The sequence below is a fragment of the Mirounga angustirostris genome, unplaced genomic scaffold, assembly GCF_029215605.1.
Source record: "Mirounga angustirostris isolate CCGP_5_RB_7025 unplaced genomic scaffold, mMirAng1.0.hap1 SCAF_1, whole genome shotgun sequence".
Classification (NCBI taxonomy): Eukaryota; Metazoa; Chordata; class Mammalia; order Carnivora; family Phocidae; genus Mirounga; species Mirounga angustirostris.
The window spans coordinates 123725586-124302301 of NW_026991709.1; the positions used below are offsets into that span (position 1 = coordinate 123725586).

A 576716-nucleotide genomic window follows, 5' to 3' on the forward strand; every position below is an offset into this window, starting at 1 on the left:
TCTTTAAGTTTATAAGACATTTTGTGTTTCTCCCCAAAGAAAAGCAAACACTTGTCCATGCCTATTTTGAACCATACACTGTACTGGGGAGTTTACTTATATAATTGCATTTCTAATAATCCATCATTGTTTTAACAATTACTGAGTACCCATTATAAGCCAAGCCTTGTGCTAGACAATGATGATAAAAGTCAAAGAGGGAGAAACTCTGACCTTCTAGCAGTTGCTAAACCAACAGTTGCCATGTAGTTTGAGAAGTGCAATGAAAGAGGCAAGCAGTTGCCAATCTTGGAAGACAGAAAAGGGGAGCTTTAACTCAAAATGGGTAGGAAATACAGACAATAAAAAGAAAACAAGTATTTGTTGTTTGTCTGAAATGAAAATTTAACTGGGTGCCAAGAGGAGCCTGAGGAGACATAACTAAATGTAATGTGATACTGGATCAGAAAAAGGACATTAGGAAAAAAAACCTGAAGAAATATGAATAAAATATGGATTTTACTTAATAATAATGTATTACTATTGTTAATTGCAACAAATGTACATACTAATGTAAGATGTTAATAATAGGGGAAATGGAATATATGAGAACTGTCAGTATTATCTGTGTAATAATTCTGAAAATTCAAAACTGTTCTCAAATAAAAAGCTTATTGGGGCGCCTGGGTAGCTCAGTCATTAAGCGTCTGCCTTTGGCTCAGGTCATGATCCCAGGGTCCTGGGATCCAGCCCCGCATCAGGCTCCCTGCTCAGCAGAAGCCTGCTTCTCCCTCTCCCACTCCCCCTGCTTGTGTTCCCTCTCTCACTGTGTCTCTCTCTCTCAAATAAATGAATAAAATCTTTAAGAAAAAAAGCTTATTAAAAATTTTTAACTGGCATCTTGTATTTTTGTTAGATCTGGCAACCCTAACACTTTTACTTCCAAATAATAATTAAATATAAAATATGAAAAAAATTACATTGATAGTTTGAGATTTGAGTTACATATGATTTCTCCTAAATATTTGATCCAAATACTTCATTTTCTATAAACAGTTCATTGTTTTCTTTTTAGGGAAGGCTCCAGCAACCAAATAGTTATTACAGACAATATACTTCAATGTGGAGATGCTTTGCTTCTAAATGCCATAAACTTATCACCAGTTGCAAGCAATCTCAGAGGCTAAAAAAAAAAAAACCAAAATGGTTTAAGTTTCTTTCTCTCTGTCTCACACACAGACTATCAATAAAATTAATCTTAATTTAGGTTGCAAACATCTCAAGTGGTTAAAAAAAATCCAGTTATGAGAAAATCAGCAAGGTTAAGGCCCTAAAGTAATCACTTGCCTAGGGTGACTGCTAATTTATGTTGCCTGAATGGAAAACAGTACTGATTATTTTACTCTCCGTGTTGCTCCTCTGGAGGAAAACAACCTGTGGTTTGTGGAACAAGAATTGAGTCTGGAACAAAAATAGAACTGTATAATACAACAGTTTTATTTGAAGGTGAGCTTAGAAAAGATCACTTATCAAACAAACGACCCAAGGAAGATGGGGCTTTTAAACAAGAGAATGAATTTGAGAATATTTGTTATTTTCCAGATACAAGACGACCAAATATACTTTGCACAACTTTAATTTCTGCTTTGCTGCCTAACAAAATTAGGAAGTTAGATTTCCATTGCTTAATACGTAAGTGCTAATAATATGCTAGCTTCTGAAATTATTTATCAGAAGTTATTGGGTTCCCCTATCTTATTTTCTACTCTAAATATAAAGTCCCTAAAACTAACTGTATTTGTGCCCCCAAAAGATATACATGTCATAAATTTCACTTTGCAAACACACGTAGATCATTTATTTTGTGCAAAAAACTATGCTGAAGAGCTTTGGTGTGTCCAGAGGTAAAAACGGTTCCTATGCTGTTTCTATTTGTGCTACTCAAAAAAAGTTTTGTACTTTTAGAGACGAGGGGAATCATATGTTGTTAGGCTTTTATTTATATCTCTGTCCCTGGTCTCCTGCAAAAACTAAGGTGAAAGCTTGTTTAAAAAAAAACCAGAGGAATACTTTCAAGGACTTGGGTCCGTTCTAAAGCAGGACCGTGGACTCCTCAAGAGCTCTGTTCACAAAAAAGGGTTTCGTTTTGCTTTTAAATTGGACAGTTTTCCCGTACGAGCTCGGCGAGGTCCCGGTCGGCGCCCCAGAAGGCGGGGCGGCTCGCGTAGGTCTGACTCCAAGGACAAGGGGCCGCAGAAAGCGCCCAGTTCTGATGGGCGGGAAAGGGGAGGTGGGTCCGAGCCCCAACGGTTACAGACCGCCTGCCAGGGTCTTAGTGACCTCAAGCTGCCGTCGACGCTGGCCGCGATCCTAATCTAGGAAACGTCGCCCGCACGCCGGCTGGGCGCGTGGCCACGCTGACTGCTGTCGACCTTCCCGGCTCGGGCTGTGCAAGCAGGCCCCGGTAGCGCCCTTTCGGGGCTTGGAAAGCGCCGTTCTAGGAGAAAGGCCGCGAGGGCGGGGCTTAGGGCCGCGCGGGACTATTTCCTCATACAGTGGTCAGTCAGGGCGAGGAGAGGCCGCCAGGGCGGAGCGCCAGCCACATGGCGCGACCCCGCCGGGCCTCAGCGTTGGCGCGCACGGAGGAAGCAGTGTAGTGCGAGAAGCTTAAAGCCCAAACTGTGGAAGGATGGGTCAGCTAACAAATGTCTCGCCACAGCCCACACGCCTGAGAGGGAATTTGAGACCGCATGGGGGAGGGGCGGAGAGAACGGCTTGCACAGAGCATGCTCTAAGAGCCGTAAGTGGAGAGCCAGGCATGCGCTGTGAAGCCGGGGTGGGTTGGCAGCAGGGAGGGGCTGGCGTGAGCGGGGTGCTGTGTTTATCCGGTTTTCTGGGTGGGCGGTCAAGGCGCACGCGTAAGGGCGAAAGGCGGTGGAGCTTGATATTGGAGTGCGCATGCGCAGAGCGTGCCGGTAGCTCTGGCAGGGTGTGGAGGGGGCTCTTAGAGGAGAAGCGGGGGAAAAGGGAAGCGAAGGGAAAGGAAAGGGGGGGAGGGGTGAGAGTGTGCTCTGCGCATGCGTGCGGGCGCTAGCGACGACGGCGGCGGGGGAGTCTCGGGGATGACAGTGGCTTTGCCCGTTGGGGTAACGGTCGTCGTCGCCGGCAGGGCCTGAGGCGCCGCACACTCCGCGGGATTTATTAAGGCCGCAGCAGCCCGGGCCCTACCGAGTTAGAGTGGCGCGTGGAGTCAGGGTGAGGGCGGCGAGGCACGGGGGGAGGGGCCTGCGGCGGGGCCTTGCTGTGTGCTCTGGGCGGCGGCGGCGGCGGGGCCTGGCGGTGTGAGTGCTCGCCTCAGCTGCGGCCGGGCGGGAGCCGTGGGCGGCAGCGGCCGTCGTTTTGGCTGAGGAGTCTCCGTGTGTGCGGCGCGGAGAAGATGGCCGGGTAGTGAGGGGGCGGCGCTTGCGCCTGGTGACCTCGCAGTGAGCGACTGAGCGAGGGGCGCCGCCGCGGCCCGATCGGGCCTGCTCCCCGCCCCCTCCCGCCGCCGCCGCCGCCGCCGCCGCCGCCGCCGCCGCCGCCGCCGCCTCCGGCCCGCGCACTTCCTCCCCGGCCCTCCCCTACCGGGTGGGGGACTCTCCTGCCCGCTTTGCCACCTCAGGGAACAGCGGGGTTGTAACTCCCGGGGCGGAGAGCCAGGCGCAGTCCGGGCCCCGCGTCCGATATGGAGAGAGCGGCGGCGGCCTCCGCCAGCCGCAACTGCAACATTCGCCGCCGCCGCGTCTTGGTGCACTAGATTGAGGAAGTCGACGCCCGAGCCGTCCTCCTCGCCGTCGCCGCTACCTCTGCGCCGGGCGCTGTGATGGAGTAAGGGCCCTGCAGCCCGTGAGAAGCGTGCCCGCCCCTCGGACCGGGCCGGGGCCTGCTCCCGCGCCCGCTCAGCTCGCCCTGAGGAGGTGCCTCCGCGTCCGGAGATGCAGCGAAGGCCGCCCGCCGAGCCGCGGGGCTAGACTGAGCGCCGAGTCCCGGCCCGCGTGCCGCAGCCCCCGCGTTCTTCGCTCCGAGGCTGCCTGGGACAAACCCGAACGCTGGTTTCTATCTCTTTCTCTCTCTCTTTTTTTGTGTGTGTGTCTGCAAGTCTCAGGGACGGAGGAGGGGCGCCAAGGCCCCATGTGTGGGAGGATTGCTTCAGCTCCACAAACTTGCACGGATTTTGGTTACTACTTTGGCCAGTGGTTCTTCTCTGGATTTCTCCGATTTGTTGCAAATTCGCCATTGTTCCCTGGCTGCTTACAAAGTTGGATCCGGAATTTCTTTTCAACCGGGAGCCAACGGTGTCGAAGTGTCTGCAATGAACCCCGTGAATGCTACTGCTCTCTACATTTCCGCGAGCCGCCTAGTGCTCAACTACGACCCCGGAGACCCCAAGGCGTTTACAGAGATTAACAGGCTCTTGCCTTACTTCCGACAGTCCCTCTCTTGCTGTGTTTGCGGTGAGACGCTTTTTATTGTTCCCTTTCAGTGCTTGTTTAAAAAAAAATCTGGGCATTGGTAACAGGAACGGTTTGGCGGCGTGGTAGTTTGTATTAAGCTTTTGTTATTTGTTCATTAGTATACGGTCATTAGTTTCGACACTCGTCAAAGGACTTTTGCCCGGCATTTCAGAAAGACAGCTCTTCTAAACCGTTTTGTACGGCGGCCTTAACGTTCAGAACTGTTAATTCGCCTCTCGTCAGTTCCTTGCCATTTCTGTTGATGGTTTTATAAATGAGTGAATTATGCTTGCATATTGCTGCTTCCCCCCCCCCCCCCCCCAATCTTTGCTACAAGAGCTGACAACACTTACTTTGGTTAAACGTGGTTAGGCCTGGTTTAAAAATGTACATGTGGCGTGTTTGCATTTCCCCAGACTGGTGTTATGTGTGGGTAGTGGTATAATCTGATGCACCCACAGCCTGTGAACTCGGTGCAGAACTTTCCTCCGTGTTCTTCAACAAATGCTTTGACAGTTTGACGGTGAACAGTGAGCCCGGGAAGACTGATGGTACTGTTTTTTAGCTGGTGGGATTTTTACAGGATTGTTCCTTATTTTGTGGTTTTAGTATGTTGTGGCCTGGTAGACGGTTATTTTAGATGGTTGGTTTTTTTCCCCCCAAAATATTTAGTGCAGGGTAGGCTACTTTCAAGTTATTTTTGAGAGGGGAAGATATGCTAAATTGTCTAATGGAAGTGTCTCAAAAGTGCTAATAATTTGGATTAATTTTGTACCCATTATTATTTTTTAACTTTGCACCTTTTTTCAGAAAACCTGGACTGAAAACATTAATATGAGGGAAATGGCAACTGTCAAAAAAAACCACAACAGTGCTATACTCCATTTCGTATTCTTATTTTGCCCCAAGTTTTGAGGTTTTGCTGATGCACTTGTTTAGTCAGAACTTGAGAAATTCAGGCATTTCAGGTTTTCACTTTAATCTTAAATAAAAGAAATTTTGTGGCTATAGTGGCTGAAGGAGGATACGATATTCATATGAGAGTCTTGCATCATTTTCTGAATAGCATTGGGGCAAGGCACTGAAGGGCATGCAAAGGAGGTGGAGATTGTTTTTTGCATACCAGGTACTTAATCTCATAAACATTTAAGTAACTGTTAGAATGTGATTAAGTGCTGTTGTGACTAGTAACAGACACTTAACACCTTTATAGGGAAGCATTTGCCCTGGGCAAATCACCACTGCCCCTGGGCCTCAGTTTCTTACTGTGTAAAATGAGAACTTTGGGCTAGATTCCAAATTTCCTTTCAGCTTAAATTTTACAAATATGAATTTGCTTGGCTTCAGTGTACTCCCTTACCCCACTTCCACTTTTTATGGAGTGCTTCTTTTTATGTCTTAACAGCTTTTGATATTTTTTGAACTGAGGAGATGAGCTGCTATAACTTTTCTTTTCTACAAACCTTTCTTTTGGGGGGGATTGCTACTCCTGTGATGTATGGGAAAGAGGGCAAAGGGCAGCCCATCCTAGCCTGCTAGAACAGCAATAGGGAGTGATGTCATTATCCAGGTAACACTCAAAGATCTGTTAAGTCTCCTTTTTACTAGGGGGATGGGACTTAACTGCCTAATTTAAGTGTGAAATGATAGTTTTGAATCGTGTAGATGCTTGGAATTTTAAGTTCTTATCAATAGCTTCAGGATAGTTGTGGTGTAATTGAACATTTTTCCAAATTCTAACCTGGGTTTTAAAAAATGAAATTAAAGATAAAGCTACATTTTAAAAAATCCAATTGTAGCTTTTTTTTTTTTTTTTAAAGCCAATCTTGGCAACACAAGGGGAATTTTTCTGACAGTGGGGCTTTGCCATTATTCCTTCTTGTTCAAGCTACTCCACCATCCTATGGAAAAGATGTGTGGGTTCTACTTTTACCCTAATTACAGTTGAGTAGCTGGCTTAAATTTTAGCAGTCTGGATGTAGGTTCAGGCCTACCGTCTCTGACCGACCTCAAACCCGACCCCCCCCCCCCGACTCTTTGTACATAAATCTGTGGTTATCAGGAGATAGGAAAAATCAGTTACTTGAATTCAGATCCAGCATTTAATCATCTTTGTATCAGGTGTTGTCCTAGACTTTTTTTTTCCTAGCCGAAAAGCATAAATACATTCAGGTTAATAGGGCATGTGCAATCTTTTTTTCATGAAGATAATAAATATGTAAAAGTTTAATTCTATCTTGGTGCTGTAAATAGGGAGTTTGTTTCATCAGGTCCTCTGAAGTCTAACCCAATCCTACCTTTTCAGCCTTACATTTAACTGCCCTCATATAATTTCTGTGCTTCAGCCAAGTTGATGTTTTTACCTTTTCAAACATACAGGCCCTGTGTCTACCTTCTTTTCCCCACCTTTATTCTCTGAAGTCTCTTCTGCCTAAAAATACTTCTTTTCTCTGTGGTGTAACTCATTGATTTCCTCCCTCCTCAGTGAATTCTTCCTTCCTCACTGCAGGAAAAAGTTCCATTTGTCCTTTGAACCTCTAACCCTTTGTCCCAGTCATAGGCACTTAGAGCTCTTTGGGTGTCGCTTTCATATCTAATTCTTCTGATATCTTAGGGAAAAATTTCTATTTTTTTTGTACATTTTTGTGTTCCTCCTGCCTCATCTACCCTCTCCTATCCAGTCACTTGCATGTTGGTGTTTGTGACAGACTCAGAAAGAAAATGAGACTCCTACAAACTTTGCAGTTAAGTGCAAATCTTGTTTTTTCTACTTTAACTTTTTGGCTCAGTTTCCTTTACCTACGAAAGGGGATAATTATACCTTCAAGTTTGTTTCTCCACATTTGTATTATATGTGGGTTTATTTTTTAAGTGGGGAAAAACCTGTTTAACCCACGAGATCAAGTCTATGGACTTGTCTGGCACATATTAGGATATGGTATCTGGCACATACTTTGTGCTTAATATCCCACCCTTGTACAGAAGTAGAGAAAGGTAGGAGGTGAGGGAAGAGACTGAACTACTGTCAGGTCAATTATTGTCAAACCTAGATTATTCACTGGAACTTCGGGTTTTGTATCATGATTCTTTGAAATGTTAATTTGCTGATTATCACTGTTTATCAGTTCTTTTGTATATTTAAACTGTCTGAAACTTCTAGTGCATGGGATAGCAGTGCTCCAGAGAATTACTGTACTTTCTAGGTCACAGAAACAGTGACCAAGACGATACTACTGTGGGTACTATTTTTGTGTCCGTCCTTTCCCCTTGTTCTAAATGTTGGACTTGCTTTATCATTTATCAGAAAGTAGAATTTCTTTTGCTGGCATGAGATTTGATAAATTCTGCCCTAGGGATTTTAAGTTTTTCATTAAATTTTTAAGTTCTCAAATGATAGAACAAGTTTGGTATATAGAATCAAATCCTGTTAGAACTGGAAGGACACATTAAGTGGAAAAATATTAGTCTTTTGACATATTTGGATTCTGTAAATTTATCATGTTTGAATCTCTAAGGCACATGGATATTTTCTTGGCGTTTTAATTAGAAACAAGGTGGTTCTGACTTGGGATTTATTGAATTGTTGTGAAACCTTTTGGACATACAGTTTCTCATAACATGGGAAGTTGGGGTACCTGGGTGACTCAGTCGGTTAAGCATCTGCCTTAGGCTCAGGTCATGATCCCGTAGTCCTGGGATTGAGCCCTGGGTCGTGGGGGAGCCTGCTTCTCCCTCTGCCTACTGTTTCCCCTGCTTGTGCACTCTCTCTCTTTCTCTTAAATAAATAAAATCTTTAAAAAAAATAAAACGGGAAGGAGCTGTAGATTAATGTTTCCTCCTGACCTGGGGTTAACGTAGACTGATCAGGTTTTTGTTTTAAATGTTAAGGACTTAACAAAACCCTATCATCTTTTCTTACTATTTGTATTCTTATTTTCCACTAGAGAGGAGGTAGTTTTTTGAGGGTAAGAGCCTTGCTGCTTCTCTTGTTCACTATTGTAGTCTTGTACCTGAGAGTTACTGGCTCAACAAGTATTTGTTGAATGGATGAAATTAGTATTAAAAAGAGAAAGTCTCAAGGTGCAGATGCATTCTCAGAATAAAGCATATACCTTAACTTTAAATAGATTAGCTCTATGAAAAATTACTTTTCATTTTCCTTTTTTTTCATTTGCCATTGTTTATGGATCCACATTGGAATTAGTGGGGTGTATGATCTCAAGAATCTTTTCTAGTTCTAGAATTCTGATTCTTCTCTTTTAGCAGAAATACTTTTTTTTTTTATTTTTAAAGATTTTATTTATTTATTTGACAGAGAGAGACACAGCAAGAGAGGGAATACAAGCAGTGGGAGTGGGAGAGGGAGAAGCAGGCTTCCTGCCGAGCAGGGAGCCCGATGCGGGGCTCGATCCCAGGACCTGGAATGATGACCTGAGCCGAAGGCAGACGCTTAACGACTGAGCCACCCAGGCGCCCCAGCAGAAATACGTTTTGACTGAGCAAACAATTTATAATTAACATGAATCTTCTACAATGAAATGTGAACATACAGTTTGGAGTGACTTATTTTAAACTATTTTTTAATTTTATTTTTTAAACTAATCTTTTAGATGGAAGCTAAATTAAAAGGCCATTTGAACTTTTTAAAGATTTTATTTATTTATTAGAACGCAAGAGAGTGAGCAGGAGCGGTGGAGGAGGTGGTCAGAGGGAGAAGCAGACTCCTGCTGGGCAGGGAGCCTGGAGCCTGAAGTGGGGCTGGATCCCAGGACCCCAAGATCATGACCTGAGCTGAAGGTAGACGCTTAACCGACTGAGCCACCCAGGCGCCCTTAAAAGGCCATTTGAATAATTGTACATAAATGTTATATTAATGTTTTATACCTACATTTTTCAAGTGTTTTTGATACTTAAGAATTTATTTTTTGTATTTAAAATCACTGTAATTAAAATTTTTCATTGCAGTGAACACATAAAATTTATCTTAACCGCTCTAAAGTGTATAGTTCTGTAATGTTAAATATATTTACATTGTTGTAAAACCGATTTTCACAACTTTTTCATCTTGCAAATCTGAAACTCTATATCCATCAGCCAACTACCCTCTGCAGCCCCTGGTAACCACCATTCTGCTTTCTGTCTGTCTGAATTTGACTATTCTAGATACTTCATATAAGTGGAATCATACAGTATATGTCTTTCTGTGATTGGTTTATTTAATTTAGCCTAACGTCCTGAAGGCTCATTCATGTTGTAGCATGTGTGAGGGTTTCCTTCCTTTTTAAGGCTGAATAATATTCCATTGTGTGTGTCTGCCATGGTTGTCCATTCATCAGTTAATGGACTTTTGTGTTGTTTCCACCTTTTGGCTCTTGTGAATATGCTGTTGTGAAGTGGGTGTACAGATAACTAAAGACCCTGCTTTCAGTTCTTTTCGGTATATACTCAGAAATGGGATTGCTGGAATTGTGTACAGTATTTCCATTTTTAATTTTTTGAGGAACTTCCCTACTGTTTTCCATAGTGGTTACACCATTTTACAATCCCACCAGTAGTACAAGGGTTCCAGTTTCTCCACATCCTTGCCAGCACTTTTTTTTTTTAATGATAGGCCATTCTAATGGGCATGAGGTGATGTTATTGTGGTTTTGATTTGCATTTCTCTATAATGATGTTGATTATTTTCATATGCTTGCTGGCCATGGTGTTATTTTTGGAGAATCACTATCATTTTTTATCTTGAGAACTTACTCATTACGTTCTTAATCTGTTTTAAATGCTGGACTAGAAAGATGAACAAGACACATGGTCACTACCCATATGTTCAGTGTTACAGAGAAGACCGATAAGTAGATCAGCAATTATTGGGGGAAGTGCTGTGTTAGAGGCATTTATATTATACCAAAATCTCAAGCATCATAATAGAACACTTGTAAGTTTATTGCATGTGTAAAAGTTTCGGAAATTAACCATAAATGAGTTTTTTTCTCCATATAACTTGCTTTTGAATAGCTCTTTGGATCAAAGTTTAAGCAAACCTGATTGGTGTTAAGCAGTTTGGTTTACCATGTTTTTTTCTTGGGACTTAAGTTCACCTGTTCTCTCTAGGAAGAATTCTTTGGGGAACATTTATTTGGTAGGCTGGTAAGGAAGAACAATATTTAGTAATTTGTTTTGGCAGATACACTTTCATTCCAGATATATTTATTTAACTGGTTTCTTTTCCTAATAAAAATCTCCTTTCTACAGTTTTCCCTTTTCATATTCTAAAAATTAGTTCATTATTCATTCCTACTTAGGTATGCTTATGCAAAGTGAAATTGCCTTAGGGAAAGGACTTCCAAAGTGTATTCTGGATGCTGAAAGAGTGAAAAGAGGTTTGATCCACAGTCAGTTGTCATATGATACAACCACCTGAAAAGTTAATAATACTAGTTTAAATAACGGTTCAAGGGGTGCCTGGTGGCTCAGTTCATTAAGCGTCCGACTCTTGATTTTTGGCCCAGGTCATAATCTCATGGTCCTGGAATTGAGCTCCATATGGGGCTCCGTGCTCAGTGGGGAGTCTGCTTGAAGACCCCCCCCCCCGCACTTGCGCTCTCTCGTGCTCTCTCTCTCAAAAAAAATAATGGTTCAAGACAAGCAGTACAGTGCTGTAGAATTTAGGCAGGAGAAATTGTTTCAGTCTGGTGAGATCTAGGAAGTATGGGGCTTGAAATGGGCCAAGAAGAATGTTGAAGTTAGTGGACATTTTAAGCAAGATTGGAGGGAGAGAACAGTTGGCTGCAGAAAATCAAGTTTATCTGTAGTGAAGAGTCCTTGTAGATCCCTTGCCCTGTAAGTTGAGTCTCAGGGGTCTTTTGTGTGGTGAGCCCTGATGCAGGGCTAAGGAATTTGGCATTTACCCTGTAGAACTCTTTTTTTCCCTCTGAAGTATGCTCTGTGGGCCACTTAAAATCACCTAAAGGGCTCATTCAAATTCAGATTCCCAGTTACCACAGCCAGTTGATTGGAGTATCTGTGAGCAGGTTCTTGTAATCTGCATTTTACCCGCCCCCCCTCCCCCATCTTGATAGGGCATGGGAGTTTGCAGATCGCTATTGCAAGCATTTGAGAAACAGCATTGTAAATAAGAGTGATGTGTTAAAATTCTGTTTTAGGAAAGATTAATTTGGGGGTAAAATATGGGATTATTATTAAAATATGGTGAAATTCAATTAGGAAGGATAACAGATGTATAAATGTTAGGAAGAAGCCTGAATAGTGGTGGGAGTGGAAAGGGAACAACATAAGATAATATGAAGGGAGAGTTTTGTCTTCCTTATGGTTATCATAACATTTTAATTCTTTGATATGTACTGTGTTATAGTTTGTTATGGTTAAGCATTTTTCACTATGAATAGATTAAATGAGGCATTTCCCACCCTTACATGTCTAGCACAGTGCTTTCACATATACCTGATAAAATGTACTGAATTTTATTGAAGAACTGACAAAACCTGGCAGTTTAATATAGATGCTTGGAAAAGATTGAAGGAGTCAAAGAACTTAGTTACATATCAGAAGTGAAGTCTGGAAGGACATTGATTTTGGAAGGACATGAAGTATTTAGGCGGGTTTAAAGTAATTTAAGGACAGTCCTATTAAAATACTCTTCAGGGATTTAGCAATTTAGTATTGGATTTTGGGAGAGGTCAGGTGCTTTGGGAGAGGTTGCAGGTAAGATTGGCATTAGAGGTGGATCAGGTGTGAGCCTGGGAAGAAAGACAATGTTGAATAATGTGATGGTCCCTGGGGATTGGGGTTATAAAGAAATATTGGGAATTAGAAAATTATGAAAATATAATCTATAATCTTTTTATTTTATGCCCTTCCCTGGAAACTTTGATTTTATGCGATCTGAAGAGAAACCAGAGTATGAAACTTTGATTTTATAATAATTTTATATACTATTTGATGTAGTAAAACAACATATCTTCTGCGCCTTGGGGTTGTGGTTTTCATTCTCAAATTCATTAGCCATCAGTAATTGGCTAACGTCTATTATATTGACTTCTCTCAGAGTCCACTTGGCTACTTTTGTATATGATTAATTTGAGTTTTTGTGAGTTTTGATGTACTTACTGTATCTTATCTTTTATTTTAAAAAGTGGTATTTCAAAATCTTATTCTGATTTCTCATATTTTTCCTCGTGTCCAACAGTGAACTTTGACTTCTTACCATTTAATTTCTGTTACTCTGACTTTTTTATTTATTTATTTATATATTTTTAAAGATTTATTTATTTATTTATTTGAGAGAGAGAGAATGAGAGAGAGCACATGAGAGGGGTTAGGGTCAGAGGGAGAAGCAGACTCCCCGCCGAGCAGGGAGCCCGATGTGGGACTCGATCCAGGGACTCCAGGATCATGACCTGAGCCGAAGGCAGTCGCTTAACCAACTGAGCCACCCAGGCGCCCCTACTCTGACTTTTTTAAAGATTAATATTTTTGTTCCCTTATCAGGAAATTAACTTAGATAAATTTTCACCTTAATTACTGTATATACATCTGGCCATTTTTCTTAATTTTTTTCTTGCTCTGACTCAGTCCATAATATTTTAGCAGAATTATTTTCATTCACTGCCTTTGTATTCCAGAAACTTCAAATCTTTGCAGAGTTAGAGTATCTCTTTTCTCAAGTTGTTTTAATCTAGTTTTCTAGCTAGTGTATTTTGTTTGCTGACTTCAGTTGTCATCATTTGTCCATTTTCTTTATTGTTATAACCCGTAGAAAATGTGCACTTAAAATGCTGTCTGGTCTCGAATTTGGAAATAACATTTTCTGGCAAAGTTGAGTAGTTTTGAAATTCTTTTTTTTTTTTTTTTAAAGATTTTATTTATTTGACAGAGAAAGACACAGCGAAAGAGGGAACACAAACGGGGAGTGGGAGAGGGAGAAGCAGACTCCCCGACGAGCAGGGAGCCCGATGCGGGACTCGATCCTGGGACTCCAGGATCATGACCTGAGCCGAAGGCAGTCGCTTAACCAACTGAGCCACCTAGGCGCCCAGTTTTGAAATTCTTTATGTAACAAAGGCATACCTAAAGTGGGGGTGGGTGGTCCAGTGTATAACCTAAGGGCATTTGAACTTCTGTCAATCCTGCTAAATGTCATTTCTTTGAAGCTTAAATATCTGATGTTCTGAAATTTGGGACTCTGGTCAGATTTTAATATAGAAATCCAGGATCAGAAGGGAGCATTCTAATTCAGGCATCTTTGTGATTTCTGAATACCCTCTACAGTTAATCAGTTGGCTATCCGGCCTGTCACTGAGCATATTCAGGATATGACATAGGATATCATATCCATCAGAAGCTGGGGCTGTCTCAGGTATCCCTTTATGGTGTCATTGAGCTTGCCAGCTCAATTTTTACATAGGTCTTACAACGAAGATGTTACTAAGTTACTCTTTATGATGAGAATTTATAAAGCTTTAGGCAGAAAGGACCATAAATCAAACAGCCATTTCTTCACATCAAATAATCTTTTCTGTAATATTCTTGAAAGTTAATCCGGCTTTTCTGGAATATCTCTAGGGTAGGGTGCTAAATTAAATTCTACTCTACAAAATAACCATATCATTGACAACTTTTTAAAAACTTTATTTTTAGAAAGTTCTTGCTTCCATTTTGCCCAAGTCTCCTTTGTAATTGTCTCCCACTGATTTTTTTTTTTGTTCTCTGGAACAATTCAGGAAGCCTTTGATAAAATTTTAACCTTCTACTATTGGAAGACAGTTTTCATGTTTTTCCTGAGAAGATAAGCATCACTAAGTTACCTGTCCTGGACGCATCCTGGTTTCAGTTTCTTCTAAAAGTGTGGACTTTTGTGTACATGCTCAATATGGTTGGATGGGATTATCTGCTTTCAAAATTGGGATAAATTACTTGATTTCTTTTTGTTTCGTTTGTAAGATGAAGGTGTTGGACTAGAGCAGATATTTGTGAATTTGGCTCCCAGACATTTTTTTTGCTTGGTTAAAAATTCACTGTGTTGGTGGTCAACGTTTTAAAATCTAGAGTTCATGTAAAAATCCAAATTTTAGGTCCCTCCTGGAAAATTGTAAGGTCTGGCAACAGTGGATCTATGTTCCCTTGTGGCATGGCATCTCTGGCTGTAGGTGAGAGGTTTGTCTTAGGGGTGGAGATATGCCCTCTCCAGATTACCCGTGGTCCTACCTAACTTTTGTCACATCTACTTATTTTTTAAACTTTGCATGCTTGCCCCTGTAGGCATTTGGATCTATAATCCTCAGGAATGGAAGATTTTGTGAGGTCTCTTGTTGTGTCCTAGACACTGTCTGAGCCATAGAATTCTATAATGTTGCTGGGATCTTGAATTATTTTGTAAAACCTTACCTGGATCAGAATCAAGATTGCTTTATTTTGTTATGCAGTCAGAGAACATTTCTTGGTTCACAGTATTTCTGGTCAGTTAAAACATTTTCACAAGTTGGTTGATAGTGTTGTCCAAGTCTATTCTTATGATTATCCATTTTGTCAATATTTGAGAGGTGTTGAAATATCTTAATTATAATTATGGATTTGTCAGTTTATCTCTGGAGATTTATCTGTTTTTGCTTCATGTGTTTTGAAGCTCTTTTGTTAGGTGCATACAACAATTTTGAATATGGAATATGGTCAAAATAAGTTTAATTTTTAATGTTCTGCTCTACTGATTCTGTCATCTGTTACTTCGGTGTTTGCCATTCCCTGATTTTTCTGCTCATTTTGGGTCATATTTGGGTCAAATGCTTTTTTGCATGCCTAGTTAATTTTGACTCAAAGCCAGATACTGTAAATTTTACCTTGTTAATATTTTACCTTGTTGATGGATATTTTTGTAATGTAAGTATTCCTTGTTCTTGGGATGAGGTTAAATTAGTTGGAAAGAGTTTGATCCTCTTGAGGCTTGTTTTTGAGCTTTTGTTAGGTGGAACCAGAGCTGCCTATAGGGACTATTTTTTTCATACTACTAAGGCAAGAACCTTCTGATTGATTACTCTATTTGATTAATCCCTTGTGAATTAGTTTTTTTCTTACTCTTAATGATGGGAATAGGTGCTGCCTCTGAGTTATAGGGATTGTTCTCTTTGCTCCTTTCTGGGGGTTCTTTCTCCAGCCTCAGGTAATTTCCTCATATACATGTGCTAATTACTACTCAAAGGACTTGAAAGAGACCTGGTATAACTCTTAACTATAGAGAATAAACTGTTGGTTACCAGCATGGAGGTGGGTGGGGGGATGGATGGGTTAAATAGGTGATGGGGATTAAGGAGTGCACTTGTGATGAGCACAGGGTAATGTATGGAAGTGTTGAATCACTGTATTATATACCTGAAACTAGTATTACACTGTATGTTAACTAACTGGAGTTAAAAAAAAAAAAAAAAGAGAGAGAGACCTATATATTTCTAGCTCTTTTCCTGTGCATCTATCTTATCTCTAGTACTCTGGAGAAGTCAAGCTGTCTTGGCCTCCCAGCTTTGTCTTCTCAACTCAAAAATACAAGAATTCCAAACTCTAAGTTACATTCTCAATTTTCTATTTTTTTATTTTATTTTTATTTTTATTTTTTTAAAGATTTTATTTATTTGACAGAGAGAGACACAGCGAGAGAGGGAACACAAGCAAGGGGAGTGGGAGAAGGAGAAGCAGGCTTCCTGCCTAGCGGGGAGCAGGATGCAGGGCTCGATCCCATGACCCTGGGATCATGACCTGAGCTGAGCCGAAGGCAGACCCTTAACCACTGAGCCACCCGGGCGCCCCTGCATTCTCAATTTTTTAATCTATGTTAGCATTAATGAGTTTGCTAACAAGATGCATCATTTTAGAATAGTCACCAAAATGCATTTTTAACATAATTTAAATAAAATAAGATACAGCCCTTGTTAGTTAGAAGTCCGAATTTGTAGGTTTTATTAAAATGAACTTTATAGTATAATCTTTAATAAAATGCTGATTACATTTTTTTTTCTTAAAATTATTTCATCACATTTCCCACTTAAATGATTAGAAAAAATACCCAGGAGTTCTCGTTACTGTAAAAGACGGCATCAAGGCAAAAAAGGTGAAAAGTATCTTTAGTGGTTCCTAATTCTAATTCTGTTTGTGCATAAGAATTACATGAGAAGGTTTTTAAAAATGTACATTCCTGGGCAGTTTCTCCAGAAATTCTGGAGGAGGCCACATAGGTGATTCAGTATTAACCCTGGGATGACAGTAGTGATGTCTTGGAGTACTCCTCGTGCCAGGTTAACAGGTGCACTTTAAAAAAAGAACACGTGCCAATAAATATAAGCAATGCTGTGTTAAGCAAGTTTCTTGACAGTGTTCAGTTTTAAGACACTGATGTATTTTGGGATGACTATCCAAGAGAATATGAAGACAAACCTATTTATGCCTTCTCGTTCAATGGAACACTAGTTTGGGAAATTTGGAACTGAATTTATATTGATTAATTTGATTAATGTTTGGTTGTTCAACTTAATTGTGACTAACTGACCAGCGTGTATTATCTTATTGGTAATAATTTAATATAAGACCAGTATTGCTTTGCTAAAATATGAAAATAATGGAATATTACAAAAGTGCTCTGTAACCACAAAACACTATAAAAGTCTCCCCTAAGTAATTATTAAGATAAGTGACATCTGACTTTTTCTTTTAATTCTTATTAGAATATGAAATGAGGTATGACTTGAGCTTGTGACTGTGTTGTGGTTTTGAGTGGTTGTACATCATCCATTTCATAATCTATGGTGTGTTTGGTTTTTTTAGTTTATAATAGTAGTTGACTGGTGAAGCTTACCTTTATAAACTATGACATCACCAAGAGCACCAGGAAGTATTTTTCATAGTTTTAGGTTAACCAAAGACAAAGTTAAACTGAAGTTTAACCACTCAGATGTTTGGTAAACAGCTTGGCTTGAGTAACATTCATACTTCTAAAAATGCAGTGTTTAACTGTTAATTTTCATTTCACAGCAAACTAGTTGTATTCCTTTTTCCAAACTGGAAACACAGAATTTGTGTTTTTTTTATCCCACCATATCCCTGGCATACATGTTTAGCTGTCACTGGTATCATTGTAGTAGTACTTTGTTACTTAAAATGATGTAATTGATATAATGAATTTTAAATCTTTTTTATTTTATTTTTATTTTATTTTTTTTTAAAGATTTTATTTATTTATTTGAGAGAGAGAATGAGAGAGAGAGAGAGAGCACATGAGAGGGGGGAGGGCCAGAGGGAGAAGCAGACTCCCTGCCGAGCAGGGAGCCCGATGCGGGACTCGATCCAGGGACTCCAGGATCATGACCTGAGCCGAAGGCAGTCGCTTAACCAACTGAGCCACCCAGGCGCCCCGATAATGAATTTTATAATAATTACTTGGTCAAGTGGCCAAGATACTTCGTTCTGTATCACCGTCTTTAGTGACTTCTGCATATCTATCATATTATTTCCTTATTTTTAATAAAAATGCATGTTTTTCTGTCATACTAGGGGGCTAATGGTGGGCTGGTGGTCTAGGGCGTAGCAGCTTAAATACTGAGAGAACTAAAAATTTCTTTGAAACCTTCGTTTGTCAGTTGAACCTGTTACTATTTTGAGGCATGTATTTGCTTTTTGGTTTACTACTAAAATAAATGTGTGGAAGTTTAAGGGAACATACTTAAGTGATGTTCAATCAAAAATTTAAAGACCTGGATTAGGAATCTGTACTAAGAGGAAAATGGTGCTGTCTTCTTAGGAGAGTTGTTCTCTGATCTCAGATTCATTTCTCTTTGACTTGAGCCCATTATTCTTTATAGTAGCACTCATGCTCATGAATTTTGCCTAATGAAAAGATTTTTAAGAGGTTTAGACTTCAACATATGGCACAGGGTTTTTGCAAGACTAAAAACAGGCTTTTTAAGAAGAACAGTTGTAGGGATGCCTGCGTGGCTTAGTCGGTTTGAGCATCTGCCTTCCTCTCAGGTCATGATCCCAGGATCCTGGGATCGAGTCCCACATTGGGCTCCTTGCTCAGCAGGGAGCCTGCTTCTCTCTGCCTGCCACTCCCACTGCTTGTGCTCTGTCTCTATTGAAAAATAAAATCTTTAAAAAAAAAACTCTAAAAAAAAAAAAAAAGAGTTGTAATTGTCCAAAACAGTTAATTCCCTGTGCTCATTGCAAAGTGATACATACGATCTTTTTGTGTTATTGTCAGTTTTGTTCTTAACGGAATTCAGAGATTATTTTCTTGTATATATCTAGGAGATATCTTCTTAGTTATTATTTGAAAACATATTTTACATCTTTAATTTTGGGTGTAATTTTGGTGCTGTAACTCAGAGATGTAAAAAAGGTCTGAGAATCCTTTTTTAAATGGGAGTGGTAGGCTCAAGCACAGTGCTTGGCATATAGCTGAGCCTCAGAAATTATTTGCTTAAATGAGGAAAGGGAAATGCTTTCTTAAGTGAAGATAGCCTAAAAAATTAACTCTTCATTTGGAAAAGGTGGAGAATGGAGATACTTAAGATATTTAAATCAGTGGGTTGAATTATGGAAGGATTATTGTTGAGGCCCTATGTCAGACTTTGACACTGGTAGAAGTATATTCTCCCGCTCTATGTGTGCCTTGATTCTGCTTTTGGAGACTGAATCTAGGCTAAACCATCTCATCCTTATTATAGGAATTTATTACATATTTACTTATGTTATACATATATGTTACATGTATTTACACGTTTAAAATATACACAGAATTGCCAATTAAGATTTCTAATGCTGCAAATTCTTAGACTGGTATGTAATAACCTGATTTTTTTTGTTGGAATCTCTTTACAGAGAAGATAGTACAATTTTATATAGCTTATGTGTTTGCTTGGAACATTTAAGGTTAACTTTAGAAATTGAAGTTGGTATATAGAGAATCCAGGTAGGACTCTTGCAGCTCCAGTTTCTGTGCAGTAAGGATTTCCTGACCCTCACAAAACTATTGTTGAACATCCATCCTCCCCTTTTGACTTTCCCTGGCTCCCCTCCCCTCACTATCCATTATTGCCAGTACCCATTCCTGTTTCTTCTTTTCTCCAAAAGGTTTTACATCCTATGGTTAATTATTGATTCTGCTATGGCCCAATTTCAGTGATCATTCTTTTTGATAAATGGAAGGAAACTAAAATTGTCTCTGTGGATGCTGTGGACTTAATAGCAGAAGTAGGGACGGTGCTGGTACAAAGAACTCTAGGTTGGGAATCAATAGATTCTGCTTCTATTCCTTACTGCCAGTAATGAGCTATTAATCTTATGAAAGTCTTTCTTGGTTAAAATGGAACAAGTTAATTTCCAAGGTCACTCCCAATTCTAATGTGCTTTTTATGATTCATTCATTGTACATTTATTAGGTGCTTGCTTATGTGCCAACACTGGTTTAAAGATAAAGAGATAAACAAGTTTCTGGCCTTGAATAAGCGAGACCCAGTGAAAGGTGACAATATAATGTTATAAGTGCTATAAGAGGAGAATGTGCTAAGTGCTTTTTTGAACAAACTGTGGGGTTAAGAAGGAAGGCTTCCTCTTGGAGGTCATATTTGAGTTGATTCTTAAAAAATAGTTTATTCTTCAAGGAAGGAAGAAGGACATTCTAGGAAGAGCAGTTCACAGAGGAATGAGTAAGCATTGCCTGTTTTGGAATGGTCTGGTAGGTGAGAGTGAGTATGAAGTTTGTATGGAATGGAATGGAGTATGGAGAAAGCTTAATAGTATGAAGTTTTGGGTGGGGGGGGGGTTGGGTGGAGGCCAGATTCTGAAAGGCCTTATATGTCATTCCAAAGACTTTAGATTTTAAAGGCTGCTTGAAGGTGGTGTGTGTGTGTCTGTGTGTGTTTGGCAGTTTTTATGCCTTTATGAGGGATTTTGAAAAGAAAGACGTAAGCAGACTTGTGTTTTAGAAACATTATTTGGTGATAGTGTGTGGAGGGTGGACTGATTGGAGCAGATGATGTTGAGGCAGGAAGATGTTAGAAAACTTGCAATATTTGGGGTGAGAAATGATGACGGTTCAACTAAGGTAGTAGTCATGAGAATAAAACTTGAAGGGTGACTTAGAGGCTATATATGCTGGGTGTGGAATTCTGGTGAAGAGTCTAGATAGTTGGTATCAAGCTTATCTAGTTTGATTTCTGGGTGAATAATGTCAGCATCCAAGAGAATAAGGGATGCAGGAGGAGGAGCAGGTTTTTAGGTGGGGGTTTAGGGGAGGTATGTTTATTTTTGCTCATTGAGTTGTCTGTGGGTGATCGAAGGAGACCTAAAATTCCTAGTGTAGGCAGTTAGGTGAGTGGGTCTGGGGTCAGCAGAGATTTGAGCTGGAGGTAAAGATTCAGAAGTCACCAGTTTATAAATGGTAATTGAACCAATTTATGTGCAAATAACTCTGGAAGTAATGTGTGGAGCAATTTTTAACTTGGGGTGTCTTATCTTTCCAAAAAGGTTCATGATCCCCATGAGATTCTATGCAACAGTTTGTGTCTTTGCATATGTGTATAATCAGATTCTCGAAGGGGTCTGTGACCCAAGATTACTGTGGAATACTGGAATGAGTAAGAAGGATAGATCTTAATACAGAAACATGGGGAATACTGAAATTAAGGAGAAAGCAGAAGAAGAGGATGTAAAAGAGGTGGAGGAGGCAAGTGTTAGGGGAGAAGGGAGGAGAGCATTTTAAGGAAGAATGATCAACCAGAAAAGCACATTGGTTTGGGATTAGCAATTTTAACCTTCTGTTAGAAGACTGAATCTAGGGAAATACTTTATGAATAACTGGAGGGTACATTGCTATCGGGAAGGAAGGTTGAAGGTGGAAGTAGAGGGTATGAATACAGTTAGGTGGGTAACTGAAGGGAGGATTGGAGCCAGAGGCAGTAGAGGAGGGAAGGTTTATCTTGGAGGAAAGAGGAAAAGGGTATAAATGTGTGTGTAAGTGTGTGTTTGTGTGTGTGTGTTGGAGGGGAGTGGGTGTGGGGAGAATGGGAGGTGGGGAAAGAGGGAGAATATTTAAATATGTAAAGCCTTTGGTAATTTGGAAACGTGAGAATATGAGGGGAAGTGGAAACATGCAAGTATTGGATTTTATTTTGTAACTTACATAGAAAATTTCAACATACAAAATAGAGCTCTATTATACCTATCACCTCAACAATTAATGATATCCAACCTTAAGACTTTTGATGCACTCTTTATAGATCTTGCTATAAAATCTTAGAATCGTCAAATTTTAGAGCTGGAAAGAACCTAGATACTTAGTCACTTTATAGCTTTAAGAAATAGAGGGCCAAGTCACTTTGAAAGGCACATAATTATTCATTACTTTTTTTTTTTACTCAAAATTGATGAGATTTGGACAGTTTCAGAATTAACTAGTTATAGTGGATGCCATGTATGCATTACGCAAATCCCCCCTTCAGGATTGAAGGACTTCATTCTGTTAATTACTGGGAATGTTGCTGGGGCTGTCAGACCTCCCTGGGAATTGCCCTTGGCTTGAAGAGAGCCAAGCCAAGCTCACATCCCCTTGGGAGTAGCCTGCGTCTAAAGACTAGTGCATTAAAGACCTGGCTCCCTTACCCCATCATGGGACATCTCTGAAGCGCCATTATAGTTCCTAGCTTCACTCACAGCTTCCAGTGGGGTCATCAGAGGCCTTTGTTGTGATTATATCCCAGTCTAACTTGTTCTTTCTCTGCTCCTTCCTTTCTCTGCTTGTGATAGTCCTGAGTGTGCCCCAGGTAAACTTCCAGGACACTAAGCTCTCTCCCGAGAGTTTGAGTGCTGTGGCACCTGACTTGCAATACTGAACTTTAACATTTCTTTTGAGGGTGCTGCATGGGTGACTCAGTTAAGCATCTGCCTTCAGCTCAGGTTATGATCCCAGGATCCTGGGATGGAGTCGTCCCGCATTAGGCTTCCTGCTCAGCAGGGAGTCTGCTTCTCCCTCTGCCCCTCCCCCCTGCTCTTGGGCTCATGCTCACTCCTCCTTTCTCTCTCTCAAAAATAAAATCTTCAAAAAAATAAAATTTCTTTTGATTTGTAATGGATCTGCTAAACTTTAAAGGATTAACATCTACCAGTTTTTCATGTTTCTGAGACATACCCAATTTCATGTAATAATATGATAAATTTTATAGTGCCAAACATACAGAAAAAAAATTGATCATTAGGACATGTTTTGGGAGGTAACAAAAAGGAATGAATACTTTCTTAAACATGTTGAACAGTCTTGGCATTTAATTAGCTTCTTTCCCCCTGCCCCCTATCATTCATTGTTAGTGTTTCTGCTATCTTTTTATTGCCTTTTGTAAATTAAAAGTTGACCTCCTCCATTCAAGGTCAGACTCATGTTTTCATTGATTTTTTCTTGAGAATATTTAAAATATGGCCACATTTTTTTTTTCTTTTTTGGTCATGCTGTAGAGAATGGAAATCTGTAAAGTATATTTAAAACAAATATAGTTAGATTGAGTCTTCATACAAAAGTCTTGCCCTCATGATTCAGGAAAAATGTGCCTAGCAGAATCCAAGACTGCATTCCTAAACAGAATATTTGATTTTCTGTCTGCAACATTTGAGAGTGCCTTTTCAAGATCAAATGTGCCACCTGTCATCAGTCAGATGTTTTGTCATTGCTGTAAGTTACCATCCTGTCTTGGATCCAAGAGCTTCAGAGCAATGTGATTTGGCTGGCAACAGAATTCTTACTGCTTTTATTTATTTAATTTTTTTTAAAAGATTTTATTTATTGGGATGCCTGGGTGGCTGAGTGGGTTAAGCATCTGCCTTCAGCTCAGGTCATGACCCCACGGTTCTGGGATCAAGCCCCACATCAGGCTCTCTGCTCCTCGGGGAGCCTGCTTCTCCCTCTCCCTCTGTTGCTCTCCCTGCTTATGTTCTCTTTCTCCCTCCCTCTCTATCTGACAAATAAATAAATATATTTTTTTTGTCGGAGAGCGAAAGAGCACAACTGGGGGGAGGGGCAGGCAGAGGGAGAAGCAGGCTCCCCACTGAGCAGGTAGCCTGATGTGGGACTCTATCCCAAGACCCTGGGATCATGACCCAAGCCGAAGGCAGATGCTTAACCGACTGAGCCACCCAGGCATCCCTCTTACTGCTTTTAATAAAGCTTCCGTAGTCAAAAGTGATTGAGGAAAGGCTTTAGAGTCAGTAACATAAGTGAACCTAGAAAATTCCTACTTAAGAACTTTTTTTTTTGAGTACTTTAACCAATACTTTAAGTACTATTTTCTTAAGTTTCTTTAGTAATGATTTTAAGAAACTCTCATGGAATATAATGATTCCATTTTATCAAGCAAAGTTTTGTCATTTATTCTTTTCCTCTCTTAGAACTTTAATACGATTTTCTGGTAGCTTTTTATTTTCTAATTAGTTTCGATATGGGTCCACTTGTTGGGAAGCACATTTAGGTTGTTGTGGAAACATATTTAATTAGTATATAGGAATGTATCTTTATGATATCCTTTCTATTTTATGTTGCTTGCATTATCAGCAAAAGCAGAAAACTGCTTCCTGTCTTTTGTAGGATGCCATATATTTTACATCTGATGGGTTCTGTACTATTTTTATTTTTCTCTTTCATTATTTTGGTAAAACTGGTTGAGAGATTATTATAAAGGTTAATCTCCTCCCCCCCCCCCAGATATTTTCCCATATATCTGTATATATTGTAACTATTTAAAAATGTATTGTAAGATTTATGTGTCCTTGTGGATTCCTTGAGTGTTTAATATTCTCATTTCCAAGAATGCTTCTTGGAGAACTGTTATGATGGTTTTATTTTATTTTATTTTTTAAAGATTTTATTTATTTATTAGAGAGAAAGAGGGAGAGTATGAGAGGGAGGAGGGTCAGAGGGAGAAGCAGACTCCCTGCTGAGCAGGGAGCCCGATGTGGGGCTCGATCCCAGGACTCCAGGATCATGACCTGAGCTGAAGGCAGTTGCTTAACCCACTGAGCCATCCAGGCGCCCCTGTTATGATGGTTTTAATCATTACCCATGGCCTGCCTTTGTGCATTTTTTATTTTCTGATAGTGGTATTTCAGGATGTTGTTCATGTGAGTCTTGGCTAATTTTTCCTGATCCTCAAGTGTCATCTCAGATACAAGTAAGATTTATGTGAAATTACTTGCATTATTTGAGGTTATTGATTAGGCAGTGTTTGCTGCTGTAATAGAAGCATTTCAGGGGCGCCTGGGTGGCTCAGTGGGTTAAGCGTCTGCCTTCGGCTCAGGTCATGATCCCAGGGTCCTGGGATGGAGCCCCTTCATCGGGCTCCCTGCTTAGGGGGAAGCCTGCTTCTTCCTCTCCCACTCCCCCTGCTTGTGTTCCCTCTCTCACTATGTCTCTCTCTGTCAAATAAATAAAATCTTTTTTTTTTTTTTTAAAGATTTTATTTATTCATGAGAGAGAGAGGCAGAGGGAGAAGCACGCTCTCAAGGAGCAGGGAGCCCGATGCGGAACTCGATCCCGGAACCCTGGGACCATGACCTGAGCCACCCAGGCGCCCAAATAAATAAAATCTTAAAAAAAAGCCTTTCCAGCAGTGGGAATTCTGGAGAGGGGATGGTGGTAAATACAGAATGTATTGGTTCTGATAAATGCTCTTTATCATTTTACTTAGAATTATAAGATACATTTTTTTTTTAAATTTATTTTTTTAAAGATTTTATTTATTTGAGAGAATGAGACAGAGAGCATGAGAGAGGGGAGGGTCAGAGGGAGAAGCAGATACATTTTTGTCAAAAGCCAAAATTAAGCCATTGAGATAGTTTAATTTCTTAAACCATTTTCCATTTTTTAATTGTTTTCATTTTACTGAAATTACTTTCATTGGGATCATTTCTTTTCCATATAAACTCTAAAATGAGGATTAATGATTCTTCAGTTCCTTTGTTGTTATTCGACTAATTTGTCTATGTTATATTTTAACCTTTTGTAGCTTTTGCCATTGTAGATTTTATTTTATGGTCATTATTACTGCCAGTTCCAGTATTCACAGGATGATTTTTTAGTCATTAACAAATTTTGCTAAACATTTGAGTCATTATCAGTTTTACTTTTTCTTGTGTCCCCTCTCCACACCCCCTATACTTAATTTCCTCCAATAATAAATGCTGTCACAGTTAAAATGGAGAAGCAAAAAGATCTTTCTTTGGACATGAGTAAGATCTGATTTACTTGGTAGTCTATCATGTCAACATAAGATTTATAGTATGGCTACTTTTACCATTGGTATTTTGAAGTGAATGGATGGCCAGTTGCTTTTTAAAAAATTGGGATCAGTTATGTATTTTAGAGTTTGCTAAGAGAGTAATGATATTCTTGTTTGCTTATGCTAGGGAGAAGTGCATTTTCCTTGAATGTAGAAGAGGCGACCTGATTTGAGACCTGGTTACAGTTGGTTTGCTTATTTATTTTGGCACTGTGGGTCTTTCTCTCAAGATTAAGCTGCTCTGTAAATCTTGATGCAGTCAGTGGTTCTTGTCAGTGGTAGGGGTAAAATGCATGGCAGCCAATCCAGGTGCTAGCTTTGGTATACTAATACTGTAATGATTTGAATGATCTGTATTAAATCCATTTAATAATGGGGAAGTTCTATGGCTAAAAAGCATGTTTATTCAGAAAAGTATAATTTATAAAATGTGGTTTTGATAGCTGAATTAAAGCCCTTTTCTAGTGCTTTAAAAGTTAAAGCTAAATATGGTTTAAAAATTATTTAAAAATTGTTGATTTAGGTGTGATAATGGCATTGTGGGTTGCAGAAGAAAATGTACTTTGTAATGATTTATACTGATGTATATATAGAGTTGAATTAATGATGTCTGGGGCTTGTTTGAAATATTTAATGAAAGGGTAGATGAAGCAAATGTAGCATAATCTTGATAGTTATTGAATCTGGGTGATATAATATGGAGGGTAATTATACTATTTTCTCATTTTGTCTGTTTGAAATTTTATTATAGTAAAAAGTTTTACAAAATTAACATTAAAAAATCTGATATTAAGTATCTTAGTAAATTAATTACCAGCAGCTACGTATTCCCAGAATTGCCATTGTGGTAAACTAAAACTAAGACTTGGTCTCAAATTATAATGGACTGATTGGGGATGGAAAAAGTTAGAGGGAAAACAGATAAGGAATTAGTAACTTTTTTTAGGTGAGGAGTAGAAATATTTATTTAGTCTTTAGTCTTTTTGGGTCAATATAGCATCATTTAATATTGTTTAAGGCACATAGTTTCAAATTCATTTAGTTACAAGACAACTTGTGTTATGTAAAGGAAGAAATTCCTGTGATACAGTGCAGGCTAAGGATTCAAGGCAATGCAGTGAGAAATTATTTTGTTATAAATATTACATTTTATTATTTATTTATTTATTTAAGATTAAAGCAGAGAGCCTGACACAGGGCTCGATCCCAGGACCCTGAGATGATGACTGAGCCACTCAGGCACCCCTCAAACTATATATTTGTAAAGTCTGAGATGTTTGGTTTTTTTTTTTTTTTTTATTAAGCGAGTCCGTGCGCTGGGGTGGGGGTAGAGGGGTGTTGTTGGGCAGAGGGAGAGAGAATCCCTAATAGGTTCCACACCCACTGGGGAGCCCATCGCAGGGCTTGATCCCAGAACCCTGAGGTCATGACCCCAGCAGAAATCAAGAGCTGTTTGCCCACTGACTCAGCCATACAGGTGCCCCAAGATGTGTTTTTTTGAACAGGTTTTTTTTTGTACTTGGATGTGAAAGTATATGGAAGATGATATAAGGTAAAATTAAACTTCTCCCCAAATACTCCCCAGTTTTTACAGTACAGTCTGCCAATGAATGACACATTTCCCCTTGACTCAGATTGCCCATCCATTTTATTTTCTAGGAGAAGATGTATTTTTACAATTCTAAAAGTGTTATGTAACATTTCTTAATTTTGCAGGGAGGAGTTTACTTAGGGACTGACATATAATAGATATGTGGCTGACACCCAGCTGTTAAGAAATCCCTGAATCTTTTACTTTCTCCCCCCTATCACTGGAGCTGCCTTTGTTATGAAGTGTAAAGAGAACCCTTTGGGAAGCCTTTGAGGGTTAAGATGGTTAGCTGAGTGCATAAAACAAGTTTGGTATAGGCATCTCTAATGGTGGGTTAAAGTTTCAAATATTTGTGTTGGGGAATGGTTTGGCAGTCCAATAGGTAATGAGGCCAGGTGTTTGAAATTCTTAAGAACTCAGTAGTGGTGGAATTATAAATCAATAAATGAGAGTTTTTGATGTGTTTTCTAGCCTCTTCAGTTCTCAGTATTAGGCATACTCTCCTAATACCTCACAGAGAGATACAAAGATGTGTACAGTGTAAATCCTTTAAGATGCTTGGTAGTTTAGGGTAAGTTTTGGTTGAAGTGACTGGTGAAAAATCAGTGACAGAATGAAGGCAATCCTTACTTACCACTTAGTTTGTACAATTTGCAAATCATTAGGGGTTATAAAATGATGACATTCAAATTATATTGTTTCATTTATTAGCTGCATTTTTTTTTCCCCAAGATTTTATTTATTTATTTGACAGAGAGACATAGCGAGAGAGGGAACACAAGCAGAGGGACTGGTAGAGGGAGAAGCAGGCTTCCTGCTGAGCAGGGAGCCCGATGCGGGGCTCGATCCCAGGACCCTGGGATCATGACTTGAGCCGAAGGCAGACGCTTAACGACTGAGCCACCCAGGTGCCCCTGCATTTTTTCTGTAAAGAGAAACTTTTCATCCATGATTGGGTTACTTGGTGGTATAGTTCATACATACTTAAATCAGAATAAACACTTGATGCTAGCTCTTTATTTACCACTTTTCAACTAATGAGCTGATTCACTGGCATCTTGAAACGGATTTTCCTTTTTTTCTTTCCTTCCTCCCTTACATCCATCCATGAACTCAGGGATTTGAACTTCTTAGATATGCTTCATTCCATTGCATTTATGCATGCTCAGATTTTCTTATGTTTGGCCAGCAGGAACCTCTTCTGGTTTGCTCCTAAGTCTCTTTAACACAGTCCTGATATTTGATAGTTTCCTTGCTTTCCGGTATAACAAGGTAATCAAAACTCATCTTGTCTAATTTATGTCACAGATCTGGAATCAGTTATTTGTCCAAGAATCTGTGATTCCTTTGAACAGGAAATTGTTTTTCCAGTACCATTATCTGAGTTCATTACTACTGGGGTGCTTCCAGGCTTTTTCTAGGAAATATGTTGTGCTAGGAAATACGCATATTTAAGATGAAAACATGAATTCATACTGACAAATCCAGTTGAAATTCAGAACTATAGGATTTTTTGCTTAATATTTTCTATCTTATGACTTCTTTCTTCCTACCAAAAAAAAAAAAATCCAGATTCTCGAGGACATCGTCATTTACTTTATCCGACAGTAGACATCAGCACCTTCATAGAAACTGACAGCATTACCATCACCAGTGTGATTACTGAAAAACAAAACTAGGATGCTAGGATCAGTCAATTTTCTGTGTTACAAAGTCATTTAAAATAGTTAATCTCGGGAAGCCTGGGTGGCTCAGTCGGTTAATCGTCTGCCTTTGGCTCAGGTCATGATCCCCGGGTTCTGGGATCAAGTCCTGCATCGGGCTCCCCACTTGGTGGGGAGCCTGCTTCTCCCTGTGCCTCCTGCTCCCCTTTCTTGTGTTCTATCTCTCTGACAAATAAATAAATAAAATCTTTAAAAAAAAAAAAGTTAATCTCTGAGTGGTTAAACCATCAATTTTATATAAAATTAAAGTTACTTTGCTTTTCATTTTTACGGGTTTCTTTTATTTATTTATTTTTTAAAAGATTTTATTTGAGAGAGAGCACTAGCAGGGGAAAGGGGCAGAGGGAGAAGGAGAAGGGGCTCAGGGAGTCCGACATGGGGCTTGATCCTAGGACCCTGAGACCAGGACCCGAGCCGAAGGCAGACCAACTGAGCCACCCAGGTGCCCCTAGGGGTTTCTTTTAAAATTTTAGTCAGTTAATAAAATTAGGTAAAATATTTATATGGTTTGAGAGTTAAAAGCTACAAAACAAGTTAAACCCAGAATAGTCAGCCTAGTCCTTTCCTTTTTTATTTTGTTCAGTCTCTCCTTCCCAATATGTATTTTTTTAACCTTAACGTTTTATTCCTTTAAGTTCATACATATGGGGGCTCCTGGGTGGCTTAGTTGTTAAGCGTCTGCCTTAGGCTCAGGTCAGGATCCCAGGGTCCTGGGATTGAGCCTTGCATCGGGCTCCCTGCTCAGTGGGGGGAGCCTGCTTCTCCCTCTGCCACTCCCCCTGCTTGTGTTCCCTCTCTCGCTGTGCGTCTCTCTGTCAAATAAATAAAATCTTAAAAACAAAACAAAACAAAAAAGTGCATACATATATATCTATATTTTCATATCCCCTACATCCTGCCTTAAATAAAGTCAAGGGTACTCTAAGAATTCCTGTATTAGGTAGAAGGTTGGATTTCATAACTATTGGTGCTTAAGTTTTTTTTTTTAAAGATTTTAGAGTTGTGCAACCATCACCTTGATACGATATTAGAACATTTTCATCGCTGCTGAAAGTTCCATTGTGCGCCCTTACAGTTAATCCCTGCTCCTGGTCCCAGCCCTGGACAACTACTAGTTCTGCTTTTCTGTCCTTTCTAGACATTTTATATAAATGAAATAATCCAATAATGTACTCTTTTGCATCTGTCGTCTTTTACTTGGCATGCTTTTGAAGTTAATCATATTGTAGCATTTACCAATAGTTATTTTAATTGATGAACAGTATTCCATTGTATGAATATACTACATTTTATCTTCTCATGGGTTGATGGACATTTGGATTGTTTCCAGTTTTTGTCTGTTGTGAATAATGCAGCTGTGCATATTTCACATACATTTATATGGACATATATTTTCATTTTTCTTTGAGAGATGAAAGCTCCTTTTCCTAGGAGCAGAATTGCTGGTTTGTATAGTAAATGTATGTTTAACTTTCAAACTGTTTTCCAATGTGATCTACACTTTTACATTCTCACCAGTAATACAGAAGGGTTCCAGTTTCTCCACATCTTTGCCAACTGTTGGTATACTGCCCATTTTGAATTTATCCATTCTAAGAGGTGTGTAAGCAGTGTGGTAAGGTTTTACTTTACTTAATGATATTGACCATATTTTCATATGCTTATTAGACACTCATATTTTTTTGATGCAGTGTTTATTCAGGTCTTTTGCCCACTTTTATTTATTTCTTTTCCTGAATCCTTTTATTATTTTTATTTTTATTTAGGTTTTTTTTTTTCCAATTAACATATAGTGTATTATTTGTTTCAGGGGTACCGGTCTATATCATCAGTCTTACACAATTCATAGCACTCACCATAGCACATACCCTCCCCAGTATCTATCACCCGGCCACCCCATCCCTCCCACCCCCCTGCACGCCAGCATTCCTCATTTGTTTCCTGAGATTGAGTCTCTTATGTTTGTCTCCCTCTCTGGTTTCATCTTGTTTCATTTTTCCCTCCGTTCCCCTATGATCCTCTGTCTTGTTTCTCAAATTCCTCATATCAGTGAGATCATATGATACTTGCTTTCTCTGATTGACTTATTTTGCTTAGCATAATACCCTCTAGTTCCATCCACGTTGTTGCAAATGGCAAGATTTCAATTTTTTGATGGCTGCATAATATTCCATTGTATATATATATACCACATCTTCTTTATCCATTCATCTGTTGATGAACATCTAGGCTCTGTCCATAGTTTGGCTGTTGTGGACATTGCTGCTATAAACATTGGGGTGCATGTGCCCCTTCGGATCACTACATTCGTATCTTTGGGGTAAATACCCAGTAGTTCTTTTGCCCACTTTTTAAAATGGAGTTGTCTTTTTATTGATTTGTAGGAAGTGTTTTTAATGTCATGTTATAAGCCCTTTATCAGATAAATGATTTGCAAATATTTTTTCCCATACTGTGGATTATCTTTTCATTTTCTTTTCTTTTTTTTTTTTTTTTAAAGATTTTATCTGATAGCGTGCACAAGCAGGCAGAGGGGCAGGCAGAGGGAGAAGTAGACTCCCCACTGAGCAGGGAGCCCTACACAGGGCTTGATCCCAGGACCCTGGGATCATGACTTGAGCCGAAGGCAGATGCTTAACTGACTGAGCCACCCAGGCACCCTTATCTTTTTGTTTTCTTAATGGTGTCTTTTGAAGCACACATTTTTAATTTTGTGGAATCCCGTTTTATAATTTTTTCCCTTTCACAGATTGTGCATTGATGTCACATATAACACTTTGCCCGGCCCAGAGTCATGACTTTTCTCCTGTGTTTTTCTTCTAGAATTTTAGGTCTTACATTTAGATGTCTGTGATCCATTTTGAGGTAATGTTTGTGCATGTTGTTAGGTAAGGATCTAAGTAGTTGTTGGTTTTTTGTTTTTTGGCATTTGGATATCAAATTGTTTGACATGATGTGTGGAAAATTCTCTCCTGTTGAATTATCTGGGCACTCGTGACACAGATCAGTAGACCATAAATGTAAGAATTTCTTTCTGGACTCTCTGTTCTGTTCCATTGATTTATATGTTTATCCTTTTGCCATTGTCACATTGTTTGGATTACTATAACTTTAAAGAAGATTTTGAAATTTGGTAGTGAAATTCCTCCAAATTTGCTCTTTTAAAAAATTGTTCTGGCTATACTAGGTCCTCTGATTTCGTAAGAATTTTAGAATCAGTCAGTTTCTTTAAAAAGACACCTGGGATTCTCAAAGATTACATTGAATTTATAGATCAACTTGGGGTAAATTGTCATCTTGTTTGTGGCCTGTTTAACCTGGGCTTTTGCAATCTCAGGCTAGTAAGAACTGAGCTGTTTGCCTTCTCCAGCCGGTTAGCCTCTGAGAAGTCACTTTTCAGTGATCATGTTTCTGGGGCTCTGCATCATCCTCTGCACTACTAAATGGAGTGAGCCCCCTTCCATCACAGCAGCTTCTGGTCTTCAGGGTAATACTGATGGAACAGATGGCAGGGGAGAACGGGGCAGCCCCAGACTAGAACACCACAGATTCTTACTGTTGTTACCTGAAATTGAGCAGTTTTTCAAACATATAAATGCTTCTCAAATGGTTTTATGTGTTTGGTTGTGAAAATGACTTGCTTTGTCAAAAATTTTCAGGTTTATAGTTGCTTTTAAGGGAGAGGGTTTGCTGATCTCACTTGGCTGTAGCCTGAAGTGTCTTCTTTCCCATGTCTGAGTCTTTTTTTTTTTTCCTTTTAGAGAGAGAGAGCAAGGGCAGGAACACAAGCAGGGGGAGTGGGAGAGGGAGAAGCAGGCTTCCCGCCAAGTGGGGAGCCCGATGGGGGGCTCGATCCCAGGACCCTGGGACCGTGACCTGAGCCGAAGGCAGACGCTTAACGATTGAGCCACCCAGGCGCCCCCCATGCCTGAGTCTTAATTACATAATTTTGTTTGAGAAACAGGTGCTACTTTGAGTTTATTACTGTTTGTCCTGAATTGGGAACCAAGAACAGTTGCTTCTTTGTGGAGTAGGGTGGAAATAGCGATTGGATCTAGTTGCTCTCTCTTTCCTGGTACATAATCTACATAGGTCATTTATAATTTGGGAGACCACTTTCACTTTTATATGATATTGCTGTACTTAGGATACTTGTGGTTTATGACTAGGGTCATTTTGTATTTTGTCAGAAGAATTTGAGTCTGGTAGTATGCCCTTTTTTCCTTTTGATACATTTATATATAATTTTTTTTTTTTAAGATTTTATTTATTTATTTATTTGAAAGAGAGAGAGAGACACAGCAAGAGAGGGAACACAAGCAGGGGGAGTGGGAGAAGCAGGCTTCCTGCTGAGCAGGGAGCCCGATGCGGGGCTTGATCCTAGGACCCTGGGATCACGACCTGAGCCGAAGGCAGACGCTTAACGCCTGAGCCACCCAGGCGCCCACATTTATATATAATTCTTTTTTGTCATTGCATTTTGATTTTTTTGTAGGCGAGTTTAAGTTTATTTTTTCTTTCAATAAATGAACATTGTTCTTTTTCATCATAACATTTCAATCTTTTCAGTTTTAGATTAGTATATATAATAAAATGGTTTTTGAAATTATACTTTTTTTGGTGAAGATGCCTTTGTACTGATTAATACCCTTAAACTATGTTTAATGAGGGTAGGGACTGAGTGTCTCTTGCTCCTATCTTTTTCCCAGTGTTTAATACAAAATAAACAGCATGATTTTGTTCAGTATATTGTAGCATTACCGTGTTGTGTTGTGTTAGGTTGAGGTTCCAAGGGTTTTAAGCCAAGTTTGTGCTTTTGGTGACTGATCTTCACCTCTTTATAGCTTTTGGAGAAGAGGATAAGAAAGTGGGGGCGCCTGGGTGGCTCAGTTGGTTAAGCGACTGCCTCCGGCTCAGGTCATGATCCTGGAGTCCCTGGATCGAGTCCCGCATCGGGCTTCCTGCTCGGCAGGGAGTCTGCTTCTCCCTCTCCCACTCCCCCTGCTTGTGTTCCCTCTCTCGCTGTGTCTTTCTCTGTCAAATAAATAAATAAAATCTTTAAAAAAAAAAAAAAAAAAAAAAAAGAAGAGGATAAGAAAGTGGACCAGAACATATGGTTTGGGAGAGAAATACAGAATCAAGGAAGATTCTGGTTTGAGATAAAGGAATGGGGAATATGGCATGGAAGTGAAGTGCACTATTGAGTACTTTTCCATTTCCTGTAAGATATATTTTTTGTTATCTGGTCTGGTGAGTTTAACCCACCTCAATTTTAATAGATTACTTATAATCTCATCTTAACTTCAATATATGAAATTGTATATTTATTTTACTAAAATCTTTGCTTTCCTCCTTTTTCCCTCTTAGGACATTTGCTACAAGATCCTATTGCACCCACCAACTCCACCTGCCAACATTATGTCTGCAAACCTTGTAAAGGCAAGAAAATGATGATGAAACCTTCATGTAGCTGGTGCAAAGACTATGAACAATTTGAGGAAAACAAGCAGTTAAGCATCCTAGTGAACTGCTACAAAAAACTATGTGAATATATCACACAGACTACATTGGCACGGGATATAATAGAAGCAGTCGACTGTTCTTCTGATATTTTGGCTTTGCTTAATGATGGATCATTGTTTTGTGAGGAGACGGAAAAACCCTCAGATTCATCCTTTACTTTGTGTTTAACACATTCCCCTTTACCTTCAACCTCAGAACCCACAACTGATCCTCAAGCTAGTTTATCTCCAATATCTGAAAGCACCCTCAGCATTGCTATTGGCAGTTCTGTTATCAATGGTTTGCCTACTTATAATGGGCTTTCAATAGATAGATTTGGTATAAATATTCCTTCACCTGAACATTCAAACACAATTGATGTATGTAACACTGTTGACATAAAGACTGAGGATCTGTCTGACAGCTTGCCACCTGTCTGTGACACAGTAGCCACTGACTTATGCTCCACAGGCATTGATATCTGCAGTTTCAGTGAAGATATAAAACCTGGTGACTCTCTGTTACTGAGTGTTGAGGAAGTGCTCCGCAGCTTAGAAACTGTTTCAAATACAGAGGTTTGTTGCCCTAATTTGCAGCCCAACTTGGAAGCCACTGTATCCAATGGACCTTTTCTGCAGCTTTCTTCCCAGTCTCTTAGCCATAATGTTTTTATGTCCACCAGTCCTGCACTTCATGGGTTATCATGTACAGCAGCAACTCCGAAAGTAGCAAAATTGAATAGAAAACGATCCAGATCAGAAAGTGACAGTGAGAAAGTTCAGCCACTTCCAATTTCTACCATTATCCGAGGCCCAACGTTGGGGGCATCTGCCCCTGTGACAGTGAAACGGGAGAGCAAAATTTCTCTTCAACCTATAGCAACTGTTCCTAATGGAGGCACAACACCCAAAATCAGCAAAACTGTACTTTTATCTACTAAAAGCATGAAAAAGAGTCATGAACATGGATCCAAGAAATCTCACTCTAAAACCAAGCCAGGTATTCTTAAAAAAGACAAAACCGTAAAGGAAAAGATTCCTAGTCACCATTTTATGCCAGGAAGTCCTACCAAGACTGTGTATAAAAAACCCCAGGAAAAGAAAGGTTGTAAATGTGGGCGTGCTACTCAAAATCCAAGTGTTCTTACATGCCGCGGCCAACGCTGCCCTTGCTACTCTAACCGCAAAGCCTGCTTAGATTGTATATGTCGTGGCTGCCAAAACTCCTATATGGCCAATGGGGAGAAGAAGCTGGAGGCATTTGCTGTGCCGGAAAAGGCCTTGGAGCAGACCAGGCTCACTTTGGGCATTAATGTGACTAGCATTGCTGTGCGCAATGCTAGTACCAGCACCAGTGTAATTAATGTCACAGGGTCCCCAGTAACAACGTTTTTAGCTGCCAGTACACATGATGATAAAAGTTTGGATGAAGCTATAGACATGAGATTCGACTGTTAAATCAGTGGGTCTTTAAACCTACCTCTGGTAGGGAAATAGCTACAGTTTTACGGCAGCTATGGTTTTGTTGGTTTAACTTGCCGGAGCTCCTGCATATAGATCACTTGTATCAAGTGTTTTCATTGCTAAGTTATATGTGTTAGTGTCGGGGAAATAGTTTGCAGATAATGGAGGAGTAACCCTACAACTATATGTCCTTAGTTCTTACAGAACCTCATAGTTTGAGAACAAATGCTGATGCAACTGATTTATACAAAATGAACTTTGGCAAGGAAAATAACATTAACCTCATTGTTTATGGTCATGCTTTGTGCATAATCAAAGTTTATGATTAAATGTAAGGAAGTGGTATCTAGTCAGTCCATAAAGATTGTGCTAATTTTTTGTGAAAAAGTAGCCATTAGTTCAGGGGACTCAGTGCTGCCTTCAGATGCCATTGATGCTTCTCCTGTTGAAAAGCTGATGTGTCTGGCTCAACCTTTGTGCTGACCTAATACCATTTCTGATCATGAAAATTGGCTACTGGTGTATGTAGCAGTTCTTAAATCAGCAGTATTATGAAAGAAAATTTGCCCCTCATTAGAATGTTGAAATCTGTCTTTTAAAAAGTGAACAAACTGAAATTCTGTCAAGATGCAGATGTTTAGCTGTTTATGACCATTCTGAGTTTGAATAACTTTTATAGTTAGTCTGACTCATTTCTAGGGAAAAAATTTTGAAATCCTTCACTTTTAGCAGTGTTCTAATTAGATAAATGAAGTGGAGAAGAGCAGTTTTATTCTGAAGGTAATTGAATTTAGACTATAGGATGTGACAGAATTTAAAAAAAATAATTTTTATTTAGAAATTGGGATTTATTTAAAATAATTTTGAAATAATGCCCCAAAACTTACCCAGGTTTATGCATTATATTTATTGCTATTGGCCACTTATTTGATTTTTTGTTGTTGTTGTTTGTTTCCTCTAATAGTTTCAGACTTTATTTTGAATATGCTCCTTTTCTCTTTTTTGGGGTGCTATTCATTATGAAGGCTTCTTTATAGAGGCCAAATAAAAAATGCATTTTTATGAAGCCTGTGCATTTAGGTAGGTTTGAAGCTAGGAGGATTTTCTTTAGAATGCTCTTTTGCATGTAAAGCACAAAGTATGTTTCAGTTTAAATGCATGTCTTCCCTTTAATTTTTATGGGGAAGACAAATGAGTCACAAACATTCTGTTGAAGGGAAATCTAGTCAGTTGCTTGAAAGAGCACAGCCCAAATAAAACAAGGACTGACTAGGTTGTAAAGAAATGACCTTATGATTTAAAAGAAGAATTGCTGCTTTGACAGTGCTTAAAGAAAAATACTGCTGGAAAATTTCTAATTTCTACTACGTTCACCATCTCTCATGAGATCTGACATATGTTGAAGTTTATGTTTTGATTTGGCACACAGCATGTTCAATGATGGTTATTCACTTAGTACAAGACATGGAGAAGAAACCTTTGGACACAGAGCAGATGACACCTCCTTCTGTTTTGTAGTGTATCCTGGTGTCATTTTCTGTGAATGTGGTCAGGTAGAATTGTTTTTGTTGTTGGGCTTTCTTTTTTTTTTTTTTTCCTTTTTCCTTTTTCCTTTTTTTTTTTTTTGGTCTCTTTCGGTGGGGTGGGGGTGGGCTAAAGCCATAGGAAGAAAAATGTGATGTATGTGTCCAGTATGTACTATTTTGTTTTTGTTTTGCAAGAAGAGTTGAACTATTTTTGATAACAAGAGTAAATGGTGGAAAATGCTTCTTAGTTGTCTTGTCTTTATTTGCTTTCCAAGTTTTGGACTTTTATTTAATTCCTCTAAGTGTTAGCAGTGTCTTATGAAACATGTATTTGCCTAAAGTTTGTAACAGTTTTGTGTTGAACCCAGATGCCCTGCTATATAAACTTGTAAATCTGTTCTTTATTCACTAATGATCACTGCAAAAATGACTAGAAATGAGATTGTACACATGGATGATTAGGATATATTTTGCAAATCTCCCAAACTTTCCTAATATTATGATCTTAAAATTCAGAGTACTTTATTTCTTCCCAAGTTTGATATTTTTAGTTTTGTGTTTTTTGATGCATGGGAGGTTGGCAATATAGACAAATCGGAAATCATTAGTATGTGAGGGCCTTGATTGTTATGTAATATTGCCAATGATTAATTCAGGTTGTTTTTAGCACAAGTTTCTCTTTTTTATGCTGGTATTCTCACTGCCACATTTTTGGAAACCTGTATTACACTTAAATCTATCAATAAATATTAGTTTTCTAATTCTATGTTGTAGAATACTGAGGAGTTTGGGATAGTATGCTCTGAATGGCCTATATTATATACATTTGGGGAAGAATAATACAGTGCCTTGATTTTTGCATTGTTTTTCTTTATACCATGAGTTATTTAGGAATGCTGACCAATGGCTAACTAGGGGTGATTGAGAAATTATTACTGCCGTAACTGGATTGACTTTATCAGGATTTGAAACCATCAAAACAATAACAACTTTTAATATGACACATTTTCATTTGTTCTTTCGAGTCTTTGTTATTAACATACATCAAATGATAGAAGTGTTAGAACTTGGTGATTTATCTTTTTGGTTAGCTTCAGTAAGTCTACATTTCTGTGCAGAGCTATAATATGCTCCTAGGATAAAGAATTCCTTTTATTTTACTGTGATCTTAGTATTCTTGAAACAACTATATGGTGACCTTGCTGAAGAAAAGTAAAAGTTTTACAACAGATGAAAAATAAAATTTCCTTTCCCATATCATAAGTAACAAATATAAAATGTTTTAGAAAATACTAAGTTGAATGTATAGAGTCAGAATCTAATACTTGGATGATAGTTTAACTTTTCTCCCTCCTTTCTAAAAAATTAGGTTTTAGGTACCTAAATAACAATCAATTATACATTCTTTTAAAAGAATACATTATATATAAGGCTAAAAGTACATAAGGCTAAAGTCCCTTTTGATCCCTGTGAACTTCTCATTCCCTGTATCTAGTCCTCTTCCTTATCCCCCCCTTATCCCCCCAAAGAAAATAACTTCTCAGTTATGAGGTTGTGTTATCATTTTAGAAATTCCTTTATGATTTTCCCAGGGGTTCAAAGAGTTATTCTTTGAAACTCAAGTTTGTTTACAATGTTACTCTTTCAAATATAAAAATGAGGTGCAAGTGTGAATAAAACCAAAAGTGTGTAGTGATTACCTTAGTGAATGTGGTTCATATTTGACAACTTGTCTCTTTATTTAGTTTTGCAAAAAGGGAAAAACAAAAACAAGTTAAATCATGCAGGTTTCTCCACCCAAACACACTTTCATGACATTTCCAAAAGTTGAGCAATGACTTACCTCATTTAATCAATCTAGAATTTTATAAACACTTTGAATCATACACAATGACAGATAAAATGCAGGGAAAATACACAGAATTTCATTAGTTTGAGTACATTGGCAATTAATGTTTTGCTGTGAAACTCATTTTTCATTGAACAACATTAACACCATGATAACCCTCAATTTAACTTTTATTAAGCAGCCTGGGATATTGTAAAAACTTGAAATTTCCAGTTGGGCAGTAATGATTTTATTCAGTGAGATCTTTACCGGGAAGTCAAATATATACTGTCCTAATTCCTTGGAATTCACATTTCTTGCATTCAACTCTTAAGAAAGGACTACAGTGAAACACTTGTGTCTGAAAATATGATAGTTTGGGTAACCTAAATTAAAATAGCTTTATCTTGAATGATATTGGTAGCTGTTACTTTTTATAGTAATTACAGACTTTTGAAACCAAATACAGACCAAAGTAAAAGCAAGAGGATTTCAGTAAGGAAATACAAGGTAAAAGCCAAGTAGTATTAAAAAAAAAATGTATATTAGAAAATTAAATTTTTTTACTTTTTGCTGATGAGTCTTAGAAATAGTTTAGATCATTATGAATAATAAAACCTTTAAACCATATCTGGCTTCTAAGAAAAATACTACCTTTTTAATATTTTAATCTGAAATTTAAGTAATTGCTTTCTCTCCCTGGTAAAGGGTGGATGGAATAGATGGTAAACTTCACGTATCATAAATACTTTTAATCCTAATTTACTGGTGTGTTTGGGTTATTACATGTAGTGTTTCCTAAAAATTTAGTCATTTTTAAGGTTTTAGTTTGTGAACTATTAGATGCCAAATTTTAATATTTATCACTTTCTGTAACCATTAAATGGAAGATTAATTCTGATATGAAAAGTAAAATAACAGGCAACAGAGGATACTAAAAAAAAAAAAAAACAAAAAACCTTACTGTACCAGTTGGTGGTACATTTCCTAAATTGCACTTATCTCTACTTTTTGCCTACCATAGCCCAAAGTTTATTTCATTTTTTGACTTTCACATCTGTAAGGGGGAACCAAAGCAGGTTGGCAGGGACACTATTCTGACATTTAGGACTTGGGGTTAAAGCAAAAAACCCAGGGGAAAGGGTGATGACTGACACAGATGGATGTTAAAGTTTCTTGCGAGTTTCTTTCACTTACACTATTAGAAATGTCCATCCATTTTCATAGTTTATTTTCAGTTATCTTTAAGGATATTGTAGGTTTTGGCTGCACTGTGGCTTGCTGAAAAAATGTAAAATTCTGTAATGAACACATCTACCACTATAGTACAGATGAAACAGGTTTCCTTTATGGGTGGCATCACTATTTTCTTCCATTTTTGTGATAATTATTGAAGTGATGGGATATTTGAAATAGTAGTTCCTTTTCAATATGAAGGGATAATATTTAGATTGAGGCCTTTACTGTTGGCTTAGTCTAATATTCAGTGATGAATACATCTGGTAAGAATTTTTGTATATCGCTAAGTCTTCAAGTAGGCCTTTTAATAGGAAGTACAGATGGGGTATCAACTAATTTGGAGATTAATAAGTCATTCAGTAATTCACAAATGTTAGATAAGTTAAAAGGAAACTTTTTTTTCAAGTATGAGTCAAATTCTGTACTTAGAAGTTTTTTCATCATATTTTATATAAGATCCACAGGATGGGGAGAGATTATTCAGAACTTGCCAGCAAGGTTGGAAGGCCCAGTGGTTACAATACCTGAGGATGTAAAGTGACTAGTAGTTTGGCAGGTCATTGTGAAATTACATTAAACAAGTAAGTTCAATATCTTTGAACTCCAGTACACATATTTAAAAAGTCTCTGAGATGTTTTGGCAGTGCTTTTATTACCAGGGGTAAGTCACTTCTGGAGGCCCTTAACTGCTTTTTTAAGTTCCAGAATGTTTTTGACTCAAGTTTTCTGCAAGTGAAGGTTTCTTCTGGGCTCCATAGGAGCCCTGAGGGGCCTCAGGGATGCTGGACAACAGAGGCAACTCCTGCTTTTGTGCAGAGAACTGTGCTTGGCACTGTCCCCGAGATATCCTTGGTACATTCAGGGGTGAAGAGTGCTGATTCACAGACTTTGGAAGGTGTATATCGCTGTATTTATTTGGAGGAAAAGCTCTGCAAGAGGTTTGAGGCAAATTGGAGGAGTCCCCCAAATTGAGTATGTGTATCCAAACCTTATTGCTTAAAAATGTTTCAAAGATCCTAGTGCAGATACACACTTGTAAAAATCAAAGCCTTTAAAAAGCAGTACGCAAACTGGAGCATCTCCACAAGAAAAAGACATTTAAAATACGTATCTCTTTCAAGACCTTGGCAGCTACTCTTCATCCACTGACTGAAGCTTTCCACATTTCTCTGAAAGGCTTGAGGTTACTATTTTACTTTTATTGCCTTTGTTTCCAATTTCAGAGGGAGAGACAGGTTCCTCTGTTTCATAATCTTCAAAGGAGCTGAAAGAACAAATAAAAGTGAGTTACTGATTTTTTTTTTTTTTTCAATGTCAATGTTTGGGTAGGAGTCAATATGGCAAACTAGGGACTGAAGACCGCCAGCTTGCAAAAAAGTACCCTCAGTTGCTAAATGACAGCTATTAACAACTAAGCCGCACTGGAGAAAATGCTTCATCTAGAACAGAAAACATATTCTCCCTGTTCCTTAAAGCTGAAGTTCATGTTAGAATTTGTTGAAAATGTGCTGTATCTAGCTTTCCCTAGGAGCATTGGTGGGAATGAGAACATAACTATGGATGGGGCTACATTGGAGAGGGTGTGAGGTCCATAAAGTACAAGCTTTATATGAATGCCTTCACTGAAGTGGCTTCCATGCAGAGTGGGGAACATTCTCACCCCACAAGTTGCTTTATAGCTTCCATGGTTTCCAAGAAGTACATTTTTTTTTTTTTTTTAAAGATTTTATTTGACACACGAGAGCGGGATCACAGGGGGAGTGGGAGAAGCAGGCTTCCCGCGGAGCAGGGAGCCTGATGTGGGGCTCCATCCCAGGACCCTGGGATCATGACCTGAGCCGAAGGCAGATGCTCAACGACTGAACCACCCAGGCACCCCAAGAAGTACATTTAGATGTGCAAGTATATACATAGAGCAGATTAAAGCCCATTCACGGATTTCCTTACATTCTTTACAGAACTTCACAGCATATTTCCTTTGCTTATTCCCCTTAGAAGTTATTGATATCCCCTGAGTTCCATTATCTTCTAGGCTATCCCTGAGAGTGGCCTTAGGCAGGGACAAAAAAGTATTTTATCTAGTGGGAATGATGGTTGCTTGAAATACTAAATTGATAAATATGCCGAGGCTACATCTGGGCCCAGAAAAATATACATGATAATTACCAAAGTCTGTTACAGTATTTGGTATCCTCAGCTTAATCTTCTCATCCTTTGCGAGGACTTTACACAGTATCTGCAGAAATTTCTGGACATATAGTCCCTTCATCAAAAAGATACCAAGGCTCTCTAATGAGGAAAAATATGTTGAGGCAGGTATGTCCAGTAGTAGAGGTAATACCTATTCAACTTTCTAAAACATTTTTGAATAGAGGGTAGAGAATGTTAAAAAAAGCCTGTCTGATGTTTGGAAAACTTATCCTTGAGTACCAGTTTTTGATCCTATCAAAAATTATTTACAACTTCATTTTGCAGAAATAGTCGATTCTATACTTAATTTCTGTTTCCACTCTTCCCCCACCTCCTTGAGGCCTCAATGTAACTGGCATCTGCTGCATAAGGAGGCACTAGGGAGGGTACTGCTTTAATGGAAGTGAGGCAGGGTTGATGGTTGAGCCTCCCATTTCTGGAACAAAATTCTCAAAAGTTAGTTCTAGCAATGCAGTATCAGTTACTGTGACTGCTTATTTCCTGTCAAGAGTGGAAGACATTTTCTTCCTCTTGGTGCCCAAACTTACTGAGCTCTCAGGATCTTCTCAGTGCAGATCTGTGAGTAAGTTAGGCCTGAACTGAGACTCACTCAATAAATATGTGAGCTTCTATTCCAAGCATGAGCCAAATGCTAGGAATACAATGGTGAAAAAGAAAGAACTAGCCCCTTCCTCACAGAACTTGTACCCTAATGGAGGCCATCTGGAATAATGGTAAAAGTGTTTAGCCTTAGAGCATGGGCTTTGGAAAAGTCAGGTTCCAATCTCAGTTTGATCACTTAATGTGATTTTGGGCATGTTACTTAACCCCCTCTGCATCAGTTTCTTCAACTAATGAGTTAATAGCAGTTCCTACCCCTCATGGAGATTAAATCATAAACTCTTGGAAAATGTTAGGTATTATTCTCATGATAGAGAAATGCTGGGGCTTACTGGAACAGGATGGTGACATCTAATCCTGTATTGGGGGGCAGTTTCACATATTTTGTGTGTCATTTGTGAATAAGATTTTTATAAAATATTTTTTCCCACTGTAGCCTCATACCAGAAATGGGGTTTCTAGTAATGGATTTGATCCAATCTAGTACATAAAGCTATTCCAACACCCTGTGGGTTGGTTATAGTGGAATGCGACCGTTATATCTTCTATACTTTAAGGGCACCAAGAGCAGTACTATGCACAGAGACTTTGGAGGAATCTTCTGGATTGAGGGAGTTCATTCAGAACCTTTTATCAGTGTCCTGGAGACTTCTACTCTATCTCAGTGTTTCTCAAATAGGGGTGATTTTTCCCTCCTGGGGCCATTAGGCAATGCCTGGATGCGTATTTGATTGTCACAACTGTGTAGGTCCTCTTGGCATCTAGTGGGTAGAGTTCAGGGATCCTACCTACATCCTACAATGTGCTAGACAACACCTCACAACAGAATTATCTAACTTAAAGCATCAGTGCTGTTGAGAAACCCTGCTCTAACTCTTGTCCCTTCAATGTCAGTGCATCCCAGCATTCTGGATTAAGGTGTTCTTGTTTTGTACTTTCCTGGACAGTCTTTCTTAAGGCTTTATTCATCACTTGTTTACCTGTGGTTTCTAAATGTTCATGTCCAGCCTCAGCCTGTTTCTAACCCGGAGACTGCCATGTATCCAACTGCCTACTCTATGGCTCTTCCATTATGGCAGTATATACAAAGCTGAACTCATCCTTCCCACACACCTGCCTCTACCATAATCTACCCACTTAAAGCCAGAAATCCAGTGATCCCAAGTTTCTCTTCCCTCCTCCTTTGCCCTCCCTTCTTCAAATCTAGCCAGTCTCTTCTACCATTTACAATAATACATGGACACAATCTTGCCTCTCCCTCCCTATTGCCACTGATTTAGTTCAGGGCACTATATTTTCATTGCTTGGATTATTGCAATAGTTTTCTAACAGCTGGTCTTCTTGCCTTCACTCTTGTCACATATTCTTTGCTGTTGCCATACCAGGCTATTTATCTTGTCAAAATGGATTATGGTCTTGGGACTGGATGCCACTGTACATGTTCCTTGGCCTGCAGTTCCCTTACCCTTTGGTTAACTTGTGTTCATCTTTTAATCTGAGATGGCATTTATTTTTTTTTTTTTAAGATTTTATTTATTTGACAGAGAGAGACGGAACACAAGCAGGGGGAGTGGGAGAGGGAGAAGCAGGCTCCCCGCTGAGCAGGGAGCCTAATGTGGGGCTTGGGACCCTGGGATCATGACCTGAGCCGAAGGCAAGACGCTTAATGACTGAGCCACTCGGGCACCCCCTGAGATGGCATTTAAAAGGTTCCTGATTCCCAGTGCCTGAGTAACCATCTTTTTTTTTTTTTTAATTCATTTACGTAATCTCTACATCTGATGTGGGGCTAAAACTCATGACCCTGAGATCCAAAGTCACATGCTCTTCTGACTGAGCCAGGCAGGTCCCACATCTATCCGTCTGTCTATGTATGTATATATGTATGTATGTATGTATGTATCTATCTACCTGTCATCTATCTAATTTTTAAGTAGGCTCCATGCCCAGCACGGAGCCCAAAGCAGTGCTTGAACTCATGACCCCGAGATCAAGACCTGAGCTGAGATCAAGAGTCAGACGCTTAATTGAGCCACCCAGGTGCCCCATTAAAAATGTTTTAAATTTAAATTCCAGTTAACATACAATGTAATATTAGTTTCAGGTGTATAATATAGTGAGATTCATCACTTTTATACAACACCCAGTGCTCATCACAACACATGGCACTCCTTAATCCCCACCACCATCTCTTACTTAGATGTCTGCAAGGATTTCCTTATTTTGTCTCCCTGCTTCTATTCTTGTACCACTACTGATCTGAAGATTACTATCTTCAAAAGATGTAAGTGGGATTGTATTACCTGCTTGTTTAGCTCTTTTTCAATAGCTTCCTGAGGCCCTGCATGATCTGGCCCCTATGAATCTTTCCAGCCACATTTTCCTCTGTTTCTCATATTCCAGCCATAGTAGTCTTTTAAAATGTCCTCAACACATTGTTTCCAGCCTCAGAGCCACTGCATATATTTCTCCCTCTACCTAGAACATTTTTGCTCCCTGGTTTTTTCATAACTATTTCCTTCTCTTAACCAACTGAGCCACCCAGGCGCCCATAACTATTTCCTTCTCAACCTTTAGGTTCTCAACACCTCAGGAAATTTCCTCAGCACCCTAAATTGCAAGTCCTCTCTCCATTATTCGTTCACTCTGTTTCCTTCACAATTATATAATTGTCTTCCCCACTTGACTCTAAAGTGTCCATTTTCCAACTCACTAATTTCCTTGGGCTATATATAGTATAGTGCCAGGCACTAGGTGCTCAAAATGATGAATAAAAACTGATGTCCTAATGCTCTTTGTGAAGTGATGTGTCTAGCTGTCAGGGAAGGCTGGAGTATGGTGAGGGTGCAGTAGTCCTCTTGAAGTCGCTGAAGTCAGAACTGTAAGAGTCTAAACTTTATCCTGTTCTCTAGGAATTCCTGAGGGCACAAATGAAGATTATTTTATGAAGTATTCTATTAATTAAACTGGCTATTTTTGAATGAATAGCAGGGTCAGAGGATTGAAGCAGAACTCCTAGGATTCACAGACAGTTCACTAGAAAGCCTAGGTATCAAATTGAGAACAAATTATTTAACCTAGTATTAACATAGTGTTGTTAGCATAAGGGAAAATAATGGGTATTTTTGCTAGCAATACTTTGCCTTTAGAAACCTGTTTCTCTAAGTAGTTTTTCCCTCTCAGATGAGCAATTTCTGGGCAAAAGTATTAAGGCTGGTTCTGCAGATTCCTTGAATGAACAGAAATAATGACTGGCACATATATGGTCTAAAAAAGGAATTGTGTGGTTTCAGGGTGTTTCTGGGAATTGTGGTTTGATTCCATTTTTGGGATTCTATTTGCAGGGGTAAAGGGATAGAGTATTGGATTCGGGGTTTGTGTCTGAGGAAATCTATGACATCTGGTGGCCATAAGCATAGAATAAAATGTTAAATAGTTCTTTAATTTGGAGTCTATAATGCTTTAGAAATAGGAGAGGATGAGTCTTACCTTTATACTTTTAAATCCTAACTTGCTTATATAAAATGGATTAACTGAAATACTTTAGAAGTTGGATATTTGGTTCAGTGCATTTCCTTGTTGACCCCATTCAGTAACTAGAAAATCTTTTGTTTCAACTCTTGTTAAAGTTTCTTAATATGTACCATCCACTTTCTTGCCTCAGAAAGTTTATCTCACTTCATTTTTGATCTCTTGCAGTTCCCTAGGGTCATGAGCCATCAGTTGTTTATTCTTACTTAGTTTGAATGTAGATAGTATAAAAATGTGGGTTAAATATATTCTAATTATGAACTTGAAGAGAGGGATAGGGTTTCATTCATTTTTATTACTAACCACAGTGCCTGGCACTGAGTAAGTACCAGTGAATCTCTACTGAAATAAATTAAAATTGGGCTTTTTGACTTGTTACATTGAATGCAGGAAAAATTAAAAACATATATTAAATTCAGGTCCACAGAAAGGTGCTGTTTACTGAGCACTATAAAACATGATTCAGAACTATTTTACTTGTAAGATTATAACATGCTTTGGAATATTAATTCCTGTCATTCCTTCTGTTTCTCTTCTCATGCCCCAATATACATACACATTACCTCCTTTTCCCCATTATCCCTGCTCCTCTGTTAAATTCTCCCACCTTGTTGAGAATAGTCAGACTCCACACAACCCCTTACTCCACACTTGACTCTACTAGCTGCATTCCTGGAAGATGATCTGGTGGGTTTTGGGCTGGCCTTCTTTGCCTGCAGCACCTTATTTTCCAGTGCTGATGGAAGTGTACAACTCTTACAAATAAGAGTAATTCATATAAGTTTATATTTAATATAAAGGAAAAAACTACTTTTAAAAACATTGAGTAAACAGTTTTAGATTTTCTAAATGTCCAATAATAGAGAAATGGATGTGAATTATTGCTTGAGAGAACACTTCTGAAGCATTAAAAGTCATGTGTTTTTTTTTTTTTTTAAGATTTTATTTATTTATTTGAGAGAGAGAGAATGAGAGACAGAGAGCACGAGAGGGAGGAGGGTCAGAGGGAGAAGCAGACTCCCTGACGAGCAGGGAGCCCGATGCGGGACTCGATCCTGGGACTCCAGGATCATGACCTGAGCCGAAGGCAGTCGCTTAACCAACTGAGCCACCCAGGTGCCCCAAAAATCATGTTTTTGAACATGCTAGTAACATTAAGCATCAAAAAGAAATATATTAAAGTGTAAATAATGGTTACTTCTGGATGACTGAACCAAGGGTGATTTTAGTCTCTTTATAATAAATTTCCCAATTTTTCTGCAGCAAGCCTCTATTTCTCTACTAATCAGATAAAGACTCTCAGAATAAAAAAAAATTGTTTTTAATCTAGATTAACAAATGTAAAGCTGTTGGTAAAATACCAGAAAATCCTTAAAAAAAAAAAAAAATTTAAAAAAGGGCGCCTGGGTGGCTCAGTTGGTTAAGCGACTGCCTTCGGCTCAGGTCATGATCCTGGAGTCCCAGGATCGAGTCCCGCGTCGGGCTCCCTGCTCAGCAGGGAGTCTGCTTCTCCCTCTGACCCTCCTCCCTCTCATGCTGTCTCTCATTGTCTCTCTCGCAAATAAATAAAATCTGAAAAAAAAAAAAATTAAAATACCAGAAAATCCTGTAAAAAATATTTTTAAGATACTGTATTCTTTTTTTTAAAAAAGATTTTATTCATTTATTTGAGAGAAAGAGCACGAGAGGAGGTAGGGTCAGAGGGCAAAGCAGACTCCCACTGAGCAGGGAGCCCCATTTGGGGCTCAGTCCTGGGACTCCGGGATCATGACCTGAGCCAAAGGCAGCCGCTTAACCAACTGAGCCACCCAGGCACCCCGATAATGTAAAATGTTCTTGACTAAAAATGTGAAGTACAGATATTTGTCAAATTGGCAGAAAGGTTTGTTTTTGCTTATTGTAGGTCTCAGTTTCCTAAGGTAGCAACATGGAGGACTCTTTAGCCTGCTTTACATAATTTTCTTATTGCAGAAATTTTAAGAATGTTAATTATAAATAAATTTAGCATCCTAACCTGTTATCTTCATATAGGTGGCAGCTGAACTGATTTATGTAACTGGCACCCTGTCTGTTTCCCCCAAGACCATTCATTACCTTGAATTTATACAAATGCTGTTGTATGCTGTGATCATGTTGTATGCTAGATGTGATAATTCACAGTGTTTGCAGCCTCAATGTTTGCAGTCTTTCTATCTGGAGTCATTGCTAGGTTACTATTGAAGGCTTTACTTAAGTACCAGCCTTGAATTCGGTGGTACAGGTGCCTGACACAAAGGCTGCCTATGATGTTTGTTAGATGGTAAAGTAGATAGAGAATTTTGAGTTGTTTTTGGAGGGTTAAGTTGTCTGGATTCCTGCAGTTATCCTTGTAGTGAGGGTGGCTGCTGGGACTGTTGCCTTTTGTGCCACTCAGTAAACATTTCCTAAGGATCTCCTACATCTCCTAACATTTTGCCAGGTGCTAGCATTAAAAGATGAATAAAACAGCATTCTTTGGGGGAGCCTGGGTGGCTCAGTCGGTTAAGCGTGCGACTCGATCTCAGTTCAGGTCTTGATCCAGGGTCATGAGTTCAAGCCCCATGTTGGGCTCCGTAATGGGCACTGGAGCCTACTTAAAACAAAAAAACAAACAAAAACAAAAACCAACCAAAAAACCAACCAAACAAAAAGCTAGTGTTTTTGCCCTGGAGAAGCCCAGGTTCTTGTGGAAACACAAACAGCTCCATTTTTCCCAGCATTTATATGCCAGACACCGTTGGATACATTATATATAATTCTCGGTATAGTTCTGTTGTTTGTGCATCACATTCACTGTGTGCCAGATGCATGCCATGTACTGTGCCCTGGGAATGAAGGGAACAAGGTAGGCAGTGGGATGATAATGTTGCAGCTGATTAAATTCCAGCTCAGAGAGGTTATCTAATGTGGCCAAGATCACAGAAGTGGTAGTAACAATAGCCAGTGTTTATTGATTACATAGGTACTATCCCTAAGGGCAAAGGATAAAGATACTATACACATCGTCTTAATTCTTTAAACAGCTCAGTGTGGCAGGTGGTACCCTCACTGTATAGGTAATGCTGAGGCTTGGATGCCTGGAACTACACAGCTAGTTATGTGATAGAGCAAGGATCTGAAATTATTAGGTTTGTCTAACTCCAAATTCCATGCTCTTAACATGATGTTATGTTGTATCTCTTCCCATATAGGGAGTAGTAATAATAGTAATAGCTACTATTTATCAGGTATCCACTATGTGCCAGGTGTTTAGATATATTATCTTAGATTGTCACAACCACCTTGGAATGTAGTTGCTGGAGTCTTCTGAAACTGAGCCTCAGGAGTCAGATAACCTGCCCAGCTGGTGAGTAGGAGGTAGAACCGGATCTGTCTGGCTCCTTCCTAAGCCTCTGCTCTTTCCATTGTACCACCGTTCTTCCTCCATTTCTGTTGTTGGTTTTTTTTTTTTTTTTAGATTTATTTATTTATTTATTTATTTATTTATTTATTTATTTATTTATTTATTTATATGACAGAGAGGGACAGCGAGAACAGGAACACAAGCAGTGGGAGAGGGAGAAGCAGGCTTCCCGCTGAGCAGGGAGCCCGATGTGGGACTCGATCCCAGAACCCTGGGATCATGACCTGAGCCGAAGGCAGACGGTTAACGACTGAGCCACCCAGGTGCCCCTCTTCCTCCATTTCTAATATCTGAGTCTTGTAATTTTTGTTTGACAGACTCACCCTGATGTATCTGTAATTACTCTTGAGATGAAGCCCTAGGTGGTATAACCTTGGGATTCTGGGTCTGGCCTTGCTTTTGAATGTATCAGTCAGCTATTAACAACTGTAAACAGGTCTTCCTTTTCCTTTGACATTCTAGTACTCTATAGGCTCTGGCTGTTGTAAGCCTCCTCTCCCCTCAGGACCTCATCACTCACACGTGCGTTATGGAGGCCTTATCTTATCTCCTACAACGTGAGCAGAGGAGTGTCCAGCAGAAGCTTCTCATATACACTGGTCGAATTTCATTACAGCTGGTCTCTGTGTTTCCTCTCATGACCCCTCCCCTTTTCTGCTGTCTGCACCCCTTTGCCTCTCCTCTCTCCCTCCGGGCACACCGCTGCCTTCTCCAAGGGCCACAACGGGAAGGAACTTCTGCTTGAGCCAGTTATTTATTCTCTTTAGCTGCCATCAGTTTTTCTTCTTTTTAGACTAACTTATAAGTGTTTACACCTGCTATCTCTATTTTCTCCTTCCTTTTATAGCAGGTTACAAAACAGTATGTAGTATAAATTCCATTTTTGTAAAACATGAAATGTCTAGAAGGGAAGACAGGCTGTCTCTGGATGGTGGATTTTAGATGAAGCTTTTTGTTTATCTGTGTTTTCTACCTCTTCTGCTCTAAATACATACCACCCATGTATTACCTATTTAAACATATTACCTATGTAAACAGATAAGGGAGAAAACCTTTTTCCTATTTATCAAAGTAATACATGCTTGTTTTATGAACCTTATAAATTATAGACCAGTATAAAAAAGCAAATTACTTGCAATCCCACAGCCCAGAGTTAATGGTCTGTAGCCTTATCTTTTAGCTTGTATATCATAGATGTACACATATGTCATAATGAAATATTACAATTTTCTAACCCTGTCATGTTTTTGTGTAAACACAAAATTTAAATGTTTGCAAAATATGACACACAGATACCATGACTTATTGAACCATTCTATTACTGTACATTTTTGTTACTTTGAATTTTTAAATTTTAGAATGACCAGTGACCAATGCCAATTGTTTGGATAGAACAATTCTATCCAAATTTCTGATGATTATTTACAAACTGGAATTGTGAGTCAAAGGGTATAAATTCAGGCTGTTGCTACATACTGTCAAGTTACGTTCCAGGCGGGCTGGGCCAATTTGTTTCTACCATCAGTATCTGAAAGTGTTTGTCTTACTGCGTAGTGAGCCTAGAGTGAGTTGTTACTGCAGTGTGCTTCCTCTATGAGAGCAGTTAAGATGGAATACTACTCAGCCATCAAAAAAATGAAATATTTTTGCCATTTGCAACGACGTGGATGTAACTAGAGGGTGTTACGCTAAGTGAAATAATCAGAGAAAGACAATATCATATGATCTCGCTGATATGTGGAATTTAAGAACCAAAACAGGATCATAGAGGAAGAGAGGGAAAAATAAAACAAGATGAAACCAGAGAGGGAGACAAACCATAAGAGACTCTTAAGCATAGGAAACAAACAGGGTTGCTGGAGGGGAGAGGGGTGAGGGATGGGGTAACTGGGGGATGGACATTGAGGGCATGCGATGTAATGAGCATTGGGTATTATATAAGACTGATGAATTACTGACCTCTACCTCTGAAATCAATAATACTTTATATGTTAATTGAATTTAAATAAAAATAAATAAATTAAAAAAATAAAGCCAAAAAAATATTTGTGTGTGTGTGTGGGGGGGGCTTGTTTCTCTTAAAACAGAAAGAAGCAAATCAAGTATTTCCAAGGATTTTTCTAGTGGATTCCAGGAGGCCAGATCTGCATACCTATTAAAGAGGCCGCATGAATGGTTCGAATTTGCCATATCAGTGTCATAGGGCAGTGATAATTCATGTCCTTAAATTTAAACATTGATTTTATCAATAACCCTTTGAACTCTTAAAAAAAAAAAAGGTAAGATACTTTAATTGCATCCATCTGTTTTCCCCGCTTAGTCAAGGGATCCTGTCTGCGTTCACCAATATCCAATAATGCTTAGTATATAGTAATAATACAAACATTTACTGAATTAATACTATCTTTTAACAAATTATCTTTTAAAAAATTGTTGCCAATTTCATAAGCTAAAAACTTTTTGACTTTTTTTTTTACAAGTTTTACTGAAATATAATTTACATGTAAATTCACTGATCTTAAGCGTTCAATGTGTTTTAGTAAATTTTTACAATTGTACAACCAACACCACAATCTAATTTTATAACATTTTCATCCCTCCATCTGCTCCTCCTCTCCTTTGTGCCTGTTTGTATTCACTCTCATTCCTGGAACTAGGCAACCACTGATCTGCTTTAAGGCTCTACAGTTTTGCCTTTTCTAGAAATTTCTTACAAATGAAATCATATAATATGTTAGTCTTTAGTGTTTGGCTTCTTTCACATAGAGTGATATTTTTGAGAGACTCATCCATGTTGTTGCATGTATTATTAGTTTTTTTTATTTACTGAGGTACAACTGACATACAATGAATTGCTCATACTTGTAAAATTTGACTTTTTGTATGTACCTGTAAAAGCATTACAACATTCAAGATCATGAAAATAACCATTCCCCTGCCTCCCAACCAAAGTCTACTCATGCCCCTTATAGAATCACTGCTCCCCTCCCTAGGTAACCACTATTTGCTGTCATGATAGATTAATTTGCATTTTCTAGAATTTTAAATAAATGGAATCAAAATGGGTTATACTTTTTTGTCTAGCTTCTTTCACTTAGTTTAAGATCCATCCATACTGTGTTTATCAATAGTTCATTCCTTTTATTGCTGAGTATCATTCCATCTTATGGATATACTATATTTTATCAATTCACCAGTTTGATGGATATTTGGATTATTTTCAGTTTTGGGCAACTATGAATAATGCTGCTGTAAACATTCATGTACAAGTCTTCAGGTGAACATTTTTCTTAGGCAGATTCCTAGGAATGGAACTGCTGATTCACATGATGAGTGCATGTTTACTTGTTAACAAATTGCCAAACTCTTCTAAAGAGGCTATATAATTTTACATCCCCATCAGTCCAATGTATGAGGTTCCAGCTTCTCCACATCATGGTCAACTAATGATTTTAGTTGGTCTAGTGGCTGTGTGGTTTATCTCACTGTGGTTTTAATTTGCATTTTCCTAATGTCTAACAATATAGAACATCTTTTCATATAACTATTTGCTGTTCGAATCTCTAATTTAGTTGTGTTTATTTAGATCTTTTGTCTCTGTAAAAGTTAGGTTATTAGTCTTTTTATTATTGAGCTGTAAGGATTCTTTACATATTTTGGACATAAGTCCTTTATCAGGATGTTTAGGGAATATCTTCTCTCAGTCTTTTCATTTTCTTAATGGTGCTTTTGAGGAACAATAGTTTTTAATTCTGAAGGAAGCCCAATTTATTTTTATTCCTTTTGCTTAACTCAAGGTCACAATGATTTTCTCCTGTTTTATTCTAGAAGTTTTAGAGTTTCTGCTCTCACATTTAGGTCTTTTTTCCATTTTGAGTTATTTTTGTATATGGTATGAGGTATGGATTGGGGGTCTTTTTTTTTTGGCATGTGGATATCCAATGATTTCAACATCATTTTTGAAGACTTCTCCAATGGTTGAAAATTAATTGGCCATCCATATTAGGGTCTATTTCTAGAGTGTTTAATCTATTTTTATTTTTTATTTTATTTTTTTCTTTTTTTTAAGATTTTATTTATTTGCGAGAGAGAGAATGAGAGACAGAGAGCATGAGAGGGAGGAGGGTCAGAGGGAGAAGCAGACTCCCTGCTGAGCAGGGAGCCCGATGTGGGACTCGATCCTGGGACTCCAGGATCATGACCTGAGCCGAAGGCAGTCGCTTAACCAACTGAGCCACCCAGGCGCCCTTTAATCTATTTTTATACATGCCAATGCTACAATGTCTCAATTGTTTGCTTTATAGTAAATTTTGAAATCAGGCAGCCTAAGTCCTTCAATTTTGTTCCTTTAAAAAAAAGTGTGGCTATTCTAGGTATTTTGCATTTCTACATAAATTTTAGGATCAGTTTGCTAATTACTACAACAAAAGCCTGCAGGGATTTTAATATGGAATTCGTTAAATCTGTAGATTTGTGGGAACTGACATTTCAACAGTTCTTAACTTTCTAATCCAATTTAGGTCAGCATTATTTTTGCAGTTTTCAGTGTGCAAGTATTATAGTTCTTTGGTTATATTTATTCCTAAATATTTTGTTCCTTTTGATGCTAATGTGAACAGAATTATTCTTTTTATTTGAATTTCCCTACTGGTGTTCACTGCTAGTATATGGAAATACAACTAATTTTTGTATATTGAACTTGTATTCTGAGATCTTGCTAACTACTAACTCATTAGTTCTGGTAGCTTTCAGGTAGATTCTGCTTCAGGTCCTTTATCTGAAGTATTTTCTGCTTCAAAGTTATGTAATTTATGAATAGACAGTTTCACTGCTTCCTTTACAATCTGAATACTTTCAAAGTCTTTTTCTTGGCTTACTGCAAAACATAGGACCCTCAGTTACAATGTTGAGTAGAAACATCCCTATTTTGTTCTTGATCTCAGGGGGAAGGCATTCAATTTTTCACTGTAAGTATGATGTTAACTCTAGATGCCTTTTATCTGGTTAAGGAAGTTCCCTTCTATCCTTACATGAGTAAAAGTTATTGTGAATGGATGTTGGAATTTGTCAAATGCTTTTTTGTGTGTCCATGGAGATGACTGTTTTTTGTCATTTATTAATATGGTGTATTAATAGATTTTTGGATATCAGCCAGCTAGCATTCTGTTCCTAGGATAAGCCCCATTTACAGTATATAATCTTTTTTATATGTTGCTGGATTTGATGTGCTAATATTTTGTAATAATTTTTATACTGATGTTCTTGAGGGATATTGGTTTGTAGTTTTCATTTCTTGTGTATCTTTGTCTGGCTTTGGTATCAGGGTAGTATTGGCTTTATAAAACAAGTTTGGAAGTACTCCCTCCTGTTATTGTCTGAAAGTATTTGTGAAAGGTTGGTATTATTTTTTTCCCCTTAACAACTATTTGACAGAATTTATCAGTGAAACCATCTGGACCTAGACTTTTCTTTTGGTGGAGACCTTTAATAACCAATGCATTATCTTTACTTGATATATAGTCTATTCTGATTTTCCGTTTCTTCTTGAATCAGTTTTGGTACTTTGAGTCTTTCTAGGATTTTGTCCCATTTCATCTAAGGTGTGAAATTTATTGGGGTAAAGTTGTTCATAATATTTCTTTATAATTATTTTAAGTTCTGTAGTGTGTATAGTGTTGCCTCTTCCATTCCTGATTTTGTTAATATATGCCTTTTTTTCTTGATCCAGATAAAGATTTATCTTTAAAAAAATCTTTACAAAGAGCCAACTTTAGGTTTCATGAATTCTTTCATATTGTTTTCCTATTTTCTATTTCATGGATTTCTACTCTGGTCTTTATTATTTCCTTATTTCTATTTATTTTGGGTCTGGTTTGCTCTTTTTCTAGCTTCTTAAAGTAGAAGCTTATATTATGATGTTAGACCTTTCTGAGGCTTCCTCTAAACACTGCTTTAACTGCACCTCATACATTTTCATATATTCTTTTATTTTCATTTATTTCAAGATAATTATTAAGTTCCCTGTGGTTTCTTTTTGACCCGTGTCTTTAGAAGTATTATTTAATTTCCAAATATTGTGGGATTCCCAGATTCCTGTTACTGATTCCTACTTTAATTCTATTATGGTCAAACGCTTTATTTACTGTAATCCATTTGAATTTATGGGATCTTATTCATTTATCGTATGGTCATGTGCACTTGAAAAAAATGCATATTTTACTGTTGTTTTGTGGAGGGTTCTCGATTAAAATATATTGTGTTGTTCAAGTCTTCTGTATCCTTATTGTCTCTAGTTCTATCAGTTACTGAAAGAGGAGTGTTGAAATCTCCAACTGTCATTGTTGAACTGTCTGGCAATTTTTGTTTCATATATTTTGGGGCTCTGTTAAATGTTTAAATACATTTAAAATTGTTAAAATTGGCTATTAACTATTTGCAAATATATATGCAAACTATAACTATTTGCATTTTCGCTATTGGTGAATTGGGAATTTTCATGTTTATTTCCTGGGTGAAATTTCTGTCTTTTGACTGTTTTAGAAGTGGTCATTATTTATGTTCTTATAATTGATTTTAAAGAATCTGATTTATAAAAGAACAGTACTGGTCATATGATGCAATCCAATTTGTTTGCCTTTTGGTTGTGATACATAATTTGTCACTTTTTAAATGTACTCAAATCTGTAAGTGATTTCCTCATAAATTTCTCCCATTTCCTTTAAGCTTTTAAAGTCTATTTATTTACATGCAGACATTAGTTTAATATGTACTTTTTTCAGTCACCACAGAGACACATTTTACTGACTGGTCTTTTCTTGACACATTTAAGATACTATCTTTATCATATACATATCCTGTATCTCACCATACCTTTCTTTCCCAAACTCACTGCTATTCTTGTATATATGTGAATTTTAGAATTAGCTTATCAAGTTCAATGATATATTCTGGAGGATTATATCAATTTAATACATTAATCTTAACATGGCAAATGGTCATTGTATCTTTTGGTTAAATTTTGTATTTTCTTCATATATATTTTCCAAGTCACCTTTTTTCTTGATATTAATGAATGGGATTTTTCCCTATTGTATTTTTAGCTGGTTATTTCTGGGGTGTGGGATTAATAACCTTTATCATTAACAAGTTACTCTTAAGTTTGCTTAGTTTTAAGATTTTTTTCCATACCAAAAAATGTACTAAATTTTATCATATGCCTTCAAAGAATCAGTTTATATTTTGTTGTTTTTTTTTCTTCTTCAGTCTGTTAATGACAGATTTTACAAAGTTAAACCACTGAAGCAATCTTGGGATAAAACCCACTTACTTATGATGTATTCTTTAATATATTGGTAGTTTTGACAAGTTAACCTTCTGTGGTTCAGTTTTCCTATCTGTAAAATGGTGATAACAGCATCTATGAAAAAGGGTTTTTGTGAGCACCCAGTGAATTAAAATATTTAGAACAGTGCTTGGCACATAGAATGGTTTTTTTTTGTGTGTGTGTATGTGTGTTTATAAATTAATAGATCTATTTTTGTTTAAATAAAATGGTTTAATTCTTCTTTCTATGTACTTGGGTCTATTTTGTCATCCTTTTTCATGCATTTTGAGAGGATAGCCTAATCAATTTATTTTAGTCTTAAGAATTTTAGTCTTTAGAATTTCCCCTTGTCCAGATCCCATAGGTTTTAATAAATATAATGCATAGTTCTAGAAAGATTATAATTTGTATTTTGTATTTTGACTTCTGCTTTAACACTTACTTTGAAATATATTAAGAATATTTTTTTAGCTTTATTTTTAACTTTCTAGATATGTGCATTTTAGTTTTTAGTTGTTAATTTCAGTTTACATTTTTAAGTTGTTGCAATTTCCTTCATGCCTTAATTAATAGGCACTTCTGTGATGATTCCATGTGTATTTGTTGGGTACCAGGTATACTTTTGAGTACCTCTATGAAAGCCTACTAATTCTATATATTTTTTTGGCCTATTTGATTTGTTGGTTTTTACATGGCTGCGGATGCCAATTTTTCCTTGTATTTCTATCAGATTTATATACTGCATAAAGTTCATAACTTATTTTCATGGCCAACTGTTGAAATACTGAAAAGTCTCTTTTAAAGCTTTGAATTCTACTTGTCTCATTAATGTTACCATATCTGATATACCCCTGTTACTATTCATTTGACTCTTACCTCTGTGTTAGGGATGAATTGAAATAATAGTATACAGTTCAATTTTTAATCCAATGTGAATTTTGTGATTGATACTATATTTGGACTTATTCTGGCCATTTATTTTGTACTGTCTTTGTGTCTCTTCTTTCTTACTGTAGTGGACATCTGTTCCTTTATTGGCACAGCAGTCCCCTTTTTTAAGGCCATATTCTCTAATTTCCCTTGGGAAAACACATGGTTTGGATGGACCTGAATCATGTACAAGCTTAGTTCTAGGCCTCACTCCTTCAGGAATTGGTTCAGGGATTGGACCCAAACTAAGCCAATTAGAGTCAAAGAGACACAAATCCTAGGCTTTCGTTGGGACATAGGGGAAAGGGATTTTCTCTTTTATTTGAACTTGAAGCTATCAGGTGATCATCTTGCTGCCGCATATGAAAAACTTGCTAAGAGTGAAAAGATGAAAGCATTATGAAAGAGATGAAAGAGATAAAGCCCGAGTCTCTAAAGTCAGTACTACCCCTGGACTTTACAGTTCTGTAAGCCAATATTTCCTTTTTTTGTTTGTTTATGGCAATTTTGAGTCGAGGTTAGGTCACTTGCCACCAAAAGAATGCTGATTAACACATATATCTTTTAGTAGATTGAGTTTTCTTTACTAATTTTTTTCCCACTTGTCTTTTTCTAAAAATTGATTAGAAAATTTTCCATTTCACTTTTATTCTCTTAGTGATTGACCTTATATTTTTAACACACATACTTTAACTCTAGTCATTGTTAGAGAAATATAAATTTACCAGTATCATATTCTCCACTCTAATAAAGATTCATAGTATATTACCCTGACCTCCTTTTACTCTTAACAGTATAAATGTGATCAATATTTATTTATTTCTAAGAATAAACTTTACTATTGTTGCTCACGATTACTTCTTGCATCCCTGTTTCCTCTAGAATCCATTTACCTTCTTGCTGAAGAATATCGCTTAATATTTCTTTTAGACATAGTCTGTGGATGGTAAACTTTTTGCATCTTTGGATGTCTGAAAATGAATTTATTGGGCCTTCACATATAAATAGGGATAGAATTCTAGATTCAAAGTTATTTTTTTGCAGTATTTGAACGATATTGGTCCATTTCTTTTTCCATTCACTTTGTGGATAATCTGTTTTTTGTCTCTGGTAGATTTTCAGTTCTTCCTTATATCTTTTATAAAAGTTCTGAAATTTCACTCTAGTACAGGATTGGCAAACTACAGTCTGTGGGACAAATCTCTCTCTCCACCTTTTTTTGGGACAGCCCAGTGAACTAAGAATGGTTTTGCTTTTTTAAATTTGAAAAAAAAAATCAAAAGAATATTTCATGACATGTGCAAATGATAGGAAGTTTATTATCAGGGTGCATTAGTAAAATTTTATTGGAAAACAGCCACATTCATTTGCTTACATATTCTCTATGGCTACTGTCATACCACAATGCCAGAGCTAAACAGTTGTGACAGAAGTGTAAAACCTAAAATATTCACTATCTGGCCAGAAAAATTTGCTGATTCCTGTGTATATTTATATTTTTAAACAGAATTCTGGGAATTATCTGGCTATTATTTCTACTGGTTTCTGCAAGGATTTCTTACCCCAGTATCATAATCAATATCCCAAATCAAAACCTTTTTAGCTGTGCCTTTTATTATTCAGCCCAGTGATTGTGTTTTCATTTAAAATTTTTTCTTTTAATTTCCAAGAAACTGGTCGGTCTCGTTTCAGGAGTGCAGTATTCTCTTACCTCTCTAAAAATGGTAAATATACTCAACTTGAGGTCTTGTGATTGCTGTAGTCTCCTTCCAAGGGTTGGAAGTTCTTCCATTTGTTGAATATTTTACTGATATTTGCAACTGCTTGATATTTATCCACTTTTCTGTGTAGTTGGAAACAGACTTCTGCCTCTGTTTGCATTGGCTGCTTAGGAAAGGGCAATGTGAGGTTACTACTATTTTCAATGAGAATGAAGAGATGGATGGGCCATGCTGCTGGTGTGGTTATTTCGGTGGTCTTGCTTTCTTTCTCTCTGCTCCAAGATCCCACACTCTTGCTTTTTGTCTTTCCTTTAGGGGTAGGATGAGATATATAAAGGTTTGACCTACCTGGCTGCTGCTTCTGGTCTCCCTCTTGCTCTTGGTTTCAGTCAAACTCAGGTACGGATCCCCCTTCAGTGCTGCTTCCTTTATTTGTAGCAATTATCTTCTCCATCCTCCTGCATAGAACCTAAGCTCTGGTTCCCTCTTCAAACTGATCCCATCTGTTTTCCTTCTTTCGGTCCACTGAAAATTTCTCTTCCTAAGTGGTACTCTGTATTTCTTATTTTTAAATGGCGTGAGAGACTGAAACTACAGTATGCTTTCAGACTACCTCCTTAAATGAGAAGCTGGTCTGAATTGTAGTTACTATTTAGAAGTCCACTGTAGTTTTGTTTGTAGTCTAATAGGTATTTTGTACATGGTCTATGACAAAACCCACAAAGGTATTTTATCTATTTTCAGGAAATATTTTACTATGGCTGCAAATAATAGGCTCTAATTTCTTTTCTTTTTGGAGTTTTTGTTTCAAAAATCTGCTATCAGATGCATAGCTTTTTTTGAGTGTTCATTCTTTTTTAATTCAACCTTTGTTGTCATTCCAAAATGGAATCCTTTTCTTTTATTTTTTTTTAAAGATTTTATTTATTTATTTATTTGACAGAGAGAGACACAGCGAGAGAGGGAACACAAGCAGGGGGAGTGGGAGAGGGAGAAGCAGGCTCCCCGCAGAGCAGGGAGCCCAACGTGGGACTCGATCCCAGGACCCTGGGATCATGACCCGAGCCGAAGGCAGTCGCTCAACCGACTGAGCCACCCAGGCACCCGGAATCCTTTTCTTTTAATAAGTGAGTTTATTCCTTTTACATTCACTGATCTAAAAATACTTGCTTTAGTTCTGTCTTTATGCTTTGTGGTCTGTGTTTTTCTTTTGTGTGTATATGTTTTCTGATTGAATTAGAACACTTAGAGTCTGGCTTTGGTTTTTCAAGTGTTTATTTTAATTAGTATTCCTAAACCCTCAACTTGACTTACAGCTTTAAAGGATATCTACGGAGGCTTTGCCAGTGAAATTTACACACAAATTTTCTTTCTCCTCTTTACCTCCCATTTTTAGTTATTACTTCTAGGATGTTTTACATATATTTCTTCCTCTTCTCTACATTCCTCTAATACATATAAGTTAGATCCCTGTTGTTTTCCTTACATATACCTAATTTGCTTTCTTATTTATTTTGTTCTTTGTTATTCCATCTTTCTTGATCTTTTAAGGCTTTTCTCCACATCTCCACTTTTTCTTTATGATAGTCAAGAAATAATATATCCACAAAATGATTTTTAATGTTTACATGGAATTGCACTATATATATGTAGGATAATTTTATTAATCTTCCTATTAGTGAAAAATTGGAGCCAATCTATTTATTCTAAGCATCCACACATGCTCTTAACAGTAAGAGCTGCTTCGTAAGTAAATTTAGTCTAAATCCTACTATGGAAGCTCAATGCCAAAAAAATTTTAGATCATGCTTGTGAATCCACTTGCCTGTCTTCTCTTCTGATTCAGTGAGACTTAATCAATGAATGATGAATGATTTTTATGGGTTTCAGGGTCAATGACATAAAAATTCGACCCCAGTTTTGTGGCTAAGCATATTAAGGAAATCTTTAAAGAAAGTGGTTTGGCGATGGCTCTTCAGTACTCTCCAAAAAGATATTGAAGACTTAATGTTATGGGTGTGAAATGTATAATCTCTGTAGAGGGCTATTTGACATTATGTACTGAGCTGGATATTTTATTTGATGTTTATCCTTCTAGATCTACTCTCTGCCTAGCTCTGTGCCCCAGGAGGCTGATCCAAATGGACCACATCAATTAGTTGTCTTACCTTCTGGTTTCTTATTGGAAGTCAATGGAAGTGCCAGCAAGATACTAAGGGATATGAGGAAAGTGAAACTGGGTATTTATTCTAAGAGCCTAAAACAGCTCTTAGCTGATATGCCATAGTTCGACTAAATTACATTACTGAAGGTTACAAGTCCTGTTAGCTGACTCTCTCCATGTACTTACTCTCTTTGGGTTCTCATGATGGTTATCTCCTTGTCTTTTTAGGCCTAGGGGTGGAAATGGCTCCCAACTGTTTCTAGTTCTGGGTGTCTGCATTATTTCTTGTGGGTTTCTCTAAAATCCTATGTTTTTGCAAGTATGCTGTTTGCTATACTTCTGGAAATTTGTCCTATATATGTATAAAATGACATGTATATAAGATTATTCACTAGAACGTTATATTTCTAATAGTGGCATAACTATTCTAATAATGGTGTTACTATACAATAGAATATTGTGCAGCTGTAAACATGTAGAACATTCATTAGATACATGTATGGAATAATCTCCAGTTTATTGGTTTTTAAACTTTTCTTCATGCGCTCAAGGCCCCAAAATATTTGTGAAGCCTCATTTATACCTTAGTAATCATAAAATACAAGTGTTTTTGGTTTGATACTGTTTTTCCAATCTTTGTTATTGTTTTTATTTAGGTTTAATTGTTACACAAAAAATTGTATGCATTTAATGAATACATCTTGATCAGTTTGGACATATGCATACATCTTTGATACCACAACCAAGGTACTAAACATACCCATCACCTCCAAAAATTTCCTTGTATTCTTGTGTGTGTGTATTTTGTAGGAAGACTTAACATGAGCTTTATCCTCTTAAAATTTTAAAATGCATAATACCACATTTTTAACTATAGGTACAATGTTGTACAGCAGATCGCTAGAACTTATTCATCTTGTGTAACAGAAACTTTATACAAGTGTGGAAAAAGCTAGGTACCTAACAACGAATGTAATATGTTACGTATGTGTAAGGAAAAAAGAAATATAAGAATGTATATGTGTATTATTTTTTTTTTAAGGTAGGCTCCATGCCCAGCATGGAGCCCAATGCGGGGCTTGAACTCATGACCCTGAGATTGACACCTGAACTGAGATCAAGAGTTGAATGCTTAACTGACTGAGCCATCCAGGCGCCTCTGTATTTGCATGTATGTATGTATGTATGTATGTGTGTGTGTGTGTATGCATATATATGTACGTGTGTGTATATATACATATATATGAGATAGAGTGGGATAGAGAGGAGAGTCTTTGGAAGGGTACATAAGAAAATGACCACAGTGATTTGCTTCTGGGAAGGAAAACTGGGCAGCAAGAAACTTTACTATTTATCCTTTTGTTTCTTTGAATATTAAAACATACAAATGTATTACCTACTCAAAAAATGTATTACATTGATAATGATTAATTAAGAGCCTTAGAGGAACTGCTAAAGGAATTCTGAGAAGATGATGGAAAAAGCCAACAAATTATAAAGTTGCTGAAATGTTCTAAGCAGTGAAAGTCTTAGATAATTTCTTACCATGGTCCCTTTATGGAATTATACCCTATTATAAATTCCATGTAGAAGTAACTTCTTGTTCAGGGTTGAATGCACAAAACCATATATGGTAAAGATTTGTTTTAAACATGATCATCTTTATTATTTGAAAAAGCTTCAGTTCTTTTAGCCTCATCCTGTATTTACAGGGCTTATAGTATGACTCCACAATGATCTTAGCTTCCACTGAAAAGTACAACTCCATGAAAGGAAATGGGACATGGAAGAGTTTTCAGGAAATTAGTGAAGGGAAGAGAAGACTGCTGGGAAAAATTCTTTCAACTAAAGTTGGTTATAATCACTCATTTTTATGATATTCAAAAATAAGGATTACTAGTTTGATTTTTTAGGGTGGTTTTAATATTCCTGATACAGTTACCCCTGTTAAAAAAAGTTTTACAAGACCCAGGGAGACTCACTCACCCTTCCTGGAACTGTGCTTGGGCAGATTCCTCTGCAACAAGAGTCTCATATTCCTCAGCTGCAAACCTGTCCCAGTCAGAAGGCTCAGGCCCCTCATTCTCAACATCCTGATTGCAAAGAGGACAGGAAACAAAAATAATCAAAGACAAAGAATTGGAGATAGGTTTTCTTTAGTTATATACAACATTTGTGATGACCTACCCAAAAATGTTTCATCTTCACATGTAAAAAGAGGTGCTAAAGTAACACTCCTAAAGTGATTTCTGTGCCTCCAATCACAAAATTATAGTGAACCCCTGGGCAGCTAATTCTTGAGGTCTAGATTCTTTTGCCTTATAATCAGAGAACTTTCCCCAGGCCCTTCTCCCTGGCACTCTGCGTAGCAGCTATCTGGAGTGACTTGTGGTTTTTGCATATGCGTACCTGAAATATACCATCCCTTTCTCTGGCACATTTTTATTGCTCCTGTAAAAGCCAGCTCAGATACCATGTCATCTGTGCTATCTTCCTGGAAACAGCCCTTCTTCCCCAAATTGCTTGATTGCTACTTTTTGTTCTTTTTTTCTTTATTTGACCATATGTCTCTTTAACATAGTGTCTGGAATTTATTGGGCACTTTCTGACTAAAAATGTTCTTTGCAGATCAGAATAAATCTTGATATGTCACCTCTTATAAAGTAAAATTTATAACACAAATAGAAGAAATGAAAGGGGAAAAGGCTATACATTTTCTTTTTCTTCTACAATATGGACAGGATCTTGGATTATATATTCCAGGTAAAATAGTTTTTCCATGATTAAAATGAGTTAGCACTGCCCTCAGATGTAAGGTTAATTATGCCTAGAAGAATGCAAATACCTAAATATTGACCATACAATGTGTTATGATATTTAATCCATTTTAAGAACTCCTACCACATCCTTATAACATCTTTGAAACTGACACACATCTTAGATTTATAATGGCAATTTTTTTGTTTGCTTGTTTAAAAGTATATAAAATAATGGGCACCTTTGAGTCAATAAAACATAATTCTGACTTTAAGCTAGTGATAATGTGCGTGATATGCTCCAAGATCAGGTGCAGAGTATTTGTTTTTAGAAGGTGATATTTGTATTGTTACTACTATTTAGGTCAACATGTGGAAGAAAAAGGAAAGACTGTGCAAATTTCCTGCAATTATACTCCTGTAGGACCAATGGAAATAGTCCTTTTCTATCAACATAATTTTTACTTTATAAGGAATAGAAGGGAAGTGTTGATATTCTGCCCCCCCCCCCTTTTTGGACATAGACCATATGATGTTCAGGGTTTTTTGAGAGTCCACAGATTTTTGTGTATGGGGAAGGGTGCTCATCTCTATTCAGGTATAGAATGACTTCACAGTGATAGTCATGCACAACAATCATTAACACTTGAAAAAATGTGTATTATCTGAGGGTTGTCTATCATGGAGAATGTGTAGTTTTCATTATGATGGGGAAAGCTGTTTACCATGTCATCCTGGAAATGAATGGTATAGTTAACCCCAATATGCTTTCTAATACAGATATGCCTATTGATACATTGTTTTAAAATATGGCAGGACATTTTTTTTTAAACTTTTGTAACTAGTTTCTAATATATATGTAAGTACACAGGCCATACAGTTCACTCAATGATAGGCAGATGGAGGTTACCTAAACTTGAAGATTAGTTGTGGGGAGAGATGTGCTCTAGGTCCATTTTTCTCTTTTCAGTATCTGATGAAATGTTTTAAATGTTACCTCTTTAAACCAAGCTTCCTATAGGCAGAGATCATTTTTATCTGTAGCACACAACCCCTGATACAGCCCTCAAGTAGAAGTTAAAACCAGTACCTTCTGGACTGCAAAGGGATCTCTCTGTTCATGGTCTAAGTATTTCTCCAGATTAAAGAAAGTGTCATAAAAGATATGTGCCATTCTGCATCTCTTCAGATCTCGTAGCGTTATTTTGCCTATGTAAAAAAAAATCTAGTAAATTTCAAGAAGTGCTTTGGCAAATGAAAAAAATTTTTTACTGAAGTTTAAAAGTATATGTATATGTTAATTTTATTATACAATATCCCATTTTTTTGAGGTAAAGCTGACATAAAATTCACCATTTTAACCATTTTAGTGTATAATTTGTGGCTTTTAGTACTTTCACAATGTTGTGCAAGCATCACTACTACTGCATTCCATAACATTTCTTCACCTCAAAAGGAAACTCTGTACCCATCAAGCAGACCTTCCCCAACTCCCCTTACTCCAAGCCCTGGGCAATCACTAATCTACTTTCTGTTTCTAGGGACAGTTTTTTTTTTTTTTTTTTTAAAGATTTACTTATTTACTTGAGAGTGCAGTGGGCCAGGGCACAGGGAGGGGAGAGAGAATCTCAAGCAGACTCCCTGCTGAGCACGGAACCCCATGTAGGGCTCGCTCTCACGACCTTGAGATCATAACCTGAGCTGAAATCAAGAGCTGGATGCTTAACCAACTGAGCCACCCAGGCGCCCCTCTATGGAAAAATTTCTTTTTTTTTTTTTCTTTTTTTGTTGATTTCTATGGAAAAATTTATTTTTTATTTTTTTTAAGATTTTTTTTTTAAATTTATTTATTAGAGAGAGAGAGAGTGAGAGAGAGTGAGCACATGAGAGGGGGGAGGGTCCGAGGGAGAAGCAGACTCCCTGCCGAGCAGGGAGCCCGATGCGGGACTCGATCCCGGGACTCCAGGATCATGACCTGAGCCGAAGGCAGTCGCTTAACCAACTGAGCCACCCAGGCGCCCTATGGAAAAATTTCTTAAAGAGGATTTGCCATCGATTGTTGGTTCCACACTAATAGTAAAGGAGAAATCTAAATATTTCTGTATTTGGGAAGCCAGTATGGAAGACTCTGGAAGTTAAATAATTTAGGACAATCCAGGATTAAATGCCCCACTCTGTTACATAGGTGAAAAGTGCAAATGGCCTTTTACTCAATCTTACCATCGGTAGCTGGCTTCACCAGGTCAAGCATCTGGCACAGCAAATCATGGAATGGCAAGGGCTCAATGCCCATGGCTTCCATCCGTTCACACTGTTCTTCATAGAAGTATTCTAGCTCATACATGGAGAGTACACCATCCCCATCCACATCCATGCAGCGGAACCAATATTCAATGCTAGGAGATAAGGATACTCATTAGCAATGGCCTGGTAAAGGTCCTTTATCCACCCAGATTTATTACCGCCCATGTTTCTTTTAAAATAAGTTAGGTATGTATATATATACTTGAGACTTAGAGAAACATAGTTTTACAAAATTTGTTAGAAAAACTGGCAGATCCCTTCTTCCCTTCCCCAAAATCAGCTACTTTAACACCTGATTATTTTTTTAACTTTATATTTTCAGATAAGATGCCTATATTACTTCTTCCTTACATTTCAGTTTTAAGAACTGTATATTAATTTCATACTGTGAAAGATGAGGTTTTAGCATTTTTACCTCTCATTCCACTTTACCTACATGCCCTTCTGGACCTCTTAATATAAATTACTCAACATTCAGAGTATATAACTTTTTATTTTTCTTTTATCTCTTATTTGCTTAGATTTCTGTGTACGTTACTATTTAACGCCCATATCTGCCAATTTTCTACATCCACAATTAGTCTCATCAGGGTTCTATCAACTGGATTTTCTTGATGAAGTCTTTTTTGCTTCCTTCCAACCTACTCTAGCCTGGACTTCTTGCCCTCTAGGTTGGGTTCTCAGTTTCATCCCAGGGATTCCTTTCACCTTTCTCCCATTTCTTGTATTTCACACTTTCCTCATTCTTGGTTGACTTTCTTGTTTGGTGTAACACACCTTTCAGGAGCTTCCTGAAAAAGGGAGCATGGCAGGTAACTTTTTTGAGATCTTCGCTAGTTGAAAATATCTTTTATCTACCTCCTATCTTGGTTCCTAACTTGGTTCATATCTACCTTCTAACTTGGTTCATAGTTATAGAATGATACCTTAGTGGTGCTTTTCCTTCAGAACTTTAAAGGCAATGATTCACTGTCTCCTATCTAACCATTGTTTTTGAAGAGTCTAAAGCCATGCTGATATCTGATCCTTTGACTGTAATAACCTGTTTTTTTTTGTTTTTTGTTTTTTTCCTTTAAAGCCTATAGATGTTTCTCTGGGTCCTTGGTGTTTCAAAATATCATGAAGTATCCTGGTCTGGGTCTAATTTATCTAATTTATTGGGCTTTCTGAGACCCTACTCAATTTGGAAACTACTATCCCTTAGTTCTTGGAAATCTTAAATTTATCATTTCTTCCCTGCCTCTTTTTACCCTTATCCATTCTTTTTCTGGAACTCCTGTTATTTACATCTGCATGGTCAAATATGGTAGCCACTATCCACATATGGCTAGTCCAATTTTGTTTTTAAAGATTTTATTTATTTAAGACAGAGTGAGAAAGAGAGCATGAGCAGGGAGGATGGGCAAAGGAAGAGGGAGAAGCAGATTCTCCACTGAGCAGGGAGCCCTATGTGGGACTCAAACCCAGGATCCTGGGATCATGACCTGAGCTTCCGAAAGCAGAGGCTTAACCGACTGAGCCACCCAGGCACCCTGACTAGTCCAATTTGAGGTATCTTTGAGTGTAAATACATAATAGATTTTGAAGACTTAATATGAAAAAAGTAAAACATCAATATTTTTATATTGATTACATGTTCAAATAACATTTCACATATATTGGGTTAAATAAGATACATAATTGCAGTTAATGTTTCTCTACACTTTTACTGTGGCTAAATTTTTTTTATAATTTTTTAACGTTTTAAGTAAAAATTGTATTTAAGATGTACAATGAGATAATTTAATATATAGTGAAACAATTATGACAGTAAAACCACTTAACATACCATCTTCTCACTTAGTTAGCATTTTTTGGGGGAAGAGGAATGAGAAGATCTGAAATCTACTCTCTTAGCAAATTTCCAGTATTCAGTACAGTATTATTAACTATAGTCACCATGTTGTATGTTTCATCCTAATTGCAACTTTGTACCCTTTGACTAGCACTTCCCCATTTCCTTCTCCCCTCAGCCCCTGCTAATCAAAATTCTACTCTATGCCTGTTTGTGTTTGACTATTTTTAGATTCTACATATAAGTGAGATCATGCAATATTTGTCTCTCTGTGCTTGCCTTATTTCACTTAGCATGGTGTACTCCAGGTTCATGCACATCATTGCAAATGACAGGATTTCTTTCTTTTTAAAGGGTGAATAATATTCCATTGTGTGTGTGTGTATATATATGTATGTATACATATATATACATACCACTATATATTCCAGTGTGTGTGTGTGTACACACAGAACATACTTTCTCTATCCATTTATTCACTGAGGGACATTTAGGGTGATTCCATATCTTTGCTACTGTGAATAATGCTGCAATGAACATGGGAGTGCAGGTACCTCTTCATGATATTAATTTCAGAGCTCTGATTCAAGATGATGATGTAAGAAGATCCTGAGCTGACATCTTCCCACAGATACACCAAATCGACAACTATATATGGAGCAATTTCCTCTGAAAAGAACCCTTAAAACTAGCTGACTCTTATACACTGGGCAAACAAGAAAAACCCCACATCTATGTGGGTAGGACAGGCTGAGACACAATCTCACTATAACTCCCACCTCTGTCATGGTGACACGCAATCAGGAGGGAACTTAAAACCTGAACTTCTTCCAAGGAGTGAAGGGTTTGAATCTCACACTGAGCCCCATAACTTTTAAGTCCTGCAACTAAAAGATGACTCCCTAAAACATCTAGCTTTGGAAACCAACAGAACTTGTGTCCATGAGACCCACAAGGCTATAGTGAAGTGAGAAATGGCTCTTAAAGGGCTTGTGTGCTTGGATTCACCCACCCCAGGAACCAGTGCAGAAGCAGCCAAAGGGCACCCAGACTTTCTGTGAGACTCATTTCCTTATCTCAAAGCCTTGGCCTAGGGGCAGGCATCTAATTTAACACACATCTAGGGGCCTGCTGGGGTACTCTATGGGGACAAAGGCTAGTGGATACCATCTTCACTTTCCCCTCTTTGCTGCACTACAGAGTGCCAGTATCTCCTGGAGGGAGATTTTACACACATCTGATGCCCCTGTTTTTATGTCTGGAGCCCTTCTTGGTACGTGCAGTTGCCACCCAGAGGACACTCACTGATGAGCTGGCTCTCGTGGCCAGGAGGGCTTGTGTTCCTGGGCCCCATGGGACGGTAACAGTAGGAGACATAGTTTTTGGCAGGCTACTATACCCAGGGTACCGCACAGACAAGAAAGCCCCCAGGCTTTCTGTGAAAGAGACCTATATGCTTGTGTTGGAATTTTAGCCCAAAAGGCAGGTTTCAGGTTTGGCACACATCTAGAAGCTTATGGAGTTATTTTCATGGAATGGAGGCCAGTGGATGCCATCTTTGTGCTCTCCCTTTGTCTTGCTCCAGCTTGCTGGTATCTTTTAGAAGGACTGTATGCACTTGCATGGTGCCCCAATTTTTGGGACTGCTGCCCAGGAGACACTTCCAGATTGCTTAGCTCTGATGGTCAGTGGGGCTTATGTTTGTGGTTCCATAGGACTGTATGTATGTATGTGCATACTTTAAAAAGATGACAACAAGCCTACATTTAGGTGCTGAGATCCTCCCCTTTGGGACACTGATAGCTCTTGGCACAACCTCAACTACTGGGAGCTGTTTAAAATAAAACAGGATGCTTGGACAATTGAAAGGTTTAAGAGACAACAGCTAGGGCAGGGTTGAACAATAAGATTCACTACTATATGAGGCTGCTATTCAAGACTTGGAAAGGTGACCATTTTATCTAATGCACAGAAACCAACACTGAGTCAAGCAAAATGAAGAAACAGAAAAATATGTTCTGAACTAAAAACAAGATAAAACCTCAGAAAAAAATCCTTAATAAGAGTGATTTACCTAATAAAGAGTTCAAAATAATGGTCACAAAGATGCTCACTGAACTTGGGAGATGAATGGATGAACCCAGTGAGAACTCAAAGAGATGGAAAATATAAGAATGTACCAAACAGAAGTCAAAGAGCAGAAGAATACAATAACTGAAGTGAAAACACATGAGAGGATTTGATAGCAAGACTAGATAAAGCAGAAGAAAGGATCAGTAAACTTGAATACAGGGCAGTGGAACTCAAATAATCAGAATAGCAAAAGGAAAAAAGAATGTAAAAATGTGAAGATAGCTTACGGGACTTATGGGACAAAATTAAGTGAATCAGTATTCATATTTTGGGGTTTCCAAAAGGAGAAGAAAGAAAGAAAGGGGAAGAAAACTTATTTGAAGAAACAGTGGCTAAACATTTCCATAACATGGGGAAGGAAACAGACACCCAGATCCAGGAAACCCAAAGAGTTCTGAATACTAGGAATCCAACAAAGCCCACACCAAGAACATTATAATTAAAGTGTCAAAAGTTAAAGACAAGGAGAGAATTTTAAAAGCAGCAAGAGGAAAACAACTTGTTATGTACAGAGGAACCCCCATTAGACTACCACAGACTTCTCAGCAGAAGTGTGTGCTTGTGTGCTTGGATTCACCTTCTTTGCAGGCCAGAAGAGAGTGGCATAATATATTTAGGTGCTGACAGAAATTTCCATGAGTATTACTCTACTTGACAAAGTTGTCATTCAGAATTGAAGGAGAGATGGAGTTTTCCAAACAAGCAAAACTAAAGGAGTTCATCACAACTAAACCAGCCTTACAAGAAATGTTAAAGAGACTACTCTTAAGCTGAAAAGAAAGGATGCTAATTAGTAACAACAAAATAGAAGTCTCTCTGGTAAAGGTAAATATATAGTAAAAGTGATGGATTAAAAGACAAACGTAGTAAAAAGAACTATAAATTATTAGTCATGAGAAACACAAAATAAAAAGAAATAAAATGTGGTATCAAAAACATAAAATGTAGGGGGCCCAGTAAAAATGTAGAGCTTTAGAATTTGTTCAAACTTATTATAATTTAAAATAGACTGTTTTTAGTGTAAGTTGTTATATGTTAGCCACATGGTGACTACAGAGCAAAAACCCTTGGTAGATACATAAAAGAGAGGAATCTAAGCATATTGCTAAAGAAATTCATCAAACCACGCAGGAAGAGAGCATGAAAAGAAAAAAAGAGAAACTACAAAACAGCAAGAAAACACTTAAGATGGCAGTAACTATATATTGTCAGTAATTTAAATATAAATGGGATACATTCTCTAATGAAAAGATGAGTGGCAGAATGGATAAGAAAACAAGACCTATCCATATGCTGCCTAAAGAGAGACACTTTATTATTTTTGTTATTTTTTAAAGACTTTATTTGACAGAGAGAGAGAACAAGCAGGGGAAGCAACAGGCAGAGGCAGAGGGAGAAGCAGGCTCCTGCTGAGCAAGGAGCCCAATGCGGGGCTCAATCCCAGGACCCCGGGATTATGACCTGGGCTGAAGGTAGACGTTCAACCGACTGAGCCACCCAGGCACCCCTGAGAGACACTTCAGATGTAAGGACATGCACAGAATAAAAGTAAAGGGATGGAAAAAGATATTCCATGCAAATGGATACCAAAAGAAAGCTGGAGTAGCTATACTTACTTTAGACAAACTTTGTTTCCTTAAAACAAAGACTGTAGTAAGAGACAAAGGGCATTGCATAATGATATAAAAGGGTCAATACAACAAGAGGACATATTCCTAAGTATTTATGCACTCAAAATACAGCAACACCTAAATGCATGAAGCAAATATTACCAGACCTAAAATGGAGAAATAGCAATAAAATAAGAATAGGCGACTTTAGTATCCCACTTTCATCAGTGGATAGATCATCCAGAAAGAAAATCAATATGGAAACACTGACTTTAAATGACAAGTTAAATAAGATAGACTTAACAGATATATACAGAATATTTCATCCAAAAGCAACAGAATAAACATTCTTCTCAGGTGTACAGGGAACATCTTCCATCATGTTAGGTCACAAAACAAGTCCCAATAAACTTAAGAAGATTGAAATAATATCATCAAGCATTTAAAAAAAAAATTATTTTAGAGAGTGTGAGTGAGCAAGTGAGCAAGTAGGGGGAGGGGCAGAGGGACAGAATCTTCAAGCAGACTCCCTGCTGAGATCATGACCTGAGCCAAAACTAAGAATCAGATGCTCAGCTGACTGAGCTACCCAGGCACTCTTCAAGCATCTTTCCTGACCATAATTGTATGAAACTAGACCAACTATTAGAAAAACCAAGAAATTCACAAATGTGTGGAGATCAAATAATATGCTATTGAACAATCAATGGGTCAAAGAAGAAATCAAAAGAGCAAAAAATGTTTGAGACAAATATAAAAATGAAAAACAACACACCAAAAACTTATGGGATACAGCAAAAGCAGTTTTAAGAGGGAAATTCATAGTGATAAAATGCCTACATAAAGAAAAAAGAAAAATTTCAAATAAACTAACTTAACACCTCAAGGAATTAGAAAAAGAACAAATGAAGCCCAAAGTTAGTAGAACGAAGGAAATACCAAAGATTAGAGTGGAAAAAAATGAAACTGAGACTAAAAAGTTAGAAAACATAAATGAAACTAAGAGCTGGTTCTTTGCAAAAACAAAATTGACAAACCTTTAGCTAGAGTCACAAAGTAAGGACAAAGAGAGGACTCAAAATCAGAAATGAGAGAAAATCAGTAATAACATATAGTAGATAAGTAAAAGATAAAGAGAGAGGAATCTAAGCATACCCAAAAGTAAGTCACTGAACCACAGAGGGGAGCATGAGAAAAAGGAACAGAGAAACTACAAAAGAGCAAGAAAAAATTAACAACATGTCAATAGCTATACACTTATCAATAATTACTTTAAATGTAAATGAAATGCATTCTGTAATTAAAGACAGAATGGCAGAAAGTAAAAGCAAACAAGACCCATCTATATGCTGCCTAAAGTGAGACACATTAGATGTAATGATATGCACAGACTGAAAGTGATAATAGTTACAACCAATACCACAGAAATACAAACGATCATAAAAGGCTACTATGAACAATTATACATCAACAAATTTGACAACCAGAGGGGATAAATTCCTAGAAACATATAATATCCCAAGATTGAACCATGAAGAAATAGAAAATCTGAAGAGACTGAATACTTGTAAGGAGACTGAATCAGTATTCAAAACCTCCGACCAAACGAAAGTCCAGGACCAAATGGGTTCACTGGTGAATAATACCAAACATTCAAAAGAATTAATGCTGGGGCATCTGGGTGGCTCAGCTGGTTAAGCACCTACCATTGGCTCAGGTCATAGTCTTGTGGTCCTGGGATCAAGCCTCACATTGGGCTCCCTGCTCAGTGGGAAGCCTGCATCTCCCTTGCCTGCTCCCCCTGCTTGTACTCGCTTGCTCTCTCTCTCTCAAATAAATAAATAAATAAATAAAATCTTAAAAAAAAAAAGAATACTAATCCTTTTCAAACTCATTCATCCTTTGATGAATCCATTCAAACTCAAAAAATAGATTAGAGAATACTTCCAAACCCATTTTACAAGGCCAGTATTACCCTGATAATAAAACAAGGACATCACAAGAAAATTACAGGCCAATATTTCTGATGAACGTGGATTCAAAAATCCTCAACAAAATATTAGCAACTCAAACAACAATACATTAAAAGGATCATACACCATGATAAAGTGGGAATTATCCCAGGGATGCAAAGAAGGCTCAACATACTGCAAATCAGTCAATGCAATGCACCACATTAATGAAATGAAGGATAAAAATCACACAGTCCTATCAATAGATGTAGAAAAAGCATGGATAAAATTCAACATTCATGTATGATAAAAACTCTCAATAAAGTGGGTACAGAGGGGGGTGCCTGGGTGGCTCAGTCGTTAAGCATCTGCCTTTGACTCAGGTCATGATCCTAGGGTCCTGGGATCGAGTCCCACATTAGGCTCCCTGTTCGGTGGGAAGCCTGCTTCTCCCTCTCCCACTCCCCCTGCTTGTGTTCCTGCTCTCGCTATCTCTCTCTCTGTCAAATAAATAAATAAAATCTTAAAAAAAAAAAATAAAGTGGGTACAGAAGGATTATACACATAATAAAGGCCATATATGACAAGCCCAAAAACTTGTAAGATCTGAAACAAGACAAAAATACCCACTCTCACCATTTTTATTCAAGATAGTACTGGAAGTCCTAGCCAGAGCAATTAAGCAAGAAAAAAATAAATAAATAAAAGGCATCCAAATTGGAAGGGGAAGAAGTAAAACTGTTAACTCTGAGATGACGTATACAGAAAACCCTAAAGACTCCACCAAAAAAATGTTAGGATTAATAAACTCTGTATAGTTGCAGGATACAAAAATCAATAGGAAGTAGCAGAAAGGTAAATTAACAACCCCATTTACAGCTACATCCAGAAGAATATAATGCCTGGGAAGAAGACACACATAAATGCAAAGACAGTTCATGTTCATGGATTGGAAGAATTAACATTGTTAATATTACTCAAAGCAATCTACAGATTCAGTGCAATCCCTATAAAAATTCCAATAGCATTTTTTACAGAAAGAGAACAAACAGTTCCAAAATTTGTATGGAATGACAAAAGACCATGAATAGCCAAAACAATATTGAGCAACAAGAAAAAAGCTGGAGACATCACAATACTTGATTTCAAAATGTACTACAAAACTACAGTAATCAAACAGTGTGGTATTGGCATAATAACAGACACACAGATCAATGAAACAGAATAGAGAGCCCAGAAATAAATCCATGCATATATGGTTAACTGACGTAGGACAAAGGAGCCAAGGACATAAAATGGAGAAAGGATAGTCTCTTCAATACATGGTGTTGGAAAACTGACAGCCACATGCAAAAGAATGAAACTGGACCACTGTCTTACACAATACACAAAAATCAACTCAAAATGTATTAAAAACTTGAATATGGGGCACCTGGGTGGCTCACTTGGTTAAGTGCCTGCCTTTGGCTCAAGTCACGATCCCAGGGTCCTGAGATTGAGCCCTGTGTCGGGCTCCCTGCTCAGCGGGGAGTCTGCTTCTCCCTCTCCCTTTGCTCCTCCCCCTGTTCATGTTCTCTCTCTCTCTCAAATAAAAAATGAATAAAAAAATCTTTAAAAAACTTGAATGTAATAAAACTATAAAACTGCTAGAATAAAATATTGTCAGTAAGCTTCTTGATATCATCTTGGGAATGATTTTTTTGGATCTGACACCAAAAACAAAGTTAACAAAAGCAAAAATAAAGTGAGACTACATTAAACTAAAAAAGCTTCTGCACAGCAAAGGAAATCAACAAAATAAAAAGGCAACCTCCTGTATATCTGAAATATATAAAGAAATCCTACAACACAATAGCCCCCCCCAATCTGATTAAAAAATGGGCAGAGGATCTAAATAAACATTTTTCCAAAGACACACAGATGGCCAGTAGGTACATCAGAAGATGCATGCTCAACATGACTCAGGGATGCTCAACATTTCATCAGGGAAATGCAATTCAAAAATATAATGAGGTATTACCTCACACCTGTTAGAATGACAGTCATCAAAAAAGACTAGAAATGAAAAGTGTTAGTGAGGATGTGGGAAAAAAGGGAACCTATGTGTACTGTGGCGAGAAAGTAAATTGGTGCAGCTACAATGGAACACAATATTGAAGTTACTCAGAAAATTATAAACAGAATTACTGTATGATCCAGCAATTCTACCTTTGGTTATTTATCTGAAGAAAATGAAAATAGTAATTTGAAAAGATATATCCACTCCCATGTTCAATGCCATGTAGCATTATTTACAATAGCTAAAATATGGAAAAAACCTAAGTGTCCATTGATGGATTAATAAAGGAAATGTGGTATATACACAATGAAATATTACTCAGCCTAAAAAAGGATCTGATTTTAAAAATTACATTTGTTCATAAATCAGTCATAATTTGAGAAGATATTCTTTATGAGCCTCAGAAATTGTCCATTTGCTACCAGCATATTTTCCACTTTGGCACAGTAATAAAACCATATTCAGAAAGTGAAAAAAAAAAAAAAAAAAAAGACTGATTTCACTCTCTCTGAATACATATCCAGAAGTGGGATTATGGGATGATATGGTAGTTCTATTTTTAATTTTTTGAGGAACTGCCATATTGTTTACCATAATGGTTGTACCAACTTATATTCCCATCAACAATCTACCAGTTTCCCTTTTCTCCACATCCTTGCCAGTACTTATTTTATGACAGACATTGTAATAGGTGGGAGGTGATAATGTAGTTTTGATTGCATTTCCCTGATAGTGATGTTGAGCATCTTTTTAAAAAAAAAATATTTACTCACTTATTTGAGAGAGAGTGTGCATGAGGATGAGGGACAAAGGGAGAGGGAGAGAGAATCTCAAGCAGACTCCATGCTGAGTGTGGAGGCTGACATGGGGCTTGATCTCCCAACCCTGAGATCATGACCTGAGCTGAAACCAAGAGTCAGATGCTTAACCCAATGTGCCACCCAGGTGCCCTGATGTTGAGCATCTTCAATTTATCAGTTGGCTATTTTTTTTAATAGAATTTTAAATTTTTAAAAAACTTATTATTTTATTGAAATTTTTTTAAAATTTAAATTTAGTTAACGTATATGAATTATTAGTTCCAGGGGTAGAATTTAGTGATTCATCACTTGCATATAACACCAAGTGCTCATTATATAAAGTGCCCTGCTTAATGCCCATCACTCAATTACCCCATTGCCCCCACCCAACTCCCCTCCAGCAACCCTCAGTATATTTCCTATGGTTTGTATCCCTCTGTTTTTATCTTATTTTCTTTTTCCTTCCCTTTCCCTATGTTCATCTCTTTTGTTTCTTAAATTCTACATGAGTGAAATCATATGGGATTTGTCTTTCTCTGACTTTTGCTTAGCATAGTACCTTCTAGTTCCATCTACGTAATTACAAATAGCAAGATTTCATTCTTTTTGATGGCTACTCCATTGTGTGTGTATGCATGTGTGCATGTATGTATATAGTATATATACTACTTCTTTATCCATTCATCTGTCTATGGACATCTGGACTCTTTCCATACATATTTTGGCTACTGCGGACATTGCTGCTATAAACACTGGGGTGCATGTGCTCCTTCAAATCGCAACTTTTGTATCCTTTGGATAAATACCTAGTAGTGCAATTGCTGGACTATAGGGTAGTTCTATTTTTAATTTTTTGAGGAACCTCTATACTGTTTTCCAGAGTGGTTGCAACAGCTTGCATTCGCACCAACAGTGTAAGAGGGTTCCCCTTTCTACACATCCTCACCAACATCTATTGTTTCCTGAGTTGTTAGTTTTAGCCATTCTGACTAGTGGGAGATGGCAGGTATCTCATTATGGTTTTAATTTTTATTTCCCTGAGGCTGAGTGATGTTGAGCATTTTTTCATCTGTCTGTTAGCCATGTCTTTGGGGGAAATGTCTGTTCATGACTTCTACCCATTTCTTGACTGGATTTTTTGTTTTTTGGGTGTTGAGTTTGATATGTTCTTTATAGGTTTTGGATACTAGCCCTTTATCAGATAGGTCATTTGCAAATATCTTCTCCCATTCTATAGGTTGCCCTTTAGTTTTGTTGATTGTTTCCTTTGCTGTGCAAAAGCTTTTTATCCTGATGAAGTCCCAATAGTTCATTTTTGCTTTTGTTTCCCTTGTCCTTGGAGACATGTCTAGCAAGAAGTTGCTGTGGCCAAGGTCAAAGAGGTTACTGCCTGTGTTCTCCTCTAGGATTTTGATGGATTCCTGTCCCACATTTTGGTCTTTCATCCATTTTGAATTTATTTTTGTGTATGGTGTAAGAAAGTGGTCCAGTTTCATTCTTCTGCATGTTTGCTGTCCAGTTTTCCCAACATCATTTGTTGAAGAGACTGTCTTTTTTCCATTGGATATTCTTTCCTGCTGTGTCAAAGATTAGTTGACCATAGATTTGAGGGTCCATTCTTGGGTTCTCTAGTCTGTTCCATTGATCTATGTGTCTGTTTTTGTGCCAGTACCATATTGTCTTGATGACTGCAGCTTTGTAATACAGCTTAAGGTCTAGAACTGTGATGCCTCCAGCTTTGGCTTTCTTTTTAACATTACTTTGGCTATTCAAGGTCTTTTCTGATTCCATACAAATTTTAGGATTGTTTGTTCCAGCTCTGTGAAAGATGCTGATGTTATTTTGATAGGGATTGCAGTGAATGTGTAGATTGCTTTGGGTAGCACAGACATTTTAACAATATTTGTTCCTCCAATCCATGAGCATGGAGTGTTTTTCCATTTCTTTGTGTCTTCCTCAATTTTTTTCATAAGTGTTCTAGTTTTCGGAATACAGATCTTTTACCTCTTTGATTAGGTTTATTCCTAGGTATCTTACAGTTTTTGGCGCAATTGTAAATGGGATTACTTCCTTGATTTCTCTTTCTGCTGCTTCATTGTTAGTGTATAGAAATGCAACAGACTTCTGTGTATTGATTTTATATCCTGTAACTTTGCTGAATTCCTCTATCAGTTCTAGCAATTTTTTGGTGGAGTCTTTGGGTTTTCTACATAGAGTATCATGTCTGTGAAGAGTGAAATTTTGACTTCTTTGTCGATCTGGATGTCTTTGATTTTTGTTTGTTGTCTGATTGCTAAGCCTAGGACTTCCAGTACTATGTTGAACAACAGTGGTGAGACATCCCTGTTGTGTTCCTGATCTTAGGGGAAAAGCTCTCAGTTTTTCCCCACTGAGGATGATATTCCCTGTGGGTCTTTTGTATATGGCCTTTATGATGTTGAGGTATGTTCCCTCTATCCCTATATTGTGGAGGTTTTTATTAAGGAAGGATGCTGTATTTTGTCAAATGCTTTTTCTGCATCTATCGAGAAGATCATATAGTTATTGTCCTTTCTTTTACTAATGTGGTGTATCACGTTGATTGATTTGCAGATACTGAACCAACCCTGTAGCCCAGGAATAAATCCCACTTGGTCATAGTGAATAATCCTTTTAATGTACTGTTGGATCCTATTAGCCAGTATCTTGGTAAGAATTTTTGCATCCTTGTTCATCAGGGATATTGGTCTGTAATTCTTCTTTATAGTGGGGTCTTTGGTTTTTTGGATCGAGGTAATGTTGGCCTCACAGGATGAGTTTGAAGTTTTTCTTCCATTTCTATTTTTTGGAAAAGTTTCAGAAAAATAGGTATTAATTCTTCTTTAAATGTTTGGTAGAATTCCCCTGGGAAGCCATCTGGCCCTGGACTCTTGTTTGTTGGGAGATTTTTGATTACTGATTCAATTTCTTTGCTGGTTATGGGTCTGTTCAGGTTTTCCTATTTCTTCCTGTTTCAGTTTTGGTAGTTCATAATGTTTCTAGGAATTTATCCATTTATTTCAGATTGCCTAATTTGTTCGCATATAATTGCTCATAATACTCTTTAACTGTTTGTATTTCTTTGGTGTTGGTTGTGATTTCTCCTCTTTCATTCATGGTTTTATTTATTTGGGTCCTTTCTCTTTTCTTTAAGTCTAGCTAGGGATTTATCAATCTTGTTAACTCTTTCAAAGGACCAGCTCCCAGCTTCATTGATCTTCTCTGTTTTTTAAAATTTCTATATCATTGATTTCTGCTCTAATCTTTATTATTTCTCTTCTCCTGCTGGATTTAGGCTTTATTTGCTGTTCTTTTTCCAGTTCCTTTAGGTGTAAGGTTAGGTTGTGTATTTGAGACCTTTCTTGTTTCTTGAGGAAGGCTTGTATTGCTATATACTTCCCTCTTAGGACTGCCTTTGCTGCCTCCCAAAGGTTTTGAACTGTCGTGTTTTCATTTTCATTTGATTCCATGTAGTTTTAAAATTCTTTAATTTTCTTGTTGGCCCATTCATCTTTTAGTAAGATGTTTAACCTCTATGTATTTGTGGTCCTTCCAATTTTTTCTTGTAGTTGACTTCAAGTTTCATCACACTGTGGTCTGAAAATATGCATGGTATGATCTCAATCTTTTGTACTGGTTGAGACCTGATTTGTTACCCAATATTTGATCTATTCTGGAGAATGCTCCATGTGTACTCGAAAAGAATGTGTATTCTGCTGCTTCAGGATGAAATGCTCTGAATGTACCTGTTAAGTCCATCTGGTCCAGTGTGACATTCAAAGCTCTTGTTTCCTTGTTAATCTTCTGCTTAGATGATCTGTCCATTGCTGTACTGGGGTGTTAAAGTCCCCTACTATTATTGTATTATTTTCAATGAGTTTCCTTAATTTTATAATTAACTGATTCATATATTTGGGTACTCCCAAGTTAGGGGCATAAATATTTACAATTGCTAGAACTTCTTGTTGGATAGACCCCTTTATTATGGTATAGTGTCCTTCATCTCTTATTTCAGACTTCAGTTTAAAATCTAGTTTGTCTGATAAAGGGATGGCTACTCCAATTTTCTTTTGATGTCCATTAGCATGATAAATTATTCTCCAACCCCTCGCTTTCAATCTGGAGGTGTCTTTGGGTCTAAAATGAATCTTGTAAGCAGCATGTTGATGGGTCTTATTTTTTTTTAATCCATTCTTATTCCCTCTGTCTTTTGATTGGAGCATTTAGTCTATTTACATTCAGAGTAATTATTGAAAGATATGAATTTAGTGCCACTGTATTACCTGTAAAGCTGTTGTTTCTGTAGATTGTCTCTATTCCTTTATGGTCTTTGTTACTTTTGGGCTCTCTTTCCTCTCAAAGGGTCCCCTTTAATATTTATTTTAGGGCTGGTTTAGTGTTCACAAATTCTGTTAGTTTTTATTTGTCTTGGAAACTTTTTTTTTTTTTTAAAGATTTTATTTATTTATTTGACAGAGAAAGAGAGAGCACAAGTAGGCAGAGTGGCAGGCAGAGGGAGAAGCAGGCTCTCTGCTGAGCAGGGAGCTGGACGTGGGGCTCGATCCCAGGACCTCAGGATCATGACCTGAACCGAAGGCAGCTGCTTAACCAACTGAGCCACCAAGGCGCCCCTTGTCTTGGAAACTCTTAATCTCTCCTTCTATTCTGAATGACAGCCTTGCTGGATAAAGTATTCTTGGCGGCATATTTTTCCCATGTAGCACGTTGAATATATCATGAAGGTCCTTTCTGGCCTGCCAGGTCTCTATGGACAGGTCTGCTGCCAACCTTATGTGTCTACCCTTGTAGATTAAGGACCTCTTGTTCTGATCTGCTTTCAGGATTTTCTCTTTATCTTTTTAATTTGCAAGTTTCAGTATAATATGTCGAGGTGTTGACCTATTTTTACTGATTTTGAGGGGAGTTCTCTGTGCCTATTGTGCTTGAATGTATTTTCTTCCACAGATTAGGGAAGTTCTCAGCTATAATTTGTTCAAATAAACCTTCTGTCCCTTTTTACTGCTCTTTATCTTCTGGGACTCCTGTAATATAGATATTATTTCCTTTTATGAAATTGCTGAGTTCCCTAAGTCTACCCTCATGATCTAATAGTTTTCTCTCTTCTTTTCAGCTCTTTTTACATAATTTTATTTTCTATATCACTGATTCATTCTTCTGCTTGTTCATTTTCATTTTTATGGCCTCCACTTGAGACTGTATCTTGGTAACAGCATTTTAAGTTTCAGCCTGACTAGATTTTAGTTATCTATAGTAAGGGATTCTCTAGTGTCTTCTACGCTTTTTTCAAGTCCAGCTAGTATCCTTATAATCGTTTTAAATTCTAGTTCAGACATCTTACTTATATCCATATTGATTAAATCCCTGGCTGTGAATACTATCTCCTGTTTTTTCTTTTGGGGTGAATTTGTCTGTCTTGTCATTTTGTCCAGAAAAGAGAAGAAGAAAGAAAGAAAAAAAAATACAGAAAAACAAAAAACAAACAAAAAAACTAGATCCTGGGTGTGTTCTGGTCTGCTTGTTAAAAGAAACTAGTTCCCCAAATAAGAAAGAATAACATATATTGTGTGTGTGTGTGTGTATATAAAATAACATACAATGAAAGGAAACAAAAAATAAAAAATATATATGAAGTATATGTAAAAATAATTTAAAAATAAAAAAATTGAAAGAAAATTATAATTGGAAAAAGAATACTAAAAGGACTAAAGAATAAAAACACAAAGAATGTTATATACTGTTTTCCCCAAGAGCTGAAGTTTCGCAGCCCTCTACAATCAGTTAAGTTGGCTCAAGTGAATTGGTTTTGTTGGTGTTCTGGGGGAAGGGGCCTGTTGTTCTTATTCTCAGGTGGACTTGCCCTAGTGGAAATGTGCCTCCAAGTGTGCAGGGAGGCAGGGCTCAGTGTAAGTGGCTCTGGGCTCCAGTAGGTGGTGCTGCTTTGCTCCCCTCAGCACTGAGGGGGTGGGATGAGGATGGCAGCCCTGGGCTTTCTAGCCCCAGAGCTGAAAATCTGTACCCCCTAGTCTTCAGTGAGCCCTCACAGAAGAGCAACCAGTCTTGTGTCCCTGGTTTCCATCAGAATTTGTGTTCATCCAGCCTATGACCAAGCATTTTTATCTCAGGCATGCGACTAAGTTTCAAAACTCCAAATTTTAGGGACTGCTGTGGCTAGGACTGCACTGTCCTTCAGGGAGGGTCTCGTCTCACTTCTGCCTTTTGTTGGACCCATCCCAGGAAAAGTGATCATACAACTCTGCAGCGGTTCCCAGTTTATGGCAACACAGAGCAGAATGCCAGCACATAGACTCACTGTTCTCAGCCGGCTTCCCCACTCTTATACCTGAGAGTTCTGCTGCACTTAGGCACGACCTGTTTGTCTTCGACCTCAGGGATCCTCAGACCAGGCTGTCACACCTGGGATTCTGCCCCACTTCACCACCTGAGCACCTTTAAGCTAGGCATGTCCCCCACTGTAGCAGACTTCTAAAAGTTTCGATTTTGCGCTTTGCTGCTTATAATACTTTGAGGTAGGCTTCTTAAGTAGGCTCCCTCCCCTCTGTGGTATCCTTAGCTATATCACACTGATTCAAGTCTCCGTACCTCCTATATTCCAAATAGTAGTTGTTTTTCTACTTGTAGACTTGCAGCATTTGTTTTCTCAGATCTCTGGTTGATTTCTTGGGTGTTCAGAATGATTCAATATCTAGTTGTATTTGAGGGATGAAACAAAGTTAGGGTCCCCCTAGTCCTCCACCATCTTAACTTCTCTGTGGGCTATTTATATGTCTTTTGAGAAATGTCTATCCAGGTCATTTGCCCATTTTACTTTTATTTTTTATTATGTTTTTTTCCTTTTCACCCAAGTTTTTATGTCAATTCTAGCTAGTTAACATATACTGCAATATTAGTTTCAGGTGTAGAATTTAGTGATTCATCACTTACACATAGCACCTGGTGCTCATCACAAGTGCCCTCTTTGATACCCATCACCTATTTAACCCATCCCTTGCCCACCTCCCCTCCAGTAACCCTCAATTTGTTCTCTATAATTAAGAGTCTGTTTCTTGGTTTGCCTCTCCCCACCCCCCCATGTTTGTTTTGTTTTTTAAATTCCACTTAGGAGTAAAATCATGTGGTATTCATCTTTCTCTGACTTATTTTGCTTAGCATAATACTCTCTAGCTCCATCCAAGTCGTTGCAGATGGCAAGATTTCATTCTTTTTATGGCTGAATAACATTACATTGTATACCACATTTTCTTTATCTGTTCATCAGTCGATGCGCATTTGGGCTCTTTTCATAATTTGGCTATTGTTGATAATGCTGCTAAAAACAATGGGGTGCATGTGTCCCTTTGAATCAGTATTTTTGTATCCTGCCCATTTTTTTACTTGGGTTATTCGTTTTTCAGGTGTTGAATTTGATATGTGTAAGAGGGTTCCCCTTTCTCCACAGCCTCACCAGCACCTATTGTTTCTGCTGTTATTAATTTTAGTCATTCTGATTGGTGTGAAGTGATATCTCATTGTAGTTTTAATTTGTATTTCTCTGATGATGAGTGATGTTGAGCATCTTTTCATGTGTCTGTTAGCCATCTGTTTGGTCTTCTTTGGAAAAATGTCTATTCATTTCATTTAAAAAAAAAATTTTTTTTATTCTTATATTATCCCCATACATTGCATCATTAGTTTTAGATGTAGTGTTCCATGATTCATTGTTTGTGCATAACACCCAGTGCTCCATGCAGAATGTGCCCTCCTCAATACCGATCACCAGGCTAACCCATCCTCCCACCTCCCCCCCCTCTAGAACCCTCAGTTTGTTTTTCAGAGTCCATCGTCTCTCATGGTTCGTCTACCCCTCCGATTTAAATGTCTATTCATTTCTTCTGCCCATTTTTAAACTGGACTATTTGTTTTTTGGGTGTTTGATATGTTCTTTTTATATTTTGGATACTAACCCTTTGTCAGATATGTCATTTGCAAATATCTTCTCCCATTCTGTAGGTTGCCTTTTAGTTCTGTTGATTATTTCCTTCACTGTGCAGGTTTTTATTTTGATGAAGTCCCAATAGTTCATTTTTGCTTTCATTTCCCTTGCCTCAGCAGATGTATCTAGTAAGAAGTTGCTACAGCTGAGGTCAGAGAGGTTACTGCCTGTGTTCTCCTCTAGGATTTTGATGGTTTCCTGTCTCACATTTAGGTCTTTCATCCATTTTGAATTTATGTGTATGGTGTAAAAAACTGGTCTAGTTTCATTGTTCTGCATGTTGCTGTCCAGTTTTCCCAACACCATTTGTTGAAGAGACTGTCTCTTTTCCATTGGATATCCTTTCCTGCTTTGTTGAAGACTAATTGACTATATAGTTGTGGGTTCATTTCTGGATTTTCTATTATGTTCCACTGATCTATGAGCATGTTTTTGTGCCAGTACCATACTGCCTTGGTCACTACAGCTTTGTAATATAGCTTGAAGCCCGGAATTGTGATGCCTCCAGCTTTGCTTTTCTTTTTCAAGACTGCTTTGGCTATTTGGGGTTCTTTTGTGGTTCCATACAAATTTTAGGATTGTTTGTTTCTAGCTCTATGAAAAATGCTGGTGATATTTTGATAGGGATAGCATTAAGTGTGTAGATTGCTTTGGGTAGTATAGATATTTTAACAATATTTGTTATTGCAATCCATGAACATGGAATGTTTTTCCATTTCTTTGTGTCATCTTTAATTTCTTTCATCAGTGTTTCACAGTTTTAAGAGTACAGATCTTTTACCCTTTGGTTAGGTTTATTCCTAGATATCTTATGGTTTTTGGTACAATTACAAATGGGATTGATTTCTTGATTTCTCATTCTGTTGTTTCATTATTGCATACATAGAAATGCAACAGATTTCTGTACATTGATTTTGCCTTTCCTTATTTATTTATTTTTTTTAAGATTTTCTTTATTTGACAGAGAGAGACAGTGAGAGAGGGAACACAAGCAGGGGGAGTGGGAGAGGGAGAAGCAGGCTCCTCACTGAGCAGGGAGCCCGATGTGGGGCTCGATCCCAGGATCCTGGGATCATGACCTGAGCCAAAGGCAGACGCTTAACGACTGAGCCACCCGGTGCCCCACCTTTCCCTATTTTTAAAAAAAGATTTACTTATTTTAGAGAGAGAGAGAAAGAGAGTGTGAGGGGTGGGGGGAGAGCCAGAGGGAGATGGAGAGGTAGAGAGAGAATCTCCAGCCAACTCCCCCCTGAGCAGGAAGCCTGATGTGGGACTCGATCTCACAACCCTGAGCTGAGATCATGATCTGAGCCAAAATCAAGAGTTAGGTGCTTAACTGACTGAGACTCCCAAGTGTCCCTGCGTTTGGCCATTTTTAAATTGAGTTGCTTTCTTGTTACTGAATTGTTTGCATTCCTTATATATTTTGGATGCTGACTTCTTATCAGATGTATGGTTTGCAAATATTTCTCCCATTCTGTAGGTTGTTTTTACTCTTGATTCTTTCCTACTAGATGCTTTTCAGTTTGATACAATCCCATTGTCTATTTTTGCATTTTTTTTCACCTGTGCTTTTGGGTCATATAAATGAAATCAAATTGCACAGACCAATGTCAAGAAGATTGTTCTCTGTGTTCTAGTAGTTTTAGTTTCAGGCCTTACATATAACTTGTTAATCCATTTTGAGGGTTTTTTGTTGTTGTTGTTGTTGTTGTTTTAATGAAGTGAGATTAAGTGTCCAGCTTAATTCTTCTGCATGGAGATAACCAGTTTTCTCAGCACCCTTTATTGAAGAGACTTTCCATTCCCCATGTTTGTTCATGGCACTGTTGTCAAAGGTCAATTGACTATAAATGCACGGATTTTTTATAGGCTCTCTACCTGGCCTAATAGTCTATATTTTTGTTTTTATGTCAGTACCATGCTTTTTTGATTAGTGTAGCTTTATAGTATATTTTGAAATCACATAATGTGATGCCTCTAGCTTTGTTCTTGTTGCTCAAAATTGCTTTTGCACTTGGCAGTCTTTTGTGGTCCCAGATGAGCTTTAGGACTGTTTTGTCTACTTTTGTGAAAAATGTCATTGGAATTGTGAAAAGGACTGCACTGATCTACAGACAGCTTTGGGGAGTATTTTAATAATATTCTTCTAATCCATGAAGATGGGATATCTTTCCCTTTTTTTTTGGTGTCCTCTTCAAATTCTTTCATCAAGATTTTATAGATTTCAGGGCACAGATCTTTGACCTCTTTGGTTAAATGTATTCCTATTTTTTTAAAAAAAATTTTGATGCTATTGTACATGAGATTCTTTTACTTTTTTCCAGATACCTTATTAGCATGTACAAATGCAACTGATTTTTGTAGGCTGATTCTGTATCGTGCAACTTCACTAAATTAATTCATTAGTTCTCATAGTGTTTTGGTGGTCTTTAGGGTTTTATATATAAAACTGACCCTCGAACAACATGGGTTTGAACTGCATGGGTCCACTTATACATGGATTTTTCTCGGTAAGTACAGTATTGTAAATGTATATTCTCTTCCTTATAATTTTTTTTTAACTCTTTTCCCTCTAGCTTACTTCCTTCTAAGAATACAGTATATAATACATGTAACATACAAATGTGTGTTAATCAACTGTTTATGTTATCAGGAAGGCTTCTAGTCAACAGTAGGCTATTAGTAGTTAAGTTTTTGGGGAGTCAAAAGTTAAATGGGTATTCTGACTGTGTAGGAGAGGTCAGAGGTCAGAAACCTAACCCCTGTTTTGTCACAGGGTCAACTGTATAAGATTATCTCCGCAAACAGAAAAAAATTTACTTCTTCCTTTCTGATTTGGATGCCTTTTATCTTGCCTAAAAATTCTGGTTAGAACTTCCAGTTAAATAAGTGGCAAGAGTGGGCATCCTTGTCTTATTCCTGATCTTAATGTGCTGTTGAATTTGGTTTGCTAGCATTTTGTTGAGGATTTCTGCATTTATGTTAATCAGGAATATTGGTCTATAATTTTCTTGTAGTGTCTTTGGCTCTGGTATAGGGTATTGTTGGCCTTGTAAAATGAGTTTGCAAGTGTTCCCTCCTCTTCAATTTTTGGGAAGAGTTTGGGAAGCATTGGCGTTTATTCTTCTTTACCTATGAAACCATCAGGTCTTGGGCTTTTCTTTTTTGGAAGGTTTTTGATTGCCGATTCTATCTCCTTACTCATTGGTTTGTTCAGATATTCTATTTCTTCACAATTCAGTCTTGGTAGGTTGTATGTTTCTAGGAATTTTCCCATTCTTGTGTGTTATCCATTTTATTGGCATATAAATCTTCATTGTATCTGTGATCTGATTTCTGTGGAATCAGTTGTATTATCTTCTCTTTCACTTATAATTTCCAAGTCTTCTCTTTTTCTTAGTCTAAGACTTGTCAATTTTATCTTTTCAAAAAACAACTCAAGTTTCATTGATCTTTTCTACTGTATTTCTAGTCTGTATTTCATTTATTTCTGCTATGATTTTTACTATTTTCTTCCTTCTGCTAATTTTAGGTTTAGTGTGTTCTTTTTCTAGTTTCTTGAGGTATAAAGCTAGGTTATTTCAGATCTTTTTTTCTTACTATAGGCATTTATTAAACTTCCCTCTTAGAACTGCTTTTGTTGCATCCCATAAGTTTTGATATGTTTTGTTTCCATTTTCATTTGTCTCAAGATACTTTTTGATTTCACTTCTGATTTCTTCTTTGACTAATTGATCATGAGTGTTTTCACTTTCCACATATTTGCAATTTTCCTCCTGCTATTGATTTCTAGTTTTTTACCACTGTGGTTGGAAAAGATACTTGACATAATGCAATCTCCTTAAATTTATTGACTTGTTTTGTGGCCTAACATATGATCTATCTTGGAAAATTCTCTGTGCATGCTTGAAATGAATGTGTATCTTGTTGCTGTTGGATGGACATATGCTCTGCACATGTCTATTAGGTTGATTTGGTCTGTAGCGCTGTTCAAGTCTGCTGTTTCCTAATTTGTTGTTTAGATGATCTATCCATTGTTGCAAGTAGCCTACTGAGATCCCCTATTATTATATTGCTATTTCCCCCCGCAGTTCTGTTAATATTTACTTTATACACTTAGGTGCTCCAATGTTGGGTGCATATACATTCACAGTTGTATCCTCTTGATGAATCGACCCCTTTATTATTATATAATGACCTTCTTTGTCTCTTAAAGAGACAGAGTTTTTGACTTAAAGTCTATTTTGTCTGATATTAAGTAATGTCACCCTGCTCTCTTTTGGTTACCATTTGAATGGAAGATCTTTTCCCATCCCTTCACTTTTAGCTTATGTGTGTCCTTAGAAGTAAAATGAGTCCCTAGTAGGCAGCATATTATGGGATCTTGTTTTTTAATCCATTTAGCCACTGTGTCTTTTGATTGGCTATTTTGATCCATTTACATTTAAAGTAATTATATATATATAAGGACTTACTACTGCCATTTTGTTAATTGGTTTTGACTATTGTGTAGTTTTGTTATTCTTTTCTTGCTTTCATCCTTTGTCATTTGCTAATTTTTTTTGTAGTGGTGTACCTTGATTACTTTATCTTTTGTGTATCTACTCTAGGTTTCTTTTTGGTTAACATGATGCTTCCAATAAAACATAGTTATAACAATCTATTTTAAGTTGGTAATAACAACTTAAGTTCAATTGCATACAAAATCTGTATGGTTTAACGTCTCCTTCCCTAATATTTTGTTATTGGTGTCACAATTTATTTCTCTTCTATATTCTGTATCTAGCATCAAATTATCATAGATATAGTTATTTCTGATACTTTTGTCTTTTAGCTTATATACCAGAGTTAAAAGTGATTTATGCACTACCATTAGAGTATTAGAGTATTCAGAATTTGACTATAATCTTAGTTTTACAATGAGTTTTATACTTTCATATGTTTTCCTTTTAGTTGGCATTCTTTCAACTTGAAGAACTCTCTTTAGCATTTCTTGTAAAGCAGGTTTACTGTCAGGAACTCCCACAGATCTTGTTTGACTGAGAAAGTTTTTATCTCTTTTTTTCTGGAGGACAACCTTGCCAAGTATAGTGTTGGCAGTTTTGGCACTTTGAATATATCATCCCATTCTTTCCTGGTCTGCAAGGTAGTCTGCTAAGAAATCCACTGCTAGGGATTCCCATGTACATGATGAGTTGGTTTTCTCTTGCTGTTTTCAAAATTCTGTCTTTGACTTTTGAGACTTAGTTTATAATGTGTGTCTTGGTGAAGATCTCTTTATATTTTGTTTGGGGTTCCTTGGACATCATGATCTGGATGCTCATTTCCCTCTCCAGATTACAGATTAGTAAAGTTTTCTGTCATTATTTCTTTAAATAAGTTTCTCCCTTTTCTTTACCTGTTTCTTCTGGGACTCCCCTTAATGTGAACATTGTTTCTTTTACGTGTCCCATAACTCTTCTAGGCTTTTTGCCGTCTTTTTCATTTTTTTTTCTTTTCCTTTTCTTTCCTCTGACTGGGTAATTTCAGTTGACCTGTCTTCATGCTCACTGATTCTTTCTTTTGCTTGATAGAGTCTGCTGGTGAAGCTGTCTGTGGAATTTTTCAGTGCAGTCATTGTGTTCTTCAGCCCTAGAATTTCCTCTGGGCTTGTTTTTATGGTTTCTTTTTGTTGCACTTCTCATTTTCTTCATGTATTGTTTCCCTGAGTTTGCTTAGTTCTTTGTTTTCTCTTGTAGTTCACTGAGATTCTTTAAGACAATTATTTTGAATTCTTTGTCACACAGTTTGCAGATCTCAATTTCTTTAGGGTCAGTTACTGGTATTTTATTTTGTTTCTTTGGTGATGTCACATTCCCTTGCTTATTCATGATCCTTGTGACACTGCATTGGTGTCTCTGAATCTGAAAAAATAGGCATCTCTTTCAGTCTTTAAAGACTGACTTTGGCAGGGAAGGCCCTTTAGCAGTCTGTGTGTTCAGAAATTCTGGGCAAGCTGTCTCATGGGGTCTATGGGTGAGTTTGTGGCTAGAATCCTCAGGAGGCCCAGGTCAGCAAGTGGGCAGGCTTGTGCCTGGGTCCACTGGGGGTCGACCTGGCACTAACTGGGTCTTGAGCCAGAGTCTGTAAGGCGTGGCCTGCTGCTGCGATGGGTCTGTGATGCTAGAAGTATAGGTCTGTAGTGGTAGACCTGGATCCTAGGTCTCTTGGGGCTGGTCATGGTTGAGGTCTACTGGGTTTTGCTGGAGTCTGGGGATCTAGGGACTGATCTGGGACTAGGGCAAGCTTGGGGTTGCAGGGGCCAATCTGGTGCTGGACAATTATGGAGGATGGTCTATAGTAGCCTGCTTGGAGTCTGGTGTTGTGAGGTCTGGCTTGGTGCTGGAGTGAGTTTGGAGCCTGGGTCCATGGGGGCTGGCCTGGCATTGGGCTGGGCCTAGTGGCTGGGCCCACTGGTGCTAGCCTGGTATTGGTGTTCACCGGGGGCCTGTTGCTGGGGTCCACAGTCAAGTTGGGTGCTCACTTCACTCTCCTTCCCTTATGGAGGGTGTCTCTCCATAATGGGTTGCCTGGGCTTTAGAGATGGGGTGACACAGGTAATATGAGATTTTCCTTTCTACCTTCTTCATCTTTTCTTATTTCTGTGCTCCATCCAGGTGCTGCCATCTCTTAACTGGAATCCTTAGCTCTTGTGAAGGTATTTTTATGCACAGATAGTTGTTCAAATTGATGTTTCTGTGAAGGGACAAGCAATGGAAACTTCTATTCTGCCATCTTGCTGACATCAATCTCTTACAGCTAAATTTTAAAATTGCATACATGGCTTGCATATTTCAATTTCCAGTTACGTTTGGATTTTTTGGACTGGTTCTCTAATTTTCATAACTTTTCTCTATTTTCTATTGTTTCATCTTTTTTTGTGGTTTTTTCTGTGAGGTTTATTTAGCTTTATCTTCTAAACATTTTGTTTTTTATTTCTGTTATCATAGTTTTGATTTTCCAGGTTTCTTTTTTGGTTCCTTGAATGTTTCTTTTATAAAAAGTATCATTCTGTTCATGTTCTGTGAATGTAATTTCTTCTATTACAGTGTCTTGTTATTGCTGCTGTAGGTTTCTTTTCCCAGAAGTTGTCTGTTTCATCCATGTTACTTTCCCCCTCTTCTACTTGTTTGGTCTCTACCTTTTACATAAGAGGTTTTCCTGAGGTATTTAAAGACCTTTGTTCTCCACTCATATTTAAGAGTAGATGCTAAAAAACTGATTGGAAGTTCTGATCTATGGGTTTCTTTACTGTAAAATAATCCGGTTGGGTTCGTTCCTTGGAAGTGATCCAGTGTCAAACCTTCAAGGTCTTTATTTTTGGGCTGATCAGATTCTCCACAAAAGCATCTTTTATCACCTGCATAGAGGTTCAGAACAGGTTGCTTGGATTCTGTAGGTTAAGTGAGGAATGAAGACTGGGCATCTCAGCATTCAGTATGCATTCTATTTTCAGTATGGTACCCAGACCTTCAGTTGTGCTCCCCAGAGGCCCTCTATTTTATACTCTCCTGGGAATGAAGTACCAGTCTTCTGCCTGGGCAGAGATGATTTGGAGGTCAACTGTTTGTTCAAACAAACTTTCTATAAACTCTCCTGATTTTTGGTTTTACCTTTATTCCACCCACCCACTTCCATGGTTCCCCAAGTCTTGAATGTTTGCAGCTTTTTGCTGGGTATATCCAGTTGCTTCTTGGTCTTTATCTCTGTCAACTTGGGATTTAGGTAGTCTGCTAGGTTTACCTACTTTAAGTTTCCAAATATTTATCTCTTCTCTTTTTTCTTTTGTTAATAATGAATTTATTTTCTTTTCTTCTTAAAAATTTTAAAAGTAATTTCTACACCCAATGTGGAGCTCAAACTCATGGCTTTGAGATCAAGAGTTACATGCTCTACCAACTGAGCCAGCCAGGCACCCCATGAATTTATTCTTTACAAAAAATCTCTTCACTGTCACTTTAATGTAATTTCAAGAGGGAACAAAAGTACTAGAAGTAAATTGCTATCTTCACTCAGTAGGTTATTCACACTATATTATCCCCACTTTATCACTTAGCATTGTCACTTAGAGTAGCAAGCTTAGCCATGGCATCAATTAATCACAAAATATGAAGCCAATAGCATTAACTGGTGACAGGGACAAATATTTTCTAAAAAACCACTGATTCCTGGGGGCAAAATAAAACTTCTCACAATAAGGTTCTGGGAGACCCTTGGTTAAATTCTCATTTGTAGTCCTTGAGGCATATTAAGAACCTCCACATATTTAATGGTTTTAAAAAATATCTTTTGAGAAGAGAAAGGTGAAATTAAGTTGTGACTATTATTTTCAAGTAAGTCACATGAAAATCTATGTGTATCTTTATTCAGAGAGAGAAATTTTCTACTATTGCAACAAATTAAATATTAAATATACTTGCAAAGTTCTTTTGAGAAAACTATTTTTTTAATAAATTGTATCAGCTTGATGTTTAATGTTACCATTAAAGTACAGAAGAGGCATTGGATCCAATGAACATGCAGTAATAGTTTGGCTGTGGTGAGATCCAGTCATATCACACCTACTTTGAGTTTTATAAGTTTCAAAAGAATACTACCCCATTTTGAAATATTTCCTGATTGTGAGAAAAACCTTGTAGAGATCTCATGAGCAGAGGGTTATAATATATGTGGCAATAGTCTCTAAGGTCTCTTTAGCCTTCAAATTCCTTATTACTTATCTTAAGATAATAAAAATTAGGACAGTAGAAAGAAAGTAACTCTTGGTTTTGACAAGTACCTAACAGGACTGAAGTGAAAGGCAACTTATTTTACTGAGAAATATAAACTACTTTAGTCAGTTGCATTTTAAGTTAAGAACTAAGATAAAAGAGTCTATACAATAAACAAAGCTAAAGCATACACTTCAGTAAGTCTTTATAACCCGTAAGAGAGAAAGAAAGCTAGAAGGCAAAGAGACAGACATATTGCCTTGATATTTGCCAAAGCCCCATGATAGCTGTCTTTATTTTTTTAAAAGATTTTATTTACTTGTCAGAGAGATAGAGACAGAGGGAGAGAGCAAGCACAAGTAGGGGGAGTGGCAGGCAGAGGGAAAAGGAGGCTTCCTGTAGAGCAAGGAGCCTGATGTGGGACTTGATCCCAGAACCCTGGGATCATGTCCTGAGCCAAAGGCAGATGCTTAACTGACTGAGCCACCCAGGTGTCCTGATAGCTGTCTTTAAATATTTGAGAGTATCATGGGTAGATGAATCAGATATAATTCTGTATTAGAGAGCATAAAAAGGATCAATGTACAAAAGAAAGATGTTTTTAGGCCTAGAGCTAGAAAAATGAAACAATATACCTTTAGTAGACAGTTATTTGTCCCTGAAAGTTTAGAAGCAGGGGCTGGCTGGCTGGTTAAACACATACAGGAGGACATGTTCAGAGGGGACTTTCTTATTAGAAATACTAGATACTTTCTAAAATTTTTTCTTTTCCAGTAAAGATTTTTTCCCCTTACCAAAGGTGGTATTTTCTGAAAGTAATGACTATTTGTTGTCAGAAAACAGAAAAGCACACAAAAGGAATAATCATCTGCAGAGAACCAGTGTTAAATTTTTACTATATTTGCCACAAATTTTTGGTTTTAAAGCATAATTATATTCATGACAAACTGTACTTGTACAATTGTACACATAAACAATATTACTTCCTGCCCCTGTCCTTGGGCTGAATGAAATAAAGTTCTGGACCAAACATCTCTTATCCCTGATAATTCCTATAAGCTACCGAAGAAGAAAGTTATAGGAGACTCCATTATTGCTTAGGGATTAGTTAAATATATATTCCTTCGAATAATTAGTATAAATATTTTAGCACCTATAACTTCAAAGGCACTGACTGGCCTACTTCCCTCACAAATACAGGTGAATGAGATAGTTGCCACTGAGGACATCTAGTCAGAAGACCAAGGTAGAAGCAGAATGTGATTTAAAAACAAAACAAAACAAAACAAAACAACAACACAACTCCCTCCTCCCCTCAAAAAGAACAAAAAAACCAACCCAGGACAGAAGGTTGGTTAAAGTGTATACCAAAAGAGGGCTGCAAGAGCCTGGATACTTTCCATATCTAACCCTGACAGAACGAGGCATAGGAAGGACTCAAGATTCTAATTTTATAAACAGTATTTTACAAAGCACTCATCCTAGTTTAGTGAGTATAGTATTATTTCTTTCAAGAAACTAATTTTTTCTACCCATGTCTTTCATCAGGCACAAACCTGAACCCTGCAAAGTGTTGCCTGTTACATTTTGTTACCTAAGAGTTTGATTTTGATGTACAGACATTTCCCTTATTACTTTAAAACAGTAAGGTGTAACTGCCATCTGCTCACATTCTGCTGTAGTGAGGCAATGTGAGCACTGACAGTACACATGCCTGTGCCTCGTAAGCGCCAACAGGAGCCAAGGCACCTATCACCAAGTCAAAATTAGGAGTTACTTTCTTTCATGACTGGCCTAATTTTTAGTCTCTTATGCAATAAATAATTTTAGGAGACCAAGAGAATTAACTCTTTTTTAGGGATTCCATAGCCTAGTTGTTAAGAAGATAAACATGCAAACATGCTGTCTCATATAACAGACCACATGTTATAGTGATAAAGAGCCCAGGACTTGGAGTCATACGGACCTGGATTTGAATCCAAGCTAGGTCACTTACTGTGTGTGTAATCTCTCAGAGCTTCCGTTTCCTCATCTGCAAAATGGGACCACTAAATTGATAGCGGTATGAGGATTAAATAAGCCATTGCATATAAAACATTTGTCAGCTGGCAAAAAATAAAGCCTCAACAATATGCTAGCTTATTAAATAGGAGAAAGGCAGTATGCAAGGCAGAAAAGGAACACAAAAGAAAGCTTCTGACCCAAAAAATCTCTTTAGGTGATGTTCCTTTAAGTAGAGATCCATAACTGGGTCTCAAGATATGAAAAGTTGACCTGAGGAATTCTGCTTCTAGTAATGATGAACTAAATATTTTGGATTAACACTCCCACTGACAAAATCTGGAGGAAAAAATACTGTTTGAAGGCAGTGGACTAAATTAACAGGGCAGTGAAGAACTACGATGTCGAGATCTAATAGGAAATCCAGAGAGGAGGAGCCTAGCACTTGCTGATTCTGGAAGAGGGGGCCTGAGAAGTTGAGAAGCTGAGCATTGATTTGCTATTATTTTATTAATGATTTTTGGGTCTGTCTTCATGAGGGAAGTTGGGCTGTAGTTTTATTTATTTTTTGTGTTTGGTTTTGGTATAAAGGTAATAACTGGCGTCATAAAATGAGTTGGGAATTGTTCCCTCTTTTTCTGTTTTCTGGAAGAAGCAGTGTAGAACTTGGTATTTCATCTTCAAATGTTTGGAAAACTACAATAGTGAAATTATCTGAGCTGACAGATGTGTTTTTCAGAAGGTTGTTAACTTTCAACTCAATATTCTTTAATAGATATAAGATGATTATTCAGGTTATATATTTCTTCCTGGGTAAGTTCTATTAGGTTGAGACTTTATTTATTTTTTAAAGATTTATTTATTTGAGAGAGAGAGAGAGAGAGAGAGCGAGTGAGCATGTGCAGGGGGAGGGTCAGAGGGAGAGAAACTAAAGCAGACTCCCTACTGAGCATGGAGCCCAAAAGGGAGCTTGATCCCATGACCCTGAGACCACCACCTGAGCCGAAATCAAGAGTAGGATGCCTAACTGACTGAGCCACCCAGGCACCCCTAATTTGTGACTTTAAAGGAATCGGTCCAGTTCATTTAAGTCACCACCTTTATGTATAGTGTATATAATATTCATAGCACTCCTCTATCTTTTGATTATCTAATTCTCCTTGAGACATATTTTTGGACCCATGGGTTGTTTAGAAGTATGTTGTTTAACTTCCAAGTGTGTGGAGACTTTCCAGTCATCTTTCTCTTATTTTTACATCAATTCCATTATGGTCAGAGACTATATTTTGTATTATCTCAACTTTCTCTTTTAAACAGCTGTGTTGAGATATATTTCACATATCACATAAATAATCCATTTAAAATGTGTAATTCAATGGTTGTTAGTTTATCCACAGAGTTGCATAACCATCACCACAATTAGTTTTCATTGCCTCCAAAGAGAAACTCCATACCCATTAGTACTCATTCCTCATTTTCTCCTAGGTCCCTCATAGTCTAGGCAACCATTAACCTACTTTCTATATCTATAGATTTGCCTGTATTGGACAACTCATGTAAATGTATTTATACAATATGTTGTCTTTTGTGACTGGTGTCTTATAATTTGAATAATGTTTTCAAGATTCAACCGTATTTTAGTATGCATCAGTACTTCATTTTTTTAACTGACAAATAATATTTGATTATATGGATATATCACATTTGTTTATTATCCATCCATTAGTTGATGGATACTTGGGTTGTTCCTATCTTTTGGCTATTATAATATTGCTATAAACATGGGTTGTCCAAGTTTTTATGTGAATGTTTTCATTTCTCTTGGATATACTAGGAATAGTACTGCTGGTCATATGGTAGCTCTATGTTTAACTCTTTGAGGAGCTGTCAGAGTGTTTTCTGTAGTGGCTGCAGCATTTTATATTACCACTAGCAGCATATGAAAGTTCTGATTTTTCTATATCCTTGTCAACACTTGTTATCATCTGACTTTTTGATTATTAAAGCTACCCTAGTGGGTGTGAAGTGGTATCTCATTGTGGTTTAGATTTGTATTTCCCTGATGACTAACCATATCAAGAAATTTGTTATGGGCTTATTGGCCATGTATATATCTTCTTTGGACATATCTATTAGATATTTTAGATATCTATTTAGATATTTTGCTCATTTTTAATCTTTTTATTATTGAGTTGTATTACTTATATATTCTAGAGACAAGTCATTTGTCAGATAGATCACCTACAAATATTTTCTCCCATGCTATGGCTGTCTTGCTTTCTTGATGTTGTCTTTTGAAGCATGAAAGATTTTAATTTTTTTCCAGTCCAATTCACCCATTTCTTCTTTTGTTTCATATCATATCTAAAAAACCACAGCCATGAAAATTTACTCCTATATTTTCTTCTAAAAGTTTTGTAGTTTTAGTTCTTACATTTAGGTCTGTGATCTACTTTAGCTAATTTTTGTTTGTGATGTGAGGTAGGGGTCCAAATTCATTCTTTTGCAAGTGGATATCCAACTCTCAGAACCATTTCTTAAAAGACTATTTTTTCCCCATTAGAATTATCTTGGCATCCTTGTTGAAAATCAATTAGCCATAAATGTGAGGATTTATTTTTACTTCTAGACTCCTAATTCAACTCTGTTTATCTAAATGTCAATCTTTATGCCAGTATCACATTGTCTTGTTTACATTAGCTTTGTATATTTTGAAATGAGTAAGTGTGAATCCTATGGTTTTATTTTTTCTCAAGACTATTTTTGCTACTCTGATCCCTTTGTAGTTCCATATGAATTTGGATTCAGCTTTTTCATTTCCACAAAAACAACAACAAAAAATAGCTGGGATTTTCTTAGGAGTTGCTTTGAATCTACAAATCTATTTGTGGAGTACTGGCATTCTAACTATTTTTAAGCCTTCTGATCCATGAACATGGGATGCCTTCATTTCATTTAGATCTTCCTTAATTTCTTTCAACAATGTTTTGTAGTTCTCACAGTATAAGTTTTATACTTCTTTTGTTGAATTTATTCCTAGGTATTTTATTCTTTTTGCTTCTATTGTAACTGGAATTATTTCCTTATTTTTGGCTTTTCATTGTGCATAGAAATATAATTGATTTCTTATAAATTTGTATTATATCCTGCAACTTACTTAATCTTTACTGAGTTCTAATAGTTTTTCAGTTGATTTCTTGGGATTTCCTATATTCAAATAGATAGTTTTCCTTCTTCCTTTCCAATTTGGATCCTTTTTTTTTTTTCTTTAACTTGCTTAATAGTCCTGGCTAGAACCTTCAGTACAATGTTGAAAGAACAGACATCTTTGTTTTTTTCCTGATCATAGGAAATAGCTTTCAATCTTTCACTATTCACTAGTTGTTAGCTGTGGGTTTTTCATAGATATCCTTTATCAGGTCAAAGAAATTCCCTTCCATTTTTAGTTTAAGTGTTTTTTTAATCAAGAAGAGGCATTGGACTTTTTCAACTGCTTTTTCTGAGACTACTAGGATGATCATGTGGTTTCTATCCTTTGCTCTATTAATATAGTATATTATATTGATTTTTACATGGTAAACCAACTTTGCATTTTTGTCTGGTTTGGGTATCTGGGTAATACTGGCCTCGTAGAATGAATCTGGAAGTCTTCTTTACTCCTTTATTCTTTGGAAGTTTGTAAAGAATTACTATTTTTTCAGATATACAATTTAGTGATTCATCACTTACATACAACACCCGGTGCTCATCACAGTAAGTGCACTCCTTAACCCCCATCACATATTTGACCCATCCCCCCCCCCCTCCAGTAACCATTGTTTTGTTCTCTATAGTTAAGAATCTGTTTCTCAGCCTGCCTCTCCCCAGTGCCCCACCCCCCTGGTTCATTTGTTTTGTTTCTAAAAATGTTTGGTAGCATTTTCCAGTGAAGCCATATCAGCCTGGGATTATTTTTCCTATCCAGAGTTTTTATTTCATCTTGAACAAGTGTCCCTCTAGGAATTTGCTCATTTTGTCTAAGTTATCTAATTTGTTAGTATAAAGTATAAAGTTAGTGTGTGTGTATATATATATATATATATATATATAAACAATCCTTTTTATTCCTGTAAGGTCAGCATTCATGTTACCGCTGTTATTCTGACCTTAACAACTTGAATGTTATCTCTTCTTTTCTTGATCAGTGTAGCTAAGGCCTTATTAATCTTTTTAAAACAATCTGACTTTTGGTTCCATTGATTTTCTCTATTGTTTTTCTATTCTCTAATTTATTCACTTCAATCTTTCTTCTTTCCTTCTTTGTGTTTGCTATGCTTAATTTGCTCTTTTTTTCCCCAGTGTCTTAAAGTAGAAGGTTAGGTTATTGATTTGAGACATTTCTTGTTTTTTAGTATATGCATTTATAGCTATACATTTCTCTTAGCACTGCATGTAGCACTGCTACATCCCACGAGGTTTGGCATACTGTGTTTCCATTTTCATTCATCTTACAGTTTTGGTACTTTTCCCTTCATTTTCATTCATTTCAAATTATTTCCTTTGATGTATTCTTCTTTTATCCTTTGGTTATTTAAGCAGTGTGTTGTTTATACATGTTTGTAAATTCCCAAATTCCTATCTGTTATTGTTAATTTTATTCCATTATGGTCAGAGAATATGCTTTGTATGATTTTACTTCTTTTTATATTGAGGCCGTTTTATGGCCTGCCACATGTTCTATCCTGGAGAATATTTCATGTGTACTTGTGAGGAATATATATTCGACTGTTCTTAGGTTGAGTGTTCTGTAGATATCTGTTAGGCTATTTGGTTTATAGTTTTGTTTGTAGTGTTGTTTATGACTACTATTCCCTTGTTGATCTTCCTGGTTGTTCATCCATCACTGAAAGAGGGGTATGGAAGTCTTTAACTATTATTGTTGAATTGTTTATTTTAATTCTGTCAGTTTTGTTTCATGTATTTTAGGGTTTGATGTTGTGGGGTGCATATATATAATTGTAGTGTCTTCCTGTTGGACCTATTATCAGATAAAATGTCCTTCTTCATCTCTAGTAACTATTTTTGTATTAAAGTCTACATTCTCTGATATTTATAAAGCCACTCCAAGTTTCTTGTGGTTGTTGTTTGCATGACATATCCCTATACTTCCCTTTCATTTTTTTCTCCCTATTGTATCTTTAAATCTAATTTCCTCATGTAGATAGCATATAATTATAATTGGTTTTTTAAATCCAGTTTGAAAATCTCTGCCTTTTAAAGGAATGCTTAATCCATTCACATTTATAAATCGTTATTGACATAGTTAGACTTATGTCTGCCATTTACTTTTTGTTTTCTATCTGTCTTGGCATTTTTCTGTTTCTCCATTACTGCTTTCTTTTATATTAAGTGAATTACTTTCTAAGTGTAACATTCTAATTCTTTTAATGTTTTTTTTCACTATATATTTTCGAGTTAATTTTCTAGTGGTTGCTCTAGGGGCTTGCCATATACATTTTTATTTTTTAATTTTATTATTTATTTATTTACTTATTTGGTGCAAAAAGGCAGTTTTATTAAAGCACGGGGACAAGACAGTGTATATGGTGACCCCTCTTTCTGCTCACACACTTCTTAACTTCTTAGAATCTACTTCAGATTCTAGTGAGACACTGAAATGTTACTCCTATATAACTTTCTTCCTTCTTCCCTTTTTTTGTGCTATTATTGCTATACATATTACATCTATATATATTGCAAACCCAGAACTACATTGTTCTAATTATTACTTTACTATACATATTGTATCTACATATATTACAAACCCCAAACTACACTGTTCTATTACTTTATGTAATTTATTTTTTTTAAGACATTGAGAGAAGAGAATAAGTATATGTTCATAGAGTTTGTTATTAATCTTCTTCATTATCATTTCTAGTTCTCTTCATTTGTCCTATGGGATAATAGGGGTTCCAGAAAGAGGAAAACATGGATGAGAATTATTTGAGGAAAGCTTTTTCATAATTGAGGAAATAAGAGAGATAAAAGATTGAGATTGAGGGTTAACAGAACACTGAAAAGACAAGAATTGGAAAAACGCATAGTCTTCAAATCTTTGGAAATTCATGTGATCTAACTGAAACAACCTAAGCTTTCAAAATAGTGGACTAATGGTAAATTATAAAGATGCATACTTACTGGCATGGAAATATACTGTTATGTGAAAAAGTGTTTTACAAATCTATATAGTATGATACCATTTAGCATAGTATATCTTTTGGTGCAGGGAGAAAGAGTGAAGGAGGAGGGAAAGGAGAAGGAGAAGAAAGAGTGGGTAGAGAGGGAAAGAGAGGAGTGGAAGGATATATACCAATGTTAAATATGGGTCATGGAATTATGAATGAATTTTATATTAAGGCTTTGAATGTATATTTTTAAAATACTTAATGTGTATTTGTGATAAAACAATAAACTTAAAAAAACTAATCCAGCAGAAATGAGCAAAAGACTTAAAAAAGCAAGTTGACTAAAATGAAACAAAACTGACTGAATACATATGAAAAAAATTCAACCTCATTAGTAATCAAATGCAAAATAAAATATGACTGAATTTTTTTTTTTTAAGATTTTATTTATTTGAGAGAGAGAATGAGAGACAGAGAGCACGAGAGGGAAGAGGGTCAGAGGGAGAAGCAGACCCCCCGCTGAGCAGGGAGCCCGATGTGGGACTCAATCCTGGGACTCCAGGATCATGACCTGAGCCGAAGGCAGTCGCTTAACCAACTGAGCCACCCAGGTGCCCCATGACTGAATTTTTTATTTATCAAATTGGAAAATATTTTTAAGAGGAAAATACCCAGTGTTAGTAGGGGTTATAGGAAATATGCTCAGTACCTTGTTGATAAAGTATAAAATTATACAATTTTTCTAAAGAGCAAATTAATAATTTTTATAAATGCCCTTTAAAATGTCTATACTCTTTTAACCTAACAATTCCATTTTGGGGAATTTATGTTAATGAAAAAAGTAGTGGATGTTACAACCATTTAGCTGTAACTATTGTTTTGGAAAGCATTCCATAAAAATTTTGGAGTGTATGGTAATTAAGACTTAATCCAATGGAACTAATCTAAATATCCAAAAAGTACGTAAAAATATATGAAAGAGACTGTACAATATATACCAACTTTTAATAGTCTCTTATTCTGTATGTTAGAATTATTAGTATTAAAATTTGTTTTCTTCTGGTTATCCATGTTTTCTAAATTATCTATAATGGACAATAAATTATTCTTTGAAATGGAAAACAAAGTTATTTAAAAATAATCTAATGAGCTGCTCAAGAAATAGCTTAGTTTTATTTCTACTTCCTTGATTTCCAAACCATGTATCCAACATTTAGGTAACTTCTAGAACCAATATGCAGACAGCTGAATCAGTTCTACTAGCAAGCAGCACCAAGGACCGTAGCCTCTCTGTCCCTTGGTACTAAGCACAAACTATGTGCTAGGTACTGTGTTAACACAAGCTGGGAATAAAAAGAAGAGAGGGCCCTAGATTTTTGGCTTAAACAAGAGACAGACTAGTGGCAAGAAACAGATGTGTATGTTCACAACTAAAAATCAAGGTATGTTTGAGAGTGCCAAGGGAAAGGAGAGATGATTCTAATTTGTCTGTACCAATCATCCACAATTTGCTTCTTTCCCTCTCTAATTTCTACTGAACCATCAAGATCATAAAATAATGAAAACTCATAATATATATTCCCATATAAAGCTTACTAGTCCTACTTAACTCTCAGGGCCAGCTCACATGTCATTTCACCTTTATCTCTGGGGGTAAAAGCACTTGTCTTGATATGCTGTAACTATGGATTTAGTCTGAGAGGGCAGACACTAAGTCTAATTCTTCTTGGTGCCCCTAGGTCAAGATGGCATCCACTGTGTATACATCATGACTTTATCAAGCTTTGTTCAAGGGTTTAACATTCCTGGCAAAGGAAACTTAGAAGTCATACCTGGCTGAATCACTAAACTCTACCTCTGAAACTAATAATACACTATAAGTTAATTAATTGATTTAAAAAAAAAGAAGTCATACCTGGTTGGGTTCCTTTTGTCCTCCTCAGAGATCAAAAACCAAACAAAGTCTGCATAGCTCATTCTTCCCTCTTTCTGTACTGTTTTTCCCCTGAAGAAAACACACGGTTATGAAGTTTCCTGAGCAATTACTCAGATAAATTTAGTAGGATGACAGACTAAAAAATAAAGCAACATCTTTCTTTGGAAATTAAGTCAAAGAAAAATCAGAAGGCTGGAAACCTAACAAAGAGCATCCCTTCCATTTCCTATATTGTTTGCAAAGGCCTGGAGGGTGGAACCAGAAGACATTTGTAGGTATGAAGAAAGAAGTCTGGTTTCCAATTTGAATGCAAATAACCACCAGGATCAAATACTGTTACCTGTATTTAGGTAAAGGATTGATGCCCGTAAATTAAAGAATTACTACTGTCTTGTATGAAGCCATGGTGTGCAGGAAGCTGTGCTAAAATGAGACTGTTAAAGTGTTACCTGTAATTCATTCATTTTTCTTTAAAGATTTTATTTATTTGAGAAAGAGAGAGAGCAGGAGTGGGGGGAGGGGCAAAGGGAGAGGGAGAAGCAGACTCCCCACTGAGCAGGAAGCCCAACATGGGGCTGGATTCCAGGACCTGAGATCATGACCTGAGCCGAAGGTAGATGCTTAACCCACTGAGCCACCCAGGTTCCCCATCTGTAATTAATTTTTAAACTCAGATGCTTTTTCTTACCTTGTTACTGCCCCAGAGAATATCCTTTCAATAATTCTGTTTGATGAAGCTAAATGTAAACAAGAGGGCACAAAGCTAGTTAGAAACATGTTGCATAAAGGCAATACTTTTGGCAAATTTATTTAGCTACAAGCTAAAACATAATAGTCTTCCATAATGAGAAGTTATGAGTATTTAAATTTTTACCTATGTATAATTTATATTTCTGAAAGAATCTGAGATGGCATAATCAATTAATTAATCACAAAAAAAAAGAACAGGCAAATGATTACACCCGATAGCTGGGATGTATTAATGTAGCTGAGTGGCAAGTTAGTTCTGAACATCAGGACAACTAAGACAAAAATGTATAGAATTTGTATTGATCTTGTTATCCAGTAGGACAACTTTTCCTCTAAAACAAGACAAATTTTATCCTATCATGAAATTCAAGGGGAACTGATTGGCAGCTCCTAATATAAGGGACTTTGAGTAAAACAACAGAGAATGCTTTCAAGTAGAATTTTATAGAAGATACCTAAACATACCACATACTTTTCTAATACTCTTATTCTATAAGAGTCCAGAACATAACATATAATTTGAGAAATTCCATCCGTAAGTTTTATTCAGGGAGAGACACAATTATATCTCAAGACAGTATACTGCTTTTGATGATAGGTCCTAGAAAATCTATAGCAGTGTACCTCATTGTTGGTTCGAAATAACTAAAGGCTTTAGTTTTAACGATATGCCAGTACAGCTCAGACCTAGGGATCTGGTGAGGACAGGAATCTGTTCTTTTAAGAAGTGCCCCACGTAATGGCATGTACATTACAATTTCAAAACAAGTGATTAGTCACTAGGGAGTTAGTAGCTACCAGCATCTAATTCTTCTGCACAGAGTTAATAGGTAAAATTACTTTGGCTGAAGATGCTGGGAATATGGGGGTCAGTATAGCCATGCCTAGCCACAAAGCTTATATAAGGACCCTCTAATACTTTGTTGAACATTGGTTTACGGGGTTAATAATTTGTACTAGATAGACAAATAGAGGGCTATATAGGAAAGGCATGGAATTTAATTTCAAAGCTAAAGTCTTTAAATTTGGAAGGTTTAGCCTAAAATTGAAGATCATGCTATCCCATTTAGGACAGGTTGATGGACTGGCAATTACATGGTCTCAGTGACCCCTTCATCATGCAGGCCTAGCTGCCTACTTTTCTGGACTTCATTATTTTAACATGCCTCTACTGAGTTGCTATGTATATATATACAATATTTGGGGACTTAGTGAGAATTATGGTATATCAGTCAGCATGCTTTAGAGCCTGTAAGGTTTTGCATGACCTCATGTTACACAGATGATTTGGCCACTGGTGATTAGAAGGTGCAGCGCTAATAAAGCTGACCTGATACACTTGTGAATATTTCCATTTTTATGCTATTCTGGTGACAGGAAGATTGTGACTACTTGAAGAAGGGAGGTAAAGTACTAAACCAAGTGCTGCTTGTTTATCAATAAGTACATCTGAGTATTTTCCCTCGATACCTAGTTGGCACCTGAGAATTGAGAGGTAGAACTCTTTCTTATATATGGAAAGTTCTATGAAACTTGACATCATATAGAATGAACCTTTTCTTAAGATGTAAGTGGTTAATCACAGATATACCAAATAACAGAAGTGAAATTCAATGCATTTGTTTAAGATTTGTACTCTGCTACATCTAAAAGGCTAAAGGCTGATTAAAAAAAAAAAATCTGTAGTGCCTGAGAAGATATTTAATAATAGAACAGGGACGATCTTATTACTATTATTATTTTTTAAAGATTTTATTTATTTATTTGACAGAGAGAGACACGGTGAGAGAGGGAGCATAAGCAGGGGGAGTGGGAGAGGGAGAAGCAGGCTTCCTGCAGAGGAGGGAGCCCGATGCGGGGCTCGATCCCAGGACCCTGGGACCATGACCTGAGCTGAAGGCAGACGCTTAACGACTGAGCCACCCAGGCACTCCCAGGGACGATCTTATGAGAAAAAAATGAGTCAATGTACTTTGGTGTTTGGTGAAGAATATTAAATCATCAGGTAGTGGTTTCTAAGTTTACTACTGGTAAAAATGAAGCAAAAGGGGTAATATCATGTGATATGTGATATTTTTGCTTTCTGATAAAAGAAAGCACACAAAATTCATCTGCAGGGAAAATACTTACTCTGGAACTAAATTCCAAAAAGTAAGTTTTTATGATTCCTGGAAAACACTGGCAAGTTAGAAACATTTTCATCCTTGGCTGTTCATAAACACTGGTAAAATGGGAAATTTATAAGGGTGTATATACATTCTCTTTCAAATAAACTTTACTTAGGTATGGATCTTATTCAATTCATCATTAGAAAATAAACATCACTATAAAGACTCAGCAATTAATCAAAACAAAGACTCTAACTGCTTACTTAAAGTCCCTTCTATACTTGCCTTCTAAATAAAAAATTGATACCTTCACCCATTCCCACTTAAAAATTCTTGACTCTTTAAAGAGGACTTGATTAGATAAAGAATTTAAGAAATGGGAATTTCCCATTCATATAACAATTCATATAACTCTTGCCTTTTTCAAAATAGTTAAGTTTTAACATCTATAAAACACTTACCCTGTTCATTGTATCGAGATAAATCAGCCTGGCTGATGTAGAGGTCATGATCACTATCTAGTTCCCAAAATTTACAATAAATAACATAGAAATGTTCATAGGAGAAGTAATCTGTGATTTGGTTTATATCTTCCTCTTCTTCCAAAAGGGCTAAAGTCTGAAATAGTATGAAGAGAAAGATTAATTTATTTTAAAATTATGAAAACCAGCTTTGGCTGTTATACAGTCTAGTAAAGTTTAATTTTAAATGGAATTAAAATTTTTGGTTTGGGTACCAAACCAGGAACTTTTAATAGGCAACCTCTTCCAACCTTTAATCAAATGATCAATCTATAAGCATTTATGAGTTCTGTATTATGCTTAGCAAAGGGTTAGATGCAGTGGAGGATTTAAAAGCAAGGAAAGGGAAGGACTGTTACCAAGGAGATTGTAGCCCATCAGAGGTCCCCAGACCACCAAGCGAGAACAATTAGACAACAGGCTGAATTACATGGTCATAAACTGACACTGCTTGTAACTTTCCAAAATTATGAAGAGTGAGCATCTATTCTATTACGTAAAGTGGAAATCCACATATAGGGTTTGGTTTTGTAACGAGATCAAGTTTACCATGAAGGTGACTTATGTATAGCATTGTGCTGATGTGTGGTGGCCTGGCGTAGAAGCCATGGGGATGGAGCTGCAGGGCCCTGAGCTGGAATTTAACCTGGGGATCCCCTGACCCACTGTGTGTCCTTATGGAAAACACCAGAAACAATAATTTTGAACCCAGAATTCTTAAAATTCTTATAATTATCATATAAGTGGGCAGATAAATGAAGATGTTTTCAGAAATGAAAGATTCAGGAAGAAAGATTTAAGAAGCCATAAAAAAACCTTCAGAAATAGAAAAAACAAAATGAGATGGCAGAAATCAGATCAGATATATCAATAATCACAGCAGAGATAAATGAATTAAGTCTCCATATTAAAGTATTTTCAGATTGAGCATAAAAACAACCCCCCCAAAAACATATCTAGTATATGTTATCCATAAGAGATAAATCTAAAATAAAATTTAAAAGGAGGTTTAAAAAAAAAGGACAAATATGTGCTAGCTAAATCTTAACGAAAAGAAAACATGTCAATATTATTGGAAAATAAAATGGAATTCAAGGTGAAAAATATTATAAGGGACAGAGGTGACTATTTCATAAAGCAAATAAATTACTCTGATAAAAAATTATGTTCCAAAATGTAAATACTGGGAAACCAATATGCCTTGGCAAGCTGAGAACATAAATTATTATAGTAAAACTTCTTAACGGAAGATTCTGTTGCCAGTAAAAATTATAAAGACTACACAGAAACAAAAGAAAACCATGATGTGGTAAGTGCAAAATATGGGCTATAAGATTACATATACTAAGAACTCTGTAAAATCCTAAAATCTGCACATTTATATGAGACTAGAAGAACACATACAAAAATGCTATTAGTTGTATTAGGGTGATGAAATACGATTTTTCTCCTGTTTTCCAAACATGGCTGGTAACGTTTTGTTTTATAAAATGCTCTTTAACACGTATAACAGAGAATATGTGCAATAAAACAAATCTTGAGAAGGAGCTCTCATTCTCCCCTACTGGATTATCATAGCAAGAAAAAGACAGATAACTTGTGCTTTTGGTGAATGTAAGTATGAACTAGCACAGGTTTTTAGGAGGCTAGGTTGGCAGGATCTATCAAACTGAAAACCACACTCGGGACACCCGGCTGGCTCAGCTGGTGGAGTGTGCAACTCTTGACCTTGGGGTTGTGGGTTTGAGTTTCACGTTGGGTGTAGAGATTACTAAAAAATAAAACATCTTAAAAAGAAAACAACCCTGAAAATGCATATACCATTTGATCCAGGATTTCCCCTCCAGTAGTCTATTCTAGAAAAATTCTTACCTATATATACACAGGAGTAAAGTACAAGGATATTCACTGCATCATTGCAAATAGGAAAAACCTGAAAATGACTTAAACACCCTCTATAGGAGAATATGTAATTTAGTTATGGTGGAGCCATGCCATAGATTATGCAGCAGTTAAAAGAATGAGATAGATTTATATGCATGGAAATGAAAAGAATGTTAAGATATGCTATTAGTGAAAAAAAAAATTAACAGAATGATCTCATATATTTTAAAAAACCACCTCAAAAAAGCAGCCATACAAAATAAAACTGTTTACTCCATGTATACATATATAAGGGAATATAAGGGAATAAAACCATAGATAATATGGATGGGTTCCCTCTGGGAAAGGGAATGAAATGGTAGGGTGAAGGGATAAATAGTGACTTCTGCTGATTATTCCAGATATGTTCATATTATCTGAATGCTTTATGAGCATATAAATCATGAGCATACATTTATGAATAATGTACTAAATAGGAAGAGTAGGAGAGGGCTAAGGAAGAAGGGAAAGAATTAAATCATGCTCTAGGAAGAACACTTGAGTTCTGTTTCCAGTTCGGCCATTTACTCGCTGTGTGATCTTATCTAAGTCATTCAACCATACCTGCACCTCAAATTTTATCATCAATTAAAAAAATATGTATTATAATAATGCCACAAACTGTTACAAACTAAGTGCTTCAGGAATGTGAGGGATTACCATTCTTTTTTTTTAAAGATTTTATTTATTTATTTGAGAGAGAGAGAATGAGACAGAGCACATGAGAGGGGGAGGGTCAGAGGGAGAAGCAGACTCCCTGCCGAGCAGGGAGCCCGACTCGATCCAGGGACTCCAGCATCATGACCTGAGCCGAAGGCAGTCGCTTAACCAACTGAGCCACCCAGGCGCCCCAGGGATTACCATTCTTAAGGTATAAGGCCTCCTTATGGAATCACTGCCGTCTCAACCCATCCCATGTTACCTACTGAGAGAGGCAGGCACCAGGTGTTCCATAAATACGAACAATGATTGTGATGATTACTATTCATTTTAGAATAAAAAAGGTTTTATATGGATTATGGGCTGCTAATTTTGCCAAGTCTTCATTACTTTGTCCCAGATGAAGACAGGGAAAAATAAAGAGTACATAAGGTTGGTTATTAGCCTAAGCTTCATTTAGTATGATTCACTGAAAATAAAATATTTTCTTTCAAGTATGAACAATTCTTTCTTTAGGTTAATGGAAGCTTGAATAATCAGGCATGAAGATTACCTCGGTAAAAGGCTCCCACTAGTGGTCAATACTTTCTCTCTTATTTGGTAAAATAAATAAAATAATTGAATGGAATGTATGCTTTCTTAAAAGGACTTTTTAGTATTTTTCTCCACTCCAGGAGGAGCTGGATAAAGAGTCGTTGCTGAAAGGATCAAGTTGAAACCCCTCCATTCCTTTCGCGAGGCCTTTCCACACCCAGCTCATCTCACCCCTCAGGCTGTATCACTGGTCACTCTGCAGAGCCACTGGCCACTTTATTTTTATTTTTTTAAAAGATTTTATTTATTTATTTGACAGAGAGAGATAGCGAGAGCAGGAACACAAGCAGGGGGAGTGGGAGAGGGAGAAGCAGGCTTCCCACTGAGCAGGGAGCCCGATGTGGGGCTCGATCCCAGGACGCTGGGATCATGACCCGAGCCAAAGGCAGACGCTTAACGACTGAGCCACCCACGCTCCCCTACCACTGGCCACTTTAGACGGCGGTCTTAGACTGTAGACACTTTCATGCTTCTGGGCCTTTACGTATGCTGCTCCTGTTATCTGGAATCCCCTTCTAATTTTTTACTTTGATAAACTTCCGATACCCTCCAAGGTCAAGATCACATGTCAGTCTTTCTGTGAGGCCTTCTCTGCATATTTGTTATCCGTTTTTGTGGAAATTTTCGTCAGGTGTGACTGTGCACTTTTCTTTTAGTCCATGTGCCTTGATATAAAAATCCCTTGTTATTCTTCTTTGTTCTCCCCAACACATCCCAGGTATCTGGTAAATGCTTAATGACTGGAAGTAGTGAAAGTGCTTTGCATACAATAAGCACTCAAATATTTGTTAAATGAAATAAATTATTTTTTATTTATTTTTTTTTAATTTTTAAAAAAGATTTTATTTATTTATTTGTCATAGAGAGAGAGAGCACAAGCAGGGAGAGCTGCAGGCAGAGGGAGAAGCAGGCTCCCCGCTGAGCAAGGAGCCCGATGCAGGACTCGATCCCAGGACCCTGGGATCATGACCTGAACTGAAGGCAGAAGCTTAACCCACTGAGCCACCCAGGCGTCCCTAACTTGTTCTTATATATGAATTCCAATGAGAGACGTACTTGCAAAAAGTTGCTTTTTCTTATCTCTGTCGAAGTTATTTTTCCACTCCAAGATCTGTTGACTGTGTAGAATATTCTCTGAATAACCTGGTTACAAAAGGAAAACAAATCAAATAAAAATATTGAAGGTATTTATTACTTCACCAAAGGACGTCTTATGAATGTATCTTGAATCAAGCTACGTTTTGGTTTTCCGATTATGGCAAGTGTAATTTCTAATAAAAACTAACATCATATTTTAAAAATCTACACCCATGTCCCCTATAATTCCAAGAACAATAGAAAGATACTCTTTGCTCATAAGCCTGCATTTCCCAACTACCTACATGTCACTTTATTTACCTCTCATACAGTGATGCCTGATTCAAGCAGTGTTTATTGGGCTGGATGTTTTGGGAAGGCAAATGAGGTGGGAAATACACACTGGATTGGCTTAACAATTAGGTGGGTCATAAGAATGGCTGCCTGGTATGATTCAAGAGGGCATTATTCTGGTTATTACAGCCTTATTCATTGGAGTCTTAAAGACTTCTAGTCTTCCAGACTCTTTCTGGAAACTCAAATACATCTGGGATAACTCATATACTGAGTCCTTACTTGGGCATGAGCAATTTTATTATAAGCTAGTCTTTAAAGAGTTTAATTACAGATGTGAAACTCTGGAGAAGACCCTGGACAGGATGAGAGAGGAGGGAACAGGTAGCAAATGTGTCTGAGATTGATGACATGTGTGGTGGTGTAGTGGAGGGTTGGAGAAGGAAGACAAGGCTGCTATCCTGGAGGGAGGAGGCTGCAGTGTATTCTTAACAATTTTACCTGGGGTTATGCCTACGCATTTAATTTCTCTTTGACCCACTGGTTTTATTTTTTTCCTCCAAGAGGAAGCAGTAGTGAGAAGAGCAATTTAAGCAGCTTTCTTAAAAACTATTTTTTTTTTTTTGGTTTCAAGGTTTTATTTAAATTCTAGTTAGTTAACATATAGGGTAGTACTGGTTTCAGGAGCAGAATTTAGTGATTCATCACTTATATATAACACCCAGTGCTCATCACAAGCAACTTTTTTTGACACTTTGCCTTTGATTTTGACTATCTAAAAATCCTGTATCCTTGATGGTTTTATCATGGAAGAGGTTAGATCCTTTTTATTTATTTTTTTAAAGATTTTATTTATTTATTTGAGGGGGGTAGAGAGAGAGAGAGAGTGAGAAACAGCATGAGAGGGGGGAGGGTCAGAGGGAGAAGCAGGCTCCCCGCTGAGCTGGGAGCCTGATGTGGGACTCGATCCCAGGACCCCAGGATCAGGACCTGAGCTGAAGGCAGATGCTTAACCAACTGAGCCACCCAGGTGCTCAAGGTTAGATCCTTTTAAAAAGTTATTTTAGTACAAGAACAAAAAAGGGAAGACATTTGGACATCTATCCATAGAGTAGGCCTAATGAGGGACTAAACCACCATTCCCCTTCTGGATTCCTTAGCAAAGAGAGTGATTCTCAAACACAGCAGGGAAAAACCAGCCTCAGAGTGAAGGCCCAGATTTCTGCTGCCCAGCTTTCCTTATCCTATAGCAGTGCTAATTCCTGACCCTTCAGAATCTAGCTCAACTGCTAACTCCACAGGAAGCGTCAGAACAGGGACTGGGGTAGAGCTCTGTCTCATGTGCTCCAACTGTCAAGTGAGTCTCCTTCAGTTCACTGTACATTCTAGACACTGGTGCACCTGACCATCACCACCTCCAAACTCCAAGATACCAGGTCTTTCTTGACTTGCATCCCAGTGCTTGATATGGTGCTCTGCATATCAGGTGGTTAATAATTGCTTGGTAAATTTTTTATTTGAGGAATAACTGACATACATTATATCAGCTTCTGGTGTAAGACATGATTTGATATTTGTATATATTGCAAAACAATCACTGCAATAAGTCTCCTTAACATCTGCCACCATACATAGTTATGGACTGTTTTTCTTGTGATGAGAACTTTTAAGGTTTACTCTCTTAGCAACTTTCAAATATGCAATATATTTGTATTACTATATTATATATAGTATTATACATAGTATATACAGTAGTAACTACAATCACCATGTTCTACTTTACATCCCCATGACTTAACTTACTCTATAACTGTAAGTTTGTACCTTTTGACTCCCTCTTCATCCATTTTGCCTATACCCACCCCCTGCCTCTGGCAATCACCAATCTGTCTTCTTTATGTACGAGTTTTTTTTTTTTTAGATTCCACCTATGAGAGAGCTCATATAGTATTTGTCTCTGTCTGACTTACTTCATTTAGCATAATGTCTTCAAAGTCGATCAGTGTTGTTGCAAATGGCAAGATTTCATGGGCTAGAGGTACCAAACCCCAGCCATGTGTAGTTGAAAATCCACATATAACTTGACTACCCCCAAATTTAACTACTAATAGCTTACTGTTGACTGGAAACCTTACTAATTACATAAACAGTTGATTAACATATATTTTGTATGTTATATATGTACTATATACTGTATTCTCACAATAAAGCTAGAGAAAAAAAGTTAAGAAAATCATAAGAGAAAATTTATTTACAGTGCTATAAAAAAAATCTGCATAAGTGGCCCATGTAGTTCAAACCCATGTTGTACAAGGGTCAACTGTATGTATATACCACATCTTTATCTATTCATTCACTGATGGACACTTAGGTTGTTTTCATATTTTGGCTACTGCTAATAATGCTGCAATGAACACAGGATGCACTGATGTTTTTAAGCTAATATTTTTGTTCTCTTTAGATAAATACCCCACAGTGGAATTGTTGGATCATATGGTGGTTGTACTTTTAATTTTTGAGGAACCTCATATTGTTTCCCATAGTGACTGCACCAATTTATATTCCCACCAATAGTGCACAAGAGTTCCTTTTTTTTCTACATCCTCCCAAAAACTTGTTATTTTCTTGTCTTTTTGTTATTAGCCATTCTGACTGGTGTGAGGTGATATCTCATTGCGGTTTTGATTTGCATTTTGCTGATGATGAATAATGTTGAGCAACATTTTATGTACCTGTTGGCCATCTGTATGTCTTCCTTAGAAAATTGCTTGATAAATTAAAGAGATTTGAGACTTGTGTAACAAAAACTTTCATGTTGTACCTGTGATAAGAGACATATGGGTTGGAGTCATAGCTAGTTGAATAACTCTCTTCAGAGTTGTAAATAGCAGATGGATACCAACCCAAGAAAGGTCTCTAATTAGTATTTCACATAAATCAGTACTATTCTCTATGATTTACAGATAGATAGCATATAAAATGTGCAGAAAACATAAAACAGAGAAGGCTAACTATATTCAAAATTAGTGTAAAAGATACTATGAATTTAGTAATTTTTACTCTTGAGGGAAAAATAAGATTAGAGTGTACATGTGACCATGATCTGAATGCTGACTATCTGGTGGAAGAAGTGGCTGACTTGTTCTGTGTTGCACCAGAAAGCAGAACTAAAATTATTGGATAGATAGTGCATTAGGTTTGAGCAGGGACTAGCTGGTGTCTAATTTCTCTATTGGCTCTAATCACTCAGACTCTGACTGAGGTGCTTCAGGGCAGAGAATGTGTCCTACTTGACAGTGTATTCTTTTTTTTTTAAATTTAAATTCCAATTAATTAACATATAATGTATTGTTGGTTTCAGATTTTTTTAAATTTTATTTTTAAAATTTAAAGCCAATTAATTAACATACGATGTATTATTGGTTTCAGAGGTAGAGGTCAGTGATTCATCACTCTTATATAATACCCAGTGCTCATCAGATCATGTGTCCTCCTTAATCAACAGTGTATTCTTTTTTTTTTTTTTTAAAGATTTTATATATTTATTTGAGAGAGCGAGAATGAGAGACAGAGAGCACGAGAGGGAGGAGGGTCAGAGGGAGAAGCAGACTCCCTGCCGAGCAGGGAGCCCGATGCGGGACTCGATCCCGGGACTCCAGGATCATGACCTGAGCCGAAGGCAGTCGCTTAACCGACTGAGCCACCCAGGCGCCCTCAACAGTGTATTCTTAACACTAGCTTTGCAGAAGTTCATATAAAAAGGATGGAGGATTTTAAGTACAGAAATTACATATATGAAAATAAACGGGAAGAATACCATTTATCATAGTTCCATGGCTCCTCAAGTAAAAGTCAATTTCAAAACATATTATTACGCCAAAATTTTCTATGTTGAACATGATTAGATTTTTATCCTTATTATTTGATTTTGAATATAAATTTATCTAAAGTTGAAGTTTCCTATTTTATTTTCCTATTTTATATTTATATACTCAAATATTTTATATTATTTATGAAGGCACTGTGTTACACTTAAAATGATAAAGCTTTAATCTGTATTTATTTTTGCTTATTTTGTTAATCATTTTTTGTGTTTTTTTTTTTGATAGAATTTTTAAAATTCACAAATGTTTTGACTGTTAAGCGTTTTCCACTTTTAGCCTCCGGTAACTTACTTATATAATAATATGAAAAAATGTACTTGTAGTCCGTTTTTCCATAGCCTAAATCTCTTTATTCAGTAGCCCCACTTCATCAGAACATTTATTGGTTTCCACATTACTGATTCAGCATTTTAGCTTGTTGAGGTACGGGCACCATCTAGTGGTGAGAACACGTAGCTGCTTGGTTCTACATCTACCCTTGTTTTTTTCCCCCAATTTTGTTCTACCACTTTTAGGTAAATAAAAAAGAAATCAATCACAGTTTTTAAAATAGTAAAAAAATTTTTAAGAATTAGTAATGGTAAGAATAATTGTTTACTACCAGTGAGTGGAACAAAATTTGACAATTTTTTACCGAGGGATCTCTGGTCAACTTGATAGCTTGAATTTTAAATCAGTTTCCTTTCTTTTTCCTTATATCTATTGAACTGGAAACCTCTAATTCACAAGTGTAGGTCACCAGAAATGTGAGCAAGTGTTCCGTAGCTCTGTCAGACAGGTTTTGACAAGTGGGTTGGATGTGGACACAAAAATAACAGATTGCTCATTGTAGGTAATTTATGCAGAGGAGTATTCCAAGGCTGGAAGCATGGTTCTTCTACCTGGCAGGGAATGGTGAAAAGATCCTTGATCCACTCTGGTTAATATGGCTCTGAAAAGTATTTCTCCATGGTCCTCTGCAGAATTTGGACTTAAAAAAAAAAAAATCGAATACAAATTTCCTCCTTTCTCTATCAAGAGGTTTGGAGGAAAAGTCAAGCTGTTAGTGATGAGCAGTCTCCACCACAGTTCAGTCATCTCAGGAAGTATCAGTACCTTGTCCTCAACGATTAAATTCCTGGCATTTCAGCCTAAAGTGATAGCTTTAGGCCAATCAAGACACTGAATCTATCACTAGGACACCATCTGAGCAAGCCAGAGAAATGTCTTTGCTGTCAGCACCAGTGTCATAAAGAAGTATTTTCAATCTCATTGTTTATTTTAAAAACTCACATGAGCACCTCTTTCCTCAAAAGTCAGCATATGCCAGCTAGGGTAAGCAGAGTCTTTTATTCACTGGCAACTTCTCTGCACGGCATGCAAAACTGCACACTCAAGGGCTATAATTTGCTAGTATTTCCAATTTTCATTTTCATTCAGTATCAAGAGACTTATTTCTTTTTTTATTTTATTTTTTTATTTTTATTTTTTAAAGATTTTTATTTATTTATTTGAGAGAGTGAGAATGAGAGAGAGAGAGAGAGCACATGAGAGGGGGGAGGGTCAGAGGGAGAAGCAGACTCCCTGTTGAGCAGGGAGCCCGATGTGGGACTCGATCCCGGGACTCCAGGATCATGACCTGAGCCAAAGGCAGTCGCTCAACCAACTGAGCCACCCAGGCGCCCTCAAGAGACTTATTTCTTAAAGGAGAATATGAAGTAACTTTAGATGCATTCTCTTATTTGGGTAGTGATATTCTTTTTGCTGTATGCATAGTTGGTGCTCTGTCTTTCCAGTCTGAAAATAGCTGACAAAATAATTAAATAAACAAATGAAAAGTCTTTTCCTATAGCATAGGCTTTTCAGTGATAAATAGAAAATAAAAGTCGCCCAACTTTTCACCATATGAGTGCCACACTAAAACTAATATTTGAGCCATACTTTGTGTCAGTTTTTTCCAACTAGACAGAGTGAAAATACTGAATAACTCTAGCATGCAAACAACAACAAAAAATATTGTTTTTTACTACATGCCACTGAGATTATATAACATTAAATAGGGTCAAATGACAAATTAATTTTGCTTTTTCTGAGATATTTATCTTTAATTCTGAGGCTGATCTAAGTTTCTAAGAAATAGTATGACCTTACCAGTTTTTGCTCTGAACAGGATACAGAATGATGCCTCTGTCATTCACTTTTATGCCATTAACAACATTCATTAATTTCACACTAGAAAACTTATTTTGATTTGTTCTAGAAAAACTCACTGTACTCTGATGTAATGCACAAGTTCCAATGACTTCATACCATTATTTGGCCAGATTTCACAATAGAAAAGGCATTAAGAAGAACAGATAACCAGTCCTTAAATAAAATTCTGTTTCCAGATATTCATGTGATACTTTCTATTTGCATTTTCCTTTTTCAGATGGTACTATGAGGTTATCACAATAGATACACTTATCTCAGTATACACATATTCACATTCTGTATTCTCAATGGGATCTTGTTTACTATTTATATTATGATGCTGTTTTGAGTTGCCCTATTATCATTATTTCATTGCAAGTATTTTACAATTTAGTAATTATTTGAGTAATGGATTTATTTTTGTGAATTGGGGATAAAGCAGCATAATAACAAGAGAGTGTAAATTTTAAAAATATAAATAATATGCAAATGCCATGAAAATGTATCAGCAGAGATAATTAATGATATCCTGTTAATTGACCAATTTAGTTCCTTTGTTTAATGATTAACATAACAGAATTTCGAGGGAAATGTGAATTACATGTCAACAAAACTGTTTCATGGCTTTTCACTCTGAAATTATAAATTCCTGGGGACCACTTGCTAGATGACACAGACCATCATGGGTCCATGGTACTTCAACAAATACCAAACTAGAAAGTGTAGAGAAAGAAAATTTATCTCTATTTTACAATTCTGTTTATTTAACATCTTTTCTAAGAATAAATTCCAATAAAAAGTTCCTCTATAGAGAGTATTTTCTGAATTGGTAGAAGGTTGGGCTGGATTATCTCTAAGATCTTTCTAGCTCTTAAGATTTTCAATTATGCTGTTAGCATGCCCTGAGTTTATAGAACAGTCAACAATCAGAACCCGATAATTCCCTATGGAATTGAAGCCACAGTTAATGTGTAGAATTCTTTTTTTTTTTTTTTTAAAGATTTTATTTATTTATTTGAGAGAGAGCACATGAGAGGGGGGAGGGTCAGAGGGAGAAGCAGACTCCCCACTGAGCAGGGAGCCCGATGCGGGACTCGATCCAGGGACTCTGGGATCATGACCTGAGCTGAAGGCAGTCACTTAACCAACTGAGCCACCCAGGCGCCCAATGTGTAGAATTCTTAAGCATGAATAATTTCATTTATTTATTCAATAAATACTGTATATCTAATATGTGCTAGGCACGATTCTAGGTATTGGAGATACTGCAGTGAAAAATATAGACAAATTCCCTGCTCCAATGGAGTTTCTATCATAGAGAAGGAGAATTTAAAATTTAAAATATTAGATGATATAAGAGCTGAGAAGAAAAATAAAGCAGAACAAATGAATAGAAAGTATAGGGGGAGGGGGCGGAGGGAGAAGAAGGGTGAAGAAGGCAAAGGGTGTTCAGGGAAGGTCTTATTAATAAGGAATATCTGAGTGCATAGTTGGATGAAGTAAATAAAGATGCAAGTCACGTGGAAATCTGTAGAAAGAGCATTTCAGGCAGAGGAAAGAAGAAATAAAAAGCACCTGAGGCAGAAGTGGAGTTGGTCTGTTCCAGGAACAGTGAGAATGCAGTTGTGATCAAAGCACAGTAAGTGAGGAGCAGGGTTAACAGGAGAGATGAGAGCAAAGAGGTTGTAAGGGGGTGTGTGTGTGCGGGGGGCGGATTATAGGGAGTCTTAGCAAGGACTTTGGCTTTTCCTCTGGTGAGATGGAAACCACTGGAGGGTTTGAACAGAGGAGTGACATGATCTGACTTACTCTGCTTTGTGGAGACTACACTGTAGGCAATGAAGGTGTAAGCTGGGAGACCAGTTGGAAGTAATCCAAGTGAGAAACCATGGTGTCCGCACCAGGGTGACTGTGGTGGCAGTAATTTAGTACAGTGGTGTGGTTAACAGGCAAAAATCACTTCTGAGATAGTCTTAGAAGACAGTGACACCTTCTAGCTCAAAGAAAGACTTACAAAGTTTTACAACAGCCAATGTAAAGCCAAGAATGAAGTTCTGAAAGGAGAAAAAGAATGGGAGTATTCTGTAACTTGACAGAACCTAATAAATTCATGGCCAACAAAAAGTACCCTAAGAATGAGAGGGTTTTCCTCAGAGGTGATTGCCCTGTAATCTTATTGGGGGATGTGAACCAGACGCAAGGGCTAACTGACTTGAGTGTGGCTGTGATGGAGGGGTTTGTCCTGGGCTCATCTTTGGAATTCCTCCAAAGATAATGTGGAAGCTAGGGCAAAGAATGCTGGACGTGGCTGCAATGTGCACTGCAGGCTGGTGTGGTGACTCATCATTCATGCCTTACCTGTGACTGGTCAAATGAGACCATGCATGAGAAAACAGGGAATGAGAGCACCTCACAAAATGGGAGATTGTGATTATGCTACGTTAAATTCTTATGTGATTTGTTTTCTGATTATATATAAGCTATTTCTCATTATCATTTCCAGTTCTAAAATTGAGACACATCTTTTTCTGGGAAAAACACATCTTTTTCTGGGAAAGGCTGTTGAAAATTCTTTTCAGTATTATTTGCAAATGCTCAATATCAACTGGGTATCAATACTAAAAACAAAGCAAAAAGTGTACCTCATAAGACCAAACAGAATGAAAACATTACTCTAATTCTGTATACACTGGTACTTATAAGAAGGAAAGTAGATATAAATAACTAATTCAATTTTATTGTACCTTCCTCCCACTTAAAATAATCATCACAGCCCAGGTTACCTTTTGCATAAAGATCTGAAAGCCTGGACAAAGGAGACTTACGGATCTGTATTAAGAAAAAAGAAGACTTGGCCTACCGTGGTGATGTAGCGGGAGTGGAATTCTGGAGCATCTTTCAGGAACGTGAGGCCAGGGTGTGTATCCACCACATCCTGAAGAAGATTAAAACCAAAACTAAATTAACAAACGTACCAAAGAGCAAAATAAAAAAACTAACACGCCAACAGAATTTTTCCTTCCTGTAGAATGCACTTAAAATTTAACACTTTATTACATTCAAATTTTATTACAAGCACACTTATGTGTGCTTTTTGATATGCTAGTATACTTTAATAAAGCATTAATTAAAATTTTAATTTAGCAGGCGCCTGGGTGGCTCAGTTGGTTAAGCATCTGCCTTAGGCTCAGGTCATGATCCCAGGGTCCTGGGATCAAGCCACATTGGGCTCCTGGCTCAGCAGGGAGCCTGCTTCTCCCTCTCCCTCTGCCTCTCCCCCTGCTCATGCTCTCTATCTCTGTGTATCAAATGAATAAATAAAATATTTTAAAAAATGCTTTAAACTCAATTTAGTTAACATATAGTGTATCATTAGTTTCAGGGGTAGAATTTAGTGATTCATCAGTTGCATATAACACCCAGTGCTCATTACATTAAGTGTCCTCCTTAATGCCCATCACCCAATTACCCCATCCTCCTATCGACCTCCCCTTGAGCAACTCTGTTTGTTTCCTATAGTTAAGAGTCTCTTATGGTTTGCCTCCCTGTTTTTATCTTCCCTTCCCTTCCCCTATGTTCATCTGTTTTGTTTCTTTTCTTTTCCTTTTTTTTTTTTTAAAGATTTTATTTATTTGACAGAGAGAGTGAGAGAGCACAAGCAGGGGGAGCAGTAGGAGAGGGAGAAGCAGGCTCTCCACCATGCAGGGAGCCCGATGTGGGGCTTGGTCCCAGGACCCTGGGATCATGACTTGAGCCGAATGCAGACGTTTAACCGTCTGAGCCACCCAGGCGCCCCATCTGTTTTGTTTCTTAAATTCCACATGTGAATGAAATCATATAGTATTTGTCTCTGATTGACTTACTTCACTTAGCATAATACCCTCTAATTCCATCCATGTCATTACAAATAGTAAGATTTCATTCTTTTTGATGGCTGAGTAGCATTCCATTGTGTGTGTGTATGTATATCTATACCACTTCTTTCTTATCTGTCAGTGGATATCTGAGCTCTTTCCATATTTTGGCTACTGTGGACGTTGCTGCTGTACACATCAGGGTGCATGTACCCCTTTGAATCAGTACTTTTGTATCCTTTGGATAAATACCTAGTAGTGTAATTGTTGGGTCGTAGGGTAGCTCTATTTTTAGCTTTTTAAGGAACCTTCATACTGTTTTCCAGAGTGGCTGCACCAGCTTGCACTCCCACTAACAGTGTAAGAGGATTCCCCTTTCTCTGTATCCTCACCAACATCTGTTGTTTCCTGAGTTGTTAGTTTTAGCCATTTTGATCAGTATGAGGTGGTATCTCATTGTGGTTTTGATTTGTATTTCTCTGATGAGGAGTGATATTGAGCATTTTTTTCATGTGTCTGTTGGCTATTTGTATGTCTTCTTTGGAGAAATGTCTGTTTATGTCTTCTGCCCCTTTCTTGACTGGATTTTCTGGTTTTTGGGTGTTGTGTTTGGTAAGTTTTTTATAGATTTTGGATACTAGCCCTTTATCTGATAAGTCATTTGCAAGTATCTTCTCCCATTCCATAGGTTGCCTTTTGTTGATGCATTTAGTTCTTGTGCCTCATTGGTCTCTCCCAATCTTCAATAGTTATTTAGTCTTGTATTTCATAATCATGAAATATGCCTTTTTTTTTTTTTTGAGAGAGAGAGCATTAGTGGGGAGAGGGAGAGAGAGAATCCCAAGCAGGCTTCATGCTCAGCATGGAGCCTGATGAGAGGCTTGATCTCATGGCTTTGACATCATGACCTGAGCCGAAATCAAGAGTCAGATAACTTAACCAACTGAGCCCACCTAGGCATGCCTCATGATTTTGACATTCTTAATGAGTTCTAGTCAATTATTCTGTAGACTGTCTCTCAACATGGTTTTGTCTGATATTTTCTCATGATTAGATTAAGATTATACATTTTTGGCAGGTGAAGGGCAGAGAAAGAGGGAGAAGCAGATGCCCCACTTAGCAGGGAGCCCGATGCAGGGCTCAATCCCAGAACCCTGGGATCGTGACCTGAACTGAAGGCAGACGCTTAACTGACTGAGCCACCCAGGTGCCCCTGATTTCAGCAGTCATTTGTGGAACCTGTGATATTTATACTGTGGTGCTTATCTAATAGTGATTTTGTATTTCTCTCATTCTTTCTACATTTAATAACTGGAATTCTTCTGTAAGGAAGAGCTATTCCTCCTCTCCCACATATTTATATGTTCAATTCGTATCAGTACAGACTCATGGGTATTTATTTTATTCTAAGGGTTATAATCCAACACTATCATTATTTATTTTGTTGCTCAAATTGATCTTGCTCTGGCCATTGGAACTCTATCAGGTTGGCCTCTGTGTCCTCTTGACATGCCCTATTCTTTTGTGAGCACTTTTATATTTTCTGGTATCACAAGATGGTATCATCTTATATTTTCATCGTTCCAGCCCTGGAATCTACCTCCCCCCCCCCCAAATAGCCCTGGTTCCTTTATTGGAAATGGTATTTAAAAACCATTTAGAAATCTGGGTGCTAGGTGTGCTCATCACCATTAGGGTGTCATTGCTCCTGGACCCTCTTGGCAGGAAGAACTAGGAATACTTGTACGTACAGCAGTCCCCCCTTATCTGCAGGGGATATGTTCCAAGACTCCCAGTGGACGCCTGAAATTGCAAATAGTTCTGAACCCTATATATATATATATATACATATATATATAATGTTTTTTCCTAAACATATGATAAAGTTTAATTTATAAATTAGGCACAGTAAGAGATTAACAATAACAATATTAAAATAGAGTAATTACAATATACTGTAATAAAAGTTATGTGAATGTGATTTCTCTCTCAAAATATTTTGTTGTACTGTACTCACGCTTTTACTTCTTGTGATGATATGAGATGAAAAATGTCTACATGATGAGATGAAGTGAGGTGAATGGAGTAGGCATTGTGAGGTAGCCTTAGGTTACTACTGACCTTCTAATGTTAATTCAGAAGGAGGATCATCTGCTTCTAGACTGCAGTTAACCATGAATACTGAAACTGCATACACAGGTGGGGGAAACTCCTTTATACTAATCCAAGCATACACATTTTTATTTCTTTCTTTTCTATATTTATCTGTATATACTAAAAACTATGTAATCATGTAGAGAATGGATTCTAATACTATACACAAGGTTCAGTCTAAACTTCTCCCTTTCCTTTGTAACTTTAACAGAATTGCCAACCTATATCCCATTGAGAAACAAATTTACTAAACAGAGTATAGCATTAGTGTATAGTTCTTTTGGTCTCTGGTCTTACAGTATCCAGTTAAAATAGTACTTTCCAAGGTTACTCAGGTTAGCTCTCTCCTGTTCTTCCTTTATTCTCCTTAATGCAGTTAGAATACAGTTCAGTTCATTTGTTATTGTTTATTATTTTATTCTGAGTTTCTTTCCCACAAGTCCAGGTTGATTTTAATTCATTACTTATTTCTTGGAGGGAGAGTATTTGCACATTATTACGGTTCTAAGAGTCAAAGCTAATGCAGAATTGACATCTTAACAATATCGAGTTCTCCTACCCATAAAGACCTCTCTCTCCATTTATATAAATCTTATTTTAAGTTCTCTCAGCAATGTTTTGCTGTATTTTGTGTGTGCAGGTCTTGCACATCTTTTAGCAGATTCATCCCTAAGTATTTAATATTTGGGGGTGGTATTATAAATGGTATTTTTAAAATTTCATTTTGAATTGTTTGTTGCTAGTATATAGGAAGAAAATTGATTTTTGTATACTAATCATGTTATCTGTAAACTTGCTAAGCTCACTTATTAAATACAGCTTTAGCAGCATCTCATTAATTTTGACATGCTGTGTTTTCACTTTCATTCAGTTCAAGATGTTTCTTAATTTTCCTTTTGACTTCTTCTCTGACTCATGGGTTATTTAAAAGTGTTATTTAGTTATCAAATATTTGAAAAATTTTCAGAGATCTTTTATTACTTCTAACTTAATTTCATTCAAGTCAAAGGAATACTTTAAGAGCTGCATTTTAAATTTTTATTGAGATTTTCTATGGCCCAGAATATTGTCTATCTTGGTAAATATTCTGTGTACATGTTAAAGGAATGTGTATTCTACTGTTGTTTGGTAAAGTGTAATATAAATGTCAATTATGTCAAGTTGGTTGATAGTGTTGTTCAAGTGTTCTATATCCTTATTGATCTTTTCTCAACTTGTTCATTATTGAAAACAGCACATGGAAATCTACAATTATGACTTGAATGTATCCTTGAAGTTCTATCAGATTTTGCTTCATGCATTTTGAAAGTCTGTGACAAGGTGCACAAACATTTAGAATTGTCATGTTATGGGCGCCTGGGTGGCTCAGTTGGTTAAGTGACTGCCTTTGGCTCAGGTCACGATCCTGGAGTCCCAGGATCGAGTCTGGCATTGGGCTCCCTGCTCAGCAGGGAGTCTGCTTCTCCCTCTGACCCTCCCCTGTCTTGTGCTCTCTCTTTCTCTCTCTCTCAAATAAATAAATAAAATCTTTAAAAAAAATTGTCATGTTATTATATTCTTTTTTTTTTAAGGCTTTATTTATTTGACAGACAGTGAGAGAGAGAACAGAAGCAGGGGGAGTCGGAGAGGGAGAAGCAGGCCTCCCGCCGAGCAGGGAGCCCGATGTGGGACTTGATCCCGGGACTCCAGGATCATGACCTTAGCCAAAGGCAGTCACTTAACCGACTGAACCACGCAGGCACCCCATGTTGTTATATTCTTTATGAATTGTTATATTCTTTTTTTTTTTTTAAAGATTTTATTTATTTATTTGAGAGAGAGAGAGAATGAGAGACAGAGAGCACTAGAGGGAAGAGGGCAGAGGGGGAAGCAGACCCCCCGCTGAGCAGGGAGCCCGATGCGGGACTCGATCCCGGGACTCCAGGATCATGACCTGAGCCGAAGGCAGTCGCTTAACCAACTGAGCCACCCAGGCGCCCGAATTGTTATATTCTTGATGAATTGATCCCTTTATCATTTTTGTTACATTCTTCATGAATTGTTATATATATATTTTTTAAAGATTTTATTTATTTATTTGACAGAGACAGAGACAGTGAGAGCAGGAACACAAGCAGGGGGAGTGGGAGAGGGAGAAGCAGGCTTCCTGCTGAGCCGGGAGCCCGATGCGGAACTCGATTCCAGGACCCTGGGATCATGACCTGAGCCGAAGGCAGACGCTTAACCAACTGAGCCACCCAGGCGCCCATGAATTGTTATATTCTTGATGAACTGATCTCTTTATCTTTACCTAGCAATATTATGTGCTTTAAAAACTACTTTGTCTGATATTAATATAGCCACCAGCTTTCTTTTCTTTTTGCAGCAAAAAACCCCATATAACATAAAATTCATCCAACAGTTTCTGAGTGTACAGTACAATACTGTCAACAACTTGCAGACTGTTGTACAACAGACCCTTCCCACCCCAATCCCGAATGATCGAAACTCCATACCCACCAAACAACAACTCCCCACACAACCTCCCCCCAGGCTCTGGCAACTACCTCTCTTCTTCCTAGGAGTTTGACTACCCTAGATACTTCATATAAGTGGAATAGTACAGTATCTGTCTTTTTGTGACTGGCTTATTTCACTTAGCATAATGTCCTCAAGGTTTATCCATGTTGTTGCATGTAACAGAATTTCCTTTTGTTTTAAAGGCAGAATAATATCCCATTATATGTATATACCACATTTTCTTTATCTGTCCACCTACTGATGGACATTTAGGTTGCTTTTACTTCTTGGCTATTGTGAATAATGCTCAATGAACATGGGAATGCAAATATCTCTTTGACATTGTTTTCCATTCTTTTGGATATATACCCCACAGTGGTATTGCTGGGTCATATGGTAGCTCTATTTTAAATTTTTTGAGGAACTTCCACACCATTTTCCATAGAAGTTATACCCTTTTACATTCCAACCATCAGTGTGTAAATGTTCCAATTTCTCCATATCCTCAGCAACGCTTTTTTTTTTTTTTAAACAGTATCCATTCTAACAGGTGTGAGGTGGTATTTCACTGTGATTTGATTTGCATTCCCCTGCTTATTAATTTTTTTTTTTTTTACTGATGTTGAACATCTCCTCATATGCTTGTTAGACATTTCATCTTTGGAGAAATGTCTCTTCAAGTCCCTGACCATTTAAAAATCCAGTTATTTTTATTGCTGTTCTTATTGAGTTGTAGGAGTTCTTTATATATTCTAGATATTGACACCTTATCAGGTGTGTTTGCAAGCATTTTTTTTCCATTCTATAGACTGCCTTTTACTATGCTCTTTCCTTTGCTGTCCAGAAGTTTTAAAGTTTGATGTAGTCCCATTTGTCTACTTTTGATTTTGCTGCCTCTGCTTTTTTGGTCGTATCCGTTGCCAAATCCAAGGGTCATGAAGGTTTCCCCCTCTATTTTCTTCTAGGAGTTTTATAGTTTCAGGTCTTTGGATTAGGTCTTTAATCCCTTTTGAGTTCATTTTTGTACGTGGTGTGTACAAAACATCCAATTTCCCCAACACCATTTGTTGAAGAGACCATCCTTTCCCTACTGTATAATCTTGGCACCTATGCTGCAAATCATTGGTGGATATATGCAAGAATCTGTAGCTTTGTAATATATTTGGAAGTTAGGATGTGTGAAGCTTCCAGCTTTCTGCTCCTTTCTCAGGATTGTTTTGGCTATTCCAGGTCCTTTGAAATTCCATATGAATTTTATAATTGTTTTTTATATTTCTGCAAAAAATGCCATTGGTATTTTTAAACTTTATTGGGGAATAAGCAATATACAAAAAATTGTATGTATATAATATATACAGATTGATGAATTTGGACATACATGTGTACCGAGGAAACCATCACCACGATTAAGGTAATAACATATTCACCACCTCCAAATTTCCTTGTGCTTTTTTTTCTTTAATCTGTTTGTTTGTTTTGGTAAGAATACTTAACATGAGATCTACCCTCTTAACACATTTTAAGTTGCACAATATAGCACTGTTAACTATATGCACTATGTTGTACAACAGATATCTAGAACTTGTCTTACATAACTAAAACTATATCCACTGAACAACATCTTCATGATTCAACTTATATGAGGTATCCAAAATAGACTCACAGAAGCAGAGAATAGAATGGGGTTGCCAGGGGATGGGAGAAGGGGACCATTTGGATTTTGACAGAACTTGAACTGATCTATATAGACTGTTCTGGGTTGATTGGGCATTTAACAATGTTAAGTCTTTCAATCCATGAACACAATATGTCTTTCCATTTATTTGTAAGAGCTTTCTTTTGATTAGTGTTACCATGCTGTATCTTTTTTCTTCCTTTACTTTTAATTTATTTGTGTCTTTATAATTAAAGTACATTTCTTTCAGGCAACATATATTTGGGTCTTGCTTTTTTGTCTAATTTTTGCCTTTTGACAGTATTCACATCACTTATATTTAATGTGTTATTGACATTGATATGGTTAGGTTTAGGTCTATCATCTTGTTTGTCCCACCCATTCTTTGTTCCCCTTTTTTCTTCCTTTCCTGCCTACTTTTGAGTTCACTGAGTATTCTTTATAACTTCTATTTTATTTAAACTTTTTTTGGCTTTTTAGCTATAACTGTTATTTCAGTGGTTGTGTCAGAGAGTACAGCATACATCTTTAACTTACTACAATCTATTTTCAAGTGGTATTATACCACTTCATAGATAATATGTGAACCATACAATAGTATACTTCCATTTTTCTTCTCCTGGCCTTTACGCTATTGTTGTCAAATTGTACTTAGGCATATGTTATAATCACCACAAAACACTGTTGATAGTTTTGTTTAAATAGTTATCTTCTAAAGAGATCTGAATAATAAAAAATTATCCATTTAGTTACCATTTCTGGAGCTTTCCTTTCCTTTATGTAAATTTGTATTTCCATCTGGCATTATTTTCTTCCTTGACTGAACAACTTTCCCCCCAACCCAAACACATTTCTTGTACTGCATTTCTGCTGGTGATAAATTCTTTCAGCTTTTCTATGTCCAAAAAAATCTTTAATTCACCTTCGTTTTTGAAAGATGTTTTCACTGGGTACGATGCTCTAAGTTGATAGCCTATTTTCTTTGAGTACTTTAAAGATGTTGCTTCAATGTTTCTGACTTGGACTGTTTCCAACATGAAATTTACTGTTATCTTCATCTTTGTTCCACTTTATGAAATGTGAGTATTTTCTCTGGCTGCTATTCAAATTTTCTCTTTATTACTGGTTTTGAACCAATTTATTGTGATGTGACTTGGTATAGTTTTGTGTTTCTTGTCCTTGGGCTTATTATCTTGGGTTTGAGCTTATGGTTTTTATCAAATATAGAAAATCTGGGGCTATTATCTCATCAAATAATTTTTCTGTCCCTGTGCAATGCAATTCCAGCACTAACTATCCAGAATTGGTACTGATTTTACAGGTTAGGGGCACGGTCCCTTCACAAGACTTCTCTAACTCCAGAAACCAGCCATTAACTCTGGGGTTCCTACGCCATCCACATTTCTGACCAACTGACTATAAATGTGGGGGCTTCCACCATCCCCTTAGGTTTAACAATTTGCCTGAGTGACCCACAGAAATGAGGCAAGTGCTACATTATGATTACTATTCTATTATAAAGGCTACAAGTCAGGACCAGCCAAACAAGAGATGCAGAGGGAAAAGTGGGAAGGTCTGAGACACAGAGCTTCTATTCTCAGGGCATGGCACCCTCCCAGCACATCATTGTGCTTCAGTGAGCTTCAGTGTCCAGAGATTTTATTGGGTTTCATTAGGTAGGCATGCTTGATTAAATCATTGTCCATATGACTGAATTCAATTTCCAGGCTCCATCTCCTCCTTGGAGGTCAGGTTGGTAACACCTGGCTGAAAAACCTAACCTCTAATCACATGGTTGGCCTTTTTGGCACAATAAGTCCCCACTCTGAAACTATCCAGGGACCCACCATTAATGAGTCATCTCGTTAGTAAAAACTCAGGCATGGTCCCAGGAGCCCGCTGTGAAAAACAAATATGTTCTTATCATTTGGGAAGTTCTAAGGGTTTAAAAGCTCTGTCCTAGGAACTTGGGACAAAGAGGTGACAAATTCTTTATTTTAAATCCCCCCACCTCTCCCATTTATAAGTATGTTAGTTTGCTTGAAGTTATGTCCCAAAGCTCATGGATGCTCTTTTCATTTTTCTTCCTTTCTTTGTGTCTCCATTTCTCATTTTGGATAGTTTCTATTCTGTCTTCAAATTCACTAATCATTTCACTTGCAATGTTTAATCTGCTGTTAATCCAATCTGGTGTATTTTGCACCCCAGACACCTTAGTTTTCACCTCTACAAGTTCAATTTGGGTTTTTTAAAATATATATCTTCCATGTCTTAACTTTTTGGGTAGACAGAATTCAGTTATGAAGGTTGTTTTAATGTACTTGTCTAATTCTAACATCTGGATCAGTTTCAACTGATCTTTTTTCCCGTATTATCTGTTGTATTTTTCTGCTTCTTTGCATGCCTGATGACATCAACTATTACAAATTTCACCTGGTTGAATGCTGGATATTTTTATGTTCTTATAAATATTCTCAAACTTTGTTCTGGAATGCTGTTAAGTCACTTTAAAACCCTTTTATCCTTGTAGGTCTTGCTTTCTAAACTGGTTAGGCAGGACCTAGAAATGCTTAATTTAGGGTTAATTATTCTCCATTACTGAAGCAAGACTCCCAAGAGTACTCTACCCAAAGTCCTGCAGTTTTCCAGTCTGGCTGGTAAGGACAAATACTATCCCTGGGCCTGTGTGACTGACAGGTACTGTACTGCTCCCTAATTATGGATAGCACTTCCTTTAGCTTTGGTTACTTTCCCCACATACATCTGTTGATCAGTATTCTGCTGAATACTCGTGGAGGAGTTCTAAAGATGTCTGGAGCTTTCTCGCTGGTACTCTGTCCCAAGTATTCTAGCCACCCTGGTCATCTAGCTCTTCACCTCTGCCTCCTAAAATTAGGGAGTCTGATGGACTCTGCCTGGAGTCCCCATTCCCACACTGTGGCTTGGGAACTCTCTCAAGGCAGTAACCTGAGACAATCATAAGGGTGACCTTGTTTGCTTTCTGTCTCTCAGCAATCACTATCTTTTGTTGCCAGATATCCAGCATCTTGAAAACCACTGTTTTGTATTTCTTGCCTCATTTTTTTTTTTAATTGAAGTATAGCTGACGTACACTGTTATATTAGTTTCAGGTGCACAGCAGTGATTCAACATTTATATACATTACAACTGACCACAGTAAATCTAGTTACCATCTGCCACCATACAAAGTTATTAAAACATTATTGACTATATTCCCTATGCTGTACTTTACATCCCTGTGACTTAACTTCTTTTGTAACTGGAAGTCTGTACGTCTTAATCCCGTTCACCTATTTTGCCAATCTCTCCAACCACCTGCCCTCTGGCAACCACCAGTTTGTTCACTATATTTATGAGTATGTTTGTTTTGTTTTTTAGATTCCACATATAAGTGAAATCATTTTCTTTGTCTGACATTTCACTCTCTAGGTCCATTTGTGTTGTTGTAAATGGCAAGATTCCATTCCTTTTTATGGCTGAGTAATATTCAATTGTTCATATATACCATATTTTGTTTACTCACTCATCTATTGATGGGCACTAGGTTGCTTCCATATGTTGGCTATTGTAAATAATGCTGCAGTGAACATAGGAATGCATATATCTTTGTGAATTAGAGTTTTCATTTTCTTTGAAAAAATACCCAGAAGTGGAATCGCTGGATCGTATGGTATTTCTATTTTTAATTTTTTAAGGAAACTCCATATTGTTTCCCATAATGGCTGCACCAATTTACATTTACTAATTTACCACCAATAGTGCCCAGGGTTCTGTTTTCTCCATATCCTTGTCAATTTCTCCAATCCTTGTTATTTCTTATCTTTTTGATACTAGCCATTCTGGCAGGTGTGAGGTGGTATCTCATTATGGTTTTGATTTGCATTTTCCTAATTAATGATGTTGAGCATCTTTTCATGTGTCTGTTGGCCATCTGTATGTACTTTTTGGAAAAGTGTCTTTTCAGGTCCTCTGCCCATTTTTTAAAAAAAGATTTTATTTATTTATTTGAGAGAGAGAGAGCAGGCACGAGAGAGAGAGAGAACATGAACGGGGTGAGGGGCATAGGGAGAAGCAGACTCCCCATTGAGCAGGGAGCCTGATGTGGGGCTCAATCCCAGGACTCTGGGATCATGACCTGAGCCAAAGGCAGATGCTTAACCAACTGAACCACCCTGGCACCCCCCTTTTTTTTTTATTAATTTATTTGATAGAGTGAGAGAGCACAAGCAGGGGAGCGGCAGAGGGAGGGAAAAGTAGGCTCCCTGTGGAGCAGGGAACCCAATGCGGGACTCGATCCCAGGACCCTGAGATCATGACCTGAGCCAAAGGCAGCCGCTTAACTGACTGAGCCACCCAAGTGCCCACCCCCCCCTTTTTTAAATGGGTGTTGAGTTGTAGGAGTTCTTTATATATTTTGAATATTAACCTTCTATTGGACATATCATTTGCAAATATCTTCTCCCATTCAGTAGGTCACCTTTTCATTTTGTTGATGGTTTCCTTCACAGTGTAAAGCTTTTTACTTTGATGTAGTCCCAACTATTTTTGCATTTGTTGCCCTTGCTTGAGGAGACAGATCCAAAAAAATATTGCTAAGATTTATGTCTAAGAGTTTACTGCTTAAGTTTTCTTTTAGGAGTTTTATAGTCTCATGACTTACATTTAGGTTTTTAATCCATTTGGGGTTTATTTTTGTATATGGTATAAGATAGTCTAATTTCATTCTTTTGCATGTAGCAAAACTTCTTATTTTCACTGGTTTTCTTTTATTTTTTGATCTCTTTTTCATTTATTTCCACTCTTATCTTTATTATTTCCTTCCTTCTACTAACTTTGTTTTTTTGTTCTTTTTCTAGTTTCTTTAGGTGTAAGGTTAGAATGTTCATTTGAAATTTTTCTTGTTTCTTAGGACAGGCCTATATCATAAACTTCCATCTTGGAACTGCTTTTGCCATGTCCAACATATTTCTGAATGTTGTGTTTCCATTTTCATTTGTCTCAAGGTATTTTTAAATTTCCTCTTTGATTTCCTCACTGACTCGTTGTTTAGTAGCATGTTGCTTAGCCTTCATGTGTTTGTTTTTTAAGTTTGTATGTGTCTTTAGATCTGAAGTGAGTCTCTTGTGGGCTGCATATAGATGGGTCTTATAATTTTTTCTTGTAATTGATTTCTAGTTTCATACCATTGTGGTTGGAAAAAATGCTTGATATGATTTCAATTTTCCTAAATTTACTGAGACTCGTTTTGTGGTCTAATGTGATCTATCCTGAAGAATGTTCCATGTGCACTTGAATAGAATGTGTATTCTGTTTTTTGATGGAATGTTCTGTGTATATCTGTTAAGTCCATCTGGTCTCATGTGTTGCTTAAGGTCACTGCTTACTTATTGATTTTCTGTCTGGATGATCTATCCATTGATGTAAGTGGGGTGTTAAAATCCCCTACTATTTTTAAGAGAAACTAGAGCAAGAAAGGAAGATGGCAGTGGCGTAGGAGGATCCTAGGCTTGTCTCATCCCACGAACACAACTAGGTAACTACTAAATCATCCTAAATACCCCAGAAAATGACCTGAAGATTGGCAGAACAAATTCCACAACTAAAGGGAGAGAAGAGGCGACATCGAAGATGGTAGGAAGTGCAGAGACATGGTTTAGGGGAGAAGCAGATTGCAGGTACTGTAGAGGGGAGGGAGCCGTGATTGCAGAGAAGGGTGAGAGAGAGAGGAGCACACCGAAGAATGCACAAGGAGAATGTTTCCTCAAAGCCATTGTTTTGGAAGACGAGAGGGGCTAAATTCTGTGAGTTCTTATAAGAGTGGGACTAAAACCCTGGAGTTTTAAAGGCCAGAGGGCTTGGCTAGAATAGAGGCCAATAGAGAATGTGCTCCTCCTGGAGAGAAAGCAGACAAACAACCTGCGAGTAGACAGCATGGAAACAGTGATCTGAAGAACACCTGGGCCACACATTGGGGAGATTATTCACTCTTCTCGGAGCATGTACTTGAGAGGCAGCATTCATGGAGACACCTTTTCAGGAACAAAGGAGCTGGCTGGCACCATTTTCCTCCCCTGCCCCTCAGCATAACACAGAGTCACCTGTGGGAAGCAGGAAAGTGCTAATACTGGCTGCCTAATTTGCTTACAGTAAGCCCCACTCCCCTTTGCTCTGGTGGGACTGTCCCCTCGGTCAACTTGCTTCAGTCCAGCACAGTGAGCCTCTCCCCCAGGAGACAGTACAAACCGCTGCCCAAACCATATCTCCTGACCAGAGAGTTCTACAGAGCCTCAGTTCTGGTGGAATTGGTGTCAGGTCTCATTGCAAAAGCAGACCAGAGCACACCTAGTTAAAACTCACCATATTCAGGCCTGGGACCAAACACTGCCCACAGCAGGCAAGGAGAGCCTCTGCAGGCGACTGACCTGAAGGACAGAGCAGCCAGAACACAACAGCAGAGCACACGCAGCACATACTGGAGACACTCCCTGAAGCACCATGCCTTGGACACTACATGACCTCTTCTTCATAAGGCCATTATTTTCAGGAGCAAGAGACATAACTGGCATCTGACTGTTGATCTTAGCTCCGGTCTTGATCTCAGGGTCGTGAGTTCAAGCCCCATGTGGAGCCCACTTAAAAGAAAATCTTAAAAGCAGTAACACAAAATAAGTCATTAACTTACCAGGGAAAACCCATAAGTTCACTGGAGATTTCTCAACAGAAACTTGGCAAGCCAGAAGGGAGTGTCAAGATATACTCAAGGTGCTGAATGGGAAAAGTCTGCATCCAAGAATATTCAGCAAGGCTACCATTCAGCAAGGCTACCATTCCGGATAGATGGAGAGATAGAGTCTCCCAGACAAACAAAAACTAAAGGAGCTTGTGACCACTAAACCAGCTCTGCAAGAAATATTAGAGGGGACTCTGAGTGGGGAAGAAAGGCCAAAAGTGACAAAGACTAGAAAGGAACAGAGAAAACCTCCAGAAACACTGACTTTACAGGAAATACAATGGCACTAAATTCTTACCTATCAATAATTACTCTGAATGTAATTGGACTAAATGCTCCAATCAAAAGACACAGGGTGTTAGAATGGATAAAAAAACAAGACCCATCTATATGCTGCCTACAAAAGACTCATTTTAGACTAAAACACCTCCAGATTGAAAGTGAGAGGGTGGAGAAATATTTATCATGCAAACGGACATCAAAAGAAAGCCAGAGTAGCCATATTTATATCAGACAGACTAGATTTTAAACCGAAGACTGTAACAAAAGATAAAGAAGGGCACTACACATAATAAAGGGGTCTACTGAACAAGAAGGTCTAACAAATGTAAATGTTTATGCCCCCAACATGGGAGCACCCAAACATAAAAGGAACTCATTCATAATAATCAATAATAGTAGGGGACTTTAACACCCCACTTATGTCAATGGACAGATCATCTAAGCAGAAAATCAACAAAGAAACAATAGCTTTGAATGACACACTGGACCAGATGGACTTAACAGATATATTCAGAACATTCCATCCTAAAGCAGCAGAATAAACACTCTTTTCAAGGGCAAATGGGACATTCTCCAGAACAACCACATACCAGGTTACAAATCAAGTGTCAACAAGGACAAAAAGATTGAGATCATACCATGCATATTTTCCAATCACAATGCTATGAAACTTGAAGTTAATCGCAAGAAAAAATTTGGAAAGACCGCAAATACATGGAGGTTAAAGAACATCTTATTAAAGAATGAATGGGTCAACCAGGAAATTAAAGAAGAAATAAAAAAATACATGAAAACAAATGAAAATGAAAACATGAAGGTCCAAAACCTTTGGGATGCAGCAAAAGGAGTAGTAAGAGGGAAGTATATAGCAATACAGGCCTACCTCAAAAAGCAAGAAAAATCTCAAATACAAAACCTAACCTTACACCTAAAGGAGCTAGGGAAACAACAATAAATGAAGCCTAGAGTCAAGAGAAGAAGGGAAAAATAAAGATTACAGACGAAATGAATGATACATGTGAAACAAACAAACAAAAAGCCCACTAGAATAGATCAGTGAAACCAGGAGCTGGTTCTTTGAAAAAGTTGATAAAGTTGATAATACCCTATCCAGACTTATCAAAAAGAAGAGAAAGGACCAAAATAAATAAAACCACCCATGAAAGAGGAGAAATAACAATCAACACTACAGAAATATAATTATAACTGTATGCCAACATATTGGGCAATCTGGCAGAAATAAATAAATTCCTAGGAACATACAAAGTTAATAATACCTATTCTTCTCAAACTATTAAAAAAAACAGAAATGGAAGGAAAACTTCCAAACTCATTCTACAGGGTCAGCATTACCCCGATTCCAAAACCAGGCAAATACCCCACTAAAAAAGAGAACAATATCCCTGATGAATATGGATGCAAAAATTCTCAACTAAATACTAGCAAATCAAATCCCACAGTACATTAAAAGTAATCATTCACCACGATCAAGTGGCATTTATTCCTGGGTTGCAAGGGTGATTCAATATTTGCAAATCAATCAATGTGATAGACCACATTAATAAAAGAAAGGACAAGAACCATATGATCCTCTCAATAAATGCAGAAAAGCATTTGACAAAGTACAGCATCCATTCTTGATAAAAAACCTCAACGAAGTAGGGGTAGAGGGAACATACCTCAACATAATAAAGGCCACATATGAAAAACCCACAGCTAGTGTCATCTTCAATGGGGAAAAACTGAGAGCTTTTCCTCTAGAGTCAGGAATAAGAAAGGGATGTCTACCCTCATCACTGTTATTTTAACACAGTACTAGAAGTCCTAGCCACAGCAATCAGACAACAAAAAGAAATAAAAGGCATCCAAATTGGCAAGGAAGAAGTCAAACTTTCACTATTTTCAGATGACATGATACTCTATGTGGAAAACCCAAAAGACTCCACCAAAAAATTGCTGGAATGGATACATGAATTCAGTAAAGCTGCAGGATACAAAATCAACACACAGAAATCTGCTGCATTTTTATATATTGTCAGAGAAATCAAGAAATCAATCCCATTTATAATTGCACCAAAAACCGTAAGATACCTAGGAATAAACCTAACTTAAGAGGTGAAAGATCTGTACCTTGAAAACTATAAAACATTGATGAAAGAAATTGAAGAGGAAACAAAGAAATGGAAAGATACTCCATGCTCATGGATTGCAAGAACAAATATTGTTCAAATGTCTACACTACCCAAAGCAATCTACACATTTAATGCAATCTGTATCAAAATACCACCAGCATTTTTCATAGGGCTAGAAACAATCCTAAAATTTGTATGGAATCACAAAAGACTCCAAATAGCCAAAGCAATCTAGCAAGAAAAGCAAAGCTGGAGGCGTCACAATTTCAGACTTCAAATCATATTAACAAAGCATAGTATGGTACTGGCACAAAAACAGGCACATAGATCAGTGGAACAGAACAGAAAATCCAGAAATAAACCCACAACTGTATGGTCAATTAATCTTCGACAAAGCAGGAAAGAATATCCAATGGAAAAAAGACAGTCTCTTCAACAAATGGTGTTGGGAAAACTGGACAGCAACATGCAGAAGAATGAAACTGGACCACTTTCTTACACCATACACAAAAATAAATTCAAAATGGATGAAAGACCTAAATGTGAGACAGGAAACCATCAAAGTACTAGAGAAGAACACAGGCAGTAACCTCTGTGACATCAGCTGTAGCAACTTCTTACTACATCTTACTACATACGTCTCCTGAGGCAAGGGAAACAAAAGCAAAAATGAACTGTTGGGTCTTCATAAAGGTTAAAAGCTTCTACACAGTGGGGGAAACAATAAACAAAACTAAAAGGCAACCTATGGAATGGAAGAAGATATTTGCAAATGACGTATCTGCTAAAGGGTTAGTATCCAAAATATATAAGGAACTTATAAAACTCAACACCCAAAAAAACAAATAACCCAATTAAAAAATGGGCAGGAGACATGAACAACATTTTTCCAAAGAAGACCAAACAGATGGCCAACAGACACATGGAAAGATGCTCAACATCACTTATCATCAAGGAAATACAAATCCAAACTACAGGGAGATATCACTTCACACTTGTCAGAATGGATAAAATTAACAACACAAGAAACAACAGGCATTGGCGAAGATGTGGAGAAACGGGAACCCTCTTGCTCTGTTGATGGGAATGCAAATTGGTGCAGGCACTCTGGAAAATAATATGGAGGTTCCTCAAAAAGTTAAGAATAGAGCTACCCTATGACCCTGCAATTGTATTACTAAGTATTTACCTAAAGGATACAAAAACAGTAATTCAAAGGGATACATGCACCCTAATGTTTATAGCAGAATTACCTACAATAGCTAAATTATGGAAACAGCCAAGTGTCCATCGACTGATGAATGGATAAAGAAAATGTGGTGTATATATACAATGGAATATTACTCAGCCACAGAAAGAATGAAATCTTTCCATTTGCAATGACATGGATGGAGCTAGATTGTATTATGCTAAGTGAAATAAGTGAGTCAGAGAAAGACAAATACCATATGATTTCACTCATATGCAGAATTTAAGAAACAAAACAAACGAGCAAAGAAAAAAAAAAGGGGGCAAACAAGAAACAGACTTTAAAAAAAAAAAAGATTTTATTTATTTATTTGAGAGAGAGAGAGCACAAGTGGGGGGAGAAGTAGAGGGAGAGGGAGAAGCAGACTTCCCGCTAAGCAGGGAGCCCGACAGGGGACTTGATCTGGGGACTCCAGAATCATGACCTGAGCCAAGGCAGACACTTAACCAACTGAGCCACCCAGGTGCCCCAGGAAACAGACTCTTAACTGTACAGAACAAACTGATGGTTACCAGAGGGGAGCTGGTTGGGTGAAATAGGTGATGGGGATTAAGGAGTGTACTTGCTGTGATGAGCACAGGGTGTTGTATGGAAGTGTTGAATCACTCTATTTTACACCTGAATATCATATTATACTGTATGTTAACTAATGGGAATTTATTTTTTAAATTTTTTAAAAAATATTTTATTTATTTGACAGAGAGAGACACAGCCAGAGAGGGAACACAAGCAGGGGGAGTGGGAGAGGCAGAAGCAGGCTTCCTGCTAAGCAGGGAACCCAGCGCGCAGCTCGATCCCAGGACCCTGGGATCATGACCTCAGCCGAAGGCAGACGCTTAACAACTGAGCCACCCAGGCGCCCCAACTAACGGGAATTTAAATAAAAGCTTAAAATAATAAACCCCCCTATTTTTATATTACTGTCAATTCTTCCCTCTATGTCTGTTAATATTTGCTTCATCTATTTATATATTATTCTATGTTATATGCATAGATATTTATAGTTGTTATATTCTTATTGGATTGATCCCTTTATCATGATGTAATGCCCCCCCCCTTTTTTTTTAGAGAAAGAGCATGTATGTGTGTGGTGGAGGGGGGACAGAGGGAGAGAGAGAATCTTAAGCAGTTTTGACACTCAGTGCAGAGCCTGACATGGGGCTCTACCTCATGACCCTGGGATCATGACCTGGGCCAAAGTCAAGAGTCAGATGCTTAACCAACTGAGTCACCCAGATGCCCCACAGTCTTTGTTTTAAAGTCTGTTTTGTCTGATGGTAAGTATGCTACTCCAGCTTTTTTTTTTTCCTCCAGCTTTTTGTTTCTATTTGCTTGGGATATCTTTTTCTATCCCTTCACTTACAAGTCAGTCTCTTGTAGGCAGCATATAAGTAGGTCTTGCTTTTTTATCCATTCAGTTACCATGTTTTCTGATTGGAGCATTTAGTCCATTTACATTTAAAGTAAGTATTGACAGGTATGTACTTCTGCCATTTTTTTTTTTTTAAGATTTTATTTATTTATTTGACAGAGAGAGAGTGTACAAGCAGGGGGAGTGGCAGGCAGAGGGAGAGGAAGAAGCAGGCTCTCTGCTGAGGAGGGAGCCCGATGCGGGGCTCTATCCCAGGACTCTGGGATCATGACCCGAGCTGAAAGCAGACGCTTAACCGACTGAGCCACCCTGGCATCCCTACTTACTGCCATTCTGTTAACTGTTTTCTGTTTTTTGTTTTTTGTGTGTGTGTAATTCTTTGTTCCTTTCTTCTTGTCTTGCTGTGTTCCCTTGTGATTGAATGACTTTCAAGTTTATGGTCACTTAAGTCCTAACACATTCTAAAAGCACTACATTATTAATCTACCCCCCACCCATGTTTTAAATGTATTTGATGTTTTATTTTATAACTTTTTGTGTATCCCTTAACTAATTATTGTATATGTAGTTGATTTTACTACTTGTCTTTTAACCTTCATACTAGCTTTACAAGCAGTTGAGCCACTACCTTTACTGTATGTTCGCTTTTACCAGTGAGATTTTTTTTTCTTTCATAATTTTCTTCTACTTATGGCCTCCCGCCCACACACACACTTAAAGAGGTCCTTTGAACAATTCTTATAAGGCTGGTTTAGTGGTGATTAACTTCTTTAACTTTTACTTGTCCAGGAAACTTTATCTCTCCTTCAATTCTGAAATATCCTTGCTAGGTAAAGTACTCTTGGTTGTGTTTTTTTTTTTTTTTTTCCTTGTAGCACTTCAAATATATCATGCCACTCCCTTCTGGCCTGCAAAGTTTTTGCTGAAAAAGCAGCTCACAGTCTTATGGGTGTTCCCTTGTAGGTAACTAGTAGCTTTTCCCTTGCTGCTTTTAAGATTCTCTTTACGTCTAATTTTTGACGTTTTAATTATGATGTGACTTGTGTGGACCTCTTTGGGGCTCTCTGTGGTTCCTGGACCCAGATGTCTGTTTTCTTCCCCAGGCTAGAGAAGTTTTCAGTTATTATTATTATTTATTTTTTTTAAAGATTTTATTTATTTATTTGACAGAGAAAGAGAGACAGCTAGAGAGGGAACACAAGCAGGGGGAATGGGAGAGGGAGAAGCAGGCTCCTGGCTAAGCAGGAAGCCCAATGCGGGGCTCGATCCCAGGACCTGGGATCATGACCTGAGCCGAAGGCAGACACCTAATGACTGAGCCACCCAGGTGCCCTTCAGTTATTATTTCTTCAAGTATGTTTTCTGCTACTTTCTCTTTCTTCTCCTTCTACGCCCCTCTAATGCAAATGTTGGTATGCCTGATGTTATCTAAGAGGTCCCTTAAACTATCCTCATTTTAAAATTTTTCATTCTGCTGTTCAGCTTGAATGATTTCTACTACTCTGTTCTGTAGATCACTGATCTATTCTTCTGCATCCTCTAACTGCTATTGATTCCCTCTAGTGTATTTTTCATTTCAGTTATTGTTCTTCAGCTGATTGGTTCTTTTTAACATTTTCTATCTCTTTTGAAGTTTTCACTGTGTTCATTCATTCTTCTCTATAGTTCAATGAACATTTTTAGGACCATTACTTTGAACTCCCTATTAGGTATATTATTTTAGTTCTTTTTCTGAGGTTTAGTTCTTTTTCTGAGGTTGTTTTCTGTCTCGTTCTTTCATTCCTATCTCCTCATTTTGTCTGACTCTATTTGTTTCTATGTTTTAGGTGAATCCGCTACATCTGGTCATGAAACAGTGGCCTTATGTAGAAAGCATCCTGTGGGGCCCAGAAGCAAAATCTACCCTAATCACCAGAACCAGGGTCTCCAGGGATGACTGTGTGTAGGCTGCATGTTCCCTCCTTTTGTGGCTGGGCCACAACTGCTGTGGGTAGGGCTGCCCCTGACCCTCTGGGTAGGAGTAGTTTTTGGAGAGTGTGGGTCCAGGCTAAGGCTACTCACTAGGTGTGGTGTAGTGGAAACTGCTTTGAAGGTGAGTACCAGTCCTAGCCCAGGATCCCTGCTGGGTGTGGCACAGTGGCAGTCACTTTGGAGGGGGCCTGCTGGGGCAGGTTTGCAAGGGAACACCAGAATGGGGTGAGTGGTGCTACCAAGGAAGATGGAGACTGTCAGAACTGGCATCCACCCACACTGGACCAGCTAGGCAGGAGGGCAAGAAAAATGGAGCCTGCCAGTGCTTCCATTCCTGGAGAAAGTTCCTACTTTCTTATTGGTCCAACATCATGTCCCTTGGGCATTCAGAGAAGAACTGAAGTTAAATGGACTTTCTTTTCTTATTCTCCATCAGTTGTTTGTAATCATGCCATATTTCAGTTTGCTTCAAGCTTAGATCATGACTGTCTTACACAGTTTTTTTTTTTTTTCGATTTTCTTGGGAGTTTTGAATTGCTTTTGAAAAACTTGTTCATATAGAATGCTGTGCTACAAGCATACTCTCCAGTTTCCTTGTTCTCAAATATAATAGTACTGCATGGAATAGCTCCACCCCTCCCTATTCCCCTTTATGGAGAACTTCTTCCCAGAGAAATCCCATCACCTCTTCTATTCTGGACTGGCTGTTCTTCAGTTGCCATCTAAGGTCTTCCCTTCACTGATTCTCTGGATTGAATCCACTGTTTCATGGATCTCATGTATTCCTCTTTCTTGGTTTACTTAATTTTTTTTGAAGATTTATTTATTTTAGAGAGAGAGAAAGAGCAAGAGAGAGAGCAGGTGCACGTGCATGTGTGTGTGGGAGGAAGGGGCAGAGGGAGACAGGAGAGAGAATCCCAAGTGGACTCCGCGCTGAGCGTCTAATCTGATTTGGGGCTCGATCGCACAACCCTGAGATCATGACCTGAGTCTAAACCAAGAGTCAGGCACTTAACCTACTGTGCCACCCACGTGCCCCCTGGTTTACTTAATTTGATACAGTATCTATTCAAGTAACTCTCTAGAAAATAGGGAGATAAACTTTCTGAGTTTTTATTTATTTATTTTTAAGATTTTATTTATTTATTTGATAGAGAGAGACACAGCGAGAGAGGGAACACAAGCAGGGGGAGCGGGAGAGGGAGAAGCAGGCTCCCCGCTGAGCAGGGAGCCCGATGAGGGACTAGATCCCAGGACACCGGAATCATGACCTGAGCCGAAGGCAGACGCTTAATGACTGAACCACCCAGGCGCCCCAACTTTCTGAGTTTTTAAATGTCTTTATTCTAATCTCATATCTGACTGATAGCTTGGCAGGATATTGGAAATCTGATTTCAAATCCATTTCCCTAGAATTACTAATGAGAGTCTAATATCACCCCAATTTTTGTTCTTATTAAAGGGACCTGGTTTTTTTAAAAAACAAAAAAGGGACCTGGTTTTTCTCTCTGGACGCTTTTAGTGTCTTGTTTTCATCTGCGTTTTTCTAAAATTTTGAGATGATATGTTTATGTATGTTTCTTTGTTTTACTCATTGTACTTGGTTTTTTCAATCAAAAGACTTGTATTTTGTATTATTTCTTTAATTCTGTGGGCAGGAATGGAAGGAGCATGAGAGGCTGCTGTGGGAGTGTCAAATTCGATTTTTTTAAAGTTTTTATTTACTTATTTATTTGAGAGAGAGAGAACATGAGCAGGGGCAGGGGAGAGGGAGAAGCAGACTCCCTGCTGAGCAGGGAGCCTGATGCAAGGCTTGATCCCAGGACCCCGAGATCATGACCTGAGCTGAAGGCAGATGCTTAACCAACTAAGCCACCCAGGCGCCCCTCAAATTATATTTTTTATTATATGCTGGTTACACAAGCATGTTCCCAAGGAGGGAAACAGGGATCCTAAGGAATCCTACCAGGTTCTAGCTCTTTGTACCCATCTTATCATCCCAGTCCCTTGAATTCTCTCCATTCTGCATTATTTCTGTGATGATTTCCTTCTCTCTCTTCTTTCCCTTCTTTCTTCTCCAGAATCCAGTTAGTTGTTGAAATTCTTGAATTAGTCCTCTATGTCTCCCCCTTCCCTCCTTCTCCCTCTCTCTGGCTTTCTTTCCCTTCCTGTGAGATATCCTAAACATTAGTTTCCAGGCCTTATGATGACATTTTAAATTTTGGTACTTACATTAAAAAAAATTTTTTTTAAGTAGGCTCCATGCTGGGTGTGGAGCCCAATGTGGGGCTTAAACTCACAACCCTGAGATCAAGAGTAGGATGCTTAACCGCCTGAGCCACCCAGGACTCCCCCACATTTTAAAATTGTAACAGCTCTTTCTGGTATTAGCTTTCTGTTTTCATAATATTCTAGTCTTATTTTATATACTCTATCTGAATATAGTAATTATTGTTTACAAAGACTTAATTTTTTAGAACAGTTTTAAAGAAAAATTGGTAAGACAGTATAAAGTTCCCATATACTCTGCATTACATTAGCATTTGTTATAGTTAATAAATCCATATTGATACATTATTATTACTGTTATGAGAGACCATACTTTATTTACTTAGTTTCTGCCTAATATCTTTTTTCTGTTCCAGGATCTCATATTCCATTTAGCTGTCACATCTCCTTAGGCTCCTTTTGGCTGTAACAATTTTGCAAACTTTCCTTGTTTCTGATGACCTCGATAGTTCTGAGGACTACTAGCCAGCTATATCTAGGATGTTTCTCTATTGGAATTCGTCTTAGCATGCTTTATTGTTTGTTATTTTGTTTATGCTTGAGAGTAAATGCTAGGATGCACTTTACTTTTGGGAACCAAGTAGGGAGTCAACTGTTCCATTGTTCTATATAACAACCTTCCATGAATCCTCATTTCTAATACTTCCCATTAGAACCGCCAACCCTGAGTTTACAGCTGCTCTGGTATCCTGCTGAGAGAATAGAGAAGAGTAGCTCATTTCTCTACTGTAGCCCATAAATAGCTCCTCATTCTGGGCTGTGGTTTCCTTAGCCTGCTTCTACTTTCTATTTTTAAGAAATTGGAAATCACTTGACATTACTTTTTTTTCCATTCTTTTCTACCATTCCATTTATTTTCATGTGTTTATTCCCTTTAAATTCCTACACTTTCACTTTAGAGGAGTTTGGGACAGAATGGGAGGAGAATGTATCTATTCATTCTGTCAACTTTTACTTGAGGACTCCACAAATCTACTTGTTAAAGAAAAATAGAATTTCTCCTATATAAATGAAATATAAATGTCTACTAACTCATAGTTTTGTTATTGTTTGTAATTCTTTTGATATGGATTTAATTTATATTCCTGTCAGTGGTTTTATTAAAGCTTCTAATAAAACTCAGTCAGGAATAGGGTGCCCAGAGGAAAAAGAATTTACCCATATGAACCTTTCCTGAAGGGACTACGTGTAAAGTCATAGGCAGGTAAAGGGAAAACACAGGGAACGGTGAGGCACCAGGAACACGTAACAGAAGGACACCCTTACAATCTCTAGAGCCGGAGGGACAAGGCAAGGAATAGAGTTACAGGAGTGAGGTAGGCACTCGAGCTATGGAGAAGAGGCCATCCAGCAGAAGCTGTAGTACACAGATACAGCTGCTGTGCTGAAGCACACTGGGGAAGAAATGCCCACTCCTGGCAGTACAATCCACTGGCCAGACCCAACCAGAAGCTAGCCTTTGGGAAGGGGACCCAAAGGACGCAGTTTGTTGGAGTCAGAGCAGGCCCAGAATAGATTGAGGGGCTAAAGGTAAGGGGTGGATAGAGAACTGCTATTAAAACCTAATGTTTTCAAACAGACCTTTCTCCAAAGAGACATGCACATGGCCAACAGACACAAGAAAAGACACTCAACATCATCAATCATCAGGGAAATGCAAAGTAAAACCTAAGTGAGATATCGTCTCACACCTGTCAGAATGGCTAAAATAAAAAAGATAAGCAATAACAAGTGTTGGTGGGGATGTAGAGAAAAAGGGAATCCTCGTGCACTGTTGGTGAGAATGCCAACTGGTGCAGCCACTGTGGAAAACAATATGGAGGTTCCTCAAAAAGTTAAAAATAGAACTATCATATGATCCAGTAATTCCACTACTGGGTATTTACCCAAAGAATATGAAAACACTAATTCAAAAAGATATATGCATCCCTATGTTTATTGCAGCATTATTTACAATAGCCAAATTATGGAAGCAGCCCAAGTGTCCATCAACAGATGAATGGATAAAAAAGAGGTGGTGTGTATGTATATATATATATGGCATATACACACACACACACACACACACAATGGAATATTATTCAGCCATAAAAAGAATGAAATCTTGCCATTTGGAACTACATGGATGGACCTAGAAGGTATACTGCTAAGTGAAATAAGTCAGTCACAGAAAGACAAATACCGTATGATTTCACTCATGTGGAATTTTTAAAAAAAGATTATTTTGAGAGAGAGAGAGTGTACGTGCATACTAGACAGCATGGGGTGGGGGATGCAGAGGGAAAGGGAGAGAGATTCCCAAACAGACTCTGTGCTGAATGCAGAGCCCAAGTCGGGGCTCGATCCTACAACCCAAGATCACAACCCAAGCTGAAACCAAGAGTTGGACACTTAACTAACTGTGCCACCCAGGCGCCCCTCATATGTGGAGTTTAAGAAACAAATGAACAAAGAAAAAAAGAGACTACCATAACATAATAAATTAAAATAAAATTAAACATATATATATAAAAGAGAAGAAAAAAAGAGACAAAAGAGACTTAACTACAGAGAACAAACTGGTGGTTGCCAGAGGGGAGATAGGTGGGGGATGGGTGAAACAGATAAAGAGACTTAAGTCTACACTTACTGTGATGAGCACTGAGTACACAACTGTTGAATCACTATATTATATACCTGAAACTAATATAACACTGTATGTTAACTATACTGGAATTAAAATGAAAAAAATAAATAAAAATAAATAAAATCACATAGCTTACAACAACAAAAAAACCCTAATGTTTTAGTAACAATATAGTTCAAATACTGAATATTTGTGATTTGACAAAACATAAGTAGGAATATGTAATGTTGGATATTATTATGTATTGTATTAGACATAGAATAGTGGTAACCATAGGGTGGCAGTGACTGGGAGGGAGCATGAAGAGCTTTGGGGGTACTGGTGAGGTTTGTTTCTTGATCTGGGTGCTAGTTACACAGATGTGCTCACATTGTGAAAATTCACTGATTGGTGGGTACATTTACGACTTGTGTTTTTTTGTGTGTATATGTTATATTTCAACAAGAAAATTACCAAAAAAAAAAAAAAAAAAAAAAAAGATGGTAGCCATGAATACAACTAAAACAAAACCAAAGCCAAAAAACTATGTCAATGTTATTTTTCTCTCTTTAGGCATCCTCACTAACAAGTCAACAAGGACTTATTAGAACAACTAAAACAATGATGAGCATTCAACAGACAGGAAAGGCAAACCTTAGCTTCAAGGAATTTGTGATCTGCTCAGGAAAAACAAATATTCAGACATGAAATTAAGAATATTAACAAGTAATATATCAGGCTATGAAGAATGCTATAGTAAAAACAGACCCACTATTGGCATGTAAGTGACTCTTACTGGAAGGCCTAGATATAAATACTCCTCAAGTGGGCTCCTTTTGTTGGAGATAGGTCATCTAGGCCAAGTAGACCAAACATCTGGTTTCAGAAGGTGTTTCAGTGTTTGCCATGATTGCGCAAGGGGGAGGCTGAGTGGTGCCCCTCCTCTGCTTCAGTGGGAGTAGCCCTGTCTTATCTGTTTTAAACTATGCATTCTGTGCTAATTTTCATTTAACAAAAGGATTTTGTTCCTAAAACGAGCTTGAAAATCACTCTTCTAGAAATCTGACTTCTAGATTTGTATATCTCAATTGACATATCTTACAGTGGAAAAATTTTTAAAAACCTCTGAAACTCTAAAAAATAAAACCCATTTTTAGAAGGAAATGAAAATTACCTGAAGTAAAGGGATAAAATCCTCCTGTTCTAGAGAGTTGCAGCTGGGCTTTGCTAGAAGACAGATAAACTTGGAGGCATCATCATGATGGTCATTCAGCAACCTATAAGAGACAACTGCTTAGGAAGACGGCTACTGTGAACAACGTCTACAATATCAACAGTTGGTAATTTCAGCCTGAACTGAAGGCCATTTAGATCCAGAATCAAGTTCTCTCTCTCTCTTTTTTTTTTTAAAGATTTATTTATTTATTTGAGAGAGAGAATGAGAGACAGAGAGCATGAGAGGGAGGAGGGTCAGAGGGAGAAGCAGACTCCCTGCTGAGCAGGGAGCCCGATGCGGGACTCGATTCCGGGACTCCAGGATCATGACCTGAGCCGAAGGCAGTCGCTTAACCAACTGAGCCACCCAGGCGCCCTCAAGTTCTCTCTTTTCAATGATATTTTAAAAAGGGCATTTTTCCATGCTCTTGATTTTGTCAAAAGGACACCTCCATAAAAGCTCAACAAAATAGCTTATTATTTTTGTAAAATGCTTCTGGGGCTGATACCACAGAGTCAACAGAACAATGAAGGTAAAAATACACTTGACGGAGAATGCCCATTCAGGTTTAGCACAGGACATCCAGACCCAGAACTCGAGAGCTACCTACCAGCTAGCCAGGAGAGAATCCATCAGTTGGACTACTATGCACCACATAAAATAAAAACAGCTGTTTGCCCAGGTTGGCAGACATATTCAGGGCCAACCAGATAGGGGGCTTTTGAAATTAGATTTTGAAGGACCAGGCTGAAAAAAAAGAATGACTGCCCTTTTAAGTCTTTAAGCTCTAAGAATTCCTCATGTCCAGCTAACTACTGGACATTTCCACTTAGTGACTGTACTCTGATAACAAAGTCAAAATATCAAAAACCAAATTTAAAATCTTCCTTTCACAGTCAGTCCTTTTCATGGACATCGATTTTTGTTAAAGGTGGTACCATCCTGAGTTATCTGGGCTTGAAATTTTGAAGTCATTTTAAACTTCTTTCTCTTCCTTATTTTCTCCACATCCAATTAGTCTCCACATTTTCTTGATTTTCTTCTTTAATCATGTGCAGAATGCTAGCTGTGTGCCATGTACTTTGTCTGCAGCTTACAGTCCAGTGAGAGTGCTACACCAATGATACTACTGTGGGACAGCCACGACTGAAATAAGCAGCACGGGTGTCACCGAAGGCCACAGGAGGGCAGTGAGACTCCCTAAAAAGGGGAAGTAGGAAAGAAGGGTGCTCTGGGTCAAGAGGGTTGCATGTACAAATGCCTGGTGTGAGAGTGCGTGGAAGACTTTGGCACTTACAAACACGGGGATGGTAAGAGAAGCGGACGTGAGCATGTAGGATTGGATCTTGGAGGTCCTTTTATGTTAGGTCAGGGAGCCTGGACGTTAGCCTACTCCACAGAAAAATTTTAAGTTGGACAGTGACAAGATCAGATGTGCTTTTCAGAAATATCAAGCAAAAATCCAACCAACCTGAGCACAGACAGTGACAGTGGGAGATGAAGAGAAAGGTATAAATCTGGTTGAAATGAAAAGGACATGGTAGTTGATGGGTGTGGAGGAGTGAAAGAAAGGGAAAAGTCCATGATGACTTCTAGGTTTCTAGCTTGGATCTCTAAGTGCTTGGAATACAAGATTGGAACACAGGAGTCCTCAGGAATATTTCCTCAAAATGTTTTATTGAACCATTCCCTCTATTTCTAGTGTACCTTTAAGTCTGGGGTCTTACTACTTCATGCTGAGACTGACGGAAGGGAAAAGGGTCAAAACAGAGTTCAGTATACATCCAACCTTAAAACATAGACAATTCATTATCAAACATCCTTTGATTATATAACTCCCCTTTTCAAAAATGTTCAGTAGCTCGCTCTACCACTTACATGAGTAAGTCTAAATGCCTAAGTTGAACATTTGAGGCCCTCTGTAACTAGGTGGGAGCCTGCCTACCTACCTATCTTACTACTTTGCTAAAGGAAACTTCCACTCCAGGCAGCTGGCCTGATCCACTATTCTCTAAGTGTGTCATGTGCATTCTTGCCTCTCTGACATTTCTCACGTGAGTCTACTCTCCTAGAATACCACCCCTCCCAACTTTGCTATCTGAATGCTGGCTATTCTTTAAGGTCCAGCTAATAAACCCACCTTTTCAAAAAGCTTTCTCTCAGAACTAAATTCTTTACTGATCTTTGTACTGTTTAATTTAATATACCATTGTACTGTTAGTTTTATTTTTCTGGCACTTAAAGGGCAGACACAGTTATAAATAGGTCTTTTCTTCCTTAGCACCCAGCACAGTGACTTTCACACAGAAGATTCTCAAAAAATGTTTGTGATTTAACAGATATATACTTAAACTGACTTCATTTGTGATTACTACAGCTATAGTATAATTTGTACATTAATTCACCTTATCATTCTTCAGCATACTCAAGGCCCCTAGAATTAAATACATATACATTTCAGAAAAAGATTAATACGTAATAAGTGCTAGAAGATGATTGGGATGATCAGAATAAAAAGGTGGTGAGATCTCTGGAAAGGAAAGGAGCACTTTTATAAAGAAAGGATGGCACAGATGAGAGATACTTTGAGAAGAAAAAGGCAAATCAAGAATAGCTCTTTCCTGACATGTATCATATGACCTCACTGATATGAGGAATTCTTAATCTCAGGAAACAAACTGAGGGTTGCTGGAGTGGTGGGGGGTGGGAGGGATGTGGTGGCTGGGTGATAGACATTGGGGAGGGTATGTGCTATGGTGAGCGCTGCGAATTGTGTAAGACTGTTGAATCACAGACCTGTACCTCTGAAACAAATAATACATTATATGTTAAAAAAAAAAAAAAAGAAGATAGTAGGAAGGGGAAAATGAAGGGGGACAAGTCAGAGGGGAGACGAACCATGAGACTATGGACTCTGAGAAACAAACTGAGGGTTCTAGAGGGGAGGGGGTTGGGGGATGGGTTAGCCTGGTGATGGGTATTAAAGAGGGCACGTATTGAATGGAGCACTGGGCGTTATACGCAAACAATGAATCATGGAACACTACATCAAAAACTAATGATGTGATGTATGGTGATTAACACAACATAAAAAAAAAGAAAGAATACTCTTTCCTATCAGAAGCATGAAAAAGAAAGAAAAGGTGAATTACGATTTTCAGCCAATGATAGTGGCTGGTGAACTCTATATGGAAGAGAAAAGGAGATAAATAAGAGTTGTGAAAGCTGAAGAAGGTAAACATAACTATTCTAAACTGGTATCTTCCAGAGCCCTTAAAACAAAATATTGTTTTGTTAATAGAGAAATGAAATGTTAACATTAAAATGTAAGAGAAAATAAAGCATAAAGAAGCTGGAAAAATATTACTGTTTGAGAGGAGCTCTGCCACAAAGCTGGTAATCTAGCAACTCAAAAAGTTGTGGACCAACATCTTTCCCCTAAAAATGTCCAGACTGCAAGAAAACAGATGTCAGAGTACAGATAGGAAACAGGCAATGTCCAGGGGAAGGAGGGAGAGCACAGGCAGGGGAACAAGAGCCTGTTAAGTTGTTCATCCTCAAACCATTAGGAGGAAGGCTAGGAAGCCTCCACCCCATGAGCACTGGGATAGCAAGGAAATTATTTCTTGTTATTCGGTGACTTCATCTGACTTTACTTTTCAAGATTATATAGAGCCCATTATTGGAGCAAGTCAGCTTGTGTATGTATATACCAATATGTTTTAATTCTGTGTTTATCTGCCAGTTATTTTTTGTATTTGAAAATTTAATGGACCATACTTGCGCCCAAGTCATTTTATGCAAAGGGTAAAATCTGTTAAAAAATTGCAAAAATAAACACATATCTTCTTCAAGGTCAGTATGATAACTCAAACCATCATGCTTAGCTGCTTAGTCTCCCCAAATAGCCATACTAGGGTATCCCTTAAAGCACCCTTGCTTTTATTTTATTTTTTATTTAGTATTTTTAAAAGATCTTATTTATTAATTTGACACACAGAGAGAGAGAGTGAGCACAAGCAGGGGGAGCACCAGGCAGAGGGAGAGGGAGAAGCAGACTCCTTGCCAAGCAGAGAGCCCAATGCAGGACTCCATCCCAGGACCCTGGGATCGTGACCTGAGCCGAAGGCGGACGCTTATCCAACTGAGCCACCCAGGCGCCCCATAAAGCTTATTAAAAGACATTTTAAAAACCAAGAAACAGATTCTTAACTATAGAGAACTGATGGTTACCAGGGGGGAGGCGGGTGGAGGATGGGTGAAATAGGTGGTGGGAATTAAGGAGTGCACTTGTTGTGATGAGCACCGGGCAACCTATGGAAGTGTTGAATCACTATATTGTACACCTGAAACTAATACTACAGCGTATGTTAACAAACTGGAATTTAAATAAAAACTAAACTAAACTAAAAGGCAGTTTAAGAGCACAGAAAGGAGCTCCCACTAGAGGGCGCTCCAACCATTTTAGTATGGGGCCGTAAGCTAAAGCTTCACTATAGAGACGTACACTTAACTACTCAGAAATTTTTTCAAATGAGGAAAGATAGGGACAGGTGCCCATGGTATATGACTTCATAAGCAGTTTCCTGTAGTTACCTAAAATGAAGACTTGTGCTTCATGTCTTTTTTCCCGTTTTGCCTTTTGTAGAAATATCTTTTCCCTAGAGATAAAATCAACAGGGTCCATCTCAGTAAGAGAACACGGCTGTGTGGCGGCCGTGCTGCTCCGCCCACCGACATAAATGTCCGCCCGATGTCAGTGACTTACAGTCTTAAGGAAAAAAGCACCCTGGCTGACTCTATTATTATGCCGTTAACTGCAGGTAAATCAAGCTGGTTTGCAGTTGTCCTTTGCTGTAGTCAGCCTCAGGCTCACAAACGTAGGGGCCTAGAATATTCAAAATAACTTAAAATATAAGTAGTTACAGCTCTTCTCTCTGGCTCTAATCTCCTCTAGAATAGACAACTTTCTTTTTTTCAATCTCCCAGCTTGTTCAAAGTTTTCTCTTAAACAATTGTTAAGAATTCTAACTCACTTCTTGCTGCTTTCACAGATGGTTAAATGACCAACAATGCTGATCTCAATGGCTAAAGACATCTCTGACAAGAGCTGTGCAGCATCTCTTCTGTTTCCTCCTCTGGTCCATACTCCAGCTAAGGCCTGACACTTACCGGGGTGAAAGAAGCTAGCTGAATGAAAGTTAGAACACGTACACATTTCAAGTTCTTGAATTCCACTACTGTTACATACTGATTTAAAATAATAATTAGTAATAGATAATTGGACCATCCAGCTGAAGTCTTGACTTTATGGGTGGGAAAAGGAGAGGGAATCCAAGCTGACTTCTCTACTGTTCAGGCCCTAGGCTCTATTTTCTTCCTGTAGGTTCTAGGCTGCCAGAAATACCAGTGATAAATACCCTAAGGGCAAATGCCAATTCTTTTGCTGGTTCATCCCTGTTAATTAGTGTTTATACTATTTCTAGCCTCTAAAGAATTCCATTACTCTTATGACTGCTTATTCACACACACATTTTTTTTTTTAAAGGCATTTCTTAGATTTTAACCAGTTTTCTACTTGCTATAGGAGAGGTGGGATGGTGATCACAGCACTTTGTTTTTTTTGTTTTTTGTTTTTACTTTTTTATTGTTATATTAATCACCATACATTACATCATTAGTTTTAGATGTAGTGTTCCATGATTCATTGTTTGTGCATAACACCCAGTGCTCCATGCAGAATGTGCCCTCCTCAATACCCATTACCAGGCTAACCCATCCTCCCACCCCCCTCCCCTCTAGAACCCTCAGTTTGTTTTTCAGAGTCCATCGTCTCTCATGGTTCGTCTACCCCTCCGATTTCCCCCGCTTCATTCTTCCCCTCCCGCTATCTTCTTCTTCTTCTTTTTTTTTTCTTAACATATATTGCATTATTTGTTTCAGAGGTACAGATCTGAGATTCAACAGTCTTGCACAATTCACAGCACTTACCAGAACACATACCCTCCCCAGTGTCTATCACCCAGTCACCCCATCCCTCCCACCCCACCCCCCACTCCAGCAACCCTCAGTTTGTTTCCTGAGATTAAGAATTCCTCATATCAGTGAGGTCATATGATACATGTCTTTCTCTGATTGACTTATTTCGCTCAACATAATACCCTCCAGTTCCATCCACGCCATTGCAAATGGCAAGATCTCATTCCTTTTGATGGCTGCATAATATTCCATTGTATATATATACCACAACTTCTTTATCCATTCATCTGTCGATGGACATCTTGGCTCCTTCCACAGTTTGGCTATTGTGCACATTGCTGCTATGAACAGCGGGGTGCACGTACCCTTTCGGATCCCTACTTTTGTATCTTTGGGGTAAATACCCAATAGTGCAATTACAGCACTGACTTTGAAGTGTCATCTAGATGGTGTAAGAAGAATGATTCTCCTAGGGTCCTTTCAGTTCTTGGTATTCAGACAACTTAGAACTATTCCTTGTAACAAAATCACTAAAATTTACCTGGAAAACGTGAAGCATTTTAACTTTTAGCTTTGGTGTGTTTCTTTAAAATAAGTTCATTAACTGGTAAAAGTTCTATATACTCTAATCACTGTAGTTCTAATAGAATGCAGGAAGAATTTGGTGAACTCAACTTGCTGCTAGATTTTTAAAAATAAGAACCAACTATGTTCTCAAGCATTATACTACTAAGGGCTTTTAGGTGGCATGAAGGGATTAGAAGAAATCTGTATGCTTAGTTCTGCTATTATATGTTGATTTTAAATGATAAAAGGTGAACAGCATTTCCCAACAGTTTACCAGGAAGGGTTAAAATTTAACCCAAAAAAGGTGAGCAGAACATATGTAAAAAAAAGGCTGGTCAGTTGAAAGAGGTAGGAGAAGCAAGCTGTGACATTCTCTTAAAATGTATAAATATATCAGGAAATTACTCATAAAGAAGAAAGGGAAAAGAAAGAAAAGAAAGAAGAAATTCAAAAAAACTCATCAGAGGTGAAATAGGTAAGGAGGATTAAGAGTACACTTATGGGGGCGCCTGGGTGGCTCAGTCATTTAAGCAGTTCAGCATCTGCCTTTGGCTCAGGTCATGATCCCAGGATCCTGGGATGGAGCCCTGAGTCAGTTCCCTGCTCATCTGGAAGTCTGTTTTTCCCTCTCCCTCTGCCCTGTGCCCCCATCCCTCCATCCCCCCCACTCACGCTCTCTCACTCTCAGAATAAATAAAAGTCTTTAAAAAAAAAAAAGTACACTTAGGATGAGCACTGAATAATGTATAGAATTGTTGAATCACTATATTATACACATGAAACTAATATAACATTGTAGGTTAATTATACTGGAATTTAAAAAAAGGGGGGTATGTCAGGATGTACACATTTGTTTCTTAACTGGAGCTTTCAAAGAATGATGATTAAAATCTACTAGAATTCAGTTATTTTTAATAAATCAACTAGATATAATTTTAATGTGGATCATGAGGATGGAAGCTGTATTCCTCAGATGACACACGTGGTTTGCTCCCCTTAAAGGAGAGTCTTTACTTTTATGTCACTGTTACCAGAGTCAAATCCTAAGACCCACATTTAACAAGCAAAACTAAGAAACTATCAAACAGTTACGAGAAAGGTATCTTTGAAGATCTCTTTTACTGATAAAAGACTTGTAAGGTAAAGACTATGGAAAAAATTTGTGTGTGGTTATGAATAGTTGTGAATCACTGAATTTTACTTGTTGAAATAAAGGGTAAAGTAAAATTAACAAATGAGTAAAATAGATGACCTTTATAAAGCACGTTGTGAGAACCAGACAATTCTTTGCCCAGCCCTGGAGTGACTGCTCGTATACTTACTTTCTCCACATGGCAATGAATGACTGTGCTGACACCAATCCTGTCCTCTCTCCCCCGGCAGCCCTGAACATGGGGGCTTTCCAATAGAGAGGACAGCCACAGAGCTGCAAATAAAACACAAATACAGTGTAAGCCAAGGGGTGGTAAAAAGATGACAGAGCCAAACAATGGGCCTTTGTGGCTTTTACCCTTCGTGCCGCAGTGGACAGAGGGTCCTTGAAGGAGCAAATCTGAGGCAGAGGCAAATATATAAGCTATGGGAGATTCAGAGAGAGACACAGGGGCAACAAGAGGATTACATGTTTAATGAAGGAAAGGGAAATCCAATTGTTTTGGATTTTTCTCCAAGTTCATTTACAGTGATGTGTCTTTCTCTTTTCTCCAAGTTCATTTCTCCAAGTTCATTTACAGTGACGTGTCTTTCCCTTTCCTGATAGTTAAAGCAACCAGTCTCCCTTCCTACCACTCTCACGTCATATATTTTCTGCCTTCTAAAGAGAATGACTGAATGTCTTGGTCGTATATGCCCTTCCTTCCTACTGCATAAAAATACAGCCACATTTATTACTTGGTCACTTGGTGTTAATACACTCTCCCACCCATCTCCTTTACTCTTCTTTGCCTACTATGTTATTAAGCCTCAGGGTCAGGAAGAACCAGAAAAGCCTAGATTCTTCAAGAAAATAGCTATCTACTTAAATGGTTACAACAGGTATAAGATTAAAGATAAAAATCAAAATGGTATCATTTATTTATACATTAGAAACTACCACAAATGGCTACATATTATAAAAGCCTTAGGAGGAACTGGGAATGAATATAAAACTATAATATACAACTACAATACTCTAAAAGGTGTTTTTTTTTCTTCAATAAAAAGCTCTTTCAATTAATTATGCTCTCACAAGAAAGAGTTAACAAATTTACCTGCTTCTTTCCTAGAGGGAAAATTCCTTTGAGTAATAATAGTTATCTAAATAATAGTAGAGAAATAGTCTCCAAATGTTCCCAATTTTGTACATGCATGTAAAACATATTCCCAAATTTGAAACCCTTCGAAGGAGTCATATCTTGTTATAAAGTAGGTAGTCTTATTATTTGTATTAGACACAGGATCTGTTGAGTCTTCATCATGCTACAAAGGGAAGCTTTTCCTTTGGAGGCTGACTAGAAGTGAATCTATATTAGGTTCTGGTGAAGCTGCTCCTGGTGTGAGGCCTCAGTGCATGGGGAATCTCCACAGAAGCGTGAGGAGTACCTGGTCTGAGGTTATGAGTCTGAGTTATGCTGAGAGAACACCCAAAGGTGTTCTGGATTCATGTCAGAGATGAGGATATGGAAGGTGAGATTTGAGCCAAGGGAGGTAAGTACAGGGCAGAAATAATAGTTGTTCCTGCCGGCCCTAAAGCATGTTCTGCAAACAGGGTGGAACTTAAGATTTCTTAAGTCCAGAGGTCAAATACCTCCACTGAGGTCAAGAATGAGGGAAAGGTGTTGCTTAGCAACCAAATAGACTTTGTTTATTGTGTAAATTATGATTGCCAAAGTACAAAGCTCACAATTAATATACTTTGGGTGGTAAACTATCAAATCCACTTTGCAATCCCAATCCTCCCTTTCATGCAGAATGGTAGTTTGCCAAGAAAATGCTCTTAGATGCGACAGGCAACTGGCAACTGCTAGGAAAGCTTGAAAGAATAGTCTGTATTGTAGAGGTGGGAGTACAGAGACCCAAACAGAGAAAGTAAGTACAAGGAGAGATTGGAACTGGCTTGCCAAAGTGCTTGAAACTCCCACCATTATAGTCACTCATGGATTTTTCAGAATTGGAAGGACTCAGGAATCTAGCTCAACTTGGGGAAGTGGTCACCAGCCTTAGCTGAAACACTACCAGGGACTGCATGCTTACCACATCCCGTGGGGCTACTTCCACTATTAAACAACTTTCATTCCTTTGGATTATAGTCTTTTCTCTAGAAGACTCCTGTTAAAATGCATACATATCGGCTCCTAAGGAGTAGTAAGTTGGTGAGAGACTGACACATACATTTATTATGACTCAAAGGCAAAATCCTAACAGATAAGGTATAGAATGGATAGGTTTTAAAATAGATTGGGGGGCGCCTCAGTGGCGCAGTCAGTTAAGCATCCAACTCTTGCTTTCAGCTCAGGTCATGATCTCAGGGCAATGAGATCAAGCCCTGCATCAGGCTCTGAGCTCAACGTGGAGTCTGCTTAAGACTGTCTCTCTCTCTCCCTCTGCCCCTCCCTGCCTACTCTCTCAAAACATAAATAACTCTTTAAAAAAATAAAATAGATAGGAAAGGGCTGGCCCATTTTTCTCAGAGTAGGGTACCCTAAATAACCACATGTTAGGCAGCATGAGGGTATTAGCCCTTGGAGAAAATGCCAAAGGAAAAAAATGCAATGCAGATATTCCATTTTGGCTATTTAAAAAAATGTATGGCTGGCTATATCTGCTTGAAACCAAAGAACTAAGATGAAGGGTGTCAGGAGATCAATAAGAACCTAAAAAAGTAAATGATATTAAGCTGAGGGCAACAGAATAGAGACTTCAATAACAGAGGAGAGAACAAGCCAGTGTCAAGACTTTTTACAAAGGAAAAGAATGGATGACAAGTCGGGATATGAGGGAGATACAGAAAATGGGTTTAGGAAACTCAGAGCGGGAGGCAAAAGTCAGTCTCTGGTAATCAAAGTTGCTGGAGCAAGGACAATCTAACACCTATAATTTGACCTAAGGAGGGCCCAACAACATAAAGAATTGAAAGCAAGGTTATCTAATGAGTCACACAGGAGGAGGAGATGATTATCCAGTATCTGCAACGTTCTTTAACATTTTAAAATGTCTTATGCCTGTTATTTCATTCGATCATTACATGATCCCCATGCAGAAGAGGGAAGGTATTTTCAGCCCATTCTACAGATGAAGAAATAAAGGTCCAGAGAAGCTGCCTTACAGGACACAGGCATGATAGGTCAAGGCAGTACTACCTCAGCCAGAAGAGAGAAGCGGATGGTCTCTGTACAGTTCAGAAGAGACTTTCACTCTTCTTCCTCAATTTTCTGATAGAGGCTAAAACTCTGTGGTGAGTCTTCTGGCTCTGAAGACAAATGCTTTTCTTACCGTTCCTCAGTGTATGTTCCTTCACTGCTTTTCTCTCTCTTAGATTCATTCTCTTTATTAATTTCTTCTCTGTCACCACTTAAAACTGTGGGAAAAAGTACACACTACACACTGAGAATTTAATCAGAAATGGGTATTAATCTCTCCAGGGCTGTTTGAGGTCAAAGAAGAATGAGCTAAACTTCAACAACAGATGCAGATTTCACAAACACAGCGTTTTCTTTGCACTTCAAAAAACAGACCCCAGTCTCTACAGCTACACTTAAGTGTCACTAAGAGTAGACTGCAAACTCAAGCTGGCCTTCTCAACAGCTTTATAGACTACAAGAATTCAGAGAAGTGTTCATTTATTGCTCCAACTACCTCTCCCTTCATTGTCCCTTAAAGGCTGTCTTTCTTCTCCTTTACCTACAACCAACTTGTCATGAGAAAACACATGCAGTGCAGATGCTACAGGCACAGAGTTCACTCTGTGGCAGAGAAGACCGACGTGCATAGTAAAAAATATCTGAAAATAGGGTTGTGCTTAGTGAGTGTTAATAGATAGCCATAGCCAAATAAAAGCTGGGTTAAATGGGGATTAGCTAAATGCCAGAAATGACGACATAAATCTGTCGAATGCTAGAGGACTACTGAACCATGGAGCAGGGCATGGCTACCATGAGACAAGGGCAGAAGGGCCACAGCAGGAGGGTGGAGATAAGGCTGTGGAAAGGCAGAAGAGAACAGGATCCTTAGTTAGAAGCTGGGAATATTCAGAGGAGGAAGGTTGACCTATAGGACTTGTATTCCAGACGGAACAAGCTGTAGGTCTCTGACAGGTACAAATCGCTTGGATTGGCTCTCCAGATGTGGTATGCACAGCACAGCACCAGGACTATTATGTCTCTTAATCTGGACAGTTTCTCCTTGTCTGCCTGCCTGAAGCAGTCCATGAAACTGCCTGTTTCTCTCACATGGACTGTTGGCATGTTAGAAATAACCCTGTTTGGCATTTATGCAGTTGACATGTTATCTCTAAATGCAGATTTCATTCAGCCTTACTAATTCTGTCTCCTGGATTTAGATTCATAGTTCCACCCCATTCAGATAATTTACCATCTTGGCTTATACAGTTGCCATCTCTCAAAGCTTTGGGTAAGAAAATGCCAATGCCCTGAAAGAACCTGTAATTTATTTGGGTGGATACTGATTGGAAGTTAGCTAATGGTATGTTAGCATATGTTCAGGGGAGATAACATATGGTATAAACAGCACAATGCCAGGAGTTAGAGGACCAGTCTCCTGATATGTACTAGTTCTCTGACTTCAGGTGACGTACTCACAGAACTTCAGTTTCCTTATGTCTAAAATAGAGAGTAAATAGGTGAGCTCTTATTTCTGCAATGAGTTTACTTTTCATTAGAAATATCTAAGGGATCAACAAGCAAGTTCTAAGATGGGGGGGGAGGGGTGAAGAAGGTGGGAATAAAAAAAGAACTCCTTTTCGTTTCTCCTAAAATCTAATTTACAAATGAACTATTGGGACTTCATCAAGATAAAAAGCTTTCGCACAGTGAAGGAAACAGTTGACAAAACCAGAAGAAACCAACAGAATGGGAGAAGATATTTGCAAATGACATATCAGATAAAGGGCTAGTATTCAAAATCTATAAAGAATTTACCAAACTCAACACCCAAAGAACAAATAATCCAATCAAGAAATGGGCAGAAGACATGAACAGACATTGCTCCAAAGAAGACATCCAAATGGCCAATAGACACATGAAGAAATGCTCAGCATCACTCAGCATCAGGGAAATGCAAATCAAAACACAAGGAGATACCACCTCACACCAGTGAGAATGGCTAAAATTAACAAATCAGGAAATGACAGATGTTGGCGAGGATGCGGAGAAAGGGGAACCCTCCTACACTGTCGGTGGAAATGCAAACTGGTACAGCCACTCTGGAAAACAGTATGGAGGTTCCTCAAAAAGTTGAAAATAGAGCTATCCTAGGACCCAACAATTGCACTACTGGGTATTTACCCCAAAGATACAAATGTAGTGATCTGAAGGGGCACTGACACCCCAATGTTTATAGCAGCAATGTCCACAGTAGCCAAACTATGGGAAGAGCCCAGATGTCCATCGACAGATGAATGGATAAAGAAGATGTGGCATATATATACAATGGAATACTACTCAGCCATCAAAAAAAAAAAATGAAATCTTGCCATTTGCAATGACATGGATGGAACTAGAGGGTATTATGCTATGTGAAATAAGTCAATCAGAGAAAGACAATTATCACATGATCTCACTATATGTGTAATTTAAGAAACAAAACAGGATCATAGGGGAAGAGAGGAAAAAAACCAAAAGACGAAATCAGAGAGGGAGACAAACCATAAGAGACTCTTAATCATAGGAAACAAACTGAGGGTTGCTGGAGGGGAGAGAGGTCGGGGGGGGATGGACATTAAGGAGGGCACGTGATGTAATGAGCAACTGGGTATTATATAAGACTGATGAATCACTGACCTCTACCTCAGAAACCAATAATGTATGTTCATTAATGGAACTTAAATTAAAAAAATGAAAAAAAAAGAAAATAGTGAATAATTATTCATTTTCATAGTGAATAAGAAGTAAAGAATCTATCTGCTTTACTTTTTCTAAGTGCAGTATTTTGCTTAACACAATGTGCTCAATAATTTGATTAAAGAGAAGAATGTAAAACAAAAAAACCAAAAACCCCCAGAAGCAACAAATGTTCTGAATGCAGATAGAGAAGAGGGCGGGGGATGACTGGAGTGGGGATTCAGGGACTTCTCCAAAGACACGATGGAAGGCAGGTCTTAACGGATGGGTGTAGTGGGGGTTGGCAGGAGTGGAAGCCCATTTTGGAGGGAAGAACTGGGAGAGCCCAAATGCAGAGGCAATCCTGTTGGAGGGCAAATAGGTCAGGCTTAGGCAGGGAACAGTAGTTTGGGTTTTATCCTCAAGATCAGTAGTGTCCAAACTTTAAAATATTATTCCTGAGGGACATCTGGGTGGCTCAGTCGGTTAAGCGTCTGCCTTCGGCTCAGGTCACGATCCCAGGGTCCTGGGATCGAGCCCCACATCGGGCTCCTTGCTCCTCGGGGAGCCTGCTTCTCCCTCTGCCTGCTCTACCTGCTGCGCCCTCTGCTTGTGCTCTCTCTCTCTGACAAATAAAATCTTTAAAAAAAATAAAATATTATTCCTGAAAGCAGGGGAACTATGCAAGTATGAACGGGGTCTCAGGAGCTTCCACTTGGTCTCCTACTTGCCCACACGCAACCCTTAGTCTACTAAATCCCCCTGCCTCTTGAAGCACAGCCTGAACCACTGCTAAATCTTGAGATATGATCTGACTCTTCAATTTACATGCATGATAAAAATAAAACCCAAACAAAACAGAGTGCTGCTATAGGTGGTGAGCTGGGGAATATTGCTGAGCTGGGGAATGGCATGATCAAATATAATCTGATGCTCATGCTTAGTATTAATTGTTCTAGGAGGAGACTGGAGATGTAGCATCCAGTTACTGAAGATGTTCAGTAGTCCTGGCAGGAAAGGCTAAGATCCTAAATTAGAAGCAGTTGAGTATATTGGAAAGTATCAAAGACTTGGTTTCTAGCGGCAAATCCATTTATTTCTGAGTAGAATTAGTGTTGAGCTGGCCCAATGGTTCCTTGTCTGGCTTCAGGGCAGAGTTATGATCAATGGGTGAGAACAAAAAAAGACATTCATATTCAATACAAGGGAAATTTTTCTAACAACTGAGGCTATTTCATTTTTTTTTAAGATTTTATTTATTTATTTGTCAGAGAGAGAGCGCACAAGCAGAGGGAGCAGCAGAGGGAGAGGGAGAAGCAGGCTCCCCGCTGAGCAAGGAGCCCGATGCAGGACTCGATCCCAGGACCCCGGGATCATGACCTGAGCCGAAGGCAGATGCCCAACTGACTGAGCCATCCAGGCGTCCCCAGTGAGGCTATTTCATAATGGAACAGGTTGCTTGGCAAGACAGTGAGCTTCTGGTCACTGAAAGCATTTAAGCAGAGAATGAATTTATGTGTTGATGATGTCATGGATGTAATTCCTATATTAAATGGGAGGATGGACTGGAAGAACACTAAGGTTTTATTCAAACTTACGAGTTCCATGAAATGGGACCATAGATGATGTATCAGGATCAAATAAGTTTTTTCTTTTTTTTTTTTTTAAAGATTTTATTTATTTATTTGAGACAGAGAGAATGAGAGACAGAGAGCATGAGAGGGAGGAGGGTCAGAGGGAGAAGCAGACTCCCCGCCGAGCAGGGAGCCCGATGTGGGACTCGATCCCGGGACTCCAGGATCATGACCTGAGCCGAAGGCAGTCGCTTAACCAACTGAGCCACCCAGGCGCCCCAAATAAGTTTTTTCAACAAGGGAAAAAACCTAGCCATGCTTAAAAAACAGAGAGCAAAGAGGCAGTGAAGAGAGAGAGACTGGGATTGTTAGAGAAAGAGAGATTATACATCATTTAGTAGTTATATTACCTTTGCAATTTTTCCCATTTCATAGATGTCTGCTTTCTGATCTTCAATATCCATGAAAGCAGTTTCAATTTTGCTTAGAGTCTGTTCATAGTTACTGCAGGCATCGGGGAGTCCTTCAGGAAAATAGAACTGTGGAATGTTTACAGACAATGGTGCATTCACAACATTATTCACATGAGGAACTGGAGAGAGAGGTCGGGGACTAGTTGGAAAAGTGGCTGTAGGTGGAAGAGGTGTCCCAGGTTTCTTTTCTGGTTTATTTTGAATCTGGAAGGAAAATGTGATTATGAGACACAAACATTCTAAACAGTATATATTTCTTGAAAGTCCTCACCAGTAATAAGTAATAAATAGAGACAGTAGAGATCAAGAGCTCATTCTACTCTACAGGGTGATCAGTTTGCTTCTAGGGAATGCCTATCCATAAAAAACAAATACGTTATCTGCCAATACCTGAGTTTACGCAGATTTATGCTTTAAAAATCCTATAGTACATCCTTCCATCAATTATGAGCCAGACATTTAAGAGCAATGTTAGCTGACATATTAAGATCTTCACGTGTATTCTTAGTCTGTTGGAATTGGATTAGTAAATTCTTTCCGAAGACTGTTCTTCATCTTTCTGCACATTTCTACCTCTACTTCAACAGGCACATAGAATAAGTTCTTTTAAAATGCATAAATCTAAAATATATTGGGGGGTGTTCTTTCACCTTCTCTCTAGTTTGACTTTGTCTAGGTAAAATCACTGTCAGTACCTGATGCAGAGAAAGTCTTTGTTAAGAAAATTAAAGCATTTTACTTTTGGTAAGTCTTCTACCAGGTTGATTTACTTGCCCCTGGGGGGATGCCATTTTTTTCTATAATACACATTTCTCTCATTTTTGGTACACTCCAATAATAGGCAAGGATCGTGGTTATTAATTTCATCACAGCCAAACTCCCTTCAGAGTTTAACTCATTTATAGTTTATATCATTCCTTTTTCCAAAAAGGATTTGATGTGGTATGCCATAAAGAGATAGAAGAAAGGACGGTATATGGGGGCAGGGGGGGCAGGCAATGAGGAGATTAAAATTATCCATGATTCAGGGAAAGGGGATGGGAGGTACACTAACATTCATGTAGAAGTCTACTTTACCAATGAAGACTAAATTTAGTTCTGAGATTCCTAGCAGAAAAAGCAAAAAGAGTTCCATGAAGATTTTCAGAGTTTTAATTTCTTCTCTTAATTTTGATCAAATTATCTATCAAGGCTCATGAGCATGGCACCGTGTTAGATACTACATAAAGTATGAAAGAGGGACAGGACTGTTGATCACTATGAACACAAAATATTACTCAAATTTTCATTTTCCTTAAATTATCCTAATACTATTCCTAAAGTTTGAACAGTGATTTATCTCTAAGTAATAGATCTATCATATTTCTGATATCTTATAGTAGATCTGAAATAGTAGATCTGACTATCATTTTGACATATGGGCTCATAACATATCTTTAAACTCAGGATAAAAATCTTGGCTACCCTTGAAAAGCATGAGTATTACAGGAAGATAAGCTTCATTCACATAAATATGTGATGAATAGGATTTAATCTTCTTTGTCACACATGGCCTATTTCTCAGGTTAATATCTGACACAATACAAACAGTAGAGTCTGCTCATATATTAATACTACTGGGGATATTAAGTCCAGTTGGTCATACCAAGAATTTGCTGCACTATCAGGATGTCACCCCTATAAAGTAATAGTCAAGCAAAACATGGCACAGAGAGAAGTGAGGCTAATGAAGTATGAAAAACGTAAAAGAAAACAGTGATGGCTTACTAGTTCTGTGACCTCAGGAATTCAGTAATAAAACAGATTATAACTCCTACTTCTTGGAAGGTTGTTGTAAAGATTAAAGGAAATTACAGGATGTAACTAACGTAGGTAAAATGTTCAGAACAGTGCTAGGCACAGATATGTCCTTATTTAAGAAAATGAGCCACAAGGCCAAAGGGTGAGGTTCTCAAAAAGGTTAAATGTAATTTGGCATGGTCCTTCAGATTCAACAAGAAATAGAATAATCATTTATATTTGTAAAACAATTTAAAGTTTACAAATCACTTTTGATTTAACAAACTGATAATCTGTACGTAAAGATTTCTTTCTGTTTTAATGTTAAGCTGTAAATATTATTACAGAGTCCCATGAGTCAATAACAGTAGAAATTGTTCCTAAACTTCTACAAGAAGGCATATAATTCTTCAGGGGCTTTATGTTTATATATAAATAGGTCATTTATATTAGTGTCATGCCCTTTCTATTATTCTATGTTGAAACAGGTCTGTGAGACTACAAGTATACAATCATAAAAATTCTTTTTTTGTTTCCCCAAAATGTTTTCCATGGTGTGACATCCAGGCAGTTATAACCATAGGATTAAGACCACTGGTGCCAGTGGGGATGAAACCCAATAGTCTAGTGAACACACACTAGTGGAAAAGGTTTAGAGCAAGACCTTCTATGTTAATTCTACACTTTTGCTTCGACAGAAATAAGTAACAATTGAGAACAAACCCTGGCTATCTGTCAAAGTTTTTATTTAAATGGGTATTCAACTATATAATCTACTTTGCTTTCCTTAGTGTACTTCTTAACATTAAGCAATTCACTGATAGGGAAGTATTTATCAATTCATTGGTTAATCCCATATTTAACAAAATTGATATATTTAAAAGGGAAAAAAAAGAATGCATTTATTTTGCACTTTTATGTGTTATCAATTTACTTTCCACTGAATTCAATAGAAGACACATAATTTAGTTTAATAAAATTGGCCCTTTATAAATACTATAGAATAACAGTTATATAAAATTTGGCAGATTTACCAGCAAGTTCAGCATCTGCTCATTTTGAATAAAACTATTTCGTTCAAATTTAGAAACAGCGTTAAAATAGAACTAGCTGGGGAAAGTGTCTCAATTCTCCATTTCAGTTTTAGTCTATAAACAAACATAGTATCATTTAGTATCCTTATACTATTATGTCACTGTAGCATTTCCAATATTTGACCATTTTTGACCTGTTTTTAAAAATAAGCAATTTCATATGGTTCACTCAATCTGAAATTACTCTGGGTCAGAATAACTAAGAAACTATGGTTTCTTGCTGGATTCTGGGTGGCCATCACTTGTATGACCCTTGATTTGTATTGTATTCAAGGTGAGGCAAATTGTTTGGTAAAACACTGGCCCTACATTATAAGCAAGTAAGCATGGATTCTGCAAAGTTGTCATCACAGGCAGAAATGACTCAATATCACAGCTTGCTGAGGGAGGACATTCTTTCACAACCCAGAAATTGTCATCCTTTGTTACCTACATACATTATACCACACCCACACAACTGCCTATATATAAAATTAGTTCTTCCCGCAAAAAAAGATTACCAGGACTGATACTTTAAAAACAATTCATTACAGATGTATGTATGTTAATACAAATATAGTCTATTGATTCAAAGTGCAAAGACAGCTTTTAGCACAGAAATTCTAGTTTCTCAAAGATACTTCTATTTAAAATTTGTGAACTGTACGGTATTTGTTGAGGTGTTTTTATTGTCTCTAAAACTGGATTCCCTCTCTACAAGAGAAAAATGTGAGTACTGTACTTCAGGTCCAGAAGGTCTATTTTTAAACCTGTTGGAATCTCTCTACAAATAGCTTTCTGCAAATAGCTGAATAGAGGACACAGATTAATTCCTTGATCTAATATCAAGTGAGCTGTAAAATTATTTGTAAGTTAGTTCACTGGGTGGTTTTATTAGTAATAAAAATATTTTAAAAGAAACACCCAAGTTCCAAACCTGTGTCTGCTGAAATGACTTCAGCCGCTTCTTAAACCGTGACGGGAGAACAAAATCACAGCCCCTTGCCAGGAAAGCTAACTCTCCCCTTAAATCCGGGTCCCTTCGTAGAGATGTTTCCTTGATCATCATCTTTTAAAAGTGGATGTTTACTTAGCCACTGTCCAGTACACTTCTGAAGATGGTCAGATTTAAAAAGTTGTCAATCTTGTCAGGTAGAGAGGTATTTTCTTCTTATCTCCAAAAGAAATTAAGTTCAGGCATTGTGCTTTCCCAGTCTCCAGGGACCACAATCCATGCTTGTACTGACATGCAACTGGTTCCCAAATATAGCCAGTGGCTCCCAATATCTGCTCATAATTTTCAAGTTAGAAACACGCCTGCAATGGGCCTGTTGCTCCCTGTAGAGAGCTTTATGTCAAATTGACCTGCACATGTTGAGAATACAGAGCCTTCTGGGAAAGGAAGCACCCACTACTCTAGCACCAAAGTTAGAAACATTACAGCTGGACCTAAAAATAGCAACTTCTCAGATAATGCTAACTTCTTAAACTCAGAGTATGTGAGGTGTCAATCCACATAAATCAGTTTCTCCTCAAACAATTAGAAAAAGAACATGTAGAGCATTTTTGGTTTTGCTATTTAGTATTTTATGAAAAAAGAACAAGCTACACTTTAAATTTGAATCTATCATTTTAAGAACAGTTTTTTTTTTATTTCTTATTTGAAGGGAAGCAAATATATAAAACCCCCTAGATATATCCAGCTAAAATACGGAGAAAAACTTTCATCCTCAAATGTAATATAGAAAGAGGTCTGTTGATCTTATATTTTAAAATCAAATCCTTTTTTTTTTTTGGCTTGTCTGCAGAAGACTATCTTAGTTATCCAACATACTTCGTTGAAGTGATTCTGGATCTAGACACATTTGAAAATTTATTGTCAAAGTGTGGGTTAAGAAAGTAGAACAACTGGGGGCACCTGGATGGTTCAGTTAGTTGGGTGTCGGACTCTTGATTTCAGCTCAGGTCATGATCTCGGGGTCATGGGGTCGAGGGCTCTTTACTCAGTGCAAGTCTGCTCAAGATTCTCTCTCCCCCTCTGTTTATGCCCCTCCCCCCACGCACATACTCTCTGTCTCTCTCTCAAAATAAACAAATCAATAAAATCTTAAAAAAAAAAAAGAAAGTGTAACAACTGAATGCCATAAGAAAGCAGCTTTTATATACATGTGAGTGAAATTTGGCGACAGTAAAGGTACAAAAGATGAGCAAATAGCAATGACATAATGCCTTGAATTTGTGAGCCTTTCTTCTTCAAGGAGCTTTTTTTTTTTTAAAAATATTTATTTATTTATTTATTAGAGAGCGAGCGAGAGAGAAACAGCATGAGAGGGGAGAGGGTCAGAGGGAGAAGCAGGCTCCCCGCTGAGCCGGGAGCCCGATGTGGGACTCGATCCCAGGACCCTGGGACCATGACCTGAGCCGAAGGCAGTCATCTAACCAACTGGGCCACCCAGGCGCCCTCTTCTTCAATGAGCTTTAAAGAAATCATCTCAGATTTAAAAAATACTCTATTATTTTATTATATATTAAACATCTGCCTCATATAGTCATTTACAAATAAAACTTCAAACATCCTCTTCAATCTTTATTTTCGATCACATTATTCAATATTTATTTTCTAGAAAATATAAACCAAACATAATTACCAAATAAACCCCCAAACCAAAAATAACTCACAACTCTCTTCTACTGAACTTTTGTTGAATTTAGTGGGAATTGCATTCTTTGGATTTCCATTGTTTCCTACAACTTATTTTTTTTTTTTTTTAAGATTTTATTTATTTGTCAGAGAGAGAGAGCACAAACAGCAGGGAGCGGCAGGCAGAGGGAGAAGCAGGCTCCCTGCTAAGCAAGGAGCCCGATGCAGGACTTGATCCCAGGACCCTGGGACCATGACCTGAGCAGAAGGCAGATGCTTAACTGACTAAGCCACCCAGGCGCCCTGATTTATCTTTTGTTTTTTTTTTAAAGATTTATTTATTTATTTGAGAGAGTGAGAATGAGAGAGAGTACATGAGAGGGGGGAGGGTCAGAGGGAGAAGCAGGCTCCTCTCTGAGCAGGGAGCCCGATGCGGGACTCGATCCCGGGACTCCAGGATCATGACCTGAGCTGAAGGCAGTCGTCCAACCAACTGAGCCACCCAGACGCCCTGATTTATCTTTTTTTTTATTGATTTCCTTTCAAGACATTCTGACAACACTTCATAATGTGTACATTGGGTTTATATGTCTAAACCTATGGTTTTCAAATTTTTTTCTTTTTAAGCTGTGGAATTCTCCACGCATACAAAATCTTACACGAAAGCTTTCAATATATAGTATGATTGACAGAAGATTATGATTGAAACTACTGGTCTAATTCTTTAACTTGGGCCCCTCTGTTTTCCCCAATTTCCTCTCACTGGGCTTACATGTTAACTCTGAGCTCTAGCTTTCCCTGATTTTTTTTCCTACACTCCGTGCCTAGAATGATCTTTTCCTCCTTCATTATTTACCTCCAAATTAAAACATCAAAAAAATCTGTTATGAATGGCATTAGGCCTTAGGTTTATGACCTAATGCTTTTTCAATTAAACTACATCTTAAATTTATTCCCCTTGTTCTTCCCAAGCAATGTGTGGCCTTAGGGGGGTGACTTTTGTTCCCTTTCTGAGAATGCTCCTTCTCAAATCATATACACTCTAACCATCCTTCAAAATCCAATTCAAATTTTACCTATTTCATGAAATTTTACCTTCCCTACGTAAGCCCCCTTTACTACAATTCTCTTAATGAAATACCATTACTCTTAAACTACCTCCACTTAACCTATTCTCTGGTTTAGCCAATGATCTCCATTTCTCTTGTAAAAGAGAGAACCTGACACCTGGAACACACTGATCCATGACTAACAATTTAGTTTCTGTTATGTTCTCATATTTCTTCTCACAGTAGTTGCTTGCTAAGAGTTGGCTGTGCCTGTATCCACTTGTTTATGTTGTACTTTTTACAGTAATTACTCATTTCAATTACATATTACATAAACTAATGAAATATGAATGTGGAAAAAAGTTGTTGTTTCTAAAATTCCTAAAATTGAAAATAAAACATCTAAGTTGAATTGTTTTATAAAGATTCAGTAAAAGGGGGTGGCTGGGTGGCTCAGTCAGTTGGGCAGCTGACTCTTGGTTTTGGCTCAGGTCACGATCTCCCAGTCCTAGGATCGAGCTATGAGGGGGCTGGCGCTCAGTGGAGTCTGCTTGAGATTCTCTCTCCCTCTCTTTCCCCCCTCTGGCCTCCCCGGTATGCGCACAGGCACAAGTGTGTGCATGCACTGGTGCACTCTCTCAAATAAATAAAATCTTTTAAAAAAAGATTCAGTAAAGTCAAGCTGTTATTAAAAGTTTTTTGCTGTAAAATTAGGTGTGGGTGAGATAAAGGACAAAATAATTAAAATCTAGGAGGAGTCTACATTCAAATTGCTTCACTACTGACTTAAGTTCCTTCTTCACTTTAAAGAAATTGAAACTGGAAATCAGTCAACAAATGTACTGAATGTGACTTATTAAAGAAAGCTGTTATGGAATTCCAATTTCCAGTGACACTCAAAGAAAAGGCTTTGGCCTTCTATCAAAAGATCCAAATAAATTAATAGTTTAAGATAAAAATTTTAATATATACATAGAGTTTATGATTCCCTACTAAATAACTATTAATCCCAATTGTGTTCAAGTAAAAGGGCTTCTACTGCAGTATTTTATAATCTGATAATTATTTTCCAAAGAGTCTAAACTCTTGAAGGTAAGGTCAATTTTATAGTCACTCAACAAGTATTTTTCTGGCCACTTATTATATACAGACACTTCACTGAGTGCTGAGGGTATGGAGATAATAAATAAATGGTCTCTTCTTTTCCTTACCATACCTAGCACAATGCTGATTTGGAGCAAAGGACAACAAATACTTTTACTACATTCACTTCCCGTAAGTCTCTGAAGTTTCCAAGTCAGAACAGTAGTTTAAAAAGAGCCTGCTCTGCTACACTCTTAAGAAGACATCTCTCCATTTCTTTTGATGATGAAGTGAGCTCTAAGTTTTTGTTTGTCTAACTGCTTTCCAAAGAAATCAGATGGAGAAAAGACCAGGCCCCCTTAAGGGGCTTAGGAAAGAACTGGTCTGTGGCAATAAGTTATTGACCAAAAAAGACTATCATGAGGTTGGTTTATTTGCTTTTTACTTATTTACTTGTGCTTCTCTGGAAGTAAATGTGCTTGGTTCTAGAAAGGATCTCAGAATGAGTTAGTTTCAAGAAGTATATAACTGGAACATAGTTGCAAAGAACAGGTTTTTTAGAGTGACCTCTTTTTTTACTAGGAAAAAATCAAGTATAAGGAATTTCACTACTGATGCAAACATGACCTATGATCTACTGTCTTATCTACTTTGATCATAGAGAAAGTACAATTCATGGGGCTGGGTGTTTCTGGGTGAGAGTTTTCCCCTGGAGGGGCTAACCAGCATGAAGAATAGAAAACTATTAACACATAGTTTATAAATTTAGTTTGAGACCATGGAAAGGCTGGAACTGTGGGCAGTTATAATGGAGTCAACTGTAAGGGTCTTCCCAATGTCCTTCTGGAATAAACCAGATCTTTTCTCCTGCCTTCTGCAGCATGTATGAAGTCCATCCAAATAAGATAACTAGCCAACAGTATGTGTTTCCTGCTCAATGACCTGCATCTCTTCTTGGCTTGCAGATCATTCATGAGCATACCCTGAAGACACACGTCTGTTCTGTCTGGAGAATGTGCTCAACCTGGGTCTTCAAGGCAACTGTGTTAAAATCCAGCTGCCTAGACTGGGGTTCCTTATATGTTCCATATATGCTCCCCTAGAGCAAACATGCTTGAGCAAGGATGATAATCTTTCTCAAAGAGAACCAGCTGTGGTGGGTTCCTGGGTAGAGAGTTTTACAAGTTCCTTGGCAGGATTAAATGGAAGAGAGGCTAGCCTCTGCTGTTACCTGAAAAAGTGAAGGATTTTTTAAAGAATAGCTTTCTAAGAAAAGCAAATAAAGGTGCTTCCTTACCGTGTCCTGAAAGGACCTAAAGAACTGAGGAGTGAGTCTAGAAAGAGCCTGTACCTCAAGGAAGGTGAGACTGGGAAGGATAAAGGAGAATAAAGCTGTGTGTGACACCCAACACATTCCATTTTTATAGAATTCATTCTTTGAGGCTTAGTTTGAAACTCAGGATTGATTCTCTAGAGCTTTCTGAATCCTCTTATAATTCCCTGCCATTGATCCTTTTAGTGAAGACAATGGTGATATACAATATTAATTCCTTTTAGTGAAGACAATGGTGATATACAATATTAATTCTTTCTCTTTCTGGAAAGAATCAGCACTATGGGATGTTTTGAGAAAAAAAAATGGGTTGATTACACAGGATAGAGAAAAATTTGAACAACTGCCTGAAGAAGTAAATCACTTATTTTGACTTGTAGAAAATTGCTCAACAGTTAATACTGTATAGGCAATGTGTTGGGCCAAAATAAGTCTAGCCTTTATTTTAAAAACCAACTTGTCAAGTCATTCACCAGCCTCAGCTGAACATGGCTATGAAGACTGAGATGATACCATCAACCAAGGCTTTAGAATGAAGAAGGCTTATGGGGTAAAACAGGCAGCAAAGCTGTAAAAATCTAAGTGACAGAAATACATAGCACAGCAACCCTGGGAAATGAGCTCAGAGTTGTGTTGAATGTTAGAATAAGGTCCAGAAAGACAGGAGAGTCACTGTGAAGTGACACCAAAGATTCTGCTCAAAAGATGCTATAGGGAAAAAAAAGTTACATATTTAAGAGGAAGCTCTGCTACATCAGGAGGGTACTTCTGATTAAAAAAAAGGAAGCTGGCTGTTTTGAAAAACTTAAAAATATTAAATCAAAAGCCTTTCTCTGTCCACACAAAAACTTGTACATGAATGTTCATAGCAGAGTTATTCATAATAGCCAAAAAAGTGGAAACCCAAATGTCCATCAGCTGATGAATGGATAAACAAAATATGGTATATTCATACAACTGAATATTATTTAACCATTCAAAGGAATGAAGCACTGATACATGCTACATGATGAACCTTGAAAACACTGTTAAGTGAAAGAAGCCAGATATAAAAAACTGCATATTGTATGATTCCATTTGCATGAAATGTCCAGAATAGACAAATCCATACAGACAGAAAGTAGATTAGGGGTTGCCAGGGACTGAGGGGAGGAGGGAATGGGGAGTGACTGCTAATGAATACAGGTTTTTGGGGGTGATGAAAATGTTCTGGAATTAGTGCTGATGGCTGCACAACCCTGTTGAATACACTAAAACCTACTGAATTATGCACTTCAAAGGGTGAATTTTACACTATGTGAATTACATCTCAAAAAAAAAAAAGCTTTTCTCAACTTGGCTCTAATTGGCATAGTTAAAAGAGCTAATAACTTGGAATCATAGACTTTGCTTAAAATACCATTGCAAACAAGCTTTAAGAGAAGAAATTGATTATAAGCTAATTAATTACTCTTAATCCTAAATTTTGATATCCTCCTTTAGGCTCTAACTTGGTGTTTTCACATTGTTTAATAGCTTGTTTTGTGTAATTAATGTTATTTTACTCTTAAAGAATGAACACTGAGGTGGAAGAAGAAGGTTGGGTGGTGGTGGTTATCTATGGCTTCTTTGCTCCTGGCCTGCTCCTTGAGCCTTAAGTTTATTGGTTGCAGCAAAATAGGAGCTCTAATAAGCATTTTGTGTCTTGCTTCAGTTGCCTCCAAATGACAGGAACACATTCCATGAGAATAACAGAAAGAACCTACAAATCAAATCTTTTTGCCCCTCAGTATTCCTAATACTTGGAGGTAGATGTTCTTTTAGGATGTGGGGCAAGAGGAGATAATTCAGAGTCTAAAATTATTAGGCATAATAATTCTTGGATCTCTCTGTCCTCCTTAGTCTGCTTTTCTTCTTCCCTCTCTCTTTCAGGAATTACTTCAATTAGAGATTGCCCATTATAGAGCACAAGAATTCAGTTTTAGCCTATGAATATGTCAGACAACTAAAGTTAGAAGGAATAGAGGGTTTCCAATCCATTGACATTACCACATTACATGTCAATGAACACACAGTAGTTCTATAAAATACCTTGCCCCAGTGTCTTCGTTGGGTGTGTGTGCGTGTGCATGTGTGTGTGTGTGACTTCTCAGTAATTTTGGGTGAGGGCTCAATTCACAGATGTCAAATGAGAAGGCTGGAATTGATGGTCAAAACTCTAGTGATAAGCATTATATTGCAAATATAACAGCTGATGGAACTGTGCTTCTTAGGTGCCAAGTGCCTTTTGGATGCCTTGTTTTAAAGCTGGGAGATGTAGCATGTTTATCTGCTAATGGAAAGACCTAGTAAAGGGGAAAAACTGATGCATGCGGGAGAAAAAAGGGCAATCAGGGAGGAAAGTCCCTGAGTTATTGGGAGAAGATGGGACATACAGCACCAGTACATGGGTTGGCCTTACATAGGTGCCCAGATCATTCACATATAGTAATCGAAAGAAAGGGAGAGAGTATATGGGTACTGGTATGTTTAGGTGGCTAGCTAAAGATCCCCCTTCTGATTGGATCACTTTTCTTAGTAAATAGGAAACAAGGTCATTAGCCGAGGGTGAGAATGGAAGAGATGTTAGAAAACAGAGAAGGTAGGAGTCATTTGCAGAGTCGGAAAGTGAGGGAATAGGGAGCTGTAATAGGACTGCCAGACAACTCTGAAGGCCCACTGGAGGTTGGTGGTCATGAATTTAGTGCAAAGACCACTCAGTATTATTGTGTGATTTTCTACAGCCAAGGTTAGTTGCACAAATAAAAGCTCAAAGCAGACAGAGAACACAATTTAATGTAAGCTGCGGTTTTTCCAGGTGAGTACTATGAAGTGAGGGTAAGGTAAAGAAGCTGAAAGTATATTCAGGAGGGTGATTTTAATAATGAACTATGGCAGCGGTTCTCAAACAAGAACATGCACCAGAATTACCTGAAGAGCTTGTTAAACCACTGATTGTTGGGTCCCATCCTTAGAGTTTCGATTTAATAGGTAAGGGCTGGGGCCTGAAAATATGTATTTCTATCAAGCTCCCAGGTGATGCTGATGCTGTTGGATGGAAATCATACTTTTAAAACCACTAACCTAAACACAGAACCAGAAAATAAGTAGCTGAAGAAGGACAGAGGACAAATTCATTGGAGAGATCAAGGAACTGAGAAGTTTGTATATTGGATGCTTCATCTACTGAAAACTCACAAGAATTGTAGCAAAAATAGTATTGGGAAGTGTCATAGAGTCAGAGAAAAAAATCTTCAAAAAATAAGGGAGGGGTACTTGGGTGGTTCAGCTGGTTAAGCGTCTGCCTTCGGCTCAGATCATGATCCCAGGGTCCTGGGGTTGAGCTCTGCATTGGGCTCCCTGCTCCCTCTGCCTGCCGCTCCCCCTGCTTGTGCGCTCATGCGCTCTCTCTGGCAAATAAATAAAATCTCAAAAAAAAGAAAAAAAGAAATAAGGGAAATGACCTGGAGGTAGTAGATGACTACAACCAGGAGGGGTACTGGGTGCTGAGTCTGATGACATTAGTTCAAAGTTGGAGGGGGTAGTTTCAGGGAGGTAGGAAAAAGAATAATTTGGACGTAGCAATAAAAAGCAAGAGCACTCACTGCCCCCTCTAGACCCAGCGGGTGAGGGGGTGAACTGGGAAAGAAAAAAACCCGACATTTTACATGGCTATCCTGAGGGAGAGATGGATTTCAGTTAGAACAAGGAGGTAAAGGGAATGTTTAGAAAGAGTCTGATGACCTAGAAGATTCTGCCAGTGAATGATGAGTTCAAGAGGGCATGGAGAAAAGATTTCAGGAGTTGGGAGGGTTGGATGTGGACTGAGAAGAGAGGATGTGTAAGAATAGAGTGAGGAGAAGAGTGATGATCTGGATTCCTGGACTTCTTATGGTGATTGGTGCAAACAGGGATGAAGAACCGATTAGATTAGTCCTGCTGGTTTTAAGGCAGAGATGGGTAAAGCTGTGAGTATGGGGCAGGCTGGTGAGGGAGGCCTGAGGGCATAACAGGAGCAAGTTCTGGAAGCTCCTTTTCACTCCTACCAAGGGTGCTGTGGAGGCTACAGAGGGACCACACTCATCAGGAGCATCTGGATATCTGGGACTCATATTTTACTAGTATTCTAGGGGAACATGCATAATTTGGAACATGTTTACCCCCCAATTTTTTTGTGTGCACACAAACATATTAAGAAAAAGGGATCACATTGGTACATCTGTTTTGCAATTTACATTTTTAATTACCCATTTTATCTTGACCATTTTTTCTACATCAGTATATACATATCTACAAATTCTTTTTGTAGAAATACAAGTGGGGACATATCTGAGACGGCTGATGCTGATTCATTAGAAAAAATGGAGATGCAAAAGGACCTGACCTCAGAAGCCACTAAAGGTAGAGGGAGAAACACAGGTTGAACTCATTCTGCAAATTCATATTTGCTACTGGCCAGGTCCCATTACTTTTATTCATTTACATTGTGGTTAAATGAAATAGGAGAAAGGATGGTTTCCAACTGTCTTGCTGAGTGTTTTCATTTCTATCCAAACATTCCCAGCACTGAACCAAAGAAGCCATCAGCACCTATAAAGCTAGGGGAGAATAAACATTTTCCCTCAATGATATGACTGTTTAATCTCAATGAAGACATGAATATCAACCCAGAAAGTAAAGACAGAGAAGCATTTACTTTAAACATTCCAGAACAAACTTAATAAGGTTCCTAAAGTGTGCTTTGCTATAATCTTAAATTTATTTTCATAATTATTATACATTTAAATACATATACAATTATATAATATCTAAACTTTGAGAAAACCAAAATGTTAGATCATTAACCTAGGAAGGCACTTTATTCCCCCCTGGAATGATATCTCAGACACAAATTCCTGATCAGGGTCAGAAGAAAGCAGAGTTCTAGTAACAGCACAAATCCTGCCTACCCCAAAAGATTTCTCTGACCCTCTTGGGCATCCCAAAACAACAACAACAAAAATAAAAAACAAAACAAAACAAAAAACCCAGTTGTATTGAAAAACTAAATGGCCAGAAAAATTCTTTTCCAACCTAAATTCATGGGGATGAAGATGGAACTTTTAAGAATGGAGAAAGGACAATGAGACAATGAGATGTATAGGTATTCCTGAGAGAAAAAGGACAAATTTTCAGAATTTAAACAGTATATGGAGGTTCTACAATAGGGCCTGGGGGTGCAATGGTGAAAAAGAGAGCACCCTCTCCTCAAAATGCCAGTAGTCTATAATCAAGAGATTTCCATCCTGCAATAAAGGGAAATGATCTATACTCTTAATAGGGTTCTCTCTTCTTATCAGGAAAGGTGACAGGACCTTCCCTAGAACACCACAGATATTTAGGTGTTAAAAGCTAGAGAAATTAAGAGGTCAGAGGCTGAATGAGATATTGAACCTTGCTGGGGCACCACCCTCATGTCCTAGAAGGGCACCCTGACCTCAGGTCCTCTTGTACCCATCCTTGAGAATCAAAGGACAGAGAAAGAGCTAGCTAGTGTTCAGGCAAGAGGGCAGTTTCCATTTGAGGAGGCAAAGCAGGCAAGCAATAATCCGTCATTTGATTATTCATTCACTTATTTGTTTATTCATTCAACAAACAGTTATTTAATGCTACTGTTTGCTAAATAAAGGCCAACAGAAGCTAGTGGCTAAAACACAGAAACCTGAGAGGGATTCACAAATCTCCCCTGAAATTCTTATTTTAAGTTTTATTAGGTGTACATTTGGGAGCTGGAGATCACATTTTTGGAGACTGAAGTGGAAAAAGAGAAGGTATGAATTAGGTTGTCAGATAGATTATCTGCTTAAATTCTGACTTTAAGACTCCAGAAAGCTGATGGGAAACAGGTAGAGTGGATTCTACTAACTTAGAATTCAGAATATAAGCAGAGCAACCTGATGTTTCCCTTCATACTCTCTAGGAAGGAAAGGTCTGATAAACCAATTTTGGTCACCCTTGATCATTAAGATTAGGCTACCAAAGAGCTTAGGTGTGAGGGAAATAATGGCTTCATGATATATCCATCTAGTCTCCCTTACTGGATTCCCCTGATACCAAATGCTTACATATGTTAAGATAGATGGATAGGATTAAGGTACATTTTTGATGTCTTGGAATGGAATGGAATGGAATGGAAAGGAATGGAATGGGATAGAGTGGAACTGGTCCAAGCCACTGTGAGAAATAAACCTCTCATCTTAGTATCATTGATACAGATAACACCAAGAGCTAGCACCTTAAGTAAATTAGTTGAATAAGAGTATCCATATCCAAATGCTATCTCCTCCAGAGAAACTTTCTTGAATTCCACAAGCTGGGACGTTATCTCTCCCTCCTCTGAGTTCCTGTAGGACTTCATCTGTCTTTCTCTTGAAGAATCTATTCTTTCTACTTTGAATCACAGTAAATAGCTCACCTCCCCTATTAGACTGTGGGCTCCACAAAGGCTTTTCATGTCTGATTCATTTTTATCTCCTCCTGTGTGCTGTACACACTTATACTATTTAGAAACTATCTATTTTATGCATTTAAAGCATTTTGGCAACTTCTATTTTGCATACCAATTATGTATTAACTATGTTGAAATACATTTCTGGCCCAAGAAAGAGCCACTTCTGCTTGAGTGCCATGTCAAGCAAACTGAAACTTAGATACCATGTCCCTGCAAAAGTTCTGCTTGACCAGAAACGCAGTATATTCAGGCAGCCAATTCTCAAATGCCAAGCCAACTCTGAGCCTTCTCACCCCAGACAAGGTTGACTATGTGGCCCCAGCCAATCAGATGTTTTCTATTTGCCTCTTTCTTGTTCTTTACTCTTTATTCTATAAAAGCTTTTTGCCTTATGTCCCATTTTGCAGTTCTCTGAAAGGAGACTGTCCACTTCATAAAGTGTTAAAGTTTGTTTGCATCACCTAAATTGTCTTCTTTAATCATTTTTAACAGTTTCTGGCAACAAGGGATGAGATCCAAGGCTGACTGCTAACTGGCTATGAGACAAGTCGTACAGGCAAGGCACCTGCTGAACCCTTTGAGTTCACTGTTCCTCTCATCGCTACTGAGAGCTGGGGTAAGTCACTCTCAGATCTGAGCTCCATTCCCCTGTGGGCAGTTCTCTGGTCCAAACAAACTTTATTTAAAAAGTATTTATGTATATATTGTTCCTGGAAAGGTTCAGGGATTGAAATTTCCAGGAGGGTTCTGGGACAGTTATATCAGGAGTTCACAATGGGTGGCAGCTGTTAGGGGACTCACAAAGTCTTGAGGCAAGTTCACAGTATAAACTGCTGGGGGACTTGGGAAAATAAATTAAGAGAAGAAATTTGAACTGTTTTGACTATCAAAATAAAAATTTAAGTAGGCACAAGTCAGACTATTAAAAGTCATCAGAGTGTCCACCACTATAAAGAAATCTTCTGGTGAAGGGAATACTAAATCTATTGCTAATGGGAACCTCAGAAACCAAAGGCACAAAATTGGTGGGCACAGGTCAAGCACTTAAAATCTGTTAGAGCACACATCGCCTAACTCTAAGACTCTTGTGCTAGGATAAGTTGGTCATGGAACAGGTTAGATTGACACTAGGTCACCTGCCAACCTCAAGAAAACTGTGCAACAAGGTTCAGTGTAAAACACCACAAAGTACCCAACCGAGCAGCACATCCCTCTTAGGTATTAATTTGGCGCCAAGAGATCCAGAATTAGCTAAATAAATGGGATCGTCATTTCGAAGAATTAAGCGTGCAACCTTTCAACACACCTGTCTATTTTCTGTCTAAGAACTGTGGTTCTGGAAGCTGTAGGTATCTACAAAAAGGGCAACATCTTATAAAGACAACTTAGAATTACAACGGTCAATTAGACAAGATCATTCATTTAAGAAGTTCACTTAAAAGCAAGGGTTCTCAAATCAAACAAACAGAATGGGATGCCTATTTTAATTGGCATGTGGGAGCCTCCAAAAGACTTCAAGATTCCAAAATAGCTCCATTGAAAGATTCATTGCAAAAGGTTAATGAAAAATTAAAGACTCAAGAAGTACCCAAAACAAAAGCAACTCCTACTGCTCCCCTCTATCTTCCTTTATTTGAATATTCTCTCTAGTAATCCTGTGTGGATTGTTTTTCCACTCTGAAGAGAATACAAGAGGGTAAACAAAAGTCTGCCAAGTTAGTGGCCTTAAAACTGCAACAGCTCCAAGGCCAGAGACCTAAAACACCTGGGCCTCCATTATACCATCATAGGGATCCATCATAAAAACACCAGCCCAGAAACTGGTGTCTCATTTGCAGTCAATGGGGATCAGAAAAAAGATTGTCTTCAGAGGTCTTGTCAAATTTCCTACACCAACTCAAATGCTCCTGTATCTACTGCTGAAGGAGAATCCCCATATGGGCCCCTCCCAGAGTTAATGGGACTCTGAGGGATCCTCTAGTAGACTGCTACCAGTTATTCCCTTAAGCATTCTAAGGAAAAACTAAAATTAAAGAAAAACCTTGCTAAATTCTGGTAGATACTAAAACTATACTCTACTTCAAATCCCATTTGCTCCTGAGCCTGCATGTAAGAAAGATCTTAGGAAAACTGGCAGAAGCCAGCAAAGGGTGAGAATTCTTACCACAGTCATTTCTGGATCTCTGTAGTGTTCAGTAGAGAAAGGAAGGTAAAATTTCACTCTGTCCCCTCCTCCTTTTTCTTTTTTTTTTTAAGATTTTATTTATTTATTTGTCAGAGAGAGAGAGAGAAAGACAGACAGACAGACAGACAGACAGGGCACAGGCAGGGGGAGTGGCAGGCAGAGGGAGAAACAGGCTCTCCGCTGAGCAAGGAGCCCCATGTGGGACTCGATCCCAGGACCCTGGGATCATGACTCGAACTGAATGCAGACACTTAACTGATTGAGCCACCCAGGCAACCGTCCCCTCCTTTCTAAATGCGTACTCTTGTGGATTTGGTTTTGGGGTACCCACTGGTTGTCAATCCTTTCTCTCCTTGTCTTCAGAACTTGGCTTAGCTTTCTGCCTGTCTTGCACACACAGGTTGTCTGTTACTGCGTATGCAGGCAGGTCAACCATCAGACTGGAAGCCCAATAAATGGCTGGAAAAAATATGGGTTGCACTCCATTTGTGGCTAGGGTTCTATCAACTGCCGCAAGCTCTTAGGGGGAGTTGTCTTTCTTTTTTTTTTTTTTAAAAGATTTTATTTATTTATTTGAGACGGAGAGAATGAGAGAGAGAGAGAGAGAGAGCACATGAGAGGGAGGAGGGTCAGAGGGAGAAGCAGGCTCCCTGCCGAGCAGAGAGCCCGATGTGGGACTCGATCCAGGGACTCCAGGATCATGACCTGAGCCGAAGGCAGTCGCTTAGCCAACTGAGCCACCCAGGCGCCCGGGAGTTGTCTTTCTTTTGGTTATCACTGGGAGTGGCTCTGGATCTTGGGAGGGTAGTATCTTTTGCACCCTCTTGGGGATGCCTCTTGCATCCAAGAGGTTGTTCAGTATTGCCAGGAATATTTACTGTTTGTCCCAGCTGAAACCTGACAAGATATTTGAAAAGATTTTTTAAGTAGCTCTAAGGTCAGAAGTTGGCCAAATTGGAAGCTGATATTCAGAGCCTGATAGAACTTTTTCTTTAGACCTTCTCCCCTAGGCTAAATGAAACTATATACCTAGAGGGAAAGGAAAACATTCCAAAGACAATCAGCTCTCAATCTAGAACACAGAAATCTTTTGACCTCTGGCTTAATTGAAGATCTCCCCGATACAAAGTAGCAAACTGAAGATAATGTAGTTGGACGGGTGGGTCAATACCTTAATATCATTCAGGTTACAACTTAATTCTTTGAGGAATTAAAAGCAAGTGTCCTACAAATGGAACCTTTACAAGAACAGAAAAAGCCCATCTATGCTTTTCACCAATTCTCAGAGCTCCCCTATTCATCTCAAAAGGCTTGTTCATATTGTAAAATTCTGGCCTTAGAAAACAAGTCCTTTTTGGAGGAACTTGCATTCTTTCTCTGTGCCTTTGAGATGTAGCTGTTCTATCTGGTCTTTTCTAGGAACCAAGGTAATTCTTATGAGAAGGAGAGGGGGAAAAAGGAAAGGCTATTTGGAAATTCAGTGAATGAAAAATCTTAAAAGTCTTCTCCACAAATATTAGCCGTCTGTGCAGGTAACCTTAAAATTTATCCCTTCTGCCAGAAACACAATTGGACCCAATTGTTTAAAAAACTAGTGAGTTTTGCATTATCATACCTGTCTCATGGCTGAATTTTTAAAACAAAACCTGTAAGATCCCTATTTGTGTCTATCTGTATGTTTATGTATGTCTACAGGTATATGTTATAGATGGTTGATATTTTTCTACCTCAGACAGTATTGCCAAAATTAATTTGTAAAGAAGCTCTATTGGTTTAAAAAAAACTTAAGTGTTTATATAAATCAAGAATATACTCTAAGAAATACAGAAACTAACCCAAATGTTTTTCAAGTTCACATGATCTAGGATAATCTCTGGGGGGAAAACTAGTTTAAGTTTGTTGGTTTAACTAAAACAGGCATGTCTTTAGAACTGTCAATATTAAATATAATGCAGACATACAACTTTTATTCTTCCTAGGTTTACTAAAAGTCAAAGAGCTCATGCTATCTCTGTTGCAAAATCTGTCAACAAGAAAGATAATTTAAAATGATGGCTGTTTAATGCCTCATGAAATTTTCATAATTGTTAAGAAGAAGTAAGTTAAATAGATGTAAGTGAAAGTTATAAATGGACTTTTCAATAATAATTATGCTTTACAGTATGTCTATTTAAAAATACTTTCCAAAATCTTTTTGGTAACTTGAAACCTTAAAATTATACTGAATTAAGTTAAGTTATAGATATTCATTGAATATCTAGATCATTTCCAAGTAAATTACTGAAACATTATTTACATTATAAACATTTTTTTACATTATTTATATCATAAACACAGGTTTATCTACTTTTGGCTTCCTTTTACAGAGTAACTAAAATAATTGGGTCTATTAGTAAACACATGTGCCACACTGAAAAATTTACTATAGGAAGAATATACTTCTAGAAATTATGAAGTGTGTTTATAAATTTGCTAGTTCACAGTCCACTATTGCTTATTTCTTAGTTTTTATCAGGAATTAAAGGTTCTAAGGGTTAGGAATTTTAATCAATATACATAATTAAAATTACTGAAATAATACGGGTAAAAGAAAACAACTATATATTAAAAATTGGTAAGGAAAGTAGAATGTGTCTTTTGGATAGGGTATGTAGGACATGAGGTTTTGTTGTTGTTTTTGCTTTTTTGGCAAAGGAAAAAAGAAAGTAATTTTGTTCAAAAGTAAAATAATTGTTCCAGAATAGGAAAAAAAAATTAGGACAAAATCTGAATGGATATAAAAGTTGTAGAAAGTGTATGGAAAAGGAATCCTGAAAAGGAACTTTATGTGTGGTCAATCTAGCTAAGATTGGAATGGATTTATTTAAGTTAAAAAAATGAGTTAAAAAGTTTTAATATCTTTGATGCACTGATGCAAAACTAGAATTTGGTTTTCTCTCTGTTAAAAGGACAAAGTGTTTTCTTAGATTATTGGTCTGCTCTTAATAAAAAAAAAAAATTTAAACGAAGGTTCTTCTTTCCCTTTAAGTAATCTGCCTGGTCAGCAAAAACTTTTTTTACCAAAATAATTTACTAAGTTTCACATTGTCTTTATCAGTCTTTGATTACTTAAGAAAACCCAGTCTTCTCAGTATTAAAAGGGCTAAGTTTTGTTCACAACCATGTAACCTTATGTATTCACCTTTAAAATCTTCTACTGTCACTTTGGTTAAATAGACAAATATTATTTCATAATGACCTGTGATCCTATTTAATGTTCAGACCTTCTGACATCTTGATAACTTCCCCAAATCAAATTCTAAATGGAGTCTTTTTTACCTCAAAGTGACTTTAAGATTTGCCAGAGTCCCTTGAAAATCTCAAAGGATTTGTCTCTCACCTTGTCAAAAAGAGATGTTAAACTAATTGGGTTTATTTGGTATGTTAAATCACATAGGAAACATTGTCAAATATGTAATAAACCTTCTTAGATTGTATTTGTATGGATGCATGCTATTAATATAAGTGTTCTAGAAATTTTACAAAATTCCTAAAAATCTGATATGTCCTGGTATAATATTACCAGTCATAATTCCAGTTATCTTAAAATGTTATATGTCACAGAAATAACCAAATTTCCCTGGTCAATTCTAATATAGTGAATTCTCATCAGATCTTTAACCATGGGCATTTTTAAGTCTTTTGTCATTTATGGATAGTTGTTGTTTTACTCTATTGCTTTTTTAAGGGTGGGATTCAGGGAAAGGACCCTAGCAGTACCCTGAACCACCAACAATGCTGCCAAATTACAAGGTATCAAACCTTGGGTGCCTATTTCACAACTGAAGAAGGCTCCACCAAACATCTGGTCCTATGCAAATGCCAGAGACCTCAAAATCCAATTGATTAGGAAAAAGTAGCTGACATTGGAGGCAGACTGCTTCCTCCCAAGACATCAGATCAAGAATGTTTCTTCCCTCTCTCTCCGACCATCTTTTCCCTAAATGTTATACCATGAAGGTATTTATGATTCTTTTGTCCAACTTTTTCCTTGTCTAAGGCTGAAAAGATAATGACATTGTTCACATATTTCAGGCCACTGCTAAAACAGGTAATCCAAACTCCAACTGCCTGCTGAATTTGCAAAGATGCTGATAATCCTGTAGTTCTTTCTGCCCATTACAAATTTTTCCCTGATTTCCAATGCCTCAAGTTTTTCTGAAACAAGCTCACTGGATAAACATTTCGGGGGACATGGAGACACAGTTACACAAAATATATAAACATGCCAACTGGCTTAAAGAAATATCTACCCTTTGGAGATAATTTCTTGACTTACTTGATTCTAGCTGGTTTGGGTTATGGGTACCCTGGCTCACTTGTACTGTCCAAACCACAGGATTGTTTCATTATTATATTATATTCATATGATATTTATATAAATATTATATATATTTTTAGATATTTTTTAAAAAGATTTTATTTATTATTTGAGAGAGGGAGAGAGAAACCGACTGAGCCACCCAGGTGCCCCAAATATTATATATTATAATAATTTTCTCCCTAATATACTGCATTCTCTCGAAAGTTTAAATGCATGTGGAGAGCCCCTGGCCAGCTGGCAGATGGTCTCTCTCAGACTGGAACGAAAAAAGAGAACAGAAGAACAAAACCAGCTCCTAGAATAGGAGCCTGATATCATCTCTTGTGAAAACTATACCAAGACCTGAAGAGGTGATGGTAACTGAAAGATTGGTATTTTTGATCAAATCTCTAGAATGGTAAAAAGGATGATCAAACAAGGGGACTGTGGAGATAAATGTTTAGGCCCAAGATAGAGCTGTTCCCGCCAGGGGTGCCACCCAGCAAAGCAAAACTTAGATAACTGTATCCCTACAATGCTCTGCTTGACCAGAAACACAGTATATTCACATAGCCAATTCTCGAATGCCAAGCCAACTCTGGGCCTTTTCATGCCAGACAAGGCTGACTATGTGGCCCCAGCCAATCAGATGTTTTCTATTTAACTTTCTTTGTTCTTATTCTTTAGCTTATAAAAGCTTTTTGCCTTATGTCCCATTTTGCAGTTCTCTGAAAAGAGACTGTCCACTTCATGAAGTGTTAAATAAAGTTTGTTTGTATCACCTAAATTGTCTTCTTTAATCACTTTTTGATGACTATAAATGATCTCTACTTCATTATTGAAATAGGCCTAGCTAAAGTTCACACTTGGCAATACTTTGTTGGTAGTTTTACTCTTTATTATTGAAATTAATAAAGCTATTTCTTAAAAACATTGAAATTTTAATTTGTACTTTTTAGTAATTCACACAGGTTTTTCCCATAATTAGTTGAAATTTTTAAGGTTTCACTAGACTTAAATATTATAGTAGAGCTTTAAAAAAAAAATCTTCCTCTTTATTTACCTTAAATTCTTCTTTCATTAAAGAATCCTGCCCCGTCAAAACAGGAGAGGGAAAAGATGGCAGAGGAGTAGGGGACCCTATTCTAACCGGTCCCGGAATTGAGCTGGATATCTAAGAGACCACTCTGAACACCCACAAAATCAGCCTGAGATGTAAGAAGATAGATCTGGATCTCTACAAACAGAATATTGCAGGCGTTTGGTTTCAAGGTATGAAGTGGGGAGCCGTGATTCCGTGGGCAGTTATCGGAGGATAAATGGAAAGGGAAGCCTGGCCATGGGGATCCTACAGCCCGGTGAGCGATAGCCTCCCCAGCAGACCGGTAGTGGCTGGGAAAGGACTTTAGGGAAGCCCCCCAGACTGAAACCCGGAGGGCGGGGCTGCGCGAGTGAAGTGGGGGCAGCTGGCGGTTTTAGAAGCACAAAGGGCAGAGAAGCACAAAGGGCCCCAACCTGGATGAGAGCACTGGGAGTGCTGCTGAGGGGTGCACAACCCAGGACGCTGCAGTTTATAGCAGCATGGACAGAAACAGAGATAGTGTGGCTTGGAGAGCTCACTGATGAACAGACTGTGATCTCTCTGCTCTGAGGCAGAGGGTTGGAAACAGTCTCTTCTGCTCTGACTTGTGGAAGAGATGCGGAAAGCCACCAGGGAAAGCCGCCAGAGAACAAAAGCCCAAAAAAACAGTTTTCACTGAGCCCATCCCCCACCACAGGGGGCAGGGCAACTCTGCCCAAACAGGGTTGCCTGAATAACAGCACGGCAGGTCCCTCCCACAAAAGACAGGCTGGGAAAACAAGAGGCCAGCAACCCTAAGGTCCCCATAAAATAGGTGCATCTTGCTTGGGTTGTGGTCAATAATTTGGACTCTATACATTCCCTCAACCACCCCTCAACAGAACTAGGAGGAGGAACCCCCCAAATAGGAAAGACTCAGAGACTATGACTTATGCCACAGATTTACAAATGGATTCAGATATAACCAAGATGTCGGAGATGGAATTCAGGCTAGCAACTGTGAAGACGATAGCTAGAATGGAGAAAGTGATTAATGGCAACATAGAGTCTCTAAGGGCAGAAATAAAAGCTGAATTGGCAGAACTTAAAAATGCTATCAATGAGATCCAATCCAATCTAGATAATCTAACAGCTAGGGTAAGCGACGCAGAAGAACGAATTAGTGATTTAAAAGACTAATTAATAGACAAGAAGGGAAAAGAAGAGGCCAGGGAAAAACAACTCAGAATCCATGAAAATAGAATCAGAAATAAGTGACACCATGAAACATTCCAATGTCAGAATTATTGGGATCCCTGAGGGGGTGGAGAGAGAGAGAGAGAGGACTAGAAGATATATTTGAGCAAATCATAGCTGAGAACTTCCCTAATCTGGGGAATGAAACAAACATTCACGTCCTAGAGGCAGAGAGGACCCCTCCCAAGATCAAGGAAAACAGGCCAACACCCTGGCATGTAATAGTAAAACACACAAATCTCAGAACCAAAGAAACCATCTTAAGGGCAGTTAGGGGATAGAGATTCCTTACGTACAGAGGGAAGAACATCAGAATAACGTCAGACCTATCCACAGAGACCTGGCAAGCCAGAAAGGCCTGGCAAGACATATTCAGGGTACTAAATGAAAAGAACATGCAGCCAAGAATACTTTATCCGGCAAGGCTTTCATTTAGAATGGATGGAGAGATGCAGAGTTTCCACGACCGGCAGAAGTTGAAAGAATATGTGACCACTAAGCCGGCCCTGCAAGAAATATTAAGGGGGGTTCTATAAAAGGAGAAAGACCCCAAGAGTGATCTACAACAGAAATTTACAGGGACAATCTATAAAAACAACATCTTCACAGGCAACATGATGACAATTAATTCCTATCTTTCAATAATCACTCTCAGTGTGAATGGCCTAAACGCTCCCATAAAACGGCACAGGGTTGCAGATTGGATAAAAAGACAGGACCCATCCATATGCTGTCTACAAGAGACTCATTTTGAACCTAAAGATACATCCAGACTGAAAGTGAAGGGATGGAGATCCATCTTCCATGCAAATGGACCTCAAAAGAAAGCTGGGGTAGCAATTCTTATATCAGACAACTTAGATTTTATTTATTTATTTATTTTTAAAGATTTTATTTATTTATTTGAGAGAGAGAGAATGAGAGAGAGCCAGTACATGAGAGGGGGGAGGGTCAGAGGGAGAAGCAGGCTCCCTGCCGAGCAGGGAGCCCGATGCGGGACTCGATCCCGGGACTCCAGGATCATGACCTGAGCCGAAGGCAGTCGCTTAACCAACTGAGCCACCCAGGCGCCCAGACAACTTAGATTTTAAACTAAAGACTGTAGTTAGAGACACAGAAGGACACTATATCATTCTTAAAGGGTTTATCCAACAAGAAGATCTAACAATTGTAAATATCTATGCCCCCAACATGGGAGCAGCCACCTACATAAGCCAACTGTTAACCAAAATAAAGAGTCATATTGATAACAATACGTTAATCCTAGAAGACCTCAATACTCCACTCTCAGCAACAGACAGATCATCTAAGCAGAAAATTAACAAAGAAACAAGAGCTTTGAATGACACACTGGACCAGATGGATCTCATAGATATATACAGAACATTCCACCCTAAAACAACAGAATACTCATTCTTCTCGAGCACACATGGAACCTTCTCCAGAAGAGACCACATACTGGGTCACAAATCAGGTCTCAACCGATACCAAAAGACGGAGATTATTCCCTGCATATTCTCAGACTATAATGCTTTAAAACTGGAACTCAATCACAAGAAAAAATTTGGCAGAAATTCAAACACTTGGAAGCTAAAGAGCACTCTGCTCAAGAATGTTTGAGTCAACCAGGAAATCAAAGAAGAACTTAAACAATTCATGGAAGACAAGAGAACGAAAACACATCAGTCCAAAACCTATGGGATACTGCAAAGGCGGTCCTAAGGGGGAAATACATAGCCATCCAAGCCTCACTCAAAAAAATAGAAAAATCCCGAATTCACCAACTAACTTTACACCTTAAAGAACTAGAGAAAAAGCAACAAATGATGTCTAAGCCATGCATCAGAAGAAAAATAATTAAGATTAGAGCAGAAATCAATGAATTAGAAACCAGAAACAGTACAGATCAACGAAACCAGAAGCTGGTTTTTTGAAAGAATTAATAAGATTGATACTCTGCTGGCCAGACTTATCCAAAAGAAAAGAGAAAGGACCCAAATTAATAAAATTATGAATGAAAGGGGAGAGATCACTGAAACAATTATTAGAAATTATTATCAACAACTATATGCCAATAAATTGAGCAACCTGGATGAAATGGAGGGCTTCCTGGAAACCTATAAACTCCCAAGACTGAAACAGGAAGAAATCGACAACCTGAATAGGCCAATAACCAGTAATGAAATTGAAGCGGTGATCAAAAACCTCCCAAAAAACAAGAGTCCAGGACCTGATGAATTCCCTGGGGAATTCTACCAAATTTTCAAAGAAGAAATAATACCTATTCTCCTGAAGCTGTTTCAAAAAATAGAAACAGAAGGAAAGCTTCCAGACTCATTCTATGAGGCCAGCATTACCTTAATCCCCAAACCAGGCAAAGACCCCATCAAAAAGGAGAATTCCAGACCGATATCCCTGATGAATATGGATTCCAAAATCCTCAACAAAATCCTAGCTAATAGGATCCAACAATACATTAAAAGGATCATCCACCACGACCAAGTGGGATTTATCCTCGGGATGCAAGGGTGGTTCAACATTCACAAATCAATCAATGTGATAGAACACATTAATAAGAGGAGAGAGAAGAACCATATGGTCCTCTCAATTGATGCAGAAAAAGCATTTGACAAAATACAGCATCCTTTCCTAATTAAAACTCTTCAGAGTATAGGGATAGAGGGAACATTCCTCAAGTTCACAAAATTCATCTATGAAAAACCCACAGCAAGTATCCTCAATGGGGAAAAGCTAAGAGCCTTTCCCTTAAGATCAGGAACACAACAAGGATGCCCACTCTGGCCACTATTGTTCAACATAGTACTAGAAGTCCTAGCAACAGCAATCAGACAACAAAAAGAAATAAAAGGTATTCAAGTTGGCAAAGAAGAAGTCAAACTCTCTCTCTTTGCAGATGTCAGGATACTTTATGTGGGAAATCCAAAAGACTCCATCCCCCAAATTACTAGAACTCATACAGCAATTCAGTAATGTGGCAGGATACAAAATCAATGCACAGAAATCAGCTGCTTTCTTATACACTAACAATGCAACTGTAGAAAGAGAAATTAGAGAAACGATTCCATTTACAATAGCACCAAAAACCATAAGATACCTCGGAATAAACCTAACCGAAGAGGTAAAGGATCTATACTCTAGGAACTACAGAACACTCATGAAAGAAACTGAAGACACAAAAAGATGGAAAAGCATTCCATGCTCATGGATCGGAAGAATAAACATTGTTAAAATGTCTATGCTACTCAGAGCAATCTATACCTTCAATGTCATCCCGATCAAAATTCCAATGACATTTTTTTTTTAAAGATTATTTATTTATTTATTTGACAGAGAGAGACACAGCGAGAGAGGGAACACAAGCAGGGTGAGTGGGAGAGGGAGAAGCAGGCTCCCCGCAGAGCAGGGAGCCCGATGCGGGACCCGATCCCAGGACCCCGGGATCATGACCTGAGCCGAAGGCAGTCGCTTAACCGACTGAGCCACCCAGGCGCCCTCCAATGACATTTTTCAAAGTGCTGGAACAAACAATCCTAAAATTTGTATGGAATCAGAAAAGACCCCGAATCGCCAAGGAAATGTTGAAAAAGAAAAACAAAGCTGGGGGCATCACGTTGCCCGATTTCAAGCTATATTACAAAGCAGTGATCACCAAGACAACATGGTACTGGCACAAAAACAGACATACAGACCAATGGAACAGAATAGAGAGCCCAGATATGGACCCTCAACTCTATGGTCAAATAATCTTTGACAAAGCAGAAAAAAACATGCAATGGAAAAAAGACAGTCTCTTCAATAAATGGTGCTGGGAAAATTGGACAGCTATATACAGAAGAATAAAACTCAACCATTCTCTAACACCATACACAAAGATAAACTCAAAATGGATGAAAGACCTCAATGTGAGATAGGAATCCATCAAAATCCTAGAGGAGAACATAGGTAGTAACCTCTTCGACATCGGCCACAGCAACTTCTTTCAAGATTCATTTCCAAAGGCTAGTGAAACAGAAGCAAAAATGAACTTTTGGGACTTCATCAAGATAAAAAGCTTCTGCACAGCAAAGGAAACAGTCAACAAAACAAGAGGCAACCCGCAGATTGGGAGAAGATATTTGCAAATGACAATACAGATAAAGGGCTGGTATCCAAGATCCATAAAGAAACTTCTCAAACTCAACACCCAAAAAACAAATAATCAAGTCAAAAAATGGGCAGAAGACATGAACAAACACTTCTCCAAAGAAGACATACGAATGGCTAACAGACACATGAAAAAATGTTCATCATCATTAGCCATCAGGGAAATTCAAATCAAAACCACACTGAGATACCACCTTACACCAGTTAGAATGGCAGAAATTGACAGGGAAAGAAACAACAAATGTTGGAGAGGTCGTGGAGAAAGGGGAACCCTCTTACACTGTTGGTGGGAATGCAAGTTGGTACAGTCACTTTGGAAAACAGTGTGGAGATTCCTCAAAAATTTAAAAATAGAGCTACCCTATGACCCAGCAATTGCACTCCTGGATATTTACCCCAAAGACACAGATGTAGTGAAAAGAAGGGCCATATGCACCCCAATGTTCATAGCAGCAATGTCCGCAATAGCCAAACTGTGGAAAGAGCCGAGATGCCCTTCAACAGATGAATGGATAAAGAAGATGTGGTCCATATATACAATGGAATATTACTCAGCCATCAGAAAAGATGAAACCCAACTTTTACATCAACATGGATGAGACTGGAGGAGATTATGCTAAGTGAAATAAGTCAAGTAGAGAAAGTCAATTATCATATGGTTTCACTTATTTGTGGAACATAAGGAATAACATGGAGGACATTAGGAGAAGGAAGGGAAAAATGGGGGGGTGGAATTGGAGGGAGAGATGAACCATGAGAGACTACGGACTCTGAGAAACAAACAGGGTTTTAGAGGGGAGGGGGGAGGGGGGATTGGTTAGCCTGGTGATGGGTATTAAGGAGGGCACGTACTGCATGGAGCACTGGGTGTTATACGAAAACAATGGATCGTGGATCACTTCATCAAAAACTAATGATGTATTGTATGGTGACTAACATAACATAATAAAATTAAAAAAAAACCATTTACATCTAATGTAAAAAAAAACTGATAATGATAATTAAAAAATACTAAATAAAGATCTGAAGCAAATATGATAAAATGTTAATATTTGACAAAGCTATGTGGTAGGTAATAAGGAGTGCTTTTTCTGTCATTCACTATACTTTTCTATTTAAAACAGGGATTGATAAAATAAACTCTGTGGGCCAAATGTGGACCACTGCCTTTTTTTTAAGACTTGGGGCTAAGAATAGTTTTATATTTTTTCTTTTTTTAAGATTTTATTTATTTATTTGAAAGAGAGAGAGAGAGCACAAACAGGGGGAGCAGCAGAGGGAAAGGGAGAAACAGGCTCCCCGCTGAGCAGGGAGCTTGATGTGGGGCTCGATCCCAGGACCCTGGGATCATGACCTGAGCCGAAGGCAGACGCTTAACCAACCAGGTGCCCCTAGTTTTACATTATTAAAGCATTGTTTAAAAAAAAAATACAAAGAAGACTATGTGACAGAGAACTCATGACCTTGCAAAGCCTTAGATATTGACATCTGGCCCTTGTAGAAAACATCTGCCAACTCCTGATTTAAAATATTTCATAAGAAGTAAAGAAAGATAAAAAAAAAAAAAAAAAAGAATAAGCAGGAAGGCAACTGAGTCAAGAAAAATGGTTTTATTTTCTTGCATTAAGTATCTTCAGGAATTAAACATTTTATATTACCTTTCTCTTTAAACTGGCTTTTCAGAAATTATTTTTTCAACTTTTATCAAGAAGAAATCTCATCAAATTTTCTTCTTTTCTGGGGCGCTGGGTAAAAAAATTTAAAAAATTTTGTTCTATTTAAAAAATTTTATTCTAGGGGCTCCTGGGTGGCTCAGTCATTAAGCATCTGCCTTCGGCTCAGGTCATGATCTCAGGGTCCTGGGATCAAGCCCTGCATTGGGCTCCCTGCTCCGCAGGAAGCCTGCTTATCCCTCTTCCACTCCCCTTGCTTGTGTTTCCTCTCTTGCTGTGCTCTCTCTGGTCAAATAAATAAATAAAATCTTTAAAAAAAAAAAGTTTTATTCTATTCTATGATATTAAAAAAATTTTATTCTATTCTATGATAAAGGGACTTATTTCAAAGAGTGATGGGAGAGTCTTTTTTTTAATTTTGTGTTTAAATTCAATTTAGTCGGGGCACCTGGGTGGCTCAGTTGGTTAAGTGTCTGCCTTTGGCTCAGGTCATGATCCCAGGGTCCTGGGATCGAGCCCCGCATCAGGCTCCCTGCTAAGCAGGGAGCCTGCTTCTCCCTCCCCTCCCCGCTCATGCTCTCTCTCCCTATCTCTGTTGCTCTCTCTCTCTCAAATAAATAAAAAAATTATTTAAAAAAATAAATTCAATTTAGTTAACATATACTATATTATTAGTTTCAGGAGTAGGATTTAATGGTTCATCAGTTGCATATAACACCCAGTGCTCATTACATCAAGTGCACTCTTTAATGCCCTTTACTCAGTTACCCCATCCTCCACCTACCTCCCCTCCAGCAACCCTCAGTTTGTTTCTTAGAGTTAAGAGTCTCTTATGGTTTGCCTCCTTCTCTGTTTTCATCTTACTTTATTTTTCCTTCCCTTCCCCTATGTTCATCTATTTTGTTTCTTAAATTCCACATGAGTGAAATCATACGGTATTTGTCTTTCTCTGACTTATTTTGCTTAGCATAATTCCCTCTAGTTCCATCCACGTCATTGCAAATGGCAAGATTTCATTCTTTTTGATGGCTGAATAGAATTCCATTACATATATATACCACTTCTTCTTTATCCATTCATCTGTCAATGGACATCTGGGCTCTTTCCATATTTCAGCTATTGTGGACATTGCTGCTATAAACGTTAGGGTGCATGTGCCCTTTTGAATCACTTGTTTTGTATCCTTTGGATAAATACTTGGTAGTGCAATTCCTGGGTAGTTCTGTTTTTAACTTTTTGAGGAATCTCCATATTGTTTTCCAGAGTGGCTGCATCAGTTTGCATTCCCACCAACAGTGTAAGAGGGTTCCCATCTCTATGGGCGAGTCTTTTAATAAGATTTTGATCTCAGTCCATACTTATCAAAAAATTGGAAAGCAATAGAGCCCAGTGTGGGATTTTTAGTTGGGCATACTTAGATTGGGAAGGTTAGAGGGGGGACATGCTCATAAGCTGTTAGCCAGGGACATAGGAGAGATGCTGCAAAGGATTTACTCTTGGCCTCAGGCTCACATTTTCTACTTTCTGTAGCTCATTTCCTTTAGAAGAATTTTCCCCCCTTTTTTCAGAGAAGATAATGGGGGAGGAGGGTCAAATAAAATTCAAAACACTGTATTACAGTAAGTTTCTGCTTATAATGGTTGTTAGACATTGGAATAGGTCAGCAGAAAAGGTGAACATTTTTTTTTGTAATGAGCAGACAGGTTATTGAGGGGAAAATAGTGAGATAATACATTTAATGTCTTAGCATGCCTTAGTTCACAAGAACAGTTAGTTCTTATGTTATTACATTTTGAGATTGCTGTATTGTATTTTCTTTATAAAATATTAAGCACATCAGTATTGCCTGTGTACATGAAAGCATTTTTTAAATTTTTGTAACTAATTTCCAGTTTCTTGCCCCCAGTATTGACCAAATTAACTAAAGTTATTACCAACTGTGAATCAATGAATGAGGAGACTCACAGAAATGCTCAGTGAATGTTTGAGAATATTTAGACCCAAATCATCATTTTGTAACCTGAAGTATGTATAGTTTTAAACCTAAGTACTTGTCACTGGTAACTAAAAATGTGCACAGCATAGCCACAAAATAAATACAATGTAAAAATTATTCATCTGATCACAATATACCTTTTTTTCTACTTAAATGAAAATATTAATGAGTATGTTAATATTAACACTAACTTACTTTTTAACTTGCCCACATATATGCCATTTTAATATCCAATTTTTAAAAAACTTACTATATTAAAGATACAAAAAGGCATAAAAATAATATGAAAAATACTTATGATCGACCACCAGATTATGAAATTACTAATGACTAACACTACTGAGGTCCCCTGTACATCCTTCCTCAGTTCTACCTCTCTTCTTTCCCTGGGGATTAATCATTGTTCTGGACATTATATTTGGTGTATCCATGTATTTCTTCATACTTTTTGCACAATGTACATATCTCTAAATAATTCATATCATTTTACAACTTGTTTTGTTAATTGGCTTTATGTTTGAATTCATACATGTTGACATATATGGTACATCATTCATGTGGTAGAGACAGTGCTCACCAAGTATATTCTATGTGCTTCCCTATGCTCCTTAGCTTTGGGGCTGGAATCACTGGACTGTGAGTGCGAAGAAGTGTGTCCCAGGTGGGAATAAGGCAGCATCTTATGGTGGGAAAAGCAACATCTCTTACTTTCCCTTCCTTGGTGAATTCATAAGCCATATTCCAGATGGAGCAATGGGGCAGTTGTAGAAACACGGAGCACTTATCACCCTGAGCCCCTGAGTGAGGTGGAGCAGAGCCTGTCGCCAACCCATGTTAGAGATATAAAATGAACAAGAAATAACTATCGTGCTAAGACATACACCCAAGTGGGAAGATAACTGCCTTTCTGGGATTAAGGCAAAACTATCAGTAGCAGGGCAGAGTCAAAGCCTTTTGAAAATACTACTATCCTATGACCCTAGATTGGTATTTATTCCCACTTGCGTGAAGAAGCAAATCTCATACACTCTAGTCTTTACCTTCTTTGAAGACCCTATTGTGCTAAAAATACTTTCATAGAAGGGCCTACACGTTCATGAACTGCTTCTGGTATGTTAGTTTTGTTTCCCCAACTAGATTTTAAGGTCTTTAAGAAATCATGTCCTCTCTTTTTTTGTACCCCACATTGCACCTTATAGTTTAAACATGCATGTATTAATGACTGGTCTACTGATTGACTGGGGACGATGAGGCTAATATTAAATGCCTAATTGTGTAAGGTACCTTGCTTGCATTTCACATAAGTTATCTTGATCCTTATTATTTCCATTATATAGATGAGGATATTAAGGCTAAGTAACTTTCCTCTGGTCACAGAACTAGCAAGAAGATAAAACATGTGAGGAGGGCAGTTGAAACCAGTCTGCCTGACTCTAAAGCCCTTGCTTTTTAGTTTTTTTCACTGAACTGAGTGAAAAAAAGTCTAAGGCAGGAACTTTAGTAGAACATAAAATGACCAACAGAAATAGCTCTTCATTATAAGTTTTGCACACATTAAAACATTTCTTTGGATACTTCTTAGGACTCAAGATTGTTGGGTCTTACCTTGATCACCTCTGGAGTCTGCTGAATCAAAACCACTGAAGTAGTATCTTTGGCTTTATCACCAATAGGACTTCTACAGACTGATAAATTGGCTTGGGAGGAAGTTGTCAAGGTTTCCTGTAGAATCTGCATCATTTCCTTTTCTTGTGATAGGCTCCCTCTGCCTGATTTGCATTCAACCAGTTCTTGAGCAAAGTCTTCAATGCTTTCTAGAATTCGCAGTAAGAGGACTCGATCCTCTTCCTCTATTTTGTGTCCATTGGTTTCAATAATCCTTGTTAGACAAGAAGGGGAGACTTTTTCGGTGGGTGAAGAGAGTTTAGACTTAGGCTCAAGATCTACAGGAAGCTGACCAGTCAACGGACTATGACTATTTACAGAGTTAGAGTTTTTACCTTTGGCAAGTGGCTCCCTTAGAGAGGTCTCCATTTTCTGTGAAAATGATTCCAAATCCATTAACAATTTATCTATCTCTTCCTGACTGTTAGAATTCATAAAATCTCTGTGGTCTCCCTCTTCAACTTTAGGAACTTTTGATTTAAGATCTTCCTCAGGTAGGTTAACAATTGGTTTCTCAAATATCTTACCACTTCCATTTTGTACTGAGGCAGGACATTTTTTAAGAGGAGTACCAGAGTCTGAAAATCCTGCTCTATCTTCATTTACCTTTAACAACTTCTGACCGGGTCCATTCTCTGTCATTTGTCCTTTATCTAATGCTTTCTTTCCATCTGACTCTTCTTCAATATAAAGGGTTTCCATTAGGTCACCAGAAGAAACATTTTCTAAAGAGTTCATGGCTAATGACTGTGATTGAAGCTGGGCATCTTTTAGAGTTCTGGGATCATTTATCTCAGGGTTATATAAGGGATTTGTAGAGTTGTTTGGAATGGATTTTACTGGGTCTGTTTTCCTAGAACTGTGTTTGTCATTTTGCAGTGCTATAGTTTGAAACTGTCCAGAGTCAGGGGCTGAGAGCTGGACAACATCTTCATATTTAGGCGGCTGTTCAGTGCCAAATACTGGGAGAAAGGGAGTCAGATGTAAACTGGGTATATTACTGACCAGTTCTGTTAAATCTATAGCCTCATTATTCCCAGGCTGCATGAATTCAAATGGTAGCTTTTTCAGATAGGATGCTAACCTGGTCATTACATTCACATAGACAGTATCAGAGCTAGAAATTGCATCATTGCCATTTCCTTCATTAATGCTACTCCCTGACTTTTTCTTTATGCATTGTTTTATGATATCTGTACATTTTTTCAAATCCTCAGAGCATTTCAGCAAGATGTCCAAGCACATTTTTATGTCTGTTCCAGAAGAAAAATTATCTATTTTATGTTTTTCCAAAATCTGAGTAACCAAGTCTTCTTCAGAGAAGTTGTGAAGAAGCACTGAAGTTAGGTTTGTATCAAGCGAGTTTCTATGGGACAAAGATTTTTCCTCAACTGAGGCACTCCGGAGTAAACCAAAGGATGGGGAGCTCCCATCATTGTTATAATGGCCACAGAGCAAGTCAAAATCAACTGACCTCCTATTAAATGAGTCAGACTTAACTTTTCTTCCCTTTTTGTAGGCTGCATGGTTAGAGTTTTTGAGCTTTTCAAAGGAAAATTCTTTTATTTTCCCGCTGGCAAAACTGATTGCTTCTCCTGCAATGTCCTTTAAGTTACAGGTGTTCTGAAAGGTAGACCCTTTCTTAACCCTGGGTATGCCTGTTAGGGCCTGCTGGTGATAGTCACCCTCAGCTGAGGAAAACCCATTTTCATGGGGTAGAAACATAGAGTCCAGATCCGCATCTTTGAACTGAGACACAGGGATGTGCAAGAGGTCTGCACAAACACTATGATGTACCACAATGCAGTCAACTCCATGTGTAAAGGTGTGGCAGGTTCCAGTGCAATAATGTATAGCTTGCTCAAAACGCCGGTCTATCACCACACTGCTGTAGTGGTTCACAGTACTGACCACAAGTCTGTAAGTTGCTGCCATAATATCAAATCCACTCAGTGATGTGAATTGGAATTTTCTAGAACTTATTTCAAGTAAATTCTCCTAACTTACACTCTGCTGAAAATATACTTGATGACAAAGTTCAGTGGTTTCTTGCAAATATAATGACCTTTCCCACAAAGAAAAACCATTTAAATTTGAGGTTTGGTGACTGTCAGGATACAGTAGCTATTGCACATGTGTGCTTGTATTAGAAAGTCTAATAATTTAATAATCGTGCTCTTTAGGTTTTATTTAGTAATATCATGATACTGTAGGATTTTTATAATATAAAATCCTCTCTTAGTTCTTCAGCAGTTCTTTGATGCAGAAATTTATTGTCATTAATTTACTGTCACAAATCTCAGTTGGCAGTATAGAAGTACTGTGATAACTGAGTCCTCCAAAGAATTAAATGATCCATTTTTTTGTGAATGAGAAACCTGTAATGAAAAAAGAAAACAATTTTAAAAATGATTTCTTAATCCTGAGAGAACCTTTTATTTCCTCTTTTGCATCCCATATGCAGTTAGTCACCAAGCCTTATTCTTTGCCACATTACTGCTTATCTTTGATTCATGTCTTTATATCATCACACCCTACACTTCTTACTACCTGGAGTATTATTACCTTAACTTTGCCTTGTTACAACTGCCTCCCAGTTGGTATTTCTTACTCTACCCTCCTTGCTACCTTACATAACACCAAGCTTAGATTCACAGTTTTTTTTTAAGCCCTCACAGTTCAAGAATTCACACCGCTGATCTCCATTAGATACCATGCATCCTACCTCCTTTGACTTATTTTCAAGACTTTCAACATCTGTTCCCATCCATCTACAACCTTATTTTGTGCTACTACCCTGCACCAAACTTTTGCTTCCATCAACCTAATCTCAAAAGTTGCTAACATATAGCGCTTGTTCTTGATTCTACAATTTCCTCTATACTTGGAAATTATTCTCCCATCATCTTCTCTTTTCTTACTATCTAAGAGAAACAACTGTCATTACTGCTCTTGATCCTATCCTCTCAGATACTACCACATGCAGAGCTCTCTCGTTACCAAGTGGATAGAATTTACTTAATCATCCTCTTACTTAAAAAAAAAAGGCTTTTAAACCATGCTGTAGTTGCTTTCTAAAAAGGTTCAATCTACTCACTCAAGAAATACTGAGTGCCTACTATGTGCCAGGCACTTGTTAAGTGCTAAGGATACAGCAGTGAATAAAATAAAGTCTCTGTTCTTATTGAGCTGATAATCTAGTTGGATTAAGAAAAACAACATGCATGTAAACATATAACTTAGATGGTGACATGTGCTATGGAGAAAAATCAAGCAGGGCAGGGGTTCAGAAAGAATGAGAGGGACTGTGTTACAAAGGGGGGTCGGGGGGGGCGTCTGGGTGGCTCAGTCGTTAAGCGTCTGCCTTTGGCTCAGGTCATGATCCCAGGCTCCTGGGATGGAGGCCTGCGTTGGGCTCCTTGCTCTGCGGGAAGCCTGCTTTTCCCTCTCCCACTCCCCCTGCTTGTGTTCCTTCTTTCACTATGTCTCTGTCAAATAAATAAAACCTTAAAAAAGGGGGGGGGGGTGTTGGGGAAGATCTCCCTGATATTTGAACACAGACCTGAAAGAATAAAGGGAACAGGCTGAGGAGGTATTTTGGGCTAAATCATCTCAGGCACAATAACCATAGGTGGAAAGGCCCTGAGGTGGGAGCATGCTTGATGTATTATAAGAAAGACAAGGAGGCTAAAGTGACTGGAACAGAGAAAGCAAGTGGGGCAGTGTGGGAGGTGAGGTCAGAAAGGAAAGGTGGGAGTTTAAATCATGCAGGATCTGTAGATTTACGATGAATTTGGCTTTATCCTGAGTGAGCTGGGAAATAACTGATGGCTACTGAGCAGAGGAATGACATGATCAGACTTACATTTTAAACTGGTAATTCCGGCTGCTGTGTTCAGAAGAGACTGTGAAGGATCAAGATAAAAAGCAGAGAAGCAAATTAGGGGCTACTGCAATAAATCGGGCAAGGCTTGGGGGCTCGGACCAGGATAGTAATAATGGAGAAGTTTAGATACTGTATATATGTCAAAGGTAGAGCCAGTAGGATTTGCTGAAGGATAGGTGTGCGATACTACTAAATCAAGAATGATGCAGTAATCAGTTCATGGGGAACCAGCGTAGGCCTCAGGCAATCTGAACAGGATAACATGGATAGCAGACCAAGTCATACAACTTACATCAACAATATGAATAACAAAATTAAAAAAGAAGAATTGAAGAGATCCCTGTTTTGCCCTGTTTTCTCAGTTTGGCCACGTTGTAGATCTGTAGTTTTAAAGACCATGAAGATGAGGGGGCAAGCCTTTGTTATTTTTAAGGAACTGGGCTCATCCACAAATGCCTTGAGACAGTTACAAGGATTTCCATTTTATGGTCAACCAATGTGAATCCAGTATGCAAAAACAGATTCTGATATAATATCTAAAATGCGTGGCACTTTTGCTGACAAAGAAAAGAAGGAAAAGAAAAAAGTGAAAACTGCGGAACAGGCTGCGACCACTGCAAACAAAAAGCCTGGTCAGGGAACACCAAATGCAGCAAATACCCAAGGAAATTCAACACCAAATCCTCAGGTCCCTGATTACCCTCCAAACTATATTTTATTCCTCAATAGTTTACCAGAAGAGACTAATGAGATGATGTTATCCATGCTGTTTAATCAGTTTCTTGGCTTCAAGGAAGTATGTTTGGTACCTGGGAGTCATGACATTGCTTTTGTTGAATTTGAAAATGACGGATAGGCTGGAGCTGCCAGGGATGCTTTACAGCGATTTAAAATCACACCGTCCCCATGCCATGAAGATCACCTATGCCAAGAAATAACATATGGGATAGTTGTCTTTAAAGGACTTGGTGTTATTTATAGTGTTTGTTTTGATAACATTTGGTCAGGCCATTTTTTAATAGTTGGGATGAGGGCTAGTGAAAGTGAAATTTTTGTGAATGATTTTAAAAAATACCTAGTCTTTCTTTAGCCTTAGTGAACTATGAAATATGAAGGCCTCAGTTTTGTATAATAAACTTTTATTTTTCTTTAAAAATAAAAGAATGATGCAGTAAAGCAATGAAAGGAAGGAGATTATGACTGAAAAGGAGAGCATCAGTTTCACTACACCATCAATAGCAATGGCATTTTAACAATAAAAATCTTTACCCCCCTTAATGAGAAACAGAACTTTATTGTTTTCATTTTTATTTCTTCAATCCTAGAAAACTGTTTTTTTTTCTTATTTGTTATATTTCTTTTCTGGTACATTGTCTCTTCATATCCTTTGCTCACTTAGGTATTAGAGACTTAATGACTACATATACAATTAATTCATGAAGAACCCTTTCTTTTTTTGAATTCTTATGCTAGAGTACATTTCCTGGCCCTCTGGATCCAATGATTACTCTGTTTTTATGCCAGTCCTCCACTATTGTAATTACTGTTGTCTTACTAAGTTTTACTATCTGGTTTTCCTTCCCATATCCCTAATTATGATTTTTTTTTTTATACTCCAAATGTTCTTTGATGGTCTTCCAGATGAGTTTTTGAATAGTCAAGTTTTAAGAAAAATGCTATTGGAATTTGATTCCAATTGCAATAAACTTATGAATTATTTTGAAAAAACATTGATATCATTATAGTATCAGATTTTTCTACCCAGGAAGATATAAATCTTAATTCCAATATTCCTTTATTTCTCTCTTTGTGATTTTCCTCAGTGGGTCACCCTCCCCCATTCTTCTTGTCCTTCAGTGTCTTAACTCTGTTGCTATATGAATGGATCTGGAGTTACTGTGTCATTCTCCACTTCCTCACCTTCAAATCTCAGATGGTGGCTTATATAAAACTCTAAAACTAGATCTCACGAAGGATGAAGCTGAAGCAGAAAGAAGTTCATACTAAAGGAAGTGCCCAGTAATTCTTAACTTAAAATGCAAAGAAGTCAAAGAGGAACTAGGTGTTATGGGACAAACTCCTAGAACGTGGCAATAGAAGGAATTACCTTTCCAAAAGATGCACAAAAGACAGGGAAGAAATAGCACCAAAAATGAAAAACTATACACCTTTTCAGAAATCCAAGATTTTGAAAGAACTTTTCAGTAAGGATAAAAGGAAAGAAAAACAAAGGATATTACTAAGAAAGTATATCAGGATAACTATGTGAGAGATACTAGGACTATATCCTAATACAGTTGATAATACAGAAGATAAAACTGGTGCAGAGGCAAAATACATGAGTGTTAGAAAATTTAAATATCCAGGGCGCCTGGGTGGCTCAGTTGGTTAAGTGACTGCCTTCGGCTCAGGTCATGATCCTGGAGTCCTGGGATCGAGTCCCGCATCGGGCTCCCTGCTCAGCAGGGGGTCTGCTTCTCCCTCTGCCCTTTTCCCTCTCGTGCTCTCTCTCTCTCATTCTCTCTCTCTCAAATAAATAAATAAAATCTTTAAAAAAAAAAAAAGAAAGAAAAAGAAAATTTAAATATCCAGACACCTATGAAAACATGTGATAAATTCCTAAATTAACATAAAGACTATTTTATTTCTCTGAAATTTGAGAAATTAAAGCAGTATTTCTCTAAGCTTGGATATAACCAAAACAGCCAGTTTATAAGGTAACATGACAGAAAATACAAGTATTAGTGTGATATTAGAATTTGAAATAGTCAAGGAAGAGAGAACACTGGCCAAAGACAGACATGTGCTTTTAGACCACAGCTGCCCTACAAAACATGCTGTGTTGATGGAAATATTCTCTGTCTCTTCTGATATGGTTGCCATTAGCCACATGAGGCTACTGAGCCCTTTAAATGTGGCTAGTGTAACTGAAGAGCTGAATTTTAATTTTATTACTAATATAACATAAAAAAATAAAGCCTGAATTTATTTCAGTAAAAACAATTTTTGAAATTTTGAAATTGTTTTAGACTCACACAGAAGTTGCAAAAGTAGTAGAGAGAGTTCCTGTGTACTCTTCCTCCAGTTTCCTCCAAAGATAACATCCTACATCACATCACCATAGTACAATGAGCAAAACCAGGAATTGACATTGGTACCATTAACTGAACTACAGACTTTATTCAGATTTCACCAGTTTTACTTGCACTCACTTCTTCCCTCCTCCCTTCCTTCTACAATAATTACCACCACAATCAGGATACAGAACTGTCCCAACAACCCCCAAAACCCCTCCTATTACCCTATGACTTTATATACACTGTGACTATAAAGTTACAGTCACCCCAATCCTAACCCTGACAATCATGGATCTATTTTCCATCATTATAGTTTTGTTATTTCAAAAATGTTTTATGTATGGAATCATAAAGTATATAAACTTTTGATATTTTCTTCTCTCACTTAACAGAATGATTTTGAGGCATTCGCTTCACCACATGTATCAACAGTTCATTCCTTTCAATTGCTGAGTTGTATTCTATTGTGTGGATATACCACAGTTTGTTCACCCATTCACTCGTTCAAGGATATTTATGCTGTCTCCATTTTCTGGCTATTACAAATAAAGCTGTTGTGAATCCTGGTGCACAGGTTTTTGTGTGAACATAGTTTTCATTTCTCTAGTGTAAATATAAGTCTGACTGTTGGGTTGTATGTTAAGTATATATATATATATATTTTAAGATTTTATTTTTTTAGAGAGACAGGGAGCATGAGTTGGGGGAGGGACAGAGGGAGAGAGTGAGGGACAAGCAGACTTCACTGAGCAGGAAGCCCCACACAGGGCTTAATCCCAGAACACCGAGATCATGACCTGAGCCAAAGTCAGACACTTAATCAAGTGAGTGACCCAGGCACCCCTTAAGTATATCTTTATAAGAAACTGCAAAACTGTTCACCTGAATAACTGTACCATTTTACATTCCCGCCAGAACAAGAGATATGGTTGGTTCCACATCCTTTTCAGCATTTGGCATTGTCAGTATTTTCTATTTTAGCCATTCTAATAGGTGTGTGCTGTTATCTCATTGTGGTTTTAACTTATATCTTCTTAATGTCTAATGATGTCGAACATCTTTTCTTGTGCTTACTGACCAGCCCCATATCTTCTTTGGAGAAGTGCTGTTTACATTTTTGCCCATTCTAATTAATTAATTAATTAATTATAACTTAAAAAGCCGCATGTGGCTAGTAGCCACTATATTAAACAATGTAGTTCCAGATAATAGGAATGTAGCTTTCAGAAATGTTAAGACTTTAAAAGAAAACATGAAGGAAAAAAAGAAGGTATGGCAAAAATGAAGATTGGTAGGTTTTAAAAATGCAATTTGATGAATTTGCCATAAGTAACCTTACTGAGAAAAAAAGTGGGAAGAAGAGTTAAAGAACTAATTGCAAATTTAGGTCTCTAAGTTAAAGTTTTGAAGGGATATAACTGGAAGAGGGAGGAAGCATATAACAAAGCCAAACCCCAAGGGGTGGCACCAATTTCAACGAGAAGCTTACAGTCTAAAATGATTTGAGCTTTTTATAAAAATGCCAAAGAGACCAAGATCACTTCCCCAGTATTTGGTTCAGATCTGTGAGTGTCAAATTCTGCTTTTTATTCAGACCATGATTAACTGATGCCCAACTGTCTAGCTGGAATCCTAGACATGGAAACTAATCCAAGTAGTCTCAATCAGAGATAGATCATAGGCTATCTAATTCAGAACCACCACTCTATCTTGTGTCTCTAAGTGAAAGCCAGGCTACATGGGTTGAATCCCCACCCTGCCACTTACAGCTGTGTGGCCTTACATAAGCTGGTTAACTTCTGTCAGCCTCTTTCACCTGTAAAACAGAGATAATAACACTACCCATCTCACGAGGATTAAGTGAACATGTCAAATGCTTAGAACAAGACTTACAACACAAGAAATGTTCAATCGCTGTTACTGGTATAAGTCACTCATCAAACATTTTCTAATGTGAGCCAGGCCCCAAATAATTCATTATGATGGCCCTGAGTGTACTTACTGTGTGAGGGCAATGAGAGAAGCAAGCACAGTGGGAATCAGGAGCACTAGGGTAGGGCTTCCGTCGTCCCCCATTTGCTCTCACAATTAATACACATTCTTTTCAGAAAAGTTAGAAAATGTTCATAAGTAAAAAACATTTTAATTACCCATTCAAAAATAACCAGTTAATGTTTTTATGGATATGTATCCTGACATTTTCTTATGAAAATTTATAAATGTATATTTTTTACAAAAGTGTGACCATACTGTGTATTTTAAAACTTACTTCAAACTAGCAATAGTCTCATGAATATACTTCCATGTCAGAACAGATCTAGATCATTTTTTTTTTTAGATTTATTTATTTCAGAGAGAGAGAGAAAACGCACGAGTGGGAGGGGCAGAGGGGAGAGGAAGACAGAATCTGAAGCAGACTCTGTGCTGAGCACGGAGCCCGACTGGGGCTTGATCTCACCACCATGAGTTCACAACCTGAGCCAAAACCAAGAGTTGGATGCTTAACTGACTGTGCCACCCAGGAGCCCCAGAGCGAAATCATTTTAATGGACATACAATATTTTACCATATGGATAAAATAATTCAGCCATCTACCACTGATATACAATTAGGTTACTTACTGTTTTTTTTTTTTTTTTTAAATAAACAGTGATAAACATTCTTATACATGCACTTTTCAGAGTTGTCTAGTTATCATCTTAGGATATATTCCACGTAGTAGAATGCTGAGTCAAAAGGGGTATGTGTATGTATGCATACACATTTTAAAGGTTCTTAGATATATAAGGTCAGTCTTTCCTCCAGGAAAATGACAAATTTCTACTTCCAATATCAGGATAGGATCAGATCCATTTCCCCATGTTCTCCTTGAATGATACCACTCTTTAAATCTTTGCTAATTTGATAGATGAAAAAAAGGAAGTGCATTATTTTAAATTGTGCCTAAACATTGTTTTATTTACCTCACAGACATTTTGTGTTCATTTGTGAAGCCTTTCCTTCACGCTGTTGGCCTATTTTGAAAGAAAGCATCCAAATTTGACTGAAGAGTCAGGAAAGATTTCCCCAAAGTAAGGAATGTACGCACCTAGTTTTGAAGGACCAATGAAAATTAAACAAAAAGGAAGGGAAGGGGGTGCCTGGGTGGCTCAGTCGGTTAAGTGTCTGCCTTTGGCTCAGGTCACGATCCCAGGGTCCTGAGATCAAGGCCCTGCTCCATGGGGAGCCTGCTTCTCTCTCTCCCTCTGCTGCTCCCCCTGCTTGTACTCTCTCTCTGTGTCAAATAAATAAATAAAATCTTAAAAAAAAAAAAAAGAAGGGAAGAATACTCTAGGCAGAGGGGAACATATGGGTGAAGGCTCAGAGGCCTAACATGGCACAGCTTTCAGAACTACAAGCAGTTCCAGTTGATTTCACTGGGGAGTAGAAAGCAAGAGGAGAAGAAACCAGGAGAGCAGCAGGAACTAGACCACAGACTGGCCTGTGTGCTAAATTAAGAGCCTGGACTTAATTCTGAAAACTACAGGTAAAACAAAGACCTTTTAGGCTGGGGAATAACAGGATGAAATTTATATTTTAGAAAGATCATTCTAGCAGCTGAGTGGAGGCATGGAAGTCAATTAGGAGACTACTGTAATAATCCATGCAAGAAGTGGTAAGAACCAAAACCAAGTAGGTGGCAGTAATTAACAAAGAGGAGGGCACTGATTAGATAGTCAAAGAGGAAGAATTCACAGAATAGGAGGAGAAAGTGAAAGGGAAGAATCCTGGGTTTCAGGCTTTGGTTTTGGGGGACTAGTGTTGCTACGCCCAACACAAACTTTTTGTTTTTGTTTTAAGGAAAGTGGCCATATAAAACAGAGAGTGTTATTCTGAATGTGTTGTTTGAAGAGGTTCCTGTGGAATATCCAAGTGGTGATGACTGGATGAAATGTGAATACAAACACCTGGAGGTCAGCAGAAAGAGCTGGGTTGGTGATGCAGCACTGAGGTTACTCAGGGTGAGTGCACAAAGTGAGAAGAGCTCTGGGCTGAGGGCATAGCTGGGCTCACTGGCATTTCTGGGTTAAACAGAGGAACAGAATTCTTAGAGGGAACCTAAGAAGGAAGAGCCAAAAAGGTAACATGGAAACCAGGAGAAAGCAGTTTCAAAGAGGCTGAAGGAGAGACTCAAAATGGAGGTCACTAGTGTTGGATACTGCAGAGAGGTGAAGGCAAAACAAAAATTACCCATTGGGTTTGCTAGTATGAAGGTCACTGGTAACCTTAGCAAGTGGAATTTCAAAGGAATCCGACTATGGAATAGTCCCAAAGACAGTGTATGAATAAGAGTGATATAGAATTAAAAATACCTGTCAACAATTAAGTCTAAAAGAACTCCTTCAATAAGTAAAAAAAGTTCTAAATGATAAAAAAGCATTGTATAATAGTTCGAACTTTTACTGTCTTAATGGCACATGAAATGAGTGTTTCACCATTTTTAAAAAAATTCCTTTGAGAGTGAGAGAGAGAGAGAGAATGAACACAAGCAGGGGGGAGGGTCAGAGGGAGAAGTAGAAGAAGACTCCCTGCTGAGCAGAGTGCCCGACGTGGGGTTCAATCCCAGGACCCCAGGATCATGACCTGAGCCAAAGGCAGATGCTTAACTAACGGAGACACCCAGGCGCCCCTCACCATCTTTGACTTGATGAAATATGCAGTACAGTTTTTCCGTCTAAACATCTGTTGTTTCAGAGGTAGAGAGCAAAATAGATTTCTCAGGAAATTACAGTTAATTATTCTGCATATTTACATTTATTCCACCTCAGGTCTTGTTATACACTGCTTGCCCACTTCCTAGGCCTTTTGTCTCTCCTTTCATCCCTACAAACTGCCTAAGTGGTTCATATACAATTTCAGAGTTCACTCAGCACTTACTATTTCTTCTACTTTAAGCAGTTTACAATTAGTCTAACAAGTATTTTCCAGTGGTTCCAGGTAGTCCTCCATAGAAAAGGGCTATATGGCCATTTCCGATGAAGTTGATTTGTTGTGAAACAAAGGTACAGAAGCAGCAGACAAGAAAAGTTAGGAGGGAGAGAACTGGATTTTGAAAGATAAGAGCCTTACCAAGTGAAGAAGGGATTAAGCTACACCTTACAAGCAAAAAGGAATTCTACAAAGGCACAGAGATATGAAAAGGGCTTGGGTGTGTTTGGAGAATTATAAGGAGCTTGATATTGCTGAAGTTAAAAATTGTACAGGATGGGTTTTACAGTTTTAACGTATCCTCCAAACAGTAAGAATAAAAATAGGAATTTAAACTCCATATTCAAAGAACCTAAGAGACACCTGTAGCCCCAAATCACTATATATGAAGATAGAAAGCAGAAGCAGGAATGATAAATAAATGACTTACTAGAGTAGAGGAGGAAGGCATACTAATGGCAAGCAAACCAATTCAGCCTGCATAACCTAATAAAGGCCTAGGTTTGTAAATGGGCTAGGATAGAAGAGTGAACATACGGGGATTGTTTGAAAGTCTGCAAAGGAATAGCCCTCCCTACTCACACTCCACAAACTCAGAACCAGAAAAGCACCAACCTCGGGGGCAGATAGAGAGGGTGGTAAAGACTGAAATTTGAGTAAAAGTCTATACTATACTTTCCCCAGCCCAGATCCAGGTCACTAAAAACCTCTAGCTCCCATTCCCCAATGTGGATTAAAGAATCCTTTACCGGAGATTAGAAATCCCATCTAACCACATGATCCCCTTAGAGTGAAACCCACTAACTGACAAATCCTACCCACAAACGGAGAGCTTCCTTTCAGCTTTTTAGAGCCTCACTTTTATTTTATTTTAAAGATGTTATTTATTTATGAGAGAGAGCGTGCACCAGCATGAACGAGGCGGGGTGGGGGGGAAGGTCAGGGGGTGTGGCAGGGCAGAGGGAGAGGGAGAAGCAAACTACCTGCAGGGGGGCTCCATCCCAGGACCCCGGGATCATGACCCCAGGGGAAGGCAGACGCTTAACCTACTGAGCCATCCAGGCACCCCCTCACTTTTATTTTAAGTCAATTTTATTTGGGCACTCGGGTGGCTCAGTCGGTTAAGTGACCATGACTCTTGATTTCAGCTCAGGTCCTGGGATGGAGTCCCGGGGTCAGGCTCACTGCTCAGTGGGGAGTCTGCTTCTCCCTCCCCCCCCACCCCACTTGTGCACGTGCATGCACAGGAGCATGCTCTCTCTGTCAAATACATAAATCTTAAGAAAAAAAGAGTTAAATCAACTTTATTGATGTGTAATTTACATATAATAAAATGTACATATTAAGTATAAAATTCAATGAGATTTAAGAACCATGTAACCACTGCCCTAAAAAATACAACATTTATGATACCCTAAAACTATCCCTGTGCCCTTTCCCAATCAACTCCCCTAACCTACAGTGTTTGACAACCACAGATCTGATTCCTATCACTATATATACATATATATGTATATATAGTTTTGCCTGTTGTAGATCTTCATATGAATGTAATCATACAATATATATATACTTTTGAGTTTGGTTTCTCTCACTTAGCACAATGGTTTTGATATTCATCCATGTTAATGCATGGATTAGTTGTATATTCCTTTTTACTGCTTAGTAGGTACTTTACTAAATGAATGTATCAAAATTTATTTTCTCTGTTCACCAGCTGATGAATATTTGAGTCATTTCTGGTTTGGGTTGTTAATGAATTAAAGCTGCTATGAACATTCAAGTAAAAGTCTTTGTGGGTATATATTCATTTTTTCTGGGTAATTAACAGTGGAATTGCTGAGTCATGGCAAGTGTATGTTTAATTTTATAAAAACATGTAGAACTGTTTCCCAAAGTGGTTCTACCATTTCATATTCTCATCAACAACACCTGAGAGCTGTAGTGGCTCTATATCCTTTTGGATATTTGTCAGTTACTTTACTTTTACCCATTTTAGTGGGTATGAAGTGGTATCTCACTGTGAGTTTAATTTGCATTTCCCTGATGACAATGATATTGAGAATTTTTTCATACGCTTTTTAACAATTGATACATATCTTCTTTTGTGAAGCATTTATTCAACTCTTTTAGGCTGTCTTTGATTATTGTTCTAAAAATTCATTTGTGTATTTTAGCTATAAATATTATCTCATGGTCTTTAGCTTTCCTTTCATTTTCTTGGCAGTAACTTTTGAAAAGTAGGAGGTCTTAATCTTACTACTTTAAAATTTTTAATAATCCTAAATTTTAATAATCCAATGAATCGATTTTTCTTCTGTAGTTAATAGGCTGAATTTGAAGATCACCCAGCACCATTTGTTCAAAAGACTATCCTGTCCCCATGTTGGAGCCTTTGTTGAAAAACAACCATATATAGAGGTTTATTTCTGGATTCCTTACTCTTTTATCTTTATATACACCAATACCATTCTGTCTTAATTATTGTATTTTACATAAGTCTTAAAATATCTTTGACCCTTGAACAACATGGGTTTGATCTATGTGGGTCCACTTAATATGCAGGTATTTTTTCTTTAAAGATTTTACTTTTATTTATTCAGAGAGAGAGAGAGAGCATTTGAGGGAGAGGGAAGGAGAGAGAATCTCCAGCAGACTCCCCACTGAGCACAGAGCTCAACACAGGGCTTGATCCCACAACCCTGAGATCCTGACCTGAGCCAAAATTTAGAGTCGGACGCTTAACCAACTGAGCCACCCAGGCGCCCCTGCAGATATTTTTCAAAAATATAGTGGAAAAAATGTTGATGATTTGTGACAATTTGAAAACCCTCACCAATGAACCACATAGTCTAGAAATACTGAAAAAACTAAGAAAAAGTTAGGTATGTCATGAATGCATAAAATAATATGTAGGTACTAGTCTACTTTATCATTTACTACCATAAAACATCCACAAATCAATTATAAAACATTAAAATTTATCAGAACTTACATATACAAACACAAACCATACATGGCGTTATTCCCAGTCAAGAGAAAAATAAACATAAATATGCAGTATTAAATCATAATTTCATAAAATTAACTATAGTACATACTGTACTACTGTAATAATTTTGTAGTCACCTCCGGTTGCTATTGCAGAGAGCTCAAGTGTTACAAGCATCCACTTAAAACGCCATGTGACACTAATAATATCCATGAGAGTAGTTCCTCTCTCCAGTAAATTGCATACTGCAGTAAAAAGGGATCTCTATTAGTTCTTGCTATTAGTAAAGTTTTTGGAAAACCAAAAGTTATACTCAGATTTTCAGCTGCATGGAGGGTTGGTGCCCCTAATCCCCATGCTATTCTAGGGCCAACTGTAATAATGTAAATCCTTTTTTTTTTTTTTTCAGAATTGTTTTGGCTATTCTAAGTCTTTTGTACTTCCATGTCAATTTTGGAATCAACTAGCCAATCTTCACAAAGAAAACCTGCTGGAATTCTGACTGAAATTTCATTGAATCTAAATCTCTATTTGTTAACTCAACACCCAAAGAACAAATAATCCAGTTAAGAAATGGGCAGAAGACATGAACAGACATTGCTCCAAAGAAGACATCCAAATGGCCAACAGACACATGAAAATATGCTCAACATCACTCGGCATCAGGGAAATACAAATCAAAACCACAAGGAGATAGCACCTCCCACCAGTCAGAATGGCTAAATTTAACAAGTCAGGAAATGACAGATGTTGGTGAGGATGCGGAGATAGGGAACCCTCTTACACTGTTGGTGGGAATGCAACCTGGTGCAGCCACTCTGGAAAACAGCATGTAGGTTCCTCAAAAAGTTGAAAACAGAGCTACCCTATGACCCAGCAATTGCACTACTAGGGATTTACCCCAAAGATACAAATGTAGTGATCTAAGGGGCACCTGCCCCCCAATGCTTCTAACAGCAATGTCCACAATAGCCAAACTTAGGAAAGAGCCCAGATGTCCATCGACAGATGAATGGATAAAGAAAATGTGGTATATATATACAAAGGAGTACTATTCAGCCATCAAAAAAAAGAAATCTTGCCATTTGCAACGATGTGGATGGAACTAGAGGGCATTATGCTAAGTGAAATAAATCAGTCAGAGAAAGACAATTATTATATGATCTCACTCATGTGAGGATCATAGGGGAAGAGAGGAAAAAATAAAACAAGACGAAATCAGAAAGGGAGACAAACCATAAGAGACTCTTAAGCACAGGAAGCAAACTGAGGGTTGCTAGAGGGAAGGAGGGTGGAGGGATGGGGTAACTGGGTGATGGACATTAAGGAGGACACGTGATGTAATGAGTGCTGGGTATTATATAAGACTGATGAATCACTGACCTCTACCTCTGAAACTAATAATACATTTTATATTAATGGAATTTAAATAAAAAATTAAAAGAATTAATAAATCTCCATTTGTTGACAACAATATCAAGTCTCTAATCCATGTAACCCATGAACATAATACAGCTCTCCGTCTATTTAGATGCTTTTTAATTTCCTTCAGCAACGTTTATGGGCCTTTCATTAAATTTATTCCCAAGTAATTCATGTTTTTTGATGCTAATGCAAATGATACTGTTGCTTTAATTTCATTTTCCATTTGTTTGTTGATTTATATATACTGATCTTGTCACTTGCCACTCCATTAAATCCACTTATTATGGTATTTTTTGGGTAAATTCCTTGGGATTTTCTACATAAACAATCATGCTGTCTGAGAATAGAGATTGTTTTAGTTTTTCCTTTCCAATATTTACTGCCTTACTGCCTACTACACTAGCTAGGATCTCCAGAACAATATTGAATAGAAGTGGTTGGTTCAGAAATCCTTGCCTTATACACAATCTTAGGGAAAAGTATTCTATCTTTCACCATTAAGTATGATTAAGCTGCAGGTTTTTTGATACTCTACTAGATTGAAAAGTTCTCTTCCATTATTAGTTTGTTAAGAGTTTTAAAAAATCTCACATGGTCGTTTAATTTGGTCATATACTTATTCTGCATTTATTGAGATGATCACATAATTTTTACCCTTCATTTTGTTAATGTGGTGAAAAGGGGGTGAAAGAACTGAAATTTATATTAGGAAGGTGAGACATAATGTTTAAAATAAATGAATGATGAATTTGCAATATATGCATTTATAAATATTGAGGCAAATAATGAAAGAAATAGTTAAGAAAAAATTCACATCTCCGAGGAGCAGGCCAACTTGGGAGTGGAAACTGGTATTTTTTAGAAGTCTCAAGCACTGACACTTTAAAATGAGAATTAATATGCAATATTTGATAACAAATTTTTTTAATTTAACAAAATTAAAAACAGGTTCTAGAGATGTGAAGATAAGGCTAGGGTGATTATTGTGTGCTATGGCCAGGGAGCAAGGGCATAGGGGAGATAAATGCAGCTTCAGGCATGGGTTCTTTCGGTGGAGTATCCAGAAGGTATTTCCCATGCAGATGGATATACTTGGCAGGGAAAAGATAGGAGTTGAAATAAAGATTTGGGAATAAGCACCAGATTTTGTGGTTTGTGCTCAAGACTGATCATGCACACGGTAAGAAAAGAGTCAAGGGCAAAACTCTGAGGAAGGCTGCCATGTATGGGGTAGGGAGGAGAAGGATGCAAAGAAGGAGACAGAGAATGAATTTTCAAAGGTCAGGAAGAAAACCAGCCCAGAAAACACAGAAGTCAAGGGAGAAAAATATTTCATTCTTTCAACAGGCTGAATTCCAAAGACTTTGTGTACCAACGAACAGAGTTATACTTTTTTTTTTTTTTTTAGATTTTATTTATTTATTTGACAGAGAGAGACACAGCGAGAGAGGGAACACAAGCAGGGGGAGTGGGAGAGGGAGAAGCAGGCTTCCTGTGGAGCAGGGAGCCCGATGCGGGGCTCGATCCCAGGACCCTGGGATCATGACCTGAGCTGAAGGCAGACGCTTAACGACTGAGCCATCCAGGCGCCCCAAGAGTTATACTTTTCTTTTACAGGTGTTTCTCCCTAATTTCATGGAGAAATTTGGGAAGTTAAAACTTTAAACAACATACATGTAACGATGGAAAACAGAGAATGGTGTTACACATATTTTTTATGTTGCTATTTATGTGTTCTGTTTCAGGAAACATCTGCAGCAGAGAGTATGAGGTACAGAACTTCCACAGCTTATCTTAACTGCTGAAAGGATTCAAGAAGAAAATGATCAACAGAAATCACAGACACAAAAGAAAATTGGCTAAATATCCATGTCACTTAGATGGGACATGTGAAGACACAGAAGAGGAAAAATTATAGAAAAATGCCTAAAAATTTATTTAACAGAGTACACAAGGTGTGATGATTCAGAAGTAATGAGTCATTTAGAAATAATAAAACTATCAGTTTGTCTGGAAAACCCAGGCAATCTTTGGTGGATGACTCAGTATGGAAACTGATCCCAAGAGAACAATTTAGAGGCATAAAAAACATATACCATTGAACTACTTTACTTGTAGGATAAAAAAGGAGACCTGGAATATTTTATTTGTTGTGTTCACTTCAAAAACAGGTGAGAAAATAAATTAAGAAATTTCTTAGAAGGGAAGATATTTCTGATGCTCAAAGAAACCGTATATGTGAATATGAAAGAACAAATTAATGCTTTAGGTTTAGGGCTAATGTCTTAATAATTAGACTAAAAGTAAGATAAGAACATCTCAGCAGCAGACCTAATTTGAGCACATGGGAATTAGAAAGAGCTTAAAAATCTACCTTTATTTTTACTCCAGTGGAGGAAAGGAAATGTGGCTGAGGGGAAAAGCACCAGGTGGGCAGTCAGGAGCTCCCCATCCCAGCTTTGCTTTGTACTGACCAGCTCAGTAAGTTGGTCAAGTTGCTTCCTTCACTGGTATTTGACCTTCTCTTCTAGAAAAACAGGACAAAAGCTGGCCCCGGGGTCTAGAAAACATGAGGAAAACCAAATTTTTTTCCTGTTTTGAATTAGGAAAGAGCTATATTTTACAAAAGCCATTTTGTATTATTTGATGCAGGAAGAAGCACAGTGAACTAGCTACTAATTTTTAATGCATGTAATTTTCAAAGCTACCGATTTCCCTGAGTAGTGGCTCTGAAAGGAAAATTTATAGGCTAAAGTTTTAACCTCTTTATAATTTTTAAAAATTCTCTATTATATATTCTAAAACATCAACAACAGTTCTCTCTGTTGGTAGTATTTTAAGTTCCTTTAATTCAACTATTTTCCTTTTCTAAGTCTTCTTATTTTGGAGGAGGTCATATAAAATTCAGATCACATCCTACACATAAAAATCATTTGACACTTTAGAAGAATATAAATTCAATACAATTTGAGAGCGAGGTATTCTTCAAGATGGGGGAACTAAGAATTCAGTGATTTTGCCTCAAACAGCTTATAACACGAGTAGGCAGAGAAAGAAGATACCTAACCTTTTATCAAGAAATACATCCCAGAGAGGAAGATTGCCAGGCACAGTCCTAGAGCAGAGCAGTAGTTGGCTACAGGAAGAAAGGGAAAAATGCCTTGCAGACAAAAGGGAGCAAGGCGCGGGAAGTGGCATGAGATGTCTGAGGAGCTACCAAGAGTTTGGTATTATTTCGGGGTCAAGTTTGAAGACAGCCTTTGAGGCACCACAGCTGAAGGGATGTAGCGGCAACAGAGAGCCCTTGAGAGGTTGAGGGAATGAAGGGACAAGGTCAGATTTACATTGTAGGCCTATCACTTGGTAAAGCACTGGGGAGGACAGACTTGGAGAAGCAAGACCAAAGTCAGGTAGATCAGGGAGAAGGCCTCTGCAGAGTCTGGAAGAGAAATCAGTGAGGCTATAAATGGAAGGCAGCTCAGAAGCTTAAATGACTAACCCATGATCACAAATCTATAAGCAGGATCTGAACATAAGTTTTTTATCTTTAAATCCTATGCTTTTCTACATCCCTGTCCAAGCACAAATTTCTAGTCAAAGTTGATGAGATATTAAATTCATTTTTCTTAAGTAAATTATGGATCTTAAGAGACTTTAATCATTAATGCATATTAAGTACCCCAAATGTTCAGGGCATTACAGAAAACAAACAAAGCTCTTGTCTTGTAGGAACTTATGGGATAAAAGAAATGAGACAAAAAGAATAGATCAATTTATTCAAGGGGTATTTATTGAGGCACTCCTGGGCCCTGATGAAGATCACATTCTAGTGATAGTTTCTTTTAGAACATAATTTTTACATCTCCCTTTCTTTCCCTGACAAGTTTATTTTGGTACAAGTTAGCAGAGAGGCGCTTCAGAGCCAAGTGGGCAATTCTAGAAGATGACCAGGAACATGGGGTAAAATAAATGGAAGCATGGGTTGGGGGAAACTTTGCTTGAATGGGATGATAAGAGAATAGGAAAAAATCCCAAAGGATGGAATGGCTGGAAGAAAGCTGGGGAGGGGCCTAAATTGCCTTCAATGCAATTTGGATTTGACAGATCAAAGTTGTTGCTTACTTTTTTAACAACAGTTTTAATCTTTATAAAAGTAATGACTATAGAAATAAAACATACCTGCTGCAAAAAGAGAGAGAGGGTGCACATGATTAACACAAAGAGGGGGAAAAAAAGGATCACACCTAGAGGGAGTATTAATGTGAACATTTTTGTAAATGTCCTTTTTTGGCTTTAGACATACATATACAAGTAAACAGACACGAGGATTTTTGTGAATTTTTTTGTTTTTCAGAAACAAAAGTGAGAATTATAGTTTATTACCTGTTTTTTCCACTTAATATAGGGAAACATCTTTTTATAAAAACAAAAAGCTACATCATACATCTTATATACATTGTCTGGATATACCAAATTTACTTATTCAATTCTCTATTAAGGCAGTTAGGATGTATGATAAGTAAGGTACAGAAAGGAAGCAAGCAAATGATAAAATAGACTTTAGCTGTAGCAGCATTTTGAATATTCCAAAGGTGGAAAGAGATAAGACATATGGGAGCTCATGAGATTTTAGTGGTCCAGACATAAGATGAATAATGTCTGAATCTGGAATTCTTTGTGGATGAAAAATTTCCAAAAGGGGAACAACAACAAAAAAAAGAGACTGCAACCCAACACACACTAAAAATGAAGTAATTTCAAATCTTCACATCTGCAGAACAGATAAAATGTCAAAGAAAGCACTCAGACAACTTAAAACAGCAGAGGGACTGCCAGGGAAAAACCAATTGCTGGTCTAGCGGTCATCTATAACCACAGCTTTCCAAGGAGGTGACAGAGCCCTCCAAATTGTGCTCTAATAGACAGTGCACTGAGCCTTTCTTGTGAGATGCTGGGGCCTTAAGACGTCATGTATCCTCTCTGGACCTCCATTTTCTCGTGTTCAGGCAGGCTCTGTAAGTTGCAAACTATACTTGTCAGAGTTCCCTCAAAAGCTGCCAATACTAGGCATTTCCCACTGCAACCAGAATAGCTCTGCTTTCATCTGTTTTATATATTGGATCTCCAAAAAATATTTTATTTGGGAAAAAAAAAAGAGTTCCACAGCTAAAAAATTCACTTAACATCACAGGATTAAAGAAACATAACATTCGGGGCACCTGGTTGCCACAGTTGGTTAGGTGTCCAACTCTTGGTCTCAGCTCAGGTCGTGAGATGGAGCTCTGCGTTGGGCTCCCCGCTCAGTGTGGAGTCTGCTTGGGTTTCTCTCTCCTTCTCCCTCCCTCTTGCACTCTCCCTAAAATAAATAAATATTTTTTTAAAAAGAAACATAATATTCACCCTTCGGATTATGTATTAATCACAAATGTAAAAATGTAAACTGATAATGGAGGGATGTGAAAGTCATCACCTTAACACCCTCATTAAACATAGCATCACTAACTGTGGGACAAAAAAATAGTATGTACCTCTCTCAATATGATGAATGTGAAGATCAAAGTATCACAGGGTTTTCTTGCCAGAAATATTTAGCTTTAACTAACCTTTTAGATCTAATGTCCAGGAAATACAGGCAGTAGAGAAATATGTTACTCCCATGAGGAAATGAGAAATTCAAGATATGGATCATTTTAAAGACAGTTGGCCTGGTCTCTTCAATAAATCAGTATCATGAGAGGAAACGTGTGGAGATGAGCTGGGGGAAAAGGAGCTGGAAGAAACACCAACTGCAAAGTAGGCTCTGAGGTGGGAGCACCTCAGAGTGCACAGTAAGAATGCCACTGTGACTAAGACTGACTTTTGCTAGGTGAGATGGAGAGCTACTGAAGAACTCTGAGCAGAAAAATGACATGATCTGACTTACTTTTTAACAAGATCATTCTAGTTGGTTACTCTGATAAGAATAGACTACCGTGGATAGGAGAGAAAGCAGGGACACCAAAAAGGAGGCAAATATTCCTGGAAAAATCCAGGCAAAACACAATGCTGGTTTGGGCCAGGTGGTAGCAGGGGAAGAGTGAGAAATAGATTCTGGATATAATCTGAAACAAGAGTCAGTGGAACAGATGTGTGGGTTTTGTGGAAAAGAGGGAGGTCAAGATGAGTTTATGAGTTGATTTTAAAAACTGTTGTTGTTTTGTCTTTGTTTTTGCTTGAACAACTAGAAGACTGACATTAACTGAGACTGGGAAGACTGCAGGAAGAATAGATTTGTTGGTAGGAGAGACAGTGGTGGTGGTACGGTCAGTTCAGTTTGGGATATTATTTTTGAGATGCCTGTTAGACACTAACCTAAAGATATGCAGAATGTTGTTGGAGAATCAAGTGTAAACTTTAGGGGAGAGATTGGGGCTGATGCAAATTTTGAGTCATATTTAAAGCCTTGAGCCTAGAGGAGATGATCAAGGGAGAGAATACAGAAAGAAAAGAGAAAGAAATATATAGAAATATTTATTTTATAATAAATCATATTCTGTAAGATTCTATACAATTCTATATTTTATATAGGGATATAGAAAAAAACATCCAAAGCCTGAGCCCTGGGGTATTCAAACATGCAGAGCAGGAGTATATAATGGAACTTTCTGTGATGATGAAATATCTATATATCTGTGCCATTCAACAGGTAGCCACTAATTTAAATAAGTACACGTAGCTAATGGCTACAGTACTGGATAGTATAGACCTAGAGTTTGGGGAAGTTACGAGGAATCAGCAGAGAAGACTGAAAAGAAGTGGCCAGAGAGGGAGGGTCCATGGGTCTCCCATGTTTCTGCATACATTGCAGGTGAGGCACTGACTATCTTGACAGTCAGTGATATGATATCAGAAGCCAAGTGAAGAGGGTGTTTCAAGAAGAGCATGATCAATTCTGCTCCTGAGTGTTAAGTCAATAACTGAGAAACGACAGATGTGGACATCATGAGTAACTGGTAAGAGCAGTTTTGATGGAATTGTGGGGGCAGAAATCTGTTTGGCTTGGGTATAAAAAAGAAATGCAAAGAGAAAAACTAGCAACGAAGTACAGACAACTCTTTCAAGTTTTGCCGTGAAGTTTAAATGAAAATAGACATAGGAGAAAGTGGTGTCCATGAAGATTATTTTATGTTTTTTTTTTTAAGATTTATTTATTTGAGAGAGAGAGAGAGAGTGAGAGAGCACAAGTGGGGTGAGGGACAGAGGGAGAAGCAGACTCCCCACTGAGCAGGGAGCCCGATGTGGGACTCGATCCCAGGACCCTGGGATCATGACCTGAGCCGGAGGCAGACGCTTAACCCACTGAGCCATCCAGGCACCCGACAAGGATTATTTTGAAGAGGGGAAAAATAAAAGCATATTTTCTCATGTATAAGACAGTGATTAAGAAGAGGGGAAAACTGATATGAAAGAAAGAATTATGAAGCACTTAGGCTGATTCTTTCACAGCAATGAGAAAGAAAGAGTATATGAATACCGCTGCAGATAGTGGACAGCTGGAGTGCTAAAAGCCTGTGAAAGCTCTTTTTTTCCTGTTTCTTTTCTGAAATAGAAAGCAAGGTCATCAGTTGAAAGTGACAAATGGGGAGGGGATGGTGAAGACATGAAGAGACTGAAGACATGCAACAGTCATTTAGGAGGAGATGAAATAGAAAATGACTGTGGAAATCTAGTATGATTGCCAAGCAACATTATGGGTCCACTTGAATGGTTATTAACTGAATGCAAGCTCAGCAGCATGGTTTTACAGGAATGGACTAGGCAAAGACCTGGATTTAATCAGTACTATAGTTTAGCCAGGCAAGGCTTGCTGAAGTGAGAGAAAGGCAAAGGAATTAAGGATGTATGCAAGGGACATATGATAACAACTGATGATGGAATCTAAGCCTCTACCCTATCTCCTGGAATCCTAACCTTTCCACTGAGCCCTATGGGACTCATAGGTGGATAGCAGCAAAAACCTCCTATCCCGGACCTCTTCTTGAAAGCCTTCCTTTTCCTTCTTATTCAAACTGAAACTGGGCTCTGGGCTTTCCCCTGAGGAAGCTGATTTCCCTGTAGCCCTCTCTTTTTCTCTTCCATACCCTTCAGACATGAGGCCTGGTAAGTGCCTTTCTGCTTCCTTATTGCAACTTCCAGTGCATTATCCCTCCACCCTCTCCCCAAATCCCCTGCTTTGAGTCATGTATCATTAGGCTCTACCACCCACTATCCTTTCTTATTGTGGTATTTAAGTCTCCCTTTTATTCCTTGATGAGTTTAGCCTTTTGGCTCACTGTCACTCCAATACTATTTCTGTTATATTCTAATTGATTTCTACATCAAATAGATAATCCATCTGCTATCCCGGCCTCTTAGTTTCTTGACCTTTTCTCCACAATGATAATTTTGTTGATATTGTTTTCCACCCTGATTCAGCCACTTTTTCCCATGGTCATACCTTAAGCCTTTAGAACATCTAAAAGTATATTTTAATAACCATATACCTGAAGGAGTATCTTTTACCAAAAATTTACTCTGAGTTCAGAGTAAGACCACCACTCTGCAGGCCCCCACTGACAGAGTCGAGGGAATGGTCATACATCAGGCACAAGACTACCTCTGTAGCAATTCATGCTACCATTAACAACAGGTAACAAGGAACACAAGAAAGGAAGAACTAGGTATGCTTCCTTTTTTTGGCCTCTTATCGTGGGCTTGTATTCCTTAGATGAGAGGGAGAGGAATGTGTGAAGGGCAGGGGTAGAGGCAGAGGCATGCTGCTATGGTGACTGACCCTTCTTATACTGGGTTAAAGGGAAGATTAATATTATTACATTATCATTTTTAAAGTATTTCTAGGCAAGGTATTGTGCTGAGCACTTAAATGCATTATCTAATTTAATTCTTATGCCAACATTGAGGTTAATGTTACCTCCATTCCACAGATGAAGAAACTGAGGCTAAGAGAAGTTAAAAAAAACGGATCTGGGCCCAGGTTTCTTCAACATTAAAACCCCTCTGTCCCATACCGTATCCATATCAAGACTGAAGGAGCTGGGCTGGTCAGTACCTGAGTCCCTGCCATAATCCCAGATTTCCCGATTTCTAGGCAAAGTATTATCTCGAAATCTTAGTAGGCATTAAGAAGAAGAAAGGAAGAACAGAAGGAAGGAAGGAAGGAAGGAAGGAAGGAAGGAAGGAAGGAAGGAAGGAAGGAAGGAAGGATACAGAACACCGAAGTTACTGTAGTAACCTGAATAGAAAAAACAAGGTTTTTTTTTTTAGCCCTGATAAATTGTTTTTAGGAAGCTTGAAAACCAAATAAATTTATTAGCGAGTGATGAAATTGTGACACATAAAATAGGCATATAAAAGAAAATCATAACAGATAAAGTTAATGGAGTAAAATTTAAAGTCAGACTCATAAAACCAATGAATAAAATTAATGCTACCTATCTGAACTTCAGACTATAAGTATATTACCAGACTATAAGTATATTACTGTAAGTATACTACCAAACTTTATAAGCATAATTAAGACAGCGAGCTTGTTCAACAATAACAATAAAACTGATTGAGACATAATTAAAAGCATATTCACAAAAGGCATCATATCCAGAAATAGAACTATATACAAGACATGCCATAGTGCCACAAATAAAGCATAATTTTTTTTTTCAGAACAAGTGACCTGTGAGATTAAATCAACAGGAGGGATATGGAAAATGCAGAAGATTCTAAATGTGGAAGAGCTGCAAATATAAGGGCAAGAAAAAAAAATTTAACTTAAAAACAGAAGAGTGAAATAGATTTGGAGAAAACACATAAATACAAAGACACAGTGCAAAGATTCTCTGAATAGAAGAAACGTGGAAATAATTTCCATTTATTCATAAAGTATTTATTAGGCATTTATAGCACTGCTATAGTTTCTCAGGAAGGAGATGATAGGATTTGGGTGGCAGTGTGATAAATCAGGGATGAAGCAGAGATGAGTCAGAAAGCCACTGCAATTTACTCATCCTCATCTCCGCCACATGTAGCCAGTATACAGCATAAAAGAGGATTCAACAATATATTTTTTTTATGAACTGCCAGATGCTGTGGAGTGCCCCCAAATTCAGCTGGGGCAGAGGAACAGGGCAAAACCCCAATGGAAATATCTCCAGGTAAAAAGGATACACAGATTCTTTTGAGCTGACAACTTTCAGTTTTTATGTGCGTTCCTTTGGGTCGCACATGTGTCCCTCACCAGAACCCACTGTTTCCCCATTTCTTAGTTTTTGTCCTGGATACACCTTGGGATCTTATTTCTTGGCTCCACTGATACCCTCTAAATAATCAACCTTGACATATCTTAGGTGTGGTCTTATCACAAATAAAATCATTAATTTATTTTTGCACTGATCCAATGAATCTCTGAGCTTGCCCTCTGAAAGAGCTCATAAATCACTGTCTGCCTACAAGTCAGTTTCAGGCAAAAGGTTGTAGTCCTATGGGCTCAAGAGTAGTACCTAAATAAAAAAAACCCTTGAGGCACAAGTCTGAATCACCACCTCTAGTGGGGTTCTATGGCTACGATTTCAGCAGAAAATTTTTCATTCAATGGAGTGTTGGGGCGGGGATGGGGGCAGCTGGGGAAGAGGATACTGAGTTCAGATGGGAAAGTAAAGCTGAAAGCAAGGTTCAACTGCAAGAAGCCAAAGAGAGACATAATAGGAGTCCAAACCAACAGTCCAACAGCAGGTATGGAGGTTGAGCAGAGAGTTAGAAATTTGAGAGGAGGGCTGAGGATAAACAGAGAGCTATCTGCTGTAATAGAGCAAGTGAGGTTATTCACAACTTGCTTTTTATTTGCTGGTCATACATCTGGTATGACAGACTGAGCTGACAAGTCCAAGTCTAGGGTCAGGGAAGCCACCAAGCCTACCTCATCAACTTGTCATTTGGCCTCAGGTACCCTAAGGAGTATGATAAGACCCCTGAGACATTCCCAAAATTCTTTACTCAGCTGACATTCTGCATTTAGTACTGAGGGATCCCTGTATCCTGCAGATGAGGCCAAGCAAGGGTTGCTATTAATTACTTATTGTATAGACAACCCAATAGCCCAGTATATACACAACCAGAATACATTATTGGGGCATTGTACAGGTATCTTGGTAGGTGTTTAGAAGTCCATAAAAGTGGAATGGCTATCTGCCATAAATGTAGGCCATATCTGGAATATAAACTCATTCAGTAAGGCCTGTCAACCCAATCTCCAATCTCTCTCAATTTTGACTTTCTCACTGCTAGAACCTGGTCCAAATGATTATCTCTCACCTGCAACTACTGTCATGACCTTTGCTTGGTCTCTGCTTCCACTCTTGCCTTTCCATACTCCAATCATTCTCCAAACAGCACAAGAATCATAAAAATCAGGGTGAATTGCTCTTCTGTTTAAAATGCTCCACTTTGAACAAAATCTGAACTCCTCGACCACAGCCTAAAATAGCTCCAGAATCTGCCTACCATTTCCTCAACTTCACCTTGTACTGCCTGGCCTTTTTTCAGTTCCTCCAACAGCCTGTTCCTCGCCTTTGACCAAGCTCATCTCATTCCTTTCTACTCCATTATCCAGTTTACTGTTTGTATAGCACCTGTCATTACCTGAAACTGTTACTGTTTACATATACTATATTATCCTTGCAATAGAATGAACACTCCACAAAAGCAAGGACCTTGTTGCCTTGTTCGCCATTGTCTCTCAACACCAGAACAGTGCCCGGCATAGAGAAAGCACTTAATGAGGAAGAGAAGGAAGAAGGGGGGAGGCAATTTGCTAATATGTTACCATTTCTGTTTCCTTGGCCAAGACTGGACTAGGAAAAAAGTCACCTTTTATAACCAGTTTAAGGAGGGACTGATTCAATTCATCCTATCTAGGATGAAGTAGCCCTCTTGGACATTTCTGATAACTGCTCAGTTTAATCTTGCATTTTACCTGATGAAAAGGTTTAGCATATGCCTTGAACCTAAGACCAGCACTCCTGGCCTCCATCACAAATGCCCTCGTACTGAGAGGCAAAGTACAAAAAACAATCCACCAGAAGTGCATGACCCAGCACTCCCTCCCAACACACACACTCAGAAAGACAGCAAACAAGAGGCTCAATTATGCTTGTACTAGAGCTAGGCAAGTTCTTTTAAAAAGTCTACACATCAAATAGATCTCTGGCTCACCAGTAAGGAGGGCCCTGGATCACCATGATCTCCAGACTTATAGCTAACCTACACCCAAATCCCTGGAGAATGCGTTCCTGCATTGGTATTTGCTTACTCAAGTATCTCAGAACATTTTGTCAACCAGGCCCTGGAAAAGCGACACATTCATACTGATACCTGGAGACCATTAAGAATTTCTGCTGGTAGCACTGTCACTCAGTACACCTACCCCTGGTGGTGCTTCTCCTATGAATGCCCTTGCTACTCTCTCCTGTGCTATGCATGAAGGGGTCAAGACAAACCAATTCCCACTATATGGGACTAGGACATTTGATTATCAGTGGTTAACAAGCTAGGTGATATGAATGGAAATTAAAAGGGATCCCCAGTTTTGTTTGTCATCCACCAAAATAGACTTCTATCATGACTGTAGCCAGGTAATGGGCTTTGGCCCAAGGTGTATCTTGACAGTCATTATAGTACAGGTATTATGGAGATGCTTGGTTATATTCCTCAAGTTAGTCATTTACTGCATCTCATCTCCTAGGGTTCCCATTCCTGTTGGGTAGGAATCATCTGCAAAGATTACTGGGGTAACAAAGCTGCCTAGGGCTACAGAATGGGCAGTTCATGTTGTAGACTGGCCTAATCTTCCCTTCCTATTATACTGCTGCCATTCTTTTCTTGGAGGGATAGATATTTTACACTTCCCTCCCCCCCCCCCCCCCCGAGCTCAGGGAACCAATTAATTCCTTTTAAAACAAGTCTTTTCTCTTATATAACTGAATAAGAGATGTCCCTACTTCTTAGAGACCTACCTTGTCTACAGGCTCAATGGGGCAACTCTATGCATCATACACTTTCCATTCCTGGTTAAATTGAGCTGGGACACTGACTTAAGGCAGGCCAATTACATTTTCTCTCCTGGGGATTTGTAACTGAAGCACGGAAACACTGTCATTAGCTAAGAGCTCTAGGTCTTAAAGGTCCTACAGATTTGATGACTAAGGCCACTGTTCTGGGGCATCCATGATAAGCAACATGGCAGGAGAAGCTGGTGTTAAGTAGAGCAGACATAATACAGAGAGAAAGAGAGACGTGCATGTTTCATTTCCATGATGCCTGGCTGTACTTAATAAAATTGGAGTGAACTGATACATTCCCTGTGTATTTTTGCTATAAACAACCTTTTACTTGGATATTTATTCCTTAAAACCAATTTCTCTGACATGCAAACATACATCTTCACTGATTCTATTCATACATCTTCATTCTCTATTTTTCTTTCAGCTCTTGTTTTCATAATGCTTTATTTCCTTCCATAACTTTTGGTTACTCTCTTCATTAAATCTGTAGTCAAAAAAACCTCCATCATATGTAAATGAACACTTACCATGGTTTTTAGGTGCTCAGAATCTTTTGAACATTCTAATCTTTGATTATAATGAAGGAAGGCAGCTGAGCAATACACATGCCCATCTGCCCACTCTTAAGACCAAAGCAACAACATGGATTGAAAGGGGGAAATTATTACCCTCTTGAAAGTGAGCAGCAATGCTATGCCCTTCAGTTAAAGGGCCTCATCATATGATACATCCTGTCCCTCTACACCCTTTTCCAGGCTGAACATTCTGAACCTAGGCCCAATCTGACATCAATCAGCATAATTTCAGTAATCAGGTCTACAGTGCAGATCAGTGCTTTTTTGACTAATGAACAAAAAGTAATACTGCTACCATCCTTAGTAATTTTTAAAAATCATTTAAAAAGTTTGTATGACATATGATAAAGCAAATTTAAGTAAAAATATTCTTAGATCAATATATTATTTATTTATTTTTAAAAATATTTTATTTATTTATTTGAGAGAGAGAGAATGAGAGAGAGAGCACATGAGAGGGGGGAGGGTCAGAAGGAGATGCAGACTCCCCGCCGAGCAGGGAGCCCGATGTGGGACTCGATCCCAGGACTCCAGGATCATGACCTGAGCCGAAGGCAGTCGCTTAACCAACTGAGCCACCCAGGTGCCCTAGATCAATATATTATTAAAGATTTGTTATAAAGTTCACATAGCAAAGTCTTTGTACTGACAATATCTAAGGACAAATTTTGATTTCTACTTACTGAGGAACTGTTTTATCATGTAAAGAAAATCATATGTTGTCCAACGAAATTATCAAGAAGTTAAAAGATGGATTTCCAACCAACCAAATGTATTAAATTAAAAGATGGGGACTTAGCACCAAATGTATGTTGAAATCTAGGCTGAAATTTAATTTGCATTATAGCATCCAAAATAAACAAACTGATTTTTTAAACCTGATACTTGGGATTCTTCCATAAGTTGGAGTTTAGTTTCTAAATGTCAAGGTAGGAGAAATGGTTTCATGCTACTCTTTGAGAGAAGTTCTCAGCAAACAGCACGCTGTAGATCTTTATTACCAATAAATGAAAAGCCAAATTGGATAGAATAACTCCATATTTTTTCTTTGTCATATTTTCAAGTGTTTAAATTTTTCCTTTTTAGAATTTTAAATACCTGAGGATGATCATAATAAAATAAACATCCAGCTGTCTACAATACCATCATATAGTAAGTTGAAAAATTTTAAAGCAAACCTCTTCCCTATTTAATACCACATGGAGTCTTTCAACTGACAATCTATCTTAATTTGATGAGGCCCCTTCTATATATTTCATGAGATTCAACAGCATATCTTTACCTTGCTATTTATATTTACTGAACCAATCTGGAATTACTTTCTCTAGAGTACCTTAAGAAAAGGAAATAGCAAACACCAATTATATGCATGTATGAATACAGGTATAACTTTAAACATAAGGTATGCCAGGCTAACGTTTCTAAATTTATAATAATTTTTTTTATTTATTTGAGAGAGCAAGAGAGAACATGAGCGGGGGGCGGAGGGAGGTGGGGGGAGGAGCATCAGGAGAGGAGAAGGGGACTATAATAATTTTTTTCAAAAAAACTTTTATTTTGAAATAGTTATAATTTCCAGAAGAACTGCAAAGATAAAACAGAAAATTCCCTTATTCCCTGTACCCAGCTTCCTTTAATCATGTAGTTTGTTTAGTATTAGAGACATCTTGATGTTTTATAAAAATTTTGATCAGATGAATACAGCTTATGTATTCCATAAGGGACATCTTGAAATAGTTCTTCAGAATTATTTTTCATGCTCCTCACTAATTTATGATGTTTTGACATGTGTTTCACACATGTTCCACTTTTAAGCAATAGCCAATTATGAGTACAAACTAAACTTGCGACTAAGAACAACAATTAAAAGCATAATGGTCCTCTGCAAAATCTTCCAAAAAAAATAGAAGAGGAGAAAATGCTTCCAAATTCATTTTACAGGACTATCATTATCTGGATACCAAATCTAGCCAAGGACATTACAAGAAAATTATAGGCCAATATCCCTGATAAACATAGATGCAAAAATCCTCAACAAAATATTAGCAAACCAAATTCAACAATACAACAAGAGGATCATATACCATGATTAAGTGGGATCTTTTCCAAGGATGCAAGGATGGTTCAACATCCATAAATCAATCAATGTAATACACCATATTAACAAAATGAAGGACAAAAATCTTATAATCATCTCAGTAGATGCATGAAAAGCATTTGACAAAATAAAACATCCATTCATGATAAAAACTCTCAACAAAGTGGGTGTAGAGAGAATGTACCTTAACAAAAGAAAGCCCATGTATAAGCCCACAGCTAACATCATACTCAACAAGAACAGGAACAAGACAAGCATGAGCACTCTTACCACTTTTATTCAGCATAGCATTAAAAGTCTTAAGGCAATTAGGCAAGAAAAATAATTTTTTTTTTAAAGATTTTATTTATTTATTTGAAAGAGAGAGAGAGATAGTGAGAGAGAGCACAAGTGAGATGGAGGAGCACAGGAAGAGGGAGAAGCAGACTCCCCCCTGAGCAAGGAGCCCAATGCGGGGCTCTATCCCAGGTCCCCACGATCATGACCTGAACTGAAGACAGACACTTAATTACTGAGCCACCCAGGTGCCCCTGGAATAAGAAATTTTATAAAAGCCATCCAAATCAGAAAGGAAGAGGTAAAACTGTCTCTATTCACAGATGATATATCACATATATAGAAAACTCTAAAAACTCCACTGAAAAACTGTTAGAATAAATGAACTCAGTAAAGTTGCAGGATACAAAAATCAATATACAAAACTCAGTTGTGTTTTTATACACTAATAATAAGCTATGAGAAAGAGAAATTAAGAAAACAATCCATTTACAACTGCATCAAAAAAGAATAAAATACCTAGGAATTAATTTAACTAAGGAGGTGAAAGACCTGTAGACTGTAAACTGTAAGACACCAATAAAAGAAATTGAAGACACAAATAAATGTAAAGATATTCTCTGCTCATATACTGGAAGACTTAATATTGTCAAAACGTCAATAACTACCAAAAGCAATCTACAGATGCAATGCAATCCCTATCAAAATTCCAATGGTGTTTTTCATAGAAATAGAAAAACAATTCCAAAATTTGTATGGAACCACAAAAGACTGTAAATAGCCAAAGCAATCTTGAGCAACAAGAACAAATCAGGAGGCATTACTCCCTGATTTCAAACTATATTATAAAGCTACAGTAATCAAAACAGTGTAGTATTAGAATAAAAACAGATATATAAATTAATGGAACACAGCCCAGAAATAAACCCATATATGGCCAATTAATTAAGGCAAAGAATAAGAGTCAAGAATAAACAGTGGGGGAAAGGACAGTCTCTTCAATAAATGGTGCTGGGAAAACTGAACAAGCCACATGCACAAGAGTAACTGTATCAATATCTTATACCACACACAAAAATCAACTCAAAATGGATTGAAGATTGAATGTAAAACCTGAAACCATAAAACTCCTAGAAGAAAACACAGGCAACAAGCTCTCTGACATTGGTTTTGGTGAGGATTTTTTAGATTTGACACCAAAAGCTAAGGCAATAAAAGCAAAAATAAGCAAGTGGGACTACATCAAACTAAAAACTTTTATTGTACAGCAAAGGAAACCATCAACAAAATGAAAGGGAAACCTAGAAAATATATGCAAATTATATATCTGATAATGGGCTAACATCCAAAATATATAAAGAACTCCTACAGCTCAATAGCAAAAAACGCTAATCAATTAAAAAATGGGCAGAAGATCTGAATAGACATTTTCCCAAAGACAACGTGCAGATGGCCAACAAGTACATGAAAAGGTGCTAAACATCACTAATCATCAGGAGAATGTAAGTCAAAATCACAATGAGTTATCACTTCACACCTGTTAGAGCGGCTATTATAAAAAGACAAGAAATAACAAGTGTAGGTGAGGATGTGGAGACAAGGGAACACTTGTGCACTGTTGGTGGGAAAGTAAATTGGTGCAGCCATTGTGAAAAAACTATGGAGGTTCTTCAAAAATTTACAAATATAACTACCATATGACCTAGCAATTCCACTTCTGGGTATTTATCTGAAGGAAACGAAAACACTAACTCAAAAAGATATCTATATCCCCATGTTCACTGCAGCATTATTTACAATAGCCAAGACATGGAAACAACCTATGTATGTGTGTCCATCAATGGATAAATGAATAGAGAAAATGTAGTGTGTACACACGTACACACACACACAATGAAGTATTATTCAACCATAAAAAGAAGGAAATCTTGCCATCTGCAACAATATGGATGGTCCTTGAGGGCATTATGCTGAATGCAGTAAGTTAGACAAAGACAAATACTGTGTGATCTCACTTATGTGAGATCTAAAAAAAACCTCACAAAAAGCAAAAACCCAAACTCATAGATGGGGAGAACAGACTGGTGGTTGACAGAGGTGGAGGGCAGGGAGTGGGGAAAAATGAGTGAAAGTAGTTAAAAGGTACAAACTTCTAGTCATAAAATAAGTAAGTCCTGGGGATGTAATGTACACCATGGTGACTACTGTTAATAACACTGTATATCTGAAAGGTGATGACACTGAATCTTAGAAGTTCTTATCTCAAGAAAAAAACTGTAACTATATGATAATGGATGTTAACTAGACACTGTGGTGATGATTTCACAATATATACGTATATAAGTCATTATGTTGTACACCTGAAATTAATATGGTGTTATATGTCAATTAAATCTCAATAAAAAAATAAAAACACTGTAATGGTCACAAGCCACCAAAACAGATGCTAAACTGATAACTACTGGAGATCATAATCACATTCAACTAGTATCTCCTAACCACTGTTCACATCACATCACTCAAATTGCTGTTTTTAAATGGGAAAAGCATTTAAATAATTAATTCATTTCCAAAAGCAGTTCTTAATACTGCCTTTATTAATTAGTATTATTTATTAATATTATAATTATTACTGTCTTTGATGATATGAATTAATTCTAAGATCAATTTATAAGCTAACTCTAAAATTTCACACAGAAGAGAAAATGTGCAAGAGTCAAGACAACTCTGCGTGGGGGGGTGTGGGGGGGGACAAAAACAAAAAAATAATGTTTCCCTTAAACTGAGCAGTGGGTAACAAATGTTCATTGTATTGTTATACTCTTCACCTTACACATTTTCCAAATATTGTGCTATAGCTATTTAACATTTAATTTCCAAAAAAGAAAGAAGACCTTGCCTCACCAAAAATCACATTATAAAGCTATACTAATTAAAAGTATATTATTGGCAAAGAACCAAAGACCAATGAAACTAAACAGAGTTCTAAAACCAATCTATGCATATATGGCAATTTATTAACTGATAATCTGACATGCCACTTGTTATAAAGATTATTCCAAATGAATGGCCAATTAAACAAGATTCCTCCCTTACACTATACATAAAAATAAACTCCAGATGAATTAGAGACCTAAATTTTGTATAAAAGTAGAAGAAAATGTAAGAGTCTATGTTTAGACTTTCAGGGCAGGAAAAAATGTTGATTTAAAAGTTAGTAAAAAAAAAAAAAGTCAGTAAAATGAAAAGCCATAAAGGCAAAGAAAGGTAAATTTGAGATCAAAATTACAGACTATTACAAACAAAGGGAGAGGACTTAGACTGGAGGAACATGTACCATTTTTATAATAAAGATGAGCATCTAGGGCACAAAGAACTCCTATAAATAAATATTTGTTATGCCACATATAACAGAAAAACCAAAAAGAAGAGTGCTTAAACAAGATAGACGTTAAATTTCTTGCTCAGGCAAAAGAAGTTGAGGGCTGGTGCAGCAGCTCCACCAACCACTCAGAGACCCAGGTTTTCTGGCTCACTGAGCTGCAATGACAGTCCTCATTTACTAGGATGGCTATTAGAGCTCTAGTCATTGTATCTGTGTTCCAATATAAGATGGGTAAGGAATGAAGAAGAGAGTGCCTTCTCCCTTTAAGGAGATTTCGGAAAGTTATACCAAACACTTCTGCTCATGTATCATCAGCTGAAACTCACATGGTTATACTTAGCTCTAAGGAGTCCAGGGAAAGTTGTCTTCCAGATGGGCAGCAATGGCCCTGGCTAAAAGCTGGGGTTCCCATTACTAAAGATGAAGGAAGAATGGATCATAGGTAATTAGCATTCTTTGTTGTGCAATCCAAAAAAACAGAAAAAGAAATACAAATGGTCAAAAACTCAAGAAAAGATAATTAGTCACAGGGAAATAAAAGCAAAAACAAGGAAACGTGAGGTGTTTGTTTTAAAGAAGACATGAGTTTTTTTTTTTTTTTTAAAGATTTTATTTATTTATTTGAGACAGAGAGAATGAGAGAGACAGAGAGCACATGAGAGGAGGGGAGGGTCAGAGGGAGAAGCAGACTCCCTGCCGAGCAGGGAGCCCGATGCGGGACTCGATCCTGGGACTCCAGGATCATGACCTGAGCCGAAGGCAGTCGCTTAACCAACTGAGCCACCCAGGTGCCCCAAGACATGAGTTTTTAAAACTTTTAAAAGAGGCGAAAGTTTGTAAATTGGTAGAAGGCATGAGGATTTTTAGCCTTATGTTAATTTTTTTACAAAGAGAATGTATTCAATATTACTAGTATAAGTAAAAAATGGAAATATTTTATTTATTGAAAAACTGGAACACATTACTGCTTTTAATATTATAGATAAAATTAGTATAGACACCTTGTGAACCAATTCACAGTACCTATTAAAATTTTGGTTATATGATCATATGATCCAGCAATTCCATCTTTCAGAATCTATGCAATACAAACATCATACATTTGCATAAGTACAAGGATGTTCATCACAGTAATGTTTAAAAGAGGGAAAAATCGGAAACAACCCAAGTGTTCATTATTATGGGACATTATTTTTCTTCATAGCACTATTACCACTATCTGAAATTACATTATTTATCTACTTGTTTGTCATCTAGGGAATTAGCTCATCTAGGAAAAGGGCCAAAGCAAGGAGAATATATAATACTTGTTGGTTAAAAATTCATTAGAAATAATGCACTGTCTTTTAAAACAGCAAATCAAAACAAACACCATTCCAGCCTTTAATAACAATAACTGGTGAGAAGGCCTGCAGGTTTGTAGATAGGCTGAGAAACAATGAGCCAGATGAAGCCTCTGAACTTGCTACCTAGGGAGACTATCACTGGATGTGATCTGTTTGCCCTTTTCTTTAGAGTCTGAAGCATCTCACAGTAGAATCAACACTCTATCGTATATAACTCTTAACTGCCTTTAATTCATGGTTCCCAATACTGCCACCAGCACACCAAATGAGCCTCCTCAGCTCACTGAGCAGGCCCTACCATGGGGAAGGCTTCTAACCCAACTGCCAGAATAACAAGACATCATGTTGAAGGAAGACAAATGCTGACACCTGAGCCACAGTGCTTGAGGGAAGGCTTGACACTAATAGGAGCACTGTGTTCATCAGTAGTCATAGCAGCAGTTATAGGGCTCCACCCCCAAGACTGTAAAATAAGGGCTGTGCCTATGATCCACAAAATGGAAAGGATAAGTGTGCCCTTGCTATGATTTCTAAGTCCTTAATGACCTCTCCATTCATAGCCGCTAATCTCTGCTTTTTATTTCTAACCTCGTAGACTAGCAGTTTTCAAACTGCTTTTTTAACTGAAGGGATTCTGTTCAAATATAAGCTTAAAGATAAGTAAATGGAGGGGGAGAGGGATAGCTTTAGCACTCAGTCTCAGGGGGTAGGGTAGCAGGAGCACCCAGACTACTGAGAAGCAGGGTTTGAAAGGGAAGGAGATAGGGAGTGCTTGAGAAAGTGAACTTCAGCAAAGACCTGACGGAAGTGAGGGAGGGGGCTTTGTAGATACTGGGGGAAAGCAGAGGCCCTAGGGCAGGAACTTAGCTGGTTTACTGGAGAAGGAACAAGGTGCCTTTTGTGACTTGGACAAAGTAAGCACAAGGGTGAACAACAGAAGATGAGGTCAGAGAGATAAGTGGGGGTTTAGATTATATAGGGCCTTGTTTACAAGGTAAGCATAAAGCTTCTGAGCTAAGAACTTACTTTTAACAGGGTCCCTCTAGCTGCTGCATTGAGAACAGGCTGTAGGAGAGCAAGGACAAAAGCAGGGAAAAAAGAATTAGGCTATGGCAATTATTCAGGTGAGATATGATGGTGGTTTGGAGAAGGCAGAAGCTGGAGAGATAGTGGCATTGTGACCAATTCTATTTTTTTTTTGTGTGTGTGACCAATTCTAGATACATTCTGAAAGTAAAGCCAACAGGGTTTGCTGACATACTGAATACGGGAAGAAAGATGACAGTCAAGGATGACTCCAAGGTTTTTGGCCTGGGCTACTAGAAGAAGGGAGCTGCTATTTACTGAGATGGGACAGGCCTCAAGAAGGGGTGGATTTTGGAGGGGAAAATGAATTCAGTTTTGAGATGTCTATTAGATATCAGAGTATGAGACTCAGAGAGGTCTAACTTGGAGATAAAATCTGGTAGTCATTGGTATGTGGTTGTTGGTGTATAGATGGTATTTAAAGTGATGAGACTGGGTGAAATGCAAGGAAATAGTGTTGATAAAGAAGAACTGAGGTTTGAGAAGTAAGCAGCATTCCAACTTTTAGTGATCAGGAAGATGAAGTACTAGCAAGAAGACTAAGACAGAATCCTCTAGTAAGGTGGGGGGAAATCCAGAGAAAGTAGTGTTCTGGAAGCTAAGTGAAGAAAGCATTTCAAAGAAAGAGGAACAATCGGCTGTGCAAAATACTGCCGAAAGGTCAAGTAAAAGAAAGACTGAGTACTGACTCACTTGATGGATTAGCAATGTGGAGGTCTTGGTTGGGGTGGGGAGGTAAAGGCCTGATTAGCAATGACTCAAGAGGGACTGGTGGAAAGGAACTGGACTCAGTGAGTTAGACAACTGTAGAAAGGAACAGATTTAGAAGGGGCTGCAGGGTCAAGAGTTTGTTCTTGTATGTTAGGGGATTATATCTCTAGTATTTAGTATAGTGGCTGGCACATAGTGGCAACTCAAGAAATATTTGTTGATTGAACTAAGCAAGATCACTAACCATTGAATCAGGAAAAGTCTTAGTTCTAGACATTTAAAAGCTGATAGAATGAAATGTGATGATTCTTAGTTCAATAAAAAGAACTGCCTTTATTTTCCTACTATGCCTGAAAACTCTTCAGTTTTAAAGACTAAAAAAATTAAATTAAATTAAACTAACTATGCCTTACAAACCTAGAACACCTAAATTTGAGAGGAATAGCAACAGAATTTGACAAACACATGCTCTACAAGAAAATATACTTTCAATTTTGGGAAAGTACAATCTCTCCAACTACCTCCTGCATCAGGGCTGTATGACTTTGTATTCAGGGGTACAACATGGTCCCCAATGCTCTATGTCATGACTCACTATGCACTAGATGGAAGACTTCTGGTGGTTGTTGAAGGACACTAACTTACAGGGGCCTTATACAAATGACGTATATATATATACACACACACACATATGGATACGTATATATATGGCAAAACAATAATCATTTGTTCAGTCATATTTACTATTCAACATACATCTTCTCTTTTTAATCTTACAACTTTGTGAAGCAAGTATTCACTTTCATTTCACAAATGAGAAAACACAGGGTCTCTTGCATAAGAACACACATCTAGGGACGCCTGGGTGGCTCAATCATTAAGCGTCTGCCTCCGGCTCAGGTCAGGATCCCAGGGTCCTGGGATCGAGCCTTACGTTGGGCTCCCTGCTTGGTGGGGAGCCTGCTTCTCCCTCTTCCACTCCCCTACTTGCGTTTCCTCTCTGTCTGTAAGATTAAATAAAATCTTAAAAAAAAAAAAAAAAAAAAGGAAAGAAAGAAACATCTCTTTCAACAAATGGTGCTGGGACAACTGGATATCCACATGCAAAAGAATGGAGTTGGACCCTATGTCACATACAAAAATTAACTCAAAATTGATCAAAGACCTAAATGTAAGAACTAAAATTAGAAACTCTTAGAAGAGAACACAGGGGTAAACTGACATGACCTAGGATTTGGCAATGGATTCTTAGATAGGACACCAAAAGTATAAGCAAAAAAGAAAAGAATAGAAATTCAACGTCATCAGAATTAAAACCTGTGCGGGGGCGGAGCAAGATAGCGGAGGAGTAGGAGACCTGGATTTCGTCTGGTCTCAGGAATTCAGCTGGATAGGGATCAAACCATTCTGAACACCTACAAACTCAACAGGAGATTGAAGAAAAGAACAGCAACAACTCTCTGAACAGAAAAGCCACCATTTTCTGGAAGGTAGGACGTGCGGAGAGGTGAATCCAAGGTGATATTCGGGAGGATAGACGGTGGGGGAGGGGCCTCCAATGGCCGCTTCTGGCAAGTGATAGAGCAGCGGAGCACAAAATCGGAACTTTTAGAAGTCTGCTCCGCTGAGGGACGTCGCTCCAGTGGATAAGCTGGGGTTGGAACCCTCGTGGGACAATGTGGTCTCAGGACCCTTGGGGTCACAGGAAGACTGGGGGTGCCTGAGTGCTGCAGAGCTCCCAGGTATCACAGCAGGGAAGCTGGCTGCAGAGACGGAGCCCAGGCATGGGCTCTCAGCCTGGGGTTGCCACAGACGGATATCTGGGGCACAGTCGGGCCACTGCTCCTCCAGCAGGGACCCAACAAACGGCAGATCCGGGGAGACTCCCCTTCCTCCCCTGGGAGGAGGGGCACGGGAGCGTACCGCAGGGATCTGCTGGGTTTGGAGACTCCACACTGAGTTGGGTGCCAGAGATAGAAACGATCGGTCACAGGCCGGGTGAGCACGGAGTGCGGCGGGAGACGGGGGAGACGGGAGTGACTGACGGCTTTTCTCTGGGGGCTCACTGAAGAGTGGGGCCTGAGTTCTAGGCTCCTCCGGGGCGGAGATTGGGAGGCCACCATTTTCACTCTCGGCCTCTAAAGCGGTAGGGAAAGCTTTCAGGGAACAAAGGCTCCCGAGAGCAAACCCGAGCAGATTACTTAGCTCGGACCAGGCAAGGGCGGGGCAATTCCGCCTTCCGCAAAGACATTTGGGAACCACGGCAAAAGGCCGCTCCCCCAGAAGATCAGTGAGAACAGCCAGCCAAGACCAAGTTTACCCATCAATGAGAACAGCAGAACTCCTGCGCTAGGGGAATACAGCACGTAGAATCCATGGCTTTTTTACCATGATTCTTTAGTCTTTCAAAGTTAGTTCTTTTTAACTGTTTTTTTTTTTTTGAATTTTTCTTTTTCCCTTTTTCAACCAACATCTTATCAATCCCTTTTTTAAAAAACATTTTTATTTTTCATTTTTAGAGTCATATTCTATCCCTTCATAGTAGTTACCCGTATTTTTGGCATATATATATAAGTTGTTCTCTCTTGAAAATTTTGAGATAGTTTCTTCTAACAGATCAAAATATACCCTAAATATCTAGTGTATGGTTTTTTTCTACTCTCCTGCCTGATCACACTCTCCCCCCCTTTTTTTTTTAGATCCTCTTTTCTTTTTTCAAACAACTTATCAATTCCTTTCATAAAATTTTTGATAATTTTCATCTTTACAGTCATATTCCATCCCTTCATCACATCAACCCTTATTTTTGTACATATATGTTTTTCTTTCTTTAAAATTTTGGGGGGCACTTTCTTCTAACAGACCAAAATACACCCAAAATCTAGTGTGTGGCACTGATCTATGTACCAGCCTGATCATATTTGATCATATTCTAGTTTTTTTTGTTTTGTTCTGTTTTTGTTTGTTTTTATCTTTTTCTTTTTCTTTTTCTTTTTTCTCTCTTTCCCTTTCTTTTCCCCCTGCTTCAGGTCTTTTCTGATTTGTTTAGAGTATATTTTCTGGGGACGTTGTTACCCTGTTAGCATTTTGTTCTCTCATTAATCTATTCTCCTCTGGACAAAATGACAAGACGGAAAAAATCACCTCAACAAAAAGAACAAGAGGTAGTACCGACTGCCAGGGACCTACTCAATACGGACATTAGTACGATGTCAGATCTAGAATTCAGAATCATCACTTTAAAGATACTAGCTGGGCTTGAAAAAAGCATGGAAGTTATTAGAGAAACCCTTTCTGGAGAAATAAAGGAACTAAAATCTAACCAAGTCGAAATCAAAAAGGCTATTAATGAGGTGCAATCAAATATGGGGGCACAAACTGCTAGGATAAATGAGGCCCAAGAAAGAATCAGCGATACAGAAGACCAAATGATGGAAAATAAAGAAGCTGAGAAAAAGAGAGATAAACAACTACTGGATCACGAGGGCAGAATTTGAGAGATAAGCGATACCATAAGACAAAACAACATTAGAATAATTGGGATCCCAGAAGAAGAAGAAAGAGAGAGTGGCAGAAGGTATATTGGAGCAAATTATAGCAGAGAACTTCCCTAATTTGGGGAAGGAAACAGGCATGAAAATCCAGGAAGCACAGAGAACCCCACTCAAAATCAATAAAAATAGGTCAACACCCCGACATCTAATAGTAAAACTTACGAGTCTCATAGACAAAGAGAAAATCCTGAAAGCAGTTCGGGAGAAGAGATCTGTAACCTACAAGGGTAGAAACATTAGATTGGCAACAGACCTATCCACAGAGACCTGGCAGGCCAGAAAGGACTGGCAGGATATATTCAGAGCACTAAATGAGAAAAATATGCAGCCAAGAATACTATATCCAGCTAGGCTGTCACTGAAAATAGAAGGAGAGATAAAAAGCTTCCAGGACAAACAAAAACTAAAGGAATTTGCAAACACAAAACCAGCCCTACAAGAAATATTGAAAGGGGTCCTCTAAGCAAAGAGAGAGGCTAAAAGCAACATAGACCAGAAAGGAACACAAACAATATACAGTAACAGTCACCTTACAGGCAACACAATGGCACTAAATTCCTATCTTTCAATAGTTACCCTGAATGTAAATGGGCTAAATGCCCCAATCAAAAGACACAGGCTATCAGATTGGATAAAAAGACAAGCCCCATTGATATGCTGTCTGCAAGAGACTCATTTTAGACCCAAAGACACCCCCAGATTGAAAGTGAAGGGGTGGAAAACCATTTACCATGCTAATGGACACCAAAAGAAAGCTGGGGTGGCAATCCTTATATCAGACTAATTAGATTTTAAACCAAAGACTGTAATAAGAGATGAGGAAGGACACTATATCCTACTTAAAGGGTCTAACCAACAAGAAGATCTAACAATTGTAAATATCGATGCCCCTAACATGGAAGCAGCCAATTATATAAGGCAATTAATAACAAAAGCAAAGAAACACATTGACAACAATACAATAATAGTGGGGGACTTTAACACCCCCTCACTGAAATGGACAGATCATCTAAGCAAAAGATCAACAAGGAAATAAAGACTTTAAATGACACACTGGACCAAATGGACTTCACAGATATATTCAGAACATTCCATCCCAAAGCAACGGAATACACATTCTTCTCTAGTGCCCATGGAACATTCTTCAGAATCGATCACATCCTAGGTCATATATCAGGTCTCAACCAGTACCAAAAGATTGGGATCATTCCCTGCCTATTTTCAGACCACAATGCTTTGAAACTAGAACTCAATCACAAGAGGAAAGTCGGAAAGAACTCAAATACATGGAGGCTGAACAGCATCCTACTAAAGAATGAATGGGTCAACCAGGAAATAAAGAAGAATTTAAAAAATTCATGGAAACCAATGAACATGAAAACACAACTATTCAAAATCTTTGGGATGCAGCAAAGGCAGTCCTAAGAGGAAAGTATATAGCAATACAAGCCTTCCTCAAGAAACAAGAAAGGTCTCAAGTACACAACCTAACCCTACACTTAAAGGAGCTGGAGAGAGAACAGCAAATAAAGCCTAAACCCAGCAGAAGAAGAGAAATAATAAAGATCAGAGCAGAAATCAATGAAATAGAAACTAAAAGAACAGTAGAACAGATCAACGAAACTAGGAGCTGGTTCTTTGAAAGAATTAACAAGATTGATAAACACCTGGCCAGACTTATCAAAAAGAAAAGAGAAATGACCCAAATAAATAAAATCATGAATGAAAGAGGAGAGATCACAACCAACACCAAAGAAATATAAACAATTATAAGAACATATTATGAGCAACTCTATGCCAGCAAATTAGATAACCTGGAAGAAATGGATGTATTCCTAGAGATGTATCAACTACCAAAACTGAACCAGGAAGAAATAGAAAACCTGAACAGACCTATAACCACTAAGGAAATTGAAGCAGTCATCAAAAATCTCCCAACAAAAGCCCAGGGCCAGATGGCTTCCCAGGGGAATTCTACCAAACATTTAAAGAAGAATTAATACCTATTCTTCTGAAACTGTCCCAAAAAATAGAAATGGAAGGAAAACTCCAAACTCGTTTTATGAGGCCACCATTACCTTGATCCCAAAACCAGACAAAGACCCCATCAAAAAGGAGAATTACAGACCAATATCCCTGATGAACATGGATGCAAAAATTCTCACCAAAATACTAGCCAATAGGATCCAACAGTACATTAAAAGGATTATTCACCACGACCAAGTGGGATTTATCCCTGGGCTGCAAGGTTGGTTCAACATCTGCAGATCAATCAACGTGATACAATACATTAACAAAAGAAAGACCAAGAATCATATGATCCTCTCAATAGATGCAGAAAAAGCATTTGACAAAGTATAGCATCCTTTCTTGATCAAAACTCTTCAGAGTATAGGGATAGAGGGTACATACCTAAATATCATAAAAGCCATCTATGAAAAACCTACAGAGAACATCATTCTCAATGGGGAAAACCTGAGAGCTTTCCCCCTAAGGTCAGGAACGCGGCAGGGATGTCCACTATCATCACTGCTATTCAACATAGTATTAGAAGTCCTAGCCACAGCAATCAGACAACAAAAAGAAATAAAAGGCATCCAAATCGGCAAAGAAGAAGTCAAACTCTCACTCTTTGCAGATGATATGATACTTTATGTGGAAAACCCAAAAGACTCCACCCCAAAACTGCCAGAACTCATACAGGAATTCAGTAAAGTGGCAGGATATAAAAATCAATGCACAGATATCAGTGGCATTCCTGTACATCAACAACAAGACAGAAGAAAGAGAAATTAAGGAGTCGATCCCATTTACAATTGCACCCAAAACCATAAGATACCTAGGAATAAATCTAACCAAAGAGGCAAAGGATCTGTAATCAGAAAACTATAAAATACTCATGAAAGAAATTGAGGAAGACACAAAGAAATGGAAAAACGTTCCAGGCTCATGGATTGGAAGAACAAATATCGTGAAAATGTCAATGCTACCCAGAGCAGTCTACACATTCAATGCAACCCCATCAAAATACCATCCACTTTTTTCAAAGAAATGGAACAAATAATCCTAAAATTTGGATGGAACCAGAAAAGACCCCGAACAGCCAGAGGAATGTTGAAAAAGAAAAGCAAAGCTGGCGGCATCACCATTCTGGACTTCCAGCTCTATTACAAAGCTGTCATCATCAAGACAGCATGGTACTGGCACAAAAACAGACACATAGATCAATGGAACAGAATAGAGAGCCCAGAAATGGACCCTCAACTCTATGGCCAACTAATCTTCGACAAAGCAGGAAAGAATGTCCAGTGGAAAAAAGACAGTCTCTTCAACAAATGGTGTTGGGAAAATTGGACAGCCACATGCAGAAGAATGAAACTGGACCATTTCCTTACACCACACACAAAAATAGACTCCAAATGGTTGAAAGACCTCAATGTGAGACAGGAGTCCATCAAAATCCTAAAGGAGAACACAGGCAGCAACCTCTTCGACCTCAGCCACAGCAACTTCTTCCTAGACACATCGCCAAAGGCAAGGGAAGCAAGGGCAAAAATGAACTATTGGGACTTCATCAAGATAAAAAGCTTTTGCACAGCAAAGGAAACAGTCGACAAAACCAAAAGACAATCGACAGAATGGGAGAAGATATTTGCAAATGACATATCAGATAAAGGGCTAGTATCCAAAATCTATAAAGAACTCATCAAACTCAACACCCAAAGAACAAAGAATCCAATCAAGAAATGGGCAGAAGACATGAACAGACATTTTTCCAAAGAAGACATCCAAATGGCCAACAGACACATGAAAAAGTGCTCAATATCGCTTGGCATCAGGGAAATCCAAATCAAAACCTCAATGAGATATCACCTCACACCAGTCAGAATTGCTAAAATTAGCAAGTCAGGAAATGACAGATGTTGGCGGGGATGCGGAGAAAGGGGAACTCTCCTACACTGTTGGTGGGAATGTAAGCTGGTGCAGCCACTCTGGAAAACAGTATGGAGGTTCCTCAAAAAGTTGAAAATAGAGCTACCATACGATTCAGCAATTGCACTACTGGGTATTTACCCCAAAGATACAAATGTAGGGATCCGAAGGGGTACGTGCACCCCGATGTTTATAGCAGCAATGTCCACAATAGCCAAACTGTGAAAAGAGCCAAGATGTCCATCGACAGATGAATGGATAAAGAAGATGTGGTATATACATACAATGGAATATTATGCAGCCATCAAAAGGAATGAAATCTTGCCATTTGCAACGACGTGGATGGAACTGGAGGGTATTATGCTGAGCTAAATAAGTCAAACAGAGAAAGACATGTATCATATGACCTCACTGATATGAGGAATTCTTAATCTCAGGAAACAAACTGAGGGTTGCTGGAATGGGGGGTAGGGTGGGAGGGATGGGGTGACTGGGTGATAGACACTGGGGAGGGTATGTGCTCTGGTAAGTGCAGTGAATTGTGCAAGACTGTTGAATCTCAGATCTGTACCTCTGAAACAAATAATGCAATATATGTTAAGAAAAAAAAAGGAAGAAGAAGATAGCAGGAGGGGATGAATGAAGGGGGGGTAATCGGAGGGGGAGACGAGCCATGAGAGATGATGGACTCTGAAAAACAAACTGAGGGTTCTATAGGGGAGGGGGGTGGGAGGATGTGTTAGCCTGGTGATGGGTATTAAAGAGGGCATGTTCTGCATGGAGCACTGGGTGTTATGCACAATGAATCATGGAACACTACATCTGAAACTAGTGATGTGATGTATGGTGATTAACAATAAAAAAATTAAAAAATAATCACAGGATACAGCAAAAAAAAAAAAAAAGAAGAATTAAAACCTGTGTGCCAAGGACACTATCAAGAAAGTGAAAAAGCAGCCTATAGTATTGCAAATAATATATCTGACAAGGGTCTAGTATCCAGAATATATAAAGAACCCTTAACAACTACTTGACAAAAAGACAAGCAATCCAATTAAAAAATGGACAAAGGACTTGAATAGACATCTTTCCAAAGAAGATATACAGATGACCAAAAAGGACATGAAAAGATGTTCAACATCTTTCATTAGTCATTAAGAAAATATGAATCAAAATCATGAGATATTACTTCACACTCACTAGGACAGTTACAACCAAAAAAACCCCCAGAGGGTGTGTGGGGGGGTTAAATAGGTGATGGGGGTTAAGGACTGTACTTGTGATGAGCACTGAGTAATGAATAGAACTGTTGAATCACTATATTGTACACCTGAAATATAACACTGTATATTTACTGACTGGAATTAAAATAAAAACTTAAAAAAAAAAAAACAACCAGTGGGGCACCTGGATGGCTCAGTTGGTAAAGTGTCCGACTCAATTTCTGCTTGGGTCATGATCTCAGGGTTGTGAGACTGAGCCCTGCATCAGGCTCGGTGCTGGACATGAAGCCTGGTTAAGATTCTCCCTCTCCCTCTCCTCCTCTTCCCCTCTCTTGCTCTCACTCACTCTTTAAAAAACAACAAACAGGAAATAACAAGTATTGACAAGGATGTTGAGAAACTAGAACTTCAGAACATTGCTAGTGGAAATGTACAATAGTGCAGATGCTATGGAAAACAGTTTGGTGGTTTCTCAAAAAGTTAAACACAGAATTATCTATGACCCAGCAATTCCACTCCTATGTATGTACACAAAAGAACTGAAACAAGTATTCAAGCAAAAAATTATACATGAATGCTCTTAGTAGCACTATTTACAATAGCCAAAAGGAATAAACAACCCAAATACCCATCAACTGATGAATGGATAAACGAAATATAGTATATTCATACAATTGAATTATTATTCAAAGAAAGGAATGATTATTATTCAAAGAAAGGAACACATGCTACAACATGAATGCACCTTGTACAAAATTATGCTAAGTGAAAAAAGCCAGTCACATAAATCACATTTGTGTGATTCCACTTATATGAAATGTCCAGAATAGGCAACTCCATAGAGACAGAAGTAGATTGGAGGTTTTCAGGGAATGGGGAGAGAGAAATGGGGAGTGACTGTTTAATGGGTACAGGGTTTCCTTTTGGGGTGACAAAAATGTTCTGTAATTAATGGTGATGGTTGCACAACACTGTGAATGTACTGAAAGTTCTGAATTGTATACTTTAAAATGGTTAAACTGATTAATTTAATGTTATGTGAACTTTAACTCAATTTAAAAAAAAATCACACACAAAAATCACACAGCTGACATTTGACAGATCAAGACTTGGCATCCAAGAACTGACTGCAAGTCTACTGCCCACTCAACCATCTATTTCTTCTGCAAACCAAAGAAGCTCTGGCCCACCTTGGCAATGAACTTTTCCCTCTATCTACCTCTATCTTACCTCTATCTACTTTATTTATGATGGTGGAATTCCTACAATTGCCCAAGCACATAGAAGTTTCTAGACAAAATATTTTCTTATCATAGACTCCCAGTATAAACCTTTGTAGACCAAGGGCTGTTACTTATATCATAAAGGCATCCTTTATACAGAAGTCAACCATCATCCACCTAACGGATGAACTAATAGTAGCTATGAAGACTAATCCCTCACAGGATGACACTCTTATTTGCAAAAAGAGTATAGCAATGGAGCTTATGCCTTCAACTAACAAACCCCATTCCTCAGTAATAAATCCTTGACATTTTCCAACCCCTATGGTTTCTGTTCTGCTGTAGATCACAACTCTTTAAACCTCCTATGCCAGGTTAAAGTCGCCAATGAGGCAGAAATGAGACAGATTGGTAGAGGCCATGTGCATGACAACCCACTCTGGACAGCCACTCTAATCCAAGGTCTTCAAGGTAACTACATTCCAGCATTCACACAACCTTTTGGAAACCAGTTTGTTCAGTGTTCTCTTTGAGCTCAGTGAGGGTCTCCTCCAACTTCTATCCATACCCTTTAATCAGCATCAATGATAAAGATTTCAAAGTATGAGAAATTTTACATATATGCAACTGGAAAACCAGCTATAATATCAAGTTAAATGGAAAAAAATACAGCTGCTAAAACTGCTCCTGAGAATCTGAAAGCTAGATACATATTCCCTGACATAACCAAGTATTCCATTTTCAACATGACAACAATTTGATCTTTGTTCATCAGTTCAATGGTAGGATGATGTCAGGGTCACTGGAACCCCGCTGGCCTTTAGGAGCCCTGTGGCTTTTCAGATAAGAAAGAGACTAAGGGCCTAATCACTAACATCTGAGTCTCAAAGGTCCTGGCAAAATCTCCTCAGTGGAAAGCACAAAGTTTCCAAAACAAATACAAGCAAGACCCCTCTGAAATGGGGGTGAAGGGTAATCAGTTACCAACGCAGACTGCACCTACCATACATAGAAGACACGTGACCTTCCCTCATCACTCCCCTTCTAAGGTAAACTCAAAAGATTTCCCCAACATTTATCCTTTACACTTCCTTACTTTCTACCCACTTCAATCTGGTTTCTGCCTCTTCCAATCTAAAATGGTTTTGCTGAGGTCAAAGACTCCATCTTGCTAAATTCAACTGATCATTTTCAATCTACATCTTTACTTGATAACTCTTCTCTTTTTTAAATATGCCTTTTATGATACAACTTAAACTGGAATTAGATTCTAAAGTAAACACCTAAGACAAAAGTCAAGCATAGATTAAATTACTCTTGAATCCTTTAAATGGCCCATTAAATAAAGCATAGCTGTTTTTTGTATACATAACTCTAGGCAGTTATGAACAGCATACACATATACAGGTATACACAAAACAAACAGTAAGTATACACGCAAAATAAATTTTGTTCTCTCTCATCTAATTAAAAACACCTTCAAGTGTATTGGGTTAAGTCTGCACATCTTAGCTGCAAGCAAGATCCCACTCCACTGTACCTCTCTGGCCACTTCTCATCCTTATCCTGGAGCTACCCTCCTTTACTCAAATTTGAAACACTGAGCCTGAGCTTTCTTCTCTTCTTAATCTCTGTCAATGGTCTCAACTCAACTTCCACTGCTCATTGGAACCACCTGAGGAGTTTTTAAAAATCCCAGGCTGCAATTTAGAACAAGTAAACAGCAATAGAAATTTTTGGTGTGGATATGAGCAACAGTATTTTTAAATTATCCAATATTTCCAATGTGCAGCCAAGATGAGAATCATAGTTCTATATTCTCTTCCTAGAGCAGGGATTCCACACTCAAATGCCTACAGGGTCAGAGAAGTAAATAAACAAAGCAGGCCAGGCATAAGTTTTAGGGAGTGGTGGACTCTGGTGAATTAGAAAGCAGCTGGGATCAGTGGTGACTTAGCTCCAACCAACTGCTGCCATACAGGAAAGCCAGCTTAGTAGTGCTACATCTTCTCACTTTTAAAGAAAAGGCCCAAATCTAGATTTTCATGGGAAATCTTCAGATTTTAAATTATTGGCAACTCAAAATTAAGCAACAAAAAACACTCCATGGGAAAAACAAAACACATCTGTAAGCCAGATCCAGCTGTGGGCTACAGATTCCCAACCTCTGCTCTGGGTAATTCCATCCACACCCTTCAATTCACACCTAAATATGGGTCCCCAGTTCAGCCCACTCCTCTGGGCTCTGGATTTGAATTATCAAAAGCTTAAGTGCAATCTCCACTCAGAGGTCTCACCAGTCCCAAAGTGAACTGTGATTTATACCCACTTCAAAACTATTTATTCTTCCAGTGTTCTCTACCTCAGATAACAACCCCACCATTCACCTGGTTGGGCAAGCCTGGGAGTCATCCTACTCACTTATTTCTCCCTCATTCATTAAGTCCTTTCAATTATGCCTCTTAAATATATCTCCTGTATTCATCTCCATCTCCTCTGCTACCACCATGGTCCCAGCTACCATCTTTTCTCTTCTACCTCTCCACTGTGTATTGGCTCAGGCTGCCATAATAAAATACCATAGCCTGGACTGCTTAAACAACATAAATGTATTTTCTCACAGTTCTGGAGGGCAGAAGTCCCAGATCAAGGTCTGGCAAGGTCAGTTTCTCTTCCTGGCTTGCAGATAGCCATCTTCTTACTGTGAGCTCACATGGCCTTTCCAACATCCTCTACTTATAAGGCCACCAATTCTATTGAGTTGGGGCCGCACCCTGTTGACCCTGTTTAACCCTAATTACCTACCAAAGATTCTATTTCCAAATTTAGTCACATAGGGGTAAGGGCTTCAAAATTCAATTGTGGGGGGACAAAATGCAGTCTACAGCACACAGTAACCTTAATTAGGGTCAGTTGTTTCCCACAAGCACTCATTTCTCTCCAAACCATTCTCTCCAATATGACCATACTGATCCTTTTACACACCAACATTTATGTGCATATGTACGTATTAGACCCAATAATTCCATTTCTAGGAATTTATCCTACAGATATATTCACACACATGAACTGGCATATGCCTTTACTATTCCTTATAGTAAATTATTAGAAACAATTTAAATGTCCACCAATAAAGGAATGGTTAAATAATCTGTGGTATATCCATACAATGGAATACTATATGGTCATTCAAAAGAATAAGAAAACTATATATTGAAATGCAAAGATTTCCAAGACATTGTTGCAAACACGAATAGTGTGTACAGGAGTGCCTGGATTGCTCAATTAAGCCGCTGCCTTTGGCTCAGGTCATGGTCCCAGATAGTCCTGCGATTGAGTCCCATGTTGGGCTTCCCGCTCAGCGGGGAACCTGTTTCTCCCTCTCCACCGCACCCCGCCCCCGCTCATGTGCTATCTCTTTCTCTGAAATAAATAAATAAAATCTTTAAAAAAGAATAGTGTGTACAGTATGCTACCATTAGGGTAAACAACAGGAGGAACTAAAAATATGCATTTGCTTGAATGCCGACAAAAAAATGTCTAGAACAATACACAAAACTAGTACTAGTGGTTATCCCTTTGGAAAATGTGGGGAAAATGGCAGCTGGGGAGGGAAGTAGGATCCACTGCAGACTGCAGACATTCTGATTTAATAGGCCAGGCACTAGTACTGTTTTAAGTTCCTCTTGTGATTCTGATGAATAGGCTGGACTGAGAACTGCTGCTCAAAGAAAGCCTTTACCAACTTTTCCAGATTTTTATTTTGTCTCACCCTGTTCCTATCACTCTCCATGTTCCAGCCACATTGGCCTCTGAGTTCCCAGAAAAGGTCCTATTCCTTCTGCCTGAAATATTGTCCCCCTATGCTTCACTTTAGAACTTCTATTTATCCTTCAATGTCCACCTCACTTTAAAGGTCATTTCCCAAGGAAACTTTTCCTAGTTCTCAAACTAGGTCAAGACCCTTGTTTTATGTACTCAGAGTACCCTGTATTTCTCCCAGAATTTATTACAAATGTAATGAAGTTTCTGTATCATTATACATGCGTGCATCTGTCACTCTCTCTAGACTATAATGTCCAGGAGTGCAAAGACCACACCAGCTGCTTTTACCACTATATCCCCAGACCTGAACTAGCATCTGGCTGGCAAAGTATGCCCTTCCTCAGATATTTGGTAAATAAATGAATGACTGTTCTGCCCTCAACCTTAGGACAGCGGAGAAAATCAACACATAAGCAAATGAAGACAATGCAGGATCACTGGTGTTAAGGCAACAGTCTATTTAGGACAATGGTTCTCAACTGGGGGTAATTTTGGCTCTCTCAGAGGATATCTGGCAATATCTGGAGGCATTTTGGATTGTCACAACTGTGTAGCTTGTGTGACTATTTGTTATAATTGTGTGTGGGGGGAGGTACTACTGGTACCTATTTAGTAGAGGTCAGGAACGCTGCTAAACATCCTGTAATGACCATGATAGCCCTACACAACAAAAAATTACCTGGTCCAAAATGTCAACAGTACCAGAGATGAAAACCCCTAATTTAAAGAACGGTAATACCCAAAAGGGATCAACTCTACCCCAGGTGGTGGGGTTTTTTGAGGGGTAAGGCATGCATGTGAGGGGAATATGTTAAGAACAGCTTTAGCTGTGTATTCAAAGGTGACAGGAACTAAATCAGGGGAGACTATGCTTGCCAAAGGTAATGAGCCTATGAAAAGTTTAAGAGCAAAGTTATGGTTTGAACAAGTGCCCCCCTCAAGTACTCCATACTCCAAAATTACTCAGCTCTTTTATTCCCTTCTTGCTGAAACAGAACTTTCACTCTCTTAGGGCAGCAGGTTTCAGCTAGACATTAAGGTAAAATTAATTTAGACTAAGATAAAGTCAGATAACCCCTTCACTGTCCAGAATGTCAACTACATTTTAAAATATGCAAATACTTAAAAATACAAATAGATCTTTAACTTACTAATATTCAGGTTGTTAGTGGATACAACTATTTTTGAACTAAACAGCCAGGCTGGTCCTGATAAAGACTTCTTCAAAGCTTTCTATTTTTAAAAAAACTTTACTTTGTTTCCCCTGTCCTCAATTTCTGAGCTCCCAGATTTATAAAAGATCCAAGTTTTCCCCACACCATCTCAAGTTCTTCTGTCAGAGAGGATAGGAGAGTCATTTGGATGCAAAAATATGAACAGATTTTATGTATAAATTAGGAGTGGTCTATAGATTTTTAAAAGGCTTTCACGAAAAGTCATGGATATTTCTGAAAGGAATGAAATTGAGATAATATTTAATGGTATCACCAAGAAAGAAAACAGTGCTGCTGCCTACTGAGCAGGATCCACATGCCCTGACCTAGTATGGCAATTCTTAGGGTCTCAGCACCGGGTGCTCTGTTTACAAGAAACTGAGGCCTGAGACTAATAAAGAACAAAGAAAAATGCCTGGCACCAAAGGTTGGGGGGATGCTTTGCACACATAAATGATTTGAGAAGGAACACGTCTTCAGATTTTGGAAGGCACTACAAATCACTCTTTTCTGCTTACGTGTTAAGAATTTTTATTTCGTGTTTTCAGACCATTTCCTAATAAGAAAATACATTATAATTTACAAACAGCCATTTATCCTCCCTTACATTTGCTGACCACTAAAACTGGGTAAAATTTCCTTAAGCTTTACCAGAGTTGGGGGGATTGGGAATAATGTGAGCACAACACAGTTCAGATGCAACATCAACTCCAAGCCCGGCCAGCTGGTTTCCATCGAGAGGTCCCCCGGGAGAAAGCCCCTCCGAGGCGGCGGCCCGGGTCGGCGCGGGGGAGACCCGCTGAGGCGGTCCGAGGGCGGCCGCACGGCAGGGCCGGGGTGTGCCCGGCCTCCGTTTACCTTTGTTTCAGGTACTCCTGCTTTCAGCCAGGCCGGGGATCCCGCCCGAGGCCCCGAGCTGGTGACACATCCTTCTTTGGCCAAGTCGGGCTGAGGCTGGGCAGGGGGCGGGGAAGGAAAATAAAGCCTCAGCGCCTAACGACGTGACTCTCAGTTCTTCCAAAACGTTGGCATTTGTTTTTCTGCCAAGCTTTCCTGTTAACAAGTTCCCGAGGGCTGTGCGGGCGAACTGGCCTGGGAGCCCCAAAAGTGGGAGGGACAAGGCCGTCCCCCGCCTTCCTTGCTCCGTGGGTGCCCCCCGGGGCAGGCGGTTTCCACACCTCCCGGGCTGCCACGGCCCGGGACCGAGCTGGGCGTGCACAGGAGCCCGCGCCGCCCCAAGCCCCGACTCCCACGGCTCTGCCCGCTGGCCCAGCGCCGCGCGGCCCCTCTGGCCCCGCCGGCCAGGCCGGTCCCCGCCCCCAGGCCCCGGCCCCGCCCGCTCGGGCCTCCGCGCGCCGCCCCCCCGGCCTCGCCACCACCCTCGGGCAGGGCCGGAGGCACCCGGGCTCCAGGCCGCGCGGCGGGCGTCCCCGCGCCTACCTCAGCGCCCGCGGCTCCTCCTCCAGCTGCTGCCTCGGCTCGCAGACGGCGCTCGCCACCAGGACTCCCGGGGGCGCGGGGTCTGGGCTGCGAGCGCGGCGTGCGAGGAGCTGAGGCCCGAGCGCGCCCCGCCCAGCCGCCCGTCCGTCACCTCCTCCCCCTTGTGCCCGCCCTCCGCCGCGGGCTCGGCGCCCCGCCCCGCCCCGCCCCGCCCCGCCCCGCCCGCCAGGCTCCGCCCACCCCGCCGGCCGGAGCCGGGAAGGGGGCCGCCAGGGGCGCCACGAGAGCCGCGGTGCCCGCTGCCCGTGGGGTCTTCGGTATGGCGGCCCAGTGGTGACGGGATTTGTGGTGCTTACAACCGTCTGTCGAATGTGAATCTCTCGCTCGGATTTGTTATTACTGGGGTTTTATTGCCATTGTCATTTTGTAATCGTTGTTATTGTTATCTTCATTAGCTCTTTTACCCTCGTGGAGCCGACCGCTTGATTCCGTTGACGGGGGGAGGTGGCAGACACGCAGCCCTGGCTACTGACCGACACTCCTGGTCACTCCGATGCTCCCTCCCAGTGGCCCGCCCTGTGCCACATTTCCTTGTGAAGTGAACAAGTTGCGTGAGTTTTGAAGGAAGAGAGATTTATTTTTAACTGTTGTCATGAAATTTAGGACAAATAGAGAAAGCCATACAAACCCAAAGCGCAGCTTAATGAATTATTCCGACACACACCTTTATAACCACACCCCAGATTTAACGCTATGTAAAGTGGGTAAAAACAAAAGCTCATCCATAGCAGGGAAGACAGAGGCTGGGAACGGCGTCCCAAAATTATCCTCCTGGTGACTACCACAGGAAGTCAAAGGCCACCTGCCCATTATCATGCCCTCCCCAAGAACAAATGGAAATTACCCCAGAATTAGGAACCTCCAATCAGGATGTATTTGTAAAATTCTTAATTAAAAATAGTAATCAATAAATACATAAGCAAATGGATAACTTAATAAATAAGTCAATCAGGAGATTGAACAGTATGAGTAAGGAGCACCGCGGAGCCAAGGATTAGGTTTTCTATGAGGAGAGGTCCTGGGCACCTGGGCTATCCTCGCTCTTGTCATCAGCACCTAGCACAACATGGAATAGGTGCTGTGTGTATATTTATATTGCAAGGAAACAGACTTTGCTTACTGAAAATTTCATCTAAGTTCAATTTTTCCAGTAGCTAAACTGATGTGCTCCATGAGATGCCTCAGTGCTTTGGAAGGAAGCCATAACGCTTTAAACTTTCCAGTTAAAAAAAAAAAAAAACCCTTTTAAATGCATTACAGTATCATTTAAGACTTAGAGCAGTACTATGAGAAAGGCAGGGCAGGACAGAAGGACTTTGCAAAGGTCACAGAGCAATGCATACCTGTAAGAAGAGGAAGTACATAGTGAACTATAAAACAGTTTCAGTACTGCTGACCCTGCCAATCCCTGCTGGATTCCTGGTTTGTCTTGACAGTTTTATTGCCTGAGTTTTTACATAAGGACTCCTTTGGTTCCTTTGCCATACATTTATATGCAATATGACTTGAATTTATAAAGGACAGAGCACCTAACTGGAAATCTGATTTAATAGGATAGAGTCAGCCTCTCTGTCATGGGCACCTTGGTGAACTGGGGCTAGAGAGCTGCCAATTTGCTACCATTTATTGAGCACCCTGGCTCTGTGGTTGGTGGTGGGAATACAAAGAATAGAAAATTAATAAGACAATTTTTGCTCTCAAGGGTTTATAGCCAATTAGGGAGAAAGGTTTGGAGATAAATGAGGGTTTAATTTATTTGGACGGTAGGGGAACAGTCCTGAGCACAAATGATTCTATTAGGAGTAGGGAGAGGATAGAGCAAGGCTTCTCAAACACAGAACATCTGATTTTTTAAAACTGTGAAAAAATGTCAAATATTACAAAAGTAAAGAGAATAATATAATGAACTACTGTGTATTCATTACTCAGTTTCAATAGTTACCATCCCTTGACCAATTTGTTCTATCTGAACCTCACCTTTTCATCCCTCCTTGGATTATTTTGAAGCAAATCATAAGCAGTATATTATTTTACCTGTAAGTACTTTACTATGTGTCTCTAAACAATACAGTCTATTTTTATAACAACCACAAAACCATTATAATATCTTTAAAAATTAACAATTTCTTAACATCTAGTCATTTTCAAATTTTCCCAATTTTCTTATAAATGTTTTATGTAGTTTATTTCTTCAAGTCAGGATACAAACAAGGTCCTCACATTGCATTTGGTTAAAATCTCTTAAACTTTTTTCTTTCCTTGCATTTTGTATGTTGACGGAATTGATTGCTTGTCCTGTGGTGTTTCCCCACATTCTGCACTTTACTGATTGTATCCCTGTGTGTTAACACGTTTCTCTACCCCTTTTCTTCTCATAAACTGATAATAGAACTAGAGATTTGGTCATATTTAATAAAATACAACCCATAATAAAAAGTTAATTGTTCAAAATCAGACCCAGAACTTTCACAGATGTTAGAATTGGCAGACAAGGACATGAAAACAGTTACTGTAACTGTATTCCAAATGTTCAAAAAGTTAAAGAGACATGAGAGATATAAAAAAAAGAGCCAAATTGTAACTCTAGAAATGAAGGCTACAATGTCCGATTAAAAATGCACTGGATACGGGACGCCTGGGTGGCTCAGTCAGTTAAGCGTCTGCCTTCGGCTCAGGTCATGATCCCAGGGTCCTGGGATCGAGTCCCGCATCAGGCTCCCTGCTCTGCGGGGAGCTTGCTTCTCCCTCTGCCTCTGTCTCTCATGAATAAATAAATTTTTTTAAAAATCTAAAAAAAAAAAAAAAATGCACTGGATAGGATTAATGGCAAATCAGACATTGCCAAAGAAAAGATTAGTGATCTTGAAGTCATACCAAAAGGCCAAAACTGGGTTAAAAAGACGACACAAGATGCTGCTTATGAGGAATGCACTTCAAATGCATAGACACAAATAGGTTAAAAGCAAAAGAATAGAAAGAGATTTACTATGCAAACAAAAGAATACTAGTCAAAAGAAAATATTTCAGATAAAGAATATTACAAGAAGTAAAGAAAATCATTTCATATTATAAAGGGGTCAATTCATCAAGAGGACATAATAATTGTCTTTATGCATTTAATAATTCATGAAGGAAAAATAGATACGAGTGAGGAGAAATAGACAAATCTACAATCAATAGTTGTAGATTTCAATACCTTCCTCCCAGTAATTGATAGGACAAATTGACAGAAAATCAGCAAAGATAGAGAAGACTTAAATAACACTATCTGGCAACTTCACCTAATTGACAATTGTATGACACTCCTTCCAATAACAGAATTCACATACTTTCCAGTTGCACACAGAATATTTATCAAGATAGACCAGATTTTGTGCCCTGAAACAAATCTCAATAAATTTAAAAGAATTCAAGTCATATGAAGTATGGTCTCTGACCACAATGGAATTATATTAGAAACCAATAACATATAGAATTCAGTGTATTCTCTTCTCCTTCCCCTAATTCCCCAACCTGTTCCTCATCACTTGTTCCTTTCTTATCTTAGGTCAAGATCCTAATATCCACTCAGTTATTTAGGCCAGAAATCCTTAACACCTCTTGCTCCTCATCTCTCTTATGGAACAAATCTCCAAGTTTTGATTTTTCTTTCAAATTGTTTCTCAAATCTGGTTGCTCCTCTCTGCCTCTATTACTGCTTCCTCAGTTATTGGTAGTTCAGGTGATCACTATGTTCTCTTTGTGGGCATGTACTAGCTAGCCACCTAACTGGTTTCTCTGCCTCCCATCTTGTCCCCTTTAACTCACTCTCCACATGTGGCTGAACATAGTGAACAGTCTGTCACATTCTTATAGTTTCCCAGCACCTGTTGCATAGCTTTCCTTTATTTGGGGAATCTCTACTGTTAGGAGTCCTGACTCTCAAGGTGGAAGTCAGAACTCATTTTCCCCACATCCTTTGTAGCTAGGGGAGGGTATGTGACCTAGGCTCACTGGGATGTACCACACAAGATTTTAATAAGAGCACGATGTGAAGAAGCAGGACATCCACAACAGAATAAAGTTGTTGGATATCTGTGCAAGAGACTCCAGAGATACTGTTTCCCCATAGGGGTAATGTGGTTATTCTGGGAAATCTGAAAAGTCCGAAGTTTGTGTTTGATTTTCTTTCTTTTCTTTTTGTTTTCTCCTTCCCTCCTTCCTTCTGTCCTTCCTTCCTTCCCACGTTCCTTCCTGTAACAGCTTTTTCAAGGCCTATTTCACATAGCATATAATTCACCTATTTAAATTGTACAATTCAATGGTTTTTGTTATATTCACAGAGATGTATAATCATCATCAAAATCAATTTTAGAACATTTTCATCAACCCCAAAAGAAACTCCATACTGTTAAGCCACTCTCATTTCCACCCATCCTTCCTCCTGGCCATAGGCAACCAACTGATCTACTTTCTGTATTGATAAGTATTCTGGACATTTCGTATAAATAGAATCATATAACATGTGCCTTTTTTTTTTTTTTAAAGATTTTATTTATTTATTCATGAGAGAGAGAGAGAGAGAGGCAGAGGGAGAAGCAGACGTCCCGCAGAGCGGGGAGCCCAATGTGGGACTCGATCCCAGGACTCCGGGACCATGACCTGAGCCGAAGGCAGACGCTTAACCATCTGAGCCACCCAGGCGCCCAACATGTGCCTTTTGTATCTGGCTTCTTTCATATATGTGGCATAATATTTTCAGGGTTCATCCATGTACTGATTTGTGTATCAGTACTTTATTTCTTTTTATTGCTGAATAATATTCCATTGTATGGCCAGAGTATAGTTCATTTATTCATTTACCTCCTAATGGCCATCTGGGTTGCTTCTGGTTTTTGCTATCACAAATAAGGCTACTATGAACATCCATGTATAAGTCTTTGTATGGATATATGCCTTTATATCTCTTGGTTATATATTTAGCAGTGGAATTGCTGGGTCATATGGTAACTCTGTGTATAAAATGTTTGATTTTCTTTGCTTGAATGTTAATGAGCTGATTTTTGTGAGAACCAGAATGTGGGAGAAGTTGATTCTTTATTTCATCATTTAAATTTTTTAATGTACAAGGCAAGCGTTTGTATACTGAAAGAAAAAATACCCAAAAACATGTAGAGCTACTTTTGTTTAATAAATGTCAAATTTATCAAAGGTATCCAGTTTTAAAATCTAGTTTTTCTTAGACCTTTAATTTTAACTTTAAACTTTATGGTTTTATTTATAAATGTATCCAATTATAACTTAAAATTAGCTTATAAATATGGTAGATTAAGTTCCCTAAACATTTATTATTAACTCGATTAAATTCTTGGATTTTTCAAACTACAGCTACAAATGTAATATATTTGATTCTTTAAAGCACTTCAAACATTCAAAAAGCAAGCTTACAATTCTAATAAACCAATATTCCTAAGCACTTAAACTCTATTTACAAACCTAATAACTCAGAAGTTATAGATTTAGTACCTCAGATTCTCTGAAAAATTCAAACACAGCTTACAAACATAATCAATTCAACTTTTACATGTCTCAAATTGAAATCCCCAGTCTACTGTCAATTAAATGCCTTTAAACATTTAAAATTAAAATCACAAGTCTAAATTCAACATTTCAAGTATCCCCCTGTCAAATAAAATATATCCAAATTGCAAAGGGGATTAAAAAATAACTTATTCTAGTACTCAACACAGAAGGTGTTAAATCTTAGGTTTGAGTCACTTCTTCACTCTTATTTAGAGACTGTAAGATTGGCTGGTAAATTCAGCAAAAGTGAAGAATCATAAGTAATAGTTCATACACAGTTCAACATTTTCAGTTAAATGTTAAGAAGATATAAATGTTTAGTTTAGAACGTGTAAATATGCTTCATTTTCCATACTCTTTCTTTGAGTTTGAGTCTGTTAATTGGAGTTCCAAAACATCTTTGTTGCATTAACCACTCTCATTTAGTATCCTTCATGATTCTAGTTTGGATTATGTGAAAACGGAGCAAAAACTTTAAGCCACTTGCAAAACAATGTAAATGCGGACTGGTTTTTATATTTCCTTGCAATCTTTCATTAACTTAAACTTACAGTTTAAGAATATTTTTAGGGGCACCTGGGTGGCTAAGTGGGTTAAGCATCTGCCTTCAGTTCAGGTCATGATCCCAGGGTTCTGGGATCCAGTCCGCATCAGGCTCCCTGCTCAGCGGGGAGCCTGCTTCTCCCTCTCCCTCTGCCCCTCCCCCCTGCTCGTGTTCTCTCTCTCAAATAAATAAATAAATAATTTTTTTAAAGAACTTTTTTAGGAACACCTGGGTGGCTCAATCAGTTAAGCATCCCACTCGTGATTTTTGGCTCAAGTCATGATCTCATGGGTCGTGAGATGAAGCCCCACATCCGGCTCCGTGCTCAGCAAGGAGTCTGCTTGAGATTCTCTTTCTCCCCCTCCTCTCTAAAATAAATAAATATGTAAAAAAAAATTTTTTTTAGTAAGTTTCCATTAGCTAGTCTTTCTAAAGCATTCATCCTAATTTTCATAGAAACAATAACCTTTCCTTTCCACACTTAGATTTCATGGTCTTTTGTCATATTTAATTACATTAGGTAATTATAATAGCAAACACAACTAACATCTGTAGATTTGGAAACAAATGCAACTGATTCTTGGTATGTGTCATGCTCAACTAGTGGGAGCAGAAAATACCAGTATACTAGAGAGGGACTAGCTGTAAGTGCTCAGCTATAAGGGTCCTGGGTACCAACTGGTATATTTTACAGAGGGAATGGGAGATGTTGGTTAATCTAGTAATTGAACTAAGTGGAAGTTGGTTTTAAAAGCTTCTTCATTTTTCATGTTTTTAAAAATTAAGTTATAATTTACAGACAACAAAATATACCCTTTTTGAGTGTAGAGTGTACAGTCCTATGAGTTTTGACAAACACTTGCAGACATACAACCACCACTACCATGATCAAGATAGAGAATATTTCTATCACCCCTCGAAATTCCCTAGTGCTACTCCTTTGTACTCAATCCCTCCACATCTTTCCCCCAACCCCAGCTCCTGGAAGCCACTGATCTCTGTATAATTCTCTGGAGATTCATCCAAGTGTTATGTATCATTAGTTTGTTCCTTTGTATTGCTGAGTACTATCCCATGTTATGGATGTACCACAATTTATTTGACTATTCACCTGTTGAAGGATATCTAGATTATTTCCAGTTCAGGGCCATCATGGAAAAAAAAAAGTTACTAGAAACATTTGTATACAGGTTTTTGTGTGAACATATTTTTCATTTATCTGAAAGTGATATGTCATTATTTAAATTTTCATTTCTCTAATGGTTAATAACACTGAATATTTTTCATGTACTTATTTATCACCTGTATATTCTTTTTGGTGAAATGTCTGTTCATGTCTTTGGCTCATTTTCTAATTAGATTCTTTGTTTTTTCACTGCTGAGTTTGAGATTTCTTTGTATATTCTAGGTACTAGTTTTTTGTCAAAATGTGGTTTGCAAGTATTTTCTCCCACTCTCTAGTAGTTTCTGTTTTCATTCTCTTAATAGAGTTTTTGCAAAGCAAAAGTTCTACTTTTCATGAGGTCCAGTTTAGCAATTTTTCCTTTTATGGATCATGTTTTAGTGTTAAGTCAAAGAACTATTTGCCTAGTCCTAGATCTTGAAGAGTTTCTACTATTTTTTTTACAGAAGTTTTACAGTCTTCCATTTTACATTACATCCATGATTCATTTGAGTTAATTTTTTTACAAAAATACATTAGGTTTATGTTGATTTTCTTCCTTCCTTCTTTCCTTTCTTCCTTCCTTTCCTTTCCTTCTTCCCTTTTCTTTCTTTGCCTTTGGATGTCCAATTGCTATAGAACCATTTGTTGAAATGGTTATCCTTCCTGTATTGACTAGCTTTTGAATGTCAGAAATCAATTGGGCATCCAATAGCAAGCAGTACACCTGATCCCCAGATTGTGGTTTCTAATACCATTCTCTAGTAAGAAGAATAGGGCTCCTTAGAGAAACGGTTTATCCTAGAACTAGGGAAGAAAATATATAAGATGATCCAGGAGCATTTTGTAGTATCAGAAAGTAAGGAAGTGAATAAAGAAAAACCAAAAACACACGGATGGGGGTATGTCAAATGTGCACAGAACCCAACTAGAAGAGCTCCTAATGACCAAGGTTAGAACAATTTGAATAAAAAATAAAGTAGAATTAGATTATAATCCAGGGTACAAAATAAATATCCATGAACCCATACTGAGATAAATGATTGAATAATAAATAAATAGTAGAGAATAGATAAGTCTCCCACTTAGAATTCCAAATGATTGATGCAGATACTTTGTCCTCAAGGAGAGGAACATAAATCCCTAGTTAGGGGTGGGCTGTGCATAGTGACTTTCTTCCAAAGACTATAGTCTGAAAATAGGGGAAAAGTACCTTTATAGTAGAGAAATCTGACAAACACTACCTCAGCCCAACTCAACATCAAAATCATAAATCATGTTGATAAATATTGACTCTTCAAATGATGTGATAACAATGGCACTTACTTCTGTAATTTTCCTTCCAGTAACCCATCACTCCAGTCCTACCATAAGGAAAACATCAGACACATTCTAAAAGTGGGGCATCCTACAAAGCATACGACCAGTACTCCTCAAAGCTATCAAGGTCATGAAAAAAGGAAAGTCTGAGAAATTGTCATAGATAAGAGGAGCTTAAGGAGACATGAAAACTAAAAACAAAGGGAATCTGAATACACTATGACACTGAATACACTATTAATTATAATGTATCAATATTTATTGCTTAATTGTAATACATATACTATACTAATATAAGATGTTAATAATGAGGGATACTGGGTACAGTATATGAGAACTTTTTGTACTATCTGCTTAATTTTTCTATAAATCAAAACCGCTTAAAAATAAGTCTACTTTAAAAAATTATTTGGACATATTTGTATGGCTCCGATTCTGGGTTCTCTGTTCCATTAATCCATTTGGCTATTCCTCTGCCAATAACACACTGTTTTGATTACTGTATTGTCGAGAGATAGCTATCTAGTGGGCCTTAATAATTGGATGGGTTTAGGGGTGCCTGGGTGGCTCAGTTGGTGAAGCATCCAACTCTTGATCTTGGCTCAGACCTTGATCTCAGGGTCGTGAGTTCAAGCCCTATGTTTGCATCAAGACCAGTATGGAGCCCACATTAAGTAAATATATAAACAAAATAATTGGGTGGGTTTTGCCCTATTTTTAATTGAGTTATTTATTTTCTTATTATTGCATTTTGAGAATGTGCCAGTGTGCTAGAGAGAGGCCCACTGGCTGCAAGTGTTCAGTGTGCCTTAAGACCAGTTGGTAGGTTAGAAGGAATGGAGAAGGTTAGTTAATTTAATAATTTAAGTGAAAATTGGTTATAAGGGCTTCTATTATTTTTATTTCTAGGTTTCTTCCCAGAGTGGAAAGGATGCTTACCCAACTGAGTTACCATTAGTTACTTGGAGAAGATGAGACACTATTATGTATTTACAGATTTGAGTTATTTGTTAGTGGTTAGGCACTGGGCCCTAGATCTAGGTTCACCATATAGAATTAGTCCTCCTGAACTACACTCTGACAAGTTGGATCCCTTCTTATATAGTTGAGCTTTTTACCAAAAGAATCCCTAAATACATGCCTTTCAGCTGGAATTTAACTTGTTTCATTACTTAGTGAATTGCATAGTCCCTAGGCACTACCTAAGGTTATATCTTGACCCCTCTCCACCTTTTTTCCCCAAAACCTTTTTCAAACATTTTTGGATTTGGATTGATAGGATTCTGCACCACCCCCTATCCCCTCTAGTCTGCAACTGCTTAATGAAAGAGTTATTAATGTTTTTGCATCCATAGACCCCTTTGGCAGTTTGATAAAGCCTATGGATCTCTTCTTAGAATAATGTTCTAAAATCTATTTCATAAAATACATAGGATCACAAAGGAAACCAATTATTGGAATATGTAATCAAAATATTAAAACAAATGTGTAGAACAATTTATATATGCTTCTTTGTTAACAGATTAAATATCAAGATCTCATGACAAATTTAATTACTATCATAATTTCACAGTAATGGTGAACAAAAATGATAGTTCAAGATATTTGCAACAACCATAAAGATTATTAATTGAAAATACCCATAAATTCTACTAGTGACAAAGTCATCAGTACTACTAAGACTGCTGTGGTTTATTGCCTCCATTTATAATCGAAGGAAATGTTACATTGCAGGTTAGTGAAAATAAAGATGTGATTTTTTTTCTCCATCTGAGTTTATGGTGCAGTGGAGTTCCATTTCTGTACTGTGAGCTTCTTCACTCTTTTCGCATTTTTTAAAACTTGTCTCATCTACCACCATTTTCTGTTCATTTTTATTAATCCCTCTGGAACGAATATTAGAAGGAGACTGAAGGAAGTGCGGGAAATTGGTGAGTACAGACTTGACTCCTGCAACGGATGCCTGTCACTCGGCCCATCCCCCTTCTGTTACTCCCACTCTCAATGCTCTGCCTCCCAGGCCCAGCCAGCTGTTGCAAGCAACTCCCCAACTGTGAAAACCAGCCTTAGTCTTGAAGGGTGTGGAATCTGCATTGGTTTTGTGGATTTATCTACAATATCTGCCCACAGCTAGCTGTTTTCTCTCTTCCTTGTGATCCCGAAACTTGTCATGTTGGAAAAGTGTTTTGCTTCAGACATCCTGAATCTGGGCAGGCCCTTTGGAATGTGTGAGAATTCACATTGTTTCCCTGTTTCAACCTCTATAGATCCCTGAAGGCAAAGTAGAACTACACATTACCAATAAAGCAGAATATTGAAGACTTGGTATGGAAAATGAGTGCTCCAGGATATAAACAATATATCCCCAGCATTGTGAAGCTAAACAATGAAGGCAATTATTTTGCTAAAGTGGGGACAACTGGTTAGCCTCTGCAACATTCTTCTCGCTTCAGTTCCAATGCCTGGAGACAGGCAGTATAGTGGGACTCTCAGTGGTGAGTGTAAATGTTTTCTGCCTTTGGTGGCACTGCTGTTTTTACAGTGTCTTTCTTGCCCTGGGACTCTTGTTGATTTCTGCCTTAGAGGTCGAGGGCAGAGATGTTCTAGTTCTCTCGGCGAGTTCCCAGGGGACTGGGAGTGGACTGGATGCTAGCCAGGGCCATTTATTCTTGAAGAAACTAGAAACCAGTGGGAGATTGCTCTGTTTATTCAGAAGGAGTGAGAAATAAACTAGCATGTGACAGGGCAAAGAAGTTTATCTTCATCTAGACAAACTTTTATTTTTATAGGTCTATAGAGGTGATAAAAATGAAGGTCAGGAGAGCAGGAATGGCTGGTAGTAAAATGAGAGAGAGAGAAAGAGAGTGTGTGTGTGTGTGTGTGAGAGAGAGAGAGAGAGAGAGAGAGAGAGAGAGAAAGAGGGAGGGAGGGAAGGAGGGAGAGAGAAGAGAGAGGTTTCTATCCAGCAAAGGTTTTCATGTAGAGTTGGGATTCTCCCCCCTTATTTTCTCTCTCAGTTCTTTTTTTAAAAAAAGGAAAAAGAAAAAAGAAAATTTAGAATATATAAAGCATACAGAAAAGTAGAGTTAATGATATAATAAACATCCATGTACCCACCATCAAATGGGACAAACATTCCAGACACCTGGAGGTAGAAGGAAGCACTGATGAGCCAATGAAGATGCCCCAAGGAGAAGGGGTCCACGTTAACCATCTTCCTGGCCCAGAGAATGTGAAGCCACCCAGTCAGGTAAGAACTAATATATCTCCTTCCTCTCTTCACTAACAAGTCCTTACCAGGTTGGCGGCAGGGGGGTGGGAGGGGGGGAATAAAACAGCAGGTATTAAGTGGGTGAGGAAGAGAGATAGAGAGAGCAGACAGTAGAAGGCCCTACTTCCTTTGCCTCTTGCCAGCTGCCTGGGCTGGTGGAGGGAGAGATTTACCACTAAGTGAAATTGTGAGTTTTGATTATCTCAGGGGATTATGCATTGTAATTGCTAAACTGAGACTGTGTTTGTGACTTAAAATGACTGTGGGACTTGTCTATTATTTAAGAGTGAGCAGAAAAGCCATGAGACTCAGAGCATTCAGGAGCAGGGAAGGTGATTTCCACTGAATTCATGCTTGGAAACGGTGGGAGACAAAGCCAAGCTGAGTTTGACTGCCAGGAGTCATGCTTGTTCTACATACCACATGGAAAACATTTAACCAAACTTAAGATGCCCTTCATACTAAGGCAAACTATAATTTTAGGTGCTACCAGGAAAGAAAAAAAATTGCTATCTATGATGCATCAAAATTAAGGCAAAAATCCATGATGCCCAAAAAAGCAAATCTTAAGTAAAGACAAGATCAGTATTACTGATTTCTTCCTCTTGCCTCAGGCTTCAATATGTCCTGGCATGGCACTGCCACTGATTTTAGTTAAAATTTTGATATTTTGCTCATCATGGTTTTTTGGCATTAATTTTGTTTTTAAAAATGTTCATTAAAATATATTTATCCTGGGGTGCCTGGGTGGCTCAGTCAGTTAAGCATCCCATTCTTGGTTTCGGCTCAGGTCATGATCTCAGAGTCCTGGGATTGAGCCCTACTTCAGGCTCTGCACTCTGTGGGGAGTCTGCTTGGAGTTCTCTCTCTCTCTTCCCCTCTCTCTGCCCCTCCCCCTGCTCACACACATGCGCTCTCTTTTTCTCTCAAATGAATAAATACATCTTTTAAAAAAATGTATATGGGACGCCTGGGTGGCTCATTTGGTTAAGTGGTTAAGTGTCTGCCTTCAGCTTAGGTCATGATCTTGGGGTCCTTGGATCAAGCCCCAAGCCAGGCTCCCTGCTCAGCAGGGGAGTCTGCTTCTCTCTCCCTCTGCCCCTCCCCTCCGCCTCCCACCCCTGCTCATGCTCCATGCTCTCTCCCTTTCTCTCTCAAATAAATTAATAAAATCTTTAAAAAATAAAAAATAAAAAAATAAAAAAATGTATATATATTTATCTTGATTTTTGAGGTTTTTTTGGCGCCCAATTAAAATATCCATCCCAGGCAAGTGCTTCACTCACCTCACCCACATCACACAGTTCGGAAGATAGAAATGGGAGTAGAAAAAAAAAAAGGAAGAAAGAAGACGAGGAGAAAGACAATAGGAGGAGAAGGAGAAGAAGAAAACAAAGAAAGATACATCCTTTTGTTCATTTTCTTGTCCCTGTAATTGCAAATGGGAGAAATAGTTTGATAAATTTCCCTAACAGGGATCTCTTTAAAGTTCTTGCTGGAAAATATCAGAGATGGTCTGATGGATAGCCTCAGATAACACTGAGGAGGGGAGCTCTAATCTTCTTGAGAAGACTCCAATTTACTGCCTGGATGACAAAAGTCCACAATAACTGGCTAAATTGGTGCTTTCAACGCTGTTGATATTAAAGTATGAAGCAAAATTCTTGTTGTGTTTATTTCCTCATTCCTGCCATTTAAGGAAATTCCCTGTAGTACGAATGAAAGCATAAAAGGAGATTTATGATACTGTGTGTAATGGTAATACCTGGTACACAGCTCTCTGCCATTTTCATCACCTCGCTTAATTTTCATATTTCTCATTCAGTGCTCAAAACGACCACAGGGAGTGGGCAGGGAAGGTATTGCCCCATTTTATGGACAAGGCATCAGCCTCATTTTCCAGATGAGGCTGGCCTAAGTCACATGACAAATTGCTACAGACTGGAAACCAGATCCTTGATCTTTCTACTTCAAGGACAGTGTCTTTCCTGCACAGTGTTGTGTGCCACTGAAGACATGTGGAGACACTTCTAAGTGGCCGCATTTGAGGGATTGCAGCTATAATCTGAGCTGGTTAGCAGCTGATCTCCCTGAGGCTATATCCAGTCTCCTAATGCTGTTTCATATTAAACAGGTTTGAGAGTGAGTCACTTGGCTGGCACAAACCAGTAAAGTGATTGCTTCAGCCCTGCTTGGAAACTCTAAGTCCTCCCTTTGCCTGGGGGTAGCAAACTCAATGCAAACCTCAGCTATAATACTACAGCAGCTCTGGGGCTGACTTTGTGTTTCACATGTATAATTTCAGGCTTCATTTAGCATTCATCTGTTTTCCCCTTCCATGCTTACAAGATTTGGTACTGAGTTCTCTTATGCTAACACCTCAGTCTACACACGTTTTCCTTTGTTTAGGGGATACTGGAGTAGAAAAGAAGATATGTCCTGCCCAGGGAGCACTCAGTCGAAAAAGGAAGCCCTCAGTGAGCCCAAGTGGGCCACTGCCCAACACTCTGGTGAGCATGGGAGGTGATAGAATTCTGATCAGTTCGAGGAGGGAATTTGGATTTTTTTGCTTCTTCTTGTCCAGCACTGAGGCATAGGTTGCTCTTGGTCATTGATTTGGGAGCTAAAAAAAAAAAAATCCCCTCTAAGCTTCAGTGGAGAGAACATCTGGCTATCCTTGAGGTGGCCTCTCTCATTTGCCACCCCATGCCCTATATAGCTGTAGGACACAGCACTTGCAAGGTTTTATTGTTTTACTTTGTTAAATGACTGTTCTTCTGTTCGACTCTGAGCACCTGGAGGGCAGGGACCATGTCTTATTTTGTAATCTCCAAAAAGCTGGCTCATCTTGTAAGCAGTTTTATCATCATGTGGCATCCAAGAGTAAAACACAATTCCAATCACAAAAAAGTCTCCAAGAGACCATGGGCAGAAATTATAATCTTTCTCTCTCTTTCTCTCCCACCATGCTATTCTGGCCTTTAATGATCTGTCTCCCCAAATCCACAAGTCAATTCATTGACCCACCTTTTCCTAATTTTCTCACCACCTCAACTCCATCCTCACTCATGTGTTTTCTCTGTTTCTCCATTTCCCCTCCTCCAGATCTCTGCTCTCTACTCCTCCAGTCATCTGTGCCTCAATTCTTTATCATATGGTCTCCCTTGACGTCTTCCAGTTTTCTCTTCTACCCATTCTCCTGATCAGCACAACAAGGCTCCACAAGTTTAATATGTGAGCTCCTTAAAGGGGCTAGGAGTGTTGGTAGAAGGACAGGAGGTGGCTGTGAATACCTCTACATTAATACATTTGTCCTTGTCTCCTCAGCACCTAGCTCCGCATTTAGCACGTATCAGGTTTTCAGTAAATGATCCATGAATGAATGAAGATTAGCCTTTACCCAAATGTATCATCAGAGCTGTTTATGAGTGCCACACCTTTCAAAAGGAGACTGGCAGATCAATTGTTTGTTTGTTTGTTTTTTGTTTACAACATTTTGGCTCTTTTAAACCTGCAGGCAGAGGTGCCACACTCTCGGTAGCCATCTTCCATCAGGGAGGGGGTAATTCCTCCTAAGCTCTCTTGTGCCTGGGTACCCAGGTCACAGATGCCAGGTAGAAAGCCTTGTCCTTGTGTGTCTGCCGGGTGGATGGGGCCTGCTTCATACCTTGATCCTGCCAGTCTGGTTCCTGAGACTGGGCTTGTGCTCCTATCCTTCTTGTGCCTCAGTGAACAGAAGGCCTCAATGAGCCTCTTTTACCCAGAGCCCCAGTTCTTTTGAGTGGGCTCTTTCTCGTGACCCCGCAACCCCTGTCCTGTAACAGGGCTGAGCCTGTTACATTTGGCTCAGATTTTTATCTTTTGTTATTGATCCCCTACTGGGTCCCCCTTTTCCCTCATCTCTAGTATTTTTGCCCTCCATTCCTATTCTTCCTTACAATCTCCTAGCAACCATTTGCCTAAGTCTTTACTAGATGCAAGCTTTGACAGCTGTGTCATCATAACATTCTTGGAATCAGCTTTTGAGAGCCACAGCTCAAAGCGGAGACGGAAGAGGGAAAGATGCCCGCTATCCCAACAGCATGGCCTACCTGTTATGGTCAAGGCTTCCTGCAGAGATGTGATTTGAAGGTTAGCATTAATACATTTCGGCAAGAATATTGCATATAAATGGCTTTTTATAGTTGGATGTTAAGATACATTTCTACGTTATATGGTAAAAGAAGAAAAGTGATACAAGATGGATGGAGAGTTAAGTTGAAATGGAGATAATTCCCTGAAAACATTATGGCAATTCTTCTTTTTTTTTTTTTTAAAGATTTTATTTATTCATTTGAGAGAGAATGAGATAGAGAGAGCATGAGAGGGGGAGGGTCAGAGGGAGAAGCAGACTCCCTGCCGAGCAGGGAGCCCGATGTGGGACTCGATCCCGGGACTCCAGGATCATGACCTGAGCCGAAGGCAGTTGCTTAACCAAGTGAGCCACCCTGGCGCCCCATTATGGCAATTCTTTGAGAAGGCATTAGGATAGGGCTGATGGAAAACACATTCGTTGGATAATAAAGTTTTAAATTGTTCCCAGATAGGATCTTCTAAGTTCTACTGCTCCAACACTGCTCAAAATCCGACTGGGAGGTGATGTTAGCATCTCGGACTCTTATCAGAATCCAAGTAGAGTTTCCCTATAGGCTTCTGATGTGGTTTTGTTCAGACCTGTTAGTCATTAAATATTAGCCAGCACCTGGGAAAATCTTAAGATTATCTGGATAATGTGAGCACTAGTAGAAGTGTTATTTTATTAATATTTATTTTATACAGAGCGCTGTTCATTATTTTTAGTGTTCCTGAGTTTACAGATAAGCTTGCCTGTTCTCAGGTGTTGCCTTCTCTGGCTGGATCAGTGGAAGACAGTGGTGAAATGCTGGTTTAATGAGCAGCACCTAAGTAGGTGAGATAGTGAGAGCAGATGGGAGATAGATTAGAATAGAATCGGGGAACCCATGGCTTAGTACTCTAAATGAGGCCAAAGAGTAGTTGTTTTTGTTTGTTTTTCTTAAAAGAGAGAACTAGAAAGTGGTCTGGTAATGGTTTTTCATGGGGTATTAGAGTTTAAGTTGGCAGAGTTGAAACAGTTTTGGGTAATGATCACATTCAAGGCAAAGCCACAGGAGTGGCTGGTGAAAGGGAAAGGAGGTAGAGGTCACCAGCAATCTTGGCAGGACCGGGGAGGAGAGTTTCACTGAGCTCCAGTGAATGTGGAACGAGTGACCAAGAGAAGAACAGATGAAAACCAGGGGTACAGCAATGGGTGGAGAGTTTTTATAACTGAATGAAAAATAAGGGTTTGGATGTGGTAATGTGGAGCCAGAAGAGAAACCAGGCCCCTTTTCCCGTAGCTCTGGGGTGTGTGAAGAATGGAAGGATAAGCATCCTCAGCCCAGGGTGCTGCAGGAAAGGCAGGGTCCTTCAACAAGGGTCATGTTTCAGTTAAGACAGGAGGAGAGGGACGCCTGGGTGGCTCAGTTGGTTAAGCGTCTACCTTCGGCTCAGGTCATGATCCCAGGGGCTGGGATCGAGTCCCACATCAGGCTCCCAGCTCAGCAGGAAGTCTGCTTCTCTCTCTGTCTCTGCCTGCAGCTCTCCCTGCTTGTGCTCTCTCTCTCTCTGACAAATAAATAAAATCTTAAAAAAAAAAAAAAAAAAAAAAGACAGGAGGAGAGAGGAGCCCAGTGGGCTCTTACATTATAGGTAAGGGGGTTTATGAATGGATGAGGGCTCCAGAAGGCCAGCAGAAAGGGTTGGGTTATGGGAAGGAAAACATAAGAGGCTGAACCAAGGGGAAGATGGAGGTGATGGTACCAGGGAAAGACAGGCCATACAAGGGGCTGGCATTCAGGGTGGACGTAAACCATGCCAGTGGTGGAGAGGTCATAAGACACCATTAACTAGTCTAGAGAACCTGTCTGGGCCTCCAGCATAAGGGATTTCTAAGCTCCTGCAGAGAGGGTGCCAGGTGGTGTCCGAGGCTAGGTGCTGTCCACCCTCATGGTCTAGTCAGCAATGAGAGGCCTCTGCCTGGAGCTGGAAAGGGATACAACATGGCTGTAATGTTGTTTGGTGCTTCAGCAAGAGCCAGCCTCCAGTAAGGAAGGTAGAATTGGTAGACCTGGGGTAAGTACCAAGTAGACAGCTTTGAGCACTCCTGATGACCTCTCCACCCAGGCCTTGGTTCTTACACATTCTCAACATTGTGTTTCCCTGAGTGAATTCTCATGGGTTCTTTCCAGACCTGGGTTCTTACTCTTGGAAAATGCAGCAGCTTGTCCTTCATTTGCTCTCTTTCAGGTGACAGACTGGTCCTCCCTCAGCTCGCTCTCTCTCTCTCTCTCCCTAAACTCCTAGCTCAAAGATATCTTTCTCCCTTCTCTCCAGGAGGAGGACAAACACAAAGCAGCTCTTTGTTTTGGACTTGAAAACTCAGTGTTTCTTTTCACCTAATTAGAAGAAAGTATTTTTCCATTCACTTCATTTCTTACTGGAATTTGCTAACTGGAGCTGAGTAGCTTAGTTTGCATGTAAGGTTTGTTCATTAATTAACAGCCTCTACTTCTTATCAGGACTTAATATCTAACCGAGCACTGGCTAAACCAGAAAGAGGGCTCAAAATTGCTGGTAGGTTCTGCTGTGATGGGTCAGGACCTTCAAGGTGGTGTAGCAGCTCTGTTTTCTTTGCTGGAGGCTATTCTGAGACCCTCTAAGGCGTATACCCTGACATGTCTGGGGATCCTTGACAAAGATCAGGGATAGCTACCACTTGGCCCATTTCTCATAATGATGAAGTAAGACAAATGACTCAGGATTCTAAGAGAAAGAAAATATTCAAAAGAGGTTGTTTTTAAAAAATTTTTTCCCAGTAAGTCCTTTTTATTTTCTACTCTAGAAAACACTAAATAATTGCTAGCTATTGTCTCACTGGTTTCTCTGCTATTTGGTTGTGATAGGCAGATTTTTGGTTCCAAGGTTTTTGTTCCCTGATAATACTCTTGTGCTTATGCTGTATTAATTGGCAAAAGAGGTTTTGCAGATGTACTTCAGGTGACTAATCAATTGACCATAAATAGGGAGATGATGTGAGTGGATCCAATGTAATTATGTGAACCCTTCAAAGCTGAGGGCAGAAGAGGAAGGCAGAGAGATTCTGAGTATGAGAAGGATTTGATGTGCTGTTGCTGGATCTGAGCTAGGGGGAACATGTGCAAGGACCAGAGGGAGGCCTTTTGGAGCTAAGGGCAGCCCCTAGCTGATAATCAGCAAGCAAGCAGAGACCTCAGTTCTACAACAGCAAGGAAATGAATTTGGTTGACAACCTTAATAAACTTGGAAGCAGATTCTTCCCCAGAGCCTCCAGAAAGGAATGCAGCCCTGCCCACACTTAGACTTGGGCCTAGTGAGACCCTAAACAGAGAACCCCATTGACCTACGCTGGACTCTGACCTACAGAAACTGAGACAGTAAATGTGGGTTCTAACTTTCAAAGTTTACAGTAATTTGTGGCAGTAATAGAATATGGTTGTACACGGGCTTTCTGTTTTTTGTCCAGAAGGTATGAGCAGTGGAGACCCTCCTTTCTTAGGAGGAACTAATGAAGCAAGTGTCTTCATGGCAAGGTTCTATGGGCAAACTTGGTCACTGTGTTCAAAGGGGTGAAATGGCTTGGACTCTTGTTTTATAATCTAGATCTCTGCAGTTCAGTGTGGTAGTCACTAGCCACAGATGGCTTAAATTGAAATTTAAATAAATAGAAATTAAATAAAATTAAAAATTCCGTTCCTCAGTTTATTAGCTATATTTTAAGTGTTCAACATCCATATGTGACTAATGGCTACCGAATTGGAAAGCACAAACAGAATATTTCCTTTATTGCAGAAACTTCTATTGGATGGTTCTGGTTTAGATGAGTAACAGCAATGACATTTGATTGCAATTTTCTCATTTGGAACACTGAGAGGTAGGATTCTCTTACTCTCTAGTAGAACTATTATAAAGCAGAATGCATGCAAATTTCTCCCATCTGAAGCAAGAAAAGAACTTTGTGAAAACTTTCATGTCTCTGCTTTCTTCCCTTATCACTTGCATAAATAGCCTCCTGGGGATAGAAAACCCTAGACTTGCAGTAGAACACTCTGGGAATACCAGAGACAGGGTATCAGGCCTCACATTTTTCCAGATGAAGTACGGGTTACAATGTGGTAAATGGTATGGGGAGACTGGGTGGCTTAGTAGGTTAAGTGTCTGCCTGGGATCGAGTCCCACATCGGGGGTCCTTGCTCAGCAGGGGTCTGCTTCTCCCTCTCCCTCTCAAGTAAATAAATTAAAAAAAAAGAATCTTAAAAAAAAAAAGGCAAATGGCCAAGAAGTCCCCTGGCCTGTGCTACAGGATTCTCCAAGGGTATCCTGTTACCATAAGACAAAGGTAGCTGCTGGGGCAGGCCACTAAGTTTACCCCTGAAGTAAAAAAACCCAAATAGGCTATAACTGTCAGACTTGACTCTTCATGTTGGTTTTCAATGCCCCAAAGTGACACTAACCTATAAGAGTGAAAAGAGGCTTATTCTCTCATAAAACTGAAGCATTTAGGCGCTGGATCAGACTTCTGCTTCAGGCTCAAACAACAAAAGTTGAGCCATAAGACTTCCTGGTCCACCTCGTTCGTAACTTGTCGTGGACTAAAGCTTGCAGGTGAAGTAGTTGGAGAGGTATGGCACACACACAGGAAAGAGTCTGGCTCTGGGGTTAGAAGAGCCAAGTCTGAATCCTGCATCCATATTGTTGTATTATCCTGAGCTAGTTAACAAAACTTTATGAGCCTTTTTTCATTTGTGATTCTTCGGGTTGTTGCAGGGTTGTAGTGTGGATTAAAGGAGAGAGATGTACAGATTGTCCAGCAAACTCGAGTTGCTCAGGGAACAGTAGCTAATGTCACTTACACGTGTCAGCCCCAGGTTGTTTCGGGAAAAACCAGTCACATGTGTGGTCTTGTCGCCATTCTCACCTCAGTCAGTGCTCCTAGAGCCATATCCTCAAGCCAGTCATTTCAACAATTGCACTCCCCCCCCCACAAAAAAATTCAAATGTCCTACTCCCTCACCTCTACCCAATATATTCCTTTGAACATTAGATACCCTTTGATTCCTGCATGTTACCAACAGCTCCGACTGATTATTTCATTAAGATAGAAGCAACCAGAAAAAAATTTCCACAGGCTCCTACCACCACACCTGCAAACCTTCTGGCATAGACTCTGCCTTTCTTCCTGCTTATAGGTGAATTGTTTGTGCTTTTATGTAAGTCAGTCTCACCACCTCTGCACTGGATCCAGCCCCTCTTCCCTACTCTAGAACTTCATTCCTGCAATTGTTCATCTCTCCTCCATCATTAATTTTTCCCTTTTCACTGGATCTTTCCATTGCATCAGAAATACTATAATATTTCTCATACATAAAAAAATCCTTCCTTGGGGCTCCTGGGTGCCTCGGTTGGTTGAGCGACTGCCTTCAGCTCAGGTCATGATCCTGGAGTCCCGGGATTGAGTCCCTGCTCGGCGGGGAGTCTGCTTCTCCCTCTGACCCTACCCCCTCTCATCCTCTCTTTCTCTCATTCTCTCTCTCTCTCAAATAAATAAAATCTTAAAAAAAAAAGAATGCTTTAAAAAAAAATCCTTCCTAGACCCCTGTCCTTCTTCAACTTGTAACTTTTTTTCTCTGCTCCCCTTTATAGTGTCCTCCACTGCTATTTTCTCATCTCCCTGAATTCTAATGCTAGAGCGTCTCAGGGTTTAGTCCTCAGAACTCTACTCTTACCTGTCTATGCTTACCCCCAAGAGGATCAACAGATTTCCATGACTTTAAATACCTTCCGTATGCTGCAAATGTCTATGCTCTGCCTGGATCTCTCGCTTGAACTACAGACTCTTATATCTCACTGCCTAGTGAACATCTCCATTGGATGTCCAATAGGCATCCTAAACTTCATATGTTCAAAAATGTTGATTTTCAGGTCCCAGCTTCCAAATCTGCTCCTCCCTGACTCAGAAATGAAATTCCACTCTTCCATTTGCTCTTGCTAAAAATCTTGGTTTTATCTTGATCCCTCTTTTCCTATCACATACCTTACCTAGTCCATCAAAAAGCAAAAGGAGAGGCACCTGGATGGCTCAGTCAACTAGGCATCTGACACTTGATCTCAGTTCAGGTCTTGATTTCAGAGTCATGAGTTCAAGCCCCACGTTGGGCTCCATGCTGGGCGTGGAGCAAGCAACGGGAGAATGGAGGAGGGGAAGGTGGCAGCAGAGTAGGAGGACCCTAGACTCGCCTCCTCCCACGAATGCAACTAGGTAACTCTCAAATCATCCTAAATACCCCAAAAATTGAAGAAAAAAAACCACCTGAGGACTGGCAGAACAAACCCCACAACTAAAGATAGAGAAGAGGCCACATTGAAGAAGGTGGATTGAAGATTATTAGACAATAATCTAAGGCAATATCCCAGTTGTGTAAACTAAGGTATAAGATTGGTATGACTTGGGGGGGCGCCTGGGTGGCTCAGTTGGTTAAGCGACTGCCTTCAGCTCAGGTCATGATCCTGGAGTCCTGGGATCAAGTCCTGTATCGGGCTCCCTGCTCAGCGGGGAGTCTGCTTCTCCCTCTGACACTCTCCCCTCTCATGTGCTCTCTCTCATTCTCTCTCTCAAATAAATAAATAAAATCTTTAAAAAAAAAAAAAGATTGGTATGACTTATATATATGCTAGACATGTCAGCTGTGTTTTCTGATATGCCTATAGACCCTGCTGAATGGCTGCCCTACATTCACCTGTCACAACTCAACTGATGTAGAAGTGAGCAACTAAAAAAAAAATCAGATAATCATAAATATGCCAGTGACCTATTACATATTCTGATACATTAAGAAAAAGAGCTGAAAAAAAAAAAGCAAAGGTAGATCAAGAGTCCCAAAAAGCTATTTAATTGAGACCAGAGAAAAGTCCCAAAACACCAACCAATACTCCTCTCTAGTGACCAGAATTCTGACATAACCTACGTGTATTCACCCTTAAATCAGCAAATATATTTGGAGCATTTATCATGTTCCAGGCAATGTTCTAGGAACTAGAGATATAGCAATAAACAAAAACAGGTAAAATTCATGGAGCTTACCTTCTACTGGGGAAAGACAGAAAACTCGTCAGATGGATAAGGAAGAATTCTTCAGGGTAGGGGGACAGGAAGTGATTGAAGGATACTGTTTTAGATAGGGTGGTCATGGAAGCTTCCACAATAAGGGGACAGTTAAGCATAGACATTTAAGCATTGAGCACAGTGAGCCATGCAGATATCTGGGGATAAATTATTCAGGTAGGAGAGGTATGTGCAGAGGCCCTGAGGCAAAGGTGATCTTGGAGTGTCCCAGGAGATGGAAAGAAACATCTGTAATTAGAGTGGAATGAGTGAGGTGGGAAGTGGTGGGAAATAAGATCAGAGAGCTGGGGTGAGATCACATAGGCCTTGCAGCCCAAGAAAGGGATTTGGGGTTTTATTCCAACAGGTTGGAAGTCAGTGGAGGATTTTGAGCTGAGGTACATCATGATCTGACTCACATTTTAAAAGGAGCAGTCTGACAGGTGGATAAAGAATGGACTATATCAGGGAGAGGGTGGATACCGGGAGACTAGTTGGGGGGCTTGTTCCACTAACCCAGGTGTAGGAAGATGGAGCTTGACTTAGTTACTGTGGAGATGGCAGGAAGTACTGGATTTAGAATTCATTTTGAAAGTAGAGATGACAGGGTGTGCTGGTAACATGGTAGATGCATAATTTATATTTGTTGAGTGAAGAGATACACAGTGTATTCTGGCTTGAGGCAGGACTTTTCCCTGGTCTAGATGAAATATTCCTGTCATTGACAGCCCCCACCTCGCTTTGTTCTCTTTCCATGCTCATTTTCAACTGTCTGATGATTAACACTTTGTTCCACATGCCCTGACTCTAGGGAGGGGTGTCCTGAACATTGAACACTAAGGTCACTGGAAAATATCTACAACTCTAACTTAGTGAATTGGAATTCTGGATTATTTGTAATTCTCTTGTCAATTTTCCTCAATCTGACCATCTCTCTTTGTGCTGATAAAGTTGAGCTCCAAATTTGAAAACATGAGACCCAAACTCTGCAACATGGTGGTCCCACATGGTCCTTACACTCTGTTGGGCCCATTCTGAGCCATTAATTGGACTCTCTTTTTGAGAAGTTTTTCTCATCTTAGCAATTGCAGGTTTCTTATTACTCTTCAAATTCTTATTCATTTTTTAATATGTGGAATTAATATAATTGGGTAGGAACTCAGTTACCATTGTTGGAAGACTTACAGAGTTGTTCTTTACTCCCAGGTCCTTTTTTTTAATTCCAAGGGCAACAGTAATGCCCTACCAGGACCAGGACAGGGGTGGGGCAAGTGCAGTGCCTAGGGAACATTTAAGGAAGCAGTCACCTAAGGGCCATGTAAGTGCAGGGTGGCACCTGAGAATGGGGGCCTCCTGAAGGGCAGTTCTGGGCACCTCCATAGCCTCACCCTAGTTCTGGCCCTGATGTCTACAGAGAAACATTTTGGTTTATTAACCGGGCAACTGTAACATCAAGAGCAGGACCTATTTCCCACTGTTTGGCCATGACTGTGCAACAGAAAGCTGCTCTCTGAGAAAGCAAATGGCATGGAGAGAAGCCATGTTCTCTAGGAAGCTCTGCCAATTTAGAAATTAAAACCAGTAGGAAAATGGTGACAAACATTATCGAGGTTCGCTTCATAATCAACTCAACAAGCTACTGGCATTACTTTGCTGAGGGCTACCTGATCTGGTAATCATATCTATAGCATTTCTATCGTGTTTGCAATTCCTCAGATACAGCATTTAAAAAAACAGTTGTTCTTTACTATCTTCTGTGCCTTGTTTTTACATATTACAAAAATTAACAGAACAAATAATGGCTGCAGTGTGAATGCTTTGGACAATCAGGTAAGGGCTTATTTTTAAGGTTGGGTTAACAAATTCCATTTTCAAAAAGAGCCCAAATTGACTGAGTGATTCTAAATTAGCTCTTTAGTTTTTGCCCTTAACCACTGATAATGCCATTATTAATTTCAATTACTTAGAGGCAACATTAATACACGTGAAACAAGAATGGCGATAAAGGAATAAATTACTTGTTGCAAGGCAGAATGACATTTTGACTGGCACAGAGATTTTTTTTCTTTCACGCACTTTGTGCTTTGACATTTCACTGGCACAAACATTTCACAAATTCTTGACCTAATCTGATGTACTGTTGTTTAGCAATTGCTGACATGACATGTTTTAACCTCAAGCTCACTGGATTCCAAATGTTACCTTTTCCTGTCAATCAGGGTTGGATGACCCCCAAAAAACAATCCAAGAAAAAGTCTATGTACCTAGGAGGTTAAGGATATTTTCCCAGAATGGAGAAAGAGAAGGTTGAAGTAGGAAGAGGTATCATTCAGGGCAGTTGTGGGGTGGAAAGAGGGCAGAAGACAGAGCCCCAGGGGACCCCAACATCTTGAGAGAGACAACATCCTCAAACACAAAATATCTAGGAATAAACCTAACAAGACATAGGTGGGGCGCATATGACAAAAATGTAAAACTTAGGGATAGAAGAGATTTAAAAAATTGATAAATATATTATCTTTCTAAAATGGAAGGCTGTATTGTATAAAAATGTCATTTCTTCTCAAATTACTTTTTAGGTATACCTTGACTCACTGCCTGTGGGTATCGGGAAGAGGTCACATTCATATTAATACCCAGATTTTGCTAGCTCATATGCTTCTCTTGACATCTTCTGCCTCCCAGGTCTTTACTCAAGAACAAGCCAACTCACAATGCTCTGCTCTGTTCTCCTTTTTAAGGGTTGTAACAGAAATCCTGTCAGTTTCAAGTAATACAACAACTCCAACAGTGATTTAAATGATAAAGACATTTAATTGTTTCCCATCATCATTCCAGTGGTAGGCAGTTCCAGGAGTGATGCACACTGGCTTTCTCAAAATCATCAAGGACCTAGGCTCTGGTTCCACTTTTGCCAACCTGGGAAAATTTTTCTTATTCTTAGACTGTTGCCTTGTGGATGCAAGTCAGAAGAACCATAGCTTCAAGCATAATGTCCACACATAACCATGTTCAAGGCAGGAGGAAGGAGCAGGGACGAAAGGGGTATGTACTTTTTTTTTTTAATTCTGGCAAGACATATTTTTCTAGAACTTAGTCCCAGCAGACTTCCCCTTGCATCTCATTGTCCAGAGCTGGGTCATATTGCCCACCTCTAGACTAATCACTGTCCAAGGGGGACTGCAACTGCATGATGGATTTTGATCAAACATGATTCATCCATGGATAGGATGAATTCATTCATCCATGGCTGGGAACATGGCTGACAGAACAAAACTGTTGTTCTGTTAGCGATGGAGAAGGGGACATGGCTGTTGGGTAGGCAGCCAGCAGAATTTGCCCAAAGATGCAATACCCACAGGCATTTGAGAGAGGCCTCTCACAAGACCACTGCTCTGCTGGCTGCCCCAGACTTTTTTGATCTGTAAGGCACAGTTACTCTCCCTAGTGGCTGCTCCCCGTCCTCAGAGTATTGAAGCTGCTTGGCTGCCTGCAACAAATAGGGGCAGAGTGGCCTTCTCAGCAATGTGCATCATGTTGCCTGCATCTCACAGCATTAATCTTTGTGTCTGGTCTTGCCCAGGTGCTCATGGAAATATCTCCTGCCACAGTGTCCTCTTCCATTTGACTTTGTGTCAGATCCTGCTGGTGAGCTCACTCAACATCCATTCTCATCTCCCTTTTCCACCTGCATTCTAGAAGCTGGAGGCTAAATATCTTTTATAGCCTCCTTTGCTAAGAAAGGTAGTCATTTCTGTGACAGTTTTGGGTTCTGCTATGTGAGCAGAAACTTGCTAGGGGTTTCTGGGCAAACCTTCGTTTTGCTGATACAGGTCCTGGCTTCAGCTTTGATCATAGTGCTACAAGTTTGACATGATCCTAGTCAAAGTACTGATGATATTATTCAGGGGGATGATAACACAATTATTCTAGAGTTTACCTAGAAGTATACAGAAATGAGAATAGCTAGAATATTAGCTTTAATAGGGCAGGGATTATATAAAAGCAACTTACATTTTGTTTCTTCCAATGCTTTTATGCTTTGAAAAAGACTTCCTAATTCTGAAATCCTTTAAATATTTATCTTTTTTCTGTTTTTTTCTGGTGCCTGGGTGGTGTAGTCGGCTAAGCTTTGGACTCGTGGTTTCAGCTCAGGTCTTGATCTCAGGTGAGGTTGACCCCACGTGGGGCTCTGCACTCGGTCCCGAGTCTCCTTGACTTTCTCTCTCCCTCTCCTTCTGACCCTCCCCCACTCCCTGCATGTGCACTCTCTCTCTCTCTGAAATAAATAATCTTAAAAAAAACCCCAGAAAACTGTGTACCAGAAATCACTATATGCAAACGTATGAGGCAAGCAATAAACTGGGAAGTCTCCTGGTTTCATCTGGTGACACGGGAGCATGGTATCAAAGAGTAGGGGCAAGAGTCAGTGTTACTGGAGTATGGGGTCTCCTTAATACCACAGGCTGATGATATTATTATTCCCATTTATCATCATCATTATCATCATCATCATCATCATCATCATCTCCATTTTGTCAATGACTACATTAGGAAGTTATAGTTGCCCCAAATCAAGTGGGCACTGAAGTGCCCAAAATCAAGTGTACTGATTCATCCAGATGTCTCTGATGAAAAAAAGCCAGTTCCTCTTTCTACCACACCCCACTGCCAATGAAAAGTTATATCAGAAAAGTTAACTTTCCAACTGAATTAGACATAATCAGAGGAGTGGGGCAGAAGACAGTGATTTGAAAGACACGGAGAGCAAGAGGGATTTGTAATAAAGGGGAAAGATGGAAATGCTACTTAACCAAACACAATGTCCAAATTGGGTCTAGGATCACTGGGGGTGGGTAAGTAGGAAGAATGGACTCCAAATCCATGTTGCTTTGACCTGGACCAAATTCCTGGTGATACATAGCCAAGGCAACATATGGTGGAAAGTGCACAGAACTTTAACATTAGACGGATATTTGTTTATCTCCTTTCATCACTTACTAATCACATGTCAAAATAAGGATAAAACTGAATCCTTAAGTAATCCAACCACAGCCTCCATCAGATTGCAGTTTTTTCTTCTCCAAGGATATTGAGTTTGGGGCTCTTGCTCCCAGTATTTGGCATCCTCCTAAATTGCATTCCCAGACACCAATGGTATAGTCCCAGAACTATATTTAAAGGTGTAGGTGTAGCAGTGAAATTGGTTTGTTGCCAACAAGACCCCAGTAAACATAATTTTATTCAGGTTGGCAGGTATCCACCCAAACTCGATGCATTAAATACTCCACACTGTTTTTCCTAGATTGACATTGCATAAGGATTGCACAATTGCACCACAGCCATCCAGAGAATAGTATTTTTTATTATTATGTTATGTTAATCACCATACATTACATCATTAGTTTTTGTTGTAGTGTTCCATGATTCATTGTTTGTGCATAACACCCAGTGCTCCATGCAGAGCGTGCCCTCTTTAATACCCATCACCAGGCTAACCCATCCTCCCACCCCCCTTCCCCTCTAGAACCCTCAGTTTGTTTCTCAGAGTCCATCGTCTCTCATAGTTCACAGAGAATAGTATTTTTTATAGGTATATTTAAACAGGAGTGTGTATCAATAAACGTAAAACTCAATTAAATAAAAATGATTATGCTCACCATGGATAACTTCTATCAGTATTATTCATATGGCTAAATAATAAAATCCACAATGGAATAGTTCCATTTAAAACTAATGTTGTTCAATTTATGGCCAGCTTTTCAAAATCTTAACTTCAATCACTTTCTTACTTAACATAATTATAGCCATAAATAATTTGAATTGATTAAATTTGAAAATGAAAAATTCAATTTATGAAAGGTTATAAAGCACAGTAAAATATAGCAAATTTCTATTATAGGTATATATCAGATAGCACATGAAAATTAGCTTACATTGTTTGCAAAGGAATTCTTTTTTTTTCAGTTTTATTGAAAAATAATTGACATATATCACTGTAGAAGTTCAAGGCATACAGCATGATGGCTTGATTTACATATCTTGTGAAATGATTACCCCAATAAGTAGAGTTAACATCCATCTTCTCATATAGATACAATAAGAAGAAAAGGAAGAAAAAAATTTCTCCTTGTGGTGAGAACTCTTAGGATTTACTCTTTTAACTTTTCTAAACGTTGTACAGCAGTGTTAGCTATAGTCATCATGTACGTTACACCCCTAGTAATTATTTGTTTTACAATTGGAAGTTTGTATCTTTTGATAATCTTCCTCCATTCCCCCTCCATCCTCTGCCTCTGGTAACCACAAGTCTGATCTTTTACTCTATGAATTTGTTTTGCTTTGTTTTTAGATTCCACATATAAGTGAAATCATACAGTGTTTATCTTTCTCTGACTTATTTCACTTGGCACAATGCCCTCAAGTTTCATCCTTGTTACAAATGGTAGGATTTCCTTGTTTTTCTTTTTATGACTGAATAATATTCCATTGTATGTATATATATCACCACTTCTTTATCCATTCATCCATCAATGGACACTTAGATTGTTTTCATGTCTTGGCTATTGTAAATAATGCTGTTATGAACATGGGAGTGCATCTGTCTTTTTGAATTAGTGTTCTCATTTGCTTTGGATATTTCCCAGAAATGAAATTGCTGGCATAAAATCATATGGCAGTTTTCTTTTTAATTTTTTGAGGATCCTCCATACTGTTTTCATAGTGGCTGTACCTGTTTACAATTCCACCAACAGTGCGCAAGCGTTCCCTTTTTTCCATATCCTTGCCAACACTTGTTATTTCATATCTTTTTGATGATAACCATTCTAACAGGTATGAAGTGATATCTCACTGTCGTTTTAATTTGTATTTCCCTAGTGACTAGTGATATTGAGCATCATTTTTCTTTTTTTAAAAGATTTTATTTATTTGTTTGAGGGAGAGAGAGAGCGGGGGTGGGGCAGAGGGAGAGAATCTTTTAAGCAGACTTCCCGCTGAGTGTGGAGCCCAACATGGGGCTCCATCTCATGACCCTGAGATCATGACCTGAGCTGAAATCAAGAGTCAGATGCTTAACTGATTGAGCCACCCAGGTACCCCAATATTGAGCATCTTTTCATGTACCTGTTGACCTTTTGTAGATCTTCTTCAGAGGAATATCTACTCAGGTCCACAAAGAAATTCTTTGTACAAGTAATAAGATAATAAAACACCAACTTATCAAACAGATCAATAGAACTGAAGATTATCACAATAATTATTTTCATAAGTAAAAATGACTGATATGAGAGTGCCTGGGTAGCTTAGTTGGTTAAGCATCTGACTCTTGATTTCAGCTCAGGTCATGATCTCAGGGTCTTGAGATTGAGCCCTGTGTTAGGCTCCGTGGTGGGCATGGAGCTTAAGCTTAAGATTCTCCCACTCCCTCTGCTCCTCCTCACTCTCTCTCTCAAAAAAAATGACTGATATGAGAATTTATATTACTTATCCTTTTCTGATATTTAATAATGAACAAGAACACTCCATTAAAAATGGCCACATTCTTTTCCTAGTTTAGTATATTTGCTTATTATTTTACGATAGCTCTGACCTATAGCTTTGATGTCTGTAAAAGCTATAATTTTGCTACAAACCTTGAAATTAATCTAGAAACAATTTAATGTCCAATTTTTCGATGCACAATTAAAGAAACAAGCAGGTAAAACTAATTGAAATGCCTTGGTGTAGATATATTTAAAGAGTATGGAAAAAACATATTTTCACTTCAGATGGTTCTTAAACATTTATAATACCACATTTATATAAGAGACACACATATCAAGGCTGTTCCTAGTACATAGTAGGTGCTTAGAAAATATTTGTTGAATAAGTGATTAACACACTTTACCAAATAAGTAAGCGCACGTTACCATGTCATAGACACACTTTCTGAAAATTATAGATTTTTAAGCATTAAAAGGTATTCAAATGATGTGTGGCATATTTACTGGAGGGGGTCAGGTACAAAGTCCTCAGACAAATGTTCCTTCACATCTGTTTTGTTTGTTGCACAACATGTCGATTTTTAACTATCTTTCCCAGACCCCCTTCCATTTCTGCACCTGTGAACTTACACTCAAATATTATTAGAAAGGTTCCATCCTTCCCCTAGGGAAGCCACCCTTTTCACTTCTTATTTTAGAAAGAATCTCTGTTGGATTAGATGAGCTTGTACAATTTTCTCTGGCTTTTCAAAACTTCTTATAAAACTTCTTTCTGGGCTCCCAGACCTGAAAGAACACTAGATACTGAATTCTACTTTCATTTTAAGTTTATTCTACTGTTTTTTAGTGGGTTGTAACATTTGGGTTTCCTACATTCATTTTAAGTCTCCCCCAAATCCATGTAATTTTGTCTCATGCCTCATTCCACATGTTTAGTGACTATCTAATCAATCCAGTTGCATGTTTGAGGACATAGAAGGCATCAGTCCTGCAGGGAGTATCTTTGGGGAACACCAGGGATCCCTGAGCAAAACAGGCTCCGTGGTGGCTGGGGTAGGGATGGGGTACAATGAGCAGGGCTAGAGTGCCTAAGGATTCAGCCATGCAGAGCTCACACCAATTGCTTGAATAGAATTTACTCAGGACTTTTATTTTTGCGGGGGGGGAGGGATGGTGGGTAGGCATGGGAGGTGTCACAGAATGGAATACTTGGCTTCTTCTTCTTTTTTTTTAAAGATTTTATTTATTTATTTGACAAAGAGAGAGATAGCAAGAGCAGAAACACAAGCAGGGGGAGTGGGAGAGGGAGAAGCAGGCTTCCCTCCGAGCAGAGAGCCTGATGTGGGGCTCGACCCCAGGACTCTGGGATCATGACCTGAGCCGAAGGCAGATGCTTAACGACTGAGCCACCCAGGTGCCCCGAATACTTGGCTTCTGACTCTCAGCTTCTTGCCTCTTGAGGCTTTGGGAATACCCAAGTAAGTACCAGACAGTGCAGTTCCGCTCTGCTAGTCTGCAGCTTGCAGATGCTAGATTGCCTATCCATTTTCCCTGTCCTGTTCCCAACAGGCCCATTGTTGGGTAGGAACCCCTCTCTCCTCACCTACTCTCCCACAACCTACTGCTCAAGGGAAGCCTGATCCCTGTTCGGTTCCAAGTCTGGGCCTGATTGGCCTAATGGGACTCTCATCCCCTTTGTCAGAGATTGAGTAACAAATGGGCATGAGACGCAATTTGAGCCAATGAAATGTGAGGAGAGGTTTGCTGGGACTTCGAGGAGGGACTTCCTCAATTTCTAGGAGAGCTCCTAGCAGCAGCTGACTCTCTTCCAACAGCAGTTGTTACAGATGAGGTCAAACTGGGGGCAGCAATCTTACCTCCAGCTGCCCCCAGTTTGACCTCTATACCAAAGCATAGAGGAGGGCACTGCTAGAAGGCAGAGGAGGTGACTGCATCCCTACTTTTTAATCCATGATTTGGGGAGGCGGTGTTTGTCTTTTTTCCTACTTCCTTTCTCTCCATGAAGAGGGACTTCTAAAAATAATTGTAAAATATGTACAACATAAAATTTTGCCACTTTAATTGTTTTAAGTGTTCAGTTCAGTAGCATTAAGTGCATTTGCATTGTTGTGCAATCATTCCTACTATTCATCTCCAGAACTTTTTCATCATCCCAAACTAAACACTCAATACCTATTAAACATGAAGAGGAACTTCTAGTCTGGCTGGATTCCAGGCTATGGGCTCTTGCTTGCTAGAGGAGGTCACAGTGTGTTTGAATGTCAAACACATAGGGGTGGCTTTCTTTCTGGCTTTTCCTTCCACCTACATAGCAGGAGGGATGAGCTGTGTCAAGGCCTGCCTCCATAGGGGAGGCCTGGAAGTCTTGGTCCCTCCACTTCTTTTTATGAGAAAGTACTGAGAGAGGACTGGTGGCTGGTTAGACACCCCCCCCCCCAATCATTTGTTGTTTATCTGAACTTCAAATTTAACCTGTCTCCTATATTTTTATTTGCTAAATCTTGTATGCCTAGGTAAGGAGAATGCAGCCCATTGACTTGGGAGGCTTTGAAGGACCCCTGACAGCAGCAGTGGACACCAGTGCCTGGCCATAAGGATCAAGCAAGAGACTAGCAGAGACTAGCATGGAGACAGGACACTCTAGTGACACTCCATTTCCTCATTCCAGTTGCCAGGATGGAACCTAAACTGTACCTCACATCCCACCTGACCTTAGATTGTGTTGGATGTTGGAGGATGAGAACAGAGAGAGAATCCTGAACTGGTTGAGTATTAACCCAAAATGAGCCAAGAGAAAAAACCTGAAGGTGACTGAATTACCCTGCATTGCAAGATGAAGCAGAAATGAGCACTTAGCACCAAGGTCAGTTACAGTGTAATAATGTCACATTTTCCACATCTGAGTGGGTGAGTGACAATTCGTACCTGCTACAGATAAAAGATGGGACTGATGGGATTGTCTTGGAGGTCTCCTCTGTAGCAATAGTTTTGTAGCTGTAGAGTTGAGACTTGAGGCTCTTGAAGGATAAGTAGGACATAGATTAGGTGAGGATGGGAGCATTTCAGAAACCCCTGTTGAGTGCTGGTTCCAGGAGACCCAGCAAATGGGAATGGGTGGGAAGAGGTGTGAGGAAAATCATGACCATTTTGTGTGTGTTTTCAGTTTGCTGCTTCTTAAACATTTGAAGTTGAGAACTGGCTAGAGTTAATGATTATCAACAGTGAAAGGGAGGCAATTTGCTCTGATTAAGCTGATTTAAGAGCTGTTTCTTTTGTTTTTTAATTATTGAAGTATAGGTGACATACAGTAAGAACTGTTTTCTTTCCTTTTCTTTTCTTTTTTTTTTTTAAAGATTTATTTATTTATTTGAGAGAGAGAGAGTACATGAGATGGGGGGAGGGTCAGAGGGAGAAGCAGGCTCCTCGCCAAGCAGGGAGCCCGATGCGGGACTCGATCCAGGGACTCCAGGATCATGACCTGAGCCGAAGGCAGTCGCTCAACCAACTGAGCCACCCAGGCGCCCAGTTCCTTTTCTTTTTTTAAAGATTTTATTTACTTATTTGTCAGAAAGAGAGAGAGAGAGAGAGCACAAGCAGGGGGAGCAGCAGGTAGAAGGAGAAGCAGGTTCCCTGGTATCATGACCTGAGCCAAAGGCAGACGCCCATCTGACTGAGCCAACCAGGCGTCCCAATTAGAGCTGTTTTCTTAAGGGGACTATGAAAGGATTTTCTAGGGAATGAACTGGTGAACAAGCACATTTTAACAGGGAGAGCCATAAAGGATGCAGAAAGTCTGAAAGCCAAGGGAATTGTTGCAGGGTGCGCTACGCTTAGCTTCCTGCCTAAGCAAGCAGTACACGCCACAGGTACAGTGGGTTCTATCTGCTTGCAGAGCAGGTGGAAGGCTTGGTTGGGTCTCCCCCAACTCTGCAGAGGAGATCTGGGGCCAAGGGTGCAGCTTTGTGCTCTGCCTAGCAGCGCCACGCTCATCAACAGCGAGAGAGCACAGCAGTGGCGGGGTGCCGGCAGGAGCAGGAGCCCACAAGGCTGTTCCCGCCCAGTGAGGAGGAGGTGAGTCATGGCATTGGTGACCAGCTCCCTTCAGGGGAACCCCGTGGGCTGACACAGGGAGCAGGGGCGAATTGTCAGGCTGGAGCACACAGAATGTCAGCAAGCAGGATGTGGCTGTCACTCACCAGTATATATCAGTACTATTGATCAATAGTCACACCTATAGATTTATATATGAAGGAGTGAGCGCTGCTGGTAGAACCCTGCCACATATATATCTTTATTGGCTTTGAAGGCCCTTATAAAATACATGGAAGGCTAAGAGGAGAGGTGCGCAGAAGCTATAAACATGTCACCTTCCATTTTAAAGGTTGCCCCTTGTGAAGAATAATGAAGAATGAAAATTGAAGTATTGGCTACTCCCACTGTTAACTAGCAGGCTTTGGTTTTTAGATTGTGGCTTTTGATACCAGCCCTTCTGGCAGAGATTACCGAGTGCGCTGCATAAATCTGGGGAGACTTGTTTGACAGGAAACACCTACCTAATTGAGAGATTCCACCCCAAATTGGAAGGAGTGGGGGAGAAATAAAACCATGAAACCTGCTATCACACAGCACAAAAGGAATATGAAAACAGAGACATTTTTAGCATCCAGTAAATGGGTTCAAGATCTGTACACTATAGATCAGGTACAGAATCTGAGAAACAAAATATAGTCGACATTTTTAGACAATGAGGTGAACATAATCCCATGGAGATGGGGTGCAGTGAGAACTAATGTCTGGCCCAGGCCTGTCATACCCGTGAGAAGAGTGTCAGGAAGGCTAAAGCTCAGAACAAGCCAAAGCTTGTGGTTTAAAAAAAAAAAGGCCAAAGACAAGCAAAAGTTTTTTTAAAAAGCTATGTTTGGGGCAAGTAGAGCATGGAAGGTGTAGGCCTGCTGTTTGGGAAATTTAGTGCAATGTTTGCAGATGATAAAGACCCGGGAGAATGACACGGAGTGTAGCTTCTGTCTCCTCCAACAAAAGAATGTTTTTCAAAATCCATAGAGCCCAACTAATACACAGAGGAGAAGGAAAGATAGGGGAAGTGATCCAGCCTCCAAATACTTACTTGCTAGGGATGTGCTTGCTGAAAAATTGTTGTTAGCTAATTGGGTGCAAAAACAAAGAACTGTGAGGAGAAGAGATCTTTACACAAAGGGATTCAAGTACTTATTTTAGAAGATCCCCTTTATGTGAGCTATTCCCTCCCAGCACTCCAGGAGTATCTGCTAGGCTTAATGGGCTGGCCTTGCCCTGCCACCTGCAAACCCTCTTAATGCCAGGTTACAGAGAAAAGGCATAAGAAAGTTAAACCTGCAGATTACAGATCAAGGTCAAAAGCCCTGCCGACTTCCCATTCTCAAAGGTAGGTACATGGGGCAGAAAAGGTGGAAGGGCAATAGGAGGTCCTCTGGTGCTGGGGGTAGGGGAGGGAGCGACCATATCATTCTCTGCTAAGCTGTCACCTGTTCTCAGCAGGTGAGTTAATCACTAATCTCTTTAAATAGCAGCTTGTTCCCTAAGCATTTTGGGTTCCTAGTAAAAACAGCTCTTTAATGATTTCTTTTAAAGAGTCATAACTAGTCAGAGCATGAAATATTGAGAAAATATTTTGGATAGCACGAAGAATTTAAAAAGTCAACTTTAACCTCATTTTCTAGAGATAGCCTCTGTTAACATTTTCTTTTATAATGTCTGTAATTTTCCCTGATAATAGCAGGGCATACATAGGATAAAAACTTGGAATATAAAGAAAAGCTTAAATAACTAAATGAAAACTACTTGTAATGCCACCACTGCTGATATTTTGATAGTTTTCCTTCCAGTCTTTTTTCTTTGCATACACATATATACATAATATATAGATACATTTTTAATAAAATGAATCATGCCATACATACAGTTTTGTATCCTATTTTTTGCACTTGAAATTATATCCTGAGCATTTTCCTTATCATTAAGTGCTGTTTAAGAGCACGATTATAATTGTCATCTACTATTTTATTGTGCTGCAGTTCATCTAACCATTACTTGGCTTGTTTCCAGTTCCTCAGCATTTGAAAATAATGCCATTATAAACATTCTTGTATGAAAATCTTCACTTAGGATCCATTTCTAAAGGTTGAATTACTAGGTCAGAAACCAGGGACATTTTTGAGGCTTTCAATACATAATGCTGCCTTGTCCTCCAGGAAGGTTCTATCACTTCACTCTGTCCAACTCCCACCCCAAGGAGCAAGTGAGCCCCCATGTCTTGTCGACTTGTCTTAGACTTGCAGTTTCTGTCAGATGCTTCAAGGCCTCCCTGCTTTGTGCAATCCCATGGAACCACTGCCATCTTATGTTCTCCCTCTGTGGCTGTTCTAGGGAGAGAAGACATTCTGGTCTTTGGAATATTTGAAATGCTCTCTCTATAGTTCTCTAAAGACTTTTCCTGCTCTGTAGCTATTTTTAAAATTATTATTATGTTGTGTTAATCACCATACATTACATCATTAGCTTTGATGTAGTGTTCCATGATTCATTGTTTGCGTGTAACACCCAGTGCTCCATGCAGAACGTGCCCTCTTTAATACCCATCACCAGGCTAACCCATCACCCCACCCCCTTCCCCTCTAGAACCCTCAGTTTGTTTCTCAGAGTCCATAGTCTGCTCTGTAGCTATTTTTATGTTTGCTTTGAGGTGATATGTATTTCCCTCAGTTTGGCGAGCCTGGTAACTCCTCCACCTGTCCTTCTGGACCCAGCTCAGATCTTGTCTCCTCTGCAAAGCCTCCTTTGACATTCCAAGCTGGTTTAGGAGCCACTCGTCTATACTCCCCTCAGTCCTTCTCATGTCAAAGCACTTGTCGCAGTGTGCTGTGTGCTCAGCTGTCTCCCCTGCAGATGTGAGCTCCATGAGGGTAGGCCCATGTCTTTATTATTTAAATTCAATTAGCCAGCCTATAGAACATCATTAGTTTCAGATGTAGAGTTCAGTGATTCATCAGTTGCATATAACACCCAGTGCTCATCACATCAAGTGCCCTCCTTAATGTCCATCACCCAGTTACCCCATCCCCCCACCTCCCCTTCAGCAACCCTCAGTTTCTTTCCCATAGTTAAGAGTCTCTCATGGTTTGTCCCCCTCTCTGATTTCTTCCCATTCCGTTTTTCTCTCCTTTCCCCTATTATCCTCTGTGCTATTTCTTATATTCCTCATATAACTGAAACCATACGATAATTATTAATTCTCTGATTGACTTATTTTGCTCAGCATAATCCCCTCCAGTTCCATTCATGTCAATGTAAATGGTAAGATTTCATCCTTCCTGATGGCTGAGTAATACTCCATAGTATATATATGCCACATCTTCTTTATCCATTCATCTGTCAATGGACATCTGGGCTCTTCCCATAGTTTGGCTACTGTGGACATTGCTGCTATAAACATTGGGGTGCAGGTCCCCTTTCAGATCACTACATCTGTATCTTTGGGGCAAATACCTAGTAGGGCACATGTCTGTTTTCACTGTATCTTCAGTGCCTGACACTGCATCTGGCAGGTATGGATATTCAATAAATGCTGAATAAATGCTTACCTTATTTTAAAAATTCTTGAGGATTCATCTTTATTTCCAAACCCTGTATTCCATCCCATTCTCCCTAAATATTTACTAAGAGTTTTTCTGATTATATAAAGATGTAGTGTTTCTATTTATTTTATTTTATCTTATTTTTCCAGCTTTGAGATATAATTGATACATAACATTGTGTAAGTTTAAGGTGTATGACATGATGACTTGATATACATGTATATTGTGTAATAGTTACCACAATAAGGTTAGTTAACACATCTATCACTTCATATAGTTGTCTTCTGTGTGTGTGTGTGTGTGTGTGTGTGTGGTGAGAACGTTTAAGATCTACTCTCTTACCAACTTTCAAGTATATAGTACAGTACGGTTAATTATAGTTACTAAGCTGTACATGAGATCCTCAGGACTTATTCATCTTATAACTGGAAGTTTTTACCCTTTGACCAACATCTCCCCATTTCCTCTAACCTTCCCTCACTTCCCAGCACTGACAACCACCATTCTATTCTCTATTTCCATGAGTTCGACTTTTCTGGATTTCACATATAAGTGAGATCATACTGTATTTGACTTTCTCTGTCTGACTGATTTCACTTAGCACAAAGCCCTCAAGTTTCATCCACGCTGTTGCAAATGACAGGAATTTCTTTTTTATGGCTGAATAATATTCCATTGTATATACATACTATATTTTCTTTATTCATCCATCAATGGACCCTTAGGTTGTTTCCATATCTTGATTATTGTAAATAATGCTGCAATGAACATGAGAGTGCTGATACCTCTTTGAGATAGTGATTTCATTTCATACCCAGAAATGGGATTGCTGAATCATACGGTAGTTCTATTTACGGTTTTTTGAGGAACCTCCATACTGTTTTCCTTGTGGCTATACTAATTTATGTTCCACCAACAATGCATTCCCCTTTCTCCACATTTTTGCCAACACTTGTTGTTTCTTGTCTTTTTGATGATAGCCATTCTAATAGGTATGAAGTGATACCTCACTGTGGTTTTAATTTGCATTCCCTGATGATGACTGATGTTGAGCACTTTTTCATGTACCTGTTGGCCATCTGTATGTCTTCTTTGGAAAACTGTCTATTCTGGCCCTTTGCCCATTTTAAAGTTGGATTATTATTTTTGCCATCGAGTTGTAGGAGTTCTATATATATTCTGGATATTAACCCCCTTAGCGGATATATGATTTGCAATTATTTTCTCCCATTCTGTAGATTGACTTTTCATTATGTTGATCAACCATTTCTTCTGTTCTGCAGAAGCTTTTCAGTTTGATGTAGTCCCACTTGTTTAGTTTTGCTTTTATTGCTTGTGTTTTATGTGTCATATGCAAAAAAATATTGCTGAAACCAATGTCAGGTAATTTTTTTTTATATTTTCTTCTAGGAGTTTCATAGTCTCGGGTCTTACATTTAAGTCCTTAATCCATTTTGAGTTAATTTTAGTCAGTGGAGTAAATTATGGGTCTAGTTTCATTCCTTTGAATATGATTATCCAGTTTCCTAAGCACCATTTATTGAAGAGACTATCTTTTTTTTTTTTTTTAAGATTTTATTTATTTATTTGACAGAGAGATAGAGCTCACAAGCAGGCAGAGCGGCCGGCAGAGGGAGAGGGAGAAGCAGGTTCCCCGCCGAGCAAGGAGCCCGATGTGGGGCCCAATTGCAGGGCCCCGGGATCATGACCTGAGCCAAAGACAGACGCCCAACCGACTGTGCCCCAAAGAGACTATCTTTTCCACATTGGGTATTCTTGGCTCCCTGGTCAAATATTAGCTGATTGTATATACATGGGTTTATTTCTGGGCTCTCAATTCTGTTCCATTAGTCTATGTGTCTGATTTTATGCTAGAACCATATGATTTTGATGACTAACTATAGCTTTGAGGTATAGTTTGAAATCAGGAAGTGTGATACCTCCAGATTTATTCTTTCTCAAGATTGCTTTGGATGTTTAGGGTCTTTTGTGATTCCATACAAGTTTTAGAATCATTTTTTTCTGTTTCTTTAAAAAATGCAATTGAAATTTTGATAGGGATTGCATTGAATCTGTTACTGTATTGGTTTGGGTACCTTGCATTAAATCTATAGATGGTAATCCTTGCTTGAGAACCTAGAGTTGATTTGAGGCACCCCCCCCCCCCCCCACCAAAAGCAGCAAGAGAAGGAAAAGGAATGAGGAAATGAGACAGAGGAGAAATAGATCAGAATATAAATTATAATTTACATTTCCATATGATTTTATAGTTCACAGTGTTCTGTCATATACTTGTGGCAACTCTAAGCCCCCTCCTGAAAAAGATGAACCTTCATGCCAGATGCCGTGATGGCACTCTGTATCATCTTCCAGAGTACCTCTCACAGTTGCTGGCATATAATTATTAGTGATCACTAATATATCCCCAGTACCTAGCACAGTGCTCAGTGCATTGTAGCTCTTTAGTAATTGTTTACGAGCTCTGAGAAAAAAGCATTATTGTCTACATCTTATAGATATATCATTAGAGAGTTGATACTTCAATCTAGGGAGCTGGATTCCAACTTTGGTGCTCTTTCCAGTAGACATTAGCTAATGTAGTGCATTTTTTTTTTCCTCATGGGAAAAATATGAAAGTGGGAAAAAAATGGAAGGGGAGAATAACTGAGGGAAAGAAGAGAAGGAAGAGGGGAAGAAGAAATCATAGAGATGGAGAGAAGTGGTTTGAAACTGATACCTTGATGAGGAAGTGAGGATAAATACAGACTCACCAAAGATGGGCTTTTCTAAGCAGGACTGCCCGACACCCAGGAGTGGATGTATGATGAGGTGGGCCACAACTATAATTCCCATGCTGGATTCATACACATGCACAAATCATCAAGAAGTGTGTCCTGCCTGTGATCTTACTAGAATAAGTACTGCAGCAGGCAGTCTGCTAAGGAGCAGGAGAACCAAAGGCCAAGGTTTAGTCAGGTAACTGTATTGGAAGTCATCACTACCTTGAAAGCTCATTCCAATTCTCCTGTTGATAAGCAGGAGAAAGGGAGACCAGACTAGTAGATAACATGGAACAGGATTAGGTAACCAAGTACAGATTTAAGCTCCTAGGGCTGGATTTTGAAGCAGAAAGTGATATGGGTAAGGTTCATCCCTCTAATGTGCTTCTTATATGGCAGAATGGGCCACCAGAAGGACTCTGGCAGCTACTTAGGCTTCCACTTGCTGTGTTTCAGGGCCCCAGTATGGGTGAGACAGAACCCAATATTTGGGCATTAGGAGATGGTCTCAATTTGCTTCCTTTAAGGCAGACAGGGAAATCTTGTGACTGTCCTCCCCATAGCGGGGCTCCTCTGGGGGAGATCACTTTGTGTTTACTCATGTGCCTCCAAATCCTCTCATTTTCCTCATTAGCCATGATGTACAAGAGGTCATGAAACAGTGCCCTAGCCAAAACTCTTGTAGGGAGGGAGGATTAAGTGTGAATATGGACATGTCTCTGTCTGGGAAACTTCTCATTACCTAGTCCCAAGATTTATTAAAAGGGGCAGATGGATCTAGTCAAGTTCACTGGGCAGCACCTCTGCAGGTACAAGAGATTAATGGCTTTCAAATCTGCTAGGCCAGTGATTCTTCAAATTTAATGATTAGAGTCTCCTGGCAGGCACATTAAAACAGTTTCCCGGGCTCTTTCCCCCAATATTGGAATTCAGTAGTTTGGACTAGGGCTCACGCACACATTTTTGACGAGCTCCCAGGTGACACAATGCTTCTGGTCCGAGGTCCCTACTTTGAAGTTACTCCAGAAAAAGATGGGAGAAAAGCAGGGGGCGGAAAGGTGGAGATAGTGGACTACCAGACTCTCTAGGGTGTTCATTTGTGTATGGGATAACCGTGTGTGTGTGTGTGTGTGTGTGTGTGTGTGTGTGTGTGTAGGGGTTGTTTTGGCTTTGCATGCTTTGCTTCTTGCTCTCCCTTACACAATAAGGAAACTCATTCCTTGGAGTTTAGAGGGGCAGAAAATGGAGACCAGGGGATGGAGAGAGAGCGGAGTGCTGAGAAGAAAGAGAGAAGGTGGAAGCACAGGGAACTCAGGACCTAGTGATTGAAAAGTTTTCCAGGCAGTTTGGGGCAGGGGGTGGGGTGGGGTGGGGAGGGCACATGTGAGAGCAGCTGTGGGGGAATGAGTGAAGTAGATGGGAGGGGAAAGAGAAGTTCTTTGAGTGCCATGGCCCTCCAGGTGCCAGGGTATGAATGGAGGCCGTGCAAAGGTGTCTGAGAAATGCAAGAAAGAACTCAAGTTATCTTGAAATATATTTTTGATTGCTGGATGGCATGTGTCTTAGGGTATGAAGCTGCTCTGAGTCTTTGGCTTCATTATGGTTACAGTAGCATGATAGTTCTGAAATATCATATGCGGGAGACTGGGGAGCCCAGAGCCCAGCAGGTCCCTCATCCTGATTAAGTCCCTTCCCTGTTTCTCGCTGGACCAACTGTTGCAATGTTTCTCTGCTGATACTCTGTCTTGAGGCCTGGTCCCTGCAATCCCTCCACACGCAGCCATTAGGCTAATAAGCCTAAACTAGAACTCTGAGTGTAATAGCTACCCTTCAGTGACTTCTACCCAAAGCCCTAGTGTTAGAACAGGCTCCCATTTCCCCTCCTAGCCTCTGGAGAGATTATTACAGGTTCCACTGACTATTGATTTTAACCAAAATACCTTTCAAGGTAGTCAAGACCTCAGAATCCTTATTTCTATGGATGCTTCCATAATCCTTTCCAGCCACATGTACCTCACATTCCACACCTCTGTTCCTTAGACATTTACTTACAGTTTCCCACCTCCATGCCTTTGGACATGCTATTCCTGCCAGCTAGAATGCATTCCTTATCCTCTCTGCCTAGAAAGATAGGGATTTTTAGTACTTCCTTGGCTACATTCTTCAAGGTGTAGCTCAAATGCCTCATCTTCTAGGATTCTTCTCTGATCATCTCAACTCATCCTTTCCACCATGGATCTTTCTTTGTACTTTCCTGTACTATAAACTCTGCTTATATTGTGGTTGTCTGTGTAGTCTTGTCTGTCCACCTCAACCTGTGTCATCCAAAATGGTGGCCACTAGACACATATGGTATTTAAATTAATTAAAATGAAATGAAATACAAAGTTCTGTTTCTCAGTGTCACTAGCCACATTTCAAGTGCTCAGTAGCCCATGTAGGTAGTGATTACTGTATTGGATAGCACAGACAGAGAACCTTCTACCATCACAGAAAGTTCTAGTGGACAATGATGGGACCGTATATCATTCACTCCCTCTCATGTTTATTGAAAAAAAACCTCATTGCATTGAATCAATTAAAATTTTATTGGTTGTTTTGTATTGATTTTCCACCCAGCACTGGAGCTTCATTTTTTCAGCTTCTAAAAGGCTTGCTTTCTCTTTTGAGGATGGGCTATGTTCTGTTGAAATGAAGCCCCATCTCCCCTTTCTCTGGGTTGCCTTCATTTCAGAGCCTTTCTGAGAGTTGTTTGGTGCACCATCTTCCCCTGAGAGGTGGCCCGGGTCACTTCCCATGGCTTAACCCTTGAACAGCATTTGTTTGTAATGAGGCCTCTGCCTTGGAGGGAAGAGCAGAGTCTCAGGAGAGGCTGCCTATCCTAGACAGACCTCACGCCTGCAGGGGGCAAAAGACATGGACACAAGGACACCTATGACAATCAACAATGGCATTTTGAGTGATCCTTTCTCCTTAACTTCTTTCAAGACAATTGTCTGTGGAAGAGGCTTCCAGGAAACACCCACAAGGCCAGAGGGACCACAAGAGGGCACCAGTGCACCTTAAACAGCCTTTACCTCCCAAAACCTTGGGAACATTTCCTTGCAATGCAAGGGCAGGACACACATCAGATGAGAAGGGAACAGAAAAAAAGAAAAAAAAAATCATCACGTTGTTCTGTCTAACTGGAAGACCTGCTTACCATATATTTATGCATACAGGACCTCCTTAAATATAGGAATCATAAGAACGTTAGATAATAATAGGCAGACAAGAGATTAGATTGAAAATACTTCAAATAAGAACGTGAATAGGTCAGTAGACTTTAAAACAGAATAAACCTCACTTCGAAGCGAGGTAGCTATGGAAACATTACCGAAATCATTCTGTTACTTCATGGCTGCAGTGATTTCTGCAGCCAGAAAATGCTGTCAAGGGAGGACAGAATATTATTTTCTTTTTTTTCCCCTCCAGTTTTATTGAGAAATAATTGACATATAAGTTTAAGGCATACAGCATGATGGCTTCATTTACATATATTGTGAAAGGGTTCTTATAGTTTTCTTATAAATAATACAACACAGGATCCTATATGGGAAAGTTGCAAGATACTAGATCTCAGAGGTAGAGATGTTTCGATAAAAGCACCAACAGCTTTAATTTGGTTTCTGGTAACTTAGCTCTGGGTTTGCAGTTGTTAAATTTTTCTCTATTTTTGTTTTCTGTTGTAGAAAGAGAGCTGGTGAGAGATTTATTTCCACATCTCTGAATATATTATATATACACATATGTGTGCACATTAAGCATGGCTGATAGAAGTCACCTTCACCCCTGGTATGACCCATGTGAGGGCAACTGAACTATATGTAGCACTTAGACAAGCGGTTTACTTTTTTGTAGTGGGTAGGCCTGAAGCTATGCTGCCTAAAGCCACTGGGTTCTGCCACTGACTCTCCAAGACCCTAGAGCCTCTGTATATGCTCTCAAGCTTCTGGGCAAACCGCAGTGAGCACAGAAAAGTCATTATCATGGCTGTTCACTGACCATGCTCATCATGTAGGTGGAGGTGTGGGGAAACAAAGTAGGTTGATATAAGAGGGTTAGATGTTTGGTAAGCAGGGTAAATGTGGTAAGATTTGGTAAATGTCGGGCGCGTGGGTGGCTCAGTTGGTTAAGCAACTGCCTAAGGCTCAGGTCATGATCCTGGAGTCCCTGGATTGAGTCCTGCATCGGGCTCCCTGCTCGGCAGGGAGCCTGCTTCTCCCTCTGACCCTCCCCCCTCTCATGTGCTCTCTCTCTCATTCTCTCTATCTCAAATAAATTAAAAAAAAAAAAAAAGATTTGGTAAATGTCATGGTGGTGGGTACTTGGGACTAAGAGTGAAATTTTGGCATTATTATAAGGTCATTCAGCTGGGGGCCTAACATGCCTCTATCCTGGCCTGATGAGCACCTCTTCTCCCCAGAATTCCAAGGGAGCTGTATATAAAAGGAACACTAATAAATTGGAAACCAAATACCCAATATGACAATGTAGCATGCTCTAGTAGGAAACTGCATTTTCCATGTGCCTGAGGTCTCAAGACTAAGAAGTGGGATTTCCTAGCTTCACCAGAGCCTAAATATTGGAATATTACTTCTACCAGCCTGGCCACATAGAGAAAGGAAGTCAGAGAGGTGGGAGTGTGTAGCAATATACAGAGCAGGCCATGACTTAAATGGCTTGTGTGGAGAAAGAAGAAAGGAAAAGAGCGGAGGAGCCCTGCATAATTATTCAAAAAGATAGTGGTCAATATCCTGAGGGCGGGAGTGGTGTAGGAATTTTGTAGTCAGACTTGTCTTAGGGAAAGAGATCTTAGGTTCCTCCTAAGAAGTGGATTGAGTAACTTCAGTGAGCATCAGAATTACCTAGAGGCCTTATTGAAACACAAGTTGCTGGGCACCATCCCAGAGTTTCTGATTCGGTAGGTCTGGAGTAGGGCCGACGAATCTATTAACAAATTACTGGGGATCCTGATGTCTCTGTTTCAGGGACCATGCTTTGAAAACCATGGCTCTAGAGCATTGTAAGTGGTTTAGGTAATGTAACAACAACGTGGGTATGATACGGATTTAAGTCTGTCCCTGAAACAGAAACCTAACAAAGAGCTTATTACTTAAAAAAATTTATAATTCACACATCATACAATTCCCCCATTTCAGGTACATAATTCAATGGTTTTTAGTCTGTTTACAGTATGTGTACCTCTGTTAGATAACTTTCATCACCCCAAAAAGGAACCCATTACTTGTTAGCAATCACTCCCCATTCTTCCTCACTCCTCCAGCCATAAGCAACCACTGAACACTGTCTTTTTCTTTTTTTTTTTTTTTTTAAGATTTATTTATCTATTTTAGAGAGAGAGCACAAGTGTGGGGAGGGCCAGAGGGAGAGGGAGAGAGAGAGAAAGAGACACCCTGCTGAGCATGAAGCCCGATTTGGGGCTTGATCCCACGACCCGAGTCGAAATCAAGAGTCAGACGCCCAGGGACGCCTGGGTGGCTCAGTCAGTTAAGCTTGTGGCTTTGGCTCAGGTCATGACCCCGGGGTCCTGGGATCAATTCCCGCGTCAGGCTCCCTGCTCAGGGGGGAGCCGCAGGGAGCCTGCTTCTCCCTATGCCTGCAGCTCCCCCTGCTTGTGCTCTCTCTGACAAATAAATAAGTAAAATCTTAAAAAAAAAAAAAAAAAAAAGCAGATGCCCAATCAGCTGAGTCACCCAGTCTCCCCACTTTCTCCCTTTATAGATTTGCCTGTTTTGGACATTTCATGTAAATGGAATCACACAATATGTGTTTTTTTACGACGGGCTTCTTTCACTTAGTATAATGTTTTGAAAGTTCATCCATGTTGTAGCATACACCAGTACTTCATTCCTTTGTATTGCCTAGTAATATTTCACTGTATGTTTACAATTATGTATGTTTTATTTATCCATTCATTAGTTGACTGATGTTTGGGTTGTTTCTACTTTTTGGCTATTATGAATAGTGCTGCTATGAACATTCGTGTACAAGTTTTTGTGTGGATATATGATTTCATCTTTCTTAGGTCTGTACCTAGGAATGGATTTGCTGGGTTATAGGATAACTCTGTATTTAGCATTTTGAGGAATTTCCAAAGTGTTTTCCAAAGTGGCTAAAATTTTACACTTCACATGCCCATCAGCAGTGAAGGTCCAATTTCTCCATATCCTCACCAACCCTTGTCTTTTGATTATAGCTATTCTAGTGGGCCTTAAGTAGTATCTCATGTTGTTGTGATTTGTATTTCCCTGATGGCTAATAATGTTGAGCATCCTTTCATGTGCTTATTAGCTATTTGTATATCTTCTTTGGAGAAATGTCTATTCTTAGCCTTAGACCATTTTAAAATTGGGTTATTAGCCTTTTTATTATTGAGTTGTAGGAGTTCTTTATTTCTAGATATAAGTTCTTTATCACAGATATGACTTGAAAACATTTCTCTCATTATGTGTGGGTTGTCTTTTCACTTTTTTTAAATTTAAATTTTTTATTTTTTTAAAAGATTGTATTTATTTGACAGAGAGAGAGACAGCAAGAGAGAGAACACAAGCAGGGGAAACAAGAGAGGGAGAAGCAGGAGAGGGAGAAGCAAGCTACCTGTTGAGCAGGGAGCTGGATACAGGGCTTGATCCTAGGACCCTGAGATCATGACCTGAGCCGAAGGCAGACACTTAACAACTAAGCCACTGGGGCGCCCTGTCTTTTCACTTTCTTGATGGTGTCTTTTTTTTTTTAAGACTTTTTTTCATTTATTTGAGAGAGAGAGAGAGTGGGAGAGCGAGCACAAGAGAGAGAGCACGAGGCGGGGGGCAGAGAGAGAGGGAGAAGCAGGCTCCCTGCCGAGCAGGGAGCCCAATGTGGGGCTTGATCCCAGGACCCCAGGATCATGACCTGAGCTGAAGTCATGCACTTAACCAACTGAGCCACCCAGGTGCCCTGACAGTGTCCTTTGAAGAATGAAGTTTTTTAAATTTTGATGAAGTCTGATTTATCCATTTTTAATTTTAGCAATTTGCTTTTGGTGTCACATCTAAGAAACCAATGCTTAATCCAATGTCACAAATATTTACTTCTATGTTTTCTTCTAAGAGTTTTATAGTTTTAGCTTACATTTATGCCTATGATCAATTTGAAGTTAATTTTTGTGTATGGTGTGAGGAAGGGGTCCAACTTCATTCTTTGCTTGTGGATGTCCAGTCATCATTATTTAAAAAAAAATGGTAAATAAAAAAAATTAGAGCAACAAAAAAGCTTCCTTTTTTGTGGTAACTTTTAAAATATTAATGTGGTTTGAACAGTATTTATTTCTATGGCTTTGCTCATACCTGATCAAATATACTCATTCATGCAATAAATACTTAATAGAGCACGTGCTTTGTGCCAAGCATATCTAAGTTGCTGGTGATATAGCAATAAATAAAGCAAAGTCTTTGCCTATAAGCAGCTTACGTGCTAGTGAGGAAGATGGGTATAAATGAATAAATGCATAAATATATAATATACAGTGGTAGTGATAAGTATTATGAAGAAAATGCAGAGTAAGAGGGCAGAAGTTGGGGTGCCTGGGTGGCTCAGCCAGTTAAATGGCTGACTCTTGATTTTGGCTTGGGTCATGATCTCAGGATTGTGGGATCGAGTCCCACACTGGGCTCCCTGATCGGCGGGGAGTTTGTTTGAGATTCTCTCTCTCTCTCTCCCACTGCCCCTCCGCCCCCCAGCTCATGCTTGCTCTCTCTCTCTCAAATAAATAAATAAAATCTTTTTAAAAAAAAGAGGGAAGAAGTTATGTGGGAGTTGGGGAGAAAATGCTATTTTATATTGAGTAGGAAAGTTAGGGAATGCCTCTCTAAAGTGGCCACATTTATTCAGTGATCCTAAAGTAAGGGAGCAAGCCATGGAAATATCTGGAGGAAGTATACCAGGCAGAGGGAAGAGAAAATGCAAATGTCATGGAGCAAAAGTATTCTTGGAATCTTCTAAGCAAGGCAGTGAGGCTAGACTGTGATGTCTGAGGGGAAGATGTGTAGGAAATAATGTTGGAGAGGTAGTCAGGGACTAGACCCCTGGGAAAACCAGACTGCCCAAGAGCTTTCTGATCTTTTGCCTGGCAAAGCATTTTGACATACAATGTTTGCATTGGCCTTGAACAAAAGTTAATACCATTCTTTCTCTCTCTTTGAATCTAGTATCTACCTCAAAACTTTTAGTAAACAAGAATAAAGAATACAAATAATTATATGAACATAATTCTAAGGCACAGATTTCCTTGAAAATAAGCAAAAATCAAATTAATTCAAAGAAAAAAGTAATTCAAAAAAGAAACTTTCAGAGTCCTTATTTTGTTTTCCTATGTGATTTCCATTGCTCAAACCTTCTCCTCTTTCTTTGTTTAAGGTCTGTGGCCAGGTCTGCTGGCTGCCTACCAAAAATCTCTTTTTTCCAATTGAGCAATAGGAAGAGCTGCTCAGCCATGGACTACATTTTCTCAAATTCCCTTGCAGTAGCTGGGGCCATGTGACCAGTGTTCACCAATGGAAGAGGAGTGGAAGCAATGTGTACCATTCTAAGCTGTGGCCTTTAAGAGGCAGGTGGACCTTTTGTAGCTCTTTCCTTTTCACCAGCTGAATGCAGAGACTACAGGGGATGATGGGGTTCCAGAGGATAGTGTAGCCACAAATTGGAAGGAGACTGGGTCCCTGAATCAGTATATGATGAAGAGCTTCCTGCTGATTCAGAAATGCTTGCCTTGAATAATTATGTGGGCAAATTAATGTTTCTTTTTGTGTTTGAGCTATTACATTTGTAAATATGTTTGTGACAGCAACTTAGTTGTAACTAATGTAAACTCAACTTGGACAGAAAAGACAAAAAATAAACTACTTGGAAAGCTAGACCAAAGGGAACTAGGATTGAGAACAAGTTTAGATTGGGATCTGAGAAAGAGGCATCTGGACAGAGGAGGTTCGTGATCGAATAGCTTCTTCTCTCTGGCCATATGCACTGATATTGTGTGGGAAAAGAGCTTTTCATCTTTGTTGTGCCCTGGGCAGTGGAGGTGAAGGGGTGGTGTGGGTGGTGGTGAAAGTGTGGCAGTGGTAATGGGGCAGGGAATGACTCTTGAATGTGTCTTCAGGAGCACCAGGACAAGTTGGTAGAGATGACACCTGACCCGGGGAGGGTCACTGGGCCCTGAGTATATCTATCATCTCTGTTCTGCCAGTGAGCTGCAGACCTCTCCACAGACCATAAACAGGAACTTATTGATTCAATAGAAAACTGACTTCTTTTTTTTTAAAATTTATTTATTTTAAGGAGAGAGAGAGAGCATGAATCGGGGGAGGGGGAGAGGGAGAGGGTGAGAGAGAATATCAAGCAGACTCCCCGCTAACTTTGGAGCCTAACTTGGGGCTCAATCCAATGACCCTGATATCATGACCTGAGCTGACGTCAAGAGTTGGCCACTTAACTGACTGAGCCACCCAGGTGCCCCTGACTTCTTCTTTTTTTTTTTTTTTAAGATTTTTATTTATTTATTTGTCAGAGAGAGAGAGAGAGAGAGAGCACAAGCATGGGGAGAAGCAGCAGGCTCCCTGCAGAGCAGGGAGCCCAATGTGGGACTCAATCCCAGGACCCTGAGATCATGACCTGAGTGGAAGGCAGATGCTTAGCTGACAGAGCCACCCAGTCATCCCCTGACTTCTTTTTTTTTTTTAAACTAAAAGAATAAAGATCTTTATTAGGTGCTGTAAGTAGTGTTCAATAATCTTCAAATTCACCTCATGAAAATCTAGCCACAATCAATCAAACTTAACAGTTCATTCTTGCACAATTCATGGGTTAGGGTGAAACTCCCATCAACTTACATTATATTACATTAAGACATTGAGATACCTTCTGAGCTCTTGAGGACAGGGAATGAAGAGCTATACCTCATTTCTGATCACTAGTGAGCACTCCAGCTGTTTATGGAAGGAGAGGTTATTTGTATGAGGCAAGGAGAATTCTGGGCTGATGGCACTGGCCATAAGGTCACATGGTTACTAGTGAATCTCTTTGCTGAGAAAAGTAGATGAAGGCACATTAACTTTGGGTAAGCCGAGTAAGTAAGAGGTATGGTGAATTTAGATGAGTGCAGTAAATGGTGCAGGCCAAATTTTGTCAAGTGGTTTGGTAATTTAAGGATGAGAAATCTGCCTGTAACCTCATCTGGATTTACACTTGCATTTTCTGTTCCTTTTGTTTCTTTTTCCCTAAAATTTTTTAAAGTCAAAAATTGAAAAACTTTTTTCACTTTTACCTCAGCTGGACCAAGAGAAAAAATACTTATTAAAGTTTAAGCCAAGACAGGAAGAGCAAACTGCCACTGAAAGCAATTGTGGTGATCTCAGAGGCCATCTCTCTTAGAGAAGTGAGGGGCTGGGATAAATGAGGACAGCTGTCTTTCCTGGAGGGCATTAAGATGGAGATAGTTGGTCTTCCTTCCCTCCTGGAATTTTCCTTTACTAATTTCCATGTGTGTGTGTATGTGTGTGGGGTTGTCAACTTTTTATTTGGAAATAATTTTAAACCTATAACACAGTTGCAAGAACAAGAGTACAACATAGAACGTCCATGAACTCTTTCCCCATATTCACCTATTGTTAACATTTTGTTGGATTTGCTTTATCATTTGTGTGTGCTTGTGCACTAACACATACATACATGCACATAATTTTTTTCTGAACGATTTAAATGATGTTGTATACATCATTGCCTTTACCTCTAAATACCTCGGTGTATATTTCCTAAGACTAAAAATAGCTTCTTGACCACGATACAATTGATTTACATTATAATACAATTCATAACACAATTTAACATTATGCAGTACTTGGAGCTAATCTAGCTTTATATTCCAATTTTTTTCAGTTGACCCAATAATGTTCTTTATAGCATTTTTCCCCCTTTCAGTAATGGGTCCAGTCTAGGATCGGGCATTATATTTAGTTATTATTATGCCTTTTTAGTCACTTTTAACTTGGAACATTTCTATAGCCTTTCTTTGTCTTTGAAGACATTGGTATTTTTTTTCCAAAATTTATTTAAATTCAAGTTAGTTCACATAGAGTGTAGTATTAGTTTCAGTGGTAGAATTTAGTGATTCATCAGTTGCATTTAACACCTAGTGCTCATTACATCATGTGCCCTCCTTAATGCCCATCACCCAGTTACCCCATCCCCCCACCCAACTCCCCTCCAGCAGCCCTCAGTTTGTTTCCCAGAGTTAAGAGTCTCTTATGGCTTGCCTCCTTTTCTGTTGAAGACATTGGTATTTTTGAAGAATTCAGTACTTAAAAAAAAAAAAAAAAAAGGAATGTTTTTCATTTTGGGTTTGTCTGATGTTTCCTGACAGTTAGGTTCAGGTTATGCATTCCAGGCATAACCTTCAGCTAGTACTACATCTGGAGGCACATGTAGTCTGACTGCCACTTTTTGGTGATGCTAATTTTGTTCACCCACCTTTAAGGAGACCCTTTAAGACCATGCAGATATTGTGCTCGCCATCAATATTCCCCTCCAGATTTAGCAACCATTGATGATTCTTGCCTGAACCAATCTTTGCCCTGATGGTTACAAAATGATGATTTCCCAATTCCAATAATCCCCAAATTTACAAGTTGGCATTTGGCATTCCCTGTGATTTTGATTCTGTTAGAAGAGCAACTTCCCTCATAGAACTCAGAAAGAACTTATTCCCATAATGTACAAATTTGAATTCTATTTTTGTACATAGGAATAGGATGTTTTACCCTTATATCTGACAACCTACTAAAATAAGATATCGTAGAAAAACTTTTCTCAATCTGGCTTAAAAATATTATATTCTGTTGAAATATTGTGTAGGTAGAAGGAGGATTGTGAATGAGTTGGGAGGTCTTCAGCCCTTATTAAAGGGGCACCTGGGTGACTCACTTGGTTAAGTGTCTGCCTTTGGCTCAGGTGGTGATCTCGGAGTCCTGGGATGGAGCCCTGTGTTGGGCTCCCAGCTCAGTGGGGAGCCTGCTTCTCCCTCTTCCTCTGACACTCCGCCTGCTTGTGCACATGGTCTCTCTCTCAAATGAATGAATAAAATCTAAAAAACAAACAAACAAAAAAAAACAACCAAGTAAGAAAATAAACAGTTGACTACTATGGACAGAAAGGCTGGTTGAAGAAGGCCTTCCCCTTTGTGTCCAATCACCTCCTTCTTACGTGAAAAGGAGAAAAGCTACTGTGTGTGTGTGTATGTGTGTGTGTGTTCCGCACCATGTATACTCTGTGGCTTGACTCTAATTTCTCTTCTTGGCTGTTGGCAAATGGCACAGAGTGGAAGGTCAGCCTCTCATGAGAAGAACAGAGTGATTAGACAGCAAGACTGTTAATTAGAATGCTAAGACTGCAGTGGGGCACCGTCTTACTGATAAGCTGTGTGAAGGTAGCTAAAATTGGGAAAAGCTAGAGAGAAACCATGTGGAATATTTTTGGTGCCAAAATCTCTAATACCCTGAAGAAAAAAAAAAAGCCAAGTGTCAACCCCAAAAAGGATTTAAACTCTAAGGAAAGACACAGGGTGAATTCGAGTTTAAGCTGTGAGTGAGTGCCAAGATTAGATTAAGTGGTGAATGATGACTGCTAAAGGTAGTAACAAGGTATATGCATTTCTTTAGATCTTGCTCTAAATGCTGTAATCAATTTTTATCTATAATAATTTGAGATGAATTGTTATGCTTTGTTAACTTAATGAAGTATTCTATTTCTATAGAAAAAGTATGGAGGTGTGGAAAAGCATGTTAACTTCTTTCTCAATTGTGGGAAACGTTTTGTTCCAACCTAGTCACATCCAAGGCCGCGTCTGCCCTAGGAGCAGCCAGCAAAAATGGTAGTCATAGTTATGAGGGGGAAGATCCATATGTGCAAACTCCAAAACCCAAACCTACAGAAAGGTAGCAAGCAAGTTTTTTGGAGGAATGAGAGACAGTGAGAAGGGCCACAAAGGTGCCCAGAGCCCGCGGAGCCAGAAATCCTGCCCTGCATCTCTGATAGGTGGATGGAGCTCTGGAGACAGGGCGATGACTTTTGGCCTAGACATCAACTGAAAAGTTGGTGAGACCTTGAATATACCATCCTTTTTGTCTAGATGCTTCTTGTCCACACCACAGGGCCAAATGCTTTCATTTCCAAACTCCTTCCGTCCTGTTCCTGCTCCTGCTGATGTCACATGGTCTAAACTATTAAGGACCAGGAAGGGGGCCCTGTTAAGAGAGTTTTCCCCTTAGTGTCAGAAGATGGTAAACTGATTTCCAGAAGAGATGCCTTGGAAACTTGACATACAGTGCAAAGGGTGAAGGCAAAACCCTTCCTAATCAAAAAGAAAGATGTTTGGAGGACAGGCAGGGGCATGCAAGTGTAGGGTGAAAGCACTCGAAACAACAGCATTGGGAGTGAATCACAGCCCCCCATTTCCAAGCTGCTTGTTCGTGGTATTAGTTACCTAAACTCCCTGAACATCAGTTTTGTCATTCTCATCATAGGAGTCCAAAGTACCTACTTCTTGTTGTTGCAAGGAGTAAATTTAATAATTTATATAAATCTCTTGGTATGAAGTTTGGAACACAGTGAGCATTAAGTAAATGGTAGCCACTGTTGGTAGCTATTATTGTCAGGCCTAACTTACGGTGCCAGATATGGAAATGCCTGTGCAATCTGCCTCCAGCCTACCTACATATCTTGTCTCCTGCCATTCACTCATTCCTTCATCCCTGTAGTACATATTCACCATGAACATGCACCAGATTCCAGCCAGGTCTATGCCTGTTTCTTCTCCTCATTCTCACCTTTCTTCTTACCATGCTTCAGAACGAATGCCCCTTCCCGTGCTTTCATCTCATCCGGAGGCTCAGTGTAAGTCCAATTTCCTCCCTGAAGCATTTTAGCTATTTCTGTTCACTTCAGGCTCTACCCTTCTCTGAATCATTACTGGAATTACTGTTTGTGTTATAGAGATTAGTGCTGGGTTATATAGAAAAGAACTTTCTGTGATGACTGAAATATCCTATACATGTGTTGTCCAATAACAGTAGCCACTAAGTTTATGTGACTATTGAGCATTTAAAATGTGGCTTGTGTGGTTGAAGAAGTTAACTTTTAATTTTATTTAATTTTAATTAATTAAACTTTACATTTGAATGGCCACCTTGGCCCAATGAGTCAACCATCTACTCTGACAAAAGCTCTTGTGAGAGGTGATATTTGTGTGTTCCACTGGTGTCCTTGGGTCTTCCCGAAGTGTCACCTTTTGCCCATAAAGAAATCAAAGGATGGATTTAGGGGAAGACAAAAGATAAGGGATAGAGGGGCAGTGCTCCGTCAGAGGGGGTTGGCGTGAGCTAGGCTGAAGTTGGGGTGAATGGGACCCAGTCTGATGCCTCCTATCTTTTACGAGTAATCCTGTAGAATTGGCTGCACTGTTCAGCAGGACATACAGGAGTCCCACCCTGGTGATATGGCAGGCCTTGCAGCTTTACATATGAGGGAGGATTCTTGTGGAGTCCCTGCAGTCAGTGCGGGGGCATCCCACTTGGCCTGGACCAGGCCTCTGCTTGACCCATCCTTCCTGACCTAACCCTTCCCTGAGAATCCTCACCCTGCCACTCAGCTCTGGCTCCTGATTTCAGACTCCTCAGAGCTGCTTCAGACTACTCTGTCTATCTTGAGTCTATTCTTTTGTTTCCCAACAGTCCATGAAATTTTAGAGATCACGGGCCATGTCGAGAAGATGATGAATGCTATGGACACTCTTAGAAAAATGCCCATGGCCACATTCATATGTAGTTTTGCATACTGTTTCAGCACTGTCACAGATGCCTTGAAACCCAGGCCTAGATCTGAGACCCTTGGTTAAGAACACTTTCTTTCATCTGACCTTAGAAGTTCCATATACTGTTCCTTCCTCTCTCAGCTCAGCTCTAACTAATTCTGTACTCACTGGGTAATGTTTTGATGACTGGTTCAAGGCTCTAGTTACCTTAATAACAGGAACAGTCACTCTAAATAGCTATGAAGAGTATTTCAGTCACTATAAATATCTATCCCCATTGGTAGATTAATAGATTGGCATTATGGCTTATAAATCCTCCCTCCCCCCTTGCCAAAGAGTTTTGAGAGCCTGATTGTATCTAGGTGAGACAGTAAAATTCATAAAACACCAGTGCTGAGCTTCAGACTCTAGACCGAGAGTGCCCTTGCTCCCCTTCCCCTCATCATTTCCAGTTAATTAGAGGTTTCCAGCTCTGAACCTGTCATGTAGTATCATTTCTACCCTCAGTTGAACTTTGAATTTGCACTTCTCTAACTCATCTGGGCTTGCTTTTGATCTGATCCCCTATCTCCTAGAACACAAAATTGTTGAGTTAGAGGACACCTTGAGACCCAAGGAGGGAAGTGGTTGGTCTAAGCTTCCATAGCTATAACCCAGCTGACTCCTATTACAGTTCAGTCCCTCAATTTCTCCATGATCTATGGGTGATTTGTCCTTGAGTTTTGGATAAAATGACTTAGGAAGTAGAGCCTGTATCATATGTGTAGGGAGACCTCATTGTGTGCCTTGGATATATTCTTGCAAATTTGATAATAAAGTGAATTTCACTAAATCATGCATTTTATCATGTCTTTCAAAGATTAGAGATGTATTCCTCCTGTAAAACCTTTCAAGTTTGGGTATACACTTGGATATAATGGAAAAAACTATGCACTTAGAGGGAAAAGAATTTTCTGATGAAATATTAAAATACTGTTCAGAATAAACCAACAAATATAAAGTGTGAGACAACAATCTTTTTGTTTAGAGGAAGATACTGCTTGTCTATTTCTTTAAATTTAATATGTATTTTTTTCTATCCACAGGTAAATATTCCTTTTGAAAAGCTCAAACTTCTATTTCTTCTTTTTGAAGGGCTTATCTTGCATGATCACTATTAATTGTTTATTTAAGCCTTGATTAACTTGCTGCAATGTTTGCTTAGTATCTTGTTTAAATTCTTTATCATTAAGAGTCAGTTTTCCTGATGGCATTATTAAGATTTATTATTTCTGAAAGTATGAATTTCTCTGTAGTGAGGTTTCTATAAATAGAATACACAAAGAAAGAAGCCGTCATTTTGGTTTTTACAAGCCATAGGATAGTTTTTTTTTCCTAATTTAATTAAAAAACTCAAAAAGGTTGTATGAGATAACATAAAGTCTTGGATTTGTTAGAAAGAAAGTCTAATGTCAGTTTTCTTTCCTCAGCCCCTTGCCATGATCATCTTCCCTCTGGCCGACTCGATCCCACTCCTGCGGCCAGTACATCCTGTACTATAGGTGATTCGGGAGGAAGAAGAGCTTAAACAAATGAGCTTCAGAGACACTCCTTAAACTTTATATCAATTAATCATTCCAGCCTGCTCCTCCACTAAACTTTTAACTAGAGCAGCTAATAGGAGGCAAACGGATGGGTTTGAATTTCATCTCCTCTTGTTTTCTCTGCTCACTCTCTGGAAAAGGGGCTAATGAGCAGTGAAATGGCCGGGCATGCTACGTCAGAGCAGGGGAGTGCCTGCCTGTGGAGTCGGCCTGCTGTGTAATCGGCTCCTGAATTATTGCAAGGTGCCCTGTGGTTTTATGAAGGTGTCTGAAATGGCCAGGATCCAATGTGGAGGGGAGTAAGGAGAAAAGATGGTGTTCCCATTGGCACGGTGTCCACTTTGTCCGTTGGACTAGAGCCGTACCCCTAAAAGAGCCTCCTTAGAGAAAAAAATAATAGAAGGCAAATGTTGGTTTACAAAAATGTAACAAACCTGTTCATGTTTACAATACAGATGCTTACACTGTTTAATCTAATAACAAGCTGTTGCCTAAGCATCTTTCAGAGGGTAATTAAAAGGCTCCTAGATGCACCGAAACCAATTATATTAAAATTTTATTTGTAGGGAGTCCAAGACTTAAGGTAAAAAAATCAGAATTCATAACCAAGCTGAAGAAGTCTTCCTACCATTGACAACAGAGATGCTGCTGAGGAGATCCCAATTAGAGACCAGGGCTCAGTTACAAAGGTGAGGACCTCAAATCAGCTTTCCTCTGAACCAACCCACCATTACTTTAATGAGGAAGTATGGAAGGAAAAAGTTCACTATTGCAACATTACTAAGTAGAAATTAGAAGAAAAGACTGGTTATTCTTTTGGGAAAAAAGGCCACAGAAATGGCATGGGCCTACCTGAAGAAGTTTCAGTACCAGCAAGGAAAGGAAAGCCAAAGTATAGAGGATTCTGAGAAGATGCATTTTTCTGGAGGGCTGTATTCTTCAGGCACCATGAATGAATCAGGTCATGTTTGCTCTTTGCCCCCAGATCCACCAGGTCAATCCGGTTGTCCCAGCTGAATTGCAGAAGAAGTGCATCAGGATATCCAGCTGCTCATTCTGAGACTGCCACCGACTGGCTGTGTGCGGTCACTTTCCTGCTCTGAGCATCAGTTTTCTAGGATCTGTAAAGAGAAAGGAACACTTTTAGGCCTAAAAAGGGTAAATCCTGGGTGCCTGGGTTGCTCAGTCAGTTAAGCATCTGCCTTTGACTAAGGTCTTGATCTCAGAGTCCTGGGATCGAGCCCCGCATCAGGCTCCTTGCTCAGCGGGGAGTCTGCTTCTCCCTCTTCCCCTGCCCCTCCCCCTCCCCATTGCTCCATGCTCTCTCTCAAATAAATAAATAAAAACTTAAAAAAAATTAAAAAGGGTAAATCCTGCTGTAAGAATACTTGGGATTCAGAAAATGCTTACTCCTCTAACTGCCAGGTGATCTGGAGAATGCTATCAGTCCTTGAAACCCTCTGTCATTCACAGGTACTAGTTTCTTCTTATTGTAGTTGGAGTTATGGAGGGTCAGGGGGGGTTAAGTGGCAGGCACAGGTGATCTTTTCACCTTTCAGAGGAGGATGCAGAACTGTGCTGCTGACTTTAGACCTGAGCTTAAGCCATTCAGGCCAGAATTGTATGGAAAATGAGTCTGAAGGAGTTAATTTTGGTGTTTTCCTTAATTAACTACATCAAATCAACTCAGGCATATGGGTCTTTTGCTTACCCAAACGACTCACTAGGTCTCTTGGCCTTTTGTTCTTTGACCAGAGTTCATCAGCAGTAGCTGTAGCCAAAGAAACCATGGTGGGAGAGATGATGCCATCCTTTGCTACATCTGTGGGGAGCAGGGTGTGTGAGGTGAAGGCCTGCGTATGTGGGGAAACTTCATGTGTCACAAACCTCCTTTCTGGGAGGACTTCTTGACACCCATTCTCCACAGTCCCAGCCGGGGCCATCTCTAATGTCTGTGTGAAAAGATGCACTGAGCTGAAAAACTGGGGCTCTTTGCCTAGATCGTCTTTGCCTGGTAGCCCTCCTCCATGTTTCTTGGCCCCACCTGTGGTGACGGCCACAAGTCAACATTCTCACTCTGGCTCTCTGCCTCACAAATGGCTCTGAAGGTCCCTGGGAGGGACCTCAGGTATGATGAGCACATAGGCATGGGTGCTTTCACTACAGTCTCTCTCCACCTCTGACTCATAGGATGCTGAATCTTATTATTGCACTAGATCTTGCTATAGGTTCCTCAACCTGGAATTGAGGACCATTGAGTGTGTCACCTCTGACTGCAATCTGTTACTCAAAGCCAAGCTTCTGTAGCTCCTTTCTCTCTTTTCTCAGCACAGGGCTTACTCTAGAGGGTCCTTAGTTCTCCACACGAATAGACCCCTCATGTTTGAGTCTTCAGGCTCACCCCCATGAATTCAAGATATGGAGTCAAAGCTAGACTACAAGCTCTTGATAGGGGGGTCCATGATACCCAATGACAGAAGGGAGAACCTTCAGTTACCTCGCTGCTCCTCACACTGTTAAGTTCTCCTATTATGGGAGAGTAGGGAAAGAGGTCCCCAATTCCGTGGCCTTGCTGCTCTCCCATAATACAACCTAGGCTCCCTTTGACCAAAGTGAAAGGTGGATAATGTGCGTTTTGTTATGAGGCTCTCATTTTTTTCTGCTTCTGCAATCCTTTAATGCCTGAGGGGTGATGTGTCCCTAATTTCCACCCATCTGCCAGGATTCTCAATGGTGCTGCCTGACCTGGCATGACTGCCATAGACAGGACCCTGTTCTGTGAGCCTCTCCTCTTCTTTTCTTTCCCATCAAATTTTACCCATGCAGGGTGCCATTCCATCAAGAGCTGACCTTTTCTGGAAAATGAGAAACCACTTTATGCTGAGATGTCCAATAATGATAATAACTTTGTCCTATCTCTTCAGTTGGCTGGTCCTGATGGAATATGGTCAGAGCTGACAGTTGATACCCACCTTTTGGGTTTCAGGATTGAAGACCAAGAGCCTTGCCATGAGCATGAAAAGGACAGCTCACCTGGGAATGGGTGGTGCCCCTCTCTGTTGAGACAACTGACAGGCAATCCTTCACATACCTCTTCACCATTCTCCAGGGATCCTTATAAACAAAACTTATGGTTGGATGACTGTTTAGACCCCAGACCATGCTGCCTCCCTGAAAAAGGCAATTTTTCCTGATGATATTTAAGATAATACACCATTGTCTGTCTGTCTTTTAGAGTAAAGAAGGCCGACAGAAGAAATCAAGTCTGGGATTCATTCAGTAGACAACAGAGGAGCTGAAGGTGGATATAAGAGAATTAAGATGGTGACCCATGAAGCCATGGAGGAAGGAGAAGTAGGTGAGGATGCAAGCAGACAGAGGAGAGCATTGGAAATATTTGACCCCAGTAATTTTAGGGATATCTGGGTTAGAGGCATAGAGAAGTTTAAGAAGTAAGGCAAGTGGGTGGAAGGAAAGGTACTGAGTGGGTTGGAATGAATGTTCTCCTTGAAGGAGCCAAGGTTAGGATCATTGTTGGGAGTAAGAACTAGGGCAATGGTATTCCTGTGGAAGCTCTGGATGCTTACACCCACAGTTGTCCGTGTTGAGCAGATGGAAGAAGGGATGACTGAAAGGATGAATGAATACTGCCAGGATATGCTCTGAGCTTACAAAGACTCGTTGGGTGAGTCAGAGTTATTAATATAAATAGTTACAGTGGCAACAATATGTCCCAGTGACAGTCCTATTTTAAAAATTAACTTTAAAATCTATTTTAAAATGTTGTTCTGAATTCTATGTATGTTCTCTTTTGCATTCCTTTGAGGACTTGAGTCTGTTATTTACAGTGTTTATTACTTTTAAGCATATGGGAATACATATGATGTCTGTCCACTTTTTTCTAGAGCTAGTAAACATACTGGGAACAGGACCAGTATGATCATATTCACTCTGCCATTGACCTTGTGCAGGCTCTCCAAGGTCAGTAAGGTGGTTGGATTTTTGTCAGAATTGACTTGTTTTCAGCAGGAGCTGGGTCTCCTGCCTACTAACATTTGTAATCTTTCTTTACTATCTAGCCTGCTGTAAAATTACTAGTACAGTTTCCCCAGGCAATGACTCTGTGATTTTCTACTTTTTTATTGATCAATAAACAGTTTTAAACCAAAAAATCCCATAGTGAGAATAAAAACTTATTTGGTACTTGTAACTACCTGCCTTGGAGACGAAAGAGGGATTGGAAAGATAAGAGCCTCAGGCTCCTGCTTCCTTTTTGATGCCAACACTGCTAGAAAAATGCAGCCACAGGTGAATAAAAGAACGGTTGTCTACACTATGCTAAATAACTGATTGTTCCCCCCCCCCCCACCGAAACTGACCCATTGTTTCCATGACCCCTGGATATATGCATCACCCTCTGTAAACATCAAGAAGGTTTTGACTGTGGCATTCACTGCTGTTTTCCTCTTGCCAAGCACAGTACCTGGCATAGAGTTAGTGTCCAGGAAACATTTGTAGAATAAATGAATAAATACTATAGCGATCAGGCTTGGGAATAAGAGGGTAAATTTATCCCTCTGTTGTATTGAGATTGTTTTCCAGTAACTTCCTTCCATAAGTCTGATCTCTCCAGGTTCACTTAAGGGGAGACCCTAAGCCCTATGTGTTTTCTATTCTTTGTGGCAACAAATGTAGTTTTATGATCATAGAACTACCTCTAGGTAGTCATGACTATGTCTCCAATGATTATCGCTTTTTGTCGTCCTGTTTGTCTCCTTTCGGTTTTGTTTCTGGATAAGCAGAATTTTGAAATAAATTTAGAAAGTAAAGCACTATTTTTTTTTTTAGTAAAACCAAATCAATAACCACTTAAGGATAACAGAAAATTTGTGATTTGAATTTGAAAACTGCCACATTTTGAAGCCTGGGAGAGGTTTCCTCTCACATTTGTTGATATCATTTGTTTTATCCAGGGAGTGTTAAGAGGTAGGATGAAGTGAAAGCGTGCTTTTTGGGGAAGCAGTGTTGTGTCATTTTGCTTCCCTGATGAGAAATGTTGAGAAACAGTCGACTTCTTGTTTTCCTGTTTTCCATGGTAACATCACCTGACCTGTTGTCTGTATAATGTTCATAACCCAGGGATGGCAAATTCAGTGATGACATGGAAAAGGTAACAGGAAAAAAGGAAGGACATAAGAGCTAGTTTGTAGTTCATCAAATGTTCCTCAAATAAAAATTCACCAAACAGGGAATCATGGACAGCGGGACCTACGAGGACCTTGGGAATCTCTATTTCAATCTGCTCATTTTACACACAAGGAAACATCCAGAGCAGCTCATGACTGTCTGAAGTCACATGGTGAGTGAGGGGCAGAGCCCTCTCACGCTGGACCCTGGCCATGATTTTGAATAAGGATCTCAACCCCTGATTGTCCTCTACAGTGACACCCACAGGAAACGAATATGTGTTCCAGTTACAGAGGGGAGTTCAAGTGGCGATATCCCTCTGTGCCTTTGCTGGTCACTTCTCTCCCACATGTCTTCTGCAGGTTGCCTGGTTCCTTGGACCCCGGTGGGGCCCTTTCCAGGGCATTGACAGGAAGCCTGGGGATGCAGCTGGGAGTGAGGTTCACTGCCATGAGGCACCCCAGGAAGGTTGTCCAGCTCTCCGTGTCATGGCTCCAGCCCAGCAGACCCAGTAGCAGTGAGGCATAAGGCCTTTTGCTCAGCCAACTGATGAAAACTCTGTCCTTTTCAAAATGTCCCAGAAAGCCAAAATAACTCCTATTTCCCACGCGACGTTAGAGCAGATTTATGCCCCTTTAAGAACACATGTGGTGTAAAAGATGAAGGGAGAGAGGGCCTAAAGTTTTACATATGGCACCAAGGTAATCCTAGCCGAGTTGGCTTCTCTAAGGAGAGCGCCTGCAGGGTATAATTAGAACAGAGATAGCCATCCCAACAGATCTATACTTGAGCAAATCGTGGCTAAGACAAAATTGGAACCAAGGCTAAATTTATCAATAACAGGGTTTAAAAAAAGGAAAAGAAGACAAATGAAGTTGAAATTTCTCCTTGTTTATTTTAATGTGCAGAACATTTTCTAGCTGATTTATGCCACAACTTCAGTGTATTTTTCATTTTTTATTTATTTTTCAGTTAATTGGATTTCCAGGCATTGCAGCCAGCCACGGCAATTGATCCCTGAAAAGATGGATTTATTGCTTAGACAGGCAGAATTCTGACAATCTTCAGAGGATGGAAAATAAAAGAAAACAGCCCATACACAGAGCACGGTGGGTCACCATCAGGTCAGACCAGGAAGATATGTTACAGCTGGCAGGTTTGTGCTAGAACTTCAGGACGAGTAATCTTCTCACTAAATGGGCAGCACCAGGACCCAATAGAATTTTTTGTAGGATATTGTCAGTGATCCATGCTTAGGAAGAAACATAGTCTAGGATGGAGACCCCAAGGTAGATGTTAGGTCCCAGACCGATTGGACCCATGGTTGGAAAATTGAGTAAATTTGAAATAGCTCACACCTTTGGTGGTTTTGTCTGGAATGAGACCTTATTTTGCCTGGTGGGTGACTCTGTTGGAATGCCATAATGGCTCATGGTGCAGAACTAATATGGAACTCATGCCTTAAGCTACTGTTTGCAGAGGGTCCTGGAAATTTGCCAGTTGAGAAGCACCAGAACACTGCTCTCAGCTCTGCAAAAGTCTGACATCCATCTGACCATTCACCCATCCATCCATATAATAATTTTTTATTGAGTCCTTACTATAGGCTAAGCACTTTGTTTGGTGGTAAACATAGAGGAATGGATAATAAAAAAACAGAGTTCCTATGCTTCTGAAACTTACAGCCTATTGGGCAAATAATTACAGGTTTGCTGAGAGTTAGCAAAGAGGGGTTTAGGGAGCTGCAGGAGTGTATTACTGATGGACCTACCCTGGTAGGGGCTGGGGAGGGCTTCCAGGAGAAAATGCTGTGAGCTGAGACCCGAGAGACTGGATATCCCAATGGACAATGGTCAGACCAAATGTAAAATAGAACTCTGACTCACAATCTGCAGCAACTAGCCAACCCATCATCTACAGCAACCAAGCTAGGCAGCCAGCCTGCTATCTGTAAGTCAAGCTATAGAAAAACCACCATCTCTAGCAACCAGCCCAGGAAAGCCAAACAATAACCCCAGTAACAATTGGCTGGGACTTGATTAATAAGTAACAGTTTCTCTAATTTCTATCCCTACTTCCAACTTAGGATCAACCAGAGAAAGCCAAATATGTACCCTTAACCAGTCACATAGGATGCTCCCACTTAAGGTTTCTCATACCAATAGCTTCTAGTCAGGGTACACCTGAAGCCTTCTCTTTGCATTATGAAACTTTCCCACTCCTCTGCCTGCCTTTGAGTCTGCCAAAACTCAAGTGATCGTGGCTGAGTCCCTTGATGTAGTAAGCTCTGAGTAAATACCCTTTGCTTGTTCTCATTTGGTTGGTCTTTGTTTATTCCACAAACCTGAATGAAGAATGAGTGTGTGTGGGCCGGGCAGTAGTGGGGAAAAGAGTATTCCAGGAGAGGGAACAGCACATGCAAAGACCCTCAGACAAGGATTAAGGTATATTCTTCAAACTGGACAGTCAAACATGACCAAAATGTGGAGGATGAGGGAGAGACTGGCATGAGCTGTAGCTGGGGATAAGGTTTGGGGTGAGAGGTTGAAATCATGTAGGGCCTTGTGAGCTGTGTTGATGATTTTGGCCTTTACCCTAAACAGAGCCTCATTTATAACCGATGCATGGGGTTTTCCTCTTAACTAGAACTGCTCTGTAGCCCCCATCTACTGCTCTTTATGTGAGCTCCTAGTTCTTATCTGAGGGCCTACCTGCTTTGAGACCTCCTTGTTTTCTGTTAGTCCTTTTTGTGAGGCAGATGTGCAGGCAAAGAGATATTGCTGTGTAAGTCCCTGCTAATTGTCAGGACCAGCTCCCTTGACCTTCTGGGCAGAGGTGAAGTAAGCCCTAGCTTGTCCAAGCTCCTTTCTGGGACTGTGCCCAGCAGAGTCTAGGGAGAAAGGTCAATGTAGCAGAGACTAAGAATTATCCCCATATCTGTTCTCACCTTCATCTACAGTGATAGAACATATGGCCAACGAGATTAGAGAGATTTCCCAGTCTTCTGTGCAGCTCATTAATAGGCTTTTTGTCCAAGGTCAGGTCAATGGGATGTGAGGAGAAGTGATATATGCATTCTGGGACATGCACTCAAAAGGAACAGGGCATGCCCTTCCCTCCCTGCTGGCTGGATTGTAGAGGTGGTACTGGGGAGCCATTTGAGACCATGTGTACCAAGGATGGCAGAGCAACCAGAAAGAGTGCCATGATTGATGGGGACTGCTTATATCTGGAAGTTTAGGCAAGATAGAAGTAAATGTTATCTTTTCTAAGTCGCTGTTATTTCATTCCCTGCAACCACAGGTGACCTATATCTTAATTCAGCAGTTTTCAATGTGTAGTCCCAGAACCCATGGGAGGGATCTCTGAGACTCTTTCATGAGGCTCACAAGGTCAGAACTACTTCATAACAATATTGAAACTTTATTTGCCTTTTTCACTTTCATTCTTTCACAAGAATATAGCTGACTTTTCCAGAGGCTACATGATGAGAAATATCATAACAGATTGAATGCAGAAGCTGATACACTAATATAAGCCAGATATTAAAGAGGTTTGCAAGAGTAAAAAAAAAAAAAAAAAAATCAGTGCCACTCTTCTCAATAAGTTTTTTTGAAAATATAGTTTTTTAAAAAAGTATGTTTACATGTTTTTTTTTAAACAAGTTAATGAAGAAACATTTAAAAACTTCTCCATTTTACTTTGTAATGGTAAATATGGAAAGATATAATCCACTTATACAAAAGCACTTTGGGGTTGTCAGTAACTTTTAAGAGTGTAAAGAAGTCCAAAATGTTGGAGAACCACTGCCCTAACTAATACAGGTAGCTTGACCTTTCCTGTTGATGAGCAGTTACCAGCTCTATGTCCCATGCACCTCTTATTTTGGGGATCATCTCAAGTAGTCATCCTCTTTCTTCTTTCTGCACCACTTCTGATCCCTTCTCTCTTGGTGTCCTTTGACTATCCAGGAACTGACTTCATTTTATATAGAATTGACTGGATATTTCATACACCCACTCAATAATGAAGCCCTTAATATGGGCTAGTGATTGCACTTGGTGTGGGGGTCAAGGACAACGAGAAGAACATGGTTGCTACTTTGGCTTGGCTCATAGTTTAGCCGTGGAAAGAGGCACTCATCGGCACAATGGTAGATTGTATAGGGCAGGGAGGTGACGCACGGAAGGGGATGATCAGCTCTTCCTAGGGGGAAGTGGGGACAGTGGATCAGGAAAGTTTTAGGGCAGAGATGACTTTGAGGGAACATGAAAAAAGAAATATGAAGTAGCGAATTTATATGCAGGGAGTGTAAGGAGGGGGAAGAACACCCAGGCAGAAGAAAGAGCAGGGGCAAAGGCACTGTGACTCCATGGGGCAGGGTGTTTTTAGAAAAGTCCAAGTGGTTTGTTATGGGATGAGAAGCTGGAAAGGAGCCAGAACCCATTAAGTAATCATAAACAGCTTGGCTTTTATTCTTAAGACAGTAGGAAATCATGGAATAATTTTAGGCATATTTACCTTTAGAACTGTAGCAAAGGTTCTTCAACTTGTTTGGGGGCTCTGTTCACTTCTTTCCAAGAGATGCTGCTATGCTTGGCATGGATGGTAGGTGAGGTCTCTCTAGAGAGAACCCTTTTTCAGACTCATAACAGTCCATTAACAACCCCTCCATTTTTGAGCGAGGTGGGACAAAGGATCCTGAGTATGGATGTCAAGTTATGTGTCCTTTTAATTGCTCCGTCCGTGTGGAGCCCCAGGCATCAGGGTCTATACTCTAGAGAGGGAGGGGCTATATAATAATTAGAGAGAGCTATTTTTACCTGTAATTATGACAACTTAGAAGTTATAACTCATTATAACTTTATGTTTGTAACTAATTATAATATTTTTGACACTTAATATAGGCACTCTTTATGCATGCAGCATGTATAAATGCATGTAATCCTCACAGCAACCCCTTCAGGTAGGTCCTTCAGGTATTATGCCCCTTTTTATGATAGGGTATTGAGGCACAGAGAGTTTATGGGATTAAGCACTGCAGCCTAGACCCTGAGGCTGCACTCTGGACTAGGACCCTGCAGTGCCTTCTGTCAGGAGCAGGGGACTCCATGTAACAGGCTGGGGGACCTGTAAGAGGCTGGAGGTCCTGCAGGTAAGTTCATTACTGAAAGAACTTTTACCTTCTCACCAAGGTCAGAGTGACTGGAGAACTTTTACCTTCTCACCAAGGTCAGAGTGACTGGAGAACTTTTACCTTCTCACCAAGGTCAGAGTGACTGGAGAATACATGGGTTAGAAGCCTGACCAGCCATTTCAGCATTACCTGGGAACTTGTTAGAAAGGCAAATTCTTGGGCCTTGCCCCAGACCTACTGAATCAGAAACTCTAAAGTTGGGGCCCAGCAGACTGTTTTTAGCAATCCCTCTGGGTGGTTCTGATGCATAGTAAAATTTGATAACTGCTGGATTAGAGATAAATCCCTGGGTGGGGCTGGCGAGGGTATGGAGGGAGGGGTGGAGAATAATTGAAAGGAAAGACTCGGAGCCAAAAGCTCTTTTCTGAAGCTGTTGCCATCACCAGAGTAAGAAATCAGAGCCTAAGACCAAATCCTCAACCTGGGCTGCACTTTAGAATCATCTGGGGAACTCTAAAAACATATCAGTGCACTGGCTTCACCCCAAGCCTATTAGATCAGAATCTCTGGGGGGATAGAACCCTGCCATCAGTTTTTAAGAAAAATTTCCCCAGGTGATACTAATGTGCAGCCAGGGTTAAGAATCAGTGGTTCTCAAACTTGAAGATGCATCAAAATCTCCTGGAGGGAGATTCTGTTAAACAGAAGCTATTGAACTCCACTCCCAGAGTTTTTGATTCAGTAGGTCTGGGCTGGAGCCGGAAGATCTATATCTCTCACAAGTTCCCAGATGATGCTGATACTGCTGGTCCAGGGACCATAGTTTGGGAATCACTGTCTTACATTTTCACCAGTAGCCCAAACAAGGTTAGGCAGAACAGAGGCTCTGGGAACCAAACCTAGAACAGGAGATGGAGGGTGCCCTCCTTCTGCAGTTAGCTGGGCCAAGCCAATGTGCCAATGTGATATGATTTATCTTGCTGAAGATGTGAAAAATTTTAGTTAATTTCCTAGATATTTTTGCCTGCTAGACATGTCTGTTACTTAAAGTTTTAGACCTAAAATTTGTTTTTCCCCAATTACAGTGGCTGCTTGAGATCTGATAAAGAAAGCCTAATTTTCAGACTCTCTTGGTTTTGCTCCTTAAAGGATTTCCCTTACATGTGAATTTGCAGAAAACAAGTGCTCTGAGGGAATGCTAAGGTTTGGGTTATCATTTGAGATCTGTAGTCAGAAATCAGGCTTTTAGAACGTTCATAGTTACGGGGTATTCAATATAATACTCATTGCTCAAACAACTTCTGAAAATAGTCCAAGGCAATTTAACTTTTATTCCCTCTATAGAGCTTGTCACCATTTATTAATCTTAATTTCCCTCAGCATCGCATATCAGATGAGAGACCGATTTTTCTCCTCTGTTTCCATAACATTAATATTTAAATGGCAGAGTGTGACACTCATAAACAGCTATGGAGGAGTGGGGTGATATTTCTAGGAAGGGAAACCTAGACTAAGTGCCACATGAAGGCCTTTTCCTTAAAAATGCCCAAAACAAAGCCAAAAAAACATGCAGGTGCACCTTGAAGTACAGAATAGAAAGATAAAGAGGCATTGCCTGTGGAATGAATAATATTATGTAAAATGAATAACACTCTTTCAGAGACTTCCATTATAAAACTGAAGCAGCACTGGGGAGGTAGAGGTGGAAGGCTGTGCAGGTGGAGATGTTGGCAGAAATCTTTGTACTTTGAACGCTAATGCAACGCACAGAAGAATCCAAAGCACGTTCTCTGCTTGGTTTGTGGCTCCAGGAGGGAATTCAGTTTTATTACTCTAGATATCTATTTGGCATCAGTTATGTGCTAGGCTCTGGGCTACAGGTGGTAGGGACACCAAGATGGATGAGGTACAATCTCAGCCTTCAAGCAGCTGGTCGAGAGGATCAGGCATAAGCCCAAGTCCCATGAGACATGTGCTAAGGAATGATGTAAACAAAGTGGTAGGCCACATCACCGGGGGCAGAAGGGGGATTAGGAAGGCATTGAACGGAGTTTTGAAAGACAGGATTCTTATCAGGGAGCAGTACTGATTCACTGTACATTTCCAAAGAGTTCATTGAGCCCCTACCTTATGTCAGGCACTACACTGGGTTCTGGGGATGTAAACGTGAATAAGATTTGTTCTTGCTCTCAAGGAGTGGAGAAAACAGGCAAGGTAAATTATAGTAGGGCAAAGGCTTCCTGGAGAAAGCGATGTCTAGGCTGAGTCCTAAAGGGTGTGTGGGGGTTAACCAGAAAAAGATGGAAGGAAGTAGGGAAGGGAAAGTGCACTATTCAGAGAGGGAACAACAGGTGTGAAACCTTGAAGAGAGAGCGTACCAAACATTTGTGGAACTGCAAGGCCCCGGGATGGCCAGAGCATAGAGTGTTAGAACACAGAGAACAGGAGATGAGGCTGACGTGGCATGGGGGCCAGATCAAAAAGGGCCTAGCTTTTAGACATTTGCCCATGCAAAGGGTTTAGGCTTTTTCTATAAATCATGGGGAACCATTAGAGGATTTTAATATGGGCACCGTCTGACCAGACTTAGAGTTTAGAGAGACTGGCATGGAAGAGGATTTGGTAGAAGGCAAGGCCAGATGCAGGTGATGGTTTAGGAACTTATGGCAGCAGGACAGGTGTGACATGATGGATGTTGGTAGAGTGGGTGGAAAGAAGGGTTAGGTTAACAAACTAGAGCCAATAGGACTTGTTGACTGAGAGGGGTGTGTGGTAGGAGAGAATAAAAAATGACTCCATGTTTTTTGGTATGGGCCAGCATGGTGGTAGCTCCATTAGAAAGTTGGAAAATAAAGGAAGAGCAGGCATCAGTTGAGAGATGAGACTAGATGAAGAGTTAAGGGCACATTGAGTTTGAGGTGCTTGTGGAACATTCAGATCAAGAGACCAAAATTCAGAGTTGAATACATGAATCAGGATAGAGATCTAGATAGTGACTGAGGCCGTGAGAGTAGAAGAGATCACCCAAGATGAGAATGCAGAATGAGAAGAAACAAGAAAAGATGTTCTCTGTTACCATTTCTTTTTAACACTATATTGATGATTCTAGACAGTTCAGTAAGGTAAGAAAAGGATATTAGAGGTATAGGGATTAGAAAGAAGGAAATAAAACAGTCGTTATTTATAGATCATATGATAATTTACATAGAAAACCGAAATTACTCTACAGACACATTATTAGAAAAAATAAGAGAGTTTAGTAAGGTGGCTGGGTATAAGATTAATATGAAAATCAGTTGCATTCCTCCAAACAAGTAAACACTATAAAACAAAATTAAAGAGAAAAAAACATCTACAAAATTATCATAAATTATCAAGTATCTGGGAGGAATCTAACATTAGATGTGAAAGATTTCTAGAGAGAAAATTACAAAACCTTATTAAGAAATGTTAAAGGAGAACCAGGGGTACCTGGGTGGCTCAGTTGGTTAAGCATCCCAGTGTCTGACTCTTGGTTTCAGCTCAGGTCATGATCTCAGGGTCGTGAGTTGAGCCCCAGGGCAGACTCTGCACTCAGCATAGAGTCTGCTTGAGATTCTCTCCCCCCACCCCCCGCCCCCCGGCTCCTCTCCTCACTCACACTAGCTTGTGCACTCTCTCACAAATAAACAAATAAATAAAATCCTTAAAAAAGGAAGGCCCAGATAAGAGAGAAAGGTACCTTGTTTATGGAAAAGACTTAATATCATAAAGGTTTCAATTATTATCTGTAGAGTGGCTTAGTTGTTAAGCGTCTGCCTTCAGCTCAGGTCATGATCCCAGGGTCCTGGGATCGAGCCCCGCATCGGGTTCCCTGCTCAGCGGGAAGCCTGCTTCTCCCTCTCCCACTCCCCCTGATTGAGTTCCCTCTCTCACTGTGTCTCTCTCTGTCAAATAAATGAATAAAATCTTAAAAAAAACCCCAACAACCCAGGGTTTTTCATGGTATTTGATAAAACGATTCCGAAATTCACAAGAAGGGGTAGAGGGCCTAGAGTAGTCAGATTATTTCTGAAAGGCAAGGGCAGGGAGGAAGGATAATCTGGATTGGTATAGGGATAGACGAATAGACCAGAGGAATAGATTAGAGAACCATAGATGAAACCTTGGGGGTGTGACAGATGTGACATATCAGAACAGTAAGAAAAAAAGAGTGATCAATAAATGGAGCTGGAAAAAAATAGTTATCCATTATTCATGGAAAAAGATGACATTGGATTCTTGCCTCATACTATATCAACTCCAAAAAGATTAAAAATTTAAAGATACCTTAAAGAAAATTGGGGGCGCCTGGGTGGCTCAGTCGTTAAGCGTCTGCCTTCGGCTCAGGTCATGATCCCAGGGTTCTGGGATCGAGCCCCACATCGGGCTCCCTGCTCAGCAGGAAGCCTGCTTCTCCCTCTCCCACTCCCCCTGCTTGTGTTCCCTCTCTCGATGTCTCTCTTTCTCTGCCTGTCAAATAAATAAAAAATTTTTTAAAAAGATACCTTAAAGAAAATTGAAAGATAAGTTATAAACTTAGGTAAAATACTCATAATATACAGAACTGCAAAGGAGTAACATTAAAAAATATAAAGAACTACAAATCAATAAGAAAAGTGCACACACACACACACACACACCCCCAGCAGAAAAATGAGAAAAATACATGAACAGAAAAAAATCACCATATGGCCAATAAACTTGTAAAGGCATGTTCAACATTATTAGTGAACAGAGTAATGCAAATCAGAACCATGATGAGATATCATTTTATAGCTCTTTAATTGGGTAAAAATTAAAATGTCTGACAATGCCAAGTAGGTTTGCAAGAACTTTGGAAAAGAGTTCGACATTATCTCCTGAAGTTGCACATGCAATCAATTCAGAAAAGAGTTTAACATTGTCTTCTAAAGTTGAATATTCATATTTCCTATAACCCATCAATTAATTTCCTAGGGGTATATCAAAGAGAAACTGTTGTACATGTACAACAAGATACAAGAATGATCATAGCAGCATTGTTTATAATAGCAAAAACCTGGAAATGACCTAAATGCTCAACATTAGGAGAGTGGGAGGACAAATGGTAACATATTCACATGATATGATATTATCTGCTTTATCCAAAAACAAATGAACCACAGTAAATTGCAACAATATGGATGACTCTAAATATCATGTTAAAGAAAAAAAATAGTTTTCCAAAGGTTACAGTATGATACCCCTTTTAAAAAATAAAGTTAAAACATATGTATATATGTATAAATTTTATACATGTACATCTACATATACATGTTTACATATACATTATATATATAATTTATATTATATATGTACAAATATAATACATATAAATGCAATAAAACTATATACAAAGGAAAGGAATGGAATGAAATTGGGATTCAAAAGGATGCTTATCTCAAGTGGGGAAAGGAAACAAGAAGATGGAATGAGGAGTGGGGAGAAGCATATGGTTAGATGTAGATCCCCATCAAGGTTCCAGTTTTATTTTTTGGATGGTACATTCATGAATGGTTCACACATTATTTGAAATAACTAAATAGAAGTGGCTTAGGCATGGACCAATGATGAGAGGATCATCAATCAAGGATTCTGATGAATCCAATTCTGTGCATCTGGGTCCAATTAGAGAAAAATAATTTTCTTGAACAAATGAATGAATGAATAGAAAATCATCAGTGACAGTGATCAGAGAGAAACCTGGTATAGGCAGATCTTTACTACAGTAGTGTATTCTATAACAGAATGTACTTACTTGATAGGGTATCTCTTTAGGGAATTATAAGTACTCACAGAAATTTTGGAAAAACAAGTTATTAGGGTAGGTTTTACCTTGCCGAAAAATGTTCCTGGGCCATTTGCCATCCCTTTATAACTTATTATTCCATTTGCCATCCCTTTATAACTTTAGGGATGCAGTCCTTTTATGCTTTCCTCTTACTTTTTTTCTGTGTGTGTTTTTTTTTAAAGATTTTATTTATTTATTCATAAGAGACAGAGATAGAGAAGCAGAGGGAGAAGCAGGCTCCCCGCTGAGCAGGGAGCCCGATGTGGGACTCGATCCCAGGACCCCGGGATCATGACCTGAGCCAAAGGCAGATGCTCAACCATCTGAGCCACCCAGGTGCCCTTTTTTTCTGTGTTTTAAAGTGAGCAGCTATTGGATGATTTGCAATTGAATGATATGATCTAAGTCACATGGACGAAAGGAGACCTATTTAAAGCACAAGATTTCTATTTGAAATTGCTTAAAATAGCTAGAGCATCCAGAGAATTAAAAAACCCCATATTACTAATATGATACTTTCAGAGTATCTTAAATTTTATACAAATTATTTTCCTCCTATTATTATCAAGGAAAATTTCATCCAACTTGAATTCTATCCCCAGAGTTTTATTAGAATCTTTCTCTCTCATCCTGAATCTTGTGATGTTGCAGTTAGACTGTTTAGTTTGAACCACCCACTGTGGCCTGCCCACTTCATGTGACCAGCAGAGACCCCAATAATGGGATTTTCCAGTTACCTGGAAGTACAGGTAACTGTGGTTGACTGTTGACCCAACTTTATGAGAACAATTCAGAAATGGTTTTCTTGTTACTCAGCAACATCTGCCCTTTACCTGCCCTAAAGGGTTGTTCAAAATGATGAGGGATAGAAATGAAAACTCTTCTGAGGGAAGCATCCTTGAACATCCATCATGTCATTTGTCCCCACAGCTTCCTTTCAAGTAGGAACTTTTCTTCTCACAAACTCTAATGAGTTTATTCACACACTCCTGCCTCTTAATTTTCCAATCTTGAGGCAGAAATGTGTTAGGAAGTGGGAACCATGCTGGGTGTGATGGGATCAGAACACCCTCCTGGGTCTGGACATTCTCATAGCTATATACTCCTTGGTTCTGAGCTCTTCTCTTCTTCCATTAAAAAAAACAAAAACAAAAACAAAACAGTCAATCACCAGCTGGTAGTTTCCATTTTTCTAGAATTGTGCCTGGACATTTTGGGCTTGAGGTAGAATTATATCCTTTAGTTAATTTCCTTCCTTTTACCAGTTAATAAAGTTTCTGAGGCAGAGCCATAAAACATAAGGATCTTAACAGAGCATAACACAGGTGCTCTGACCTCACTTTCGCAAATCCCCAAATTTCTGCTATGAAAATTTTTAAACCATACTTAAATTTCATTTCAAATGTTCTCTTGTAAAGGATAAAATTTCTTTCAGATGATGACAATGGAAACTTCATTTCCAAGGTAGATAAAATTCTCCACTAGATCGTAAGCCCCTGGAGGAAAAGTTGTGCTTCATATGACTGTCTCCTTGGAGCCTAGCACCTGGCATGGTATATAGTAAATTTTAGAGACTGGAGGTAAGATTTTGGGCTAATGTGATGATTGATAGCCTGGATATTCAAATCATGCCCTATCAATCTTCCCTGTCTTCCCAAAGTCTTCCTGGGAAGCTAATTAAACGTGCTCCTCAGGCAAGCAACCTAACTCCCAATTTAGTACTCTGTGATAAAACTGGGAAAGAGACATGACTTAGGTCTGAGGAGAAAGTGGGCCTCTCACCTCTCTATCAGCCCCTAACCGGAATGTTTGGGCCATGATGCTCAGGCATGCCTGTGAAGAGAAACAAAGAACAGAGAAATGTGGCTTGTTCCAAGAGGATCTCTGAGAACAGCTTCCAGTCAGCCCTCAGAGTAGAAGAGGAAGGCTTAATAATGGTGGCTGACCCACCTCTAGCACCAGGACCTACCTGGATCTGAGGCAGAAAGGCAAGCACTATACCTGGGTGCTGACTTTTAGAGCAAAGTAATCTTGTCTGCTGATAAAAAGTGGCCCCACTGACTGTCCTGATGAATCAAGATTAGCAATTCCTCCTCTTTAAGGGGAGAGCTAGTAAGAGGAGCAGTTGAATAGAAACAGAGGTGGTGGAGTCCCCTCTCCCATGATGAGCACTTAATACATGTTTGTTAAAAGAATGAATGAGGGCGCCTGGGTGGCTCAGACGGTTAAGCGTCTGCCTTCGGCTCAGGTCATGATCTCAGGGTCCTGGGATCGAGTCCCGCATCGGGCTCCCTGCTCCTTGTGAGCCTGCTTCTCCCTCTGCCTCTCTTTCTCTCATGAATAAATAAATAAAATCTTTAAAAATAAAATAAAAAAAATAAAAGAATGAATGAAGTCAGGCAGTGTTGCTAAGGAGTTGTTACTATGAGAAATACCATTTGCATGCAAATTTTACATTATTAGCAACTAGGAACCTCTAGCAAGGAGGCTGATGGAAAGGGCCAATGTGTTGCTTTTCTGAAGAGGATGTGGATGGAGAGGAACACCACTGGTATTCTGCAGAAGCCTGAAGGAGAAGCTTGGCTTTAGTTATGTTATGTTTAAGACTATGATGTCAGGTAGATAAGTTCTGCAGGACACCATAGAAACAGAAATGAATTTTCATGTGAAAGTTCAGAAATATTGGATTTCCTCTTCTCTTTCTCAGTCTAGTCCCCTTTTCCCCACAAATGGAAGAAAGAAAAATCCAGGCCCTAGTTTCTAGGAAATGCCAAACTGAGCCAGAGCTAGTTGTAATGTTTGGCTTCCACATTCCAAAAGCTAATAGAAACGGGAGACAAATTGGGAAATAATATGGACACTTGCATAAAAAATTTGCAAAGTACTTGGAATGGGAAGTTATACCATCCAAAGGAGAGGGTAGGTTAGCTTCATCTATTTGAGAAAGTCTTTATCTCAGTAAAAACACAGTAGAGGAAAAGGTCTGAAGTTGCATCAAGTTAAATTTAAGGTTGGAAGAACTTTCTGACGTAAGGATTATAAAAAACCAGAAAATCCGCTTGCATATCTCTGCTCCAAAGCATGGTGCCTATGAGATGATAAAAAATGTTTTCTCACTGAATGACCAGGTCATGGAATTGTCATTTTTTAAGACCTTTATGACCAGCACATGATGCCTTGCATTTTTGATGGAATAATGAAAATTGACCAGATGGATTTCTCACATCCCTTCTAGCTCCTTAATTCTACAAATGGCCCAAATTGGTTGATTGTTTACTCCAGGAGACCCTAAAGGGTATCTATAAGCCACAGGTAATCTCATCTTTGCAGCATGAATCCACACTCCCACCCTGGTTTTCCACCAGAAACATTTAGACTTCCATCTCTATTGGAAAATTGCTGTCATTGTTTCCTTTCTATAGTGCTGTTATTTATTCTAATCACTGAGGCTGTGTTACTCAGGTCCCTCTGATACACATCAATTCGAGTTATACACGTGCAGCTAGGAGGGGAGAATGAACCTCTAAGCTGTAGTCAAATTGGTTTCCTAAATGATGCTGCGCGTTTTAACTGGAGTTTGTATAGTATTCTAGAGGAAAAAAAAAAAAGGTGGGGGTGGAGGGAAGGGTTCCTTTGGTTTTCAGGCTGTTAACTGTAATTAGCCTGGTTTCTGAGATGTAATTATCTTGCAATCTCAAAGCAAACACCCTAGAGGAAACTGCACTGTTAAAGACAGCATGGCATTAAAAATAAATTATTACCCCGGTGCCTGCTATTGCTGCTTATGCTTTGTGATTTGTCAGGGTTTCCGTTAGCAAGAGCTTGTTTAGGGCTTGAGGTATGCAGCCATGTTGCCACTGTTTGTACTAGACGGGTGGGAGTTGTGGTTTGTTTAGTTATAAGATGGTGATTGTCCCACTCACCAAAATGGCACAGAGGTCAAGGAAAGAGGGCTCTGGGAATCCTCCTTAGCAGTGGACATTGATGAGTGAGTAGAATGGAGCACCATAATCCAAAGATTAGGTGATTCAAGTTATCCACAAAGAAATATTAACTTGTTAGGAGATAACTGAGAGGAAACAAGCAAAAATCCCAGCTATTTTAGGGACAAACATGAATCATCATCACTGACCAATCCCAGAGGAGAAGCTGGAAAGACCATACCATGGGGTTTGAAGTTAGAGATTTGTGGGTTTGAACATAGGATTGTGCAGGTGGTGTGCTCCACAAAAGCTCCCCACTGAGGGGACAAGAGGAGGCTGACATCCCACCAGTGTTCCCTGGCCAAGCTTCATGTCCAATGGGCTGCACCCACCTGGAGGAAGCACACATTTTCCCCATTTGTCTACTCCATGGGAATGCTTTACAAAATTTATCTGGCCAGAATAGTTTACAAGGATGCTATATAGTCCACTCTGCTCTGTGTGACCTTGATTGAATTACTTATTCTCTCTGAAATACAGCTTTCTCATGATTAAGAGGGATGATAACAACAACAACAACAAACAACAACAACAACAATAATACTATTCAGGATTATTTTGTGACTTAAAACTGAATCTGTAAAGCATGTGCTCAACAGATGGCAGGAGTTTTCATGATAATGATGATGACCAAGGTGATCATTATCATCAAGTGTTCACCCAAACTGGAACTTGTACCAAGTCCTGAGCCAGCCACAGGTACCTGTGAGAAGCATGAGAACTTGGACCCCTCTTTCACAGAGCTGAGGGTTTGGCTGGAGGGATAGGCCACAAACAGTGATAGGTAATTCATTGTACCATACTTTTGTGTGAGTTCTGTAGGGTAAAACTTCACAACCCCTGTAGCAATTTATCTTTGCTGTTAATTTAGTGCTGGGGATTTTTTTTTTTTTTTTTTTAATATATCAGAAGGAAAAAGGGGCATGGAATCCTACAGAATTTGGAGTTGAAGATATGATAGTATAGAAAGGGAAGATATAGCTATAGTGAGGCATAGTAGGATGAAAGTGTGGTGTGGGGGCTACCAATAATTCAAAGAAGGCTTGGTCTAACTGGAAAATTTTTCTTTTCTTCCAGTGGACCAAACTGATTTGTGTTAGAAATAATCTGGATAACAGAAATCCATAGATTTTTATTGCAAAAACTTCATTTTAGCCCACATTAATTTTCCCTTTTAAATTTCATTCATACCTCTGATGTTTTACTAAATGAATTATGAAATGGAAGGCAAATTAAGTCTACCCAGGTTTATGTTTTACCATCAGGAATATAAAGTTAAATTTGCTCAGAGCTATTAATTGTGGGTTATTAACAAAATATACAAAAAATACCCACCCTGGTTTTACAAGCTTTAACCAGAATGGAATGTATGCCCAAAGGTAATTTCCTAAGTTGCTATAACTCTGAGAGTGACTTCACCACATTGGTCCAATAGATGCCTTATTTGATTCTTAAAAACTAAGGGCAGAAGGAAAGTTCAAAATTTCCCTTTCAAAAAATTTTGTGTCAGTATTTAATAGTTTGGAAAATAATTTTTTGGTTTCAAGCCTAAAACTTTTTTTCTTCTTTTTTTGGTAGGTTCTTCAAAAAGGGAAACTCTTTGTAAACAAAAAAGTGAATTTACTCACATTTTAAACTAATATTAATAAGTAATGCTGCTTATCCAGTAATGCGAACAACAGTCCAAATTATGAGCTATTCTTTTCAGAAGTTAGAGGGAATATATGTGGGGATTTCCATTTATGGCAAGTTGGTGAACTGATTACCCTGAAAAGCTTCTTCTGACAACAACAACAAAAAAACTAGAATATTGAATAAAACAGAATGAACTCCCTTTTAAATGCATAGCAGAACTTACAGGAGGTTAGGAAAGGAAAGACTCGGGGACTAAAACATGAAAGGAACTTGAAAATTAGAGTGGCAAGCAGGCATTCAGTTCAGCTGTCTTGGAATGTGTTGCCAGTCTCAAAAGCAGTGGCTTCAGTTTAAAGACCACAAAGAATTAAGGCCCTGGGCATTCTTGCAGCAGGATGTTTGAACTGAAACTCCCTCTCCCAAATAAAGCCCTCAGAGGGCTGCACTCTCAGTAAAATGGTGGCTGAAAACTTACTGGCAAAAAACAAAACAAAACAAAATTAAGAACCCTCTGAGGATACCCAGCTGGCTTTACTTATCAGGGAAAAATGTCTCATGAGAATTCATAAGGATCATCCTATTGTCCTTACTTGCATGATCCAGGAAATCCAAACAAAGAAATTAACATGAAATTGGTTCCAGACTAGTAGCACCTATGGGGCAACACTCTGGAAGGACATTGCTTAAATTCAGATTGCACAAGATTTCTGCAGCTAACGCCCTGCCAAACTCAAGATCATGACTCAAAATTACAACATATGCAAGGAACCAATCTACCACAGGTGGACAACCTACCACAAGGGACAAAAGAATTAAGTCCCTAAGGCTTCAGATGATGGAATTACTGAACATATTCTCTAAATTAGATTGTTTAAATTGATTAAAGACACAAAAGAAAATAAAAAATATAAAGAAATAGAGTATATGTAATTATCAGCCAGTTTCATAAAGAATAGAACTCCTAGAGGTTGAAACATAAAACTGAAACTAAAAACTCAAGACAGGGTAAGCAGCAGATTATGCAGAGATTAAGAGTGAACAAGTGAATTGGAAGGTCTTTGAAGAGAGATTAAAAAAGAAAAATATGAAAGCAGGATTAAGAGACATGGAGAATAGAATGAAAAAGACTGAGATACATGAAATAGGATTTTTCTGAGGACACAATAGAAAGAATGAGAGGTAATATTAGAAGAATTAATGCCTTGAGAATTTTCTAAAATGTTGAAATACATGAATTTCCAGATTCAGGAAATATAATAAATTTCAACACTTTTATTTTTTAGTAAAACTAATTCCCTATTCAGATACATATTAATGAAACTTGAAAACCTCAAAGACAAAGAGAAAATTGTAAAAACAACCATAAAGCAAATAAAACTTCTTACCAAGGAAGGAAATTAGACTGATAGCAGACTTCACCACAGAGACTATAGAAACCAAAAGACAGTGGAATAACATCTTTTACAAGCTAGAAGACAATAATTGTCAATTTAGAACTTTAAATTCAACTTCATTAAATTCCATATGAAAGAGAACGTCTTTACAAACATTTTCAGACAACACCAGAGACAATTTACTGCTAAGAGAACTTTGCTGAAGGATTTTCTAGAATGAAGGTGCTCAGTCAGGCTACACATTAGAATCACTGGAAGAGGGGGCTGGGGTGGCTCAGTTGGTTAAGCGTCAGACTCTTGATCTCAGCTCAAGTCTTTATCTCAGGGTGGTGAGTTCAAGCCTGGCATTGGGCTCTATGCTGGGTGTGGAGCCTACTTAAAAAAAAAAAAAAAAGAATTACCAGAAGACACTTACAAAATACTGATGCCTATGTTATACTCTAGAGTTTAGATTTAATCCTTCTGAGGTACATACTGAGAATTGGTACTTAAAAAATATCCCTAGGTGATTCTAGTGTGATGTCAAGTTTGCAAACCACTTGTATAAAAAAGATGCACTTCATGAAGAATGAAATTGAGCCCAAGAAATAATGAACAAATAGTTCGGGGGATTGGAAAAATAGACAAAGGGGATTAGAGGTACAAAATAAATAAGTCATGGAGAGGAAAAGTGCAGCATAGGGAATATAGTCAATAATATTGTAATAACATTGCATGGTGACACACGGTGACTACATTTATTGTGCTGAGCATTGAGTAAGGTATAGAATTGTTGAATCAGTATGTTGTATACCTGAAACTAATATAACATTGTATGTCAATTATACTTCAATTAAACCCCCCCCAAAAAACAAAACAAACCCAAATAGTTGTTAAACATATGGATAAATCTAAATATTCATTGGGTAAAGAAATAAACATATTGACTAAGAGAATATGAAAGCATTGTAGACTGGATTACTGGACAGAAATAACATATAAGAAGAAAGGGAGGGGATTGGAAGTTCAAGGCATTCAAGGTCCTCTTATTACCCAGAAGGAGGATAGATAAGTAACCATGTTAAAAATTTAAGGTTAATACTAAAAGAGTAGGGATGTAATATGTAATTTCTTAACTGAAAGAGGCATTAATTTGTCAGGGAGTGTGAGAAGAGGGTGTAGAATGTAGGGAGGTCTGTGACAAATTTAATGACATATATCAGGCATGTGGTGATAAGGGCTCTGGAAAGTAAGGCAATGCAAATAGGAGGGGGTGGAAAAGGAGATGTTACAAATTAAGAAGTGATGTGACCTGGTGACTAATTTGCTATGGGTACATTGGAGGAGCAGAGGGAAGACACCTTCACTCTCAACACAGCACACTGAGGTATTTAGTCAGGGTGAGAGACTAACTCTGGTTTATATAAAGGCGATTGTTTGTGTTGAAATCATATTTGAAGCAAATCTTTAAGATGGAGAAGACCTAAAACTTCCTTCCAAAGACTTAGTTTACATCCCTGCTTGCCTTTTTATTGTTTGGGTATAAGTGCCTAACATGTCATCACTTATACCACTCTAACTTTATTTTTTAAGTAAAAAAGGAGTTTAGAACTGTTTTGTTTTGTTTTGTTTTGTTTTTTTGAGGATTTTATTTATTTGACAGAGAGAGAGAGCACAAGCAGGGGGAGTGGCAGGCAGAGAGAGATGGAGAAGCAGCCTCCCCGCTGAGCAAGGAGACCAATGTGGAGCTCAATCCCAGGACCCTGGGATCATGACCTGAGCCGAAGGCAGAGCCACCCAGGTGCCCTATTTTCATCTACTTTAAATATCATATGACTTCATCCAGATTCATGGTGGACCTGCAGAGGATTACAAATGGCTGCAAATTCTTTGATACTCCTTTCATCAAGAGATGAGGTCCATTTTCTTGCCCTTGAATCTGGTCTGGCTTGTGACCACTGGAGTATGGGTGTAAGAGACATTGTGCAGTTCTAGATCTATAGTCTAGGAGACTTCTGCCTTGGTCTTTTGGAGCCCTGAGCCACCATGCAAGAAGCTTGACCATCCAGAGATCACTATGTTGTGGAGAACCTGGATGATAAAACTCCATGTGGAGAGAGAGGTCAAGGGACACAGAGGTGTCACACGTGAGTGAAGAAACTATCTTGCAAGTGGATCATCCTGTTCCAGAGGCCCAAGATGAATTAGCTGACAATATGTGGATCAGAAGGGAACCGCTCACGTGAGCTCTTCTTGCATTCCTCATATACGATACCAAATAACAGCAGAACAAGAAGGCTGTTTCAGGTCACTCAGTTTTGTGGTAACATGTTACCCAGCAATAGGGAATCAGAACAAGGCTGCTTCTTTCAAAGACTAACAATACAGGGACCCAGGATCCCACTGTTAGGACTGCCCATCACCACTTGCCTTCTTTTGTCTTTTCTACTATTTTTTATTCTCACTATCTTTGTTCTTCAAATTTTACCCTCATTACAAACACAGCTCAAAACATTTTCCCCGTGGTTTTGTTTTTGCCTCAGTCTACTGAAGTGTCTTCCATTCTCACCACTTGTACTTCAAGTCTTATTTATTGCAATCTTATTATATCATCCCAATGGAATGAATCAGAATTTGTGGAAAAAATTATAGATTTTTTTGCTTACAATATAGACGTTTTTATTTTTTTTTAAAGATTTTATTTATCTATTTGACAGAAAGAGAGCGAGAGAGGGAACACAAGCAGGGGGAGTGGGAGAGGGAGAAGCAGGCCTCGGGAGCCCGATGTGGGGCTCGATCCCAGGACCCTGGGATCATGACCTGAGCCGAAGGCAGACGCTTAACGACTGAGCCACCCAGGCGCCCAATATAGACCTTTTTAAAGGAATGTGGTTTTTGCTTGCAGATAACACAGCAATCCACACTGCTAAATGCTTTTAAGCTGACATTCGTCTAAGCCTGCTTTAATGAACAGATAACTCATTTATAATTAGCAGTGCCAATTAATTGGCATGCAAACAATTAAAGTGATTAAAGTGCTAAAGTTCTTAAGAACAGTTTTTCCTAAGTAGGTTATAGACAAACCCTCCCTGACCCTGCATCTTGTTTACATGATTAAATTGCTGAGGAAGCTTTCTGTACAGACAGCACATGAGGAAATTGTAACTCAGCCTTGGTCAGATAGCCCTGATCTGGAATAAGTGAGCCCCATCTATAAAGAATTTATTGTGCTCTGATTTTCAAATCAACACTGTTTAAAAAAGTTTAAATTATGTATGTTTGTCGGTCTCCTGCCCCCTCTTCAACCACTACCCAGGGCCTCAGTAAACTTCAAGCACTCAAAATCCCATCCAGGTCACTTTTCTGTTCTAGTTCTTATATCTTTCTTATACCCTAGAAAATGGATGGAAGGCTGTGAGGTTTTACTTTAAATGGCTGTGACTCGATTCTCATAGAATGGACCAGAAATGACATTGTGTGATTTCTGAGGCTAAACCAAAAAAAGACGTTGCTGTTCCTGCCTTGCCTGCTTGGACACCTGCTTTTGAGGCTCTGAGCTGCCATGTTAAACTGTCGGACCCCCTTGAGGGTGCCACTTCATAAGGAAACCCAGGTCACATGCAGGACCTGTAGAGGTGCTTTGGTTGACAGCTCCAGCTGGGATCCCAGGTAGCAGCCAGCATCAACACCCGACATGACTGAAAATGCCTGAGGATGGTTCCAGACCCCAGCCATTGAGTCACCTCCAACCTTCAAGTCTTCCCAGCCAAAGCCCCCGACGTGCTGGAGCAGAGACCAACTGTCTCTGCGGTGCTCTTTCCAAATTTCTGACTCACAAACACTGTGAGCATAATAAAATGGTCACTGTTTTATTCCACTAAATTTGATTTGGTTTATTAAGTAGCAGTAGTCATTGGAAGAAATACTTTTTCTTTCTTGACTTAAGGCTCTATACAGTGTCCACCTCCTATTTTTTCCCATTCACATGCTTTTTTGGTTTCCATTTTACCCTTAAATGTCTTACTCTACACTTTTTTTTTTTTTAAAGATTTTTACTTACTTATTGAGAGGGAGGAAGAATGATAGAGAGACAGCATGAGAGGGAGGAGGGTCAGAGGGAGAAGCAGACTCCCCGCTGAGCAGGGAGCCCAATGCGGACTCCAGGATCATGACCTGAGCCAAAGGCAGTCGCTTAACCAACTGAGCCACCCAGGTGCCCCTTACTCTACACTTTTTAATGAAACTTCCCTCGACTTCTGTTGGAAGTAACTGGAATTCAAATCTTCTCTGGCAAGTTATTAACCCCCTGAGTCTCACTTGCCTTGATGATGAGAGAATCACACATATCTTAGGGGTTTGTTGTGAAAATTAGAGATATTGTAGAAAGAACACCTGGTATACAGGAGGCATTGACTAGATAAATGGTACTTAGTGGGGCACGTGGGTGGCTGGTCATGGTCCCAGGTCCTGGGATTGAGCCCTGCATCGGGCTCCCTGCTCGGCAGGAAGCCTGCTTCTCCCTCTCGCACTCCCCCTGCTTGTGTTCCCTCTCTCGCTGTGTCTCGCTCTGTCAAATAAATAAAATCTTTAAAAATAAATACATAAAAAATAAATGGTACTTAGTATTATAAGTTTTCAGAGACAAGTTTGTAATCCCAAACCTCAGTTTCCCATTTTTCCAACTCACATTGTTCTAATTGAGAGCACATAGTGTTCTCAGAGGGACTTTGTGTGTGTGTGTGTGGGCCCACACAAGTTGTCTGTACTCTGTTGGACATGTATGACTCAATACTCTCATGGTCCATCCATCACTGCATGAGTCTGGAACACAACAGCAACAACCGAATCAAAGCAAACCAACCCCCAAACAACCCTGAACTCTCATCATGGCTATATATGTCTAAGGAAATATGCAAATCATAGAGATAAGATATTAAACAGAACTTGCTGAGTGGGATGGTCTGTGGCACAGCCTCGAATCTGTCCACCCTTTCCCTGGCTGGAGGTATCTTTGCTTTCTGGAAGGTACATTCTCTGTAGCAGAGACTCTGGGCATTTTGATGGTCCAGGACAATTTTAAAGGCTGTGGATGTTCTGTCCAGAAAAATGAACACACCCATACCCCCACAACACCTTGCATGCCATTTTAGAATGTCCATAGTTGCTGTAAATAATAGATACTGGAGCCTGCTGGAGAAGCCTGTGGGAACTAGAGTGCTTGGCTTTGTGATCCTGGGATAGACTATAATCCTAACTCAATCAGGGAGAGCTGTCTTAAGTGCTACCTTGTAAGGAAGGAAGCCCATCTGTTGAACATCTACTGTGGATCAGGGCTTTACATAACTTACCTAATCCTCAGGAGAAAGGGCATGTTAGGTATTTTAGCTCTATTGTATGACAAGGCTGAGAGAAGTTAAGTGACTTTTCCAAGATCTCAAAGCGAATAAGTTAGTGGGGCCCAGATTTGAGAGATGCCAGCATCCGATGGTTTTCTGTTATTTTCTGTTTGTCTCTTGGGGTGTGGAGATCTGCTTCTCCAGACAGGTCATGATTGGGGAACTTGCTAGACCTACGTTTGCTCTTTTAATTTCTATCCCCTACTCCCCCAACCCACCCCACCCCAATCCCTGCCTACCTGTGGCCCTTTTGGCTACCAGAGTATGGTGTGGGGTGGCATGCTTTGCTGCTGGCTAGGCTTAAGAGAAGAAATAAAAGAGAGTGGTATGAGCAGGGGCCCCAGAGTCAGTGTGCTTGAGCTGGAATCCATTGAACCCCCCCACCGAAAAGCCATAATTCCAACATTTACCTAACACCTTTGTTTTACAAAGAGCTTTTTCATTTGATAATAAGATAGGCATGCAAGGCCTTTCTATCTCCATTTACAACTGTGGATACAGGATCTTTTTCAAGGAAATTGTCTTAGGTCTTCTGATTCCGGTTCCTGGTCTTTTTCCATTATCTTCTATCTCCCTCCTTTGGAAAACAAAGTTAAGAAATACCATTCTGGGAAACTGAAGCTACAAGAATGAAAACACAATGGCTTGGGGCAGTAAGTCATAAGTCACCGTGATTGGGAGATGGCCTTCCCTGCTCATGTTCTGGGAAGCAGCCGTCACAAATGTAGCTAATGTAGAACAAATAGTAATCTGGGAAATTGTAACATTAGATCACATAATGGCAATGGCTTTTGAAAGATAAGGTAACTGATAAGGAATATTGAGAAAGGAACACAGGAGACTAAGACTTTGAAAGATTTCCTCTAATGTTGTCTGAAAAGAGTGTGATCTGACTTCAGATGATCTGTACCGGTTCCTCAGACTGAGGACTATCCCTCCAGTGGAGAAGGGCAATTCATCAAGCAACCAGAGCTGGAGAGTAATTCTCTGAAAGAACATCCAGCTGCCCTGGTTCATCTTCTCAGCTCACCCAGCAGAAAACTTGCAATTTGGCCTCCTGAGTGCTGATGACCAGCATGGGTTCTCTCAGTGATGACTCTCCTGCTGGAGCTAATATGGAATATTGGTCTATCAATCACTCTCTGGTGAGTTCAGCTCCTACGATTTAATCTCTCCTTTGATCACCTCTGCTGAAACTGATAAAGACCCTGATCCTGCTCAGATGCTGAGCGGATTATGGGCTTTGGTTCCCTCCTTTGGTGCAGTCATACATGGGAGACCCTGAAAAAGACAGAGTCTTTCTCACTATGTGGCCTTGATAGTTTATGGAGACCATAATCTTGTTTTGTCCAGGAACCCAGCATGTCCATCTAGTCCTAAAACTTCAAAGAACAGATGTTTCAAAGGATGTGTTTGAGCAAGAATCTTACAGAAGCATTTTTAAACACAGCTTATTGTGAGGATCTCAAACTTACTCAGGTTAGTGCCCCAAAACAGAGATGGAACAAGCTTTCCCACTCCTAGGCTAGATGAATGGGAGGCCCCTTTGGGCCTAGAGTGTCTTGAGGCTTTGAGGGAAGGGACTCACATCGGTCACCTGACAGGACACAGCAATATCTCAGGAGGCAGCATGGTAGTATATCTTTTGGGCAACAACTGGTCAGGCCCTGGGGCAGATGAAGAGGAATACAGCACAGTAGGAGGAGAGGGGTAAGTTCTCACTGGCCTGAAGGCTGGGAAGTTGGTTGGTGAGGATGCCAGGAGATTTGGCTTCTGGGTGCTCCTTGCAGAGATCCTTACCACCTTCATCTAGCTTTGGAAGTGCCCCTTCTCCATGGTGGACAATTCTGAGATGTTGGGTTGGAGGAGAAGGTCCCTATTCAGTGGATGTGGTGCTCTGAGATTCCATCATAAAGAGGTCACTAGGTGACCCAGTGAGCAGACTCAGGATTCTGTCTTGCTGGGACTCAGCAACCCAGACAGGTAAGAGAGTAGCAGAAGCTGAGTGGCCTGGCTCCTAAGGCAACACGTTACATGTTGTCCTGTTGGCATAGCAGTGTTTGATGAACCCTGGTGTAGTGAGGGTAGGAAGTATCTTACCTGGTGGCTGAAGTTGGGTAAAAGTAGGAGATACCTAAGTCAGATGGTATCTGTGTCAAGGCTCCATTCCTTTTATAGGGATTAAACAAGATAATATACAATACAGTCTCTATACTATGTCTGATAAGTACTTAACAGTGGCAACCACTACCATCATCATCACCATCTTGAATAGTACTTTGCACTTAATTTCATGTTGTGTTCAGTAAGTCGGATAATTGGCTATAAATTATAGAATTTACAATTGTACTCTGTCCCATGTTGGTCCACGGTAAAGGCTGGACTCTTAGTGGCATCTCAGAGTTGGAAGAGCCCATGAAAAACCAAGGGTCATATCCTCAAGGTCAGGGCCAGGCAGGTATCATGCATATGTTAATCAGGATGGTATAGGATAATAAGGAAGTTGGGGACTGTGGCAACCTGGAGAGCATATATCACATCTAAGGGCAGTGGCTTCTCAACTCTAGCTGGTTGTTGCCATGAAAAGATGTGGGCTCAGAAATTCTAGCTCTTCTGATTATTTATGAAAGACATGAATCCAGATCTAAGATGAAATTTTACAGTTTTTAAAATATGGTAAGCCAAACAAAATGTGTCTGTAGGCTGTATGGGATCTGTCAGCTGTCAGTCTGGGATACTCTTCTCTGAAGCAGGAATCCCATATATGGCCCTCCTGCCCCATGGTCATCCAGTGAAACCCCCATAGGATGGTCTGATTGTCTTTTTTAAGTCCTACCTCTCTGGCAGTGTGACAAGTCCCCAAAGTTGCAAATCTGGAACAGGGCTGAGCCAATAGGGCTGTAACTGCAGCCACCTGCTACTGCTTACCTGCTGTTTCATCAACAATTGGATTGGACAAAGACTCTTGCCCTCCATCCAACATCACCCACCCCAGGTCTGAACTCATCTTGAGAAATTGGGGGAGTTAGTGTTCCTCTTGTTTGCACCTTGCTGTGGATGCAAGCTGAGCCTTAACCTTGTAAAACCAATGGAAAAGAGGAGTCAACTTGGGCAAACCCTGGGCAATACTCAACTAAACATAAATGCAGGACTGGCTACACAGATCTGCAACTGGTGCCATGGCACAAGCCCCATACTCAGAAGGGCCTCACCCTTGATTTAATACTCTGCTTTTGCTATCTTGAAATCCTCAGAATTTTCCAATAAGGGGGCCTGTGTTTTCATTTTGCACTAAGCTCCACAAATTTTGTAGCTGTCCTGCATAAATGTGATCAGAATTGGAAGCATACCACGTAAGTGGATTTTTTTTTTTTTTTTGGAAGCTCCTACAACTTGATTAGTTTGCACTTTTATGTGAATTGAGGTAATGCCCATGGAAACCAGGGAGCAGGAAAATGCTTTCCTGACAATGATAAAAGATGAGGAGGATCTCTCCTGCCTTGTGGTAAGTGGAGCGGGTAGGGAAAGAGTCAATTTCCAGTGATGTGACCACCTCCCACGGCTTTTCTTCCTTATCTCAGGTGCTGGACCTGCATTAGCTGTTAGGCAGAGGAGATGCAGATGGGCATGGAATTAATTGTGGGAATAGCTGTTGGGTTAGCATTAGAGGAATCTGGAGAATAGACAACATCCAGTGGGTAGGAGAGCCAGGAGACTCAATTGTTTTTCCTGATCATTTGCAGGTCAGCAAAACTCTGGAGTTGCTGAGGAATGAGTGTGTGCTGGGCATTAGAACAGCTTTACTGATGTATTTGAGTTAACACCATGAGATCATAATACAGGGCACTGAAAAGTTACTAAACGGTTCTCACTGAACCTCTTGTAGAGATTCTTTGGTGCTGGAACTATAATTAATTCCATTTCTATCGCTACCTTACTCTTGTACATATGGTCTGCTGCAGAGATCTCAACTGCACTTTGGGTACAGTGGAAGAGTCCAATAGGGCAAACATTAAAAATGAGGGCTTCGTCTTCAGACTTTGGCATTACCCTTTTGGCAAAGGATTCAGAGGTTGCAGCTATGGAACTTGCTCTTAGCAAGGGAGTAAGCAGAATTTGAGGGGATCTATTGTATTAATGCCCTCCCTAAGTCACAGAGGGTTGCAGATCAAGAAATTTCTCTGTAAACTTGACAAACTAGATAGCATGGCCAACTAATGATGACTAGAACAACACACCAATCTAGGGCTCAACCAATAAAAGCAAATCTTTCCCCTGGATAATCACCCTTCCCTTCTGCAAACTCTAACGCCCAAATCTCTAGAATTACATTAACTGGATAGACGAATTGGGGGGAGAATTGACATCTTGATTATAGCAAATTCTCTTATCCAGGAACATAAGATGTTTCTCAACTGATTCTAATTTTTATGTCTTTTTTGTGAAAATTTATGGTCCTTTTTATTTAGTCCTGCATATTTCTTGTTAACTTTGTCTCTGGATATTTCATATTTTTCAATGCTATTTTGAATGTCATCTTTTTTTCATTATATTTTTCTAACTAGTTCACTAGTTCTTACTGGTATATTGGAAAGCTATGTTTGCATATTTATTTTATAATTACCCCTGATCTCTCTTATTAACTCTATGGCTTTATGTCTTTTTTTTTTGGTAACTAATCATGTAATATGCAATATGTAGCATTAATGCTGCAAGTGCATTCTTCAGTGTCAGTTGCAGAAATCACTAATTGACATCCCATCGAGGCTGGGTGAATAAATCCTTCACAATCTGCACTCTGTTGGGAGACAATTCTATGTGGGTTTGTACAGCAATCAGCCTTGGAAGATAGAGATAGTGTCTCTTGCCAAGCAAAGGAGGTAGAGATAGTATCTCCCTCATGAGCAAAGGGAAGGTATGTTGTGAAGGATCAAAGATTCAGATTATTTAAGTTCAGACTTCTTCTGTAACATATCTCATTGCATGTGCTGGTGTCCTCTGGTCCTCTTCACATCACCTGGTAGGAGTTGGGATTTAGGGAATGGTGTAAAATGCTGATACTCTTGTTACTATTACTGTGAGTAATAAGTAGTCCTTCATCTCCGACCCAAGAGTCTTGTGTTTTCTACCAGCATCTTACCATAAGAGTACCAAAGAGTGTAAAAAGGGCAGTGGGCATGTGATAGGTCAGAAAAGGCCTGGGCAAGCAGATCGACAAAATGGAGGAGGACAGAAGAACATGACCATGCCAGTAGGGTCTATGAAAGATCACTCTATCCCTAGGGGTACCACAGAGTTGTTTTTTTTTTTGTTTTTTTTTTTTTTAAATATGAAACAGGATTCAGCCCTGACTACTTCCTGCCTTTTTTAATAGAGTAGTTTTGTTGACTTGTCCTCAATCTTGCTAGGGGTCCCATGAGTACAGGCCCGGCTGCCATGAGGGGCTTTAGGAAAACTTATCTCCTTCCACTTCTTGTTTTGTTGTCCTTTTATAATTCTCATGGGCCCCTTTCCCTAATGAAAACTCGTTTGCTTGGGAGAACCCATTAATGGTCAGTTATACCCTAGTGTTGATTTACATTGTTGGAGTATTACCTCTCTTAGAGAACGTTCTTTGAACCACACCTGCATCTTGGGAAGGAATGACTCTTCCATGTGGCAGACATGCACAGCATTTTAGAACAGCAGTGATATTTGGAAGGATTTTTCTGATGTCCTTGACATTGTACCATGTCAGCAGCAACTCTGCTGCATCTCTCTGACTGGCAGGGGTGCTGATGGGTGGCTCCTTGGAGCCCCTCCCCACTATGAACAATCCTCACTATTATAAAATAAAGTTTCACTAACCTAAAACTGCAAAGAAAATAAATCTAGGTATATGTCACCTTTTAGAGTCTTTTGCAAATCTCCACCTGCTGGGAAACTTCAGATCTTAATTTTCATGCTAAGGGGCTCTTTTCAGAAACTTGTAGAACATCTGAAGGAAGAGAGAATTTTTAAGAGAACTTCATGCCAATTAACTTGGCCCATTTGTAAGAAATGGGAATGATTATCTCAGAGATTAATTAGGATTGCTAAAGGTGATGGTGGACTAGAACCTAAATGCGCCCGTAAATTCTTCTCCCTTGGTTTAGAATGAACATATCACGGGCAAAAGGGCAGAGGTTATTAAAGTGAATGAGGTCATTGTCTTTTACAGGGTGATGGCGCCCTTTCATTCTGCAGCAGATGGTAAGAGAGAGGAGGAGAAATTGTCATTGCCTTCACATTTGGATCATATAGTGCATTCCCTAATGTAATATGAAATATCATCCTAATGAATTAGTCTTAAACACAATGCTTATCAGAATAATGAAGAGAGTGCCCGCAAGTCCAGTACTGCTCCTGCCAATGACATCGGAAACTGTCCAGGGAGAGTAGTTATCATCCAGTGCCTCATCTCAAAGGATTTAATGGTCTGAAAGAAGTGGGGAAGAATGAGTTCATCCCTTAGTCAGAAATGCTTCTGAAACTAATGAATTTTTATTTTTGAATATGGAGAAAAAATATTGTTCACTGGTTCCTAAAAGCTCTCAGACTTTTTGGCTTGAAGTGAGGGATTCTGGAACAACCCAGGGACTGGGTCTTTCTAGCTGAATGAGCCCCTCAGATTGTATAGTACCTGGGACAGCATCTGAAGGATAGGCTTTTGAGGATTCAGTTCCCACTCCTGTCTCCTGCCCCAGGTAAACATTTCAGGAAGTGTTGTTTCTTTGCAGTGACTGTACAGAAGGAACCATCCTCCAAGGGGGGTACCGTCTTTCCCTAGCTTTCTTGACATGTTGGATTGCTTGCTACATGCATCTCTTGCCTACTAACAGAACTGATTTTGTTTGGGTTTCCAGCTGTCAGGCACTGGGTCTCTCCTCAACCCAAGGTCAATCTCCAATCTAATCTCTCTAATGAGAGATTAGAATTATGAGATATAATTCATAAAACATATGAATTATATTTTGCTTTCCAGTTATTGTTTTAGGAATAAGCATGTGATAGAATTCTGGCCAATGAGATAGATGTGAAATGTGTGTGTGGAGGCTGGGGGTTGCTTCTGGGAATGTTCCCTTACTCTTTAAAAGAGGCACAAGAAAAGGATGCTCTCCCTAGGCCTTTGGGCATTGTTGTGTGAGGACATGATGCTTGAGGCTGCTGGAGTCGTCTTGCCACCATGAGAATTCAAGCCTGAAGACAAAGGGCAATGTGCTGAGGATGGCAGAGCCAAAAGATAGAAAGAAACTGAGCTGCTGATAACATGATTGGGCCACTGAATGAAGCTGAATATGCTTCTGTTCCAAACTTCATGTTACGTGAGATAAGTGCTCTTACGTGATTTGCTCTCATTTATTCAAAAGTGTCTTCCAATTCATGGAGCTGGCACAGAGTCACCATCTTTGTCACCCTTTTCCCTATTTCCTCACCTCACCCTCTTTTATTAAGACTTATTTCTTAATAAATAGTTGACACTTGCAAGCTCAGGCATCCACATAGATCCCACAACCGCTGCCCCTCTGAGGACATGCATGTGACTGGGGTTCTCCAAAACTCGATGGCTCACAAAGGAATACCTTTAAAGGGGCCCCCTGATAAATGCCAGAGCCACTCTTCCTTTAGAGTGGAACAAGACATTTTTGAAACTGCAGAGTGCTCTTTGGTGGAGCAGATCAAGGTGGCCCATTTTCTCTTGTCTACCCATCTGGTCCTCTGACTGGCGGCATCTTGTCTCACGCTGCAGGATTCTGCTTGCCTGGGAGAGGGGCGTCAGATCCCTGTAAGGAGGGGAAGACCTCAAGAATTTTTATCTCCTAGAGCTCTTTGCCTTTTTTTTACCCAAACTGGAAAACCAGGGAAATAAATCCCCCACATATTTATGAATTTCTTTTCTTCCCTAGTCTTCACATCTCTAAATATATCAAACATGATAATTTTATGAGCAACCAAGTCATACATAATACATTTTATGTTCTTAAATGTATCAAGTGATTTTAGATCTGCACAGGATGCTAAAAAACAAGAACAGACAGTGCTCAATTTGTAAATTAATTTGGGAGTATAACTTTTTCTTTTTTTTTTAAAGTGGGTTGCTTGAATTCAGAATGCTTTTTCTTGTAGAAACAATGATGGTTAAGTTCCAAATCTGGACACAAAAGCCCACATATTCCACAATGTGCTGCAGCCTTGTCGTTTAATAACCATACTGACATAGTTAACGCTTACTGAGCCTCTCTTATGTGGCTGACTCTTTATTCCTTCTTTATATATTATCTTGGTGATTTAATTCTCACAGCTCTGTGTCAAAGGAAACCAAAGCTCAGACAGCTTAAGTAACTTGCCCAAGGGCACACAGCACATACATGGTAAAACCAGGACCCTGTGGTCTCTCTGGCCCCAGCACTGGTTGTTTTCACACTCTCCTTGCCCTCCTGATGGGTCTCAATCACCATCAGCAGCAATGTTTCTATGGGAAAATGTGTTCCAAATTCCAACTGCAATGCCAAGAGCACATAGTTCAGCTCTGGCAGCTAAAATCCCCCTTTGCCCTTTAATTTCCCTATTTTTCTCCTCAATAGCAGAGGGAGAGAGAGAGAGACAGAGAGACAGAGAGAGACAGAGAGACAGAGAGAATGAATCAGTATGAGAGGTTGGCCCAGAATGAAGGGCTCTTACTGTCATTTGCCAGACAGCCTGTGTCCATCTCAGGCCGTGCCCATCCACTGTCTCCCCCACCCCCATCAGGTAGCTGAGCTGGAGATAATGCAAACACTCCTCATTACATTTCTGTTGCTTTTACCACCTGTTTAGAGCCCAACTACTGACACAGGTTTGATAAAAGGGTTTGGGGGCTATTTAAATCCCAGCTTGGACCAGCACTTCACTTTGTAAGCATCCAGTAAAATGTGCCTTTAAAACAGTGAGATTTTTGCCCACCCCTCTCCTGCAGCTGGTATCTCACCTGGGGAGGACCATCATAACCTTCCTTACACCTCATCTCCTGTTTCTAGATCTGCCATACCTCCTCCCACCAGGTTAATCTCTTCTTTCCTGAATGCTTCTGAAAGTGTTGGGAATCTTGTAAAATCAGCCAAGCTGTCTCAATGCCTCCTGATGGCTTGCATTTCACCCAATATACTATCACCTTATTTATTTCTTATTTAAAAAAATCTTCCAGTCAAGTTTCATAGTTTCCTTTGATAGAAAGTTCCAGCCCACCCCTTATCTTTAAGAGCAAGTCCTAATTTATTCTGCTATCTTGTAATTATCTTCTCATGCATTCTTTACTGCTACGGGGAAGACCTTAAACTACCCTTCTTGCCTGTGGTTACTATTAATATTACATTAAGGATTCATAATTTAGTTTGTGGAATATTTTGGACCTCTGCTCTTTTGCCTTTCATTTCCTGGATTTGCCCTAATTTCACTGTTCTTCAGTGCTCCTACCCAAGGGGAAAGAGAAGTTGCCTCAACACTCATGGATACTCATTCTCCATGGACTCTCATTCTCCCATCTTCACAAATAAAGGGGAGTTGGCTTTGTAAAGTGGAAATGACATGAAAAACAAAATAGAAAAACATTATCAAAATAACCGACACTGAAAATATACACAATCCAATGAGTTCTTGGCTAAGAAATTATCCTGGATTTTTAAGAAATAAAGAATGATTTTAAATTATTGCCAATACGAGTGAAAAGTGTTCCTTTGGGGAGCTAAGCATCCATGGTCTCTGAAGACCTTCACTGCCATTAGTTGATTAATTAATTCATTAACACATCGTAGAGCACAGGATATTGACTCCATTTGGCACTGAGCAGGCAGTTTGATTTCCTTAGAAAAAATTTCTCTTATACGAAAGCACAGAAATAGTAAATAATTAAGCTCTAAGCTGCCTTGTTGTGATCTTTTATTGATCAAGGCAGAGATTTGAGAGGAGGCAAGCTTCAGGCATTCGCTCCAACCAGACTTTATTTGCCCCAAGATGACATGTTACCGCGAGACGCCTGTTCCTATTATAAAGCCCTTAAGGAAGAAAATAAGTCCACAACATGTTTATGGCTCGTGTTACTTCTGTCCGAGGTTAATCGCCCCAGTCTTGAAGACTGAAACATTTTCTGGTGGACTCCCAAGAGGCCAAAGGAGGTGATATGACGAGTGTGCTGCTTGCTGCCTTCTGAGTCCTGGCTTCATTAAGCTGGGTTTTAATACCTTTTTTTTTCTTTTAATAAAGCTATTAGGACAATGACTTACAATTGTGCAGTTCAGTGAGACCTCCAGGGAGTGAAGGTGGGGGCTTAGCTTGGATCAATGGCAGAGAAAGTGGTCTGAGCCATTCTGCTGGTGGGATTTTGCTGCTTCCCTCCCAAGGGCACTGGGCTGTCCCCTGTCCCTGCTCACCAGCCACCAGCCAGCCAACTGCCCCTTGACCCAAGGTGTGCAGGTGGATGCAGGTGGGAGGGAGAGCCATTGAGGTGGCATCAGCAGCTGCCTCAGCGTCGCAAACCTTTCCCCTCTTTCTGTTCGCTGCCTCCCATGTGTCCCTTCAGGTTCTACCTTCCTTCTCTCCTTCTGTCCTCAGCAGAGCTCCCTGAAGGAATTAACTGCCCCCACTGTCTGGACCTCCCTCAGCCCCCTCTCACTCCTGGCACCTCCCTTTCAGGGCTTTTCTGCCTCCCTTGTAGCTGCTCCTTGGTGACGAAGCTCATCTCACTACTGTGGGGTAAGTGATGTATCTTCCTGCTGGGAGGCTTTGGAAATGGTCTACAACTCTCTCCTAATAGCTCCACCTTTGGCTTTTGTGACAACTCTTGACGGTGTTTTCCCATTTATTCCTTGTGGCAGTCACGAAGATGCAGCACTCAGATTGCCTTTGAGAAAGGACTTACTGCCTACATCTCAGGATTCCCTACATCTTTGGGCCAAGGTCTCACTCTTCTTGGGTGGCCCCTGGCCAACGACTGACCAAGGTTGTGGTATAAGGGCCCAGACACTCCCCTCCAGCGTGGGGCTCTCCGGTATGAATCTTTGCTCCAGAACTCTCCACGGGGTGGCGGAGGCTTAGTAGGGTCTGCATCAGTCTGACCCCCTACCTACCCAATCCGGCTTCTTTCCTTTTCCTTTCACAGCTGTTGCTCCCAGCAAAACTTCTGCTCTCCCCTGTCTCCGTGTTTGTTTCCTTGGGGACCCAAGTGACATATTCCTTATACACTTTTGTTGCCATTGCTTTTTTACCAGCTTCTTAAATGATGGTGTTTCAAAGGCGTTGGTTTAGGCCCTTTTCTCCTCTCAGTTTACCCATTGTTTTTGGGTCATCATCTTATTCTCCTCCATGTCTTTCACTCTCCTCCCAACACTAGTAGAAAACTCTAAATCTCTCAGGTCATAGCTCTCCTCAATCTTTAAGTCTGTGTGTATCTGTTTTGCTGATATCTTGCAGGCATCTCAGACTTTTTTTTTTTTTAAAGATTTTATTTATTTATTTAACAGAGAGAGAGAGACAGCGAGAGCAGGAACACAAGCAGGGGGAGTAGGAGAGGGAGAAGCAGGTTTCCCGCCAATCAGGGAGCCCGATGTGGGGCTCGATCCCAGGACCCTGGGATCATGACCTGAGCTGGAGGCAAACGCTTAACGACTGAGCCACCCAGGCACCCCTGGCATCTCAAACTTAATATGTGCTAAGAAGAACTCATGAACCCCAAACCCTATCCCCTGGCCAAAAAAATAAATACATAAAATAAAAAATAAAAAATGAATAAAAATCCTCCCATATTTTCTGTCTTAGGAAGTAGCTCCTACGTGTTGCTGATGTCTCTGTGCCAAAAGCCTTGCTGCTGTTCTCCATTGCTCTGTTGCTTTGCCGCCCATGTCTAGATCCCCCATGACCTTCTGTACGACAACGGTCTCCATTCCTGCTGGAGCTGCCTTTGTGCTGGCTGGGATCATTGCAACTGCCTCCTGACGAGTCTTTCTGTCCCGATTCCTACCACATTCAATCCATCCTTGAACCTGTTGTCAGAGTGATCTTAAATTACAAATCTGGTATCCTTCCCCCTCTCAACCCCTTGTAATAGCTTTCCTCCCGCCCCTCCAGATAAATCTAAACATCTCAAAATGTTTTTGGGAAGAGGATCTCAAGGAGCAGACCTTGGAACATCAGCATCAGCATTACCTGGGAACTTACTAGAAATGCAAACTCTCAGACCCCAGCTCAGACCTACTGAATCAGAAATAAGCTCTTCAGGTGAAGCACACTACAGTGTGCATTATCAGTGGCTTAGGAAGTCATCCGCGTTTCTAGTTTCCTCATTTGTCCGCATATCTCCTCCCCTTCTGCTTTGATCACACTGAGCAACTTGTCCGCCTAATATGGGGCTCCCTCTGCTAACTCCTGATTCCCCTTCAGGCATCAGTGCATGTGTCACTTCCTCCAGGGAGCCTTCTCTGACACTTCTCCAGCTGAGTTAGGTACCCCTCCTCAGTCCCCTATGCTTTACTCTATCATAGTTCTTATATTATTGTGTTATGATTGCCTTTTTACCAGGCTGCATCTCCCACGAGACTGTGAGCTTGTTCAGAAGAGAGATTGTCTTTCATCTCTGACTCTCCGGGGCCTGGCTCACCGCCAGGCCCAGAGAAGGGGCACAGTAATGATGTCCTGATGGAGGAATATCAAGCTCCAGCTTTTGCTGGGGTTGCTGGGCTGGAGTGACACTGTCAGCTGCCTGCGGCAGGTGTATTCTGCATCCTCATGTGCCCGTGGACATCTGCCCTAAAATAGTGGGACTAGATTTTGATCTCGTCCTACTTGTTTCATTTTAGCCCTGGGGAGCTGGATGCTGGTGTGTACTAATTGGATGATGGCATTGGGTCTGACTGGCCTTGTAAATGTGTGCAGAGGCAGTGAGCAGAGCAGAGTTCAAATAGAATCATCCTGGAAATGCTTCGATTTTCCCAGCTAAGCAGTCTGACCCTGTACTCCCGGGAGCTTGCCATAACTCTGCCACGCCGTTGGTGAGGGCCTGCCTTGGGGCTTAGCTCTGCAGTGGAGGCCACTCTTGCTGCTGCACCATCTTCTCAGGCTGTTTGGCCCGGCAAGGACTTACTTTCTCCATCTTTGCTGCGGGCATCACCCAAATCACTCACTTGGTCACCGAGTGCTCCAGGCATAAGCCTTTCTGAATGAGTCACATCACTGGCGGTTCCAGTGTGAAAGCACAGAGCACGAGGCATGCAGCTTGAAGTGCATCACTCAGAGTAGGAGGCTGAGGGGAGCCCAAAGGAACAACTGTCCAGGTTGCGGATGCAGACAGAAAAACAGCGCAGAGAAAGGTTACGTCCCGCTCTGAAAAGAGCGATGCCTCTCCCCTCTCCTCCCTCCCATTGTGGCAGTTCCCTCCACTTCTAGCAGTAGGAAGAGGAGGTCCGGGAGACAGACTGGGAAGGGTTTGAGCTTGATGGAGCAGCTTTGCGGAGGCTGAACCCTTGTGAGCTGGATCCTCGTGCTGCATCTGTCAACAGGACAGCTTTCTCCCATCAGTCACCCCTCAGACCAGATGCATCACTTTGAGGGGGTGGTCTTTAATCTTTTTGGGGGGATCAGGGACCCTTTTGAGAATCCAAGAAAATGATGGCTATTCTTCCCAGAAAAAGGAAGAGTTCCCCATAGGTACATATTTGTTGGTCTCATTTCAGGTGATTTGTGAAATCTCTGAGGTTTATCCATTAACCTGTAGGAGTCTATGGACGACCCATAAGGAACCCCCGCTGTTCCTTGCTTCTGATCTTTTTATACCAAAATCCCATCCTCTGTAGGCCTTGCTCCTGAAGCCCCAGGCAGAACTACTCCCTCCTCAGTGCTCACATGGCCCATAGCCCTTGCTGCACAACGAAACACAATGTTATATGACCAAAATCTCCAGAGTCTGTCTGACCCAGTTGATACCCTGGGTTCTTATCCTGGCTTCCCCATTTACTTGCTTTGTGGCCTGGTAGACTGATGAAGGAGACATGCCAGGCCTCAGCTTCCTCGCTGGTGAAGTGAGCATGATCACAGGATCTGGCCCACAGGGTTGCTGAGAGTATTCAGTAAGAGCCTGCATGTCAGGGCCCTATGTGGAGACGGGCACTGAGGGTCAGTGCAGGGATGGAGCCCTTTGTTCTCTGTGTTGCTGGTGCCCAGCACGGGGGTCCACGTATAGTAGATATTCCCTTAACCTTGGTTAAAGAGGAGAAGGAATGACTAGGTTAAGATACAGATACCTCACACCTGTGGGAATTGGCTAACTGTGACCAGGCAGGCGGCAGTAAAGGGGAGTGGCTTTGCCTTCAGTGTTCCCATCCAGGCTCCTGGATTTCCCCCAAAGCTGGAGAGCTGGACACTCAACCTCAGACCTGGCAGGTGTGGGTTACATGAGATATGTGGAAAGTGAAGCACAGTCAGACGCTGGCCATGGAGTCAGAACTCGGTTCAAAACTAGCCTCTGACACTCATCGGACTTTCGGCAAACAATCTTTCCGGTTTTTCCAAGTGAAGTGGAGGACTATCGACACCGATCTCATAAGATTCTTGTGCAGATCAGATTAAGTCAGGTTTAGCACATAGAAGATGCTGAAGAAGTGGAAGCCGTAGTCATTGTAAACTAGAAGACTGAACAAATGTGACTTATGAAAATCGGTGTGTCATTGTTCATTTTGGGGTTAGGACCAGCCTGGCGCTAGGCACAGAGGCAAGGGGGAATGCCCCGATATCAGGCTCTAAGTTGAGACTACTTGAATTCAAATCCTAGCTTTACCACTTACTAGCTCCGTGGCCTTGGGTAAGTCAATGAACCTCCCTGAGCCCCAGTTTCTTCATCTGTGAAGTGCAAATAGTACTACCTACCACACAGAGTTGCTTTTATTGCGAAGATCAAGTGAGAGAATGTGTAAATTGCATTTAGGGTGGTGTGTGGCACATAACACGTGCTCAGTAAATGGTAGCTTTATTACCATTATTCTCTGAGGGAGGGCAAGAGGGGCATCCACACCCTGACCCCTACCTCAGCCTGGCAGAGATCTCACCAAGTGGCAGAGGCTAGCCTTAGCTTTTTGAAGAATTATTTTATTTTTGTTCTATAGCTATGTTTAGACAATGTAATGGCAGCCTGAAGGTGGCCCGGCCTGGCTTGGGCCGGGAGAAAGACTAAGGTCCCATACACTCCAGGGCCTATGGAGACCCCAGATAATTCCCAGCAGCATGCCGCTTAGAGCTTCCTCTGTTGGAGATGCTCTCCGCACATTTCCTGGACAACCAGTTTATCCCCTCCCCAGCCCCTGGAGTCCCCGTCAGCGGAGGTTTCCAGGAGTGTGTCCACACTGTCATAGGTAGGAGAAGGCCATCTCGGGCTACCTGAGGTGGAGGCCTTGCAGATCCAGCACTCTATGCAGCCCAGCTCCTCCAGGAAAGCCCCCCGGGCTTGGGGAGGCTGCCGAGCTTCGTTCATATTCATCATCACTTGGAGCTGCACCTTTTCTCCAGGCTGTGTGGGGATGTGCATCACCATGGAAACGCTAGAGGTGAAATCACTCAAGTGTTGGCAAGCGGAGTTTCTCTCTGGAGCTTGGAAAAATGGAGAGTAGACTCACCGTGTCACAGAAAGGAAGGATGTCCTTAAAACAACCCAAACATTCTCAATTCCATTTGGGGACTTTCCCTTTAAATAAAGACTGAACAATAAATGAAAGAGAAATGTTTTCAGTTTCTAGATCAGCTACCCCAGAGAGTCTACTTGCGATGGACATGCCAATCCTTTCTGGCTTTCCTAATCTGCTGTCTCTTGTAGAGTGGATAACACATTCTGTCTGGAAAGGAATGGGTGACATCTCGAAGTTGATATTTTAAACTGATGAAGCTGGAGCCTAGAAGTGTGGATCCCTGTGCCTGTTGGCCATTTCTGGTCCTTTGCCTGAGTTTTGGGCCCAGGACACATTTTCTTATTTTTTATTTTTTATTTTTTTTGTAGTTTTTAATTTTATTATGTTATGTTAATTATATTATGTTTTATTATGTTATGTTATGTTATTATATTATATTAGTTTTTTTTTTTTTAAAGATTTTATTTATTTATTCATGAGAGACAGAGAGAGAGAGAGAGAGAGAGAAGCAGGCTCCCAAGGAGCAGGGAGCCCGATGCGGGACTCGATCCCAGGACCCTGGGATCATGACCTGAGCCAAAGGCAGACGCTTAACCATCTGAGCCACCCAGGCGCCCACATCATTAGTTTTTGATGTAGTGATCTACGATCCATTGTTTTCATATAACACCCAGTGCTCCATGCAGTAGTGCCCTCCTTAATACCCATCACCGGGCTAACCAATCCCCCCTCCCCCCTCCCCTCTAAAACCCTGTTTGTTTCTCAGGTCCATAGTCTCTCATGGTTCATCTCTCCCTCCATTTCCCCCTGCCCATTTTTCCCTTCCTTCCCCTAATGTCCTCCATGTTATTCCTTATGTTCCACAAATAAGTGAAACCATATGATAATTGACTTTCTCTGCTTGACTTATTTCACTTAGCATAATCTCCTCCAGTCCCATCCATGTTGATGTAAAGTTGGGTATTCATCTTTTCTGATGGCTGAGTAATATTCCATTGTATATATGGACCACATCTTCTTTATCTATTCATCTGTTGAAGGGCATCTCGGCTCTTTCCACAGTTTGGCTATTGCGGACATTGCCGCTATGAACATTGGGGTGCATATGGCCCTTCTTTTCACTACATCTGTGTCTTTGGGGTAAATATCCAGGAGTGCAATTGCTGGGTCATAGGGTAGCTCTGTTTTTACATTTTTGAGGAAACTCCACATTGTTTTCCAAAGTGGCTGTACCAACTTGCATTCCTACCAACAGTGTAAGAGGGTTCCCCTTTCTCCACAACCTCTCCAACATTTGTTGTTTCTTTCCCTGTCCATTTCTGCCATTCTAACTGGTGTAAGGTGGTATCTCAGTGTGGTTTTGATTTGAATTTCCCTGATGGCTAATGATGATGAACATTTTTTCATGTGTCTGTTAGCCATTTGTATGTCTTCTTCAGAGAAGTGTCTGTTCATCTCTTCTGCCCACTTTTTGACTTGATTATTTGTTTTTTGGGTGTTGAGTTTTTTTTTTTTTTTAAAGATTTTATTTATTTATTTGACAGAGAAAGACACAGCGAGAGAGGGAACACAAGCAGGGGGAGTGGGAGAGGGAGAAGCAGACTCCCTGCCGAGCAGGGAGCCCGATGTGGGACTCGATCCAGGGACTCCAGGATCATGACCTGAGCCGAAGGCAGTCGCTTAACCAACTGAGCCACCCAGGCGCCCATTGGGTGTTGAGTCTGAGAAGTTCTTTATAGATCTTGGATACCAGCCCTTTATCTGTAGTGTCATTTGCAAATATCTTCTCCCATTCTGTGGGTTGCCTCTTTGTTTTGTTGACTGTTTCCTTTGCTGTGCAGAAGCTTTTTATCTTGATGAAGTCCCAAAAGTTCATTTTTGCTTTTGTTTCACTAGCTTTTGGAGATGTATCTTAAAAGAAGTTGCTGTGGCCGATGTCAAAGAGGTTACTGCCTATGTTCTTCTCTAGGATTTTGATGGATTCCTGTCTCACATTGAGGTCTTTCATCCACTTTGAGTTTATCTTTGTGAATGGTGTTAGAGAATGGTCGAGTTTCATTCTTCTGCATGTGGCTGTCCAATTTTCCCAGTACCATTTATTGAAGAGACTGTCTTTTTTCCATTGCATGTTTTTTCCTGCTTTGTCAAAGATTATTTGACCATAGAGTTGAGGGTCCATATCTGGGTTCTCTATTCTGTTCTATTGGTCTATATGTCTGTTTTTGTGCCAGTACCATGCTGTCTTGGTGATCACTGCTTTGTAATATAGCTTGAAATCGGGCAATGTGATGACCCCAGCTTTATTTTTCTTTTTCAACATCTCCTTGGAGATTCAGGATCTTTTCTGATTCCATACAAATTTTAGGATTGTTTGTTCCAGCACTTTGAAAAATGTCATTGGAATTTTGATTGGGATGGCATTGAAGGTATAGATTGGTCTGGGTAGCATAGACATTTTAACAATGTTTATTTTTCTGATCCATGAGCATGGAATATTTTTCCATCTTTTTGTGTCTTCTTCAATTTCTTTCATGAGTGTTTTGTAGTTCCTAGAGTATAAATCCTTTACCTCTTCGGTTAGGTTTATTCTGAGGTATCTTATGGTTTTTGGTGCTATTGTAAATGGAATCATTTCTTTAATTTCTCTTTCTACAGGTGCGTTGTTAGTGTATAAGAAAGCAACTGATTTCTGTGCATTGATTTTGTATCCTGCCACATTACTGAATTGCTGGATGAATTCTAGTAATTTGGGGGGGGGAGTCTTTTGGGTTTTCCACATAAAGTATCATGTCGTCTGTGAAAAGAGAGAGTTTGACTTCTTCTTTGCCAATTTGAATACCTTTTATTTCTTTTTGTTGTCTGATTGCTGTTGCTAGGACTTCTAGTACTATGTTGAACAACAGTGGTGAGACTGGGCACCCTTGACGTGTTCCTGATCTTAAGGGAAAGGCTCTTAGCTTTTCCCCATTGAGGATGATATTCACTGTGGGTTTTTGCATAGATGGATTTTATGAGCTTGAGGAATGTTCCCTCTATCCCTATACTCTGGAGAGTTTTAATCAGGAAAGGATGTTGTATTTTGTCAAATGCTTTTTCTGCATCAATTGAGAGGACAATATGGTTCTTCTCCCTCCTCTTATTAATGTGTTCTATCACATTGATTGATTTGCGAATGTTGAACCACCCTTGCATCCCGGGGATAAATCCCACTTGGTCGTGGGGGATGATCCTTTTAATGTATTGTTGGATCCTATTAGCTAGGATTTTGTTGAGGATTTTGGAATCCATATTCATCAGGGATATCGGTCTGAAATTCTCCTTTTTGATGGGGTCTCTGCCTGGTTTGGGGATTAAGGTAATGCTGGCCTCATAGAATGAGTTTGGAAGTTTTCCTTCTGTTTCTATTTTTTGAAACAGATTCAGTAGAATAGGTATTATTTCTTCTTTGAATGGTTGGTAGAATTCCCCAGGGAATCCATCAGGCCCTGGACTCCTGTTTTTTGGGAGGTTTTTGATCACTGCTTCAATCTCGTTACTGGTTATTGGCCTATTCAGGTTGTCAATATCTTCCGGTTTCAATCTTGGCAGCTTATAGGTTTCCAGGAAGGCCTCCATTTCATCCAGATTGCTCAGTTTATTGGCATGTAGTTGTTGATAATAATTTCTAATAATTGTTTCTATTTCCTTGGTGTTAGTCGTAATCTCTCCCCTTTCATTCATAATTTTATTAATTTGGGTCCTTTCTCTCTTCTTTTGGATAAGTCTGGCCAGTGGTTTATCAATCTTATTAATTCTTTCAAAGAACCAACTTCTAGTTTCATTGATCTGATCTACTGTGTTTCTGGTTTCTAATTCATTGATTTCTGCTCTAATTTTAATTATTTCTCTTCTAATGCGTGGCTTAGGTGTCGTTTGTTGCTTTTTCTCTAGTTCTTTAAGGTATAGAGTTAGTTGGTGAATTCGGGATTTTTCTATTTTTTTGAGTGAGGCTTGGATGGCTATGTATTTCCCCCTTAGGACCGCCTTTGCAGTATCCCATAGGTTTTGGACTGATGTGTTTTCATTCTCTCCCTCTTTTTTTTAGATTTTTTATTTATTTGCAAGAGAGAGAATGAGAGACAGAGAGCATGAGAGGGAGGAGGGTCAGAGGGAGAAGCAGACTCCCTGCTGAGCAGGGAGCCTGATGTGGGACTCGATCCCGGAACTCCAGGATCATGACCTAAGCTGAAGGCAGTTGCTTAACCAACTGAGCCAGCCACCCAGGCGCCTCGGGTTCTCTTGTTTTCCATGAATTGTTTAAGTTCTTCTTTGATTTCCTGGTTGACCCAAACATTCTTGAGCAGAGTGGTCTTTAGCTTCCAAGTGTTTGAATTTCTGCCAAATTTTTTCTTGTGATTGAGTTCCAGTTTTAAAGCATTATAGTCTGAGAATATGCAGGGAATAATCTCAGTCTTTTGGTATCGGTTGAGACCTGATTTGTGACCCAGTATGTGGTCTCTTCTGGAGAAGGCTCCATGTGTGCTCGAGAAGAATGAGTATTCTGTTGTTTTAGGGTGGGATGTTCTGTATATATCTATGAGATCCATCTGGTCCAGTGTGTCATTCAAAGCTCTTGTTTCTTTGTTAATTTTCTGCTTAGATGATCTGTCTGTTGCTGAGAGTGGAGTATTGAGGTCTTCTAGGATTAACGTATTGTTATCAATATGACTCTTTATTTTGGTTAACAGTTGGCTTATGTAGGTGGCTGCTCCCATGTTGGGGGCATAGATATTTACAGTTGTTAGATCTTCTTGTTGGATAGACCCTTTAAGAATGATATAGTGTCCTTCTGTGTCTCTTATTACAGACTTTAGTTTAAAATCTAATTGTCTGGTATAAGAATTGCTACCCCAGCTTTCTTTTGAGGTTCGCTGGCATGGAAGATAGATCTCCATCCCTTCACTTTCAGTCTGGATGTATCTTTAGGTTCAAAATGAGTCTCTTGTAGACAGCATATGGATGGGTCCTGTCTTTTTATCCAATCTGCAACCCCGTGCCGTTTTATGGGAGCATTTAGGCCATTCACGTTGAGAGTGATTATTGAAAGATACGAATTAATTGTCATCATGTTGCCTGTGAAGATGTTTTTATAGATTGTCCCTGTAAATTTCTGTTGTAGATCACTCTTGGGGTCTTTCTCCTTTTATAGAACCCCCCCTTAATATTTCTTGCAGGGCCGGCTTAGTGGTCACATATTCTTTCAACTTCTGCCGGTCGTGGAAACTCTGCATCTCTCCATCCATTCTAAATGAAAGCCTTGCCAGATAAAGTATTCTTGGCTGCATGTTCTTCTCATTTAGTACCCTGAATATGTCTTGCCAGGCCTTTCTGGCTTGCCAGGTCTCTGTGGATAGGTCTGATGTTATTCTGATGTTCCTCCCTCTGTATGTAAGGAATCTCTTCCCCCTAACTGCCCTTAAGATGGTTTCCTTGGTTCTAAGATTTGCAAGTTTTACTATTACATGCCAGGGTGTTGGCCTGTTTTCCTTGATCTTAGGAGGGGTCCTCTCTGCCTCTAGGACTTGAATGTTTGTTTCATTCCCCAGATTAGGGAAGTTCTCAGCTACGATTTGCTCAAATACATCTTCTAGCCCTCTCTCTCTCTCCACTCCCTCCAGGATTCCAATTATTCTGACATTGGAACGCCTCAGGGTGTCACTTATTTCTCTGATTCTATTTTCATGGATTCTGAGTTGTTTTTCTCTGGCCTCCTCTTTTCCCTTTTTATCTATTATACTGTCTTCCAGATCGCTTATTCTCTCTTCTGTCTCAGTTACCCTAGCTGTTAGATTATCTAGATTGGATAGCATTTTTAAGTTCTGCCAATTCCCCTTTTATTTCTGCCCTTAGAGACTCTATGTTGCCATTAATTGATTTCTCCATTCTAGCCATTGTCTTCACAATTGCTAGCCTGAATTCCATCTCTGACATCTTGGTTATATCTGCATGCATTTGTAAATCTGCAGCATAAGTCATAATCTCTGAGTCTTTTCTGTTTTGGGGGCTCCTCCTCCTAATCATTCTGTTGATGGGTGTTTGAGGGAATGTATAGAGACCAAATTATTGACCAGAACCCAAGCAAGATGCACCCGTTTTCTTGGGACCTTACGGTTGCTGGCCTCTTGTTTTCCTGGCCTGTCTTCTGCGGGAGGGGCCTGCTGCACTGTTACTCAGGCAACCCTGTTTGGGCGGAGTTGCCCTGCGCCCCTGTGGCGGGGGATGGGCTCAGTGGGAATCAGTCTTTGGGGCTTTTGTTCTCTGGCGCCTTTCCCTGGTGGCTTTCCGCGTCTCTTCTGCGAGTCAGAGCAGAAGAGACCGTTTCCAACCCTCTGCCTCAGAACAGAGAGACCTCAGTCTGTTCTTCAGTGAGCTCTCCAGGCCACACTGTCTCCGTTTCTGTCTGTGCTGCTGTAAATTGCAGCGTCCTGGGTTGTGCGCCCCTCTGCAGCGCTCCCAGTCCTGCCTCCGGTCGGGGCACGTCTCTGCCCTCTGTGCTTCTAAAACCGCCAGCCACTCCCAGTTCACGCACTCGCGACTCCGCCGCTTGGGGTTCCATCCCAGGGACTGCAGTTCACGTGCGCGCGACCATTGCTCCAGTTTTTGTCCTGGGGGCTGCAGTTCGTGCGCGCAACCCTGCCAGTGTGGTTTCCCACCCCGGGGGCTGCCCTAAAGTCCTTTCCCGACGCTACCAGTCTGCGAGTCTGTGCCCCGTCCGCAGCGCCCGAGGCTGTCACTCACTGGCGGTGTAGGATCCCCACAGCCCGGCACCCTCCCGCTGCCGTTTATCCTCCGATATCAGCCCGCAGAATCACGGCTCTCCGCTTCGTACCTCAAAACCAACTGCCTGCGATATTGTGTTTGTAGAGATCCAGATCTTCTTACATCTCAGGCTGGTTTCGTGGGTGCTCAGAGTGGTCTGGTGGATATCCAGCTCAATTCCGGGGACCAGTTGAAATAGGGTCCCCTACTCCTCCACCATCTTCCCCCACCCCCGCCCAGGACACATTTTCTAAATGAGGATCTGATAGGCTCCTGGAAGCTAAGCTCACTGAGGGCGTTTGTTTGGGTGGGGGGTGGGGACAGTTTCCAAGATAGCTGTGCCCATCCCTGCTCCCAAACCGCCCTGCCCTCAGACTTTGGAGGGTCTGCACCAGTTCCTGGAAGCTACTGTGGGCAGTGAGAGACCACACAGCTCTGATTGCCCGGACTGACATAGGGGAGGAGAAGCAGGATATGGGCAAGTGCAGGTGGTGCTGGGGGGCCGCTGGGCACTGGGATAGCTCTGGGAGGTTTTGGCTAATCTGGGGGTCTAAGCATGTCCATGGCCTACAGGGGGCCATCAGTGAGAGCTGCTTGAATTCTAGCTCAGCCTCAGAGTTACATGATTCTTCTTCATTGATTCTCCTACTTTGGGTAAAAAGAGCACTGATAATACTTCCTCTCCCTCCAGCAAGGGCAGTTTTGAACACATTGTGTAAAAGCTTGGCTTCATTCATTCGTTAGACAAGTATTCGCTGAATGTCTGTCATGTGTCAGGCACTGTGCTGGGGCCTGAGGATATAGCCTGCTTGGAAATAGTTATGGACAAGTTATGGATGGCAGAATGAATATATGGTCATGCATAAAGCCTTTTTTTTTTTTAGCTTAAGACCAGTGCTTTCAGTAAATGACTCTATTGTAACAGTTCTAACTTTTCTGTTTTTTTTTTCTTTTTTTCTTTTTTCTTTTTTTTTTTTTTTTAAGATTTTATTTATTTGCGAGAGAGAGAATGAGAGACAGAGAGCATGAGAGGGGGGAGGGTCAGAGGGAGAAGCAGACTCCCCGCCGAGCAGGGAGCCCGACGTGGGACTCGATCCCGGGACTCTGGGATCATGACCTGAGCCGAAGGCAGTCGCTTAACCAACTGAGCCACCCAGGCGCCCCCTAACTTTTCTGTTTTTATCAGAGACTTTGATTTCTAGGTCAAAGGAGGTTAAGGCAGAGAGAGAGACAGACGGACAGACACATACACACAAACACACACAGACCCTAATTGGCCTCGAAACTAAGGTCCGTGTTTCACTTTGCCAGGTGAGAAGAGACAGGCCAATTGAAATGTAGTCTAATCTCTTCCATTCTGTGCTATTAAGATTACCCTTAACTTCTCTGTGCCTTAGTTACTCCGTAAATGTCAGTCGGAACAGAGTATCCTGTGTGTCAGAGGTCCTAATGTAGGCAGAGCCAAGGCTTAGAGCTTTTGGCCTGTGGGGTCAGGGGCACCTCTCCTGGTGTCTGATTCAGGGCTTCCTGTAGCACAGCTCCAGGAGGTATCACGTCACCTCGATTACATCATGGATGGTGCTTCTGGGGCTGTGCAACTAGACAGCCCTGGTGCAGGTGGCTCTGTGGGGTGGCTCTTGGAGGGAAGTGGGGACTAAACTCTAGGAGGCGGCAGGAGGAGGTGATGTGCTCCGAAGGGGCTTAGGAGGTCCCAAGGGAGTTGGTGCAGGTGTGGTGAGTGGTGTGTTGTTGACATGGCAGAATGGCATTGCCAGACATTAAAGTGACAAGCAGAGTGGTGATGGACAGTAGCCAACAGGGAGAATAAGCAAGACTCGTGGAGATAGAACCACTCCCTTTGGGAGGCTTCTAGAAAAGCCTCAAAAGAGAGAGGTCTGAGGTGCTACCATTTTGCAGGTGGGGGCTATTGGTCTACAGTCTTGGAGACAAACTTATAAAATGGCCATCTGTCTGATTCACTATTAGTGGGGCCCTGGGTCAAATGGGCTTCCCATGTGGTGTATAGTTCTCAGGAGGATTATTATTTTAGAAAAGGACACTTGTTTCCTTATTGAGGGCCTCAGGGAGGGAATTGCAAAAATATGAGAGGATCAGAAATAACATGTGAACCCTACCTCCACTGAGCCGCCTGGCTTCTCTCTGCTTCTAGCAGAGGCTGATAAAGACTCAGCTGCTCTCTTTCCTTTCTTCCCGGGCACACACCTCGATTACGTTTCCCAGCCTCCCTTGCAGCTGAGTGTAACTGTGGGACTGAGTTCCTGCAAATGGAATGTGAGCTGAAGTGTTGCGTACCATTTCCAGGCCTGGCAAAGAAACATCCCGAGGACAGTCTCCGTGATCTTTCCCTTTCTGCTGGCTAGATACAGATGAGCGTGGTGACCTTAGAAGCCATCTGTTGAAGGCAGAGGAGGCACAAGATGGAAATAGCTAGGGTCCCTAAATCACCACTCAGAGGAGAACTGCTTGTCAATTGGAATCATCCATTTAGGACTTTACCAAGTAAGAAATAGGTCTATCGGGTCCGAACCATCATACATATTTGGGCTTGTTTGTTGCAGTGGCAAGCTGTTAGCACTGGGTTTTTCCCACAGTTAGGTTTGACTATTCAGCATCAGGAGTCCACTTCTAGTCCAATCAGGTGTGGTAAAAGGATTCCGTAGAACAAACTCTGGTTATCTCTGCGTAAGAAATGGCCTAAGGCTTCTCTCAGCAGAGGCTACTGTGCGGAAATTTTTCTCGGAAGGGGACTGTGAGCACGGCAGCTACCTTGACTTGCTGCCTAATGCTGCTAGGAAAAGAACTGATGGAATACTAGGTAACCAAAATCTACCTTCTAGTAACTTCCCCTCTTTTTCTCAATAGTAGCTTATTCCATCCTCTGTTGTCATGTTTCCATGGGTTCTCTCTCTTTTTTTTTTTAAAGATTTTATTTATTTTTTAACAGAGTGAGAGACAGCGAGAGAGGGAACACAAGCAGGGGGAGTGGGAGAGGGAGAAGCAGGCTTCCCGCCGAGCAGGGAACCCGATGCGGGGCTCGATCCCAGGACCCTGGGATCATGACCTGAGCTGAAGGCAGAAGCTTAATGACTGAGCCACCCAGGAGCCCCTCCATGGGTTCTCTTTTGACTTTGCTCCTTTAATGGCATTGTTCCTAAAGCATGGGTTTTGGAGTTACACAGACATCAGCTCAAATCCAACAATATCCACATACTGGCCTTGGGATCATGAACACATTCTCCCTGAATCCTAACCTTGTCATCAGTAAAATGGAGATAGAGGCACTTCTAGGATTGTTGTGAGTACTGAATGAAATCCCGTGTCCAAAGCACCCACCACTGTGTCCCGCAGAGTAGACTCCTGCTCAGCAGCTGTGATTCTGTTGTGTTTGATATTGTGATTTCAGACCTTTCATTTTCCTGGTTAGTGGCTCTGAACATGTTGAGGTTGGTTCAAATCCCATGGAACTTGAATCTGAATACAGTTCTGCAGTTGGTATGGGACTGAGAGTAGTGCAGGAGGCCACTGCTTCTTGCGATGTGGGTACCATACTCACGCTCCTTCCCATTGGTTAGCAGGTCCAACAAGTCGTTGGTCATGGAGCTTGTTCTCAGTTCACCTTCAGACCATCAGGACAGTCGCATTGTATTAACACACTGAGATCCACTTAAGACATCACTCTCCAATGTGAGGGTGATCTGGCTGTGACATCTGTCACCCCATTGATCGCCAGAGTTGATTGGGCTGATGTGGCAGGCTAGGCAAGTGGCCTCTTCCTCCCTCACCACCCCATGTGCCTCCCTCCTGAAGCTGTGTGCTTGCCCGAAGAGGAAGGCCTTCCCTGATAGAGGAGGACTGTTTTTGGTCAAGGGTATATGAGTAGCTGTCCTCCCTTGCTAGAACCTCTGAACAAACTCTCAAGGTCCATTTTTGGAGAACATAGGATTTTATTTTTATATTAAAAAAAAGAAGACATCACTCTTTGTCTTGGGCTTTGATGTCTTAAGGCAGTTGCCATGACACTGCCAGCTGGGAGGTGTTTGGGGAGCCTGCCTGGCATATCTAAAGGATCCTTGAAAGGATTTCATAGAACAATATTCTTCACCTTTCTTGGATCATGAGTCTTCTGGAGAATTTGATGAAAGTCCTGGATCTTCTCTTTAGACATATATCCACATGCACATAGATACTGTTTTGCATGCTATTTGGGAGGCCTCCAAGGAGAGTCAGCTCTTGGCTGGCAAGCTTGGGTTGGGAACATGCCTGCCATTTTGTGGGAGCTGTGAACTCTTCCTGGAGAGGGAGCTCCAGGCAGCCTCCCCTCCAGTGACCTCAGCAAAGTGGGAACGACCCAAGCACTTTTCTCATCAAGCTCAAATCAGCTGTGTGAAACCTCAGAGGGACCCTCTCCAAGTCCTCCTTGGCATCTCTGTCTGAACAATCCTACTGGTTCTGAGCGTTAATCAGAGTCATCGGGAGTCTGCTGCTGTTATGTGGCACTTAATTGGTTCTTTGGAGGAAAGTGAGTCACCGTCTAGGAGAGTAGGCTGTGGGGCAGGAACGCACAGAGGGAAAGGAAAATGAAACTGCACATGGACAAGATCAAATGTGCCCTTACCGCTTCCCCAAGACTGCAACCTGAGAGGAGCCTGCTTTTGCTGATGGGATTTCAAGAAGTTTTCAGAAGCATGGAGACAAAGGAGGCCTCCTCCTCCTCCCTGTCTTTGTTTCTCTCCCTCCTTTTCTGCATGTGGAACCACATCTAGTGGAGGGGGAAGGGGACAGGTTATCCACTTGACTGTCAGAGCTGATCACTGCTGACCTTATCAAAACAGAATCAATGCACTCTCCTCCCAGCAACCCAGAAAAACCACAAGGAGTTTGAACCGAAGCAGTTTGAAGTGCAGAATCGTAGGAAGCAGAAGACAGCCTGTAAACTGTCAGGTCTCTGAATCCTCCCCTGCCCTTCCTCAGAGTCAGGCCAGAGCTGTCACCTCACTAGAATTCCGGTGCAGAATCGGCTCCCGATAAGGGAGAAATCCAGACCAGCCTTTGTGAACCAAGCCCCTTGGGGCTGGCTGGCTCTGTGTGCCCGAGAGGAGGTACAGAGTACCTCCGGAGAGCTCAGAGTACCGCCTGGCACGGGAAGGGAGGCCTGTGGGCTGCGGGGTAGAACCCAGGACAGTGACCTCTGCCCTCCTCAGGACCTTTCAGCAGGCTCTTGGGAAGGCCCTCTCCTGGCGGGGCCCTAGAGTAGAAATTCCAGGCTCCCCCTGGACCCTTGGAAAAGTCCTGCTGTGGCACTGATTTAGTGCCAAGTGACCTCCATGATGCCACCACCTCTCTCCTCCTCTTGTTTCTTTGTTCCTCTTTATTTTTAATCCAGACATGCTTTCTATTCCTTTTCTCTTTCTACTTTCCCTCCTTTTTTTTTTCAGGAGGGAGAAGACCAGAAAGAAGGAATGAAGGAGAGAACCACTGTGGGTGGAAAAGGAAAGGGGAGTTAGATGAGGTCATCTGGTGCCCAGCAGAAGTGTCTGCCTTCCCACAGAAGACACGGTCTCCCTCTGTGCCTGATTTTGGATTGGGGTTGGGGGGACCCAGATCCTTCACAACATCAGAGGCTATTCCCTGGTGTCAGTGGGACCTGAACTAGACGTCTTCCATCTGTTCTCTGGCCTTCTCGGCTCTTCTGAAAACAAACCAGTGTCTTAAGTATATTCCCTCAAGATGTCAACGCCCTAAACATGTCTCCATCTCCTTTCTTGGCCATTCCTCCATCTCAGAGCTCATAGCAGTGGGCGCCAGTGTGGCTCAGGTGCCCAGAATTGGCAGAGCCATCAGGCATCCTCATCACACTTTACTATAATTTCCCAACTAATCTTTCTCCCTCAGCAGAGAGGAACTTGAGTGCAGTGACTGGTCTGATTCATCCTTGTGTCCAGAGCCTATCCCAGAAGATGGGCAGAGTGGAGCTCAGGGACTGGCATTTCTGTGCTCATCATGAAGGCAGGCCTACCTCAACCAGAGTTTACACTGACCCCTGTGGATAGACATCATGGTCAGTCCTTGTGTGGCTTCGTAGCTTTGTTGTTGAGCAAGAACATGGCCAAAAGAGCTGACCACTTCACTGGACTCCCTATACTCATGCACTGTCATGCCTTTGCATGTCCGGTGCCCTCTGCCTGGAATGCATCCTTCCCCAGGCAGAATTAATTGACTTATTTTCTGAATTCCCAAAGGACTTTGTACTCAGTTTTTTGTTTTTTTTTTTTAATAGTGTTGATCACATTGTGGTTTATTGGTTGTTTGCATGGCTGTCTCCTCCTAGGCAGGCATTCATCTACCCCAAGATTACTTGTCAAGCATCTTTTTCAGGTTTGGGGACATGAGGGACAGTGGAAGCAGGACTCTGCCCCTTGTGGAACCAAATGGAAGGATGGATGGCCTAGACAATGCCAGGCACAGAGTCAGTTCATATCAAATGTTCATGGATTGGAATTGGAGATGTGGTATCCAGAGAGGCTGGGCAGGGAAGGGGCCAGAAACAGGAGATGGGGACACATAAGGAAATTGATTTCTTATTATCATTCAGAGAGTCTAGAACCCGGAGGGGAGAAAAGTGAGCAGAAACAAAGAAATCCTGTGGGCTGAGCATGGCTGGGGCAGAAAGGGCAGCCGATTAGGTGCTGCAAGGACAGCATTAATGAGCAGACTGCCGCCCGCGGTTCTCATCCCGAGGTGTGGTGGCAAGTGTTCTGCCAGCCGTTTGTTATCTGCCATCACTGCGGATGGACAGAGTCAGGAGATGCTGGGGGAGGGGCGCGTTCTCAGGAAAGTGTGCAAGGAAGCAGCAGCCGCAGGTGGGCCCCGATGCTGACGGTATTAATTGAGAAGTGTGTAATGCACCTGCTTTTTAAAAATCCCATGGGTAAATGGAGGGAAAGAGCAAGGATGAGCATCACAGGTTTGCGTTCTCCCATCTAGGGAAGGAGGAAGAACGTGGGGGGCAGAAGGGCGTGGCACCCTGGGCCCCTGGGGTCAGTACCAATGCGCAGAGCCCATGCCTACCGCGGGTGCCCGAGTGAGGCTTCCGGCTCCCCGTGCGGTTCACACGCCTCAGCGGCAGGCGACGCGGCCAGCGGGCCAGCTGTCAGGGTTTCCCCCACAGAGCAGCGGGGAGCAGAGGAGCACCAGGCCCGATCTTTCTTCCCGGCGAACCCCTTCCCACAGAAGGGGGCTTCCTCGGCCTGGGCATGGTGGGAAATTCCCCATCAACCCGCGGGCAGGGGAGCAGAAACCAACACACCAGCGCCAGCCACAGACGGTCGCAGCTTCTAAATAAGCATTTCATTAGCTTGGAACCCAGGGAAAACTCGGCGCGAGTTACAGGAAAAAATAAACGAGTAAGGAGAGCCTGATTTTAAATCCTGCTAGTTATGTTCAGCACGTCCATAAACATAAGCAGAGCTCTCTTTTTAAAGGGGCCACTGTTAATTAGCTACGGCGCCCGTTCGAGCATTTTGTCTAGTTCTAACGTGGTTATGCCGTGCTGGGGAAGAGGCTTACGGTTCCACATATCCTTTTTATGCCTCCTCCTGTCCTGCTGAAATTGGCTCCCTCACTCAGTAACTGTGCTTTATGTAGGAGCTGAACGGGAATAGCGTTACTCGTGTTTATACTTGCTGCCTGCCCCTGGAAGGCCAATTATGCCTCATTCCTCCTTCCTGAGGTTGGTGCTCCATTCCGATTGGAGTAGACACTCGATTCTATTTGCACAAGCTGTGTGTTCTATTTCTCCTTCCACCCCCCCCCCCCACTAAGGAATGCTTGGGAGTGCTTTTTGCGTCCTCTGTCTAACTCCTGATGGCGTGCACCCAGTTCTTCACCTTTCCATGGGATTAGCAGGAGGCCTGCTGCCCACTGCCCCGAGCCCAGGCATCCAGTGTCCCCTTATCTCCCCTGACAGGCTTGTTCTGCTCAAGCAGGGGTTTAGACTGTGATTCAGCAGACCTCCTGAATGCCACTGTGGAAAGAGATGTTGGCAGGTAACAGGGGATGTGTGGGGTGGGTTTGAGTCCCAGCTGCACCACCAGTAACCTTGCTGAACCCCATCTGCAGGATGGGGACAAAAGGCTTTGTTGTGGGGAGAAATGATGGCCACAGAGCTCCCAGGCATCTTCTGTCCTGCTTCCTTAGGTGCTCATCGTCTTGGGCTTACATTAGGTGTGAGACCAGGTGACATTAAAAAACTTCTAAAAAAGCTGAAGGGCCTCTTATTTCTAGCCTGATTCTGCGTGCAAAGATTCCTGGTTTCTGAGTAGGTCTGGTTTGTTTGGATCTTCTGAGATGCTCTTGGAAAGACCCAGGGATCCTCATTAGTATAATAGCTACTGCTGTTTGAGCACCTACTGAGTGTAAGCTCTGATACAGCGGTTTGCAATCTTGGCATCATTTAATCTTTGTCACGGCACTGTGAGATAGATATTATTCCCATCTGCTGGATAAGGAAACTGAGACTCAGCGAGGTTAATAATGAGTTCAAGATTTCACATTTGGTAAGTGTGAGAGTTGGGTTTCGGGTGGCCTGTTCACTTCCATTTCCATCTTTCCACCACGCATCACTGTCCCCCTAGAAAGAAATCTAAGAATCCAAGCTAAGCAATTCCCTAGAGTAGCACCATCTGTTAGAAAGCTTTCCATGATGACAGAAAAGTCCTATTCTGCTCTGTCCAATATGATAACCATTAGCCACTTGAAATGCGGCTAGTGTGACAGAACTGAGTTTTGAATTTTATTTATTTAAATTTATCTAAATTTAAATAGCTCACATGGGTAGTAACTACCATATTGAACAGTGCAGTGCTAGAGCTTGCATTTTGCTGGTGCAAGTGCTCAAGGATACCCCAGGAGCTCATAATGGATGGCCCCCGCTCAAGCTCCTCCTACCCTCCCCCACATATGGACACACACTTAGTGGCTACCTTCCCATATAGTTCTGTATAGTTCATAGAGCAGACCGGATGTGGGATGTCACCTTCTGCTCTTTGTGGTATGGCCGGGGCCCTGGGGGCTTTGGTTGGACAAAGGACTGGATGGTTCTCCATCTTGTAGTTTCTGTTCCCAGCTTCCCTTTAACTTCTGGTTTCTGAGCTTCAGTCTCAAGCTCTCCAGTTTCCTATTTGGTTCTGTCTGTAGCTAGGATTGGCCATCCTGTTAGCCCTCTGCATGTAGCTGGTGCTTGGGGACATAGGCTCTTTTCACATTCTTGGCAGTTTGGGCATCACGCTTTTACTTTCTCTTTAAAGTATCTTTTTCCCCCTGATTATAAGAGTAGTGCATGTTGATTATAGAAAATGTAGAAAATACAGGTGCCTGGGTGGCTCAGTCAGTTAAATGTCTGACTTTGGGGGTCCTGGGATCAAGCTCCACATCGGGCTCCTCCCTCAGCAGGGAGTCTGCTTCTCCCTCTTCCCCTGCTTTTCTCTTTCTCTCTCAAATAAATAATTAAAATCTTAAGAAAAAGAAAATGTAGAAAATAAAGAAAAAGAAAACCCTAGAAAGCCATACTAGTATTTAGACATAATCACTTTTATAACTTGAGATTTTTTGGGACGCCTGGGTGGCTCAGTCAGTTAAGAGTCTAACTTCAGCTCAGGTCAAGATTCCAGGGTCCTGGGATCAAGTGCTGCTTCAGGGTTCTTGCTCAGCAGGAAGCCTGCTTCTCCCTCTGCCTGCCCTTCCCCCCCTGCTTGTGCTCTCTCTCTCTTTTTCTCTCTGACAAATAAATAAATAAATAAAATCTTAAAAATATATGTATGTATAGAATTTGAGATTTTTCCTTCGAGTTATGTGTAGTTTTTATATAAGGAAAATACCATTTGTAATTTCAATTTTTATTTATTGTTAGATGGTGAAAATTTTGTCATGAAATATACTTCAGAAACTTGGTTTTAAACAGGTATAAAGCATTTTCTTGTGCAAATATATTATAGTTTATTTAACCATTCTCTCAGGGGAACATTTAGGTTATTTCCAATGTTCTGCTATTATAGATAACACTAATGAGCATCCTTAGAGCTGATTCAGGTAATTCTTTGTATATATCTACAATCAATTCACTAGAGCAGACTCCTAGAATTGCAATTGAGAGGTCAAAGGACGGGTGTTTTATAGCTCTGGGTGTTGCCACAATTGCTTCCAGGAAGGTTTACCAACTTTTATTCCCACCTATAGGGTATGAGAGTGCCTGACTGTGATAGATCAAGTGATCTGAGCAAATGCCTACCTCTCGTATTCATCACCGTATTTTTTAAATATTGGAATTAGAAAGGTGTTTCACTTACTTTTGCTGTGTAACAACTTATCCTAAACTTAAAACAACCACTTAATTTCATTCATAATTTTGTGGGGCAGGAATCTAGGAAGGGTTTGGCTGGGTGGTTCTTCCATGGGGTCTCTGACGTGGTTACTGTCAGAAGTTGGCTGGGGCTGGAATCATCTGAAGGCTTGATAAGTCTGGAGGTCCAAGATGGCTCATTCACATGGTTGCATTTGGTGCTTACTGCTGCCTAGGAGCTCGCCTGGGGCTGCCAGCTGGAGTGCCCACATGTGTTTTCTCTAGCATGATGATCTCAGGGTAGTAAAACTCCTTACATGGAGTTTTCCAAGTGAGTGTTCCAAGAGATCCAAGTAGAAGCTGTACGGCCTAGCTTGGAAGTCATATAGCATCACTTCTACCATCCTCTGCTAGTTGAAGCAGTCATAAGTTTGTGCAGATTCAAGTGGAGGGGATATAGACTCCACCTTTTAATGGGAGAAATGTCAAAGACTTGAGGCCATTTTTTAAACACTACCATACAAGATGTCTTGCATATAAGCATGCTTGCATGGTAGGCATGCTTGCATGACATATTTACCATTAATGGTACTCAAGTTTTCAAAGGACCTGTGTCCAAGAAGGTACTTAAAGGCCATGCTGGGTATGAATGATAGCTGTTAAGGGCCTTGTGTTGGGTTAATGTATATGAAAGTGTGAGCAAAGATGAGTAGACTAGGAGTTTAGTCAATGTGAACAATAGTCAAGGGTCCAGAGTTTGGGATTAAACTCTATCATTGAGCTGAAATTGGCTGACTGCTGAATCCCAGGCATCTCTGACATCAGGAAGGGGGTTCAGAGAGCCCAGTCAGGTAGGAAGACTCAGTTTTTGATGCTTCTGCTGGGGAGCAACCTGGGAACCCAGCAGTGAGCCTGGCATCTGTGACCAGCGGAGAAGCAGTTAATCCATTGCATTCACAAGCGGTTAATCCATTGCACTCATATGCATTCACATGGTGGAATCTCATCCCTAGCACTAGGATGGAAGAACAAAAGGTGGTGCATCTGGCTTCCTGTTCTGACCTCTGAATTTTAGTGAACGGACTTTTGTTTTAGGAGTCTGAATGTCAAGGCCCGATTTGATCAACTTTTGGCAAGGTAGTAAGAAAAGGAGAAATCTCAGAGAGCCCTGAGAGTTATATGCTTTTGTTGGTCACTAAGTGTAGCTTGGGGCATCCCTGCCATCCTCTCATAATAGATAGCACCCTTGACTCCATTGTCTTTACATGCCCTAATCCAGCTTTGTTCCCAACCAGACAGAGGGCCCAGCCTCCTCCTTGGGCTCATGGGGCAAGGATCCTTTTCTCAAGATGGATGACTGTTTGAGATTCTTTGAGTCCATAATTCCCTGAATATTTTCCTCCAGAGTCACCCAGACATTGGTTAGGAATGTGGTTCACATCCTATCAATCACCTCTCATATCCACAGAACATACAAGGGGTCAGTGTGGACCAGAATCTTCTAGGAGTCTTTTCAGAATACATATGGCCAGGTGCTACCCTGGATTTGGGGAATTCGATTTCTAGAGAGTGGGGAAGGGAGTTTGACATGTTTATTTTGAAACAAGTCTCTGACAATTAAGATGCCACCCTTCCCAAAGAGCCTTAGTTTACAAGGTGTTTTATTTTGCATCTGTTGTCTCTGTTGATTCGTGTCAGTACCCCTGTTTCACAGAAAAGGAAACTGAAGCACAGAGAGATTAAGTGATAATCTCAGAGCTACATTTGACCCAAGAATTTCTGACTCTTCTAGAAATAATTCAGCAAGTTCTTTTCTATGAAGACCTCATGGCCACTTCCTTAGCTGTGGCATTCCTGGGGTTACCGGTGGGGTGACTGGCAGATGTTTGATTGGTAGCTTTTTGGGCCATAAGGTCTGGAACAAGAAGCTTCTGAGCTTCAACTGAGCCACTTGCTGTGTACACAGGGACATCTCCTATCTGATTAGCTTGCAAGTTTAGGCTGAATTTGGGTTGTGAAGGTGAAACCTTTTCTAGTGGAAATGCTGAGGCCATCAAGGGTGCATCGGCACATCTCCAAAAGCAACAGCTAGGCTCCACTCCCCTGAATGTAGGTTGGTGGTGAAAAAACTACAAAACAAACCTTTACTTTACATTTCAAAGTGCAACTAGGGGAGGAAGCCTGGCCTGCTCCCTGGAAGTGAATCTGGGCAGGAGTCAGCTCTTAAAGACCAGGGTATATTGTTTTGATAGAAAGTACAAGGGGCTATCTGGAATAAAAGGCTTCATCCATTGCCAGCAGGAATGGGGGATGCTAAATAAATACCCCCCCAGTCCTGCAACTGTAATTTCTTCACTTGGGAGGAGACAAGTGAAGGTGAGAACCACATTGTGTAAGAGTTAAGAGACATCGGAGACCCCCAGTCAGCTTCTATGGTTTACAGCATGGAAGTCAGGCTCTGAGAGAAGAGCCCTGTCTAAAGTCACCCAGTGTGTAAGTGGCAATGATAGAATTGGATCCTAGGGCTCCTCCTGCCCAATTTGGGCTTGTCCCATCATGTACCTTGCAGCAATCTAGAGCTCCAAATACTTGAGACTGGGAGAGAGGATTACTCTTAATTCAATCATGTCTTCTCCAGTACATGGAGCCCAGAACTCAAAGCAGAGTCTGGCATTTTCTTACTTCTAATGTCATAAGTTTTCAGTTTTGAGCCTCTTTTTAGTGCCATCCCATCTCTCTTCCTTTGGTGGGAGGCTGAGCTGTAAGTTCAAATAGGATGTCTTACAATTGGCCTGTTGAGCTTTGAGTGCATGGAGAAGTACACAAACCACTTTTCTTGTCACATAGCTAAAATTACCTCTGTAAGGTCCCAGTGTTCTTAGTTAGAATGTAAAGCAATAGCTATTATTGGTCACACATATTTCCAGTTTTGTTTTCTTGATGAGTTTGAATAACCAAACAGATCTTCTGATAGGGACAGAGGACAGGTAAGTTTGATGGCTGCAGGTAGATTGTGAAAGATGTGAAAGACAATGAACATTGGAAAAGATACACTTACTGGGAATTTCATGAGCCCTCAGGGATAATATAAAGGCACCAAGAGCCTAAAGTGAAGGGAAGGAGGGAGAGAGAACCACGAAAGAATGGGAATGGCAGGGAGTAGCAGCACCAAAGACTTCCTTATCCTAGTTCAAAATTTGTTGGGATTCATTGCTGCTGCCATGGGGCTTCCCACCAGGCAACATGGCCATTAGGCTTTCAGGTCAGTGGTCAGAGAATCTGGTTCTCCTTTGGTTGAAGAGTACATCTACTATGTCTGTGTCCTATGAACCTAATATCAAGCCAAGTGACTCCGTGGAAGGATCTTCTGAGAATGTTTAGTGAAGTCCCTTCATTGGATAAGTGAGGTCCTGAGGGATTGTGTGATCTGCTCCAGGCAGCTATGGGGACATTGAGCCCAAGGTCCCTTTGCCTTCATTTTTGTCTCTCTTTCATAACAGACCCTAAAAGTTGCCACAGACTGCTGTTTGTAGTTAGTGATTGAGACTTGGGGCCTTGGTTTTGGCTTCTAATATCCCTGAATTGGCAGATGTTGGGGCAAGATAGAGACTTCTCACATCTTGCTTGGGTCAAACAATCAGGTGTGCTCAAAAGTATCTTCACTCCAAATGAGTATTTCCTGGACAGGTGCATTACCTGGTGAACAAAATGAGTGAGGAGAGGGAAAGAAGGAAGGGGAAAATGGCTGTATCTTACAAATTAGATGAGGATAGAATTTTTTTTTTTTTTTTTTTTTTTTTACAGCTCTCTTTCCCAGAGGGAGTTCTTGATGTGTGGGATATCCTGCTTAGAGGGAAAGCCCAACCTGTCCACTCGTCCTCATGCCGGATTATCTGACACCTTTGATAGAGGCCAACAATAATAATTTACATTTACTTATACACATTGCCAAGAAACTAAAAAACATATTATAAATGTCATGTGCTGTGACAGGCACTATTATCCTGAGAGAGAGATTGCAACAAATCATTCAATAATTAATTTACAAATACCAGAAAACTGGAGGGTATTAGATGAAAACCAATGTGACTGTGCAGGGAACCAATCACATCAGACCAATTTAATTTCCTCCAGTGTCAGAATGACAGGTCTGGAAGATAAGGCAAAAGCAATAGACGTAAAATATCCAGACTTCAGTAAGCCCTTTAGCTCTGTTCCAGAAGATGTCCTCATAAACATGCTATGAAAATATGGTGTAGCCTCTGCTATTGTTATTTAGTCTTTGATTTATCATGGTTCCCTTTCCCTAAAGAGTTTGAGTGGAGTGCTCTGCAGAAAAATAGCTGTTACCGGGGAGAGCACTGGGAGGGCCTCGCTCAGGACCCAGGTCTGGAATGAGTCTTGTTCAGTAATATGATTACAGAGATAATTCATGGTGACATATGTATGTACTTCAACATTTACAAAGTGCTCAGAGTTGGGTCTCAAACCCAAGTCTTTCGATTCCAAACTCAGGTTATTTCCCGCTCTCCCATAACTGCCTTGAAAGGAACTATTCACTCAACTACGCCAGAGGAACTATTTTCTTTCCAGGACAGTGATGAAAAGGCAGGACAGTAATATTTACAGTGGAGATTGGGGGCAGCTAATTTCCGGAGGATAGATAGCTCCCAGCCCTGTGGCCTCCAGATCCTTCCCATAGCGATTCCCTCCATGGACTAACAGAGTGGGGGATGGGTCTGCTGGTGAGCCCAAAGCACATGTGATGCTAGGAGTTTGGTTCAGGTGAGGGCAGAGTGACCAGGGTAGAGAAAGCTCTGCTTTCTCAGAGACTGGGTGGGCATGGGAGATAGAACTCCACAACACCCTGAGAGGCTCAGCTATTAACAGAGCCCAAAGACTCTTTAGAGAGCTGCTGACCAAATGCCAGATACATGTGGTCTCTGGAAGTGCTGCCTGACCTTGCTGACCAGTGGTGCAGGGTGGGAGAAGACTGCCCCTCTGTCTTGTAAGAGGGGACAGTTGGGGCAGAGCTGCTTCCTTCCCCCCCTGAAGAGAGGGGGGTGGTAATCATTTGACAGCTCATTTACTGCCTGCCTACTAGAAGGCAAAAATCCACCATCTTTTTGATGTCTTCTTGTTCGAGAAACCCTCCACAGCCCAAATTGTCTGAGTGCCCAGGGAACATACAATCATGAGTGGAAAAAGAAAACTCATCACCCACTTAAGGGAATTTAGTAAACAACTAGAACAGGTGGCTTTTACTTAGGTAGCACAAAATGATGAGGCAGAAGAAGGCTTTAGTAGAATAAAAGGAAGACCTCTCAAGGAAAACTAGAGGAAACACTGATTTTCTAAAACAACAAAAAGCAGTTTCTTAATTCAAAAAATTGGTAGGTAAACTGTACAGGGAGCTGGTTGGTGCTGGGAACCACATTAGCTTTCTGGATGATCATATGGGATAAACAGCTCAAAAGTAAAAACAAAGATATGGAGATCAGGGACAAAAAGCTAAGAAATACAACCAAGAAATATAATCTGGACAAACCCAAACAAACTAACAGTTCTAGAAGGGTGGATGGAGAAATAATAATTAAAGAAATCACAGAAGAAACATTTCCTGACTAAAGAAAGACATGGTCTTGACTATGGATGGGCTCACTGAGGATTCCAGGATAGTTGCAAACAGACATCAATCAGATGGCATCACTGAGCTCCAAAGGAAACGAGAAAATTTTGCAGGCTGTTGATGGAAAAAGTGGGTTGTTTCCAAAGGAAAGAACTTTAGACTCATTTGCAATACGGGAAGCCAGAAGTCTCTGGAAAAATATTTACCAACATTGAAAGAAAAGGATTATGATCTAAGAATCCTATTACCAGTCAGGGTGATGATCATCTTTTAGCGCATTCTGGACATATAAGGTACCAGTGAGAATTCCACCACATTCTACATGCAAGGTCAAAATTGGAAGAGACCTTAAATATTATTGTAGCTAGCCCCCATCAATCATATTTATTTTTCCTTTGTGAGTGTGTGTGTGTTCCTGATGTGATAAAGGCAGGGACTCATAAGGGCAGGGAGTGGAGAGAATGTCAGGAAGGCTGTTAAAACCATTATGTGGGTTTTAATGCTTATTTGCATTTAGATGTGTTTACTGAAGAATTGAGTTGGCCATAATAAGCATAATCCGAGGTCTATATGAGAGGGCTCCAGGGAAACCAATTTGGTTGCAATGGAATTTCCCAATGGGAGAAATGAGACAGTGCTGTATGGCTGGAGGTCCCTCAGAAGTTCCCACCTATGGTTGGCAAATAAAAACATAGGATGCCTTGTTAAATCTGAATTTCATGTTAGCAGAGTGATTTTTTTCAGTATGAGCATGTCCCAAATATTGCAAGAGCATCCTGTATTTTACCTGACGACTTGATTCCCACCTAAACTCTCGACCTGGAACCCCAGAGAGGTACATTTTTCAGGGACTTTGGTATGTCAGCCACAGATGGATGCTTAAAACTGGAGTTTCAGTGGGAGGAAACAAGGAGACCTTGAAGCAAAAGATGGGATTATTGTCAGTGTGGGCTCCGGCGGAGTGGTTTCTGAATGGCAGCTTGTCTCTCTCGAGGTTTGAAACATATTTGAATGGGTCCTTGCCTTTGTGACATTTAAAAATCTCATTATAAAGATTGTGTGTGTGTGTGCATGTGTGAGATCATATGATAATAAAGGCTAATTTTCACTGAGCATTTACCACGCCGGGCACTATGCTAAGCACTTTAGCTCGTTTATCCTTTAAAGCAATGATCCCCATTTTATAGATATAGAAAAAAAATGCTGAGTTTAAGTAGCTTGCTTAAGGTAATACAGATAGAGGGTGGAGTCAGGACTCGAACCCAGGTTTGCCTCTGCCTGGGAGCTGAGCTCGTGCCCTCTCATACTACCATACTACCTCATAGCCAGGAGCAGCAAGCAAAAGCAAAACAAAACAAAAGCCCAAAAGGCACAGTGCTGCCTCTGTCTGAGGCCTTGAGGCATTGGATGGAGTCGGGGTGGGGGAGGTCAGTGTGGGCCAGATTAGCCAGGGAAGGCTCTCTGGAAAAAGAAACTCAGAAACAGGGTTCTCACAGATGGGTCTGGATTTGGGATGGTGAACCGAGTGGTGAGAACATCAACCTGGGCCAGTGGAAGGAGGCCGCCTGGTGGGGTGGGTGGCCAGGGTAGGGGTGGGGTGGGTTGTGAGGGGGCATCCCAACAAGTCAGAGGAGACAGCAGGAGTTGAGTTGGTCCGTGAGGGAGAATGTTTGTGCCTGGTTTGGCACACAGAGTGACCACGGGAGAGGATCTCCCTAAGGATGAAGAGGAGGGCAGGGGTGTGTCATGGGTGAGGAGCAGGGTGAATCGCCATGGTGGAACTGAGGTGGGGTGGGTGACATATAGGCTGTTGTAAACTTAAGGTCAATGGGAAGCCAGGAAAGGGTTTTAAGATGAGGGGTGGTGGCGGTGGGGTTGGACGGGTAGGTTCCAGCAGTATTTAGGAGGCAACTGGATAGGAGTTAGTGGTAGAAATAGGTGCAGAGAGTGGGCAAAGGGAGCATGCCCAGCAGGGCCACCTGGCAGTGCCCCTGAGTGGAGGGAACCAGTAAGTGGAGCAGAATGATGTTGCAGGGAGGGAGCCTTGTTGCCTTCAGTTTTGGGGAAGCTGTTGCCCCCCAGTGAGGGGAGGTGAGTGATGCTGCATCCCCTCCTGCAGGGCACAGGCAGGTGCCCAGGTTAGAAATAGAGCTCCGCACGAACCTGGAAAGAATGCTCACAGTAGTGGCAGGCAGTGCCAGCATGGGTCTGTGCCTTGGGCTCTCCTGGTCAGCTCCAGGAGCCTGTGAGCAGATCACCCCGAGAAGCTTCTCCACCCCCTGGATGGTGCAGAGCCCATGCAGAGACATGGGAAAGGTAGGTTTCGGGCTGGCTGCCCTTGAGGGCAGCTCATTTGACATTATGCCTCTCAGGAAGTATGTGTTCCACATCCTGGTTTTACCTAAAACCCACATAGCCTTCCAGATCACCCAGCACCCCACAGGCCAGGCGCAGTCTTCAACCCTGACTGTGGGTAAGCCAAGTCATTGCCACACAAGGCGGCTGAAATAAAATGTGTAATTGTGCTCCAAGCCACCTTAATTGTTTATTAATTACTCCATAAATCATAGTGACACCTGTGTTTATGCTCCTGTTAATTCACTCTCGTGAGGTGAGGGTTGGAAGCACACGTCCAAAGAATAACTATCCCCATAACTGTGGGACACAGAGGAACCCCAAATGGGATAGGGACACCAGGGCTCTCAGTGCTTCGCCCTCCCTCTCAGCCTCAACTGCATTCCCAGCCACTTTTGGCCAAGCCTGTAGCCCTGAAAGGGCTGCTCCTAAGGAGTACTAATAATACCCATTAAAGGAGCCTTGGGCAGGGGAGGGGCTGAGCACTCCACTTGCTCCTCCAGAAGCCAGTGAAGAGCCAGGTCATTGTATTCATTGTACAGGTGAGAAGCTGAAACTCGGAGATTCTATGGAAGCCTCAGGGTCACACAGCCAGTTAAGTGACCATGTCCGAGTTTGAACCTGGCTTTGTCTGACTCCCAAGTGAGGTGGCCTTTGTGGGAGGGTCAGAGAACAGCCTTGGGAGGAGAAGGGAGCTTTCCGGTTAATTATCTCTGATACCTCATTCGTATCTTTCACACTTATCCAAGGAAAGGCAAGCTGTTTTCTAAACGGTAATACCCTAACGGTTTTCTTGAGGGTCTTATCTGAGATGGAAGCAGCATTCAGCCAGGTGTTTGGGCTGTAGTGTTCCGGTGCCCTGCCACTCAGACTGGTCATGGCTGGTGTGCCCCTCTAACTGACCTCCATCCCAGACAGGCACCAGCTCCGGTCCCTCAGAGCCCTTCTCTGTGCACATTTGTCTGCAACCATCAGCGACCGAGCGCCGGGCCCTGGAGTGTGCACCATTGCTCCAGATGGCTAATAGAACTTTATTGCCACAATCATTCTTAATGCGGCCATTCCACAGCCCCTGTCTGGAAGGAGGCTCCGCTCCTGCCGTGGTGCGGCATTCCCTGGCTGCTGGGGGCTGGGCCGCTGCTGGCTAGCCCCCTCTCCTGGGCGCAGATGCCGGGAGCTGGCTCTTTGGAAGACACGTAAAGCCATAAAACCCAGCTTGAGGGGTACCCTTTCCCCCTGTTTGAGATCAGGACTTTGAAGCGAGGAGGGAGTGCTCCACGCAGTGGCTGGGGGAGGCTCTCTGCCCTGGGCCCTGAACGTGCTGGAAGGTGGGGGATGAAGGCCGGTAGGGAGTGAGAGGTCACCTCAACCTGTCCCAGTCAGAGCTGACCCTCCCTCAGAACTCAGCTTTAAGAGACCTTCCCTGACCAGCCAATCCTGTATTCTCTCTGTTTTACAACCTGTTATTTTCCTTCCAAGCACTTTTCTCCATTTGTGATGATAAACTTATTCACAGGTCTATTTGTTTAATGTCTCTCTCAGACACTGGTCTTGCAGGGGTGATGTCTCTTTTGCTCAGCAGCATACCAGCTGTCCGCACGGTGCCTGATAGACAACAAGGACCCGGTAAGTATTCACTGAATGAATAACCAAATGAATATTATTACTGAGCCATGGTCACTCTGTCCTCAAGAACAATTCTCTCAGGTTCTACTGATAGGAGATGTCTCCTGATGCACTTGCTAGCAGGTGTTTTTTTAAGATTTTATTTATTTATTTGACAGAGAGAGACACAGCAAGAGAGGGAACACAAGCAAGGGGAATGGGAGAGGGAGAAGCAGGCCTCCCGCAGAGCAGGGAACCTGATGTGGGGCTCAATCCCAGGACCCTGGGATCATGACCTGAGCCGAAGGCAGACGCTTAACGACTTAGTCACCCAGGCACCACTAACAGGTGTTTTAAGATTGGAAGGGAGGAGGAAGAACACCAAGATGCTTTCGGGGGCAATAGAGTAGTTAGATCCGGGGCCCTGAAGTCTGAGGCTCAGATGCCCAACTCTGTGCCTTGCACACAGAAGGCACTGAACGCATTACACAATGAGTGAATGAACGAGAAAGATTAGGAAGGCTAGAAGCAATGTCCTTGTGGATAGCAAAGTAAGCGAGTCTATGGGAGAGAGAACTGCCAGTGCCTGCCAAAACGGGAGCAGGAACGTGTGAACGCTACCTCAGGTTATGAGTTAATTTCACCTCAGCAGGAAGGAGATCATTAAACTTCCCAACCCTCCTTCTCCCTCCTATGCTCCTGCTAATGGTTTAGTGTCTTTCAGCAGGGAGGCAGTTAGGGTGCCCGACCATCTCTCTGGGCTCTAGTGTGGTGGGACTGGAGGACATTACAGTCGGTGCTGAGGTACAAAGGAAGCCCTTGGTCTTGCAGTAGCCATCAGCCGAGCTACCCTCCCTCAAGAGAAGGAGCTTACAGGGAGTTTAGGGGGCAGAAAATGCCTCATCCCCTGGACCATTGTTCCACGGGGGCCAGCTGGACCCATGGGCTGCCTGGCCTCGGTGAGCAGGGCCTCAGACTGACGGGAGACTGCTGGGGGTCCAGGGAACACAGCCAGGATGGCAGAGAAACTACCCAGTAAAATGAAAGGCCTGCAGGGAAAGGCTTGGTCGAGTTTGCTGGACTATATCTATGGTATTCAAACACCACGGTTCTTATGGGGGCAAGAGAGGCCTCCCAAGCAGGGAGGGGGCTTGACCTGGGCTCCAAGATTAGCAGGGATGATCAGAGGGGCAGGGGGAGGAGGAGTGCAGACTGAGGACAGGACAGAGGAAGGGGATACAGGGGCTCAGGGTAGTGGAGGCACAGAGAAGATCCATCAAGAGGAGGCCTGTGTGTACCCCAGGAAGGGCTGTGGAGATGGACTGTCCAGGAGCCTGGAACTATGCTGTTCTCCCTGCAGGCTGGAAATGCACAACCCCGAAGATGAAGGCATGGAGATGGCAGGACTGAGAGGGGCAAGGAGGCAGTCAGAGCCTCCGGCCAGAGCAAACCACGCGCCCTGCTGAGAACTGGGGGATACAAACCAAGGCCACAGGCTGGGAAGCCAGAAAAACTCCTACACTGGAGAGTTAGTTTGGGTTGGTAGAACACAGGAAAGATGTGATAATTTGAAATGAACCATGGATTCACTGAGTTTTGTCAAATTAACCTCATATTTTGGTCAGAGCTAGTAATGCAATCTCCAGATAGATAGGTCAGTGGAAGTGGTATCCCTGTGTGACCCTGTCTTGAGCAAGTCAGAGACTTTGCAGTCTCATGTTATGTCTGTGATTAAGATGGTAAAATGTGTGCTGCATGTAAGTCTCTCTCTCTCTTTTTTTTTAAGATTTATTTATTTTAGAGAGAGTGCATGCACAAGTAGGGGGAGGGGCAGAGGAAGAGAGAGAAAGTCTCAAGCAGACTCCCTGCTGAGCATAGAGCCTGATGCAGAGCTTGATCTCATGACCCTGAGATGACCTGAGCCCATATCAAGAGTTGGACCCTCAACCTACTGAGCCACCCAGGGGCCCCTGCTGCATGTAATTCTATCACTGAGGGAGCCTTGATGGTGGACGTGGGGCAGGGACCAGGTTAAGTGTGAGCATATAATTTATCATCTAAATGAGTTCACTTTTTGAGAGCGAAAGGGGACTTGTATCAGCTGGGTCCTCCAGCAAGCACGCACTGAGGAAGAGTTAGGAGGGCAAATGTTTCAGTGGGGAGTAAGACCTATGAAAAGAAGAGGAAGGGGAAGTGGGATTGGATGGGGGAGCTGTGAAATTATAATGCAGGCCTGTTCAAGTCTCTGTCATTTCAATGGGGAACTCTGGGGAGAATAGTGACCATTAAAAGAGTCCCGTGTTGAGTGGAAAGAGCAGGGCTCTTGTACTACCACCTTGCTCAGTCATTGGCCAGAGTGTCTTTGGTTCAGAAGCTGAAGTGGTCCTGAAGGATGTAACCACTCTAGACTGCCGGGTAACTGCTCCTCGCAGGGGATCAGCAAGTCCTTCCTTGAGTGGGCATCTGAGATGTGCCTGGTACAGGGCACTGTTAACAATTATGCTGGGACAATAGGAGTAAACCAGGATCATGCCTGGAAAATCAGGACGTGTGGCCACTGTATTTCCAGAGAACATTTATAGGATTCACTCTTCGATTCTATCTTACTCTATCATGGTCTTGTCCTGTTAATTTTTTTCTAATTGCTTGTCTGGAATAAAATAGCTAACATTCACTGCGTGCTTATTTATATGCCAGGCATGAGCTGAGTGCCTTACGTGAATTCATTAATTTAATTCTCCTAACAATCTCATGAAGTAGATACTATTATTACTATGTACTTTATACTTATATATTTATTATAACCATAGTCCTATATATAATATGTAACATATATATGTATATAGTATAATTATATAATTATAAATACTGATACTGTAACATCATCCATTTTACAGGTGAGGAAACTGATGCACAGGGAGGTTATGTGGCTGGTTCAAGGTCATCCTATAAGTGATAGAGCTAGGCTTTAAACAAAGATATTTGCTTGCTTCCAGGGCTAGAAGTTTTAAATACTTCACTAGTTACAGAATTTTGAGCTAGCAGAGACTATAGAGGTCATCTTATTGGGATCCAGAGAAGTTACCGAACTTTCCTACAGTTATGTAGAAGGTTAAGACTAGTGTCTGGCTCTCTGACTCCAGAGTCCAGGGTTTTTTCCCTGCTGCACACCTCAGGCATGCTTACTGAATTTGTGATAATAGCAAGTTGGAAAGGAAAATTCTGCACTTGAAAATACAATAGCGATTCAAAGTGATTTTGACAGTCTAGAAGCAAGTTAAAACCAATAAGATGAAAGTTAATAGAGATATTTGTAAGCTTTTATATTTAGGTTCAAAAGCACCAATTGCACAAATGCCAGGTGGGGAAGACTTTGTTTGCACTCAGTTTATCAGTAATGAGATCAATCAGAGGTGAGAGGAGGTGAGAATGAAGGGACACGATTTCAGTCTGTATTAATAACATGGCATTCAGATCACAGGAAGTGAGGGTGTGTACCCCTTCACTCATATCTGGGAAGTTGAGTATTGAGCTTTCTTCTGGCCACCATGTTTTAACAGGGATGGACACTGTAGTGGCTTGAATCGTGTCCCTTCAAAAAGATATGCCCAAGTCCTAACCTCTAGTACCTATGACCTCACTTGGAAGTAGAGTCTTTGCAGATGTAAGTAAGCTAAGAATCTTGGGATAAGATCATCCTGGATTTAGGGTGAGCTCTAAATCCAATGACTGATGTCCTTGTAAGAGAAAGGTAAGGAAGATTTGAGAGGTGGAGAGACAAGGGAAGAAGGTCATGTGAAGACAGAGGCAGAATTGGAGTTATACTACCACATCCAGGGAATACCAGGAGCCACCAGAAGCTGGAAGAAGGAAGGAAAGAGTCTCCCTAGAGCCTTTGGAGGGAGTGTGGCCTGGCAGACTCCTTCATTTTGGACTTCTGGCTTCCACAACACTGAGACAAGAAATTTCTGTTGTTTCAAGTCCCCCAATCTGTGGTAATTTGTTAGAGCAGCCCTAGGAAACTAATACAGATGCTGAGAACCCCTAGAAAAGGGTGCCCTGAGGACAGGGCCTTGACACTGTGGTGCATGAAAAGTGGTTGGAGGCCCTGAGTGGAATTAGGGCCAAGTGGCCATGTAACTGCCAGGGCTGCACGCTCACATTTGCCAGGGCTGGGTGGGTGGGGCCACCTGCAGGCCGCCCTCAGAAATCCTACAGAGCCTGGGAGTCTGAGTTCAGGGCCCAGGAAGTATAATTAAGTTAAAGAAAGTTGTCATTGTCACCTTCCCCCAAAGTATCCTGGGACCCTTCCACCCTCCCATCCAAGGACCTTTTGTTTTGTCACATCCTGAGTAATGACAGATACCCCAAGGACTTGGCAGAGCACACTCAAGGGCTCTCTTGGGAACCCCACAAATCCCCACAAATACGGGGGAGGGTCCTTTGCAGGGGGCTGGCATTCCCAGGAAAGAGGGTGGGGCAAGTGTCTGGGGCTTTGGGGTTGCCCTTTTTGGGTAATACTTTCTTAACTTTGTCTTACTTTGGCTTCAGGGCGCCACCTTGCCTGGTTTAAGTGATGGGATTGACTCAATGAGATGGTGAACATACAGTGTAGGTAGAACTTTGGGGGAGGTGGACAGGATGAGGTCAGTTAGGAAAGGGTTGAGTTTGAGGCTGGGGGGTGGGTTCTTCAACCGGAAACCTTTCTTACAGGTTAGGAGCTCAAGACCGAGTGGGACTAGATGTAGTGAGTGTTACTAATATACAGGTGGTAGTTGAAGCTGATGGTCCAAGGAGACTGGGAAGTGAGGTCTGTAGACCAGCAGCACTAACATTTCCTTATTAGAAAAGCAGAATCTTGGGTCCCACCCCAGGCCTCTCAAATCAGTCTGCAGTTTAACAAGGCCCCCAGAGGATTCATTTGCACATTAAAGTCCACGAAGCACTGCTCTGGGCCAGTGGTTCTTTCCCTCACTCCAAAAACTCATTAGAATCCCCAGTCCCTGGGCTCTGACTCAGTTTGTCAGTGGTGTGACCCAGGCTTAAAAAAAAATTTTTTTTTAACAGCTTCACAGGTGATTATAATGTGCAGCCACGGTTGGGGTAAATCTGTTGTCCTAAAACTGGAGAGTACAGTAGAATCACTTGCAGAGCCTGTTAAAACCAGATTGTTGGGCTCCCCTTTCAGAATTTCTGATTCTGTAGGTCTGGGGTGGGGCCTAAGATTCTGCACTTCTAACAAATCTTCAGCTGGTGCTGATGCTGTCGGTCCCTGGCCCACAATTTGAGACCCACTCATAGGGTGAGGCAAAGCCATCAGGAAGCAAACCAGGAAAATGGGTTCTCCTTCTTATCTTTTCCACCGAACTCTTTATGCCTTGAGGATTTTCCTTATCTTGTTTCTGCCTTCCTATGTGGTATAGTCTAACAGCACTCCGGATTCCCAAAAAGCACTACTTGGAAATTTTATATGTGCTCACGTCCCGTCCTCTTTTCAGGGGCTGTCCCCTGCTTTCAGGAGAAAGCCCAAACTCCTTAGCTCAGTACAAGACTGACTGAGCTCCTTGCCTCCTCTCTCCCAGCGCCCCTTGCTACAGGAATCACAACCGACTTGGCAATCCTCAGTTAACTTTGCTCTTCCATACTTCCCTGCATCTGCCTGTGTCTTGAGCTCTCCTCCTCTTCTTCAACTCCCAGCTCCTACTCAGCAAGACTAGATTAGAATCCGCTCTGGGAGGGAGTCACTATCTCTTTGATATCTCTTTCCACTCCACCCTTTGCCACCTCCAACTTCTGACTCAGTTCCAACATCAGCTCCCTCCCTGAAGCCTGCCCTGAGTCCCCGAGGTGAGGGTCAGCCCCTCCCGTGTTCTACTTCCTGTCATAATAGTCGTCACCTCACTTCATAGTAGTCGATTTAATTATCTGCCTCCCTCACTATATGTGGGCTTCCTTTCAACAGAGAACTAGGTTTCATGTGATTTTTGCATCTCCAGCTCTGAGTACAATGTCTGGCACAGAGCAGGCACCCGATTCTTGTTTGTTGAATGAAAAAATTCAGGAAGCAGTGAGTGAATGGATATAAATGCAGACACATTTGCGAACCAAACCCTCCTTCCTCCAGCCCACAGTATCTATCAGCTGTGCCCGTCCTTAGGCTGTCTCCTCCTTCCTCAGGAGGAGACAAAAACTCCCCTCCAGTCACCGTCCCATGAAAGAGCACCAGTGGGCCACCTCCCCTACCGGCAATAGGTTGTTGGTCTTCATTTCCTTGGCCAGCCATGTGGCCACCTCTCTCCAGACCAAAGGCACGCAAACATGTTCTCTCTGTAGTTTGGCAATTTCTAGTTCAGCAACGGAGAGCCAGCAAGGTGAAGGGCAGAGGGTAGAAGGGTCTCTTTCAGCTCCAGTGTGTATTCCTGGCTCCAAGGGTCCAACCCAAACAGATTTTAAGAGGAAAGCTCAGCCTTTTAACACCACCAGGTGGCTGAGAGTCAGTAACTCCCTGGGCCCATAAGGCTCATAGCATGTGGTGGCTTGAGCTGGCTATGAACTGGGGCGCCAGCTGATGGGCTCTTCAATACCTCCAAGAGAGGAGAGCATCTGGAGAAAGGCAAGGCAAAGGGGTCAGGAGCGAGCCATCAGGAGGCTACAGTGCTGCCACACTGCCAAAAACATGCCCATCTTCACCACTGACATGGACACCTCTTTTCGGTTTAATGAGACCTCTCGTGCCTTTTCTTTCTCTGTCCTGCTGAGAAGCTCAAAGGGAAGTAGCATGGGTAGTGGTCAAATCCCCAGTCCACAGATGAGGGACCTGAGAGTCAAAGCATGGGTAGGACTTGCCCAAAGTCTCACTGTGTGTGAAGGTGTAGTTGGATTTGAACCCAGCCTGGTCCGGCTCCAGCCTCTTCACCACCCTCAATATGCTGCCTCTAAAATAATGTTAAAATATGTATAAACCATACAGGGTGAAGTGCAAATTATGCCTTCTGTGGAAGTGCAAAATAGCCAAGTGGTGACGGGAAGTTGGCAAGGTTGGAGTGGGATGAGTCAGGGACAGCTTTGTGAGGTAGGAGAGCTGTTCTGTGGGGCTGAGACAGGCGGAGGCATGGAGGCAGGGAGCAAGCGGGGAAGAATTCTAGTGGCAGAATCGTGGGCCTGGAGGGGGCTGGCACACCACGTGGCCCTCCTACAGTGGTGCGCAGTGGATGGAAGCAATGAGACAGGAAGCAGAACAGAGCTGGAAAGGCCTTGTCCTGATCTCCAAGGCCAGACGCACACGTCGGCCATTGTTACATGTGAGGATGTGGGGTGTGCCTGTGTAGGTATACGTGGGATGTGGGTATGTGTGATGTTCGTGTGTAGGGGGGTATGTAATGTGTTCACGTGGGGTACTAGGTATATCAGAAAATGACCAGTTGTAAGGTTTCTAATATTCTGTCTTTCCATACCTGTGGATAAGCTCTGTCTACTCTCCTTACCCCTCCCCCCCAACACACACCCTGCTCAGTATTAACCCTGTATTCCTTTTAGTCTTAGCTATGTAGGATTATGGAATTTATTTAACCGAGTTAAGTAAAAACGGACATTTTAGCACACACTTCACTGAGAGGCACGGTTGCATTTACGCACTCAGTGCTGTTGGGATGTGCCTTTTTGGCCTCTCGGCTCTGCCACCCTTGCTGTTGGATCACATGCAGGTTCTGTGCTTGCGACGGTGTGTGGTGGGTCTTGGGACGGTAGGCCCAGATTCATACCCTACCAGCTTCCAGCCCAGTGAAAAGAGAACTATTTACCTATAGTGTCAGCATAAAACCCCAAATGAATCTCACTGGCTGGATTTGGGTCATGTGTCCATCTCTGGACCAATCACTGTATCCTTGGGATAGAAAACTTTAATTGGCTGCCCAGGCCACATGCTCACCTCTGAGCCATGGGTGAGGTGAAGTGTTGGTGAGAACAGACCAATTCCCAAAGGACCATTGGGGTGCTGGTGCCAGAGGGGCCAGTGGATGTAGAAGCTGCCTCCTCCTGTTGAATGGAGCGCTTCCAGTTTGTGTGAAGTGGCCCTTACCTCAGAGAGGGAACTGAGCTGTGCGTGATTATTATCTCTATGTGTCAGTGCCTGGGCCAGGGGCTGTCTGATGCTATGTCTTTAATCTTCACAATCTCCTTGTGAATTGGGTACCAGTGCACGTATAACTTACAGATGAGGACATGGTATTCAGAGGAGTAGAGGGACCTGGTTGAGTCATGCATCTGGAAAGTGACAAGGCTGGGGCAGAACTGCACAGCCCTTGGGCCACTGCTTCTTGTAAGGCAATCATGGCCCAGTTGAGGACAAACCTTGGGGCATCTTGTGGCAATATCGCAAGCATCGGATTCAGACTGCATTTCTAGAACCAGTTCTTTTACTCACTGGTCGAGTCCCAGGTTCCTAAGCTGCAAAATGAGAATGATGAAGTCTGTCCTGCTGAGATTTCAAGAGTTGTCCCATCAATCAAATGAGATGGAGGGCTTTGGAAATGGTCAAGAGCTGAATACATGTAAATGTGCTGGTAACCAGGGCTGGTTGTTAAAATGGTGATGTATTTCTGTGTTGGGTAGTAATTAGCTTCTGCCCCTACCCATCTTATCACCATTCTGGATCCTCCCAGGGTCCTTGGGCTTGGAACTCTTGTCACCTCCCCATGATCCAGCAACCAAAGGAGCAACATTTGACTTTTGTCACAGAAGAGGAGGTCACCTAGAGAAATAATTGCAACTTCAACTGCTCCCATCTCCCGTTCCTTCTTATGGGCGCAGAATGGCTACGGTGGCCCTCTTTTCCCCCCTGGTGACCTGCCTTCTCCTTCCCTAACTCCAGTGTTCACCATGAAGCAGGAATGAAAGTAATGTCTCCCGCTGCTTTTATGGGTGCCTTGTGGGGTTTCTCACATCCTCAGCTTCCCCCAGGCTCTGTCGACTGGTTTTGGGTCACAGCTGAAGTGGCAAGGATGGGGGAAGGCTCCGAGAAGTCTCCCAGGATAGAAAACAGTTCAATTTTGTTTAACCTGGTGTTTCTGAACTGTGACTAGTGGATAAGCTGATGGTTAGGAGCACAGGGTTGGGAGCCAGACTGTCTGGAATAAACTTGTACTCCTCCACAGTGATCTTGGACAAGTTACTAATGTTACCTGTGCTTCAGTTTTCTCATCTGTGAGATGGGAATGTTAATGGCACCTACTCGAGGGGTTGAGGTTGTTGAGAGGATTAAATAAAAGGATGTTTGTGGATCACCTTAAAATAATTCCTGGCTTATAGTTAGCTACTATTAATTTTTAAAATTGGACATATATATCTCATATATGTAATATATGTACATACATACATAAATATATATGTACACACACACATATATATATATATATATATATGTAATACCTATTTTCATTCTCTGGAATGAGTATTATGAGTATTATGGTACTTTTGAAATGCTGGTGTGGAGGAATCCTGGACAGAGTGGGAAGTATGGGATGTGTTCACTGTATACTTCCCTGGTTTTAAATATTCCTTCTTGTGATTAGATTATGCAGTTTGGGTTTCAGCTTGGACACTGTAGTGGTCATCTGTTTAGGACAGGAATAGCTCTTAAATAATTTTCTTGCAGGTGATTTTTTTTTTTAAGGTTTTTATTTATTTATTTGACAGAGAGAGAGCACAATCAGGGGAAGCAGCAGCAGAGGCAGAGGAAGAAGCAGGCTCCCCACTGAGCAGGGAGCCCGATGTGGGGCTCCATCCCAGGACCCTGGGATCATGACCTGAGCCGAAGGCAGACGCTTAACTGACTGTGCCACCCAGGCGTGCCCTATAGGTGATTCTTATCAAGCTATTCCCTCTCTTAAGAACCTGCCATGGCTCTCCATTCCCTTTCCTATGGAGCCTAAACTCCTCAGCCCTGCACTGAATTGCCCCATCTGCCTCCTCCCAGGCCTGCGTTATCAGGATACTCGTGCATCCTCCTCCAGCACACTCTCAGGTACAGCCTAGAATAGGGCCTGGGTCTTGTTTCTCACTCCTGTTTCCACCTGTGATGTCCTTCCACCTATTCTCATCAAAACCAGGTTTGCACCTGCAAAACCCAACACGAAGCTCCACTGTAGAGCTGCACCCAGGTGTTCTAGGAAGGACAGATGGGGCTTTGGCCTCAGTCTTGTGCGTGCCACTGGGAATGGGTTCATGTGCAGCCATGTGACTTTTGCACTGTGTTTTGTGGATGTTCTTTTCTCAGTTAGACAGTAAGTCCCTGGCTACCCCTCCTCCCCACCAGAGCAGGGTCCAGGCTTCTCTTTTTTTTACAGCTAGCTAGCTCTTTGTACCCAGTAGGTGCTGCTCAAGGGAGGTCTGAGGGGCAGCTGCAGAGTTGAGGATGCAGGCCCAGGATCAGATGGACTTTCTATGGCCAGAACCCATTAGAAAGCATCACTTCTATTTCCTTGCTCTGTGGGGGCAGAAATTAGAGCCCAGAGAAATGGGCCTTGGCATCACACAGTGGGGACTCTAGGACTAGACTGACCCTCCACCTGGTGTCCCCTCCCTGACAGCATGCCTGGCCACAACCCATCTACTGCCTGGACTCTCAGCAGGGACATCTGTCTTCGGGTGCCCCCTGGCACACCCCATCATTCTTCAGTCTCTTTAGGGGCTGCCACTAGAGGATTAGGGTGACAGAGGGCAGTGGTTTCTGGTGAAGGCTGCCTTTAAATCCCAGCTCCATCACCCAGCTGTGTGCTCTTCCTTGGGCAAGTACTCAACCTCTTTAAGTCTCAAGTCTTCACCTGGAAAATAGAGACGATGGTAATGGTACCCACTTCAAAAGGATGTTGCATGAATTCATTTGGATCCTCTGTGTGAGGGGACTAGTACCATGCTTGGCAGAAAGACTTATCAGCATGGGCTCTTATTTCATGTATGACTTGACTCAAGGCCATGGGTTCTGGAAAGAGCTCATCTTAGAACTCCCTTCTCTCTGAGGTCTCCCAGACTTCTCGATATGGAGAATTTTCCAGGTTCTCCTCAGGGACTGCAGAGCACATTATACTCACATTTGTGGAGGTTTATCAGCATGTTCTGCAGTCACCTGTCCACGGGCCTGTTTCCTCCGTCGTCACGTCAGGGATAAATGCTTGCAGAAATAAATATATTGAAAACGGTCTCTCCTGCCCTACTCCTCTATTTTTAAATTTTAATTTAATTTATTCATTTTTAAAACGGGCAATTCCTTCCCATGGTTCAAAATCCACAGTAAATATACAGTAAAATTCCTCCCTTCTTTGCCTTTCTCTTCCCCAGTGGCAACCAACATTATAATTTTTAAATTGTGTATCCTTCCGGAGTTCCTATTTGTGTGTGTGTGTGTGTGTGTGTGTGCGTGCGCGCGTGCGCACAAAGATATGTAAATAGCCTGTCATTATTCTTTTTGCTTCTCCATTTCCGATGACAATTCTGTGTTACTAATGTGGCTATATAGCCCAGGTCCTGGAGCCAGATGGCCTGCTGCAAGCCCTGGTTCTACCACCGCCTGCCTGTGTGATCCTGGGCAGGCTACTTAATTCCTCTGTGCCTTGTTTCTTCATCTGTAAAATAGACGATGTAGCGGAGCTGTGCCACAGGAGTGTTATGAGAAGATGTGAGTAAAGCATTGGGAATGGTGCTTGCCCAGAGTAGGGGCTCAGTGATGTCAGCTCTTATTATGGGCTGCCTTTCATTCAGCGCTGACCACAAGCCAGGACCATGCTACCTCCTTTATGCCCATTATCTCCTTAATCACCTAACAACCCTGTGAGACAAGGACTGTTATCTCCGTCACGCGGACTCAGACTCAGATAGAGCTGGTATCTGGTATCTGGCCTGGCTGGGCGCCTCGGGCAATAAATGTCCGAGATGAGATCAGAGGCTGACCTGCAAGAGTCTGCGCTGTCTTTTGAAGCTTCTTGTTTATTTCCTCTTCCTAGGGCCACATTCTGTACACAGTAGGTGCTCAGTAAAAGCTTGGGTCCCTCTCCTTCCCAAGGATTTTGGTTTACGTTTTGAGGCCCTCGTTTCTGAGCAGGATCTTTGAAGCTCTTGGTATGTCCTCGTTTGACCTCTTAGTTCAGCCCAGGGCCTTATGTTTAGAATCTGCAGTTCCTGCCTGGCACATCTCTAAGGGAATCTGCCTCCCCAATTATCTTTTTCTTTTTTTCCCTTATATTTATATCAGGAGAAATGAAGGAGAGAAAAACCAGCCTTTAACTAGGATTTTATTACCCATTGACCTCAGCCATCTCCATCTATCTCTCCCGAGCTCTGCCCATTAGTTGTCAGGGCAACGTGGTGTAACTCCCAGGCTGCTGCAGTTGGCTGGGTTTTCTTCTCCCCAGCCGCCCCCGTTGGCTGGCCACGGCCGCCCTGAGGACTTGCTCCGGAAGCATTGTCAGGCACGGCCCTGGAAAAGTAAATCAGGAGAACGAGATGTGTTTGCAGGAAGAGAAGGATAACTGCCCAGCCCTTCATTCTCAGAGAGTAATTACAGCTTTAAGTATGGTTCATGGGTCATTGCTAGAAATCATGAAGTTGAACACGGTGCAGAACTGCACATGTGGGAATGGCTGAATTTGAAGTTGCTCAGCCTTATCTGGGCTGAAGGTTTGCTCTGGCCTGTCTTGAATCCCTATGGCTCTTCTGGACCCGATGTTTTGATCCCAGCCCCACCTTGTCTCCCCCTCCCTGTCTCTGACTTCCCTGGAAGAAGGGGAAACAATTTTCTGCATTTATCCCCTCCTCACTTTGGCACATTTCTTGGCCATGCCCAAGTGTCATCATTCCCTTCCAAATTGCCCATCCTGCCTCCTCCTACTCACTTCTCCTAACCTCTTTCCTTTTTCCAGAATTTTAAAATATTTCCCAATGTTTCCCTCTCCATTAGCAACAGCTCTGCCTTCACAGATGCACAGACCTCCTCTACTTTCACTCGGCTCCACTATCGCTAGAGCTACCTTCCTCAGCCCTTTAAGTGTTTACTGACACCTTGTCTAAGTCCAGCCCTGAGGAGACACAGGTCTCGTCATGGGGAAGCTCACAGTTGAGCACTGGGACAAAAATGTAACCAAGGCACAGTGTCTGTCCTGGGATAGCAGTATGCACAGACCTGCAGAAGCACCAGTGAGGTGGGCGGAAAGACAGATCAATTGAGGACAAGAAGGCTTGGTTGGGCTGATTCAGGAAATGACATCCTCAGAGACTTTTGCACTTAGTGTGTACTGTCAAGGTCAGGCAACTTCTTCTTCTTTTTTTTTTAAGATTTATTTATTTATTTGAGAGAGAGGGGGGTGGGAGGGGCAGAGGGAGAGAGAAAACCTCAAGCAGACTCCCCACTGAGCACAGAGCCCATGCAGGGCTCGATCTCACCACCCTGGGATCACAACCTGAGCCGAAATCAAGAGTCAGATACTTAACTGACTGAGCCATCCAGGTGCCCCAAGGTCAGGCAATTTCTTACAGCTGCCACCCTATATCTAATTCTGCCATCAGAATCGGGAGGTGTGATGGAGTTAACTCTGATTCTGTTTATCTTTTCTCAAGTCTGTGTTCAGTTATTTCACGTTTGTGGCTTGAAGTTGGCTATACTGGGAGCATTCCCATCATGGAAATCAGCAAACATTACAAAATGGGGCTTTTTGTTGTTGTTGTTGTTGAGAGCTGGTTTATCAGCACACTTCTGGGGCATCACAGAGAAGGTAACATTTTCCTAGGGACTCAAAAGATGGGCAGCAGATTTTCATGCTCCTCAGGACGATGCTGTACTTCTAGTTTTCCTGTCACCAGTCAGTCTACCATGATCTCTGGTGAGTACTTCCTTTCAGCACTCCCACTCTAGCACTCCAGCTCTCTAGCCCTCCACCTTACACTATACTATTTTTCTGGGCAGACACCTAGAAGATATTTACCTAATCTAATAATACAAAGATTTCTTTTTTTTTTCTTTTTATTTTTTAAAGATTTATTTATTTATTTATTTATCTGAGAGAGAGAATGGGAGACAGAGAGCATGAGAGGGGGAGGATCAGAGGGAGAAGCAGACTCCCCGCCGAGCAGGGAGTCCGATGCGGGACTCGATCCTGGGACTCCAGGATCATGACCTGAGCCGAAGGCAGTCGCTTAACCAACTGAGCCACCCAGGCGCCCCATAATACAAAGATTTCTATTTTAATTCCATTATGTTCAGACAATATACGTTGTATGATTTTAATAGTTTCAAATGTTTTGAAGCTTGTCTATGGCCTATAATATGATCTGTCTTGGTAACTTTTTTGTAGGTACTCAGAAAGTATGTACTCTGCTGTTGGTTGGAGAGATCTATAAATGTTAGTTAGGTCAAGTTTGTTGATAAGTTGTTCAAGTCTCTATTTCCTTGCTGATGTTTTATCTGCTTCTATCTGTTGTTGAGAGAAAGCTATGAAAATCTCTGACTCTCATTGTGGATTTGTCTATTTTCTTTTGTATTTCCAATATTTTTTGCTTTGTCTATTTTGAAGCTATGTTATCAGGCGAATAAATGTTTTGGCTTGTTATTTCTTCTTGATGAATTGACTTCTTTATCATTATAGAATGTACTCGTCTCTGGTTATATTATTTACTCTAAAATATACTCTATGAATATCACACCCCAACTTACTTTTTATTACAGTTAGTATGGTATATCCTTTTCCTTTTTAAAAAATTTTTAACTTGCCTTTATTTTTATTTTTTAAAGATTTATTTATTTATTTATTTATTTATTTTAGAGAGAGAGCAAGTGTGAGTGAGGGAAGGGGTAGAGGGAGACAGACAGGGAGAGAGAATCTCCAGCAGACTGCTCGTTGAGCACAGAGACTGATGCAAGTTTCGATCCCAGGACTCCAAGATCATGACCTGAGCTGAAACCAAGAGTCAGATGTTTAACTGACTGAACCACCCAGGCGCCCTAATTGTCTTTATTTTTAGAGTAGGTTTTTTTTTTGTAGGCTGTTACAGTTGGGTCTTGATATTTTTATCTGAACTGATTATCTTTGCCTTTGGGGTTTTCAGCCCATCCATATTAATATGATTAGTGATATAGTTTTCTCTCTGGGTTTCATTTTGGATAATTTCTATTTCTATATGTTCAAGTTCACTAATATTTACTTCTGCCACATCTAATCTGCTATTAATCCCATCCAGCATTATTATTTAAAAAAAATCTCAGACAGTGATGTTTTCATGTCCAGAAGTTTTATTTGGATCTTTTACCCCCTTTAACCTTTTCCTTAGCTTTTTGGATATGAAATACAATCATAACAACTCTGAAATATAGTTATATGAAATACAATTATAACAACTCTTTTAATGTCCATCTAAGTTAATTCTGCTTTAGTTCTGGGTCATTTCAATTGATTGTTTTTCTCATTATTATAAGTTATATTTTCTTGCTTCTTTGTATGTTTGGTTATTTTTTATTGGATTTTAGACATTGTAAATTTTACCTTGTTAGATGTTGATATTTTTATACTTAACGTAAATAGTCTTGCTTTATCTGAGATGTAGTTAAATTACTTGGAAACAGTTTGATTGTTCTTGCTTTTAAGATTTGTCAGACAAAACCAGAGCAACATTTAACCTACGGCTAATTTTTTCCCACTACTAAGGCAAGATTTCTGAGTACTTTACCAAACATTTCATAACTGTGAGGTTTTCCGGTCTGGCTGATCTGTTCAGGCACTCTTCCTGGCCCTGTGTGACTACCAAATACTGCCCCTCTAATCTTTTTCAAAGGCTCTTTCCCCAGCCTCAGGTTGTTTTCTCACATGCACTTGCTGATTAGTCCTCTGATGAACACTCATGGCCAACCTTGTGCATCTCCAGCATTCTCTTTTTGCTGCTCTCTTCTCTCTGGTACTGTAAACTCTGACTGCCTTAGTCTCCAGGACTTAAGCTCTGTGTCCTCAACTCAAGGAGTCTGGTGGACATCACTTGTGCTCTCTGTGCTGTAGCCTGGAAACTCTTAAAACGTAAGTTTGGGTACTCATGGGTCTTCTCTTTTTTTCTTTATGGTCTCACAGGGACCACTGACTTGCACGGTCTGATGTCCAAAGTCTTGAAAACTGTGATTTTATATATTTTGTCTAGTTTTTAGTTGTTTCAAGCTGGGGGGTAATCTGGTTCATTTCGCCTGGAAGCATAACTTCTTCATTATGTTTTTATTTTGATAGCTTTCCTTTTATAACCACTAGTTCTTGTTTCATTTGTATCTGCTCTTATTTCATAACATCCTGGTTCTTTTTCTAAATGCTATTTTAAAAATCACTTTAAGGACTTTAAATATAGGAGATACTTTATTATATTTTTTTTCTCAGGCAGAAGAGCTTAAATTCTTTGGTTTTCCCCCTTATATTTCATACTGTTGGTATTCCTCATATATGTAGTAAATTTAGATTGTAAGTTAGTCTCTGTGTGTGATTTCTCTTTCATATGTTTGGGGTTGTGACAGTCTCTGGGTGGGAAGGTGTGTTGTTTTCTTAATCCTGATAATTTTGGGAGGATTGATCTTGTGCAGAGCATGCAAGGGTCACTCTGGTGGATACTCGCCTGTGTGGATAATTCTGTTCTATTCCTTGATCATAGGGGTGACTTTTCAAGGCATGATTCTAGCCCTTTGTCATATGAGTCTCAGTGACTGGTTTCTGACTTCGTATAGGAGTCATGCCTATAATGGTCCCTCTCCAAACTTGTACTGTCATGGTGAGGTGGTTTTGGCCCCCATATATGCTATGGCTGCTATTTTATTACTTGGTTTAGAGATCCTCTTAATAGTTGGCATTGTCCCTAGGTTTCTATCATGGCATTGTGTTTATCAACTATATCTATATATCTACATATATATAATTTCTATCATTTCTGCACATTCAGATAATGAAGAGAGGTTTTCAGTGCTTGCTCAATCTGCCACCATAAATATAAGCCCTCTTTAGTGTTTGTGTCAGAAAGGATGACCATTCTTTAAATGGATTCAACTGTAGTGTTTGAAATTTGAATATTTCTGGTTGGCTTTTTAACTGCCAGATCATTTTTTCTCTTATATAAATTTCATTACCCTGAAAGTCCCCAATGTCTCCCTGCTTCTTTGACTCATCTGTGCTGCTTACAGTGCCCACCATTTTCTGTCCCTGCCCTTTCTACCTCACTTGGGTGACCAATAGGCAATTTGAAGTAATCATCTCCATATGGTTATCTATCCCTAGGCAGTGAAAGTCTTAATGTCCTCGTTGAGTCTTGGCTACTACATTTCAGATACGCTTATTCTTGTTAGAGCTACCATTTGCTTATATATGTAAATAAAAAAAAAGAAAGAAAGAAAAAGAAAAAGTGAAAAAACTATAAACAACAGTTATATCAGGCATAATTGGCATGAAATACCATGTTGGAATTAGACGGCATCAATTTCCGCACTTTCATCATGTCATTTACTGAATACTCTGGCTCTCTATTTGGACTTCAACCATGTTTGCCAACCTGAATTAAATTCTTCTCCTTCTGCCTGCCCCCAACCATAACACACTCATTCAAAAGTCAGGAGTCTTCAAGAACTTTCCTCATGCTTTTTTTGTCCTCTCTTTTGGTTCTTTTATTAGTGAGAAATGAAGCACACTGGTTCAATGTTCTTTAAAAACACTCCCCACTCTGTCTAGCTCATGGGGATGGCTCGCATCCTACACAGAGGGAGACAGAGCAAAACCTTTTCCTCCAGACTTTTCCTATGCTTGGCAACCCATCTTAAAAAAAAAAAAAAAAAAATCCTCTCTGGCAGCTCCGCAGTCCTGCTCTTCTACTACAACCCCCCTTACCCACCCATTCAGTGGAAGTGGGACTGAAGACAAGTGAATCTGACTGACTTTAGGGCTGTCTCCCGATGCAGGGCTACTCAGATAATGACAGCCTAATCCTCTGTTACCAGAGTCAGGTTCTACGAGGCCAGACTCAAAAGTCAGCGGCATAGGCAAAGTTTTCCTGGGGCTCCAGCTGAAGGGAAACACAGAACCAGCAGAGAATAGATTGGCCCCTGGGAACAGAGCGGAAGCCCTGCTTACGGAAAGGTTCCGCTCAGGTTTCCACTCCGACCAACAGGATAATTAAGAAAAAGGGGGGGAAGTGCTTCAATTTGCTAGGTTAGAAGGGCCTCATCCTGATTGGTTGGAAAAGCCTCATCCTGATTGGTCGATATTGGCAGGGAACTCAGCTCATTGGTGCTCTTTGGAGCTGCGGTCCTCTCTTTTCAGTCCGCTTGTATAGGGGTCCGCATTCCGGCTGCGCTGTGGTTCAGATCCGTGAGGTAGGCGGTTTGACAGGTGCGTCATGTTTTTCACTTGGGGCTTGTTCTCACGGTCCCTTGACTGTTTCACTTCGTCCTTTCTGAAATCCATGGCCAGAGGAGACAGCAGTAGTTCTCACAGCTTCACTTTCTATACTAGGTGGGTTCTAGAAGACTGTCTGCATAGAATGGTTGCTAATTCTTCCAGATCATGTGTTTAAAAAAATATAGGCAAGATAAAACATCATTAAAGCAAATTCGTAGTAGGCTCCAGTCAGCGACTCCTTCCAGCTAGCTGAGCATTATAGAATAGACCTCTGGTTTAGTTTGAAACTTGTCATTTATTTTCTCGCCCAAGGATTGTCTGCTCAGCTCCCAAGTAACGCTGAATCTCTCTTTGGTGTTTAAAATCATTCTTTTAGTGTTCTTTTTATTCATTGGAAAATGGATTCTTTTCCCTCCAAATTTTGAAGGTAAATGCTTGGGTGGGACAGTGATGTGGGGCCATCAGTTGAGAGGCTATAAGAATTCCAGAGAGGAGCATGAGTTGGATTCAATCATATATTGATTTTTAGCCCAGTAAATTGTGGCTGCTTGGTTGCAAGGTAACAAGTACGCTGTGCTTTTCAGAAAGAGATGTGATCAGCTTTTAAACAATAAAGAGGAGCACTGCTGGGCGGAGTGATTCGATTTAAATCCGCATGAAAGCCAGTGGTGAATTTAAAATAAACAAAGCAGCATTAAAAGCCATCGCCACACCCAGAGCCCAGTGTCAACCGTAAAACAGAGATGTGAATTTAAGCCATCCAAGGTGAATTTTAAAGAAATCTAATCCCTTTGAGGATAACAGACTAGATTTAGCCAAAATACCTCAGTGGCTATGCATTTAGTCATCCCTTTTCCAGGCACGCAGGAAGAATCCAGTATCAAAAAGGCCCTCTGATGGGCAGCCACTGAACACAGTGAACAGGAGGCATCATTTTCCTCTAGAAAGAGTGCTAGTCTTTGCAACCAAGAGGGTACAGATTTTCTGGCGGGGGTTCCTTCTCCTCGGACTCTGTGCCTTGTCTCATGTGTCCTAGTTGCTTCTCTTCAGACCCCTTTGGGTTTCCAAAGCTGTGTGTTTCAGCTAAAACCTCACCCTTTCTGAGCAGAGGAACTGCGTTCATACTTCTGAGATTTCTGTGTGGTGATGCTCCTTGGAGAATCTGACATTGTGCTCCTAGCTTTAAGCTTATGGGGTTGTGTTGTGTTTTCTGTGTTCTATTTCTTGATGATGGAGAGCCCTGAGCCTCCCAGTATTTGTGGGTTTAAGGTTTCCTGGGATCAGCATGCTGAAATGTGCCTCTGGCCACTGGTAGACAGAGCAGGCGTAGGGGCAGGCTTTCCTAAAGCCAAGCCCGTCCTGTGGGGCAGTGCCTCTCTTTTCCCAGCCCAGGAAAATGCTATTTGTGTGTGTCTAGATAAGATTTTGCGACTCTAATGCATGCCTTTGTTTTTCTTCTTGCGTTTCCCCTATTCCTTCTCCCTCCTCATACTTGCTCTGTGTTCATTGCCTCAAGGAATGCATGGGGCAGAGTAAAAGGCAAAACAGTTTCTTCTAGGACTTTGTTCTAGAAGCTTAATTCTTAAAGGGAGAGGATAGTTTAAAAGTTTCTTGAAAAACGTTCAGGGAGAGTTCCCACCTCAACTGCAATCTAGAACTTAGTTCCCCAGGCTGGAGAATGGGAGGGAAAGAGGTTCATGGAGTCCAGACAACAAAGAGGTGGACTCAGCTTCCTGGCCATCCTCTGGGGAGACTGTGAGGCTCAGCAAAAGCAGCTCTGTGGTATAGATTGGGCCACCGGCCGCATTTCAGAAAAAGGCTCATGTACCATGCATGAAACAGAAATAGAGAGCCGCAAGTGATGAAAGAGCCATGTGGACAGGGACAGTAACCATGTCACTAGTAATCTTATATACAGATGACCAAGGGTTAGGTGGGACTCTCCCTCTTCAGTTATCTTGGCCATGGGATAAGAGTTTAGAAATAAATTTTGTCACAACTTAGGGGAGTGGGAAATAGTTCTGGGGAGTGGGAAGTAGTTCCAGGGACTGAGGTTTACTTAGTGTTTGAGAAGCCAAATCCTATCTTTTTCCTCCTGAGCACATAGGAAGACCACATCTCCACGTCTCTTGTGTTTAAGGTTGGACAAATGACTAGTTGTGACCAATGAGCTGTGAATTGAAGTGACATGAATCACTTCTACACTGAAGGGGAGAAAAGCCTGTCTTTGACCCTCCAGCTTCTTCTTCTGCCACGTGTTGAGATGACAAGTGTCCCAAGACATACCTTCCACAGCCTGGGTCCCTGAGTGACTGTGGAGAGCACACTCTCCCTGCTAACCTGTGCTAGGCATGTAGCATAAATGAGAGGTGAGCCAGTGTAGGGTTAAGTCACTGAGATTTCAGGGTTAATTTGTTCCTTACAGCAAAATCCAAACTAATCTGACGAACCTGGTGGAAAAGCTAGAAATTAAGTTAAATTGCAGAAAATAGAGTACGATTTTCTATACCTGTGAATTTGTGGATTGAGATTCGTGCCTGCCAGCAGGGCCTTTGTTGTCCGTGCATCTAATCTGGTCATGTTGCAGGTTTTGACCTTCTCTAGGTCTGGAACTGTAGTGAAGTCATTGGTCACCAGTCCCAGGCCCCAACATGGAGCAAGAGAAGACGTGTGAAAGCATCTAGAAAGTACAGTGTCTCACCTGTGCTGAAGATGCATCACCAAAATATCAGGGCTCCTTCCTTTGATGTGATGAATGGGGAAGCCAATGGGAAGCAGCGCAAGCATAAGAAAGTGCTGTCCTTTACTTGCTGAGTCCATCTAGTGCCAGGCCCTGTGCTGGACCCAGGACACGGAGGAACCAGGGGCTGCCCTTAACGTCAAGTCTAAGGGCACGAGGAGACAGATGTTGTCACAGTGGTGGCACAGCACACAAGAAAATAGGACCAGGGTGCTGGAAAGAGCAGAGGAGGGAATTGGGGAAAGTGTGTCACGAGATCAAGATGGAAAGGAAATAATAAGATCATGTACAACGTGTGTTTGAAATGCTTTGCCTACAGTATCTCACTTAATTTTCATAAGGATTCTGTGAGGCAAGTGCCAGTGACCCCCTGATGAGGTGGGTGATGTGGGAAAAACATTATTAGGGTTCAAAGCTGATGGCCAAGAAAGAATTCTTGAGATGTCTTTGGTGCAAAAAGGTGTTTTTATTGAAGAACAGGGACAGGACCCGTGGGCAGGAAGAGCGGCACTGGGGTCATGAGGAGTGGCCCAGGATATACTTTCAAGGTGGGAGGGGGTTAGGGACAGCGTAAGTCTCCAAGGAATCTTGGAAGCAAGGTTCCCAGGACCTTGAGGGGGCTAGCTATTGTTGGGAAAAGGTCACTTATTACCATCTAATAAAACCTTAGTCATGAGACCCTTCAGATGTATATTGGTGGGCCATATGCTTGGGGGATGATTGCCAACACGTATCTTGGTGCGGTGGGGGGGGGGGGGGGGGGGGCGGGGCTGTTTAGAGATAAAGGAAGTTTCCAAAGGAATTTTTATACATTAAAGTAGACTTACAGGATGAGGGGGATTGTCAGATTAGAATTGCCTTTTGCCCTTAGCAAAGTATTAACATCGAGGCAGTTGAGTTCCTAGAGGAATATCACCCTGCCTGTTTCAAGGGCTTCTCAGTGGGCTCTAGGTAGTAAGGAAATTTAACAATTTTTCTTCTGCTTTTGTTTCCCACATCAGTGGGGGCCATACCCAAGGCAGATGGTGCTGGGGAGATGTGTCCCCTGGCAGGATGACTAAGGGAGGAGCCCATGGGGCTGAGCACAGGGCCCTGGGAAGAGGCTCCTTTGTCCAGAATTAAGAGAGAGGGTGGAGTTGCTGGGCTAAGGCCTGGAAGCTAGAGAAGGGACTCTGAATGAGACAAACAAGGAAGAAGGTTGCATGTAGTAGAGAGTCATGGCATCTGGGAGGCAGGCAGGAATGGGCAGGAAGCTGAGAGCCGGAGAGTGGGAGAGCCTTCCTGGACGACAGTCTGAGAACAGGGGTCATGCCCCCCACTGGCTTTTCTGTGCTGACTGCAGTGCAACCTGTGGGTCTCTGACCTTATTACAGGAGGAAGGATGGAAGGTGGGGCAGACAAGGATGACTCACACACGTTACGCTTCCATGGATGGGTCTGCAGGGCCCAGCCAGTTGGGGACAGAGTCTTAGTGAGACAGGCATCTCTGAACCAGTAAATCCCCCTTCTTCCATGTACCCTGCATCCCCCCACCAGTATGAGATAGCTACATTTGATTGTCATGTTTGACCTGCTATGGTGGTGCTGGCATGAAAGGATTATGTAGGGGTGGTGGGTGGTCCCTGTAATGCCGGCATTGACTTTTTTTAGAACTTACTAAGAATCTGTCTGGGCTCTTGCTTGGAGGATGATACACACTCTCAGTTGCCTCTCCTTTCATATAATTTTAGTGGGAGCTATGAAGGGTACAGTCCTGCCTGGTTTAGAGACAGCCTCTTTTGAGGTTTTATGGTACAGGCCAGGAAGCACCCCTCTTGCTGCCCAGCCCGGCAAGAGGGTCTAGGAGAGGGAGTGGGAGGATATTGAGACAGGGCCAAGGTTCCTTGCTTTCATAGGTCCCTTAGAAATTATGTCAGAGAAGAACTGGGCTTGGGTTCTTGCTAGGCCGTTGCCTAGCTGAGTGATGTTTTGGGACACTAATGAGCCCCTTTGAGTGCTAGGCTATCATTCATTCCTTCTTTCAGTGCTTAGAATGAAGTTCAAACTCCTTGCCACGTCCTGCACAGTCTTTCATGATTTGGCCTCTGCCCACTTCTTGGTGATGCTGTCACTGGGGCATCTCCTTCATTGTTTTGGTCCTGGTGCCTTTGTTCTTGCTGTTTTCTTTCTCAGAAAATACCATCTCCTGATGTGTGCATGGCCTGTTTTCTCTCCTCCTGCAGGCATTGCTAGATGCCACCTCCTCAGAGAGGCTTCTCTGACCTCCTTCCTGAAGAAGCTGCCCTTTCCTCTGCCTGGTCATTTTCCACCCCATTCTACTAGTTTATTTTCTTCATCACACTTAACTATCATCTGAAACCTTCTTCATTCTTTTTTTGTGTACTTATTTTCTGTTTGCCTTACCTTCCTGCACATGGAACAATTTTGGGGACCTTTGTTTTGTTTATTGCCTGTCCCCAGTGATGGCACATGGTAGGTGTCCAGTAAATGCTTGTTGACTAAACTATCCTGCTTGCCTCACAGAGTGGCTGAGAGAATCCGCTAAAGTGGTACGTGATTGGATGTTCTGTGGTGCTGGCCCAAATGTGGGGAGTTGTATCTCTTGGTCTTGTGTTCCCCGAACATGCCTCATGACTCAGGAGACACCAGGCCAAGGAGAGGCAAGGTGACAGAGGGTGCAGCCCAGGGTGGAGAAGGAGGTGTGGAGGGCCTTGCGGGTGCTAATGTTAGTGTATGAGAAAATGACCAAAGCTGCTGATATTCCAGATCCATCTAGCGATTGTCTGAAAATACCAGGTTTGAGATCTCTTCTTCAGTTCCTGGGAAAATTCCCTCCTTCCTGTAGCAGAAGTTCCCAGTTTCCAAATTTCTAGAGAGGTAGGAGGGTTAGAGGAAAGGCCATTGCCTGGGTCTCAGAGGACCCTGGCTTTGTGGCCTTGAGCAAAAATTTCACTGATCTGGCCTCAGTTTCTCTTCTCCAAAATGTAGTGTGAAAAATGGATAAAGCGAAACACTAGAGTGGAGTCCAGAGGCTGGAAGGGGGAGTGGGTACCCCTCAATGTCAATTAGAAGAATTGTCAATTACAGACCCCAATGGAAGAATCAACAGGAAAGAATGACCAATGATCAAGGCCCAGACAGGAGAAGATATATATTAAATCTTCTATAAGAAATCAGCTACCCTTGCCCCTCAGCCAAGGAGAAACCTTCATCACCCTGAACTCTTGCTTTTTTCCAGTGGACTTTATCATTTGAAACAATTCCTCCCAACTTCCTCCTCCTTCTCTGTAAAATAATCTTCCTCTCCTTTGTTGGTCTCCTCTGGTTTTGTCACAGCTTGCGCGTCCTAAATTGCAACTCTATGTTATTCCCAAATAAACCCATCTTTTGCTGGCAAAGTAACTTTTATTTTGAAGGTTAACAGGGGATTGAGAGATGTATTAAGCTACTACTGTTCTTGCTAAAACAATGTGGCGACCTCAGGCAGCCTCTCTTTGGGCAAAGGTGTTCAAAAGAATTTTATTAAGTTCTAAGTCATGTGTAAAATAAGGAAGTGAGACAAACAGGTTCTAAGCCTCCGTCCACTTGAACTTCCTAGGATTGGGAGTTGACCTGAAGCTTGAGACATTCTGTTACCGTTTCCATCCACAAAGGGCCACTAGGCCACTAAGGCAGCCTGGCAGATCTCTGTGAAGTCACAAATCTGGGTGGCTGGATCTTCTAGGGAAGTAAGCATAGTGACAGCACTCACATTTGCATACAATCATCTGTTTGCATAGAGCTATTATATTCATTTTCTTGGAGTGTGAGAAGGCTTGTTTGAGACGAAGGCGTCCTGAGACCTAGCCTCCCCCACCTGCCTTTTTGTAGGGATGTGTGTCCACTCTCAGTGTGTCTGTGCCCTCCTTGAGCTCCCTCTGGCCCCTGCATTCATGCTGTCCATCAAGTCAGGAGCAGAAGTGAGGAGGGCATGACCTGTGGGTCTGGTGGGGGCAGGGGTGGGGTGCGGAGGGCCCAGAGGCAGGCTGCTCAAGGGGAAGTGCATCAGACCTGCACTAGGGAACCTCAGTAGGAAAGTGGCAACTCCAAGGGAGAGGGAGGCACTGTCTGCCAGGCAGAATTAAGTTCCTTGTCTGATACTAAATATTTCCTTCCCTTGGTTATTTGTCATGGAGAGAGCTCAGCAGGTGATTATCATGTTACTACTTAGCCATCAATTAACAGAAGTCTACCCCTTTGGGTCATTTCTCATAAATCAATTTTCCCATTCCCTTCATTATTTGCTTGTTTTCTTTTAACAGCCTCTCTTGCACTGTAATTTATGGAGCCCCATCATCCAAGGGCGAGCACCACTCTTGCTCTGAATCCAGGAAAAGCCTTCTGTGGAAATTTAAAGGACGGGTGAAGGAAAATTACACAAGTGAGGAATGCTTAGATTAAACGTTTCTGAGTCAGGGTTATATTCTTTTCCTCCCCAGCCCCATCCCACAAATGTGAGGGGCAAAGGGCTCTGGGGTGGGAGTGGGCGAGTCATTGCATGGGGCATGGTTTGTGTTTTCCCACTTGAATTTCATTGTGTTGTTTCCTCTTCATATTTATTACCACTGAAGGTTCATTTACATTCTCTCTCTGTCCACAATGATCAGAGCAACACCTTCCAAATTAGCATCATTTGCAAGTTTCATTAACATGCTGTTTACTCTCCCTCTTTCAGATCATTAATAAAGATGACCCCTGTGCACCCTACTCCCCCCCCCCACTCCATACATTTCCCTTTGTCATCACTCTTTGTTTGCAGACTTTGAGCCGGTTTTAAATTTATGTGGCAGTGCTCCTTACTAAGCCAATTTGAATTAATTTTGAGTGTAACACTTTATACCACTATATCAAATGCTTTTCTTATAGCTGCATGCATTCTATCAATAGTATTCCTACCACCTTTCTATTTGGTATTCACGTTGAAAGCTCCCAATTCTGCTTGGCATTTTAGTTCTTTAAAAGTCACTGTATCCTCTGTACTGACTAGGGACTTTCTCCTAATTTTTCGGTTATTTTGAAATGATTGATGTTACAAAAGAAAGGATTTTGAGAGCTATTTATGGCAATCGATAGCTTTCATCTTTCTTTCCCACATCTGCTATTGTGGTTGAGTAAGTAATTTTGGTGAAATCCCTTCACATTCTCAGATGCATGAGATCTGGACCTCCTATTTTGAAGGCTACAGATTTCCCAAATATTCTTTCCCTTTGTTTGAAACCATTTGAGTATCTTTTTTTTTTTTTAAAGCTGTACACAAATTTTGAAGATATTTTAAATGCCTGGCATATATGTCATCAATTCTCTAGAAATGTTTTTTGAGTTAATGAAATGAATATAATAACTAAATCTGTCAGTCATTCATGCTTCTCCCTAATCTGTACTGTTATTTCATTCTGTGAAATAGTGAACAGTTAAAAAAAAGATCAAGGCTGCTAGTGGAAGATAGGACTATTGTCATTAGTACTATGGTCCTTCATTTATTTATTTCACACATATTTATTGAGGCTTTACCTTGACTAGACATTGTTCTATGCTCTGAGGATATTGCAGTGAACAGAAAGAATCTTTTCTTATACAGTTTGATAGATCGACAGTGAGCGAACATACAGATATGTAATATATCATCAGATTGTGATAAGTGTTATGAAGAAAAATAAGGAGGGACAAAGAAAGATACAGAGAGAGATTTTGCAACATTCAGAGGCTAAATTTTATATTTGGAAAGATGTACAATTCCAGAAGCTCCATGGGTAGAAATAATGACTAACATAGAACTTACAGTTTCATTGTAACAGATAGGTAGCCAGGTCCTACTGGAGACCTGTGCAGACAGATGTGTCCGTGCTGGACCAGAACCTTGACTCTCATAGCTCCTGGGACCCTCTCAGTTCAGGTGTCTATGACAAGACAGATCGGAGGAGTGTTATCCTTCTGAACTCTATGAAGATGAGCTAAGACCTGGTGCAGAACACTTGAGTTTGCCCTATGGACTACACGAGGCACAGATTACCAAATGGTCAACCTGGTATGAAGGTACATGCAGGGGGCCATAGAGAGCATCCAGATCCAGCAAAGAAAATCTAGGCAGGAGTCTGCAAGTCTGCAGTGACCACAAGTAAGGCTGAGGATAAAAGTGTTGGGAGGACCTCAGCTTCTTCATGAGTTCTGGCTTGCAGAGCACCCCTACTGGCTGTTGGAGCCATTATTAACAGGGATCATTGTCCTTAAGTGAGGTCACTTATGTAGTAGATTTCATAATGACCTTCGTTGTTGTTGTTTTTTTTTTTTTCTCAAGTTCATGCATTTACCCCATTTTTTCATTTTTTTCTTCATAACATCTTTTCATGGAAAAATGATGTTCCAAAATGCCCAAATGACTAAGTTACTTTCATAGTGGAAACTTTAAAATGGTACTCTTCCTCCCACGGGATAGAGTTCACATGCTTAGCCCAGATCTCACAGCCTCCCAGCCTGGTCCCTTCCCAGCTATCAAGCCTCATCACCTGCTCCTCCCTGCAGTTCTGCCTTTGGGGTCTGAGAGGACCAAATTACCTATGCTCCTCGCTTGCTCTAGATTATGTCCCACCTGTCTGTTCGGCTCCTGACATTTCTTCTGAATGGAGTGTTCTCTTCTTCTCTTTACCTGCCAACTCCTGTTTAGCTCTTATTCTGGATGCCTTAATTCAGCACCCTGGATATCTCCCTACCCTCATTCTTAAAAATCACCTGCAGGTTTCTAGCACGATAGGGACAGTGTCTTACTCATTTTTCATCTACATGACCTGCAGGCACAGAACTGGCATTCAAGAAATGTTTGTTAAACTGAACTGAACTGAAGATGGGGGAGAAATGAGTGGTTATCAATTCCATTTTGCTGTTGAAGAGACTGGGGGAGGGTAAAAGAAGAGCCTACCTGGGAGGGTGAGTGGCATGACCAAAGTCATCCAGGGCAAGCTGAACGGGACCAACAGTGAGTGCAAGGCAGTGAACACCTAATCTACCTAATCTGGGCCGATTTCACAGGTGATTTCAAAGCACTGTGAACTTTCAGTGCTCAGCCAGTCTCTCAGCGCATCACTTTTGTTCAAAATATTTCTGATTTACAACTAATGATTTTTGGTGGTTATCACAGTTATCAGGTGGCCGATTTTTGTTGCTAGAGTTTATTCTTTTTGTGAAAGTTCTTATTCATTTTCAAGTTAAATAAGATCTAACTTTTATCCCCAAAGGAACTTATATTTCAAACCCCTGATTTGAGCAGGATTTTGGTTTGAATTTGGGTTTGACTCATCTCTTTGATTAAAGGCTTATCTTCTAAATAACTTGTCTTAATAGTTACTCTTTCCCTTTCCAGACCTTCTAAATTTAGATAAATGAGACCAATTATCGCTTCCAGAATGTTCAGTTTCTACTCCAGTCCTAGAATTTGTTCTCTAAGAGATGTTGATTTCCTTCCTGTGGGATCATTTAAATTCTGCGGTTTCTCCAGTGAGTGTCCTCACCCGAGGGGAGGAGGGCTGTAGGTGGGGCCGGCTGGCTGCTGGTTCACCAGGAGCCACAAGGGTGCGCATTTGGCCTCCTGGGAGCGTGGACGTGGCCCACGGGCCCTTGCGAGCTGTGGGCAGAGGGCTGTCTTGCGGCAAGGCAGCTGGTGCCTGAACAAGTCCACTAGCGCATCGTGTCTGTGCATACCCAGGTAAGGGAGAGGGACCTCTGAAAATGTGCTGTAGAGACATGAAACCTGCAGGGGGAGGAGATTTTTTTCAATTCCTTTTCTTTTTTGTCATTTCCAGAGATGATCTTGAATCAATGATGGGGAGATATGGAACATCATTCATATATCACTTTAGTATATATTTAGTAGCCACCTGCTGTGGGCCAGGCACCAAGCCACACTGCGCATATGGGGTGAGCAAGAAGAGGCCCCCTGCCCTGATCCTGCAGTCAAGGTGAGGAGGAGTTTGCTGCTCGCAGTCGGGGGTGGTGGTGGGGGGTGGTTACACTCAAAATTCTCTTCTGCTGCCGAGAGAGTTGTTTCCAGCAAGATTTTAGAGCTTGGGAGGTCAGCCCTGGAACTGCTTATGATATTGTAAGCCCTAGAGGTGGGAGAAGGAACCAGAGGGCTTCCTTCCTCAGATGCCTGCCTGCCTCTCTCACAGAGTTCCAGCCCCATCAACCTGACTGCTCACTCACCCTCACACCCAGACCCCCCCCTCACAATGTGCCTGTGACTCTGGATCCCCAAGGCCCCAGCAGACAGAATTCGTTTTGGGTGGACACAGTCAGCATAAGACTGACTCCAAGTCTTGTAGAATCTGAGATTGTTCCAGTGTGGTGGGGCTGAAGGTTTACTCTGCTTGATCCAAAGACACGAGGTTCACTAGCAGTAGGGTAAATAGATTTAGATGAAGAGTGACTGTTTACTTGCTTGAAAGTAGAATCATCAGAGTGGCCCAGAAGTCTGCATTTCTCTCCAAACAATGTGGGGTGACCACAGCATAAGCACAGACCAGCTTTGCTCAGAGAAGGAGCCCTTAGCTGGGATCCTGGGGCTGATCCCAGCTTTAGAGGGTTTCTGAGTGCCATCCAATCGTATATGAATTTTTGTGTGTGAGTGCGAGCATATGTGCATTTTTTTCTGAGATGAGGGTCTGTGGTTTTCATCAGATTTCTGACAGGGTGTGGAGTCTGGAGTGAAGGGGACTTGATTCCATTCCTTGGTTCCTTCCTCTTTTACCAGCTGGGTTGGGGGAGTCATTTGGACTCTATCTTGATCTATAATAAGGTGAAATAACAGCACTTCTTTCAGAGGGCTGTTCTAAGTCAAAAATGAGAAAACGTAGGTAAACTATGAGGTTTGCAAACCATAGACTACTATACAGATGCCTGGGATGACCAGGTGGTTCCCTCACTTTTCCCTCCCCTCATTTTTCCCTCCCCACAACCTGGCTAATGTCTAACTGTTCTTCAAGAACCAGTTCCAGGAGCACTTCCAAAAAGCCTTTCCTAGGTGTCCAGCTTGCTCCATCGGGGTGAGACGCTGCTTCTCTGTGCTCCCATCACCCCACCCCCTTAGCTGACCGCTAATAACACATTTTACTGTATTGCAGTCATTTGCTGACCTGGATACTGACCTTCTACCCAGATTGCACGCTCCTTGAAGACAGGGATGGTGACTTGGTTGTTCTCTCTGCATGGCACCGTTTTAATGTCATTTTGTTCAATCGATAAAATGTTAGTTATTTTTAAATTGTGCTTTAATGAGCTAACTACTAATCATTTTTATCTATTCACCAAAGGCAGACTTAGTTCTTTTTACTATGTGTAAATGAAAGTGATAAAATGGAATCCTTTAAGAGCATCTTACCACTGTCTATTAGGTTGGCCTTCTAGCAAATTCGTCTGAATTAATGAGGGTGCACCTTCCTCTGTCGAGGGAAGCAGGGCATAAGGCAGTTGCATGCTGCCGTGTCAGGTTAGCGTCGTTGTGCCCAGCCGCAGTGACGGTCCTCCTTGTTCGCAGAGCAGCCCTCGCCCCTCCAGCCTGTTACCTGTGGTGGTGCTGCCCATAGATAGAGATGGATAGGTCTGGGCTGGGAGCTAGCTACACAACACTGAGAAAGCACCCTTCCTGGCTTCATCTAGGCAGCACGTTGCAGGGGCAACAGGCCGCCGCCCCCCCACCTGTCTCATGGCCCCTTTCTCAGGTACTGCCACCCTCTTAATTACCCTCCACCCCTTTCCTTTGCTATTTGCCGGCAGCTTACTCCCAGTAGCCATGAAGATCTGTCTTCCCGGGCTCTTCTCGGCCTCTCCAGGGCTCTCCTGTATTTTGTCTCCTGCTCCCATTTTAGGAAGGACCCATGTTTTCCATCCTACCTGCTTTTACTTCTGTTACTGGAGGGGAAAAGGAATTATGTGCTTCCCACTGGCTTCAGCTCAGCTGGTACTAGACGTTGTGTAGACTGACGTAATGTTACTGAGGAGGAAATTATTAAAAGGATGAGGCTAATTTTCTAATTCACACCTGGAAAGCAAATTTGATGGTGCTTGCACAGATCTTTAATGAAATAACATTGTTTAAGAATTTTCCAGAGAAATTCATCACTAATTGATTTTTGAACTGTGGAAAAAGATAACACAGAGAGATGAGATATTAGTCCCCGTCTGGCCTGACTCCCCCGCAAGCTTTCTTTTTGCCTAGTTCTCTTTCTCATGGAAAATCAATAGCAGCTTCCTGAATTGTCCTTGTGGACAGTGGGGCCCACAGAAGGCCCCATGTTTGGATGTGATGTGTTTTCTTTCTGCTTTGGTTTTTCTTTGTTTGGGTCCTGCTGTGAGGTCTTGGTGAAAGCCATGGGTTTCCACAGTGGAGCTGGGACATTCATTTTGTGACTTGAGTAAAAAGCGGTGAGTCGGAGAGCAGCAGGTTGGGTGTCCTTGAAAGAGGCAGTTCTGTAGTGGGGACGGGGCACAGCCCTTCCTTCATCCCCAGGGGCTTCCCAGCCTCCCTCATCCCCAGGATGCATTATATATATGTGTATATATATATACACATATATATATAAATTCTTTGAGAGGGACCACTGACATTATCTCATTTTTATGTTAAATATAAACAAAAGCAATTTTTAAATTTTGTTTTAAAAATTGACCTGGATGTTTATAGCAGCATTATCAATAAAGCCAAATTATGGAAGGTGCCCAAATGTCCACTGACTGATAAATAGATAAAGAAGATGTGGGGTGTGTGCGCGCAGTGGAATATTACTCAGCCATCAAAAAGAATGAAATCTTGCCATTTGCAGTGACGTGGATGGAGCTATAAGTCAGAAATAAGTCAGAGAAAGACAAATACCATATGATCTCATTCATATGTGGAATTTAAGAAACAAAACAGCTGATCACAGGGGAAGGAAGAAAAGAAAAAAGAGAGGGAGGCAAACCATAAGAGACTTAACGATAGGGAATAAATTGAGGATGTTGGAGGGATGTGGGCAAGGGATGGGCTAGATGGGTGATGGGCATTAAGGAGGGCACTTGTGTTGAGCACTGGGTGTTATATATAAGTGATGAATCAGTAAATTCCTGAAATCAGTATTACACTCTGTGTTAACTAGAATTTAAATAAGAACTTGAAATTAAAAAAAAATTCAAAATTGACCTGAAACATGTAAGCCCATTAAAAACTTGAGTGCCAGCTTTGCAGAGCCAGCGCCATGATAAGTGGCCTAGCCACTCGCCTAGCTTGCCATATTTATCTGTCCTTCCTCTGTAGAGTTTCAGATGCTACTGCTCCTGAGTGCTGGCTTCTGGGCAAGCCAGAGAAGAGGGCTTCTCTTCTTATCTCCGAGTGGATGCACACATGAGTTGTCTCTGAATTTAAAGGAATTATGTACATTGGTAGGGCCCTAGATCTCAGAAGAAGGAGCCTTGACTTAAGGGGCCTTTCTCCAAGTGTGACTTGCAAATGAATCAAGGCAGGTTGACTCAACTTGAGGCACCATCCATAAATCCAGGCAGGGCCTCTGTTGGGGATGTAGCACGACCTCATTTTGCCCTCAAAGAGCTCACAGCTAGTGAGATGAAAGAGTCATGATGGCAGGGTGGGGCGGGGAGAGCTCAGAATGCTATGAGGTCCTTGAAGGCAGATGCTTTGCTCAATCCTGGAGGGCCCAGGAAGACTTCCTGGTGAGGGGCTGTCTGGGCTGAGCCTGGAAGGACAGACAGTTATGGGATGACACTCTTTAACCCTTTCCCCCAGGGAGCCTAATACATCCCCCAGTGGCCCCCACCTTAGCCTTTAATATGGGGAAATCTTATTTATTATATCGGGAGTATTCTTTGTATGAGTTTTCTACCTTTCTTGTCAACCTATATTTAACTCTACTCTGTACCCACTCCCCATACAAACTCTCATCTTTGCTTTTACTCAGGGATCTGCTGGACTAGTTCTCAGCAAAATAACAGTTCCAGAGTTCATTCTTGAATTGCTGTTTCCATTTTAACATTCCTAAAGAGGTTAATACAAGGGCAGGGGGATTTCAGACCCAAAGGCAGGTAGATGGAGGAGGCATTGTTAATGTGGACATTTCCTTGACTCTTCAAATTATGTTTCAGGGAACCAACTCTGGTTACTGGAAGGTTAGCTTTGGTTTGGGTGGTCTGGATATTGGATGCCTCTTGGAAATCTGGCTGGGTGTGTGAGTGGAGATGGGGAGCACTGTCTGGCCCACAAAGGTCAGTGTGGAAGCCTTGTTCTGCCAAGGTGATGTTGACTGAGCTAAGAACACTAGATTCAAGGACCATCTCTGCTACTGACCATTTTGGACAAGGTCTTGTCCCCTCAGTTCCTGCCTCTGTAAATCTCAAGGGTGGCTCCACCGTTCTGGGAATGTCTGTAATGGATATATAATCGCTGTATTAGAGTTCTCTAGAGAAACAGAACTAATGGGACATCTATGTATCTACATCTATATCTATATATCTATCTCACAGAAATTGGCTAATATGGTTATGGAGGTTGAGAAGTCCACATTCTGCTGTCTACAGAATGGAGAACCAGGGAAGGCCATGGTATAATTCAGTCTATGTCCAAAAGCCTGAGAACTAAAAACTCTAATGTCTGAGGGCAGGAAAAGATAGACATCCTAGCTCAAGAAGAGAGAGAATTCATGGTTCTCTTGCCTTTTTGTTCATTCAGCAGATTGGATGAAGCCCACCCACGTTGGTGAGGACTGCCCACATTCTTTACACAGTCTACTGAATCTAATGCTAATCTTTTCCAGAAGCACCTCACATACACACCCCCTTAATTTGCAATTAAGAACGTCGATTGGGGGGCGCCTGAGTAGCTCACTCGTTAAACATTACCCAGAAGTAATGTTTTACCAGGTATCTGGGTATCCCTTAAGCCATTAACCGTCACACTCATTCTTATTCTCAGGGCAATTTATGGAAACCCACTAGTGTCCTCCTAGGGAGTACATTTTATCAAGGTTGTACCCACAACCTTATACCACAACCTTTTTAGTTTGTGAAATAATATTGGTAACTATGATGTTAGTAATAACCTGAAATTGTATGGGATTTTTCTAGTTTTACACCCATGATCACTCTGGGTCTCCAGGTCATCCATATAAGGTGGCATATATTGAGCACTTACTCTATGTACATTAGATGTATCACCTTTTTCAACCCTTCAACAGTTCTGTGAGGCAAATATTATCTAAATATTTCAAATGAGGAATCTGAAGCTCAGAGAGGTAAGGTGTTTCACCTAAGGTCACACAGCTGGTAGAAGTCTTTGTGGGAGAGTTTCATTCCAGAGCAGCAGTGTGCCCACTTGCATCTCCTTTGAGCCCCTGTAATTCCAGTGACCTCTGAGCTGAGTATGCAGTGACAAGGGGGTGGAAGGGCTGTTGTGTTTTAGCTCCGAACACCCCATAAGAACAGGTCACTGCAAAGTTCCTATGTAGTTTGGGCACAGGGCAGCATGACCTAGCAGAGTTGAATGAGCCTAGGGGAGGGGTGCTATTCAGTGGAGCAGGGAGCTAAGGGTCTAAACTGGAGAGAAAGCATAAAGAGAGAAAATGAAAGCAGCTATGGTATCTGGTGGAGAGCAGTACAAGTAATGGAGCTTTTAGAGCAACTGAAGATAGGTCTGAATAGCTGAGAGAATGGCTTCAGAGGCGACGAAAGCTCCAACGAATCCTAAGTAAGAGAGAAGGAGAAAATAATTGTTACTTCTTAAACAGCATAAAAGGAAATCAAAAGGGGACTTAAGGTCAGTGTCAAATATTTGGAAGGCAGTGGTGAGCTCTTATAGCATTCCAGTGAAAGCAGCATACAGAGGACTCTGGTTACATCAGTGCTTTGTGGCAGGTGGGAGTTTGGTTAGCCTCTAGGAAGGATTTCTTGGATGCAAGGTGTTTTTAACACTGTAACAGACGTAGTCAAGCTACTGGTAGTCAAGAGGGTATCTGTCAAGCCACTTGGGTACCCAGAACTCTTGGACACTTTTCCTACGTTTGGAGAATTTCTTGCCTTCTGAGTCTGTGCCTTCCCAGGAGAGAAGCCAGAAATGGGCTTTCCCAGTTTCCCTTGAATTAAGGTCCTCCCAAGCAGATGCTCCTGTGCCAGGCTTCAGTTGGGAGGCCACTGAGGTTAGGAAGCTGGTGTCAGGAGGAGTCCCTTCTGACCAGGGACTGGGCAGAGACATTGAGCATCCAGGGGCAGCTGTGGCAGGCTTTCTGGTGGAAACACAGGGCGCAGTGTTGTTGCTGGAATCTGTGGTTTCTATGCCAGTGGGGGTGCTGGCAAGGACCCTACGGGAACAGTCTGGAGGGTGGCAAGGTTTGTCTATTGTTCCTGGTTTTAGGGCCTCTCAGAGATGCTGAATATCCTTTAATAAATTTCTTTTCCACTTAAATCAGCTACCGAGGGTTTTTTTATTTGCAATTAAGAACGTCGATTGGGGGGCGCCTGAGTAGCTCATTCGTTAAGCATCTGCCTTCGGCTCAGGCATGATCCCAGGGTCCTGGGATCGAGCCCCGCATCAGGCTCCCTGCTCTGCGGAAAGCCTGCTTCTCCCTCTCCCACTCCCCCTGCTTGTGTTCCCTCTCTCGCTGTGTCTCTCTCTTCAAATAAATAAATAAAATCTTAAAAAAAAAAAAAAAAAAAGAACGTCGACTGGTACAACAGGTAACTGAGAGAGCTTGTAGAGTCTCCGAGACTTTTAGGAATAGGAGAAGTGCTCAGCTGTCACTTCAGCATTATCAGAATTTGTATCAATCAGGGTTCTTGGTTGCAAACAACAAAACCAACTCTAGGTTTTTAAAGCAGAAAAGGAATATATCAGTGGTTCCGAGATTCAGTGGGTAGCCAGAGAACCAGCTTTAAATATGGGCAGAAACTAAGAGCTTGAGTCAGAACCCTGTTATAACAGGGCAACTGGGCCAGGGTACGGTCTTTGCTGCACCAGGATACCACTTGACCTTCCATTAGACACCAGGAATTAGATACTCCTAAAGCTGCTAGGGATAAACCTGACTGTCCCAGCATCTTCATACCACTCACCCTAGCTTCTGGGTTGAGAGTTCAATTGTCTGCACTTCCAGGGAGTTGAGACAGGCAGAGTCTCCCCTCTTTGGGCTTCTGAGGTGGGAGGCTGGTCACTATACTCCACCAGTATTATACACAAAGCAGCATTACCTCAAAGAGAAGGGGCATTAGATAGAACAACAGTAGATGTCATACTAGGGCACGATCCTTAGCTCCTGGTGCTATGAGGTATTGAACTACAAGACATAAATGGAGGACAAACTCTTAACAGATGAAGACATCTTCATGCTGCAAAAATCAACAAAGTGGCAAAACCCCATTTTTTCATCCCAATTTTATTGTTTATTACATATTCTATCTTTTTTTTTTTTTTTTAAACATTCTATTCCTTTGTCTTCATCCCAAAACAACTGCTGGGACAATGGAATCCAGTGCTCTAAGATCCATCCATCCATCCATCCATCCATCCATCTACTAAGCTCTGGGCATGCCCAAGACAGGTGCTGGTGATGCAGACATGAATGAATAAGGCAGTTTCTACTTTAAGTAGCTCAGTCAGTGGGGGAGCTGCTACAAAGCAGACAATTACATGATAAGGTATGTTAGATTTTTTTGTTGTTGCAACGTAACAAAGTACCCTAAATTTAGTGGTTTAAAGTTAACTCACAGTTTTGTAGGTCAGAGGTCCACAATATATCTGCTCAGGTTGAAATCCAGGTGTTGGCTGGACTAAGTTCCTGTCTGGAGAAACTGGAAAAAATCCACTTCCAAGCTTATATTTGTTGTTGGCAGAATACAGTTCCCTGAGGTTGTAGGACTGGAGTTCCCATTCCCATGTTGGCTGTCAGCTGGAGACTATTCTCAGTTCCTAGAGGCTGCTTCTAGATCTTTGCTGTAGGCCCCCTGATCCCCATCTCAGAAATGGAAAACCTCCTCTTTGGGTTGAATCCCTCTTGTGCTTTGAATCTCTGACTTCCTCTTTTTTGAGGAAACTGCTTTTAAAGGGCTCTTGTGTTCAGGTCAAGACTACCCAGTTAATTCCTCTATTTTAAAATCAACCATATAGCATATACAATATGGCATTATGGGAGTGAAATCCATCATAATCACGGTCCCAGAGGTTATGCAGGGTGTGTTCACAGGGGTTTGGCGGGGGGGTGGGGGTAAGGTAGGATGGGAAATCTTATAGGCCATCTTAGAATCCTGCCTGCCATACAAGGTGAGATATGCAAAGTGGAGGTATACACAAGGAATGCTGGGAATACAGGGAGGGGTGTTGATCCTAGTTTTGGGGGTGGGGAAATTTGGAAGGTCTTTTTGGAGGAGCGTCATCTGCACTGAATTAGAGTTTGGTAAGGACTTAGCCCTGCGAAGTGAGGATTGGCCATAAAGACCATCCCAGCTAGATGAAATGACTTTTGTGAGACCAGGGGTGTGACATAGTACAGTGTATTTGATAATAACAAGTTTGTGTTGCTAGACAGTAAATATTTTCCAAGGAAGGTAGTAGTTAGACAAGGCCCTGGAAAGGCCCAGAGGGATCAGGTCAAAGAGGACTTTACTATTGTGATCTGGGGGAGTCAGACATTTGGGCCCCAGCCTGGAATTTCTGATTTGGGATAGGGCCTGAGCGTTTGCATTTCTAACAAGTTCCCGGGTGCTGCTGCTGGTGCTGGTTCAAGACTGCACCCTGAGAATTGCTGCTCTGGAGAATGAATGGGAAGAGAGCAAGACTGGGGGCCCAGTAGGGGGTCACGGTGCCAGTCCAGCAGGAGATGTGAAGGCTCTGGCCGGGCTCAGGGCTAGGGAGGTGAGGGTGGAGATAGTGTGGAGGGAATGGGATTTGGGAAAAGCCTTAGGAAGCCATGCTGGGGTGTGGGTGTAAGAGGCAGGGTCACATTGGGGCTGGCCCCCATGACAGAGCTAGAAGGGATCGGAGCAGTTATCAGGTCTAGTCGTGCCCTTCCTCTGATGGCAGTGTGATGCCCAGAGAGAGCAAACAACCTCCTCAAGAGCACATGGAGTTGGTGTTGACACTGGCACATGGGACCCAGATACCCCAGCCTCCGTGATGCGGCCTTTGTGAGTTACTTTGGAAAAAGGAAAACAAAATACAAGGAAGGCAGCTCCCAGGCCTCCTGGCGTCTCCTCGTCAGCCTCATTCCTGTGGCTCCTGGCTTCCCTTGCCTGCTCCTTGGCCAACCAGGCTTCCTGTAAAGGTCACTGCCGCCTGTGTACAAGAGGAACAGCGTCCCTCCCCTGGACACCAACGTGTAAGGGATCCTGAAAGAGAGGTCAAACTTATCAAAGGTGTTTTAAGTCCTCTAACTGATTTCCTTTCAGCCCTGGGCTCTTGGTTGCAGGAGAATTTTCATGGCTGAGAGAACCTACTAGTGACAAATTTGCTGAAGCGTGGAGACAAGATTGGGAAATTACAGCACGCTCCTTGGATTTCCAAAGGGACAGATACCAAACGCGGACGTTCCTTTTCACACACAAAATGTTGGTGTGCACACGCATGCGGTGGAGATCAATTCTAACCCCCAAAGGTCTCACTGAAGCGCTTATTAAATGAATCTGTGTTTCCACTGGCAGCTCAGAGTCATCTAGAAAGAGAACACAATGCCATGTCAGTCAGTATTTGTTACTGTCAGAGCCTTCCTCGCAGTCGGCCCCACGTTTATTGTCTTTTTGAGGCTGTTTTATCCATTTTCTGTGGGCAAAGTCATTAATCTTCCTCCTGGCTCGGGTGCTGTGCATCCCTGACAACCAGGGTCCCGGCTTCCTGGGCTGCTGGGTAGGGGCACCTCCCAGCCTCCGCCTCGTGGTGCTGGCGCTTTGACTAGAGTGAGGAGTGAGCAGAGACATAAAGAGGATTGAGAGGAGGAGGGGTGCAGATGTCTGTGGCTCTCGAAGGCACCGGGGATCTGCGGCAAAGGTCATTCTGTTTTTGAATCATCTACAGTGCACCCTGACACCAAAATACACTTAGTTCTATGCAGAATCACTTGATAAAGAGGGTAATGAAGTGGAAAGATGTCAGCGGAGCTAAGTGGGCCAGGCTCTCGGGGATGCACCATGATTCAACCTTCTGTTTCCATGGAAACCAGAGAGGTTTGGCTTCTTTCTCCCTCTCCTTCATTTTGGAAGGTCTCTCCTTGGTAACCTTGACCCTTTCACATTGGCAGGCAGAGATAAGGAATTCCATTTTCTCTTATCTGGTCATGGTTGGCTGGTAGACACTGATGGGTCTGTGATGGGGGAGGGGTGCTGGCCAGGGGCTCTGGAGTGCCTTAATTCAAATGCATGAAGTGGAGGGTGGGAGGCGATAGAAGAACACAGTTAATTAAGGTTGATATTGCAGAGAAGGTTGTTTTCTGAATAATAAATTGTATGGGCTTCAAAAACAAGTCCAATTAAAGGAGTGCAAAAAGGAGAGACTTTGAAGGACAGAGGAGGACAGGTTTGGTCAGGGGCTGTTTTTGGGGGGTGGGATGAGGGATATTGGCTGCACCTAAGGGGACCCTTCGATGCTGGGATCTTGCTACTCGGAACAAATACTATTTGATGATAGCTTGTGACATTGCTGCCCGTACAAACGCCCTTTGCTTTGAGCATCGGGGTCATTTGTGGCCTCAGCTAATGCAGAAGGGCTTTGAAGTTGATCCAGTTGGGAGAGCTGGCTTTAGGTTGCTATCAAGGAGAGGGATTTTTTTTTTCAACTGAGGCTCAGAAATGTTTCTCCTGGGCAGGTGCCTTCTCCAGCCGTGCTGTACATCACTCTCAGTTCGAGTGCCCCCTATATTCTTATGCGCTCTGTGTCTTCTGGAATAAATTATTGATTGAGAAAAATCTATTTATCCCCGGCTGGTCAAAGCTTTGTGCTCCTTGGTGTTGGTCATCCATTCTTGGATCGGACAGAGGAAGGTATGGCCAAAGGCATGTGGTGCTAATATAGTAGCCCCCTGATCCATCCCCTCCCCTCAATAGCAACTATGGTATAAGTTCTTAGAGAAGGACTTAGAATCAGGTTCCCCAAAACATCTTTGCTATAAGACTCCTAACTTAACCTTCAACTTACAACCTCAGAGAACGAGTGTGTATTTTTAAAAATTATTATTGTAAAGGCAAAAATCTTAGCATGTCTTCTTCCTGTAGAGCAAGAACCTTATTTTACAACTGGGAATCAGGAAACATATCCACAGGTGTATGCAGGAGCTGAACGAGATCAAATTTGGCTTGGCTCCCCAGGAGGAAGCTCTCTACTATTAAAGGTGGGCTCTCAGCATTCTCCTAATCCACCCATTCTTATCACATTCTAATTGATGGTCCCACTTGGAGCTAGGGTAAACTGGGAAAAGGGCTGGGGGGAGTGACATTCCTTCTTCTCCAGCTAGTTGAAAAATGGCTTAGAGGAACGCTGAAAGCAGAAGGGCTTTTTCCTAGCTTCACCTAGACTGTGGGCAGACTTCCTGTGTATGATTCCTCAGTAATGGACTGGTCAAATAAATCATACTACGTCTATAATGGAATACAACACAGCTACACAAAACCATGAAGAAACTGGAAGGATATGGAAAGTTTTCCAGGGTTGATTATGAAGTGAAAAAAAGCCAGAGCAGAGCACTGTGTATGTTAGGTTTTGACTCCTATTAGAAGAAGGAGAAAAACAAAAATATATCTTTATATATGCTTGCATTTACATAAAGAAACCAGGTAGTACACGCAATAAATAACTACAAAATAAAAATAAAAATGAAATAAATGACTCATGGAAGAATGGGGTTGAGAAGTGGATGAATGGGTTAAAGGACTGAGAGAGTATATATATTAATTTTCAATTTAAATTTTTTTTTAAAGATTTTATTTATTTATTTGAGAGAGAGAATGAGAGAGAGAGAGAGAGCATGAGAGGGGGAGGGTCAGAGGGAGAAGCAGACTCCCCGCCGAGCAGGGAGCCCGATGCGGGACTCGATCCCGGGACTCCAGGATCATGACCTGACTGAAGGCAGTCGCTTAACCAACTGAGCCACCCAGGCGCCCTTCAATTTAATTTTTGAACCATGTAACATTTATTAGCTAGCTATTTGAAAATTGAATTATAGAAAACATATAGTTAAAATTACAAAATGGAAAATGAAAATATAGAAAAGGGCAGGAAAAACCATTGAAATCTCCTTTAAAATACTTTTGCTTATATTCTTACTTTGGGAATTCTTTCTCTCTTTCCTTTCTTGCTCCCTCTTGTTTGTTTCCTTCTTTTTTGCCTTGTTAGAGAAGGGATTTGAGATGACTTGGTGAAGAAAAAGAACATATAACACAAAACTGATTTTTAAAAGTTTTCTGATTCACCCCTAGCATGCCCATGTGAAAGGGGCAACAAAGATCCCCCCTCCCCACGGAGCAACTATAAAACTGGATAACACTAACAAAAAACAACCATTTAGCTTACTGGTAATAGAGCAAAGCATTTATTCATGAAAACAATTGAATTTTGGTTAAGAATGGTAGAAGTTTGTGGTATTCTTGCATGGGACTGCTCCCATCCCCCCTCCACCTCTACAAGTAGTTTACTAGTTGTAGGTAAGGAAGGCCATAAAAACCCGTTGTTTGCTGCCACTTCCAGAAGAGGCTTACCTGATTTGGACTGTTGTCAATTAAAGTGGTGATCTTGGCAGCAAGAAAACAGGGAAGGCTAGTGGCTTTGATAGTCAAAGTTTGTGGGTCTCTTTGGGGCATGCAATGAACTAACAGATTGGTTAGAAATTTAACAGGAAGTTTTGGGAGTGAGACAACCATAATAGGCTTGGTAGGTTCTCTGCATACCCTGGGTTAACTGAGGCTGTGCATCTGAACAGAAGAAACGGGAGTGAGCCTAAGCCATCTGTGCATCCTTGGCCAGTAGAGCCTGGGCTCATGTACTGAGGAGTATGTGAGACAACCTGAGAGGGCCTGGCAGAAAGTAAACTCCAGGAGAGACTTGAAAATGTCCTGAATTTTGAATGAGCTCCCTAGCTCACACACTGATCCATCAGCAGAGAATGGAAGCCTTTCTGGCTCAAGGTATTTGAGCACAACCTGTAACTGAACAGACATTAGAGTGAACTTTAGGAAGCTAAGCTTAAAAATGAAAATAAAAAAATCAGAACAAAACTGAACGGAAACATCAGAAACCAGACACCATGGAGAAGACAGACCTCACAGACCTAGTCTAGGCAAGTTACTCAACAGAGAAGCAGAAAATCAATGATAGCAACAGTATCTTTAGGGGTGGGTGGGTGGGGAGGAATCAGAATCCAGAATTGCTAGAATATATCATCTAAAATGTCCAAGATTCAATAAAAAATTATGACACATGCCAATAATCAAGAAAATCTGACTTATAGTATGGAAAAATAAAGCAGTCAATAGAAACCGAGTTTCTTCAGATGTTGTATTTGATGGATGAAGACTTCAAATTAGGTATTTTAAATACTTTAAAATAGCTAAAAGAAATCACACTCAAAGAATTAAAAGTAGAATAACAAGAATTTAGTGAAAAGTGAATCTCAAGAAAAATATGGCAGTTAAAAAAATTCTTATTTGAAAGGTAAAATAACTTAAGTAAAATTTCACTAGAGTGGCTAAATAGCAGAAGACTGAATCCTGCAAATTGGAGGTAAATTGACAGAAATTACCCAAACTGATTTAACAGGGAGAAAAAAGGTCAAAGAAGAATGAATACAACCTCTGTGACCTGTGAGCCAACATCAAGTGTACCAACATATATGTAATAGTTATCTCAAAAAGAGAGGAAATATCCAAAAAGAGAGGAAATAATGGTCAAAAACTTCCCAAATTTGATGAAATAAATTAATTTACTGTTTCAAGAAGCTTGGTAAAACCCAAGCATAACAAAAGCAAAGAAATACACAAATAGACAATATAATTGTGATACTGTTGAAAGCCAGAGAAAAGAGGAAATATCGAAAACAAAAACAGAAAAGCAATTTCTCATGTACGGAGAAGCAATAGGATCGCTAACTTTTCATTGGAAACAATGGAGTCTGAAGATAGTGGAATGACATATTTAAAATATTGAAAGAAAGAAAAAGTTTCTAAATCTAACAAAAGTATTCTTTAAAAATGAAGACGAAATAAAAACATTCCCAGATAAACAAATATTGAGAGAATTTGTTGCTAGCAAACCTGCCTTACAAAAAGTACTAAAAGAAATCCTTTGGGTTGAAAGGAAGTTAGCAGAGAGCAACTTGAATTCACAGAAAGGAAGAGCTCTGCAAAATGGCAAATGTTCGAAAATTAAAAGACATACTCCTAAATAACCCATTGGTCAAAAAAGCAATCGGAAAAGGACATTAGAAAGTATCTTGAACTGGATTAAAATAGAAAGACAATGTATCAAAGTTTGTAGGATGAAAATAAAGCAGCACTTACAGAGAAATATATAGCTCTAAATGCTTATATGAAAGGAGAAGAAAGGTCTTAAGTCAATAACCTAAGCTTCTCCATTAAGAAATTAGAAAAAAAGCTAGAGTAAAACTAAACCCAAAGCAAACGGAAGGGAGTAAATAATAAAGAGCAAAGTGGAAACCAATAGAATAGAAAATAAAAAGTAAATCAGGTTAAGTGTCTGCCTTTGGCTAATGGCATGATCCCAAGGTCCTGGGATGGAGTCCTGTGTCCAGCTCCCTGCTCTGCAGGGAGTCTGGTTCTCCCTTTGCCCCTCCTCCCACTCATTCTCTCAGTCTCTCTCTCTCTCTCAAGTAAATAAAATCTTAAAGAAAAAGAGAAGATAAAAAGTAAATGAAAAAAAATTGGTTCTTTGAAAAGATTAAAGAAGTTGAGAAAAATCTGTATTGGTTTTCTATTGCTGCTGTAACAAGTTTCCACAAGTCTAGTGGCTTAAAAAACATAATTTCATTTATCTTACAGTTTTGGAGATCAGAAGTCTGACATGGATCTCAAGTTGTTGGCAGGGTGAATCCCTTTCTGGAGACTCTAGGGAGAATCCATTTCCTTTCTTTTTTCAGCTCAAGAGGCCATAAACTTTCCTTGGCTCATGGCCCCCTTCCTGCATCTTTAAGGCCAACAACGTCAGGCCAGCTTCTTCTCACACTGCCATCTCTCTGTCTCTTCTTTTCTGCCTCCTACTACTTTTTAAGGACTCTTGTGATTACATTTGGTTTACTAGGATAATCCAGGATAATCTTCCTATCTTAAAGTCAGCTGATTAAAGACATCTGTAATTCCATTTGCAACCTTAATTCCTCTTTGCCCTGTAACATAATATATTAATGAGTTCCAGGGATTAAGATGTGGACATACTAGGAGGACCATTATTCTGCCTACTACAAGCCTTTAGGTTGACTGATCAAGAAAATAAGAGAGGAAACACAAAATCGTGAATAAAAGAAGTAAAATCACTATTGACCAAACAGAAACTAAAAGAACTGTAATTAAGGGGAATAGTATGAATGACTTAATGCCAGAAAATTCAACAACAAAGATGAAATTAAGAAACCCTGCGAAAGACACAAATTATGAAAACTGACTTAAATAGAAAATCTGAGTAGGCTGGTAATAAGTAAAGAAATAGAATTAGTAATTTAAAATCTTTCACAAAGAAAACCCTAAGTCCAGATGATTTCTTTGGTGAATTCAGTCCAATATTTGAAGAATTCAACCCTTTAAAAAAATAGAGAAGGTAGGACTAATTCCTAACTCACTATATGAGGCAAATATTACCGTAATACCAAAGCCAGAGAAAGACATAAAAAGAAAAGACTTCTATTTCCTGTGAACATAAATAAAAACTTGTAAACAAATATTAACAAACTGAATTCAGCAGTATATAAAAAGTATTATACACCATGACCAGATAGTATTTATCTAAGGTATGCAAAGTTTGTTTAACGGCTAAAAAATCCATTAATGTAATACATGATAGTAATAGAATATAAGACAAAAACTAGATGATTATCTCAATAGAGGTGGAAAATCATTTGACAAAAATTTGGCACCCTTTCATGATCAAAATACTAAACAAAATAAGGGAATTTCCTCCACATTATAATGGGAATCTATAAAATACTTATAGCTAACTCCATATTAAATGCTGAAAGACTGAATTCTTTCCCCATAAAATTGGGAATAAGGAAAGGATGTCCACTCTTGCTACATGTGTTCAATGTTGTACTGGAGGTTTTAACTAGTATAATAAGGCAAAAATGAATGAATAAATGAATGAGTGAGTGAGTGAATGAAGGCATTTAGATTGGAAAGGTAAAAGTAAAACTGTCTTTAGTCACAGATGGTATGATCTCATATATAGAAATTCCTAAGGAATCCACACAGAAACTACTAAAACTGTTAAACAGGTTTAGCAAGGTTGTAGGATATAAGATCAATGTATAAAAATTAGTTGTGTTTCTATATATCTTAGCAACAAACCAAAAAATGAAAATCTTCTTAATATCATTCACAGAAGAACCAAAAAAGATAAAGTACTTAGGAATACATTTAGCAAAGGAGTGTAATATTTGTTCAATGAAAATTACAAAGCATTTCTTAGAGAAATTAAAACATATCTAAATAAATGGAGAAAAATTCCATGTTTAGGAATTGGAAGACTCAAGATTGTTAACATCTTAATTCTCACCAAATTGACCTATGGATTTAATGCAGTCTCAATAACCTAGCAGAATTATGGGGAAATCGACTAGCAAATCCTAAAATTTACATGGAAATACAATTTTGAAAAAAAAAAAAAAAACAACAAGATTGGAGGGCTTACTTGATTTGTAAACTTAATATATAGGTACAATCATCAGAATACTGTGGTATTGATATAAGGATAGGCATATAGATCAATGGGACAGAATTGAGTCTCTTTACATCCTAGTCAATCGATTTTTCAAAAAAGGTGTCAAGATAATTTAATGGGAAGAAGAATAGTCTTTTTACCAAATGGTGCTGGGACAACTGAATATCCATCTGGAAAAATAAAAATGAGCCTAGACATTTACCTTACATCATACACAAAAATTAACTGAAATGATCAAAGACCTGAATATAAGAGATAAGCTGGAAAACTTCTGGAAGAAACATAGAATGTTTTTGTGATGTTAAGTTAGGCAAAGTGTCCTTAGATACGATATCAAAAGCTTAAGGCTAAAAAGAACAAAAATGAAAAATTGGATTTCATTAAAATTAAAAACTTTTCCATTTCAAAAGATACCATTAAGAAAATTCAAGGACAAGCTACAGACTTGGAGAAAGTATTTGCATATTATATATTTGATAAAGGGCTTCTATCTAGAATATGTAAAGAACTCCTAAAACTCGGTAATGAGCAGACAAGCCAATTAAAAAACGGACAAAACACTTTAATAGATACTTCACTAAATAGTACATACATATGGCTCTGAAATACAAGAAAAGGTTATCAACATTATTCATTAGGGAAGTGCAAATTAGAAATACAATGTGATATCTGTACACCATCACTAGAATAGCTAAAATTAAGAAAGCAGATGATATGAAGTGTTGGCCAGGATGTGGAGAACCTAGAACCCTCATACATTGCTGGTGGAAATTTTAAGTTGTATAGCTAGTTTGGAAAATGCTTCAGCATTTTCAAAGGTTAAAAAAGAAAAAAAAAAAAAAAACCAAAACTTACCCTGTGACTCATCATTTCTATTTCTAGGACTCTACCCAAGAGAATGAAAACATGTGTCTATACAAAGACTCATGAGAATGTTCATAGCAGTATTATTCGTAATAGCCTCAAACTGGAAACAATCCAAATGTCTATCAACTGGTTAGCAAGGAATGGTTAAACGGAAGTGGTATATTCCTACAATGGTATACTATTCAGCAATGAAAAGAAATGATGTACAATGTGGATGTTATGTTGTACGCTACAACATAGATAAACCTCCAGACTGTTAAGTGAAGGAAGCCAGTTGCCAAGGACTTCATGTTGTATGATTTCATTCATATGGAATGTCCAGTTAGGCAAATTTGTATAGGCAGAAGGCTGATCAGTGGTTAACTGGAGTTGAGGGTGGAATGGGGATTGACTACAAATGAATTTGAAGGAATTTCTTTGGGTAATGAAAATGTTCTAAAGCCAGATGGTGGTGATGGTTGCATAACTCTATAAAGTTATTAAATGTTATTGAATTGGGGGTGCCTGGGTGGCTCAGTCGTTAAGCATCTGCCTTCGGCTCAGGTCATGATCCCAGGGTCCTGGGATCGAGCCCCGCATCAGGCTCCCTGCTCGGCGGGAAGCCTGCTTCTCCCTCTCACACTCCTCCTGCTTGTGTTACCTCTCTTGCTGTGTTTCTCTCTGTCAAATAAATAAATAAAATCTTTAAAAAAAAAAAATGTTATTGAATTGTATGCTTACAGTGGGTTAGTTGTATGGTATGCAAATTATACCTATAAAGCTGTTTTCTTTAAAGAATTCCTGTCAAAGAAAAAATCAGGGTAGAGGAAATGAGGTAGTGCTATACAAAATGTGTTTTGTGAAAGCCTCTATCTCAGTTAGCCAAATGTGTTACAGTTTCTACTAGTCAGAGCATGATCAAAGATCTGTAAAATCAAAGCCATTGAGAAACAACTATTCTTGCTATTGAATCCTGAGATAAATTTCTTTGGCTGAATTAATTTATTCATTTATTCATAAATATTCATTGTGCCTGTGTTATGTGTGAAGCACTATGTTAGGTTCTGGTTGTATAGGAGTGAACAAAACAGTCATGGTTCTTACCTTCTTGGAGTTTTGAGTCTAGTGGTTCCTCCCAGGTATGGTTCCTTAAGCATTTTGAAAACATGAGTTGGATTTTACTGTATTTTTAACTTTGTATTTTGGGTTTTTTTTTACTTAATATTATATCAGAAGCATCTAATCTTATCTTTAAAAGCTCTTCATAAACCTTATTTTTATTTGCTGCAGCCTTTACTGCAACATGCCTTGATGTTGAACATTTAAATTGTTTCCAGTTTATTGTTATTATACATAATGCTCCAAAGAATTTCTTTGCAAATGAATCTTTGTTTTCCTTCTTTTTTTTTTTTCCCCCTCAACTAGAATCTCAAAAGAGATACTGGATCGATGTTAGAAATAAAGATCTTGATATATAAGGTCTTGATACTTATTGCCAAATTGTTTTCTGGAAAGGTGGTATCAGTTTGCAATTCCACTAGCAAGGTAGAGGGCTTGTTATTTTCTAAGACGCCGGGCTAAGTTGGAGGATGAACCACGGTCCATAGAAGTGAGCCATGCCCTTAGCTATGAGGAATGGGCCCTGGTCATAGGCATTTAGTGCTCTCAGAAGAAACCTCAGAACACAAATTCCTTACCAAAGGCTGAGTTAATTCCTGGCTGAGCTCTGTTCTCTCTCAGGCTGCAGAAAAGTGGCTAAACCAACAAGACCCAGGCCTCAAATGAAACTCAGAGTGGGGGAAGGCAAACCGGCCCCAATAAGAAGGGAAGAGCGTTATGGACAGAGCAGCCTACATCAAGCACAAGAAGATGAAAAGAAATAACAGAGCAACAAGGCAAACATACCACAGGAAAACCAGTTAGTCAGAAAGTCAGGTGTGGGTATGGAAAAGTCAGGTGAAATCTGGAAGAAACCTAAATATGGAGATAGGAGTAACTTCCACATGAATCTTTTCCTTTAGAGAATATATTAGTAGGAATATGACCTGAGCTGAAAGCAAGAGTCAGATGCTCACCTGACTGAGCCACCCAGGTGTCCCTAACCTTAGAGTAATTTTTAAGAAGTTAATATCTCTCAGGGGTGAAGAAACATTTGATGTACTGTAGATCTTTCAGATTTTCTCCAGTTTCTCTTTTGTTAAGTTCAAGAAAATAATTAAATTTACAAATTAAATCGCAAATTTTAATTTACATACAGTTATCTCATTTTTAGAACTCTCTGGCTGTCTCTCTCCCCATCTTTCCTTTTTTTCCTTTCCTAACATCTGTATAAATATAAATAAAAATGCAAGGAGGATCACAATGTATTAACACTGATTATTTCTGATTGGTGAGATTCCCAGTGATTTGTTGATTTATTTTTTGTACTTTTCTGTACATCTTGCATTTTAAAATAATAAGTATGAATCATTATATAACATTTATTATTGTTCCAAAATGTTATACATGTTCTTTGCAGAAAATTTGAAACATAGAGATAAGAAAAGGAAAAAATCTGCCATCCAAATATATCTAGATATGGTGGCCTGTTCTGTTGGTGGTTGCTAATGAGCATTGCTTCTGGGTATTCATGCCTTTGTGTAGACACTTCCCACATTGACTCTGGTCTTGGTCATGTGTGATCATTAATTTTGTCAACTTGGGTAGGCTGTGGTGCCTAGTTGTTTGATCAAACACAAGTCTTGGTGATGCTGTGGAGGTATTTTTTTTAAAGATATGATTAATGTTTAAATCATACCAGACTTTGAGTAAAGCAGATTACTCTTTTATATTGTGGGTGGGCCTCATCTAATCAGTTGCAGGCCTTCTTAAGAGAACAAAGACTAAGGTTTTCCAAAGAAGGACTTCTCCTCAAGATCTGCCCCAGTTTCTAGCCTGCTGCTTTGTGGAATTCAGACTCAAGACTCTAGCAGCCACTCTTACCTTAGTTTCCAGTCTGTCAGCCTACCGTAAGATTTCAGATGTGTGTGTGTGTGCGTGTGCACGCATGAGCATGCATGTACACACACATACCCTATTGGTTCCGTTTTTCTGGATAGCTGTAATACACCATGTGACTATCTTTGGCTAATGGGGTATTAGCAAATGTAACACAAGCATAGACTTAACAAATGCTTGCATGTTTGGGGTTATTCTTTTGGAACACTTCCTCTTGGAGTGCTGAACTACCATGTGAAGAAATCTGGATGCTCTGCTGGAGAGAGAGCAGAGAGAAACGGAGGTTCAGGCAACCCTGACTGTTCCAGCCATCCCATCTGGGGTACCAGACGGGTGTTGGAAGCGCTCTTAGATATCCAGTCTCAGTTGTGCCACCAGGTGATTTGCAGCTGCTCCACGAGAGACCTCAGGAGAGACCAGCAGAAAAACTCTCCAGACCAGAATCATGAACAAACAAATAAACAAATATTGTTTTAAGTCACTAATTTGGGGGGCAGTTTGTTATTTAGTAATGGATAACTTAATATAACTATAGTTACCATTTTGGCACATGGAATTTTGGTCTTTTAATATAATTTGAACATTTTAATAAAACTGGAATCATACTCTATAATTTCACATCATGCGTTTTTGGTGCCATTAAGAGTAGTTTCCCATGTTTCTAAAAGGTTTTTTTTTTTTAACCTCCGTTTTAGCAGATGCATAGTTTTTTGTTTTGTTTTGTTTTGTTTTTACTGTTTCCTGTTATTGCACAGTTTGATCATTTTTATTAACATAATATTTAAAATTTAATACAATAATATAACCATTTTGCTGTTGTAAACAATACTATGATCAATGTTCTTGTATATATTACCAGAACCACCCATCTAAGTGGCTTCTCTATTCCAGACTTGTGAAAACTGTGTGAGATAATAATGTTTATTATTTTAAGCCACTAAGTAATGGTATAATTTCTTCTGCAGCCACTGGTAGTTACTAATATAGGCCCCGTTGGGACTTCCGGGTTTTTCATCTTTAGTAGGAAAACCTGCCACATGTTTGCTTCCTTGTAACCCAGCTATTAACACTGACTGACTCTACCAGTATTTATGGAGGGAGAATTTGGACAAATATACCCATACACACTTCTTGGGCCTTTTCCTTCACAACAGGGTCTTCACTGACCGCCCATATCCTGACGACTCATTACTACTCCAGCCCTAGTTTTTAACCTGCACAGATATCAGGCTCTTATCTCCAACTGTCCACCTCCTGTCATCTCCTCTTGGATGTTCCTCATCTCCTGCTGTAATCTTTTCCTCTCTTATTTGTCTTGACTGAGAGGTGGGGCTAGGTTGGATGTGGAGTAGGGATATGACACTGTTTTAGTTATCTGTTGCTGTGTAACTGATACAGTTTGGGAATGTTGTTGAGGTCTAGAGCCAAAGAATTCTTGAGACATCTTTGGTCAAAAAGGTGATTTTAGGGCGCCTGGGTGGCTCAGATGGTTAAGCGTCTGCCTTCGGCTCAGGTCATGATCCCAGGGTCCTGGATCGAGTCCCGCATCGGGCTCCCTGCTAGGTGGGGAGCCTGCTTCTCCCTCTGCCTCTGCCTCTCTCTCTCTCTCTCTCTGATTCTCATGAATAAATAAATAAAACATTTTAATAAAAAAAAAAAGATGATTTTATTAAAGCATGGGGACAAGACCCATGGGCAGAAAGAGCTGCTGCACCGGGGTTGTAAGGAATGGCTGATTATATATTTGGGAGCTGGGGGAGGTAAGGAAAAGGGAGGTGTCCAAGAGGACCTTCATATGCTAAAGAAGACTCTCAGGATACTGGAGGCCTAGCTATTGTCAAGCTTAAGTTGTTTTTCCCTCTAGCAAACCATTAACATTAAGACAGTTGGGAGCTTCTTAGAGGAATGTTACATTCTTCCTATCACAAGTCCTTTTCAATGGGCTGCAGATCATAAAGAAATTTAATTTTGTTTACATTCCCTTCTGTCTCTGTTTCCCACATCACTCATGGAGGCGAGGGTGATGTTAGGGTTCCAGGAAATTGAATCTGTGGGTCTCTGGAAGTTAAACTATTGATAAGAATGCTTTTTTCTTGTAAATCACTAAGCCATCCGTAAACTGATGGAGACTCCTGTCCTGCCGAATGTGATCTCTATCAGTTAACCATTTGTTTTTCCCTTCCGTTAGCTTTAGGGCAGTCAGGAGTACCTGAGGAATGTCGCACATTTCCCACCAGGGAGTGGGGTGGGGGTTGCTGGGTGTCAGCTTGTGCTTTGCCCTTAGCTTGCCTTCTGCTCCTTCATCATAACAATTTACCCCAAAACTTAGTGGCTTAAAACAATAAGTGTTATTTGCCCAGGTTCTGAGACTCAGGAGTCTGGGAGTGGATTATCTGTGTTTCTAGCTCAGCATCTCTCTTGCCGTTACAGTCAAGATGTTGTCTGGGACTGAAGTACTCCAAAGACTTGCTTGGGCTGAATGGCCTGCTTCCAAGATATCTCATGCCCTTGGTTGTTGGCCAGAGGCTTCAGGTTTTTGCTACCTGTAGGAAGGAGTCCTCCATTCCTCACCACATGGACTTTAACAACGGGTTGCATAAGAGTCTTTGCAATGTGGTAGCTAGCTTCCGCTGGAGGAATTGATCCAGAAGCGAGGCAGAAACCACCATGTCTTTGATGATCTAGCCTTGAAAGTCACATGTTGTCACTTCGCCCATAGTTTCTTGATCATGCAGACCAACCCTGAAACAAAGTGGAGGGGAATTATGTAAAGCTGTGAATTTTGGGGTGGAATAGGGGTCTTTCGGAGCCATCTTGGAGATTGGTGATCACAGACACTATTGTTGGGCCAGTGGTTTTGAGATTGAGACAACTGGGGCTCCTACAGGGCTTCCAGTTCAGTTGTGCCAGGATGAAGTGTTTGAGGCCAGATCACTTAATTGAGATAGGATAAAATGAGAAGGAGGGGCAAGATGAGAGCCAGAGTGGCATAAGGGGCCGCCAAGTGAGTAACGTTGTATATTTAACCTAAATGTGTGTGTATGAGAGTTCCCTGTGGAAAGGCCCAAACTGAGAAAGACCTTAAGAGGGGGTCTGTGTAATCTTGGCCATCACCACTGCAGGGACTCGCCGCTCCCTCACCCACTTCTTGCTTCAACCCTGCCCAGCTAACTATTTGCAGTTCATAGCTATATCCTGCCTCTGTCTGAACTTTTCCCATGTTGTTCTCTGCATGGGAAGCACTGTCTTGGTTTGAGATGGCCCAGACACACACCTTGAGACAAGGATTTTTAGTGCAAATAGATGATTTAGACGATCCTGTGAGATACTGGTAGATGAGGGAAATACATTGGTAAGATGTAGGGAAGTAAAGGCAGTCAAGCAAGTTACCTCTAAGGGCGACTGGCTCAGTCCCTCTGGAGAACTCTGGGAAATAGTGTAGAGCAGTGAAGAACTGGCCTCTGAGTTATCTTACCTGAGAGATGAGATTCCACCACCATCCCTGTGTCATTGGTTGAGGGCTGCTCTCAGGAGGAGTTAATTTTCTGGCACTCTGGCCTGCCACTGGAGTAGCGGGGAGGAAGCCCTAGGTCCCAGAGTTGCAGGTGCTGACAGTAGGCAGTTGGCAGTTGGAAGCTGGACTTGCAGGGACGTGTTAAGTGCCAAGGAGATATGGGAGGGGAACTGCTAGCATTTTCTGTGAGTACCTTTAGAATTCAAGTTAGGTATCACCTCCTTTGAGAAGCACTCTATGGCCCCTCCTTTTCTCTCGCTCAGTGGGTTGGGTGCCTCTCTGCTTTGCTCCCATGCCACCCATCCCTCACTGCATTGTCACTGTCTGCATCTGTCCTGATAAAGTCTGAGCTCACTAGAGATAGGGGCCAGCTCTCCTATCTCAGTGTCTCTGTGATGCCTAGAAGACAACATGGCCCGGAATCTGGCACATGGTGCGTGCTCAGTAAGTCTTGAGTGAATGAACGAATGAGGAATTCTCTTCATCATCTGGAATAACGTTGGTTATGCTCTATGTATTCCTGCGTTTAAAAGCTTTAACATAAATTATTACCATTTCTATTCTAGTGGGCTTATTTTTAATGGGAATAATTTCCTACGGAGGGGTCTTCCAGGTGCAGGAAAAGCACTAACGTGTTTATGGTGTACCAGCTGGCACACCGGGCCCTGGCTGATTCACTGCTGAGCGTTCCCCTGGATTCCTGGAGCAAAGCTGGGGAAGGGGCACGAGTGGCTGCCAGGCAGCAGTTTTCCACCTAGAAAACCATCGTGCGGGATAAGGTTGAGGGAGGAGGAGTGGCAAGGTTTCTGCACGGACCAAGAGTGCCCCAGAGATCCCATCTAGTCTCATTTTAGGTGGTCATGATTTACTCATTGTCATAGTCACTTAGCACTCTGGGAAGGATGCATTGTCTCTGAGTAGAGCGCAGTAGTGATGATTTGGCTATCATTATGGATAATAATTGTGTTTGCTGTCTGTGCTGCCTGGGCTTATTCGGGAGCATTGTTACCACTGCTATAATTTTAAATATTTTAATTAATGATACTTCCCTGTGATCCTGCCTTGAGGCTCCTTAAGCAAAATGAGCAATTAAAAAAAACCCACAAAAAGCAAATGAATGAAAATAAAAGAAAGGGCATTTAAAAAATCATTCTGTTCTTATGATGTTTTGGGCTTGAAAAATGTATTCAGCTGTCTGCTGCAGGCAAGAGAAAATTTTCACTGCTTCCGCCTGTTATCTTTTGCTCGCATAGTCATCCGTCTCCTGTAGCTGCTGAGTGACATGGAATATACATAAAGTATCACCAAGAAGAACAGGAGAGGAGGAAAAGGGAAAAACCGCGCCCAGCAAACCCGGAGCCTCATGCTTTTAAAAGTATGTCATTATCCTTGATCATCACCATCCATCATTGTTATCGATTACTTTTACACTTCGCCAATACTGTAGATATCACTGGTAAGATACCAAAGAACTGGTGTCTCTATCTGAGCTCTTTCATTCCAATTTTGGTGTACGTGCTGAAGCACTCTGCATCTTTCAGTGTAGTAACTGGAAATGGTTCTGGCTGAGCAATCACAAGCCTCGGAATGTTCTGTGAGGCTGATGGGTGAATTCATGAGAGAGGCTGGTGGGGTAAGGTAATCTGAAATGTTAATGTGTTATTTGCACGATATAGGGGATATGAAGGACTAAGAGGTGAAATTTCCCTCTGCATCTCATCACCATATGAGCTCTCTGGCCAGGTCAGGATTCCAAACTCAGGATGCTCGCTTGGCCTGCACAGCTTTGACTTCCAGAGTGTTTTTAAGAGGTTTGAATTAGTAGCCAATATTTAGCAATGGAGGCATTAAACATGAAAATCTAGTTTCCAGTCTTTTTGAAAGTTCAGAAGATCTGCCAGCCCCAGCCCACGTGGCAGTCCTGGGCGGGTGCCCTCTCTTTGGTGTGCTGGCATCACCTCCTGCCAGCGTGTGAGAGAGAGAGAGAGAGAGAGAGAGCATGTGCACAGCCTCTCATCTCTGCGTTCGGTGACTTCACAGTGGTAGCTTGATATCACTGAGATCAGCCGTAGTGGGGATATTTATACCATGAACACTAGCGAATGCTACAAGTCAGTTTTGGTTTTTTTCCTCTTTCTCTCAGAGGGCCCATTGTTAAACGCTTACCAGCATGGCACTTGGCTACCTATTTAGATGGGAGTGGTGTGCAGTCTTCAAACCCACAGCTCCCCGTTGTCAACGGACAATGAGGCCAGATTGCCCGCCTCGTCCCCTGGGTTGGGATCCCAAGTCTAGGATCTTCTCACACTGCTTCTTTGTGTACCAGGGTCCTGTGAGGAAGACTTCCTATCCCGGGCCTTTGTTTGCGAGAATAGGCTCCTCAGAACAAGTGTCTGAAGGGGAGAAGGTGAGGGTTGGCTTCGAGCTGGGGGAGGCGGCGGCCTGATCTATGAGGGTGAAAGACTTCTGTGAGCCTGGAAAGGGAAGGGTTCATTCTGCGAGGGGGGAGATATGCCTTGTTTGTGGGGCAGACATCCAGTCCCCATTTACACTGTATCCCATTTGTATGCAGCCTGGGAGTGGCAGGAAAGTTAGTCAAGGAGGCAGGGAAGTCACAGACTACCGGACAGACCACTTGTGCTCTGGGGCTGGGAGCGTGGGAGAGATGTGCACTGGCTGGACTGCGCAGTTGCACTTGCTTTAATGCTCTGCTGGCACTGTCTTGAAATTCTTAATCATTGTTGAACCCTGGATCTGCATTTTTATTTTGCACTGACTGGGCTCTACAGTTAGGTAGGTCGCTCTGTCTCCTATGAACAGACAACAGGGGACCCAATTGCTCTGGACTGCATAACCTCTCACGGGACTTCCAGGGCAACCCCAAGAAGCTGGAGAGAGGTCCTTCACAAGTTCCCACTGACCCCCGAGGGTGGGGCTCAACCGGATTTATGTGGTTAGAAACACTAAGAAACATGGTGTTTGGATGGGTGCAGAGCTGTCTTACGGCACTATGTTGATTCCACCCCCCCCCCCCCCTTGGGTGAACTGGAGGCACAGTGCCAAATTCTGGTGAATATGACGAGGTCTTTCCCCAAAGGAAGAGTCTAGTGAGAGACATGCAGAGGTGACCTTTTTTTTTTTTGAAGATTTTATTTATTTATTTGACAGAGAGAGGCACAGCGAGAGAGCTAACACAAGCAGGGGGAGTGGGAGAGGGAGAAGCAGGCTTCCCGCGGAGCAGGGAACCCAATGCGGGGCTCGATCCCAGGACCCTGGGATCATGACCTGAGCCGAAGGCAGACGCTTAACGACTGAGCCACCTAGGCGCCCTGCAGAGGTGACCTCTTACCCCATGTAGCACATTAGGGCTGAAATCTGTAAAATGTGCCATGGGGGTACAGAAACAGGAGCAGTTGGTTCTGCCCAGATAGGATCAGGGGAATTTATGGCAAGGCCCTGAAGGTGAGTAAGAACTCTCTGGGTGGAGAGGTGGGAAGCTGGAAGCCAGATGCTTGACTAGAACCCTCTTGCTTAGGGGTCTGCTGTGTTTTGATGGTGCTGCAGCTTAGCAGTAGTGAGGTCCATCTAACAGCCTCTCTCCCACCTCCCCTGTCTTGTGCTGAGGCTGTGATGAGGTCAGAAAACCACTCTGGAGCCTGGCTCAAACGATCAGATCTTTCTTGATTATGTGGTGGGAGAACGTTTGGAAATACTAGCAGATTAAAATTAATACTAGCAGATGAATATACAGCTGCACCCCAGCCCCATCCTGGCACCCCTTTGCTAGGAAATGAGGGTAGTGGTGGTGGTGAATATATTTGCTGTATTGACAACAGAATGGGATTTAGAGGGAGAGAACCCTTCATTTGAATCTTGGCTTAGTTTTTCAGGTCGTTCACTTAACTTCTTTGGAACTCAGTTTCTTTATCTGTAGAATGGGTGTGAGAATCTGATGTGGTAACATATAGAGAGCTCTTTGTGATCTGTAAGGTCATGGTTGTTAATTATAGTCATCTCCCTAGTATATTCCTTGCCTGGTGACCCTTCCTCTGTCTGGGTAGCATCCTTGCCTCAGAGAAGGGAGGTGACAGCAGAAGCCTTGGCCGGGCTTGGGCTGAAAAAAACTGAGACTATGAAGGGCCCAGGGAATAGTGAACTCAGAGGGAGTCACAGACAGGTTTTCTGAACCCTGGGATTAGATGGGGTTTTCCTAGAGGAAGAAGGTGTCAGAAGGAGAGGAGAAGGGATGGGATGGTAGGGGTCCCAGGAACATGGGGCTCCGTGGCCACCCTTCCTCAAATTACCCTGGGAAGAGGAAGGAAAGTGATTGAAGTTGGAGGCAGTGATTCTCAGTCCTATTAAAACTTAACGACTCCTTTATGTAGTAAGTATCTTGTGAAGTCCTCTTTACTATCTTGAAGTAAAATGAAATTCATGGGTAATATAACTCCCATTATTGTGACAACCAATTAATACATCCACATATTTCCAAAATGCCCCATGGGGAATGGGACTCATCCTGGCTGAGAGCTACTAGTCTAGGGATTTTCTTTCCTGGCCAGGAACCAGGGAAAAGCAAAACCCCAGACCAGGAATAGCTGTGAGGTGGGTTGGGAAGGGCCTAGGGCAGCCGGCAGAGAGCATCCTTCCATGAGGGTCCTCAGAGCTGCGAAACAGATGTGGGGGTGGGACAGGGCCACACAGAGTGTCCTGGGCATCCCTGTGAAGTGGATGTGGCAGGGGTGCTGGGAGATCAAAGGAGCCTTGTGTTGGGAGTGAAGAATGGCCCAGTGATGACCTGCATGGTCATCTGAGCATTCAAACCTGAGCATTCAAACCTGAAGGAGCCCGGATGTGTCCACAAATGCCAGCATAGGTATCCAGCTGCACCCCAGCCCCATCCTGCTTAAGCTCATCATTGGAAACAGAATCATAATTTTCCACACATGGAGTTTGTGGATGGACATTCTTACTTGCTACAGTTCTGTTCAGAAGAATCCCTCACTTGATTGGGTTCAGCCTCCCCCACCTCCCCTACTGTGGAGGGGTAACCATAGCTTATGATCCGTTGCCTTAGCACAAATCTCTGCTGCTTAAAATCCAACTATGCCTGTCTCTTGGACGATGAAGAATCTGGTGCAGAATAAAGATAGTCTGTGGGTTTTATGAAACATGAAAAAGAAAAGAGATCTCAAGTGTAGATCCTTGGAAGGTAAAAACTGCCCCTTTGGGGGACAATAATCACATAATCTTACTTTCTGCCTTTGCTAGGAAATGAGGGTAGTGGTGGTGGTGAATATATTTGCTGTATTGACAACAGAATGGGATTTAGAGGGAGAGAACCCTTCATTTGAATCTTGGCTTAGTTTTTCAGGTCGTTCACTTAACTTCTTTGGAACTCAGTTTCTTTATCTGTAGAATGGGTGTGAGAATCCGATGTGGTAACATATAGAGAGCTCTTTGTGCTCTGTAAGGTCATGGTTGTTAATTATTGTCATGAAAATCACAGCAGGAGCAGCTAAGTTTTGCCATCCAGTGACCAGATAGGGGTAAGTCGATTGCCTTTGATCTCAGTGGTTTCTGCCTCAAATAATTACTACTTAAGAGTTCTTTGATTGGCACTTGCAGCTGGAAAAACGTCTTTGAAATCAATTTAATCATCTGTGAGTAAACTGAGAGATACATTTCATTCTACAGTTGAGTGAAATGTAAACTACCATTTGCATATAGACTATATCTGTAGAAGTTGAATTCCGATCATTAATTCCCTCACATTGACTCTTGGTTCGTTTTCAAGTTGGCTATGTATTTGTTAAAGGCTTGTTTGAAACCCATTCATCCTTCCAGCCAGTCAGGCTTCCAACCAGTAAAAGCACAGTTGTTGAAGTATTTAATTTGTCCAACTACCTGGGCGAGGTCCTGTGGGGATGCAGCCATGAATCAGGTATAACATTGTTGTGAAGGCTTTCAGCCTCCTGGATTCTTGACTACTTGCTGTCTCTATTTTTGATGCTTCCTCTTGCATCTTCATCAAAGACTGTATACTTTAGTGTATTTAGTTCAGTCGTTTTCTTTGTAATTCCTAACTTTTCTTTTTTTTCGAGGGATGGAAAGATCATTTGTTTGGTAGAGTGGTATCAGGAAGACTGTGTCTTCAAAAGTAAAGTAACTGATACCTGGCAAGGTATATCCTGTTTATTTGATAGATTTATCAAAGTAAAATTGAGAATTAAAAAAGAAAAAACAAAGTGTTAGAAAAATATACCCTTGGGGTGCAGAAGATCTTCTAAAATAAGCCAGGAAACCCATAATCCAAAGAAGAAAACATTGACATATTTGATGAGATAAATATTTAAAACTTTTATAAGTCAGACGGTACCATAAACAAAATCTAAAGACAACAAAACACTGGGGGGAGGGGATAAAACCCCCAACCCATATGATAGACAAAAGGTTAGTATTTCAAGGGCTGTACAGAATGTTAAGAAAAAGTCATATAGCCATTGGAAGGAAGGGCAAAGGCAAGTCATACCTGAGGAAGCAAACATGGTAAGTAAACATATGAAAAGATGCACAGCCCTACTGGAAATCTGGAGAGTGCAAATTAAAGGAATGGGATACCATCTTCACTCAATTGATCAGCAAAACATAAAATGATTGAGAATTGCCGAAGCTTGGGATGGTGTGGGGAAATGGGCTCTTTCATCCACTGTTTTTAGAATGTGAATAGTTATAACATTTTTGGGAAGTAATTTCAACATAATTTAAAAATAAAAAAGGACATATCCTTTGATCCAATAAGCCTACAATTTCAGAGAAATAAAAGTACTAGTACATCGGAAGAAATACACAAAGGTACCTATTGCAGCAGTGATTGTATAAAACAGGGACTGGGAGTTGGGGAACGTGGACATTCATCAGTTCAGGGACGATTGAATAACGTATAATATGGAATATTATAAAGCCACTAAAAAGCATGACTTGGATTTATATTTATTGCCTGAAAAGAATCCACATTATAGGGAAAAATTAGGTCAAACAGTAAATGCACATATATAATTAAGGCCTAGAAGGAGCTATGGAAACAAATACCTCAAACTACTGACACTGATTACTTCAGGGGGTGAATTTGAGGGCAAGAGGAAGCTAAGAATTGGCATTTTTGTATGTTTCTGTTTTGTTTGAATTGTTACACAATTAGTGCTTCCGTTGAGGTAGAAGTGAAATTAAAAAAAATAAAAAGGGAGAGAAGGAGGGTGGAAGGGAGAGAGGCGGGGGGGGGGTGGTGGAGAGATAGAACAGGTTAGACCATTAACATTTTAGACTGTAGTCTCATGGGGGAGAAAACAGTGATTTCCCCAACGACTAGCAAAAGCGGTCGTAAGTCAAAGGCAGTAAGAGCGAACAGAAATGCCGCTGTAGAGTTTGGCCCTTTAACCTGACGTCGTTATTCTTATAAATTAGAGATATGGGCTGTTTTTGGGTTAATGCTCGGTATTATAGTAGTGAGGCTCTTTCAGTCTCTCTTTTACAATGAAGAATTTGTGCCCTTATTTTTTGTTTTTGTTAACGTCTTAGCAGTTTTATTTGTTGAAGGCTTTTTTGAGATCCTGGTTGTTTAAAAAGAAAAGAAAATAAGAAAAGATAAATAAGCCCGAGAATAGGGGGAAATACTATTTGCGTCCCTCAGTAGTTTGACGGTTGCTGTAGTTCATCTTCAGATACCGAGAGTCATGAAAGATTTATTTAACCACATTTCTCTTAAGGTGGAAGGAGTTGAGATGATCACTCTCTCATCCAGGCTTCCTTTCTTCACCCAGGTCCTCTTATTTATTTCTTTCTTTTCCTGAGCCGAAATGTGAGCTGCTGTGAGAGATTTTTAGTCAGTTCCCCATATTTGAAACTGCTTTCAACAATGCCATCCATCTCCTCCCCCTGCAAGTGGCATTATCTCCATATCCTTGGAGATGAGCCGCCTCCTTCCCCTTTTATCACTCTGAGCTGTACACGTTTGGTTACAAATGCCCCGATAATGTTCTCGTTGGTCTCTCACAAGTGAAATAACAGATAACCATTCTCCCAGTGATGGCGATGCTGTCATCCTGCACCCAGATAACCAGGAAAGAAGGTATCCACTTCCATTGCGTGTTGTGATTAAGATCTCACTGGTGAAGATACAAGTGAGATTGCCTTTATAAAATAATATCTGTGCTCAGATCATTTTACTCAGCTCAGATAGCAGCTAACATCATTTCTTGGGGCCCTCCTCCTGTAATAATCTGCATTGGCTTTCAAACATGTATGCTTACCACCTGCCCTACTGGTGAGATAAGAATAAAAGTGTTAGATGGCACATTATATTGTGCTGTGTTTTTCAAATTACTCATACAAATGAGATAACAGCTGCAGGATAGTCTGTTTCGTTCTTGGTAGAACTCCCAGTCATTGTGCTGCAGAATCAAGGTTAGCCTTCCATCTCAGCAGTTTGGGCTCTGGTCTGTGGGTACTGCCCTCTCTTAAGTCCACCTTCCTAGATTGCCTGATGTGAATTAACAGGGGACAAATCCTTTCATCCTAAGCCAGATTTAGGCTAAATGTACAGTTATCTAAAGGAGGTAATCCACAGAGTGTTTTCTCAAATTTTAGTTATCAAGTCTCACTTTTTAATGATATTTGTTGTACTGGGGTATCACCAATAATATTACTTAATACTTTCCTTTAAATTATTTTAATTTTAACTGCTAGTCTCAGCCTTATCTTAACCAGTAAGAGTGATGAAATCACAAGTTTGCTATGCTGCTTTTATCATATCTAACTGATACGAAAATAGACATGTAAACCATGAATGTTGTTTTCTGTGCACCATCTAAAGTAATTCTGAGTGATACCCATGGATGTTTAAGAAACATCCTGTTTGAAAAACACCATTAGAATAGTTCTCACTAAAGTATACACTACACAGATCATTTGTTGGTGGCTGCTTTTGGTGAGCAATCTCATGCCTGGAAAAAGTAGACAGGAAAAGGTATAGATACAAGAAGGATTCAGAAGGGAGACATTGGAGGGAAGTGAAGTCCTGTCTAAGGCACCGTCTCATCCTGGTCAGACTTGGATGAGTAAGATGGAGCCAGGGCCACCTTGACTATCACCTTTCTAGGTTATTGGTACCCCCCTGTGCCATAACACATTTTCAGGCACCGCGACTCTGGGACGAGGCTTCTTCTGCCTCTTGCCCTTTCTATGCAGGCTCACATCATGGACTCCCTCAGAGAGAACTAACTTTCACGGGGGATTTCCCTGTCAATACCATGCACAGGTTTGTGCTCAATGCATTAGTGTTTGGACTGCGGTCAGGAGCACCGATCAACCGGCATCATGAAGAGGAGGCAAGGATGGTACAAGGTGGCAAGTGCCAAGTGTTGGAGGGTTAAGTGTTCTGTTAAGATTATCTTATTTATCCAAGGAAAATGGGTACATTATAAAGTCACTTTATATGTATTTATATATGCTGTTTTAAATACAAAAACAAAAAACAATATAAGAGGTTATGGCTGGAAAACATTAACTTAGAGGTAGCAGAGGCCTCTGACAGCTGTCAGAGAAACTTCTGTTCCAAGCTTTTCTAGGTACCCGTAATCCCTGGCTCGGGGAGCTCTGTTGTAGTAACCCCTTCTGTGACAGTCTTCAGCTCTACACTTCCCAGTTATTACCCTGAACAAGACTATCAGACTTCATGGTGATGATCGAAACTGCTCTGGCCAGTTTGTTAGAGTTCTGCCTTTTTATGGCCAGATGATGACCTCTGGCTGACTGTCCCAAATGTGGCCCTAAATGCCAACGTAGGGCTACTTTAGACATGTGGTCTCTTCTCTTGCAGAGCTTTCAGGAAGACTGCATGGATATGGAGCTGAATAGGACATACAGGTGTTTGATAGGCAGATGAGTAGGAAAGAGTTAATCTCCAAACCAACCAAGGTTTGGTTGTGGGCCTGCCAAGCATCCAGGCTGAGCTTGTGGGAGCACCACAAGGGAGCGGTTAATCAGACATCAGTTTCCAGGTGTGTGCATGACCCGACTGATGACCAAAGATTGAACTAAATGTCTGGGAACAGTTCATGTGTACAAGCCTGAGGCTCACAGGAGACAACAATCAATCCCTGCTTCATCCTTTAATCCATATTCATTGCCAACAACAATCTAGCAAAATTCAGTGGGGCTTTTTTGGTACTCTGGTTAAATAAAGCAGGAAGACATCTGTAGTGTTTTGTAAATAGCATTTTGCCCAGTTGTTCAGCACTGATTAGCCCATGTTTGCCCTTCACTTTCCCAAATTAACTTTTGCCATCATCTTGCATGCCCATGAAACTTGGTTCCCCCAGGCTGCTGATTGCTGCTTTTCCCTAAACTCACTGATTATACCTGTGTCCACTGATCACCTCCCTGAACAGTTTTGCTTCTGGTTCTCTCAGTGCCTGTTTCTCTCTAGCTTCCCTCTCTACCTTTGCTAATAGAAAAAGGAAAAAGAATTACTTCAAGGATTTACACGTTTAGTAAAAATAGAATATTCTTCTTTCTAATTTCTTGAACTCAAATTGTTCCTCTTTGCCCCATTAAAGAAAGAGAAAAGGAAGGAAGGAAGAAGAAAGGAAGGAAGTAAATAAAGGACTGAGTGAGGACAGAGGAACACTTAGGATTGAATCTTTTCCCAATTAAAAAAAAATTGAACATTTATGTGTAATGTAGATTATTACAAAGGTAATAGAAGCACGTTACAAAAATGTTGGAATAAAGGAAAAGAAAACTCCATAATACTAGTAATATTACAGAATTGCTGTTAGCAAGTTGGTATATTTCCTACTAGTCTCTCTGCTAAGCACCCACTTTTAAAATCTCATTGTAATCGTACTGAATATGCAAGATTTTTCTCTTCTTTTTTCACTTAACATTCAGCCATAAGAATTTTTCACTGAGCTGTGTGACCTTTATAACCATAGTTTTTAATGACTGCATGGTTTCCTTCAGTGAAAAAAAAATTACGTAACCATTCCTTGATTGTTTTGATATTTAGATTGTTCACAATTGAAAAATTTTCACTATTATCATTGAAATGATACTGTTCAAGGTTATGTTCCCCCCTACCCCCACTTTTGCATTATTTTATTAGGTTTTATTTCCAGAAGTCAGATAACCAGACAAAACCAATGGACATTTTAGGGGGCTGATTCATCATTTGAAGTTGGGTTCTTTTTTTTTTTAAGATTATTTATTTGAGAGTGTGTGTGCAAGTGGGGGGAGGGACAAAGGGGGAGAGAATCTTTTTTTTTTTTTTTAAAGATTTTATTTATTTATTTGACAGAGACACAGCAAGAGAGGGAACACAAGCAGGGAGAGCGGGAGAGGGAGAAGCAGGCTTCCTGTGGAGCAGGGAGCCAGATGTGGGACTCGATCCCAGGACCCCGGGATCATGACCTGAGCCGAAGGCAGACGCTTAACAACTGAACCACCCAGGCGCCCCTGGGGGAGAGAATCTTTAGGCAGACTCCCCGCTGAGCGCAGAGCCCAATGTGGGGCTCAATTTCATGACCCATGAGATCATGACCTGAACTGAAACCAAGAGTCAGATACCTAACCGCCTGAGCCACCCAGACACCCCTGAAGTTGGGTTCTAAAAGCCCATGTGCCCAGTGAGTCTTCACCACTCGTCTTAGAGGGCCCGTCATACACCCTCACTGGATTCTCCCACTTGTTTTTGCTCCTCCCACAAAGGTGGGTTTCTCGTTTCTCTTATAATGGAGAAGAGCCTCCGATCACAGATTTCTTACCGTTTGCCCCCAGTTTGAAGTCAAAGAAGCTTCATTTGTCTTGTGAATGGTCCCCATGATGTAGCAGATGCCTTTAAAAGGGCTGGTTGTCAGCCCTTCACCCTTGCTAAAGTTTGGCCGCTGTTGAAGATAGCTGGGTAATGATGAGAAGAAGGGTTGTGGGCCAACCAGGGTCCTAGGAGGGGGATTGAGAAAGTGGAACCCCGCAAGTGAATGACTATAATATATCCAAGAATAATTTATTGAGTACACAGTCCCCGACTTATGATGATTTGACCTGGGGTTTTTTGACTTTACCATGGTGTGAAAGTGATTCATTCATTCAGTACAAATTGTACTTCAAATTTGAATTTCGATCTTTCCTGGACTAGTGATACGTGGTAGGACACTCTTTTGTGATGTTTTGTGATGTTGGGCAACAGCAGCGAGCTGCTGCTCCCATGCAGTCATGAGGGTGAATAACCAATACACTTACAACCATTTGCACCCACATAACCATTCTGTTTCTCACTTTCAGAACAGTACTCAATAGACTACATGAGATATTCAACACTTTATTGTAAAATAGGCTTTGTGTTAGATGATTTTGCCCAGCTGTAAGCTAATGAAAGTGTTCTGAACACATTTAAGTTGGCTAGGCTGAGCTATGATGTTTGGTAGGTGAGATGTACTAAACGCACTTTTGACTTAAATTGTTTTCAGTGATGGGTTTACCAGGACGTAACCCATGGTAAGTCAAGGAAGATCTGTGTTTTTATGTGTATTAGCCACTGTGACAGGTATTGGGTATATAGATGTAAATGCTACCATGAAAGGGCTTACAGCTTGTTGGGGAAATGACAGGCCTGTGAATAACTGTTACAGAGACAGAAGGAGGGACAAGAAGGAATCAGGATAAGTTAGCAGTCAAAATCCTCACTGAAGAATCTTTGCACATCAGGCCCCGTGTTTCCAAGCTTTGTTTTTGTATGATCAGGGAGGCAGGGGAAGACAGAGCGGGGAGTCGCTTGTGGCAGCTTCACTGAACTAAGACGAATACTGTTTGCAGGAGAAGATAAGACCCTGTGTGGAGGAATTTGAATAAAGCATTTCCCTACTCACTGACCATTCCTGACAAGGTGTGCATATGTGTTCAGGTGGGGCAGATACCTTGAGCACAAGTTGATAGCTTTCACTCTGGAGTTCCAGAGATTGAACAGTCATGTTGTCCCACCCTGGGAAAATTTCTGACCTAAGAATGGGCTTATAATGAATGGCTGACTCTCAGAGTCAGATTAAGTGAGAGATGACAAGAGTGGAATACTAAGGAAAACTAGGCATTATTTATACCTGGGTATATATGGTTCTTTAGATCTTCCTACATAGCGTGTCTCTTCTTTTTCTTGTCTCTTATAGAATACTTAATTAAAATTGTAGAGTTTTAAAATAGAAAGTGACCTTAATCACCTCAGAGGACTGTCAGTAATATGACACACTAAGGTAATAGATGTGATCATTCCCCTTTAACTTCAAATACATAGAAATGCCGGATAAAAGGAAAAAGTCCAAAAGGACTTTTGGTGAAATTGCATTGCCAAACTTGAAAGAAAGAAGATCATCTCAGATGTAGGGGAAGGAGAGGGAAATGAATGCTCTTATAGTGGGTGGGTGAGGGAGAGCTGATGAAGGGGACTTGTGGGAGTTTAGTGTCCACATGAGACTTGAGCTGGGCCTATAGTGTCCCCATGAGGAGCAGTTATGTGGCCTCCAGATCATAGGAAATGGAGGCAGGAGGAATCCTATACACAGCCTGGAAAGTCACAGAGCTGCCTGCTCATAAAATGTGGACCAGAAAATCGCACCCATTTGCCAGGGAAAGCAAATGGAAGCTTGTCATTTGCCCAGAGATTTAGGCAGAAAGAAAAAAAAAAATCATTTAAGAAACCTAATCCCTGGGCCTGAACTATGTAGAGGTATGTGATCCAAATTTATGCTACCTGTCTGGTGTGGGACACCCAAGCTGAGAATTTATCATAAACCTGGTCAAGGACCATTGAAACCCTATAGGCTCCAGTAAAAGCAAATATAAAACTTCTCAGCAGGAATCCTTTCACAATCCAGGGCACACAGAATTCCATAGACCTAATACCCCTGATGAAGAGAGGCTCACAATAAAAAACAGACAAACCTCATGAATCAAATCATCACACATCGGGGTCAGGAGATACCACAAACAGGAATCCTTATTCACTACTGGCAAGAATGTCAAATGGTAAAACTACACCAGGGAGCAATTTAGCAAGATCTACTACATCTGAAGATGAGCAAACACTATATCCAGAAAGCTCATGTATAGGTATATGCTCTAGAAAATTGTCACATGTATATAAGATGTGCCCAAAGATCTTCACTGCCTCATTGCTTATAAAAGCAAATTATAATGATGACTGAAAAAAAACCCAAATACTGAATCAGAATGGGAATGGATAAGTAAAGGATGATTTATTCATATATTAGAATACTATCAACTCATTAAAATGAATGAACATATCCAAATGTATAAATCTTAAAAACATGATGTTGAGTGAGAAAGCCAAGTTTCTCAAGGATAAGTATAGCATACCATTTATGTAAATTTAAAAAATATAAATAAATATTATATATTATTTATGAACATGCGCAAAGGTAGTAAAAGTATAAAAACAGAAAAAAACATGTCAATCTAAGAAAAGTGGTTTCCTTTTGTGTGGGAGGGAAGGCAAAGGACTTGATTTAAATCTAGGTCTGACTCTTTAACCAGTAAAATACTAAAAGTATTCCATATGGACTCCCTGTAAACCAATACATTTAATTTTTTACTATGAAAAAAATCCTCCCCCCCCATTTTTTTTCCTACAGATCTTTTTTAAAAAAAGAAATAATGCATTACAGATCTCTTGTAGCCCCATTTATGTATCAGTCCTATCCCATCTCCTCCCTTGGTTGTGTCTGTGTGATGTGCTGCCTCTTCACATGCAAACCAAGGCCAAATCATACATTTAATCGCTCCCAACATACCAGGAAGGAAATGGTGGAGGCAAAAGAATATAGCCACAGTAAGATACTTCTTACAGGGACTAGGGAAAATAATGCTGTTGGCACTAGTGAATGTCATGTCCCATACCCTCCTGGGTGAGCATTCACAGGACGCTCTGATGTGGTAGTGGTGGGAGTTCCCTGTTGGGCGGAAATGGCTCTATCCTTGTCCTGTTTTGAAAGCATTCCCCATATCTGCTGTTCTCTACCACCACATAGGAGATGGGCAGTGGGATGTATTTTGTTTTTCTTCTAGGAGCTGTATTTATTGTCATAGCTCACTTCCTGTTGTAGGAAGTCCAGGGCGCTAGGGCTGACCTTAGGGCTTAGGCAATCAAGGCCTTTTTTTTCAGGACTTGGAAGTTGGACCAATTAGCCAGTCGGTTAGCTTTCCAGAACCTTCAAGGGATATTAAACAAAGCCAGAGATCTTATGGAGTCATGGTCCATGAATTTTGACCCTGTTTTTATAGTATCTTTCTCTTAGCAACAGGCTCAAGAGCTCTGTACAAGCTCCTAGCCCTGGGTTAAGTACTTCCTTCTTGTTCCCTCAAGCAATGGATTGAGGCAAGGCTGATGTGCCCTCACTCTGGAGCTCTTTACAATGGGGGTAATTTGTATTTTTTGAGCAGCAAGTGAACTATAGGAGGTGTTGGAAGGGGCCTAAGCCATTAGGCTCACTCCACTTTCCTGATTTCTTCTGGGTTTCAATCTTAATTGTGTTTGTGCTTCCCCCTAACTACCTTTTCTTACACTAACTTTAGCTTTGGGAAGATAATATCTGACTCTTAGCCCTCTTTGATTGCTGGCCACTGTCTCTTAGCAAGGCTCTATCACCTTCCCTTTCTGCTCTACTGAAATAAAAACTCATTCTAGCATCATGGTATTTTTTTCTTCTAAGCTGAATCCAAAAATATAACATGTGACAGTTTAACCAGCTCTTTTGCAATCCCATAGAAAGGATTACCAACTTGAATGTGGGGAGGAGGGATCCTCATTGCATCTTAGTCCACCTAAATCCAGGTGGTCTGTCACTCATTACATCCCATGTAGGTCTGTCACTCATTACATCCCGCTCCTAGTACTGACTTACATATCGGTTAGGACCATTTTGGTTGTAAATGAAAGAAAAATAATTCAAGGGAGCCTGGGTGGCTCAGCTGGTTAAGCATCTGCCTTCAACTCAGGTCATGGTCCCAGGGTCCTGGGATAGAGTCCCACATCAGGCTCCCTCCTCAGAGGGAGTCTGCTTCTCCCTCTGCCCCTCCCCCCTGCTTGTGCGTGCTCTCTTTCTCTCTCTCTCTCCCTCTCTTGCTCTCTCTCAAAATAAATAAATAAAATCTTAAAAAAAAAATTCAAAAGAGCTTTTACAAAAAGCCCAGGGAAGGTATTGGCCCATGTTTAGTAAGTACAAGGAGTATAGATAGTCTTTGGTGAGCCTGGATCCAGAGATTCAAATAGCATCATCAGGACTCTGTTTTCTCTACCTCTTGGCTCATTTTGTCCTCAGAGTTGGCCTCATTCTTTTTTTTTTTTTTTTAAGATTTTATTTATTTATTTATTTGAGAGAGAGAGAATGAGAGAGACAGATAGCACATGAGAGGGGGGAGGGTCAGAGGGAGAAGCAGACTCCCTGCCGAGCAGGGAGCCCGATGCGGGACTCGATCCAGGGACTCCAGGATCATGACCTGAGCCGAAGGCAGTCGCTTAACCAACTGAGCCACCCAGGCGCCCTGAGTTGGCCTCATTCTTAAGCAGACTCCCCATGTGGTGGAAAGATGGTCACCTATTGTTCTTGGCTTACATCGTTTTCATAGCTGGTATTACAGCAACAGAATGCCTCTTTTTTTTTTTTTTTTCAGATTTTATTAAGTTATTTGAGAGAGAGAGAAAGAGAGAGCATGAGCAGGGGGGCCAGATGGAGAAGGAGAAGCAGACTCCCCACTGAGCAGGGAGCCTGATGTGGGACTCGATCCCAGGACCCTGGGATCACAACCTGAGCCGAAGGCAGACGCTTAACTGACTGAGTGACCCAGGCACCCCAGCATGCCGCTTTCTAACAATTCCACCCAAAGTCCTGACTTGTGTCAGGTTGGCCCTGTGCCCATGACTGTGGCCAGGGTCTAGGATTCCCTGATTGACCCGGTGGGGGCTATGGGCAGGTGGTGTCAGTACCACTTGAAACACAAGGAACAGAATGAGTACAAGGATGGTTCCTCAAAGAGATCCTGGGGAGACAAAATAAGCGTCTTCTAACAGGAGTGTTCTGAATCATTTGCATGGTCTCTTTGTCAGAGACCTTTGGAAGATTTCTTTGTATTTACAATGGGTAATTTTTTAGTGCATTTTAGTGGAAGACATTGGTACTTATGTTTAAAATCAAATTGTCACCAAGTGATCTCCTTAAGCGAAAGTGTTTAACTTTTAGTGTAGTGGCTCTCAAACTAGATTTTTAGAGTATCCATTGACTTCGGGAATACACATACTCTTTAAAAAAAAAATTTAATGGGGATTAAGTCATATATTATTCACATTTGGGAAATGCTTCATACCCTCTCAATGATGTATGGTATAGTGCCATACGGAAATACATGGTTCTCAATTGTTTCCAAATAAGATCTCTTTCTGACAGCCCTACATTTTGTGGATCTCCCACAACATAGTAATTGTACTTATATTACCTTAAGAAAAATACATGTGACAACAATTGTTATGTAGTCAGCATTTTATTAAGCCCAGTGGCACTGGTAACACTTAAAAGGTAACTGTATACATAGGAGCTGGCCTGATAATTTAATCAGGCTTCAGAAAATGCTTGGGCATGTGTGAAGTTTTTTGGACTCCTCCTGGGATGGTACTAATGAGAACTTGGTCTGTAGGTTAGGGACTGCTGGAATAGTGAGTGCTTAAGAATATGGTTCAGTCCCAGCTTTACCACTTGTGAACTATTTGACTTTGGGTGGGTGAGTTATTTAATCTCTTTAAGATTTCAGTTTCCCCAAATGGGAACTGGCAGTAACCCCACCTGTTCTCCTAAGGTTGCTGTGAGGATTACAGATAATATAGGTAAAGCACTTGGCAGAGTCCTTGACATATGTTAGCACTCAATATGGGGTAGCAATTATTGTTACCGCTTTATATTACAATTATCTGTTTACTTAAGTCTCCTTGAAGATAGGCATTGTGTTTTTTGCCCCTTTATATTCCCAGCACCTAGCAGGGTCTTAACTGAGGCAGGATATGTTTATTGAGTGAATAAATAAATTATTGGAAAATTAAATACAATAATATATTTTTAAAGAATTTATTTATTTATTAGAGAGAGAACATGTGCAAGAGGGTGCTCGTGTGAATTGGGGGAGGGGAAGAGGGAGAGGGAGAGAATCTCAAGCAGACTCTGTGCTGAGCATGGAGCCTGATGCAGGGCTCGATCTCACGACATTGAGATCATGACCTGAGCCAAAATAAAGAATCAGATGCTTGGGGCGCCTGGGTGGCTCAGTTGTTAGGCGTCTGCCTTTGGCTCAGGTCGTGGTCCCAGGGTCCCGGGATCAGGCCCCGCGTCGGGCTCCCTGCTCGGCTGGGGGCCTGCTTCTCCCTCTCCCACTCCCCCTGCTTGTGTTCTCTCTCTCGCTGTGTCTCTCTCTCTGTCAAATAAATAAAACCTTTAAAAAAAAAAAAAAAGAATCAGATGTTTAACTGACTGAGCCACCCAGGCGCCCCTTAAATACAATAATATATCTAAAGAGTCTAGCCTAGTGGCCGCAACATGGTTAGTACTCCTTAAATGACCTTCTCGCATTGTCCAGGCTTGGACATATAATCCTCAAACTTCATTGTACTCAAGAATCTCCCCCAGGGCTTGGCTTATTAATACAGATTGGTAGCTCCATACCAGGTTTCTGATTTAGTAGGTCTGGGTGGGACTGGGAAGTAGTATTGAGTATTATTTTAAAGCCCCTCTTCACCAAGGCTCTCTAATATGAGGTGCAAATCATGGGCCCTACCACTGGGCTTACATGTCTGACTCAGGGCACTGTGGTCATCTGTGTGTTGTCAGCTGGTAGTGCTGTAGGAATCGTCTTCAATAGTAAATAACCAACATCACTAAGTCTGGTCTTCTATTTCTAAATTGATTATGCAGATGTCACACACCATTCAAATCAGTTAGTCAATTGAGGCTTTTCACAGACAGTATTATTTCTTCCAGACCGGTGAGTGCTTGCAAGTCTCTTGGACCGTCCTTTTGTTTTACTCACTCTGTGTGTGTGTGTATGTGTGCATGTGCACGTGTGCCCCCAAATGTAGTCAATTTGTCCTGAGTTTTTTCTTATAATCCATTATATAATCAAGGAATTAATTTACTGGAGTCATAAGGGTAGGGAGGGGAGAGTTTTTGCTTTTCATTTTTAGAAATCAACCACCTTGGGGCACCTCATGCTTGTGCTCTCTTCCCTCTCTCTCCCTCCCTCCCTCTCTCAAATAAACAAATCTTAAAAGAAAAAAAGAAATCAACTACCTTTTCTTAGTTATAAAATCCTTCTAAGACTTAAATCTGTAGTCACAAGCTCATTAAAAGCAAGTTGCAATTACAAGCATGTTTGTGTGTTTCCCTCCCTCTTGGTGCCTATGTCTGGTGCTCGTTTTTTCCTTGTGAACTTTAATACATGTTTAATATGAATCTTAATGATTTGATTACAATGGCATAATTACATAATTGAAATGTATTGTGCATGCTGGTGGAAGGAGTCTGGAAGGTGCTCAGTGAGTGACGTTACAGAAACAGAATAATAATGATGGTGAGGTTGGTAGTGAGACTAATGAGAAAATGATTAGAAAAACTTAGAAGGAATGGACACTTGTGGAATTGAGAGGGTAGCATTTCTTTTGCTTTAACGATTAGTATTTATTTCACCTTTGAGACTGAGGCTTCTGAGAATCAGTATTATTAGAATGAGGTGGGTTCTGATGGTGGGCTTTTTGGAGGCCGCTTTGGAGATGTGTTATGGGGATACCTGTCTGGGCATAAAGCAAGCCAGACTTGTCAGCAAGCTCTAATACACTGCTTCTTAAGATGATTCAGGCAGAAGCAAGCTCAAGTCTCTCTCTTACCACTGTCCTCGCTTTGGAATGCTTTATGTGGCACATTTGTGTATCATCAGAACATTGAAAGTGCCATTAATGTGGAATGGAACCATCTTCCCCTCCCTAGTGCAATTCCACCCTCTCTCGCTGGTAACATATTGCTGCTGAAGAGGACTGGCACTTAGCCAATCGTTTTGTGCTCCCAGTTAATGACCACCATTACTGTGTCATTTGGGCTAGAGAAACATGTCCACTGCCTAGAGCTCTTCCCATAGTAATTGGTCTGTGCAGTGTCATCCTTATTTGATGTTTACTGTGTGTTGCTATAATCACAATGATTATTTCCCCAACTTATTTTTACTATTAATACAAAATATATCTACTCATTGATTCAACAAACACCTGTATTTATTAAATACCTATATAAGTGCTAGTTGCTGTGTGTGATACAGAAAAATAGAAGACAGCATTTATGGTTTAGGAGCTGAAGCTTAGACAAGGCTTTCATGGAAAGTTAAATATTGTAAGTCTCTATAAGGTGCATAAGAGAAATGATTTGGAATATTTTCACTGAAGAATCCTGAGATGAATTAGACCTGCCCTTCTAGGGAATTTTGGAAGACAATCTGGCAATATCTAGTAAAGAAAAAAAATGGATACATTCTGATCCAGCTTTTTCATTTCTTGGTTTGTACCCCAGATGGACATTCATGTGAACAGAAAGGGCACATACAATTATGGTAATTGCAGTACTGTTTGTAATATCATAATACTACAGACAACCTAAATGTATAATAGGGGAGTATATACATAAACTGAGGTTAAAGCCGTACAATGAAAATTATACAGAGGTTAAGAAGAATGAGGTAGTTCTATCAATAGATCTTTAGGATACACTTTCAAGGGTCTGTTTCTTTTCATTTACTCATGGAATTAGTGTTGAATTTTTTCAGATGCTTTTCTATATCTGTTCAGATGATCATATTGATTTCTTTTATTCTGTTAGTGTGCTGATAATATTTATTTCACTTTTTTCTGTATTTTCTATTTATATTTCTCTCTGTGCTTCTGTCTGAATATTTTCAATGGATTCATCTTTTAGATTACTAATTCTTCTTTTGCCAAGATGGAAGACTGAAACTAAGCCCTCACACAGCTTAATCCCTGACTTGATTGAATCCTTGGATTTAGCCCTTCATGCATCTCAACTGAAAGGAGCTTCCTCTGTGTAGAGATCCTGGTACTTTATCTCCCTCCCTCTCTCTGCTTGATGAGCTTGCCCAAAGCTCTGCTTATCTTCTTAGCTTCTTTGGTGTCCCTTTCTGCCTGGTTTCCCTTCTTCAGGAAGCAGTGAATCCGTGAGTGGAAAAGTTGTGCCTGATGTTGGCTTCACTCTGCATTTCTTTTCTCTCTGGGTTTCTGGAATCGGATGTCCTGGTTGTCTTGGTATTCTTGAGCTCCAGTTTTATCCCCCCATGTCCATGACACCACATAAAGGTCTGTTCGGGTTCTCTGGTACTTGCTTTCTGTTTGACCTGCAGCATCACTTACGAAGTGGCAAGGGCTTTGAGGGGAAAAGCAGGGTAGAATATTAGAACTTACCTCAATGATTTTCCCTTCATTCTAAGATCTTGAGCCTTTAAGTCCTAGGGCATGATGGGTCTCTGGTGCTTAAAACAGATTTTTCTTTCCTTCTTCTTCTTTTTTTTTTTTTCAGTTGTTCTTGGCAGGAGGGTTGCTGTGCTACAACAGAAGCAGATGTCTCTTTAAGTATCAATCTAATGTGGGTTTAAGATAAAGCCTGGAATTCTGGGTGAGGCCCAGCTCAGGGACACACTCCTCATGATATAGGACCCAGCTATATTCTGTGGTAGCCACAGCTGCGTTGTTGGCTAGTCATGTTCCCTTCAAAGTAAGTGTTTCGAGGCTCTTCTCAGGCAGCAGGCCTTGGCTCGCGCCACTGAGGAAGCTGCCTCTCTGAGAAGAGACCGTGGTTCACGTGAGCTTGTACCTGAGCTTTGTGTTAGAGTCCTAGGGTCTGAGTCCTCTATTTGCTCAGCCTTCAGGGCTAAGCTTAGCAAAATGTCTACACATTTCACTGGGGGAATTCTGTGTTTCAAGGTGTATCTCTCTAGGAGTAACAATCTAGAATTTATTTATCAAGATTTTAAATTCATCAAGAGTTTATTCAGTCCTTGGACTCTAAGATCTTTTCTTTTAATTCAGGCTCACTGTGTTGGACCCTCAGAGAATCACAACTATGTAGAGGGGTGGGTGAATGTGAGCATGGCCAGAGGGGGGCCAGTATGGGTCATGGGCCTGCAAACAGTTGGCTGAGAAAGTGATGCTTGGTCTGTCCAGTAACAGAAGAGTGAAGTCCCTTCTAGTATATGGTGGTAGGACTAAGCGTGAGAGATGAAGGGGTAGATCTACACATTCTGTACAAGATGGGGAAATTCAGAGATATACTATCAGTTTGCAGCTTAGGACCTCAGTTTTAAGAGTGGTTTTCTTTAGAGTTGGAAGAGCAACTGTGGGCCTGGATGTGTCTGGGATCAGAGCTGCTGCAGGCTTATGCCAACTTCCATCCTTAGCTCTTGCACTTTATTATCATCTTAAAAACCAACCTTGGGGGCGCCTGGGTGGCTCAGTTGGTTAAGCGACTGCCTTCGGCTCAGGTCATGATCCTGGAATCCTTGGATCGAGTCCCGCATCGGGCTCCCTGCTCGGCAGGGACTCTGCTTCTCCCTCTGACCCTCCCCCCTCTCATGTGCTCTCTCTCATTCTCTCTCTCTCAAATAAATAAATAAATAAAAAAAATCTTAAAAAAAAAAGAAAACAACCTTGGATAAACTGTAGCCTATTCTCTGAGAAGGGTTACTTTTCTCCTAGTTGACATGTAGGACCAATGTGAGTCTGGATATGAGGGATTATTGGAGAGCTCTAGTATTGAGCATCACAAGGTGTTGAAGATGCACAAACAAGGAGGGTCTCCCCCAGAAAAATCTTTTTCCTGGAGTGGAAGTGGCAGTGATGAGCCCTGAGTTTCCCTGGTTGTGCTTGAAGGGGGTCTCAATTGAGAGAGGACTGACAAGTGTGGTTCCCAGGAAAGGGTGTTTCTATTTCCTATGTGAGCCTTATTTGTAATACCTGTTCTGGAGCTCAACTACGTACAACCAGTGCCTTGTCTTCTCTGTCAGCCAGATGAACACCATGATATTAGTAAGAGCTCCTATGATTCTAGAGGCCAGACATGCTTTTCTTTTTTAAAATTTATTCCAGAACCCCAAGGACTATGACTACTGAAAAGGGAGTGTTGGCATTAATAATAACTCAGGAAGACAAGGCACTGACTTTCATTGAATGCTGCCTATATGCCAAGTGTGTATTAGGCACTTTGTGTGAGTTGCCTTGTTAAACAAGCCTAGGTCTTTGACTTGTATGCTTTATGTCTGTACCATCTTGCTTCATGCTTGTCTTAAATATTGCCTTAAAAGAGCTCTGTGATGGGCGCCTGGGTGGCTCAGTTGGTTAAGCGACTGCCTTCGGCTCAGGTCATGATCCTGGAGTCCCGGGATCGAGTCCCGCATCGGGCTCCCTGCTCGGCAGGGAGTCTGCTTCTCCCTCTGACCTTCCTCCCTCTCATGCTCTATCTCATTCTCTCTCTCAAATAAATAAATTAAAAAAAAAAAAAAAAAGAAGAAGAAGCTGACCGGGGCGCCTGGGTGGCTCAGTTGGTAAGCGACTGCTTTCGGCTCAAGTCATGATCCTGGAGTCCCGGGATCGAGTCCCGCATCGGGCTCCCTGCTCGGCGGGGAGTCTGCTTCTCCCTCTGACCCTCCCCCCTCTCATGCTCTCTCTCAAATAAATAAATAAAATCTTTAAAAAATAAATAAATAAAAAAAAATAAAAGAGCTCTGTGTTCTGCTTTTTCAAAACTGTTTCAGATGCCTGTGTCTGCCAGAGCCGGCTTCAGCTGTATTCCTGTCCCCTACCGAGCCTCGCACGGACCGGGTACTCTGTAAGCCTTAAACGAGTGCTCTATGAATGAATAGATCTGCATGGAAACGGAGCTGGCCGTGACAGAGAACCCCATCCCTGTGCCTCCCGGCTCCCTGGCCCTTCTGATCCCAGTTAGGTTGCGTCTGCAAAGAGGAGCCTCCCGGGAGGATCTCGGCCAAGTGTTTCCCGGGCACATTCCACCTGTGTTAACGTTTGGAGCCACCACGGAAACGTTACCCTACTCGTGTGAAAATCACAAACACTTAAACCGGGAAGGTGGTTGGATGACAAAATCTAGACCTTGTCATTAACACTAAAGTGCCTTCCATCGCCTAAGGAAGGTACTCTCAAACTTGGTCATCAGGTTGGAGGACAAAAATGTGGCTTTTTAATAAAATAAGCTTCTGGATTAATCTGATTAATTGGGTCTGGGAGGGGGCCAAAGAATCTGTGTTTTAAAAAATGGTGCCTAACAGATTCTAGACGATTCTTTTTTTTTTTTTTTAAAGATTTTATTTATTTATTTGAGACAGAGAGAATGAGAGAGAGAGAGCACATGAGAGGGGGGAGGGTCAGAGGGAGAAGCAGGCTCCCCGCCGAGCAGGGAGCCCGATGCGGGACTCAATCCAGGGACTCCAGGATCATGACCTGAGCCGAAGGCAGTCGCTTAACCGACTGAGCCACCCAGGCGCCCAGATTCTAGACGATTCTGATGCTCAACCTGATTTGGGCCATGGTGTAAGGTAAAGCTCCTCAGCATGGCAGGCAAAGACCTCTGTAAGGTGGTTCTACTTGCCACTCATCTTCTGTATCCCTCTTCTCTTCTACCAGCACACGCACACACACACACACCAACACACACCCCAACACGAACATTTAGTTCTGTTGCTTCCCTGCGCCTTTGCTTAGGATATACTTCCATTCCTCCAACTCAGCTTCCCTTCCTCAAACTTAATGGTTAGTTTTATGTGTCAGTTTGGCTAGGCGATAGTACCTAGTTATTTGATTGAACTAATCAAGGTTTTCCTGTGAAGGTATTCTGTAGATATGGTTAACATCTACGATCAGTTGACTTTAAGTAAAGGAGATTATCCTTGATGATCTGGGTGGGCCCCTTCCCATCAGTTGAAAGATCTAAGAGCAAAACAGGTTTCCTTGAGGAAGAAGAAATTCTGCTTGTGGACTTGAGTTTGTGTAATTACGTTGTCATCAAATTTTAAAAATCAAGTTGCCAATTTTATTAAATAAAGGATTTTGGAGAGTTAAAAAATTAAATATATATAGAAATAATTTATTCTAATAATTATATTCAACTGCCAATAATAATACCTAATAACTAATAGCTAGCGTTTATTGAGTATTTACCATATGCCAGGCTTTCTTCCAGTGGGCATTAACTCATTTAATCTTCCCACAGTGTTGTAGGTAGATACCCTTATTTCCATTTTATAGATGAAAAAAACTGAGGTATAGACACATGAACTAAGATCAGGATTTATACCCAAGCAACCTGACTCCAGAGCCCATAGTCTTAGCCACTCTAATTTTAAATAATATATTTATACCTTTATTTCTTATTGCAACTTCTTTCCTCAGTATCCTTGAGAATAATTTCAACTATACTCCTTTCTAGAATAATTTCAGATAGGGTAATTTACTTACTAGAAAATCCATTTGCTTTACTTCTTCAAAATTCTAAACTAAACATTAGTTAAAATGACAGAGATGTATGGTCCTAATGCTTCTGTTTTTGAAAATTGCTCTAAACTTTTGCCTAGCCCTGTACTTAGAAACTTGCACTTATTTGCTTTATTTCTATCTTCATAATTTATTGGAAAAAGCTTGTTATGTTTACTTTTTGCTCTCTTTTGTAGAAGCATTTGGCTGAAAGCAATACAATTCTGGTCTGACTGTGTTAATTTATATTTGGTGGCCCTGAGTAGGAGAGGCTCCAGTGGAACTCTTCAACCTACAGATCAACATGGCATCCAGCCCAGTCATTAGTTAATCCCCAAAGACCATGTGTGAGATCTATAGGCCAAGTGACTTGGCACCTCAAGACCCAGAAGAAGAAAACAACGAACACCCTAGATATCTGTGTATCAGTTTTGCCTGTAGGCTTGGAAGCCAATCGCACATGAACTCAGTGCCCAGGAAGTGGGACTTGCATGCAGGCAGCCCCTGTTCTCCTCCCCCCACCCCATTCAGGATGGGACAATGACCTGAGGTGCTCCCTGCATCAGTCCCCCAGCCTGTCTTTGTTCTAGCTGCTGTGACCTGTGCACTGGCCTTTGTAAGGTTGCCACCCCCACTTGGAGTGTTGGGGCATCATCCTGACTATGACCCAGATTTAGGGGGCAGACGTTAAAAAGGACGGCCTGGCACGCACACCAGGTTTGACTCCTAGCAGTGTTGGGTGGGTTCTTCATCTGTAAAAACAGAACTTATGTTCAGTTGTCTGGATGTTAGGTCTAAATCAGGTTAATGCTGTGGTATATCATGGGTTACCACTGAGCAACAGAGAGAAGTACAAAGGGTGGGTGTCTCATTCAGCCTGCGGAAGGGTATCAGAGAGGTCTTCCCGGAGGAAATTATACCTAAACAGAGTCTTAAGAATAACAAATACAATTGGCCTGGCTCCAAATGGGGGTGTGTGTGCGGGGAGGGGGGAAGGTAAGCTGTGTGGTCAGAAAGGGGATGGTGCAGCCTGAGTGAGACAGGGAGGGACCTGGATGTAAAAACTATAATGATGCTCACACAAGAAAGCTATGCCTGGGTTTGCGGGCTGGAGGGCAAAAGTGTGAGGCAAAGAATAACGAGGGTGGGATTGGAGAAGCACTCAGAGCTCTGAAAGACAAGGGCAAGTAGAGGGGCTGGAAACACTCTTAAATTCCTTTTTTAGTTCTGGTAGAGGTGAATTTACCATTTATTTAGGATCTTCGAATGTCAGCATTAGAGGGACCTGAGCAATGCTTTTCTCTGACAAATAGAAAAACCGAAGGCCCCAGAGGTCCCCTCGTGAAGGTGACGCTGTCATTAGCTGCAGATCACGATGCACAGATGCTTGCCTCCTCGTAGACCAGTCTCTCCTTGTCCATTTTCCCTGGTCCTTTCCCCACTCAGACATGGCCTCTGCCACTTTGCATGTGCCCAGTCTCTGTTGTGTCTGTGTAGTTTATTGACAGCTCATGTTTGGTATTCTTTTCTTTTTGTTTCTCTCCTTTTGTTTCATCAAAGTAATACTTGGTCTTGGTTTTAGGAGTCAGATAGTGTCATGATGCTTGTAATGAAACACAGCAGTGGAAGCCCCCGAAGGGGAGTCTTTCTGAGGCATAAATTGGCCGTTAGCCTAGTGATACGCCTTTCGCTCAGAAGGGGGGTGCCGGGAGGAAGCTGGTGAGTGGCACCTCAGATCTGAGTGGAAGATGGTTTTAGGGGCCAGTCTCTGGGGCTAGACTTCCTGGGTTCAAATCCTGACCTGCCACGCTGTCGTTATAGGACCTTGGGCAAGTTGCCGTTGACCTGTGCTCCTGGGGCTTGGTGCTGTGTGCACTGTGCAGGGGCTACAGGGGACACGACGAGGGCCCTCAGGGAGCTCTCAGGCTGCAAGCGGGAGGAATTAGGCGGCAGACATAGAGAAGGCCCTTGACAGATGGAGAGAATACTTGTACCACTACCGGGAGTTTCAGGAACCAGGGTCCCAGTGCCAGCACTACTATGTTCTAGCTGTGACCCCTTAGAGACGTCAGCCTGTCCAAGCTCAGTTTTACTTCTGAAAAATAAGGTAATAATAACTCCCTCCATCATTGAATCATTGTGAAGGTTAATAAGATATGCGGATGAAAGGAGGAGGAGGTAAAGGAATTCACCACAGCCCTGTGAAACAAGAAAGGGATCTATCCCTAGACAGATTCTGAAAAATTCCTGGGAGATAGAAAGCAGATGGGATCAGACTACAGAAACGTAAGGGCAGGAAAAAACCATAGCCCCCAACATGGACAATAGAAAACTACTGTGGAAGTAATACAAATTCCAGAAATATTTAAATAAAGCTCAGACTCAACAAATAGAGATCAGGAGGGGCTTTGGGGCAACTGTCAGCTTAATTAATAAAACAGTATTTGGAACAGCTGAGCCTACCAGGTCCCTTTCCCCACACCTACTGAGCAGAGAGCATGGGTGATGTTTAGATGCAGGATAAGACCTCCAAAAGGGGAGAGACAACCCAGAGAAGCAGAACAGAGCTGGAAGTTACCCCAGACATCTAAGGAGAAAAGAAAGAAAAAAAAGAGGGCGCCTGATTCATGCATTTGCTGCCAGAATAAACTCTGAACACAGCTGTCTTGAAGCTGAAGGAGTCCTGACCCAGGAAACTCAGATGGACAGTTGAGCCAGAGCAGGGGAGAAATGATGCCAGATGACTTACGTTCCTGGGGGATATGAATGAGCTACTAGCTTGCAATTCCTGCCCTCTTCATCCCTCTCCCCCTCCCCTCCAGTCTCACCAAGTCACCCAAGGCAGCTGGAATCGGTTCTTACATACTCAAGCAAACAGGAGTTTTAAATTCAAGTGCAAACAGTAGTTGAGAATGTCCAAACATTTAAGAAAATAGCGTCATTAAAAAGAAGAACCAAAGTCAACAAATAAAAGAACTAATGTCTTTGGGAAGGGAGAAATAACTTTAAGGAAAGTGTAGTTATGAAGATATGAGGGTCTGGTACTCCATCAATTAAGAACAAGTGGAATGAAAAAGAATTAATTAGGATTCCATGATCACCACCTATTTTTGAAAATTTAATAGATGTGCTGAAAAGCAGAATGGATACTGATAAAAAAAATGAATTCATGAATTAGAGAGTAAAAAAGAAAAGAAAAGAACAAGAAAAAGGGAGACCAGAGAGTGTGGAAGAGAAGAAGTAAAAAGACGACATGAGAACTGAAAAAATCATAAATATTGAGATTGAAAGGGTTCACAGAGAGACATGCAAAATTAATGACCAAAAACTCACAACTTGATACTGGCAAAATTGTAGGAGCTCAAGAATAAAAGAAAATGCTGGAAGCTTCTGGAGAGAAAAAAGAATAGTTTACCTATAAAGGAACAAGATTCAGGTGGGCATTACATTTCTTTGCTGATCTTAGAAGCTCAAAGTCAATGGTATCATCTTCTAGTTTCTAAGGGGAAATCATTTTGAAATCACAGCTCTATGCTATGCAGATGGCTCTGGTCACGTTGTCTCCTGGCCCACCTCTAATTTCCCCCTGAGGCCACAGTGGACATTTCTCTGTGAGCTCATGGACCTTCTGCTAACAGCCTCCCTCCTCAAGCTCAAGTTGTAATTTTTCTTCTTTTTGCCCCATGGCCACCCTGATGCTCTGCCTCACGAGAGAGGTGAGTTAATGCCCTTGGGGGCAAGCCTCTACCTCTCTATCAGTTGGTGATGGGAGCTGGTAGAAAACCACCCAGCCCAGTGTTCTGCAGGGTGATGATTCTAGAAGGTAATTCTACACAGTTTTCAAGGGGTCCTGGCAGAATGGAGCCTCTGACTTCAGGACTTTCCTGAGTAACACACCCTTTTACTGACTTTCCTCCCTTTCCTGAGATCATTCCACTCTCCTTCCTTCTGCCGGCGATCACCTGGCAAGTAAACTACCTACACCCAAATCCTGGAGGAACACACACATACAACTTAGCTACATCCACGTATAAGGGCAACGTGAAGACATGCTCAGATACGAAGGCCTGCAAGTTTTTCCACACATGTTCACGTAGATCGTCTCCTTTCCCCTACACCAACAGGTTGAGTCAGCCCTGCCCTCTCCATACTGGCACCATTTTGGAGATAGGAAGGGGAGGAAATATATATATATATTTTAAAGATTTTATTTATTCATTTGAGACAGAGAGATACAGAGAGAGAGATAGAGAGAGAGCATGAGCAGGGTTGAGGCAGAGGGAGGAGTAGGCTCCCAGCCGAGCCAGGAGCCAGACGTGGGGCTCGATCCCAGGACTCTGGGATCATGACCTGAGCTGAAGGCAGACGCTTAACCATCTGAGCCACCCAGGTGCCCCAAGGGGAAGGAATATTAATGTGGAACATGTCCTCCCCAAGCCCAGTCAACCACAAGCAGAACAGTGGAAAAACCTGTAAATTGGCTGATTTTCTCATCTCCCCCACAGCAACCCTGCTGCCCCACCTTAAGGAGAACTTTGTGGGAGATCAGAGGGTGCTTCTCTGAGGGAGTGTTGTCAGCCTTTCAGGCAAAGCAGCTCTTCCTTGCACAGGACTGCCCCAGGCATTGCAGGACAGTTAGCAACCCAGCCCTTCCCAAAATGCTGGTAGTGCCTCCAGTCATTGTGACAACCAGAACATTCCCCACCTCCATTTTCAAATTGTCTCTTGGGAGATGGGACCTATGTCCCAGGAATAGTAAATAATCATTTAAATAATTATTTAAATTATTAAGACAATACTAATTTGAATAATAATTCAAAAGCAATAGCTGGAGTAACTGAGGACTGCACCGTCTCCTGAGAGAGGGCTGGGAGTCAGATGCTCACGCTGTGTTTGTGTTTGCACTGTGCACACAATCGCAGAAGAGGCTCGGGCCCTGAGTGTACTACAGCTCTGCTTTACAAGGGAGATGTGTGACAGGGCGGGGGTGTGTCGGGATGATGCCAGGTACGACAGTCTTTCCTTCCCTCAAGGGACCAGGGGAAGGGGCAGAGGGGTTTCTTATCATGAAAGGCGCAGGCATCAGTGTCTCCAGCTAGTTCATTTCTTGTCTTCCAGATTATAATAAACATTTATCCATGCTTTCATTGAACAGATATTTTTGTTCTTACCTTGTACAATTACAGGTATTGTAAATTATCATGACACACTGTATTCCTGGCAGTGTTGGCAATTGAGGTGTTGTAAGAAATTACTCTAGTGGGCGCCTGGGTGGCTCAGTTGGTTAAGTGACTGCCTTCGGCTCAGGTCATGATCCTGGAGTCCCGGGATCGAGTCCCGCATCGGGCTCCCTGCTCGGCGGGGAGTCTGCTTCTCCCTCTGACCCTCCTCCCTCTCATGCTCTCTGTCTCTCATTCTCTCTCTCTCAAATAAATAAATAAAATCTTTAAAAAAAAAAAAAAAGAAAAAGAAAAAAAAAAAGAAATTACTCTAGCTAACTGTAAATTTAGCCTTGTGATTGGTCACAAATTGTTTGACCCTCTTCCCCTTGAAAGATGGGTTCCATGTTCCCTTCCTCTTTAGTCCAGTTGCTTCAACCTATGGAGTACAGTGGGAGACAAGTTGTGACTTCTGAGGCTAGCTCAGAAAGGGCCATGTAGTTTCTTCTCTGTTCACTGGAGTCCCGAGACACCACATAAGCTGTACTACTCTGGAGCATCCTGTGGGATTGGCCATGTGTAGACAGACCCTCAGGTCAATAGCCCTGACTGAGTCCAGCTTCCCATCCATCCACACCAAGGTGCCAGGGGATGTGAGTAAACCCTCTTGGACCCTCCAGGACCTTCTCCAGCTGACACCACCCAGTGACCTGTCAATGCTTTGCGCAACAGAAGGATTCACCCAACAAACCCTGCCCAGATCCCTAACCTTCAAAATCATTAAGTATAATAAAATACTGCTTGTTTCAAGCCACTGAATTTTGGGGTAATTTGTTATGTAGCAAGAGAAAGTTGGAAAAACTGTGGAAATAGGTTTTAGGTGTTTGCCTAGAGACTACTCTATATTGGCCTTTCTTTGTAGGTGGTGGTCATGGAGGTGTACCACTTGGATCTCCTTCAAGGGAACCCGCTGTGGGGAGTACAGATGAGTGATGAACTCTGACTCTGTGAATAGTTGAGCTCTGTCCCTGTGAATGCAGACTTAGTAGACTAGAGGGGGTGCCCTCCTTCAGGAGGCAGTGTTGGGGGCTATGGTTCATCCCATTAACCTTCCTCTTGTGAGTTTTGTCTTATAGAGAACCAGGAGGTCCATGGTATAAGTCATGAACAATGGTGGCCATGGGACATGCCATTCAGATTTCCTGCATGTGAACTTACTTTCGGGAATATAGCTGATTGACAGCTTCCAGCTGCTGCCTTGTAAATACTGAGTCCGTGCCTCTCCTGCACCAGTCCTAGCCAATGAATGAGCATGGCAGGCTCATTCCTATTAAATGTGGAATTGTGGAACAGGAATTATGGAATTGTGCCAGTCCATTCTTATCCAACATGGAGTTCCTCTGATGGGCAGCTTTGCATCATTTAAACTTTTCTTGATGATTTAATGACATTGTCATGAACATCAAACAAAGTCACAAACTTTTTCAGTCCATCAGAGGCTTCCCCTATTTCTGATGTCTTAAACCTTCCTCCATTCCAACCAGTAAGATTTTCTTTCTTAAGAGATTGGGGATTTGTTGGTGTTTGTTTCTGGAATTGAAAGGTCATGGTATAAAAGGGTCTGGAGAGGCTATTTGAGGGCATGTCATGACGGGTAGAAAGAATGGCTTTGAATTCAGACACAATACAATGGGGGATGAGGCAGTGAGGGGGATGAGGAGAGAGGGGCATAGAAATCTCTAAGACTCACGGTTATACACAGACATCAGCTTCCTTTTGTTAGTATGCTATCTGCTCATTTCTATCCTTTTAAAAACTTTCAAACTTCTTGTCCTAATGTTTTGTGTGCCACTTGAAAAAGCACAGAGCTCATTAAAAAATCCACTTTGGTAATTTTTGCCCTTTAACTGATAAATGTAATCTGATTACGTCTGTAGTCATTACTGATACATTAGGATTTATTTTTACATACCGTTTATCCCGTTTTTTTTTGGCATCAGTTTCCCCTTTTTTCCTTATTTAGTATTGAATTTTTTCATTCCTTCTCCCACCAAATTTAAATTGTTTATTACTGTACTTTTAGTGGTTACTTTTAAATTTTAACATGCATTCTTGCCTTAGCAAAGCCTTATAGTTCATCAGGAGTGCTACCTTCTTCCTTAATACAAGGCTCACAGAATGCTTGGCCTGATATTCCCCCTGATTTTACATATTGTTCAGTACTGTGGTTCAACCTTATTTATTTTTTAACCCTCCTATCACTTGTTATTATTGCTTCATACTGTTAATGTGAGTTTTGATTTATAGCCATGCTTACCAATTCCTTTGCTCACTATTTTCTTAAATCCCATTCCTTCTGGGTTCAATTTCCTACTTCCCGTAGTTATACCCTTTAGGAATTACCTTCAGTGAGGGACTGTGAGTGTCAAACTCTCTAATTCATCCTTATTTATTTCACCCTCATTTGTGAATGGAAGTTGAGAAAAAAAAAAAAAAAAAGAAAAGAAAAAAGCAGCTCCTGACATCTGGGACTGATCTAACTTCACAGTTAGGCCTCCATATTATTACAAACTGATCTGATGCTTACAGCTAAGCCTTGCTTTCTCTTGTTGGACATAAACAGTCTCACAGAACCTCCTTTCAGACAAGGTCACTGTATAACCCACTACACATCAAACATCCCCCTCTCTTGCTGAGGTAGTTATTGAGATACACAATCCTAGCATTGCTCCCACTTTCTGATAACACCCCATTCAGAATGAATCCTCTGGTTCCTTAGAACCTCACCAAAATTACCCAACCAAAGCCTAAATCCTATAATAGATTCTTTCTTTCTTTCTTTTTTTTTTTAAGATTTTATTTATTTATTTGACAGAGAGAGTCACAGTGAGAGAGAGAACACAAGCAGGGGGAGTGGGAGAGGGAGAAGCAGGCTTCCCGCTGAGCAGGGAGCCCGATGTGGGGCTCGATCCCAGGACCCTGGGATCATGACCTGACCCGAAGGCAGATGCTTAACGACTGAGCCACCCAGGCGCCCCAATTCTTTTTTTTTTAAAGATTTTATTTATTTATTCATGAGACACAGAGAGAGAGAGAGAGAGAGAAGCAGAGGGAGAAACAGGCTCCCAAGGAGCAGGGAGCCCGCTGCGGGACTCGATCCCAGGACCCTGGGATCATGACCTGAGCCGAAGGCAGACGCTTAACGACTGAGCCACCCAGGCGCCCTGTAATAGATTATTTCTAGCGCCCTCTTATTGAAACACACTATGGTTCCCGCTCACTGCAATAAGTAATAAACCCAGTATGTTCAACTGCCTATGTGCTCCCTGAGGTCTTTGGCTAAAGGGCGTTGACAAAGTTTAACATGGTCCAAAATGTTAGATTAATAGTTATTTTTCCTCTAGAACTTTGAAGATACTATTCTGTTGTCTCTGACTTCTAGTGTTGCTGTTGGGAAATGTCAGAGTATTTTTGCTTGCTTCTGTAAGATGACCTGTCTTCTCTTTCTGGTTGTCTTAAGATCTTTATTTCTTTTGTTCTACACTTTCACTTTGATGTGTCTGCCTGTAGATTCATTTTTTTAAATTTTGCTTGAGATAAATTATGCTTCCTGAATCTGAGGTTTAATGTACTTTATCAGTTCTAGAACTTTTAAAGCTATGATCTCCTTGAGCATTGCTTTTCCCCATTCTCTCTCTTTTCAGGCATGCTACTCTTCTTAGAGCTATATTAGGTCTTCTCATTTTATCTCCATTTCTCTTAACTTCTGATATTTCCACTTGTCAGTTCCTCTGTGCTGTTCTGGGTGATTTCTTTTTTTTTTTTTTTTTTTAAGATTTTATTTATTTATTTGACAGAGAGACACAGCCAGAGAGGGAACACAAGCAGGGGGAGCGGGAGAGAGAGAGCAGGCTTCCCGCCGAGCAGGGAGCCTGACGCGGGGCTCGATCCCAGGACCCTGGGACCATGACCTGAGCCGAAGGCAGACGCTTAAGGCCTGAGCCACCCAGGCGCCCCTGGGTGATTTCTTTAAGAGTCTCGTACTCTACCGATTGAGCTAGCCGGGCGCTGGTCTGGGTGATTTCTTTAGATTTGTCTTCCAGCTAACTAATTCTCTCTGTGTCTCATTTGTTGTTTAGCCCATTTAAAAATTGTTAGATTAAATAATGTTTTTCATTTCCAAAAGTTCCTTTTAATTCTTTTAAAAATTTAGTATCTTGTATTTATCCCTTCTTAAAAGTTCCATCTTTTATTGCTTTATTTTAGACATGTTTATTCTCTAAGTCTATAGCCACAGTTCTCTTATCTGTATTATTACTAGTTTGTCTAATTCTACTGTTTTTATTTCTTTTGTTTCTTACAAAAGGTGGCTTATTTCCTTGTGTGAGCTCATGTTTGGCAGGACTTGATATGTGGGACCCCAACATTGCTATCTGGGTTAACAGTGTGTTCTTTCAGAGAGGTTTATACTTTGCTTCTTGCTTCGGTTTAGGGTCATTTTCCCCCCTCTTCTAACTCCTGTAGAAGAAATCCCTTTACTATTTCATTTTAATCCAGGTTTCATAGCCATGGCTCTTCTCACTTTTGGCTTCATAGAACACTATTTCATATTAATTTTTGAAGGATATTTTCTCAAGGTTTAGAATTCTAGGTTGGCCTTTGTTCATTTGCTTTTCTTCTGGCATAATTGAAAATCAGTTCATTGTTCTTTGAGCTTTTATCATTTCTGTCACAAAAATCAGATGTCCCTCTCTTTGTTTCTTTGAGGGTAATGTGTTTTTCTTTTCAGGCCGTTCTTAAGATAACTCTTTTTCTTTCTCTCTGTTTTCAACCGTCTTACTAAGATGGGCCTCAGTGTATTTTTCTTTGGCTTTTTTCCTTTTAAGGGTTAATGGAGTGTTTAGAATCTGTGTGATTTGTCTTCCATCACTTTGGAAAATTTTTGGTCATTATTTCTTTTTCTCATATTGACTCTGTCCCATTCTCATCATTTCTCACATTTCTCTGATGGTCTTTTCTATATTCTCCTATTTTTTTCCTTTATGGACTTACAGATTTTCTATTGATCTGTATTTCATCTTCCTAAGCCTGTGTTCTCTTTTTCTCATCAAGCTTTAGTCTTATTTTCTACTGCTTTATTTTCTAGGTCAGTAATACTCTCTTCTGCTGTGTTTAATTTCTGGTAAATCTATCTAGTATGTTTCATTTCAAGATATTCTGTTTTCTGATTTTAGAATTCATTTATATTTAATTCTTTGTAATAGATTGCAATATTCTGATGAATGTATGTTGCTATTCTCTTTCTCCAGAGAGGACTTACTTTACCTTCTGAGAGGAAATAAAGTGGTGGCTTATCATGTTAAGAAAATCAAGGACTGTCCTTAGTTGTGACTGAATTGCAAGTATTTTTTTTTTTTATTAAAAGTGCACTGGGTAATAAAATCTTTTTTAAAAAAGTGCACTGGGTGTTATATGCAACTGATGAATTATTGAACACTACATCTGAAACTAATGATATACTATATGTTGGGTTAATTGAATTTAAATAAAAATAAATTAAAAAAAGTAATAAACTTAAATGAGTAAATTAACCACAAATTACTCACTTAAATTTTTAATTATTAGAGAAAATGCCATTGTAAGTAATATTAAAGAAATATGCTAAATATTTAGGTATATATTGATGTCTTTTTATCTAATCCTAAACACATTCACTGTCTAGATAATTTGAAGTTTTCTATAATGCTAAATAGTAATTGATTTATGTTCACTCAGAATAGTCATTTATTCACTAATTCAGTCAAGCATATATTGACCTCTAGTACCATACAATCCTCAAGACACTCAAAGTTTAGAGAAGGAAATGACATATACACAATTACATTTCAGGGTAAAATTCAGTTAGTGCCAAAAGGCAGGTTTTTCAACTTCTCTCCTTTCCTTTTTCCCACCATTGGCATTACCCAGACATATATAAGGTAGACTGTAGCATATGGGTAATTCTATGGTATGGCTATCAGTTCACCATTGCTTTTGCACTTAGGAGAATATAGTGGACCACAAATGGTGCAGAGACTATTTGGGGATGCTGCTTATCTCACAATCATTATCTCCCTTCTGGGAATGGCCTGATAAAATAAAGAGGGGCCTCCAGAGGCCACATGTGTACAATGTGGCTCTAGGTGTCCCCCTCTCTGCTCTCTGGATGAAGCCGGTCTGCAGGAAGAGAGAAGAAAGCCAAAGACTTCAGCATGCAAAAGGAAGAAGAGAGTCCCGGCAGTGTTTACTTCCCATAGTTAAATAGCCCAGTATAGTGTTTTAAAAACATGTCTGCAAATTATTTTGACACTCTTTCCACTGAGAAGTAGGGTATATTTCTCCTTTCCTTGAATTTGAGTGGCCTTGTGACTTGCTTATAACCAACAGAGTATAGTGGATGAAGCATTGTGTCTTGCAGCAGTAGGTCATGAAAGGTGATACAACTTCAAGCTCATTAGCTGGAACAATTGCACTAGAGCCTTGAGCCACCATGTGAGTTCCATTACCATGAGATGGCTATGTTGTGAGGAAGCTCAGGCCATATAGAAAGACCATATGCAGATGCTCTGGTTGACAGACTCAGCTGAAGTCCCAGATAACAGCTAACCTTAGCCACCCAGGCATGTGAGTGAATAAATCTCTAGTTAATTCTAGTCCCCAACCCTCCAGTCATCACCAGCCATTGAATCCCCCCCCCCCCACCCCGCTGCAGCTAATGCCTCAGACATCATGGAATAGAGCCATTCCCACATGCCCTGTCCAAATTCCTGACTCACCTACTTCGTGAGCATGATGAAATGGTTGTTTTAAGTCACTAAGTTTGGGGATAATATGTTACATGACAATAGCATATTCAATATTCAATAACTTTCCAATAAGTCTCCCTTTGGCCTAGTTTCGTGGGGCAGTGGAGTATGGCGAGAGTGATTAAATCCTGTGGGCCTGGTGGGAAGGGCTGTGTGTTTGTTGTCCAAGCAGTTAGAGTACCAAGTCCTTGCCACATGCCAGCTTGACTTTGTGTTCATGCTCTTGCTTTTGTCCTACCTTGCTGGTTCCAGCTCTACAAGGGGCCTAGTCTCCAGGGGGTTGGCCCAGCACACAGAACACTTTGGCCTCCTGCTACTGCTCTCTGGATTACCTGCTACCTGTATGTAGCTTCCATTCCTTAGATGGCTTCCAAATTGTTCTTTCACCTCTGATCCTTCCTTGTGCTGAAAAGAAGACCTGATGGAGAAAAAAGATCATGCTGTATCTCTTCTCCATACTGTGCAAACTTGTCTCCAATCTGCTGATGATCTCCTCCAATAAGGATAGTTTTCTTATGGGAGCGTGCATATAGGAGTACGAGGCACCTCTGAGTCCACTAGTAACTGTTTGCATGGACCACTCAGGGTGGCTAATGCAGTTAGCCATGGAGCAGCTTAGGTTTCCCCAAAGCCAGAGTCTTTGGCAGTGTTTTTGTTCTGATCTCGGTAAAAACATTTTCAGTCCCCATAGTCAGCCTTTAAACCCGACAGTGTGACAGTTGGTGTCCAGTCTTGAGTATGGCCCTGAGCTGCCCTGCAGGCTATGAGGGTATGCCAGCTTAGCTTCCCTTATTGAAACCCCCAACCCACTGTGCTCCTCTGGTTGGGGTTTCTTTCTCCATCTTTTTTTTTTTTTTTTGTAGCAGGTTTCTCCAATTCTCATTTCCACTGTTTGATCCATGTCGTATCGACCTATTTCTCCTCCCTTTTGTCCATTTGCTTTTTTAATTTTTCATTTCTAAAACTTTTTCTGGGTCCTTGTGTCTTTGGTTTAGAAAATGACCTCAGTGGCCTTGAATAGATTTCACTTGTCAAGGGGGTAAAGGCCTATAGAAGAGAGGCAGAGAAATGAATCTCCTCCTACCTGGAGGTTCCTCTAGGCTTGCAGACTCCCTCAGGCTCTGAACTATGGAAACAAATCACATCTTGGCACAGGCTCCCAGTTCCACACACAGGTGAGTGGTGATGGTAGCTTAGGGAACACACCAGCTTGCTGTGCCCCAAATTCTAAGAGCCAAAGGCTCCAATATATGGGCACTGGGTGGAGACTGAGCTCACACACCTGGGGACTCAAGAGGTAGGGCTGGAGATTTGGTTAGTTCTCTCTGAAGAACTCTGAGAATAACAGGACTGGCAGGAAAAGGCAGCAGGACTCTGGCAGTGAGGAGCACTCACTAGGGAGGAGGCTTATTGGAGGCTGTCAGCCACAGGAGTGGACCAAGGATGGGGAGGCAGAGAGAAGGGATCAGGCCATGGTGGGGAGAGAGGAGTCTGGGTCTAGAGCAGGAATTTGCTGAGGGCTGCTTAGTGGCTTTTCACTGGGAGTCAAAAGGATAGCTCTCTGGAATTCCTACTGCTCATAGAACTGTCCCTTATTTCTCACTGAGGGCCTGCATATTGCACCGGACATTCTCCCTACTCCTAACATAAGGCAAGGAGATAACCAGGGTGAAGGAGACAGCCATGGCTCAAGTTCATATGTCAAGGCATCTTGGATCATCACAAGCCTCTAGAAAGGAGGGAGGGTGCAGGCAATTATCCAGCTCACAGGAGAGGAAGCAGAGGGCCAGGCAAGTGAGCAGGTGTGCCCTGTTTACACCACTGTGGAAATAAGTTAGTGTATGTCCCCCAGATCCTTGATTCAGCTTTGATTAAAATTAAGTTTCTGCCTGTGGACAGAACTGTTTAATAGGAACTTTGAAAGAGTGAGAAGGTCTTGATATAAGTGTTTTTGAAAATGCTAATCAATGGATAAACTACAACTCTTTATTCAGAAAGAAAGAGAAGACGATTAGTGAATATTTATATACCACTTACCAAAAGTTTTAAGCTAATCTGTACTTACTCAGAATTTTGTCATAAAGTTGGGTTTCTAATAAGTATTTACTGAAAGAGGCAAAGACTAACTTTCCTAACGTATTAAAAGTTTTGTTCAATACTCTTAAGGCCTGCTGACTTGTAACTGGTAATCTTAAAAAGAAAATATTCATTTAGAATGTCAGAGCATTTACTGTAAAACACTGAATTTATTTCTTTAGAGTTGTAATTTATGATTGCTATAGGAAGTGGATTTTATTCACCACCCTTGTGATAATTAACTTGAGACCATGACCTTATTGATTGAATTATAATGAACTCAACCAGTATAAAAGGTTTTCTTAAAACCAGGAATGAGCCTAAGGGCTTTTCTTTTTGAAAACATCTTACAAGTTAAAAAATAAGAATGTCTGGGAAGTTAATTTTCAAACACACTCAGAATGTTGATTTTCTGTAAGGCCTTGATAGTCCCCACTTCTGGGCCTGGGTGTTTGGTGTCCCACCCTTCCTCTGGTTCATCGTTACAGGCCTTCAGGCTCACCCAGGGTTCCATTCCTCCAGGAAGTCATCCCTGACTTCCACTCAGGAGGCCTACTGCATTCCCACAGCACTCTGTGCTCACCTCTATTATTTAGCTTATGAGATCAGATTGAGATGGGCGGTTTACTTGAATATGTTTCCCACCTCACTGTGAGACCCCAGCAGACTGTGACAGTGTCCTGATCTGTCCTCTTTGTGCACAACATCCTGTGGCCAAAATATTTATTGAACTGCAGTGGGAGCAGTGTTGGGACTCTCTGGGACAGTGCTCTTCCTATCCCTGCCCCATGCTGTCTATTGAGTTTACAGTCCCTGGGGCAGAAGTGTGTGTGGTAGGGGAGTTGGGCAGGGGAGAACGGAGATGCGTGTGTGTGTGACCCAGCTCTGAATGCTCAGATTAGCAACTGAGCTGAACTGGGCCCCAAGTGGCCCTCGTACTGGGTACAATGGACTCTTCTGAGCTTGCTACTCCCTTAACTGCAGGCAAGTCTCAACACCACCACTGCTCACCATTTATTGAGTACCTACTGTGTTCTGGGCCACACACTAAGTGGTTTACATGTATGTATGTTAATTCCAAAGCTCTGCTAATTAGATGGACTGGGATAGTAGTCCCTGATAATTAGACGGACTGGGATAGCAGGTAGAGCTTAATAAATGAAATCCACCAGCTAATTCAAACTACATTCAAGGCATTCATTTTCACCTCCTCTCCCATCCAGCCTACTCCTAGTGACTAATATACCCTTCTTCTCCCTGCCCCAATTTGTCGTCTTGTGGAGCTACTAATGAGCAGGGAGAGGCCATAGGAGGTTCTTAAGGAGTCCTGGAAGAGGAAGAGGAGAAAATGGAGGAGGGGGAGGGGCAGGCAGCCAGGGGCATGGGTACTCTACAAACCAGGTCATTTATCTTGCATGTCCCTGAGTGGGTGTCCCAATTACTTAAGGTATTTTAGGTTCAAAGATCTGTCAAGACACCTTTTTCTAAAGGACCCGCCATATGCCCTATATCTGTCTTGTTTCTCAGCAGGAGATAATGATATATGGTGCATAAATCTTTGCAGAGTGCCAATTAATGCCTGGTCTGCTTCTTTGAAGTGATGTGAGGACTGATTCCTCAGGCTGGGTTCTGCTTGAAAGCTGGGGAGGGCCTGCTCTCTTGGTTAGGCGAGCTCCAGTCCGCTGAGAGAGATGGGGCTGGAAAAATGCTGTGTTTTCAGGGGGACTGGTGTGCAAGTGAACATGCACTGTCAGTAGCAGGGGAAGCCATGCTGGGTTTTAGTTATAGTCATGGGGAAGGGCCCTATTAATCAAGAGCCTAATCAGCTGGTTCTGGGATATGATGGTCAGGGTGGCCACATGATTTATTGTCCAATCTAGGACATTTTTGAGACCAAAATGAGAGTGCTATTAATAATTATGTTGAGAGAGCAAGTGTAAATCAAGTCTGTCCCAGGCAAACCGGGACATATGGTTACCCTAAGGTAATATATTAACTTTATCAATTAATTCTTAGAAGCCTGTGGAATAGGCTCACTGCACATATCATGTTCTTCAGAGGAAAGCAGGTCTCATTTTAGTGTCACTCTCTTACATGGTTCTGCTCTGTGTGTTGAACACATATACAGTATTTTGTGGGCTGGTGCTTTGAAAGAACAAAGGTTTGGAAGCAGAATAGGCCTGCGTTTGCATTCCACCTCTGCTACTTACTGTCTGACCTCACTGAGTAACCAACCATCGCCATTTGCCTGGGACTGTCTCAGTTTGAGCACTGGAAATCTTATGACCCCTTTGGGCTTAGGCAAACCAGGGCAGTTGGCCACCCTATCTGGCAAACTCACTGAGCATAGGGTGTGGGCATGGAGAGCTCCAAGCAGTCATAGCTGCGTTCCAGCCACTGTGGACCACCTGAATAGAACAGTGACATTAGACTGGTACTGGAGGTGTTAGGGTAGTGGGAAGCCAGGGGTGGGTGGAGAGGGGCCTCTGGGAGGCTGCAGTGAGAAGGAGAGATGGCCCGGGGCTTTATTGGTCCAGTGAAGCATTGACGGTGCAGTGGGCAAATGCAGGCAAAAATCAGAAAAAGAAGGGGGTGACCCCAGCAATAACCAAGAAGGAGAGATGGAGTAGCAGATGGAGCAGAAGGCAGGGAGATGCATAGACATCAGTATAAATTATATATGAGAATCCCCCATCCCCACTTTGAGGTCACCCTCAAAAGATGCAAGAGAGGAGAACTGAGTTTCTGTCATTGGCAAGGGGTCTAATGAGCAAGTGGATCAGGGACCAACTACTATTGTGACCACCAAGCAATGGTGTTTGGGACATATTTCAGGGTTCAGGATCTTCCTTACAGGAAGGAACAACTTCTGCTCAGAACTTCTTGTTGCATCCCCCTTTGACATCAAAGGTAGGAAAAAAAAAAGAGAAAGGAAAGACAGCTGGGAAACTTTGGTGAATCACAAGTCTTGGAGCTTGTTTTGGGGTCTTAGTTTTTGCATCTGTAAAATGAAGAGGCCTTATTAAATTGTTCATTCTTATCTCTTATTTTGCTATAAACTCCTCTGAAAATCCATTGAAAACTATGGACAGTTGCCCCAGAACAGTATACAACTGTATGTATGTGTGTGTGTGTAGGTAGTTTTTTCCATATGACTTTAGGAGACTCGTGAACTCTTGGAAGTCTATCCGTGGATCTTATGTTTGAAACCCCAGTATTAGGTGATTTGGAAATTCCTTCCAAATTTCAGCTTCTCTGCTTCTTCTATAGAGAAGGGCTGGGAAGGATGGAGAAGGGAGGGCAGGTAGCTGCTGACTGGTTGGGGTAGATCCACTTGCTGATGGAAGCCAGGTTTTGCAGCCAGAACCCCAAGTGCTTGGCTCTGGCAGCAACACCACCTTGAAATGAGCTACTGGAATGTAAGAATGCAGATTGATGAAAGCAGTAAACCATTTTCAGATTCTCTGGGCATGGGGACGGCAGGTGTGAGAGCAGGTGGTGTTCTCTGCCAGTTTTGAAGGAAGAACACCTTGGAGGCTGGGCATGCACCAGTATTGGCTGCATATAAGCCAGGGGTAGGTGGGAGACTGCCTACCTCCATTCAAAAATATCTGCTGCCAGCATCTGGGGGCCTGTGAGGTTCCTGCATGGTATGCTCCACCATGGGACTCCATGTGACCTTGCTTAGAACTACTGGGGTGGGACTAGGAAGATACCCAGAATGCACAGAGGACCATCATTATCAGGGTCATGTTCATATAGGGCACGGAGGGCTTGGTGGCTGAGCATGGGTGGAAGCAGTGAGGTTAACCCCTGGGAAGCTGAATATGTCCCAGAGGTGCTTCCTTAATGGCAGAATTTGTCATGTCCCTGGGATGTCCGTCTTGCCCAAAAAGTCAAAAAAAGATGGGTCAATTTAGAATGGAGCCATGTTGTTGTCAGCTGGTCTGGGAAAACTTCACAAGGCTGTGCCCCCAGATGGAATTCCCAGGGTGATACTCCAGATCCTCTTTTTCCTTCTTCCAGAAATGTAGACAAAGAGCATGTTCCAGTGCCTTCCCATGCAACGACAGCCTCTCTCAGGGCAGTGGTGTGGTGCTCTTCTGAGCAGCTCTACCTGGCTGACCCAGAGGCACCCATCTCTCTGAGGATCCAGACCAGGAGTGACAAGATTGTGGGGTAGAAGAGAAGTGCAGGGTAATGCTGATGCTGGGCCATAGGCCAGGGTGTGTGTGAGGGAGGAAGCAAGGGTCAATGTCAGACCATCAAGGGCAGACACGACATGGGGAACCAAAGACAGGGACTTGAGCCAGACTCCACTGGAAAACCCTGACACGGTTGCCACGAAAGGATAAGGCCTTGGGCAAGCTACTTAATTTCTCTGAACTTCAGTTTCCTCATATGCAAGATGGGACTAATAACTTCTATCTGGCCAAAGTAGTTGTCAGAATGGAAAATGAATGTAAATCACTCAACACCTCCATGGCACAAAGCAGCAGCTCTAATTGACAGTGGCTCATTTTCACTACGGGCTGGCTACCAAGCAAGGTCCTTGGATAAGTTGGGATGGGGTGGTTATGCAAATAAGTAAATAGACTCTAGGTTCTCAATTTGCTCACAACTTCACAATTATCATACAAGTCAGACTGTGATGAGCTCTATAATAAATGAAACCACTGTTGCTGAATTTCTCCCGTGACCCCATAATTGCTCACTTGAGAAAAACCTCTCAAGTGACCGAAACCCTCCCAGACAAAGATAGTACAGAATCATGCTTCCAATTAATGTCTACTAACTTGGATTACAAATGTGGGCTAGAATATCTCAGTGTCACTGCTGACTGTTTCTCAGGTAACTGGGACTAAAGACTATGCACAATGACGTTCTTTAAGGATGATTTTAAAGCTATAGGGATATGTGTGTAGGAGGAACCTTTCTACCGCGGGCTGTTGAACCACAACGGGAAAACACTGAGGACCACAGAGCTAAAGAGCAATTAGATTTTGTCTTTTTTTTTTTTTCCCAGAGAAATACAAAGCTCCTACTCACTCACTTTCATAATTAGAGTAGGTCCCTCAGTAAGTTCAACAAATGAGAAAACAATATGCCTTTGTTTATATATAACCAGTTATTAATGGAAACAGATAAGGCAGGGAGGGATAGAGGGAAGCTAACCCAGGGAGGGCCAGTGATGGAAAAGTAAGGACTGATAGGGACACACAGGAACTGGGAGATACACAGAGAGACCCAGACTAAAAACGAAGTTAAGTCAGGGCACAAAAATGGGAGGACAGATGTGTATGTGTGTGTGTGTCTGTGTGTCTGTGTGTGTAGATGGGTGGGAATGAGGGCAAGGGGGATATTCTAAGCCATGTTATCTAAGCCAGGGGTCAATAAACTTTTTCTGTAAAAGGCCAGATGGTAGATATTTTAGGCTTTGTGGACCATATAGTTTCTGTAGCACCTATTCAGCACTGCTATTCTAGGGCAAAAGCAGCCATAGACAATATGTAAAAGCAGACAATATGTAATATATACACTGTTCCAATAAAACTTTATTAAAAAAAACAAATGGCAGGCCAGATTTGGCCCAAAGGCCATAGTTTGTGACCCCTGCTCTAAGTAGTCCATAAACAGTGATGTCTCTTCTGAGTCTTCAAGGTGTGTTTCTCTTAGGTACCTCTAAGTAGCTCTGTAAGTCCTACAAGGATCATGGGTAGGTCATCATGGGTAGATGGCTGCTGTGAAGTCTATATGATTAGGTCCTTTCCTCTAGACAGCAAAATCTGGCACCACTTCTACCAGAAAGAAAGAGGAGCCAGGAGGGACTGTTTGGTCTTGGGTAGGTGGTGGGGTAAGGTGGGTGGTGCATGCACGCAGGCCAGCCAGACCCAGGTAGCCAGCAAAGTGCAGGGCTGTAGCCCATGTCCGGAACTCACTTGGACTTCCTAGTGCAAGGCTTCCCCTCCAGTCCCTGGCCCTGTCTTTTGTCACAACCAGCACATAATTGTTGTGACCTCTGGCATTTCAAGAGTCTGCTATTTAGAAATGTGGTACTCTAATCCATCTGTTGTTGAAATGCTGGAAAGAGAAATAAATAATTTGAGGCACATGGTGTATTCATCAAGTAAAGCCCTGAGAGAGAAGAGGCAGAAAGCAGGAGTGGAGAAGGGAAGAATGTTCGCAAGGAGTTATTTATCTCTTTGCTCTTCTTCCTGAGAGGGCTGGGGTGGGGGTGGGAGCCATGGGTAGCCTGCTCCTGAGGCTCTGAGACAGACCAGATGCGGGCTGACCTCATGGTTGTTTCTAGCTCCAGCTGTCTAGGATGTTTAACATTCCCGACATTTAGATTTATATAATGCTGTTCCCCTGCCGAGTTCAAGGCATTTGGTGTGTTACATTGGAAAATGCTACATTAATTGTTGGGGGATCTGGGACATCATTCTGGTTCTGCTGGGCATTGTGAATGTGCTCTGAGAATCCTGTAAGGGAGGTACTGTGTCCAGTGAGCTGGGGAAAACAGCGCTAAACCAAATGAAACAAGTTTCTTTACTGCAGAACTTTCCACACTCTTTAAGATGCAAATGTACTTGTGAACGACCAACAAGAAAGACGTAACCATAGCAGTGCGCCTGTGATGCCATATCCCATACCATCCTCGTGTACCAGTCTTCTTCCCAGTTCTGGTGACACCACAGCGTCCCATTTCCTCTCCTCTCAGACCATAGTTTACATCTTTTTCTTCCCTCACCCTCTGTCGCTGAGGTGACACCCTCCTCTGCTCTTTCCTGTATGTACTCTGTGCATTCATCGTTCTTGAGGCTTAAACCATGACTTCCACACAGTTTACTTTACATCTCTAGCCTTGCTGGGTCCTAGATTTCCAGGGGACGTTTCCCTGCATACATCCTTTTATCTTCAACAGTGAAATGCCCAAACCCGTCAACAACGAGATACCTAACCTGACTTACCTTCCGCCCCTCTTCCTCTGCATCCTCTCTCAGGACTCAGTCCCACGCTCTGACTGCTTCATACCACATGTCAGCCCCTCCCAAGGTGAGCCCCTTAGTTTTAGACTTCCTAACACATGGCTGCTACACTTCTCCTTATTGAAATCTCCTTTCTAGGGGAAGAATGAAGGGGGGGAAATCGGAGGGGGAGACGAACCATGAGAGACGATGAACTCTGAAAAACAAACTGAAGGTTCTGGAGAGGAGGGGGGTGGGAGGATGGGTTAGCCTGGTGATGGGTATTAAAGAGGGCACGTTCTGCATGGAGCACTGGGTGTTATGCACAAACAATGAATCATGGAACTACATCAAAAACTAATGATGTAATGTATGGTGATTAACATAACAATAAAAAAAAAGAAATCTCCTTTCTATCATTTCTTTAAAATATACCATGTCTTCCTTTTGCCCATAGAACCAAGGATAAATTTCATGCTTGGCTTCTCCTGGTCTAGGACTCACATCATCTAAATCTCCATGTGGCCTCCAGACTGAGATAAGATCCCTCATTTTAGGACTTCAGAGCGCATTGTAAATCCCTCTCTTTGAGGGGTTCATATGGGTGTTGCCCCTTCTCTGACAGACATCACCAACAGCATTCTGAGCACAAGAAAGAGCTGGGCAAAGTTACTGTCCTCTCCCCTTAGGAAGGGCACTGTATTAGTCAGGATATATATATATATGTAATATATATATATGAGAGATTTATTTTAAGGAATTGGCTTATGGGATTGTGGGGACTGGCAAGTCTGAAATCTGTAGGACAGGTTTGCAGACTAGAAATTCAGGCAAGAGTTGATGTTGCACTCTTGAGTTCAAATTCTGCAGGGCAGCAGGCTACAATTTCAGGCAGGGTTCCTATGTTGCAGTTAGAGGAAAGTTTCTTTTCTGGGAAACCTCAGTCTTTGCTCTTAAGGCCTTCAACTGATTGGACGAGGCCCACCCACATTATGGAGGGTCATCTGCCTTATCCACAGTCTACTGATTTAAATCTTAATCACATTTAAAAAACATCTTCACGGCAACACTTAGGCTGGTATTTGACCAAATAGAACCATGACCTAGCCAAGATGATGCATACAGTTAACCATTGCAGGTACTTTTGGGAGTCTGTGTGTACCTTGAAGCCATGTTGCATGGCTTTCTTTTGACTCAGTCAGAACTTCTGAACACTTGATGAGAGGGAGCAGACTGGGGTTCTAGGCCTGCTGCTTGTCACCCTTAGCAGTAAGGCACTGGCCTGGACTGGACCTCTGATGAATGATGTGCCCCAATTTCTTTGCTCATAAAGGATGATCATTAAGTGTCCTTTATCTCTAACATTCTACCCTGAGCACCAAGTCATCCCTATGTCTATAAAATGGGAGTCATAATACTAACACAGCAGAAGTTGACTGTGTACCAGGCACTGTTGAACCTGCTTTATATGAAGCAACTAATTTGATCATCCCAACAATCCTACCAGACAACAGCTGTTTCTCTTCCCATTTTACAGATGAGGAAACTAAATCATAGAGAGGTTAATGTTGCCCAAGGTCAGTGGCAGAGCCAGGCTTTGAGTCTGTGCAGTGTGGATCCACCACATGATTCTGTCTCTTCAGACCACCTTGCAGAGCTGTGGTACAGAATTAATGAGGTGATGGATTTGCACTAAGGATCTAAGGGATCATTACCATTAATGGTTTGTCCCTTGGGTATTTCCATGAACAAGCCCTCTAGGGTGGAGTCTCATAACCGAATTCTGTCTGGCAGCTCCCAGCATATTATCAAGTACACAGGAAATTCAGTTGATGTGCAATGAACACTGGGGCAGTGGAATGAGTCAAGGATGTGCAAACAAACCACTGCTTGATGAGATCTCAATTTTGAGTCCATTTCCTGGTGAGTATGGATGGAAGAAGTCAACCCTATGTCCCTCTTATCTCTGTGAAAAGAATCAGAAGAACATTTCCCAGCAGTTCATATTTACCTGTTATGCTCCTTTGTCAATTTTTTGAAAAATAAAGCACTGCTTGTGTTTTCTTTTCTCAATGCACAAATACTTAAGGTGGTTCAGGAGGCCCAAGTGCTGTCTGAGCCACTGGGCATGAGAATATGAGGCTGTATATTTGCTCCCACAGCGAGAGAGGAAATGAGAGATCTAGGGTCCTTGAGAAGACCTCACAGTGGCCCTTCCAACTCCAAGACTGCCATGAGAAGCCCTTTCCTGGACTGGCAGACCCTTGCTTCAGACCTTATTCTGGCCACATGAGTGCTTTTGGTGCAAGGGTCTGAGGAGGCTAAAGGGAGGTCGAGGAGAATTTGAAGATCTCTATTTAATGATTCTCTCTGCTTTGGTTTCTCTGTCATTTTACTGTCATTCATGTCTTCCAAGGTGATACCCTTCCAGACCTGAAGCCCATCCCCAAGGATACTGCCTAGGGAAAGAGGAAGTTCCTGGAGACACAGGCTATTGCCATGACATTCCAGCTCAGTCAGAATCTTCACCAGCTCTGCTTTCTTTCTTTCATTGGGTTGAGAAAGGCCTGTATGTGCTGATACAGCTGGGTGGGGGATACCATGTCCAGGATACAGTCTATGTTGCTTGTGGCCAGGGTGGATCTGTATGCTAAGATGTATAGGTCTAAGCTTCCAGAATGCAGAGTTCATATCATAGCCTTGGTTTCCTCATTGCTCACTCCTTGCTCCTCGTAGGCAACTCACTAGAAGGCTACCTATGCCTTGGCTGACACATTCTACTGTTTTTCTTACTTCTCACTTTTCTTGGCACTCATTTTTTTTCTTTTTCTTTTCCTCTTTCTTTAGTTTTTATTTTATCTTAATTTTTTTTAATTTTTTTTATTTTTTAGAGAGGGAAAGGCAGGGAAGGGCAGAGGGAGAGGGAAAGAGAGAATCTTAAGCAGGCTCCACACCCAGTGTGGAGCCTGATGCTGGACTTGATCTAACAACCCTGAGATCATGACCTGAGCTGAAATCAAGAGTTGGACACTTAATCGACTGAGCCACCTAGATAAATGTCCCTCTCTTGGCACTCTTGACTACCCACTCAGTGGCAGACATTGCTAGTCATCTGTTCAACATCCATCCTCTTGTTTTTCCTACTGACAGATCCTCAATTAGTGCAAGGCAGCAATGTGTCTAATTAGAACTACCCCTTGTAGTTCAAGGTGGCCATGGGACCCAGTTCTAGTTAATGGGATGTAAGCAGAGCCTACTGGCTGGGACTTTCAGGAAACCTATTTTATTCCTGATCAACGGGGAAAACAATTCACCTTTTCCCTTTGCCCTTCCCCTTCTTTCTGCCTGGAACACAGAGGCTGAGCAATTTCTTGTGACCATGAGGATGAAAATCACAAGCTGGAACTAGAGGAGTAGGGAGCTGGAAGGAGCCTGAGTCCTTGAAAGCGTCCTCAAGCTGTCACAGTAGCATTGGATTGCCTACTTTTGGACTCCTTATTGTGTGAGGGGAGGGTTTCCATTGCATGCAGCCAAATGTAATCCAGACTGATACACTTTCTTAAGAAAGAGAGTTTAAGAAAATCTCTCATCTTTCTTGTTCATAATGATGAATTCTTGCCTGTCTGTCCTTGGCTAGCTCCTTTCCTCCTGCTGCACTGTCTTCCCACTAGCATTGAATGGGCCAAGTTAAAGCATCCCTGATGCCCCAGCAGGCAGGCTGTCCCTTATTACCATAGTCACTCTTCCAAGCTTATATGTCTTGCCCTAATCTGGGAGGTGATTTGTGGTGGCTCAAGTATGTAGGAGAGGACTGCATTCTGTGAAGAGAAATAGTGTCTCAGTCACATGGATACCAGGAACCTCTGCACAGTCTCGCTACCTTGCTTTCTCCAGTAATGGAAAAACAGTCTTTTTTTAAATTCTCTAAACTTTGAATTTTGAAGACACTTGTTCCATGTCACTTTCCAGTGGTTTGTGTACTGGATTTGGTCATAAATCTCTGGCTGTCCTAGAACAAAAATGGCAAATACCTGGTTTTTTTGACACCATTCTTCCTTCTACCCCCCCTTGGTGGAAATTGTGGCTCGATTACATTATTCTTTTGTTTGTTCATTTATTTTGAGCCCAAAGCATTTCAGAATCTTGCTAGAAACCTTGCTTAAGAAAGCCATTCCTGTATCTCTTGATCTCATGCAAAAAAGACACTTGAATGCAGATTTTTGTGCTTCTTTGAAAGGGTCTTAGGGCTTCTTTAGGTCTGGAATGCAAGGATGCTAAGCCTTTGGGATACTTCTTTTGGGATAAGACCCAAAATTGCTAGGCAGACCAGAGGAAATGAGGGGATAATGATATTCTCTTTTCCAACTGTCCCTTTTAATCTTTATATCTAATTCTCTTGACTCCCCAAATTAAAGCATCTGTGTCCACTGTCCTGAGCTGGGGTAGGGAGATGAGCAGGACTAGAGCAGAGGGGGAGCTCATCAGAGACAGCACATTCTGAAGATTGGCAAAAAGGAAGTATGACAGCCAATTTCTTGGAAGGGGACCGCAGGACTGTAATTAAATTTTCTGATCTTGTTAGCCAATTTCTTCACTCACTGCCCCTGAACCAGAGAACGGGGAGGGAGGAAGGACACTGTTGCATCAGTGGCGGCGGGGAGGGAAATGAGCTTTTCACGGATTATTGGGTTAGTTCCACTTCTCCCACTTTTTAATTTATTTGTCTGCATGTTCTCTAGAGCTGAAAAGGCTCCAAGTCCTTTTCCATTTTCTTTTAATTAGATCTGATTTTGGAGTCTGAAAACTTGGGAGGGGCTCAGGTCACAATAGCAGGATGACAACAGTTGGAAGGCCCTCTTCTTCCCATTAGATCTTTCTGAACTCTTTTTTTTTTTTTTAATTTAAGACTCCTAGTGATAAGTTTCTTTTTTCTTTGCATTTCTTTCTTTCTTTTCTCCTTTAACAGGTATGGTACTGTTGGCATTGTGTAGCACCTTATCCCATTTTGCCATCTAATGGTTAAAATTCATGAACATTCCTCAGAAATTAAAAAAAAAAGAGTATGCATGTATTTTCACAGGCCATTCCTTCATATCCCTTTGCTGTGTGATGGAACACAGGCGAGGGAAGTCGTTTGTGGTCCCTCAGGGTTTCCAGGAGGAGTAATGCCAACTCTACATTCTCTCTTCTTTGAAGTACAGAGAAAGAAAGGGGGAAAAAAAAAAGTCTGGCCAGAAAAAAGAGCCAAATGAGGCCATGGTGGATGGCTTGGTTTATCACTTAAAATCACTCGTGATACATCCTGGGGTTATGAGCATCTAAGGCCTCAGATAGGAAAACTGAACATAGAATATTTGGTGGCCTGTGAAATAACAAGAACCCATTTCTTTGCTGCAGGCTGGACATGCTCTATGGCAGCAGGTTTTCTTTCAGGTGGATTGATGCCAAGATAATACGAATGCAATCCACAGAGGCCTTCCATGGGCCCTCTGCACTGGGGAGCACTCATTCACAATTCGCCCAGGGCAAGAGGCATGCTCTAAAGTTCTGCTTTGTGGCTTGGAATTTATGATGCTACAGGGCAGGTTTGGGATGATTCGACCTAACATATAGGCTACAGAATATATGCAAAGAGCTCTTTGTGAAGCCAGGTTTGGGCACTTCAAATCAATGGGTAGCCATCCTCCAGAGAAGCTGAAATTGAGGTTCCAAAGAGGCCCCTATGACTGCCGACTAGGAGAGAAAAGACATGTATTCAGCAATTGTGGACCAAGAGAAAGGATTCAAATATGCGGCCAAATTGAAAGCTACAAAGGCCAAAACTGAATTATAGGTTTTGATTTGAAGGCAAGGTGCTTTGTACATGGACAACACAAAGGACCCTGCTCTAAGATTAGTGGAGCAGAGATTTAAAATTTTTTTTTATGTTACAGATATTTCATGGGCTCCTGAGAACCCAGCTGGTATTCTTTGTAGCCTGTCATGCAAATGCCTACATGTCACATGTGAGGACAGCATGCAATTTAGCTCTGAATCCACCAACCCAGCATTGGCCTGACATGTACTGAAGGAAGAGTTTTTCCCAAGGAGTCTAGAGGAATCATAGGTGGTCTATGGAAGACAAAGGATTGACATGAGGGATGAACAAAGTTGATACTTGAGAAGATGGGGAAGGAGGAAGGGTGTTTTTAGTAGAAGAAACTCTGTAAGTAATAGCATGAGAATGAAAACATAATAGATACATGAGGGATAGGAAGAAAGAAAGTTAGCTTGAGAAACATAAGGGTACATGATGGGATGTAGTTGGGGAAAGGGCTGGAAAGGTGGGTCAGGACTGAATCACAGAGAACCCCAAATGTGTGACTTGCATTGTTACTTTATTGCATTTGTAGGAAATGTGGATGTGGAAGGCTGGTGAACAGAGAAGGATGGAAATAGTACTTAAGGAAGAATAAACTCTCTGAACCTCATTTCTTAAAATGAGGGTGCTGGTCAAATTTTTCTCTCAGATTCTTTTCTCCAAGCTTCACCTCAGCTGCTATAGAAAGAACAAATTCTGGCTACCTCTGTTTTAGACAACTCTCTATCTTTCTCACTTTCCTCAGAATGATGAGGTATTGGAGAGAGGGGAGCCATAGAAAGAAACAGAGGAAGAGAGCAAGTGCAAAACAAAGGGGATCTAGAATTCCTAGCCTCGTAGATTCATAGATAAAGGACAAAAAGGACATAAACCTTAAAAAAATTCTGTGGAAAACAAATCAGTAATTATTATTGTGAGTAGTTCAACTATTATTGTTGGGAGTTCACTTTTGTTCATAAAATGGATGCTGTTTCAGTGCTCTTGCTGAAAGAAAGCAGAAGGAATTCTGGTATGTCGGAGTAAACTTTTGGAGAGCTGTCAGAGTTAGAAAACAGATCTTTGGAAACCCCAATGCAGAGGAACATCTGCTGTGGTTTGGTTAAGAAGCACACAGAGTAACAGGGTAAAGCACACACTGAGTGTGGAGCCTCCTCCCTGCTCTTCCCCTCACTCCGGCAACCACTGCAGGCTCTCCGGGCTGCCTGGGCCCCAGCCTGCCCTCTCTTCCCTGATAGGGAGAAATGATAGAAAAACCTCTTCATCTCCCCTTAAATCAGAGAAGCACAGCATTTTAAGACTAAGGGGAGACTTAGAGAAAGCCTTCAGCAATTTTACAGATAACAAAATATTCATTCAAACTATGCTAGGAAAACTGGGACAGTGAGACCCATAGACATGGGTCATGTAACCAGTGTGTGAGGCAGAAGTGATGCCTGCATGTTAATAAGGATGGATAAACCTTCCCCAAAGTGTTTTTCCATGGGATGCTGACCCTAAGCCCCCCAACAACCTCCGCAGGTACAAGTGGGCTTTGGGACTTGGAAGCCGAGTGGATCTGAGACTCTGGCATGAAAATACTGAAGGGAGAGGTTACATGGTCTCTCAACTATACCCAGTTCCTCCCTTAGGTCTGGACTACTGTCAGGGCAGTGAGCTTGAAGAAGGGCTTCCCTCCTCCTTTCTCAGAGCCTTCTCTCAGAGTGCTGTCTTCCTCCAGGCAGGTGGCCTCATTGGCCTTGACCCACTTTGCTCTGCCTGCCCTCAGACCTTGGCTGCCACTAATAGACAAAGATCAGGGAGGAAAGAGAGTCTCCTGCTGGATTAGATGTGGCGATGGGGAGATGGCTGGACAAAGACCCATGGCCTCCTGCCTATGGCTACAACCCTTCCCAACACCAGCCGAAGAACAGTAGAGAAAAACCCACTGAAACAAATGTGTGGTATTGCCTGTTGTGGATATCAATCATTTATAATGGACATTGAGCTAAATGAAAGCACAAGTAAAGACAACAGTGATTTTTGAACAAATATTAAATATGTAGTTTCTGATTTCAGATTGATATATTACAAAAGCAGGGCTCAGACACTCCAGAGTTAATAAAGACATATCAGGCTTTCATTAGACCAGATATGAGAATAGAAGTACAGCTCCACCACATTTTTATACAGTGAAATATAGTATGAGCAGTTCTTTCATTAGGGATGGGGAAATCAAATTTTAAAACCAGTGTCTACTTAGAAGTTTTTCTACTGATCATCAGTTCAGCACTCATTTCCAATATTAATAACTCAGCTAAGCACCTGGCAAGAGGCTTTACTCTGCTGAGCTAATAAATTTTTCTCTGAGTCTTCATTTGATTGCTTACATCATATTAAGTGTGACCACATAAGAAATTGCCCTGGAAATATGATTCTCTGAAGCAACAGTTGAAGAACAAGGAATTATTGAGGATGAACAAATTGTATTTTAGAATTGTTTATGACAGTTCTAAGAAAAACAAAATCAAAGTAGATATAGGAAAAGTGGGGTTGTTGGCAATGTTTACCAAAAAATTGAAAGTTTTTGGGTGCAAATTACACATGTATTTGGGGGGAAATATTTGACCTTTAAAACTTCAATAGAATATTCTTTTTTTTTTTTTTTAAAGATCTTATTTACCTATCTGACAGAAAGAGAGTGAGAGAGAGAGAGAGAGCACAACAGGGGAGTGTCAGGCAGAGGGAGAGGGAGAAGTAGACTCCCCACCGAGCAGGGAGCCTGATGCGGGGCTGGATCCCAGGACCCTGGGATCATGACCTGAGCCGAAGGCAGATGCTTATCCGACTGAGCCACCCAGGTGCCCTGAGAGTATTCTTATCCAGAAGGGGAAATGATTGTAATAAGTATTAGCAGCAAAGTTGAAAGTAAGGTAGATTGAACTTCTTTGTTCTCCATTAGAACCTATGGGTTTAGGAGTCAGATGCTGAAAATGCCTTCAGGGTTCAATGCCTGAGGGAGGCAGGTGGTGCCTAGCTGAGGATGTCCCCTGGAGGATGCCTGTATTTGTTCTTAGGAAACCAGTGAGGGCAACAGATTCTTGGAATGCCCTTGTTGGGAGGAACCTTAGCATTTATTACTCCTTGTTCTCAACTTCCCCATATTATAATATAAACAGAGCAGCTATATAATTTACAAGACTCCCAGAACGAAAGTGCAGGGCAGGACTCTTTATTCAAAAATTATTATGAATTTCAAGAAGGCAACATAGCACATGAAACCAAGTGTGGGGCTTTCTGAGCACAGGGCTCTGCCAACGGCACTGGTCACAAGCCCACGAAGCCAGCCCTGACTATTAATGGAGATACAGGGACCACAGCGGCTCAAAGCTATCCTCCCATAGACCTCTGTACTCTTCTTACTGATTGTTATCAGCTCTTAGGCACAGGGGAAGGAAGAGAAAGCACATGCAGAAATCACATCATGCCTGTGGTCAGTAATGTCCTTCATCCTTCTGGGTTCTCCCCTAACTATTACACATGCAGGAATCTCTTGTGACCCCAGGCTCCTTTATTTATTCACACAATCTCAAACATTGAATATATACAGTGCCAGACACCGTACTGCGGACTGAAGACTCAGAAATGAGCCAGATGAGGTGTTTGTCTTTGGGAAGCTCCATTTGGTGATGAGAGAACTTGAGAAATGGCAGAGCTGCATCTCATGTGAGGAAGTTGGGGAATGTGAGTTGTCATTTCCAGATAGAAGAAAATACCAGCTCGGTTGGCATCAGTTTATCATTTTTCAGGGAGCAAGATCACATGGAAAGACACAAATTCTTTAGCAAATGAGCTGTCATTATCAGTGGTTTTGGATGGAAAGGAAGAGTGAATCGATTTTAACGGGTCAAGACTATAGGACCTTTAGAGGGAGGTGGAATCTGCTGGGGAATGGGCTCAGGGTGACTTCCAGAACTTACTGGGGTAGGTACCTTGACTCCTAGCATTTTTGCACGATGCTACTTGTTTTACAGTGCAAAGTGGACTCCTTGGTATGGCCTCTGCCTTAGGGCGGTTGTCCTGGCAAGGTGGGAAAGGGTGTGAGGAAGGTGGTTTTATGTCCACAGGGCTGTGGAGAGAAATAGCCCAGTAAACTTGATCTCACCATCCATGTCTTATCAGACACGTCTCAGAAGAGAACATTAGTCCATTTAATACCTTTTATCATGCCCTCAGTTCCTTTTATCACAAGAAAGCTTTCCTGAGGAAGGGATGTTTCTCCAAGTCCATGAGAAATGAACTCATGCTTGCTGGCTTCGGAACAGTGTGTTTTTTGCTTTGTATTTAATTGTGACAGACTTTATCTTTCCCCTTCTGTGAATCTTAACTAGAGCACAACAGATTTCTTTTGGGTACAGTTGAAAACATTCTGATTTTCATCTTTTCTGTAAATATTTTGAAGGTGAGTAAAGGCAATCTTTAAATGCTTCTCTTAGAAACACTGTTTCTCAAACTGTGTTTACAACATATTAAACAAAATAAACATTCTAAAGGCAAAGGTGTTGGTTTTTCTATTTGAATAATGTCAAAGAAACAGTCAAGTTGTAAGTTGTAAGTTGGTTGTATAAGGCTGGTTTGCTGCATGATCTGGACTCAGTGGGGATTCTAGAAGCAAACTCATCCTTCCACCTACAGGGCATCTCCACGTGACATACAGATGTGTTCTCCCCTGGTCTTAGATAGAATTTTGGGTAAATTCATAATCTTGTTTAGGTCACTCTTAGGCAACAAAATGTCTCCTGACCAGTTCCAGTTTCAAGAAAGTTCTCATTTCTGTAAAGTGTCCTGTTCAGTGCTGTAACTGTATCACTCCACACTTTTACCAAGTTTAAAGCATTTCCTCCCTGTGAGCATTCATAGGCTGCTATGGGCTGGGAAGCCTGGTGTGGCAGAGGGAATGTCAACTGCTGCTTCTGTCTTTGAATTATTGGATTGTTACTGTGATTATTTGGATTGGTTATTGATCACAATTCTTTACTCCCTTCCTGTGTCATGTGCTATTTCAGTGCATTACAATTGGTAGGGAGTACTTTGCTACCCCATTGACTTTGAACTTGGCCAATGGAAAGATAGTACTTATGGCACAAATAGAGCTTGATGAGTGCCTGAGTGGTTTGGCTCAGTCTCTTGTACTCCTGTGATCACAGGGAGGTCATGCCTCAGGTAGCCACTATCCCTTTCTCCAGAATGCTGGCAGACCCCACTTAATGATACCTTAGTACATCCTACAAAAGCACTGGATGCCATCCTTTGGAATGTGGGAATAGCTGGCATTAAATGTTTTTCTTTTTCATCTTTGGGACCTTAGGAAGAGTTGAGACAAAAATAGTTCCATATTTATATCCTGACACATAATATATATTTTCTAGTGTGAAATTGAAAAAAAAGCATAGAGCCACACTGTGTTATGATTTATGTGAAGCACTTTACATGCAGGCACTTGGCCTGGCATATGGTAAGCACTCAATGAATAGAAATTTATTGGTCATTAGTATTATTATTCAACATTTTTTTTTCTGTAGGAACTGAAGTACCCAAGCACTTCAAAATTACTGTTTGTGAGTAAAGAGGATGCCTAGGAGTTTCCTAGCTTTAGAAATCATTCTGGGCAACCCAAATGCTGCTAATTCCATTTCTCACTGGATATTAATCTAGGGCTTAGGATTGGAGAGATGGAAGGTGTACAGCCTACCCGTGATCAGTGCTACTATTCTAAGGGCTTATCTTCATGTATTCCCAAAACATTCATTAAGTGCCTGAGCTGGATATCTTCCATTTGCCCCTTTAAATTCACTCTGCATCCTTTTCACCCTTGCTCTGGGCCCAGGGAGGCTGACTGGCATGGGCTGCATCAACTAGGCTCCCTTGTCATTTGGCTGTCATTTGAGTTCAGCAAGGTGGATCACCAGTTGAGGATCAAAGGCAGGAGGAGAGAGGGATCTGAGTGTTTATTTCCCTTGCTTTCTCCCTATTGAACTTGAGTTTACTTCATCCTTCTACAAGAGACCACTGCCCCTGCCAGGCAGTTCTCTTTATAGAGCTACTCTCACTATGTCCCTATAATCACCTGCTGTTGCTGGTCACAGGCTACTGCATTATGTCTTATGAGTTCTCCAAACCAGTGCTTCTCATTTGGGTTGCACATTAGAATCGTCTGGGGAGTTGTTTAAAATTCCAATCTGATGCCAGGCTGTGCTCTGGACCAGTGCTGTCCATCAGAAATATGATTTGAGCCACGTATGTAATCTTAAATTTTCTAGTAGCCACATTATATTAAAAGTAAAAGAAAACCCAACCAGACTATAATATATTTTATCTACCCCAGTATTAAAATGTTACCATTTCAATAAGAAATCATTCTGAAATATGATGAATGAGATATTTTGCATTCTTGTTTTTGATACTAAGCCTTCAAAATGTGCTGTGTGTCTTGCACTTAAAACATTTTGATTTGGATCAGCCACATTGCAAATGCTCAGTAGCCACATGTGGTTACCTTACTGGGTAGTGCAACTCTAGACTAATTGCATCATCTTCTCTGGGGATGAGACCCAGGCAGCAGTGATTTCTAAGACTCTCCAGGACATTTAATGTGTAGCAAGGTAGAGAGTCACCATCCTAAACCTTGCCCACATCTTTGTAAATGGCCCTTTATTAAACTCTCTTCAGATTGCCTACTTTGAGAATGCCATCTGTTTGATGCTTGTGCTCAGCCCTGGCTGGGAGTATGGAGATGCTTTAGGCAGAATACCTGCCCTCGGGGAGCTTCCAGTGCTGAGCAGGAGACAAACAGGTCAGCAGGGCATTGCAGTGTGAGGAGCAGGGCTGGATGACCCAATAGGCAGATCAGGTACACCGTTAGAATAGCAGCAGATGGGGCCATCAACAAAGTGAGAAAGAGAAGATGTGAATTTTATTGGAATTCCTTACGTTTTGTTTTTTGGAATTGTATATTGTGTGTATATGTGTGCAGTGGGGAGTAGAGGGGTGGATGTCATAATCATTTCAGTGCCTGAATCCTCTGACAGCTGTCAGAACACTGAAGGAGAAGCTTGTGGGAACTAGAAGGAGGGAAGACACTTTATCTCCATCTTCTCATTCACACCAGTCATCAGCCAATTTTGGTTTATGGACTTCTTTCAGTCCCACTTGACCTCTGTGCCTCCGCTGTATCAAACACAGAAACTCTCTGTCCCTCCCCTCAATCTTGCTCTGTACTCTCTGGGCCTATCCATTTCTTAAAGATCAGTCTGAGTCCTCCCCATCTTTTAGGTCAATTGTTTTCAACCTGGCTTTCTAGATCACTTCTGGGTGTGGTTCTTGGTTACTGAGTACCAGGTATGTCTAGCTACAGTGGCTTGTGAGGGTGATCATCTCACCCTGGTTTGCCTGGGACTTCCTGATTTTAGCTCTGAAAGTCCTAGGTCCAGGGCATCAGTCCTAGGTGAACTGGGACAGTTGGTCACCCTATGTGAAACCCACTTCCTGACTGCAAGGTCCTGCTTCATCTGCTGTAGTCAGAGGGGCCTGAGGTCTTGGGATGCTGTGGAGACTGAGCAGAGAACAGAGGGCCTCTTCTGCAATAGGTCAGACTTGGATGAGGAAACATCCCAGGCTAAGAGCCATTGGGCCAGAGCTGCTGTAGACTGTGCTCAATGTTGACTCTGACCTCCTTGGCTGGGTCAGAGGCTCCTCCCACTGGGTCAGAGGCTCCTCCCGCAGCACTCCCTTACCTCATGCTTAGGCACAGTGGGCAATGCTGCAATAGCCTGTTTTCCTCTGTGGCCCACGGTGAGCGGCGAGTCCTGGGAGAAGACTGTGCAGTATCTCTCTCTCCTAGTTTTAAAGGATCCAGGACCAGGGAAGCTCCAGGGAATGTTCTCACCCCTGGCTGCTCATTTAAATTACTTGGGATTTTTTTAAAAAAGCTGTCAAAACAAGGGGGTGAAAGTTTGATAGACAGGATATTAACATAATCTTTAAGTATCTCTCCACAAGATATTTAGGATGATAAATGGAAAAACAGAAACGTTACAGTGGAGAAGCCTGACACACAGCACCTTAATGAGATGATCAAAGTTAACATCTTGGGTTGGGACAAATTGATGTCGTGGGTCTCTTGATATGACACAGAGCAGAACACACCATCACTTCTGTGGTATCTCTGCCCAATATGTGTAACTTGGACCTGATATTGAGGAATATCAGACCAGCCTTATTTGAGGGACATTCTGCAAAATAACTGGCCCATGAGCCTCAAAAATGTCAATGTCTTGACAGAAAAAAACAAGAAAAATTAAGGATTAAAGTGTCTCTGGCTTCATCTGTATGAAGAGGTGGTGAAACCAGGTGGTTGATCCACAGCTCCCTGTGCAGGGTTGGGAGGGTGTCTCTGAATGTATGGGAGCAAAGAGCCAATGAGACCATCCCACTCTGGCCGCAGGGACTTCATGCTGTCTCTTCTTTCTGTCCGGAATGCCCTTCGGTAGGCATCTGCACACCTTGCCCAGGCCCGTGTTTGATCTACACCCCTCAGTGATGTCTTCTTTGACCACCTTGTTTAAAATTAAGCCCCTACTCTGATATTTTCTATTCTCCTTCTCTGTTCTATTTTTTTCTATCTGACATACTGCACTTCTTATTTATCTTCTTTATTTGTCATTCCATCCTCATCAGGATAAGGAATATCACATTCTCTTCCCACAGTGACTGGCTTAGAGATAACTATGTGACCCACTCAGAGTCAGTAAGAAGAAACAAGATTTTGCTGGAATATTGAAAGACAAAACACATTCTCATTTTTGAATGATCTTGCGCCTGTGCTCAGTATTCTAATGGAGATTGAGAATGGGACCTATGCAGCAGAAGGCAGAAGCCAAAAGATGGAGAGGACTAGCCTAAAGGCATTATTTAAGCTCCTGGATCAAGATGGGCCTACAGACTTACACAAATGTGTAAACTTGCTCTTTTTTGCTTCAGTCACTTGAGCTTATTTTTCTATCAGTGGCGACTGAAAACATCCTCCCTGATACATAGAGCAAACTTCTGGTTCTGATTTGTCTTTCCATGTCTCTGCTTAGAGGAAAAGAATGCTGACCCAAATGTCCAGGCAGCTGGTTCTATGTAAATGAACCGACTGGCTCTCGGTTAGTAAGAACTGAGGCTTGGGCACCTGGGTGGCTCAGTCGGTTGAGCGACTGCCTTCGGCTCAGGTCATGATCCCAGGGTCCTGGGATCGAGTCCCACATTGGGCTCCCTGCTCTGCGGGGAGCCTGCTTCTCCCTCTCCCACTCCCCCTGCTTGTGTTCCCTCTCTCGCTGTGTCTCTCTCTGTCAAATAAATAAATAAAAGCTTAAAAAGAAAAAAAAAAGAACTGAGGCTTTTGTGAGTTGGGTGGGGTCAGCCAGGCCACTGGACAAGATTGAGGTTTTGGTCCCAGTAACAAGGTGCAGACTCGGGCTGTGAGAATTAATTAAGCCCCATGGATGAATGACACAATGGGAGGCCTTGAGTGGCTTTCTCTGTAGTCATCTTGAGAGGACACCATTTATCCCTGGAACACACAGATGGTCTGTAGATTGATGCCAGGCTGCCTGCATTAGGCTCACCAGGGGACATATGCAGCAGATTGATTGCAAAAATGTTCTCAATTTTCCCTTCTCCCAACACCCATGCTTCTTGCTGTGGGACTTTGCAGCTTCTCCCATGAAGAAGTAGATCGTGTTCCCTTTCCCTTATGAGTCTGGACTGGCCTTATGACTTGCTTTGGCCAGTGGAATATGGTGGAAGTGACGATGTGCCTGTTCCAAGCTTCGGCCTCCAGAAGTCTTGCTTGCTTTAATTCTCTCTCAGAACCCCTGTGAACAAGCCCAGGCTGGCCTCCCGGAAGAGGAGAGACCATGTGGTTGGGGGCCCAGCCAACCTCCTCATAGACTAGCCTTCAGCTAGCTGATTCCCCTCAAAGTGAAGGTGCCCAGCCTGGATCATAGAACTACCTCCCCACACTACACGTGTCCATAAACGCATGAACCAGCTGAGACCAGGAGAACTGCTTGGATGACTTGTAGATTCATGAGAAATAATACATGCTTACTGCTTTAAGCCATGGGTTTTGGGGTGGTTTGTTATGTAGTACTAGCTAACTAATAGTACTTGTTTAAAAACTCACATTCCCAGACCCTATCATCTGAGATTCTAATTCCATTAGCCTGGGGTGGGACTTCTGAATCTGTGTTTTCAAAAAGTTTTAATTTTGTTGCCCACCCAGGCTCTAGAAGCAATTATTAACGCAGCTCCTGCCCGGAAGTTCTGCAGATGTATTATCCATGCGGGCGCCCAGATTTTCAGACAGCCCTTCGATAACTCCTCTTGGGCACCGCTTTAGAACAATTGGGAAGCTGCAGGAGTGGCAGACTTCTCAGGTGAGGAGGTCCTGAGATGTGGGCAGGATGGGGGCCCAGGGAATCCCCTCAGCTGCTGCAGAAGGCACTGAAGAAATAAAAAAGCATCCAGGTTTCTGGACACTCAATTTGAACTCTATTAGAGGAAACACAGGCCCTTTGAGAGAGGTGTTTGTTCTGGATTCAACCGTGCTCCGCTCAGAGAATGGCCTGTGGGGACAGATCTGTCACAGGCACGCAGGTGTCTGGTTTGAGACCGAGGACTCCCTCCAGCCGGTTTGTGAGCCAGCCAATTCTGTAATTGAAGATGAGCCCGACCTGAGCACTTCTGGGCTCTGTGGAGAAGGCCGCTCAGCCTGGCCTCTGTGTGAGCTCATCAGTGACAGTCTGTCCAGCCTCCGGCACTCAGGCAGTGCTCCTTCCATTTTGGCCCCTTCCATTTGGCCCCATGGAGAGCCATGGGATGATGACAGGGTCCCCACATCATGTGCAGTGATAGACAAGGAACAAAGTAAAACGTAAGTTCACAGAAGCTCACTGCTTGTCTCTCCAAGTGGTCTGTTGCATCCTGAGACAGTTGCAACCGTGCAAAAGTTCTTCATACATTTAGGGGTAAAACACTGCAGAAGGTGAGCCACGAAAGGTTTGAGAAAAAAAGATGATCTCTGTTATTTTACCATTGATCTAGAGGCAACAGCCAATGTGATGATAAGAAAAAAGAAAGAAATTCAATATTAGAGAGGAGAAAACAAAATTATCATGATATACGGTCGATGCTTTCCTATACAAACCAAGAGTTTTGATAGAAAAATATTAGAAACAATAAAAGAATAAGGTGGCTAGTTATAAAATCAATACATAAAAATCAATAGCTTTTTTATCTTTAACTTTTTATTGTGAAATGTATCATATGCAAAAGTGTTTTTGTGTGTGAACATATAAGTAAAAAATACATATACAATTTAAAATTGAGGGGGTAACAAATACTCTCTGATCACATCCCCTTCCTCCCTCCAGAAATAATAATAATGTCCTTGCTTGTATCCCTAATTAATATAGTTCTAGTTTTGCTATTTTTGATTTGTTTCTTTCACTTATCATTATGTTCCTGAATCATGCATGCTGATTATGTAGTTATAGTTTATAGTTTATTCATTTTCTTTGCTCTGTAGTGTTTCTTTATGTAACATGTGTCATCTTTTCTTTGAAATTCTGAAAGTAAAAAAACTTGAACTGATGTTTACAGTATTTATTTATCCAATTTATTGTAAAAACTCATGTTTTTACTTCAGAAAATGTTACATGTTTGTTGCATCATATATATGTCATATACATATATATGTGTTTTTCTTTATCTTTCTAAAATTAAAAAAAATCCCACTGTGAATGTTTTGGATAAAAGATTATTGATGTGTACTGTAATTTATTCAGCCATTCCCAAGCTGATGGATGTTTGCATGGTATACCAGCTGCTAAGAATGTTCTTGCACACATCTTTCGGTGCACGTGTGCAAGACTTTCTCCAGGGTATAGATCTAGGAGTGGAAATGCTGGGTCATGAGGTATGCATGTGTTCAGCTTTACAAAAAAAACCCAGTTGTCAAAGATGGCTAAACAATTTTTATGTCTACTGACAATATAGGAGAGTTCCCTTTGTGTCATATCCTCACCAAACTTTAAACTTTAAAAGGTTGTCAGTATGTTGAATGGATATTTGTATATCCTTCTGGTTTAAAATTTTTTTTCTTGGGGCACCTGAGTGGCTCAGTCGGTTAAGCATCTGCCTTCTGTTCAGGTCATGATCCCGGACTCCTGGGATCAAGTCCCACGTCGGGCTCCCTGCTCAGTGGGGAGCCTGCTTCTCCCTCTGCCCCTGCCCCTTCCCCCACTCATGCTCTCTCTCTTTCAAATAAATAAATAAAATCTTTAAAAAATAAAATAAAATAAAATTTTGTTTCTTTTGTCACTAATGAGGTTGGGCATCTTTCCACATGTTCATGGACTGTTCAGATTTCATGCTTTGTGAAGTGACTGGTGCATCTTTTGCTCATTTTTCCATTAAGGTTTTTACTTTTTCTTATTTATTTGTAAGAGTATTTTATACAATGAATGTACAAATCCTTTATTGGTATATATACTGCAAATATCTTTTTCCATTTGTGGCTTATTGTTTTCTCTTTCTCAATGCTGTATCTTGACTAACAGAATTTATTTATTTTAATTCAGTTGCGTTTATTTCACTTTAAGTTTTTTTTTTCCTCTTCTTTCTTTTAATAAATCCATTCCTACCCTGAGGTCATGAGGAAATTTTTCTACTAAAGTTTTGTAGTTTTCACTTTTATTTATTTATTTATTTATTTTTAAAGATTTTATTTATTTGACAGAGAGAGAGAGCACAAGTAGGCAGAGCGGCAGGCAGAGGGAGAGGGAGAAGCAGACTCCCCACTCAGCAGGGAGCCTGACGCGGGACTCAATCCCAGGATCCTGGGATCGTGACCTGAGCCGAAGGCAGACACTTAACGACTGAGCCACCCAGGCGCCCTAGTTTTCACTTTTACAGTCAGCATTTTAATTTAGAAATAAGTTTTGTATATGGTGTGAACTAGGTGTTAAATTTCTTTTCTTTTTTTTCCCTATAAGGATAACCTATTGATCCAGCTCTATTTATTGAAAAATCTTTCCTTTCCCTATTGATTACAGCATCACCTCTGTCATAAAGTATTCACAGATGAATGGGTCTATTTCTAGGTATCTGTACTGTTTCATTAGTCTGTCTTTTCCTGTATCAGTGCCATATTGTTACATCATCATAGTTCCATAATAAGTCTTGGCATTTGATTCTTCTTTAAGTGTGTCTTAGATATTCTTGGTAATTTGTACTTTTGTATACACTTCAGAGTCATTTGTTAATTTGCCTACTACACACACACATCCTGTGGAGAACTGACATCTCTGCAATGAGTCTTCCAAACTATGAGCAAAATATCTGTCTTTATTTAAATCTTATTTACTATCTTTCAATAAAGTTTTATAACTTTTAACACAGGTCTTACCACATTTTGGTAGGTACCTGATTTTTTAAATGCTATTCTAAGTGGTTGGTATCGTTTAAAAAATTTAGATTCTGTTTGTTGCTGATGTATAGCAATGCAATTGAGTTTGTAAATTATTTTTAAAACAACACCGTTAACAAGTTTGATTTAATATAGGTGTATGTGGAAACCTTCACCAATTAATCACAGAATGCATATTTTTCTCAAGCACACATAGAGCATTTACAAATATTAACCATGAAAAACCACTCTGAAATACCAAAGAACCTGTGTCATCCACTCTACATTAATAGTTCAGGGGGTAGGGCACCTGGGTGGCTCAGTCGTTAGGCGTCTGCCTCTGGCTCGGGTCATGATCCCGGGGTCCTGTGATCGAGCCCCGCATCGGGCTCCCTGTTTGGCGGGAAGCCTGCTTCTCCCTCTCCCACTCCCCCTGCTTGTGTTCCTGCTCTCTCTGTCAAATAAATAAATAAAATCTTTAAAAAAAAAATAGTTCAGGAGGTAAAAACAAGGTGATAAGAGTAGTGCCCCCTTATTCACAATTTCTCCTTCCATGCTTTCAGTTACCTGTGGTCAGCCACAGTCTGGAGCAGATGCTCCTCCTTCTGAGCTATGGTCAGAGAGATCACAGTGTCTGCGACAGTCCCCTCCTGTCATCTCATCATGTGGGCATTTTATCATCTCACAGCATCACAAGAAGAAGGATAAGTACAATAAGATATTTAGAGAGAGACACCACATTCACATAACTGTTATTACAGTAGATTGTTATAATTGTTCTATTTTATTATTACTGTTAATCTCTTACTGTGCCCACTTTGTAAATTAAGCTTTATCTTAGGTATGTGTGTATAGGAGAAAACATAGACTATATAGGGTTCAGAACTATCCATGGTTTCAGGCCTCCACTGGGGGTCTTGGAATGTGTCCCCCACAGATAAGGGGGGGTGACTATTGTAGTCTCTAAAGATGCCGAAAAATCATTTGATAGAATTCAAAATCCGTTTATCATAAAAACTAGGTTAATTAGGAACAGAGGGATGGTTTTCCTAGATATTGCAACTTGCATCTTTAATTTACAAAAATCTAATATTAATTGGCACCCTTCCTTGTCCAAAATAGTGCAAGGACCTTAGCACACTTTAATTTTCATTTACTCTCTCTAACTTACACGCATATTTAAATTTAAATATACTTTAAGCCTCTTGAGACTTTAGGGTCTGGTTTTACACTCAACATTCATACAGATTTATTCCCATTTTTGTTGATCTTCATTCTCCACTACATTTTTAACCTTCTAGAGATCATTCTTCTGCCTCTAGAGTATCTTAGTATTTTCATTAGTGAGAGTCTGCTGGTGATGAATCAGACTTTTTTTCTGTAAGTCTTTCATTATTTTTTTTAACTTTTATTTTTGAAGGGCATTTTTACTGAAATTCTAGGTTGACAGTTTTTTTCCTTACAGCATTTTTAAGAGAGCATTCTGCTGAAATTTTTTGGCTTCCATTGTTTCTGTTGAGAAATTAACTTTCAGTTTTATTATTGCTCCTTAGAAGCTTATCTAACATTTTTCTCCAGCTGCTTTTAAGAGTTCTTATTGTTTTTGCTTTGAGGTAGTTTTATGACCATGCATCTAGTGTTTTCTTTTTGCTTCCTTTTGTTTGTGGTTCATAGGGCTTCTGGAACTTACTGATTGATGCCTTTCATATGTTTCACAAAGTTCTCAGCCATTTTGCCTCCAATATTATTATCTTTCATAGTCTGTCTTGCCTCCTTCTGAGAATCCATATTAACATAAATTAGGCTTCATTCCATCCTCAATATCTTTTATCTTCTCTTCTGGCTTTTTTCCCCATCCTTTTATCTCTCTATTCTTTATTCTGGTTATTTTCTCCTAACTTAACTTCCAACTCACAAATTCACTCTTTAGCTGTTTATAGTCTGCACTTAAATCCATCCAATAAGCAATTTATTATTTTTTGTTGTATTATATTTTTTGGTGTAGGATTTCCATCTGGTTCCTTTTTATAGTTTCTAGTCCTTTTCTGAAATTCTCAAATTTGTCTTTTATTTCCTTGAGTATAAGTACAGTTATTTCAAAGTCACTGTCTGATAACCCTATATTTGGATTCCTTATTTTTCTGTTGGGGAAAAATTAGTGCTTAGGACTGGGCTAGTCTCCCTGGTCCTCTGTTCTCCCCCCAGTTCTAACTTGGTAATTCTTTGCTATTTTGTTTGTTTTCTAATTCTTTTAAGCAGGTTTTATTATAAAAGAAAATGTGGTCCAATTCTTACAGTATCTTAGGAATGATTGATCTGACTACCATTTCAGAAAGTGAAAGTAAGCCAATTTTGACTATTCATTTTGTTTGTTTCTTTTACCATGTGCATTTACTACTTTTGTATTTTTATAAAAAGTTCACATTTTTATTATTTTTTAAGATTTTATTTTATTTATTTACTTGAGAGAGAGAGAGAGAGTCAGCACAAGAGGGGGTATAGTCAGAGGGAGAAGCAGACTCCCTGCCAAGCAGGGAACCCGATATGGGACTCGATCCCGGGACTCCAGGATCATGACCTGAGCTGAAGGCAGTCGCTTAACCAACTGAGCCACCGAGGCGCCCAAAAGTTCATATTTTTAAAATGAGGTAGACCTATATGCTCTGACATAGAAAGCTTTCTAAGACAGGAAGTGCAAACTAGGCCACAGAACAATATTCATACAATAATAATAATACCAATATCTAACATTTATTGAATGCTTATTATGTACCAGGAACTGTTCTAAGGGCTTTGCACATGTTGGTTATTCCTCAGTATTACTTCTCAGTAGATCCCTAAGGGCTATTAGCCCTGTTTTACAGATGAGGAAACTGAGAGGTTAATGAACTTGCTTAAGGTCACACATCTAATATGCTACAGACTCAGGATTTGAATTCAGGGTATCTGACTTCAGAGCCCATTCTGTAAACCACTGATGCATTTACATGACATATAGCATTGCCCACCCCCAAATTGTGTAAAGAATATACCAAACCATTAACAGTGGTTTCTTACGGGCTTTGAAGATGAATGTGATTTTACTTTTTTATTCAGTATCTGTGCTATCCAATATGGTAGCCACTAGCCACATGTGAGTATTCAGCCTCAAGTTAATTAAAATGTAATAAAAATGAAAATCAGTTCCTTAGTCTCAGTAACTGCATTTCTGGTGTGCTCAGCAGCCACAGGTGGCTAATGGCTACTTTATTGAACAGTGAAGTTATAGAACATTTCCATCATCACAGAAAGTTCTATTGGACAGTGTGCTCAGTAGAGTTCAATAGCGTTTGAATTTTTTATGATACATATGTATTCATGATTTACTTTTTTAATTAAATAAGAAGGATCAATGATAGAAAAAGAGAACTGTTTATCAAAGTGGGAATCACCCCCCCACCCCCGCATTATCTGACCATACTGTTCTTTCTTCTACCCTCTGGAGTTGCTCAGTTTACTTCTTGTAATGATTGTCTCTTTGGTTATTTAAAAGCAACACAATGCATAAATCAGTGAAAAGCTCATTAGAATAGAACCGTGATGGGTTTCCTGGAAATGTAGTGGCATCTACATAGGACTCCATTCCTCTCTGAGTATTTGGAAGCATTTAAAATGTGCATGGTTTTCAAACATGTTAACCAAATCATGTGCATTTTAAAAAGGCTTTCTTGGAAGCAAGTTGGCAAAATTTAATAATTTATTTTACTAAGGGTCAAGCTCATTGATTGTGTGTTTCTGTGAATTTTAAAGTTGTAAAATGGGAAAATTCTGTTTAAAAATGCCATTTCCATTTGTGGAATATACAAAGAGTCATGGTACTTTTGGACTTGAAAGATTATCTTCATTTGTTGTAAGGAGTCAGAATAGCTTTCGTCTCATCTTCTAAGACTTCCTACAAAGTAAGAATATTTAGCCTGGACATGACTAAACTTTTAATAACTCCAGTGCATTCCTGTGGAATCTAGAGTGGATTGATCTGGGTGGCTACAGGTGGCAGGAGTAGAACCAGTGGGGAAGAACCAACTGAAAACTATTTTAACAATTTGAATCCCAGCAATGAAATGAACTGACACACAATCTGATGAACTCCCTACCCTGGCACCAAAGGAATTCAGGCAAAATTTCAAAGGCCCAGGGTCCTGGGCAGAGGATTTCACTGTTGGAGAGGAGGCTAATAGGATGGTGTTCCAGCTGATGTATTCTCAAATCCTATGGCTTTTCTTGCATTGCATACCCACGGGACTGTCACCAACACAGCTGTACCTACCTGTATGTCTTTCACCTTAGGCTATGTTACTGCCCAATAATAAACAACCCTCTACTGGTGGTTTACAATAACACAGGTTTATTTCTCCATCCACATGTAGGTCAGTTCCACTGCAGACTAGCTATGGCTCTGCTCCACGTGGTCTTCTTTTCAGGAGACAGGAAGAAGAATCAGCTCCTATCTGGGACATCACTGATCCTGTGATAAAAAATAAATGAAAATATGGCTGAACCACACAACAGCTCTGAGGCCCCAGGTCTAAAGTGTCACCTGTCCCTTCCACTCACATTTAAATGGACAAGGCAAGTCACATGGCCAGATCTGATGTCAAGGGCGTGGGAACTATAAACCTCCTGTAAGGATGGGCAGCATACACTTGAGAGCAATTATAAAATTTACCACACAAGTTCATGGAAAGGAGAAGTCAAATGTTAGCAGAAATGAATTGTGATGAAGGTACAGAACAGATGAAACTGAATGCCGGGATTAATCCCTCCCATTCTTCCTACCTTCCTTCTTCTCTTTCTCTTTCTTTCTTCCCTTCTTGCATGCTTCCTCTCTCATTCTTTACTCCCAAGAAGAGTATCCAATTCTAGACTCTGAGGTTGGTCTTGAGGATACAGAGATAAATAAGATGAGTACTTGTCCTGGATGAATTCATAGTCTGGTGCGGAAAAAATATGTAAACATATGTTTGTAACAAACTGTGGCAAGTGCTGTAAAAGGCTAAATTCATAGTTCTCTGAGTATACAAAGGAAAGGCATCTGATCCAGAGTTTTGGAGAGGGATGAGCGCTTGATCAAAGGCCTCCCAGAAAAGACCTTCATTTCAAACGGAGAGCAAAGAAGCTCACATCCCAGACGGAGGGAAGAGCACATGTACAAATGCAGTTGTGTGAGCCGGCAGGGCTTTCCCAGGAGACGTAGCACCAGACACGCGTGGCTCGTGGGCTGCCACGGTGTGCCACCGCAGGATCCAGTTCAGTGTGAGTGGAGCCCGGACTGAGGAAAGGAAGACTGAAGAGAGGTGAGGACAGATGACGCTTTAAATGATGACATTGTGAGGAGACATCAGCCATTCCCCAAATGTTCCCCAAGTATTCATCTGGGGCCAGCCTGCTATTTACTGAGTAGCTGCTATGAGCATTGTGTACGGTCAGGTCTGGTAGGAGACACCAATGATGAAGACAAAGAGGGCTATTCATAAATTTTATGTTGAGAGACTTCTTTGAAAGATGGCACGTTAAACATAAGCATTTAGTTTTTATCTATAATGAAACATCAGTTAAAAGACACTAAGGGGGAGGCGCCTGGGTGGCGCAGTCAATTAAGCATCTGGTTCTCGGTTTCAGCTCAGGTCATGATCTCGGGCTTGCAAGGTGTTGAGCCCTGAGTCAGGCTCTGTGCTCAGTGGGGAGTCTGCTTAAGACTCTCTCTCTCCCTCTGCCCCTGCCCCCCAAATAAATAAATAAAATCTTAAAAAAAAGACACTGAAGGGATCCCCAAAAGGTGAAGACATTCTTATAAGAACAAAGAGAACAGGAGAACTGCCCACAACAATATGGCAGTTGGGAAGACCTATTAGTGATAAATGACTTAGGAGCTAAACCACAATAAAGCTAAATCCTAAGTCAGCAGTAGGGAAATTTAAGAAATAACTCAAATCTGTCCCAGAACCCTCAAAGTCTCTATAATGGGTGGTACCACGTACCCTTGGAAGTGGGGCTGAGGAAGAGTTAAAACAGAACTGGTTAAAAGTCTAGTTTAATAAGAGATTAGAAGCTGCACCCCTTGCCCTCCTCCATCCTCTTCACCATTGTACACAACCAGACAGTAGATGGGAGGGTTACAGATTTGCTCTCCGGAGAGACTAAAAACACAAGGTCTCTGGACTGGGTTAACACCTGGCAAAGTTGAATGTGGAGGAACCACAGTGAATGCAGGGTGATTAAGTGAATAGATATCGATTATTGAGCCCCAGCCTTCCCTCCTACTGGCAGCCAGATTCATCCCTGCCCTCTCTGTTGATTCTGTTCATTCCGAGAGGGAGGACCAAAAGATAGCGCCATCAGAGGTACCCCCAAGGAGTGGTCCAGCCACGCTGTCATGGCTGTCTGGGCCCACCCAGAACTTCCATTTGGTTTCTGAGTCTTCCACTTCTGTTGAAATTTTAGTTTTGTTATCATTGTGCTGCTATTGTGTTCTCCAAACGTCACTTTTTCACAGCTTCCTAGTCTTTTTTGTATCTCTGTGAGAATACTAATAATTTCCCCCAAGTTTTCATTTTCTCGAATATTCTGTTCACTTCTAGTAGTTTTAGGTTTATGTGCTTTGGTCCGAGTCTGTCATTTTAGCTGCTTCGTCAGCTGACTGATGTCTCTTAGCTGTTCATTCACATTCATTTCTCAGAACATAGAGCAGAAACACAACAAGGTGGAAAATAAGAAGGAAAAAATAAGGTTAGAGGATAGTTCATAAGCTATACCACCCAGACAACTGGAGTTTCAGAAAGGAAGAATAGAGAATTGGCAGGAAGTAAATCATCAAAAGAATAATTTTGAAAATTTCCCAGAATGGATGGAGGTGAGTTTCCAGACTGAAAGGGCCTGCTTAGTGCCTTGCCTACAGGATAGAAATTGATCCAAATCAAGGCACATTGTGAAATTTGAAAACACTAGGAAAATGGAGATCATTTATCCTGCTGGGAGAAAAACATACAAACCCCCCAAATGATCAGAAATCAAAGTGGCATCAGACTTTTCAACAGTAAGACTGATAGAAGACAGTGGAAACTGACCTCAGACTTACAAAGTAAAATAATTTCCTTCTATTAGCATTCCTAGTCTAACAATAAACTATTATCAGGAGAGAATAAAGCCATTTTCTGACAGGCAGGGTCTCAAAAATTGTACCACTTCTGTATTTTTTTTCTTGGGATGATAGTGGAGTACGTGCTCCTTTAAAATTAGAGTAAGTCAGGAAAGTCAATGACTTAGATCTTGGAAATAGGGGATCAAGTACAGGATAGAGGCAAAGGCCCCCTCTAGCAGCAGCGTGAGGGCCGTGCAGCAGGCCTAGAGAGTAACCTGTTCAGATTGGAGCAGGTCTGTAGGCTTAAAAAAAAAAAAAAAAAAAGATTGTATTTATTTATTTGTCAGAGAGAGAGAGAGCGAGAGAGTGCACAAGCAGGTGGAGAAGCAGGCTTCCCGCTGAGCAGGGAGCCTGATGCGGGGCTCGATCCCAGGACCCTGGGATCATGACCTGAGCCGAAGGCAGATGCTTAACCAACTGAGCCACCCAGGCGCCCCTGGTTGATAGGCTCTTAAAACAGTATCTCCAAGTGAATAAAATTAATACTTTAATATGTTCAAATAGATTTATTCTCCTGGTGAGTTGTTTGTTGAGTTTTAATACTAAGTACAAAAAAAAAAAAATGGAAACAAACAAGCAAAAAAGGCAATTACAAATGCAAGTGAAGACCAAATGTACAGGAAAGAAAAGTACTGCTGGTATATTGCGTGGCTTGGGTGAGCATGGCAATGGATCCCCTTGGTATTGATCTATAACCAAAATTCAGCACAACTGCATGGGTGGGATGTGAGGACAGACCCAAGTTGGCAAGCGTTTTTGAAAAGAGCCAGATAATGGATATTTTAGGCTTTGTGGGCTGTATGGTCTCTGTTGCAGCTGCTTTCCTGTGCTGTCCCAGCACTAAAATGGGCTCGGTCAATGCGTAAGCAAGTGGCCGTGGAGTATATTCCACTAATACTGTATTTACGAAAGCAGGTGGTGGCCAAGGGCCATTGTTTGCTACGTTTGGCCTAGAAGTATGTGTGGGTAGAGGAGGGGGTGAGGTGAAGGAGAACTAAGCCTTTATATTTTATACAGGGAAGCCAAGAGTTAATGCCTGAAATTGAAAATAAAAAACAAACCCCAAAGTCATAATCTAAGCATATTTTTTCAAGACAGGGCGGTAAATACTAAATGAAAATGGGGATGGTGAGTGGGGGACGGCTGTTTATTGTATGAATACAAGCTTTATAGCACTGTTTGTCTCTTTAACCCATGTGTTCGTGTAATGGGTAGAAATAGCCAAATTAAAAAATAAAAATAATTAAAATTCATGCGGGCAGCAAAACGTAATCCATGTTTGCTTAGGGGATAAAGATGAGGTCCTTGAGTATCCTGGGAGGAGGGGACTTAGGACAGTGAAGCTCAGGCAGAGGTTTTGCTTCTGCAGCTGCCCCGAGCACCCCCAGGTGGGCACCCTGAGGCACAGGTAGGCCAGTTGCACAGCGGGTTGGAGAGGTTCCTGCAGAGCAGAACTGGTCAACCCAGAGGCAGGATGTGGGGTCAGCACAAGGCATGGCTAGGTGGGAAGGCCGTGATGCAAGGTGATCTGGAGCTGCACGTTGGCCAGACTCAGGCAGGAGCAACAGAAATGCTGAGGAGATTTGTGGGTCTGAGGTACTCTTGAGGCTCTAAATCAAAACAGAGGGCTCACGGCAAATTAATGAAGCTAATTTCTGACTGAAATCATCGTTTGTGAATCATCATGTCTGTGCTCATTAAATAAATTATCAGTGTCTTCCCAGGCATTATGGATGCATTGTAAATGAGGGCTCTTCATAAATAATTTGTTTCTGCTTATGTTTAAAGGGATCTGGGATAGAGAGGAAAAGGAGGGTGACCAATGAGGAGAGGAGTGTGGAGGCCAGGGCTGAGGTGGGAGGGAGCAGGAGTGAGGGGTCAGACCTGAGAAAGTGGTCTGCCTCTGGCCAGGCCCCCAGGTGAGCAGCTCCCACTCCCCATACCCCAGTGCCTCTGCTACCAAATTCAGTACATGGGGTACATTAGGTCTTCTAGATCTGCCACGTGCCATCAAGCAGGCAAAGACCCCCCTCAAGCCTGGGCATAAGACCCCACACCCACCTCTTCCTGATCCCTCTTTCTCAGGCTTTTGCTTCAAGCCCATTGACATCTACAACCTATGAGGTAAGGATACCCCGGCTGACCTGACAATCCTAGGGGTCTTAGAGGGCCGAGGGAGGATGAGGAGGAAGGAAAGAAAAGTGAGTCAAAGCAAGGAGAGACAGAGGATGAAGAAGCAATATCTCCCAGATTGGTTCTGGTCACGTGAAGAAAACCCCTTCAGATGGGGCCAGGACTACCGGATCTGTAGTGACAGGTGGCCCTCAAGGTAGGGACACTCCCAAGCTGAGCACTGGGGCCCATAGGTGCAGGTGCAGGATGACATTCCTCACTTTGTTTTGTAACCTCATCTCCTGCAGCCTCCTCTTGCTTTTCTTACTCCAGACATTCCAGTGGATGGAGGTTAATCGTGGAAAGAGGAGGAAGAGGCAGGGGCGGGGCAGGTACTTCCTAAACTATTATGCTTCATAAGATAAGAGCTTGAAATGGAGGAGGGTATGTAGGAAGGAAAAGTGACTTGTTCACACTCCTTATGACAAAGACAAAATACGAAAATGAAGGATACTTAATGGGAAGGAAGGAGGAAAAAAGCCCCACAGGATTTCCTCCTTTGAGATGCGTTATTAACAGCAATGATGAGAATATAGCAGCCCCTCAGTTTGTCCTGTCAGTGGATTTTTATGAACCCAGAGGACTTGTTCCCATAAAAATAATGTGGTAAGTGGAGGATGGGTACCCACGGCAAGAGACCAGTGGTCGCACCATGGCCCAGGTAGCTGGTCTTCGGGAGCCACAGAAAGATGTCCCCACGGACCTAGATGTGGGGCCACTGAGGCTATCCTTGGAGAGATGTCTCAGGGCCACAGGGGAGACCTGTGTAGGAAGCAGAGTGGGCAAAGAAACTTCCTGGCCTTGATTGAACATACTGAACCTGTGTGTAGAAAATGGCCCACTAGTTAGGCTGGCTCCTGGTTAACGGTTCAATCCCAAATGAAGAGGTGTGACAGAGGCCTACCCGGCAGGGCCCGTCCAGCACTAAACAGTGCAGTGGGGGCTGGCACTCTGTCTCCCTGACAGTCATCCCCTCGGCCTCGTGTGTGCGGGTGCACGCGTGTAGAAGGCAGGCATCGCATCCATACAGCCTTCATATCTGACTTCCCACTTACCAAGCAAACTTTTAGTAGTGTGGCCTTCCACAGAAGGTTCTGCCCTGATCAGGGGTTCATGAGTATCTCATGGTTTAACAAATTGGCAACTGGCAACTCCATGAATCTCTGGAGGTGCGCTTGTTGTCTTCGAGTCAGACCCACCCTGGGACCTGCCCTTAGACCAGCTTGACTTCGTGGGCCCTCTGTAAACTTCTTCACACTTGAACACCCATAGAGCCAATGGCAAGGCTGTGTCCTGGAAGGGAGCAGGCCACAGGCCACAGAGTGTGGGGAGCAGGATAAGGGAGATGAACCAGTTCCTTTTCCTTTTCAAGGTACAGGGCTGGTCTTGGTGGTGGTGGTGGATAGTGGAGCACCCTGCCCCAGGGTCACCTTCACCGACACCTGCATCTGCCCCACAGTGTTTGCTGAGCACTTCCTCTGGCTGGTACTGCTCTAGGTGCTCACATCCTCCCTGTTCTCATGGAGTTTACATCTAGTGTGTGTCTGGAGGTGAGTGTGTGTGTGCGTATGTGTGTCTTGGGATATACGGAAAATAAATAAGCAAATGAGAAAGTCTGGCAAGTTCAAATAGTGATGCCTACAATGAAGGAAAGAAAGGCAATGGGATAGAGTGACAGCTGGGGTTTGGTCAGCGGTGGCCTCTCTGAAAGCTGGCGTTTAAGCATAGACTGAGCGAACCTGGCAGGGAAGACGGAGGGGCAGCGATTTCCAGGCAGAGAGACCAGCAAGTACAGCAGGCAGAGGGAGCCCGAGCGCCCAGAGAAGGAGGCAGGTCAGCGGAGCTGGGGCTCCGGACAACAGGAGTGGGGTTTGGCGTGGCTGAAGGAGATTTTCCGGGGTCTTCTGGTCCAGATCAGGAATCCAGATTTTATTCTAAATGCAGCGGGCCGGGAATTCCATGACTTGACCTGCATTTTTTTAAAAGCTCCTCTAAGGGCTGAGTGGAGACTAGACCGCAGGGGGCAAGGGAGGAGGCGAGAAGCAGAGTTAGAGGTTATTGTGGTGATCCTGGGGAGTCACCGAACTATCTCCCGCTTCGCTCTCTCCTGCCTTTTCCAAATAAAACCTCCATTCTGTAGGCACTGTGCGTCTCAGGTAAAGGTTCGAAGGGAGGGAAGCAATCTCCTTGAACAAATTCTCCTCAGGGCTGGGCCATTAACCCACTCAGAGGTATTTGCCTTTTTAAAGCCTTGTTAACCACAGTGGATTTCTAATTGGTAGAATTTCAGGCGGGGAAGGGAAAGCATTCTGGCTAACTGGGGAATATTTTGGCGGGGCTGACATTTACAGCAATGCTTCTCAAACTTTACTGTGTTAAAATGCGCATTCCTCGTCAGTAGGCCTGTGAAGGGGCCTAAGATTTTGCTTTTCTCACACATTCCCAGGTGATGTCAATGCTGCTGTCTGCGACCACACTCTGAGTCATAAGGGTTAAGAGAATTTTGTTTCACATGTTAAAGAACAGCGCTCTAAGTATTAAGGATAGCTTTCTGGATAGTGATTCGTTCATTTGTTCGTTCTAAAGGGCATCAGAATGTCACCCCAAAATATGCCCCTTGGCATAAGGATTATTTTGAGCTGGAGGCAACTGAAAAGATTCGGGAAGATTTCTCTGCCCTCCCTGTCTGCCTAAAAGCAGGGCACAAATTTCCCTTTGCGAAGGGGGCATGAGTTCTGCCTACCACTTCCTTTACCCAGATGACGAGAGCCACCCTGACCACTGGAGATCAAGGGTAGCCCCAAGAGGAGTCTGCGTAAACAAACCCCATCTACCTCTGGTTTCCCCTGTGTGTTTACGCCTCCAGCTCACCTCCCTAGAGAGCTCAAGCCCCTGTCCTTTGTCTCCTCACTCCTTCAGGGTTATCATCCTTTGTTCAACTGGTGCATAAACCCCAGAGGCTGTTTCTTTGGGCTTTTCTTTCTTCTTCTTCTTTTTTTTTTCTGTGAAGCCCATGTGCATGTAAAAATATTAACATCAAATAGAATGTGTACGCTCTTCTTCTGTTAATTTGTCCTTCGTCAATTTAATTTGTATTCTCCAGTTACAGAAATGAAGAGGGTTCGAGGAAAAGTGTTTCCACCCCGACAGTTCATTCAAATGCTTGCTGCTTACTAGGGACCATCATACGCAAAACGCAAGGAAATGAAAGTGTTTTCTGAGGAGGTTGCCAAAAACATATGTTTTTATTGAGCCTTTGGAAAGCCAGATTTCTGGATTCTGGGATTCCTGATCTCCAGCCAGTGGTGTGCTAGTGAAAGTTTAAATTCCATCTCTCTCAGTAAAAAAGGTCTGGATTTATAGCATGTATTGATTCCCGTGATGTAAATCTTTCACCAAGGCTGACTTTCAGCTAGCTACCAACATGACATCACTACACATAAATAATGGCAGACACAGTAGATAACCTCAAGAACATAGATTATAGTCAAATATGGTCGAATAATTAGGAGGTGTTGAGCTTTCAGTATCTTGTACTTTTGTTTTTAGTATGATTTATTTCACTGGAAGTTTTATAATTTAATTTTTAATAATGAAACATTAATCATTACGTCTGGCTCCAAAATTCCTGAAAATTTAACAGTTTCTCCCTCAGCCCATTCTTGTCCTCAAGTTCCAAATAAAACCTTGTGCTGTAAACACTGCATCTCAGGTAGGGGTTTCCAAGGTGAAGAAAGCAATCTTCTCGAACAAATTTTCCACCCCTGCCTCGGGCCCCACCCACACCAGCCCTTCCTCCCATTCTTCCTACCTGGTGAGTCTTTGCTCTCAGAACTCTGACCCCTTTTGCGTTCTTTGGCGGGTGCTGGTGAGAGCAGAGACGACAGAGGGTCGAGAAAATGAGGATGGTAACGACAAAGGGTTGGGAAAAGGAACTATCTGAACTGCTTCAAGCCTTGTGCTCATGGCCATCTTAAGTCTGTTGACTTCTGGAATGGATGAGCAATCCAGAGAGGAGATGGTATTTGGTTAAAGGCCACACAGCTAGAAAGTTTTAGGACTCGTACAAATCTAGGAATCTCTGATACCTAACCGGCCTGCTTAACAAAAATTTTAGAGATATAGGTCTATATCTACGTCCATATACAAATATACATGTAGACTGAGATACGTATCTATCTACACCTATAGTTTAAAAAGCACTTGGGTATATCCTAAAGGCATATAATGACAAAGAGCAGGACAGTGCTCCGTCCCTTCCCACCCCATAGCCAAGCGTGGGAAAGGGGACTTGAGCTCTGATTCAGCACATTCTGTCACTTAATTCCCTCTGTTTTTTTTTTGTGGCACCCCAGCCCTCAGCTCTTCTAGTCCCCTAGTTCAGAAGCTCTCAGGTGACCCTCCACAGAGAAGAAACAGCTCATATTTCTGCTGTGGTGGAGGTAGGGGTGTGGGAGTGCCAAAATGCTTCTTTTTTTTTTTTTTTTAAGATTTTATTTATTTATTTGACAGAGACAGAGATAGCGAGAGCAGGAACACAAGCAGCGGGAGTGGGAGAGGGAGAAGCAGGCCTCCCCCTGAGGAGGGAGCCCGATGTGGGACTCGATCCCAGGACCCTGGGATCATGACCTGAGCCGAAGGCAGACGCTTAACGACTGAGCCACCCAGGCGCCCCAAAATGCTTCTTATAAACCTATCTAGTACGTCTTACTTTTTTCTGTACCACCCGCACCCCCATTTTCAGAGGGAGCACCTGGTGCCTCCAATTCCTGAAGTTTTCTGTGCTTCTGCAGTGAAATCAGCCACTCCTTCACTTTCTTTGCCACTGGATACCTTCCAGCCTTCTCCATCACCACCCACCTGCCTCTTCACCTTCCCAGCTCTGAAAGAGCAAGTCCGGAACAAGTGCCTCTCTCCGGTTCCATCGCTCCTGAGGATCATCCTCCTCTCTGGGCTCCTGAGGCTTGGTTATTCTAGAAGTTCCCCCAGAATCATCCATAAATTCACCTTTTTTGGGGGTGTGTGTGTCTTAAGCTGGTTTAGAGTTACGTTTCTGTCACTACTGGAAAAAGCCCTAACCCAGGGCTAGTGGGACTGACCACTTGATTAACAGACAACCTAATACCACATTGATCTTTCCTTTAGAATGAATATCACAAGACTGCATTAGAAGCTGTCCCCAGAACTGCTCGTGGAGGGCTCTGGGCCGACCTCTGGCTTGGAGGACGTCAGCGCTTGCCTGACCAGTCCAGATGAAACCATCCCTGGGCTCAGTTCTCAGTCAGCCCTTCCTCTTCCCACTTCCTTGGCATTTAGCTGGCTCTGCGGTGCCATGCCATTGCCACAGTGTTAACCTCTTAATATGAGAGCATCTCATCTCCCCGACTCTGCCTCCCGAGCACAGCGCAGTGTTGCACTTGTACGTAGCTGGTTCAGGATAGAAGGGTGAATGAAGCCCTTTGTTTTGTTTGTGGTTTTCTACCCTGGATGTGGAAGAGTTCCTCTAAATTCTTGCTCTTACTATATATTTCTAGCATCTGAACCACTTTTATAGTTAAAAAATAATGATACTGCTGAATGAGTTAGTATATCAGATCCTTGTTCTTTTACCTAACCTCTCCAACAACAGTCTGAGGTGGGCAATATCATTCCCATTTTTTAGATGAGGATGGGGAAGCTCAGAGAGGTTGTCACATACCAAGGTCATGCCTGCAGTCAGTGTCAGAGTCAGGATTTGAGCCCAGGCTGGTCAGACTCTAAAGCCTGAGCCTTGCACCCCTACTTTATACTGTCTCAGGTTTTTGGTTTACCTTCTGCCTGCTGCAGTTTAACCCTTTGATTTCTGATTGCTTTCACCACAAAGCAAAACTTTATGAGACTGTATATATTTCATATATGTTTCGATCAAGCACTTAGCAAATTTCAAACCTATCAATTAGCCCCTCTCCAAAATAAGAAAGGATTACAAACTCCATGAAGACAAGGCTGCTACAGCCAAGTGCCTCACAGAGAGAACACAGCGAGACCTATTGGAGTCATTCTGGATGGTACAAGGAGCAGCTTATGAAATGGAGAAATTAGGATGGATCTTGGGTACACTTCCAAAGAAAGAGGCCCATTAGAATGGTTTCTCCTGGGGAGTTCTGTGATAGATAGCTCATTGCTGGAGTTATTTAAAAATGAACCATCAAAACTCTTCAGGGACCAATCCTGTGCTGACAGGGGGTGGACAAGACACCTTAATAGGTCGTTTTAGTCTCTGATTTTTGTAAAAACTACTGTTCTTATGGTACATTGAGATTTTCGATGAATTTCAATTTCTGCCTAAGTACCCAAGAAGTTTCCCAGGCTGAGCTGAAAGTTAATGATGTGCCAGGCTCTGGAACAACTGGGGGAAGCTTCTCCTTGTGGACGTGTTCTTGTGTGCTCTTCCTCAGGGTTCTGTCAGTCGTTGGCCTCAAGGAGCCTGAGTCCTGACCGTGGTACCTTCTGGGTGTGCAGTGCCAGGAAAGCAGCCTCAGCCCCACCTGACTCTGAATGCCAGCACTTGGGTACAGAAGCGTGTGGTCCCCAGCCAAGGCCCCAAGGCAGCCGGGAACAGTGACATATGCTAAATTGTCTGGTTCCCAAAGAGCTGGAGCAGGCCTGCTGAGAGGCCCATAAAATCCCCGCCTGCAATTCCTTGTCTCCATATGCTCCAAGAGGTGTTTGTTCAGCTTAGGGCTGGTGGGTGCAGAGGGAGCTCTGCTAATGGTATTGTTTGCTGAGTTAATTGTTCTGTTTGATCTGAGGCTCTTCTAGGATGCGGAGGGAAAGGAGGTGTTTGGTCAGGGTTTTCCTCAAGCAAAGTTTACCTCACAAGTTGGATGGGGGGGAAGAAAGGGAAAGGAGCTGGTAAAAGGGAAGAAAGCAAGTCAGCGAAAGCTTTGTGAGGCTCTGTGCAGGGCGATGGGCTCATGAGTTACAGACAAATTAGCAGAGGCAGTAGGGAGGGTGTGGAACCAAGTTAAAGCGCAGGTCTTCTCTGGCTGGAGAATATAGGAAAGATAAAGCATCATGTACCTCCATTTATTTATAATGTTTACATTATTTATTCCCCAAGAAGATTTTTTGTAGGTTATAACAAAGAGTACATATGAAATAAGACTACTGAAAACAAAAGATCAGACACAACACTGAGGATGGGGGAGAAAGAGTCATACCAAAACCCTAACCTAATTTGGCTACAAAAAACTAAGTGCTAAATTAGTCCTGGAGATTTGGAAACTAAGCTAAGGCATAAATGTAAATACCTAGGAGATCTGATTTTCACTGTCTAATAAAGGATGCATATCAGATCAGGAGGAGAGAGAAATGATTTCCCAATCCTAAATTCTGAGGGGACATATTAAGGGGATAATTTTCCTATTATCCCCACCTCATGGTGTTGGTGTAAAATAAAACTTCTCAGGAAAACAGATTTTCTAAAATATAGCACAATGGCTACATGTATGGTGATCTTGTTACTGTTGGTGGTAGTTCCTTCAACAGCAATTTGCTTTGGGACTGGTGTCCCCAGGTAAACGAGGCAGGTGAGCAATGCTTGGAGCATCCATACCGCCCACTGGATCCCATCAGGAGTCTGGTTTTGTTTGCTGGGGAGCTGAAGCTTTCTGTATAGATGCTAAGATCAAAGGACATGTCTCTGAAAGAACATACAGAGGGAATTCCAGGAAGAGAGGAGGAAGTGAAGATTGAGACAGGCAGCCCCTAACACCAACAACAAATGACTGTTCCAACCAAATGCTGTGCCTTCATTCGTAACTATCAAACTGTCATCACTTTTCTTTGCTTCTCATCCTTTGTCCAGAGTAAATGGGAGCCAATGAGTCACTTACGAATTTGCAAACATGATGTGTGCCTTGGTGCTCCTGTGTTTTACCTGTGTGTGTGTGCGCACGCACGTGTGCGCGCCTAAGCCCACCAGTGATTCTGACATATAGATAGGTTGAGGACCATTATGCTGGGCTCCATTGTGTGCATGCAACTCTAGAACTGAGGGACAAGGATGCTAACCAGGATGTTAGAGACTGGAGTTAAGTTGAGATATACTTACAGTCCGTGTCTTATGTGCCACTATATCCATATTCTCTTTCGGGACCATAGGAGAACCCAAAGCCAGTGTAACTTGCTACTTTACTACTCTAAATTGTGAGCCATTAACTATTGCCAAGGCCACCCGTTTGCACGAATTGTGTTCATAACGTCAAGCATGTTGAAGAAGATAGGAGGGAAAGATTCTTGTCCTGGACTTCATTGTTTGTGCCACCTACTATCTTAACTTCCTCCTGAGGATCCACTGTAAACTCCACCCTCCATCCATATGCAGTGGGGGGAGGTGAGTCCTCTCAGTTCTAGGAGTCAACTTTTGACTCATCTCGGGCACGCAAAGCGTCATATTCCTTGGTTCAGGGAGCATGTGGTTCAATCAGAGCCAATAATGTACACTAGTTGGGGCTGCTGGGGTAGAGGTATGTTTCTCGTTAGTTACTTCAGGCAGAAAGCATAATGTGAGCCTGTAGCTCACTTGAAAGCCCAGGATGAAGGTTCTGAAGCCACCATGGAAGGAAGAAGTGAGTAATGGAAAGAAACCAGGTCCTCACAATGTTAAGTCCCTGAATCAAGCCATTCCTGAAGCTACACCTTCCTCTAGATTTTTCTGTTTTGGGAATGCGAACCTTTCTGATACCTGGTTCTTCTGTGTGTAAATGGCAATGCTCATGGTCACTTTATCAGGTTACTGAGAGAGCAGAATGAGAAAAATCTAGCACACAGTACATGGTACGTAGTGGATGCTCAATAACTGGGAGTCATCCCTCTATCTCCTTCTACCTTGCCAACTGTTGAGATCTTTAAACGCATCATGATTTCATAGATACAGACCAATAACATTCAATTCCATTTACTCAAGCAGGTGTTCTCTGCACTGAGGCATGAGGTGCTTCCTCCCCTCTTTCCTGCTCCTCTGGCACCCTGATCACATCTCTATTGGTGCTCCTATCACATGATGTCCCATTTCTTTGCAGCTGATTGTCTATCTCCCCTGTGGGACTGTGCCCCACAGCAGGGGTGGTATCTTCTTCAGCTCTACTCCTGGGCTCAGGACAGCACCTGGTCCAGGATTTCTCAAGCACCTACCATGTGCCAGAGACCATGCTGGGTGTACATACAGGTCATTGCATTCCACTTTCACAGTGATGTGGAGTACCTTAGTTTGAGTTGAGGATGCTTGAGCTTTAAGCCCAAGATTACTCTCTTTCTGGGTATAAAGATCAGAATGCTTTTTGTGCAAGTGTCAGAAATGCTATCAACCTGTCTTAACCAAAGGGAGAATTTACTGGTTCATGTAACTAAAAATTTAATGGTAGAGTTGGTGTTAAGCATGGCCCAGTGCTGGTTCTCCCCAAATCAGAAATTTGCGTCTCTAACTCTTTTGACTTTGCTTTCCTCTTGGTTGGACTCCTAGCATGTGGAGGGACAAGCCACCAGCCACTCCAGGCTCTCTCACCCTGCTGCATAATCCCTGCAGAAAGGGAACTTCTGCCTAATTCCTCTGCAAGAGTCAGGCTTTGGTGCTCGTTGGTCTAGGATGGGCCATGTGCTCATTTCTGTGCTGGTCACTGTAGCCAGGGGTGTGAAACCCTTGACCTGGTTAATCCTGGGTCAGGGGCCAGCTTGTTACTGAAGGGCAGCACTATCCAAACCACACAGGTGGAGGTGAGAGGGTGCTGTAACAGGAGAGGGGGAGGAGCACTCATGTGCGTGCAGGACAGACACACTCTTCTCTGGCCACCCCTCCTCTCCCCTCCCCTCTGCCAGCTTGGAGTCTTCCCTGGACTCACTGCAGGCTGGTGGGCTCTACAGATGTCCACCTACTACCTCAGTACCTACAGCAGCTCCTGGGCCTGCCATTTAGCTTTCCATGGCAGTGCTTTATCTTCTCAACTTTGCAGGGGCTCTTGGTGGAGGGATTTGCACAATGACACCTTACAGGACACGTAGGGCAGCAGAAAACTTCTGATAGTTCATAGAAACACCAAGGCTGGGTCAGCCACTTACCCTTCTGGGCTCACTTTCCTCTTTGTACATGAAGCAGTTGGGGTGGCAAAAAGAGCTTCTGGGCTACTCCTCTTACCTGCGTTCCTGCTCAGAAGGGACAGCTCAGAATCCTTCTTCCCCAAGGGATCCAGGTAGCCATGCTACCAGCATAAGACTTGGTACTTAAGAATGACTCTTGCCACCATCCCTGAATCCCTTCCTAAGAATGTTATCTGTCTTAACATGATTTCTTTAGTAAAGAATCTGCTGTCCAGACACCTTATATAAGATGTTCTAGAAATCTCCAGTTTGCATGAAAACCAATTATTTCTTTATTCATAATGTCAAGTATCAAGTATCCATTTGAAGTATCAAGAATCCAGTTGGAAAACTCCACGGAGACAAGTTACAGAGCTTTGAGTACCCAGCAAATGAATCTGAATGCAAAGCTTGTTAGAACCCACCCCTCCCTCAGCCCCAGAGAAGGAGCCAGGGATCCCTACCAGCTCAGCGATTCAAAGTAATGTTATCTGTTGGGTCAATTCCAGCTCTTCCCCCAGGGATGCAAGCTGAAAGGCTTGGCAATGGAACTGCATCATGCTTGGGAAGCTTAGGCAAGTTTTCCTGCACCTGTTATCTGAAAGCTTTGACACAGGCCAAATCTGCAAAGAAGCGGGATTGTCTTTGCTCTCTGCAATCTTATCTATGTTTCTTTCTTTCCTAATAAGCGAAACTGGAACATATGGGTTATTATGGAGGACTGTGAGGCCAACCTGATGAGAACAAAGCTTCTGATGGAGCAATATCCCACCCACTGAGTGTAAGCAGGGGCCTGACATTTTTCATCGAGAGGCAAAGTCTCCACTTGTGTTTCAGGGTGGAAGGGATGGAGAATTCTATGGCTCTCTCTTGGCTGTCCTTGCAGTGCCAGTTAATCTTGGTGGTCTATGTAATGGAGGACAGAAGAAAGGCAGACAGGGGCAAGGGGCCCCCCCGTCCTAAGAGGAAACTACCCTTAAAAGGAAAAAGAACCCATCCTGTTATTCACACTGCTCCCGTCCTAAGAGGAAACTACCCTTAAAAGGAAAAAGACCCCATCCTGTTATTCACACTTTACTATGCCCCAGCTTTAAGTCTTCCTACTGGGAGGACTTACACCTTGCATGTGACAGAAAGGAAGGGAATGGCCTTGGGCGACCTAACCCAGGCCCAGGGGCCAGCTCAACAGCCAGTGGGATATTTAAACAAAGAGCTTAATCAGGTGGCAGGGGGCTGGCCAGCGTGCCTTAGGGCCATGGCAGCCGAGGCCCTCTTGATCCCTGAGGCTATGAAACACCACCCTGGAAGGAGCCCTCCACCCTTTCCCACATGAATAACCACCTGATAGGTAGATGAGTGTGTGGATAAAAACTTGATTGGGTGATAGGGGTATGCAGGGTTAATCAGATTAAAACAGCCAGCTGTCATTCTCATAAAAACCCCTAGATTTACAAACTCCAAGGGCAACCCTCCCAGGGCCCCTCCCTCCTCAGGAGCTTTGTACAATTGCTCAATACACTTTGTTGCCCACCTCTCTTCATCTGGTTTACCTCGTCATTCTTCAAGCGGTGTTTACCCAGAACCCGGGGCACTAAAGGAAAAGAAACCCTGAAACATAGGGTTGTTCAGAAAGCCTCTGATGTTATTTCTGTGGTGTCCTGGCCCCCATCAACGCCCACCTCACATGCACCCATGCCCCCCACCCCTGGCTGTCCCGCTGGTCCTGCCGCTCCTGCCTGAGCCAGTTCCGGGGCCTGAGTGAGCCGCGGATGTGGGAGACAATGCAGTCCCTCAAGCCTTTTGGTATGTGCCCTCATCTATCTGCAGTCACAGAGGCACACATGAGACCTGTGATCACAGGCAAGTGTCCGGCCACACGCCATCTGCTTCCCCCTGTTCTGTCCCCTGGCTGGGCCTTTATAGAAAATGTGCTCCGTAGGGCATAGGCATTTGGTGAGATGAGCCAGTGCCAGTGTCTGAGCTTAGTGATGACAGGAAACATTAATGCCAGGCCAGGGGTCCGTACCTCTGTGCACACATCCGTTTCCCTTGGGGGTGGAAGGCAGGCTGCTTGGGAGTGAGAACAAAGCCCCCAGGGGCCATGCTGTTGGTTCACGAGCTGACTAGGAAGTCAGGGGCCCCACCCTCACATTCCCTGCAGGGGTGTAGGCTGTCCCTGTGTTAGCACAGGCAGCCTCTGACACTGGAGTGCGCGCTTTCTGCCCGACAGTTTCCTGTACTAGGTTGGATTTTGTGGGGTTTTTGTTGTTGTTGTTGTTGTTGTTTTAAATGTTTTTCCGGTTATCACTGCAATGGCCTGTAGCATTTCATGCTATTGACCACCTTGTTCCCCATAACAGGGTTTTTGACTTTCACTCTGTTCCCTTTCTCCTAGGTGTCTGGGCTGCGTGATCCCAGGATCTGTCCTTGGACTCAATCTCTGCATCCTCATCACTGCTTTTGTGATCCCTTCCTTGAGGCAGTGTCTTCAATCCTCAGGCAAACTCTTGATCCCAACAGCCTGTGGACCATCTCTGTCCCCAGATATAGATGTCCAAAGCCAGACTGTCCCCTCTCACCTGGGATCTGCCCCTGACCCCCAGTGCTCATGTCTCAGGCTCAAGACCTGGGAGTCATAGCAGCCCTTCTCTCTCCTCTCCTTTCCCAGCTCACGGCTGCTCTGTCTTTTGGAGTTGACCTCAGCCATGTTGCTGGCAGTCACCTGCTGGCCCTACTTTAGGCTGCACTTCCCCGTCTAGGCTACCGATGGTTACAAACCCTCAGACTGATTTCTTTGTCTTCAGTCTCCTCCCTCTAATCCCTCCTTCATCTTGCCACCAGGCTTATTTTTCTAATACACAGCTTTGAGCATGTTTCACCCCAACATCCCAATGCCAACAGAATAAGTTTGAAGATTCTGTGGAGGGGCCTTGCCGATTCTCATGAGCCGACTGAATGACTTTGTCTCATGCTGGTTTTCATGCATCTTATGCGCTTGCCTGGGGTTCTAAGTGCGGTCCCAACCGCCAACATCCGCATCACCTGGGAACTTGCTGGAAACGTAAATTCCTAGGCCCTACCTGGACTTGCTGAGTTGGGAGTTCCAGGAATGGGGCCCAGTGATGGGTGGTGGTTTACCAAGCTCTCCAGGTGATTCTGATGCGGCTAAGTTTGGCTGGCCTGGAGATCTTTAAACCTAGCTGCACATTAATTTCACTTGGGGACTGTTAAAAATCATTAATGCCCAGGTTTCACCCAAGACCACTGATTCAGTACCTGTCAGAGTGGGACGTGGGTAGCTGTATTTTGATAAGCTCTCCTGGCATGCTGTTACACATTACAGATGGAGAACTCTGCTACTGCCCAACCCCACAGTGAGGGTTCCCAGCATGTGTCCTATAGGCAGGACCCCTCCGTGCCTCACTCACTTGGTCTCTCTGCCTTCCACCCATCAGTCCAAATCTTACTCCTTTTTCAGGGCACAGGGTGTCACCTTCTCCATTAATTTCCCTGGGTAGGAAGTGATCACTTGCTTTGGGGTCCCTTAGCACTTTCAGAAAATAAGCATGTGAATGCTCTGTAAACTCTCAAGTATTAGTTCCTGTACTCATATGTAGCATAACGGAAGGAAGACTGAAGAATATAATTATTATGGACTGAATGTTTGTGTTCTCCCAAATCTATATGTTGAAATCTTAACCCCCAATGTGATAATATTTGGAGGTGGGGCCACCAGGAGGTGATTGGGTCATAAGGGTAGAGCCCTCAGTAGTGGGACCAGTTATAAAAGAGACCCCAGAGAGCTCTCTGCTCTCTGCCATGGGAGGATAAAAGGAGAAAATGGCCATCTGCGGTGAGGGAGACAGCTCTCACCAGAACCCAGCCATGCTGGTACCCTGACCTTAGACTTCCAGCATCCAGAACTGAGAGAGAAATTTCCATTTATAAGCCACACAGTCTATGATACTCAGAGCAGCCCAAACTAAGACAATAATACACTGATCTTTTGAATCTTATAGTAGTTATAGCTGGCATTTATGGAATGTGGACTCTGTGCCTGGCACTAAATGTTTTTAGTGGATTAACTTACTTACTTTTCCCAAAACACTATGGATGAAGAAACTAAACTAAGGCACAGAGAAGTTCTTTAACTTGGCCAATGTTGCACAGCTAGTACGTGGCAAAGCTAGGATTTGAACCCTAGCCCACTTGGCTCTAGAACTCAGGTCTTTACCTTTGAGTTCTAATATCTCAATATATAATATTGCAGGTAATAATAATAGCTATGTGAATATCTCAAATACACACACAATGGCACTTTCTAGTTTACAAAGCGCTTTTCCCTTGTGGGCAGTATCTCACTCTTCCTCTCCACAACTTTAGAGCTATTATTGCTGCCTCCGTGTTCCGGATGACAAGGTCCAGGCTTAGAGAGATTCTGTAACTCGCCCAGAGCACTCACCAGTAAGGGTTGGAACTGGGGTTTGAGCCCAGGAAGCTGGTTCCAAGTCCAAGTAGGCTTGGCTGGGAACCTCTCTGCGGACTCCATGCATCCTTACTCTGGGCCTTTCTCACTCGGGCTTGGCCTTTCCCCAGCTGCACTGAGCAGCAAAGGAGGATGGTGGGGAGAACGGGGTCTTGGTCTGTAGCTGAACAAGGCTGCAGACAGATTGGATTGGGCAGGGTGCATGGTGGGTGGATCTCTGTTCAGAGCTAGTCCTAGCTGGGCCATCTGGGCAGTTAGTGAGATGCCGGGAGTGGGTTGCCGAGTGGTTCAGGTGGCAGAGGGGCCCCCAGGAGTGGGCAAGCACACAGATGGGGAGGAACAGAGAGTCTGGGCCCTGGTCACAGCCCGCCACGGGGTGCCATGGGGCTGTGTCCATGGCAGGCTGAGTCAGCCTGTGGTTGGCCCTTGGGGTCCTCGCAGTCCTGAGGGCATATCATAGTATTGTCTAGTCGGAGACTATTGTGCACAGTTCTGTTTCTTGGACCCATGTGTCACAGCATGGTGGAGTGTCCTTGTACCTTGCTTAGCCTAGGAACTGCTTGAAAAATATTCTCTGTTCTTAAGGAAATGAGGGAGGAAAGCAGAAAAGAGGAAGGAATAGAAGGAGAGAAGAAAGGAGGAAGGAAGGAAAAAAGGAGTCTGCTTGGGGACGAGCTAGGCAGTCAAAGAAGTGGACATTTGAGCGAGGTTTTGCAGCATGAAAAGGAGTTTGCTGCTGGATAAGGAGGAGAGGAATGGACTGGTGTTCCTGGTACATTACACATAAATGCTCTGTCAACTCTCCAGTATTCCTTACTGTGATCATTAGGTCAGAGCATGGAGGCCACCCTTTTCTACTTTATCGTGATGATTTGCCTACATGCCACGTCCTCTGCATTAGAGCGTAAGCCCCTCAAATGACATCCTGTCTTTTTCATCCCTGCCAGTTTGTCTAGTACCTTGCACATAGTAAATACTCAATAAATATTTGTTGAAGTAATAAATTACTTTCTTTGAAAGGTAACATCCTTGGCTGTGGGATGTGCTGCACATAAAATAGATTGTGTAAATGACTTCTCATCATAAATACTCTGTGGGGGCTCAGCTCTCTCCTGGAAAGATAGGAGACTGCCTCATTTGTAGTGACGCTGCTTCTTTACTATTTTCTGTAACCTGTTAGAGCCTGTCTGCTATTCCAAATCATAATGTGACTACCAAGGAAGTCTGAACCAAGCTGTGCCAAGTCCTACCACGGAAGGGCCCAGCTCTCACCTCCAGGATGTGGACTTTGAGTGATTTTTTTTTTTCCTGGTAATGATGATGGCTTGTAGCATTGAAATCAGAGGAGATGGGTTTGCATGCAGGCTTTCCATATCACCAGCTGCATTACCTAGCCTCTCTGGTCCCCCAGGTCTCCATTGATAAACTGAGGGAGTTGTCTTTCTCGGGTCTCTGAGAACTGTGACTCAATGCTCCTGTCTTCTGCTTGCTGGCATCTGTGTGTGGGGGTCAGTTCCTTTCACCCATGTTACTGCCCCTTTGTAAGTTTAGCTCTTGATAGTGACGCAGCTAACTATAGAGATTTGGCACTCCAACCCTGGGATCAGACAAACTACCTGGATGTGAATCTTGGTCCTGCCACTAAGTGGCTATATGACCTCAGGCAAGTTACTTGACCTCCCTGTGCTTTAGTCTCTTCATCTGTAAAATGGGGACAATGGTAGTATTTGTCTCATGGGGTTACTATAGGGCTTAAATAAGTCATAACAGTGCTTAGAATAGTGCCTGACATGTGGTAAGCACTATATAATCTTTAGCTCTTTCTCTTTTATTGATCACCTGAGGATGGGGCCAATGCTGGGAGGATAGAAGCTCCTGGAAGAACACCGCACCACCCACGCGGAGGTGGGAGAGAGCTTCATCTGTATCTCAGCTTGCCTGATAATCTGGGGGCCATATTGCTCCACAGCCAGGACATGGTTTGCCTGAGGCATTTGCTGAAATGGAGACAGAGTTACTTCCTTCATGGAGGGGAGGGAGGTGAGAAGTTAATTTCTGTAGTGGGTATGCAAATGCATTAAGAGGGGACATGTGGTGAGATGACATTTCAAAACTTAACTGGGGGTGTTCCCTGGCTCTCCCATGTGTCCCTTGTCCCCATGACCTCTTCCCAGTCAAGCTAGGCTATGCCAAGTTTATTTTCTAAGGAGAAAGGTTTCATAATGTAAAAAGAGGAAACAAGATCCATTTCTGGTTTTTAAGTTTCAAAAGTATAGTCCTCAGTTGGGCCCAGAAAGAACTCTAGGAGGCTAGAGATGTTGTAGCAAGCTTCTCCGACCCAAGGCAGAACTGAGATCCCCTGTCCTGGGTGAGGTGGGGGCTGAGGGAGAGCATGCAGGTGTGGGGTTCCCCTGTGGAGCCACAGAGGTGCACCATTGGGCTCTCCCTTCTGCCAAGAGTGTGCTGTTCAGCTGGGAGGAGCGCAGTCTGCTGGGAGCCCAGCTGCAGCGCCTTTAGGACTCCCCACAGCATTCAAACTGAGCCCGCACTCTTCCTGGGGGGCTTCAGTGAACCAGGACTGAGATGGGGAACCAGGGCTTGGTCATTCGTGCCCATTACGAGACCCCTCTGATGGGCGGTCTTTGCTTTGGAGCTCTGCTGGGCGGGGACCGTAGATCTTCATGGCAGTGGAGGCTCTCCTCCCCCATCCTGCTTCCTCCCCCTTTATCTTTCAGAGGTGTTCATACTCCACCCCCAACAAGCCTCTCAAACTCCTAACTTCACCTCAGGGTCTGCTTCCAGGGGACTAGCTGACATAGCCCCTGAGAAAGGTGTGGCTCAAAGAGGGAACAATAACCCCTCAGAGAGGTTTGGGGAATTCAAAGCAGAGGGAACTTGTCCCCCATGCCTTGTCGGAACCCTCCTGAGGCAGCCAGACCCCAGAGGAGAAATGGCTTCCTGGTGTTCCCTGGAGCTGGGAACTTAGCTTAATGGAACGTCTCTCAGCCTTGTGTGGTCTGGGATAGAAGGGGCATGACAATAGTTGAGATAGAGCTGGACCTGAGGAGGTCTCAGGGTCAGGAATGAGAGGTAACCTGGGCAACCTGCATGAACAAATGACCCAAGACCAGATGGCATGAGGACAGCTTAGCAGATGCCAGCAATGATACAGAAAGATTTCTCCCACCATTACCTTGGCATTGTGTAAGCAAGGTCCCACCACGACCCTGCTCAGGAGGCGCTCCATTATAACTAAGATTGTTTCTGTCCCCCAGGGGGCTGGGGGCTTGAAATAGTACTGAAATTCTGTTTTAGAAAGGTAAAGGAGATGAAGAGATTATATACGTATCTTGCCTACTTGAGCATGTGGCCTGAGACTCAGTCTTAGGAACAGCATCTGAGGGACAAGAGACAAAACCTGAAGAACCAGGAGGATTTTCAAGGCCAAGGATTTTCTCATCTCCCCTCCCTATCCCATTTAGGACCCATGGCCCCCCACAGGTCCTTCCCAAGCAGCACCCCCCTCCCGCCCAGCAGTTCTGGCCCTGGAGAGGTCCTCCCCTCTGCTGAACTGTGGGGCCCGCAGGGGCAGCGGCTGCTGCTGGGAGGCTGGTTTATGCCGCAGCAGATTGTGAGCAGGCAAGCCAAAACCCAGGTCGGTGGGAGGCTCAAGGACACAGCCACAGGACTGGAGTGGTATGACTTCATCCAGGAATCCGAGGGAGTGGCAGGCGGCCAAGAGCAGAGACAGGAGGGCAGAGTGTGGGTTGGGTGGGAAGCAGCTTCAGCAGGTCTTGTCTGTTGGCCAGACGACAGCCGAGATGAACCAGCCACCGGTGGGAAGGGTGTGAGGCCCTGGCTGGCTCCAGGCTTTCGTTGGCTCTTCTGTAACTCCTACCTCAGCAGGAAACATCTGGATACAGAAGGGATAGATATGTCCCTCTCCTATCCCCTGCCCCACAACAGCTTTGGCGCCCTCAGCTTCTCTGTGGAAGGAGGCAGGGTAAAAATATGATAGGTGTACGCATGAGCAATTTACCTTGCAGTTTATCCTTCTGGTTACCTCATGGGTAGTCTCCCTAAATCTCTCCTTCCATTGTGTCACACCCCTCTTTGAACAATTCCAATGCTGCCTTTTACTTCAAAGATAAGAGTCCAGGCTTCATCAGCCTGGCACTCAAGGACCTCCAGGATCTGGCCCCTTACTCCTTTCCCCCCACCACTATTCAACTCTTGTCAAAACTATCTATGAGTCAGTCCTTAGAGGGGCCTGGCCCATTCCCAATCCTGTGTTCTTGGTCAAGGCATTCTCCAACTGCTGTCTTCCTCCACCTCCACCAGCCCATTTGTCTCCAGGGTTCATGATCAGCCAGGGGTTTCCTCTCCTCCACGAAGCTCAGTGCCTCCAGCTGCCTTCCCATTCCCCTCCTCACACCACCTCCTCCCCTCCTCCAAATAGAAGTGAGCAAGCCACTCCTTTTCACTGACCCTGATGGGATATGAAAGTAATCGTCCTCCATACTTCACTGCACCGCCTTGGTTTTTGTCCCCAATTAATAACAGTGTAATAACCACCAAATAGTAATCTTTGACCACCACTGAAAAAATGTCGAATTTTGAATTTTAAGATTTTTTGAAAATGGAAGTTCTAACCATAGAGATAAAGAAAAGTCACCTTCATCAGTGTGCATTTGGCCATTTTTCCTGGTCTCATTTGCAAATACTCCCATGTGGGGAGAGGAGATGTTCTTTGCATTTATGCTGTCCTGGCCGGCCATCTGTAACATCTGCAAAGATACCTGGATAATTTCATTTTCATAAGCACTGAGATGTTTGTGGCTCTTTAGACACATCCAAGATGAGGGGGGAAAGTGTATCACCATGAGTTCATATAAAAACAGTTTGTATGAGTAGCAGGGGGATTGGTTTCGATGATGTTCTTTTGGGTCCCTGGGCCAGGGCTGGGCAGGGATGGCCAGGCTGAGTGGTGGGAAGGGTGCAGAGTCTGGGGCCTGGGGGTGTTCTGATTCGAGGGGCAAGGCATTTGTTCTGGACCCGTGGTGCTGGATGTAAGAAGCCTTGGCCGACGTGTTGTAGGTGTGGTACCGAGCTGGAAGGGCAGGGGTCTGCAGGAGACCTCTGCTCCTGACAGGGCAGTGACAGCACGCTGGGGCTTTTTGAACAGATCTGCATTCAAAATAGATTCTGCTCTGCCAGCGGTATGGTTTGGGGCACGTCACTTCATCTTTTGGAGTATCAGTGCAGTTTCCTTGACTCTAAACTGAGAGTAATGATGTTTCCCATGGCGCCTCACATGTATCTGACCCTTAGTGGAAACTCGGTGAAAGACCCGCCTTTGGCAGCGGGACTAGATCACCACATGGGTTTCTTCTGGGACCCCCTGCCCATGCCCAGCTCAGCTCATGGCACACAGACTGTTGAAGGAAAGGCTGACTTGAGAGGAGCTAGGAAACCATGAGAGTCCATCTAGGCAGGGGGACGTTGGGCCTCTGGCTCTGACCAAACTTTGTTATTTGGAAACCAGAACCTTCCTGCCATCTTGCCAAGAGACGTGCTGGGTTCCTAGATAGAGTCATCTAGTTCCTTGCCTATTAGTGTGTTGTTTGTCAGCATGGGGCTGAGGTAGCAGAATCCAGCGACAGCTTTCGCCTCCTGAGTGCCAGGAAAGCAGCCACTTCACCTGCATGTGCTCTGTCGCCAGAGCTGAGGCAACCTGCTCACATTCACCACAAGAGACATTGGAGTCTTTACCAAGAATCCACAGGCCAAGACATTTCCCAGTGTTGGTCACTAAGAGCTAGTTATATGTCATGCAGGTGAGAAGGAAACATTGCCATGCAACACATTCATAGACCAGTAGTCGAAGTCTCTAAGCCGGCACGTTCTTATGGTATAACTTTGATCTGGAAAAGTGAAATCTGAAAAATCTGTATTTTAAATTCAAAATGTTGATTCCTTTTTTAGTTATAAAACTGGAATAGTTCCTTTGGGGGAAGTGACCCCAAGGCATAATAAAGATACATTAAAAATGTAGTAAACCTAGTGAAATTAATCTGATTAAAATCACAGGTTTCAGTCTCCAACAAAATATCAGTGAAATTATTCAGTGTTGCTGGAATTAGTATTGCTAAATCTGGATTCTGGTGTATCAGATTGTTTAGTATGGGGTGCGAATGTCTGCCTTCTCTGGCCCTGAGCACAGCACGGCTCACTCACCCCACTCTCAACTAGGCCTGGAAACAGACTGTGGACTCACGCTGGTATGGCAGCCATTCCTTCCCCTTCCCCGCTCACCTCCCCAGGACCCTCCTCCTCTGGACCCCACACATTCTACATTTAGATTAAATCTCTTGTCAGTTATGAGCTTTGAGCTCCATGACTGATCCCTGCCCCAATTTTGGGGGGCCTTTGTTCCTCCAAATTTGGAGTTTGCCCTTCATATTTTCAGTGAGACATGGCTCATTGCTGGGCTTCCTGCTCACTTGGACAGGCACCAGAGAAGCTCCTGGCATCTGTACTGCCCTTTAGAACTCAGCCCTCACCCCGATGACGCACTTAAATATGTGCATTAAGACAAAACCACATCGAACAAATCAGGGCTTCTTGGTCACTATGTCTGGTATCAGTGGAAGGCAGGGGTCAAGGGTTAGGAAAAGGCTAGCAGATGCTAAGGGCCTAGGGAGGGACAGCGACTGGCAAGGGTGGATGGCTTCAGAGTAAAGAAGCTAGTACCATTACTGGGCAGACAAGCAGACAGCAGGATGCCAGCAGGCCTGTGAGTCTGGGAGAGCTGTGGCCCCAGTCTAAGGACAGTGGCCGGGGCCGGGCAGCCAGGATCCCTGGAGGTGATGGGAATAGCAGGGCCTAAGGAGATGAGCGTGGACTGCTGAGGTAGCCTTGAGCTCCTGCTTTTGGCCCTCCTAGGACTTCTCTGGGCAGAGAATAGTTCTAGCAGGCTAGTTTGGGAACAGCCTGCGTGGTCTGGGAAGGGGAACCTGGGCCACAGGTTAAGAGTTGCTTTTGGTGACACCTAAGGCTCCCTAGGAATTTAACAAAAGCAAATAGACAAGCTTTGAATGCTAATTAAATATGCATTACCACGTGGGCAGAAGATGGGAAAATCTGATTTTTCTAACACTTTCACGTCTAAAATACAATCCTAAAAGCCCATACTATGCCAAGCCCCTCAGAATCCCATATGAAAATATGCTTTTATTTTAAAAACAAATTTTATGAATTTATGCTGATATAATACATAGGGTATTTCTTATAGTCTGAAATAAATTACTAAAGAGGGGAAAGAACATGGGCTGGGTGTTAAGAAATGATCTCATTGTCTCAGGGCCGCATCTCATTCAGTTCTGAATCCTAAAATTCTCACATTTATTGTTCCTTGAAATGCTCTGAAGGTAAATACAAGTCAGATAAGCAAATGCATGTGGCAGGGTTTAGAGCAATATTTTTGTAGGTAATCATGGGCTTGACTTTCAGACACTGATAGAATTTCTTGAAAATCATTTTATTTCTATGAAAGGAAATAAAATTATTCTCAAATAGTCCCCAGGTAACCTATAAAAATCACCCTTGCTGTTCTGGTTTGGGGTCAAAAGCCACAAGGGGTGAACATTTTTAAGTCTATCCCTGCTCTGGAGCCGACCTCATGATGTCATAAAAATGCCCTGCACCGTTCCCTAATTCCTTCTGTTCTCACGTGGAGCCAGCCCTGGGAGGGGAGAGGTTGTGTAGCAGTACAAACCTTCCCCACAAATGGAAGGTTATCAAGGCAGTGGGGAGGTCGCTTTGCTCGCTGGTGCCTCGACATTGTTAGGAAGGAAGTGAGAAGCCATTAACTTTAAATGTGTCCAATTCCATTTTATTGTGTATCGGATATTTGGCCAGAAAAAGGCCCAGTCAGTTTAAGATTTAGCAGCATCTAATAAATTCTAGTGTTTAAAGTAACAGAAAGTAGAGAACGAAGCAAAATAGAATTGATGTGCATTAGCTATTTTGCCAATGTGGTTTCCAAAGGGAGAAGATTAAGCCTGAGAAGTGGCTCTGATGGGCACAAATACACTGCCTGGGAAGAAACCACTGGGGGGATTCCTGTGCTGGAGCCTCACGAAGTGTGCTTTATTTCCTCCTGCCAGCAGAAATGGAGTAAATGGATCACGGAAGAGAGTAAATGTAAAACCCTTCCCACGAAGAAGGCAGCTTGAATGGGAGGCTGGGGCTCCAACCGACCTTGTCTTTGGCTCGGTCGAGCCCCAGAGTTAGCTTCAGTTTGCTGAGGTGGTCGCCAGCTTCTGAACAGACAGTAGATTGTGCTCTTGAGGCAAAATGCAGAGGGCTGGGTAGGCTTTTAAATCACCAGAGGAAGGCGAGGGAGCTGCCTACACATCCGAAGCCATCCACCCTGCAAACCACCGCGGCTGGCCGCTGTAATGTGGCCTCTGGCTTCTACAGGTGGGCGGGAGTGTTTGCATCTGGAGTAGTCTTCTTTCTCCTCCCTTCATACTTCCTGTTTTTATCTCCCGCTTAAACCAGGGATGTCACTGCCCTTAACAGGAGGGCCTCACCCCGTGCTACCGGCGTGAGCCCAGGGGAGCAATTGGACGATTATATTTCCACTTGTTTCTTTGAGTTCATAATTTAAGGGAGATACTTTTGAATCTTAATTCTATAATCCAGTTATCATAAAGCCCTCTTAGCTTTGTATCATCCACAAATGTGGTCCATGTGCCTACTCCTGCTTCATAGGAATCCTCTGGTACCGAAGTGATACCAAACACACCGAAGATCCTCCTGGCAGCATCCAGGGAGGCCTTCCTGCAGATGAAATGGATCTGTCTTGGGGATGATTTCACCTGGCTGCTATTACCCAAGCTTCAGTTCTCCATTTTTTCAAGAGTCTTTTTCAGAGTTCTTGAAGGAAACAATGTATATTGAGCACGTTGTCTGTTGAACTTTGCCCAATTTTCGTGTGCCTGGGGAGCTGCGAGTGACCTCTGCCTTGGTCATTCTCACTAGGGATGATCAGGCTCTGTTTCTTCTTCCTTAGAGAATGGGGACCTTGCAGTTCCATAGGTTCTGGGTATTGCTTTCCGGTGGTTGTTTATTGAGCACTTGCTACATTGTAGCTGGTTTCTTTACTCCCTCCATCAGCTCTGAAAGAAAAATACTGCATCCCCCTCTTCGCCTACCTCTATCCCTACATCTAACTTTTTATTCTAGGAAATGAGACTCAACGTGCTGAAATGACTTTCCTCAAATCACACAGTTGACCAGTGGCTGTACCATGATTTGAACCTAGGACAGTCAGGTTCCAGATCTAACCATAGTGCCTTCCATTTTCCAAGTCCATAGAAACTGGAGGACAGCTTCATTATCTCATTTGCATGTTTTTTCAGGGACTTTGGGTATGATTCATCTGTTCCTGATCGTCTGAACTTATATGATAGAGCTGCTATCTGAGCAGTTCTTTTTCTCTTTGTGACTTTAAGCCCCTCTTGCCCAGTAAGCACACCCTCTGGTGCTCAGGGCAGGCCAGGACTGCCAAATGCATGCTGCTCTGGGGCAGGTGGTGCCCATGAGCCCAGTGTCCGCAGATCCTGGGGCTAGGACTGCAGTAGAGGCAGCAAGAAGGCTGTGGCCGCCCAGGAGCCTGCCCTACTCTACCCGGCTAAGCGTGGTGGGCTCCAGGGGCTTCCCATCCTTTCTTCCCCCGGCACATTCTTCTTTCTTCATCCACGGGGAAGGCTCATGTCAGGAGCCACTGCAGCTTGGTTGTAGCCTCATGAAGACTTTTCTTCTGAGTCAGTGGCTGAAATGATCACAGTTCTTCTCTAAGTGGGTGAAACCCAGTGTCAAATTTCTTAGCTGTTTCCAAAATCCTAGCATATTTTACTGCTGGGAGGACAGATGCCTGCTCAAGTGTCTGATGAAAACACTTAAGTTTTATTGTTATTTGACTTTCATTAGGGAACCATCTTCCGTAGGCAAAACACAAGACATTTCTTTAGACAGGAGACATAAAAGGACTAATGGTGGGTCATAGGCCAGATGGTATGGAAGCAAGATGAACTGAGCCCTCGAGCCACACCAGCTCAGGCCTGCACTGCCTTTGAGAACTGAGAGGGATGTGGAGAAGAAAGAAACAGATGATTCCAGGGTACCGGTGAAGATGCCATTGCACGAACACAGAGCCCCACCCATTGCGGGGATGGCAACCATATTACCCAATGTCCTTTCCCAGCCAAGATTCTGAAGAAGTTCTTATCGAATTAATGATGTTTACTAGAAACTAATTACATGTTGGGTTCTCCCAGTAAAACTGAAGATGAAGGCTGCTGGTTCCAGCTTACAGGGCAGGAAGGTGAGGCTGAGAGACTGAGAGGAATGAACTTTACTAAGGATACACGCTCGTTGATGGTATTGTCACGATTTGAACCCAGGTCTATCAGAGTCTCATGTCCACATTCACTCTCTTCACTTATAGAATCCTGAGTCCAAATACTCATTTTATCTCCAAACAAGGAGCAGAATGTGGAGAGAACAGGGAGGGAAAAGGAATCAAGCACGCATGGCTATAGGGTAGGGAAGACGACGTAAGTCATCCTCCCTTTAGTATAGGAATCCCAAGACTTCTCGCTTCTTGTTTCCTAACCGTCTCTTGAGGTGTTGGTGGGGGACAATTGAGAATTGAGAAGACAGAAAGAGGGACACAAGGTGCCTGCAAGCATCGGCTCAGCGTCCAGGGGAGCAGTGCCTCCTCCACAGCTGGCACTAAGATGAAGGCAAGAGGCAATGAGATCGACTCGCCACAGGGTGTTTTTACATTAGATATATGGACAGAGGGCTTTACAGCGAGGATTCCTTTTTGATTAAATGTCTCTGGTCTCTTTAATCACATCTCCTTGGAAAGTTTCTCTTGCTTCCCCAATTGAGACCACAGAATTTTGCAACAGGACAACACCTATTAATCAGCCTAATGTAACTTCAGGGCAGTTTGGCTTAAAGGTGGGACCTTCTTGGCAAGACTTCTCCAGACATGCCCCTGCAGAGATGCCAACTTTTTTTTTTTTTTGCACTGACCCGAGTATTTTCTAACCATTTCTGCTTAGTTGATACTGCCTACTTGTTCTTTATACCTGAGCCTTCTTTTCCTCTCCCAGTCCCAGTCCCCCGTACCGCTTCTTCCCTCTTTCTGTACTTCTGCTCTTTTGCAAAAGGAATCTCCTTCATGGTCAGAAATTCATTTCAAGTTGCTGGGGCCATGCTACTTCCTTCACTGGGAAGAAGTGGAGGAAAACACCCTCTCTGGTACCCTTCCAGAGAGGAGGTTGCTGTATTCTAAGACTCATTAAACTCCATCTGGTAGGTATGTCTTGATGAATTTTTCCTACAGGAGAGTTTTACCTTGATGCCTATTGACGGTTTCCCATGTTTTTGGGGCACAAGCCTCACATTATAAAATGTGGGGATCACCTGCTGCTCTCTGTCCACAAAACCATGCTGTCAAATTAAGGAAATAAGCCAAGCAGATGTGAGTGAACCCACAACCTCAGCGTGGTTTCATTTTAATGCTAACTGTCCTATTTGGAGCAAGAGTAATTAGAAAATCAGCAGCAAGTTAGGGGAAAAAAATTGCTGAGCTTTATAATTACTTGGGGTGGAGAGAGAATCTGGGATCCATTTACTGAAGGTCTCATTAACTTCCCCATTATGAGAGTCAAGCTGCAGCAGCCAGAGCTGTGAAAGAAGGGAAGGAGGCAGCTGTGAAGGAAAGAAGCCAGGGATGGGGCCCATGGTCACCTTCACTTTGTCACAGGAAGCCCGAGCCTCTTTGTGCTTTTCTTATGTCCTGCTAACATGGTCACTTCTGTGCTGTGCTTGGCCAGAGATTGAGGGGGAGTTTGCAGGTAGGTGTTCTCATCTAGCCTCTCCACATCTGTCCCTTGCCCTTCTTTCCTCATTGGTTCTCTCTCCACAGTCCCCACTAAAACACTCTTCCTCATTTCCCCCCTCCTCCACTCCTCCCGGGCTGTGGTGGGGGTTCATGTATATGTTTCCTGGATTTGGACACCTGTGTCTCCCCTATAGTCCTCAGGGACACAATGCCCTTCCCACATGCATCCTTGCAGGTTGACTTGTGTCCTCCAGAAAGGTATGTTGAAGTCCTAACCTCAGTACCTCAGAATGTGACCCTTTGGGAAATAGACTTGTTGCAGATATAATGTTAAGATGATATCATCCTCCATTAAGGTGACTGGTGTCCTTAGAAGCAGAGACGTAGAGGCACCAACACATGAGGGGAGAAGGCCACGTGATGACAGAGGCAGAGAGTGAAGTGCTGCAGCTGCAAGCCAAGGAACGCCGAGGACGGTCGGCCACCAGTGGAAGGCAGAGGCAAGGAAGGAGCTATCCAGCTCCCCAGGGGCAAGTTGAGCAGAATGTACCAGAAGATGAGCTCAGGATCTGTGCCTCTGTATCTCTACTTCCCCATCACTTGGCCCACTCCCAGAAAGGAAGACCCTCACCATTATCTGGAAGTTTCTCTGAACCCAGGTTCCCTCCCAAGGCTTGATTTCACACTGGGCGTGAGCGTAGGGCAGGAGTGACAGTGTTCTGCTATTGCTCTCTACTCAGGCACCACCCCATTCCTGTAGAGAGGCCTGGGTTCTTGCCTTTCTGATGAATCTTTCCTACCCTTCTAGCCCTCTCTTGTGCCTACTTTCTGGCTGACAACTATGCTGTGGTCTTGACTGTCCCACAGCTTCCTGTCACTTTGGAATTCCTTGTTGAGTAATCTCATCTCTCATTGCTCTGTAGCTGCCTTGCCGAGCTCTTTTGTCCGGAGGGCTATCCCATTCATCCTTAGCCCTTAGCCCTGGGTCCTGTGTTTCTCTTCAAAGGCCAGTCTAATGACTGTTGATTGATTCTATCATTCAATTTGATCACACTATGATATACTTACTATGACAAGTATGATATATTTAATGACAAATATACCATGTATATGTACCATTATAGAGAGGTAAACACAGCAGTGGTCCTGATCCAGTGTGGATACAGAAGAGTCAGTTGCCACCTTCATAATTAAGAATTGTGGTAAATGCTGAGAAGGGAAAGAACAGGCAACTGTGAGAGGGGATGATGAGAAAGGTCAACTTAGATTGGAGCCTTGGAGCAGAAAGTGAAGGATGGGAAGGAGCTCATCTTGCTAAGAGATATAGGAAGGATATTCCAAAAGAGGGAGTGACCTGCAAAGGCCTTAATAAGGGAAAGACTTTGTTAAGTTCAAGGAACTGAAACCTAATGAGTAGGATGGAGTATTATGTGAAGAAGCGGGTGGATGTAGGTAATGCAGATCTTTGGGCCTTAAAAAAATTAAGAATGTGTTCTCAGAACAACGGGAAGCCATTTAAAAGTTTTACATAACTGTATAGAGAATTGCCTGATGGGGTCAGAGGGGAAGCTAGGAACCAGTCAGGAAGGTAGGTCCGTAGCCCAGGCCAGGGGTGGGGAGGTGGCTGTAGAGATGGAGATAAGTGGGTGGGATGGAGGTGGGTTTTGGAGTTGGCGTCAATAGGACTTTCGTAGGAATTGGTGGGGCAAGGTGTGGATGGTGCGGAAGGAGGAACACAGGATTTTGCTTGAACAACAATTTAGAGACTACTATGGGAGGAATGGTTTTGGGGATGGAAATTTAGAGTTCAGTGTTGGGCATGGGGATTTTGAAATTCTTTTTTTTTTTTTTAAAGATTTTATTTATTTATTTGACAGAGAGAGACACAGCAAGAGAGGGAACACAGCAGGGGGAGTGGGAGAGGGAGAAGCAGGCTTCCCGCTGAGGAGGGAGCCTGATGCGGGGCTGGATCCCAAGACCCTGGGATCATGACCTGAGCTGAAGGCAGACGCTTAACGACTGAGCCATCCAGGCACCCCAGGGATTTTGAAATTCTTGAGAGATTTCTGAGTACAGATGTCAAGCATGAGGTTGAATTTATGAGTCTGGAGCTCTAAGGAGAGATCTGGGTTGATTTCAGATGGTGTGTAAAGTCAGGGGATGTACAAGATCCTCAGAGAGAGTTAGGATAGGGCAAAGAGAAAGTGGGGAATAGAGCCAGGCTCTGAGGATAGAAGAGGAGGAGTTGGCAAAGGAGATTGAGAAGCAGCTGCGAGAGAGGTAGAAGGTTAACCAGAAGTGTGTTGTGCTATGGAGTTAGAAGGAAGAGTTTGTTTCAAGAAGGAGGGAGCATCAGGAATGTCAAATATTGCTGAAAAGCCAAGTAAGATGAAGACTTCAAATGTCCATGGGGTCCGGCAATATGGTAACCTGGGTTGACTTTCACAAGAGCGGCCTCCTGTGCCATATGACCTCCCAAGTTCATAGCAGAACAGGGGCAAGAACCAGGCTCCCTGTTCCTGACCTCTCCAAGATAATAGACTGTCAAAGCCCCAACTCTATCTACATTTTAACACAAGCACCTTAGGGCCCCGTCTACGTCATTTCTTCAACAAGTGCAACCCCTTTGCATGTGGGAACATCACACACATAGACAGACCTTTAATTTTGTCTGGTTTGGACTGAATTTCCTGCTCCACCTTAGCTGACTGAGCCCTCAGATGCCCCATCCCACTGTTTTGGGTCTCATCTGTAAGTTGTAATCACTCCTCCCAGCTGGCCTGCCTCCCACCTCCCTCATTTTCTGACTTAGACTGTTCCTCATTATAGCTCATGTTTGCTTAAGATCATCCTTAAATTCTTTTTATCTCTGCTGTGAACTCCTTAAAAAAAATCTTCCTAGAACTTTGATTGGTTGTTGTTTGATGCTTTTTTTCAAAGGCAGCTTTACTAGGTCTTTTCTAAGCTTTTTTGGTCCCGTTCAATTAGAGCTAAGGATTCAGCCAGCCATCTCATTTCTGATTGGAGGTCATTCAATGTGTACATTTAGACTCTTAACTCATATATTTCTTTACTCTTGGCTTATTAAGTCTACTTGCCTCAGAAATGCAGCATTCACTTTTTTCAGCAGAAAAGTACATCTTTAATATCATTATGGGTGAGCATTTGAGACTCACAATGACAAATTCTAGGCAGCCCAGGTGCCTATGATATCTTGACTGTCTCCAAAGTCACCTGAGCCTCCTGGGGAGGTGAGGATGGGGTCAGGGTCCTGTGTGTGGGTAGCTTTTGTGACCTCACTCTTTGCCCCTCTCTTCCTTGATTTCTTCTGCTCTTTCTCTTACTCTTCTTTTGGGTTCTCACTCCCTTCCTGTTTGCCCCAAGGTTCAACCATACTCCTCTAGCACCCCCCTCCCCACCCTGATCCTTTCTACAGTCACCCAAATTAGGTGATGCAGTAGGGGTGGAGTGGGCTCAGTGTTAGTATAGCTGTTTCCCTGGTAGGGAGATTGGGGCTGGTGGTGGTAAGTACTGGAACTATGGGCTGGAACTAGTTCCTTCTTGTACCTTCCACTTCTATAACAAAGACAAAATGGATGCTGCCGGTGTGAGGATTCATTTCTTTCTGAAACCTCTCCCTGACCTTCTTGGGTCTATAAAAGAAATTCATATTCTGCATATTAGCCCAAATTTGATTCTACTTCTTGCCAACTAATACCATGACCTTCTTATGCTAATAATGTCTGCCCCTTCCTTACCTGGATTATGTCACAAAGAATTCTGCATTAACTTGACAAGAAACAGCTTAGGGTTCAAATTTGTTTCTCCCTAATTCTTTGATGGGGGTATGGGGAGTGCATAATAAAGTTGTATTTTATCATGCCATATAATCAAATGAAGTTGGCATAAATACAATGAAATCAATTTAAGTAACACATTGTGTGGGTGCCAGGCCTGTGCTAGATAGTGAGGACCTAGAGGGAAAAGAGATTCAGTCCTTGTGTCAAGAAGCTCAGAGTTGGGCGCCTGGGTGGCTCAGTTGGTTGAGCTACTGCCTTTGGCTCAGGTCATGATCCTGGAGTCCCGGGATCGAGTCCCACATCCGGCTCCCTGCTCAGCGGGGAGTCTGCTTCTCCCTCTGACCCTCCCCCCTCTCATGCTCTCTTTCTCTCTCATTCTCTCTCTCTCAAATAAGTAAATAAAATCTTAAAAAAAAAAAAAAGAAGAAGCTCAGAGTTTACTGAAAAACAAAACAAAACAAAGCAAAACAAAAATTGGAGTCCCAGCAGGATCAGGGCTGAGGTTCAGGTATGCCAGCCCTTGGGGCTAGGGGACTCTTCTATAATCAAGTCCTCTCCTCTGATTTACAGGTTACCCAAAAGCACAGAACTTGAATCTTGTTCACATTATGGTTCAGACACCTGCACACTTTTATTCAGGCCCCAGTGGATGCCAGGTATGGACAGCAAGCCCCCTGAGCTAAGGGAGTGAGCAGCACAGGTATTGGGCCCAGTAGCAGCGCCTGAGTATGGCAGGGGGCAAATTGTCTGGGTATATGTCAGGCTGTATCCCCATCCCCATCTACGTCCTAGGTGGGAAGGGAGGAATGGGCATCAAAATTGAAAACTGTGCTGTGCTCTCATCACAGAATTAAATAATGTTGTAAGTGATGTGACTCTTGCATAAACTAAAAATTAGGACACACACACACACCCAAGGGGCTTGGTGATCAGTAATTTTAACAAGGCAAGGGAGGTGAAATAGGTCAGTGTGAAAAAAAAAAAAAAAAAGGTGCTCCAGTGCCTAATTTGAGTGTCAGGTGGATATTGTTTCCAAAGAAACCTATGGGGGTTTCCATTTAGCATATGAAGCTAATGTAAAAGAGTTCACCAAAAAAACAAATCGTTTGATTGGCATGGACATTTAATTGGAGTATGTATATTTTTACCTCCTAAATTCAACACTACAGTTGACCAATTTGGTTCACAGGAAAAAAAAAAAATAGGCATGAGAGAATTACAGTCATGTGATTCTCAGCATGAGAGGGAGAGAGAGAAAAATATATTTGTCCAACACCACAGAATTATTGAAGGGATATGCGTATTTAAAAATGGGCAAATGACTGCATACTTTGTAGGTTCCTTCTTATCTATCGTGCAAGCATATTAAATTAATAAGAAAAGTCTCTTTAGAGAGGGGAAAAAAAGAAAAAAACTGGACTTAGAGGGCCCAAAGCAGGTTTTCCCCCTTGCCATGTACCCTCTGCCTTCAAAAGCAGTGCTTGGAACTCCAAAAGAGCATGCGCTTCCTCTAGCGGAAAAGTGTGAGGCCAGGAAATCATAAGACTAGTAATGGGGTAACAAAGGTAGAGCTGCTTGTGGCTCGGAGATCAAGGAGGGGTGTCCAAGTGGGTGGTGGGTAGACTGTGGCAGGCAACTTGGCCAGAGCAACAGGGAGCTAAGAAAGGGGAGACCACAGAGGAGGAGACAGCAGCCTGAACCATGCATGAGACACCTCCTTCCCATCCACCAGGGCCTTCTCCAGAGATACAGGAAAGAGGGAGGACTGAGGAAGCCTAACATTTAATGAGTGGGGGCCATCGATTTGGCAGATCAGGGCCATAGTGTTAAAGTGACCTTGGCCAGGATCAGTAAGGGTGGGCCCAGGGGACACTCAGGTTATATAAATATGTGAGAAAAGTAATAGGAAAAAAAATAATAGGTTAATAATAATCGCTTAAGACATGAAAGAGGTCTATGCCAGCTCATGAGTAAATGTCCAATGAGTAGACCATGAAATAAGGGTTGAGAGGAGGGACAAGTCCTGTGGGCTGGCCTGATAAGGTTCGACAGAGAGGATGGATGGTGCAGGGCTTGCAGGTTGGAAGATCGGTGAGGTGAGCAGATGAGGAAAGGCAGTCTCTTGATGACAAGAGAGAGAATTTCCCATTTCGGCCCTGACATTTAAAGAGCTTGGAAGTCACCAGTCCCATCCTCATAGAACAAGAAACAGCTAGGCAAACAGAAAATCAATTTTTCTTGGACTCACGAGGGCTGTGGATGCAAGGCAAACCCCAGCAGTCTAAAATCTAGAGAGACAGGAGCATCCACAGGAGAGCAAGCAACCACGGTTTTCTGATCAGAGAAGAAGCCACTGGAGCCACATATACTAGTAGGAACATTTTAAATGGTAATTTCGGTCGTTTGCTGGGGGCTGAGTGAATGCTAGTGTGACAGTGACCGACCCCTATGGACCACCGTTTTAGGTGGTCCTCCACATTTTTATAGACATTCACACCAATAACCCCAACCCATTTTCACAGTGAGAATGGTAGAAAGATCTCCTGTGGCTCTGGCAGGGGGGAGGAGCAATCATTGTGAAATCTGCCCAAACCTTCTCCATAGCAAAAAGCTACTCTGTGTGAGAAAGGGCTTGGCTGGAGCACAATACTGGAACCTTATCCCAGTTGAGGGAAAGCAATGTCCCTTCAGCCTTCCTGTCTCACCTGAGGAAGAGGAAGCCACAAAGTCAACAGAAGACAGGGCCTTAAGGAAATAGATTTGCAGTGCTTACCAGGGAAGGGTGTAGGGGAAAAGACGCTGACCTCAGTAACTTTGGAAATGACTTTAGTCGCTATGTAAGACTAAAGTCAAAGGATTCAAGGCTAAAAACAGAAGGAACCGTGCACAAACACAGTACTGTAGCTGGCAAAGGTGTTTCCCATGGGGGTGTAGGTTAGCAATTCTGAAGCCACTCAACACTCACTGATGGAGGGGTAGGTCATAAACAAGGGAGGAGCTGACCCATGTAGTGCTGGGTTAGAATAGAAGACATTGACCTATGATCTCGTTTAGCTTTACTACAGATACAAATGAATATACAGAGAAATATTTTTAGATACATATATGTAAATGTGTTATGTACACACATATATTTCCTTATTCTATCAGCTGAAGAGGGCCAAGACACAAGGACACTTCAGGAGCGATGAGCTTACTCAGAGTCTAACCTTGGTTTCTAATGCCGTTCTCTGATCAAAGGAACCAGGCTCTGGAGAAATGGTTTATTCTAGGGCTGCGGCAGGGAATACACAGGATGAGCCTGGAGAATCATGTAGTGCCAGAAAGAAAGAAAGTGTTCAAAAACACACAATGATGGGGTATGTCAGAGGGACACAGGAGCTGACTGAAAGAGCTCCCAGTGGCCAAAGCAGGAACAAATTGACCAAGAAAAGAAATAAATATTAGATGATAACCCAAAATATAAATATCCATGAGTCCATACTCACATAAATAATGATTGTGTAAATAAATAAATGGTGGAGAATAGATAAATCTTCTATGCAAAAGAATTCCAAATAATGCATGTGGAGACTCCACATTCAAGGAGGTGAAACATAACTCCCCACTCCTTAAGTGTGGGCTGTGCATAGTGACTTCCTTCCAAAGAACATAGTATGGAAAAAGGGAACAGAGTCACTTAACAGTGGAGAAATCTGACACTACCTCAGGGGGTCAAGGTCAGTATCAGCAGTGATCAGTCATGTTGATAGCTTGTACTCTTGATCTGATGTCACAAGAATGGCACTTTACTTCTGCAAAGATCTTCATTTCCCAAAGACCAGAACCCCAGTCTTATCACGAGAAAACTATCAGTCGAACCTAAACTGAAGGGCATTCTACGAAATATCTCAAGTTTTAAGATCATCAAAAACAATGAAAGTCTGAGAAATTGTCACCGTCTGGAGGAGCTTAAGGAGATGTGGCAACTAAATGTAAGGTTGTATCCTGGATGATATCCTGGAACAGAAAACTGGCATGAGATAAAAACTCAAGGTGTCTGAATCAAGTAGGGTCTTTAGGTAAAAACCATGCATTACTATTGGTTTGTTAGTTGTGACAAGTGTACCTTATTGATGTAAGAAGTGGATAATGGAAACTGAGTTCGAGAACTCTGTCCTATCTGTGCAACATTTTCTGTAAATCTAAAACTATTCTAAAATATAAAGTTAATGAAAAAGGGAAAAAAGGTTTTTTTTGAAGGACAAGGGAGGGAAAAGAAAGATTGAAGATTAAGGGAGGGTACTCAGCCCTAGAGGAGAAGCTGGCCAGAGACTGAAGCACAGAGAGGCACAGAGAGGCAGAGGTGTGGCTGTCAGGAGCAGGCCACTAGCACGGAATCTCCAACACAGCCTGTGTCTTCAGGCACCGTCCTGGGAAGCAGCTAGAAGGGGCTCAGCAGGATTTTTATGCTCCATTCATTGAGTGTCTACTTAGTACCAGCCACTTTACAAACATCTCATCTCCTCCCCCGACAACACCCTGAAGTAATTCTTCTTCTCTTCTCTGTGTGGACGGGGACACTGAGCTTCAGAGAGGCTGTGTGTCTTGATGGCTCGAGCAGACAGCGTGGCCAGAGTCTGATGCCAGCTCCATGTTAATACGCGCTCTTCGTCCGACCTAACTGCTTCCATTTACCAAGCACACAAACCACCAGCCAGGCCCTGTGACAAGTGCTTTAAATGCATCATCACCTAAACCTCTCAGTTTGGGAAGTAGGTTCCACCATTATCCCAGTTTTACAGATGAGGGAACAATCTTAGAGGGTTTAACAGGAAGATTTCTGAAGTCCCACAGCTAGGAAATGGTGGTGCAGATACTCCAACACAGGTCCTCGGGATTCTAGAGGACAGACGTTAAGCCACTAGGTCCTATCACTTTCCATGGTAAGGACTGGAGTAGTCTTCACTGCATGGCATAAGACCTAGCAGGCCTCTCCCGCCCTAGTTCCCCTAAGCGTGGGACTGGTTGGATCACCCAGTGAGCATGAAGGCTCTGTTCGCCATCCTCATCTCTCATTGCCCAGAGATCTACACTTCACACGGAAGGCCGGCTTGCTGAGGGTGCTGCTGCATTTGACACCAGCGCAGTTTCCTGCGTTAGCTCAGCAGACAAGGGGCAATTTCTTCTACTGCTGGCTGAAGACTCTGTAATGGATCCCATGATGAAACCTTCTAGCAGTTCCTCAACTCAATCAAACTGCATGCCTCGTTGTGGCTTCAGGGGCTCAGGCTGTGGCCTGCCGTGCAAGTAAGGTCTATGACACACAGGCCTAAAGCGACTAGCAGTGACCTCTGATCAGTAGGTGAGCCAGCTGCACAAACTGCAGGCCATTTATATATGTTAGCCGTCCTTGGGCTGCAGAGTCCATATAGCTTGCATTGCTTGGCACTGCAGGATGCGGGGAGCAGGTTTAGCAGCAGAAGGCACGAATCAAGAGAGCCAAAGACTCAAAGCCCGTGAGAATGATGTCAAAGATCTCCGGTGTCCACGTATGTTAGTAGGCTGCAGAAGACGAGTAGGGCTTGCATTCCAGATAGAGAGCCCAGGGAAGAGGTCTCTGGAAACACCATCATCCTCACCATGGCCAGAGCTTCAGGGAACAGTTCACTCTAACAATGGCCTGCCAGGATGCTTTCCACTGACTTTGTTCAGAGGCCACTTCCAGGATTGTGATGAGCAGAGTTTGTCCTGTGTCATGAACCTGCACTGTGGTAATGACAATATAAATCTAGGTTGTGACAGATGCGTTATTCCCTGGAGACATTATCACTCTTCCTTGAGAAATACTACTGCATAAGAGTTTTAGGGATTAAATTATGAGCTGTGGCAGTAACCACATCTAATATGGGGATTTTCTTGTATTTTCACCATTTTGTGAGGCAGAACTGGTGAAGTAGTATTCTTATGTATCCCCTGTTAATCTAGATTTTTTTTTCCAAGTTTTTATTTAAATTCCAGTTAACATACAGTTTAATATTAGTTTCAGGTGTAGAATTTAGTGATTCAGCACTTCCAGACAACACCCAGTGCTCATCACAAGTGCCCTCCTTAATCCCCATCACCTATTCAACCCATTTTCCCACCAGACATATGAAAAGAAGCTCAACATTGATCTCCTAGATTTTTGAGGAAATGGACCATGAGGGAGACTGAGTGGGAAGGTGAAGAAAGAAGTGTATCATCACTTGCAGAGGAAAGTGCAACAGATTACGGCTACTGAAGAAGGAACCCAAAGATGGTTCTGTCTGAGCATGACCCCTCTGGCTTGGGTGAGCCAAAAGGAAAGCAAGTGGTTGAAGGAAGGTTTTCGCATATATTTTAGAATTTTACCAATGGCAACAGTGGATAGGAAATTGATTTCTTTACAATTTGGATTTTTCTGCACCAACAAGAGATGGACTTGGAAGAAAGAGAAGGAAAACAATGTTAAATTTTATGGGCCAGTTTGGGGCATTTTATTTTGCAAGCATTGTGTTCTTTGGACTATGGAGTTATCATTTGCTGCATATTGTTTAACACTGTCTGGCAGGCTTGGTTGGATGACATAGCTGGACATTATTTAAGATGGGAAATAGGATAGCAGTGACTCCTTGGACTACTGCCTGATGGTGTAGTTGAGGTTCCTTGGCATGACTGGCAAATTGGAGGGGTTTTTCTGCCAGATAGCTGTGTGTGATGGAGACTGATGAGCCTCCTGTGTGAACTCACCCTGATGGGAGAAGAAGCCAGGCATAGTTCATGTATCCAGAACAAAAGCCTTAGTTGTTGGCAGAGTATTCATATTTTCTCCTAGCCCAGTTGCCACTGGAATCATCCATTCATCCAAAACACTTTTATTGAGGCATTAATATGTACTCGTCACTGTTTTATGTGTGGAACTGTAACAGTGAACGGTGCAGAGACAATGAGTGTGGACATTAGGGTGGCTGAGAGTAAATTTTGAAGGGACTGATGCTCTAAACCATCTGGCAGACATTGGAGCATAAGCAGTTCACTTTATAACCAGGTGTCAAATGGAGAATGGCCTCCCCATAATTTGGACCTGACCACTATGGCACTTTGACACCATGAGGTCTCGGGGGTATTGGTGGTACTTTCCAGGGAGGCAAGAGGGAGAGATTATATCCAACAAAGCAGAAATATCTGGTCCCAGAAGAGCAGGAATGAGCCCACAGTGCCTGCTGGGGCAGTGACGGAGACCATGATGCTCAGCAGAGATGCAGATGAAACTGTGAGCCCAACAGAGCAGCGATGGGGAAGATGCAGGGTCTGCGATGCCCTGAGGAGTAGTGATGAAGGACCAAGATGAATAGAGGAGGAATAGTGTTACTGGGAGAACTTTGTGAGTACAATCCTGAAATTCCCTGGAGCCACTCAGAGATACTGGAGAGTTCTTGTGGGACAAAAATCTGTTTTTTTGCTGCTAATATGACCTCATATGTACTCACCTGCTGTTGAGTTCTGAAGAAACTTTATTATAATAGTCATAATGAGGACATCAACACCATAACTCTCAACACCACCATTCTCTACTACCATCACCACCATAATTATGGCCACTAGTGAATGCTTACAAGAGGCCAGGAACTGGGCTATGAACCTCAAATATATTATTGCTAATTTTTAGAAGGATTACAAAGGACTTCCACTTTGGGCCAAGATGGAGTAACAGGGACCAGAATTACCCTGCTGTCTGAAATAACCAAAAAAAGAAATGGCCAAAATACATGAAAGAATGGTTTTTAAGACATGGATATCAGGCAACAGAGGACAATGATCCCTGAAAGATAAGTGAACAAGATGAGTCTATTACTGTCCCAGCTTGCTGACCATGGTATAGGGAAGGGGTACCGGGGCTGAGCCCAGCAGACTCCCTGAGTTAAGGAGGCTGAGATTCCGGAGAGACCAAGGCAACTAGAGTTTATAGGACATGGTACCAACAAGGAGAGAGCTGCACAGAGAAAGAAGTCTCGAGATCTGCAGAGTGTCTCTCTCAATTACTGATCAGTGCCTGAATAAGGAAAATAACCAAGGCTAGGAAAAGAATCAGTCAAAAGAATTAGAGTTAGTAGTGCCCAGTGCTCATACAGAGTGGGGAATATACCTGTTCCCAATGGTCAGAATGGAAAATATCATGGTGCATAGGGTATTGGATAGAGATTTCAGAAAGATCTTTCCTCAGTAGTAAGAATAATTAGTCCTAGATAGCTGTGTCGCACTTAACAAATCTTTAAGATAAGATGTGAAAGGATCGAACAATTAATAAGCAACCTAATTGATCCTAAAACAAATCTCAAGAATATTTACAAGAATACAAAATATCCAGCACCCAAAAGGTAATTGCAATGTCTGGGATCAAATAAAAAAATTACCAGATATACAAAGAAGCTGGAAAATATGAACCAAAATGAGAAGAAAAATTTATCAACTGAAACCAATTCAGAACTAACACAGTCAAGGACAAAAAGTTTAGCGGAGACACAGAAAATATTAAAAGGATTGAAACTGAACTAAAGATAAAAACTATAATGTGTGAGATGAAAAATTCACTGATGGAATTAAGGACAGATTGGACATTGCAGAAGAAAAGACCAGTGAACTTGAACACTAGAAATGATCTAAAATGGAACACAGAGACTACTGAAGCCTGACAGTATTGATACACACTACAACATGATAGAGCTCAAAATAATTACACTGAGCAGAAGAAATCACACAGACACACACACACACAAGTACATACTGTGTGATTCCATTTATATAAAATTTTGAGAATGCATAGTAATCTATAGAAAGCTGATTGCCAGCTGCCTGGGAATGGGGAGGGTAGGAAACGGTAGGAGGAAAAGGGGGAGAGGAAGGCTTTGGGAGGAAGGTATATGTTTATTACCCTGATCTTGGTGATAGCTTTATGGGTGTATATGTATGTCAGAACTCATTACATTGTAGAGGCGCCTGGGTGGCTCAGTCGTTAAGTGTCTGCCTTCGGCTCAGGTCATGATCCCAGGGTCCTGGGATCGAGCCCTGTATCGGGCTCCCTGCTTGGTGAGCCTGCTTCTTCCTCTCCCTCTGCTGCTCCCCCTGCTTGTGTTCTCTCTCTCTCTGTCAAATAAATAAATAAAATCTTTAAAAAAAACCCCAACTCATTACATTGTATATGTTAAATATTTGAAGTCTGTTGTATGATAATTATATCTCAATAAAGGTGTCAAAAAATGAGAGGGTATTACCACACCTATTTTAAAGATGAGAGAACTGATACCCAGGGAAGTTCGGTGACTTGCCTAAGATGTAAGAGAGCAACCCAGGTTTCTTAGTTGTGTGCCTTTTAGTGGCAACAGATGGTAACATATAATATTTTTTTCTTTCTTTCTTTCTTTCTTTCTTTCTTTCTTTCTTTCTTTCTTTCTTTCTTTCTTTCTTTCTTTCTTTCTTTCTTTCTTTCTTCTTTCTTTCAAGATTTTATTTATTTATTTGACAGAGAGAGACACAGTGAGAGAGGGAACACAAACAGGGGGAGTGGGAGAAGGAGAAGCAGGCCTCCCACAGAGCAGGGAGCCAGATGCGGGGCTCGATCCCAGGACCCTGGGATCATGACCTGAGCCGAAGGCAGACGCTTAACGACTGAGCCACCCAGGTGCCCCTTCTTCTTCTTCTTCTTTTTTTTTTTTTGACAGAGCAAGAGAGAGAGAGAGAGAAAGAGAGAGAGAACAAGCAGGGGAGTGGGAGAGGGAGAAGCAGGTTCCCCACTGAGCAGAGAGCCCTAAGCGGGACTCGATCCCAGGACTCCAGGAGCACGACCTGAGCTGAAGACAGATGCTCAACCGACTGAGCCATCCAGGTGCTCCTGAGCTAATATTTCTTAAACATGCTTTCTAAAGGGGGGCCCCTGTGTGGCTCAGTCGGTTAAGCATCTGACTCTTGATTTCAGCTCAGGTCATGATCTCAGGGTCATGGGATCGAGCCTTGCATCGGGCTCCGCACAGTCTGCCTGTCTGCCCCCCACCAAATAAAGAAATAAAGAAATAAAGAAATAAAGAAATAAAAACTTAAAAAACATGCTTTTTGAAGGGATTATATTTTTAAAAAATTCCTATAATAGTGAGCATTTATTGATGGACCCTCTCTAATATATATAGTACTTACTGCCACCTTACACATTATAAATATATTAATTCAGTTGTGAAATGTCAAGTCTTTCCACACCTTCCTGGCCAATATAAAGTAAGCTCTCGAGAGCAGGGATTTTGTTTGGTACACTATTTGTATTAAATATTTCATATATGGCTTCTTTGTCTCCTGTTCTAGTTGCCACTTTGGTAACCAGTATGTGTGAGCCCCACTGGATTTTACAGAGACGTAACCTGTCAGTGTCCTGTCTTCTGCCTGCGTCTGGTGCTTCATGCCCCAGGGTTTTACTTTTGGTGCTCCTGCAAGATCCCCACTCAAGTAGCAGATGCTCCTTGGAACTGCAGGTTTTCCTCCCGAGATGAACCTTCCCTTATAGGAGGTGGGATCCAATGGGTCAGTTCCGCCTCCTTTTGCCTCCCGGTGTGTGGCCCTCGCACTGCCTCTCAGGGACGGTTCTGCAGGAGCAAGCAGCCAGACGCACAAGTGCTGGCCAGTCTGATGCTCCTGGATGCACTCCTCCTCCTTCCCAGTTTTCCTTCCTTTGACCCTCGCTCCCACCTCCCCAGATCAAATGCCCCCATGAAGTAAAACGCGAAAGTCCCTTGCCTCAGGCTCTGTTTCCTGCTTTAAGATTTGGTACCAGCAGTGGTCCCAGAAAGCAGATGCCTGGCTGGCATTTTGGAGCTGTGCTGTTCACCAGTTGGATGGGAATAAGAACTTCTACGCCAGCAGTAAGTGGGGTAGAAATAATCTTGCGGAGACCACGGCGTTATAATGATGAATGTTTTCTCCTAGGTTTACTTGGGATGAAGCACAGGTAGAAAGTGAGGCACTGTGATATGTAGCGACCATGGCTATTGAGTAGTATAGGGGCAATGATGATTATAGGGGTTGTAGAGTGGGCTGGCTTTTTAAAACTTCATTAAAGCCTTACAAAATATTTGAGCTTGAAGTTGGTCCTAATGGTTTTCTGGGATGGCTATTTGAAGTTTGTGCATGACAGTGGATTACAGTTCGTTGTTTTTTTCAAAGTGTGGTTCCCCAAAATAACAGAATCAGCCTCCTGGAGATAATGCAAATTCTCTACTGAATTGGAAACTCTGGGGTAGACCCCAGTAATGTGTGTTTTAATAGGTTTGCCCAGTGATTCTGATGCCCACTAAAGTTTGAGAACCACTGGCCTACAGTAATGGGGTGGAGAAGCCAGAATTTCTTTGGCACAGTATTTAGGGAAGGGGTGAGGGGACTCAGAGCGATGGGCATGTTGGAATGGATTTATTATGTAGACATGAGTACCACTTAGAGTACGGTCCTTTGGAGGGCCCTGAGGGTACCCCTTCACAAGGCAGTAAAGAAGGCACAGATGATGGGAACGCTGGCATCTTTTTTTTTTTTTAAGGTTTTATTTATTTGTCAGAGAGAGAGAGAGAGAGAGCACATGCACAAGCAGTGGGAGCGGCAGGCAGAGGGAGAGGGAGAAGCAGGCTCCCTGCTGAGCAAGGAGCCCGATGCAGGACTCGATCCCAGGACCCTGGGATCATGACCTGAGCCAGAGGCAGACACTTAACCAACTGAGCCACCCAGGTGTCCCCAAGGGAACATTGATATCTTTAAGAAACTTGGTGGTGGCTACCCTCTGGAGGTTGGGGCTAACTATGGGAGATGACGCTATGAACTGAGCTCCCTAATATCAATAGGATAATGCAATTCTAGAATGATAGAGGCCAGGTGGTTGCACCTAGGGTCAGAAGTGAGTGGTGTCATTACTGTAATATGCAGTTAGGCTGAGGTGGCAATGGGGTGCACTGACTTACAGGAATGGCTAAAGAGATCAGCGCAGTGATGAGGGGTGGGGTTGCGATAGATTCATGACAGATTAGGATGTTCCTCAGCTTGTAAAATAACACAAAAGGCTCATCTCAGCTGCCACAATAGAAAACCACAGTTCCTGATCCAGCTGCAGCTCAGTCTGAGTCCACCCTTTGAACAGAATGCCACACTCCCTCCGGAAGTACCTTCTGGTGTAATTACATATGTATAGTAAATATTCCACAGACCTTTCCCCACAGTGACCTGGGCCATTTGCTGGGTTTACTCTGTTCTGGGGAAACAGGAATACCTGGTTAGCTCTGGGGGCTAATATACCATCATGGTCTTTGAACCTAGAAAACGTTTGCCACACCAGCCCCCACCCCTAATTTTTGACTTCCTTATAGTTAGATCTTCCCCCATTTCCTGGCTCATATTCCCAAGGCCCTTACAAAAAAAAAGAATGCACAATTATCTACTAGATTGTTTCTTCCTTGTACCTAGTCAAGAGAGGGTCTAAAATGATGAATGAGTCACCTGCTTTATCTTACTTGGAGGGAGAATTCAGTAATGTTAGAAATCACAGTCTCGGGGCACCTGGGTGGCTCAGTCGTTAAGCGTCTGCCTTCGGCTCAGGTCATGATCCCAGCATCCTGGGATCGAGCCCCGCATCGGGCTCCCTGCTTGGCGGGAAGCCTGCTTCTCCCTCTGCCACTCCCCCTGCTTGTGTTCCCTCTCTCGCTGTGTCTTTCTCTGTCAAATAAATAAATAAAATCTTTAAAAAAAAAAAAAAAGAAAGAAATCACAGTCTCCCTTTGACAAGGTTGGGCTGACCACCAGCACAAAGTTATCTTAATCTCAGTATTTAACTTCAGGTTGTCTTAATCTGAATATTTAACTTCAGTGTGACCTCAGATTCTCTTTCTCCAAATGTAGGAAATCATACTGCCTGCTCTCTGTTCTTCTTTCTCTCTGGGCTGGTTGCAGAGATTAGGGCAGGGAGAGTCATCCAAGCAACAGGCTGCCTGAGTGGTCTGGTCCTACTTCCACAGCCCTGGACATCAGGAGAGGGAGCTCTCATTTTTCGCCAGTCCATGGTTTCTCACGTGCAGCGATGTTGACTGGTTGGCAGAAAGTCAAGGGGCAAAGGCTATGCCCATGATTACTACCTACACTGAGCTCACCAGATCAGCAGGTGAACTGGCAGGTCTGGTCAACCCCACTGGCCTCCAGTTGTACAACATGAAACCCAAACCCTCCCCTCTAGGTGTCCCTCCTGGCCCTGCTCAGCTTCTCTGTCATCACTTGGGGATGGGTGCTTGCTGCTCTCCGTCTCCTGACATGCATATTCCTTCTGTGGTGATGAGCTGGGCTGGCTTTCTTGGAGTTGTGTGCAGACCGTGATGGGCTTCTGTGAATAGAAAGTCCCTCCTCATTGAGTTGATGTTAAACCAACCTGAGTTGTTTTCCACTATCTTTATACTGTTCCTTTTGTGGTAGGAGTCTGTTTTTCTTGGTTTATCTCTGCGTATAGCCACAGTTCTTTTAGACGTACTTTTATATTTCCTTTTCTTCTCCATTAATAAAAGTACTTGAAGGAAAAGCCCTAGATATAGACAAACCCTGCTATACTTCAAGTTTGCAAGTATTCTTTGTCTTCCAAGTTTGGATGACCACCAGTAGAATTCTAAGAGAGCTCCTATTTGCAGATGAAATGGAAGATTTATAAGCCACACAAAGGAACAGTGTAGACAACTGACTGCCAGAATTCTTTGACCAATGATCCTGGTTAAGTGCAGGAAAGCATTGATTGGGTATCATGGGCAGTGAGGCAAAGGGTATGAATCTAAACCTCAAGGATCCCACAGTCCAGTTATGGAGGGATTCAGGGATATAGAAAAATAGAAAAACAATAGCACCTGATGGGAGACAAATGGAGACCTTTCTGAAGACCTCACTGGGGCAGTGATGCTGAGGTAAAGTTTTGAAGATAGATGAAGTAGGAAAGCAAATTGCTAGCAAGATGAACGGGATGTGACAGCCACAGGAAACTGCATTCTATCTGCTGGGAAAAACAAGTAGATGTTTCTGCTGGAGTTTAAACTGTCAGTGGGGGAAAGATACAAATGTAGGGATCCAAACGGGTATATGCACCCCGATGTTTATAGCAGCAATGTACAATAGCCAAACTGTGGAAAGAGCCAAGATGTCCATCGACAGATGAATGGATAAAGAAGATGTGGTATATATATACCATGGAATATTATGCAGCCATCAAAAGGAATGAGATCTTGCCATTTGCAACGACGTGGATGGTACTGGAGGGTGTTATGCTGAGCGAAATAAGTCAATCAGAGAAAGACATGTATCCTATGACCTCACTGATATGAGGAATTCTTAATCTCAGGAAACAAACTGAGGGTTGCTGGAGTGGGGGGTGGGGTGGGAGGGATGGGGTGGCTGGGTGATAAGACACTGGGGAGGGTATGTGCTATGGTTAGCGCTGTGAATTGTGCAAGACTGTTGAATCACAGATCTGTACCTCTGAAACAAATAATGCAATATATGTTAAGAAAAAAAAAGAAGATAGCAGGAGGGGAAGAATGAAGGGAAATTGGAGGGGGAGACGAACCATGAGAGACGATGGACTCTGAAAAACAAACTGAGGGTTCTAGAGGGGTGAGGGGTGAGGGGATGGGTTAGCCTGGTGATGGGTATTAAAGAGGGCACGTTCTGCATGGAGCACTGGGTGTTTTGCACAAACAATGAATCATGGAGCACTACATCAAAAACTAATGATGTAATGCATGGTGATTAACATAACAATAAAAAACCCCAAAAAACCCCCCAAAAAACTGTCGGTGGGGGGAGTGAAAGGAACCGAAATTGGAGAAACAGGCCGGGCTGTGCACATTGTTTTGTAGTTCTAGAAGTGCAGACTCCATTCTCTAGGCTAGTGCTCTTCTAAGTATGGGCCTTGGACCAGCTGCCCCTGCACCACTAGAGGACTGGTTGGAAATGTAGATTCTCAAGCCTCACCCCGGCCACCAAATGAGGAACTGAGGGGGTGTGGCCGGCAATCTTAATTTTGACAAGCTCTCCAGGTGATTCTGATGCTCACACTCGTTAGAATTTCTGCTTTCAGGGATGAGGAACCAAAGCAGGTTTCTGGGCATTGAAAAGTTGGGACTTTGAGAAGATCCTCTTATAGCAGTGTGGAAGGAGCACTGGAAAGGACGAGCCTTGTGGCAGTCCCCAGATGAGAGGCTGTTCCAACTGTCCAGATGAGGAATGAAGGTGACAGTGAGGACCTAAGGGCTACAAAAATGGAGGAACTGTGGAGAAGAGACCCAGGAGAGAGGTGAAAAAGGTGGGCTTAGAGGCCAGCTGGATGTTAGGTGAGGGAAAGTATCTGTCTGGGCCCATGGACTTCTGCTGTTGTGACTAAGGTTGATGAGGATGGCCCAGGATGGGCATGCCAGCTAAACAAGGGGGACATATCCTCCAGCACACCCCAGCATCCACACAGGTGCTTATTAGCTGCTTCTTTCTGGACCTTCTTGGTGAAGAAGCAAGAGCTCTTTCTGAGCCATCAGAGCTATTAGCACGAATATGGCCAATTATCCTATATAGAAAAAAACCTTGAAAAACCAGGCTTGTTAATGAAAAGAATGTGTAAAGTATGTGTCCACACACACACTCACACACACACATTTTAGGGAATTCTATGGTACAATATTTCTCTTTTGACTTCTGATGATTTTGTATCTCCCGGGTGCCTGCATAGGAGATGGGATGAGGTGAGTTTCAAAGCTATTAGTACTTCATTACATCTATGTCGATATTGTCTCAGCTTCTGTGTATTTGGACTCCAGCAAACAGTACACATAGGAATGTCTAAGAATTTTTTGGGGGGAGAGGAGTGGGGGATCACTTCTGGACTTAAGTATCTCTTGTAGGAATGTTCTAAAATTCAGGCTATAAACCACAGAGTGTGATTGTGCTGCTTTATTGCCCCTGAACAGGGCACCCAAGAGTCACATTAACAGATTGTTTTATTTCCACCAAATGCCCCTTTACAGGTTGAATTGTGTCCCCCTAAAAGATATGTTCAGTCCTAGCCCCACTACCTATGAATATGACCTTACTTGGAAACAGGGTCTTTGCAGGTGTAATCGAGTTAAGATGAGGGCATACTTATTTAGGGTCAGCCCTAATGCAAGAGCTGTTGTCTTTATAAGAAGAGGGAAATTTGAACACAGACACAGGGAGAATGTCATGTGGCTTTGGAGGCAGAAATTGGAGTGGTGCACCTATATAAGTCAAGGAACGACAAGGATTCCAACCACCAGAAGCCAGGAAGAGGTAAGGAAGGATTTTCCCCTTAGAGACTTGAGAGGGAGCACCTTGATTTCCAGTGTCTGGACTCCAGAACTGGAGACAATAAATTTCTGTTGTTTTAAGCCATCTAAGGAGGATCGCTTGAGCCCAGGAGTTCTGGGCTGTAGCGCGCTGGGTTGATCGAGTGTCCGCACTAAGTTTGGCATCAGTATGGTGACTCCCTGGGAGCAGGGGACCATCAGGTTGCCTAAGGAGGGGTGAGCCAGCCCAGGTTGGAAATGGAACAGGTCAAGCCATCTAAGTTTGTGGCAATTTCTTATGGCAACCCAAGAAACTAATACATACTCCAAATTTTTAGCAGATATAAGTTCCACAATTCCAACGCAAAAATGGAAAATTAAAATTAAAACAATGACAACAAAACAAGCCAAACCAACAAAAAACAAATAGCCAGAAAAAATGTGAAACTTATGCAAGATAGACTTTGTAATCAGGGGAGTTAGGGACATGCAAGAGGAACCTCCTTTGTGAAGAATATGGATAGTGCACTTTTTATCCAACTGTCTGAAAGGGCAACAGAATACCTTCTATGAAGGAAAAATTCTCCATAACTTTCAGGTAAAATAAGGACAGCCAGATAACCTCCCTCCTCTGTGACAGCCTATCACCAAATGAGAGATGGAGAATAATAGGAAAGACAGAGATGATATAAAATGGGCTCTAACACAGAGCATTGCTGGATTAACTCCAGCAGCATTTGTGTACATTGTCATGTCAATAAAATTACTGAAATTAAAACTTGAAATTGAACAGAGTGTGAAAGAAAGAAGATATTACTCAAGGGACACAGGCAGTAAATATTCACATTAAGGGGAGGTGGTATGATGGAAAGTTTTTATGGTTTGTGATGCCACCAAAGTCCAAACAAAGGGGGTATAATTTCCTTGTTTCCCTCTGTGGCATTTCTGCAAATTTGAGCACTTGCTTATAATGCAATTTGGCTCCTGAGAAGTGAAATCAAAGTTTAGAGATGCGTCAGTAGGTTGGAGTGCATATTCATTTATTCGCACGCCTTGTGGGGTTGCTTTCTCTCAATTAGGAGCTGTGAGTTTGCTTTATTCACCAGCAAGGATTGGATAGGAGGAATAAGCTGTAGGTTTCCCATTCTTGGACAAGGGAGAAAGCTGAGACTGAATATGACTGAGGTCAGCATGGCGGTGTAGCTGGAAATTCACCTGCCCCCTCTTTCCTTGCTTAATTGTGGAATAAGTCCTTTTACCCCCTTCACAATCCATGGTTCCCTCCCTGCATGCTCCCTAGACACTTCTGCCGTCTCAGGCAAAGGTCAGGGTGCGCTATTCTCTTCGCTGAGTCTGAGAACTGCCATGGGTCAGTTTGCTCCCCTTCTTTACCAAGAAAGCCCTTCTGCTGGCTGTTTTCATCTCTTGCATTCTGAGCGCCCAACGTGAGGTCTGACATCCCCACACCCCATGTGGCAGGGCCTTGGGAATTCTGCTGATGATCTCTACACAGAGTGAGCTCCTGACTCAAAATATGCAGACAGGTTTTTCCTGACGCCCAAACAATTGTCAATATTTCCCCTTGGAGATTATTTTCTACTGAAAGCGTTTGTATCCTGCTTTAAGTTCTCAAGCTCTTATAAAAACGGATCAAAATGAAATAAGACACAGCACCTAATTCATCATTGGATACACCTAAAAAAAGTCCAAAGTTGTCAGACTGGGTGAGGAAGACTTGTTTTATCTTTCCTGGAGAAGTTATTAATATGCTGAGCTCAAGATAATTAGTTCAATTTTTACAAAGCAGTAGAACGTGGGTACCATTATCCTTATTTTAGAGATGAAAACTGAACCTTAGAGATGTTAGAACCCTTGGCCACATTTGCAGAGTTAGGATCGGGACCCGGGTGTACAACTCTCCCTAACCAGGCTCTTGACTACTGTGCCATGCTGCCACTCGGGGCCTGCAGCTTTCAGGGAAGCAAGGAAGAAAGTCAGAGCTGGGTGACCTTCACAGTCATCTAAACAACCCTTCAGCCTGTGCAGAAATCCCTTCAATAGCACTGTGGAAAAATGGGTGTCTAGGTGCTACCTGCACACCTTTGGTGTTGGAGGACTCGCTACCTCTCCAGATAGCCTCTACCATATTTTGGGTCAGATTTCAGGATTAAAAAACATTTTCAAGTTGCTGTGGTGATTTGAGGTTTTTCTGTGTGTAACCTCTACCCATTCATTCTAGCCCTTTCCTCTGGGACCACTCAAAATAATCCCAGTGCTTTGCCAACCTGTGGAACAGATAAGGACGGGTTTTGCCTCTCTCTAAATCTTTGCTTTTAATTCAGTCTTCTAAGAAGACCTCATCCATGATGGATTTTAGAAATTTTACTTTCCTTGGAACATGCTATCGTTTGTTGAAGTCCCTTTGTAATTGTGGGGAATAAAATTTGGACACAATGTTCCAGGTATGGTTTGGCCAGAAAATAGCAAGGTGAGACCTTTTTCATCTGTTCTTTTGCCATTTTGGGGTCCTGGGAAGCAGCCTAGTATTGGCTAAGTTTCATATAAGATTAATTGGACTCTGCTGTGAGTTACAATTTGAGATGACCCAGGTGTACGTTTACACTGTCAATAAGCAATTTTAGGAACACAGGCCATAGTGAAAATGCTCAGCGACTTGGATATTACATTGACCAACTTTGGTAAAGATATAAACATAGTTCTTGGTCCAAATTGAACTCATTAAATCCCACATCTCAAATGATATTATAAATGTTGCCATCTAGATACCTCTTCCACGGCTATTCACCAAAGACCTTCATATAAATCTGTAGATGAGACAATCTTATCAGTTCTAATACATTGGTTAGGGCAAACATTCTAGGTATAGTATATACATTTTGGACGCAGCCTGCCATTTTCTATACATCATCCAGTTTAGGAGCAAGAACAATCAAGAAGCCCAAATCCTTGCAAGAAACGTGTTACAGCTCTGTCTTAGTCTGCTTGGGCTGCTATAACAAAATACCACTTCCTAGAGAAAGCTGAGAAACTAAGGCTCAGTGAGTTGTAATGACTTGGCCAAGGCAAGGAACTGGCAGTCAGTCTTCGAACTCTTGTAAGCTCCTTTTAGGTTTAGCTCATCTGTTACCCCCACCCCCATTGCTTTACTGTTCCAAATTGTAGCCCTCCCAGGCAGTTTGAAAGCATGTCAATCACTTTCTCCTCAGAGGCAGGGTTTCCTCATAGAATGATCCTATTGTGATGTCAATGAATTAATTCCAGATTCATCTTAAAGTTAATCAAAGAGGATGAACACAAAGTTACTCATCCTACTGCAATTATTTTGTCTAAATAAGGGAGGCTACTTTGAATTGACTTTTCTCACCAGATCAAATCAATGATTTTTAAGAATCCAAATGTATTTTTGCTTAGAAAACAAGAAAAAGTAAAGCAAAGGTTTTATTGAGTTACAGGAAGAGATTTTCATCAGTCAATTCATATTACTACAAATCTTTTGGATTTAAGATTTAAAGGTAGAGACAGAGTGGGTAAAAGGGTGGGTACTGAATTTGCTCAAACTGCAAACTAGCAGCATCCAAAGACTTTGTGGTGGATGATGTTTTCAAATGCTACAGAATAAGGAAAAATCTCTAAGTCTTTGAGCCAGAATTGCCTTAGTATTGAAGATATGGGTCATGGGTTACCAGGCTCCCAGGGCCAGGCATGAAATGTCAGTGTATAGGTTTATAGAGGCTCATGGTACACACTTTGACCAAAGGCATTGAAAAAAAAAAAATTAAACACTCCACTAGCCAAACAAACAAGGCTTCAGACCAGAGGGGGTTCTAATTAATGATGCCTAGGCCATTAATGACCCACTCCTTTTGCCACTTTATGTGGTACAGAATCCAATTCCTCTTGTTGGTACTGGTTTCAGATTCTTTGGTCATCTCTGGAGGACTGAGAGGACTGCTCTGTGCATGGAAACATGCTAGAGGAGGGAATACATGTATCTAAGAAAGGAGAAGAGATCTGGTCACAATACAACCCATGGGGGAAGATGATAAAAGTTAAGAGAGACCCTTATTTTAGTCCTACAGCTTTTTTGGGGGGGCCCACGGATGACTTTTTTTTTAATGATTTTTTTTATTCTTATGTTAATCCTCATACATTACATCATTAGTTTTAGATGTAGTGTTCCGTGATTCATTGTTTGTGCATAACACCCAGTGCTCCATGCAGAACGTGCCCTCCTCAATACCCACCACCAGGACAACCCATCCCCCCCCCCACTGATGACTTTTTTAATGATTCAGGTATTTCTCTTATGTCCAATGGAACTAGCATCCTCTTTTCTTTCCTCTTTCTTTTCTTAAAAAATTTTATTGGGGGGAAATTTCAAAAAATACAAAAAGAGAGAGAGAACCCCTAGGTATCCATCACCCAGCTTCAACAATTGTAAGTTCATAGTCAGTTTTGTTTCCTCTGTATTCCCATTTACTGACCGTGTCCTCTCCAATCCTCCCTCCCCCTTTTTTTGAAGCATATTCCAACCATCATGTCATTTTATCAACAAATATTTCAGTATGTATCTTTAAAACTTAGGTATTTTTTTTAGAATCCCTAACCATAACCACAATACCATTCATTATTACAGAAAAAATACCTTAATATCACCAAATATTCAACCAGTGTTCACATTTCCTTGATTGTCTCATTATTTTTATATTTTACAGTTTGATTCAATCCAGATTCAAATAAGACCCACACATTGCAGTTGTTGATATCTATTACAAGTCTCTTTTAACCTAAATGTTCCTCTTCCATCTCATTTTCACTCTCTTTTTCTTTGTAATTTAGTTGTTGAAGAAACTGAATTGTCTGTCCTAAAGGGTTTTCCACTGTCTGGATTTTACTAATTGGATCCCATGTAGTCATGTAATGAGTTCCTCTGTTCATCTAAATTGCTAGTTAGATCTAGGGGCTTGATTAGATTCAAGTTTTGTTTTATTTATTTTTTTGGCAAGATCACTTAGTTGGTAGAATTCTGTACTTTCATGAGGAGATCCACAATGTCCAGATGTGTCTCATTGTGATATGAGCAGCACTGATAATCATTATCTCGGTCCATCAATTCCTTTGTAGTTACCAAATATTTATTTCCTAATTCCATCATTTCTTCTTCACTTGGTATGTGGAACGCCTCTTAAAAAGAAAGACTTCCCCTCATCATCAGTTAAGTTACTCTGAAGTACAGATCTTTATAGGAAAGGAAAGAGAATTGCTTGATATTTTCCTTGTATCCATTTTCAGAATAATGGTTTCCTAATTTTCCATCAGTTACTACTGAGTTTCCTTTTTTTTTTTTTTAAAGATTTTATTTATTTATTCATGAGAGACAGAGAGAGAGAGAGGCAGAGGGAGAAGCAGGCTCCCAAGGAGCAGAGAGCCTGATGCGGGACTCGATCCCAGGACCCTAGGATCATGACCTGAGCCGAAGGCAGACGCTTAACCATCTGAGCCACCCAGGCGCCCTGAGTTTCCTTTTTGCTGTTGTTATTTTTTTAGCACCATTTAGGCTTATGGACTCAAACATACTTGGTATTATATTAAAACATTGAAATTTATTCTTATCAGTGGACAAACTGTCCCAATTTTGGAGAGTGTGAGACTTTTCAATTTGGATCCTGAGTCCTTTTGATAGAACCCTAGTCGCCCTTAATTACCTCCTTGCTTTTTAGTATAATAAGATTTCAGGCTCATCTTGTTTCTTAAACCAGAGCTGGAACCAGCCATTTCTTCAAGGAGAGTCATTTTGGGGGAAATATTTAGAAACCATAGTGTAGATACTAGGAGTGCTCATTGCTGTTGGGTTGGTTATTGTTTCTAGACTTTTTCGCAGATAGAGCTGGGAAATACATTTTCAAAAGATAAAATTCATCATGACATTATTCTGGTACTTCCAATTCAAATTCAGGATTATGGGGTTTTTATTTAACTTCATTGTTTTTATGCCTGTAACCCCTTCTCCTATACCTGATAATCCCAGTTCTCAAAAATGTTAACATAAGCATTCATTAATTTTATCCCACAATACACATAAAACAGTCTGAGAATAATAAAGTCAACAAAGCAAATGATAATATGATAACTGGATACATACAGCTTGCAATATTTTTGCAGTTATTTTGTTTTAGGGCTTATCCTATTTAGGATGTAAAGTTAATTGATGTGTTCTAAAATATCTTGGAATAGTTTTTCTGTGTTTGGTTATGCCACCAACTTAGGTTCATTTGCTTCACTTTGCTTTAGAATTTTAGAGAATTCTTTTTTAAAATTTAGTTTTGGTTTATACCAGTATCTCTTTCTATTGAAGTTTATCTGGAAGCTGGTGTTTCCTCTACTTAAATTTTGATTTAAAATTTTGCTTTCCTGAATTATGGAGCTGTGCTCTGTGTCTTACGTCCTTTAACCACCATTAATTTTTTGTACATCTTTGCCTTAATCTTAAGACCTTCCCAGTTCCTTAAATTTACCTCAATGATCACTAACACACTTTATGTACACAGGAGACTTTTAGTTAAGGATTATTTGTGAGTAATGGGTAGGACTTACAGGCAGTCACTTAAAATTGAGTATAGGCATCATACTCTAAAATTAGTCACAATCCCCCATAAGCCCTGGCCTGATGCCATCTTTTATCCTTCTGAGTCTTCTCTTTCATTTTCTGCCTCAAACCATAAACTTACAGTTATTTGCATCTCCCCCCACCCGAGAAATAGCTTTTGAGGATTAGCATATAGAGAAAGAAAGTAGTAGTAGCTCATATATCATAACAGGTTGAAGAATGCAGATAAGGCAGATATAACATTGTTAGCAGACCCTGCAGTAAGTATAGGCAATACAAGCCTGCTGGGAAAATAGGTTCCCCACCCATAAAACACTCTACTAAGCCACCGTTTTAAAAATGGAACAATGTTCTTAATATGATTTTGTCACATCAACTACCAGCATTATAAATAAAAGGAAATATCACATTTTATTAATTTTAAATTTTTCTTCAACATATAGCTCAGAGGGCCACCATTTTGAAAAATTGCTGCTCTTCTGAACGTGGCAGCTACAAGGTCAACTGAGAAGTAAAAGGGTAATCTTACTGGCCAAGTGGTCTTTCTTCATTTTTTCTCATCACTTAGAGCCAGGGAATAGGGAATCTCAGGCTGGGGCAGTAGGGCAATAGGGCTATCTTTCCCAGCACAATAGCACAATAAAGCATTAGGGGCATGATGGTGAGCCACAAGGCTGGTAACATTTGTGGGCAGGAAAGCACAGGAAGAGAGATACTTGCTGAATTGGGCACCTTGGGTATCTATGAACTTTCTCCATTGTCGTCTTCATCTTTTCTTCCAGTCCTGGCCCTGTATTCCAGGGACCTAGGAATTCACAGATTTCTTGCCAGGGCAGCTGGTGGGTATGGAGGGGAATAGGGAGTAATGGGTGTCTAGGGCAGGAAATTAGTAGCCTGGATACTCTGGCTACAGTCCAGAGCCAGGGGGACACTTGGAAGAAAACAGGATTGCCATGGGGAGTGTGTGTCTAGTGGGGAGACAAATTGAAAGGATTGTGGCCTTCAGGGAATGCAGAGCTGGGGGAATATGGAGGACCCCTAAAGGGTGTGGCCCCAGCTCTCCTGCACTGGGATTCTAGTGCCTGAGTCCTCCTTGCTAAGTCTGTGCCTAGAGTCAGTCCATCCTTCTTCTCCTGTCAGCAAGGCAGTTCAGCTCCCATCTCCAACCCAAACTAAGTTCTTGACCCAGCTTCCTATATCCAAACACCCATGGTAGTGTTCTATAAGCATTGGGCCATCTTTCATGGTCTCCATACTTTCACAGTTGAAAACACCGACAGAAGCTTAGAGATCACATGTTTCCTGGTTACCTGACCACAGTCTAGTCTGTCTCCTTCCAGAGCTAGACGCCAGTGCTTATGGGATTTTTTCCTTCTCTTTTCTTCAAGTTATAGAAGCATCAGAAAAAGTAGAAAATGATGTGTAGTCCAGGAAGTGTGACTATATCCCATATGACAGAAGTTGGACTCAATAATTTTTTTCTTTCATTTCCTCTCTCAGTTCCTTTTCTGAAGAAGATGAGCTTTCTATATCTGCCTGAAATAGTGGGTCATATACTAGCTCACTCAGTCCTGCTACAGTGTTTTCTCCTGTTCTCAAGGTCTTGCTGCTTCCTATAAAACCAGCAAGAACAAAGAGATCTCAGACCCTTTAAAGATTGGTGGTTTTTCTCTCCGTTTATAATCAGAAGGACATCACCACTATCAATAAAAACACCCCTAAATTAAATACAATGAAAATGTGTAATTAAAGTGTGGAGAAACTACTTTAAATAGATAATTAAAAAATTCGTATTTGTTCTCCCCTACTAAGTGTCCATAGCTTCTTAAGTACCATGTGGCTAACCCCCTTCTCTGGTCCAGGACATGGATGTTCTCTGGTCTGCTCACTTCCTGCCCTGTGTACCATCTGAGTCTTCCTTGATGGAATCATTGCCTGACTGCAGGGGGAGTACTTTTGTCCACTTTACTTCATGCCTAACTCACTAGAGAACAGAAATCTTTGAGATGCAGATCCCTATCATGTCAGCATGTTTACTCTAACCACTCTTCCAGTTCCAGAAGGATGAGCTGGTTTTAAGAGGGCAGTGGTGACCCTGTTGGTTGGTGGGAGTGTGAGCCCATGGAGAAGCCATCACCTGCTCCATCTTCTTCACAGTCTGGCTGGTGATGGTCCACCCCCCATCTCGCACCCGTTGTTCGTCATGCTTTTTCCCCATCTCAGCCTTCATAACTGTTGAGAAATGCTACTTTTGGTGACTGTGCTCTGAGAGTGATTGTGACCCTTGTTTCTCCCAGTTGACTGGGGGGGGGGGCTCCCAGAAATGTCAGTTCCTGTGGCCTCTAGACTGATAATTATGGGTGCCAACTTGATCTTGAGTTTTTCTGTGGCGTTTTCTTCTTCTTCTTCCAGAGGAGCCACTGTCTTGAGGACCTCCAGGCCTGGGTTCACCATGGTCTGGATCTCAGTCCAGACAGAATTCTGGGCTCTGGGCTCTTGGGATTCCTGGCAAGACCTACTGTTTAACCTCTACAGGTTTTATGCAGTTCTAGTGACTGTATTTGGAAACCCAAATCAGAGTAAATATCTGACACATTTAAATAGACTTATGGGATCTGTATAATAGAATGTGTCCAGTGAGTTCTGACCAGGAGAATCTGTGCCATATGTGCCAAACCTGGTGGGTTACTGGCACCTAAACGATAGTCACGAACTCAGCAATGGGGTGCTCTGCTACCATAGCCGCTCCTGTACATTTCTCAGACACTTGCCATTTCTGGACTCTGCACAGTTATTCATAGGCCGTATATCCCCAGGCAGGCCTTATTCTTTCTGTGACCACATTTCTCACCTATAAAACAAAAGAGTTTTAGTAGAAAATCTCTAAGATTTTTTTCTAACTTTAACAGCTGTATGGTGTTATGATCTCTACTTTTGATTTATCTTTCCTTTCTCCCATATATCCTTGAGAAATCCCAAGAATGAGGAAACTGGACCCTAGGTGACCACTGCAACTTACCAGAATATAAAGTATTCTCTCTTCTCCAAAGCCAAATGTAAGAGATTTGCAAAAGCCCCATTGGGACAAACTGTATCTCTGAATCACTCACTCTAGTTATTTATTTGCATTAAAAATTAGTATTGCATTGCCTTTATAGAAACAGTGTTTACAGGTTTAGCATGGATGCTGACCATTAATGGAAAAATAAATTAAAATCCCTCCTCAACCTAAAGAATCTTGGCTCACTTACAGATAAGACTCCTGTTATTAAACAAGGCTTAGAGGAGATGCAGGAGACTGTGTCCTTGACATAACGGAGTATCTGTTATCTGATAATGTATCTTATGATGTGGTTCCCAGGGAATTGACTTGCAAATCAGAGCTCAGAAGCTCACAGGGTGGACAATAGAGCTGTCTGGTGAGCAGGGCTGGGGGATAAGAAGAGGGGGAGGACGAGAGCTCTCCAGACATTAGTCTCCCAGGAGCTTCCAAGAACCACTTCTCAGATGAGATGTTCTTGCACGGCTTCACTCGGGGGTATTCCTCTGAGAGTATACCCTAAACTGCCCACACTTCCTGCCCTTGCACCAGATTTTCTGCTCTGGGAGCACATGGGAGTGGGGGGGGGGGTAGTGGAGAGCAAGGACCAGAAAGCAATCAACACGCCTGCCAGTGTAAAAGCTCTCAAGATTTGGCCCCGATTAAATGTGGCACATGGCACACCTCCAGGCTGCTTCCTCTAACAAAGACAGGTGGGGTCCAACCATTGTTTCATCCCACACTTATTGAGCACCTACTCAGTACTGCCTGTCGCTGTGACAACCTAGCAGGGCTGCAGGCCCCTTGGCAAGGAATAATAATGCTGTGTGGTCAGGGTGCCGTGGGAACACAGGGTGGGGGCCCTGACCTTGCCTGGCCATTAGGGAAAATCGGAGCAGCATCTCTTAGGGCAACCACTAGCTCAGTCTCTACAGTGTCTGCTTGAGAGAGAAAGAGCAAGAGGGAGGGAGCAAAAGAGGTCATTTACAATTCTGCCATTCATAAATTTGTCCAAAGCTTTTTGGAAGGCTTTTTTGGTTCCTGCCAGCATTACCTCTTGGGGGTGATGAATTCCAATAAGTTCCAATCCATTTATTACTCACTGTGAGAGAAATTGCTCCATGCATCCTCAAGATTCTCGGTTCTGTGGATCCCAATCCGTTCCCTTCTGGCCTTCAGATTGAAGACCCTAACATTTCAGCCTGTCTGATATTCCCATTTTATTTCTCCTTCTCTGCATCTCCTTCTCCTTGTCATATCTTTTTAGATTGTGGTGGCCAGCACATCCTCAACCACCCTGTTTCACAAGAAAACACTAAAGCTGATTTGTATAGAGGAAGACTTGTTGCTTTCTGTTTTGGAGAGCACAGCATGGGAACACGAGTTAACTGACTGAGAAGCACTCTGGGGCGGGGCCCCCGGCTTCTGAAGCATCTTTATACTGCTATGGCCTCACTCACCGTCTGTGACATGATTGGAGCTCGCAGGATGGATGCCTGTAACCAAGTGAATGAAGATGCTGAGTGCTGGTGGGTCCCCGTCTTCCATCATTACTGAGAAGCCAGGGCCCTATACATTACACTTAGAGTTCTGATTTTTTAAATCTCTTTCTAACCTTCTTAACCTCTCACTAGAAGTGTTCAGTGTCACCACTTTTTACTGCCTGGTGGGTTTATCTTTTTATAATGCTTTCTTTACAAAAATATTGTGTTTTTATGATTATAAAATGGAAAATGTTGATTTCAGAGCATTTGGAAAAGGCTGAAAGAATAAAGCAAAAATGTAAAATCATCCAAAATTTAATTACACCTCAACATAGTTCTTCTCAGTCTTTTCCATGATACATATGTAAGTTTTCCTTTTACAAACTTGAAATCTTCCTGAGTATTGTGCATTCGTTTTTCTCATGTAATGCCACATCATGAACATTTTTACATGTCAGAGAATATTCTTTGAAAACATATCTTATTCTTTATTTTTGTTTTTATTTTTTAATTGAAGTATAGTTGACATACAAATGCGTATTAATTTCAGGTGTACAACATAGTGATTCAACAACTCTGTATGCTATGCTGTGCTCACCAAGGTGAAGCAACCATCTGTCACCATACAATGCTATTTCAGTACCATTGACTATATTCCGTATGCTGTACCTTTCATCCACATGACTTACTCATTCCATAACTGGAAGTCTGTATCTCCCACACTTCCCTTCACCCATTTTGCTCATCTCCCCACCTGCTTTCCCTTTTGGTGACCAACAATTTGTTCTCTATTGAGAATATCTCTCTATTTATGGGTTTGTTTCTGTTTTTTGTTTATTGGTTTGGTTGGTTGGCTGTTTTTTTTAGATTCCACAGGTAAGTGAAATCATACAGTGTTTGTCTTTCTCTGTCTGACTTATTTCACTTAGCAAATACCCTCTAGGTCCATCTATGTTGTCACAAATGTCAAGATCTCATTCTTTTTCATGACTGAATAATATTCTATTGTATATATATACTACATCTTCTTTATCCATTTAGTATCGATGAACATGTGGGGTGCTTCCATATCTTGGCTATTGTACATAAAGCTGCAATAAACATAGGGGTGTATCTATCTCTTTGAGGTACTATTTTTGTTTCCTTTGGGTGAATACCCAGTAGTCGAATTACTGGATCATATGATATTTCCATTTTTCATTTTTGGGGGAACCTCCATACTATTGAAGATATCATTTTAAAAGATTGTTTAATAGTTTGTCAAGTGGATATAAGTTTGACCAGTTATTCTTTCTTGGATAGTTCAGTTGTTTACAATGTTTTGTTATCATAGCTATTTCTATTTTTCTTAATATTGTCATAATCTATCAGGTCTGATTATTTCCTGTCTACTGGATATAACTAGAGTGCTTTATCTAATTCAGTGGTCTCCAAAGTGAGGGGTGGTCACTCAGTATGCAAGATGATTGGGAATGTGGAAAGAAAATACTATACCTCTGATTTTTGTTTTTATTTTATACTTTTACAGTTTCTACTTCCTAATGCCTGTTTGAAAACCAATATAGGATGCCAGTATAGGAGTACATGAATGTAATCTAATAGTAAGTGGCCATATTCAGAAGACCCATCTCCGATTTTTTTTCCCCCTAGAAGGGATTGCAATGAAGATCATTTGGAGACCTAAGTCATCCAGAAGATTTATAAAGCTTTCTTTCTCTTGGGAGTTTTCCTGAAGCTCTGGGATTTTAGGGCAAGCTGGATTATGAAGGCCTCCAGAATCTACTAAGCTCCGAGTAGCTTTTTTCTGTCACTGTCAACCATGGGGTCTCCTTAAGTTGTGGGAACCAGAGGCAGGGTTACCTTGGTGGATCGTCTTTCTTTTCTCTGGGCAGCCATCAGATACCACCCACGCCTTCTGACTTCTTATGCCATCTCTTGCCTTCAGATGAACTTGAGGAAGTTAGGTTTCACTACCTGAGCCTCATCTATCCCATTTCCTCTAATCCCTGCTTTTCTTTTACCTAGTTTTGAAGCACTTACTTGGTTTGCTTTTTTAACCACTCTGAAAATTCTTTCATGACTTCTTCATTCTTTTAAACAATATCTTTTAACAGTATACTTTGAAGAATAAAGTATTAATTTTGATGAAATAAAATGTATCATTTTTCTTTTATGTATTAGGCTTTTGATGTCATATTTAAAAAATCATTGATTAATTCAGAGTCACAAAGACTTTCTCCTATGTTTTATTCTAAAAATTTTATAGTTTTAGATTTTAAATTTAGGTCCATGATCTATTTTGAGTTCATTTTTGCATATTCTGTTTCCACTGAATTTCTCTTGCACCTTTGTTGAAAATCAGTTGTTCATATATGTGTGGGTCTGTTTTTAGACTATTATGTTCCATTGATATATTTGTTTATCTTGAAGCTGATACCACCTTGTCCTGATTACTGTAGCTTTATAAGTCTTGAACTGAGATAGTTTTAGTTCCCTGCATTGCTCTTTTTGAAAGTTGTTTTGGCCATTATTGGTTCTGTACATTTCCATATGATTTTCCCCTAGCTTTATTGAAGTATAGTTGACAAATAAAAATTATCTGTAATTAACGTGTTCAATGTGATGATTTAATGTACATACACACTGTGAAATGATCACCACAATCAAATTAATTATTGCATCCATCACTTCACATAATTACTTTTTTTGTGGTAAGAACATTTAAGATCTGTTCTCTTAGCAAAATCCAAGTATACAATACAGTATTATTAACTATAGTCTCCATGTTCTACATTAGATCCTGAGAACTTATTGATCTCATTAATGAAAGTTTGTATCCTTTGTATCCTTTGACCAACATCTCCATCCCTCCAGTGCCCCCCAGTGCCTGACAACCACTGTTCTATGAATTTTACTTTTAGTTTCCACATATATGTGAGATCACACAGTATTTGTCTTCCTGTGTCAGGCTTATTTCACATAGCATAATGTCCACTAGGTTCATCCATATTGTTGCAAATGGCAGGATTTCCTTCTTTTCCTTTTTTTTAGGATTTTATTTATTTATTTGAGAGAGGGAGAGTGAATGCACAAGTGGGGGGAGGGGCAGAGGAAGAGGGAGAAGCAGACTCCCCGCCGAGCAGGGAGCTGGATGTGGGGCTCCATCCCAGGACTGTGAGATCATGACCTGAGCTGAAGGCAGACACTTAAATGACTGAGTTACCCGGATGCCCTGGATGTCCTTCTTTTTTATAGCTGAATGATATTCCACATATGTAACAATATATTTTATTTTTACATTTTCTTTATCCATTCGTTTTCTGACCGACACCTAAGTTGTTTCCATATCTTGGCTATTGTGAATAATGTTGCAATGAACATGGGAGTGCAGGTATGATTATGTCCTTGAAATATTGATTTCATTTCCTTTGGGTATGTATCCAGAAGTAGAATTGCTGTATCATATGGTAGTTCTGTATTCTATGATAGATACATCAATTTACATTCCCACCAACAGTGTACAAAGGTTACCTTTTTTTCACACCCTTGCCAACATTTGTTATCACTTGTCTTTTTGATAACAGCCATCCTAACAGATGTGAAGTGACATCTCATTGTGGTTTTGATTTGAATTTCCCTGATGTTGAGCGTATTTTCATATACCTGTTGGCTATTTGTATATCTTCTTTTTTTAAATTATTTATTTGAGAGAGAGAGTGAGTGAGAGAGAGAGAGAAAACAAGTGGGGGAAAGAGCAGAGGGAGAGGGAGAAGCAGACTCCTGCTGAGCAGGGAGCTGGATGCGGGGCTCGATCCCAGGACTCCAGGATCATGACCTGAGCCAAAGGCAGATGCTTAACTGACTGAGCCACCTAGGCACCCCTATTTGTATATCTTCTTTAGAAAAATGTCTATTCTGATCCTTTGTCCATTTTTTAATCTTTTTTTTTCCTTTACTATCTTTCTTAGATATAGAAAAAAAATAGCCCTAAAATTCATGTGGAACCATGAAAACTCCTAAGAGCCAAAGCAATCTTGAGAAAGAAGAACAAAGCTAGAGGCATCATACTTCCTGATTTCAAACTCTATTACAAAGCTATAGTAATCAAAGCAGTATAGTGCTAGCATCTAAACAGACACAGACTAATAGAACAGAATCAAGAGCTCAGAAATAAATCCATGCATATACAGTCAACTAATCTTTGACAAGGGCACCAAGAACACACAGGGGGGGTTGGACTACAATCTCTTTAATAAGTGGGGCTGGGAAAACTGGATATCCATGTGTAAAAGAATAAAAATTAGGTTCTGATCTTACACCACACACAAAAATTGACTTGAAATGGATTAAAGACTTAAATGTAAGATCTGAAACCATTAAATCCCTGGGGGAGGAAAAGTAGGGGAAAAGCTCCTTAACATTGGTCTTGGCAATGATTTTTCAGATATGACAGCAAAAGCACAGGCCATAAAAGCAAAAATAAACAAGTGGGACTACATCAAACTAAAAAGATTCTGTAGATCAAAGGAAATAATCAACAAAATGAAAAGGCAACCAATGGAATGGGAGAAAATATCTACAAACCATGTATCTGATAACAGACTAATATCCGTAAGAATTTTTATAATCAGTTTGTCAATTTTTACCAAAAAGCCTGCTGCGATGTGATTGGGATTATACTGAATCCATAGATTAATTTGGGGGATTTAACATTTTAACAATATTTAACATCTTAAGAATCTTAGGATTTATGAACATAGAATCACTCTCTTTTGGTCATCTTTAATATCTATCAGCAATGTTTTTTAGTTTTAATAGTATAGGTCTTTCACATCTTTTGTGAGATTTACCCATAAGTAGTTAATTTTTTTATACTATTCTAAATGACATTGATTTTTTAATTTCAACTTCCAATTGTTTGTTGCTAGTTTATAGAAACACAATTGATTTTTGTATATTGATCTTATATCCTGAAACCTTTCTAAACTCACTCATTAGTTCTAATAGCATTTTTGTAGATTTCATTGAATTTTTCTACATAGATGATCATGTTATCTATGAATAAATACACTCTTAATTTTTCTTTTCCCATCCGAATGACTAATTTCTTCTTGCCTTATTGACCTGGCTAGAACCTATAGTAAAATGTTAAATAGAAATGGCGAGATTGGTATCTTTGTCTTATTCTCAATATTAGGCAAAAAATACTCAGGCTTTCACATTTACATATGATATTAGCTGTAGATTTTCCAGATCTGCCCTTAATCACATTGAGGAGGTTCTTTTTTATTCCTGGTTTGCTGAAAGTTTTTTTATCAGGAATGGTTATGTTGATGTTGTCAAATGCTTTCTCTGCACCAATTGAAATTGATAATACAGTTTTTCTTTTTTTAAGATTTTATTTATTTATTTAACAGAGAGAGAGCAGGAGAGCACAGGTAGTGGGAGCAGCAGAGGGAGAGGGAGAAGCAGGCTCCCCACTGAGCAGGGAACCCGACATGGGGCTCGATCCCAGGACTCTGGAATCATGATCCAAGCCGAAGGCAGACGCTTAACCGACTTAGCCACCCAGGGGCCCCAGTAGTACAGTTTCTCTTTTTGGTTTGTTAATATGGTGAATTACATTGATTTTTTTTGAATGTTAAACTAGCCTTGTCCTCCTGGGATTGACTCTACTTAGTAATGATGTATTATTCTTTTTGTGTGTTGTTGGATTTGATCTGCTAAAATTTTGTTAAGATGTTTGCATCTATATTCATGAGGTCTATTAGTCTGGAGTTTTATTGTAATATCTTTGTTTGCTTTTAGTATCAGGGTACTGTTGGCCTCATGGAATGAGTGGGGAAGTTTTTGTCCCTTTTCAATTTCTTCAAGGATTTGTGTAGAATTGATTTTATTTCCTCCTCAAATGTTTGGTAGAATTCATCAGGGAAGCCATCTGGACTTGGAGTTTTTTTTCTGGGAAAGTTTTTTTTTTTTTAAAGATGATTTATTTATTTATTTACTTGAGAGATAGAGCAAGAGGGAGAGAGCAAGTGAGAGCACAAGCAGGGTGAGGGGCAGGCAGAGGGAGAAGCAGGCTCCCACGGCGCAGGGAGCCCGATGTGGGACTCGATCCCAGGACCCTGGGATCATGACCTGAGCTACCCCAAGTGCCCCTCTGGGAAAGTTTTTAACTATAAATTAAATACTTTAATAATACATGGGACTATTCAGGTTATTTTTTCGTGAGTGAATTTTGGCAATTTCTGTCATGCAAGGAATTTGTCCACTTTATTTCACTTGTCAAATTTATTGTTATAAAGGTGTTCATAATATTCCCTATGATCTTTTTAATATCTCTAGAATGCATACTGATTTTTACCTCTCTCATTCCTGTTATTGCTGATTTGTATCTTCTCCCTCTCTCTCTATTGATTACTCTGGCTAGAGGTTTATAGGTCTCAAAAAACCAGCTTTCAGTTTCATTGATTTTTTTCTATGTTGTGTTTGGTTTCTTTTTCCATTGATATTTACTCTGATCATTATTATTTCTGTTCTTCTGCTTACATTGGGTTTTATGTCTTTATATTTTTGTAGCTTCCTAGGGTGGAGGTTGAGGTCACAGAGTTGAGACATTTCTTTTTTTCTAATATAGGCATTTGGTACTATAAATTTCCCCCTATGTACAACTTTAGCAGCATCCCACAAATTTTGCTATGCTGTGTTTTCACATGTTTCCAGTTCCAAATACTTTCTTTTTTTTTTTTTTTAAGATTTTATTTATTTGAGAGAGAGAATGAGAGAGAGAGAGAGAGAGAGAGAAAGCATGAGAAGGGGGGAGGGTCAGAGGGAGAAGCAGACTCCCTGCCAAGCAGGGAGCCCGATGCGGGACTCAATCCCAGAACTCCAGGATCATGACCTGAGCCGAAGGCAGTCGCTTAACTAACTGAGCCACCCAGGCACCCCTCCATTTCCAAATACTTTCTAATCACCCTTTTGATTTCTTCTTTGACCCATGGGTTATTTGGAAGTATGTTTTTTTATTTTTTAAATATTTGATAAATTTTTAGAGTTCTGCTGTTGATTTATAATTTAATTCCATTTTGGCCAGAAAATATACACTGTATAAATTCAATTCATTTAAATTTGAGACTATCTTATGCACCAGACATAATTTGAGAATTGTTTTATGTATGTTTCATGTACACTTGAAAAGAATGTGTATTCTGCTGTCTTTGAATGGAGAGTATTCTATAAATGTCATTGAGGTCCCCAGGCTCTCAGCTCTGGAAGCTCTAAACTCAAGAAGTTCACTGGGCTCTGCCTGGTTTCCCCCTTCTTTCTCCATGGTCTGGAAACCTTTTTAAGGCAATTGGCTGGGACAATCGTAACATTTGCTTCCCATTCCTCAGGCATCAGTGTCTGACATCCAATGTCTTGAAAACTCTTCTTTCATTTTTTTTGTCTTTAAAAATATCATTTATTAAAAAAAAATATATGATTTATTTCAGACAGGAGGTGAAACCCAGCCCCTGTTATCCCATCTTGGCCAGAAGTGAAAGAACTATAAATAGTTTTTTATTCAGCTTAATTTTATCAGTCTGTTTCCAGATGAAATCAGTTTTCTATACAAATTTAAATATTATAGTAAGATGATTCTCAACAGGTTTTATTTTTAAATCAACTTCGTTGGGGAATAAGTCACATACTATAAAATGCACACATTTTAAGTGATCATTTAAATTGACGGATGTACAAAGCTGTTTGACCCTGTTCAAGATATTGGACATTTTTATCACCCCATAAGCTTTCTTTCAACAAGGTTTTAATGTGCAATTTCGAGAAGTCAGTCGAAGTCTCTGCAATGACTTTTGAGCTAGGGAAAGGAGCCCATCAAGTGGATTGCCTCCCCTTCTTGCTTGCTC

At 40.9% G+C, this 576716-nt stretch overlaps 2 protein-coding genes, 2 long non-coding RNA genes and 1 pseudogene across 12 annotated transcripts; 4 read left to right on the forward strand and 1 right to left on the reverse strand.

Annotated features, from left to right (window-relative positions):
• The first annotated feature begins 3057 nt into the window (after positions 1-3057).
• On the forward strand, positions 3058-37833 carry MSL2 (MSL complex subunit 2). Of its 2 annotated transcripts, XM_054504410.2 has the most exons (3): positions 4339-4472; positions 9140-9269; positions 34469-37833. In XM_054504410.2, the coding sequence occupies exon 3, from the start codon at positions 34549-34551 to the stop codon at positions 36058-36060; it is 1512 nt and encodes a 503-aa protein (XP_054360385.1). In that variant the 5' UTR covers positions 4339-4472; positions 9140-9269; positions 34469-34548; the 3' UTR covers positions 36061-37833. The 2 variants fall into 2 exon arrangements, with proteins under 2 accessions (XP_045759684.1, XP_054360385.1); XM_045903728.3 differs by lacking the exon at positions 9140-9269 and having other exon boundaries at positions 3058-4472.
• A 1473-nt stretch (positions 37834-39306) lies between these two features.
• Positions 39307-253826, reverse strand: PPP2R3A (protein phosphatase 2 regulatory subunit B''alpha). Of its 8 annotated transcripts, XM_054504406.2 has the most exons (17): positions 253691-253826; positions 253109-253204; positions 219930-220066; positions 202228-202267; positions 198303-200740; positions 164492-164758; positions 156796-156899; positions 148886-148988; positions 121739-121813; positions 112508-112594; positions 108215-108371; positions 105584-105632; positions 104875-104964; positions 67538-67713; positions 66408-66526; positions 64548-64654; positions 39307-41923 (listed from the first exon to the last, which is right to left on the reverse strand). In XM_054504406.2, exons 5-17 carry the CDS (start codon positions 200295-200297, stop codon positions 41791-41793), a joined length of 3462 nt encoding a protein of 1153 aa, XP_054360381.1. In that variant the 5' UTR covers positions 200298-200740; positions 202228-202267; positions 219930-220066; positions 253109-253204; positions 253691-253826; the 3' UTR covers positions 39307-41790. The 8 variants fall into 8 exon arrangements, with proteins under 8 accessions (XP_054360381.1, XP_064443515.1, XP_045759681.1 ...); XM_064587445.1 differs by lacking the exon at positions 202228-202267; XM_045903725.3 differs by lacking the exon at positions 253109-253204 and having other exon boundaries at positions 253691-253824.
• LOC123863799 (U2 small nuclear ribonucleoprotein B''-like) lies at positions 202496-203384 on the forward strand (annotated as a pseudogene).
• Positions 253827-264842: 11016 nt separating the features above from the next.
• LOC135363965 (uncharacterized) lies at positions 264843-322270 on the forward strand. The gene is made up of 5 exons (XR_010410410.1): positions 264843-265588; positions 311810-311932; positions 312229-312401; positions 314479-314601; positions 317403-322270. It is a non-coding gene; the product is annotated as an uncharacterized LOC135363965 (long non-coding RNA).
• On the forward strand, positions 279728-281467 carry LOC135363966 (uncharacterized). The gene is made up of 3 exons (XR_010410411.1): positions 279728-279890; positions 280429-280493; positions 280967-281467. It is a non-coding gene; the product is annotated as an uncharacterized LOC135363966 (long non-coding RNA).
• Positions 322271-576716: the final 254446 nt, after the last annotated feature.

What these genes read in the sequence shown, in the direction of transcription:
- MSL2 (XM_045903728.3), top strand. Translation starts at nt 4,331, where the DNA reads ATGAACCCCGTGAATGCTACTGCTCTCTACATTTCCGCGAGCCGCCTA. An exon ending in CCTCTCTTGCTGTGTTTGCG is followed by an intron (nt 4,473 to 34,468) that starts GTGAGACGCTTT and finishes TTTCCCTCTTAG; the next exon opens with GACATTTGCTACAAGATCCT.
- PPP2R3A (XM_064587447.1), bottom strand. Translation starts at nt 200,297, where the DNA reads ATGGCAGCAACTTACAGACTTGTGGTCAGTACTGTGAACCACTACAGC. An exon ending in ATTTTATCCCTTTACTTCAG is followed by an intron (nt 121,814 to 148,885) that starts GTAATTTTCATT and finishes AATCTTCTTCAG; the next exon opens with GATGTGGTGGATACACACCC. An exon ending in TTCTCTGGGGCAGTAACAAG is followed by an intron (nt 104,965 to 105,583) that starts GTAAGAAAAAGC and finishes TGTTTTCTTCAG; the next exon opens with GGGAAAAACAGTACAGAAAG.